The 458956-nt window shown below is 36.4% G+C and overlaps 79 protein-coding genes, 3 long non-coding RNA genes, 3 other non-coding genes and 2 pseudogenes across 138 annotated transcripts; 40 read left to right on the plus strand and 47 right to left on the minus strand.

The window, feature by feature from the left end:
* Nucleotides 1-4032: 4032 nt before the first annotated feature.
* LOC111789124 (small COPII coat GTPase SAR1A) lies at nucleotides 4033-6284 on the minus strand. Its single transcript, XM_023669772.2, has 3 exons — nucleotides 5940-6284; nucleotides 5623-5754; nucleotides 4033-4582 (listed from the first exon to the last, which is right to left on the minus strand). The coding sequence occupies exons 1-3, from the start codon at nucleotides 6066-6068 to the stop codon at nucleotides 4262-4264; spliced, it is 582 nt and encodes a 193-aa protein (XP_023525540.1). The 5' UTR covers nucleotides 6069-6284; the 3' UTR covers nucleotides 4033-4261.
* Nucleotides 6285-9588: 3304 nt separating this feature from the next.
* LOC111789080 (uncharacterized) lies at nucleotides 9589-12511 on the plus strand. The gene is made up of 7 exons (XM_023669722.2): nucleotides 9589-9830; nucleotides 9912-9983; nucleotides 10573-10640; nucleotides 10819-10960; nucleotides 11159-11239; nucleotides 11350-11466; nucleotides 11571-12511. The coding sequence occupies exons 1-7, from the start codon at nucleotides 9690-9692 to the stop codon at nucleotides 11643-11645; spliced, it is 696 nt and encodes a 231-aa protein (XP_023525490.2). The 5' UTR covers nucleotides 9589-9689; the 3' UTR covers nucleotides 11646-12511.
* LOC111787690 (uncharacterized) lies at nucleotides 12376-14950 on the plus strand. Of its 2 annotated transcripts, none has more exons than XM_023667720.2 (2): nucleotides 12376-12511; nucleotides 14446-14950. In XM_023667720.2, exon 2 carries the CDS (start codon nucleotides 14451-14453, stop codon nucleotides 14733-14735), a length of 285 nt encoding a protein of 94 aa, XP_023523488.1. In that variant the 5' UTR covers nucleotides 12376-12511; nucleotides 14446-14450; the 3' UTR covers nucleotides 14736-14950. The 2 variants fall into 2 exon arrangements, with proteins under 2 accessions (XP_023523488.1, XP_086976964.1); XM_087120838.1 differs by lacking the exon at nucleotides 12376-12511 and adding an exon at nucleotides 13998-14138.
* A 749-nt stretch (nucleotides 14951-15699) lies between these two features.
* Nucleotides 15700-17535, minus strand: DIM1A (Ribosomal RNA adenine dimethylase family protein). The gene is made up of 2 exons (XM_023670019.2): nucleotides 16994-17535; nucleotides 15700-16591 (listed from the first exon to the last, which is right to left on the minus strand). Exons 1-2 carry the CDS (start codon nucleotides 17303-17305, stop codon nucleotides 15836-15838), a joined length of 1068 nt encoding a protein of 355 aa, XP_023525787.2. The 5' UTR covers nucleotides 17306-17535; the 3' UTR covers nucleotides 15700-15835.
* An 84-nt stretch (nucleotides 17536-17619) lies between these two features.
* Nucleotides 17620-17691, minus strand: TRNAH-GUG (transfer RNA histidin (anticodon GUG)). The gene has a single exon. It is a non-coding gene; the product is annotated as a tRNA-His (tRNA).
* A 716-nt stretch (nucleotides 17692-18407) lies between these two features.
* LOC111788859 (vacuolar protein sorting-associated protein 51 homolog) lies at nucleotides 18408-32697 on the minus strand. 2 transcript variants are annotated; one of them, XM_023669416.2, is made up of 21 exons: nucleotides 32541-32697; nucleotides 29563-29856; nucleotides 28921-29060; nucleotides 27347-27401; nucleotides 27142-27249; nucleotides 26387-26485; nucleotides 26171-26248; nucleotides 24411-24488; nucleotides 24021-24170; nucleotides 23370-23470; nucleotides 23163-23230; nucleotides 22348-22421; nucleotides 22096-22162; nucleotides 21871-21986; nucleotides 20971-21237; nucleotides 20657-20773; nucleotides 19978-20049; nucleotides 19848-19898; nucleotides 19492-19719; nucleotides 19236-19412; nucleotides 18408-18911 (listed from the first exon to the last, which is right to left on the minus strand). In XM_023669416.2, the coding sequence occupies exons 2-21, from the start codon at nucleotides 29743-29745 to the stop codon at nucleotides 18792-18794; spliced, it is 2349 nt and encodes a 782-aa protein (XP_023525184.1). In that variant the 5' UTR covers nucleotides 29746-29856; nucleotides 32541-32697; the 3' UTR covers nucleotides 18408-18791. The 2 variants fall into 2 exon arrangements, with proteins under 2 accessions (XP_023525184.1, XP_086977687.1); XM_087121561.1 differs by lacking the exon at nucleotides 32541-32697 and adding an exon at nucleotides 30535-30701.
* Nucleotides 32698-34139: 1442 nt separating this feature from the next.
* LOC111789364 (bZIP transcription factor 53) lies at nucleotides 34140-35524 on the plus strand. Its single transcript, XM_023670115.2, has one exon. It carries the CDS (start codon nucleotides 34751-34753, stop codon nucleotides 35177-35179), a length of 429 nt encoding a protein of 142 aa, XP_023525883.2. The 5' UTR covers nucleotides 34140-34750; the 3' UTR covers nucleotides 35180-35524.
* Nucleotides 35525-37159: 1635 nt separating this feature from the next.
* SWN (SET domain-containing protein) lies at nucleotides 37160-44915 on the minus strand. Of its 4 annotated transcripts, none has more exons than XM_023669026.2 (17): nucleotides 44729-44907; nucleotides 44247-44339; nucleotides 43866-44140; nucleotides 43517-43678; nucleotides 42992-43076; nucleotides 42674-42826; nucleotides 42163-42210; nucleotides 42001-42072; nucleotides 40886-41568; nucleotides 40352-40505; nucleotides 39872-40086; nucleotides 39558-39689; nucleotides 38983-39070; nucleotides 38856-38903; nucleotides 38655-38783; nucleotides 37745-37822; nucleotides 37160-37639 (listed from the first exon to the last, which is right to left on the minus strand). In XM_023669026.2, exons 1-17 carry the CDS (start codon nucleotides 44765-44767, stop codon nucleotides 37448-37450), a joined length of 2646 nt encoding a protein of 881 aa, XP_023524794.2. In that variant the 5' UTR covers nucleotides 44768-44907; the 3' UTR covers nucleotides 37160-37447. The 4 variants fall into 4 exon arrangements, 3 of the variants coding, with proteins under 3 accessions (XP_023524794.2, XP_023524793.2, XP_023524795.2); XM_023669025.2 differs by having other exon boundaries at nucleotides 39872-40092; XM_023669027.2 differs by lacking the exons at nucleotides 44247-44339; nucleotides 44729-44907 and having other exon boundaries at nucleotides 39872-40092; nucleotides 43517-43683; nucleotides 43866-44008.
* Nucleotides 44916-45820: 905 nt separating this feature from the next.
* Nucleotides 45821-46716, minus strand: LOC111788496 (uncharacterized). Its single transcript, XM_023668833.2, has 2 exons — nucleotides 46408-46716; nucleotides 45821-46327 (listed from the first exon to the last, which is right to left on the minus strand). The coding sequence occupies exons 1-2, from the start codon at nucleotides 46714-46716 to the stop codon at nucleotides 45854-45856; spliced, it is 783 nt and encodes a 260-aa protein (XP_023524601.2). The 3' UTR covers nucleotides 45821-45853.
* A 3492-nt stretch (nucleotides 46717-50208) lies between these two features.
* LOC111787524 (uncharacterized) lies at nucleotides 50209-51508 on the plus strand. The gene is made up of 3 exons (XM_023667511.2): nucleotides 50209-50568; nucleotides 50698-50850; nucleotides 50936-51508. Exons 1-3 carry the CDS (start codon nucleotides 50462-50464, stop codon nucleotides 51384-51386), a joined length of 711 nt encoding a protein of 236 aa, XP_023523279.2. The 5' UTR covers nucleotides 50209-50461; the 3' UTR covers nucleotides 51387-51508.
* A 2170-nt stretch (nucleotides 51509-53678) lies between these two features.
* Nucleotides 53679-57187, minus strand: CLPP5 (nuclear encoded CLP protease 5). The gene is made up of 9 exons (XM_023669730.2): nucleotides 56899-57187; nucleotides 56359-56478; nucleotides 56114-56228; nucleotides 55916-56008; nucleotides 55762-55807; nucleotides 55590-55662; nucleotides 54659-54693; nucleotides 54460-54548; nucleotides 53679-54090 (listed from the first exon to the last, which is right to left on the minus strand). Exons 1-9 carry the CDS (start codon nucleotides 57024-57026, stop codon nucleotides 53869-53871), a joined length of 921 nt encoding a protein of 306 aa, XP_023525498.2. The 5' UTR covers nucleotides 57027-57187; the 3' UTR covers nucleotides 53679-53868.
* A 1949-nt stretch (nucleotides 57188-59136) lies between these two features.
* On the minus strand, nucleotides 59137-60315 carry LOC111788958 (Plant invertase/pectin methylesterase inhibitor superfamily protein). The gene has a single exon (XM_023669553.2). The coding sequence runs from the start codon at nucleotides 60237-60239 to the stop codon at nucleotides 59400-59402; it is 840 nt and encodes a 279-aa protein (XP_023525321.2). The 5' UTR covers nucleotides 60240-60315; the 3' UTR covers nucleotides 59137-59399.
* Nucleotides 60316-61084: 769 nt separating this feature from the next.
* On the minus strand, nucleotides 61085-66727 carry LOC111787522 (proline-rich receptor-like protein kinase PERK3). Of its 3 annotated transcripts, none has more exons than XM_087121278.1 (8): nucleotides 65596-66727; nucleotides 64277-64687; nucleotides 63734-64108; nucleotides 63201-63413; nucleotides 62536-62907; nucleotides 62165-62408; nucleotides 61935-62082; nucleotides 61085-61789 (listed from the first exon to the last, which is right to left on the minus strand). In XM_087121278.1, exons 1-8 carry the CDS (start codon nucleotides 65624-65626, stop codon nucleotides 61412-61414), a joined length of 2172 nt encoding a protein of 723 aa, XP_086977404.1. In that variant the 5' UTR covers nucleotides 65627-66727; the 3' UTR covers nucleotides 61085-61411. The 3 variants fall into 3 exon arrangements, with proteins under 3 accessions (XP_086977404.1, XP_086977405.1, XP_086977403.1); XM_087121279.1 differs by having other exon boundaries at nucleotides 62165-62399; nucleotides 63734-64111; XM_087121277.1 differs by having other exon boundaries at nucleotides 63734-64111.
* An 8-nt stretch (nucleotides 66728-66735) lies between these two features.
* On the plus strand, nucleotides 66736-70964 carry LOC111787521 (P-loop containing nucleoside triphosphate hydrolases superfamily protein). Its single transcript, XM_023667505.2, has 5 exons — nucleotides 66736-67484; nucleotides 68041-69269; nucleotides 70065-70107; nucleotides 70215-70626; nucleotides 70726-70964. The coding sequence occupies exons 1-5, from the start codon at nucleotides 66875-66877 to the stop codon at nucleotides 70775-70777; spliced, it is 2346 nt and encodes a 781-aa protein (XP_023523273.2). The 5' UTR covers nucleotides 66736-66874; the 3' UTR covers nucleotides 70778-70964.
* Nucleotides 70965-72483: 1519 nt separating this feature from the next.
* LOC111788498 (putative pectinesterase 52) lies at nucleotides 72484-77903 on the minus strand. Its single transcript, XM_023668835.2, has 7 exons — nucleotides 77880-77903; nucleotides 77583-77798; nucleotides 76230-76480; nucleotides 75958-76113; nucleotides 73877-74036; nucleotides 73382-73597; nucleotides 72484-72738 (listed from the first exon to the last, which is right to left on the minus strand). Exons 1-7 carry the CDS (start codon nucleotides 77901-77903, stop codon nucleotides 72484-72486), a joined length of 1278 nt encoding a protein of 425 aa, XP_023524603.2.
* Nucleotides 77904-88950: 11047 nt separating this feature from the next.
* WRKY23 (WRKY DNA-binding protein 23) lies at nucleotides 88951-90944 on the plus strand. The gene is made up of 3 exons (XM_023669740.2): nucleotides 88951-89518; nucleotides 90283-90515; nucleotides 90596-90944. Exons 1-3 carry the CDS (start codon nucleotides 89055-89057, stop codon nucleotides 90796-90798), a joined length of 900 nt encoding a protein of 299 aa, XP_023525508.2. The 5' UTR covers nucleotides 88951-89054; the 3' UTR covers nucleotides 90799-90944.
* Nucleotides 90945-92617: 1673 nt separating this feature from the next.
* On the minus strand, nucleotides 92618-99122 carry LOC111788499 (flowering time control protein FCA). 3 transcript variants are annotated; one of them, XM_023668836.2, is made up of 14 exons: nucleotides 98502-99122; nucleotides 97892-97962; nucleotides 97258-97336; nucleotides 96547-96629; nucleotides 96272-96323; nucleotides 95939-96003; nucleotides 95129-95195; nucleotides 94638-94717; nucleotides 94465-94529; nucleotides 94091-94141; nucleotides 93684-94008; nucleotides 93401-93562; nucleotides 93159-93308; nucleotides 92618-93023 (listed from the first exon to the last, which is right to left on the minus strand). In XM_023668836.2, the coding sequence occupies exons 1-14, from the start codon at nucleotides 98581-98583 to the stop codon at nucleotides 92961-92963; spliced, it is 1395 nt and encodes a 464-aa protein (XP_023524604.2). In that variant the 5' UTR covers nucleotides 98584-99122; the 3' UTR covers nucleotides 92618-92960. The 3 variants fall into 3 exon arrangements, with proteins under 3 accessions (XP_023524604.2, XP_086977706.1, XP_086977707.1); XM_087121580.1 differs by having other exon boundaries at nucleotides 94091-94138; nucleotides 98502-98717; XM_087121581.1 differs by having other exon boundaries at nucleotides 93165-93308; nucleotides 98502-98717.
* Nucleotides 99123-99709: 587 nt separating this feature from the next.
* LOC111788735 (uncharacterized) lies at nucleotides 99710-104618 on the plus strand. Of its 2 annotated transcripts, XR_002814210.2 has the most exons (7): nucleotides 99710-99863; nucleotides 100682-101012; nucleotides 101572-102019; nucleotides 102389-102687; nucleotides 102869-103245; nucleotides 103477-103529; nucleotides 104522-104618. XR_002814210.2 is itself a non-coding variant. In XM_023669200.2 (6 exons), exons 2-5 carry the CDS (start codon nucleotides 100710-100712, stop codon nucleotides 103217-103219), a joined length of 1401 nt encoding a protein of 466 aa, XP_023524968.2. In that variant the 5' UTR covers nucleotides 99710-99863; nucleotides 100682-100709; the 3' UTR covers nucleotides 103220-103245; nucleotides 103477-103791. The 2 variants fall into 2 exon arrangements, 1 of the variants encoding a protein (XP_023524968.2); XM_023669200.2 differs by lacking the exon at nucleotides 104522-104618 and having other exon boundaries at nucleotides 103477-103791.
* Nucleotides 104476-106684, plus strand: LOC111788501 (uncharacterized). Of its 2 annotated transcripts, none has more exons than XM_087121621.1 (4): nucleotides 104476-104618; nucleotides 105235-105908; nucleotides 106003-106138; nucleotides 106227-106684. In XM_087121621.1, exons 2-4 carry the CDS (start codon nucleotides 105338-105340, stop codon nucleotides 106294-106296), a joined length of 777 nt encoding a protein of 258 aa, XP_086977747.1. In that variant the 5' UTR covers nucleotides 104476-104618; nucleotides 105235-105337; the 3' UTR covers nucleotides 106297-106684. The 2 variants fall into 2 exon arrangements, with proteins under 2 accessions (XP_086977747.1, XP_086977748.1); XM_087121622.1 differs by having other exon boundaries at nucleotides 104522-104643.
* Nucleotides 106685-107399: 715 nt separating this feature from the next.
* LOC111787483 (long chain acyl-CoA synthetase 1) lies at nucleotides 107400-113483 on the minus strand. Of its 2 annotated transcripts, none has more exons than XM_023667455.2 (20): nucleotides 113333-113483; nucleotides 112446-112609; nucleotides 112296-112359; nucleotides 112090-112179; nucleotides 111949-112005; nucleotides 111783-111831; nucleotides 110848-110924; nucleotides 110731-110770; nucleotides 110564-110658; nucleotides 110325-110492; nucleotides 110141-110251; nucleotides 109952-110039; nucleotides 109791-109857; nucleotides 109643-109718; nucleotides 109444-109561; nucleotides 109067-109312; nucleotides 108839-108978; nucleotides 108566-108748; nucleotides 107720-107839; nucleotides 107400-107638 (listed from the first exon to the last, which is right to left on the minus strand). In XM_023667455.2, the coding sequence occupies exons 2-20, from the start codon at nucleotides 112589-112591 to the stop codon at nucleotides 107594-107596; spliced, it is 1980 nt and encodes a 659-aa protein (XP_023523223.1). In that variant the 5' UTR covers nucleotides 112592-112609; nucleotides 113333-113483; the 3' UTR covers nucleotides 107400-107593. The 2 variants fall into 2 exon arrangements, with proteins under 2 accessions (XP_023523223.1, XP_023523224.1); XM_023667456.2 differs by having other exon boundaries at nucleotides 112446-112600; nucleotides 113333-113467.
* A 1968-nt stretch (nucleotides 113484-115451) lies between these two features.
* On the minus strand, nucleotides 115452-119609 carry LOC111788502 (insulin-induced protein). 4 transcript variants are annotated; one of them, XM_087121744.1, is made up of 6 exons: nucleotides 119292-119609; nucleotides 119064-119182; nucleotides 118762-118950; nucleotides 117445-117496; nucleotides 117187-117352; nucleotides 115452-115630 (listed from the first exon to the last, which is right to left on the minus strand). In XM_087121744.1, the coding sequence occupies exons 1-5, from the start codon at nucleotides 119577-119579 to the stop codon at nucleotides 117233-117235; spliced, it is 768 nt and encodes a 255-aa protein (XP_086977870.1). In that variant the 5' UTR covers nucleotides 119580-119609; the 3' UTR covers nucleotides 115452-115630; nucleotides 117187-117232. The 4 variants fall into 4 exon arrangements, with proteins under 4 accessions (XP_086977870.1, XP_086977871.1, XP_023524606.2 ...); XM_087121745.1 differs by lacking the exon at nucleotides 115452-115630 and adding an exon at nucleotides 115645-115845; XM_023668838.2 differs by lacking the exon at nucleotides 115452-115630 and adding an exon at nucleotides 115645-115934.
* A 313-nt stretch (nucleotides 119610-119922) lies between these two features.
* LOC111789439 (U6 spliceosomal RNA) lies at nucleotides 119923-120025 on the plus strand. The gene has a single exon (XR_002814338.1). It is a non-coding gene; the product is annotated as a U6 spliceosomal RNA (small nuclear RNA).
* Nucleotides 120026-121678: 1653 nt separating this feature from the next.
* LOC147793741 (transcription factor MYB78-like) lies at nucleotides 121679-122815 on the minus strand. Its single transcript, XM_087121746.1, has 3 exons — nucleotides 122623-122815; nucleotides 122396-122525; nucleotides 121679-122296 (listed from the first exon to the last, which is right to left on the minus strand). The coding sequence occupies exons 1-3, from the start codon at nucleotides 122729-122731 to the stop codon at nucleotides 121843-121845; spliced, it is 693 nt and encodes a 230-aa protein (XP_086977872.1). The 5' UTR covers nucleotides 122732-122815; the 3' UTR covers nucleotides 121679-121842.
* A 2602-nt stretch (nucleotides 122816-125417) lies between these two features.
* LOC111786090 (Pentatricopeptide repeat (PPR) superfamily protein) lies at nucleotides 125418-127641 on the plus strand. Its single transcript, XM_023666439.2, has 2 exons — nucleotides 125418-127220; nucleotides 127305-127641. The coding sequence occupies exon 1, from the start codon at nucleotides 125599-125601 to the stop codon at nucleotides 127126-127128; it is 1530 nt and encodes a 509-aa protein (XP_023522207.2). The 5' UTR covers nucleotides 125418-125598; the 3' UTR covers nucleotides 127129-127220; nucleotides 127305-127641.
* A 414-nt stretch (nucleotides 127642-128055) lies between these two features.
* LOC111789057 (dihydroorotate dehydrogenase) lies at nucleotides 128056-130007 on the plus strand. The gene is made up of 3 exons (XM_087121747.1): nucleotides 128056-128353; nucleotides 128847-128921; nucleotides 129665-130007. Exons 1-3 carry the CDS (start codon nucleotides 128186-128188, stop codon nucleotides 129824-129826), a joined length of 405 nt encoding a protein of 134 aa, XP_086977873.1. The 5' UTR covers nucleotides 128056-128185; the 3' UTR covers nucleotides 129827-130007.
* A 293-nt stretch (nucleotides 130008-130300) lies between these two features.
* Nucleotides 130301-132854, plus strand: LOC111789056 (GDSL esterase/lipase At1g09390-like). The gene is made up of 5 exons (XM_023669692.2): nucleotides 130301-131454; nucleotides 131543-131728; nucleotides 131861-132018; nucleotides 132222-132492; nucleotides 132572-132854. Exons 1-5 carry the CDS (start codon nucleotides 131199-131201, stop codon nucleotides 132802-132804), a joined length of 1104 nt encoding a protein of 367 aa, XP_023525460.2. The 5' UTR covers nucleotides 130301-131198; the 3' UTR covers nucleotides 132805-132854.
* A 6388-nt stretch (nucleotides 132855-139242) lies between these two features.
* Nucleotides 139243-143035, plus strand: LOC111788059 (boron transporter 1). Its single transcript, XM_023668206.2, has 12 exons — nucleotides 139243-139739; nucleotides 139867-139949; nucleotides 140034-140226; nucleotides 140312-140450; nucleotides 140532-140697; nucleotides 140769-140935; nucleotides 141005-141178; nucleotides 141274-141369; nucleotides 141484-141621; nucleotides 141773-142092; nucleotides 142177-142444; nucleotides 142533-143035. Exons 1-12 carry the CDS (start codon nucleotides 139636-139638, stop codon nucleotides 142794-142796), a joined length of 2112 nt encoding a protein of 703 aa, XP_023523974.2. The 5' UTR covers nucleotides 139243-139635; the 3' UTR covers nucleotides 142797-143035.
* A 4749-nt stretch (nucleotides 143036-147784) lies between these two features.
* On the minus strand, nucleotides 147785-151476 carry LOC111788060 (glycogen synthase kinase-3 homolog MsK-3). The gene is made up of 13 exons (XM_023668207.2): nucleotides 151272-151476; nucleotides 150565-150758; nucleotides 150390-150482; nucleotides 150249-150308; nucleotides 149904-150176; nucleotides 149338-149412; nucleotides 149190-149246; nucleotides 148963-149103; nucleotides 148831-148881; nucleotides 148650-148745; nucleotides 148473-148556; nucleotides 148285-148387; nucleotides 147785-148192 (listed from the first exon to the last, which is right to left on the minus strand). Exons 2-13 carry the CDS (start codon nucleotides 150676-150678, stop codon nucleotides 148110-148112), a joined length of 1230 nt encoding a protein of 409 aa, XP_023523975.1. The 5' UTR covers nucleotides 150679-150758; nucleotides 151272-151476; the 3' UTR covers nucleotides 147785-148109.
* Nucleotides 151477-154055: 2579 nt separating this feature from the next.
* Nucleotides 154056-154128, plus strand: TRNAA-UGC (transfer RNA alanine (anticodon UGC)). The gene has a single exon. It is a non-coding gene; the product is annotated as a tRNA-Ala (tRNA).
* A 162-nt stretch (nucleotides 154129-154290) lies between these two features.
* Nucleotides 154291-165052, plus strand: LOC111788640 (Transducin family protein / WD-40 repeat family protein). Of its 3 annotated transcripts, XM_087121381.1 has the most exons (21): nucleotides 154291-154545; nucleotides 154652-154938; nucleotides 155013-155139; nucleotides 155312-155394; nucleotides 155632-155825; nucleotides 155917-156028; nucleotides 157246-157328; nucleotides 157459-157668; nucleotides 157809-158168; nucleotides 158510-158675; nucleotides 159381-159569; nucleotides 160537-160752; nucleotides 160834-160926; nucleotides 161026-161240; nucleotides 161497-161896; nucleotides 161930-162057; nucleotides 162145-162225; nucleotides 162312-162397; nucleotides 162930-163655; nucleotides 164014-164167; nucleotides 164254-165052. In XM_087121381.1, the coding sequence occupies exons 1-21, from the start codon at nucleotides 154422-154424 to the stop codon at nucleotides 164333-164335; spliced, it is 4116 nt and encodes a 1371-aa protein (XP_086977507.1). In that variant the 5' UTR covers nucleotides 154291-154421; the 3' UTR covers nucleotides 164336-165052. The 3 variants fall into 3 exon arrangements, with proteins under 3 accessions (XP_086977507.1, XP_023524827.2, XP_023524828.2); XM_023669059.2 differs by having other exon boundaries at nucleotides 161497-162057; XM_023669060.2 differs by lacking the exon at nucleotides 154291-154545 and having other exon boundaries at nucleotides 154748-154938; nucleotides 155038-155139; nucleotides 161497-162057.
* On the minus strand, nucleotides 165044-166027 carry LOC111788642 (chlorophyll a-b binding protein, chloroplastic-like). Its single transcript, XM_023669061.2, has one exon. It carries the CDS (start codon nucleotides 165966-165968, stop codon nucleotides 165171-165173), a length of 798 nt encoding a protein of 265 aa, XP_023524829.2. The 5' UTR covers nucleotides 165969-166027; the 3' UTR covers nucleotides 165044-165170.
* A 1263-nt stretch (nucleotides 166028-167290) lies between these two features.
* Nucleotides 167291-169518, minus strand: LOC111789227 (S-adenosylmethionine synthase 2). Its single transcript, XM_023669926.2, has 2 exons — nucleotides 169368-169518; nucleotides 167291-168727 (listed from the first exon to the last, which is right to left on the minus strand). The coding sequence occupies exon 2, from the start codon at nucleotides 168716-168718 to the stop codon at nucleotides 167537-167539; it is 1182 nt and encodes a 393-aa protein (XP_023525694.1). The 5' UTR covers nucleotides 168719-168727; nucleotides 169368-169518; the 3' UTR covers nucleotides 167291-167536.
* A 1703-nt stretch (nucleotides 169519-171221) lies between these two features.
* LOC111789226 (squamosa promoter-binding-like protein 12) lies at nucleotides 171222-176599 on the minus strand. The gene is made up of 10 exons (XM_023669925.2): nucleotides 175475-176599; nucleotides 175200-175381; nucleotides 173622-174190; nucleotides 173460-173534; nucleotides 173276-173383; nucleotides 173050-173167; nucleotides 172831-172972; nucleotides 172599-172749; nucleotides 171880-172494; nucleotides 171222-171801 (listed from the first exon to the last, which is right to left on the minus strand). The coding sequence occupies exons 1-10, from the start codon at nucleotides 176074-176076 to the stop codon at nucleotides 171346-171348; spliced, it is 3018 nt and encodes a 1005-aa protein (XP_023525693.2). The 5' UTR covers nucleotides 176077-176599; the 3' UTR covers nucleotides 171222-171345.
* Nucleotides 176600-182545: 5946 nt separating this feature from the next.
* On the plus strand, nucleotides 182546-186338 carry LOC111789183 (pto-interacting protein 1). 2 transcript variants are annotated; one of them, XM_023669856.2, is made up of 8 exons: nucleotides 182546-182721; nucleotides 183253-183349; nucleotides 183531-183781; nucleotides 183870-183996; nucleotides 184177-184450; nucleotides 184979-185111; nucleotides 185248-185334; nucleotides 185907-186338. In XM_023669856.2, exons 2-8 carry the CDS (start codon nucleotides 183265-183267, stop codon nucleotides 186039-186041), a joined length of 1092 nt encoding a protein of 363 aa, XP_023525624.2. In that variant the 5' UTR covers nucleotides 182546-182721; nucleotides 183253-183264; the 3' UTR covers nucleotides 186042-186338. The 2 variants fall into 2 exon arrangements, with proteins under 2 accessions (XP_023525624.2, XP_023525623.2); XM_023669855.2 differs by having other exon boundaries at nucleotides 182547-182721; nucleotides 183258-183349.
* Nucleotides 186339-191413: 5075 nt separating this feature from the next.
* Nucleotides 191414-194552, plus strand: LOC111787724 (delta(24)-sterol reductase). 2 transcript variants are annotated; one of them, XM_023667759.2, is made up of 3 exons: nucleotides 191414-191589; nucleotides 192431-193704; nucleotides 193854-194552. In XM_023667759.2, exons 2-3 carry the CDS (start codon nucleotides 192457-192459, stop codon nucleotides 194307-194309), a joined length of 1704 nt encoding a protein of 567 aa, XP_023523527.2. In that variant the 5' UTR covers nucleotides 191414-191589; nucleotides 192431-192456; the 3' UTR covers nucleotides 194310-194552. The 2 variants fall into 2 exon arrangements, with proteins under 2 accessions (XP_023523527.2, XP_023523528.2); XM_023667760.2 differs by lacking the exon at nucleotides 191414-191589 and adding an exon at nucleotides 192056-192300.
* An 869-nt stretch (nucleotides 194553-195421) lies between these two features.
* Nucleotides 195422-198980, plus strand: LOC111785536 (anamorsin homolog). The gene is made up of 8 exons (XM_023665932.2): nucleotides 195422-195564; nucleotides 196346-196487; nucleotides 197166-197329; nucleotides 197412-197510; nucleotides 197807-197966; nucleotides 198062-198198; nucleotides 198365-198439; nucleotides 198582-198980. Exons 2-8 carry the CDS (start codon nucleotides 196355-196357, stop codon nucleotides 198618-198620), a joined length of 807 nt encoding a protein of 268 aa, XP_023521700.2. The 5' UTR covers nucleotides 195422-195564; nucleotides 196346-196354; the 3' UTR covers nucleotides 198621-198980.
* Nucleotides 198981-199771: 791 nt separating this feature from the next.
* LOC111789038 (alanine--tRNA ligase) lies at nucleotides 199772-209989 on the plus strand. Its single transcript, XM_023669655.2, has 23 exons — nucleotides 199772-200169; nucleotides 200345-200583; nucleotides 201163-201303; nucleotides 201527-201673; nucleotides 202329-202481; nucleotides 202602-202731; nucleotides 203178-203274; nucleotides 203454-203574; nucleotides 203937-203996; nucleotides 204317-204367; nucleotides 204451-204546; nucleotides 204746-204847; nucleotides 204966-205088; nucleotides 205582-205725; nucleotides 206366-206437; nucleotides 206535-206610; nucleotides 207208-207350; nucleotides 207441-207549; nucleotides 207630-207817; nucleotides 208890-208979; nucleotides 209061-209243; nucleotides 209363-209542; nucleotides 209712-209989. The coding sequence occupies exons 1-23, from the start codon at nucleotides 199806-199808 to the stop codon at nucleotides 209784-209786; spliced, it is 3084 nt and encodes a 1027-aa protein (XP_023525423.2). The 5' UTR covers nucleotides 199772-199805; the 3' UTR covers nucleotides 209787-209989.
* A 1136-nt stretch (nucleotides 209990-211125) lies between these two features.
* LOC111789189 (MAP3K epsilon protein kinase 1) lies at nucleotides 211126-227959 on the plus strand. Of its 4 annotated transcripts, XM_023669872.2 has the most exons (24): nucleotides 211127-211424; nucleotides 211909-212043; nucleotides 212495-212515; nucleotides 212787-212860; nucleotides 212953-213043; nucleotides 213126-213209; nucleotides 215818-215919; nucleotides 216163-216294; nucleotides 216870-216941; nucleotides 219586-219689; nucleotides 220135-220249; nucleotides 220364-220738; nucleotides 221571-221900; nucleotides 221987-222031; nucleotides 222436-222615; nucleotides 222707-222790; nucleotides 223358-223449; nucleotides 223550-223633; nucleotides 224260-225116; nucleotides 225540-225928; nucleotides 226034-226168; nucleotides 226523-226929; nucleotides 227307-227421; nucleotides 227557-227959. In XM_023669872.2, exons 1-24 carry the CDS (start codon nucleotides 211365-211367, stop codon nucleotides 227731-227733), a joined length of 4260 nt encoding a protein of 1419 aa, XP_023525640.2. In that variant the 5' UTR covers nucleotides 211127-211364; the 3' UTR covers nucleotides 227734-227959. The 4 variants fall into 4 exon arrangements, with proteins under 4 accessions (XP_023525642.2, XP_023525640.2, XP_023525643.2 ...); XM_023669874.2 differs by lacking the exon at nucleotides 222707-222790 and having other exon boundaries at nucleotides 211126-211424; XM_023669875.2 differs by lacking the exons at nucleotides 211127-211424; nucleotides 211909-212043; nucleotides 212495-212515; nucleotides 212787-212860; nucleotides 212953-213043 and having other exon boundaries at nucleotides 213123-213209; nucleotides 215864-215919.
* A 98-nt stretch (nucleotides 227960-228057) lies between these two features.
* Nucleotides 228058-231889, minus strand: LOC111789191 (eukaryotic initiation factor 4A-3). Its single transcript, XM_023669879.2, has 8 exons — nucleotides 231437-231889; nucleotides 230839-231079; nucleotides 230676-230756; nucleotides 229944-230051; nucleotides 229743-229862; nucleotides 229416-229583; nucleotides 228610-228696; nucleotides 228058-228440 (listed from the first exon to the last, which is right to left on the minus strand). The coding sequence occupies exons 1-8, from the start codon at nucleotides 231748-231750 to the stop codon at nucleotides 228327-228329; spliced, it is 1233 nt and encodes a 410-aa protein (XP_023525647.1). The 5' UTR covers nucleotides 231751-231889; the 3' UTR covers nucleotides 228058-228326.
* Nucleotides 231890-233423: 1534 nt separating this feature from the next.
* On the minus strand, nucleotides 233424-236714 carry LOC111788898 (putative metal-nicotianamine transporter YSL7). Its single transcript, XM_023669467.2, has 6 exons — nucleotides 236136-236714; nucleotides 235689-235852; nucleotides 235339-235436; nucleotides 235108-235242; nucleotides 234776-234965; nucleotides 233424-234682 (listed from the first exon to the last, which is right to left on the minus strand). The coding sequence occupies exons 1-6, from the start codon at nucleotides 236512-236514 to the stop codon at nucleotides 233591-233593; spliced, it is 2058 nt and encodes a 685-aa protein (XP_023525235.1). The 5' UTR covers nucleotides 236515-236714; the 3' UTR covers nucleotides 233424-233590.
* A 2425-nt stretch (nucleotides 236715-239139) lies between these two features.
* LOC111788832 (uncharacterized) lies at nucleotides 239140-245135 on the plus strand. 2 transcript variants are annotated; one of them, XM_023669365.2, is made up of 19 exons: nucleotides 239140-239331; nucleotides 239442-239490; nucleotides 239647-239819; nucleotides 240337-240489; nucleotides 240657-240800; nucleotides 240914-241024; nucleotides 241100-241240; nucleotides 241328-241459; nucleotides 241567-241662; nucleotides 241957-242061; nucleotides 242421-242468; nucleotides 242618-242734; nucleotides 243030-243098; nucleotides 243181-243266; nucleotides 243469-243586; nucleotides 243945-244033; nucleotides 244119-244215; nucleotides 244291-244382; nucleotides 244466-245135. In XM_023669365.2, exons 1-19 carry the CDS (start codon nucleotides 239299-239301, stop codon nucleotides 244830-244832), a joined length of 2220 nt encoding a protein of 739 aa, XP_023525133.2. In that variant the 5' UTR covers nucleotides 239140-239298; the 3' UTR covers nucleotides 244833-245135. The 2 variants fall into 2 exon arrangements, with proteins under 2 accessions (XP_023525133.2, XP_086977657.1); XM_087121531.1 differs by lacking the exon at nucleotides 242421-242468.
* Nucleotides 245136-245478: 343 nt separating this feature from the next.
* LOC111788632 (uncharacterized) lies at nucleotides 245479-249261 on the plus strand. The gene is made up of 3 exons (XM_023669045.2): nucleotides 245479-246042; nucleotides 247123-247253; nucleotides 248117-249261. Exons 1-3 carry the CDS (start codon nucleotides 245821-245823, stop codon nucleotides 248913-248915), a joined length of 1152 nt encoding a protein of 383 aa, XP_023524813.2. The 5' UTR covers nucleotides 245479-245820; the 3' UTR covers nucleotides 248916-249261.
* LOC111788630 (ENHANCER OF AG-4 protein 2) lies at nucleotides 247937-261722 on the minus strand. 10 transcript variants are annotated; one of them, XM_087121527.1, is made up of 15 exons: nucleotides 261138-261721; nucleotides 260276-260352; nucleotides 257740-259728; nucleotides 257106-257592; nucleotides 256216-256324; nucleotides 255880-255992; nucleotides 255613-255800; nucleotides 253706-254372; nucleotides 253168-253630; nucleotides 252261-252353; nucleotides 252043-252134; nucleotides 251751-251946; nucleotides 249982-250200; nucleotides 249470-249579; nucleotides 247937-248877 (listed from the first exon to the last, which is right to left on the minus strand). In XM_087121527.1, the coding sequence occupies exons 1-11, from the start codon at nucleotides 261246-261248 to the stop codon at nucleotides 252064-252066; spliced, it is 4368 nt and encodes a 1455-aa protein (XP_086977653.1). In that variant the 5' UTR covers nucleotides 261249-261721; the 3' UTR covers nucleotides 247937-248877; nucleotides 249470-249579; nucleotides 249982-250200; nucleotides 251751-251946; nucleotides 252043-252063. The 10 variants fall into 10 exon arrangements, with proteins under 10 accessions (XP_086977653.1, XP_086977652.1, XP_086977655.1 ...); XM_087121526.1 differs by having other exon boundaries at nucleotides 247937-248901; XM_087121529.1 differs by lacking the exon at nucleotides 249470-249579.
* An 828-nt stretch (nucleotides 261723-262550) lies between these two features.
* LOC111788633 (ATP-dependent Clp protease proteolytic subunit 2, mitochondrial) lies at nucleotides 262551-264170 on the plus strand. Its single transcript, XM_023669046.2, has 2 exons — nucleotides 262551-262986; nucleotides 263533-264170. The coding sequence occupies exons 1-2, from the start codon at nucleotides 262668-262670 to the stop codon at nucleotides 263949-263951; spliced, it is 738 nt and encodes a 245-aa protein (XP_023524814.2). The 5' UTR covers nucleotides 262551-262667; the 3' UTR covers nucleotides 263952-264170.
* Nucleotides 264171-265168: 998 nt separating this feature from the next.
* LOC111788634 (large ribosomal subunit protein eL42) lies at nucleotides 265169-267036 on the minus strand. The gene is made up of 4 exons (XM_023669047.2): nucleotides 266900-267036; nucleotides 266007-266186; nucleotides 265841-265915; nucleotides 265169-265399 (listed from the first exon to the last, which is right to left on the minus strand). Exons 1-4 carry the CDS (start codon nucleotides 266900-266902, stop codon nucleotides 265340-265342), a joined length of 318 nt encoding a protein of 105 aa, XP_023524815.1. The 5' UTR covers nucleotides 266903-267036; the 3' UTR covers nucleotides 265169-265339.
* A 1324-nt stretch (nucleotides 267037-268360) lies between these two features.
* On the minus strand, nucleotides 268361-269327 carry LOC147793742 (uncharacterized). The gene has a single exon (XM_087121728.1). It carries the CDS (start codon nucleotides 269268-269270, stop codon nucleotides 268536-268538), a length of 735 nt encoding a protein of 244 aa, XP_086977854.1. The 5' UTR covers nucleotides 269271-269327; the 3' UTR covers nucleotides 268361-268535.
* A 3279-nt stretch (nucleotides 269328-272606) lies between these two features.
* Nucleotides 272607-275236, plus strand: LOC111787737 (Metal-dependent phosphohydrolase). Its single transcript, XM_023667775.2, has 7 exons — nucleotides 272607-272855; nucleotides 273101-273131; nucleotides 273577-273595; nucleotides 273700-273797; nucleotides 274391-274489; nucleotides 274582-274754; nucleotides 274902-275236. The coding sequence occupies exons 1-7, from the start codon at nucleotides 272691-272693 to the stop codon at nucleotides 274986-274988; spliced, it is 672 nt and encodes a 223-aa protein (XP_023523543.1). The 5' UTR covers nucleotides 272607-272690; the 3' UTR covers nucleotides 274989-275236.
* Nucleotides 275237-277516: 2280 nt separating this feature from the next.
* Nucleotides 277517-280379, plus strand: LOC111787738 (serine carboxypeptidase-like 35). The gene is made up of 8 exons (XM_023667776.2): nucleotides 277517-277850; nucleotides 278142-278246; nucleotides 278357-278545; nucleotides 278944-279032; nucleotides 279176-279433; nucleotides 279515-279657; nucleotides 279832-279924; nucleotides 280067-280379. Exons 1-8 carry the CDS (start codon nucleotides 277598-277600, stop codon nucleotides 280326-280328), a joined length of 1392 nt encoding a protein of 463 aa, XP_023523544.2. The 5' UTR covers nucleotides 277517-277597; the 3' UTR covers nucleotides 280329-280379.
* A 375-nt stretch (nucleotides 280380-280754) lies between these two features.
* Nucleotides 280755-284585, plus strand: LOC111787739 (uncharacterized). Of its 2 annotated transcripts, XM_023667778.2 has the most exons (4): nucleotides 280755-280865; nucleotides 281930-282024; nucleotides 282449-282717; nucleotides 283518-284585. In XM_023667778.2, the coding sequence occupies exons 1-4, from the start codon at nucleotides 280836-280838 to the stop codon at nucleotides 284321-284323; spliced, it is 1200 nt and encodes a 399-aa protein (XP_023523546.2). In that variant the 5' UTR covers nucleotides 280755-280835; the 3' UTR covers nucleotides 284324-284585. The 2 variants fall into 2 exon arrangements, with proteins under 2 accessions (XP_023523546.2, XP_086977155.1); XM_087121029.1 differs by lacking the exon at nucleotides 281930-282024.
* Nucleotides 284586-284965: 380 nt separating this feature from the next.
* LOC111787740 (porphobilinogen deaminase, chloroplastic) lies at nucleotides 284966-289117 on the minus strand. Its single transcript, XM_023667779.2, has 5 exons — nucleotides 288773-289117; nucleotides 286676-287081; nucleotides 285827-286033; nucleotides 285414-285591; nucleotides 284966-285305 (listed from the first exon to the last, which is right to left on the minus strand). Exons 1-5 carry the CDS (start codon nucleotides 288997-288999, stop codon nucleotides 285193-285195), a joined length of 1131 nt encoding a protein of 376 aa, XP_023523547.2. The 5' UTR covers nucleotides 289000-289117; the 3' UTR covers nucleotides 284966-285192.
* Nucleotides 289118-289320: 203 nt separating this feature from the next.
* Nucleotides 289321-290660, minus strand: LOC111787741 (acyl-CoA--sterol O-acyltransferase 1). Its single transcript, XM_023667780.2, has one exon. The coding sequence runs from the start codon at nucleotides 290465-290467 to the stop codon at nucleotides 289400-289402; it is 1068 nt and encodes a 355-aa protein (XP_023523548.1). The 5' UTR covers nucleotides 290468-290660; the 3' UTR covers nucleotides 289321-289399.
* A 1313-nt stretch (nucleotides 290661-291973) lies between these two features.
* Nucleotides 291974-293290, minus strand: LOC111787742 (acyl-CoA--sterol O-acyltransferase 1). The gene is made up of 2 exons (XM_023667781.2): nucleotides 292982-293290; nucleotides 291974-292899 (listed from the first exon to the last, which is right to left on the minus strand). The coding sequence occupies exons 1-2, from the start codon at nucleotides 293253-293255 to the stop codon at nucleotides 292064-292066; spliced, it is 1110 nt and encodes a 369-aa protein (XP_023523549.2). The 5' UTR covers nucleotides 293256-293290; the 3' UTR covers nucleotides 291974-292063.
* Nucleotides 293291-294151: 861 nt separating this feature from the next.
* Nucleotides 294152-295350, minus strand: LOC111787743 (acyl-CoA--sterol O-acyltransferase 1-like). The gene has a single exon (XM_023667782.2). It carries the CDS (start codon nucleotides 295316-295318, stop codon nucleotides 294269-294271), a length of 1050 nt encoding a protein of 349 aa, XP_023523550.2. The 5' UTR covers nucleotides 295319-295350; the 3' UTR covers nucleotides 294152-294268.
* Nucleotides 295351-296656: 1306 nt separating this feature from the next.
* On the plus strand, nucleotides 296657-298554 carry LOC111787744 (serine/threonine-protein kinase-like protein At3g51990). The gene has a single exon (XM_087121027.1). It carries the CDS (start codon nucleotides 296883-296885, stop codon nucleotides 298224-298226), a length of 1344 nt encoding a protein of 447 aa, XP_086977153.1. The 5' UTR covers nucleotides 296657-296882; the 3' UTR covers nucleotides 298227-298554.
* Nucleotides 298555-300968: 2414 nt separating this feature from the next.
* Nucleotides 300969-312988, minus strand: LOC111787746 (protein transport protein SEC31 homolog B). Its single transcript, XM_023667785.2, has 22 exons — nucleotides 312396-312988; nucleotides 311253-311307; nucleotides 311021-311143; nucleotides 309430-309526; nucleotides 308979-309015; nucleotides 308767-308872; nucleotides 308623-308680; nucleotides 307596-307693; nucleotides 307351-307470; nucleotides 307036-307078; nucleotides 306301-306422; nucleotides 306098-306225; nucleotides 305436-305988; nucleotides 305172-305264; nucleotides 304397-304582; nucleotides 304107-304320; nucleotides 303385-303473; nucleotides 303098-303262; nucleotides 302560-302679; nucleotides 302171-302456; nucleotides 301459-301697; nucleotides 300969-301379 (listed from the first exon to the last, which is right to left on the minus strand). The coding sequence occupies exons 1-22, from the start codon at nucleotides 312710-312712 to the stop codon at nucleotides 301284-301286; spliced, it is 3345 nt and encodes a 1114-aa protein (XP_023523553.1). The 5' UTR covers nucleotides 312713-312988; the 3' UTR covers nucleotides 300969-301283.
* Nucleotides 312989-315086: 2098 nt separating this feature from the next.
* Nucleotides 315087-318706, plus strand: AGL15 (AGAMOUS-like 15). Of its 5 annotated transcripts, none has more exons than XM_023667790.2 (8): nucleotides 315087-315619; nucleotides 316977-317052; nucleotides 317143-317222; nucleotides 317309-317408; nucleotides 317500-317529; nucleotides 317773-317814; nucleotides 317892-318052; nucleotides 318233-318706. In XM_023667790.2, the coding sequence occupies exons 1-8, from the start codon at nucleotides 315438-315440 to the stop codon at nucleotides 318318-318320; spliced, it is 759 nt and encodes a 252-aa protein (XP_023523558.1). In that variant the 5' UTR covers nucleotides 315087-315437; the 3' UTR covers nucleotides 318321-318706. The 5 variants fall into 5 exon arrangements, with proteins under 5 accessions (XP_023523558.1, XP_023523556.1, XP_023523555.1 ...); XM_023667788.2 differs by having other exon boundaries at nucleotides 315089-315619; nucleotides 317494-317529; XM_023667787.2 differs by having other exon boundaries at nucleotides 315090-315619; nucleotides 317500-317535.
* LOC147793743 (protein BPS1, chloroplastic-like) lies at nucleotides 318674-319954 on the minus strand (annotated as a pseudogene).
* A 1582-nt stretch (nucleotides 319955-321536) lies between these two features.
* Nucleotides 321537-324642, plus strand: LOC111789032 (large ribosomal subunit protein uL1c). The gene is made up of 7 exons (XM_023669647.2): nucleotides 321537-321998; nucleotides 322236-322415; nucleotides 322507-322561; nucleotides 323290-323417; nucleotides 323712-323795; nucleotides 323904-324029; nucleotides 324122-324642. The coding sequence occupies exons 1-7, from the start codon at nucleotides 321636-321638 to the stop codon at nucleotides 324257-324259; spliced, it is 1074 nt and encodes a 357-aa protein (XP_023525415.1). The 5' UTR covers nucleotides 321537-321635; the 3' UTR covers nucleotides 324260-324642.
* A 942-nt stretch (nucleotides 324643-325584) lies between these two features.
* On the minus strand, nucleotides 325585-330376 carry LOC111788737 (uncharacterized). Its single transcript, XM_023669202.2, has 6 exons — nucleotides 330241-330376; nucleotides 327862-328351; nucleotides 327379-327456; nucleotides 326517-326616; nucleotides 326164-326306; nucleotides 325585-326078 (listed from the first exon to the last, which is right to left on the minus strand). The coding sequence occupies exons 2-6, from the start codon at nucleotides 328192-328194 to the stop codon at nucleotides 325869-325871; spliced, it is 864 nt and encodes a 287-aa protein (XP_023524970.2). The 5' UTR covers nucleotides 328195-328351; nucleotides 330241-330376; the 3' UTR covers nucleotides 325585-325868.
* On the plus strand, nucleotides 330301-333366 carry LOC111788503 (receptor-like protein EIX2). The gene has a single exon (XM_023668839.2). The coding sequence runs from the start codon at nucleotides 330301-330303 to the stop codon at nucleotides 333352-333354; it is 3054 nt and encodes a 1017-aa protein (XP_023524607.2). The 3' UTR covers nucleotides 333355-333366.
* Nucleotides 333367-335675: 2309 nt separating this feature from the next.
* LOC111787513 (cycloartenol-C-24-methyltransferase) lies at nucleotides 335676-339526 on the minus strand. Its single transcript, XM_023667497.2, has 14 exons — nucleotides 339366-339526; nucleotides 339124-339236; nucleotides 338678-338744; nucleotides 338520-338593; nucleotides 338340-338424; nucleotides 338194-338249; nucleotides 337969-338023; nucleotides 337820-337867; nucleotides 337629-337712; nucleotides 337375-337491; nucleotides 337196-337279; nucleotides 336974-337099; nucleotides 336796-336893; nucleotides 335676-336047 (listed from the first exon to the last, which is right to left on the minus strand). Exons 2-14 carry the CDS (start codon nucleotides 339204-339206, stop codon nucleotides 335987-335989), a joined length of 1038 nt encoding a protein of 345 aa, XP_023523265.2. The 5' UTR covers nucleotides 339207-339236; nucleotides 339366-339526; the 3' UTR covers nucleotides 335676-335986.
* Nucleotides 339527-340811: 1285 nt separating this feature from the next.
* LOC111787636 (protein TEEBE) lies at nucleotides 340812-343559 on the minus strand. Its single transcript, XM_023667655.2, has 3 exons — nucleotides 343401-343559; nucleotides 341734-342231; nucleotides 340812-341529 (listed from the first exon to the last, which is right to left on the minus strand). Exons 1-3 carry the CDS (start codon nucleotides 343486-343488, stop codon nucleotides 341009-341011), a joined length of 1107 nt encoding a protein of 368 aa, XP_023523423.2. The 5' UTR covers nucleotides 343489-343559; the 3' UTR covers nucleotides 340812-341008.
* A 3185-nt stretch (nucleotides 343560-346744) lies between these two features.
* On the minus strand, nucleotides 346745-351656 carry TWD1 (FKBP-type peptidyl-prolyl cis-trans isomerase family protein). 3 transcript variants are annotated; one of them, XM_023669870.2, is made up of 9 exons: nucleotides 351486-351656; nucleotides 351054-351127; nucleotides 350143-350325; nucleotides 349799-349888; nucleotides 349540-349724; nucleotides 349300-349422; nucleotides 349040-349192; nucleotides 347533-347868; nucleotides 346745-346962 (listed from the first exon to the last, which is right to left on the minus strand). In XM_023669870.2, exons 2-8 carry the CDS (start codon nucleotides 351088-351090, stop codon nucleotides 347533-347535), a joined length of 1107 nt encoding a protein of 368 aa, XP_023525638.2. In that variant the 5' UTR covers nucleotides 351091-351127; nucleotides 351486-351656; the 3' UTR covers nucleotides 346745-346962. The 3 variants fall into 3 exon arrangements, with proteins under 3 accessions (XP_023525638.2, XP_023525637.2, XP_023525639.2); XM_023669869.2 differs by lacking the exon at nucleotides 346745-346962 and having other exon boundaries at nucleotides 347385-347868; nucleotides 351486-351655; XM_023669871.2 differs by lacking the exons at nucleotides 346745-346962; nucleotides 351486-351656 and adding an exon at nucleotides 351216-351427 and having other exon boundaries at nucleotides 347385-347868.
* A 948-nt stretch (nucleotides 351657-352604) lies between these two features.
* On the minus strand, nucleotides 352605-355216 carry LOC111789050 (DNA-directed RNA polymerases II, IV and V subunit 11). The gene is made up of 5 exons (XM_023669683.2): nucleotides 355013-355216; nucleotides 354839-354928; nucleotides 354684-354762; nucleotides 353419-353514; nucleotides 352605-352846 (listed from the first exon to the last, which is right to left on the minus strand). The coding sequence occupies exons 1-5, from the start codon at nucleotides 355063-355065 to the stop codon at nucleotides 352814-352816; spliced, it is 351 nt and encodes a 116-aa protein (XP_023525451.1). The 5' UTR covers nucleotides 355066-355216; the 3' UTR covers nucleotides 352605-352813.
* Nucleotides 355217-355295: 79 nt separating this feature from the next.
* Nucleotides 355296-360739, plus strand: LOC111789048 (uncharacterized). 8 transcript variants are annotated; one of them, XM_023669678.2, is made up of 13 exons: nucleotides 355296-355431; nucleotides 355724-355874; nucleotides 355962-356088; nucleotides 357653-357780; nucleotides 357853-357922; nucleotides 358037-358139; nucleotides 358485-358602; nucleotides 358712-358793; nucleotides 358911-358972; nucleotides 359066-359138; nucleotides 359232-359312; nucleotides 360170-360250; nucleotides 360425-360739. In XM_023669678.2, exons 2-13 carry the CDS (start codon nucleotides 355840-355842, stop codon nucleotides 360590-360592), a joined length of 1128 nt encoding a protein of 375 aa, XP_023525446.1. In that variant the 5' UTR covers nucleotides 355296-355431; nucleotides 355724-355839; the 3' UTR covers nucleotides 360593-360739. The 8 variants fall into 8 exon arrangements, with proteins under 8 accessions (XP_023525446.1, XP_023525441.1, XP_023525442.1 ...); XM_023669673.2 differs by having other exon boundaries at nucleotides 355297-355431; nucleotides 355584-355874; XM_023669674.2 differs by having other exon boundaries at nucleotides 355307-355447; nucleotides 355584-355874.
* LOC147793744 (uncharacterized) lies at nucleotides 360576-361443 on the minus strand. The gene is made up of 2 exons (XR_015419914.1): nucleotides 361085-361443; nucleotides 360576-360796 (listed from the first exon to the last, which is right to left on the minus strand). It is a non-coding gene; the product is annotated as an uncharacterized LOC147793744 (long non-coding RNA).
* Nucleotides 361444-361647: 204 nt separating this feature from the next.
* On the plus strand, nucleotides 361648-362535 carry LOC111789049 (uncharacterized). Its single transcript, XM_023669681.2, has 3 exons — nucleotides 361648-361793; nucleotides 361922-362149; nucleotides 362236-362535. Exons 1-3 carry the CDS (start codon nucleotides 361740-361742, stop codon nucleotides 362374-362376), a joined length of 423 nt encoding a protein of 140 aa, XP_023525449.1. The 5' UTR covers nucleotides 361648-361739; the 3' UTR covers nucleotides 362377-362535.
* A 3017-nt stretch (nucleotides 362536-365552) lies between these two features.
* On the plus strand, nucleotides 365553-369504 carry LOC111787809 (zinc finger CCCH domain-containing protein 30-like). Of its 2 annotated transcripts, none has more exons than XM_023667866.2 (2): nucleotides 365553-365843; nucleotides 366826-369504. In XM_023667866.2, the coding sequence occupies exon 2, from the start codon at nucleotides 366844-366846 to the stop codon at nucleotides 369019-369021; it is 2178 nt and encodes a 725-aa protein (XP_023523634.1). In that variant the 5' UTR covers nucleotides 365553-365843; nucleotides 366826-366843; the 3' UTR covers nucleotides 369022-369504. The 2 variants fall into 2 exon arrangements, with proteins under 2 accessions (XP_023523634.1, XP_023523633.1); XM_023667865.2 differs by having other exon boundaries at nucleotides 366834-369504.
* Nucleotides 369505-370823: 1319 nt separating this feature from the next.
* LOC111787676 (protein DETOXIFICATION 43) lies at nucleotides 370824-374579 on the minus strand. Its single transcript, XM_087121671.1, has 13 exons — nucleotides 374443-374579; nucleotides 374189-374310; nucleotides 373691-374098; nucleotides 373361-373533; nucleotides 373101-373236; nucleotides 372914-373010; nucleotides 372732-372832; nucleotides 372410-372573; nucleotides 372170-372241; nucleotides 371910-372026; nucleotides 371642-371737; nucleotides 371353-371474; nucleotides 370824-371147 (listed from the first exon to the last, which is right to left on the minus strand). The coding sequence occupies exons 1-13, from the start codon at nucleotides 374517-374519 to the stop codon at nucleotides 371093-371095; spliced, it is 1740 nt and encodes a 579-aa protein (XP_086977797.1). The 5' UTR covers nucleotides 374520-374579; the 3' UTR covers nucleotides 370824-371092.
* LOC147793745 (uncharacterized) lies at nucleotides 372465-374127 on the plus strand. Its single transcript, XR_015419981.1, has 6 exons — nucleotides 372465-372597; nucleotides 372681-372776; nucleotides 373218-373302; nucleotides 373388-373509; nucleotides 373730-373902; nucleotides 373985-374127. It is a non-coding gene; the product is annotated as an uncharacterized LOC147793745 (long non-coding RNA).
* Nucleotides 374580-383173: 8594 nt separating the features above from the next.
* On the minus strand, nucleotides 383174-388050 carry LOC111789332 (transcription factor MYB46). The gene is made up of 3 exons (XM_087121511.1): nucleotides 386106-388050; nucleotides 384836-385182; nucleotides 383174-384347 (listed from the first exon to the last, which is right to left on the minus strand). The coding sequence occupies exons 2-3, from the start codon at nucleotides 385114-385116 to the stop codon at nucleotides 383687-383689; spliced, it is 942 nt and encodes a 313-aa protein (XP_086977637.1). The 5' UTR covers nucleotides 385117-385182; nucleotides 386106-388050; the 3' UTR covers nucleotides 383174-383686.
* Nucleotides 388051-388199: 149 nt separating this feature from the next.
* LOC111789333 (ATP synthase subunit O, mitochondrial) lies at nucleotides 388200-392298 on the minus strand. Of its 4 annotated transcripts, none has more exons than XM_023670066.2 (6): nucleotides 390871-392298; nucleotides 390222-390272; nucleotides 389833-389932; nucleotides 389287-389399; nucleotides 388687-388773; nucleotides 388200-388594 (listed from the first exon to the last, which is right to left on the minus strand). In XM_023670066.2, the coding sequence occupies exons 1-6, from the start codon at nucleotides 390946-390948 to the stop codon at nucleotides 388466-388468; spliced, it is 558 nt and encodes a 185-aa protein (XP_023525834.2). In that variant the 5' UTR covers nucleotides 390949-392298; the 3' UTR covers nucleotides 388200-388465. The 4 variants fall into 4 exon arrangements, with proteins under 4 accessions (XP_023525834.2, XP_023525832.2, XP_023525828.2 ...); XM_023670064.2 differs by having other exon boundaries at nucleotides 390865-392298; XM_023670060.2 differs by having other exon boundaries at nucleotides 389833-390076; nucleotides 390871-392293.
* A 581-nt stretch (nucleotides 392299-392879) lies between these two features.
* On the plus strand, nucleotides 392880-393299 carry LOC147793746 (arabinogalactan protein 23 pseudogene; annotated as a pseudogene).
* A 1667-nt stretch (nucleotides 393300-394966) lies between these two features.
* Nucleotides 394967-400980, minus strand: LOC111788977 (uncharacterized). Of its 3 annotated transcripts, none has more exons than XM_023669585.2 (9): nucleotides 400563-400980; nucleotides 399075-399175; nucleotides 398638-398959; nucleotides 397262-397957; nucleotides 397039-397168; nucleotides 396764-396822; nucleotides 396581-396687; nucleotides 396381-396468; nucleotides 394967-395650 (listed from the first exon to the last, which is right to left on the minus strand). In XM_023669585.2, exons 1-9 carry the CDS (start codon nucleotides 400695-400697, stop codon nucleotides 395348-395350), a joined length of 1941 nt encoding a protein of 646 aa, XP_023525353.2. In that variant the 5' UTR covers nucleotides 400698-400980; the 3' UTR covers nucleotides 394967-395347. The 3 variants fall into 3 exon arrangements, with proteins under 3 accessions (XP_023525353.2, XP_023525352.2, XP_023525351.2); XM_023669584.2 differs by having other exon boundaries at nucleotides 397039-397177; XM_023669583.2 differs by having other exon boundaries at nucleotides 397039-397957.
* A 2668-nt stretch (nucleotides 400981-403648) lies between these two features.
* LOC111789367 (zinc finger A20 and AN1 domain-containing stress-associated protein 5) lies at nucleotides 403649-404376 on the plus strand. Its single transcript, XM_023670119.2, has one exon. The coding sequence runs from the start codon at nucleotides 403785-403787 to the stop codon at nucleotides 404316-404318; it is 534 nt and encodes a 177-aa protein (XP_023525887.2). The 5' UTR covers nucleotides 403649-403784; the 3' UTR covers nucleotides 404319-404376.
* A 1569-nt stretch (nucleotides 404377-405945) lies between these two features.
* LOC111789262 (uncharacterized) lies at nucleotides 405946-407065 on the minus strand. Its single transcript, XR_002814306.2, has 2 exons — nucleotides 406683-407065; nucleotides 405946-406277 (listed from the first exon to the last, which is right to left on the minus strand). It is a non-coding gene; the product is annotated as an uncharacterized LOC111789262 (long non-coding RNA).
* Nucleotides 407066-407337: 272 nt separating this feature from the next.
* On the minus strand, nucleotides 407338-411201 carry LOC111789260 (sm-like protein LSM7). Of its 2 annotated transcripts, none has more exons than XM_023669978.2 (6): nucleotides 411067-411201; nucleotides 410829-410880; nucleotides 410661-410742; nucleotides 410323-410394; nucleotides 408180-408232; nucleotides 407338-407617 (listed from the first exon to the last, which is right to left on the minus strand). In XM_023669978.2, exons 2-6 carry the CDS (start codon nucleotides 410829-410831, stop codon nucleotides 407528-407530), a joined length of 300 nt encoding a protein of 99 aa, XP_023525746.1. In that variant the 5' UTR covers nucleotides 410832-410880; nucleotides 411067-411201; the 3' UTR covers nucleotides 407338-407527. The 2 variants fall into 2 exon arrangements, with proteins under 2 accessions (XP_023525746.1, XP_023525747.1); XM_023669979.2 differs by lacking the exon at nucleotides 411067-411201 and adding an exon at nucleotides 410971-411062.
* Nucleotides 411202-411298: 97 nt separating this feature from the next.
* On the plus strand, nucleotides 411299-413394 carry LOC111789259 (large ribosomal subunit protein eL31). The gene is made up of 2 exons (XM_023669977.2): nucleotides 411299-411512; nucleotides 412816-413394. Exons 1-2 carry the CDS (start codon nucleotides 411427-411429, stop codon nucleotides 413096-413098), a joined length of 369 nt encoding a protein of 122 aa, XP_023525745.2. The 5' UTR covers nucleotides 411299-411426; the 3' UTR covers nucleotides 413099-413394.
* An 885-nt stretch (nucleotides 413395-414279) lies between these two features.
* LOC111789433 (uncharacterized) lies at nucleotides 414280-415734 on the minus strand. Its single transcript, XM_023670207.2, has one exon. The coding sequence runs from the start codon at nucleotides 415583-415585 to the stop codon at nucleotides 414497-414499; it is 1089 nt and encodes a 362-aa protein (XP_023525975.1). The 5' UTR covers nucleotides 415586-415734; the 3' UTR covers nucleotides 414280-414496.
* A 4133-nt stretch (nucleotides 415735-419867) lies between these two features.
* LOC111789206 (ras-related protein RABA4c-like) lies at nucleotides 419868-422603 on the plus strand. Its single transcript, XM_023669902.2, has 2 exons — nucleotides 419868-420430; nucleotides 421929-422603. Exons 1-2 carry the CDS (start codon nucleotides 420204-420206, stop codon nucleotides 422368-422370), a joined length of 669 nt encoding a protein of 222 aa, XP_023525670.1. The 5' UTR covers nucleotides 419868-420203; the 3' UTR covers nucleotides 422371-422603.
* A 76-nt stretch (nucleotides 422604-422679) lies between these two features.
* On the minus strand, nucleotides 422680-425254 carry LOC111789204 (cytochrome P450 705A5). Its single transcript, XM_023669900.2, has 3 exons — nucleotides 424681-425254; nucleotides 423567-423965; nucleotides 422680-423482 (listed from the first exon to the last, which is right to left on the minus strand). Exons 1-3 carry the CDS (start codon nucleotides 425212-425214, stop codon nucleotides 422823-422825), a joined length of 1593 nt encoding a protein of 530 aa, XP_023525668.2. The 5' UTR covers nucleotides 425215-425254; the 3' UTR covers nucleotides 422680-422822.
* A 685-nt stretch (nucleotides 425255-425939) lies between these two features.
* Nucleotides 425940-428376, minus strand: LOC111789205 (cytochrome P450 705A22-like). Its single transcript, XM_023669901.2, has 3 exons — nucleotides 427794-428376; nucleotides 426859-427201; nucleotides 425940-426659 (listed from the first exon to the last, which is right to left on the minus strand). The coding sequence occupies exons 1-3, from the start codon at nucleotides 428360-428362 to the stop codon at nucleotides 426018-426020; spliced, it is 1554 nt and encodes a 517-aa protein (XP_023525669.2). The 5' UTR covers nucleotides 428363-428376; the 3' UTR covers nucleotides 425940-426017.
* Nucleotides 428377-429502: 1126 nt separating this feature from the next.
* Nucleotides 429503-430410, minus strand: LOC111788504 (uncharacterized). The gene is made up of 2 exons (XM_023668841.2): nucleotides 430096-430410; nucleotides 429503-429824 (listed from the first exon to the last, which is right to left on the minus strand). The coding sequence occupies exons 1-2, from the start codon at nucleotides 430400-430402 to the stop codon at nucleotides 429808-429810; spliced, it is 324 nt and encodes a 107-aa protein (XP_023524609.1). The 5' UTR covers nucleotides 430403-430410; the 3' UTR covers nucleotides 429503-429807.
* A 2318-nt stretch (nucleotides 430411-432728) lies between these two features.
* On the plus strand, nucleotides 432729-446965 carry LOC111787847 (clustered mitochondria protein). Its single transcript, XM_023667913.2, has 29 exons — nucleotides 432729-432941; nucleotides 433527-433752; nucleotides 434425-434486; nucleotides 435330-435519; nucleotides 435592-435735; nucleotides 435846-436002; nucleotides 436103-436296; nucleotides 436396-436497; nucleotides 437192-437327; nucleotides 437427-437555; nucleotides 437862-438258; nucleotides 438761-438865; nucleotides 439119-439237; nucleotides 439407-439515; nucleotides 439601-439717; nucleotides 440535-440642; nucleotides 440726-440896; nucleotides 441002-441088; nucleotides 441703-441834; nucleotides 442163-442321; nucleotides 443134-443202; nucleotides 443443-443601; nucleotides 443957-444013; nucleotides 444100-444140; nucleotides 444303-444422; nucleotides 445240-445549; nucleotides 445630-445737; nucleotides 445820-445891; nucleotides 446069-446965. The coding sequence occupies exons 2-29, from the start codon at nucleotides 433536-433538 to the stop codon at nucleotides 446537-446539; spliced, it is 4242 nt and encodes a 1413-aa protein (XP_023523681.2). The 5' UTR covers nucleotides 432729-432941; nucleotides 433527-433535; the 3' UTR covers nucleotides 446540-446965.
* Nucleotides 446966-447334: 369 nt separating this feature from the next.
* On the plus strand, nucleotides 447335-451292 carry LOC111787848 (FT-interacting protein 1). The gene has a single exon (XM_023667915.2). It carries the CDS (start codon nucleotides 447849-447851, stop codon nucleotides 450936-450938), a length of 3090 nt encoding a protein of 1029 aa, XP_023523683.2. The 5' UTR covers nucleotides 447335-447848; the 3' UTR covers nucleotides 450939-451292.
* A 245-nt stretch (nucleotides 451293-451537) lies between these two features.
* LOC111789425 (large ribosomal subunit protein eL6y-like) lies at nucleotides 451538-453369 on the minus strand. Its single transcript, XM_023670194.2, has 4 exons — nucleotides 453049-453369; nucleotides 452558-452664; nucleotides 451930-452111; nucleotides 451538-451834 (listed from the first exon to the last, which is right to left on the minus strand). Exons 1-4 carry the CDS (start codon nucleotides 453297-453299, stop codon nucleotides 451679-451681), a joined length of 696 nt encoding a protein of 231 aa, XP_023525962.1. The 5' UTR covers nucleotides 453300-453369; the 3' UTR covers nucleotides 451538-451678.
* A 399-nt stretch (nucleotides 453370-453768) lies between these two features.
* LOC111789351 (O-fucosyltransferase 20) lies at nucleotides 453769-458085 on the minus strand. Its single transcript, XM_023670094.2, has 6 exons — nucleotides 457170-458085; nucleotides 456901-457069; nucleotides 455695-455784; nucleotides 454791-455074; nucleotides 454444-454702; nucleotides 453769-454357 (listed from the first exon to the last, which is right to left on the minus strand). The coding sequence occupies exons 1-6, from the start codon at nucleotides 457859-457861 to the stop codon at nucleotides 454121-454123; spliced, it is 1731 nt and encodes a 576-aa protein (XP_023525862.2). The 5' UTR covers nucleotides 457862-458085; the 3' UTR covers nucleotides 453769-454120.
* Nucleotides 458086-458956: the final 871 nt, after the last annotated feature.

Consider the following 458956-nt stretch of genomic DNA (forward strand, 5'->3'; position numbering starts at 1 on the left):
ATGTTGAACACTATATTATATTTCAATTATTATAATATTTTACGTTTTTTAATTGCTATTATATTAAAATGGGAATTATCCATTCATTTTTTAAAATTAATATATATTTTAAAAAAATTATACAAAAAGATAGTGAAGAAAATCCCGAGAATTCACGTCCTAATGACGAAAAAAAAATGGAGATTGAAATATTAGGCAGAGACAAGAATAGAAGGCTTCCTCAGTCCCTTAGGACATATGATTGAGCCGCCATAAAAGAAATTTGCACTTCAGTAGGAGAGAGAAATTAAACCTTCTTTATAAGCGTGTAATACAAATCTCTCCCTAACAGACATATTTTAAAAACATGAGGCTCACCACAATACGTAACAGGCCAAAACAAACAATATGAGACTCACCACGATAGTAACAGATCAAAGTAGACAATATTTACTAACAGTGAGCTTGAACTGTTACAGTAACTATATGATCAAATAGTATATATATATATATATATATATATATATATATATATATATATATATATATATGAAACTAAGGTTAGGGTGTGGGGTCATATGTATATATATGGAGCCCATATGAGATTTGTTTGTGGAAACATTTGAGAGTTAGTTGTGTTCGTGAAAAAATATGATTGCCCACAAACATATGATTGGTTTGGTTTGGTTGCTTATGTTTCCGTGCCTTCTTTTAGCTCCTCACACAAACCCGATCGACCCTAGTACTAAAATAGCTTTCGATTATACCTATAAATGAACTGATCGAATCAACCAACCAAAATAACACGGGAACCAAATGAAACATTAATTTTCATAAATAATAATGAAATTAGGTAGTGGGAAAATCATAGGATACCCTTAAAATGAAAGGTAGTGCCCTTATTTAATACAACAATCACAGATATCCCCCATCAGCAGCCCTCTCTTTAGCATATATTATAAATTAATATGAATTATTGTAATCAGAACTTAATTAAATAATATAAATTTTAATTAATTCCCTAAAGTTCTCATTATCCAAGACATGTTTGCTTCCAAGGAAGCATTAAGCTGACGTCAAACCCTATGGATCCACTAACCCAATATTCCTTAATAAAAAAATATGTTAAAAGGTAACTTTTTAAAATATTTTACCCTGATCTACCGTCAATAGATATTGTCCTTTTTGGGTTTTCTCTCTCGGGCTTCCACTCAAGGCTTTAAAACGGGTCTGGGGAAGCCTTTAAGGGTGTGGAAACCTTCCCTTCCCTAGTAGACGCATTTTAAAGCTTTGAGGGGAAGCCCGAAAGGGACAACCCGTAAATCAAAATATTTAATATTTGTGTTGAAACGTTAAAACTCGACCCGAAAAAGAATTATGAGAAATGAGTAGGGAACATTATTGGTAATTGCAAATCAATCCTTGATGGAAGATAGAAGAATTGATGCAAAGCCCCCATGTGCAAAAGCCAAACAATCAATATCTTTGCAGCTTTTTTTTTAAAAAAATAAGAATATAAGAATATGATATGATGAAGAACCTAAGTGCTCATCGTTTTTATTTTATTTTTCTTTTTATTTATTTATTTTTTTTTATCGATATCGAACCCATGAACACATAAATGTTCAATAATCAACAAAAATTTAACACCCAGTTGAAAAAATTTACCATATTAAGTTTATGGAGCTCTGTAACAGGATTCTATTGACATGACTAAGTTTAGGGATCACTATACACGTTGAGCATAAGCTTTCATGACTTTACTTTGGGCTTCCGCAAAAGATTCGATGTGGGACTTTCATCATCTAACAGAAGTGTTGTTAACATTTTCATTAATATCTCTCGAGGTCGAGGTAGAGGTCGAGACAAGAAAAAAGAGGAATTAATGGATTAAAAAAAAGAAAGAGGGGTGTTTTGGGAAAGAAAAAAAGGAGGGATGGGTTTGGGAGAAAACCCAAGAAGATAGGAAAATAAGTTTTTTAATTTTTAAAAAAATTAGGGTATGTGGTGGAAAAAAGGTGGTGATGTGTCAGTGGCCATGCTGGAATTATAATTTTGATGATACGAAATTGGAAAGCACATGTCACACCAGCCTTCCCAAATGCCCATCACTCTGTTTCCACATGGCCCATCATTATGTGCCACCTCATCCTCCCAACTATTCTCCCACCACTACCAAACCCTAATTATATTAATTAATAATAACAACATTTACACCAAAAACGTCGACTAATGAAACTTTTACTCGAACTCGAGTTCTACTCAAAATGGTCGTTATTTTTCGTTCAAAATAGTGGAAATGTTCGGACGAATAAAGTTCAAGCTATGTATTAGGGTTTTAATTCAACTGGTTAAGACGTATAATTCAATTTTTTTAATATTTGTAAATATTAAAATGAAAATTAAAATATATATATATATATATATATATATATATAATATTAATTGGTTAGCTGGTTTTAAAAGTAGTAATGGGTTTAATTCTTAAAAATTAAAATAAATAAATAAACATAAATCAGATTTGAAAATTAAAATAAGAATATTTGAAATTCCATTTTCATATAAACCAAACAAAAACATGAATTTAGATAAGGCTAAGGATTTCTTGTCCATTTGGAGAAGTAATTTATTAATTTAATATAAACGTGGTCGTTTTATTTTTATTTAAATATATAAAAAAAAACTGATTTTATTCCTTTTTAACATAATGGACATTTTAAAATCTCTCAATCTTACTTGATCTACAATTTGAATTAAAAATAGGATTTTTAAAATATTATTAATACACAAAAAAAAAAAAAAAAAAAAATCATAATTTAAAATAATTATGGTGGGGTTAGGTTGGGAACGTAGAATTTAATCTTGTCACCGGCCCGTTTAACCTTCTCTTTTTCGTTCTTTGTTTATTCCCCAACGTCAACCCCATTTAGCTAACTGAGGAAACTCTTTTCTCTCTCTCATTCTATGGATTTCCAACCCTCTTCGGGGCTGATCTCGATAGGGCCTTAGTGTAGCTGATTAAATAGACATCACTGAAAACGATGATTCAATAATATTTAAAAACAAGAAAAAGAAGAAAGACGTGTTGAATGATGAAAGTTCCACATCGGCTAGGGAATAATCATGGGTTTATAATATAATATAGGAATACTATTTCTATTGGCATGAGGCCCTTTGGGGAAGCCCAAACTAAAGCCATGAAAGCTTATCCTCAAAGTGGACAATATTATACCATTGTAGAGAGTCGTGTTCATCTAACAAGACGATGGACAACGAGAATGAAAGAAGAAGAACGGTTGAAGAATAGCATTGAATGGGAGATGAGGTAGAAGAAAAAAAGGTCATTGGGATTTGGGAAATTTGCAGGTGATAAGGCCTTTTTACCAACTTACAAAGACATGTCTTTAAAATGTTGATGGCTTTGGTTCCAACCAAGAAGACAAAGGAGTTGTGTAAGCTCTAAAACAGCAATGGCACAGCACTTACTCTAAGCCTTTGCAATTTCGTCAAATCTTATGCTAGTGTTGTAGTAGTTGTCGGGACCGAATTCTATGTTGCTACTAAAAGACACACTAAAAAACGCTCGATGTTAAGTCTGAATTTTAAATACCCTTTTGAAAGTAAGAAAAAGTACCTTTAGCTATTTTGTGGTGTTTGGTTTATTATCAAAAAGCGGTCTTGAGAATTCTAAAGGCAAATTATGAGCGTTTGATTTTTAGATAAAGCGCCTTTCTAAAAGGTGCTTTCAGTTAAGATTGTTAAATTGTGAACGTTTGTCAAGAGTGCCTAAGCAAACGCTAAGATAATGACATAAATTTCTAAATGGAAGATCGAGGTGATAGAAAGTTGTTCAATACGACGTGTTTACGAGGTTAAATTAACACCCATTACCCCGATCGCGAGCCTTAAACTAATTTTATTATTTAGAACGAAAAGAATCGTTTAAAAAAAAATTTCTTACTTTCTAAGACCATCCACCATAGTTGGTATTGATGAAGAACAATTAGAAAAGAAAGATCCTAAGCGAGTTAGATCAATAACAAGAGACAAGAATGTTAAAAATAATAAACTTGAGGTAGGAAGTGAATTTTACATAGAAAGCATTAGAGTACCTCCTCCTTCCACACATCGTCTGAAAGCAAAAACAAAAAAGAAAAAAGTTCAATCCAAAGCCCCTCCAACACACTGGATATCAAACTGCAATCTCTGACGACTCGAGGGGGCTTAGGACGACGGGATTTCATCGGTTCGTGAAACCGTTGACATACCTCGTTGATATTACCTACTTGATGTATTGAGACATCCACTTGAAACCGTCGCCATAACCCATTTTGCGAACGATACTGCACATGAATACCTCTAATGGACGTACATTTGAATCAGTCAGATTTACTTTTCCCTTGCCAGTGGTGAAGTTGGTCAAGCCAAGATGGTAGCGCAATTCGTCCTCTGAGGCTGCATATGGAATGTCGATCTTGTTGCCCAATATAAGGAATGGCACGTTAGCAAGCGATTCATCAGAGAGAAGAGCGTCGAGTTCCTTCTTCGATTCTGCAAACCTTTCTTTGTCGAAGGCGTCGACTAGGTACACGACAGCATCTACCTGTTATATTCATTTTCATACAAAATTAGAAGCGCGTCTTAAGCGACATACTATTGCAGTAAGTTGGAAATATATGAAAAATCATCCAACATCATCCATATAGCACAACAACACAAACTGCAGAAAACCAAACACCACACGGTCTACAAACCCGACTCTGCAAAATGCTCTCTAGCTTCAGCAGAACAGAAAACTGGACAGACCGACAGCTTGAAAACATAACTAAAGTTCTTTCGAAGGTGCCGTGCTATGGATACATTGTTATAATCCATTCAGCAACAGAGTTCAGAAGATCATGTATCAATTCTTAAGAAAAAATACCACTAGGAAGTTTCCATTAAGGCAATCAAACAGCAAGATGTAAGATAAACAACTGATGGAAAGCACCAAAACTGAACGAGTGATATGCAGCTCAAGAAGAAAAATTCACCGAGTTGTTCGAAACAATCAAAACGGCCAGTTATTAATGGAATTCCTTGTCGGCCTCTATAAAATACTCATTTGGACGAGGGCTTCCCAAAGCCACTACACTAGATGCCTCTGTTCTATACTAAAAGACTACTTTGGAGAGGTCTTTTCTCTGCAAAATCAGGCAGACGAGTATACCATCGACTCTTTTGATGGTTTTCTCGGTTTTGAATAGGATCTCATATATATCAACAAACTGAAAATAACAAAAGTAACTAATGGCATTGTTCATTCAACTTGGATCAATGGAAGAACGGTGTGGGGGCATTTGCAAGCATAATAGATGGAAACGCAACAAGTTCAGAAGATTATAGAAAAAATTCTGCTACAACACATCAGCTAGAGGAATTGACAGCATAATTATGAAAAATGCAACAAATATTAAGCTCATGAGTATTTCCAGCAACCAGCTGGGAATCAAACATATTTGTAATCTGAAAACACATAACAATTGGTAAAGAGTACAAGTTTCAAGAGTACAGTGCTCCTCAACAGAGCCGAATGCCCAAGAAATTCACCACGAAAATGTAAATACAATCAGCTTGAATTCAAGAAAAACAGCGTTTTATTACCTTAGCATAATAATCCTTCCAGACTCTACGAGCAATTTGATGCCCACCCAAATCAAACGCCTTGAATTTGATTTTTCCAATACTCAACTCCTCAGACGTCGGGTACTGTGTAGGCTGGTGCTGAACAAGCCTCTATAGAACAAAGAAACCAAAACAAACAAACAAACAAACAAACAACAATAACCAATCCACACCATAACAATCAAGCCAAAATCCCCCACCATTTCGATTCCTCAGTCAAATCCAAATCTAAACACACCGATTCCCCCAAATTGCAAAAACAGAAATCAAGCAAACAGAAAGGCAAGAAATCAAACCTCATCCTTCAACATATGGAGAAGAGTAGTTTTGCCGGCATTATCGAGGCCGAGAAAGAGGATCTTGGCCTCCTTCTGCCAGAGACCAAGGGAGGCCAAGACGCCGTAGAACCAGTCAATGAGGAACATCGGTGGAGACGATTGAAGGCAGATCGGAGGGAAATTGAGCGGGATCTAGGTCGGCTGAAAACCGGTGGGGCTGGATCCACAGAGAGGAATTGGGAATTTGGATGGAGAAGATGAGAACACGAAAGGGATCCAAAATTTACAGCTTTTTGTTGGGTGTGAACTCTAATGCGAAATCACGACAGCTCCCGTTTCTGAATTTCGGGTGCATTTCATTTTTCATCGAATATTATTATTATTTTTTTTATATATATTTAAATTTCAATTAAAATAAATATATTTAATTAGTTAAATCATACTATTTTTATTAAAATAATTAAAGGATTGAATAATGGTAGTGTCACACCAATCATAATCTCATCCAATTTCCACTTTTTTGGTCACTCATTTTTATATAACCTATGCTTTTTATAATCATAATGTTGTCTTTGTGATATATATATATATATATATAATTACAAAAGTAGTGATTGTAGGCTTAAATTTAAAAAATAAAAAATAAAAATAAAAAACAAATGGGCCGTATTACACAAGCCCAGTGTTAAATGGGCTTCATTAAAGAAATCACGGCCCATTTCTTTGGGGATGGGCTTTCCCATCATACCCAATTTTGAATGGGTAACTTTTTAAAATATTTAAAAACAATATTCATTTTCTTTAATATAAAATTAATTAAATCATTTAAAATTTTAAATTCATCCTCCAACTTAATTGGGTATTATTTAATTTTTTATTTAATCGATTAAATACACGTAAGCTATATTTATTTTAATTTTTTTTTTTTTTTAAAAAGGTGTGGATTAATAAATTGTAATGATTGGTCTTAAATTAATTTAATATAATTCACAAAAAAAAAAAAAAAGAAAAAAAAAGAAAGGGAAAGAATGAGAATCGAAATTGAAAACCATAATTAAGACGATAAGAACAAAGGATAGAGAGAGGATAAGTACAAACGTCGACATCCCAAAAAAATTAATATCCAAAAAATTAAATACATTATTTTATTTTATTTTATTTTCTTAAAAAGAAACTACGAGAAGTGACTTTGGGTTGGGCCCACAGGATCTCGGCCACCGTCTTCCTTCGAAACAGGCCGGTGATCATGGGCCCCCACTACTAGGCCCACAAATTTTAAATTATTTCATGACCGTTGATTTTAAAATCCAAGGCTCCTGATCCGAACCTGCAAACACCGCAAATTCAAACTGTAAACGGAAGGACAGGTTTCTTAAAAACATCGACAAATTAATGCTGTAAAGACCATTTTGCCCTTCTGACCTAAGTAATAATTATTAAGTAATTTTTAATTTTTTTATAATAGAAATTTACTAGAATTAAAATTAATTGATGGATCAAGATAAATGTAACAAAGTCAAAGAATATACATTCGATATGTACTTTTTGGGTTCAATTATTGAATTAATGAAATATTTATAATTGGCCATTAAAAAAAGTAAGAAATTATCTTATTTTATTTATTTATTTATTTATGCTTAAAAATAATAAAGACGAAAAGTATAATTGATCTCCCATTTGTGGGAGACCTTATCCATTATTATTGTGAAGGATGACCCATTAACACGTGGCATTATTTTGATAATTATGCCACGTCACACGCCAACTTGGATTTCTACACTAAATAGGAGTTTAATCGACAACTGTACTGCCACGTTTTCGCCAAATATTACTATTTGATTTCCATATTTGTCATGTTTTTCTTAATTATAATTTAAAAAAATATTAAAAAAATAATCTTTTTTTTTTACTAAGCTAAATTTAATAAATTTTAATTATTTATTTTCTAATTTTAAAAATTTTAATTACCCCTTTTGTCATTAGCTTAATTACATAATTATTAGTGAAAATCAGGGTAATGACGTTAAATGACAGAAACTAAATAATAATAACATAAATCAAAATTTTTAGACACAACTAATTTTTAATAAATATTAAATTAATAGTTTATTTTCAATTATTACAATTATGAGGTATATATCACAAATGAATCTACGTATATAATTTTTTAGAGGTCGAAATTAAATAAATATTATTATATTTAACACGAGAATATTTAATTTGCATTATTTATTTGACAAAACTTGGGGGCATGTTCTTCATTATTCCTCGTCATTTATAGTCTCTCGTATTTATTTAATCAAATAACTTAGGGTATTAATTAAAATGATTTTTAAATTCTTTGATTATTATTATTTTTAAATATTCTTTGGCACCAAGTTTTCATATTCCAATCATAACGCTAACTATTATTTTTAAATAAGAATTATAAAATATTCATATTTAATTCAATAATATTAATATATTACTAATTATTGTTTCTAAGATAAGTTTTTATACAAAATTATAAGCTTATAAACAATTTTATGTTTAAAATTTATTTATCCATTTACATATTTTTCTTAACAAATAATTAATAATTAAAACGTTACAAATTTACTGTAATATTTACTTATTTTACTTTAACTCACGTAAACAGCGTCGAGACATTTGCATTAAAGTATCTGGATGCTACGAATTTTAGTTGAATAAAATTTTTAGATAAGTAATTGTTTTGATTTTTTTATCATCAAATCGGAATAATACAAATTACTTGTTTTTTTTTTTTTTTATCTCCAATTTTTTCCTTTAATATTACATTAAATAAATTAACTACCAAACAAGTTATATAATTTTGACTAATAATGAGGGTTGAAATTTTATTTATTACGACATTTATGTCATTTTTTAATTGAATTTAATACTAATTAATAGTATAAAAGACTATTAGAAATCAAGGTACAATTAAAGAAAAAAATTGAAACTTTGAAAAAATATGACATGGAAATTAAGAAAATATAGAATATAAAAATAAACGAGATAAACCCATATATAAAATTATCCATAATTTTGTAAAAACATAATTTTATAATTTTATAAACAATTTTAATTAGTAACTTCTATCCTAAATATTTAATATCGTTAATTAAATGAAAATCAATGTTGACTAATTAAATACAAGAAAATAAACATTCAAACAAGCGGAGTGAATGGATTCGTTCGTTACACTATTTTAATTTACTTAAAGTAAAATTAGTGTGTATATGTAATAACCCAAGTCTACCGCTAGTCGATATTGTTCGATTTAGCTCGTTACCGATCATCTATAGTCATACGATTTTAAAACATGGCTACTAAATTGAGGTTTACATATTTGAATGCTTCGTTTTTCTCTCGAATTGATGTGGGATCTCACAATTCACTTTCGAAAATACATTACAGACTAAAACGGACACTATTTACTAGCGGGACATGGAACGGTTTTATTCAAAATTCGAAGTTATTGGACTTGACTTCCATGGTTTATTTCATACTCACAATTTATGAACTGGCGTTGCGGTGCGTTGCGTTGCGTTAAGGTCCTCCATCCAGCGCCTCTAAAAGAAAAGTCCACGTTGGTCCCCCATAAACAAAGGGCATTTTGGGAAATTCACATTAATCTCTTTTATTTAAAGATGAAAGAAAAAAAAAATCCACAAAAGAGGGAAGGGAAACCAGAGAGCTTTTGAATAAAAACAGTGGAAAAAAAAAAAAAAAAAAAAAAAAAAAGAAAATTCAAAAAATTAGTCGATGGGCGAAGCGATTCTGTACGTGGACGACTTCCGATTCGAAACGTCCTACGATGTCTCTCGCTGTAGGATTTGCCACGAAGAGGAATTCGAAAGTGCCCTACAACTTGAAGCCCCCTGCGCCTGTTCTGGCACCATTAAGGTAACCCCTAAATTCAAAAACCCCTTCAATCTTCTCCTTCTTCTGATTGTTATTAATATTCTTTTGTTTCCACCGGTTCAGTTCGCCCACAGAGACTGTATTCAGAGATGGTGCACCGAAAAGGGCAGCATAGTCTGTGAAATTTGCCTCCAGGTTCGGTTCTTCTTAGCTTTTCAGCTTCTGGGTCGGTTTTTTTCTTCAAAATTTCAACTGGGTTTTCGTTGATTTTGAGTTTTACACACCTCGAGCTTGTTTTCCAGAGCTCTGTAATGGGTTTTTTTAAGCACAGCTGGTTGATTTTGAGTTTGGTTTGATTTGGTTTGGTTTGGTTTGGTTTGGTTTGGTTTTCTATGGGATTCTGGAATTCGTCTTCTTCTCTGTTAAATTTACGATTTATTTTAATTTTTTTAAAAATATATAATTACTAATTTCTCTTATGGACATTAATGTGTTATTGAATTGAACCATGGGTACTTTGGTAATTTCACATATCTATATTTGTATATATGCATTTTATGAAAAGAATTCAGTGTATTATTTGTCAAGTTAATTAATTTGAAGAAAATACATTTTTTTTTAATTTTTTTAAATTAATATTTTAATATTAAATGTCCGGAGAATAAACCAAGATTTAAGGCTTCTGACTTCTCCGCGTATTGTTAATGAATTTATTATTAAATGCTTTTCTTTTTTTTAATTTAGGGAAGAAAATAAAATAATGATAATAATAATTATTTTGTAGAATTACGAGCCGGGCTATACAGCGCCTTCTAAGAAGCCACAACTCGGCGATCCAGGTGTCAGCATTAGGTATTTTTTTTAGTTAAATTATAAATTTGGAAATGGGAGATTTCTTAAAGCGCGAGCCAGACATGCTTTACAGCCAATTCATCGGCTCTGCTGGCGATTTTTTCGAATATTTAGGAATCAAATTAATTAATTAATTAATTAATTAATTAAATTGAAATTCTAAGAAATGGATTTGCAGTGATGGTGCGCAAATCCCGAGAAGCGAGCAAGAAGAGGCGGCGGAGCCCGCGTCTCCGCCCGCTGATGACGGCGCGTCGGACTCCGCCTGCTCCACCACCACTGACCGCGGTGCCTCCTATTGTAAATCGGTTGCTCTCACCGTAAGTTCCTCGGTCAATGAATATTCTCTGCCCGTTTTTCTAATTTTCTTCTAATATTAATTAAATTCTTAATTTAACCTTAATCACTACTTTAAATTAGATTAGTAGCCGTTTACTTTCTAATTTCACCCACTATTTATTTATTTATTTATTTAACTTAAATAAAGTAATATTTTAATTTTAATTTTTTTTATGCAGTTCACTTTAGTATTGTTGGTGAGACATTTCTATGATGTTCTAGCTGTTGGCGCGGGAGATTATCCATTTACGCTCGCCACGGTTAGTACCCGATTCGATTCGACTCTTCCTATGCTCGAGAATATTACTTTTACGGTCAAAATATCATTTTGGTCTCGATGCTGTGTACTAATTAAGCGATTTATTCTTAGGTGCTTCTTTTAAGAGCAAGTGGGATCATTTTCCCTATGTACGTGATAATTCGAGGTATCACCAACGTTCAAAACAACATTCGTCGAAGTCGTTATCAGTACCGATATCGAGATCAGGTGAGGTTTTTTAAAAACTAAAATTTGAAAGCTTTGAGAAATGAGAAAGATGTCGGAGGTGTTTTCATGGCTGACTATGAGTTTCGGTATCGTGTTTGAATTAGGATTCTGATGACGACGAAGATGATGATATTTCGAGGTTTGAAGATGATGAAAGAAGGCTCCATCATATTGTCTAAAGCTTTATACAGACTTTTTTTTTTTGTTCTAATTAATTTAATTTTATTTCGATAATTTAGTTTATTTTTCACTCTGTATATTATTGGAGGGGTAATGAATTTTTACCTTTGGTGAAATTTAGTTTTTAATGTTTTTATTTCAATAAATATAGAAAAATTAATGTCCTTGTAACTAGACGTGGACCCGACTTTGGTCGATAAAGAATACATTTTTTTAGTTAAAAGTTAAACGGATTAACTAAAAGGAAATGTCGACCTCAGACAGCGTGATCGGGTGAAGGAAAAACTAAAAAAAATGTAGTGGGTGAGCAGCAAACACCATTCTATGAACTGCTATCATTCAGATGTAGTTTTCGGTTTATTTATATACTGCTATTTTACTTGAGTGATACTCTTAGCCATTCTATTCTCAGAATCGCTCTCATTCAAACGTGGTTTTCGGTTCATTCATGTACTGCTCTTTTACTCGGGTGTTACTCTAAGACATTCTATTATCAGAATCGCTCTTATTCAGATGTGGTTTTCAGTTCATTCACGTACCCCTCTTTTACTCGGGTGTCACATGTCCATTACCTTCCAGCATGTTTTGTCTAATAATATATATTTAGCATTTTCGTGTTTTTTTTTTGGAATATTAAACGTTTAATTTTAAAATTGTTATTATTACTTTTTTTATTTATTTTTGTGTCAATTACCCAATTAGGGCTTCGTGCGAGTGCGAGCATAGCTTCCTGTCTCTCCCGCCAATTGTTTCAATTTCCCTTTATCTCTCTCGAAGAAGAGGAAGAGGAAGAAGAAGAAGAAGAAGAAGAAGAGGAGGAGAAAGATCAGTACTGCAGCGGAGTTCCGTAGATTGCACTCTACAGGTACGTTCAAATTTGAGATGAATCATTTCATCGATAGATATGAGTTGCTGAATTTACAAGGTCCTATTCGAAATGGTCATTTATGTTTGAATCTTTTAATTGATTTTAACTTCTTTAGTAGAACCTGATTTTGGAGCCCTAAATTAGGATTCTGGAAAGGTAAATGGTGGTGTAGTTTGGGAATTGAAGTTCGAAGATTGGAATCTGCAAATAGATGGTTCTGGATTCACTTTTTATACCTGTTTTCTAGGAGGTCTTTCAAAATTTGATGAATATATGTTTGGATAACTGGTACTTATTCTTATTTTCTTTGGGTTCGTTTCTGTTGATGGCTGATTTTCTAGAACCGAAGTTGTTCTTCTTACCAATCGTATGGGACCGTGAGCAGTGTAGTTTTTACTGTCCCGATCAAAACTAGATTTGAAAACTAAAACTTAGGACTTTTTTTGAGAACAGTTTCCGAATAACAAGCCCTTAGCCTTCCATTGGCCACTTTGAGCTTCTAATATAGGAAGCCAGGAATGCTGACCTTGGCCTAAGACTTATCTTTGTGTTCAATTTTCTTCGACATTTATCCAGCTCTTGGAGTATGAAGGACTTAACTTATTGTCCAATTCGATTCTCGTGCTGAGTTATTACTAGTTTGGATTTCTATCAGACATTTTCTCAAGTGTAGACCATATGAGTTTTGAGTTTAAGGATGGGATGGCGTTGATAGAACCTGAAATATATTGAAATATGAAAGATATCGAAGCTACAATATAAACCATGAGCTTCAAGGTACTTGAATGGGGGAAGTGGAGTAATCAGGGAAGCGCGCAAGGCAAAGAGGGAAGATTATAGGAAACTCTGCTTGGCAACCAAAGTGGAAGGCAAAGCGACGAGCTTCGTTTCTACGATTGCCTCCCCAGCCGTTGGATCTAACCAACCTCGAGCTGATAGTAGTCAGTTGCGATCGGATCTATTCATTAAAAAGAATTGATTCAATAGTAAAGTGTTTTGTTTCGGTTGAGGTGGAAACTCTTCCCGACTTCTGTCGAGTACCCAATTCCTATTCCTTCAATCTCTCGGTGTGGTCAGTACACCATACTGTTGGGCAGCGAAGCTCCTAAATCAATTCCAAGCCTTTTCTTCCACCTCTCCTTATAATCAAAACTTGTTCAAACATGACTACACTCGTGTCGTGTAGTGTAGCAAGACTAACAAGTGGAACCTTCGAGATCACTCAAGCCCTAAGCCAGATGAACTATTGCTTAACTTTCTCGTTTCCCACTCCCTCTATTTACAACCAAATGCATACCAAACTCCCTAACAAATTAGCAGTATACTCTTAATACTCTAAATATATTCCTAATAACATGCCCCTATCAGACATTTTCTGATTTATCCCATCCATGTAAATAACATGGGACTTCGATTTGTTAACAGAAAGAAGAAAAGCCACTCAGCTTCTGGCCTGAAAAGTTTGTTCTCATTATCAGCTTCCCCTCTTTCAATAGCACAACACATATGAATACCGAAGCTAGCTATCGAAGTTTCCCTCCGAGTGTAAAACAGAACTCAAATTGCCTACCAAAGTGACCCTCAGATACTTGTTGAACTTCCACCTGTTCAGTCCTGTTTCTTTGTAAGTTATGATTTATTTGATGCTTGAAATGTTTAGGATGATTGTTAAAGTGGCAGTAGGTGTGGTTACCAGTAAGATCCGTAACTGGCTTGCTAGAATCGTAGTTTTCAGCAGGCAGAAAAAGAACCATTGCTAATTTCTTTTATCGTTTGAATTCTATTTTAATGGCAAGAATGCATCTACACATTAGGCTACTCAGAGTTGTAACTAAACATGTAGTGAAAGACCCTGTAAATTTCAAGTATCCAATCGTGCTTCTTTTTACCTCAATTTCAGTTCAGTGTTTTCTTACATTAACCTTTGCCAGATTCAATGGATGCCCAAGCTCAAGAAGTTATTTCTCGAAGTCCTCGAGTTAAGGCCTCATTTCGCTTAGGGACAGAGAAACATTTGGTCAATACAGCGAATAAAGGCACTCTCTCAGAGCAGTTGATTTCTATGAAAGAGGAGAGCATGGCCATTTTGAAGGAGTACATAACTAAACATAATGTTCCTAACGATGTCCCAGATGAACTTCTTGAAGAGGCTTCTGAGGACGATGATGATGAAACCACTGAAAAGCCTCAAGTGAAGTCAAAGAAGACCAAATTAACATAATTTCTCTGCCTTTGGATTGCCCCAGAATTCTAAATAATAATGTCTTAGAAATGAATATAGAACTTAATTTTAAGGTGTTCTTGGGTTTTTTGGCATATGTTTCTGTCACTCCCTTGGGTTCCCTTTCTGAATCTAAGCTCTAACTTGTTTCCTCTCCTATCTTTGCATGATTTGGAAAAAAGAAGACTCAAATAACACGTATTCAGTTCAAATTATATACCAGGAATTTCCTTTATTCTCATTGCTTTAGGATCGCTCATTGCTTTTGTGGAGAAGGCAATGGCTCGTTACATATTACCGTCAGCCTCACAGTTTTAAAATGCATCTATTAAGGAGAGGTAGGGAGAAATGTGCTCACAGTTTTAAAATGCATCTATTAGGGAGAGGTAGGGAGAAGTTTCCACGGGAGAGGTAGGGAGAAGTTTCCACACTCTAGTTTTAAAACGCATCTATTAGGGAGAGGTAGGGAGAAGTTTCCACGCCCTTCTAAAGAATGTTTCGTTCCTCTCCAATCACATAACAATCCACCCCCTTGGACTCTCCAATCACATAACAATCCACCCCCTTGGAGACTAACGTCCTCGCTGGTATATCACCCGCTATCTAGCTTTTTTACCTGTTACACTTTTATACCATTTGTAACAGCCAAAGCTCGCTCAGTGTCTTTTATACCATTTGTAACAGTCCAGACTAGTAGATATTGTCCGTTTTAGCCTGTTACGTATTATCGTTAGTCTCACAGTGTTAAAGGTGTCTACAAAAGAGAGATTTCTACGTGTCTACAAGAGAGAGATTTCTACGGGTCTACAAGAGAGATTTCTACACCCTTATAAAGAATGTTTCGATAATCAAGATGAAACCAACCATACATCCCAATCATACAAGCATAAAAGAATACATACTTCGTTTAGTACAATAAAAGGACAAGAATAGCATCTCAATTGCCAGACATAAAGCAGGAAAAGAGAAAACGCAACAAACTTGATTTAACTTTACTACTTCAGAGGGGAATAATGGGAAGTGGTCACAAAACACAGCAGTGGGTGGGGGAGGACAAAATTGGTTATTGTAGGGAAGAACTTCAAGAACATAACAAAAATTCAAGAAAAATGTATGCCAGCCTTGTTGAACAAAGAGAGCAAGTATAAGAACTCCTGTAAGCTGAGTTTCGATGACCTCTTTTCTTCAAAATCTCCCTCCTTCAAAACACCCATGACTTTATCCTTGAATTCAGAAGCCTCCCCTTCTCCACCTTCGGCGTCGCTATCGTCCATATCCATCTCCTCGTCACCTCCATCGTCGTCTACTTCCATGGTTTGATCCTCGTTCGAATTGCCAAATCTCGAATAGTCAAACTCACCATCATCCTTATCTGCAGAACCTTGCTGTGGGATATTCAGTGCACATAAGGTCTTGTAGTTCTTCTCTAGCAAAGAAAGAACACTCTTCTGCCTAAAAATTGATCCAAGAGTTTTGTTCTTCCTATTGAAGCAGATTCTCAAGAACCCATCCCACTCCTTTTGCTTCACTTCAATTCGTGGCTTCCTTGGCTCGATTCGAACTACTGACGAGTCCACCTTCGGTGGAGGACGAAAATTGTTCTTGCCGACCTTCAGGAGGTGAGATACTCGAGATAGGAGTTGGGTGTTTACAGTCAAACGACAGTAGAGTTTATCCCCAGGTTGAGCAACAAGCCTCATTGCAAATTCCCTCTGGAACATTATGATCGCACACCGAAAAGATGGTTGATGATTTAGCAACTTGAATGTGAGAGGAGATGATATTTGATAAGGAATATTTGCCACACATATATCAAAATAAGGAAGCTCAGTCTTGAGTACATCTCCTTGAATAACCTGAGGGAATCAAGTAAAAACACCAACATAAATTCACTCCTTTACCAATTTAATCAAGCACAATCACAAATCTTCTTATACAGACAACACTCGGTTCGTTCAAACAATTGTTAAGATAATTTGATGAGAATAACCAATCAATGAACAGCTTCAGAGAGTTGATAGATTAGGAATGGACTATTCTTTATCTGAAGTTCATAAGATAATAGGTAAGGAAAAGGGAAATGTTGTAAATGTTAGTTCGATTAATTCATGCAACAGAAAGAAATCCAGTTCTAATGTTAACCAGAGTAGCAATGAGCAGAAGCTTCAAGAACAAGAAAAAAAACACTCCCATGGCTAATTATCAACTAAACCAAATGGAAAAAAACACAAAAAGCTTCGAACGAAAGGAAAACGTACCTTCAAGCGAGAAGAATAGGGAGTGTCCTGAAACCGTCTCTGCAACTCGAGAACCATACGAGGATCGAGCTCGACTGCAATAACCATCTTACCACATTCTAGAAGCTTCTTGGTGAGATTTCCAGTACCGGGACCGATTTCGAGGATCACATCGGTGCTTTTAATTCCGGATTTTTGAACAATAGAGTCGACTAGCATGGGATTCTTAAGAATATGCTGACCTTTGGATTTGTGAAACGAAATCCCTCCCTGATACGGTGCAGTCTTCGCCGACGCCTTTGGCTTCTCCCTTTTCATCTTGCCTCCCGCCATTGTTGCCGAAACTCAGAAGGAGAGAGTTTAGGTGAGATGAAATAAAAGGGCGATGGCGTGGACGGTGTTCAGCTGCGGCAGAGAGGGTGCGGCGGCGCAGTTGCCGTAGAGAGTGAGATAGGAAGGAGGAGGAAGAGTTCGAGGGCGGAGATGCGTGCTGATAGGGCGAAAGGAGGAGGAGAAAGAGAAGGGTGGCGGCAAGAACCAGAGGAAGGATAGGGTTTTGGGGTTTATTTTTATATCAGAAAAATATTTTTAAATGTTATGATGATTAAATGATTTATTAGTTTTTTTATAAAATTAAAAAAGGAAAGTGTGGCTGCTGGGATTCGAGCCCAGGTCTCCACGGCCACAACGTGGAATTCTCACCACTAAACTACAGCCACTTGATGGGATGATATTACCAATAATACATATATATAATATAAATCTTTAATTTCATTAAATTAATCCTTAAGCTTAGAAGTTATATATATATATATATATATATATATATATTTGGTTTGGTAAATTTTAATTAAGGCAATAAAAAACTAGTTATGGTGTTCGGTAAATTAATGTAATATAGTTGTAATGACCAAATTTAACATATTATTTCAATTTTTTTTTCTATGGATATTTAATTTATAAGTCATTATAAGATAATTATTTAATCATGTATATAGTTTAATTGAATCTAAGTTTATTTAATCAATCAAAATTTAGCTCTGCATCGTTTTTTTTTTTTTTTTTTTTTTTGCTTCTCTGAATTCTTATCATTCTTTTGTGAATTTAATTTCTTATGAATCTTGTAATATACATATGTGATAAATATATCAAATGCATATAAAGTTTAAAGTTTTGAAAAACTTATCTATGTTTAAGGGAGTGGGAAAAAAAAAAAAATCAAAATCAAAATCAAATGTTGAAAGTTGAAAGGTGAGGAATCACGACTTTCTACAAATGGTATAATATTGTCCACTTTGAGTATAAGCTCTCGTGGCTTTACTTTGAGCTTATCCAATAGGCCTCATACCAATGGAGATAGTATGCCTCACTTATAAACCCCCATGATCATTCCCTAAGATCATTTCCTAAATTAGCCAATGTGACTCACTCCCAATAATTCTCAACACACATTGTGTTCAAAATAATAAAAGGGGTGCATCCAGGTTCAAACAAGATGGATGCAATGCAACAGCAGAGAACATCATTTTAAGCCGACTATACGAAAACCTCAGCCCCCCACAATGGAGCAAATCAAATTTGACATTCCTGCTATGCTATGCTAGTGAAATTTGTGATCATCTGCTGCTCATAATGCCAGTGCAAGCATGGCAGCCATGGTGAGAACACCACATTCTAAATGTGTATTCACCAAAAACAACCATTTACCTACTTACAAGAATGAATCGGTGGCTCGAAAATCGAGAACGAAGCACAGTTAAGAATTTTCCATTTTCAAGTCTATGGAAAAAGACCAACTTCTCCATTTTGGTATGAACGTTCATGGTGATATTGAATTCTGATCTCTTGCCTTTGCCAGTTTTGCTTGTATGAGTTTGTCTAAGATGGGAGGCTCCAAAGGAATGGGGTCGAGACAACGCTCGGACGCTGCGACTATCACCTGCACAAGAACAGATTTTTGGGTGGTTATTTCTTGTAAAAATTGAAACTACAAAAACTAAAAAGCTATGAAGCAGGGATACAGATACAGGACAAGGACACAGACACAACAATATGTCAAGTTCTAAATAGACGTGTGCCCAGAGCGTGTCCAGACTTATCCGTGACACACGTGTCTGACAGGGAAACTCTGCCTAAAATAGTATCTGTGGTTCATAGCTCAAAAGTGACTGAAAATAGTAATCAAGTGCAAATCAGGGAAGTTAACTGAGAATAGGAAAAGGAACTCCAAGTGTAGAATGTCTAGCAAAGTTTTCCAAGTTACCTCATCAAGCAAAAAGTCAATAGCTGCTTCATCATCTGCAATTTCCTTCAGAGGAGTCCTCAGGAACTGCATATCCAACTGAATTTGCTGGAACCCGCTTCGGTTATAAGTCTGGAGTCGGACGAATTCTTGCAAAGTTTTAAGGGAAAGTTTCACTGCAGTTGTTACAACAGATCCCTGCAATTACAAGCAAAAGTTTAAAAGCTGTCTGATTTTGGAATCAGGAATTGCTCAAGAAAGGAATTTGCCATGGTACCTGAGTAAACTCGACTCTAGTAAAAATCTCTATCTTTTGCTTAAATAACTTTGCTAGATGGGATTCCAACAGCTGGCTCCGAGCCCTTTGTGCATTTGTTTTATTCAACTTTTCCTCTCGGAGCGGACCGCTCCGTGATGAAGTGGTGCTTCCATTGCTGTTAGTCCGACGATGCTTACGAGTTCCTTGTAGTAAAATCTGTCTAACTTCACTTCCCACTGCCTCCAACTGATGCAGGAACAAAAAAAAAAAAAAAAAGGTTAAGAGCTACACTCAATTTGTAGGCTTCTAAAGTCGCCTGTTCATTTGTTCATAACATAACAGCATAACAGTAACATGAAAACAATAGCACTAACCTCTTGAAGGAATAAATCGACAAACATGTGAACTTCTCTGGGCTCCTTGTGCTGTGGAGAAGATAAGAAAAGAAAAGAAAAGTAAGAGAATTTAGTAATAGTAAAAGTAATAAAATAGTGTAAAACTCACCTTAACCCAATTTGGCGTTCTAAACCTCTTTGTTAAAAGAACTGATATCCTCTGGCTTCTCATGTTTATATACTGGAGAGATGACAAAAAGTTAGTAACCGTGATTCACCAAGTGAATGCACTAATAGAAGGTTGCAATTATAATTCTTATACTTAATTGCAGCTAAACACGTTGCAATAAGATTCTTCTAAACAAAATCTAGATACGGTTATAATATATGGAAAAGTTTGGTCTAAGTGAGCAAGTTAACCCAAACATAACATTAACACACCGACCTTGTACCTGTTCAAGGCAAAAACAATCAGCAACATGCTTAAAGAGTATGAAAAGGAAAATTGCAACTACATCAAAAACCAAGATTCTAAGCGGAGCGAAAACAAAGCCAAGGGGGGGAAGCAAGCGCGCCACAGAATAAAACAGCTTCTCAGCTGCAGGAACAGGGAACGAATCCTCCAAAAGTGGGTCTACCATCCATGAGATTTTGCAGTAACAAGAACTCAAAGAAAAACAGAGGCAAATGAAATAATGCCCTAGACATTATACAATGAGAAATTCTGGATTGTTAATACTACTGTTACTATAATACTCATCCAATTTGTTCCATTATAACTAGCATGCAATGCAAGCTTGAAATATTTCTTAGCAGCGTAATAGGAATGACAGAAATCTGAGCCATACAAGGTGTAGAAACTTTTCACCAGCAGCTCTAAACATTCGGCAAATTTCTGCTGGCACAAAGGCGGGACCGTATTCATAACCTCGAACGCCACCACCAGAAAAAGAAGCCGCTATTTCCTGAAACGAATACGATATAAATTTGAGAATTTCCATGAGAATTCATAGAATGCACAGGTACAAAAACACCTAATAACATGCATAAAGTCTCGTTCTTTAGTGAGCTTTAAAAACTTTCTTGAGAATAGGATTCAAAACTTATCATGCTACTTCAAATTGCTAGAGAATGAATTAAAAGAATTAGAATGATGCCTTGCCTCCGTGATTCTATGGATGGCAGTTTGTTCGATAAATATTGAAATTTGAGCAAGCACCAACACAAGCCCAGCAACAACTTTATCCGCTTGGGTTGCCTCAGTCAAAACTTGACTTTGACTATAAGAATTATTTTTTCCTGATAGCACCATGAAACGATCAACAAGTGCCCTGAAGAAGTCCTGAAATCCTTCTTGAACCCAATCAACAATTGAGTCCCTCTGGTTAATGATTAGGCCCGATTGATTTTCAAGAAGCAGGCGGAAGTCCTGAAACGAGTAAATGAATGATAGTTAAAAACTGTCAAGTAAATGAATGATAGTTAAGAACTGCCAATGCAATTAATAGCTCAACTGAAACGAAAGATACCAAACCAAATTCAATAAACTCAAAGACCTGTACTACTTGTAGGATGTGGGATGGTTTTCACATGATACCTACAAACTTCATACTAGTACTTTAGAGATGGAGAATACAGATGAACAACCTATACAATAGATCCTGTTCAAGAAAGGTTGTAACTTCATACTAGTAACTTCAGAAAGATAGGATTGTAACTTCATACTAGTACTTCAAAAATGATAAATAAGATCATGGGTAATTTCTTCAAGATAAGAGAATAAATGTAATAGGCCCCCAGTTTTCACATAATGCCAATAAAATTCAGACTAGAACTTCAAAAGTGATATATAAGATCATTGATAGTTTCTACAAGAAAAGATAATCAAAGTTCAATGAGTTTTCATACAATTAGTAGATACGGTTTAGTTTTCCTAGCAATGCCAACAAAATTCATACTCCTACTTAAAAAATGATGAAATAAATAAATAAATATGAAAAAAAATCATCAGTGACTTGTTCAAGAAAAGAGTAACAGAGTTCAAGCAGTTTTCATATATTACTAGCAAAACATCCATGCTGCCCTGCAGCACTGCCTTCTTGCCGGCCTCCAGTGCCAGCTGCAAGGAGTACTCTTGAACGTCCTCCTTTTTCCTAGTATGAACTCGTGTGAGTGCATCTGTCAATGCAAATGTAATTTAACTCAAACTTTTAGAGCCCAAAGGACACAGATGTGTTTTCTGAAAAAAAAAAAAAAAAAAAAAAAAATCTTGAAGACTGTAGGAGACCTGAGATGTTTTGCAGGAGACGAGAGAATGTACATGTGACGTACTGTTTGACAGCAACCTGGGCAGCCTGAATATTACATAAGAAAAGTTCAAAGTCAAGTTCAAAATTAAACTTCCTCCTTCCCTTATTCGGACATCTATCCTTGTGCTAAATAATAGGGGAAGTGCAATTATTTTTGTACGGGAAGAGGCCAACAAAATGAAAAAGTGGATCAAAATTATTGCAAGTGAAAACATTAAAGAAAATAAGACCTTCAAGGAATAATCATGAAGACATGCGTCATTCAATACTTCTCCAAGTAAAAGCACATCTGTCCATATAATCCCTGCAACAAATTAAAACAGTTTTAAGAATTTCCAGCTATAATTTTTCCACAAAAGTTTGATGTAGTTTAGTGTCCAAACATGACAAATGCCAACAGTAGTCCCGTTTTATAAAGAAAATCCTCACTAGGGGGAAGATTCTCATTAAAAAATGGCCGGATATTTTGAAAACCAAATCAAACTAGCAAATCTAAGATACTGAAGTGAAGATCAACAAAAGTAAAAAAGTGAAGCCAGCGCCTAATGGAGAAAAAGGCTTATAACTTCCTACAGGTAATTGCACGTGAGTGCAAATTATCAAAACATGGTGTTTCTAGAACAACATTTCAGAAAAGAGTACAAATCAATAAAGCTAAAGAAATATAAACAAATGGATACGTTGAAGATAACAATCTCAAGAGTTTTATGCTCCAAACCTCATTTCATTTGGGTTGATCCGTTAAAGTTATCATAATAATTACCAGACTTTCGCAGAAGTTCATAACTTGGAGGGAATGTTTTGATTTGGCCAAGATTAATTTTTCTTTTTCGTTGTTTGATAGTTATGATTTTAATGGCATTTGTCTTCATTGAGATGCAGTTATATCCCTATGTTTTTATTTTACCCTTTTTCTCCCCTGTATGGAAACTGTATCCTTGAGCTTTATCTTTTCTTTTCTTTTCATATACAATGAAAAGTTCATCTCTGGAAAAGTTTAAGTATCATAGAGGATAGGAGTAAAACACTAACTCATATAACTTACCAAACACACGGAGAAGATCTGCTGCAAAAATCTGTTTCTTGATAAATTGCTCAGCAGCATCAAAATGCCTGAATAAGAAAAATAAGGAAAAAAAACCTTCATGACTAAATCGATCCTTGCAGCCAAATTGTAGGTACATCAACCAGTAATAATTGAACTTCTATTTTAACATGGTTAAAAGAACAAAAACCAAGGAAGATCAAGTACTTGGTAACCAAATCCTGAGCAAGTTTTATCAGTTGCATATCTGAATCTGCAAATATTACACGATAAGCTCGGACTGCCTCTGCAAACTCCCGAACAGATGCCTAATGAAGAAAAAATAAGAGAAATGCCGTCAATAGTCTTACAGTTAACTGCATCCAGAAGTGATTGCATTTTTTTAATATTCTAGAAAGAACGAAATGTCTGCAATAGATATGAATAACGAAGTATGTATTTAAGAAATAGAGAGCTTGTTATAATCAGGTGCTGGCCAGTGCACAAACAAAATGAGAAGTCCATTACTCTACAATGTTAGATACCAAAGCAAAAAACTCATGTTTCTACTTACTATTTATTTCAGTTTTTATTTTTCAATTTAATTTAAAATATTTATTCATTTTAATATGAAAACATCTAATAAACCAAAAAATAAATTAAACAAAATAAGGGAAGATAATGTATACTTCCCGACAACCAATGAACCAGAGGAGCTACAATATATAGATACTTATTGAATTGAATAGAGGGTAATATTTCTCTACTTTGTTGTCTGACGCTTAATCCACCGGTCCTTCAATTCAGCCTTTTGGTGGATGGCTTCATAAAAATAAAATATACTACACAGTTACCTGCGACAACTAGAAGTTAGCTTACCTCATGTGAAGCACCATAAGCTGACTCAGAATCATTTCTCTCTTTTGGTGAGGCAATTAACAACCCACTACTCAAATCATCAGCATTAAGCTGAAGATCCAATGTCGATTGTTCCAACTTTTCAAGCAACTTTGCCTTTAAACTGTCCACCTGTCAATATATTGCCAAACCTTCATATTACTGCATATTTAGAAAATTGATGAGTATACGATTTTCAAAATGTTTCACTTGCCACAAGTGCTACAAGATGGCCATAATAGATGTTAAAGAACAAGATATCAGTTTTTGATAAATCAACATACGTCCTTGAGAAAATTTCCACTCATTAATTGAATTGCATGTTGTGTACAATACTGTTTTATTGCAGATAAGAAATACTGAAGTACAAACCGGGAAATCTAGCTGCTTAAGAAGCACAGCAGCTTCCGCTCTCGTCTGTATGGATTCTGAATCTGAGAATAGCTTTTCCTGAATGCACATCGCTCAATCATATATAGACTATTTTGACCAGTAAAAAGCACATCCAAGCGATTTAGCAATATTATAAACGCTAAGGTACATGATATTGTAAGAATATAGTAGCTAAAGTGACCCTCAAATTCTGGATAATTCATTACATACGAATACTTAATTTTTTCCTTGAAAAAATGCATCGTTGTAGTACAAGCCAACTAAATAAAACATGTCATTGCACGCATTGAGAGAATCCAAGTCCAATTGCCTCATTAAGTTACAATTTGGAATGTCCAGGGGCAGCACAGTATGCCTTTTCTATTATCATCTTGCCTGAGTAGTTTGCAAATAAACTAGTCCAGTCAGAAGCTCTGGGTTGATAACTCTTTTAGAAATCAATCAAATTTTTTAAGGAAAAAAAAGTTTCATTGATTTAGTGAGAAGTTACAAACAAGAATATGCATCGTCTTGCAAGAGTCTAAAACACCCCAGTTTAACTTAACTACAAAGCGAGAACAATTACAACAGAATTCTGAAAGTGAACATCAAGAAGCCCCTACATTTCCATTTCACCATATTGGCAAAGCATGTGCTACGGAGAGAATGAGTTGCAAAGCCATATACATTTGCTGTCCCTTCACTTACAAATGCTGGTCCTTTCTGGGAGTCTTCAATTGTAGCATAGCCCTCCCTATTAAAAGGACCTCCGTTCATATATTCTCGTGGGGGCACTCTTTCAAAAAAGAAAATGAGGTTCTTTGGATGCACAGAGTTTTCTTATGGAAATTATGGCCGGAGAGGGACAACTGCACCTACGCTGGCGCCATTGAATCCTTTGACTCATTTTCAAATTCTATTCTTTTTTGGTGCTGTAGTGGTATAGATGCATGCATCCTTTTTCTGAGTATAGCCTCAATACCCTTTTGGCCAGGTAGAAATGTTCTTCTGTATTCCAAGTGGCGATTGGGAGGGGCCTCTTCCTCCCTTTTTAGTAAATTAGTTTATCAATGAAATTCAAGTTTCCTTGAACAAAATCAATAAAATATCAGGATGAACGGTGCATATTTTCAAAATCAAGGACTTCACTTTTCCTATTGTTGAACAATCCCACTAGACACCATAACACTAATTTTACTGCACTCATCAGTAAACGATTGCCTTTCCTTCCAAACAAATGTCTGAAAAGCACCTAGACCAAATTCATTCTAGCAAACAACCACATCCAGGAGGAATTGAAGCTTGGATGGAGGCAGTTCGAGCACTTCATGCTATGAGAGCACTCAACCCTCTTCAAATGATACACCAGGTTGAGTAAAGGATGAAGAAGTTAGGGCCTTTTTTTTAAAAAAAAATTGTCAGTCGTATTAGCTCCTTCAAGGCACAGTCTTGGGGAGAATCACCTTTTCGGGTTCCTTCTCTTTCCAAAGAGCTGTATACATTTCTTTGTTCAAACAAAATCTTGTGCCAGTTATCGTGAAAGAACAGGGACTTAACTGAGAAAAAAAACTGGGGGATTGAAGTGTCCATACTCTCTCCATTTCCTCTCTTATAGCGTGTATGCAATTCAGGAATGATAGAATAACTGAGGAATGTTTCCAAGACAAGGGAAAAAGGTAACACATAGGCCTCCATTATTGAATGATAGAATCACTAGCATTTAGCCAGAAGCCCACGAATAAAATGTAATGTAAATATACCTGCAATTTTTTCAAAACTATTGATATTGCTTCTTCTGACGCTCGCTTGCAATCTTGGAATGATGAGTCTCCATATGCCTACCAAACATATAACAATGATTATTTTGGACTTATACCGAGATAACGGAAGAACTAAAGTCCCATACAAAAGTTGGAATCCTGCATTATGATTTATGCACCCCATTTTTTGGGATGGAGCAAAGGCCAAAAAGGCACCTTAAATATTGGCATGGCTCCGGTATAGAATCTAACTGCATCAGCATAGGCTTCTATTTTGATGCACTTTCCAAGTCTAGCAGGTAGATCATATATGAACTGTTCATGAATCATTTCCAGAGAAGAAAGAATAAGAGAAGCTCGTACAGCCACATGCCAAAACTCACATAAGAATATAAGAAAATAATAGTACAAAAACAGCTGACAATAAAATAAAATAAACTATCACATTCTGTTCAATAGTAACGTACATCTACATTAACTTCTAAAAGCACCACAACACCAGTACAATTGACTAGAAAATAGTACGGGTTTTGCAAGCCTGTTTTCTTCGTTTGCTTAATTTCTTAATAAGCCAAGGAGAGGCACCAACGTTGAATGGCATCTTACTTTTTAACTTAAGAGTCAAATATTTATGTTCCCTTAGTGGATTCTCTCGAGTCATGTATACAATGTCTTGGTCTACGCTAAAAAAAAAAAAAAAAAAAAAAAAAAAAAAAAGAAAGAAAGAAAGAAAGAAACTATTTTAAAAACTAACCAATGATGAGCCTCAATGGATTTGCCTATATAGGCCACAGCTAAAGTTTCAAAAATAAGAGCTTGAATACCACTTGTAAGCAATCCAAGGAACATAACAGGCATAGGAACTACTAAAAGTACTATAAAAGAATAAGAATAACTATTAATTCATCCAAATATCTGGAAAAACCCAGAGCCACTAGAATTCACCACCAAATGTCCTACACTTTTAGTACCTGAACTTTACGGAGAAGGTTCCGTGTTCTATGCAATTTCTCAATGTGCTCTCTTTTTTCAAAGAGAGAAGTATTGACTCCATCACTTCTAGACTGCACGGACAGTATCTGCAACAATTTGCAATATGAATGGTAATCCCTTCATATATTGCTTAAGAAACGTAAAGATTCTGAATTCATCCATTTAAATAAGAACATCCTATACTTTCTCAAGGAGTTGTTCCATGTTTGTCTCCATCCCCACGATATTATTATTCATCCTGGCAAAACAGAATTACATGTGTATTAAGTAAAGAATATGAATCTACTTCATCAAATATGGAAAAGCAATAGGCATTAAGAGGGAAAAAGATAAAAAATAAAATCGGATAAAGTAAACTGAGAGATATCTAGGTTAATTAGAGTCTGTTAGATTCCTAACTAGGAGGAAGGTCCTTTTTTAGTTCAACAAGTGGGGTTGGGGACATTCACCTCTTGGTTAAGGCATAACCAGGTTGGTAATCAGGACGAAGAAGTTTGTTACCCAGATTTGGGCATCATAAGGAGACCAGAATAAAGTAAAATGGTGGTAAGACGAGGGGAGAATATGGGATAAGACTAGAAATCTAGTTTTACTAGCTCCAGTTCAGTCAAATTGGGTGAAGATCTTCACAGATCTCTAGTGCTCATGATTTTTTCAAGTTAAGGTGAAGCTAAATTGGGGGATAAGTAAACTAATTTTGAGGTTGGGTCAATAAAATTTTAGTGTTTCCATCAGACATGATTTAAACTGGATTTTGCATGGTTGGAAAAACTAGGGACAGAAGAAGGAACATCACATTTCAAAGGACATGACAGAGTGCTCAATGATGAAGGTTCAATGGAACCTAATCAAAGACGACAAGCCAAGGATAGACTTGAACTTATAGTTATTTGTATCTTCTAAGTGAAGCTGTTGAAGAATTGCCTTTTTCAGCTGAAAAGTTGTGCATGGAGGAAAATATGATTCGTTTCGAACAGCTTCACTCACAGAAATTGGGGGTTCCAAAAGGTTAGCAAGAGGATTCATAACCCTTGTCTAATCAAGAAAAAAAAAAACCTGGGAAGGAGGAGATGCTGCCATTGAGCCAAAATTTTATGCAAATAGAAAAAATCCAGAGAAGAAAAGAGAGAGAATCAAGCCTCTGTTGGAAAATAGCTGAATGAGTACCTTGCAGAGACTCTAGGAAAAGTCATTGCAACTACTCTCAAACAAACGAATGCCTTCAGAGGACGTAGTAAAATCATTGTGGCCAAAGCATTCTTTTTCTACAGGTTTGGACAATTAAGCCATTATGGCCACCAAGGAGTATCTTGAAAAATTAAATTCCGTATTCGTTGTCTGGAGAAGTGAGAACAATATGATAATTGAGTAGCAGACAGTGTGAGGAATGTATGTTAGCCATATAGGCTGGTTAGAGTATGTTGGAGAGTCAAGTAAGAATCTCGGAGGGAGAAGTTTATTGGTTATCAGTTAGTGTCATAATTACGAGAGAATGTTAAGGAAATGGGAGGTTATTGAGATGTGAGGGCTCAAACAGAGATTTCCAAGCTCATCAAATCACCTAGGAGGGACTTATCCAACCTGTTGTTGTACACAACTTTAAATTTCTGTCACTTGGCACCTCGTATCATAAGCCTAACTTTATTCATAAACTAACTACATAAATTTGTCGCAATTTCACAAACTTAACATTCACGTATCACATATGGCAATTGGCAATCAGCTTCATAATCGTGGGGGAAGAAAAAATTATCAACCTTTTAATTGTATCAGTTGCACTGATGAATTTATTGTAATTTTCATAAACCAACATTTGAAGATCAGTGTCAAGATTCTTTATTTCGGCAGCCATTTCAACATGTCTTTGGAGAAGCCCCTCCAAATTCGCCTTTTGCACCTACATTGCATGGCACATTAGAATAAATGAATAAAAAATCTGGATTTTACAACCAACAATGAAGTTCAAACTACAGACATATATCAAGTTATAGTGATACAAGAATTCCTTGAACTCCCTTTCAATATCTTCACTAGAAATGGGACTTCAACAAGTCCACAAACTAAATAATAAAAGAATCATAGCTGATAGTTTGGATGAAGAATAAATCATTGGCAACATATTTTTCTGATAGTTGTGATAATTTCATGTTGAACCCCACTATTTTACTTGGTGTATTCTGTGTTATAATGATCAGAATCTTCTATTCTTTGAGCCGACCTTTAGTGCATATACCCACTGTTGGTGATAGGAGAATGAGGAATTTGTTGGGTATTTCACAGTAAAGCTTAATAATATTAATAAAATACTTCTTAAAGAAAACTGAAATTTGCACAAATATCCTTAACAGAGTAATTACAAATGAAAGGAAGTAAAAAATGAGATGGGGCCTAGGACGTACCAGAATGCTCATATATTGATCGGGATTAAATGAGGTGGTGTTGATGGTTTCTAAAGGAGAAGCATATCTATTAGACGAACCGGTGGATGAGCCAGACATTGAGGCATCAGGGGAGTAGAAGCTAGAAAGCAGATCCCTCATCCTCTTAGCTTTTTCATCCATTGGAACATCTTCAATCTCCATTTCTTTTGTCCTGCTTCCTCCTTGTAAGCTCTTCCAATTAACGTCTATTATTCCGGATAGAAGATCCTGGCTCTGGCAGTTATCTTCTGTTTATATTTTAAGCCTATCCTGCTGCATTCACAAATGGCATGGTATTATTCAGTTTTTTTAGTAAGAAACAAAGGTTTTATAGGGAAAAAAAAAAAAAAAAGAATAAACTCACAATTACCATAAGGACATTTTTATTTTAGTAAGAAATTGAGCTTCCATTGAGGAAAATAAAAAAATGTACAAGGGCATACAAAAAAAAAATCAATCCCACAATTACCATAACAACATTTTAAACCGAGCTACCCCTCAAACCTCCCTATAAATCCTGTTATTCAGTTTCATTTTACAGCTATCTGGAGGCACACACCAAGCACTCAGCTTCTGCTCTTGAGAAATGAAGCAATCGTGATTGTTACATATTAACGAGATAACATAATAGATTTGACACAGTAACTTAAGAGTGATGAACTGCACCTTCTTTAGTTTGCCAGATGCGATGTGGATCATTAGAATAAGTCATAAAAAATATTTATATCGTTTAAGAAAAATTCAAATGAGTTCTTTCACATTCTCAACAGACAAAAGGCGTTTTCATTTAATACTTCAATCTATATCTTGGACTCTCCTAACATACATCTTGATCAGCCCTTTTGAATGATACATCAAAAGCACTACCTAGCATGGATCTCTATAAGAGTTAGCCATGCAGAAGACTATTTTAATAAAAAAATACTGCTAAAAAAAGTATTACAAACTCACCATAACATAATGCCTCATTGCATGTATTTCAGCATGATATGATCTCCTTAATCTATTGTGTTTATCTTTTCCATACAATGATCTTTCCATTTTTGCCAATGTAGACAAGATGTATTGTAGATATAAACTTACTACGATTTTGATGGGATAAATCAGCCACCAGGAAAAAGGCTGTTCAATCAGCTGCTACAGAAATGAATAGCTTATCATATTTGCGTTATCCATAGAAACATACGGTAAACCAGTAGAGTCGAAGAAGATTACTACTTATCATATTTGCGTTTTCTATTCATCTCTCCCTTTCCCTGAGCCAGTTATATAGTAATGAATAGCTTAAAGCTTTGTAGTTAAATTAAAGCTAAATGGGCTACTTAAAAATAATTTACAACACTCCACCGAATAAATAACTTCAATTTCCTAAAGTAAGCATTTGAAAGATTCCCTTCCTTGAATTTTCTTTTTTCACACACACTTCAAAGAAGAAATCTTGAAGTTGCTGTCTTCTTGCTCTAAAACTGCTTTGAGTTTCTTCACTAAGAATTTTTCCACAAAATCCCCAACTGTTTGAAAGTTTCTTTCCTAACAAACAGTTTCCAGAATATACATAAAGTATTTTTTTCCTCCAAATCCTTTAACTTCAGCAACTCTAAATTCTATGCATCTGAAAGGATTACATCCATGATTGATTCTAAAACCAAATTCCCCCAGATCTCAAGAAATTTTCCATCAGCATGGTCCAATTGTCATAATGAACTTCAGAATGTGGGATAGCTGGCTACATAAAAGTCTTTGAAGCCATAAGAAAGAAAGATGAGATGAATGGAGGGAAAATAAAATAAAGCCCCCACTTTTCTTATGCAAAACCAAAGCGCTGAAGAATTCAAAATGTATTCCGGGATACAAAATTCAATGAAGGTGAATAGGCATAATTAAGCAGATTCGGCACCTTACTTGTCACTGACCATTACAAACAACCTCTGGAATTAATGATTATAGGACTAGGATTCTAACAGAAAAAACTATTAACTACGACAATTTGTGGGAACAACTCAACGGTGATAACGAAGTCCTAAAGCCTCTTAAACTGAATAGTCACCTCCGAGAAATCTTTTATTTTCACTTCCATAACTAAGAACCATTTTTTCCCCAATCCCACTCTCAAATAACATTCCAAACACATTAGAATTCGGACAAACAAAGACAAAAGTAGAATACAAGACCTTCCAACAGATATGTTCTATTGAGGATGGCTTGAATACTTACTTTTGGTTCTATTGAGGATGTCTTATGTTTCCTTGCCTGTACCACCTTGTTTTTCCTTCCTCAGGTAACTCTTCCTTGATTATTTCTGGTTTCCATTGTCCTTTCCCAGACAGGGAGACAACAGATGTGTCCGTCGATCCTTTTCTATCGAACGATTTCCATGTTTTGTGTGATCCCCTATATTTCTTTATTCTCCTCCTTATAGAAGACTAAGATCCCAAATTATTTTTTACAGGTCGGAGTTTACAACTTGCTCATTAAACATGGGATTGATTTTTGGAGTCATTTTCGTAATTGAGAAGTGGTGATGGCTGTTCAATGTTGGAGGAGGTTATATAAGCTAGAATTTCCCTAACAAGAGATCTGCCAATAAAACTCCAAAGGGGAAGAATTATAAACATTTGTTCTATCTAAAACAGCTTCAATTCTTCCTGTTCGCATCAAGGAGACAACAATCACTAGACCTTCAGCAATCATATTCTGATACAATCTAGATTATTCATAGAGGCAGAAGATAACTCAACAAATATCAAAAACTATTCAATGGCGATTAAGAACGCATTTCCATATAGCATCCAATGTAACAACTCAATCTCGGCATCTAAAATCTTCTCATCTGTATACCATTTCAAAATCAAAACTCCTTTTCTTCCCCCTCACTTCGCGCAAAAACAGTCTTAAAACGGGAAATCGTGATAAGTAAATTCAAAACCATAAACAATCGTCTGTTTCAAGATTCTTACCTGGCTTCCACGGCGATCACCGGAAGGAGAGAGCAGCATCAGATCCAGTGAGACATGGGAGAGAAGAGAGCGAGTACAGAACAAGCATGTTGGAGGGAGAGACGAAGAAAAAGTCATGGCCGGTTAGCCCAAACCGGATTCCTTCGGTTCGATTGGTCAAATCGGTTCGGTTCGGCTGATAATTTCCGGCAATTTGAAAGTAATTAATTTTATCCAATCAAATAAAATATATAATTATTTGTTCGGATCCAGTTTTTTTTTTTAAGAATATATAGAGATTCAGTCAACATTTTTTATTTATGGTTGAAATAATTGTCACATTTTCTGTGTGTATATATTCTTTAAATAAATTTCATTTTTTAAGAATATCAATTTAAAATAAGTCGTAACTAAATTAATAAAAATATCTCTTAAAAAAAATAAAATAAAAAATACTCAAACTATTAATATTTTTTTAAAAAATATCAAAATTTCAGAAATTTCATCGATACCCTTCAAATAAATTAAAAATTTTAAAAATATTTTTTTTACGGTTAATATCATCGAGTAAGATTAAAACATTTTGTAGATATTGACAGTAAAAAAAATTTACTTTTTTAGAAAAAAAAAATATTAATACTACTTTTAAAATTTGATGAATGTTTTTTTAACCCGACAACAATTAAAATATTTTTTATTTTTTTTAAGAGGTCGATAAACCATTTTAAAATTAAAAAATATTTTTAAAATGTTATTAAAAATTAAGAGATCATGGTCTTCTCTCCCACAAAAAATAAATAAATTTTTTAAAATTTAAGAGTATTTTCTACGATAAGATACAAATTTTATGAATATTTTTATTAATATAGCGTAATTAATTACGAATATTTAAAAAAAAAAAAAGAAAAAAAAAATGAAAAGTCAAGAAGCCCCTCCACACGTGTATAGACGCAAAAGCAATTGGCTGTCTCTTGGGTGTAGCACAGGCATGCCTTTTATTTATTTTATTTATTTATTAATATTAATTTAGTATTATAATATTATCCACTTTGAGTATAAGTTCCTATAACTTTGTTTTGGGCTTCGGCTTTGAAAGCCTCGTACTAATGGAGATAATATTATTTGATTATAAATTCATGATCATTGTCTAAGTTAGTCGATGTGAGACTTTCATCATTCAACAGTATTCATTGTATTTTTAAAATTGTGTATGTATGAGGTGTTTTGTGAGCGGAGGCTTTTAAATATAATTTTTAAAATTGAAATAAATTAATTTTACATGCTAATAAAATCATAGGTTAAATAAATGCAACCATTAGAGTTTAGGGATAAATAATTACAAAGATTATTGTAAAAAAAATATATAATTTTTAACTATTTTATTTAATAAAATTATGGAAAAAAAAAAGAAAAAAGAAAAAAAAAAAAGACAAGTGGACAGTAAGCGACAGTTACTTCCATGCTGTCGTCATATCCCATGCCAGCTATGACACCGACGGGATGCCTTAAAATTACGTTTTTCTCATTTTTTAATTAAAAAAATGTCATTAAAATATCCGAATTATTTAGTTGAGCCCTTCACGTTCCTCGCCTATAAAAGCCCCTCTCCATACCTTGCCTAACCTTCTTTCGCCTCGCATTTTGCTCGCAGGTCGCAGTCGCCATTTCCAACCATTAAGCTAAGTCTCCTTTTTCCTTTTTCTTTTTCTCTCTTTTCAAGTCTTTTTCCTTTTCTTCTTTCTTTCTTTGTTCTTGCGTTTCTTTTCCAATTCGAATCTTTGAGATTCTGTTTGTTGAAATCTTTGTCGGAGTTCTTGATTCGCTCTCGATTTTGTGGTTTTTTGATCTCTTTGGCTGTTCCTTGGTTCATTTCTCGTCCTCCGTGTTTCTCTGTTGCTCTGGTTTGACGATTCGGGGTTAAGTACTTCTTTCCTAGGGTTTTGTTGGTTACCTCGATGATTTTAGGCTTTCTATGACGTTATCTTTACTAAGGCGACGTATTCGTATCCTCCACTCGTTTTCGGTTGTGTTTCTGTACTGGTTCTACGTCTTCTCATGAACTAATCGCCTAATTCGTCGTGGTGGAATTTGATTCATCTCTTCTTACGGTAGCTGAGTTGTCGATCGGAAGATTCATTTGATTTTTATCAGATTAGAAACTAATATAATTTTTGACTCGAGAAGATTATTTGGTAATATTTTGGCGGGAAGTCCTTGAAGGAGAGAATTATATGGCTTCTATTCCAAGGCAAACCAGCTTGGGTTCTAATGGAGGTTCGCCACCTGCCATTCCTGATGAGAGGAAGAGGAAGCGGATGCAATCTAACAGAGAATCGGCTCGGAGATCTCGGATGAGGAAGCAGAAGCAAGTGGAGGATCTCACGGGCGAGGTTAGCCGATTGCAAATTGCGAATAATCAGCTTCTGCAAAGCATTGGTGCCAAGGAGCAAGCGTTTGTCCAGGTCGACAACATGAACAATGTCCTCAGGGCTCAAGCTATGGAGCTGACTGATCGTCTGCGGTCCCTGAACTCGGTCCTTCAAATTGTGGAGGAGGTTAGCGGACTTGCTATGGATATCCCTGAAATTCCTGATCCTCTCTTGAAGCCGTGGGAGTTCTCTCGGCCAGTTCTGCCCGCTGCTGACATGTTTCTATGTTAAGTCAAGTCCCTCTTAAAGCCACACTTGCGAGTCTCTTGTCTAGTGGTCGTTTGTGAATTTATCGCAGATCTTAGTATTCTGCTATGTGTTGGTGTTTGCGTGTCATGTAATAGAGGTTGTGTATCTGCAAGTGTGGAATAGTCGAGAAAAGTCTACCACCTACATGTGTTTTTGGTTTATGGTAATGATAATCTGATATTATCTGTATTCAAATTCTATGTTTGCTCTAGCGATTTCCCACTGGCTATTTGCAGAACGCAAGATGTTAGTGGATACCACTGACATAGAATTTGGTCTTATGTATTGAATATTGTTAATGCAAAGCGTTCTGCTGCTTCCTATTAATTCTGCAGCTCGTTACATGCCTCTTGTATGTTGCTATTAGAACTTCTGTTAGTTCTGATCTGTGTCCAATCCAATTATATATCTCTATCACAAATTTGATTTTGACTGTCAGGAATTTGCCGCCTTTCCTTTTGAATTGGTGCATTACAGTTGTTGAATCAAAAAGTCTCGTGGTTGATTCTGGTTCGTGGCTATCCCAGATGATAAAGAATATGCTGGAGAAACCCAGGTGAGTACTGTGGCTTATACTAATCCATTATGCAATCATTCATGGGGTTGATTTTTCCTCATTGAATTTGTTCGATTTTATCCTCGGTATTCTTCCTGGAACCTTCTTTCTGATTTATTTTGAAGCTTCTCTCTGGACTTTCTCAATGTTGTTTGCCGCTGGATATTTGTAGGGGGTGGAGTTGGTAGGAAATTAGAAAAAGGTAGAAATACTGTGAATATGGTCTCCTTTAATTAATGCTTTATTTAATTTCCTACAAGTCAAAGTAATCTTAAAACTCCATGTGCTAATTTTTCTATTGCTTATCTTTGAACAAATTTGACCTGCTTGCCCCTTGGTTCCGTGGGCAATTTAGCTTATCCAATGTGTTAAATCGTCTTATTCCTCTTCCACAACATGCTGATTCTGTTCTTCTTTTCTTCTTTTCTTCATAAAATAATCATGTTCTCTAAAATAGTCTTCTCTTGACAAATGGCATAGATGTAGAGAATTGCGTGTTTCAATTAGATAAATATGAGTTTTAATAATAATTACCATTAAGCATTTGGTATAAGTTTTAATTAGATAAATATGTATATTTACTTTTTATTATTAATTTAAGAATGTTATCTATCCAAATTATTTTTTCTCAATAAATAATCGACAAGTGGCAAGGTAAACAAAGTCAAATAAAATATTCTCTATTTTTTAATATAAAATAAAACCTTTTCCACTAGTCCGTTTTGAATTTTGAATTGAATACATTTTTTCTCTTTTTGACTCGTGAAATAGCTTGATTTCTCAATTAAGACCGAGTTAAAGAGATATATACGCATATACATACACCTTTTTCACATGTGAAACAACTTGATTTGTCAACTAAAATCAAATTAAAAGGGATATACATATGTATATATACCTCCCTTGTTTTCAACATGTGAAATGGCTTGATTATATATATAGATAGGAGACAATTAAAACCTGCAACGGTTGAGAGAAATTACTAATAAATTAACTAGTTGACCCTTTACTGTGAAAGAATCAATTTAGGGATAGGAAAGCCAAAACCAACTATAAGGGAGACTCCTGATCCTCCTTCACCAATTCTTTATTTATGGTCTCACAATTCCATTTCCTTAGCTGCCTTGAAAGTCTAAGATAGCAAAATGAACTCATTTGATCAATTTGGCTTGTTTTTCTATTCACCACATGATGCAATATTACGCCAAGAAAAAAACTAATAGAAATCAAATATGTAACTTAGTTTATCCTAATCTATAAAACATTGGCTCTAAACTTTCAGGATTAGCTTCAATGATAAGCTACCTAATAGTAGTAATAAGAACACAACTAATCATATACAAAAGTTCATAATATAAGAATGAATAGAAAGGCAAATTTGGTCCCAATAATCAAAAATCCTAAACTGAAAAACCAAACCAACAATCATTTCAATCCAGCATCATCAAGATACAAGTTAGTTTGTCTATGTGCAAATCAGTTTGCCCGATTTGCATAAAATGATACCGAATCGGTATACAATTACATAATGTTCAACATTATTTCTCACGTTTTATTAGCGTTTTATATCATATCCTAGAATAATCCTATGCATATTAACATTTATGGTTGTTTCTATAACTTCTTAAAAGCATAATAGGTAGCAAGCATGGACACAGACATGGTTTATGCATCCAAACCTTGCCAATGGCAAATCAATGAGATTGGTGTTTCTTTGCTCTCCCTTGGGAGACTGATCCATCGTCTCTCTTGGAACCCTCAGGTCTTCGAGCCCATGCAGGCGCTTGATCGGGTCCATAGCGGTAATCATAGAAAAGCTCTTCACTAGCATCAATATGCTCTTTGGCAAAAATGCCTACCCTATGATCTCCTGCCACCAACATTACCTGTTCAAGCCAGCAAAAAGAATGAGCTATTTCCTTTGTAGAAGTACAACGAGAACTGAGAATTTCAGGTTTCATGGGAGATTCCCGATACCAGCCTTAGCTTACCTTCGCGTAACAGTTGGGGTTTGATGAATGATTTGCAAACTTTAGCTTGTCTCCTTTACGATAGGCATCTAGAACATACTGTGGAAATAGAAAACTTCTGATATTTAGAATAATGTTGCAATGGAATTTGTAGTTCAGGGTCCAGTTCACAAAGTATCCTAATTAATATACATATACATATATACATATATATATATATTATATGAGCGAAAAAAGATTAAGTTATTTCGGTAAATACATTCAACCAACTCCAATCCTTTTACCCATTAACATCTTAGAAAATTTCACAAAACGCTTATCACTTAATTTTTTACTTTTCACTTAATTTTTTACTTTTTGGAAATTTATTAACCAATTAATTAGTAGTTGTTGTTCTGGTTTTTTTTTAATACCTTCAGTAGTTTCTATACCTGTTATGTTCCTTGGATTATTTACCAGTGGTATTCAAGCTCTTATTTTTGCAACTTTAGCTGCAGCTTATATAGGCGAATCCATGGAAGGTCATTCATCATTGATTAGTGTTCAAAATAGCTTTTTTTTTTTTTTTTTTTTTTTTTTTTTTTTTTTTTTTTAAGCTTAGACCAAAGCAATGTATACCTGACTCAAGATAACGTGACGGAACATAAATATACAAATAATATAAAAATAAGAAAGGTATATACTATCTAGGGATAAAAATAATAGGAAAAATAAAATTGCGCTATTCTTCGAAAATTGTAAAAAAAGGAAAGAGATCTAAAAGATCTTTTTCCTCGAGACGATCGAACAAAAGAAAAAAATAATAAACTACATGAAGTTAGATTAATCAAATATTGATATTTCTAGGTATGGATTTGGACTAATTCGTCCATATATATATAGAAAGCTGTAGAATATGTATATGGCATAAACGTGAAAGAAGCCCATTTACCTGATCGTTCAAGTCAAAAAGGAAAGAAGAGTTTGCACGATCGTAAATTTTCCCACGCTTATCTGCTTCTCGATGTGAGATTAATTCCCCTGTATACTCTCCAAGATAATCATTCTTGTTGACGGAGTTCTGAAATCAAATTTTCCCCTGGTTCAGGATATTATTTGAACACAAGAACAGAATACAAAGCTAGTGTCTGACCTTCAAAAACGCTCCCCATCCAGCAACATCAGACTTGGACAGGAGAATCTGGAAATTGAGAAAATAATGTATACAATTCTTGAATTAATTCCAATAGATTGAAGTATTTAAACGTTAAATTTCTCACTCTCTGCTGTTGCCTTAGGAGGAGCCGCATGTTACCACACTGGCCATCTCCCTGTCTAGGTGGCTCTCCCAGTGAACCGTCGCCACAACTATGAAAATTGGACATATAGGCAGCATTGTCAGGGACCAGAAAGTTATTTACAGCCAGATGAAATATAGATGTCAAACACAAGTTCTATCGGACCAATTTTGGACCGTTAATCACTTATGTGTGTGTTCGTGCTTAAAAATACTCCTGTTTCCTGCAGAAATAAGTGAACAGGTTGATAGGTTGATCATATTAGATTAAGAAAATGTTCGAACTTCCCATGGCATCAATGTACTAAGTATAACAATGTGAAATTCCGTTCCCTGGAAGATTAACTAATGAAATCTCTATAAATAATATATCTAAAAGTGTTCTCTTTCATGTGGAATATAGTGGCCCCAAAATAAATCCCAGTGAACCAAGATGGACCAAAAGTGTGCTGAACTTCAGTGAAGTTGCTAGCAAACTTCTGCATTAATATTCACCGATATATATGAATAAATGCATATCCATCAGAAGTTGAAGTAAAGTGGTTCGAGACCCAATACCTGACCCAACAATTTCGGCATACATCAGGGTCACATTCACGTCCCGCGGCAAAACATGGGCACTGCCTGCTTCTGCATTGACTCTTAGCACAGTGACATCCCCTGAACCTATTTTTGCAACTTTTTGAGCACCTGAAATGAAATTTAAATGCTGGTTTAACTGTGGCCTTTCCAGAAAGAAAGTCTCGAAAATGTCAGGCAACTAAAAAAGCTTAACTAGCAAGAGCATACAATAGATTGAAGTACAGTTCAACACGGGGGAGGGGGGTGGGGTGCAATTATGAACTAAAAACCAAGCATCAGAAAAATCATACCCACAATATTTTTCACAGCAGGTTCCATTATGAAGACAAGGGCATTGCTTTCCACATGAAGACAAGCATCCACACGGTGCATATTGTTTACAAGATTGATTTTTTCCATCAGCAATCCTTTTCCAAAATGATGGATGACCAGCAGATTTCCAAGAATACTTGAGCTTCCGTGCCTTTCCTCGTTTACGGAGTAGCCGTGATCTAGTTCGCATGTCCTGTTCCTAACACAAGAAAGAAGAGGTGAGGGAAAATGCTTAGATTTTGTTGTTTTTTCAGTGATGCAAAGCAACAAGATGAAATGATAAAGCTGAGTTCTTCAATAGTGTAATTACAAAAAATTGCAGAAATAACAAAGTTAAGAAATTTAGTACTTCTTAAAATATGAGAAACATTAATACAAATACACCCCCCGCCCCTCCAAAAGAAAAATCTCAAGGGAAAAAATGTTTTAATTCTTGTTTTCATTTATGTGCAGTTTACCTTATAGTCAATATCAGTTTTTCCATTGTCATCTGCATTTGAGTTTAGCGTGCTGTTCGATCTTTGGGAAGTTGAAGCTCCACCATTGTGCATGTAATTGAATACCTCCATGCAAGTCTTCAATCCAGAGAGTAAGTTTCTAGATATGAGGCAACTACAACCAAAATTTTACATATAGAAATCAAAAAAGTCTCGAGGAAACAATACGATTAGTCTACAACTGTTGTTAGAATAGACTTGAGTTCCATTTAGAGAAACAAATATAAATGCGACTCTAATTAAGCAAGATCTTGTCCCAAAATTTCATATTGTTTCATGTGAAATTCATGATGAGCAGAGAACAGCTGACCAATCAAGTTCTAGCTATACATCCATATATCCCAAAGTTACGCAGGGAGATTAGCGTCTCAAAGGATCTTCCTAGCCTCAAAACCAATATCAAATTTTATTGGATAGCTAATCCCTTATCCTTTTCAACTGAAGGCATTGACTACCATCTCGTATCCATAAGCACAAGTAAGTCTAAGGACCCACCTGTTTCTTCCAAATATCTCTATTCCCTTCATGTACAATTCTTTTTCCATGAGCTTCCACTCCGAACTTTCACATGTTCCTTCAACTTGTTCATTGACAGCTTCAACCGACAACTTCAATGTTGACAATTCTTTGACTTCTACAGTGCTATAACTGCTAGTGTCCAAATTATCACATGAAGAAATATCTGAGGGAGGAACTTTCTCCTTAGCTTGTCCGGTGGCTTCACTCAAGGATATATCATTCCTTTGAAGTTCAATTTTTGGAAGTCCATGTATATCCTCATGCTTATATCTGGTGCTGGTAATATTGCAGAGTCCAGGGATGGTGTCATTAGGGGCATTTACAACATCCGTGGCTGACAACATTTTTTGTTTCTTGCAATCTGAAGAATTGTTAGAAATTAGTTCAGGGTCATTTGACGCTGAAACCTTATTTTGGTGCTCCACGGCTCTCTGCTTGGTCCCAGTTTCAGGACTGATAGCAGTTCCTACAGAAGCATCTGAATTTAAGCCTATGGTCGTCTCAGTCACAGAAATGGATTCAGGAGTAATGGATATCAGTTTTTCAGCAAGACATCTTTCATTCTGTACGATGTTAGCATCAACATGAGCACTTGACTCTTCAGGTCTGGATGATCTTGGTCTCTTGTTACTTCGTTCTGGAGTTTTCCCATGTGTTTGCTGCAAGCAATGAATATATGGAAATAACATTAAGGATCTGTCAAGTATCTTAATGTAAAGAAGCAGACATGGACATTGAACCTGAAAACAACTTTTCAAGAACAACAACTATATTGCCGAATTTGGCTAGTTATAGATGCATGTAAGGAGGCCAAGCAAACTATACGAGTAAAAGATGATGCTATTAACAATATAGCAGACGAGCGCTCAGAAAATTCAGCATGCCATCAACTATTTGTCTCATTGTGTATCTTACAACAATTAAGCATATCAAACTCCAATATGATGCAGAATACTCCTTCCTTTTGTTCACCAATTATAGATAATTTCTGAAACAACTGGGTCATATCAGTGGTATGAGTTGGATGGAAAATTTATGAGGTGCTAAGTGGTTTGTGCTAGAAAACATCAAGAGACAAGAAGAAACTTTACCTTAAGGAAACATTGGTTACTGCAAGGTTTTCTTTCTTCCTCATGTTCAGGCCAATAAAGCAGCTTTTCAATCTGTGAAACAAGATTCTCGGTAAACTCGTTGATAATAAGACAATTACACAAGCTACAAAAGGAAATGAGAACGTAGACACAGTTGCTTACAGGATAGGTTAACGATTGAGAGCACCCATGTAGACGGCAATCAAATAGCTGTCAGTAGGATGCAATACAACAGGGTGAGCAAAAGAATGATCAGAAACCACTAAATGTGTACGTCTAGAAATTTTAATTATTATGATTAAACTGTGATATTTAGTCCCTAAACTATAACTCACTTTCAGCTTACTATCTAATCATCTAAACTTCGATTTGTCTTTAAGTTTTTAGCTGATATTCAATTGGTCATTCCTCTTTATTATTAGGAGGATTGCCTGGTTTTAGTTCGTGGCTATTATATTTGCAGCGGAAGCTAGCCCAATTGAATTTTAAGATAACTAAAAATGGCCCTACTTACAGGAAAATCTGTACGACATGGATTAAAATTTCAAAGAATCAACATAGAATTTCAAAAACTCTGAGGACCAAAATGAAAAGCAAAAAGTGTTCGAAACTATTCTAAACATTATTGCTTAAACAAATAAGAATGAGAACGGAAAAACTAAAAATCGCTTACCATACAGCGACGGCAAAAGAGGTTATCAAAAGAATCTAATGTCGAACTGAGGCTCTTGTATAAAGATATTCCCTTGCTAGACTTCAATTCTTCCAAAGCTTTAGAACTTGAATCCGTTTTGCAATTCCTTTCCTCAAGGACATTAAACCGCTCCTGAAAATCTCAGAAAAGTTGTGACTCAAGCAATAGAAAAAGGATGGACACTTGAAATTTAGTTTTTTGACAGTTCAAACTTGTACATAACATACAAATATGTATACACTTATAGATGCATGACTATTCAGCACTAGTGTATGTTGCCATTTTTAACCACCTTACCTGGATTTCTGAAGTGGTACAGCCAATGGAATGACTTAAAATTTGAAGTACATCCTCGCCTACTCCATGTTCCTGAATAATAATCCTGGCAAAAGCAACAAAGAAAAAGAATCGACTTTAACAGCTCTGAGTCTGTTTTAAAGTAATAAATAACCAGGCAAAGCCACTTCAATTTATCTAATATATTTGAGTCATGCATTGCCTCCTCCCACAGAAAGCCTCAAACAACAGGTCAATCTCATTTGGTCTCCAAAATAGAAGTGTATCAATAATCTAGGAATATAATAAAGAAACAGGAAGACATGTCCGAATGGTTGAAAATACTGGGAACTAAAATGTGCTTCTCCAGGTATGAAATGACCAATACACGCACACACACACATACACACACACACACACACACACACACACACACACACACACACACACAAAAATCTAGAAATCACCGCTGAATAAATTAAGCAGAAGAACAAGAAATACAGTTCATAATAAACCAGGCATCAAGCAATATCTAATTAAGCTTACTGTAGAACACGGTCTTCACCCTCAGAAAACTCATGTTTTTCATCCTCGGGTTCTGCAAGTTCTTCCTCACTGTCACTACAGATCAAGGCTTCACTGCCATGCTGGTCATAATAAATGCGTCTTCTTCCGACTACCGACTGGTCCTCAGCCATTCTCTGATTCCTGTGCTGTGAGAGACAAATTTGAGATGGATATGATAGAAACACCACAACAAAGTACATATTCTTTACTATATATCTATCTTCCCTTCTTGTGAAACAGAGACAACTTCAAGAATATAAATTATTAGACTGCTAAAGCTAATTTTAAGAGAGAACAATTGAGCAAAGTATCTCAAACAATGGTATACCTGTCCAAAAATATCCACGTTGTGTAAGGAGGTAATCTCTCAACGTATGGAAGTTTAATACTGATGGAGTATACTACCTCCTGATTGTTAATGTAGTCTTTATCTTCAGAACCGGAAGCAATCCCAGATAACTTACACAGAGGGAGCTCCATTCTTGAGAGAAGCATTTTTCCATTCCTACTTTCTTCTACAAATGACGGAACATTTCTAGAAGTTGCAGACATAACCAGAGCAACGTTGCTTGCAAGCCTCAGCGCATTGCTCTCAAGCTTCATCTGCACAAGCATACTATGAATTTAGCCTTTTCTCTTTTTCATGGATGTAGAAGGCTTGCCCTAGTTTAAAAGAAATCTCGAATCAAACAAAATTTCTGCAACATACCTTTACTGAAACAACTCTCTCGGCTTGAATTTGCCTTTTGAGCGAATTTACCCGATTCGTCAAGGACTCAATACCAAAATTCGATTTGTCTCCCTATGAAATTGCAATAGAATGGGGTAAAATACATAGATGTACGATCATATACTCAGGAACCAAATGAAACAATTAAATTCTCAAATAAAAAGCTTAGATCAGATCATTTAATCAACTCTTTCATTGCAACAAATTTTCGCGGGAAAAAACAAGGAATACAAAAACCATTACGATTGTGCCGCATACATCAACCAGCCAAAAACACACGAACTTCCGTCGTATCATCTCTAGAACCTCGAATTTTGCAATCACAACCAAATTTCATTCGGATACTAAACAAAATGATCACCGATTGCTTGCTTAAACGATCGTGAAATTAAAAGAAAGAAAAAAGTGCAAGGATCGAGAAGCGCAAGGGAAGGGGATGTGTTAAAGAGAAAGAGACTGACAGTGAATTTGGCGTCGGAGTCGATTTGCTTGGACGCCATGGTTGGCACATCGAGAGTGGGACTGTAACTGAATCGAGGTTGAGGAAGAAGAAGAAGAAGAAGAGAGGCCGAGTCTGAAGCCGACACGTACGGAGGACAGTGACGTGGCTCCACTCAGATATAGGAATCCAGGACGATTTTGTGCACTCAAATTCAAGAAAAAATTTATTCCAAGTTTCCGCTGGGTCCTTCAACTATTCAGTAATTATGCTAAATGCCCTTTTTGTCCTATTTCTCAAATTCATCAACCTCCTTAAATTATTGAGTAATTGCACAAATGCCCATTTCTCTTCGAAATTACAACGTTCTCACAATTTTACACCGTTTAGAGATGTCTATGCGGCAGAGACGGGAAAGCCTTCCCCGTTCCTATCTCCACCACCTATTTCATTCCACGTCCTATAAAATTCTTCATTTATTTACTACCGATTCCCACTAAAAATATGTCGAGATATTATTATTTTTTAAAAATAATTATTTTAAAAATTTTATCTTTTAATATAATCTTTAATAAAAAAAAATTATAATTATTTTTAATAAATCAATATATTTCCTATATAAAATGGAGCTAACTTAATTTTTAAAATTTTAAAATTTAATATTAAAACATTTTAACAATTAAAAAAAATCTAATTTTGACTTATAATTAACTAATTTATTTTTTAATACAACTAAAAATAATAAATATATTATTTATAATATAGGTTGAGAATATATCTATATTAAATGAGGCTGAGAATTGAATGGGGTGAGGACGGGGAATATAAACTTGTCCCTGACCCTATTTGCTATCTAAATCAGGAATCCCTGTTTGGGGGTAAAATAGACATTTTTAATTAAAAGTAAGAAAACGAAACTATAAAAATAACTCAAAATTATAACCGTCGATTACGAAGGAACGTATAGTTTTTGAAAATTAATATTAAACTGAAATTAAGACATGTTCACTCGTTAAAAAACACGTAAATATTAGGAACGTGAAACATAGAACAATCAAACAATTGCATTAATTTAAAATATATGTTAATTACCATTAAATACAATTATATGGTAATAAATCTAATTACTATTCTAGATAAAAATAATTTAGACATTATTCTCAAGAACAACTTCATAGCTTTTAGATTGTTTTCTTGAGAAGAGAACCTTATCCAAAAACTGAGCAACAGAATTAACGACCTTTGCAATTCCAACGGCAACGTTGACATAATACAAGCACCAACCCAAAATGTCCACCGGACCCAATTCCTCCGCCGCCATCAACCACTTTCGTTCCGCCACGACCACCAACGCCTCCGCTTCATCCCTCAACCGCCACCACCAGAGGCCGCCGAAGCTCAACGTAGTTGCCGTCGTCTCAAACCATTTCTCTTTTCGGGATTCCCCAAATACTGTGTCGTCCACCACTGGCTTCACCACCGTCCTCGTCCAGTGCACTACAGACTCATGAAGTCCTAAAAAGAACAATATCCTACTCCACAAGCCACCCTCGACGCGGCCGACAATCGTGTCGGTGAGGCCAATCGACAAACTTCCCTCGATCCCGACACCGACACACACCTATCGTTAACAAATATGAATAAATTATTGCTCGGAATCGAATTAAATTTTTTGGGTTGAGTTGGGTTGTTTTAACGTACCTGAAAAGTACAGAGGAGAATCCAAGCAGCGTAGAGACGTGGTTGGGAGACGTGGCCGTGAAAGTTAGTGTGGAGAATGGATTTACCGGTGAGGGAATGGAGGAGGGCGGAGACGATAACGAAAGTAACGAGAAGGAAGAGAAGAGGAGAATTGAGGTAGAGAATGAGAGAGAGGAACAATGGCGGCGGGGCGGGGAGATATAGGGCGGAGGAGAGGCGGAGGAGGAGGAGGAAGGAGAGGGGAAGCAAGAGGCCAAGAAGGTTGACGGCGAAGAGATGAAACAAAAAGGAAGGTTTTAGAGCTTCCATGGTGGCAACTTTGGTTTGTAGAAGACAAAGAATTGGATTGGTTTATAAATATATATATATATATATATACATTTCTTTGAGTAATGTTTATAAAATTTAGGGAATAATCTTGTTATCATAAAGTGGATGCCACGTCCACAATTTTTTTTTTTTTTTTTTTTTTTTTAAGGATGAGTTGACTTTGACTTTGTCCGATGATTATTATATTATATACAACCACGATATCAAAAACATGCTGGATTTGTAAATGACATGGCGTTCCCGATCGAAAATGACAGACTCCTTTAGAAAAAACGAAGTTATTCAACTTCTTTTTCTCAAATTAGTTTCGTTTCGACGGCCCGACGAGTCATCTACTTAAACGAAGCATCCTGCAACGCGCCCCTCCTTGAATTATTTGGTTGTGTAATACTTCTAGAATACAAAGAACAAAATGCATTTTGACCCATCATAGTTCTCGATCATGTCGTGCCACTAGGCGTGGCTGACCATCTATGATGGTGGGAGCGAATATACAAGGAAAAAGCTTAGATAAGAGAATACGTTTTTTGTAAAATGCTCGACCAGGGAGAAAAAATGTTTGGCCGAACCCAAAAAAAATAAAAACAAAAACTTAGTGGATTGGATTAAACCGAATTGAGTATATAATTGTGTGTTTCATATAATTAGAGGTACTCACGAGACAAATATATTTTTTTTGCATAAAGTATAACTAGAGATGTCTATGAGGCGGAGAAAAGTCTTGAAAGTTTACCTCATCCCCATCTCTGTCTCGTCAACTTCTCTCTACCCGATAGTTATATGCTCTAAGTCCTTAGTGTTGCCTTGTTGCTTGCATCACATATAACATCAATCTCAATATCTCAAATCTTGCTTTCAAAATTCTCTTTCGAAATCTCTCTGCTCCATTTTCTAAAACTTTCTTCTCAAACTAGAGTCAGAAGCTCGAGTATACGTCGCTTGGCTGTAGGCGACGCAAGAATGAATTGGCTTAACTCACTTTTTGCTGGGGAGTGAGTGCCGCACAATCGCAAATTTGCTGTCATCAAAAGTGCGATTGTGACAAGTGGTATTGCAAAAATTGACGAAGAAAGTTTTATATATTAATCTTCAATTAAAAAAAAATATATATTTATAGAAATATATATTAATACTTTATCGATTTATCCATTAAATTGAAAATATAATATCATAATTATAGAGACTAAAATTATTTTATTTTGATAGAACTTGTTTCTTTTTTTAATCTTTAATTTCTTGAATTAAAAAATTAAAACTAATTTTTTCCTGGACTTATATAAGTAGTTGGGCCAATGAAGTAATTGGAGCATCATGGGCTCTTGGGCCTATTTGTGCCATGATCTTATTCTTTTTTTTTTTTTTAATATTTTATAATTTAATTATATATATATATATATATATATATATATGTATGTATGTATTTGTTTTTAAATTGAGTTTAGATTTATTCTAAAATTTTAAAATATTATTTAGATTACTTTTTAAGCCTAATTTGGTTAAGAATTTGCATGAAGAATTGATTATGGCCTTGTGTAATTTTGGCAATAATTCTTATAACAAAAATTCAAATATGGAAATTTCTTTCAAAATTTGGTAATTTTAAATTTTTTGAAATCACAAATGGTCCAAATGGTCCAAATGGTTTGAAAGGTTCGACCATGTGAGATCCCACATCGATTACCGAGGAGAACAAAAGTCTTCCTTATATGGATGTGGAAATCTCTCATTAGAAGACATGTTTTAACGAGTTAAAGTGAACAATATCTGTTAGTGGTAGAGTTGGGCTGTCACAAATGGTATCTAAGCCAAGCACTGTGCCAACAAGGATGTTGGGCCCTTAAAAGGAGTGAATTGTGAGATCTCACATGGATTGAAGAAGGAAACAAAAGCACTCCTTATATGGATGTGGAAATCTCTCATTAGTAGACATGTTTTAACGAACCAAAGTGAATGGTATCTGTCAATGGTAGGGTTGGGCTGTCATAAATGGTATCTAAGCCAGACACTGGGCAGTGTGCCAGCAAGGACGTTGGGCCCTTAAGGGGGTGAATTGTGAGATTTCTTATATAGATGTGGGAATCTCTCCCTAGTAGACGCATTTTAAAATCGTGAGGCTGACGACGATATATAACGGGTCGTAATTCAATGGAAGCTAGCACAAGTCGTAATTCATTCTTTCGTAATGAAGTTCGATCTAATTTAGTTCGGTTCGGGATAGAATTTGGCAAATGTAAAGATGAAAAATGATAAAAATTTGCATAGGGCTCCCACATGTTGTGTGGAGAGGATATAAAGGAGATTCAATAAATTCCTTAAAGTTCCATTAACTTGTTGGTGGGTATGGCATTATGAATGTGAATTAGTGCTTTTTTTCCCCTTTTCAAGTTTTTTTTTATTATTATTTTTTTATGCTTTTTCTCTTAAATAAGAAACCACTTAATATTTCTTTTCATAAATTGATTAGCAAATAAATAAATATATATACTTTTACAAATTTTTTAATAAATTCTATTTTTTTATATAAACTTTTAAATTTTTACGTCACACTAATAAATTGCTTACATGAACATAACATCACATCATTTAAATATTTAAAAAAAATAATATTTTAAATTTTTATTTGATGAACAACACATAAAAATGCGAACAAGTATTTTTTATTTTTTAAAGATTAAAGATATTATTAAAAAAAATTAAAAGTTTAACGGTATTTTTTATGTTTTTATTATAAAAAAATGCTAAAATACCTTTTTAGTTTTTTTTTTTTTTTTTTAATTTATGGATATTATTGAATTTTTTTTTTAATTTTAAAATATTTTTCAACAAAAATAAAAAATTCATTAATATTTTTTAAAAAACAAAATACAAAATAACGTATTACATTCCAAATTTGCCACCCATAGGATTGTATGCGTGCTAAAAAGGAGTAGGGCCCACAAATGCGCCATGCAGCCAATGGAAGATATAATAGGGCCCACCATCCCTAAATTAGTAACAATAATTGTCATCTTAATTTCCATCCTAATTTAAATATTTGCTCGGGTGACTTTGAGCGGTTGCAAATGACATCAGAGCCAGACACTAGTGCCAGCGATGACACTGGCCCCTATGGGAGGTTGATTGTGAGATCCCACGTCGGTTGGAGAAGAGCACAAATCATCTCTTACAAAAGTATGAAAATTTCTCCCTAATAAAGATGTTTTAAAACCGTGAGTCTAACGACAATACGTAACGGGACAAAGCGGACGATATAACAAAACATTTCTTACAAGGGTATAAAAATCTCTCTCTAACATACGTGTTTTAAAACTATGAGGCTGACGGTGATACACAACAAGGTAAAGCGGACAGAACAATATCTGTTAGTGGTGGACTTGAGCTGTTACACAATTAGTAACACGAACATAATTTAGTTGTGATTAAGATAGGTTCGTATTAATTTAGGGATCTCTTTTTTCCTCTATCACTAACTCCATTAAATGAGTGATGAGAAACAAAAGATGGCAACTTGGGAGGGTGATTTTGTCATCTACTCTCTTTCTCTCTCTTCATTCACTCTCTCTTCCTCTCTTCATAACAAATGCTCAACAATCCCTCTGTTCTTATTTTCCTGCTTCAAATTCTCAACAACAAGAACAACAAGAACAGGAAGAACAACAAGAACAGGAAGAACAACAAGAACAAGAACAGATAGCCATAGATAGCCATAGCCATAGCCATAGCCATGGAGCTTTCTTCTGTTCATTCCCTCTCTCCAAAGCCAAACCCAGATGATGACAATGATACCAATCTTTCAACCCAGCTCATACCAGAAGCAACTTCCAAAAAAAGGTTCGTTTTTTCCTCTTTTTTCCAACATTTCAAGGCAAAAAAATCCAAACCCATTTGAAAAAATTTGTTCTTTTTGGTTATTTCAATCCATTTTCTTCCAAAAACAAAACCCTTTTTCTGTTTTTGCAGAAAGGTCCTGCAAAAAACTGTGGTTACTGTAAAGATTGGGTCTAAAAAAGCTGCAATAGGCGTAGGGAAGATGAAGAATGAAGGGCCTCCTCCTGATTTTTGGTCTTGGAGAAAATATGGTCAAAAACCCATCAAGGGATCTCCATATCCAAGGTTTAATTTGCTAAAAACTCCCTCAAAAACATGTTTTTTTGCTCTGTTGGTCCTTTGTTTATCTCTGTTTTGGTGGTGTTTTTAGGGGTTATTACAGATGTAGCACAACAAAGGGCTGTTCTGCAAAGAAACAAGTTGAGAGATGCAAAACAGATGGTTCAATGTTCATTATAACATACACTTCAACCCATAACCATCCAGGTCCCAACATCTCTACTCTTAATTTGGATCAAACTCAAGAACAGATTCAACCTCAGCCGTTGGATCAAGGTCAAAATCAGGATGGTCATCCAAATCAAGGGCTAGAAAAGCAAGATCAAGATCAATGTGATGAAGAAGAAGAAGAAGAAGAAGAAGAAGAATTAAGTATGGAAGAAGAAGAAGAAGAAGAAGAAGAAGAAGAGGAAAAGGCAAACAAGACAGAAGTGGAAAATCATGATCATTTCTTTGATGAACTTGAAGAATTGCCATCTCCTCAACCTTTCTCAAGCTATTTTTTTGATGAAATTAGGCTAATTTCTGCTGCCCCTTCTTGATTTTTGTTTATGTTGTTCTAAGTTCAAAAGGTTTAGAGGGCTAAATCTTAGTTGAAGGGTTCAAATTTCCGGTCGTGTTGTACTCGATATGCAAATATGAAATCCTACACCAGTTTCTATCATCGGTTATCTTTATTTGGTAATGGTTGAGTAACGTCTTTTCATACAAGGGTTGGTTGACGAGTGTTAATGCTATGTTTGGTTTACGAGTAAAAAAGAAAACTTTATGTGGTTTATAAATTTTTGTTAGTATATCCTAGAATATCCAGGTTTAGGTTACATATATATCAACCAATCTTACGAGATAGCTCTATGGTGTTATAAAGAATGTTTCGTTCTCTTTATAAGAGTGTGGAGATCTCTTACTAGCAGATGCGTTTCAAACACCTTAAGGGGAAGCTCGAAAGGGAAAGCCCAAAGAAGACAATATCTGTTAGCGGAGGGCTTGGACGGCTATAAATAGTATTAAAGCTGAGCCCTGAAAGGGGTGGACACGAGGCGGTGTGTCAGCAAGGACGTTGAACCCCGAAGGGGGAGGGTGGATTGTGAGATCTCACATCGGTTGAGGAGGAGAACATAGCATTTTTTATAAGGGTGTGAAAATCTCTCATAGCTATCGCGTTTTAAAACCTGAGGAAAAGTCTCTACCACCCGTTGTGGGCTTGGGCTGTTGATGGTGCTTTTTAAAACCTGAGGAAAAGTCTCTACCACCCGTTCGGGTAGTCTTTAAACTTTCAAATGTTAGTAATAACGTTCAGCTTTCAAGTCGATTTTCTTTTGATCCGTAAATTTTTATAATATTTGTTGTAATCTCGAAACTTTTTAACATAACCATTTTATGTTCGGTAGGTTACTTTTTTCACCTTAAATCAACATGTTAATATACATACTCAAATTTATATTACTAATTTGTTAAAATTAAAATAAAGTAAAAGATTAAAATGACTAAAATAAACATTTTTAAAGTTGGGATACTAAATAAAATAAATATAAAGTTCAAGAATTATATTAAGATACAATATATATATTTTTTTTATTATAAAGTTTATTGTCGGTACAAAATGTTAAATTTATTGATAAGATAATGATGTGATGTGAAAACATATTTTATTAGTTAGGTTGAAGTAGACATATTTACTCGTAAACCCAAAATTTACCTTGTTTGATATCACGTATCGTGTAATAACATACACGATTAGAAATGACGTGATACAGGAAAATAGATCTATTAGAAATATTATTATATTCACGGCTAACGTAATGGTTTTTGTACGCATCGTTTGATTTTAAAAACGTTCCGTGACAATAACGATTTTATAAGATTTAAAACGATATAGTATTAAGGAATAAGTTATAAAATGAATAAAATTTCAAATTAGTTGAATAATAATTTCCAAAAAAAAATATAGACCAAATTTATAATTTAATCATTTAACTTACTTTAAAAATTTTCTTGATATTTAGTTATATAATAAAAAAAAATTGTATAAACATACATTTAACTATTCCAAATTAATTTTATGAAATAAAAAATCACAAATTAATATTTTGACAGTGCCTTCAAAGACATCTCCAAAATATTTTTTCAATATTTTTTCACATGGACTTCTACACAACTCCCGAGCAATAATTTTAAAGTAGAATATAACAGTCCAAGCTCACCGCAAGAAGATATTGTCCTTTTTGGACTTTTCCTCAAGATTATATATAGCTCGTTTGTTGAGGTTTTACACCCTTGTAAAGGATGTTTCGTGCCAACGATGTGAGATCTCACGTAAAAGTACGTTTAAGGTGAAACAAAATCTCTTAAACATATTCTCGATCATTTTACTTCTAGAGAAAGCAAATGATCGATACTTAGCTCAATCTTTCACTTCAAACATACTAAAAGAAAACGTTTTCTCGATTTTTCATGGAAACATAATGAGAAGAAAGATGGAAAAGGGAAAACATCATCAATAATGACCAATAATTCTAGTTCAGCCCCAAGTTTGTGAAGAAACACATCCATAATGCAACAACTCCATTGAAAAAAAGAGCACTAAAATATCAGAAACAGCCAATTTCACAGGTAATAAAACCCTCCCAGCAACGCATACGGAAAGCTACTGAATGCATTAGAAATTCTCATTGAAACCTAACGCATATTAATCCACAATCAAGATAGTGACTTCATAATAATGCTGTCTTTTATAGGGTCGGCGGCATCTTTTCCAACACCCAACCAGACATTGCCAAGTGTCAGGTTAACATTATCCTTGTCATCCCAACCAACCAAAAACTTGAGGGGCATTTGAATAAAATATCTTGGTGGTGTAAGGAAACCAACAGGAATTCAATGGACATTTAAAGATTTTCTAAGATGAAAGCATGGAAGCCATGTTGTTATAATGGTCAAAATCTGCATACACTAAGATGGTTTTTGCATTTAAATCTACAAGAAGAAGAATATCTAACCGGTTGCTACACAGCAGGATGAAATTTACGCACCCGGCTCGTTTTCGGTGGAAGCTGCAGCTGCTAAAGGTTGGAAAGCTTTGAGAGGATTCATGATGACTCCATCTATGAGTCCATACTCTTCGGCTTCTTTGGCACTCATGAAGAAATCGCGATCAGTGTCTTCGTTAATCTTCTCGAGACTTTGACCGGTGTGGTAGGAAAGATACCCGTTAAGATTAGCTTTATGATACAACATTTCATTTGCCTGCCAAGCAAGTTGCAGTTTAGGGGCTTTGTTGAAAATGTCTAAAATTAACATGGATGAAATCAGAGAATCAATAATCTACTAATCTAAGGTAATAGTACATTCCTGCTAAAAACGATCTAAATTCTCGTACCAAAAACTTGTTCAAGTTGGACATGAAAATTTTCATTTTCTTAATGTTCTTGAAGACTCGTGAAATGATAGCGCTTACTAAACAAAAACAAATTAGCTCCAAACTCATCCTCAAAGCCTATATATGAAGTACCTTGACAATATAATGCAACCAAAGGAAGTATTAGAAGTATCATAACACAATTGTAGAAGTTTATCAATATTTTATTGATCATCCAAGAGGATATACAAGGATACCTGAATATCGATGTCAGTCTGTCCACCCTGAGCACCACCAAGAGGCTGATGGATCATTATCCTTGAATTTGGTAAGCTGTATCTTTTTCCTTCACAAATAAAGGAGAAAGAAGGTGCATACTTAATACACAGAAATATGTCATTTAAAAAGAACTACAAAAATAAAATTCCAAAATTTGATGACACTAAAAACTTGTACCTTTAGTTCCAGCACTAAGCAGGAAAGCTCCCATACTGTCAATTATTACAACAAACGGAGAACCAAATATAAGAACAAACATATTACTCTAAAAAATGAGGGTGAGGTTACAGATAATAGCTTTATGGTGGGAAAACTTCTCCTTTTCGCTCATTGCGAGAAGGAGAACGAAACATTCTTTCTAATAAGGATGTGGAAACACTCCCTAACAGACGCGTTTTAAAAACCTTGAGGGAAAGCCCAAAGAGGACAATATCTGCTAGCGGTGGGCTTGGGCTGTTACAAATGGTATCGAGCCAAACATCGGGCGATGTGCCAGTAAGGAGGTTGAGCCCCGAAGGGGGGTGGACACGAGGCGGTGTGCCAGCATGGACGCTTGGCCCCGAAGGGAGGTGGATTCAGGGGTCTCACATCGATCAGAGAAGGGAACCAATGCCGGAGAAGGGAACCACTACCAGCAAGGACGCTGGGCCCTGAAGGGGGGTGGATTATGAGATCTCACATTGGTTGGGGGGGAGAACGAAACATTCTTTATAAGGATATGGAAACCTCTCCCTAGTAGACACGTTTTAAAAACCTTCAGGGGAAGTCCGAAAGGGAAAGCCCAAAGAGGATAATATCGGCTAGCGGTGGGCTTGGGCTGTTACACTCATACTTTCCTCTTTCTATCTTTCCTAAGTTACTGATACACTGTACAAGAGACGCAGCCTTCATAAACGTATCTATATTATGCAAGCCATAAAATTAGTAGAAAAAGATGATAATTGGAACCAAGAGGAAGCGATATGCGACTATTTTAGTTTAGATAATAATTCTTCCCAACACAATTCAGCAATGCCACAACAAATTGCAAATAACACTTGGGGAATAAAAGGAAAAAAGCAGAATGTATCAGCTCATAAAAGTACGGATGCTCCAATTAATCTTGTACCTTGCGGCTAGTCCTACGCAGACAGTAGAGACATCTGGTCGAATATGCCTCATAGTGTCAAAAATGGCCATACCTGCACAGATCCAAGTGAATCAGTGGTTAAAGGATAACACTAATCCGAATCTCCAATGAACAAATGATTGGTGAAATAGTTTTCTGATTCGAATATTACCAGCTGTAACAGATCCACCAGGGGAATTTACATACAAAATGATATCCTGTTAAACATACCAAAAATATTTAGTTAATTGATTAATTATGCAGAAACGATAACAAACTGTATATGAGATACTTCCTTAAAATGGATTGAGAACCAAAAAAGGAACCTTATTGGGATCAACAGCATCAAGGTATAGAAGTTGAGCAACAATGATATTAGCCATATCATCATCAACCGCACCACCACAACGAACAATTCTCTAGTCCAAAAGCAAATTAAATTATCAAAAGATAGTGATAACAACCTACACGCGCTACACCAAACCTGGGCCGAGGAAACAAATATCGCAGAACTACACCCTTACATGTTGAAATAGCTGGCTGATAACACTTTGGAAGCGCTCCTGCACCATTGGAGGAGGACCTTGCCCTTGCGCGTACGTTGGAAAGTATGGTGAAGATGGAATTTGCACATCATCCCTATGAATCATACAGAAATATAATTTCAACATGTCTATGCTTAGTATTTCAATAACTGGTAATGATTATAGCCTTCTTTGGCCTCAAGAGAATGAAAGGGGAAATTCCAAGTTCATCAATCTATGCAAACCTTATAGACCAAAGTCCTCGGCGAGAACTCTTATCCAATGATGAAAACTCGCCTGAGTAGATGGCTTTGACAGGAGAATTCTTGAGGTTTCTTCCACCTCCAACGAATTTTCCTAGTTTCCTGCAAATAGGACATTACCCGTTGCTGCTACAATTAAAACCATAGAGAAATACGAGAACACAACTTCTGCAGCAGAAAAGAAAAAAAAAAATACAAAATAGAGGGGTTTGAATTTAAGTTTATCCCCATAAGAGTAGAACGGTATCAAAATTGAGGTTAAAAATAAAAAATAAACCAGAATTTCCCAATCTTATCATGCATCCAAAAGCGTGCCATTGGTACCAGTAATCTGCGAATACCCAAAGTCCAATTGGACGTCGAAACCCTTCCATTTTCGAACTTAAAACTAAATAATGCACCAATTCAAACAATCCATCATCGTCTCACTAACATGATTCAAAGACGCTAACACATTCAAACACCAAATTAAACTAACATTGAATCGAAACACAAAAAACGAAGACAACCAAAAACAGGTACCTCGAATGGAAATTCTCCAACGGAAGAAAGAGCTTCTGAGACTCGGAAGAAGAGCTCGGATTCGGAACAGGAACGAGGGAGTTTAATCTGAAAGACGAGGCAGATGTGTAGGTGAAAGAATGGGCCATTTTTGCAGCTGAAGGTTTCGGAAAAACTGGACAGAAAGCAATAGGGTGAAGAAGAACCTGCCGAGAATTCGGAACAAGTCCGAGAGGCCTTATCCGAGGGAAGAAGCGAACGACGGCGAAGATAGAGATGAAGAAGAAGATGGGTCGAACAAGTAATTCGATGGCAGTGACCTCTGTTAATATCTCCATCAGAGGCTTCGAGCCCCTTCGCTTTCACACTCACAGAGCCCGACAAGTCACTCATGGGCCGAGATCCGTTTGGTGTTGGGTTTGGATCGTATGCGTCAGGCTTAGCGTTTGGCCCAATTGGCCCAATAACGACTTTGACCGAGGAATTTTTATATATATAATAATAAAATTTTATAATATAAAAAATTATTATTTAAATAAAAAAAATTATAAACTAATTTCGACTTTTTTTTTAGTGGGGTAAGATTTATAGATTCACTCATTTAAATAATTATTCACTCTAAAAATGACCACAATGACCCAGGCTCCAATAACCCTGACCATAAAGATGACCTAGGCTCCAATAACCCATAGCATGACCGATGATCCAGGCTCCAATGACCCGTGAGGCTCCAAAATGGCTACAACTAAATCCGTGCTAGTAAACATGACCCATGACTCCAACTTGATCCATGAGGCTCCAAAATGGCTACATAAATCTGTGCTAGTAAACATGACCCATGACTCCAACTAAAATTTATGCTATAAACATGACCATGGAAAGAGGCCCAGGCAACAACAAATTTGTGCTACTTTCTGTAAACATGATCCAAGCCAAAAAGATGACCCAAATGGCCAGAAAGATGGTAATCCTTGGACGTGTACATGACCCAAGCCAGAAAGATGACCCAAATGGCCAGAAAGATGGTAATCCTTGGACGTGAAGATGACCTAAATGGCCAGAAAGATGATAATCCTTGGACGTGTACATGACCCAAGCCAGAAAGATGACCCAAATGGCCAGAAAGATGGTAATCCTTGGACGTGTACATGACCCAAGCCAGAAAGATGACCCAAATGGCCAGAAAGATGGTAATCCTTGGACGTGAAGATGACCTAAATGGCCAGAAAGATGATAATCCTTGGACGTGTACATGACCCAAGCCAGAAAGATGACCCAAATGGCCAGAAAGATGGTAATCCTTTGACGTGTACATGACCCAAGCCAGAAAGATGACCCAAATGGCCAGAAAGATGGTAATCCTTGGACGTGAAGATGACCTAAATGGCCAGAAAGATGATAATCCTTGGACGTGTACATGACCCAAGCCAGAAAGATGACCCAAATGGCCAGAAAGATGGTAATCCTTTGACGTGTACATGACCCAAGCCAGAAAGATGACCCAAATGGCCAGAAAGATGGTAATCCTTGGACGTGAAGATGACCTAAATGGCCAGAAAGATGATAATCCTTGGACGTGTACATGACCCAAGCCAGAAAGATGACCCAAATGGCCAGAAAGATGGTAATCCTTTGACGTGTACATGACCCAAGCCAGAAAGATGACCCAAATGGCCAAAAAGATGGTAATCTTTGGACGTGTATGTCAAATGGTCAAAAGAAAATATGCAACCTTTCATTATTTTGAAATAGATTGTGATAACGTGCTTTGGTATTTGCATGCTCCTGGCATCGGCCTGTGGGCTTTCAATTCGACCTGGACCAAAGAGTCTAACATGTGTGCAAATTAATGTGCGAGTAAACACATTTTTTAGGCTTCAAAATATTTACTTTTACTTTGGTCCGCAAAATATTATATTTTTATTTGAACTTAGTCCCCTGTATTTTAATATTTAGCTAAAATTTTCATATATTCTCAATTTTGATTAATTTATAAATTAATTGTCATTATTTTTTTTTTAAATTTGTATTAAAGTTAATTAAAAGATCTCTAAATGAAAACTACACTTAATAAAAATATAATATTTTAAAATTTAGGGATGAAATTGAAATTATAAAAAATAATATTTTGACTAAAAAAATGTATACTAAAAAACTTGGAGGGAGGAGGTTTTTTCTTTATTTGTTCTTATAAAAACCAATAAAATATCGCAATATGAATTTAAAAATTCAAAAAATGGAGTAAAAAAAAAAAAAAAATGATGAAAATAGGTAAATACATTGAACATATAATATTTTGCCATTGCCAATTGAGTCCGTTCAGACCAATGAGTCCGTTCAGAAAAGTTCTTCCATCCATTCATTACAACAAGAAGATTCGCAGAATCAATTCATCAGGAAATGCACAGAGGAGAATCTGATATCATCATTATGCTTGATCGATCTTCTCCAAATGAACACGTCCAGTTGAAGAAGAAGAAGAAGAGGAAGAAGAAGAAGATGAACAACAAGTCTGTCTTCGCTCACAGAAGCAATTTCGAAATCGCCAAGCAGTTACTGGCGTATTTGCTCATCTTCGAGCTAAGATAATCCAATGGCGAATCCACTCCCATCTCAATAAAAGTATCATCGCAAGTCGTCAGATCAGACATTACGGCGGCGAGGACGCTCTCCATTGTACCAGTATCTTTAGTGTCGATTGATTCCAATCCAGATTGTAGGTCATAAATTGCCATATCGAAAGTCTCCAAGCAAGTATCGTAGCACGAGATTTCGACTTTCGATGCACTTTTACGGAGTGACTTCAATTTTGTTACTGCTTTCCTCACCTCTTTAATCGATTCCTCAATTTCCGTTTTCAGTGCAGAGGTAGGATTCACCTCTGATTCATCTATGTGAGATGAAATCGATTTTGTACACAACTGTGGATCGCTCGTTACATCGCAGATCTCTTCGAGATCGGTTGGGACGGTCGAATCGTCGGAGGAGGACGCCGAAGTCGGTGGTGTTGATGATGGAGATTGAGGCGACGATGCTTCCGATGCTTCCGATTTTTCCGATGAAGAATATGAATCGAAAGGGAATTCCATGTCGGAGGGAGACACCGCATCGGAGTACGATTCTTGAGAATTTAGTGCCGAGTCTTCGGAGTCGGTTGGCGACTGAGCCGGTGGTGATGACGATGTTGATACCGATGGTTGTGGTGATGAAGATTGAGACGGCGATGCTTGCGGTGCAATAAGTGAATCAACAGGGGAACCAAACGGAGCGGAGTTGCGAGGGACGCAAACGGTATTGGCAGGGAAAAAAAGAGAAGAGAGGGCGAGGAGGAGGAAGACATTGAGGCCATTGATGATCTCCATCTTTTGTTCTTGTTGTTCTCTTCCTCCAGAGAACAATAAGATAATAACAGGGTGAAAGGGAAGGGAAATGGATGGAGTGTTGTTGAAGGTAATTGATGGAGGAGGAGGGGCTATAAAGAAGGCATCAACCGCCATTGGAGCTCAATCCAGCAAATGCCTGAAATAGGTAAAGCTTTCTTCTGGTTTCAAATTTCTGATCCCCTTTCCACCATAATTTCTCCTTCATCTTCGTTCGATAACTGTTTATAACATGAACATCCAAATATAGAATTTTGTACTTGACTTTGTCTATTTCTAACATGAACAAAAAGAACAATACCTCATTTTTTGTGACCTTAAAAGACTAATTACACCATCACTTATTATGATTGCCTACTTGTAGTCATTTTGGTGGTAATTACACGATCACTTAACGTATGATTATCACAATGTCACGATTACTTGCGATTGTGACATTACTTTTGGTGTCCCTGGTGACTAATTACATGATTATTTGGTGTATAATTACCGTAATGTTATGGCCGATAACCAACTTCTAGTTATATCGATGGCAAATTACAAGATTACTTAGCGTGTAATGATCACAATGTCAAATGGTAATACTTTAATTAAACAAACCCAAACCCAAACGCTTTTACGTGCCAAACCAAATTCTCGAGTGTATGTCCAAATGTCTACTAATTTATAATCATAATAGGACTTTTTACTTATGTGATTGACATTTAAAAGTTTAAAGACCTTAGATTTTTCTCCGAACACCCTATGCTCGAGTTGGTTGGTAAAAAAGAAAAAAGATTAAAAAACATGGTAAATTTAAAGGCTAATAAAAAGGGGGAAGAATCATATGCAAAAATCATTCAATGGCCATTCCCCATCATACAAAGCTAGAAGAACATATATTTACAAAATCTATCATCCACCACATTCAGAATAAACGTCCCTGCCATGAAAAAAATTGAAACACAGCAGTTCTCCACTAAAACCTATAAGTTTGAAAAGAGATGAACACCCCCCTTTCCTTTTCCCACCAATCACCATTACTAAGTCCCGATCACGCAACCATATTTTCTTAAAACTGATCTACAATCCTCGCCAAACCGAAAAAGGAGGGGAGTGATGGAGGGGGATTCTACGAACTCGTGAGATTCCTAGTTACCTTGCTTTGAAGGCTTTCATCGTCCCTCGTGGAGATCTTCGGAGAAAATTGCTGTCCGAGATACATTGTCATTGTCAAAAGCGCTTAAACCAGAATAAGGACCAGAAGAGAACATCGATGAGGATCCATCGGACTCGAATGTTGTGGAGAATTGTTTGACATTGGTTTGGTTGTTGGAGGATGGTACCATGGCGTCTTGGTATTCTGTAGTCCGCTGGACCATTTTAAGAGACTGTACAACTTCGCCCATAGTTGGGCGTTGGCCAGCCTCTGAAGCGACACAGGCTGCAGCAATGGTACACACCCGCACGAAATCTTCCATCGGATACTTTCCTCCGAGTCGTGGATCAGCAAGTTCTTCCAACCGATCCTTATCTCTCAAAATCGGCCTAGCCTGTAAGGAATAAACCCTACTAATCTTAGCTTCAACCAATATACAAATGGTAAATGTATACACTTTGCAAAGATTAAACCAGAAAGACACAGCAGCAAGCACATTTAATGATGAGAAGAATGGGAATTGCTTCACAAAAACGCACCCATGTGACAAGGTTCTCCTGCCCTGATGTTTGTGACATATCGACAGGTTTTCTTCCGGTGAGCAACTCAAGAAGAACAACTCCATAGCTATAAACATCACTTTTAACGAGTAAATGACCAGTCATTGCATATTCGGGGGCGACATACCTGCAAGAGAACTCCATTCAATGAAGATCCCAAAATTCAATATACAACAACTAACTATTACTAGGCGGGGAATGAGACAAACCCAAATGTACCCATCACACGAGTAGAAAGGTAATTAGCTCTGCCTTCCGGAGCTTGTTTAGCAAGACCAAAGTCAGCAACTTTGGCATGGAAGTTGTTCTCAAGCAGTATATTTGATGCCTTAAAGTCTCTGTGGATAACACACGGTTGCGAGTCTTCATGAAGGTAAGCAAGTCCTCGAGCTGCATCAAGCGCGATCTTCATTCTGGTGTCCCAATCCAAAGGACAATTAACACCTAGAGGCCCTAGCAAAAATATACTTGTCAATACATCATCGTAAAAATCTTTTAAACCCAACTTAAGTTTCCATCATTTAAAGGTTCTCCAAATCTCCAAATCATAGTCCGCTTAGTAGAAAGAGAGAATGGATACCATGGAGCCAGGCCTCCAAGCTTCCATTTGGAACAAGTTCATAGCATAGCAGGTTTTGTGAAGAATCACGATTACTGTAGTAGCCAACAAGTTTAACAAGATTTCGGTGATGCAACCGACTAAGCATCTCGACCTCAACCAAAAACTCCTTATCACCTTGTTGCCCTCCACTTGTAAGCCTCTTGATTGCAACAGCTGTGCCGTCACTTAAGACACCCTTAAAAACCCTGCCAAAACCACCCTCCCCCAATATGCTTTCTGCTTGGAAGTTATTAGTTGCTTCTTTAAGCTCCTCGTAAGTTAGAAACCTCATACTTGATGGATGAGGGAAAGATCCTACCCCAAGCACTTTGTCTTCAACCCTTGGTTTTTCTGAGATGTGAGAAGAATGGATGAACATGCAGTTGACATAGTAGTAAACAAAGAAATTATGCAAAAAAAAAAAAAAAAAAAAAAAAAAAAACCATGTAATTTAATCTCTTCTTTGGCAATTCCTTTTATCTTATAGCCATAAAATCCAATGGATACTAAGGTTTCGTTATTATGTTCCCTTCTTCATCCCAACACTAGGTTCAAGGTGTCGATAGCGACGGATACTTTCATAAACTGTGTAAACCAGACACAGGAACAAACTAAGGACGTAGGCTAAAATTTTATATACGTACCAGCTACTAAAGGAGGTGCTTCAGTCTTCCCACGACGAGATGTGCATAGACAAATTATCAACACAAATAGAATGGCAATGAAAAAAAAGCCAGCACCGATCCCAAGAATAAGGGTCAGATTCGAATGGTGTCCTTTACTAGGAGGACTCAGTGATGTTGAGGCTGGAAAATGATATACAGGAGCTGCTACAGGTGATGCCGAAGCTGTAGGAGCTGTAGATCCAATGAAAATATTGTAACAACACCATAACTTGAAAGCAACCACAATTAACACATCCGATACAGGCTTAACAGAACAAAACAGCAAAAACATTTATATCCTCAAAAGCAACAGTATTTCCAGCAGTGGGTAACCTAGGTTCCTCAATTATGAAGGAATTACTAATTTATAGTCTTTATTTGCTTCAAATCAAATTCTATACAAGTTGCAAATTACCCAATAAAATGGTCCATAAAACCTAAAGCTGCATAATAATGTAATTTAGAAGTTAGCAGAATCAATCTTAAATTATTGTTTGATATATTGGATGTACCTTGAGAAGGAGGAGGAGGCTTAAACCAGGTGAGATTGAGAAGATTGTAATCACCAACCAGTGTAGGGTCTAGATGAACCTTGTGCATTGTAAGTGAAGAGTTTATCGTCGATGCATCAACCGCAGAAAAGCTGATCCCAGCATGTGGAGTGATGTCCATTGAGATATTTAACCTTGATAAACTAATTACATAAAAGTTTATCAGCTCAATCTGAGAGACTCGTAAACCTAGTTCGGAAGCTAACTCTTCGAGAAAAAGTTTCCAATTAGGAGTCTGTGATACATTCAAGAGGAGGAGATCAATTTTTATGGGATAGACACAGTGGCAGTCATTGCCACTTCCTCGTTTCAGCACCATGTCAGGTTTGCAACAGTCTGCTAGATGATGAATAAAACCAGGAGCAGGCCTCAAATAAGTTTATTTGTCAACAAATAAAATTAACCTAAGTAGCTTACTTTTAATTCATAAGCAAGCAAGAAAGAACATACTTCACTAGAAGGGAATGAAAAAAAGGAAGAAAAAGAATCCAGCATACGATTTACCTGCTGCATTAGGAGAAAGTGGTGGCTGAGGTAATCCAAGGGGAATAGCTCCAGCACTGGACTGTATGGGAGCAATGTTTTCAAGCCTACCATCAGGAGGAGCCGATCCACTCTTCATCAATGGTTTTGAAAAACTTGAACTCGTGGGTGAGTGACCAGAAGTGATAAGAGGCCCATGGTAAGGAGGAGATGCCGGTGCTAGTCCAGCTGCTGACACACTCTGCGGTGACATATTTTTTCCGCGGTGGTGTTGGTGAGGAGGCAATTTGGCAGGAAAAGGCATATCGTGGATAGCAGGTGCAACCAAAGGTGCTGCTGATACATCGGATACGTAGGCATTGGTGACGGGAATCAGAAACCACAATAAAATGAACGGTTTTGGAAATGAGCAAGCAACCTGTTTCGATATACCTGCATTATAACCTCCAAATCAAGGTTTCGTACACTAAAAATATGTATCGATATAAACATCTCTAAGTTTCCTTGTATGTAAGATAGCTTAAGGATTCTAAAGGGACTTGGGAAAGTTGTAAAAGAAGGTGAAGCAGCTAATTGGTGATACTAAAATTTTCTTCAATCCCCCAAAGGTATGTTTCAAGGAGTTCACTAATTCATTACCAGTGGAGTACAGTGAAGAAGGAACGAGTCCCGCTCTTGATTTGCCTTTGATTAAAAAAATTAAATAAAAAGTTCAAGATTTCAAAATTTCATCTCTAATTTAGCCCCTAAATCATCTACAGATTTTAAAAACATATAATTTTCCCCCTCAATGAAAATGTTTACTCCACCCCCAAATTCTAGATAAGCATCCTTTTGCCTCAAGTGCTTGTTTTTCGCCACTTGAATAGAACAGAACAAACGATTACAGCAATTCGCCGTCCTCATACCACATTTCCTCACTCAAAAAATTACAAAAATGGATTTCCAGAGTTGAAAGCAGCTATCAAATTTAAGTAAAGAAGGTGTCGGCAAGCTTAAAATCACAGCACTAGCTCAAGAAAATGCGAAAGCCAGCCTAATAATCAATCAGGAAGAACAACTCAAATTAAGGTCGCAAGAAAAACCACCAAAAGGAAGTAAATAAATTTCACATCACCAATTTCCAAATACTCAACTATAGCATTATCTCATCCAAATCCCACTAACGTTTTCTCATAACCTAACGAGTCACACAAGATTCAAACCACAATCTCATTTCCCCATCTACCAATCTTCAGATTGACAACAATCAAACATCCCAATAAAAAACCACTCAAAAACCCAACTCAAACACCATGAACACCTGTAAACAAGCATATAAAATTCCGAAATGAGCATACCTGCAGCGACGGAAGCCGCAGGCACCGACATCGCCGACGAGTCAGATCTGTGAGATTTGGATCAAAACGCCGAAGAAACCATTACCGAAATGAGCGTAGGCGGCAAGCAATAACAAAGCCGATGCAATAGCGAACTGCAAACCACTCGCTCCAACGAAGAACAATTACCAAAGCGGAGTAGTAACATCACCGAGAAGGGAATCGAAACGAAACCCAAAAAGCAAAAGCTATGAATGAATGAAGTAATGAATGAAAGAGCGAAATTGAAAGGACGAAGAGAAAGTTATGGAAACTTCTTCTTCTTCTTCTTCTTCTTCTTCTTCTTCTTCTTCTTCCCTGACAAAGTGACTGAGACAGTGAGAGTGCAGGGGGAGGTTTTTACGGGATAAATTCCAAGAAATGAGTCAAAGAGGTCCTAAAATTCCAACGTGAAAAGACATTTATGACCCTCCTTATATAACAAATAAGGGTCCTACAATTTAAGCTCCTTACTCTTGTTTTGCTTCATCTTCTCGGTGCAAGAAGACGTCGTCACCCGACTCGATCCGACGATGAGAACACCATCTAATGAGATGTTCGTCGAGTTCACGAACGTAATCGATGTATTGACTCGAGATACAAGAAAAAAAACTCTTCGAAGACCATTCAACACAGAAAGGCACGGTATTACCTCAAACAGGTGTTGGAGGAACCCTCATGTGCATTTGTACAGGGAACCTCGATGTTTTGTACGTGCATGTCTACATCGGTCTTGTCATCTCCATCTTTGTCAGGTTCATCGTCTCCATTTACCGTATTCTCGATTAAAATATGGGAATGTCCATAATGGTAATTTCAATATTTTGGCAATGAATAAAAAATAAAAAATTTACAAGAAAAAAGAAATTTAAATGACAAAAGAAAGAAAAACCTCATTTAATATATTTAATGGGCCATCACTGAAACCTCTTTGGAACATGTGGGCCTACGGCCCAACCCAATGGTCACCTTGAACGATTCGGGTCGTTTTGTTCCGGGTTTGACCGACCCAAAGTTCGACCCAAGATCACAGTTTCTCCCAAAAGATGTCTCGGTCGTCGTCGATTCTCTCTTCACTCAGCCAAGGGAACGAACAAACCCTTTTCTCTCCGTCGAGTTGCCGTTCCGATTCCCTAAACCCTAGCTTCAGCTAATTTATTCATCAGATTGAGGGTTGTCAAACGCTTCGATTTCTCATGCCGATTTAGGGTTTTGTTCTTTTTGGTGATTAGAATTCAGAATCGTCGACTAAACGATCAGAATGTCGAAGAGGAAGTTTGGCTTTGAAGGGTTTGGAATCAATCGACAAACTACTTACAATTTTGAGCGCTCCCAAGCTCCCCAGAGGCTTTATGTCCCTCCCTCGTCGCGTGGCCATGGGCACGACAATTATGAAGATACCGACGTTGATAATATAGAATATGATGATAATGAAGCGGAGGAAGCGAGTGGAAACGGCGACAATGTCGCTGGCGCTGGCGGTGGTGAAGAAGAAGAAATTGACCCTTTAGATGCGTTCATGGAGGGAATTCACGAAGAGATGAGAGCACCCCCGCCCCCCAAACCGAAGGAGAAGGTGGATAAGTATAGGGACGACGAGGAGGATGATCCAATGGAGAGCTTTCTTAAGGCTAAGAAGGACGTGGGACTGACGCTGGCTGCTGATGCGCTTCATGCTGGTTATGATTCGGATGAGGAGGTTTATGCGGCAGCTAAGGCTGTGGATGCAGCGATGGTTGAGTACGACTCTGATGATAATATGCTGATTGTTGAGAAGAAAAAAATTGAATCAATTCCTGCTCTAGAACATAGTTCCATTGATTACGAGCCGTTCAATAAGGATTTCTACGAGGAGAAAGCTTCAATATCAGGTCATTTTTTTGTTTGAAGTTATACTTAAGTTTTATTTATGAAGTTGGTTATATTTCAGTATTGCTTTTTCCTTGGCTGATCTGACTGCCTTTGATCATTTTGTGCATCATGGTAATTAATTTATCTTCTTAACTTCTTTAAATCATTGCTGGTTAAATCGAAGCCAAAGTGGACCGAACTGTATGATGTATGGGACTGGTGACCACGATTTTTTTTCCTCTCATGGAAAGAGTTAAAGATTTGCTAAGATATGCAACCTTCATTGCACCACTTTTGATTTTTGGCCTTTCCAATTTAGTTACAGCAATAAATGGGCTTCCCAATTAAACGAGTTCCATTTTCTAATGAAATTTGTGGATTTTTGTGTTTATCTTGTTGCTTACCCTTTTTATTGTTGTTGTTTTATACGTCCGATTACATCTTCACTTAATTCTTTTTTCTTGCCTTCCCCTGCTTGCGGTCTCCTAGAATAAAGATACTGAGTTTTTGGAGAATCTAAATGATTAATTCAGGTTCTAAATTTTTTGAGTATTTCCTTTGCTGCTTCATCTATAGGAATGAGTGAGGAGGAAGTTTCTGAGTACCGGAAGAATTTGGCTATTCGTGTGTCGGGTTTTGACGTTCCTAGGCCAATTAAAACATTTGAAGACTCTGGATTTTCCCCTCAACTTATGAATGCTATAAAAAAGCAAGGGTACGAGAAACCTACTTCTATACAGTGCCAAGCTATGCCGATTGTGCTTTCCGGGAGAGATATCATTGGAATAGCAAAAACGGGTTCCGGTAAGACTGCTGCTTTTGTTCTTCCAATGATTGTTCATATTATGGATCAACCTGAACTTGAAAAAGAAGAGGGTCCTATTGGAGTTATATGTGCCCCCACCAGAGAACTCGCTCACCAAATATACCTTGAGTGTAAAAAATTTTCAAAAGTACACGGGCTACGTGTCTCTGCAGTATATGGTGGGATGTCTAAATTTGATCAGATAAAAGAACTCAAAGCTGGATGCGAGATAGTTGTTGCCACTCCCGGCAGACTGATAGATATGATAAAAATGAAAGCCTTGACAATGTCAAAAGCCACATACTTGGTACTTGATGAAGCCGATAGAATGTTTGACCTTGGATTTGAACCCCAAATTCGCTCCATTGTTGGTCAGATTCGGCCAGACCGTCAAACCTTACTCTTTTCTGCAACAATGCCTCGTAAGGTTGAAAAGTTAGCTCGAGAAATTCTCACCGATCCTGTACGAGTTACGGTTGGAGAGGTTGGGATGGCTAATGAAGATATCACACAGGTTGTTCATGTACTTCCTTCTGATCTGGAGAAGTTGCCTTGGCTTCTTGAGAAGTTACCTGAAATGATTGATGATGGGGATGTATTGGTGTTTGCTTCTAAAAAAGCCACAGTGGATGAGATCGAATCTCAACTCCTACAGAAAGGTTTTAAGGTTGCAGCTCTTCATGGTGACAAAGATCAGGCATCACGAATGGAAACTCTGCAAAAGTTTAAATCTGGTGTTTATCATGCTCTTATTGCAACTGATGTTGCTGCCCGTGGGCTTGACATTAAGTCAATCAAGTCCGTTGTCAACTTTGATATTGCAAAGGACATGGATATGCATGTTCATCGTATTGGTAGAACAGGTCGTGCTGGTGACAGAGATGGGAAAGCACACACCCTTATAACTCAGAAAGAGGCTCGCTTTGCTGGTGAATTAGTCAATAGTTTGATTGCTGCTGGCCAGAATGTTTCAATGGAACTGATGGATCTGGCCATGAAGGTAATTTTTCATTATATGCATGTTATTCGGTTCACAGTAAGCTAAGGACCTATGGAACTATGCTTATACCTTTTTTCCTCGCCCATTTTGTTCGTTTGAAATCAGTTTTTCTTCTAATTTTTTTCCACGTAAATTATGTGACTCACATCTCACCTTTATAGTGGCTGCAGAAACGTTTAGAAGATACTCCTACTTGTTGCTATTGAGAATTAATGTTCTTAAAAAACTGACCTTCTTTGGGAAATGAATAGCGTCAATCTTTGTGGCTATGGATTTCGATGTGCATCACTGATGATATTGATTGATGGGAAATTGTTTTCTCCCAAATTGATGGTTTTGTGGCAGGCTAGTGTGCGCGATTTTGTGGGGTCTTTAGAGTTAGAGAAATAATGAAATCTTTAGGGGGTGGGATAGGTCGACTAGCGATCTTTTGTCCATTGTTAAATCCTATATTTCTTTGTGCTTTTGTGAGAAGGCTTTTTGGTAATTACCTTCTTGGTGTCATTTTACTTTATTGGAGCCCTTTTTAGAGTTTGACTTCCTAGGTCTTGATTTATTCTTTGTAATATTCTGTTATTTTTTATTGCTAGCAATTGGGGTTCCCTCATGTAAGTTTTTGGGCGCTTTCTATGATCTTGGGCATGTGTTTGTCTATATTCTTAATAGCCTTGCTTATCATTGTTCTTTCATTAAGCTTTCCCCCTCTTCTTTTTTTCCCTGCTTATGAGGCGTAGTTGTTTGAGAAAGTTGCTAGTTGATTTTTTGCTGAACCATTTGCCTCTGAAATCATTATAGGATGGGCGATTCAGGTCGAAGCGTGATGCGAGGAAAAAAGGAGGTATTATTCAACATCTGGCTATATTTTTATCTTTCGAGCTGTGAATTTAAACTTTGTGATAAAACTTACCATTTATGTATTTATATGATACATCGTTGTCTTCGTAGGCGGCGGCGGTGGCGGTGGCGGTGGCGGGAAGAAGGGTAAAGGGAGAGGTGGCAGCAATGGCCGAGGCGTGCGTGGAGTGGATTTCGGTCTAGGAATCGGTTATAACCCAGAAAGCAGTGGTAGTAATCCTTCAACAAACAATGTTCAAAGTCGATCTGCAGCTGTAAATTCTCTGAGGACAGGAATGATGGCACAATTTAAGAGCAGTTTCGTCGCTGCTTCATCAGCTCCTCCAAGTCAGGGTTCAAATAGCGGCTATAGTATGCCAGCAAACAAACGACCAACATTAGCTGGTTTTGTATCAGGTGGCTCGATCGGTGGGGGTGCGAACCGCCCTCCACCTCCTCCGCCAAGAACAAACTCATATGTTCCAAATGCCGGAGAATTCTCAAGCCAAAAGAACTCAGAAAGGTTGTTAAATCTTTCCTCCCTTGTGTTTGTTGGAACCTTTAGTACTACGAATACTTTTATGAGTATCCTAATTTGGTGCCTCATATGATCTGATTGCAGTTCTGGCGACAGGTCCAAGGAAAGGAGAAGACCCTCTGGTTGGGACAGATGACTACTAGAATTGGAAGAAAGATAAAAACTCAGTAGTGTTGAGAGAAAACTGTATCAGGTTTCATACACTCTCTCTTTCTCTCTTTGTTTTGTTTAAATTTGTTTTCACCAATGTATGATTTTAGCTCTTATGAGATTGTAGAAGTTGTCTGATATAAAATCATTACCTCTCTCATTTTCCCTCTTAATATTAATCTTTGCCTCTCTACTTCAAAGATCAATCGCCATTGGGGACTTATTATTATAGACTATATAATATCGGTTGTATGGTCATTCCATTGAATTTCAATGGAACTTCTGCCAATCCCATCAAGAAAGACTTTAGAACTTGCACCTTTTTCCCTGTTCCCAAAATTAAGACAATCCATCTTTATATCACAATTATCTTAACATGGGAATGAGTAAGTGACCAGATGAGTGTGAGTTTTGTAAATTTTCCTGATTTAGTTGGGTTTCCTTTGTACGAACTTTTATATATATATATATATGTATATATATATAGACACACACACAAGTGATTAGATGTGGAGGATGAATGAACTGAGTTTGATCTGCAGATCGGTGTTTTTATGGATTGCCATTCAAGTGTTGCTCCCATCGGCCTTCTTATGTCAGGATATAGATCCAATAAGGTGGTCTACGAGCTACTGCTCAATCAATTAGTTATGAAATACCGTTAACTCTGTGTATTCTCAATATCTCTATGTGTGATTCGTTGAGACGTAAACTTCTCTCTTTTTTTTTTTTTTTTTTTTTTTTTTTTTTTTTGAGAAAAGGGGGGACCAATCGGTTAACAGCCGACTGCTCTACCACTGAGCTATTGAGGAACAACGGTAAATTAGTTTTCATAGAATTCAATTCCCGTTCTCAACCAATGACCAATTTGATGAGCTTGATTGAAACCATAGAATCCAAATACTAAATTTCGGAAGGCCTATAACTCCAATACTGGAGTATTTAAGTGTGAAACAAGACTTTAGAACGATATAAAATGCATGAATGACAAAAGACTTAACATGGAGATGAGATCCTACAAATAGGTTACTCACGAGTATTTTTATACTCATTCATGTTACTCTTATTTTTCTAATGAAACTCGAGATATGCAGCCAAGAAGAGTGTTTGGACGAACTGTGAAGCTCGCTATAGGAGCTGCAATAGATTCGTCTTATGGTTTTTTTTAATGATTATTACGCCTCTTTAATAAACTTTTATTGGATTATGTTTAAGGTTATTTGATGAAATTGATTGAAATTATTGAATCGTTTTTAATTTAATGTCAATAGTAATAATATCTAGAACATAAATGTCAAAGTACTTGACATATTGTTAACGAAGATGTTGAGAGGACATCACACGTTAACTATTACAAAACTAGAGAAAGTTTTGAAGTCTAACATCATCCTAGTTCGACAATTAAGGAAGCTTTGAGGAAGCTTTCAAGTCAAACATGTAAAGTTCTAAAATAGAGGAAGCTTCGATGTCCAACCTTCCTGATCAACGAAAGAAATACTTGTAAAGCGTCTAATCTCATCTATACTAAGTGTTTTAAGCCAAGGCACACGCTTCGAAGTGTCTGCTCCTGGTCCAATACAACGTGTCTCTACATATGTCAAACTCGCCCTACAAGATTCACATCACATAACAATTTAGAGTTAATGTCTCGTCTCACTGCCGAGAAGCGAAGAACGGGAAGAAAAAAAATGCTTACTCATGGCCAACTTGTTCCCAAGGATCCCAACCAGCAGGGTTAATACAAGCTGATAGGAAAGATGAATAGTAAATAACTGTGGAGAAAGGTCTGTAAGCCCTCCCAAGATAAACAGTCCCACTTCCAATCACTGAGCATCCAATGAATACAAACCCATTGGTTTGACTTGAATCTTCCTTCCCTTGAGCTGTTATGTAACCATGTCCTATCACTGGAGCATATCGGTCCACTGGTATATTTATCTCACAGCTCTGCAGTAAACAACACGACCACAACAATCACAACTCCAAACCAATTCAATGTCTAACTTAAGGTGTAAGTATGCATGTAAGCTAACTCGAACACTTGCGTAAATGAAAAGAAATTCAAACCAATTGAATAATTGTGAGATCCCCACGTCGGTTGGGGAGGGGAATGAAACATTCCTTATAAGGGTGTGGAAACCTCTCTCCAGCGGATGTGTTTTAAAACCATGAGGTTGCGATGGTACATAACGAGTCAAAGCGGATAATATTTGCTAGCGGTGGGCTTAGACTATTATAAATGGTATCAAAGCCAAGTTACCAAAAAGTGTGAGGTACTAGTTGGAGTAGAGATAGACTCTTTCTAGATGCATTTTAAAACCGTGAGGCTGACGACGATACGTAATGAGTCAAAACGTACAATATCTACTAGTGGTGAGCTTGAACTGTTACAAATAGTGTCAGAGCCAGACACCGGGCGGTGTGCTAACAAAGACACTGGGCCTCCAAAGAAGATGGATTGTAAGATCCTACATCGATTGGATAAGGGGAACGAAACCTTCCTTATAAAAGTGTTTTTTATTTTAAAACCGTGAGGTTGTCAACGTAATGCATACCGTATAAAATGCGTAAAACATAGTTTAAAGTTAACCTCGTATATAGATTGACCAGCACCAGATATGACATCGATTACACCTTCGATGTAGCATTCGGTGTAGCGATGGCGACCATTTCCATCCCACAAGGTATCTTGCAGACCAACAAACCCACACTTATGGAAAATCCCTTTATCTCCTTCTATGAGAGCTGCAACTGCTGGTGCTATATCTTCTTGTCTCTTCACACTTCCGGGCACATTATACGTATTCTGCAAAAGTCATTAAGTTATAACAGTCCAAGTTTACTGCTAACAAATATTATCATTTTTCTTATTCGGACTAAGAAAAGACGTGTTCACTAGGGAGACGTTTCTACACTCTTTTAAGGAATGCACTCTCCAACCGATGTGAGATCTCACAATCCACCTCCCTAGGGTCCAGCGTCCTCGCTGGCACACCGTCTGATGTCTAGCTCTAATACCATTTGTAACAGCTCAAGCTCATCGCTAACAAATATTGCAACATGAAAAAAATAATATCAATACTACCTTGAATGTGATGCCTTTTACTACAAGATTTTCTGCAATAGAAGTGAAGGTGGCACTTGTAGCTGTGGTTGCATGGTCATTCCATCGAATTTCCGTGGAACTTCTACCAGCTCCCTCGAGAAAGATGCACGATTTTTCTTCCGAAATATGCACCTTTTCCCTATTATATCACGATGATCTTCTCAAATTGTTCTATCTATAACTTCAATCTATGGCTCGTATCAATAATTTGGTAATATCATAAAAAAATGAATGAGTAATTAGCCACACAACACGAACGAAAAATGATAAATGAACGAAACGATATCTTACGAGTATATCCCACTAGAAATTTGAATTCTAATCCATCGGCTATTTTGTGAAGGGATCGAATCAATCGCACTTTGGATTGTTCTGAAATTTCCCGAACCTGATTTGTCAACGACAATAGTATATGCAACTCTATTAGGATCATTAGGATTCAACTCACAATCTAATGCTTTTGAAACATTGAGACAAAGTAACAACAACAACGTTGTTATTAACAAAATTTGTTCCATATTTCTTGGAACATACAAATCATAAGATATGATTAAGAGATGATGAAATATACGTAAAGTGATATGAAATCCAAGTTATATATCAAATTAAATTTGTTGGCATGAAATGCATAAATTCTAATATGGTAACTTATATAAATGACACCTTAAATACTATATATATATATATATATATATATATATATATATATATATATATATATATAATGGAATCGTAACTCGTTACATAAACATAATATAATTGTTGTCTTTTATCAAAGTATATTTGATCGTGACGAGAGTTTGCTGTTTTGTCAAGTAAACACACATTAAAGTTTACGTTGTAACCCGTCTCTATAACCTATATGGTGGACTCTGACCCAACTTTCAAAAACCTTATACCAACTAGGGTTTGTTACCAAATGCATTGTAATGCTCGAGTCGTGCAAATATGTAAGTATTTGTTTAATTTTTGAACTTAAAAGATTTTATCGAGGGCCTTAAAGGTTGAAATTCAAGGAAGTGTAGAAGGAAAGAATGTTTGGGATAGAGCTAGGGACTCGAGAAAAGATAAATTGAAAATAGCGAAAAAACTGAAAAATACCAATGAAAGTCAACCGAGGGGATTTTGCCCCTCTTACTAACTCGAGAAGACCCTGGGCGGACCTGAATTAGGCTTCTCCAGAGAATTTTTAGAGTTTTTGGTGACTTTTATGCTGAGCAATTGAACTTGGGAAGGCACGTGATAGTCATGTAAGTAATCACAAAGATGATGAGAAATTTGTGATCTGTGCTCTGGGTGTTTGATGGATGTTATCGCCCGTTGAGCATGTGTGACTGTATGCATGATTTAATGTACATTAACTCTAGGTGATTAGTGTGATCTCGCCGTAGAGTGCAAATAGTCAGTTTGGCTAGACTATGATCTAGGATGCAATGCTGCCAGTTGTTCGTTCGAGCACCTTAAAAACGTAAGCGACGATCAACAGGTTCAGTCCTTAGTTCTCTCGATCTAGCTAGGTTCAAGGAGTCTGAACAGAGAAGCCTAGAGATCATGTTAATCCAATTCAGAGCTGTCAAACCACCCTAGGGACCTAGGAGACCACCACGACAACCTAGGAAGACAAAGGTAGCCTCTTAAGCCAATAGTAGTTGATACGGTATTTGTGGAGTGTCCATTTCGATGAGTACCATCGAGCTAGGAATGAGGGCGGTTAGATTTGTGTGACCTGATAGTTTTGTTGGATTACTCGAGATTCATCCTATGAAGAGGCACGGATGCAGATAGTCATTGGAGCTAACGCACACAACCCCTCACACCCCAACTTTACAAAAGAAATAGTGTCTTGAGGTGGTCTGAAGTGTTACAGGAGACGAAGTAAATATCATACAAATTATAGAACTATGTAGCTACTCGATTTATTCATTTGATTCGTACCACAAAACAGATCATGCAGATGCATAAATGTCCTAACACTTAACATATTAACCGTGAAAATGTTAAGTACACTTCACACATCACTTATTACAACACGACGATCAAAGTCATTTTAGTTCTAAAACTGAGGAAGCTTCCTAGTCCAACCATCTTGATCAATAAAAGAAATATCGATGAAACGTCTAAGATCATATTTATTAAGATTCTTAATCCAAGGCACACGCTTCGAAATGTCTGCTCCTGGTCCAGTGCAACCTGATTCCACATACGTAAAATCCATCCTACAAGATCATATAACAAAATAATTTAGATGCATTAGGTACTTGTTCGAGCATGTCGATCCATCTAACATTAGATACTCGTTCGAGTAAATTTATAAGGAGAAGCGGAGACATACTCGTGGCCAACTTGTGTCCAAGGATGCCAACCAACAGGGTTAACACAAGATGATAGGAATGATTTATGATAAATAACTGTGGAGAAACGTCTATAAGCCCTCCCAAGATAAACAGTTCCACTTCCAATCACTGAGCATTCAATGAATACAAACCCATTGGTATGGCTTGAAGCTTCCTTTCCTTGAGCTGTTATGTAACCATGTCCTAATATTGGAGCATATACGTTGATTGGTATATTTATCACACACTTCTGCAGTAAATAACACATAAACAAAACTAAATCAAAACTCCGAACCAATTCAATCTTTAAACGTGGGTATACCCGATTCGAATCATATCGTATCGTCGCTAGTGGATACCTTTCGAGGTTCCTCTTAAGGTTTTAAAATGCGTCTGCTAAGAGAGTTTTTTCATACCCTGTTTCGTTCCCCTCTTCAACTAATGTGGGATCTCACTGTCCACCATGATTGAAAGTCTAGCGTCCTCACTAGCACACTGTTCGGTGATTGGCTCTGACATCATTTGTAATAGCCAAAGCCCACCGCTAGCAGATACTGTCCGTTTTGGCTCGTTACGTATCGCCGTCAGCCTCACGATTTTAAAACGTGTCTGTTAGGGATAAGTTTCTATACCCTTATAAGGAATGTTTCGTTCCCCTCTACAACCAATGTGAGATCTCACAATCCACCCCTTTTAGAGGTCCGGCGTCCTCGCTGGCACATGGTCCGATGACTGACTTTGATACCATTTGTAAGAGCTAAAACCCATTGCTAACAGATGTTGTCCACTTTGACCCGTTACATATCGTCGTCAGACTCATGGTTTTAAAACATGTTTGCTAGTGGAGGTTTCCACACCTTTATAAAAAATGTTTCGTTCTCCTCTCCAACTAATGTGGGATATGACAATCCACCGCTTAGGGGCCAACATCCTCACAAGCACACCATCCAGTGACTAGGTGGTAACAGCCAAACATCACCACTAACAGATATTGTCCGCTTTGGTTCGTTACGTATCGTTGTCAGTCTCATGGTTTTAACACATATCTGCTAGTGGAGATTTCCACACCTTTACAAGGAATGTTTCGTTCTCCTCTCCAACCCATGTGGGATCTGACAATCCACCCCTTAGAGGCCAACATCCTCACTAGCACACCATCCGATGACTAGGTCTGATACCATTTGTAACAGTCAAAGCCCACCACAAACAGATATTGTTTACTTTGGCCCGTTATGTATCACCTTAGCCTCACAGTCTTAAAATCCGTCGGTTAGGGAGAGATTTTCACACTCTTATCAAGAATGTTTAGTTCCCATATATATATATATAGCTAAAACAATATAAAATCTAACCTCGTATATAGATTGACCAGTACCAGATATGACATCGATTACACCTTCGATGTAGCATTCGGTGTACCGATGACGACCAGGTCCGTCCCACAAAGTATCTTGCAGACCATAAAAGCCACACTGATGGAAGACTGCTTTATCTCCGTCTACAAAAGCTGCAAGTGCTGGTTTTATATCATTACGTGACGTCACACTTCCCGGCGCATTATAAGTATTCTGTCAATTTCATTTACGCTCCATGTTCAAGATTCAAAATTTAAATTCAATACTTGAATTAATTCTCGTCAGAACTCGTACCTTAAACGAGATGCCTCGTACCATGAGATTTACTGCAGAAAAAGTGAAGGTGGCACTTGAAGCAGTGGTTTCATGGTCATTCCATTGAATTTCAGTGAGATTTCTATCAACCCCATCTAGAAAGATGCATGGTTTTTCCGGGGGAATTCTCACCTTTTCCCTGTAATTTACGGTATATTGTTACCACTAGTAAATATTGTCCGTTTTAGCCCATTACGTATCACTATCAGTTTCACGATTTTAAAACACGTCTATCAAGAAGAAGTTTCCACACCCTTATAAGGAATGTTTTGTTCCCATCTCCGACCGATGTGAAATTTCACACGTTTAAATAAAAAAATTAGACTTTTTAACCACGCAACATAAACAAAGAAAGGTAAATAAATAAAATGATATCTTACCGATATACGCCAGGAGAAATTAGAATTCTAATCCATCGATTATTTTGTGGAGGGATCGAATCAATGGCACTTTGGATTGTTTTGAAATTTCCCGACCCTAACTGATGAACAAAAATAGTACGTGCAACTCTACTCGGATCTTTAAAATTCAACTCACAATCCAATGCGTTTGAAACATTGAGACAAAGTAACAACAACAACGTTGTTATTAACAAAATTTTGTCATTGTAATGTTCCATTTTTCTTGGAACAAACAAATTATAAGACCCTTTACAAAAAAAAAAGTTGTGTTTTTTATAACATATATACACACACAATAAACACAAGTGAATCAGAGACCAGATTTTGTTTTTACATGCTTTCCTTTATGAGCATGTGAATTTTGTAATTGTTTTGGGTGAAACATTTTGAATATCATTGAATTATAAATTCGGATAAGGTAACTGACATATGTATGACACCTTAAATATACTAAATCTAATTCAATCACTTAGATATCCTACTTGTCAGTATTAGTTGTAAAGAATGATGATGTTATACCGATCGAACGCCCACGACCGGCCGACAAGGAGTTGGTCGAACAAACGAGGGTCGAGTTTGTGGATGGAGCTGAAAAATGGGAGCTTTTAGCTCGAGTTGGAGCTTGATATAATCACTCGAGAGAAGTTTCTTTGCACATCTATGGAGTTGATTAGAGGAGAAGGAAGCTTGAACGCGAGATTTAAGGAATTGAATTTTCGGTAACAACCACGAGCAATCGTAGACTGAATCGAGGTGGAGAGCACCACAAAGTTCTGGATATCGAACTCTGGTGAACTAGATCATCCTATGAAGTTAAGAGTGATCACTAAGGAATAATAAAGAGCGAATTAGATCATGCTGGAATCTCGAGATAATACTAAAGAGTCAGATGAGCTCCAAGGAGCTAAATGATGAGAACCAGTGAAATGAAAACGGCTCTAATAGGGCTAGATAATAAGAACGTACGAAATGAAAGAGTGAGAACCCTAAGTTAGTTTCCGAAACCTTATGACTTAGACACGTGGTATTTAGGAAAGAGATAGGACTTATGAACGACCTAAGAGGAATTACTGGCATAAGATTTAAGAACAATCTAAGAACTTACACGCTATTTTTCTACTTATTTATATTACTTTTTATTCTTACAGATGAAACCTAAGCTCCACTAAAAACTAAAGCGCACATTCGGAAGTGCTTCAAAAGGTGTCAGCAGGTGTGTGGAGCCGGAGCCTGCCATGTTCGCCCGTTGGACCGAGTGTTCGCCCACTTCAGAGTCTTCGCCTTTAGATAACAAAAAACGGTGTCTGCTCCTTAGGTTGCCAAACTACGACAAGAGTTTTGGCTTTCGGCTGTGTTAGTCGCATAGGGCGACCAGACCAGGCCGAGTCATAAAGGCTTTGATGACTCAAGGTTTATATTAGGAAAAGGAGAGTGAGGGGAAGAGGGGGTTGCCCTCGGCCCGATCATCCTATTCGCTCCAAGAAACAGACATGGTTTTGTAGTCAAAGCAACTTCGTCACTTTCGTGTACTCCGCGGCTATCGGCGGACTGACTCTATTGCCCGGAGTCGAAACAAGTGTGTACATGAATTGTGGATTATAGGAGTCAAGATAGATTCGAATCTTGATTTTGACTCCTTATATCATGCACGGTTCAAATCAATCAAACCCAACTCATAATTTAGCCAACTTTAAGAAATTTAAACTCGATTTAGTACTTCGAAAAAGGATCGTCCAATGCCCAGACAGACAAACAACAACGTTGTTACTAACAAAATCCCTCCTTTTTCCAAATGTTCCATGTTTATGGGAAGAAGATTACAAGATGTCATTCAAAAAATAAATGTCTCCTTGTAATTTCTTTATTTATTGCATTTCCATGGTAAAATTTAATTGATTTTTTTATTAAGAAAAAAAGAAATGGAATAGGAAACTTAAATAAATTTGACAAATTTAAATTCTAAATTTGTCTGAATTGAGGATAGAATATACAATAAACATCGAGTAAACGAGTTCATGTTTTACGTGCTTAGCAGATACTTAGGTTGGATGTATAGTCTTTTCGATTAGGAAGTAATTTTACTACGTAATAGATTTTTAAACTTTTTAATAAAAATTTTAATTTTAAAAATATATAATAAATTATTTAATGAAAAAAAAAGTAGTTTTTATTAAAATTTAAAATATAGTTGAGGTTTATGACCTACCAATAGAAATTAAACACGTTTAGTTGATTTAATTAATAAGATGAGATTAATTAATGGTGCAAATGATAATTAGGATGGAAGGCTTGCATGTGCCTTGGCCGTCATGTCGTATTTGTTTGTTTTGCCAACTATATAATTAAAACGATGGAAGCCCAGTCGTCGTCATTTATATGGCAACGGATCTTCTATATATATATATATTTCTTAACACGTTCTTTACTTTAGAACCACTTGATCATCTAAATATATTGATTCTTTTTAAAAAAAATTATTTATGGCTTAACGGTCCAAACTCATGGTTATGCAGATATTACGTAACGTCGTCAACCTTACGGCTTTTAAAATACGTCTACTAGGGAGAGGTTTTCGCACCCATATAAGAAGTGTTTCGTTCTCCTCTTTAACCAATGTGAGATCTCACAATCCACCTCTCTTGAGGCTTGACGTCCTTGTTGGCACACCACTCTGTATCTGGCTCTGATACCATTTGTAACGACCCAAACCGTCGTTCCCTCTCCAACCAATGTGAAATCCCACAATCCACCTCTCTAAGGGTTTAACGTCCTGTCTCACAGTTTGGCTTTGATACCATTTGTAACAGTGAAAGCCCACCGCTAGAATATATTATCTATTTTGGCCCGTTACGTATGGTCATCAGCCTCACAGTTTTAGAACGCATCTATTAGGGAGAGATTTCCACACTCTTACGAGGAATGTTTTGTTCCCCTCTCCAACAAATGTGGGATCTCACATGTCACTCATGATTCAGACTAATGCAGATCTCATCAAACCATCCAAAAAGACGATCAGGGTCGTATTCTATTCTTTCTATTATGCGCATAAATGAAGTGATTCGCTAACAAAATATGAACGTTAGGTTAAATCTGAAACCGACTATACATATGTTTATGTTGTATTAAGGTAAACCCATTCATCTCCAACCAAATTATCAAATAATATTCAACAATAGATAGACACAAAACATTATTGTTTCCAAACAATCCTTACACAAAAGCATGTAGTTGAAGATCATGATCCAAAATGTCTACTAAATGTTGGCACATTCAAGGACAAGCAACCATCAAACGTCCAAGAGAAATTCAACTCCACCCCTTTACTTAAATCAACAGGTTCCCTTAATGGAAGCAAGGCCTCAATAGCTGAACCACCTAGAGTAGCTATCAATTCCCATAGACATGAATATATTTGTAAGAACACCCATGTTTTGTATGAGCTGGATGGAAGAAAAAACGAAGCAAAACTCCAAGATTGTGATTAAAAATAATGTTCATTGAATTTGGAAAGGCATGGGGGGGAAGAAGGAATCATCCAGCTTGCGTTTGATAACACATGCTTCATTTCTAGGGTTCTAGATTGGGTATAAAACAATCATGTGGCTGCATCACCTCCTAACATGCTCTACCAATTTTATGCAAAAGCTTTAAGCTTTAAGCTTTAAGCTTTAAATCCAATTTTTAGGTTATAAAAACCCCATTTTTGTTGTTTTGAATTAGAGATCGAGCTATGCAAGAAAAGGGGTCGTCGAGATCGAGGTCGAAGAAGAGGGTTTGTTGTAAGAGGATCAAGAGGCTAAGGAAGATGATACCAAAGGGTGAATCTTTGGAGTTGAATGGGCTTTTTAGAGAGACGGCTGATTATATTGTGTGGTTGCAAATGAAGGTGAAGATGATGCAAGCTTTGGTTCATGTGTTGAATGGGTCTATCAATGATTGATATCGATATCGATCCATTTTATCTGTATATATTGATCTAGTTTCTTCTCTTCTTTGTGTTGGGTTCTTCTTGTTTTGAATGTGTTCAAATCAAATGGGAAGATTTTCTTCCACTTATGGTAAATAAACCAATATTTATCGATTATGTCTCAGACCATCGATAATATTTTGTTTTTGTTTTTGAAACATGTCTAAAGGTTCAAATTTTTATTAGGAAAGATGTAAACAATGACACACGAGTAAAGAAATGGTACTTGAATGAATCAAGACTATATCCGATTGAGAGCGTTCCTAAGGATAGAACGTAAGAGCCAAAGTCCACTGTTAACAAATATTGTCCACTTTAGCCCATTACGTATCGTTGTTAGCCTTACGATTTTCAAACGTGTCTGCTAGGAAAATGTTTCCACACCCTGATAAGGAATGGATAGAACGTAAGAGCCAAAATCCACTGTTAACAAATATTGTCCACTTTGGCCCGTTACATATCGTTGTTAGCCTCACGATTTTCAAATGTGTCTGCTAGGAAAATGTTTCCACATCCTGATAAGGAATGGATAGAACGTAACAGCCAAAGTCCACTGTTAACAAATATTGTCTACTTTGGCCCGTTACATATCGCTGTTAGCCTCACGATTTTCAAACATGTCTGCTAGAAAAATGTTTCAACACCCTGATAAGGAATGGATAGAACGTAACAGCCAAAATCCACTGTTAACAAATATTATCTACTTTGGCCCGTTACGTATCACTGTCAGCCTTACGATTTTCAAACGTGTCTGCTAGAAAAATGTTTCCACACCCTGATAAGGAATGGATAGAACGTAACAGCCAAAGTCCACTGTTAACAAATATTGTCCACTTTGGCCCGTTATATATCGTTGTTAGCCTCACGATTTTCAAACGTGTCTGCTAGGAAAATGTTTCTACACTCTAATAAGGAATGGATAAAACGTAATAGCCTAAGTCCACTGTTAACAAATATTGTCTACTTTGGCCCGTTACATATCGCTGTTAGCCTCACGATTTTCAAACGTGTCTGCTAGGAAAATGTTTCCACACCGTAATAAGAAATGCTTCATTTCCCTCTCCAAATGATGTGGGATCTCACGTAAAATAACTAAGAAATGTTTAAATGAAATGAACGTTACTGTCTATACCAACAAGGTCACCTTCCTTTTTTATGGCTCAATCATAGGATATGGGCATTTTCGTCCGAATTTAATTTAAAAAACTCATTTTGATAATGGGCCACTTAGAAGCCTCATGGGCTTAGTGGGCCGCAACTTTTGAGCATTACCAGATCCAAACACCTATAAATTGGTTAGTGGTGGCCCAAACCAACAATACCTTATACCTAACCATAACCTAACCATGGTTAACCAAGTAAAATATTTTTTTTTTAATTTTTATATATTTTAAAGTGGAGGAACAAAATAAAATAAAATAAATATAAAATTGTACGTAGAAAAATAAAATAAAAATAAAAATAACACGTTTGAATCATTTAATTTTTGGTACCTAGTTTGGCATTAAAAGTTGATATGACAAGAAAAGCATATAATTTTAGGCTATACTTGTCTATCTTATTCTTATCTTATATCTTTTTTTATTTCATTTAAACGTGTTACATGAGGAATCTTCTTACGTTAGTGATGCTTATGATTTTATTAACGACTAAAAATTAAATTTAACATTAATAAATTATAAATTTAATAGTCGTTGTTGATGTGCAAGAACGTAATTGACTTACACGTGTTTCAACTATAAATTTGTTCATTTGGGAGATGTTTGCAACACAGTGTGTGATTCCACACCGATTGGAGAGAGAAACGAGTGTTAGTGAGGACGTTGGGCTCCGAATGGAGAGTGGATTGTGAGATCCCATATCGGTTGGAGAGGAGAACGAAACATTCTTTATAAAGGTGTGGAAATCTCTTCCTAACAGAACGCGTTTTAAAAATCTTTAGGGAAAACCCGAAAGGGAAAAACTCAAAGATTGTAATATCTGCTAGCAGTGGGGTTTGACTGTTACAAGATGTTCCAATGCCTAAGCTAGAACGCGGAGAAGAAGAATGGAACAAGCTTTTAGAAAAAGAGAGCTCGGTTTAGACTTATCTCACTTCAGAGTTGTAACTATTAGAATTTTCATTTCCTTTTCGAGCCCTTTTTTGAATCATTTCCGACTCGAGGAAGGGAAAAATTAGGTCGATTTCTTGGCCGCTCGAGCTTAGGTGTGGTCAATTAATTCATGGGATTAAAAAAAATAATAATAATAAGAGAATAAATAAATAGAAGGAATTGGATGACACATGATGTCGGCAGGATTGATCCTATGTGTACGTAAAATTTGGGATCTTTGTCTCAATCTCATTGACTCTCCTTTAAATTTTATATGTAATCACAAACATATTGACTTCCTCCCATGTGCTTTCAAAACCCTTTCTTCATTAATTAATTAATCAATCAATTAATTAACAAACACAAAGGGTTTGAATCAATGTCAAACTTCTAGAACCACTTTACTATTAAAGAACAATGGTTCGTTCTCATTTTCAATCGATGTGAGATCTCACAATCTACCTCTTGAGGGCCTAGCGTCCTCGCTAGCATATCGCTCGGTGTCTGGCTCTGATATCATTTGTAACAGTCCAAGTCCACCGCTAGCAAACATTGTCCACTTTGGCCCATTATGCATCGCCGTCAGTCTCACGGTTTAAAAATGTGTCTGCTTGAAAGTGGTTTCCACGCCCTTTAAGCAATGTTTCATTCCTCTCTCTAACTGATGTGGGATCTCACAATCCACCCCCTTTGGGGTCTAGTGTCCTTGCTAGCATACCACTCAGTGTCTGGCCCTGATACCATTTGTAACAATCCAAGTCCATCGCTAGTAAATATTGTCCGCTTTGGCCCATTACGTATCGTCGTCAGCCTCACAATTTAAAAATGTGTTGGCTAGAGAACGGTTTCCACACCCTTATAAGCAATGTTTCATTCCCTTCTCCAATTGATGTGGAATCTCACAATCCACTCCTTTTGGGGTCCAGCGTCCTCGCTAGCATACCATTCAGTATCTAGCCATTATACCATTTGTAACAACCCAAGTCAATCGCTAGGAAATATTGTTCGCTTTGGCCCATTACGCATCGGCGTCAGTCTCACGGTTTAAAAATGCGTATGCTAGAGAGTGGTTTCCACACCCTTATAAGCAATACTTCATTTCACTCTCCAACAGATGTGGGATCTCACAATCCACCCCATTTGGGGTCCAGCGTCCTCGCTAGCATACCACTCGGTGTCTGGCCTTGATACCATTTGTAACAGCCCAAGTCCACCGTTAGTAAATATTGTCCGCTTTGGCCCATTACGTATCGCCGTCAGCCTCACGGTTTAAAAATGCGTCGATTAGAGAAAGGTTTCCACACCCTTATATGTAATGATTCGTTTTCCTCTCCAACCGATGTGGAATCTCACATGTAAACCCTAATACGGTCAGCTAACATAACTAACCAAATAAAAGCTAGAACTAATCGTCAGGTGGATAGAAAACCCGTGATATATTCAAAATCATGAGAATCGGGAAAATTTACGATCAACTTGAAATAAAATTTAAAACCTAGGTACATAAACGTTAATAAAGATGAAAATATTATCAATAATTAAGGATGTTGTTGTTTATTAATTGTAAAGAGATTGTGTTATCATCCCAATAAAGTTGATTAGAGAAGATTAAAGTAATGGTTAGGTGGTGGGGTTTCATAATTATGAAATTAGAAGTGCATGGCAATTCCATAGCTTATGACCCGCCAATAATGGTGGATTCTTAACGTGATAAACATTTCCCACCACTTTCTCTTTCATTACCAACAAAAACATGTTAAATTAATCACTTCTAGACACACAAACTAGCATGTTTTTGAGGTGGCCGACATGCGTTGATCGAGGTTGATACACGTTTAAACAGATTGTTTTGGTCTGACTTGACCTCTCACATCGGTTGAAGAGAGGAACGAAATATTCTTTATAAGAGTGTGGAAACATATCACTATCAGATGTGTTTTAAAACCTTGAGACTAATGGCGATACGTAACGGACTAAAACGGACAATATCGACTAACAGTATTTTGAAGTTCATACATATCTCTATCAGATGTGTTTTAAAACCGTGAGACTAACGGCGATACGTAACGGGCTAAAACGGACAATATCGACTAGCAGCATTTGCAGGTTGATTGGGTTGATCCTGGTAGATGAACAGGATGAACAGGACTCTCCACAATGGTATAATAGCAGTATTTTTCAGGTTAATTGGGTTGATCCTGTTAGATGAGCAGGATGAACAGGACTCTCCACAATGGTATGATAGCGGTGATTGGGTTGATCCTGTTAGATGAACAGGATGAACAAGACTCTCCACAATGGTATGATAGCAGTATTTTCAGGTTGATTGGGTTGATCCTGTTAGATGAACATGACTCTCTCCACAATGGTATAATATTGTCCACTTTGAGCATGCTCTCACCGATGTGGGACTTTCATCCAACACCTCCCCTCGAACAAACTACACCTCCCCCTTAATCGAGGCTCGACTCATAGCTCTAATACCATGTTAGATGAACACGACTCTCCACAATGGTATGATATTGTCCATTTTGAGCATAACCTCTAATGGTTTTGCTTTGGTTTCCCCAAAAACGCCTCAAACCGATGGAAATAGTATTCTTTGATTATAAACTCATGATCATTCCCTAAATTAACCGACGTGAAACTTTCATCCACCAACAGATCCAACCAAAAAAGATTTTACCCGCGAATCGAACTGAACCTAAATTTCTCAACTCTCTCGAAAATCAACACAATTCAAATCAAAAAATACTCCCAAACGTAACCCGAAACAATATGTGTCAAATAGTTAGATATAATCAATCACGTTATCTTAAATAATTAACAATAGCTTTCCACTAATATGATTTGATTCATATTATAATGTTTTAAAAGATTGCGAAATCTTCATTTTTATTATCAATAATGTTTATTATATGGTCTCAATATCCATCGAGGGCGTGTCACACAAGCCAACCTTAATTATTTAATATTCCCCTAACACCTTGCCTAATCTCTACCCATACACATTTTGGTCTTATATCAACCTCAAATATTATATCATTAATCATATTATATGTAAATTCACGAGGCGACAAAACAAAGCCACGTCGTAATTATATATTATATTTTTATTTAACTTTCTAGAACGAACGAGTTTGACGAGCCATGTCAAATAGCAAACATATACCAACAAAATCTTTTCTTGGACATCGCAGTTTTTCTCAACACGACGATCACCGTACAGTATCACGATTATAATAATTACTTTGATAAACTAAACTACGTTTAGATTGACAATCAAATTCAAACAGATTAGGTACAAAATTCCCGTGCATCCATTTTGAATCATTAGTTTTGCACATTAATTGAGCGATCGAAAAATAAGGTGCACCTTATTGATATAGATAATAACCGTTAATTCTCGTAAGCATTTCTTAACCACTAACCAGCATATTTTCGGGATAACTGTATAAGCATATATAAATAGTTTGATCCAATCCGCGTTCCCGATCAGTCAAATTGGGAATATATTCTATACATTACCCTAAATTGTGTTCATGCATTATGTTGAGCTATGTACCCAACTTTTCATCAAATTAGGCTTAAAAACATTATCTTTTAATTTTTCATATGTCACGTGTCTACGAATGTATTCATATTGATCTAATTTTTTTTATTATATAGTTTGTACATATAATTAATTATTTGTATTCTATACGTCAAATTTTACTATTTTACTACGAATAATATTATTCATTAATTTTTTAGGATTACTTTTAACAGCTGGTTAAATTTAATTTTAAAGCTAAATAATAATTATAAAAAAAAATAACGTAATCATATATTCTCTTTGTGGATTGCTTTTTAAGTGTGAACACAATTTGAAACGAAAGAAAAATAGGGTTTAAAAAAGAAATGAATTAAAGGAAAAGAAAAAGAAAAATTAGAAAAAAGAGGCATATTTATTTATTTATTTATCTGATGCACGTGCGAGGTTTTTACGATCCACTTTCAGCTGCTAGGATCGCACGAGTAAGAAGTACGATAAAAACGTGTTCACATTTCGAATCTCGGGTAGTAGCTGGTCAAGTAATTCATATTTACTTTTGACCCGATCCAGATCCAAAATTCTTTCTTTATTTTAAATTATAACTTTTTTATAAAAAAAAAAATTATTCGATTCATGTCATATTGAAATTTTAATTAAAATAATTTAAACTAAAAAAAAAGTTAGATTACAAGTTTTGTTTATTAAATTATTAAAATTTAAAATTTTAAAAACATGTACAATAAATTCTTTATAAATTTTAAATACTCAGTTGAATTTCATAATTTTGTATTATAAATCTAAAAAGAATTTCATAATTTAAAATTATGTTAATTTTGTGTTTAAAAAAATTATAAATTTTTTTATACACAAAGTTAAAAAAAATTTAAAATTATTACTCATTTTAAAGTTGGGTTAATTAAAAAATTAAAATAGATTTTTTAAGTAGTTAAAAATTATTTTATGTATTAATATAAATTTTTAATTTTAATTTTAATTTTATATTCCGTACATAAATAAATATTTAAAAAAAAAATTGAGAGTTAAATTTATAGGTGTGATTCGAAGAGATTACAAACAACAGTCACTTTCTGTCTGATTTCAAGTTTTTAGAGAGAGAAGAAAAAATCCAACAAGCAAACCGCCGCAGAAGCATCGGACATGGAGAAGAAGAAGGAAGAGATTATGAACTCCGGCGGCGGCAGCGGCGGCGTAGGCGGCGGCGGTGGTGGGTATTTGCCATTTTCCGACAGTATGACAGGCGGCAGTTTATTTGATTTTTGTGATGGTGAAAAATTGTCTGTTGGGTTCATGGAGCTGCTTGGTGTTAAAAATGGTGAATTTAAGGATTATTGTTCGGAGGTTGTGAACCCTCCGGACACCCCTAATTCCTCCTCCATCTCCTCCCCCTCTACCGACGCTGCCGATCACGACGCCGACGGTGAAAATCCTCAACAACGACATAAGCCATGTAATAATCCTTTGAAGGTGAAGAGGAGGAAGCAAAAGAGAGAGAAGGGACAAAGATTTGCTTTCATGACGAAGAGTGAGGTCGATCATCTCGAAGATGGGTATCGTTGGAGGAAGTACGGCCAAAAAGCTGTCAAAAACAGCCCTTTTCCTAGGTATCTATTTTACTCGCCTCGATTCATTGTGTTAATTGTGAGATTACACGTCAATTGTGGAGGAGAACGAACCATTCCTTCTTTATAAGGGTGTGAAAAACTCTTCCTAAAAACTTTGAGGGTAAGCTCGAAACGGAAAGTCCAAATAGGACAATATGTGCTAGTGGTGGGGTTGGGCTGTTACAAATAGTTTCAGAGCTAGACACCGAGTGGATGTGCCAACGAGAAGACTGAGTCTCGAAAGCGGTGGACACGAGGCGGTGTGCCAGCAAGGACGCTGGGCCCCGAGGGGTGGATTGTGTGATCCCACATCGATGAGAGAGGAGAACGAAACATTTTTTATAAAGGGTGTGGATACTTTTCCCTACTAGACGAGTTTTAAAAATCTTGAGGAAACCCGAAATAGAAGGATGGACACGAGGCGGTGTGTCAGTAAGGACACTGGCCCGAAGGGGGTGGATTGTGAGATCACACATTATTGGGGAGGAGAACGAAATTTTCTTTATAAGGGTGTGGAAACCTCTCCCTAGTAGACGTATTTTAAAAATCTTGAGAGGAAACCTGAAATGAAAGGGTGGATATGAGGCGGTGTGCTAATAAGGACGCTGGGCCTTGAAGCGGGTGGATTGTGAGATCCCACATTGATGGAGAGGAGAACGAAACATCTTTATAATTGTGTGGAAACTTCTCGAACAATATGTATTAGCTATGGGCTTACGTTGTTACTTTAATAATAATAATTTTCTGGTGCTCTTTCTTTTTAGGAGCTATTATCGATGCACCAATGCATCTTGTAACGTAAAGAAGAGAGTTGAACGATCTTTTGTTGATCCAACCGTCGTGGTCACCACGTACGAAGGCCAACACACTCACCCAAGTCCGATTCTCACTCGGTCCGCCTTAGCGATCGCCACTCCACCTCCGCCCTCCATGTTGGGAGGAGGGTGTGTCGGTGTTGCACCCATACCATGGCTCAAAGCTAGCAACGACACTCATGGTTAGTTCGCTTCCTTCTATGATCTTGATTCACGAAATTCAAAATAATTTCTAATACTTTCATTATTTCAAACATTTCAGCAATATCTCATCAATACATACAAAACTCGACCTTCTACCCTCCCCAACATTCAACCGTCGATTACAACCGCAGCCTCATCGGAGCAGCGAACATGGCCGGATTGCTTCAGGACAAAAGATTGTGCAACCCAAATCCTGCTTTTCTTGCCGACCATGGGCTGCTTCAAGATGTTGTTCCTCCTCATATGCTGAAACAGGAGTAAAAAAAAATAAACTTTACAATAAGTTTAGACATATATATTATATATATATAAATATATATTAGACAGTTTAAAAATACAGATTTTAGTTTTATTTTTATTAGCCCACAACTGACCATTAATGATAATGAAGTTAAATTTTAGTTAAATTTGATCGATACGCTCGAAGAAAGTTCGAATTTTTATTGATAAAACTTCAAAAATAGTTTGATCTCGATCTTTATAGAAACCCCATTAGGGTTTTCTTCTACAAATCATGATTGAACTGTGTTATTAATCGTACGGTTCTTTTTTTCTTAGATTAACAACACGGAGAGGTAAATATGTATCTGTCATTTTGATGTATGTTTTAATGATGTCTTGTTGGAGTAAAAGTTTAAATTTTTAACTTTTTGTTCACGGGTATGTATATCTACTTCTTGTAACACGCTAAAGTTTAAATATGCGTTAGAAATCTAAGAAAGAAATGATTTTTTTTTTTTGAAAAATATGAAAAGGGGTTGGGAATTAATGGATAATGAATACATCAAATGGATTGATATAGGGTTGTCAATATTAATGCCTTAGTTTACAAGCATTGCAACATCCTGTTTTTTTGTGGGTTTGGTTCATTGAATGATGGGGACATGAGAATATGCAACAATAATGGAGTTTCACACGGGTTTGGATCAACGTCAACCGTCGATATTTAAACAGGGTATGATCGAGCTCGTAAAATGGTTTACTATAAACTTTGTTTGTATTTGGACTTTGTTAGGACTTGAGGGTTTATAGGTCGGGTGTGAGAGAGCGGGTGTATAGAGAATGACACGAACATCTAGCTTTTTTGTCTTCTCTATTATCGTTTGGTTCCCGAAAGGTGAAGAGGTCGAGATTAGGTACATTTCCATGCATGAAATGGGAATATTCTTTTTACTTTTATTTGTTGCACTGCAAATCAATAATCCATAAAATTAGCCTGAAATGGAGGGGCCGAAAGAAAGTTCAAAAGTCACCTACCACACCCTACATTTTTAATTTATTTATTTATTTTTTTTTTTTTTGGGAAGGGATCCTTGATTATGACTTCAAGGTTCGTTCTTATGTTTAAAATATTCGATTGTGTATTTAAATTCTTTTTTACGGATAGAAATTATAATATATTGTCGATAAATGATGTGTTATGAAGTAAGAACCGTAGAGGAATTAGATTTTAAAGAAGATATCATACAAAGATGTAACCTGATATGATCGTATAGATATTGTTGTCAAACTAGACCGGTAGAGAAACCCATCAAAACAAGTGCAATATTCTTTGTTTTGTTAAAAAATATTATATTACAGATAAGAAATTCGAGTCTTTATTTTGAATAATGTTGACGTGAGATTACACATCGATTGAAGAGAGAAATGAAACATTTCTTGTTCTTAGCAGACACGTTTTAAAATCCTTGAGAGGAAGCCTAGCAGTGAATTTGGACTGTTACAAATAGAATTAAAGCTAGACACGGCAAAATGTGTTAGTGAGAAAGATGGGCTTCCAAGGGGTGAATTGCAAGATCCCATGTCAGTTTGAGAGGGAGCGAAACATTACTTACAAGGGTGTGAAAATCTCTCCCTAATAGACCGTCTTAAAAACTTTGAGGGCAAAGTCAGAAGAGAAAGTCCAAAGGGGACAGTATCTACTAACGATAGGCTTAGATTATTATAGTTGAAAACACTTGTAAATAAACGCACGATTAAGATTGGACCCTGTTCATAATAGCAAGTATATCCTTCAATTTCATATATGTTCATAATATGAGGAGATTAGGGATCAACCCGTATTGAATGGATAAAAAGATTAAGAACAAAAGCTTCTAAAGTATTAATATCACATTAATTACCGTTTAGAGAAGCAACTCGACAGAAGTGGCATGCAAGCTTTAGCCCATCTCCTTCATACATATACCATACCAAGTGTTTGCAGGAACATTGAGATTGCCAATAGACTATATAGTACATCAGCTTTACACGAGCATTACAAAATCATCGTGTACTCGCTAGTCGAGCAGCTAACGTGTAGTCTTTGTTACCATCCTAATTCACATTGTAATGACTAGGCATCAAAAGGATGAACGTTAGTTGCTAACAGGATAAACTACTAAATATCTTAAATAACCTTCCTAATAACTTAAACAGCATTGTTAAACACAGGCTGGACTAACAACAGGACTTGCTTTTGATTGAAGTCGCATACAATCCAACTCCTGCAGAAGAATTTGAGCATATTAAAGAATTAGTGAGAACCGAAACCCGGAACTATGGCCTAACGAAATATAGAAGATAATGAATGCATGAACTGTACGTATTCGTGTATAGATATATCGTGTATGAATACTAACTCGTACAGCTGCGGAAGTTTGGACGTTGGGTTTGAAGAGATTTGGCTGAGGAAGCCCCTCTGGAGAAGAGAGACCTGCATGGTTTGGTTTTTGAAGCTTTTCCTGCTTTGATTGTTGCTCAAAAGTGGCAAACTCCTCTGGCTTCTCCCACTAAGGACCGATTTTCAAAGGTTTATATCATATATTGTACCATAAAAGATGGGGGAACTGTGGCAAAAGAGCTGGTTGCATATAAAGCTTACCAAACTTTCACAGGTGACACAGTTATAATAGTATTTGAAACCGTCCGGGCAGGTGTGTTCGCTCCAATCGCACTCCAGAGGACCCTCTACCTGAGAACTTGGATGTGTCATAGGCGAGTTGGGAGTACCGGTAAAGGTTTGAACACCGCGTGCTGGAGGACCCTGCACGAAAACATAAAAGAGAATACACGCATAAGTTACCGAGACAAACCGACATTAAAGGACCTCTTTAGTAAACAACACTTAGGAGAATACTATAATTCAGATCACTTTCATAATGAACCTGTAAATTCTGCTGCTGCTGATGTGAATCTTGCCTGGGCTGTTGACTATGCACCTGATTCGGCATCTTAGAAAAATCCGTCTGTGTAGGAGGCTGACAAACTTGCTGTGTCGGTCTCATCGGTCGAGATGGCATTTGAGCAAAAGATGATGAGGGTTCCTGTATTTGAGGGGGTGGCTTCTGTATGCTATTAGGAGCGAAAGGGGCATGGGATACCACTTGGGAAGCACTCTTTGGTGGCCCTAAACTTGCAGAGTTTTGTTGTCCGGGATATGAGTTATTAGGAAAACATCCACCAGCAGGAGGGCCAAGAGGAAGCTCTGGTCTAGAAAAGGTTAAACCAATAAGAAAACAATTTGTTTTATAAAATTAGTAAACAAAAAGGAAGCAATAAACACACAATGTACCTAAATGGGTGTGGATGATGACCAAATTTCGGGCTGCCTGACATGTTGCTTCTGTGCAGAAAGAGAGAGGTTCAACGGATTGAAATTGACACGACCAATAAGAAAATAAGCATAACAGTTGAAGCGGGCACGAATTGGCTCCCGTATTTCCTTGCTTCCTCTCACACACACACACACACATTATTAGTACTCTCGTGGGCCTCGAAAGATTTAAAGAACGTTATTCGATGGTGCAAGAAGCAAGACTACGGGGTACAGCAACTAGAAGTGTTGATTATTATCATAGTTACGACAGATGAGAAATCAGCAACACGAGACTATTCTTCATATCGATAATAGATTTAAGAAAAGAGTAATGTATTAGGAGGCCGAACCTTTGTTCACCAATCCTGGGTTTCTTAGGTTCTGCAAGACGAACAATCAACGGCTGATCACAACCCTGGTGACGAAGAAACAAGAAATCAATGTTACGCTTAGAAGAGTAATGTACACATAAAATGCCTGATCGTGCGCTCAGACTATAGATGGGTATATAGACAAGTCATACTCTCATCGTATATTTTCCGTTCAATGCTTCGATTGCTGCCATTGCCATATCTCTACGAGCATACTTAACGAAGGCACATCCTTCAGAAAGCATGAGCGCGAAATCAGAAGCATAAATTGAGAGACTGATCCAAAATTAAAGTTAATTTAGCAATCGAGTAAAAAAAGTGGCTTGATCCATAAAACATTGATATTAGATGATGAAAATAATTTGTCTGAGTCCAACTTATTTTCCGACACAAGATGAAACTATAGGTACTTTGTCTATCAGAATAGAGCTTTTACTCTACCATGATCTGCTCAAAATTTCATATTGTACAAGTTTCATGACACATGTAAGAAAGAAATTATGCAGTAAATTGGAAACTATAGCTTTTTAAGATATAATCTCAGATAAGAACAATGAACAATTTAAAAATCCTCCTCAATAAATTTAATAGAAGGATCACAAGATTTCTTAGTTATATCGCCCAAGCGGATAATTTTACGCACCTCGGCTTTGCTTCAGCTCATCACGCATGATATAAATATCCTCAACAAAACCATAAGGTGAGAATACCTGGCGGTGAAATATTCACAAAACATTCTTAATTGAATAAATGACAGATAAACAAATAACATAAATCAAAGTAATCAACTTTTTAGCCTCATTTATTTGGTGATTTCCTCAAACTATCATCCATAAGCTTTATGGCACTGGAGAATATGCCCTCAAATAATATGCAAGACATCCTCAGAGTCCACACAACACACAATAGCCAAAACCTAAATAAAATCCATACTGGGAGAGGATGATGAGGAGATATTCAATGTAATTGTGTGGGTCTGGACAAGTTCATGAAAACTAAGGAATGTTAGATTAATCTTGAAGCACCACGAGTGGCCATCAAGAAAAACCCGAATTATTTATTATCCTAAGCAACCAACATGATCTGAGCTCAAGAACCAAAAAAACATCTAATCTTACAGCTTATGCAACCATGGGGATATCACCGTCAGCCTAACGATTTTAAAACGTGTCTGTTAGAAAGAGGATTCCACACTCCTATAGAAAATGAAGTTGCCTAATTATTCTCAAGTTACCCTAAAAAGATCATACAAAATTAATTTTAAAAAAATTCAGTCATCTTTCCAGTAATGTAGTTAACAAAAAGTTTATGGTGGGGACTCTCTCTTTCAGTAACTTTAACCTAGGAATAAAAAGAATTGTTAAGTATTAAAATTGAACCTCAGAACCAAAAGAGCAATGCTTCTTTTAAGAAAATAACTCAACGTTGTATGAACGCGAAGAATATGGCTTACCTCCTCAATTTCCCTTTTTGTAGTATTTTTATTCAAGCTACCAACATACAATTTTTCAAGTACTCCTACATAAAACATAAAAATAAAAAATTTGAAAAGAGCACAGAGATAAGATAATTGATCAAGCGGTTCACGCTTACGGGAAATAATCAGAATGATATTCACCATGGCCGTGCAAAGATCAAAACATAGCATGCAAGAACAAATTGCAAAACAATGCTTAACTACTGTTTTGCAAAGTGAAATAGCCTTGCTAAGATGCAAATAATAGCAAGATAGAGGAAAAATACGTCCTAGCAATGCGACATGAGGTCAGAAATGCCAGAAACTTACCAAGGCGCTCCTTTTCACCATCGGCATATTTCACATTGATAGGAGTCATTTCCTATTACAAAAAGAATAATAAGAAACGACATAATATTTTTTTTATAAGAGAGAGAGAGAACAAACGGCCATTATGACACGAATTGCCTAAATATTACCAGAAACAGCAGAAACAACTCAGTAATCATTTACCGATTTATGTTGATAGGAAATTTACTTTCAAAATAAGAGCAAGTGCTTCATTTAATATGTTCATCTATAATAGACTATAGCTAATAACTCACTCCAGGAAAAGTATACTGATTGTCCAAAGCTCTGATTGCCCTGTCTGCTTCAATGGAGGTAGCGTATTTCACAAAACAACTACCTGAAGTGAAAATCATAGACCTGCTTTAATACCATTATTCTATTCTCATAACCTCAAATGACTGACAGCATTAAGCCAGATTAACCAGAATCCGTTCGGTTCTTAACCATAAAAGATAATCGAATATAAATGTATATATCGAAGCTGTTATTTAAAGCAACTGAGACTGGAGAAGAAATTTAAAAATGACATTTCATCCACTGAACTTCAATTAAAGATGATAAACATAAAGGAAGCACGACAAAATCAACTTAAAGGAACATAGCCATAAAAAAGTAAATAGATAAAACAGGTAGATATTTGTGTTAATTATATGGAAGAATTAAGAACTGTTTCGAAGAAATCGAGAAGGAATAAAATGACAGTAATCCAAAAAATAAGAGTTCGCTTTTGCAAGGGGATGCTTCACTATGGAATCAACTCGAAGCACTTGTCAGCATATATTATGTTCTCCAAAGTGCCTTGCTTCCCCGTTTCCAAATGACAAGGTACTGTCACCACACTCAATTTTCACTCCCTAGTACTACTACGAATGTATAAAGATCAAAAGTGAGCATATTGATGCTCTAGTCAACCCATTAACCGGCAGAAAAATAAAATGGAATGGAATTTAAAACGAAGAGAATACCTTGTTGTTGGCCAGTTAACTTATCCCTTAATATTACAATCTCGAGAATCTCTCCGTGAACTTCAAACAAGGGACGAATCTGAAACCAAAGATTTAAATATTTGTTAAATATTTAAAACGAAGAAGTGTAGATGACTATAAACTAATGGAGAAGCTAATTACTTCTCATAGTCCAGATTTAAATATTAAAATTTTAAACTAAGAACAAAAACAAAACATAATGAGTATACAACACTCTTTTCTCTAATCAATCTTGATTCTGAAGGATACCAGGGGAAAAAAGTCGATATTAAATTTTTTTATGGAAGAATTTTTCTGTTAGTACTTCAGAATGATTTGAATAACTTTACAAAAACATTTCAACCATCTTTAATTGCATATAACCTTCTTGGGGAGTGAAATAAACGTCCCAAGAGTCCCAAAAGTAAGAAAATGAAGATAACATACAAACCCCAACACAAAAATATTAAGCTTTACCTCGCCAACAAGGCTGACGCTATTAAACTTAAAAAGAACCGAAAAGATGGAACCACAATCCATGACAAGATACAAGACCATAAATTTTCCTTCATAAGAAGAACTCTTTCGGCTAGAACGTTAAATGAATTGGAAAACCGTGGAAATTGAAACTTACAGCTTCTTCGGTTCCTGTTCGGGGAACTTGTGCAACATACAATTTTGCAGTACCACCAGCCTCAGCATGATCTTGAAAGAAAAATAACCATCTCAAAGACATTCATTATGGAGTAACAAATTGATTACTCTAAAGAAAAGCAATATCAGAAAGCCATTGAACTAAAAAGCTTCCCCTGCACCTCAAGTTAGACACTCAAAACAGTATTCTGATGCTCCTAGCGTATATCTCCACTTAATTGCAAAATACTCTTGGAATTCTTGTACAAAAGTTCAAAAATACTTTTTCCTAACGCGTTCATACAGAACCAAGGGATAATCATTGGGAAAGGAAACGTGCAGAACTAGTAGATTCAGGTAAAAGAAACAGTTTTTGATGAATTAAGGGTACCCGGGATGAACTTCTAAATTTGAAAAGACCCAACAAAGAAAGAACATTTAATTCTCACTTTTACAGTCTAAGAGAGGAATTTTTAAGTTCAATTCACAATCCAGTAGGGAATTATAAGCTGGACTATGAGAAGTAATTAGCTCAATTAGGTTTACATGTTCACATTGTAGTATCAGTTTAGCTATTTCCTGTATTTTATGACTCATCAAACATGAATTACCTGCAGGAACTGTTCTGATGGGCTGGTTTCTAGGCCGTTTACGCCCCAAATTCGCATTTTGATTCCCATAATTCGGCCTCATACCGCCGTTTCCGAACACCTCATGGGTCCCGCCGTTAAAGAGTGGCGGGGGACGGTAGTCCGGCGGAGGATTATGGAACTCTGGATGGTTCCAGTTATTACGCTGGTGCTGATACGGCTGCTGGTGCTGGTACGGCTGCTGGTGCTGGTGCGGCGGCGGGGGCGGGGGCGGAGGCTGGTGCTGGTGCTGGAACGGCGGCTGGTGTTGCGGAGGCGGCGGAGGCGGCGGCGCTGGCGGACGGTGTGGGTACTGTGGCGGGAAATTGGGCTCGCCAAAAGGAGGCCCGGGATGGTGATTGGGGTATTGAACATAGGGATCAAACTGGTGGTTGAAATTGGGGCGGTGGTCGTCGGATGGCCACGGCGGCGCCGAAGAAGTTGGGCGATGTCTCTCCAGTTTCGAAGAATTGGAATCGAAACAACGTAAAATTACTCGAGGCCTGTGAATGGACAAGCGATGCAGAATCGAAGACGAAGACGAAGACGAGCGCGCGAGATGAAAGAGAGATGACCACGGAAACTTCGGTGCAAGTTTCCGCACTGGATCATCTACAAAAAAAAAAAAAAAAAAAAAAAATCAATCTTAAATATTTTTCAAATAAAAAATTTTAAATTTTAAATTTTATGTTTAATAAAAAAGAATTTAAAATTTTAAAAAAATAATAATTAAAAAAAAAATCTGAATCACTAATTTTTACCCTCATATAATTCACCTAAAATTTTGAATTGATTCAAAATATTTTCTTAATTTAACTCGATTCAGGTCATCAATTGTAACTATGAATCAAGTTTCCTAACCTAATTCTGTCACTCCGGTCATCAACTCAACAACTAAATTTTTTTTAACTATTTCGAAAGATTTTTTTAACTTAACTCGTATTAATTTGGGTCACTAATCGGACCCATGAATTCTGTCACACGAATGGGTCATCAACTCAACCAACTAAATTTTTTTGAACGGTTTCGAAAATTTTTTCTAACTTAATTCGTATTGATTTGGATTACTAATCGGACCTATGAATTGGGTTGTCTGACCTAAATCAGTCATGGTCACTAACTCAACCAACTGAACCGATTCAAAATATTTTAGTAATTACAGAAGGAGGAGTGAAATGTAAATACTCGAAATAATAGGAGCATTTGAGTAATTTAGCAATACCTATCAAACCCTATCGGAGTCTCTGGTTTATTTCGCGGCAGTTGGAGCCATAAAAACGGACCACTTCCCTCCCTTCCGGTAGCAGCCTCCGCCTCCGGCAGATTCTTCCCTCCGACGACAAGGTATTTTTCGTTTCTCCTCGTGGATTTCGTCTTATACTTCGTTCCTTCCTCTCCCATCATCAGCTTTTTTATATTCCGGTCTCGTAGTGTATTGCTTTCTTTCGCTTTTCTCCTCTCCGTTTTTTCTTTCCTTCTTCTAATTTCCGTTCTCCCTTCATGTTTTACTTGAATTCTTTGTTGCTGTCAGTAATAATCTCTCTCTCCATTTGTCTGTTCTTTTTTTTTTTTTTTTTTTTTCTTTCCGATCTTTATTTCTCTCGGGGAGAAAAAAAAAAACCTTCTATTCGTCCCCGCTCTGTAATTTGTACGATTTAGTTTTGCTTCAATATCTTTCAGTTCACGATTCACATTAGCTCACTATCGCTTAATGTGTTAATATGCTTCGACATTACGTCTCTGTTTTGATTTTATTTACTAATTTAAGTGTGCATTCTTTTTTTACTCCGGCGACGATAAGTACCACGCACGCTCTCTCCTTCTGGCGGCGGAAGGGAGTTGTGGCGTTGGAATTTGGGTTGTGATTGGAAATGAAAACATTTCCCGAGTAATTGTTCTTAGGAGTTAATTGGTGCCTTATATCTGAACCTAAATGTTTGAATTAGGATATGGATAACTTCATAATGGGATAGCTAGTGAGTTTTTCTTTTCCTGGTTGCTTCCCTATCTCCAGAAATTTTCTGTTTATTTTGTTTTTTCTTTTTTCAATTCAAGGGGGTTTTTAGTCTGAATTGGGCGTTTTTCTCGCTTTTAGGTATGCCTAATTTGCCAGTTGCCAATTTTCAGGACATTGATTAGTGTGGTTTATTCTACAAATGCAGGAGCTAAACTGAATTTGATCTTCTTGTGATGGCGAATTCACCAGATGTGGATGCAGATGATGAATTTAGTGAACTCTACAAGGAGTACACTGGCCCTCCACGATCAACCGCTGTTGTAGTACAAGATAAGACAAATACAAATAAAAGGTCTCATGCAGGTTTTGATGAGGAGGATGGACCTCGTGATCCCAATGCTGTGCCAACTGATTTTACCAGCCGAGAAGCCAAGGTTTGGGAGGCCAAGTCAAAAGCTACAGAGAGGAATTGGAAGAAGAGAAAAGAGGAAGAAATGGTCTGCAAAATATGTGGAGAATCAGGTCATTTTACTCAGGTATTGTTACTACTATAAACGTTTTATCGATCTTGTTAAGTTATTGCACATAGTTTTTTCACAACATATGAGTTCTATTTTATGGTCTCACTTGTATTAGGCAGTCTTTGTTCTATTTGGACACATTTAAAACTTAAGGGGTTCATTAGACACGTTTAAAAGTTTATCAACTAAATTTGTAATTCAACATATATATATATATATATATATATATACATGAGAATATCTAAGTAATAGGGAGCAAGCTAGAAAGAACAATTGAGCAGAGAGTACATACAATAAAACCTCCACAAGCATTGCCTAGTAATTGAAAGTTTTCTCTCAATCTCGCACTCACTTGTCGTTTGTGTGGATGGTTGCATGCAAGGGGAGAGAGACTGAGAATATTTGATGCTTTATGATTTGTTTTATAGAAAGATAGTTTTCTTACAAGAAGTAGACCTTCTGAAACTAATTTATTTGCTTTAAATTCATATCCCGTTTTTTACATGACGGTAGAATTCAAGCGGGTTATCATTATTTTAACAGATGCTACTTTGCAATTTTTTTGTATTCATAGGGATGCCCATCTACCTTGGGATCAAATCGTAAAGCTCAAGATTTTTTTGAAAGGGTACCAGCCAGGGATAAACATGTGAGAGCACTTTTCACTGATAGGGTAGTACAGAAAATTGAAAAGGATATTGGTTGTAAGATCAAGATGGATGAGAAATTCATCATTGTTAGTGGCAAGGATAGGCTAATTCTGGTAAAGGGAGTAGATGCTGTGCACAAGATGATTAAGGAGGAAGGTGATCATAAGGGTTTTTCTAGTTCTCGTATGAGTAGATCCAGGTCACCTGAGCGAAGCCCAGTTGGCTCAAGATCACAACGTTCTGACATCCGTAGATCACATTCTGGTCCTACAAATGCATCACAATTTCAACCTAGGTTTAGCAGACAGGAGAAGGCTGTTGAAAACCGCATTCGTGATGATCTGCAGAAATATCCAAGGGGCTCGGTTCAAGGTAGGAAAAGCATAGGATATGTTAACGGCATCAATAGAAAGCTGGTAATTCTATGTTGTAGCTTGTAGCAATCTTTGTTTTCTCCATCTCTTTGCCTTCTTAATAATGTTATTTGTTGCTTATATTTGTTTGCTGTACAAGGTAAGTTCTTCTGTTCAAGCTTATATATGCGACTCTGAAGTAATTTTCAGGGATAGGATCTGAATTGATCAGATTATCTTCAAAACAAAACAATTTTATGATTGGGCATCTGGGTTGTTTTTCCTCCTATGGTTTCTTCATTTGATTATATGATGATCACCTTGAATTATACCACAACACACTCTAGCATTTGCCTATTTTTAACATTGCTCTTCATTTATTGTGAAGCATATAGCAACGACAGAGTTAGAGGTCGTTCAAGCCACTCAAAATCTCCTGCTCATCCACCTTATTCTGGCAGCTCATTCAGTTCATATGATAGTTATCAGAACAAAAGTGCATATGGTAGAATGGAAGGATGGGATAGTGAGAGAAGAGGATCTGATTTGCAAACTAGTCGTCAGTTCGAGTATCCAGCTTTTCCCCAGTCTCTTGAAGAATTGGAGATGGAGTATAAAAGGGAAGCAACTGAACTTGGAAAGATTCGTGACAAAGAAGAAGACGATGAGAACTATAAACACCGTGAGGTATGGATCTCCTATCATAGCAATCATACATCAACTGACACCTGGTGTATTTTCGTATTTTTCCATGTTGCCATTTTCCCTCTTTGGATATCATTTTGGATCTCTTTACACAACTCAAATTTGTACTCTTCGTTATTTTAATTTAAAGTTTGTGCTTTCTACTTATGGTTCTATTAAAAAGACTATAAGGGAGATGAGAGAGAACTACACGAAGAAATTGGCTCATTTGAGGGGAACACATGCAAAACAATGGGATGAGTTTCACCAACTTGATGCCCAAAGGCGTCAGCAACAAGTGCACCAGCACATGGCCGCTTCAGGTTTTGCTGGTTATAAGCAGCATAACTATTCTGAGTATGAAGGTGGCTCAGTCAATTCCCATTATGAAGGGGCTACTAATTTAGCGGCCCTTGATTCAAGAAGCAAGTATCCAAATCATATGGAGAATTATCCTTCAAGGCCTCATGGTAGTTTTGGGGAGTTTCAACGTCAGAGGCGCGACGATTACGGAAACGCTTACAAACGATACTAATTTGTTAACCCCCTGGAAGTAAGTTGGTAAGTAGTCTAACTCTTCAGCCAAATTAAAAGGATTTTAGTTATCTTCATCTTTTTCGGGTTGTTGGCGGTATGATTGCAAGGTACATAATCTCCATGATGCCCAATTTCATATTATTACTCCATAGCATGCCTGGACTAGAGAACACCATGTCCATGTCCATTAGAAGGTTATTTTGGATTTACAGGAAATGGCCAGCAATAGCTTTAATTTCATTCCAAAATTTTCAGGATTCAGATCCATCTTGGGTAGGCCTAATGCATGGAGGAACGCCTAATCAAAGGTAAATATGTTGGTATCATACGGTCTTGGACTGAGTTGATAACAATGGTCTCGGACTGAGTTGATAACAATGGTCTCTCTGATTCATTGTAGCCTACTTCCAGTTTTTATCGTTACGTTTGATAGTTCGACTGGGTTCGATACTTGTTGTAAAGAGCGCCATGGAATCTCGTCTTAGATTTTTTATTTTTCAGATGAAGTTCTCATGAACGGTTGAGATTTTGAATTAGTTATGAATTGGTTCCTTGGAGAACTCTTCTTTCTGCTGTTTTCCTAAACTAATTGTTGGGCAGCCATCAGCATGACTGACTGAATTCAACCACTATTTCATACCATATGGAAGCTTAGGACAGTGTTTACTGGTTATTACATTTACGAACCGGTTACCAAGTCCGGTTTTCTGGTCTAGATATTCATAAATTGGTTATTACGGTTATTTCTAGGCGTGGAAGCTGCGGATAATTTACTGGTTATGTTTAAATTGATAATATCTATCGTACTCGAAGGAAATTGAGAATCCCCTGTACATATAATGTGTTATTTTTTAAATTAATTTTTTAATGTGACAAAAATTAATCGTCGAATCATATTCAAATTTAGTTGCTTAGTCCTTTTTTTTCTTTTTTTTTTGTTTATTCCTATTTGACCCTCTTAATTTTTAATTTTGTGTTTAACAAATTTATAAACTTTAATAAATTATTTAAAATTTTATGATTATTGGCTAAAAATATTGTGTTCTTAATTGAATTTTGTTGTAGTTGGAATTGGAAATGGCGAGATGAACAAGTTTTAGAAATGACAATTGCCTATTTAAGCGCCGCACCTCACGTTTTCAGATCTGAAATTTCTCTCCATTTCGATTTTGTCCCAAATTTTTCTCGTCTTTTCAAATCTCACGATCTGGGTTCTCTCTCTTTCTTCCCCTCTCACCATTTTTGTTCTTCAAATCATTCATATCCCCGGTTTTTTTTCTTTTTTTTTTTTATTCCCCAGATCTTTTTCTGTTGTTCGTGTGCCAGTTGAATCTCTCCATGAACTCCAGCTTCAAAATGGCAGAAATGGCTTCTTCTTATTGATTTACTGTTTGTCGGTGAGTTCTTCTTTCTCTCGTCAAGGTTTGAACTCCCCTACCCTTTTCCTGCTACTACAATTGCATGTATGTTGGGGGAGAGGGATTTTCCCTGTTGAGTTCTATTGATTATGGAGTTTTCATTGTGTAATATTTTTGGTATGACTGAATTCAGAAGGAGAAACAATCTGCGCTACGTATTTGATTCAATTTTTGCATTTCACTTGTGTTGTTGAGTTCTATTGAATATGGTGTTGTCAGAAGTGTATGAACGTGTACAAAGATAAATTTGAAACGAAATTTGGTCACATAAGCACATTAAGAAGCTAATGTATCTAAAGCTTAGATTATAGATTTAGTTCATGAAGTTAGAGCAGTCCCTCAACTTCTTGCCCTTTTAGCTTTGGATTATGCTTTTGTTTAGTTATTGTGGCTAATACTATCGATTGATCATAGAAAATTGATAATTCAAAGTTTGGGGATGATATTGATAAGGGTAAATAAAGTCAATGCTCAAAGTTCATGAGTGAGTTCATAGTTTGCACTATATAAAAATCTGATAAAAAGTTGGTTCTCTGTTTTTTGGTATCTTGGCCCATTGCTAATTGTTTTGGATTTATTTTTTTGTAATTGAAAGGTTCAACAGAGTGTTAGGAAGATGAGAAGAAAAGAAGGCCCCTTCATTTCAGGATCTTGGTAGAATGAATGCCCTGCCATAATGGGAAGTAAAACCTCTTTACATGAGTGGTTTAGATTGTATGGCTACAGAAGATAGAGAGTTTGAAATAGATCTTGAAGGTGGTGATTATACTAGTGAAGATGATCTGAGCAGTGAATCTGACTCGACATCGAAACCACATGTTAGGAAAGCTATCAGTAGGCTTCGGAGTGGGTTTCTGTGCACTAATGGATCTATAAATCAAGGGTGTAGCTTTGCTTCCAGTAGTAATTCCACCAAGCTCAATAAGCTTGGTGTTGATGAAAACGTGGAGTTGTTGATAGACAAGAGTTTAGATGGAGAAAAGAGACGAGAACTCGGAGCTCTTGCAGAGAAGAAGAAGAACGTTAAAGAGACGATTAAGAACAATGGAAAGCTTCACAAGCCACCACGACCTCCAAGGGGTCCGTCGTTGGATGCTGCTGACAGAATCTTTGTTAAAGAGATGACTCAATTGGCAGTGAAAAAGCGTGCCGCAGTCGAGAGAATAAAAGCTTTGAAGAAGATGAAAGCAGAGAAAACATCTTCATTCTACAGCAACTTACCTGCTTTGTTTATCACATTGCTTTTCTTTGTATTCATCATCTTTCAAGGTATGTCAAATACTATAATCACAAGAATCTCTCAAATTGATATTGATAAAAAAAAATGAGGATAATTGTTCATGTTGTGTAAATTCCCTGGCAGGAATGAGTGTTAATGGTAGCGCAATCATGTTCGAGTCTCCCGTGCCTTCCAGTAGCAGAAGTGCAGGCTTGATACCTCTTCAGCATTCGTCTAAATCTTTCCCGAATGTTAACGTACCGCAATCCCTCATTCTCGAGTCAGTGTAGCTCGATCTTTTATGGTTTATTTTAGTAAATGCTTTATTTTTGTGTGTTCTTCATCTTAAATCCATTGTTCTGATGCAGTTTTGCAGGTTTGAAGAACCACTCCTTGAAAACTGAAGATCTTGGGGGAAGGTCTGTGCAATTTAGTTAGAATACTGAAGTTTAGTGTCACTAATCTGGTAAGACATCGCCAGCTCCTTTACACTGAAGTTTTCATATACCTTATAACTTGATTGAAGGCTTTAGATCATGTTGGTATCTGTAAATATGCAAAGGACTCAAACGATTCGATGCTTTGGCTGGGTTTTTTCTTGTACAGAAAGTTCACTTTTGGTTGATCCATATTATTTTTGTTATAGCTAAATTGGCTTGTTCTTATCAGAACCCAGAACTTTGAACTTAGTCATATGGGCTTCAAAAAATTGGTGGTGATTGGTATAAACATGTTGACATTTGAAGAGGCAATTTCATCTTTTTTTTCTCTCAAGTGTAATGCCATCTGAAACCCATTCTTTAAATGCAAATTTCATTAGATGTTCTTTCGGGTTTTCGTTTTTAAAAGATTATTTTGTATTATTAGTTATTGTGCAATCTTATATCGGTTGGATTGAGAATGAAACATTTCTTATAGGGGTGTGGAAATATCTTCTTAGTAGACGCGTTTTAAAATCGTGAGGTTGACGATGAGTAATGGGTCAAAGTGGACAATATTTGCTAGTGGTGGGCTCATGCTATTACAAATGACATTCCAAACATCGGGTGGTGTGCTAGTGAGGATGCTGGCCCCAAGGGGGTGAATTGTGAGATCATGCATTGGTTGGAGAGAGAAACGAAACATTTCTTATGGGGGGTGTGGAAATCTCTTCCTAACGGATGCATTTTAAAATTGCGAGACGGACGGCGATACGTAATAGGTCAAAGCGGACAATATTTGTTAGCGGTGGACTTTGGCTATTACAATGGCATTAGAGCTAGACATCGGACAGTATGCTAGCGAGGACACTGGCCTCCAAAGGTGTGGATTGTGAGATCACGTATTGGAGAGGAACGAAACATATCTTATTGAGGGTGTGGAAACCTCTTCCAAATAGATGCATTTTAAAATTGTGAGACTGACGGCGATACCAAATTTGTATTAATGTAGGTTTCTTTTATAGATTGGTTTAGGTGATTTGGGTCAGGTTGTTCCGATTTCATATTTCATTTTTTAAAATTATTTAAATTCCAACTTATTTGTCATAAATATTACATTAATAACTAAAATCTCATCCAAATATTTTTAATCTTTATAACAAACTTAAAAGTAGAGTAGAGTTGAATTGAGCTGTAAACACAATCTTAAAAGTAGAGTAGAGTTGGATTGAGCTGTAAACTCTATTTCAAGCAGATCTCAAGCTGATCTCAAAAGTAACGTATACAAGAAACCATACGTGGGAAAATAAACTTCATCACCTCTTGGCCTCCAAGTTCTTATATTCTGCATTGATTTCCTTCTGCAACAAAAGGCACCTTATTAGTCTCAGTTTTGGAGAATCTCATCTGTGGGAAAATAAAAAATGTTTCCAACCAACAACCTCATAGTGTTTGAGCAGATTGTTTCTCTTCTTCTTCAAGGTCGCCGTTACCAATTCGTCTTCTATATCGAACGGGCGTGATTCCAGCACCACTCCTTTGATGTATTCAAAACGTTTCAACTGGTGCAAGCCAGATACGTCGAGTTAAGATGATCAATAGTCTTGTTATGTAAGAGTCTAAACTCACAGCTGATAGATATTGTCCTTTTTGGGCTTACCTCAAGGTTTTAAAACGCGTTTTCTAGGGAGAGGTTTCCATACCCTCCTTATAAGAAATGTTTCGTTCCCTCTCCAACCGATGTGGGATCTCACAATCCACCTCTCCAACGTCCTTGCTAGCACACTGTCCAATGTCTGACTCTGATACTATTTGTAACGACCCAAGTCCACCGCTAAATATTATCCTCTCTAGGTTTTCTCTTCTGGGCTTTCCCTCAAGATTTTAAAATGCGTAGGCTAGGGAGAGGTTTCTACGCCCTTATATAAGGAATGTTTTGTTCCCCTCTCCAATCAATATGGGATCTCACAATTCACCTCCCTTGTGGGCCAGCATCGTCGCTGGCACACCACCCAGTATCTAGCTCTGATACCATTTGTAACAACCCAAAACCACCGCTAGCAGATATTACCCTCTTTATGTTTTCTCTTCTGGACCTCCCCTCAAAGTTTTAAAACGCATTTTCTAGGGAGAGGTTTCCACACCTTTATAAGGAATGTTTCGTTCCCTCTCCAACCGACATGAGATCTCAAATTATACGAAAGAAAAAAAAAAACAAAACATGATCAGATATTCATGGTGCCATACTACTTTTATCCGACAGGAAGTAGAGCCGAGAGTGATTGTACCTTGGTCCTTTCAGCTGTGGAAGTGAGCTCAGAAAGAACATATTGTCTAAGCTGTTCAAGACAACAAAGCTCAGAAAAAGAACACAAAAAACCATTTGAATTTGCCCATTTCTTGGTGTTTTCCTCATGTAGCACCACCACTGCCACCAGTTTTGATTTGAAGCTGTTCCCATATATCCATATCTTTGGGAAAAAAAAAACAACATCATAGAAACTCAAGTCACCAAAAGCTGTTCCCATAGGCTTATTAGAGGAACACGATTTAAAACTTACATCTTCGACGATCGGGGTAACAGAGTAAACGTTTTCTAAGTACTCGAGCGCTATGTACTCTCCTTGGGATAGTTTTATAAGATTCTTCTTCCTATCAATGATCTTCACAACCCCATTAGGAAAGATCTCTCCTATGTCTCCTAAAGTAGCAAAAGAATGGAACAAATAAGTGAAAAACCAATGAATTATTCGACATGAACAACAGAAGGACGTGACGTGACGAATCACCTGTATGAAACCAACCGTCCTTGATCGATTCTTTCGTTAACTCCGGATTCTTGTAGTATTCATTGAAAACCGTCTTCCCTCTCACACATATTTCCCCACATGGACGATCCCCCAACGGATCGTAACCCATCTCGGGAACCTCTTCCAAGCGAAGCTCGTTGTATAGAGTAACAGCACCAACATTCCCAAGCATACACATTTCATCAGGAAAGCCAACAGTAGTTGGTCCACAAGTTTCAGTCAATCCTATATGTACCACATCATTACATTCACAAACAACGACGAGAGAAGCTCGTTAAACATATCGTGACGAAGAACGGAGAATCTTGAAACATAGGATTGTGCTAAAGATACGAGTATTAAAACCATAGTTTTACCATAGCCTTGGACGAACAAAGCACAACATGTGACCCTTAGAAACTCTTCAACTTCGGCACTCAAAGCTGCACCCCCGGATATTATTAGTCGAAGGCGACCGCCTAATCTAGCTTTCACCTGAACTTATAGAAGTTTAGAGTGATCGTAAGGTAGCCCGAAACGAGAACGTGTAATCTAATAAGAAAAGTAGGAGTCGACCTTCCTGAACGCTAAAAAGTCTGCCAATGGCGATGCGTCCTTCTGTTTGTATCCGCTATTCATCCATGAAAGTTTGCTGCAAGTTCAGCATTTAAGCTTATAAGAATCATGAAAGGAACAAGAACATAAAGATAAAAGGTTGACTTACTATTTGTAGAGCAAATCAAAAGCCTTCCTTCTCACTGGATTGAGTACTTGAACAGCTTCCTTGATTCCTATAATACAGATTTGGTTTGCCATGTTAACAAGGCCATGGATTAACGAGTTAATAGCAATCGAATTACAAATGACGAGCAATGTTCTTCATGCCTTCGTGAATTTTTTCGAAGACTCGAGGTACACCAACCAAAAGGGTCGGCTTTAATTCCATTAGATCATCTTTTATCGCATCGAGATCCTACATATCAAAGGTTCTAAAGGATGTTAATGTTGGATGTAGCCCACGATCGTAACTTATTCTACTAAGTCGAGTTTATTAGGTCATGAAGAATACAATACCCCGTGGTAGTAGCCAACGGAAGCGCCGTTACGAAAGAAATATTCCTCGACCGTACGGTCGAGGATATGAGCAAGCGGCAGGAAAGATAGATACACGTCGTCCTCTGTCATCTATGGACGAAAAGTTTTACGTCATAAACAAAGAAAAACTTGAGCTAGAAAAGAAACAAAGGGACTTATCTACCTTGTCTTCAAATTGCTCCATGAAGACATCAACTCCTCTAATAAACGTTGTGATCGTTTCATGTGTTAACACGACGCCTTTGGGAGTTCCACTCGTTCCACTTGTGTACATAATCGTGCAAACGTCGAGAGGTCGTGGAGGAACGATCTCGAATGGATCTTCTTTTCCCTGATTCAAAATAGATTCACGTATCAACTACGACACGTAAAGAAGGATGATAAAACAGACTTAAAACGGACCAAACGAAGGAACTCGTCCCACGAGTATGGTTTTATCCCGTTGCCTACTGCTGAGGTCTTTTCTTCCCCCTTCAGTGATGTAAAGCAGATGATCACTGCAAAAGGAATTGAACTCGGTAAATTGGTTCAACGGTTGCTCGAAAACCGTCTTGTCTCGTCGTTCTTACCTTTCAGCCTCTTAGGATTTGTGCTTCCAGAACTTAATAGCTGCAAAACAAGCAGAGAATTTATAAGTGTGTCCCTTTGTTTGTTGTATACTTTACTAACAGGAAAGCAGTTCTTACCTCTTTTGCTTTCTTATCTTGGATGAAAATGATATCAATCTCTGCGTGTTCTATAATATAATTAACAGCTCCATGTCCTGCAATTCATTTAGTTTAAGAATCATTACAACTTACAAAGAGCTTTGAATGCTTGAAGACGCTCTCTTGGTTCTAAGTTCAAACTCTTAAGTAACGGTCCAAGCCCACTACTAGTAGATATTGTCCTACTCGGGTTTTTCCTTTCGGGTTTCCTCTCAAAGTTTCTAAAACACGTCTGCTAGGGAGAGGTTTCCACACCCTTATAAAGAATGTTCTGTTCTCCTTTCCAACAGGGATCTCACACTTATTGTCTCTCGTAGTGCTGGTTTTAAGATGGGTGAACCCTATGGAAATTAGTACGGGTGAGCCACGAAGAAGGGGAGCATAGGACACGGTGGTGAATGGATTCCGGGAGGAGGAGATGAAGATGAAGAAGGAGAAGAAGGCGTTATTCACAATCTACCAAGGAGTAGATGACGCCACGTTTGAGTGGATTGCCCCTGCAAAATCTTCTCAGGAAGCTTGGAGGTACTGAAGAAAGCCTTTGAGGGCGTGGATAGAGTGAAGAAGATCCGCTTGCAGTCTTTACAAGCAAATTTGAGGCTCTAGAACAAGAAGGTTTGGAATCAATTTGTGATTACTTCTATCAACACCGACGTCCTAGTTTGGGGCGTGCTATGTTTGGGGTGCGTCGGGAGAGAGAAATAATAGACTTTTTGGAGGACTTGAGAGATCCTGAGTAATGTTTGTTCTCTTGTTAGATCCTATGTTTGTCTTCGGGCTTCTTTCTAGTGAATATAATAAGAGACCAAAATGAGAAACAAGCTTTCCAGAACGTCCCATTGGTGCTCGTTTGAGAAACGAAAAAACCGTTGATGGTACCCTTATCGAAAATCGCCCGAAAAGGAGTACTTTACCAAGTGTATCATAGAGTGGCACAGCAACCAAACTGTGGGCATTGCAAGCCTACACAAAACATTTAGAGTATCAGTTATCTGATATCACCAACACTGAAACAACGACAAAAAGCTATTACAGCTTATAAAACATTCAGACAAGATTTTAAGAATGTTTCAGCTAAACCTCCATAGCAATTATCCATTGAGGACAATTCGCGCCATAAATCCCGATTCGAGAGCCCTGTCACGCGTATTTAGTTTCTCAGTTCTTACAATATGGTCCTTATCATATTGAAAAATCATGAAATCGTCGAAGTATGCTAACCGCTTTGGCGCCAACCGCTCGTAGAGCAGAACCAATGTTAAGAACATCAACATAAACTTCTTGGTAAGTTTTCCATATATAAGGTCCAGGCTGAATACCAAAGACAAAAAGAAAGAACCCGAAAAGAATTATCGATCAATCATGAAAACCGTTTTAAGTTCATCAACAGTTCTATCATTTTTTCTTCAAAGATTATGAGAATTCACCTTCCCTTCCACAAATTTTCGCCATCCGAGCATTCGCTTTCCAGCGTACTTTTTGGCTGAAACACTGCAAAGATAATAAAACATGAACGGAATACAACCATCCGTGCATAGTTCAACTAGTTAAGACATATACTCTTGACTACCCTGCACCTGAAAATATCCCAAGTTGTGCTCAAATCTTCATAAAGAGGAGGAAAGCCATCCTTTGTAAGAACATTGCGATAAACCGGACCGACCGACGGTTTACCGTCTTTTCCTTCCTTTCCTTCCTCGACCTTGATCGAAAAACTCTTCATTCTTCAGTTCTGTAAAACCTGTTGCATTGATCTTTAATGGGACTCAAACAAAATGCATTTCAAAACTAAGAAATGCCTCACTATTTACCCCAACTTTCATGGAAATTGTCTATGTTCTTAGCAAAATTAATTACAAGGGTCAGGTTCTACATATAAGTTGTACAATGCAATCAAAAGACAGCAGGCAGCCATTAATGAGATGCCAACTACCATGCGCAAATGCTTCCAATTGGGGGCTCAGAGAAACAACAAGGCCCAAAACTTTATGAAGTTTTGAAAGAAAAAACAGAGTGAGGAAGAAAATAGAGCTTGTTTTTCAAGAACGTTGCCGATATTTAGCAATGGTGAGAAGAAAACAGATTGAACATCAAAAACCCACTTCCAAATTCATCAGAACAAACAGAAAAAGAGAGAAAATAAAGAAAACAGAGCTTGTTTTTCAAGAACATTGCTGATATTTAGCAATGGTGAGAGGAAAACAGGCATGGAAATGGAGCAAACAGGTAGAACATCAAAAACCCACTTCCAAATTCATCAAAACAAACAAAAAAAAAGAGAGGAAAAGAGCAAAAAAGAGAGAAAATGAAGAAAACAGAGCTTGTTTTTCAAGAACATTGTTGATATTTAGCAATGGTGAGAAGAAAACAGCCATGGAAATGGAGCAAACACTTCGAACATCAAAAACCCACTTCCAAATTCATCAAAAAAAGCAGAAAAAGAGAGAAAAGAAAGAGGACTTACAGTGGAATGAGCAGAGCAGCAGAGAAGGAAGAAAATCATGCAATGCAAGAGAGGTGGTGGAGTGAGCAGATTATAAGGGGAAGGAGGGGAAGAGAAAGGGCAGAGATGTTAATGAGTTTGTTGAAATCAGCTGCATTATCAAATACCAAATTTCCCAATACATTTATCAAAACATCTCATTGTTAAACATCATTATTAAATTGCTCCGAATAAAATATGCTTAATCATGGAGTTCTTGGGATAGAGTCACTCAAAAAATGTGCATATTATTGGTATAGACAGTAACTTTCAATTCTTTTAAGTATTTTTTTAGCTATCGATATCTCTTATTTAGAAGTAGTCTCAGTTCATTCGTATATATTTGTAGCGATCGTAGATGAAAAAAAAATAGGATAGGAGAAATTTCATTTATGCCTCACCTACTTCAATCTTGAAAGCATTAAGTGTGGGTGCTTCTCACCATTCCCAATATTAAATTATGAGTGCTTTTTTTTTCTTCAATAAAAATAGAGATTAAGAAATCAAATATTAAAAAAAGATAAATTATAATATATTTAATTTGTTTTTGTTGTAAATTTTGTTTAAATATATATTCTTTTTTATTTTTTATTTTTTTAAATGATTGATTGGACTTGTAAGAATTGAAAGAGAAAAATCAAAATAATAATTAATAAACAATGAATTTCAAAGCATTGGTTCAACGGTTAAATATGACCGCTTTTGTAATGGCTTAATGGGGCGGGTCATTTTAGTAATTTAACTTTAGATATTTTTTAAATTATTTTCTATTTAAACCAATATTTTTAATTTTTTTTACTAAAAAAATTCTTAATTAAAATTTATAATTAAATTAATTGAGTTACGCTCTAGTTTACCTTATAAGTAAGATCAGTTTAAGCGTGATATAGAAGATAAGCACATTAGGTGTGAGAAAGTTGACGATGAACGTATAAAAGTTTCAACAAAATCGTTTGCAAGCAATTGGATAAGATGAGAGAGAGGGTTGACTTTATTCAACTTAAAACTTCAGACTGGATTTTCAACCCGAAACCAACAAATTAGCAGTGTGATGTGAAGTGTTTTAAATTTACATTATTTTCTTTTATCATCAATATTGCCCACTAGACCTAATCTATGCTCGATCTTCCTCTTATATGGTAAGTTATCACATCTTCATTTACAAAATTAGTAAGCAAACGAGCGTTATAAAATTTAGCATGTAACTCCCTTCTAACATAAAATTAATACACTAAAACCCGATAAAAATAACATAGAAACTCGAGCTAAAAATATAACCATAGCGAAAACAAACTATATAATAGCTAGTTCAATCCAATAATAAAAACAATAGTGGTTAGTAAGTGGAAGTTGGAACTACAATTTTGATTTTAATAAATAAAACTAAATAATAATAAATCATGAGAGCTATAGCTGTTGAAGCCGATTTTGTTGGGCTTTTTTAAAATTAAAAATGGAAAAAATAAATAAATAAATAATAGTCAATTTTAATTAAAGAATGACAACTAATTGTCAAAACTCATTGTCCAACTGCATGCAACGTGTCTTTTTTATAATAAATTTATTATGAAATTAAAAATTTAGTTGTTTTCTTTATTTAATAGCATATTTGATATTTGGTGGTTGATGAAGTCTATGTTGTTAGCTCATTTATAAGTCCATTTTTTAAAAAAGAAAAGTGGGGCAATTTTGCAAAAAAGACCAAATATATGGTGACGTGGTCAGACATGGACTAATAAGATTACAACACATGGCATATTAACCAATCAAACGCTACACGACTATTTTCTTCCTTAATTTAAAGCTTGAAATTTTTTATTTCTTACAGAGTTAAAAGAATGTGACACCCGAGTAAATGAGTAATTACGAACGAACAATTACTAAGAACAAACAATTCAAATTATAGTTTTGTCTTTTACCATCCAAAAGTATGTGTTGTCACCTATGAAACAAAGGAAAATAAAGTAAATATATTACCACGTAAGCAATAAAAACTAAAATTATTTATTTCCAAGAAAACCCTATTACCACGTTGGAAATAAAAAGTAGAAAGATTTATTTCCATTGTCTCGTTATTATTATAATTTGTACCTAATATTCATTTTCTTACGTACTATTCTTGATATAAAAGGTTGCATACAATTAAATACATGTCAGAACACAATTCAATTAATTAGAATATATACTTATGATCAAGAGGTCAAGTTGTTCAAATGTCTACCTTCATATATTGTTATCCCAAGCATTGATTTCAGGCCTCAGTTCCAATGCCTATTAGGTCTACTGTACAAGAATTCAAATTCAAATCGTAAGATCAGAAGACTCGTAAAAATTAATCAATTTGTCCTCAAATGATACACTCAAGAATCAAAAGTATATTCAACACGATGACCAGCATCACATAACCCAAAAGTACTAATAGAAAGGAGATTTTTTTTTTGTATGATAGACATTCAACGCTCCCCACATAGGAATCAGCGGCAGAAAGCTCACAACTAATGCAAATGGGCAATAAATGAATCAAAATGAAACTTACCCAAAGTTATTGGCAGGTGGAATTTAACTCACACCCACTTGCTTGATTCTGAATCAAACCAATATAAAAGGAATAAAAAGGACGCAGAACAGAAAGGCAATGAAGAGAGTAGCTATTTTTGTATGAAAATGGCCTGTAACTGCACATGAGCTAATAATATTAATTGCCCCAAGCCATTTGAGTGAAGTACTATTACCCAACTTGGCTTCAAGAAGATAAGATTTGGGAGTTCGTTTCAGAAAATGGTGCATGTGAATGAACAACAATGGTTGGGCATTTATTTAGGCCTCTCACAAAACCCTAGAATCTTAATGGTGGGCAAGTCAAATTGGTTGTTTATAATACACATTCTTCGGTCGTAGAGTCTTTGAATTTGGATTTTGAATAGAAAGCATCGTACAAATGAAGTTATACTGCAAAGATGTGTGTCAAATAGGTCTCTAAATTTTACAAAATGTCTAATAAGTCCCTAAATTTCCAGTTTAATTACTTCTTAAACTTTTGATTGAAATTACCGGCCATGAAATTAGAAGTTTATTGTCTCCTACTTGTTAGAGGATTGTTGGGAGGGAGTCCCACATTGCCTAATTTAGGGAATGATCATGGGTTTATAAGTAAGGAAATACATCTCCATTGGTAGGAGGATTTAGGATCAAAGTGGACAATATCATACTATAGTGGAGAATCGTGATTCCTAACATGGTATCAAAGTCATGCTCTAAATTTAGTCATATCAATAGAATCCTCAAATGTCGAACAAAGAATGGTGAACCTCAAAGGTGTAATCAAAAGTGACTAAAGTATCGAACAAAGGTTGTACTTTGTTTGAGGGCTTCAGAGAAGGAGTCGAGCCTCGATTAAGGGGAGGCTCCATAGGCCTCAAGGGAGGCTCTATAGTATAGTTTGTTTGAGGGAAAATTGTTGAGAATTGTTGGGAAGGAGTCTTGGCTAATTTAGGGAATGATCATGGGTTTATAAAGTAAGAAAATACATCTCCATTGGTATGAGGCCTTTTGAAGGAGTCTTGGCTAATTTAGGGAATGATCGTGGGTTTATAAAGTAAGGAAATACATCTCCATTGGTATGAGACCTTTTGGGGAAGCCCAAGGCAAAGCTACGAGAGATTAGGCTCAAAGTGGACAATATCATACTATTGTAGAGAGTCGTAATTCCTAACACTACTATCCTACTCAAATTCAAATTTGAATTTATATTCAATTTAATGAATTTTTCCTATAAAAACAGAAAATAATCTTCAAACAGAAATAAAAATGACAAGTCATCAAAATTAATTATTTACCTTCCCAGCTCCAACCTTCCAATCTATTAGGCAGAAAAACATTTGATTAAGCAGACCCATCCTTTTTTACAGCAGCAGAATCCAACACAGACTTGAGCCACCTCGATAAATTAATCAAGAATGGAGTGTAAACAAAATAGCATGTGATTGTCCAGCTGATTAGCCCCTGCATTGAACAAAAGCAAGCTTTAAAACTTTCCAGGAAATAAAACTCCATGAATTTCCCATCACTTGCTGATATGTGCCTTCATCACTTACCTCACCAAAGATCTCGACATTCGCTTGTGGATAATACCAGAGATGGAAGAACCTGTATAAGCATTAGATCAAGGAGTAGAGTAGCATTTGGTTAGCTAAAACAGAATCGAAGTAAAAAAAAATTGTTTACGAATCGAATGTCATTTGATCATCTAAGGGATTCTCTGTAAACCATCTTTTGCTTCTATGATGAAATCAGTTGCGGCTCAAAGGAACGGCAGCTCATCAGATTAGTCATAAAATATTGGATATTCTTTTATAAAAGTGAGGCATCTTTTGAATCACCTTTAAGTTGCCAAGAACATCATATCATCTCAAGTTTTTTCCTTTTAGTTTGAGAAGAAATGTACTAACTGCATCTAACTAATGATGAAATCTTCATATTTTTTGTAATCAAGGTATCACATGACTTGGCTCCTTGTACCATGCTCCCGATCCACCCTACTAATCTTTTGGGGAGACTTCGTCCATCCTAAGGCTATAACAGCCTAAGCTCACTACTAGCAAATATTGTCCGCTTTGACTCGTTACATATCGCCGTCAACCTCATGGTTTTAAAACGCGTCTGCTAGGGAGAGATTTCCACACCCTTATAAGAAATGTTTTGTTTCCCTCTCCAACCGATGTGGGATCTCACAATCCACCCCCCTTGGAGACCTAGCGTCCTCGCTGGCACAACACCTGATGTCTGGCTCTGGCTCTTATACTATTTGTAACAACCCAAGCCCATCGCTAGCAAATATTGTCCACTTTGGCTCGTTACGTATCGCCGTCAGCCTCACAGTTTTAAAACGTGTTTGCTAGGGAGATGTTTCCACACTCTTATAAGAAATGCTTCGTTCCCCTCTCTAACTAATGTGGGATCTCAAAAAGGCTAACCTCGCTCCTTGTAACAAGGGTTTTAATTACAATAAAGTCTACCTCTGATAACATTTCCTTTCTCATCTTAAGCCTCTTCTAACGTTGTTGGCACTCATGTTTTGCTCTAAAACAATTTCGTCCTAATAATTTTACAAATATAACAATTAAGTTCTTGACATTCAAAATTTCGTAGGAATCTCTTCAAGTAGAAACTAACGTACTTGAAGTTGGGTCAAGTGAATAAAGTAGATATACACCTCCTTACAATCCAAACTCAAAAGCAGTCCAAGTATTTAGTCATTCGTATGCCTCACTAACAACTAAACTTCTCACAATACAGAATTAATCTCTGCATTTCTAAATATATAGGAACTAAATCATCACATAAAAATGTACAAGAACCAACAAATATCATAAACTACTTGTAGGTGAATTGAAAGAGGGTCGTTCACATACTTCATAATGGGAATCTCAGCCAGAGGGCAGAGAAGGCCAACAACACAAGCCAGTGAGAAGCCAAGCAATGAACTATCAAGCAATGCCCATATAAACTCAGCCCCAGCAAACAATGCATATGCCTCAATGTTGGGAGCCACTCCAGCCTTGTACATTTCAGCACTCAATTCAATAAACAAAGCCAATGCTCTGATCAAACAGTAACAAACAATACATATTAGAATACTAATTATATGAAAATCGCTTTTAATAGATCATTTTCACTCCCTAAAAAATCTAATACAAACAAAAAAAAAGCTCACATTAAGGATGCTACTGTCTTGCCCAAACTCCCCTCCGGTCTGTTCGGCGAAAAATTCTCATCTATGTAGAGTTGAATCAATCCAACAGTACAGTAAAATACTCCCAGCAAGAAAGGAACCTAGAGAAACATTCAGATTCAAAATCGCTCGTAAAATCATCAATTGCACTAAAAATTAACGGCAATTCACGAATCTTAGGGTTCTACAATCGCGATTCGAAAATCTTACACAAATGTTAGTGCGGAGTGGGCCGATATCGACGGATCCCATTTGATAAACGACGAGATTCACCCGAGAATGGAGACCATCGAGAAGAGGACCTAAGAGAAAGCCTGAACCGAATAGGGCAATGGAAATGGAGGGCCAAGATGCTCTGAGACTGAGGCTTGTTCTAGCCTTCCTGTTGCTTCCATGGCTGGCGAGTGTTCTTAGCAGAGAAATTTTGGGGTTGGGATGGAAATGGGATTGGGAAAATTGAAGAGAGTGGGAGAAGCCCAATGCATGGATTGATTGCATTTTGGAGTTCGAAGAAAATGCTAACAGATGAAATTTTGAAAACTGTTATTATACCTTTTTTATTTTATTTTTTTTTCAATTTACGAAGAAATATATATTTTTAATTATAATAATAATAATAATAATAATAAATAAACAAATATTTTAAATGAAAGAAACAGTCTGCACATTTTCCTAGGAGCCGGATTCTCGATGTGTCGATCAGTTACAGACTACAGTCTTATCAGTAATCAATCTATCGAATTGTCAATCAGCTGTCGTTTGAAAGCAATAATTTGTCCCACATCGGTCAGTTTTGATTATATGTTTCACTTTATAGGAAAACGCACTAGGCATAAGTCTCGTCCCTTCGGGGACATCCGATAAAATTGGAACGATACAGAGAAGATTAGCATGGCCCCTGCGCAAGGATGACACGCACAAATCGAGAAATGGTCCAAATTTTTTTTCCAACTTTGCCCCTTCCATCTTAGTTATTCACGAATATATCCTTTTCCTTTCCAGAGAAAATATTAGTACACCTAATTGATTTTTTTTTTCTGCATTAATAATAATAACCTTAAAACTTTTTTTTATTTAAAAAAAAAAAAAAAAAAAAAAAAACTCGCCTCAACATTTCACCTAAGATCCACGATTTTAATACATATATTCAAAATTAGCACGTTTTCATCTCTTCAAACCCATATTATTTATATACATATATTCAAAATTAGCACGTTTTCATCTCTTTAAACCCATACTATTTATCGAGATTAACGAGGTTCGGACCCGCCTCAATAAAGAAATTTAATACATATACTCAAAATTAGCACGTTTTTGTCTCTTCAAACCCATTTTATTTATCGAGATTAACGAGGTTCGGACCCACCTCGATAAACAAATTGAGTATACAAATATTGGAAAAATAGACCAGGAGGAAGTTGCATAGGGCATGGATGACGTCATATAGCATTAAAATGTAACAGTGAATTCCATTGGCTGCCTAATTTTATCATCATTATCCATTATAACCAATCATACCCAATTTTTGTTTTATAAGAATAATTAAACTATATGATAAAAAGAACATTTCAAAGCTTACGGCAGCCAATGTAAAATAATCCATTATCATAAACTATATAATATACGAATTATGATCCTCATCATAAAATTTTGCCCTAAAAAGTCCACACACGACTTTGATTTGACTCATCCAATTCCTTCCCCCATTCATTTAACTTACAATTCTATATTCTTAACGTGTTGAAAATGTCTTTGTGTGTATATTGGCTTCTTTTTTCAAACTAGACCATGAGTGGCTATGCTTTGTGTACTAAACTTTTAATTTAATATCTCTCTATGATCCTCGAAATTCTTGTTCGAAACATAGCAAAGATGTAAGATCCCACACGGGTTAGAGAAGAGAACAATGAATTCCTTATCAGGATGTGGAAGTCTCTCCCTAACAGACGCGTTTTAAAACAATGAGACTGATGACGATACGTAACGTGCTAAAGTTGACAATATTTGTTAGTTTATGAGTTTGGGCTGTTACAAATGGTATTAGAAGACAGTGCACCAGCAAAGACGCTGGGCCCACAAGGGTGTGGAACGAAACATTGCTGGGTTAGAGAAGAGAACAGAGCATTTCTTATAAGGGTGTAGAAGTCTCTTCCTAACAGACGCGTTTTAAAACAATGAGACTGATGACGATACGTAACGTGCCAAAGTTGACAATCTTTGTTAGCAATGGGTTTGGGCTGTTACAAATGGTATTAGAAGACAGTGCGCCAGCAAGGACGCTGGGGCCACAAGGGTGTGGAACGAAACATTGCTGGGTTAGAGAAGAGAACAAAGCATTCCTCATAAAGGTGTAGAAGTCTCTTCCTAACAGACGCGTTTTAAAATAGTGAGGCTGATGAAGATACGTAACGTGTCAAAGTTGACAATATTTGTTAGTAATGGGTTTGAGCTGTTACAAATGATATTAGAAGACAGTGCGCCAGTAAGGACGATGGGCCCACAAGGGTGTGGAACGAAACATTGCTTATAAGGGTGTGAAAATCTCTCCCTAGTAGACACGTTTTAGAACAGTGAGATTAAGGGTGACATGTAATGGATTAAAGTGGACCATATCAAGACAATTTTTAATTAGTATGAAAAAGAAAAAGAAAATTACAAAAAAAAGAATGTTTTTTTCTTTCCACCCAATAGCATCGCCGAATTTTCCGACATTTTTAGGGTATTTTTCCATTCTTTAATTAATTAAAATTCTATTCTAATTCTAGTCAAAGAGCTGTTGCTGTAAGAAACAAATGTTTTCTTCTGTCCACAAGCTCTCTAACGAGTCAACTCCGTCTCCTTCCCACCATTCCGACCCGAATCCGTCATCCCAACCCGACCCATCCACAACCGTCAAATCCGACACATCGGAAGACGACGCCGACACATTGGCAGGGACGTTATTGTCATTTGGGTTTGCCCATGTAGTTTCAAAAACCATTGAAGTTGACGTGGAGATGTCGATGCATGGCGGTGGCAACGACGGTAAAGGACTCGAAGTAGCCGTGATCCGCTCGACCATGCGAGGGATCCAAACATGTCTCATGGCGTCTCGAAAACGTTGACTGTTGACATCGCAATTCAGCTGTTTCGCTTGCTTTTGAACTCTCGTCCTCCAATAATTTTTTATCTCATTGTCCGTTCTCCCGGGTAGAAATTGCGCTATTTTCGACCACCTAAAAAAACCAAATCCAAATAAATAAACAAATAAAATAATAATTATTATTATTATTTAAAAAAAAAAAAAAAAAAAAAAAAAAAAAAAAAAAACTCACCGGTTGCCCCAACGGGAGTGGAGTTGGAGAATGAGAAGCTGTTCCTGAAGAGTGATATTGCCGCGGCGGACATTAGGGCGGAGATAATTCAGCCACCGCAGTCTACAGCTTTTTCCGGTTCTCTTCAACCCTAAAACCAAAAAAAAACCCGGAGGAATTCAATTAAACCAAACCGTGAAGAAATAAACCGGGAATCTAATCCGGAAACGACGTCGTATATTGCATACCAGTAGAACGAGCGACGGAATTCCAGTGGCCTTCGCCGTGAATACTGACGTAACTAAACAGCAAAGAATCTTCCTCCGGCGTCCATGGCCCTTTCTTTAAATCCTCCATTGGAACCCTTTTAGAAAGCTCTGTCTGTAAATCAGAATCCAGGGGAAGAAGAAGAAGAAGATGGAACTTGGGCTTCTATGGAGGAGAATTGAACCAATATATATATATATATATATGTATGTATATATATGTATGTGTGTATATATATATATAGAGAGAGAGAGAGATATGGGGAAAACAGGGGAAGTTCTGAACAACGTGTTTTGCCGCAAGTTGAACATGGTTTTATAAAATATATATATACCAATAAAGTGAACAAGTGGAGAGTTATTTAGAGTTTTATTTATTTATATATATATATAGATATATATATATAATATCTAGTGAGCTTGTGCGTTCGGATACGGATAGAACCCGATGATTTAAAAAAAATTCGATCGATCCAACCCGACCTAATTTGTCCCATTTGAATTGGGTTATTTAAATTAAAAAGTTTTGGGTTCTAAAAACTCGAACGATCAAATTAAACCTAATCGCTATGATTTGAATTCAGTTCAAATAAATGAAGATGTTTATTTATGGGATTTCGTAAAATTATTTGATCGAATAATTTTTATTTTGTATTATTTATTTATTTATTGGAAAATAGAGAGAAAAAGAGGGGTAGGACTAAAATGAAAGAGAAAAAAAAGAGTCAAAGTTTTGGGCATTAAAAATTAGAAAAGTGGATATTTATTGGAGTTGACGTTGACTAACTCTACCTCAATTTTAGGGTACAAAAACACAACAGATCCGCCGATACCGACAAGATTTTCAATTTTTTGTTTCTTTTTTTAGAAAATAAAATATCCATACAGAGCTTCTCACATGTCTTGTTGTCTTCTCTTATTTATTTATTTATTTTTCAATCATTTTCCTTAATGTTAATTGTGCGCAAGCTCTGTTGAGTGTATTAGAAATTACGGCTCTCTTCAACGGTATGATATGATATTGTCCACTTTGAATATAAGTTTTCATGGTTTTTCTAAAAGACTTCGTACGAATGAAGATATATTATAAACCCATGATCAAGCCTTTAATGCCCAAAATAACCTCCCTTGAGACCTATGGAATCCTTGAACAACCTCTGCTTAATTGGGACTTGACTACTTCTCTAGAGCCCTCAAATGAAATACACTATTTATACCATACTTAAGTCATTGACTATGTAAGGAGGCTAACTTGACCTCGAGCCAATCTTGTTTCGTGGTAGGTCATTTCGGGTCCATTTGGGCATTGGGGGTCGTTGACCAAGCTTCGACGTGGGTCCTCGACTCTTCCTCTACTCCCACTTCAACCTCTTTGTTTTGATTTTTTTTTTCTTTCAATTTCACAGTGTTTGGTTGGTCTAATTAATCTAAATTGAATAATATATCAATTCATTACAACATAATCCGAATTAAGGACTATAGTAAAAAAAAATAATAATAAATAAATAAAACTTGAACAATGGGAACTAAAATACAATTTAATTATTTAAATAAAAAATATAATAAAGACAATGCCACAAAATAATTAAATAAACAAATAAATAATTTTACAAAATATTCACATGCACTCCACCCGCACCGCCTAATTTTGAATTTTTTCCCCTACTTTAATTCCATAAATATTAAATAAGTTTAAAATTTTTAATTTCTACAAACTTAAATAAATTCAAATTTTATATTTAATCAAATTATATTTTCTCCACCGCTTCCTTTTAATTTTTTTAATTTAAATTTTTAATTTTTTTTAAAGAGTAGATATATAATAGATATAAATTAAATATTATATTTTAATTTTTTTAATCTTATAAAAATTATTTTTTAGTATTAACTAGTTTATTTACTTTTTTTTTTTAATCGACTTTTAAATAAATAAAAGTTTTTACGAGAATAAAGATTAAAATAGATAGCGAGAACATAAATAAAAAGATCTCTATTTTCCACCACTATCATGAGAATATTTGTAACTCTTGACCGACCTTGTGTTCGAGTTAAATCTAAATTTAATTTAATGAAAGCCGTCGAATGGAAAATAATAATTTTGTGTAGGGTTTGATTAAATAGTATTAAATGAAGTCAAATAGTGGAAGTCCACGTATGAAACGTGGGAAGAACGAGTCAACGAGTCTTTGCTGGCTGTTTCTTTAGTTATTTGGTCAAACGTAGGAACCTTCTTTGACTTATGAAAAACAACCCTTCTAGAATCAAGCTCTATATATTTCTTATTTATTTATTTAATCAGAATTTATATTTTATTTAATTTCATAAAGATCATGTAAATTGAAAATTGGGCCTGGTTTCAGTTAAAAAAGCCCATTCCATAGCCCATATCATAATAAACAGCCCATCTTATTGGCCCGTTATATATCACTGTCGGCCTCGTGATTTTAAAACACGTCTACTCGATAAAAGTTTCCACACTTTAAAAGGAATGTTTGGTTCCCCTCTACCTGGTGTGAAATCTTACATAAGTGATCAATCAAGAAGTTGCTTAATGGATGAAGATCGAGAAGTCTACTAGCCAACGTGGCTCGACGATCCCGTTCTGGTAAAGGAGGAGGGTGGAGGATGTGTGTGGACTTCATCGAGCTCAATCCAACCCACTGATACGGTTTGGGTTAGATTAGATTTTTGTTCAAATAAACAAAATTAATTAAAAAATAACTTAAACATGAATATATATATATATATATAGCCTTTTTAAAACGAAGCCTCCGCTAACCTAAACGCTTTATCGTCCGGCTCAAACTTCTTGGAGCTAGCTGAAGTCTGCAACTCTTCGAGCTTTTCGATTTCAATCTCCTTTTATCTTCTTTTGATTCTTCTGCTCAACAAAACGAAAATCCTGCTTTGGAACTACCAAAATAGTGCAGATTCAGTTTCATTTCAAGAAATCCGACGATGATTCTCCGGCGGCAAAGCTTTTTCCAATCGCCGATCAGGTACTTCTCGCCAACTCCATTATCCAATTTCTTAGGGCACCAATTTTCAACTGCAAGCGAAAATCAATCGCTAAATGAGAATGTAGATACAGTATTCCGCATAATTAGTAGTTCAACCTCTTCTGCAAACATGAGGCAATCACTGAAATCGAGTAGGGTTTTTCTCTCTAACGAATTGATCGATGGTGTTCTTAAGAGGGTTAGGTTTAGTCACGGGAATCCCTTACAGGCTTTGGAATTTTTTAACTACACTGGTAGAAGAAGGGGATTTTATCACTCTGCGTTTTCTTTTGATACAATGCTGTATATCCTAGGTAGAAACCGGAAGTTTGAAAAGATTTGGGATGTTTTGATTGATATGAAGCTTAAGGATCGGTCCTTAATCACGCCGCGAACCGTTATGGTTGTTTTAGGAAGAATTGCCAAAGTTTGCTCAGTGAGACAAACTGTGGAGTCTTTTAGGAAGTTTAAGAAGTTTGTTCCTGAGTTTGATGTCACTTGCTTTAATGCATTGTTGAGAACTCTGTGTCAGGAGAAGAGTATGACGGATGCGAGGAACGTCTACCACGGTTTGAAGAGTAAGTTTAGGCCGAATTTGCAGACGTTTAACATCTTATTGTCGGGTTGGAAGTCGTCGGAAGAAGCTGAGGGATTTTTTGATGAGATGAGAGAAATGGGGGTTCAACCTGATGTTGTTTCATATAATTGTTTGGTTGATGTTTATTGTAAGAATAGGGAGATGGACAAGGCATTTAAGGTGATTGAGAAAATGAGGGATGAGGATATAGCTGCTGATGTGATTACATACACTAGTATAATTGGGGGACTTGGATTGATCGGTCAACCCGACAAAGCGAGAAATATTTTGAAGGAAATGAAGGAGTATGGATGTTACCCTGATGTTGCAGCTTATAATGCAGCAATTCGAAATTTTTGCATTGCGAAGAGGCTTCGTGAGGCTTTCGATTTGATGGATGAAATGACGAATAAGGGTTTGAATCCAAATGCAACTACATACAACTTGTTCTTTAGGATTTTCTTCTGGTCGAACGACTTGCAAAGCTCGTGGAACTTGTATTGTCGAATGATGGATGTGGGGTGCTTGCCTAATACGCAGTCGTGCTTGTTTCTAATGAGGTCATTTAAGAGGCATGAAAAAATAGACATGGCACTGCAGCTTTGGAACGACATGGTGGAAAGGTGTTTCGGGTCTTATATATTAGTGTCCGAGGAGTTATTTGATCTTCTTTGTGACTTGGGAAAATTGATTGAAGCTGAGAAATGTTTTCTGCAGATGGTAGATAAGGGGCATAAACCGAGCAACGTCTCGTTTAAAAGGATCAAAGTACTCATGGAACTGGCAAACAAGCATGAGGCTCTGCAGAACTTGTCGAAGATTATGGAAAGTTTTCTGGATCCTTCAAGACGCCTTCCTGAACCGATGACTCGTCCCGCAGATCTGTCAAATTTGAATTCATTGCCATGTTAAATGAATCATATATGATCAAGGCATTAATTGTGTTTCGAGAGCAGGATGCCGACCGAGATATACCTTATGAAGGCAACCTACACTTTCCTTCGGTTAGCACGAACACCTAAATGAATTAGTTAGCGTGCTAGAAAGAGAACCAAACTAGCCTTGCTGAATAAAGCTTTGCATTGTAGGCACGAGAGAAGGAGCACGACTGCAAACTCTCGTGTTTAGAGCATTGCGCGCATAAGGCAATGAACTCTTAGCTTCACAAGATGGTTGAAATTTGGAGGATTGAAGTTGAGGAAGGGGAAAGGAAAGGGAAGGAAGGAGCTGATGGGTTAAAGAGCTTGGCCATTGTTGTTGCAAACCGAAAGACCTCAACCCGTTCTAATACGTTCTTAAAGAGAAGTTCTTATTCGTTCCTCAAAATTCATACGAGCCATCAAGTCGGATGTGTGGAAGTTTGTGTCTGTTTTAGTCTCTAAACTTTTATAAACAGTTAGTAATTATTAAACTTTTAATTGAGGACATAGCCAAAACAGAAACAAATCCTACTTCAGCTATTATCTTCTTCATTTCTATGTTCTCGTACGTAGGAATACACCCGTTAGCTAGTTTTTGTAGCAAATTATATTTGTTTTTTGGCTTACTTCCTACCCCTAATGGAAATAGTGACTAGCGTTATAGGTCGATGGTTGGACGGTCGGAAGGTTGCTGGAGTAAGAGACCATATTGAAATTTTTTCGATTGGAAAAAAATTTAAGTTTGTATCTTAAAAAGTTTGCTAATTTTTAAAAAGTTTTCAGCCACGTGGGAGTTTATTATTTGTTATACTAAAAATGCATTTTGCCAATAATAATAATAATAATAAAAAATAAATTATATAAAAAAAATTCTCACAATATTTTTTTATTTTTTTAAAAATCAATCTAATCAAAATTAAATATAATATTGCAACTTAAAAATAAAAAATAAAAAAAAAAGTAGTATTTTTGAGACTTGAAACTTGTTCGAAGAAGGTAGAGGATTCTGGGGACTGATTGAACCAGATTCAGAAGCTTAGCAATTGAAAATGGCAGGCCAGGATGAGCAAGGAGGATCTGCACCTGCAGTAGCAGAAGAGTTCGTTTACAGAATCAGTCCATCCAAGGAGTGGGAACACTCACAGAGCGTCGGTTATCTCCATGGAGGAGATTTCGATACCTCTTCTGGTTTCATTCATCTCAGTAACCTCAATCAGGTTCTCTCTTTCTCCCTTTCTCTAATCTGATCGGAGTTTCTAATTCACTCTCGTACTAGAACAATTTTGCTCTTTCCACAATAGTTAGAGCATTGCATCGAGGAGAAATCATGATTTCATTTGTTATTCGTCGCACACTTTCGCTCCCTCTGATCTAGGGTAAACTTTGTCTTCATTAGTCGATTTTTGTTCATTGTTTATTCTAAAGTGGATTGCGTTCATTGACTGTATTATTAGCGTCGAACAACTAGTCGATTCAAATTGGTTTGAATGCTAGTTTAGAAATCTCAAATGTAGTTTCCCCGAGATTTAATTGATGGGCATGAGAATGTCATAAAATCAATATCCTCCGCATTATATTCGATGGTCCCGTAAAATCATATTCATTGGCAAGTATTATGCGAAAACCTTCAATTTGTAAGAGAAATCGAGTGTAAATGACAAATGATTAATTATTAAACAGTGAGCCTGGAAACTGGTTCTTGTTTTGCAGGTTCAGTCAACTTTGCAGAATTTCTTCCTGAATAGCAAGGAGGAATTATATCTACTTCAAATTGAGGCCAAAAAGGTATACAAACACCTTCGATAACGATTTTGTTATTAGTTTTCGGTTTTTACAAATTGTACGTATTTCCTTATAATTTATGGATTCCACCTTTTGTAAACAAACATTATAATTCTTAGCCAGCCTCCAAAAGAAACTACATTTTTAGTTTTCAAAATTGGTTTGGATTCTGAAAACATTTTTTAAAAGTAGATAACAAAAGAAAAGAACTCATTTGGGAACTTTCATCTAAAAACTAAAAAAGAAAAAAATCTAAAATAAAATAGTTAGACAGATAGGGCCTAAATATGTATGGTTCTGATCTTGTGATGTGGTGATAATTATTAGCTAAAAGATTAAAGGAGAGTGGCATTCAAAAAGTGTGATTGTGTGAACTAGCATGGAACACAATGCATATACGTATAAGCAAACTATTTACTTCAACAATTATCATTGGTTTGAGGCCCTTGTTTTACATGAACACTATTGCGTGCGTGGAAAATGTGTTGAAGTATATACTTTTCTAGTATTCAAGAGGCTCCTTTTACTACTGGAAGTTAGCCTCATAGTTATTTTGTTTGATAAGTAAAATGAAACAAACTGGATCATCTGGTTTGACCTATCTGAATAATGTGTGTTTAACTCTATCATCAATTAGTAAACATTCTCCCATTTTATATGTTATCAGTACTGGCCTTTTTCCATTTCACGTGTTCTTACCTTGTGCCTCTCTATTTAATATATTACATGGACCTTTTTCTTTGCAGCTTGGTGATGGATTAGTATATGAACTTGTGGATGGTTCCAATAGCTTCCCTCACTTCTATGGTCCGTCTCGAAGCTTCAGCCCTATCCCTATTGATGCAGTAACCAAAGCTGAGAAACTAACCTTTTCTGACGGTCAATTTGCTTGTAGTTTTCTTGAATAGGAATAGCTATAGGTGGCCATTCCAACTTTGTATTGTATTAAAAAGCCAATCTCTGCTCAAGGTTACAGGCTGCATAAGCCAAGCGCCTACTATACTGCAGCGTGTTTCTTTTCCTAATTTGTGAAGTACATTGGAAACCTTGCTGTAATTGTTGGCTAAATTCATGTTAAGCTTTTGGGTATTGGTCTGTTGTAACTGATTCATCCCATGACTCTAGATATTTGGAACTTCGAAGTGGTTCCGTTGCTCTCATACATCAGGCAAAAAATGGGAATAAAAATGATCACTTGAGATTGTGGAGAATACAGTAAAGTTTTGTGTCGTGCAATTATTTCCCCATTTGAATCTTTCATCTCACAAAAATAGGTGAAAAGGATCTAACTTGAAACTGGATTTTTTAAGTTGATGTGAATCTCAGAGATTCTCGTTAACTTTATCACTTAGATATCCACGTTACTCAGATGCTCATGTTCTCTTAGATTTTAAAGATGTTATGGGAGATCTTGGCTTTATGAATCCCTTTCCACATGATTTTCTTTTATATTTTCTCCAGAAGATTTCCAGGTAGCTTTGAAATGGGGGATGAACTGGTACGTGTGATGTTTTAGTGTTATATTCTAATGGCATTAAAATATTTCAATATGCTGTTCATGTGACTTTCTTTCAATGACACCAAGTTGCTGAATGTCGGCAGTCCCTGTATGGACAAAACTGATATTCTTGTCTCAGAAGACTATGAGAACACGACAATATTTTTTTTGATACTCAAGATAAGATTCATTTGACTCACTAACTCTCTATCTCTATTTTTTCCAGGGATCTGTAAATCACGGACTAGCATAAGGAATAGTGCGAGCTCAGAGTAAAACAGAATTAGCTAACTATATTTCAACATGTCTTTGTCACTTCTGATTGACGACAGGATTTGCAGTTTCGAAACCTACAACTTGCCTTAGAACCAGAGAAATGCTCCATTCCCGAAAGAAATTGTAGTTTCTCGGAAAGTAATGCCTTTATTCTCTCTCTCTTTAAACGTTTTTATAGGAAGAACTATATGGATTTTGACATGGATGAAAATGGAAGCTGTTTTATTATTATTTTTTTCTTATTGGGCCGAAATGTCTTTGATCTCATGAATCATGAAAAACATTAAAAGATCGTATCAGATTTTTCAGATTTTTAGATTTGTCTTCTTGTGAATTCAAGAGCTTCAACTGCATAATGAACTAGCTGAGACACAGATCTCAAGTAGAGCACATGGAACGCAACAGGGCACTTTAGTACTCATTGCATATGACATTCTCTTCCTGCTACTTATTTATTGTGATCATTCGTTACCATAACAAGCTGGTAAGGAAATCTGATAGCAGAAATGACTGAAAAGAAGAGAAATTCCTTTCCTTTTCCGTTGTTTGTCATGTTCTTCGTGCTGTCTCTGCCTGGGCCTCTTCTCGTTCTTTCCCAGTGCAGCCAAAAGCCAGTTATTTTCAACTTCGGCGACTCGAATTCTGATACGGGTGGCTTCTCCGAGGGACTTGGACTCAGATTTGGACCCCCAAGTGGCCGTGTGTTCTTCCACAAACCATCCGGCAGATTATGTGATGGACGACTGATGATTGATTTTCTATGTATGTACTCTGACACTACCTAACTATTTCTCTCATACGTATAGCCGAATGTCTTGATTTTCTTACTAAAATACATTTTCTTACGCAGGTGAAAGCGTGGGTTCAGATTATTTGACCCCATATCTGCGATCTGTGGGCTCAAATTTCACTAATGGAGTTAACTTTGCCATATCTGGTTCAGCTACTTTGCCAAAGGATCGTCCATTTAACTTGTATATTCAAGTTATGCAATTTCTTCAATTTCAATCACGCTCCCTCGAGTTTATTCCAAAAGGTATATAGTATTCAATATGGTAGTTGATTAACACAAATTCTTACTTTTGATTACTCATCAGTTTCTTATGGATCGGATGAATCTCTTCATTCCACCATTGACTAAGGTTTCTTAACTAATGAACTGATGTAGGCTATAAAGACTTGGTTGATGAAGAGGGATTCAATAATGCAATTTACACAATTGACATCGGACAAAATGATCTTGCTGGTTCGTTCACTTACCTGTCTTACTCGCAAGTCATCCAGAGAATCCCATCTTTTGTTACTGAGATAAAAAATGCCATATGGGTTAGTCTTTAATTCCTACTCTGTTGAATTACTCTTCACCACTTAAAAGTTTAAGTTCATTCTTGATCTTCCAACACCAGAAAGTTGAGAGTTGTAGATATTTCTTCTGGTTTTAGAAGTAGAAGTTAAAAAAGACAACTCAATGGATTCTTGTGTTCTTGCTTCTGCTACTCCCCCTTCATTGCTTTTCAATATTAATGTAGACTATATACCAACATGGAGGAAGAAATTTTTGGGTACACAACACAGGGCCATTGGGTTGTTTGCCTCAAAAGCTTGCTACAGCTTCTACAAATGCTAGCGACATAGACAATCATGGGTGCCTCCAATCCCTCAACAACGCTGCAAAAGAGTTCAACACTTTATTAAAAGCAGCATGTGGAGAACTAAGGTCTGCTTTGATGAATGCCACCATTGTGTATGTCGATGTCTACGCCATCAAATACGACCTCATAGCCAACGCCGTCCTGAACGGTAATGTCAATATTATCATCTTCTAACAAGAACCAACAACATTATCATCTTGACTCGAGCTGTTTCCTACGTGGTGCAGGGTTTGAGAATCCATCAACGGCATGTTGTGGCTATGGAGGACCGCCGTACAACTTTAACCAGAGCGTTACTTGTGGCATGCCCGGATTCAACGTGTGCAACGAAGGATTGAAGTATGTAAGCTGGGATGGAGTTCACTATACAGAAGCAGCAAATGGTGTGTTTGCCTCCAAGATACTTTCTTCTCAATACTCTTCTCCAAAACTTCACTTTAATTTCTTCTGTAACAACTGATGATTGTGTATGATTGTATTCGTTTTGACCCAACCAAAAAAGCTTGATAATATTCAGCTTTTAGTTGGAGTTCTGTTGGATGTCTGCTCTACTGTGTTCTTGAAACCATTGTAGGAAAAAAAAAAAATCTTAATAATATAAGGATAACCCAATCATAAATTTTTTGGGTTGTGTTGGTTCGAGTTGTTCGGGTCATAGTTAATTGAGTCACTCTTAAATGGGCCTTGAGTCCACAACCAAAGCAGGTGTTGTTAATGGGCTATTTGCAATATATCTAATTGGGCCCGATGATCCGGCCCATGATTTATGAATAAGCTGTCTAGTCGACAAATAAATTTAATGGACATTATGGATAATAATATGTTTTTTTTTTTTAATTTTTAATGTTTGAACTTATGAGTTAATTAGTACATTTTTATTAGCATTATATGACTTAAAAAATATTATTTAGTTTCCTTTATGCACTTTAATGAATTGAGTCAACTCTTGGTGGGAGAAAAAAGAGGCATCCAATAAAAGAAAAAGAAAAGTTCATTTTTTCCCCTTAATTTAAAACCTTTTTCCTTTTTCCTTTTTCAAAATTCAAACTTTTCTTCCACTCCCCATTTAAATGGCTTGCTAGAAACATAGTGCATCTCGAATCCCGAAGGGCATGAAACGGGAATGATTTCGAAGTAGAATTCTAAACTCAGTTTAGAATTCTACATATCTAAATAATTCTTATTTCAAACAAGAAGTTGAATAAGGTAGATTTGGATTCGGCTTTAGCTGAGACTGATTGAATGAACCCCCTTTGTAGTTGGCGGGCTAATGGAGAATGTTCGAGATACTTTGATCAAGCAACCTTTTCTTTTTGGTATGTTGTTATGAGCTGCTCAAGTGCTCAATCTTGAATCTTAGGTGTGGGTCAGATCATGATAAAAAAAGTTCGGTGGTTATATAATTCCCAAACAAAAAGTCGTCTACTTACATAACCTTAATTTAAAAACAACTTTGGTTAAACCCTAACCTAGTAGAATAATCGTTTTGGGTTTGTGTCGTTTCTCTTGTCATATTCATTCCATAAAAAAACTGCAGCCCTGCACCACCAACTCCGATCAACTTCGGGGACTCAAACTCCGATACCGGTGGCGTTCTTGCTGGAACCGGGCGGCTCGGCGATGGCCACCTCATAAATAACTTCTTCAGTAAGTTTTGTTTACACAACATAGGACCATGGGGTTGCTCTCCAAAAGAGCTGGCCATTGCATCTCCACAGCCACAAGGATGTTGACCAAATTGGCTGCCTTATGGTTCACAATCAAGTTGCATCTCCACATCCTTGAATGTGTGCAAAGAGCTGACATCTCCGTTTGAGGATGCCATCGCTATCCATGTCGACGTATGCACTATCAAGTACAACCTCTTTGACAAGTTTATAACGTTGTGTGGTATGTATCACAACAAAACTTGATTTGTCAGATGTATTTTGTTGATATAGATAGTGACCTTTCAGTTCTTGTAAGTCTTTTTTAGGATTGTTCTCATTCAGATGTGGTCTCGGTTGATTCATGTATCTCTCATTTACTCAAATATCACAACTTGTACGTATTATTTTCTCGTGTACGTTCGGGTTGTGGTTTTGTTGGACAGGGTTCGAGAATCTATTGATGTGATGTAGGTTATGGGTATGAAAATGGATGGCCAGGAAAGAGTCACAATTTGAAAGCAACACCAACCCTTCAAACCCCATCGTTTGGGATGGCGTTCTTCACCCACTCATTATGCTGCCAATCCTCTTCTGCCTTCTTATCTCCCCATTCCTCCACTCCCATCCTTTAACACCACCAATTTTGGCTCAATCTAATAATATTTTCAAATTTAATCCAACCCCGTATTCGAGTTCGAAATTCCATATCGATTGGAGAAGTGAACGAAACATTCCTTATAAAAGTGTAGAAACATCTCTCTAATAAACACGTTTAAAATTCGTGAGACTGATGAGGATACATAACGAGCCAAAATGAACAAAATTTCCAACAGTGAGCTCGAATTGGTACACGAGTACTCTTTAAAGTTACGTTACAAATTTACCCACGAAGAGTTTTTCGTTGAAATAAAATGAAAATTAGCTCAACGACTCGAGAGTAAAAAAATTGGTATTAACTATAGCATTGTAATTTTTACATATCAACTATCATATCAATTTTCATACTTATCTTAACCGAGTTATTTTGTATGGTGTAATTAATATGGTATAATATATAGTTTTTAGAATAGGGAGAAAAATAATTCACATTTTGAGATAAAGTTATAATGAAATGATATGATGCAAACCTCCATAGAAATATGAAACCACAAATTTATAATAATTTCACTTTGAATAATAATAATAATTAATTTTTTTCAAAGTAACAGTTGAAGTGAAAGAGAAGTCCAAATCAAAGAAGGGTGATTATGGTTCATAAACCTTATGGGGTACCCTACATTATTAAGTCCATTAAACCCTAAATTATTGTTTTAATTTTAATTTTAAAAAATTGAGGGACCTACCATGATGAACGGCTGAGATTGATTTAAATCCATAATTAATGAGAGGGAAAATGTATTGTGGTAGACAAAATGATTTCCAATGCATAGTGATAAAAATATAAAGGAAGAAGAAGAGTTGAAAAATAAAGGAAAGATTGAAATCAACTTATCAACCTTCCCTAGTTAGCTCCCTCTTTTCGGTATCCTCTTTAATCATGAATGTATGCGTTCGTTTCGTACCGCTCATATAAAGAGCCTTTTTCGGAAAGAAAATGAAAATTATTGTCTATATTGATAAGGTGTATCTTCCTTTTCGGTGGCTCAATTGTAGGTACTCTATGGTTAATCGTGTTTTAGTTGGAAAAACATTCCATGTTGGTTGACCCGCTAAGAATTTTTCTGGTATGCATATGAGAGAGGACAAAATATGCTGGAAGGACTTGTGTTGGTCTATAGGGATAGTCTTCACTCTTAAGAAGTGAGGAATATGTAACGTGACCATGTTGGAGGGGAGGATCGAAGCTAATAGGTGACGAGTTCAAATTCTGAATCTTGGTCTGAGTCCTGGACAATCCACCCTACTTGGAGTCATGTCACCCTACTTGGAACATGGGTCGTTACAGTGAGCTAGTTGCCTGTGCAATTTTTCTTTATATAGTTATTTTCTGTGTGCCCACGTAGGATACTCGGAACGCTGGGTCACGAAAAGGGGTGGATTGTGAGATCCCATATCAGTTGGGGAGGAAAACGAAACATTCTTTATAAGGGTGTGGAAACCTCTCCCTAGCAAACACGTTTTAAAAACCCTGAGGAGAAGCCCGAGAGGGAAAGCTCAAAAAAGACAATATCTACTAATGGTGGGCTTTGTCTATTACACTCATTGAGTTCATGTCTCCTAGCACGGTGAGCTAGTGTGTGCATTGCCTTGTTGGTGCACTTTCTTTCGTGTTACATCTCCAACAATAATCGTCTCAAATTCGATCCATCTATCTAATTTAGTTTTAAAATGTTAGGGTTAGCACCAATCCCTTGAACTCCAAAGTTAAAAGCTCATGTAGACACAATATCTAAGCACAAGCCATGGTCTCTAGCTCGCAAGAAACAAGGAGACAAACAAACATATTTGCAAGATTGGAAGACAATAATTGAATTGAGATGGGTAGACAACAAATGGGTTGACCAAAAATGGTGGGCTTGATGATGCTCTATGATTGAGTATGAATGAAGTGTTGGGTAGGTCAATTATATGCATCTACAATATATAAAGCTTTCTTCTTCATGCTTTTCTTTTCTTTCTTTTTCAAAAATTTGTAATCTTTTTATCACCCACTTCCCTACTTTGTCCTATATCGACCTCCACGAACCTAATATCTTTGTCAGATCCTACATCGGTTGGAGAAGAGAACGAAACATTCTTTATAAGGGCGTAGAAATGCGTTTTAAAACTGTGAGGCTAATGGTCATACGTAACGGGTAAAAGCAAACAATATCTGTTAGCGGTGGGTTTGGGCTGTTACAAATAGTATCAAAGCTAGACATCAGGCAGTGTGTCAGCGAAGACGCTAGACCCTCAAGAGAAGTGGATGATTCCTTATAAGGGTGTGGAAATCTATCTCTACCAGATGTGTTTTAAAAAGGGGTGAGGAATTCCTCCCTAACATATGCGTTTTGAAACCGTGAGGCTGATAGTGATACGTAACAGGTCAAAGCGGACAATATCTATCAGCGGTGGACTTGGGCTATTACAAATGATATCAGAGGCAGACATCAGTGAGGATATTGGACCCTCAAGAGAGATGGATCATCCCTTATAAGAGTGTGGAAACCTCTCCCTAGCATACGCGTTTTAAAATCATGAGGCTGACAGCGATACTTAATGGGCCAAAACAGACAATATCACCAGTGGTGGACTTAAACTATTACAAATGATATTAGAGCCAGACACCGGGCGATGTGTCAACGAGAACGTTGGACACTCAAAGGAGGTGAATCATTCCTCATAAGGGTGTGGAAACCTCTCCCGAGAAGACACATTGCTTTCAAATATTGTTAAAGCGGACAATATATTACACTCTTGTAATGGGTTTGAGCTGTTACACTCTTATTTTCAAATATTGTTGAACATAAAGAACGTTCAACTTTAGTCCCTATACTTTTAATAAATTTAAAAATGAGTCATTATCATTAGTTTGATATTTATTGTTTATCTACCCGTACGAAAATAATAATAATAATAATAATATCCCACCGAAGAAAAGATACATAGAATAAAAATTAATCGAGAGACTAATTATTTTTAAAAAAATGTTAATCATGATTTAAGGTTTAATTTACATATAGAATCAATAGAAGCTAATCAATTACAAAGCTTTAATATTAAGGCACTATGCTTAAAAGTTAAAGGGTTGTTTGGTTGATACCTTTGAATCTTTCAAAAATAAAAACTATATATTATAATGTTAACATTAATCAAAGTGACAATTAAAGCTATAAGAAAGCATGGTAGCCACTCAAAGCCCTTTGCTTTATTTATTTATTTATTTATTTATTTATGCAAAAAAAGAGCCTTTTAAATTAATATTAAATATACCTTAAAATTTGCTAATTAAAAACCCTACCTAGGTCAAGTGATTTCATGTATGTAACACACTATAAATTATTTCTTTATTAATTCATTAATATAATATATGATTCAAAACCCTAATTAATTATCCATAAATGATGTAATAAATCCATATACCATGTTTCTTAGTTTATACGATTAGGTCATAGACTATTACCACTATCATGATTAAGACTCGATCAGCTCATTTGAGTTGTATCATAAAAGACTTACTTTTGGTTATGTCAACTTGTATTAGCTCGTCTAAGTCCACCACTAGTAGATATTATCCGCTTTGACCCCTTAAGTATCATCATCAGTCTCACGATTTTAAAACGCGTTTACTAGGAGAAGTTTCTATAGAATAAAGAATGTTTTGTTCCTCTCTCCAACCAGTGTGGACAGAGTTGATCATGAAATGTTCTATTCTCAAAATTGCAATCTTGAGTTGGTTGGTTTCAATGATAATGATTGAGCTGGAAGTCATGAAGAAACATGCATTTACTCGGTCATCGAAGAAGTAATCTAGGTATCTAAAATAAGAAACATGTAATCTCGGGTAACTTTTTGAAAATCTTTCTAAGAAACATGTAAATGAGAATAAACATAATGAAAGGATCTGTGTTGGTTTGTGTGGATAGTTTTCACTGTTAGACAACATGATCATATCGCAAGAGACGTAGAAGAATATCAGAATTATCAACTATATTCTCGAAATGAGTTAAAAGAAATAATAATAATAAATAAAGATGCACATGGGGATGAGCTATATTCTCTCAATAATAAAATTCACATTATTGTTTCTATAAATATAATCTTAATTGCACTCAAAAATTAATTTAATCTTAATTACACTTTGGTGAGCAAATGTCATTTGATGACATAAATGATTAGATCCATAAACTTACAAATATATACCAAACAAAAGACATTATTGTACATTTAATCATTGAAAAAACCCAACATATTAAGTATTTAACACAAGTTTATTTGGTCGTTACCCATTTGTTCTTGGCAGAGACATGCTCTGGATTGTTGGAGACCATTACAAATTGTCAGTTTTTGAGTTCCTCATGTTTTTTTTTTTTTTTTTTTTTTTTTTTTTTTCTCAAAAACAAAGCTTTGAACTTTAACAATGGAGGATCATCTGGAAAGCCCCACCACCATAGCTTCAAAGCTTGAATCTTTAAATGGGTGATGATATGGCATTTTGGCCTTACATGATGAGGGTCCCATGGAAGCTGGAATACTCAGAGATACACATGATTCATCCTCCGAAATTTACAAAAACAATTTTTTTAAAAAAGAAAAATTATTAGTGAGCTTCCTTTTCATACCCCCTTCTGACCCGCCTCCATGTCTGCATCAAATCTACCCTTCTTTTCCTTCATGTTCTTCCCTCACCGCCCCTTTTCTACCTTATTTAATCCTCATTCTTGCTTGTTTCTCTGCACACCCATTTCCTCTGTTTCTCAGATTTCAGCTCTTTTTGTGTTCTTGTTCTTGTTCTTGTCTCTTTTTCTTGCTAAACCTTCTTTGAATCGGTTTTTACTCTCTCTAAGCCATTGAATCATGTAATTTCTTTGCCATTTCCTTGTTTTGAGCTTGAGTTTTCAAAGCCCTTTTTGTTAATCACCAATGCCATTAAGAACCCCATAAGTTGAAGCTTAGTTTTTCAGAGATTTTGAAGTGAAAAGAGGATTACCCATATTGAGTCTATGGAGGAAAATTTCGTTCCATTTCGTGGAATCAAGAAGGACCTTAAAGGGAGGTTGCTCTGCTACAAACAAGATTGGACTGGTGGATTCAGAGCTGGATATAGGTATGAACATTTCTCCATTGTTCTTCATTTTGTGGAATCTTGATTCATTTTTGCTATTGGGGTTTGTTCTTTTTATGTTTCTATGTGAGTGTTCATGTGGGTTCTTGATGTTCTTATTGGTTTCTAGGATTTTGGCTCCCACTACTTACATATTCTTTGCCTCTGCTATTCCTGTCATTTCATTTGGTGAACAATTGGAGAGAAGTACTGGTAAGAACAACTTAGAATCTCCTGCAAACTTCATTTTAGATCTGTTTTTGAATTTGTAAACATGTTCTTAACTTGTTTATGCAGATGGGGTGTTGACCGCTGTTCAAACCTTAGCCTCCACAGCTCTTTGTGGCATCATTCACTCCATTGTTGGAGGTCAACCTTTGTTAATCTTGGGAGTAGCTGAGCCTACTGTTATTATGTATACCTTCATGTTCAATTTCGCGAAGGAACGACCCGAGTTGGGTCGGAATCTGTTTCTAGCATGGAGTGGATGGTATAACTTTTGTAGAATTGGTCTGTATTGAAATGTTGTAGTGCTTGTTGTTGACACCATTTTGTATGAACATGTGAATCTTTAGGGTGTGTGTTTGGACTGCAGCCTTGCTGTTCTTAATGGCTATATTAGGAGCATGTTCCATCATCAATCGGTTCACTCGTCTCGCCGGTGAATTGTTCGGTTTGCTTATCGCGATGCTTTTCATGCAGGAAGCGGTGAAAGTAAGAAATATGCACACTCCCTTTTGCTCGAGTTTACTGGCTTGATGTCTAATAAGATTGAGCGTTTGACATTGTTTTTAGGGACTTGTGGATGAGTTTCGTATCCCCGAACGAGAAAATCCGAAGTTGATGGAGTTTATACCTTCGTGGAGGTTTGCCAATGGGATGTTTGCTTTGGTACTGTCGTTTGGCCTTGTACTCACTGCGTTAAGGAGTCGAAAAGCTCGGTCGTGGCGATATGGATCTGGTATGATTAGGAAGAAGATTAGATATTCATATGAAAAGGTCAATTCATTTCATAATGTATTGTTTTGGCAGGTTGGCTCAGAAGCTTGATAGCAGACTATGGAGTGCCGCTCATGGTTCTTGTTTGGACAGGTATATCCTTCATTCCGTCGAAAAACGTCCCACAAGGTATCCCGAGACGACTCTTCAGCCCGAATCCATGGTCTCCCGGTGCATACGAGAATTGGACTGTTATTAAGGTAAGGCTAATCATCATGTTCCTCTCTTGTCTCCTTCATACTGATCGTTTTTTCGCTCCAACGTTGCAGGATATGCTCGACGTCCCAGTCCTTTATATCTGTGGAGCGTTCATCCCTGCTACGATGATTGCGGTGCTTTACTATTTCGACCATAGTGTTGCATCTCAACTTGCTCAGCAGAAAGAGTTTAATTTGAGGAAGCCATCTTCTTACCATTATGATTTACTTCTCTTGGGATTTTTGGTATGGAAATGAATCTCTCTAGCAATTTGTTTTTCGTTTTGGCATCTCGCTCGTTATGTCAGTATAACGGTTTGAATCATGTCTTCTCGTGCCAGACCTTAATATGTGGCCTTCTTGGAATTCCTCCTTCTAATGGAGTCATCCCACAATCTCCGATGCATACGAAGAGCCTAGCTACTCTCAAACACCAGGTAAACTGGTCGTTCGTCGTTCGGTCACGATAATCTTTTCGAGCTATCTTCATCGATTTGCTGTTGAATACTCGTCTTTTTAGTGTTGTAATGAGATTCTGGCTCGTTTTGTAGTTGCTGCGGAATAAACTTGTAAAAACGACACGGTGTAGTATGAGAAAGAATGCTAGCTTGGGACAATTGTATGGAAGTATGCAAGAAGCATATCATCAAATGCAGACTCCCCTGATCTACCAACAGCCCGCATCTCGTGTAAGTCACCCGATTTTCGTACTCGTAAAACTCGAAACTAGGAAGTAGTCTCGGAGGTACACGAACTTATATGAGTAACTCACGACCGGGGAAACGTGTTTACTCTTCTTAATTATAGAGTTCACTAAGCTATGTAATGACTTTTGAGCAGGGACTGAATGAGCTAAAAGAAACAACGATTCTGGCAGCTTCGAGTATGGGCAGTTTCGATGCTCCGGTCGATGAGACGGTGTTCGACATTGAAAAGGAAATCGATGATCTATTGCCTGTCGAGGTGAAAGAACAGCGTGTCAGTAATTTGCTTCAAGCTGCAATGGTGGGAGGATGCGTTGCAGCCATGCCCGTCCTGAAAAAGATCCCGACCTCGGTTCTATGGGGTTACTTCGCGTTTATGGCCATCGAAAGCTTGCCTGGTAACCAGTTTTGGGAAAGAATCTTGTTGCTCTTCACTGCACCCAGTAGAAGATACAAGTAACGAAAATTTTCGAGTTTTTTCCGACTTCTCAATTTGATACGTTTCTCCGAATGATGAACTTTTTTTTGTGTCACGTGCAGAGTTCTTGAGGATTACCACGCGACATTCGTCGAAACCGTGCCATTCAAATCCATTGTACTTTTTACCATTTTCCAAATTGTATATTTGTTCATATGTTTTGGACTAACATGGGTTCCGATCGCCGGGGTCATGTTTCCTTTGATGATCATGCTCCTCGTCCCGGTACGACAATACCTTCTTCCCAAGTTCTTCAAAGGTGCACATCTCCAAGATCTCGATGCAGCCGAGTACGAAGAAGCATCGGCTTTACCGTTCAATCTTGCTACGGTAACATCGCATTGTATACATTTAGATGCAGATATATGGTTTCTAATCACGAAGCTGATCGACGTCTTTGATTCTATTCTATGAACAGGAAGCCGAGCTGGGAGCTGGAGCCTCATTTGGTGGCGATGGGGAGATTTTAGACGATGTTATCACTCGAAGCCGTGGCGAATTTAGGCATATTAGTAGTCCTAAGATCACAAGCTCCATGGCATCACCAAGATGTGAGCGAAAGAGTTTCGAGAGCCCTCGGGTGAGCGAGCTAAGAGGAGTGCAAAGTCCTCGAGCCGGGGGACGAGGAACACCATCGTCCGGTCTGGGAAAGAGCCCTCTTAAGAACACGGCATCAAAGTAGATGCAGAAAGTGTTGGTGTGATAAGAAGTTTTAGATAAGTTTGATATGATATTGTTAATTTGCATTTGTGTATAGTCTTCTTGTTCTTGCTTTGTTCTTCCTCTTTCCCACAACACATCGCTTCATAAAATTTTAGCTTTTTGTTAGATATGAATATGTATTTGTTGCTAAGTTTGTAGCTTGTAATCATAACTTTCTCTTCACAATCCACCGCTAGTAGATATTGTCCGCTTTGGTCTGTTATGTACCGTCGTAAGTCTCACAGTTTTAAAACACGTTTACTGGAGAGACGTTTCCACACCTTTATTATGAATGTCTTATTCTCCTCTCCAACCGATGTGAGATCTCACAATCCACCCCCTTAGGGGACAGTGTCCTCCCGGTATCTGACTCTGATACCATTTGTCATAACCCAAGTTCACCACTAGCATATATTGTTCGCTTTGGTCCGTTACGTATTGCCGTCAACCTTACAGTTTTAAAACGGTGTGTTAAGGAGAGGTTTTCACACCCTTATAAGGAATGTCTCGTTTCACTCTCCAACCGATGTGGGATCTCACTAAGGGGGCACAACATCCTTGCTGGCACACTGCTCGGTATATGACTCTGATACCATTTATCACAATCAAAGTCCACCGCTAACAGATATTATCCGCTTTGGCTCGTTACATATCGCCGTCAGCCTCACTGTTTTAAAACACGTCTACTAGGGAGAGGTTTTCACACTCTTATAAAGAATGTTTCGTTCTCCTCCCCAACTAAGATGGGATCTCACAACTCTATTGTTAGCATCATTGTCATTCTTTCATATAAGTTATATCAACGCATCTTAAAACGACTCGAACGGGCGGGGCCTCTCCATTTTCTTGCAATGCCAACCACCCGAAAAAAGCATTCCTATGCAGTAAGACATCATATTTTCAAAAAACGACAAGAACGGTGCGAGACATTAGAACACGAAAACATGAAGATTCGAACTTTCTAGATGAGCACAAGTCAACTTCCAACAGTAGTATTCTGGAAGTGTTCTGAACAAGAGAGCAACTCTGTGGTAGAACACAAAAAGGAAGGCTACAAAAAGGGGACAAAATGGAAGCAAACCAAAAGCAATGGACAGAGTTCCTCTAAGGAAAGTCCCAACACAATGAATTGCAAAGAAGAAGGGTTTGACATTTCCATTTTTGACTTTTTTTTTTTTTTTTTTTTTTTTTTTTGGTGGCTTTTTGGTCTCTATCTATCAAATCACTTTACCCTATTATTCTCCTTTGCATCAACTCGAGAAACAAACAAAAAACAAAACTCCAACAGGGTTGGATTGTAAATTCTATTGGGGTTGCTCGGGTCATCAACCCAACTATCCCTAAAACTTAAGGTTAATCCAAAAAAAATTCCAACCCAACTCACGTACACCTCTTTGTATGAGGTTAACAAAAAAATCAGAATTTTATATTTGTCTATTTGAGAATATTGTGCGAGAATTTATTTATTTAAGAACAATATAATCACGTTAAAAATGAAATTCTGGTGAACGAGAAGTTTGATGTGATAGGATCTAGAAGAATTAAGAGTTGGAATTTAATTGTTTAATAAAGTTTATTATTTTTAACAAATAATAGGGATTATTTTCCACATTAACCTAATATGGACAAAATTATAATTTTTGAAATATAGTGACCAAATTCATAACCTAATTTATATAATGTGCAAAATTAAAAATTTCAAAGCTAACAAACATTTTTAATTTAATTAAATTTAAAATTTAATAAAAATTCTGGTTTTGTCTAAAAAAAATATATAATAATAATAATAATAAAACTATTTTTCTGCCTACGCAGAGAGTATGACGTCAAGCTACCGTTTTCATGGAAATAAAAACGCAGCCGTTTCGTGAGAATAAAGTGGAAATTTCCTTCCAATCACCCATTTACACGTCATCATAGAAATGCCTATTTTTCTACCTAGACCTAAAATTTCCGTTTAGCTAGACAATATTAAAAAAATTATAAATTTTAAAAATTAAACTTTTATTTTATTTTAAACATATTTATAAAATAACATTTGAATTATATATATATATATATGGGGGATGATACATGCTGTAATGTTAATTAAAAATAGTAAAGATTTAAAATAAATTATTAAACAAATTATATACGAATAATTAAAAAAAAATGAAAGAATAAAATAAAAACCATTTATTATTATTATTTTTAATTTTGAATATTAACATTCATTCGGTTGTTTCGCGTCTAAACTAAACACTCAAATTGAATCAAAGACAGAGGCGAAGGTCTAACCCTTCGTTATTCTCCTTCTCCTCGCTCCCTCCGTCTATCGTTGTCGCCGCCGCCGTCGCCGTCGCCGTCGTCTCCGATCTCCTTAGCGCCGTGGATTTCCAGAACTTGATCACCTCCTCTTCCTCGAAATCTTCCAGAAGAAAAAACGGCATCCAAACGTCGCCTCGTTTCGAATCGTCTTCAACAATCTTCTTCTTCTTCTTCATTCTCTGATCCTCGCCATTCGCTACGGAACCGGACATTTTAGCCCTAAACCAGTCGTACGGAGCGCGGAATTTCTCGACGATCTCCATGAATTTCTCGATATCCGCCTCGTCGCTCTCATTGCGATTACCGTCATTCTCCTTCCGCTTCCTCTTGCCGGAAACCTCCATTTGCTTGGATTGGAATTCTGCAAAACTGAGAGAGAATTTGGGGAAATTTTCTGTCCTTCGTACGACGTGTAGTTTCGAGGGCGCTTCACTGGGAAGACCTCCACAGAACAGAGTATTTATAGGGACAATTATTATTATTATTACTATTTACAGGTAATTGTGAACGTCCTATTTTAATTTAATTTCGTAAATAATTAATTTTAATTATCTTATTTTATTTTATTTTATTTTATTCTATTCTTTATGCATTGAGTTTGTCAAATTCTCACAATGATAATAACGACTCAGGGTAAATAAATATTTTGTTTTTATTTTTTGTGTATATATTTTTATTTTAAATTAAATAAATAAGTAATTTGATGACGTAAGCACAATGACGTAAGAGTTGGAGAATAATGGTGTCAACTTTGACTAATTGGTTGTGAAAAATAGTTTTTTTTTTTTTTTTTTTTTTAATTTTCTTTTTTCTTTTTTCTTTAGTTTTAGGGTTCCAATAATAATGAAAAAATCAGTTGAAATCATAATTACCATAAATTTGAATTATCCTTTAATTAAAAGTAATTTTTATCTCATTTCATTTGGCATTTGCCAAGCAAGCATCGCCGAGGAGCCCATGAAACTAATATTTGGGCCGTGCAATAGGCCCAAGTTTTTTGTTTAAGCCCACATTTAAGCCCAATTTATTCGAATTTATCAAAGTAACACATCATTCTTTATAAGGTATGAAAAACTTTAGTAGACGTGTTTTAAAATCGTGAGGTTCACGGCGATATATAACGGACCAAAACGAATAATATTTACTAGTGGTGAGTTTGAGTTGTTACAAATGGTATTAGAACCAGACACCGGGTGGTATGCCAACCAGGATGCTGTACTCCAAAAGAGGTGGATTGTGAGATCCTACGTCAATTAGAGAAGGAAACGAATAATTCCTTATTACACATTTTTAAATTATTTGTTGTTTTTGGAACTTGAATCACGTGTCTTGCATGAGAACAAACATTAAACAAGACCAAGTGGTAGAAACAAAAATCTACACAAAATATTCTTTTTGTGTCTTTTCTATTCAAAAGATTATGTTTTTTTAAAAAAAATTATTTTATGTTTAAAAAATGTTAACGCGTTGTTGAAAAAATTATATAAAAAATCTCCTTTAATGAACATTCACGCTCGAGTACAACGTGAAATTGAAAGTGTTTGGGAACGGAAACGTCGAAAAATAATTTATTTAAAAAATTGGTAGCAAAAGAAGATCGTAGAAGATCATGAATAAAGAAGTTTAGACCAAAAGCACGAGCATTTGCTTCTTTGGAGATATTTTTAGCTCATGAGCTTGACCGAAAAATACTCGAAAATATTTTTAAGCATGAACATCAAACGAATTTCTAACACACCCTTAAACCTATAGATACTAATAAAAAGATATCTCATTTATAAACACGACTCTAACGAGCACGCTGCTCAGATACTAACAGCAACAGATTCTATAAAAGCTATACGAGCAATATTCAAAGCCTAAGTAGCTTTGAAGCAAAGCCGAAAGTGTCACAAGTCATATGGGATAGGGGACCAAAGTTGCCTCTTTTGCCTCCCCACCATACTTGTTTCTTTTTATATATTCAAAAGTTTAATTCACCTTAGACCTTCTACCAAAGTAATTATAACATCACATTCTTCCCACCTAACTCACCTTTCTCGTCTACTTTATTTTACTTTCTTGATTCAAACGGGTAACGAGTCGGTTCGAGGTTGATTAGTACACAAGTGAGTATCGTTGAATTGGTTAGAATTGGTAAAACGGGTAATGGGTCGTCCTCACTTGCACAACGCCCGGTGTCTAGCTCTTGTACTATTTGTTACAGCCCAAGCCCACTGCTAACAGATATTGTCCACTCTAGCTCGTTATGTATCGACGTCAGCCTCAAGGTAAACACGTCTGTTAGGGAGAGGTTTCTACACCCTTATAAGTAGTGTTTCGTTCTTCTACAACCGACATGAAATCTCACAATATTCTTTCTAGATAGGAAAGGGCTTATTTGTTCACTTTTAAGAATTCGAGAAATATTGAAGCTTCTTCAAAAACATTTTTCACATTTCTAGAAACATTCTAATACGAGTATCGAATAAGAATCTACAACGATGTGATGTAAGTTTTCGATAAGAATTTGCAACGCGCTAAACATCCTTTTTGACGATTCTTTACTCCGACGACATCAAAAAAGTGATAAAATGTGGATTTCTTGGCATAAAAGTTCAAAGTTCTTGAAGTTCTTCAAAAACCGACCAATAAAGTATAAAATTTGCTGCAAAATGGTGATTGATCAGTGCCAAAATTGCTTTAGCATATTCTAAGGTTATGTTCATAATCAACAAGGAATTACAATCTGTTTGTCAACTACAGATCAAGGGCTGTTGTGTTATCCATCATGGTATTAAGAACATACCAAGCAGAACCTTCTCTCAACCTGATTTCTACAGGGGAAAACGACGACGATGACGAGGGTGACTACCGATATGAAAAAATAATAGGGGCATGGGATCGAGTAACGAATAATAGGGCTTCCGTTTGTAATTTGATGCTAGCTACTACTTTCTACAGGCTTTTATGTGTCTCTGCAACGTTCAGATTACTATCGACTGCATTACGACCCGAGAAAATTGCAGTGTTTCCTTGCATGTTCGGGAATAAGCCTCACGAGCATCTCGGGCGGTACTCCCTTCAATTCTGATCGGCAACACAATTGAAATAAGTTAAAGTTAGTATCAGTAGTTCTCATCAAGCAAGTCGTGAAGAGTTCTTTAGTCGTTAGTAGATACCATGAGCCTTGAAGTTGAACAACGGAGGAAGGAAACGTCCATTTGGTAGACGGGTGTTCGGGTCACGGAGTTCATCGAAGAACGGATGAATTAAAGCCTCCAACTGTATTAATATGGAACAGATAGTTGTCAGAGACCAAATGGGTATCCAGGTTCATGTATTAACGTTTTGGAGTCTTTCGACTTACCGCGGTGCTTCGAAGGTTCGGAGAGTACTGAAGTAGTCTCGAAACGAGATCCACGGCTTCTGGAGGCATTCTCTTATGGAATATCTGATGTCATGGACATATACGACGTTAAAACAACGTTAAAACGGTTAACAGTTTAAAAGGGTGAACGTATATATAAACACGCGTTTTAAATACCTTGTGCCATGGATGAGCTTTGATTTGGGGAAACTTGAATTCAGTGTAATTAGGGTTCATACACTTAATTTCCTCTCTGGTTGGGGTTCCCAGAACCTGCAAGAATTGACAAATTAACACTTGAAATGAGATTTAGAACAGAAAAAGACTGCAAATAGAGAGAAAATGTTTGCAACAATACCTTGATTATTTCAACGAGCTGATCGACTCCGCTTTCACCAGGAAATAGCGGCTGAAAACGCACCGGAACACGCCTTAGAATCGTTTCTAATAACAAGAGTTATACAGCAATCACGTGAGAGAGTATACAAACCTGTCCGAGAAGTAGTTCAGCTAGAACACAACCAGCTGACCAGATGTCGATGGCTGTGGTGTACTCAGTCGCACCAAATATAAGTTCAGGTGCTCGATAGTACCTAGAACAGATGTAGGCTATATTCGGTTCGCCTCTAACCTGCCAAATGTAAGAAAATTGGTCTCGATGTCAGAAGCATATCACAAAACTCATCGAACAAATTCCAGAACACGAAAGAAACGTACCAAGACTTTCGCACTGCCGAAGTCGCAGAGTTTGAGTTGGTGGGTGTGTGGATTAACCTGTCGAAAGGAGGAAGCAAGAACAATCAGCACGAGGCTTTGTAAAACAAGCTATCCATCGTAAAACACTAGAGACCGAATGAACACGAACCAGTAAGTTTTGAGGTTTAATGTCTCTGTGGCATACTCCAATACTATTATGAATGTATGAAAGAGATCTGCAAATCTGCATAGAAAGGAGAGAGAAAAGAAAAAAAGAATGTTAAAGAAGCAAAGAAAGATGTTTCCAATAAGGGTCGAGGTCCCAAGCCCACCGCTAGCACATATTGTCCCCTTTTCGGGCTTTTCCTCAAGGTTCTTAAAACGCGTTTACTAAGGAGAGGTTTATACACCCTTATAAGGAATGTTTCGTCCCCTCTCTAACCGATATGGGATCTCACAATCCACCCTTTGGGGCCCAACGTCCTCGCTAGCACACCGTCCAGTGTCTCCCTCTACTACCATTTGTGACAGCTCAAGCCCACTGCTAGCAGATATTATCCTCTTTGAGTTTTCCCTTTCGGGCTTTTCCTCAAGGTTTTAAAACGCGTCTACTAAGGAGAGGTTTCCACACCCTTATAAGGAATGTTTCGTCCCCTCTATAACTGACGTGGGATCTCACAGAGTAGGTTGTATGCTAGAAAATAATACAAAAAAGAATATCGTTTGGCAAAAAACCTGATAAAAATAGAGTTTCACATATATCAGCGGCATCCTTTGGTTCATCTTGTTATAATGTTTGATCACTCGATGAACGGTCTCCGGAACATACTCAAGAACAAGATTGAGATAAAGCTCGTCCTTCTCAGTCGTCGAGAAGAAACAGTGCTTCAAGGACACAACATTTGGATGGTCTAGAAGACGCATGGTCTGCAGTTCCCTATTCTTGTACCTCTTGTCCTGAAGAACCTTTTTAATCGCAACCGTTTCACCCGTTTCTAAACATTTCGCCTACAAAACAAAGTTGATAATATATCGTGTTTCTTAACATAACTTAACGATTGTAAGCAGTGAACAACATACCTGAAATACAACTCCAAAAGAACCATGTCCTACCGCACGCTCAGCCATGTAACTGATAGTCTACAACAAGTTCGAAACGAAAACGAGTCAGTAAGGAAGTTAAATTACGATAGTCTCGAGAGCAAGTCTCAGGATATTCACCTGTTTCGGTTGGCCATTCTTTCCACCAATGGTCGTTACAATTATATGCCCTGTTTCAGTACCGTTTCCATCAACAACGGTCGCTTCGATTTCCTGTGAATCCAAATATATATCAGAAAAACTGTATCGTTCAAACGTCGAAAAGATCAACGTACATTAAACTCGCGCCAGTTACCTTATCATCCCTAAGCTTCATATCATTCATCTCATCAGGCAACCTGTCAACACCAATTGTACTTCCACCACGGTCTCTTATCGCAGAAGCTGGAACGACGCTTACGGATGCCATTCGCTTCGATATATATGCAGCACTATCCTTACAACGTCACGTCTAAACTCCGAATCTAATTGCTTATCTATAAAAGTAACCTGCAATAGTTGGAAAAGCAGTAAGAACAAGAACAAGAATTTTCATTCATGAAACAGAGGATTTATCTTCAACCCTCTTGAAAGAAGAGGTTATTCCACAGATTAAACAGCAAAAAATTACCATCAAGGCTTGAGAAGAGCATCAAATCAGTAAAGAAATTTGTTACCTAAAGTTTTCTACATCTAATCAAAACTCTAAAAGTAAAAATGGGACAGAACAACAAAAACTAGCTTAAACCCGATTTAGATGTTCATCGGCCATGACGGGAATCTGGAAAACCGCCGCCATCAGCGGCAGCTCCACCGTCTCCGATGGATCATGAGACATGAAATCGGAAAAGAAAACCTAAATCGAGGAACACCCAGTAGAAAGAGAACAGATTCCATAAACATCAGAACAGAGGAAATAAAGAAGATGCAGAGATCAAACAAACCCTAATAAGAAACATCGAAAGAAATCTCAAAAAAAGGAAAACCCATGAAAGAAGAAGCAAAATAGAAGGAACCCTTTACCGATGAGCACGAAACAAGAGGATTTGGGGAAGTGGGTGTTCTTAGAAACGAAGAAGACGGTGGAATCTTGTGAAATTTGGGTATAGAAATGGGGGTTTTGTAATTAAAGAGAGGGGGATGGAGAGAGAAATGGTTTAAGAAGGGATTTGTTAAATTAAATGTGATTGTGAGTTGGGTGGATAATGGTGTTGGGTTTGGCTTTTTAGGCTTGTTTGACAGTCAACAAAACGACAGAGCTGAATTCAAAGCTCCCATTTTTATACATATTTCTTAACGAATTAATTAATGTCCATCATCATGGTCTTGTTCTTTGTTCTTTGTTCTTGTTCTTCTTCTTCTTCCTCTGCTTCTTTTTTGGTTTTTAACTTTTCTTCTCTTCTTTCCACAGTCTCTTCCTTTTTGACCATTCAAACCTCCCCTGTCCCCACTTTTCCACTCTTCCTTCTTCTCCATTCTTTTCCAATTCCCAAATTACCATTTTACCCCTCCCCCTCTCCATTTCAACTCGGTTAGCCACGTGTCTGCTAAAGCAAGCTAAGCTAGAGACGACCCCCAAAAGACCCTCTCACAACTGTCGGAGATCTTTTAGATCCACCCTGAAAACGTCCATTCTCAACGAATTTGAAACTGATCCTCATTCTCATCGCTACCTTCTTTGGTCGAAAGAAAGCCGAACAAGAGTCTCGTAGTACGAAGGGGAAGCAGAATCGTATTTAATTGTGATTTTTCGGATGTCCACAATATTTAAAGATTTTGTAAACAAATATTACAAGGGTACGAACAAAATTTGTCATTTTCAACTTATAACGTCTCTTTTATCATAAATAAATAAATAAAAATATATCGCGTATTTAAAAGTACCAATAAGAAAAATATATTAATATTTTTTTTGAGTCTGTGAATTTTATAATTTTATTTAATATTAAAAAAATAGAGATTTGAATGAAAATTTAAAATGGTAATTTTATTTTTAAACTATATTATAAATGGACTATTTTTAATATCTAAATTATAAGATTGAATTTAACCTTTATTTAAAATAAAATAAAAAAGCTGGAAATTTATATATCTTAAATTAATTAAATATTTCCCATTAAACCTGTAATTTGTGGGTGCAATAATTAAAACCTGTAATTTCTTTTTTTTATTATTATTTTACTTAAAAATAAATTAATAACATACGAAACTTACATCTCACAATTTTTTTATTTGACCTACTTTTTAAAATATTATTATTATTATTGTCGGGGACATTTTAGTAATATCGCTTGCCTGTCCTCGACATATGTTTAATCCTTTGGTCGGAAAATTATTTTAGTTTTGAATTCTTATAATTATTTTAATATTTTTCAAAACAACTCTTTTGTCTTTGCTTTTATTATAACATTTATATATATATATATATATATATATATATATATATATATATATTTATTTATTTATTTATTTATTGCCAAATTACCAAGTTTATCCAACAAATTCTTCAGCTTAAAAATGTTTTAAAGTTTTATTGTAATTAATTTTAATTTTTATAAAAAAGTAAATAGATAAAATAAGAAAATAAAATTTTAATTTTAAATTAAAAAAACTAAATTAAGAATAGTAACATAGTTTTTGTTTTTAAGTGTTTAATTTAATAAGATGTTGTCTAATATGATTCATGAACATTATTATTATAATAACAAACGAATCTTTTGAAATTATTAAAATCAAATAATCAATTATTAAAAAAATAATTTAATGACATTTGAACATTGACGCAATTAATATACCATAATTTGTATTATAAGCAACGAGAATATAATTAAAATATTGCGAATAAAAAGATAAAATCTACTAAATTTATTTATTTTTCGATTATTTTATGTGTTCAAATATATTATTAGAATAATAATTTGATTCTTCAACGATTATCGATTATTTAAGTATTTTATTAAATAAAATTTTAAAATTTGGGAGCTAAATAGAAATTAAACTCGAGTGTAATATTTTAAATTTTGTGGACAAAACTAAAACTAAACTCGAGCGTACTATTTTTTAAATTAAATATGAAATATTTTAAATTTTATTAACGGATTAAAATCATATTTTTTAATATAAATTTTTTTTTTCTTCTTTTTCAATCTCTTTGAATGGCTATCTAATTTTGAGGCTAATTAATTTTATGACGTTTGGAAAAAGGCACATTTTTTTTTTAATTCCTTTTTAGATGCTATTATTTCTTCGCTTAGCTTTGATTCTTTTGTTTGTTTTTAATTAAATGACTTTAGACTTTAGAACTTAAATTTAGTTGGAATAAAATTTATTTTATTAATATTTTAGGATCGTACCGAGTCTAACACACATATATCTGGTATAAAATTATTATTTGAAAGTTGAAGATTATATGGTTATTTGAATTTTTTACTGACTTTAAAAAAATATTAATAATAATGTAGCACGTGAATAAAAAAAATCGATATTTGCTTACAAAAATGAAGATTTTAATGCCAGCAATGATTAAATAATCTCTCATGGCTTTGTTTTGAGCTTCCCAAAAGGCCTCATGCTAATGGAGAGAGTATTATTTGTTTATAAACGCATGATCATTCCCTAAATTAGCCGATGTGGGACTTTCATCATCCCGCATATAACATTTTAATTTTATTAATTTAAAGACAAATAGATTAAGAGGGAATGAAACCTAAATATCCTTAAAATTGAATTATTAACTCAAATTTTTTTTTCGTTTACTACCAGATTTTAAATTGTATTATTAGACTAATTTACATGTTTACAATAAACGGGGATGTAGCTCAAACGGTAGAGCGCTCGCTTTGCATGCGAGAGGTACGGGGTTCGATACCCCGCATCTCCAGAGTTTCCTTTTTTCCGTTTTTTTTAATGGGCAATCTTAAAAATTTTATAATTAAATGTGAGTATGTGAGTCTAAATTTTAGGGTCAATTATCGTGTTTTGAGGAATTTTTACCTCCAATTTTTAGGTTTACCCTTCCCGGTTCCCCACTATTTTCCTTAATTCTCATACATATATATAGCTTCAAGCTCAAATATTCCGGCTGAAATCGCCATACTTTCCGACAGATTCAGCTGTGACGATTCCTACCGGAATCTCAATATCTGACAGTAACAGCCGCAAGACGTAGCTGCCATGGCGGTGGAGGAAGAGCAGACCGAGTGGCATTTGCATAGCGGACAATACCTTGGAGAAATCTCAGCTCTATGCTTTCTCCATTTACCTCCTCAAATCTCCTCTCTTCCAATTCTCCTCGCAGGTACTCCGCACTCTTTCTCATTGTCTCAATGTTGCATTATTCCAATCTTCATCGACTTCATGAGCGACTGCTATGTACCTCCATTATACTGATGGAAAACACACAGGCTCGGGTTCGGAGGTGCTGGCGTATAACTTGGAATCTGGAAATATGATAGAATCGTTTCGAGTATTTGAAGGGATTCGTGTTCATGGGATTTCATCAATGTCTTTGAGTTTCAGTGGAGCATCGTCTTGTACCAAGCTTGATTTCGTACTAGTTGTTTTCGGTGAAAAACGAGTTAAGTTATATCGTGGTAGCGTTGAAATGGTTGCTGAAGTTTGTGTCGATATGGTTCCGTTATGTTCTTTGCCGAGGTTCAATCATTGGGTCTTGGATGCTTGCTTCTTGAAGGTATCAGTTCAGTTCAGAATCATTTGTTTCAGTGGCTTAACTTGTATTAACTTTTAAATTGTCATCGGGAGTAGAGCCGTGACTCTTCTTCCTCGGCAGGTAGTGATAGCTGCGGCTATATAGCCATTGGATGCAGTGATAACTCTGTTCATGTTTGGGATACTTGTGAATCTAGAATGATTCTTGAAGTTGAATCACCAGGTTAGAGCTCGATGCTAATTTTATCAAGATGATTCTGCAATGGGAATGTTCAAATAAATTCATCGTTCTTTCTGTTTTTTCCCTTAATTTGGAGATTCCGGTGTTAACTTTTTGTCTTGGTTCCTTTTGAAGTTTTCTGCTTCTGACTCTGCTTTGTATTTATGTATATCAGAGAGTTGCCTCTTGTACTCAATGCGGTTGTGGGGTGATGCCATTGAAACTCTTCGAGTTGCATCTGGTACTATTTTTAACGAGGTAACAGATCTTTGTTTTCATTGAAACTCATGAATACTACTTCTTAAATTCAGAATCCGTTGCCTGTTTAATTTCAAATTTTTGAGATTTGGAATGTTGAGCATCCCCTCAACATCTGTAACTTAGGTGCGACAAAGCTGTTGGCTGCTGCTCTACTTGATTTCCACCTCTATGCCTACCTGTCATTGTTGGTTCCATTTCAAATTCTAGCGTTTAAGCAGTTTTCACGTTTTGCAGATAATTGTTTGGGAAGTGGTTCCTTCAGAAGGTACTCTGAAAGATTGTGATGAAAAGAGTAATGACATTCAATTTGACCATTTGAAATATGAAGCTATGCATATTAGTAGGCTTGTGGGACACGAGGGTTCGATCTTTCGCATTACTTGGTCCTCTGATGGATCCAAACTGGTTTCTGTTTCTGATGATCGTAGGTGAATTTGTTTCTTGATTTTCTCTTGTTCTGATCTTCACGAATTATATCCTAATTCATATTGTTATTCTTTTTTTTGGGTTTAACTTCAGTGCTCGCATTTGGAGGCTTAATGCAAAAAGGAGTGAGGCAGATAAACCTGAGGACGTTATTGTTCTGTTTGGCCACAATGCTAGAGTTTGGGACTGCTGTATCTATAATTCTGTGAGCTTCATCACATGCGTTAATTTTAGAGTGGTGTGCTAATATTCTACAGCCCATCATGTGCATTTTATGTGCTGGCATATCTTAACTGGAAATTATATGTTTTTTAAGAACTCATAATTCCTCAAGTTTATCAAGTTGGGAATCCTAAATAAGATATATTGAATGGAAGATCATTGTTTATAAATATGTGAACTGTGCTTTTCATTATTTGAAATATTGGATCTTCCATCTTTCCCTTGGATTGGGGATCTTTTCCTCCGTAATTCTGTACTTTCAATGAAATTGTTCCGTATAAAAAAACCATGGCCTCCCCCTCCTGAGGTTGAAAATACCTGCAACTCTATTTTTATTAGAAATAAGAAAATAATTTTCATTGATTTAGTGAAAAGTACAACCAAATATCGACCCTAAAACTAACCTTGCCACATAGTGTACAAAAATCCCTGCAAATTTGTGTAAATTCCGTTTGGGGAATAACTGCAATTTACAAGAGTAAAGGAATTCAAAAGGGAATCATTGACCTTAGCTATTTCTGATGCCTCAATCCACCCTCTGCCCATATCATTGAAGCCTGTTTCATCTCGTTCTTGCCGTATAGTATACCCATAGGGTTGCCTTCACTGTATTCAACCAGATGATCTTTGCCTCTCCTTAATGAATCTGTGACCTCAGAGCAGCTGCTTTCAATTCTTCTTTCTAGTTGAGTGGAAGGTCCGGTGTAGGTTTTATAATATTAGGTGTCAACTCCCCAAACGTAAGGTCCATAATAAGTTCACCTTTTTGGGGTTGCCAGCTTCCCAAATTGCAAAGGAAAGAACTTTGAAAAAAGCAAAATCAGTACCGGTCAGATTTTGTGCCAAGGAATTTACTGAGAACTGCCCTGAACTCAGTACTTTTCATATTCTTTTGTTATCTGTCTATCTTACTTGCTCCTCTGCCAAACCTTTCATCCAAGTTTCTTCTTGCTGTGATGTTCCTGTTAAGAGTTTCTCAGTCCCAAAAATCACTCGCCTAGTTCAAAATTCTAGAGATCATTTTTTACACAACTTAAGTTTTTCCAAGATGTTTAAAAACCAATTGAAACAGTGCATCTCTTTTTATATATCATTTCTACTTTGAGTTCTATTTAGCTATACCGAAACAAGAAGCCTGGTTGTATTTCCTTGTTTGTTTTTTTTATATTAACTTACTGTTCTTTTGGGTAATCATTCTAGTTGATAATCACTGCTGGTGAGGATTGTACATGTCGCGCTTGGGGATTAGATGGAAAACAGCTGGAAATGATAAAGGAGCATATGTGAGCCATGAAGACTTATCTGTTTTGACAAAAATCTTTGATATTTTTACCTCTTATGCACATATTATATAACTATCCAGGGAGCCTTTCCATGACATACTTTTTTTTTTCCTCTTTTTCCTTTCTTCAGAGGGAGAGGTGTATGGAGATGTTTGTATGATCCAATGTCCTCTCTTCTTATTACTGCTGGCTTTGATTCTTCTATTAAAGTGCATCAGCTAAACATATCTTTATCCGGGACCTCCAATGACCCTGCGGAAATTACTAGCAGTAGTATGAAAAGAGAGTTCTTCACTAGTTGTATTCCAAAATCATTGGATCATAATGGACTTATGGACAGGTTAGGTTTATTTTCCAGGGAGCTCCTTTAATATTTCTTGTAGATGTTTACTCATCACTGAATATTTCTTTATTCCTTTGCCTGTTTTAGAGCTGGGAGTGGCAATCACGGTTAACATTTATTTTTCTTTAATTTTGCAGCAAAAGTGAGTATGTGCGCTGCTTACGGTTTTCGTCTGAATTTACACTCTATGTTGCTACCAACCGTGGTTATCTGTATCATGCTACATTATCTGATGCCATGGATGTAAAGTGGACTAAAGTTATTCATATTAATGAAGAGGTTCCAATTGTTTGCATGGATTTATTTCCCTCAAGTCCATCTAGAGTTTCCTGTGAAGCTGATGATTGGGTTGCTCTTGGAGATGGTCAAGGAAGAATGACGGTTTTAAGAGTTCTAGGAAGTTCAAATGCCCCTAAACTTCATCTCTCGTTTAATTGGTCCGCTGAAGCAGAGAGACAGCTTTTAGGAACCTTTTGGTGCAAGTCACTTGGATTCAGGTTAACACCACTTCTTATTTCAACTCTGATAATGATGTCACAATTAACTGAGGTATTTGTATGAGCTGTGGTTGGACGTGAGTGTGTGTCTGATAGATCCTTTAATCTTTCATTTCATTTTCTGGCTGACAGACATGAAATCCATGTGAGTCTGAAGGCAAAATTTCTAGAAATCTTGATTGTGCATTGGTTTCTTTTTGAAGTCTAAAGACCAGTCTTTGATTTCTCTAAAAAGATATGTAGAAATATTCACCTTTTAGGTACTTGTATCCTTGACAAGAACTGCAGAGAGAGTTTGAATATCATTTGCTGATTTTAATTTCTTTCTATATATTATGTAGGTACATCTTCACTGCTGATCCTAGAGGAGTATTGAAACTCTGGAGGTTAAATGATCATGTACCAGATTCTCAGAATGGCGAAAATTGTAATGTATCTCTCATTGCAAAATACGTATCATGCTTTGGCTTGAGGATTATGTGTTTGGATGCGTCATTTGAGGAAGAGGTGCCTTTTCTCTTTCTCTAAATTTTTTGTTAAGTGCAGCATTACTACCATTGGCGATGTCATGTTTTAGAATTAACCTAAATATCAATGCATTAGACTTTATTCAACCAGCCTCACTTGTGATCTTTGACCCCATTAGCGTGGTGCATTATGTGCAAATACAATTTGGAGGACTTGAACCATCTTTTATGGCTCTGCCTGTTTGTCTTTTTCGGTAGACTTTTGGATTTCCATGGTTCTTAAATTTTAGTTTATGTGCAACGATGGAGAAAGTTGTATTGAGTTCTTTTTTTTTTTAAGAGATAGGATGTGTATTTTTAGCAAGCTGATTTTATGGCAATTTTGTTAATATTTGGTTCGAAAGAAACCTGAGAACCTTTCTAGTTATTGATAGGTCTGGGAGGAAGCTTGGGGGTGGCGCATTCTAATGCTTCCATTTGGGGCACTCATATAACTCTTTTCAATTTCTTTATTATTATTTTTTAAATCTAGTAACCAACAGCAAGGGCCTCTTTTTGTGATTTTTTCCATTTTCCCTTCTCGTTGTCCCGCTGTTGGCGGGCACTTTTGTGGTCCTATATGCATTGTCATTCATCCTAATGAAAGCTGGTTTTTTTTATAAAAAAAAAATCCATGTTATCTTTCAGCACATAATGGATGATAATGTTAATCTTTCCTCAATTTTTAATGCACTTACTTTTGCAGATTGTGGTGTGTGGTGATGTACGTGGTAATCTTATTCTATTCCCTTTATCGAAGGACTTATCACTTGATAATCCAATAACAACAGAAGTAAAGATAATTCTAACCTGTTACTTCAAAGGAGCTCATGGTATATCAACTGTGACCAGTGTTGTGATCAGATTGGACTCATGCCAAACAGAAATACACTCAGTACTACCTCTTCTTTTCCCTTAATAAATTCTCTATATTTGAGGCATTAAATTTTTCTTTATATACTAGCAGAAATAAGAAAATTAGACCGAGAACCTCATTTGGACATGAGGTCCGCCATGGATTTTTTTTTGTTCTTAGGAGCATGGTGACATTTACAACTGCTAGTATAATTCCACATGCATTTCACTGCGTACAATTTCTTTAGATTTGAACTTAGAATGCTATAAAATCAGCTAATGTAGTACAATGGGTGGGTGGGTGACGTGGTCAACTTTCTTTTATTCTCTATTGGATAATTATATAAAAAAATGGAATCAAATAATTGTCGGTCTTTTTTTTTCCTTGAGAACTAAGTTTATGATTTCAGGAAGGCGGAAGAGTGCTAAATATAAAACGTTTTCCTTATATCTTACTCTGCTGTTGCAATTACTACATGCTAAACACGATGCGGAGAGATTAACATTAAGGCCTTAGACTACTGGAAAGATAGTGATGGTTCTGATTGAAAAGGCTACAAATCATTTCCTAAGAAAATGTGCAGAGATTATGCATATTATACTGTTAAAAGAAAAAAGATATTCCCAACTACTTTGTTTAAAAAGATATAGTGCATAAAATTTTGTTGATGTTCTCTATCTAACTTGTAGGCTTATTGTCACTGACTCGTACTGAGGTGCATTCCTTGTGATATGTAACACTGATCATCATGTGTTTGATTACAACTGTTTTTCCAGAGTTTCTTTCTTCTTTTCTGGATTAGAACAAGAAACTTTTCTTATGGTTTATTCGTAGGGATAACATTAATCCCACTGTTCAATAGTGTTAATTATTGAATACAATAATATTTTTTTCCTTTATAGACAAAATTTCAGCTATGAATGGTGTTTAGAGTCATCTTTGTTCTGATGCAATTGGTTTGTGGAGATTTTGTCTTGACGGTCTGTTGCTGTTTGCTCTTGTTCAGACTGGTGCAGATGGATGCATATGTCATATGGAATATGTGAAACTCAAAGACCAGAAACTTTTGGAGTTCATAGGGATGAAGCAAGTCAGAGAGTTGACTTCAGTGCAATCTCTCTTCTATGATCAAAATTCTTTTCTTGATTTGACAAGCAATCTTTATGCAATTGGCTTTGCATCCACAGATTTCATTATATGGAACTTAATCACTGAATCAAAGGTTTATTCTATCTCTTTCTTACGCATGCAATTTGCAACTTTCTTTTTTCATTTGGATCTCAAACAACGTTGATTGGAGCAGGTATTGCAAATACAATGTGGTGGATGGCGGCGTCCTTATTCTCATTTTCTTGGTGATGTACCAGAACTCAAGAACTGTTTTGCATATGTCAAGGTTTTTCCTCACCTCTCTCTATTTCATGTCTGTCATCTCTCTTTGTAAGATATCAAGATCGTCCCTTGGAGTTTATGACTTTTCTTGTTTTTACTTCAGGATGAAATTATCTATATCCATAGATATTGGGTTTCAGACGGTGGGAAAAAAATATTTCCTCAAAATTTGCACGTACAATTCCATGGCAGAGAGCTGCATTCTTTACGTTTTATACCTGAAGACGTTGAACCTAAAGCTGATAACAAGCATGACATCTTATCCAGATCTAGCTGGATTGTAACTGGTTGTGAAGATGGGACTGTGAGGTTGACTAGGTATGTTGTTGTTGTTATTATTATTGTTATTATTACTAGTATTATTTGTGTCTAGCATCAAACTCAAAATTAAAAAACTAACCGGTAAATATTTGATGAATATATCTCCAAACTGCTAAGGCACTGGACATGTTTACAGCATATTTATCCCTATTTTATTGAAGAAAAGAAGGTTACTCTTCAGTTTTCCTTGTTCCAGAAAATAGTGTTAAGACTAGATAAGAAGCCTGTTTGATGCAGTTGTATGATGGTGTAGGTATACTCCTAGCACCAATAATTGGTCTGCTTCAAATTTACTTGGAGAGCATGTTGGTGGATCAGCTGTGAGATCCATATGCTACATATCAAAAGTACACTTGATTTCATCAGATGGAACCATTATGCCTGATGTTAAAGATATACAAGAATCTGACCCAGACTTGACAGAAAATCCTGTTTTACTAATTTCAGCTGGTGCGAAGCGAGTATTAACTTCTTGGCTACAGAAGCATAGGAAACTAGAGAAAATGGAAGGAACAAGTGCTTGTTTACGACAGAATGAAGAAGTTAGAAATGAGCCCTCTAGATTGGCATCGTCAATTTCCTTCAAGTGGCTTTCTACTGATATGCCAACCAAGCGTTCAAGTTCTCATAGAAATTCATACAATATAAGGGAAGATGAAGCCAAGTCTTCTTATAGCATAAATCCTGATGCTGAATCCAATTTACTTCAAGAAAAAGAGGAGTTGAGCCTTAAATCTTGTCCTGTAGAAAAATATGAAGATGATTGGAGATACTTGGCAGTTACTGGATTTCTTGTTAAACATTTTAATTCAAGGTTTGTGTTTTTTTCCATGTTTTTTTTTTCTTTGTTATTCGTTTCTTAAAATTTAGTTTTCATCAAGATTTCTTTTTGGCTTTCCAGGATTACTGTCTGTTTCATCGTTGTTGCATGTTCAGATGCCACGCTTTCACTCCGAGCTCTAATTTTACCTAATCGATTATGGTAAATATGAGAAAAACGATTAACTAACAGTGCAACTTATTGTGTGCTTATATTTCATAGACGGTTTCCTAATTAGTTTTCTGCAGGTTTGATGTTGCTTCACTGGTTCCTGTAGGATCACCAGTTTTGACGCTACAGCACGTAGTTGTTCCAAAATTTCACCCTAATGGAGGTGTGTCTATTTCACTTTCCCATTTTGTGTTGTAGTTGGAAAAAGTCATGCTAGAATTTCTGTCGTTCAAGTCTTAATTTGGCCGACTCTATTCCTGAAGCATTATTATTTTTTAATTACTCAACATAAAGCATACCCAGTGTATCATTTGGATTTTAAAACCGGAACCCCTTCATTCCCTTTTGCTTCTCAACTCACATGTTATTTTTAGCTAAAACGTGAGCCAAATGGCCTGCTTGCTCCATTATTTGGTGGGCTGATCATAGTATAGTCATATTTCTAATGTTTGGAACTCCAAACCACAGTTCTTTAATATCACAGCACCACCCTATTATTCATATTTATTACACAAGATGTCTGACAGGTCGACCATACTGCTGTCTTGAAAGAATTAAGAATGGTTCAGTTGCACGGAGAGTTTCATGGTCCCTAAAAAGGGGGAAAACTATGAATTGGTGTATTGCATTAGTTTTTTGTCAAGTATTTCATAGCTTGAATCTCTTTTACTATTTTCTAATAAAGTTTATTTCAGCTGGACAAACTCTGTTTGGGAATGTTTATATCGTCATTAGTGGAGCCACTGATGGAAGTATTGCATTTTGGGATCTGACTGGAAATATTGAAGCATTCATGAAGCGTCTCTCTTCTCTTCATCAGGAAATGTTCATTGATTTTCAGAAACGGCCTCGTACAGGAAGAGGAAGTCAGGGTGGCAGGTGGCGGAGATCTTTAAGTACTGTGACCCAAGGTCAATCAAGCAAAGATTTGATTACTAAGAAAGATGGAGACAATACCATCTTAAGTATACAAAATCAAGTTCCTTGCAAAGGCTCATCCAAAGCGGACATATCTGAAGCCGATACAGTTTGCTCAGAACCTGTTTGTTGTGCTTCTTCTGAACTAGTTCTAACTTCCGACAATTCTTCCTCTAAGATGAGTGAAATACGGCCAATTCATGTTCTAACCAATGTCCATCAATCTGGCGTGAATTGTCTCCATGTAGCGGCTGTAAACAGTGCTGAATGTGTTAATAATTGTTTCTTGTACCATGTGATCAGTGGTGGTGACGATCAAGCACTTCAATGTCTTACATTTGATTTGTCATTTCTCTCTGAAAGCCCTATTTCTGAAATAATGGAATCTGAATCTGAAAGTATGAAGAGGTTCATTCTTCACAGTGAAGACTGTAAGCGTAAATATATGGTTAGGTTCCTCAGGTCTCACAAAATTGCATCAGCTCACAGTTCTGCTATAAAAGGTAAAAGAAAAGAAATCTTTATGATTTTCCATTTTTAGATTCTGCTTTAAATGTCGATCCAGAGTCTCAGACCTCTTGGTCTCAAATGAAAATGTATTTACTCAATCCCATCTAATGTACCTTTTCATACTTTGTTTCATCATCCTATGCGCGCACTTCACACGTTCAAGAAGGTTAGTAATTCATATTAGTACTGTGAAAAGCATGCTGAAACCTGGTGTTCTTTCGAGTTAAACGTTCACAACTTTCCAAAATTTATTTGCGCACACGGCATTTTTTTTAAAACTTTATAACAAGACTTTCTTGCAGCATTATTGACAAACTAGTGAAAGATCTGATATCTCTTTACCTTGCATAGGTGTCTGGACAGATGGGATTTGGGTGTTTTCTACTGGTCTTGATCAGAGGATCAGGTGTTGGAAACTTGAGGCCCAGGGGAAATTGGTTGAGTATACATACTTGATCATTACTGTGCCAGAACCGGAGGCCATTGATGCTAGAGCCTGTGACAAGTTAGTGGAACGTTTAACTCAATTACCTAATGAAACTTATCACTACATTAGTTTGACCCTCGTTTCTTGTCTTTATTTCTCTTCAGGAACCATTATCAAATTGCTGTAGCTGGAAGAGGCATGCAAGTTGTTGTGTTTTCTACATCCTTTGATACTGGCAGAAGATGAAGATGTGAAATAATCTTGACATGTGATAGCTTGCGAATTCAATTACGGGGGAACATATTCTCTTACAGGACAATAATACATACCCCTTAGCAAGGTACTCCCCACTATCAGAAAGACTCTTAGCCCACATGATCCAACTAAATCTGTACCCCTTGTGCCTGGCCTGTACTCTTTTGTACATTTTTCAGCCAATAGCTGACAGCCACCTGTTCTATTACTCGACCAGCTATGCGCTTCCAGCCCATTCCTTTTCCTTCAAGAGTTGTTATTCAGTGGGGGCCCTTCACCCGTCTCTGTCTTTCTTCCCTTGATTATTCTATGGCCTTAAATGAATCTTAATGGGGCCTATCGACATGGTTTTTCATCTCTCCATACTGAGGATTCTGCATATGGTCTCTTTTCATAACGGTAACAGTAGTCTGACCTTAGAGAAAAGACTAGAAAAATTTTCTCTGTGCTTTAGTATCATTAAGTTATTTGTAGCTCAATGTTGAGTTCGAGTATAGTATGACTCCAAATAGTTACACAGCTAAGAGAATTTGACTAATAGGTTTTTATCCCTTTTGTCATATTTGCCATGTTCATGGAGAATGATAAGATGCACGTTCAACTTTGAGCTGCATATGGCTTTTCACTTCAATTTACTGCTGTTCTGTATAAACGATTTATAGTTTTTTCTGTACTTTCAAGGGATCAATAAAGCAGCAATTTGCGCAAGATAGTTTTGTTGATTATAATAGTGATTGCTGATCTTCAATATTTTGATAGTACAGTTTACAGGCTATGCGCTCAAAGTAGTGAAATTGAAAGCTTGTTCAAACATGACTCGATGGTTTCACTTCCCAGGTACAAAGTTGGTAGCATAAGCCCATGCATTGTTGTTGACAGGATCAGCAAGGTGATCTGCGAGGTTTTCCAAAGGACCTTTTCCTGTTACAATGGCCTGCACAAAGTACCCGAACATGGAAAACATTGCGAGACGACCATTCTTAAGTTCTTTCACCTTAAGCTCTGCAAATGCCTCTGGATCATCGGCCAGCCCGAGGGGATCAAAGCTGCCACCTGGGTAGATGGGATCGGTAATTTCTCCAAGAGGTCCTCCTGCAATACGGTAACCTTCAACTGCACCCATAAGCACTACTTGACATGCCCAAATGGCCAAAATGCTCTGTGCATGAACAAGACTTGGGTTTCCAAGATAGTCAAGGCCACCCTCACTGAAGATTTGGGAACCAGCCTTGAACCAAACTGCTTCACCAAACTTGACTCCATTTCTGGAAAGAAGCTCTGGGAATACACATCCAAGAGCCCCAAGCATGGCCCATCTACTGTGAATCACTTCGAGCTCTCGGTTCTTAGCGAAGGTCTCAGGGTCAGCTGATAGACCTGCAGTGTCCCAACCATAATCACCAGGGAATTCTCCTGTCAGGTAAGATGGAGGCTCACCAGAGAATGGTCCGAGGTACTTAACACGGTCGGGACCATACCATGGGCTGCCTGAGGAAGAAGCTGGCTTTCCAGACTTCCTCATTGAGACTCTTCCATTGCTGCGAACCGAGGAAAACAGCTCGGTTGGTGCATTCAAAGGAACAGATTTTCCAGTGAAGGTAGATGAAAGAGCCATGGCTGCCATGCCTACCAACTTTAGCCCAAAGTAAGTCCCGCTTTTGAATTGAAGTTATTGATGAATTGAATGAAGTATGAAATGTTCTTATATAGTGTCTGGTGAGACCCACAAAGGCTATCCTTGTGGATCTCTTCATCCTCTTCCAATTGGTTGATGAGGAGATATCTAGAAATCAATAATCTCCATTATCTCACTCAGCCAATCAAGGAACCTTATAGATTTCGTTTAATTGATCAGAATACTAATCTTGTGAATGATAAGAGGCCTCTGGTGGTCCTCAAGCTGACTCCAAGGATATATTCACAGGCTGTATACATTGACAAGTTAGTGGCAGTTGCGACAAATAAGCCACGATGAGAAGTTTCTACAAGAATGCTCTTTGAAGCCATATCTGTGGAGCAATCTTCCACAATCTTATTTTGGGCGATGAGAATTGAGTTTTAAACCCTGGTTTTGATGAGTTTATTCTTTGATGGAGTATGTTTTATTCAATTGGAACATATCTCAATTGGTTAAGAACCTTTATTCTCGACCAAAAAGTTAAAGATTTATGGAGGAATTTTGTGACATTTACAAGATTATAACATGTTCATAAGGCCAACATATTTTATAATTTCATAACATAGAATTGTTATTGAAAATTTTAGAGCCTCCTTTTCCAAAGTTAGGACAACCTTTTCAATTAGTACTTAACTAAAAATAAAAGTTTTTGAACTTTAAACTTTGCATTTCCGCCGAAAAATATTCTAATTCTCTTTACAATGACATTATTACCTTCGATATTTCAAAACTATTATTAGAGTAAAAATAAAAAGTACATTAAAAATTATACGAAAAGTTGAAGTCAATATGTCTGAATGTCGTTTCTTTCAAACTTAGTCCACACAAGAGTTTTAGTCACTCCCATGTTTTAGATCAACACTATGCTAATTTTCTATCGGAACACTTTAACTTCTAGCCCGAACACTCCCAACTTCTAATCTAATGATAGTTTCGAAGCATCTATAAAAGACTAATAGTAATACTCAATTTTTTTAAAAAAATAAAATTATTTAAAGAAAATGTGACTTAAATGACAGTATTCTTGCCAAGTACTAAGAGCACATAGTATTTTTCTATTTAGATCGTTGGAGAGAGAATGGGGAAAAAAACTAAAGAACCCTAGTTTTAACCATAACCATCAGAACCTTTTAGATCGCTACTAATTATTGATAAACAAATACATTTTACACCACCTTACTAAATTAAGCCCAAAATAAAAGGTCAAACAGCCAATATGACTTATTGTCACAGTCAACGCAGACATTTACTTTCAGTACCAACAAGAATTTGAACTTGGAAAGAATCCCCTTTCATATTATAACAACTGGTACAAAAAGGATACATCATCAACGTAAAATAACCAACAACAAAAGAAAGGGCAAAAAAAAAAAAAAAAAAAAAGGTAACAAAGAGATAGAACATTAGCAGCTACTACCTTAGATTGTATAAGGGCAGCACACACATTATTCATCCAGTAGTAACAAAGCTCGGCTTCCCAATTTCCATGGCCGTTCTCAACAGAGCAACCCATCTCAAGATTGAGGCTTCTCCCATTTGAGGGGCTTCACAACTTCCCAGGTGAAATCTGGGTCATCCCTTCCGAAGTGTCCATATGCGGCTGTCTTCAAGAATCTGCCATTCCCACCTCTCTTCAAGTCCAGGTTGATGGTGATCATTCCGGGTCTGAAGTCGAAGTTCTCCTTCACGATCTTGAGAATCTCCTTGTCGGGTATCTTCCCGGTTCCATACGTGTCGACAAAGACTGACAATGGCTCAGGCACACCAATGGCATAAGACACCTGAACAATTGCTCTCCGAGCAAGGTCACTGGCTACAATGCTCTTAGCAGCCTGCCTAACAATGTAAGCACCACTTCTGTCCACTTTGGTTGGGTCCTTTCCGGAGAAAGCGCCTCCCCCGTGAGCTCCCCATCCACCGTAAGTGTCAATGATGATCTTACGACCGGTAAGACCTGCATCTCCGTGAGGTCCACCGATGACGAAGCGGCCAGAGGGATTGAGGTGGAAGATGGTCTTCTCATCAAGGTACTTCTCGGGGATGACAGGCTTGATCACATGCTCCTTAAGGTCAGCTGCAATCTCATCGTTCGTGACGGTTTCATCGTGCTGAGTAGAGATGAGAACTGTGTGGACTCGAACAGGGACCATGGCACCCTTATCATTATAGTACTCTACAGTAACTTGGGTTTTACCGTCAGGTCTCAACCATGGGCAGGTACCATTCTTCCTCACCTCAGTGAGGCGAGCGCCAAGCTTCGTTGCAAGGACATGACTAAGGGGCATGAGCTCTGGGGTCTCATCTGTGGCATAGCCAAACATGTGGCCTTGGTCACCAGCACCAATGTCCTCGGGTCGCTTAGTGAAATGTCCATGGACACCTTGGGCAATATCAGGGCTCTGTTGCTCAATGTTGACAAGGACCTTACAGTTATCAGCATCAAGACCCACATCATCCGAGATGAACCCAATTGAACGGCAAGTATCTCGGACTATCTTCTCATAATCAACATCGGCCTTGGTTGTAATCTCTCCAAAAACCATAACCATGTTAGTCTTGGTGCAGGTCTCACAAGCAACCTTGCTATCAGGATCTTGGGCAAGGCAAGCATCAAGAACTGCATCAGAGATCTGGTCACAGAGCTTGTCTGGGTGACCCTCGTTCACAGACTCAGATGTAAATAGAAAGGTCTCCATTCTCCCAAACTGCAAGGAAAAGAATACACACAGAAAAATCTCCTTCAGTATTCAAATATAGAGAATTTATGAGCTCAGCAACAAAGAATAAACATATGAACTTATCCTAGAAATTTTCAATCTGCAAAGGAACATTTCACCTCTAATAAGAATCAGCATCCTATAATTCGAAAACGTTTATACTCACAAAACACAAAAACTAGCGAAAACAAATTGAAATCCGCAAGAACAGATAGAAATCCACAACACTAGAGTTTACCAAAATTAGAAACCAATATTAAAAAAAGATTACAATCGAACATTCCTTTTGCAATCTCAATTAACTAATTCAGATCAGCAGCGCACTTGCAAGAACCAGATCTTCAAAACAAAAAACGACAACAACCACTCAAAAAACCAACCCGAAAAACAAAAGCTCTTAGAGCGCCGTCAGATCCGAGAGGAATTCCGACAAAAACAAATACAACACAATAGCATCCCCACACAATGAAGCCCAAAACGAACAAAATTTCAGAAACCCTAAAAGTAGGAACAAACAAACACAAGACCCAATGACTTCAAAAGCAGAAACATCCATTTCTCCCTCAACTCACACACACACACACACACACACAAACACAGAGGAAGCCATTACAGAGAGAGAATGAACCTGGAAAAGGAAAAATCTGTGAAATGAGTTAAGAGAGAAGGCGAACTTTCAGAGCAGAGAGACCCAAAGAAGAGGAATCGGCGCTCGATGACACGAAGATACGAAGCAGTCGCGGCTCTTATTTATAGAGAGAAATAGCTCTGACGACCGGTTACCGATACAGCCGGTGGGAATTATCCTTTTTCGGAGATTGGTGTAAAAATCTTTCGTTGCTTTAATCAGGATTATTATTTTGTTTTCAATTAATTAAATTTCCTTATCCAAAATTAAAATAAAAATATTAAATTACAAATTTTAATATTAAAGTAAAATTGTAACTTTACTTTCATAATTATAAGCATCAAATTTTTAATTTAACCTTAAAAATATTTCAAAAATTTATTAAATGTATATGAATGAACCGAGACCATATCTAAATGAAAGCGATCCTGATGATAGAATGTACCCAAATGGTCCACCTTCGTAGATGATGACTCAATTACAGCAACTCCAAAATTAAGCGTGTTTTGCTTGAATTTTCCAATGAAACATGTAAGTGTCTGCAAAACTTACTGAAATGTCTCGTATTAGTCTGTGGGGATAGTCTTCACTCTTAGAAACGAGTTGTAAGCAACGTGACCATGTCACAGGGGAGGAATGTCGGGATCATTAGATACCGATTCTAAATTTTGAATCTTGGATATGGAGCGTTAAATATCGACAATAATGCTTAAGAAAAGTAATAACTTATTGGAGTGGAGAAAATAATGGGTGATTAGAATTGGTTGGGGTTGGTGAAAGGAGGAGGTGTTTAGGTTTTACCGGCAGATGCCGGTCATCACCAACCCTAGTCGGTGTCTGTTTCATTCATCTACCGGAAGTCTTGGAAGCTCAGATTTGGACCATTTTGTCCCTTCAATTTCTTCGAACCTTTGAATAATGGAAGATAATATTAATTATTTTCCTATTTTTTTAACTACATGAGATAATTACTTTGTTACTTATTTTTTTATTATTTAAATTTGATTTTATCAAAATATTGGGTCTAAATTCAAATTTCTATAAATTATAAGGACCACATTTGTAATTTAATAAAAACTATCTATAATAAAGAATAAATTATGGACCACAAGTCAAAGAACCAAATTACTAAACTAACCTCGATCAGTCTCCAAATTTGCAAGATGGCAATGGCATTTTAGACCTTTTGACTATCCGCCGACAAATGGACAATTTGTCCTTTTAATTTCTAGAGAAATTCAAACTAAATTTCAATTTAAAAGTTTGTAAATAACATTATTAAATTACTATTTTAACCCTATGGTACTTATAAACAAAACTATTTTTGCATTATTTTCTTTCCATTTATTAAAAAAAAAAAATTAGATTTGAATTTTCCCGTCTACAAATCAGCTCAATTATTCGGGACGATAACGAGCATCGTATATTTTTTTTCCGAATCTTAAATTTAAATATAATTTTATTACGGTCGTAGTTAACAAATAACGAACATCTATCAGACAAATATTATTTAATTAGTCAGATGTGACGAATAACGAGTAGAAAAGTACATTTTCATTTGTTTATGATCTTCAATACGAAGGAAACGAAGATACGAAAACTATCACGTAATAATTGAGATTCTATGCTTTTGTTATATCATGAAGCTCAGAATCTGTCACTGTTTCAATAAATGAGATGTGTTACATGAACTAGAAAGTATAAATGAAAAGAATACGAAACTGTTTCGGACGCTCCACGGTTCGAGTCAAGTGTTGAGTGATCGTTGTCCAGTGAACACACTCTCTACCTGCAGTGTCTGGGAACTAAAATTTACAGAGCAGTCACACGTGCACACGCGGTCAGATGGTCGAGTTTAGCGAAATTCGATAACATAAGAATAAAGTATACCAATCTGGAACTCATTACAGGTTTCATAACTCCATACAAATACATTACCTTTAGTTTAGTCAGGTAGATAGATAAGTAATCGACGGGTCTAACTAGTACCGTATTCTAGTAGTTCCCATCGGAACGGGCGGAAGACATAGAGAACCTCGGGCGAGCTTTTGAATAAGAGCGCCACACACACACACACAGCAGCAATGGCCACCATTGAAAGCATTGCAGGCCGGTAGACCAGAGACGCTTTAGACGACGTTCCGAAACCGCTCGGTTTCATAACACAACGGCTGCAATCCTGCTGAGAATGCTTTAGTTTTGTCCTACCAATCTCAAACCTGGAGGAGGTCATCATATCAGTGTTCTGCTTCTGGTTCCAGCTACCATCTGAGACAGTACTAGGAATGTCCAGCACCACATGCCCAGCTGAAGATCTCTTGTTGATTTTCCTCTGGACGAGACGAATATACGAGTAATGGCCACGCAAACGAGCGTAATCCTCAGGTGTCGAGCCTGTGACGTCTCGAGCACTCTTCCAAGCCTCAACTCCTACCTGTAATAACCCAGTCATTTCTTCAGTCTCAATGTCCTAAAGCTAATGTATCAGAAAGCATACTGTTATAAACATTACCATTCCCGGATCATTAGTTAACGCATCAAGAACATCCATGGAATCATCTTTACCAGCTGCAATGTGAAGAGGGGTCAACCCGGCCGGGCCAACGACATCAGGTCTAAACAGGAAGCTACCGGTCGATCCATCAGAACTTGATGAGTCCTTCACTTTTGAAGGGTAACCCAAAAGGAGCTCGACCAACGACCGACTGTTTTTTCTCACTGCTCGGTGAAGTAGACTCATTTCGGTCAACGCAAAATTCAACGACGGGTGATCTCCAAAGTCCACAGTCCCATCAAGAAGGACATCCAAGAGCTTTTTAACCACAGCACACCAATCATGGTCCATGGAGAACTCGACGAGCCACTTGAACCGTGACAGCGAAAAGAGATTTTCGTTAGGATCCAAGTTACCTAATCTAGACTTCAAGTGATTTCTATGAAACAGCCAACCAATTTCATGGATGAACTCCATTGCATTACTCCTTCCTTCCAGCTCCGTAGTTTCCCCAGAATTTGAACATATTTCAGTAAATTCTAAAGCACTTTGAAGTGTGCAGATCTCTGTACAAACATCCTCTTCTGCAACTATAAAAGGAAAGGAACTGCTGCTCAAACCATCATCTTCAGCCTGGATATTATCCCAACCCACCCCCACAAAAAGAAGTTCGATCGGTCGAAGTTCTTGGCTAATGTAAAGATGTATTGAAAGAAGAACGTAAAAAAAAACTGCACCTCGATGAATCCCCTTCCATAGACGACAGGAATCGAGCAAGAAAAGGTTACGCATTGACTGTCGTCTCGTGCGTTCGAGTTATCATCATTTTCTGTTGAATCATCTGAAGCTTCCTGAGTAAGATATGTCCCTTCAATGGCACATAGTAACCTGGAAATTGGGTTTGAAATTTGCATATATGAGAATGATACAAGTAAAAGTGAGGGAAGTTAGATGAAAAGACGATGTTACCTAGTTGTCGATCGGGTCAAGTTTATTCCTTTAACCGAAAATATAGTCTTCTTAGATAAAGGAACGGCAACGGGGTTTACGCTTGTGATACGACAGTAATTCTTGTTTCTAAGAGGCAAGGATGTGTCGACTACGACCTGACCTGCAGCATAAAAAATGAACTCAATGTTAAACAAAAGACAACAATTAAAGCTCATCTTAAACTAGAGATAATCAGACCATGATAAACGAAAGCTATTTGATGCTGAACCCGAACGTAAACCCATCCAGTTCTCCAGAAAGCTTCGTCGGAAACATCAAGAAGCCTATTCAAACTGGTACTGAGGTCATGGCAAAGCTGAAGTAAAGAGATTAAAAACAATCAAGAATAGGGTATTTGTAATAGCTCGAGAGAGGCATCCCGAAATCGATATATCAGGATCGACAAGTGAGCACGCAAACTTACATCGTTCCATGTAGCCTCAGTCTGTCGTAGGTATATTGTTAGAACAACACAACCAGGCCTGATATAGCTCTCTATCTCTGTGGGACTATGTGATAACCAATTGAGAACCTAAAGAAAATGTCGTGACGATTAAGGAGGGTGATATCGAACTGTTTCAAATGCTCGGTTGCACCATTTCACATACCTGAGCTCGTAAAACGTGAGGAAAATCATTTGGTGCTTTCCCGAACAATTTCAAAATGATCCGATCTGTACGGCTCTGGAGGAATGTACAAAAAAAATGTGGTAATGCATACAAGAAATGAATCCCATAAAGAAATGATCTGTAGTTTTTGCAGAACATTACCTGAGCTTCTCCAGCAGAGCTAGAAGGTGAATGGGCAGATGCTGAATCTGAATTTCCACTAGTTTGAGGAGGGCTTGACTGATGAGAGTCTTGTTGCACCCAAGAAGGACATTCAAGAGAACTTGTTCCCATATGCACTACTGGGCGTGCTTGTCTCTCAATGTCTTCCATGCCATCGTCCGAGTCGACATAAACATCGTTCAAATCAAAGTTCATCATTTTGCACTGTCCAACCGTATTGTCCCTGATTTCTGAATACGCGGGAGGGCTGTTTGAAGTGCTTGGTTTTACAGAAGATATAGCTGGTGTATCTCCACCTCGAACAGTTGCTTGTACTGGTGTCTCGGATATCGGTATCGTGTCAGGTTGTTTAGAAGATCTCAAAGGTACCTGAGGACCATTTGAGAGAAAAGTACAAACTAGATCGGATTTAGCCCCGTTCAGCAAATTCTGAGGTTCATGCAGAATCCCAGATCGGTTTTTACCGCCGTGCTCACCGGATTGACAGGCAAGGATCCGTATAAGATTCGAAAGAAGATCTTGGTCTGTGGTCTTGTTTGATCCATTGGCTACACCAAATAACACACTGTCAATCACACAATAATATGCTAAGGACAACAAGAATTCAACACAGAAAAAGATGTACATATATTTCTGACATGCATGATTTTTATACAAATGGTTGTTTCTCTTGCAGATTTAATTTGCTCACTTTGCAACGAGACGCATAAGTTATTTGTGAGATCCCATATCGGTTGGAGAGGGGAACGGAACATTCCTTATAAGGGTGTAGAAACCTCTCCCTAACATACGCGTTTTAAAACCGTTAGGCTAACAACAATAAGTAACAGGACAAAGTGGACAATATCTGCTAGCGGTGGCTTGGGCTGTTACAAATGGTATTAGAGTCAGACACCGAGTGATGTGCTAGCAAGGACGTTAAGCCCCCAATGAGGGGTGGATTGTGAGATCTCACATCGGTTGAAGAGGGGAACAAAGCATTCCTTATAAGGGTGTGGAAACCTCTCCCTAACATACGTGTTTTAAAACTATGAGACTGACGACGATACGTAACAGGCCAAAGCGGACAATATATACTAGCGGTGGGCTTGGGCTGTTACAAATAGTATCAAAGCTAGACACCGGGCGGTGTGCCAACGAGGACACTGGGCTCCCAAGGGGGGTGAATTGTGAGATCCTACATCGGTTGGAGAGGGGAACCAAACATTCCTTATAAGGATGTGGAAAACTCTCCCTAACAGGCTGACGACGTTACGTAACGGGTCAAAGCGGACAATATTTGCTAGCGGTGGACTTGGGCTATTACATTATTTTTCGTTTGTTTATTTGGTTAATGAAATATAATCTAAAAACGCAACGACTACGGTAGCGAAAACTTACGTATTTAGATTATAGTTACTTCCCAAAGGACTAACTAAGAGTGGAAACTCAATTCGGGGCAGCCAGTAAGGAAGGGTAAATCAAGGACTAGCATAGCTAAGAAAACGACGAGAATTAAACACGAGATTTAACTACATACACAATAATTCTTGAAACAAGGGTGACCGAGTTACTTACAGTGCAAATTTGCAAGTATTCGCATTAGAGTTAACAGTAAATAGCTACTAGTCTGCTCATCAGGTGGGGAGTTTCCATTAACAACATTATCAGGATTGTTCTTTCTTCTGCGCTTATTATGGCCAGCCAAACGCCTTCGACAACTCCGTTTTCCTTCATCGAACTCCTGAAGAACATGGAACCTGCCACCAGATACCACAGAACAACATTACAGCAGACACTTTAGAGAGTCAAGGCTAAGAAACTGCAAGCAAAGGGAATAAAAGAAAGCTCACCTGCTACATTGTTGACAGAATCGCTGCATAACGTTAGCAACGAGCGCATTACTCGCCTTCGAATGCATTTCACAGACTTTATGTCTTCTGTGATAATCTTTAGCATTGCTAAGATCAGCTCCACAGTCCTCTACCTGGCAAACCGCACGACTCGAGTTTCCCCCGCTTAGTTTAGTCTTCTTGCCACTACTTCCTTCCCAATTCCCTGCTTCTTTCTCAACAATTTGACAACCATTTCCACCAACCTTCAAACTCAAACTACGAGCTTCATCATTAAGATTCTCATCTTCCATAACATTATCCCTCCTTCTCTTCTCCACTTCCCTTTTCCCTTTCTCGATCCCCGTATTAGCTTCATCAGAACACGACGACGAACTGTTCGACGAGCCACCGGTCAAGGGAATCCCAGAGACAATTGGAAAAACTTGGCTACCTAAATGATCAGACTCCACCAAATTTAAAGGCCTAGCAATGAAAAGATCTCCATCCCATTTCCAATCATTCAAATCCCATTCAAGGCTCTTCTTCCCAACAGCAGCCCTCAAATCCATAGACCCCATACCATACAATTGACAAGCTTCACCTCCATAACCAGTCTCCATTTCTCAAAAGGAACAACAGAATGATTCAGCACAACACGCTAACCAAATCCCAGCAACAGATCAAAGCTCAAAAACCCCTAAAACCAAAACAATTAAACTCCTAACATGCTCTAATCTGCTTCACTCCAGCCCCAAAACTCCAGAAACAGAGAACCAAGGCATCCACAATTCCAATTAAGAGAAACCCACAAAGCCATATCAAGAATTTGCATCAAATCATCAAAAACCAATGAGGTGAAGTGATTGAATAGCCCAAAAAACAGAAACCCATGTGAAGAACACTGAGATATGGAGACCCAGAAAGCGAGAAATCAGAAAGAAAGCAAGATAAGTGAATACCGAGTGGAGTCAACAGAGATCGGCGGCCGGAAATCCGTCGGAGATATAGGAGAAAAGGGGAAGATGAGAGGCGATGACGAAATGAATGAATGGAAAAGCGTGTGGGCTTTGATTCGTATTGGGTGTTGGAAGTGGGAGTAGTGATGGTAAAGGTTTGGTAATTGTAAGAGATAAACCAAATTCATCACATGAACGATTAAACTATGAGCTAATTCATTCCATCAATCACATAATCTATCCAACATAAAATTAAAATTTTTTAAATTAAGTTCGAGTCTGTTACAAAATTTTTTTAAAAAATAATAATAATAATAATCCTAAAAATTTTAGAATCAAAGTCAAATTTCAAATCTTTATACAAGAAAAAAACAAATTAATTGTAATTATTATTGACAATTTATTTATTTTATAAAAGAAAAAAAAATATGAAGAGAGAGAAGCAAAATGGTGGGGCCCAGCACAGCAACACCGCGTGTCCCTCCCTCTCCCAATGCCTCAAAAGATGCCCTTTGCGTTGCTTGTAGCGGAGGGAGGGTAGTTATCCTCTGCTTCGCGCTTTTATTTATTTATTTACTTCTTTTTCTAAAACCTATATTTTTTTACAAATTTAATTCATTGTTTTTTTTATTTTAAAACACATATTTTAATTATATTAATATATTTTTACTTTAATATATAATTATTTTTCTATTCAATTGCACCTCGCGATCAAATAAAATATTAAAATCGTTATTATTTATTTTATTTAAAATATATTGTTAAATTTAAGTAAGAGTCCGCGAAAATTTTAATCAACTCAATTCGTTGGTTCTCCTAAAACTAAATTAGACTGAATCGAATCAACCCAAATTTATGGTTAATTTTTACATATTGCTTACGATACAACTATAATATATATTTATAATTATTATTTTTCATGATCTAAAAATTAAATTTAAAATTTAAAAAGAAAAAAAAAATCTAAAAAATAAATAATAATATTTCATATCAATTAAAGTGGACCTCAATCAACGGTCACGACTCAAAACATTGGACTTAGTAAAGGTTTTTTTATTCGATTAATGATGACTCAATTATTTGGAGAAAAAATAAAATAAACCAATAAAAAATAAATGGACCTTACTTATTTTATCATAAACATTTGTTTGCAATTTATTCAATATAATATTAATGGGAAAATTATAAAGCTCTAGATTTTCATTTTTATTATATTTTTAAATATATACTTTATTTTAGACTTCAAACATTGGAAATTTCTATTATTTTATTCTATTTAAATTTTATATTTATATTAAGACTCATATTTATTATTATTATTATTATTATTATTATCATATCTTAACATACAGACTCGGCCACTTGAATACTACTCGATACATAAAATACAACTCATCAACAATATCTATATATCTCGAGTGACATGCACCCACATGTTCACATATGTAAATAAAAACAATGTTTTAATGTCAATATTTCTTTTATTAAGTCGATCTGAATTTTTTTATTACGTTAAAATGTTTAAAAAAAAAACATTAGAGTCAATATATTTTTTATAGGATAAAAGCCTCTCTCTAACAAACTTGTACGACTGAATTATGCTAAAAATAGACTTAAATTTATATATATATATATATTATTTATTTTAGGAGGAAATTAAAATTAAAATTAAAGTGTAGGTTGAATGCACCGTCATTGAACTAATAATAATAAATAATAATCATTATCATTTAAAAAAAAAAAAAGGAAACAAAAAAGAAATTAAGGAAAATATGTCGGAATTCCTAGCTGGGTTGACGTGGAGTGTTTTTACTGTCGGATTTACTGTTGGTGGGCGGCAGCCGATTTAATTCGGGCAGCCCCACTTGCCCCACTTACCCAAAATCAATAATTGAATAAATATATTGTTTTTAATTTTATTTATTTATTTGTTTCGGGTAAAAAATAATATGGAAATTAAAATTAATTTTATTTATTATTCACTCAAGATTGAGCAAAGTCAAAAATAATAATAATAATAATAAATAAATAAATTTGAGTGACTTTATCGATTTATTTTTCAGGTAAAAGTAATAGCATCTGTTAACAATGTTTTATACGAAGGTCACGAGTGAGTCATGATAAAGTTTTGTTTTTCTATGCTCGTCTTCTTTTAAACATTTAATTGTACTATCGTTATACTATTTTCTCATTTAATAAATCCATTAACGAACGACTTTCTTGTCCAATAACGTTATCGTTAGACAAAAAAACGAACATTAACATTATATTCCAGTACTTCACCCATGATCAAACTCAAAGAATTTAAATGTACCCCATAACTCTTTTACCATCATCTTAAATTATATACGACAACCGTTCGTTACAAATTCAGTTTAGAATTGACATTAAATCGAGTGTCAAGACAGTTAACAATGATGTCAGTCCATAACCAATCTCATGCCTTATGTACGATTCCAAATTGAAACAGTGACAATTGTTAATTGATATATTTTACTTTTGGTCTACAAATTTTTAAAAGTACGCCGAATATTAATTAATTTTTAAAAGTATATAATATATATTAAAATATAAAATTATTAAAATGGTTCCCTTGATCTCCCATGTGGGTAATCAATTTTAAATCTGTACCATTAAAACATATTATAACTTTAAAATTAAATTTCATTTAATTCATTGCTTATTAATATTAATTTTATTTTATTATTTTTTATTTTTTTCCATCTTCCCGAGTACAAGGCTAGTTAGTGGCCATGTGACACTGTATGGCTACTTATTCGAGCGTTTTTAAATGTTTGAAATGGAAAAGAAAAATCTTCATCTCGTAATTGGTCGAGAATACATGTCAATTATCGTTAATTATATTCATTCAAGTCATGTTAGATCATGTTCTTGTTTTGTATTACGTATCTTATATTTTAATTATTGTACTTTTTAATGTCTATATTTTGTCCTCGTATTTTTAATAATTTTTAAAATTAATTAAATAAATAAAATTATACTAAAAACTAATAAAGATATATTTTTTATTTTTAAGATTTATTAAAGATATAGAAATTAAGTTTAGATTAAAAAGTAATTAAATTAAAGATTTAAAATAAAATTGTAGAGAATTTTAATTATTATATTGCTTGGAAAATTCTTCAACGAAATAGAAAGTCATTTTTGTGTTTACTACCTATGGATACTAAGTGTCACAGTCATGCTCGTTCAAGGTATGTTGCACATGGCCGCATGCCCATGACAAGCCTAACCCTTTATGTCTTTTCATATTCTAGTATTTTACTTTTGTATTTTTAGGAGCACGAGTTTCAGAAATATCATTTCTAGACATGTCAGACATGAAATGCCTCAAAATGTACTATAGGAGAATACAATTAGTTGTCAACTTCTTCCTACCCAAGGTTATATATTGTGAGCCGTTGTTATTTCTCTCTTGCTTGCTTAGACAACGTCTCTTTCGAAAATCTCTCTCTGCCCTCGTTTTCTAAAACCTTCTATTAAAACCGAGGTCAGAGGCTCGAGCATACGTCGCTTGGTCATAGACGACACAATAACGAATTGGCTTAGCTCACTTGTCGTTGGAAAGTGAGTGCTGCACAATCGCAAGTCTCATGCCATCAAAAGTGCAATTGTGACACTAAGCTCACTTGTTAGAGAGAACGACGTCGTTTCGTCAGTATATGTCATTAAGAAATATTTAGTCTAATTAATTAAGGTAAAATAAGATAGCCGTCAAATTTACTCGACATCATAATTTGATGATAGATTGTCGTATTGAACAAAAAGGTTAAAAAAAAAAAAGTTAAATTACATATTTAGTCCTTGACTTTTATATTTGTGTCTAATTGACTTTTGAACTTTTTAAAAAACTGTCCAATAAATTACTAAACTTTTAATTTTGTGCATAATTTTCTAAAATTAATTAACTTTATTTGACATAAATTTTAAAATCAATAGATATTTTATATATTTATTTGTCAATATTGTATCAATATCGATTGTACGATCCCTATGTCATCTATTTCCGATTAGCCCCTCGTTGCATCACATTAAATAACAATCTTTTTAATAATAATAATAACGATATTTTTTCTCCTAAATTTTGAGTTTGATTTTAAAAAAATTAAATTTGATACCTTAGTCTTTAATTTTTTTTTTAAATATAAATATTTAATATATAAATTTTATTGATTTGAATAAATCTGGACACTAAATAAAAAATTAAAATCTAAATATGGAGCGCTAAAATTGTAATTTAATTAAAAAATCACAAAAAAAATGCCATTTATTTAATAAAAAAATATTTACTACCTACACCAATAAGGTGTACCTTTCTTTTTGGGTGAGAACGGGGACCACATTCAAGTGAAAGTGATTCTGATAATAGGATGACTAAGAAAGACTTAGAAATGAAAGTTACTATTTATACCAATATGGTGTACCTTTCTTTTTCGGTAGCTCGATCATTGAAAATTACACGATAGCATTGAAAACGACCCTTGAAAAGGTATAAAAAGATTAGAAAATTTATCTTTGAGCCTTCATTGATACGCTTTTCTTGCACATGTCTATTACTTACAAACTTTATGATGAGTCGGCTATAATTTATAGCTTGATGGTACCGTACAAGTTGTGGCATCTTTAGTGGAGCTCGAGACGAAAAAAAAGGAGAGCTTCTCAATGCTCCTAGAATAATAAGATGCTCGACTTTGTAACACTCGAGCCATTCTACCCACGAGAGTAGCATTGAGGCATTATAGAAGAGTATCTCAACGTTACATGAGAAAGCCAAGACGTACCTCGACGCTATGGAACACGTGCATTATTTGATTTTTTGTCTGTAGCATCAAGACAATGGGTCAAAAAAATTTATAATTTTTGCCGGCAAGGGTACAACGTCGAGATACTAGTTCTAGCATTTCGATTAAGTCGAGTTTTTTAAATATTTAAAACTCGTTAGATTAATAAAAAAATAATAATAATAATAAAAAATATTTTCAGGCTGTGCTTGTTTATGGGCTTGGATCAACACAGTAGTAGTCAGCCCATCAAATTAACATTCGTTTATTGTTATTATTATTATTTTGTTTTTTAGAAAATAAATTAATAATGTTTTTTGAAATTGATTTATTTTATTTTCGAAAAATGATTAAATATCCATATTTTATTAAAGATAATTTTAAATAATTAGCTGAAAATAATAAAAAAAAATTATTAAATTCGTAATTTGTGGGAAAAAAATAACTTCCATTCCAATAAGGTTAGTTGAAAAGACAATTCTCGAATTTGGTAGAGACCGAGTCAACATCCTCGGTAGCTGAAATTTCATGAACTCAACCAATCATTTCTTGACACGTGGTAAATGTCTTTTTTAAATTTCCACCTTGGACCATAACGACGCGCTTGAAGACCAGGCGTGAAAGTCAAATTCGACAACCTCAAAATGAATAAACAAATTAATTAAACAATTTCGTCCTTTCAAATTAATAAATTTTTAATTCTTAAAATAACATAAATATAATTAATTATTTATTTATGAATATAATATTGAAAAGTCTTCTTATATTATTTATTAAAAGACAAGAAAGAAAATTCATAAAGTCTTTGTCCCTTTTTGAAAACAAATAAACAATTGCTGTTTCTTTGGATATTTTCAACTTCAACCGTCAAACAATCAAACCGCCAATATATAAAAATAAATTAAAATTAATTAATTTATTTTAAAGCCTTCGGAGTATTTTTTTTTATAGGAGCCTCGAGATTTATGGAGAATTCGCTATTGTCATTGTCCTCCTCTTTCATTTGTGTCCGATCGTGAAACTGCCGGTTGAACGTCCTATGGCGTGTTGCTCCGACCCGAGCTATGCAACAACTGCTTTAAAATATTATTTTAAATAAATAATAATAAGTTAAATTTTTAAATATTTGGAAAAATTATTGACATGTGAAAGTATAGATTCATGCACTATAAAATATATATATAAAAAAATCTATGGAATTTATTAATTACTTTTGGATTGACCAAGACTTTCAATTTAAAAAATATATATATATATATATATATATATATATATATATATATATAAAAGAGGGAAAAAAGGAAGGCAATAAAGACCCTTTGAGGAGGGAAGAAAAAGCTACTATAGAGATAAAGTTTACAGAATAAAATACGCAGCGCAATCTTCGCCGGAGCTCGGATCACGTAGTACCAGAACGACGACAAACAGATACTCTTCTTTACATTTTGTTCTCACTCCGATCGAAGCTTTCAACTCTTGAAGTTTGTCGGATTACTCTGTTTTTCTGGTATAGATGGATCCTTTTACTGCTATCAAGCTCTTGCTAGTTTTGATTCTAGTGGTTTCGATTTTAGTTTGTTGTGTTCTTATGCTCTTGGTGAATGGTTAGGTTTTGTGGAAATTGGTGGCGATGATGTTAATTTTGATGAATTTGAGTCGATTGACTTGTTGTGTCTTGGCTTATTATTATTATTTTGTTTTTTTGTCGGTTTATTGGCTGCTACTTGTTTGATCTGGTAATTAGACGGTTGAACTGGACTGAGTTGATGCGTAGCGGCAGTAGCGTGTGCTGTCATTCTTTGAGTTGGAAACGATGAAATGATTCTGCTGCTTTTTGTTGTTTGTGGCGTTTGGAGGATTTGATACATTTTAAGATTTTGAACTTTTGGTGTGATTAATTTTCGGTGGAGTTAAATTTTTTTGAAAATTGATGTTGAGACTTTTGGTTCTTAAATTTGGTTTCAAGTATATGTAATTTTATCTATTTCATAGAGATGCTTTCTCCTTTTAAAGATGACTTAATGAGGACTTTGGTCAGTTTAGGGAAAAGATGAGCTGCTTTCGCTGCTGTGAGGAAGATGAAATTCAGAAAGCAGCTGACAATGGAGGCATGTATGCAGCAAAAAACACTTCAGGTAATCTGTTAGCACCATGGGAAGATTTGGAAACTTATCTAGTAACAATTAAAAGGATTTTTTTCAATGTCATTTCTGTAGATTGCAAAAAACGTATTTTCCCACTTATTTCCCGTGATTTTGCTCTCGAAATAATGTAATTCATTAGTTCGTAATTTTTATATTGAATATTGTGTTACAGGAAACAATGGAGGTTATCATAAACCCGAAGCTGCACCAGCAGTCACTCAAGCTGTCAAAATGCAACCAATATTAGTGCCTAGCATACCCCTCAATGAACTATCGGAAGTAACAGACAACTTTGGAAATGATGCTTTAATTGGAGAGGGTTCATATGGAAGAGTATACTATGGGTTGCTTAAAAGCGGGCAGCCTGCTGCGATCAAGAAGTTAGATGCAAGCAAACAGCCTGATGACGAGTTTCTAGCCCAGGTTCATATACAGAGCAAAAAAAAAAAAAAAAAAAACCCCACTTTTCATCATCTGTACTTATCAAGTCTAAAATATGATAAATGTTTAGGTCTCCATGGTCTCAAGGTTGAAGAACGAAAATTTTGTTCAATTGCTTGGTTATTGCATTGATGGGAGTTCCCGCATACTAGCATACGAGTATGCTTCTAATGGATCACTTCATGATATTCTTCATGGTACGTATAATCATGATTCGTGTCCCAACTTTACTGGTCAAAAACTTTTAAAAACTTGATATGTTTTTTAAGTTTACATTTATTTTTCTGTACCTATGTATCATAAACATCTACTACCAGATATCATTCACTGTTTTTCAAGTTATTAATCTTATGTATTGTCATGCACTTTTTACATAGGAAGAAAAGGTGTGAAAGGAGCCCAGCCTGGTCCCGTTCTATCATGGGCTCAACGTGTGAAAATTGCTGTGGGGGCAGCTAGAGGACTTGAGTATTTGCATGAAAAGGCCGAGTCCCACATTATCCATCGTGATATTAAGTCCAGCAATGTACTTCTCTTTGATAATGATGTTGCTAAAATTGCTGACTTTGATTTATCCAATCAAGCTCCTGATATGGCAGCACGTCTTCATTCTACCCGTGTTCTTGGAACTTTTGGTTATCATGCTCCTGAGTAAGATGTCTATCTCTGATCAATTGCGAAACTAAATTTCAAATGGATTTTACTATTATAACATTTTCTATTATGAATTCTATATTTTTGGCTTCATTGGATTTTGACTTAAAATACAATTCTGCCTACTTCACTGTTCACATACAAGAAAATAATTACATTTCCATCTCCAACCGTATTTCTTGTGAGTTTTGACGTAATCTCATGTTTAGTGAACCAAGAAACTTGCAAGTACCTGATCAATTGTGCCAATGTCTAATATTTCACCTTTAGTATTTCCAGCTGCCACACCTGGAAGAGAATTTGTAAACCCAAATTATTATTAATCAGATGACTGTATGTAGGTGAATTCTCTGATAATTGGTAATTACTTGGTAGTTTCTTCACCTGGGATAGAACTGCATGTCTCTTTCCCTTTTGTATTCTTCCATTTTTCTCAATAAAATCTTGGTTTTCTCGTTAAAAGAAAGAATTAATGCATTCCTCTTGAGCCAGAATAGTTGTTTACTTTGTTTCTATATATTGCAGATATGCTATGACTGGTCAGTTGAATGCCAAGAGTGATGTATACAGCTTTGGTGTAGTCTTGCTTGAACTCCTGACAGGGAGAAAACCTGTAGATCCTACGCTACCACGAGGACAACAAAGTCTAGTTACTTGGGTGATTTTCTTTTGTCCTTCTTCCCTTTGGCTTTCACTTTTTTCCCTCTTTTTTCCTCTCTTCCCTCCTCAAAATTGGATTATATATTATCTCCCCTGCATGCAAGTTAACTTACAGGGTTATCTTAATGTATTAGGCTGCACCAAAACTCAGTGAAGATAAAGTTAGGCAGTGTGTCGATGGAAGGCTTGGCGGAGACTACCCCCCAAAGGCAGTAGCAAAGGTAATTTGAATAATGCTAAGCAGTTCTCCATTTTTTTTGGACTTGGGAGAGGCACTGGGATCTCCTTTTATCTCGAGGGAGTTTTGTGTTAGGAACCATGACTCTCCACAATGGTATGACATTATCCACTCTGAGCATAAGCTCTCATGGCTTTGCTTTTGGTTTTCCCAAAAGGCCTCGTACTAATAGAAATGTATTCCTTACTTATAAATCCATAATCAACCCCTTAATTAGTCGATGTGGGCCTCCTCTCCCATCAATTCTCAAAGTCTATACTCATATGATGCATTATGAAGAAATCATTTAAAAGCTTCTTTAAGAAGCTAAATTTTCTATCAATCTTATAGTACATCTCATGAGCTACCATAACTAATAAAGTGGTTGCCAATTTTTGGAATCTAATTTTCCTTGAGAAAGGAAGACCAGGAACATTTTTTTTTTTTTCTGAGAATCTTAGAGAGAGAGAGAGAGAGAGGTGGGAATGAGGAGGTTGGCGAAGAACATGTTTATTTATATTGCCATATTTAATAAGTTGTTACAAGAACCTAATAGCTAATGCAACGTTATTGCAGTTGGCAGCTGTTGCAGCCTTGTGTGTGCAATATGAGGCAGATTTCCGGCCAAACATGAGCATTGTTGTCAAAGCCCTTCAGCATCTATTAAATGCCCGACCTGTGCCTTCTTCTGGTGATGCATCAAACTCGTGAGTTCTATTCATCATCAATTTGCACACAATCATATAAGAAGGAAATTGCATCTGAAGGAAGCTAATTAGTGAATTGTTTGGATATTTTTTTCATCACATTTATATTAATTCACGTGTTATAAGTCATCTATATTGTGGAATCCAATATTATTTAGTTGTAAGAATTGCTAGAGTGGGATAATGTATATAGAAACTATTGGCTCTTCTGCTCTGACTTTCCATATGGCGAATCTGCAACTTCAGAATTTGTTTACAAGGACTCATCCAGCAACTTAAAGCTAAGTTTTATTCTTTTGGATTGAATTGAATTGAATTGAATTGGAGTCCTTCCTTTAGTTGGGTCTTCTTTTAGGCCCTTTTTATCTCTCCATCTTTCTCAACAAAAGTTTATTTTCTGTGAGTGGAACCCTTTAGTTGGGCCTTCTTTAGGCCATTACATAGCCTTTCATATACGAAATTTTGTTTTTGGCATAGGAAATAATAGAATCGATCCCTAGTGTCACGGTTATGCTCGTCCGAGGCGTGTTGCCTATGACCGCATGCTCATGACAAGCCAAATCCTTTATGTCTTTCCATGTTGTGGTGTTTTTATTTTTGTATTTCTAGGAAGTATGACGTTTCAGAAAAATCTTGTTTAGGCCTGCCCGATAGTTATAACTAGTTGTCAACTTCTCCCTACCCGATAGTTATATGCAGTAAGACGTTGTTGTTGCCTTTTACTTACATTCCCATATAACACCAATTTCAATTTCTCAAATCTTGCTTTCGAAATCTCTCTGCCCTCGTTTTCTAAAACTTTCTTCTTGAATCGAGGCCAGAGGCTCGAGCATACGTTGTTTGGCCGTAGGCAATGCAAGAATGAATAGGCTTAACTCCTTTGTTGCTGGAAAGTGAGTGCCACACAATCGCAAGTCCGCTTTCAAAGTGCGATTGTGACACCTAGGACCATATTTGTAATAGTCCAATCCCATTGCTAGCGGATATTGTCTTATTAGGCTTTTTCTTTCTTTTATAAGAATGTAGAAACATCTCCCTACACCTATCTTAAAAACTTTGAGGGGAGAAAATATCTACTAGTAGGCATGGACCATCTTCCACACCTGGCTTAAAAACTAGACAAAACTTTGAGGGGAGAACAATATCTACCAGTACCATCTCCCTACACCTGTCTTAAAAACTTTGAGGGGAGAACAATATCTACCAGTAGTGGGTTTGGACCATCTCGGGGAGAACAATATCTACCAGTAGTGGTTAAAAACTTTGAGGGGAGAACAATATCTACCAGTAGTGGGTTTGGACCATCTCGGGGAGAACAATATCTACCAGTAGTGGGTTTGGACCATCTCCCTACACCTGTCTTAAAAACTAGACAAAAACTTTGAGGGGAGAACAATATCTAACAGTAGTGGGTTTGGACCATCTCCCTACACCTGTCTTAAAAACTAGACAAAACTACACCTGTCTTAAAAACTAGACAAAACTTTGAGGGAGAACAGTCTTAAAAACTAGACAAAACTACACCTGTCTTAAAAACTAGACAAAACTTTGAGGGAGAACAGTTCTACCAGTAGTGGGCTTGGACCATTACAAAATTCTTGTAGAGAGACCATTTTTTCTTATTTATATTTCCTTTTATTAATTTTAGGCTCAATTAATAAAGTACTCTTGAATTTTTCACTCTATCTCAATAATATTCCTAAACTTAAAAAAAAATATTTAATAATACCCTTAAATTTAAAAAAAAAAATTAAAAATACTCTTACCATAGTTTTGGATGGAATATATTTTTAAATTCTCAAAAGTTTTTAAACTTTTTTAATAACTTTAAAAACACCTTTAATTTCTTTTAAAATAATAAAAACTATTGAGATAATTTATGAAACGTAGTTAGTCTATATTTTTCTAAACTTTTTAATAATGGTTAATGGTGTTAATGGTCAAATAAAAAATAAAAAAAATAATATCAATGACTTAAATATATTTTTTAACTTTTTGAAAAGCTACGTTGATTTATGAGAAAAACGTTCAATATCGAATGCAATTCAATTTAAACGAGTGGAGATATTGTATAATGTCAAGGCTACCGCGTGTTAGATTCAAATTTCAAACCCTTATAATAGAACCTCGAGACTAGAACATTGAATATACCTTGCATGAGCCGAGTTAACCTAATGTTCATCTGTCCCTTTTGTTTTTATCTAGTCTTTTTTAGGCCTCCATCTGTATCACATGATTTATGAACACAAAGAACAATAACGCTACACGTGATGAAATGAAAGTCATAAAGATGTTATATCACGTATCACGTTTTTGTAAAGAGTTCTCTCGTACAACTTGAAAACAACAATTAAAATACCTTATTAATAAAATAAAAAACAAACGAATAGACGATTAAAAAAACATTAAAAATATTAAATTTTTTAAAGAAAATAATTGAACAAAATTAGTCAATAAAATTATCGATTTTCTAATTACTTTGTTGAATCCATATCGTCAAAATTTAAGATCTCGACGATCTTATTTATTTATTTATTTCATAAAGTTGTAAAGCGAAAACATAATGTCAACCACTCCCATTATTCTAATATGAAAACCAATATTACTTTCTAAAAAAGTGTAATTAAATGAAAATTTCTAAAATATTACAAAAAAAAAAAAAAAAAAAAAAACCATAAATTTATTTATTTATTTATTTTGCTTTTACCCTTTATTTTTTTCTCTTGTCTTTTTATATGTTTTTCTCTCTCCTCGCTGTCAATTGTATTTTTTTAATTGAAAAAAAAAACAATAATTAAATACATTGATATTGATAAATAATTAAGAGAACCCAAAATTTCCGAGTTGTTTTCATGGATCGTATAATCTTAATCGAGCTCAATTTGATCCTTTTTTAACCTAACATGAAAAGAAATCGACGAAATCCTAAATGGGTCATATAGCCCCCGAACGTAAACTCTTCCTATTTTGTAAAATCTTAACTAATTTAAGCATCATAATAATATATTTTTATCATTGTGGTCGTATAAAAATTACCTACATTACTATATGAATAGAATAAAATATAAACGTGTTTTTATAAAATAAAATTGTTATTGATATTATCGTGTAGGATCACGTGTCTTTCGTGATAAACCAATCAATGAATTTTATTTTATTTAAAAAAAATAAATTTAATCATAAATATAAATGGGTCTAGTCGGTATGTTGTCTTATTATATAGATCATGTCTCGTCGAGGTAGACGAGAAGGAACCCGATTTCTAAAAGCCATAACCAACTAGGCACGAGACAGCTCGATAAATTAATTTATATAATTTCGCTATAATTAAGGGACTAAATCATTGAGTTGTTTTATTATTATTATTATTATTATTATTATTATTATTATTATTATTATTATTAATATTATTGTTATTGTCGAGCTGTCAGTTGCTTGTAGCATTGGAATTTTCTTGTTTTCGAATATTATATATTTTATTTTTGGATTTTTATTTTTATTCGAAATCTTTTTTATAAATATATAATTGGGATTGGAATCTTAATTTGTTACCTAATTATTCGCTTTTTAATTTTCTTTAAATTATTGTATTTTAGAAATATAAATACTTTGGATTATTTGGACTTTTTAGATTAAATTATATATTTTATTAATTAATTTTATATTTATATTTTAAATTATATTCAGTACATAATCGAACACATTATTGTAGTACCACTTGTCACAATCGCATTTTTTGACGGCAGCAGACTTGCGATTGTGCGACACTCACTTCCCAGCAACAAGTGAGTTATGCAAATTTGTTCTTGCGTTGCTTATGGCCAGACAACGTATGCTCGAGCCTCTGGCTTCGGTTCAAGAAGAAAGTTTTAGAAAACAGGGACAGAGAGATTTCGAAAGAGAGTTTTGAAAGCAAGATTTGAGATATTGAAATTGGTGTTATATATGATGTAAGCAAAAAAGGCAATAGCAACGACTTACCCAATAACCCGACTACCTAATACAAATTACAAACGGGTTGAGTTAAAAAAAAAAAAAAAAATCGATTCACGTTTGAAATTTTTGAAAATTTAAACCCATTTGCAGATTGTTATTTTTTTGTCCGGTAACTTAACCAACTAGAAAGTAGGGTTACAAATCCAACCTTATCCTGCTTTTAAAAATATTAATAATATTTAATGTTTATAACTAATGTTAATGATGCGTTGTGATTTGTAAATGTTCGATATTAAAATTTTATGATATTTTAATTATTAATATTATATTTATTGTGAATAACTTTAGTTTTTTAAATAGTAATTAAAAAAAGAACAACCCGACCACCCAATCTAACCCAGAGATAGAATACGGTACAGTTGTGAGTTCTATTTGAGTTGTTCGAGTCATCATCAAGAAATCACGGGTACGTAACACTATAAATATTACTCTAAATCACAAAACCCAACACATATATTTAATCTCTAAACTTAAGAGGTCATTTCACGATTAAGTAGCGACGATGTTCGTGATGAATAAAGCCCAACAAACAACTAGATGCAAAGCAAATACATACCTTCTCGAGTCAAACCGATAGATTCTCCCAACTTAGCACGACTAAATAAAATATATATATCTAACAATCTTATCTTAAAATTGATTTATATCAAACTAATATCATCTTTAATATAAAGTTAGCTCGACTAAATAAAAAAGCATCTAACATTCATATCTTAAAACCCGCCAACTTTAATACAAAGTTTGACCTAGAGTTAATAATAATAATAAAAAAATAAATAATATTTTTTTAGAGAATACGTAACATACTCGTCTACTTTCTTTAAAAATTATTTTTATTACTTAATTTTAACAACATTTTCTAAAATACCCATATTTAAATTCACGACTCTTAAGAAAGAAGTAATTATAACGTCTCTCACATGATAAATTATTTTATCGAGCTGGTAAAAAATATTAATGGTATTTTCTTCTTAATTATATATATATATATATATATATATATATTTATTTAGAGAATACTTAACCTACTCGTCTATTTTTTTTTAATTATTTTTATTACTTAATTTTAACATCTTTTAAAATATGATATTTTCTTATTAATTATACGGATATATATATAATTATTGAAAAAAATATAAAAATATATTTATAAGTGAAATTTTGCTGTCATATTTAGAATAATAATAATAATAATAAATATAACGACCACGTTTGTTATACATTATAATTTATGTTTTAATTATCTAAAACAATATTTTTTTTAATGAAAAAATTGGATTAAAATATTTAGAGTGAGCTGTCAAGGGTTGAGAAAAAAAAAAAAATCAATAATTAAAACAATTATATTTTATTTAATATTTAAATATTTTTCTCCCGCTTTCATTTGCTTTGCTGCCAAAAACAGTTAAACTTCCGGCCACTTGGCTGCTCTTCTCATTCTGCTTCAATCCTTCTCATATCTATAAATTTTTCACTCACATTTTTGTTTCTGGTTTATGTGTTCTTGCAATCTTCCTCTGCAGATTTTTTTTTCTTCCTAGCTCGGTGTTTTCTAGGTCAGTTCCGATTCTCACCACTTCGTTTCTCATTTTCTTCTCTTCAATCGTGTTTGGTTGCTGAGAAATTCGAGTTTCTCTTGCTAGGGTTGTTTGTTCTTGTGATTTTTCGCTTTTCTACTGTTTTTTATTACGATTGATGTTTGTTTATCAGTTTTTGGTGGCTTGTTCTCTCTGTTTTGCTTCTGGAGGTGAAAGAAATTGAAAGGGGAAGTTTGCGGGTTTAAGCGTTGGGTTTGATTTTCCGGGAAAGTGCTTGAGATTCTGTTAGAGAAAGTTCTGGATAGTTAACTTTGTGCATTACACAGTGAAATTTTCCTTTTCTCATTGATTGTTGTGCTGCTTTTGTTTTGTCCTTATTGTCATTATTGAAATGAATTGTCGTTTTCCCCAACTTTCCATGTGGTTGGTTTGTAATGTCTTCTACTTCAACAACACATGGGGTACTAATTGTTTCTATCGTTTTCATCAAATGATAGAACCAGTTTTGATGTTTTTCCCTATTTGTGTTTGATGATAGAACCTGTTCAAGATCCTTTTATCCTCAAACTTTGCCGATATATCTTTATGATCACTTAAACTGTCACTGGCTTGATTCCACTGTTCTTCCTTGATTTGTCTTTTTCAAATTTTAGACACTTTCATGACGATTAATTTGTTTGATCTATCAAAAATTCATCATGCATAGCCAAGAACAACTTTCTTTGCAGGGTAATTTCAATCCTAGTTGAACAATTCTAAGGATTTGTATTTACAGTTTATTGTCATGAAGAATAACTTGTAATTCTGGAAAATGATGAAGATTTTGTGAAATCTAATTCGCTTAGCCTGTGATTATCAGGAGATAAAGCATCTTGATTCGCCATAATGTCAGACGTTGAGGCCTCCAAGCCACAAAAGAGGAAGAAAGGCTGGGTGGACTTTTTAGTTAATTTTCGATGGATTCTGGTTATTTTTGTAGTTCTTCCGTTCTCATTCAGTTTCTACTTCATGCAATATCTTGGAGACAAACGATCTGAGAGGAAGTCCTACAAGCAGCGCCAGATTGAACATGAAGAAAATGTCCAGAAAGTTGTTGAACGCCTCAAAGAAAGAAACCCTTCGAAGGATGGTCTTGTCTGCACGGCCCGCAAGCCTTGGCTTGCGGTGGGAATGCGAAATGTTGACTACAAACGAGCACGACACTTCGAGGTTGATCTATCGGCTTTCCGCAACATACTTGACATTGACAAGGAGAGAATGATTGCAAAAGTTGAGCCCCATGTGAACATGGGACAGATATCTAGAGCCACAATTCCCATGAACCTTTCACTCGCAGTCGTTGCCGAGCTCGATGATCTTACTGTTGGTGGCCTCATCAATGGCTATGGCATTGAAGGAAGCTCCCATATCTATGGTCTTTTCTCTGATACAGTTGTGGCCTATGAAATTGTTCTTGCAGACGGCAGGGTCGTAAGGGCTACCAAGGATAATGAATACTCTGATCTTTTCTATGCCATCCCATGGTCTCAAGGGACTCTTGGTTTTCTTGTGTCTGCTGAGATCAAACTTATACATATCAAGGAATATATGAAGCTTACATACACACCTGCCAAAGGCAACCTACAGGAGATTGGGCAGGCATATATGGATTCATTTACACCAAGAGATTTAGATCAAGATAACCCTGAGAAGGTCCCTGACTTCGTAGAAACCATGATTTATTCTCCTACCGAAGCCGTGTGTATGACAGGAAGATATGCATCCAGTGAAGAGGCCAAGAAGAAAGGGAATGTGATCAACAGCATAGGCTGGTGGTTCAAGCCCTGGTTTTACCAGCATGCACAAAAAGCACTGAAAAAGGGGGAGTTTGTGGAGTATATCCCAACAAGAGAGTACTATCACAGGCACACTAGATCTTTGTATTGGGAGGGAAAGCTTATTCTTCCGTTTGCTGATCAATGGTGGTTCCGGTTTCTCTTGGGATGGATGATGCCTCCCAAGGTCTCTCTGCTGAAGGCTACTCAAGGTGAGGCTATCAGAAACTATTACCATGAGATGCATATTGTTCAGGACATGCTCGTTCCTCTTCGACGAATCGGGGATACGTTGGAGTGGATCCACAAAGAGATGGAGGTAATTTCTTCTTGTGCTTTGAACATCTTACCATTCAAAATAGCAATTCAAATGAGAATTTGGGGTGTTTGGAGTGTTGAATTGGTAACAATTATACTACAGAACCAGGAGTCTCCCCTCATCTGTTGTTGTTTGTTTTGTCATTGCAGGTGTACCCATTATGGCTCTGCCCACACAGATTGTTCAAGCCCCCAATCAAAACAATGGTGACTCCTGAACCAGGATTTGAGCTGCAACTCAAGCAGGGTGACACCCCCTACGCTCAGATGTACACAGACATCGGAGTCTACTATGCTCCCGGAGCCGTCCTAAGAGGAGAAGTTTACGACGGCGTTAAGGCAGTCAAGAACATGGGGAACTGGCTCATTGAAATCCATGGCTTCCAACCACAGCACTCAGTGACCGAGATGACCGAGGAAGAGTTTTGGAAAATGTTTGAGCCAGAACTTTATGAGGTGTGCCGAAAGAAGTATGGAGCCATAGGGACGTTCATGCATGTGTATTACAAATGTAAGAAGGGGAGGAAGACCGAGAAGGAAGTCCAGGAAGCTGAACGAGCTCAACCTGAAACTGCTTACGCTGATATAGAGCAGCCAGCTGAGTGATGCTTTTGCATTCATAAACAAAGTAGCATTCTTGTTTCTCTCCTTCCCCCACTCTGTGTTATGGTCTCTGCATTTATTCTTCTTCTTTGAAATTTCACTGTTGCCTTCCCACTCCTTGTATCTTTCACTTCGTCTCTTACACTCTCATAAACACTTTCACGTGTATGTTAATTATGGTATTTGTATTGTATATTGTAATGCCAAAACTGAAAAAATCTCAATTTCAGTTTATTATTATTATCATTTTGAGTTCAATTTAGAGATCCCATCTCCGTTGTGCAGGAGAATAAAACATTTTTATAAGGGTGTAGAAACCTCTCCGTAGCATAGTACAGTATCTGCTAATGATGGACTTTAGCCGTTACAAATGATATCAGAGCTAGACATTGGACAATGTGCCAGTGAAGAGACTGAGCCTGAAATAGGGGTGGACACTAGATGATGTGTGTCAGCAAGGATGCTGAGCCTCAAAGGGAGGTGGACACGAGACGGTGTACCAGCACATACGCTGAGCCTTGAAAAGGGGTGGACATGAGACGGTGTGTGTTAGCAAGGATGCTGAGCCCCAAAGGGAGATGGACACAAGATGGTGTACCAGCAAAGACGTTCCTCGTAGGGGGTGGACAATGTGCTAACAAAGACGTTGAGCCCCAAAAAGGGTGGACACGAGACGATGTGCTAGCAAGGACGCTGAGTGCTGAAGGGTGGTGGACACGAGATGATGTGTTAGCAAGGACGTTGAGTCCTGAAGGGGAGTGGACATGAGATAACAATATCTACTAGCAATGAACGTGAACTCTTACATAGACGGAGAGAATGTTAAGAATACATATCAACGAACTAAACTCTACTCTGTTGAACTAAGCTCAATTTGACGACCCATAAACGATTTCCTCATCGAGTATTTAGATTTAAAAATTCAAGAATCGAAGAAGATAAGTAAGTTCAAATCTCCCTTTCGATCTTCCTCTTGTAATAGCTACACTTTTTTTTTTTACCATGGTTTAAGAAAAAAAAAAAAAAAAAAAACCAAACCGACCTATTTTTGGGTTGGTTCATAAAAGCCGATTCCAAATTGACCCAACCCAATCCGACGGTTCTATTCTACTTCGGCCCATTATTTATACGCCCAGAAAGAAGCGAAGTTTTCTCCCCAACCATATTTTTAGTTGTTTCTCTCACAATTTTCACTCTCTCTCGAAGTTCTTCTCGCCCACCGCCAGCCCGCCATTTTTCTTCTTCTTCTTCTTTTCCGGTATAATCTCATTTCTCTTATCATTATTTTAATTTCAGCTTCTTCAATGGCTACTAGTTTGTTTCAATTCTTCAGATTGGAGAAACCCTCTGTGTTATTTGTTCGTACTTTGTTCAATTTTTCAGTTTTCTATATTGATCATTTTTTGTGATTATTGGGGAATTGTGTTCGTTTGGTTTCGGTAGATAGTTTGTTTTTGGATGGGTATTTTTTTTTTCTCTCACCCTTTAGTTCTGCTTTTATCCAATGGGTAGCTTGGATGGAAAATTTATCGAAGAATTTCATTTCTGTAATCAAAGAAGGGACTATGCACTCTAAATAAGAGGACTGCAAAATCTTCTCTCGAATTATTTTGTTTCTGGTAAGTCATATTCTCTGAATGAAGATCCTTGGATGCTGGCCGCAAGTTCTTCTTGGGTTCTCTCTTGAATGGACTGTTGTCTTGTATAAGGGGCAACAGGCCTCTGAAGCAAGTAGCCTACACCCTGTAAAATAAATAAAAGCGAAATCATATTAAAGGAAAGATGATTGAACATTTTCTGGGTCTTGCAACATTAACACAGAGAGGGCACTAATTGGTCTTCTCTTCCATGACAAATTATAAGTTCTCTGAGTTTTTCAAATTTAAAATATTCATTGTAAAGCAATTTAAAATATTCTAGACTGAAGTTTGTTTTTTCTGATTACTCTGTTTTCTTGCAAAGTGAAGAGATAGATTCACTTCTTAGTTTGATCCACTTCTTTTTTGTGTGAATTGAGGTATATAAGTGTGTTATTGTAGGACATCACCATGAAGAGTGTTCTGGCAATTACGGATGACACTGTTCTGGCTACCAGCGTCATTGTTAATGCTTTACAAGAGCTTGGGAATGGAGATGTTGCAAACTATGATTCACAAATAATAACTCAAGCCTTTTCTCTGAGTAAGTTTTTTATGTCTACCCATGGGCTGTTCTAGTCCGCACTTCAATTCTGTGCGGTTTACATTTCATTTTGAAAGCTGAAGGTGTAAATTGTTGTGGTAGTGATGACATAAACTTATCAACACTGACTTATTTCACTGTTTTAATTAAAATTTTTGGTTCCCTAAAAGAAACAGCCTTACTGATAGTTGATTAGTGACTTGAAGGATAAAAAAGAGAATGTTATCAGCTCCTTTATATATTCTTTCACTAAATGAAATCGAAGATATATGTACACACACTCTACATGTTTGTCAAACTCTTCCTATATGATAATCCTGAAAGCCATAGCTTTCAGGGTAGCTTACTATAAATACCAGTGGTCAATGTCCTAGGCGAGATTTTTTGGCTCTGGTGTAGCAAAACTTGCTTGCAGATCCTGAAAGCCATACCTTTCAGGGTAGCTTACTATAAATGCCAGTGGTCAATGTCCTAGTCGAGATTTTTTGGCTCTGGTGTATCAAAACTTGCATGCAGATCAATGGATTACCAACTGAAACTGATGGTTTACTCTTAATTTCCTGTCGTCAAATATCCTCCTTTTTTCTATTTGTTTTATTGGTCTCATGCTCTTGAGGAGGTGATTAATTCATATGATATAATTTAGATGTGTTATTGATAGTTTTTGATTTATGATAGATAAGCTGCCACTTGGAGCTTCATCCATGGATGTTGTCATTTCTATCTGTAGATCTGCTTTTCCAAGTGATCAGATGCTTGAAGAAATCTCTAGAGTTCTGAAGCCTGGTGGGGTAATCTTTATTCACAAGACTTCACAGTCTGTTGCAGTTGAGAAAGATGAGGTAATTACTTAGCTAGTAATTTTTGGCATTTAAAATAATATCGATTACAGAGATAGATATATAACTAGTGTCTCTTTAGCAGTCCCCTGCCCTGGTGAGAAGATTACTTATAGCAGGCTTTCTAGAGGCTCAAGTAACCGACAAGAAAATAGTTTCTCCATCTGAAGTAGAGAATTTTGTGGTAAGATTTAGTTATCATTTAGTTTAGAGTCTCTAGACAGTCCCCCCACCCTGCCATCAGACAAAACACCACGCTACGTTTCAGTAATGTTGAAAAGTGGCTAGTCATTTATGACCAAACTACTTTGTTTCCTGTTGCTTCCGTCGACTTCTCGTTATAAAGATGATTGAAAAACATCTTATCTCCGGTCTCTCTTTAACTTCGGTTTTACCAAATTTAATGTTTGATTCTGTTTTTACATCTTGCAAGTAACGTTTTTGTGTACATTGTGAAACTTTTTTTTTTTTTTCACGTAGATAAAAGCAAAGAAGCCTTCTTGGGCGATTGGCTCCTCTTTTTCCATTAAGAAGCCAGCAAAAATTTTACCAAAGATTCAGATTGATGACGATTCTGATTTGATTGATGAAGATAGTTTATTGACTGAGGAGGATTTGAAGAAACCCCAGCTACCATTAGGTAAAAAATGAACTGATTGATATATACTATATTTGAATTTTATTTGATGGAATTTTCCGTATTAATGGCCTTTTACTATTTGATATGTTGTTCAGTTGGTGACTGTGAAGTTGGCAGTACAAGAAAAGCTTGCAAGAACTGCAGTTGTGGTAGGGCTGAAGCAGAGGAAAAAGTAGAAAAGCTGGGATTGACTTCAGATTTGTTGGAAAATCCTCAATCTGCATGTGGTAACGTAAGTGAAATTAATGATTGATTATTCTTATGTTTTTATTTTAAGCGCGAGTACTCGTCGTTTCGGCCATCAACGTTTTACCCTCTGTTCAGTCTCTTTGCTTTCATTTTCAACATCTACTTTCTCATTTATCTTGTCTGCATCTTAACGTTAATACCACTTGCAGTGTGGACTGGGAGATGCTTTTCGGTGCAGTACATGCCCCTACAAGGGTCTTCCAGCATTTAAACTCGGGGAGAAGGTAGGGAAAACCTTCATAACTTTCTTCACTTTTCAATGGAGTGTTGAGAATATTACTTCACGGGGTGGGAGGATTAGAAATTCCGGCCTCGCGGAGAAAGTAGCGATAGCCAAAGACTAAGTCGATTTTCTTTTTCATGCAGGTGTCTTTATCCGGGAACTTCCTTGCTGCCGATATATGACCTTTTTCTTGTTTTCTTTTGGGGGTGGAGGTAGAGTTAAAAAATATATGACTATTTTAGAGGTTGGTCGTTTCGGTACCGATCACCATTGTATCCCGTACGATTAGATACACATGCTGCTATGCTATTATTCCTGTGTTGTTGAAACATCTGGTGAATGGCGACCACTTTTCCATTATGATATTGGCTTAGAAACCTTGATAAACAGTTTACTATTGCCAATGGACAATCTTGTCTTAAAAGCCTTGATGAACAGCCATGAATATGCTTCTAGACATTATTAGATTTTCTAAGCTTTATGATGAACAACCAGCAAGATTTCTGTACTAGTTACAACTGAAGGTTGCATCACTTCCATTCCACAGTGGGTTGAGATTCTTCTAGTATTATTATGATATTATGGCCATTGATAATTAGGTCTGTTCTATTTCATTCAACTCTCTTACCTTTGTTCAGGCGGGTTCGATCTTTTATGTATTTATGAAAGGTGGATGAAGAGGCGGCCGCAATGGAGTGGAAGTCAAGTTGTAGGAGTACAAAACTAACCCATATTGCTCATACTTTTGAATCTAAAAGTAATGAAATTAAACTGTCATTCAACTCAGCAATCATATTTTAGTACAAATTGACATAAAAGCAATGTTATTTTAATACAAATTGACATAAAAGCAACTAAGCAATGATATTTTAATGCAAATTGAAATAAAAGAATAGGTAACCATTTAGATGAACGCAAAAAGAGTGGGTAGACATTTAGACGAACACAAAAATAGTGGGTAGATATTTATAAAGATGGCTTTATCTCACTTTCGTAGAGTCAATTCAGTGAAAAGATCTCAAGTTAATGGTTCAACCGACGACAATTTTGCCTGTGCAAACCGGTTTTTGAAGTCAAATAGTCTCAAATTTGCTATACGATTGATCCACCTCGATAGGCACATGCATGGAGATTCGTATGTACAATTTTTAGGAAGGATTTGATCGATAGACTAACAAAAAGATCGATTAGAATTTAAAAAGTTGAAGTTGACAAAAAAAAAAATAAAGTTGAGACCAATCCGAATGTGCATAAGAAACTTGGGATCCAAGCAAGAGGTGGGGAGAGATAAAATGTGATGTAATGGGGGCGAAGGGCATAAATAAGTGGAATCGAATTGATGCCCATTTTATTATATACCCGATTGAATGAACAGAGGATTTTCCAGGGTGAAGGCAGAGCAATTAACCGCTACATGTTTTAGCTCCACTCTTGCTTCCCCTTCTCCATTTTTCCCGCCTCAGCTATCCATTCACTCGCCCACAGCTCATAGCTCAACTGGGATTCATCTCTTCTTCAATTTCCCATTTTCGCCTTGCTCTTCTTCATCGTCTGAGCTATCCATTCACTCGCTGTCAGCAATGCCGGGGGCCGGTTCTCAAGGAGTGGAATGGCCGGCCAACCGCATAAGGGACACGTTTTTTCGGTTTTTCGAAGAGAAGAATCACGTTCAGTGGAAGTCTAGCCCCGTTGTGCCCGTCAACGATCCGACTCTTCTTTTTGCTAATGCGGGTTTGTCTTTTTTTTCCTCCTTTTCTTGAATTTATATGCGTATGTGTGGTTATGGATTGAGGGTGTGGGAGGATAATTGTTGGAGTTGTTCAATTTAGTTGAGTTTTATGGGTTATACGAATATTATTATGTGTGACTTGAATGTGGTGCTTGAGATTATGGGTTCTTGTTGCAGGTATGAATCAGTTCAAGCCCATTTTCTTGGGCACTGCTGATCCTAATACGTCTTTGAGCAAGCTTACCCGAGCTTATAACACTCAGAAGTGTATTCGTGCTGGCGGGAAACACAATGATCTTGATGATGTTGGGAAAGACACTTATCACCATACTTTCTTTGAGATGCTTGGCAATTGGTCGTTCGGGGATTACTTTAAGAAGGAAGCCATCACATGGGCCTGGGAACTTCTTACCCAGGTTAGTTGACTTTTACACCTAGATATGAATTCGTGCCTGAAACCGAGCAACGTAAGAGCGGCATGATTATATCATTATGGTTTATGACTCAGAATTTACAATTCTTCACCTTCTTATACAACGATACAGTACAGTTTGATTTTTCTATATATATATATATATATGTTTATGTTGTGTATGTATGTATGTTTGTGTAGTGTGATTTCATATATATATGGACGTATATATGCATTTGTTTTGCTACTTTCCAGCTTGGGCACAATGCCGTTACTTCTTAAATGTTCTGCTGCAACCTGGGAATCATTTTATTTGACTTGTATGATGCAGTCAATCAGTCGTTCTGTTTGTAACAATTTTCTTTTGGGTAAGGAATGCTTGTAATGAAAATTAAGGGCATACAATGCAAGAAAATGCTACCGGGTGTCCAATTAAACCTCATTTAATGTAAAACTATAAAAAGCTCCTCGATCATCTATAATACGAAGATTGAAGAAATCATATTACTCTTCTCTTTGATATATGAGATGCACAAGTTTATATCAGTTGATCTCATAATAGTTGTGTTCTATGACTCTACAGATTTATAAGCTACCTACGGATCGATTTTATGCCACCTACTTCGGTGGTGATGAGAAAGCTGGTCTTGCACCTGATACTGAAGCTAGGGACATATGGCTGAAGTTTTTACCTGCTGAACGTGTCTTACCTTTTGGCTGCAAAGTAAGATTGTATAGCAACTTCTTTCTGTTCTCTGCTCTTGCAAGCTACAAGTGTCTTGTATCTTTCTGAAATATGGTGCTATTATAAAAAAATATGTTAAACAGATGCTTTAATTATCAAAGATAACAAATTTTTTCAACAATTGTGCGTATCTTCTCTTTTTGTGTTTCTTCCATGTTAGTTCTTTAAAATTTATCTAACTTATTTTTCAAATTTTGAGCAGGACAATTTTTGGGAAATGGGTGACACTGGTCCTTGTGGACCTTGCACTGAAATACATTATGACAGGCTTGGTGGTCGTGATGCTGCACGATTGGTTAATAATGATGACCCTACATGCATTGAGATATGGAACGTTGTTTTTATTCAAGTAGCCTTCTTGTCCCCTCTTTTCTCTCCTCTGTTTCCCTAAATCTTATTAAATGATTTTTGGTCCTTGCAACAATGGGAGCATATCTTTCCTATTTTTCTAGAGTAGCTTCTCAGATGTAGGCTATATTGTGGTTGAACGGTAGTATGTTTATAAATAGCATTTGAGTAGCTGTATCGTATCTAACTTCTAGCATGATGGTTCATCTCACGTGAAATCCTGAAGGTTTTAGAGGTTCTTGGTTTATATTGCAGTATTAGTTAGGTTTCCATATAATAGAAAGGGGGGGTGGGGTGGGGGGGGAACTAAATGAAAAGTTAAGCACGATAGTTTTACTTATGAAGGAAGTTTAAAATGAAAAATAATGGGAAGAGAAGTAAGGATGCCAGGACAAGTATTCCAGTTACATTGCATTCTTAATCAGCGCACCTTTCAAAGTTAATAAGTTTGGTTAGCACATGTTTGCTTTGACCTAATTTCTGTCCCTGTTCCTACATTCTTGTCTAGTAACTAATGTATGCATATCAACGTAGTAGATTTGCTGGTTCCTTTGTCTCTTTTGATGGGTTTCAGTTGTTTTCCTCGGTTATCACTATTATTTGGTTATCAGAACTACTTTGTTGGTTATTAAAGATTCAATTTATCATCGTTACAGTTCAACAGGGAAAATGATGGCTCCCTGAAATCTCTCCCTGCTAAGCATGTTGATACTGGTTTGGGATTTGAAAGGCTGACTTCGGTACTTCAGGACAAGATGAGTAATTATGATACTGATGTGTTCATGCCCATCTTTGATGCAATCCAAAAGGCAAGATCGGAATCTTTGATTCAATTGCATGAAACAAAAGTAATTATCTGGGTCACTATATTTGATCAAAATATTAATTCCTCTTTTGGTGTTTTCTGCTCTTTTATCAAATATTTGTAGGCAACTGGAGCTCGGCCCTATAGTGGAAAAGTTGGACCAGATGATGTGGACAACATGGACGTGGCTTACAGGGTTGTTGCTGATCATATTAGAACTCTTTCAATTGCCATTGCTGATGGGTCTTGTCCAGGTGAGTACCATTGAAAAGATTAGATGCCTGGTCCGATAGCATTTTGAGCCCTTCTACTTATAGTTAACCCGGTTATGTCCTCTCTGTGTTTTTATTTTTGGAACTTCCACAAGAATTTGTATTGGCAATTCTTGTAACTCTACTGGATTTTGATTTTTCTTCTTCGATATCATGGAAAGGATGGGGACAGTTTATTATCAAGTAAATTGTGTTTATTAGTTGCATAATTAATTGTTCACATTATGTGAATTCTGCATCTATTAGTTTCTGTTTCCTATGAAAAAAACTTGAGTTGAATTCTCCTATCATTGATGAATAATGATATTTGACTTATCATGTCCTTCATATTTTGTTGTGATTGGATTTGTCATTCACCTTCACTCTCTGCACATGTGAAGCTCCAAAAAAAAATAGTTTGTCATGTCTCTTGTAAAAATCCTTGATAGGTAACGAGGGGCGTGAATATGTTTTGAGGCGTATTCTTCGTCGAGCAGTTCGGTATGGAAGTGAAGTTTTAAAAGCTCAAGAAGGATTTTTCAATGGGTAGGAGGACTTATATATTTTACTTGTTTGCCACTTCTAAATCCTAACATGAGGAGTTTGACAGTGGTTTTCACACTACCCTTTCTTTTCTACTTCTTTCCAGTGTCATAATATAAATTTGAACTGTAGGTTTTAATATCTTTTTACATGATTGCCTCTCAATGATTATGTTGATCCAGACTTGTAAGTACTGTGGTGAAAATGATGGGTGATGTCTTCCCAGAGCTAAAACAACATGAAGTGCGAATTAGGGAGATAATTGCAGAAGAGGAAGCAAGTTTTGGCAAAACTTTGCTGAAGGTATTTCTTTCCTATGGTTTGGGAGTTTGATGGATGAATGTTAAGGTCTTGAATTTTATCTTTTTGGTAAGCTAGAATGCTAAGAACTAAAATCCCTTTGGAGTGCATGTGGTATCTTCCCTAAATTAGTTAGGGATTGGCCAAATCTATGTTCATGGTTAAGAAGAATAAACTTGAAATTGTCTTCAGCGAATGGCTGGATAAAAGTTACGAAAATATTTTCTGGCTCTGATGAAGTTGTCTACCCAGGGATACTGACCTGGGTGCATCTTGTTTTGATTTGTTATTTCGCTGTGGAGGCTGATTTAATAATATTCATTTCTTGTTAACAAAACCTAAATCGATAACTAATTTGACGCCAGGGAATTGAGAAATTTAAGAAGGCCGCTCAGGATTTACAAGGGAAGATATTGAGTGGGCAGGTCAGTATTTTTATTATTGGTCTTTATGTAAATTATATCTCATTTCTTGCATTTGTATGTGTTCTTTCCGCAAAAGTAAATGCATGAGGTTTTTGTTCTGAGAGAGTGCATCACTCCACCTCTTGCTTGGAATGAAAAAAATTAGGACCCGTTTCCTGGAAAAAATAGAGGTTTGCTTGAGGTTGTTTATTTCTGTGCACTGTAAAGACTTTAATACATGATTAAGGTTTCCATTTGGATGTTTACAATCAGCAGCTATCTGTTCAAGAAATGTTAAGATATGTGGTTAATTTCATCCTATTTCGTTCTCTACTCCATAGGATGCTTTTATCTTGTGGGATACATATGGATTTCCATTAGATTTGACTCAGGTACCTGCTCTCTTTCTCCCACACATACACGCACTTACTGTTATCTTGCATATGGTGTTACTAATAACATTTTCATGGGCCAGTTGATGGCGGAAGAGAGGGGCCTGCTAGTTGATACTCAGGGTTTCAATGATGCCATGGATGAGGCAAGGGAAAGATCAAGAAGTGCTCAAAATAAAGTGAGTTCATTTAGCTAGAGTACATTCACATTCTATATTGGTGTCTGACTGTCTGTTCTTCTACTTTATGGTGGATCTAAGGAGGAAAAATAATGGATGCTTTCATACTTAAACGAAGTTATGAATGATAATGGATAATTTAATTGACTGGATAAAACGTTTCGTTAGTTTTACCTTTCGTCTTATTCCTCTCTTCCAGCAAGCAGGTGGTACTATTGTCATGGATGCTGATGCTACAGCAACATTGCACAAAAAGGCAGTTGCTTCAACAGATGACAAATTCAAATTTATTTGGTTCAAGGTTTGTGAATCTATTATTGTCGGTATGGCTATGTTCCAATGCTAAATGGAGACCTCCATTTAGCACTGAATTGAATTACAGTCTGATTTCTTAAACCCTTCTATCTTTGTAATTCCAGGACCATGAAAGTGTGGTGAAAGCTATTTACACTGGTTATGAATATCTGGAAAGTGTAGCAGCTGATAATGAAGTTGGTTTAGTTCTGGAATCTACAAGTTTTTACGCTGAGCAAGGTGGTCAGGTATTTTGAAATCTCAGATACCCTATCCTGATTGCTAGTTAAGAAAGGCTTCATTAACCTTTCTGCAGATCTTTTATACATGTCTGAGAATAGTAGCAGCCTTGGAATTTACTGTGAAAGAGAAAACTTTAAACTGTTTGAGCAATATACTGTTGTTAATTTACTGGTCTGTTCTGCCCTTTGTCTGGTACTTCAATGGTGTTACCTTTCTATTTACTACATCAAATACTTCAACCAATGAGCTTTTGGGGAAAGCCTCGCTCATGGGCAATTCCTATTTGTCATAAATAAAAAATTTCCCAGTTTGGGTGACCTTATGAAGAAGTTTAATTGGAAAATACAACGCAATGAGAAGGTTTATTCAATTAAGATTGGAAAATTATTCTATTGATATTTTTTTGTTACATCTTATGCTGTTACGTGGTTCTCTTCCCTTGTCATCTTTTCTTATTAATGTCTATCTTACTTATGTATTTCTTGTTTTTGGCATTAGATTTTTGATACTGGATCAATTGAAGGTCCCTTTGGCTCATTTCAAGTATGTAATGTTCAAGTATTTGGAGGTTTCATCATACATATTGGTTCGTTTAATGGTGGTAGTGGCAGAATTTCCCTGGGTGATAAAGTTATTTGCAAGGTAAACGTTGTGTTTTTATGTACGTTGTCATTTATATTTAATTGAAAATCACGACCCATATCCACCGCTAGCAAATATTGTCCTCTTTAGACTTTCCCTTTCGGGCTTCCCCTCAAGGCTTTAAAACGCGTCTGCTAGGGGAAGGTTTCTACACCCTTATAAATGGTGTTTTATTCTCCTCCCCAACCAATGTTGGACATCAAAATCCACCCCCCCTTCGGGGCCCAACGTCCTCGCTGGCACTCGTTCTTTTCTCCAATCGATGTGGGACTGCCACCAAATCCACCCCCCTTCGGGGCCCAGCGTCCTTACTGGCACACCGCCTCGTGTCTACCCCCCTTCGGGGAACAGCGAGAAGGCTGGCACATCGTCCGGTGTCTAGCTCTGATACCATTTGTAACGACCCATATCCACCGCTAGTAGATATTGTCCTCTTTGGGCTTTTTCTTTCGGGCTTCCTCTCAAGGCTTTAAAACGCGTCTGCTAGAGTGAAGGTTTCCACACCCTTATAAATGGTGTTTTGTTCTCCTCCCCAACCAATGTGGGACATCACAGCTATTAAGTGGTTTTGGGGAGTACTCTAGAAGTAACTTAATTAAATTCCTTTTGCCATTTTTGATGAGTCTATTGATTCATGCAGGTTGACTATGAGCGGCGTAAGCTCATTGCTCCTAACCATACTTGTACCCATATGTTGAATTTTGCTCTTAGGGTATGTTTGAATTTTGACCTGAATGTAACTGGTTGTTATTAAGGCTGAAATATATTCCTTCTGTTTTAAAAAGCTGATTTGAGTGATAATTGTACAGGAAATACTTGGAAATCATGTTGACCAGAAGGGTTCTATTGTTCTTCCTGAAAAACTGCGATTTGATTTTTCTCATGGTTAGATTTCCTTTTGTAAACAGCTTGGTCTTCATTGAGAAAAATAAAAGAATGCACAAAGGCATTCAAAAAACAAGCCTACAAAAAGATTCCTAAACTACCAAACTGATAATTACAAAAAGTTCAGTTCACAAATGTCCATATGAAAACATTAAGCCTCGCAACAGCCTCTCATACCTCCTCAGGAGATCTTTCAACCCCTTCAAAATTTCTATATTCCTTTTGAGCCGAACTCCCCACAAATCTAGAGACAAATGATTTATTCTCCTCAAATTGTGTGTAGGGAAGCCAATTTTTGGTTGTAGCCGTGCTTGTAAACATCTGTCCTGAGTCCTCTTGTAGTTTTGAATCAGTGGTTTTCCATTTAGGGGAATGAAAGAAAACAAATAGTAGCCATGCTAATACAATTTGTATCCATCTCCTCCTCCTTGGACTGAAACCTATATTCTCCAAAACCACATCCAGAAAATTTTTGTCAACTTTATCTCCATTATTCTCGTATTAGCTAGTTCTGTTTTTTCTCATGGATGAAGATATTTTGCTAATTTTCAATCGTGTATTTGAAATTTTGATTGCTTAACTGCTCCTGAAATATAGGCAAGCCAGTGGATCCTGATGATTTGAGAAAAATAGAGTCAATTGTTAACAAACAAATAGAAGATGAACTGGTTGTAAATGCTAAGGAGGTAACCCTTGCTGAAGCTAAGCGTATTAATGGGTTACGAGCTGTTTTTGGAGAAGTAAGATGCTAGTTGTCTTCTTTATTTCTCAAAGCTCTTATTTGATCTTGAGAAGCATGATCTCCAATATTTTCCCTGTTTACGATGCAGGTCTATCCCGACCCAGTTAGAGTTGTTGCCATTGGGAAAAATGTTGAGGAACTCCTGGCTGATCCAGATAATGCAAAATGGTTATCCATTTCTTCAGAGCTGTGTGGAGGTCAGTGTGTTCTGTCATGGTCTTTACTTTTCGCAGCCTGGGCTAAGCTTGCCTCAAATAAATCCAATGGATTATTGCAGGGACCCATATATCAAATACGAGGGAAGCAAAGGCATTTGCCCTTCTATCTGAAGAAGGAATTGCTAAGGGGATTCGAAGAATTACTGCTGTTACCACTGATTCTGCCTTTAAAGCAATCGAGCAGGCTCAATCACTTGAGCAAGAAGTTGACGATGCTTTTAACATAGATGGTAGCTTGCTGGAAAAGGTTTCTCTCTCACTCTAACTCTTACAATTTACAAACACTGGTAGTGGCAGATAGGTATCATCGGGGTACGGATGATTGTGGGAATTTTATGCTTGATAGGCCGATTTTTAACAGCTTCGCTGTGATGTCCCACATTGGTTGGGGAGGAGAACAAACCACCATTTATGAGGGTGTGGAAACCTTCCCCTAGCAGACGCGTTTTAAAGCCTTGAGGGCAAGCCCGAAAGGGAAAGCCCAAAGAGGACAATATCTGCTAGCGGTGGATCTGGGCGGTTACAAATGGTATCAAAGCAAGACACCGTACGATGTGCCAGCCTTCTCGCTGTTCTCCGAAGGGGGGTAGACACGAGGCTGTGTGCCAATAAGGACGCTGGGCCCCAAAGGGGGGTGGATTTGGGGGCGGTCCCACATCGATTGGAGGAAGGAAAGAGTGCCAGCGAGGACGCTGGGCCCCAAAGGGGGTGGATTGTGATGTCCCACATTGGTTGAGGAGGAGAACAAACCACCATTTATAAGGGTGTGGAAACCTTCCCCTAGCAGATGCGTTTTAAAGCCTTGAGGGCAAGCCCAAAGAGGACAATATCTGCTAGCGGTAGATCTGAGCCGTTACATTCGCATTCTCTGTTATACTTTACTACTCCATTACATTTCCCATTCCACTTATCCTTTTTCCTCTATTGGAACTGAACTCTAATAAACAAGAAGCATGTGCATGACATTAGAGATGGGAACGATACGAGACGAGAGAACAATACCCGAAAATGGAAAATAGAGCCTAATCTCCAATAGGACCTAGAAAAGGAAGAAAGGCTATAATAAAGTTTAGCATTTTTACACCAAGTTAATCTTAAATAACTTGATTGTTTCAAACCTTACTCAAGATCATCAAACATGAACTTTTTTGTTTCATTAGTCTGATCCACTCTAATTATTAATTGGATTAAAATTTCTCTTGTTGAATGATGATTGCTTTGAATGTGCCTCTAAAAGAAAATTGTTCAAGTTGAATCTCTAACCCTTTCCACGTTTTGACGGCTCAATTAAGTTAATTCTTGCTCACTTTATCCTGCAGGTGGTTGCTTCATTTAAAAACCGTGTTGATTCAGCACCAATTCCTGCTGCTAAAAAAGCACAAATTAGGACAAAGATCGCCTCGCTCCAGGTATTGTTTGTAGAGCTACTGTGCATTGATTACCTACTTTAACTGCGTTTTTATTACCTGAAAATTCTTGTTTCCATATAGTTTGAATTAAAGAAAGCTCAGAAGAAGCTTGCCGAAGAAAATATGCAGAAAGCTGTCGAGATTGCCGTTGAAACGGCAGAAGTGGCTTCTTCAGATGGCAAGGCCTTCTGTATATCCCATGTAAATGTTGGTTTGGATGCAGCCGCAGTTCGTGAAGCAGTGCACAAAGTTATGGAACAGAAGGTGATTTCTTATGCTTAGTAAAACCCATTTTGATGTCCGCATTGTGTGCTTCAATAAACAATATGAAAATATGTTGTTCTTAGAATGTGAAGATTGGATTTTGTATTTGTGATTGACAGGGCTTATCCGCGATGGTTTTTAGCACTGATGAAACCACAAATAAAGTTGTTGTTTGTGCTGGAGTTCCTCCAGAAGGGAGTCGAGGAAAGCCATTAGAGGTATCAGAGTGGTTGACAATAGCTTTGCAGCCACTAAAAGGAAGATGCGGGAAGGGGAAAGGTGGCCTCGCTACGGGCCAGGTAACTTAAATTACCTCACAAACCAACAAAGAAGCTTGAGACAAAAGCAGCTTCATTTTTATCGTTTTAATATTTGTAACATGTTCTTCATGTTCTTCGTGTTTTTCGTGTCTTCGTGTTCTTCGTGTTCTTCGTGTTCTTCGTGTTCTTCATGTTCTGTGGTTTTCAGGGAACTGATGCATCTCAAATCAAGGAGGCAATGGATGTTGCTACATCTTTTGCATCATTAAAATTGAGCAAATGAAAAGTTCTTAGGTCCAACACGTCTCAAGTTGCGCCATATCTATGCCTTCCACACACAAATACTCTGGTTGGATGTCCAAAGGAATCATTGTGATTCATACTACAATTGGAATCTGTAAAGCATTGTCTATATTACTACATGCCATAGTCGCAATGTAAAAGTCGGGTTCGTTTTATTTTGATTAAAATATCACTTTCGTCTTTCGATTTTGAGTTATATTTCTCATTAGTTCTTGCACGTTGAATCAAATACTAGATAATAGGGTTGAAGAACTATTGAATATAGAAATCTCTTTAAACGAAGTAAATTACGTGATTATTCAATGAAACTAGTTGAGGTACATGTCAGGCGGCCCCGAACACTCATTGATATCCAAAATATATGTCTAAATGCCATGTCGGTTGGCCCCAAACACTCGTTGGTATCAAGAATATATATGTCCAAACCCAAGTTAGGTAAGAAGTCTATTTTGAGAAATTTCCACTTATCTTCTCCCTCCTTTTCTAGCCACAGCCATGAGGGTCTAGAGTATATAAAAATGTTTTTAAAAGTTTCTTTTAAAATTTTTTAATAAATAAAAATTATTAATTTAAAAATTATTTTAAAAGAGAAGCCTTTTAAAAATTATACAAAAATGGCCGGAACACTTTGTTGTTACATGTTTTATGTCAATTGAGTAATGCTCGTGTAGACAAATTATGTCTAGATTATTAAAGAAAATTAGCTCAAACCTTGACAATATCTATTTCTTTGATTGTAGCAACTTGAATCACATCTGTAATTTTTTATAAAAATAAAATCATGGTAAACTGTTTTCACTGTGCAATATATATCAAAAGAGGGTTCTATCTCTTCAAATCTACCATAATTCGATGTGAAGTTATTAGACATTGATAATATAGTCGGACTGTGAAATTTGAACTTAATCTTCCAAAATATATTTTTTATTAACATCAGACCGACATAAGTTTTATTATTATTATTTTATTACTACAACAAATGTCGGGTATGAAAATTTGAATATTTCACTTCAATGAAAGTAAGACTATGCTCTTGCTAACAATTCAAGTTAGTTTGATACGACATTATTATCATCATTATCGTTATCTAGAACGTATAATATTAAAATTCAAGAAGAAAAACATGTCGATTTAATCAAATTTTGTCTAATCGACAGTATCGCGAATAATAATGTTGGATAATAATTTATTTAAAAAAATAATAATATCTAGATAGACAGTTTTTAAAATAAATAGAAAAAGATTTATGTAGATAAGAATAATGATTAATGTCGGTAAATTAGGTAAAAAAAAAAAAAAAAAAAATCCATTTTGATATTATGGAGTGCTCTGAGTCAGTTATTATAATTTTATTTATTATTGTCACTTCACCAGCTTCGTTGCGATTTTGCCGCCAGTCGGGGAGATTTGTTTCCGTTGATTGAATCTCCTTCCTTTCTCGTTTTCCGATCGGAAAATTGTTACCCTTCACCATCTCCATCCAATTTCTCAATTTCACTACTTCCCAATGGACCATTTGTAGCCTCTTTCTTCTCCGGCGGAGGCCGATTCGGCTACCATGTCTCGCCAAGTTCCGATCACTGCGTTCCACAAGTCCAAGACGCTTGATAACAAATATGTATGGCTGGGTTTCTGAATTGATAGGGTTTTTTGTTGAAGTTTGTTTGGTTGTTTGGAATTTGTTTGCGCGGAATGTTATCTGGGAGTCGGATGGATGAACCAAATTGTTTTTTCTTTTTTGTCTTCGTAATGTAGGTTGGAATGTAGCTATGAATTGGTTGTTGGTTTGGTTGTGTGTATGTGCCTTCAGGTGGCTTTTGTAGATGATCGGCAAGAAATGAAGTACTTGGAAGCTAGAAAGATTCTGAATTTTTGTAGTCTGTCGCTAAATGAGCTAGAATTTGTTATAATACACTTTGTTCACCTCATTTCTTGCCTCAGTATCTTGCTTCGTGAGTTCAAATTAAACTGTATCCTTTTTTCCTCTTATTACCAGAATATATAATCGATGGTTGGACTTACTACTTTGTTCATGTTGAGAATATCTGAAATTCATAATATGTTCCAGTGGTTAGAGGTTTGAATGTGAATTATTGGCGCAGATGCTGGGAGATGAGATCGGGAAAGGAGCATATGGGCGAGTTTACAAAGGTCTGGATTTGGAGAATGGGGATTTTGTTGCTATTAAACAAGTTTCCTTGGAGAATATTGCTCAAGAGGACCTCAACGTTATCATGGTTCGATCATGTTTCTTTGTTCAATGCTTATTATCCTCCTGAATAAAAAATCTTATGCTGCTAAACGTTGAAACTTAAGTGAAACCGTCGAAGTTCAGTCTTACTACTGTTCTCATGTCTTTGAGGATTCATGTGGTTCATTGAAAATCATAACCCATTGAGTTGGTATCACATTTTCTTTGATTTATAAATATGATTCTTTTTCATGCTTTGATACAAACCAAGTTTGGCGAGTCTAGAAATGACAGTTGTTATTAGAAAATCATTACTTTTTTTTTTTCTTAATTTGTGGCTCGATTATCACATCAGTTGAAATTTTATATAAATTTGGTACTTGGCTTCATTTTCTTTTCTGGCATATTTTCCCTGATTATATATTCAAGTGCTCTCACTGGATATTTTTTCCTTCTCTGCTACTCAAATTGTTGGTGGGTGTAATGATGATTTTCAGCAAGAGATTGACTTACTGAAGGTACCTTTCTCTCCACCAGATTTCCATTTCCATTTGTTGTATTCATTTTGCTTAAATTAAATTACATTGTGTTTATTTTTATCAATGCTTTCCTACATTTGTTTTTTCCTTTTCCACCCGGTCTTTTTATTACTTCGAGGCTATTTGCATTTGTGCTTAAGATGTACTGATCTATGGGTTTACTTGATTTCATGGCACTGAAATCTTTTCTTTTTTTCCTTCCATTTTGAGTTTGTGTCCATTTCTATCTGAGACTGTTCCACTTTTGTAGAATTTGAACCACAAAAACATTGTGAAGTATCTTGGATCTCTGAAAACAAAGTCTCACCTTCACATAATACTCGAGTGAGTAAGCTTGAATTTTTCTTTTACCCAATCTAGGTCAAGGCTTAATTGGGTATTTCACTCAAGTTTTTTTTTTGGGGGGGTGTTTACAGGTATGTGGAAAATGGATCATTTGCCAACATTATCAAGCCAAATAAATTTGGACCTTTTCCAGAATCATTGGTTGCACTTTATATTTCTCAGGTTTTGAAGTTTTCTATCATTGTCCTTTATTCGACTATTTCAGGGGCATGGCTAATATTAGTGGTATACTTCTATGAAGCAGGTTTTGGAAGGCTTGGTTTATCTACATGAGCAGGGTGTAATTCATCGCGATATAAAGGGTGCGAACATTCTGACTACCAAAGAGGCAAGTTTATTCTTACACTTCAGTCATTTTTTTTTAAAAGGCTGGCTTTTGAATTTTTTCTAATTACATTTTTTTAATTAAAAAATTGCTATCTTCTTGCTTTTGTGTGTACAAAGGCTATAGATTGCTCGTTAAAGTGTTTCTTAAACGGGTGATTATTCCAGATACTCTGATCCATGAAATAGCTTGAAGATAAACCGTAACCTTCGTTACTAATTGAGCTAAGTTGGATATTTACTTTAGGACACAGCTAAGTTGGATATTTACTTTAGGACACACTAGGACTGCTAGTTTAAGGTTAGTTATGCATTATACGTTATTTCCACATGGTTGAAATGCGTCTAAGTGTCAATTCAATAATTGAAGGTAGAGGAAACGTGATGGGGGAAGGAAGCATACTACACTGAATTGAAAAACCCCATTGTAGATTAACTAAATCCATTACAGCCAGTTGAAACACTAATATAGTGTTGAAGAACTTTTTTTTCCTAACAAGAAATGAAACTTTTCATTGAAGAAATGAAAAGAGACGAATACTTGATACAAACTCAAAAAAGAAACGAAATAGCAAAACCACATAAAATTAGAAGAACTATAAATGCATTAACAAACTAAACAACTAAACATTTCCCAACGGCTAAATGAGTTACTAACTAAGAAAGTTCAAGTACCAGTAATAGTCATTAAAGAGTGCATCAAATCCTCCATCATTTTTTATTTTTTACGTCTAAGCTGGCTTTTGATAAAGAAACACCACTTTTCAGTAAAAATTTGTTGACATTATAATTACCTAAGCCCTACTTACTTAGAGGGGTATTCCTCTAGGGGGAATAACATTCTAAAGGCTTTTGGGACCCGGTGATTGATAAATTTCTAACCAAGGTGGAAAAGTGAAAACATACCCCACTTTGAAAAGGAGGGAGACTTACTCTCACACTATCCACTCTAAATAGTCTTCCTATTTGTTGAAGGAGTTGTCTTAATTGGAGGAGTATATGTAAATCTTAGCCTTAATTTAAGGAATATTTGTATAATCCCATTAAACAAAAGAACTAGTTACTTCCCTGTTTCTCTGCATTGTTACCTAGTAGGGATTTCTTTTTCTGTATTGTTAACTAGTATCTATGGATTTAGTTAGATTTATTTTTCTTATTTAGTATCTAGGGATTTGGAATTTAGTTAGCTGTATTATAAAAGGTTATTAAAAATGAGCAAGGAAAGAGTTGTTCAAAATATTTCTGGGAAGGGGTGCTTTTAATACGTGCAATTATCTTGTTAAATGGAGCTGGACTTCTCCTCCCCTTCAATATGGGGGGCCCGAAATTGGTTCTTTGAAGCAAAGGAACAATGCCCTCCTTCTTAAATGGTTGTGGAGATTTGTTCAAGAAGAGCAAGCCTTATGGAGGAGGGTGATTGAAAGTATTTATGGTTGGCTTGGATGTTTCTTCCTCCTAAAGGAGCTTCTAAATGAGACCTTGGGTTGAAATTGCGAAAGATTGCCTTCTTTGTGAACTTCACCATTTCAGGTTGAAAAGTAAAGAGAAAATTTACTTCTTTGAAGGATGTTTTACTGATTTATTCCTTATTTCCCAAAAGGAGGAGGCTACTGTGGCTGATTGCTGGAACAAAGATCAAAATGATTGGGATCTTGGTTTAGGGGTATTATGGATAGGGAGTTTGAAAGTTGGCCTGGGCTTATCTCTTAGATTGTCCCAATAAGGCTGGGGGATGGAACTGATAAAGCTTATTGGTATCTTGAAAATTCTGGAGGTTTCTTTACTCGTTCAGCTTTTGTTAAGCTTGTTGAAACTACCCCTAAGATAAAAAAAATCCAATCAGTTGCTTTGGAGGTTGAACATCCATAAGAAGGTTTTTCTCATGGAGTTTGCCCCGGAGAGCTTGAATACTTGAGACAAATTACAAAGAAAGGTTAGTAATTTTAGTCTCTCTCTCGGTCTGTGTTATGCTTTATTAGTTAGAAAAGCTTGGTTCATCTTTTTCTGGAAGCTTCAAGGCTTTTGGTTAAGCAGTTGCTTACCAAATGAGGTGTTGGATTAGTTGTTGGAAGCGGTGAATGGTTTCCGGTTGGGGTCTTAGAGGTAAAGCAAAATTTTGTGGGAGTGTACCACTAGAGTCCTTGTGTGGGAATTATGGAGACAGAAATCGACGAGTCTTCAAAGATAAGTGTTTCTTCTATCTAGCATTTTTGTAGTAATGTACAAAATACTTCTTCTTTGGGGAGTCTTAGACGGAAGGATTTTTTTTTTTTCAAATTATAGCCTAGCTCATTTATCATTTATTGTTGGGAGGCTATGCTTGTAGTTGTTCGGTGGGGAGAGGTTCCTCAACCCTCTGCCCATAGGCTATGCCCTCTTTTGTGATTAACTCTGTTCCTTATCAAATAAACAAATAAGTACAAATAAAGATCGTTGGAGTCTAGAATCCATTCTTTAGTAAACCTAACTTGCATTTGTTAGTACTTAACTCACCACTTCCCCACCGACCAATTAAAATTCGCACTATTTATGTTGTGTGTTTTGACCCATGTCTGTGCTTCTATGCTCTTTTGTGGTTGTATTAAATGTGAAAGGTTATTTGCTTAATTCAGGGTCTTGTGAAACTTGCTGATTTTGGTGTTGCGACAAAATTAACAGAGGCTGATGTTAATACGCATTCAGTTGTTGGAACACCTTACTGGATGGCTCCTGAGGTATGAACTGATATCTACATGGTGAGATTTCATTTTCATTTTTGTATATAGAGTTTTTAGGTTTTTTTACTCTGCTCGAAAATTTTGAAATTTGATTTGAACAGCCAACACAATAGTGACAAGTTCCTAAATAGCTTCAATCTTTGCTTTCGTGGACTGAGCTTGAGATTTTGTTTCAACTTTTCTTTGATTCTTCTAAAAAAAAAATTACTTGGCGACCTTTTGATGTAATTTTCGTTATAGGTAATTGAAATGTCAGGAGTTTGTGCTGCTTCCGACATTTGGAGTGTTGGATGTACTGTGATTGAATTGCTTACATGCGTACCTCCATATTATGATCTACAACCTATGCCCGCTCTTTTTCGCATTGTTCAGGTATAACAACTTGTTTATATGCTATTGTATTCTTCTATTGTTCAATGAAATTTCATTTTCTTACCAAAAGAAAACAAGAGAGCTAATTTCAAGTTGAAATCTAGTCCATTCGTGGATTTCATCACCTGTCAGATTCCAGATTCCTTTCAGGAGGATGTTGGCATGAATGTCAAGGCACCCCTCACCCCTCCCCCCCAAAAAAGGAAAAAGATAGTAACCTGTTATATTCTTTTGTCTGATGTTTATTGAAACGACTTCATTTACAAGACTTAATGTGCGACGCAAATTGAAAAGGGTTTTTGTCAGGTTCTTTGGAGTTCAGCTTTCTTATCCTTGTTTTTCATTATTATTATTATCTTCTTCGCTGTTGACTTGTTTGTTACTTTTCAATTATAAATGAAAATTTTGTTTGATGTTTAAAAAATAAACCAGCTCTAGGTGGGGAATTGTTTGTTGAGAAGCCATGTCTATTTTTTTGTTCGTGATGTAAACATTTATTAATTGTTTATTTCGACACTGACCTTGCTGATAACTCTTCTCCTTCTGTTGTCATTGTACTATTCACCAATATTCAGGACAAGCATCCTCCAATTCCGGATAGCCTATCACCAGACATCACTGATTTTTTACGGCAGTGCTTTAAGAAGGTTTGCCAGGATTTCTATGATTGAATGAATTAAGTTACATGCTTGAACATCTGCTTTCTGGTGATTCTTCACAATTTTTTCTGCCTCCGAACAAAAAAAAGAAGGCTGTTTTTTTCCTTCATACATCTTTTAAAATTTTATTTGTGGGTTTATGGAAGTCTAGAGGTGTGTGAAAAGGCTAAAAATATGATATTGTGGGTTTTTTAACTTCCAACCGTCGGTAACTTGAGCATAGCTCAACTGGCATCAAAAGGTTAGAGGTTCAAATCCCCCATCCCGCCTATTGTTGAAAAAAAAAACAAAAAAACAACTGTCTATTGAGTATGACAAATGGTGTTTACTATACACTTCAAGCATGTGATAGCCATATGAAGTATCCTCTACTTTCGAGAAACAAAACTAAAAGAACTTATATTTTAGACCTGAGGTTATTAAAATTGAAAGTGAAATATCAACTGTTATGAATTCCATCCCTTTCAATTGACCAAAGATCACGTGCTTTTGGATACCATCTAAGAAGCATGTATGACCAGAAAATTGAAAGTGACTGTCTCGTGTCGGACATGGTTACATTTGAACACATATTTGGTATGTGTTTAACATGCGAAAATCAGTGTCCAATACCTACGGAAAAGCGGGCTAATCCAACTCTTCTTAATGGCTGCCATCTTCCTTGTCGCCGTCCTTTGGCTTGGCCTGTGAACCATTTCTAGTACTTGCTTGGCTCAGCTAACCTGGTCACTACTTCATCTCCTATTACGAACCCTTCTTTTTTGAGATGGAATGATCGTCACGCTTTTTGATTCACGATTTGATGTTATGGATTCCCCGTAGATTCTTCCCCTCGTTCTCACAAGTGCTCTCTGAACCGTGCAATAAGGTCACCCATAACACGGCTCTCCCACTTAAGTTACCTTAGCCCAAAGGGGAGTTGTTTTTTATGGAGTATACATGGATAAGAGGGGGTACTTTTTTGATGGAGTATACATGGATAAGAGGGGGTACTTTTTTGATGGAGTATACATGGATAATAGGGGGTACTTTTTTGGCAGTCAAGCTCACGTTGTCGACACCTCTTGTTATTTTATTATTATTTTGTTAATATTGGACACACCATGTGCACTTGCCTATTCTTCTGGACAGGCCACAGACATGAACACCCAAAAAATATATCCAGCCCCTACCCTGAAAATAACCCCAACTTGAAAGAAGAAAGCTTACAAAAAGAAAAATGAAATCATTTTTTTTGCCCTGCAGTCAACCCTTGAACCAAAAAGAGAACCCATTTTTTATGCTCCAAAATATCTCCGAGGGAGAAAGGAAGTACTAATCAGGAGAAAAAGAGAGATTAACTGTCTGATTTCTTTATAAGAAGCAGCGTCTGTGTGCGTCGTACAATAAGGAAACAAATAGGGGAAGAGACCCTTGAAAGGCTGGGAACTCGCTGCTTTGTAAAAAAGGAGTTGTCGATTTCAAAAACACTCAGAGTTGTGCTTGGTAGAGGATAGTGTACAGCGACAGGTGCTTCCACTTTTTTTTCTCAATTGTTTTTCTAATTTTTTATGGCATAGTTGACTCACATTTAATATAATTTTTTCATAAGACACAATTTAATCGGGGCATTCGTTTATAAAAGGAGGAGAGAAATCCTCAACCAAAGAAGTTACAATAAACATCAACGATTGGATTTGAAGTATTGAAAAAAGGTAACATATACACATATTTGAAAAATAGATTTAAATAATGTGTGTCCCCAACGTTTTCGTGTCCTACTTTTTTAGAAATTGTCGTGTTGTCGTGTTGTCATGTTGTCGTATCTGTCTCCCGTGTCTGTGTCCGTGCCTCTTAGGATAGCATCTCGTTAACTTTCATCTTTATTTACTAAAGGATTGTTCTTTATGGAAAAGAAAAAATAGTAATAATAATAAATGAGTTGAAGTTGCATCCCAACGGATATGCCACAAACTGGCTTGCATCCCACTTGTCATGTTGTTTCTCATCTAATGAGGTCAAGGGAAGTAGCGAAGCATTTATCCCCAAGAAAAAGAATACTTCCGTTGGAATCAAGTTAACTCCAATATCATACGGACTGAATGATAATCCTGGTGTTGCTGGCGTAGAATACATATGCAAAGCGCATATGAGTTCCTATTTTTCTGTATAGTGATGACTCGTTAAAGCCAGATGAATGCTCATCCCTATGAACTAAAGTTTCGTCTTTATTGTAAAATAAGTTTGGCATCTCTCCTCCCAGCTTTAAAACATCCTGGTGGGATGACTTCTGAGGGGATGGGTTACTCAAATGCACTAATCTCACCACTAGTAATTGGGGGAATGAATCGTCAGTGCATGTGGACTCCTTCAGAGACAAACGCAGATAAGAAGCATCCTTTGAGGACAAGCAAGCTGAATCTTTTTAAACAAATATATACAATAAAAAACATTCTTTTTAAAAAGTTTATCAATTTTTACCAAGCTTCGTAATTGTGGATATTTTACAAGTGATTTGTTGCACTTTCTCACTTTAATTTCAAGGGTTGGCATTATACTTGCCTGTGGTATCTTCTTTGAAATGTGAAGGAAGCACGTCTCTTTGTTTGTCTATTTTGTAGTGGATGAATAATTTGACGTCATCTTTGTGCAGGATGCTAGGCAAAGGCCTGATGCGAAAACTTTGCTTTCTCATCCTTGGGTACAAAATTGTCGACGGGCTTTGCATTCTTCTCTTCGTCATAGCGGCACGTTGAGGTAGCAATTAGCTTTTAAAATATATATATAATTTAAAATTTTAGGAAATGAAAGACAACTTCTGTTATCAATTTATTGGGTATATTGAGTCAGAAACTAATAGTAATAGTTTTAGTTTGAAATAAACTAGACTTTTAAAACATTCAGATGCTCGATTTTCATTCCATTTTTGTGCCCTCATGTCCCATAAATTTTCTTTTGCCTTTTTTGTATTTGTGTGTGCGTGTGTATGGCATTTAGGCTAGGTCATAGGCCACATCCCTGGGAGAGCCAGGTATGACATCCCCAATCCAGATTTGCGTATTTTGAGACAAGATCTTGACTTACAAGTTTCACACTAGAATTAATCTTCAGAGATCTGTTTTGCATAAAATTTATGCAGAAAAAGATAATGTATTCTTCACTCTGTGGCTATTCAAAATTTGATTAGTATTCCTTATGACAGAAACACTCAACTAGATGGATCACCAGGAGCAGAAATTTCTAATGGAGACGATCAAAACTCTTGTGAAAGTCCTTCAGCGGAGAAAAATGAAATTGCTGGTTCTGATTTTAAAGCTGTGAGAGTTGTGATTCAAGAGTTACTTTGTTTATGAATTCAACAACTATTTCTTCTTCAAAGTTGCTTTTGAACTTTTGCATCTCTAGGGTAAGTTGGGTTGTCATTATTACAGGATTCAAGGAAGGAGTTGGCATCAGATGTTGCCACTGATACGAGCAAGTCCCAAAAACATTTTGCTTCAGGCCATTTTGATGAGGAAGGAGAAGGCATAGAAGAAGATACTCCATTGGATCAAGTTCCAACCTTATCTATTCGTGATAATTTATCTCTTCTAACTGGTTCAGGCAGACTTGCAACCTCTGAGCCGACTGAGTCTCATGAATCTCATGGTAGAGCCCATGATGAAGTGATAATGAATGGAGGAGTGCCATCGGCAGAACTAAGAAAAGTTGCGTCTAGGAAACATGGAGAGAAAGAAACTTCTACAACATCTGGAAATAGCTCGTTTGGTTTTGGACCTGAAGGTCATGATAATTGTTTTCAAAAGGTGTCGTTGTTGATTTCTTACTTTTGTTAGTCATAAAAAGATAATTTGCATCTATGTTACTTGAACATTTCTTCATGATCCGTTGTTCAAGTTACTTTTGCCTGTTTTATTATGAGATACCCAGTTCTATCTGAAAATTATTTCTGTAATTCCACCGCGGCCACTTCCTATTTTCAACCTCTTGCTAGTAATGGTTTCTTTTCTAACCACTGTCGCATAATATAGCTATCTCAGATAATAACATCCCGTTTGGTTGACTTCGTTTCTTTTCTTTTAGGTTTTTTCTCCCTTTATATTTTTACTTTCTTGATATCTCAAGGTAGATATGCAGTTTGCTGAATCTACTATATTATTGATTATAGGAAGAGCATGTGTCCTGCCCTCTTCATATTCCTATTTATGCGTCAAATATGTCAACTTTAGGGTTTGAGTCATAATATAGGAGATATAGCTCTTTCTGTATTCCTTTGGCTTTTAGAAATTCCTGCAAGCATGGTTTTTAAGGCATAGAAAAGGTTCTTTGGAATTGCTCCATTCGAGCTCTTCTTGGGTTTATATGGATAGAGAGAAATCCAAGGATTTTTTAGATAGGTTTGGTTTGCTGAATTCTTCTTTTTTTTGGTAATTTTGCGGGCGGGGTTTCCTCAAACCCTGGTCCATATGCTGTACTTCCCTTTTATCATATGCTTCTCTAGAACTGAATTTTTGTGATTAATTTGAATTTTGGTTGGTTCTAGATTAGAATCTGTCATTTATGAATTTTGAGATCTAAATTACTTTTGCAACCCCCCTAAAGGAACTTATGGATTGGTGCAATTATCATTTTTTGAAGGTTTCAAAGATGTCAATTGCTTCGGGAGGAAATGAGCTGAGTAAATTTAGCGACACTCCTGGAGATGCTTCCTTGGATGATTTATTTCAACCTTTAGATAAGCTCCCCGCTGATCGATCTGCTGAAGCATCAACATCATTATCTACCCCACAATCAAACATAGGTAATGTGCCAGTAAATAATGTTGGGAAAAATGACCTGGCCACAAAGTTGAGGGCTACGATTGCTCAGAAACAAATGGAAAATGAAATGGGACAAGTAAATGGTGGCGATGACCTGCTTCGACTAGTAATGGGTGTTTTAAATGATGATGTTGATATTGATGGTTTGGTATGTATGTCGTATACTAGTATAGTTTGTATTTCAATACTCTTAATTTCCTCCACAACTGATAGCCTCGTGATTCTTTTAATCAGGTTTTTGATGAGAAGTTGCCCGGAGAAAACCTTTATCCTTTGCCGGTACTCAGTTCTTTCGACTCTAGTACTTTATTAATCTTATGAATGTAATCTTAAAATTCACCTTTCAGTTATCTTTTTTTTTTTTTTTTCTCCTTTTTGTATGACTATGTTTATTCCTAATGAAAGTAAGTGCATATCTTGTATAATATTTTGGAAAATACTTGGTTGCATACGGGTGTATAGGAATTTCTACACACCACTATTAAAGATTTTACAACTAAAAGAGAGAGTAAAAGTTCTAATTTTTCATTTTCCACATTTTTCTCTCTTAGTTATCAAAGGTGGTGTATAGGAAGATGCCTATACACTGATATGCAGCCAAGTGTTGTTCTAATTTTTTTTAATGTGAACCTGAATGGAATTATTATATTCCGGTTCTTATCTTTCTTTTTGTCTGTTGGAAGGCTGTTGAATTCGGCAGATTAGTTGGGTCGTTGAGACCTGATGAACCTGAAGACGTAATTGTATCTGCCTGTCACAAATTGATTGCCATCTTCCATCATAGACCTGAGCAGAAAATTGTTTATGTTACACAGCATGGTCTACTCCCATTGACGGAGTTGCTTGAAGTTCCTAAAACTCGTGTATGTTTTTTATATTTACCATATTTATCTCATTGGTTTTTTGTTGTCTTATTCCCACTTTATAGAACTTGCCTATTTCCCGGTGTTACAGATTACATGTTCAGTGCTCCAGCTTATAAATCAGATAGTTAAGGATAACGATGACTTCCAAGAAAATGCTTGTCTTGTTGGTCTAGTAAGTAACTATTGAATAATGTTTCCATCTTGCATTGTTCATCAGGTAAACTAAACTACTAATTTCTTCAATTGGTTTAAAATTGTTTTTGCATTTATGTTCCTTTTTGCAACTTTACGTATATCTATTTTGAACTTGAATGCTTAATATAGCTTGAGTGCTGGAGTTAGGTAGTTCAATTTGTGTGCGCTTGAATATTCTGTTAAGAATGAAGTTTCTATTCTTGGATCAAGAATATGTGGCTGCCTATCTGATGGCGATTGTTAGTTTTTTTATTGTACTCACTGTTTCTATTGTATGTAAAATAGATTAGTTGTTGATAGGGTTTTCTTGTAATTAACCGAGTAGGGGTGCTATATTCATTTTTTAGTTCATTAAAGTAAATAAAAAAAAATCTGTAAATTTTCGTATTGTTTTCTTCAAGATGTATCACACTATGATCTATCATAATCAGATGTATCATTTAGCCTCCCAAGTAGTTTATTAGTCTATTCCTCCCGCCTCTGATTTATCTTTTGGAGTAGTGAATGAACTTCAATATTGGTCATTTTAATATGTAACTATCAGATTCCTCTGGTAATGGGATTTGCGGTTCCTGACCGGCCCCGAGAAGTTCGTATGGAAGCAGCTTATTTCTTTCAGCAGCTTTGTCAATCAAGGTTTGAAGTTTCAACTTCGTTGTATCATAATGATCCTGCAAGGATTTGTTTCTTGGAAAAGAAATCTCCTCTCACTATGGCTTTGTTAAAAAAAATTCAGCTCTTTGACACTGCAAATGTTCGTTGCATGCCGTGGAATACCTGTATTAGTAAGCTTTTTAGAGGCTGATTATGCAAAGTACAGGTATGTAAATATCATTTTGCAACAGTGGAGCATTTATAGTAATTATAGGCATATACCTTCTCAAAGAAAAAAAATTAATTATAGGCATAGGCCGGGTCTCACGAGTGGTTGGGGTTTTTTGGCAGTTTTGGGTGTTGATGTATTTGAGAGCTTAATACAATAAATTAAAAATGGAGAAGAGTTTTACATAATCTATGCATATTAATGTTCAACCTTGATACTTTCGCTGCGAAATAAGTACTTACTTCCATGAGATGAAAATCGAACTTAGGATAAAGAAGTCAAACCCATAACATAAAATAAAAATGCTTATCTGGAGCTGATATTTATCCAATTAGTCTTAACAGTGAAGTGTTTCATTCTAAATCCTTATGGTGCTACGATAATATTTTCGTGAGTTACTGAGTTAAAATTGAAACAATTGAGATCTACTACGCATATTTGCATTATTCACCGTTGGTTCAGTTTCAGTTTTGATGTTTATTCTTTTATCAATTGCTCATTTAGTATTTTAGCTTTGTTGGTTTTTTGGATTAAAAAATCCATTTTCATCTGATGTGTGTGCTGATCCTTTATTTGGTTTTTCGTTAAATACCGTTTCAAACTCGTAAATATTGTTTTTTCAGGGAAATGGTTCACCTAGCTATTGATGGAATGTGGCAGATCTTTAAGCTCCAGCGTTCCACTCTTCGAAATAGTTTCTGTCGTATATCAGCAAAAAGTGGAATTCTGCTTAGGCTTATTAACACCCTCTACAGCTTAAATGAGGCAACTCGCTTAGCTTCTATAACAGTGGGGGCTGGAAATCCATTTGATGGTTTTCAACGGTCACGATCAGGTCAACTAGATTCTAGCCACTGTATATTCAGTCAGTATGAGGCCTCATTTCCTGTGCCTGATCAGCCTGATCTTTTGAAGGTCAGGCATGGAATAGTTGATCCTCACCTGTCTGCTGGAACACCAGAACCTTCAAGGGCTTCATCTTCACATTCTCAAAGATCAGATGCGAATCAATCTGATCACCGACACTTTTCCACAGATGCTGGTAGGCTGTCTAGCAATGCCACAAATGAAGCGTTGGGGACTTCTAAATCACCGGAGCTAGCATCTTTAGAAAAAGTTGTAAATTTAGCAACCAAGGAACCGTCGGGCTTTGTTTCTAAAGAACATGAAAATGTAGATAGATGGAGAATTGAGCAGATGGTCAATTCAAACAGGACTTCCACAGATAGACCTCCAAAATTTCTGGAACCTGCATCTAATGGATTTCCTACAGCCTCGATGGTTACGCCGCAAGAGCAAGTTCGGCCCCTTCTAAGTCTATTGGACAAAGAACCCCCTTCTCGACACTTGTCTGGTCAGCTTGAGTACATGCACCACCTTTCTGGATTGGAGAGACATGAAACTATAATGCCTCTATTGCATGCATCAAATGAAAAGAAGATGAATGGGGAGCTTGATTTCTTAATGGCAGAATTCGCTGGTGAGTATCTCTGTTTGTGAACCTGTCTTTTTTCTTCCTTCTAACAATCAATTATGTGTATAATAGAGGGGTATTTTCAAACTACCTTATTATTGGATTTCCTATTACCCATAGATATAGAGATTAAACTTAGGTGAACTACAAAGACTAGGGACAGACTAGGGACAAGCCTACTTGGGCATCTTAACAATTTGTGGGGAGTTTTTTCTTGTATGCTCTCTGAAAGTTAAACGGTCATGAGGACCAATAAAATGTTATAGGGCTAGTGATTAATAAATATTTTGAAGCTTTCTTAGACAACTCTTAGGTATTGGAATTTAACTTTGATCAATCTTGGTGCTGCACATTTCCATTCTCGAGATAATATTTTAAGAAGCTTGAGAATATCTTTCAAAGAACCTAATTTAAAATTTTCATCCCCAGAGGTTTCTCAACGTGGAAAAGAAAATGGAAATCTTGACCCCACTTCTAAGGTTTCCCTTAAAACGGTGGGAAAGAAGGTAGAACCCCTGGTGTCCAATGAGGGAGCTCCATCCACATCTGGAATTGCTTCACAGACAGCATCTGGGGTGCTTTCAGGTTCGGGCGTATTAAATGCTATACCGGGGAGTTCAACATCCTCTGGACTTCTCTCGCACATGGTTTCAACTATGAACGCTGATGTTGCAAGGGAATACCTAGCGAAGGTGTCTGATCTTCTGCTTGAGTTTGCTCAGGCAGATACAACTGTGAAGTCATATATGTGCAGCCATAGCTTGCTCAATCGCCTTTTCCAGATGTTCAATAGGGTAGAGCCCTCAATTCTCTTGAAGGTACGTGAGAATGCATCTTTGTATTCATTCATTGGTCTGGCTATTTTGAACCAGTTCGTTTCTCCTTTCTACTAACTGTGTTCCCATTTATTTTTCATGACGTAGATATTGAAGTGTATAAATCATCTATCAACAGATCCAAACTGCTTAGAAAATCTTCAGCGAGCAGATGCAATTAAATATTTGATTCCAAACCTTGAACTCAAAGAAGGGTCTCTAGTATCGCAAATACATACTGAGGTGTGCTTATTTTTCCCTCATTGTTTAGATAATCTACGTTGTATTAATGCATTTTTTTTTTTTCTAGATAAGAAAAAATTTCAAAGAATGAACAGTATGACGAAACTATATAACCTCAAATAAGATCATATTCATGACATACATCTGAAATGAGCAATTTTTTAGGTACTTATTAACTAAAACCAGACAGAAAACCTTTTGTTTATTGTTTCCCCTGCCAGTTCATGACAACATTTTCTTCAAGAACACATACTTGTGTTATTTTAACTTACAACTCTTAGTTTGTATAAGTTTCGTGCTGCATTTTGTATTCTTCTGTGTCTGGTTTTACTACCTTACTTGTATTCTCTGTAGGTCCTCAGCACACTATTCAATTTGTGCAAGATAAATAAGAGGAGGCAAGAATGTGCAATTGAAAATGGAATTATTCCACACTTGATGCATTTTATTATGTCAGACTCTCCTCTTAAAAAAGATGCATTGCCTCTACTGTGCGATATGGCCCATGCATCTCGTAATTCTAGGGAGCAGTTAAGAGCCCACGGTGGCTTAGATGTATATTTAAGCCTACTTGAGGATGAGATTTGGTCTGTCACGGCATTGGATTCTATTGCTGTGTGCTTAGCTCATGACAATGACAACCGAAAAGTTGAACAGGCTTTGCTGAAGAAGGAAGCAATTAAAAAATTGGTGAAGTTTTTCCAGTGCTGTCCGGAACAACATTTTGTGCATATATTGGAGCCGTTCTTGAAAATCATCACGTATGTGCCTTTATCTATCTGGTTAATTATACCCCACATTCAAATGTCCTGTCTGAGAGTTTGTTCTGTTTTTCTTTCTTTGTCATCTCTTAGCTTCTCAAGTTTTCTTATTAATCTTATGACCCTAGCATTCTCCATTCTTCCCCGTTCAAACTAATTATTCAAGCGTTCTCTTGATTTTTTGGGCTATTTCTTAAAGTATGGAGTCAAATGCTAAAAAATTCATTTCTGATAGATAATGATACCAATATAATGTAGCGGCCGTAAATAACTTCTTTAGAGTTAAAAGCATAGTTTTTTACTTCTCTCATGCATCCAACCATATAAAATCATCCCAGCCCCTTGAATATTAGCTGAACATGTACTTCTAATTGCAGAAAATCTTCCCGAATCAATACAACACTGGCTGTCAATGGATTGACCCCATTGCTTATAGCAAGGCTGGACCATCAGGATGCGATTGCTCGGCTTAATCTACTCAAACTGATCAAGGTAAGAGATCTTCGTGTCCAGACTGAACATTTGATGTGCCTTTCTAAGGATTCCGTTACAAATTAATATCGAATATCTGTCGATGATAATCTTATGCTTGATTCGAGTTCTGAATGTCCAATGTTCGTCTGGCAGGCTGTGTATGAGCATCATCCACGACCAAAGCAATTGATTGTGGAAAATGATTTACCTCATAAACTTCAGAATTTGATTGAGGAACGCAGAGATGGACAACGGTCTGGTGGTCAGGTATTGGTGAAACAAATGGCCACATCTCTGCTAAAAGCACTTCACATCAATACAGTTTTGTAAAAGCTTAGCATTTAGGATCCCCATTATGCATGTTATCATATGTATCATTTTTGTTGGCAACCTTTCAAATACTGATGCCAGAATCATGGGTGTAGTATACAAGTGCGTTCTTTGTTTTGATACTAAATGTCATCGTTGTACGATGATTATTATATATACATATACACATATACATATACGTGAAACATATTGTTTGAACATGTATGTCAGAAGTGTTCTTTTTGTACTTCTCATGTATTCCAACAACATTTGTTTCAACCTTCTCTACTGTTCTAAGTGAGCTCAAGAATATTGATGAAACTGAGGAAACTGTACACATAGGAATCGCAACACAACTAATCTCAGAATATATTATATATTTCAAGTCGATCAAAGATATAATCTGAGTTCCTTTCCCTTGAAAAAATGAAAAACAACCGCAGGGGTATTATACAACTTATGAACACTCCAAGCCACTCAGAAAAAGGTTGCTGTGAAAACTTCTTCCTATGCTAAATATCATCAATAAAGAGGCACTTAAAAGGACACAAAACCTCATGTGCGAGCATATTAACACAAATCTTCCACACAGCACACAATATTATCAAGCAGTGCTAAATCAAATCAGCAACGTTCATGGGCATCTCATCAATCTGGGTACTGTAGTACTGTTCAATATCTCTCAGGATCTTGATGTCATCACTTTTCACGAAGTTGATAGCAACACCCTGCGTTAAGCCATAGATTCACGTTAAAAGTTTTAACAGAAATAACATGAACATTAAACGCCATTCAGAAGCAGAGCCAGTTCTCCATTCTAGTTTTAATCACACTCCATTATGTTCACTTTAAGTGCATACTAGGAAATCAACTGAAATACAGAACAGAGTATCATACCTTGCGCCCAAACCGACCAGACCTTCCTATCCTGTGAATGTAAAGTTCTCGATTGTTTGGAAGGTCATAATTTATCACTAGTGATACCTGACAGAAGTTGAAGCAAACAAACATAAGAGTTTCTAGATTTCACCGGATACTTGCCACAGTCAGATGACGAATGAAAAATAAACACGAACATATTAACGATGTGTGGTTGTTAAAATAGTCGGACATTTACAGAGATTAGGGGATCACCAATTCATTAACATAAAATAGGAAAAAGTATATTTTTTGTCCTTACCAAATTCAATACCCAATCTTCTCTCTATATCTAATCATGCAGAGATATTTTTCTAATATGCTTCCTAGAGAATGGAAAAGAACTAACCAGTGATTCTCCAAGCATGGAGAAAGATCACCGTGGCCATTTTTCCACAAACTTTCTAAACCTTAGATTTTACACACTCTTCATAACCTATAGCTGATGCATATAATCCACAAAATATCCAAGTAGTCAACTGAAACTAACTATATGTTCATCAACTACAAGACCATTGAACTGACGCATATGATCCACAAGATACCCAAAAATCATTATGTAGATATAATCTCTATTACACTTACAATAATTTTACTGACGTTATAGAGACAACTCAACTCAACATTAAAAGAAGTTAAAACATGGAGCAAATGTATTACTTGATCAGATCATTAATCAGTTATCCATTCGAACTTGAACCATTACCAGGTTGAAATTTAGAGTTACTTTAACTTGTAAGGTGCATTGACAAAAAAATCAATAAAATAAAGAATCAACAACTTGCCTGCTGAACATCAAGCCCTCGGGCCCAAACATCAGTAGTGATTAGGACACGGGTCGTTCCCGATCGAAACTCCCCCATAATTGCATCTCTTTCCTTTTGAGGCATGTCTCCATGCATATGTGAAACTGTGAAATTATTGCTGCGCATCTTCTCAGTCAGCCATTCAACCTGGAAGCAGAAGATATCATGGCATATTAAAAATCATGCAAAAAGGCAAACATATACAAAAGGGCCAAAATTAGAACATTTGCTGTTTCAGGGTGAGTCTGACAAGATCTAAAGAAGATCATTTTAGGAGATCTAAAGCACAATTGTCGATCACATTACCTTACGCTTGGTGTTACAGAAGATTACGGCTTGGGTGATAGTCAAGGTGTCATAAAGATCACATAAGGTGTCAAATTTCCATTCTTCCCTCTCAACTGCAACGAAGAATTGCTTAATACCCTGTCAAATTAAAAGTATGCATCAGGGTGTGATTTATATCCAAAGGGTATTTATTCGTCTAGAAACAAAAATATTACAAACCTCCAAAGTTAACTCATCACGCTTCACAAGGATCCTCACAGGATCTGTCATAAACTTATTCGTCATCTCCAGGATTTCATGAGGAAGAGTAGCAGAAATCAAGACAACCTACAATTAAAATTGAGGGGGGAAAATTCATTGGATTAACCAACAGATCTGGTTCTAGAGACAGGCAGAAAATAGAAAACTACATAAAAAAGGTGAAAGGCACTGGTTGCCCATAACCATACACATAAAGAGTGCATGAGGTTGCACACAATAAAATTTATAAAAACCATATGTACAGGAACATGTTAGTAATACCACATCATTTACAAACTAGCACGTGAAGAAAACAAATGCAAGCAAAAATACAAACTAAAACAAAGTTAGATGAGATCAGGTATCTGTCACTTCAAAGACTAAAGAGAAACTATAAAAACCCATTCAATTAAACAGTCCTGTTATTACTCGATAAAGCATTCCTGATAAAACAACCCCGCTATTTCTTCCTTTACAAAATAATACATCGACTTCATGCATTATTGCAGAAAAAATATTATTGTACATACAAAATTTTCGTCTTGCTGTGAAAAACACATTTACTAAGTACTATTTTTCACATTGAACATGTTAAAGTAGCGCAAAGCAACCAACTCCAGGACGGATCTGCATTTCATTTACTTAGCCTCTTGGCCTCCCATGGGCACAATCATTTACACAATGTGGGGAAGGGAAGGAGAGAGGAAGAACCTGAAGTTCTGGTGGGAGATATCGGTATACATCATAAATTTGGTCTTTAAACCCTCTGCTCAGCATCTCATCAGATTCATCCTGAAAGAGAAAATATTAGAAAATGAAATAATAACGTAGAAAACTGGTAACAAGAAACAAATTGAAGGGCACCCAAACTTACCAGAACTAACAACTTAATGGCTCTAGTACGCAATGTTCTTCTCTTGATCATGTCACAGACTCTTCCAGGAGTTCCTGACACAACCTGAACTCCAAACTCAAGCTTTCTGATATCTTCACCCACACTTTTGCCTCCAATACATGCGTGTGCTTGTATATTAATGTAGTCGCCAATTGCCAATATAACCTTCTCTGTCTGAGTTGCCAATTCTCTCGTAGGGGACAAGATCAAGGCCTGCACCCTGATTGGAATTAAGATGCATAATTACCATATGAATTTGAAGTCTAAAAGATCGTATTACATTAGTATCAGATGTTCCAAACTTTTAGGGAAAAAAAAAACGAATGTATCGTTGTTTTTGAGAGGTTTTATTAAATTTGGCTTCCTTGCAAAATTTCCAAAATGTCAACTCGAGGCCATAACTTCTTGTGGAGAGAACCAACTGACATCCGAACAATCTTTGTCTTTCAAGTTGGAATTTTTAGCCAAGTAACTAAACAACGACCATAGATTTTAAGCACGCAATAAACAAAATAGAGAGAAAGAAAGAGGGAGAGAAAAGTGGAACATTGAATATTCCATCGTAAACGGAACTCACTCTCTGCTGGAGGTATCAACCATCTGGCAAACGGTAAGGGCAATCATGGAGGTCTTGCCAGTTCCAGATTGGGCCTGAGCAATGACATCTCGACCATCGATAATAGGCCTCACGGCTCTTTGCTGAATGGCCGAGGGTTTTTCAAAACCATATGCATATATTCCACGGAGAAGATCATCCTTAATACCCATCTGATCGAAACTCAAGATCGGCTCAACCCCCTCCGTCGTCTCGAATTCCAACTTATCTTCCGGCGCGGTAATCGCTCGCCGCCGATTCGGCGGCACAACGCTTGTTGTAGCTGCAGCCGCCATGTCCGTGGGCGTAGTTGCCGAGATCTATGGAATCGACTTCCCGGAGAGATTTCTCGATAATTCCCGACGACGGTGAGGGAAAGAAATTGAGATGAAACGACAGATTATGGCAGATGAACGATCAAGGAAGCAAGAGGAAAACGTTATTGTCTTGTGTACGGACTAATAATAAAATCCTATCCAGTTTTCCACAGTGGGATCGAATCCTGACCGTCCATATAAACCCTAGAATCTACCGCTGTGATCCGCCGTTTGTTTCAAAACCTCTGTAGAACGTGGTCCCACGTTCCCAAGTTTTTACGTACGGTAAATTATGGATGATTTTATCCGTAACTTTTTATTTAACTTTTTACCTCTTCATCCAACATATTTATTTTTTAACATTATTTGTTTTTTTTTTAAATGAGCCATAAATTTGAACAATTTCTTAAATAAAATGTAAAATAATTATCTACTAAAACATATATAACTCAACACGACCACAACCATATAAAAAAAAATTAATTTGATTTCCTTTTAATTCATTTTCTTTTATAAAAATAAATGTCAATTGTTATTAAACATTATGAACTATTACATTTAAGATTGTTATTAAAACATCGTGATAGTCGAATGATGGGAGTTATAGTCCATGGGAGTCAAATGTGCAAAATTGAACAAGCTCGAACACAAAGTAACAAGAGTCCGAGTCCAAGTTACGTGGTATTGATGCTATTGTATAACACAAAGTAACAAGAGTCCGAGTCCAGGTTACGTGGTATTGATGCTATTGTAGTCCTTGTTGTTATCCTCATGTAACATTTACTGTTCTCAAAGTGTTAAGTACATTTTTTGCCGTCCTCGTTTTTTAAAAATTGGCAAAGACTACGAGATAACTAATATATTGGTTAAAATGAAATGTCTCAAGCATGTCTTGGCCTGAGTGAGCTTTTTGACTGAAAAGTGACTAATTAGGTTAGTAGCCGCCTTAGAGTTGGGATATGTAGGGTACCTGATAGACTAAACAAGCACATCGGACATAGTGGATAAACCAAATAAGTACAGCAATCATAGTCGATAGACCAAATAAGCACAACAATCATAGTCAATTGACCAATAAACACAACAGTTATCGTCGATAGACCAATAAGCACAGCAGTCATAGTCGATAGACCAAATAAGCACAGCAGTCATAGCCGATAGACGAAATAAGCACAACAGTCATAGTCGATAGACCAATAAGCACAGCAGTCATAGTCGATAGACGAAATAAGCACAGCAGTCATAGTCGATAGACCAATAAGCACAGCAGTCATAGTCGATAGACGAAATAAGCACAACAGTCATAGTCGATAGACCAATAAGCACAACAGCCATAGTCGATAAACTAAATAAGCACAGCAGCCATAGTCGATAGACAAAATAAGCACAGCAGCCATAGTCGATAGACTAAATAAGCACAGCAGCCATAGTCGATAGACTAAATAAGCACAGCAGTCATAGTCGATAGACTAAATAAGCACAGCAGTCATAGTCGATAGACTAAATAAGCACAGCAGTCATAGTCGATAGACTAAATAAGCACAGGAAGGAGCTTCCCACTTTACGGAAGAAACAAGATTTAAGGTAAGGTAACAATTTCAAATACAATTGGTTGACACTCTAATCTTAAAAGCTAACAAGACAAAAGCAAAAAGGAGAAACTATTTTGAGTTTTAATATTATCATTGATCACAATCGGAAGATAAGTCTTGATGAACCCAACATTTGTACATAGTATGATAGAACAAATTAAAACAAACTAAACTAAAACATCTGGTAGTAAATGCAGCAAGTTTAATATCCTAAAACTAAATGGGTATTAGGCTCCTAAGAAGGCATCGACCTTTGAATTGGTAGAGGAACTCAAGAACTTCATGCAAAGAGGAGCCTTAACACCGGCCAGGGCCAATATGGCTGCTGGAACACTCCATAATGATTCACCACAGATGAGACCCGAAGCCACGGCGGGCGCAAACTCACTGGCCTTGATCTTGTTCCTCCTCTGCCACAAGAAGAGGATCAGGCTCCCAACACACATGTCAATGGCAAAGTAAGCACCCAGGTAGAACGGAATTGCCATACACATTGGACTTGGGATGAAACGGTAGGTGCGGTATCTAGTGTCCAACTTTTGGAGAAATTCTCGAATGATGTTAATGACAATAGCAGCAACAAAGAAGCAAATGGCAAGGGTGAGGCAGTTTCGGGGGAGGGAAGAGACGCCCTCGACGCCAAGAAGCGCAATGCCACGGTACATTAGACCATAGGGTGCAGGGTAGGAGCCTTCGGGATCTCCAACGTTGTAAGCTTTGAAGAAGAACCAAAAGACGAGTGGTGACAAGAAGCAGCCCATGGCAGTACCACAAACTTGGCTGAAAAACATCGATCGGGGGGATGCGAGAGTCAAGTACCCGGTCTTGAAGTCTTGCATGAGATCAGAAGCAGTAGAAACAATGCTCATCATGACACCACAAGATGCAAGACCAGCAATAACACCTCCATTGTCAAGGCCAACCCAAGAACTGAAGATAATGATGGCAAATTTACCATAGTTTGATGCAAGAGACCAGTCAGTCAGCCCACAGCCATAGGCATTACAGAAGGCCAAGACAGGAGCAATTGCATATGCAACCAAAACGTGGTACCATTTCAACGGATGGAAGATCAAAGGAACTGCGATAATCGATATCACTGCAAGTATACCATAGCCGAGCATCGCTACCCAGTTCGGGATTTGGTCTTTCGTGAAGTGATCAATTCTTTGTTTAGCATCGTAGTCGGTAGCTTCCAAAGAAGAATCACCATGGTCATGGGAAAGTTTCTGCTGGGCTAAGCTGTAGAATGTTTGGAAGAGCATGAAGAATACATGGTAAAGACCATCCCCAAGCATCATAGCAATGGCAGTAAAAACCTGAGAAATATTAACAAGTACATTACATTACATTACATCATTCACTTCAATGAGCAAGAAATGGAGGGGATGAGATAGAGGAGAGAGAGGTACCCTATAGCCTTGAATACCATGAAGGCTGGTTGCAGATAGAGAAGCGCTGTACCAGTCACCTTTCCTTGCCTCGATCAAGGGCCACATGACACCCCACGAGATGATGGCTCCAAGAAGTAGAGATATATTAACCATAAATGGACAGATCATTCCTACACCGACGTATGTAGACGAGAAATCAAAGTAGAACCTGTAACATTCAATCAATTTCAGTATAAATTTTACAGATTTGGTTGATTACAAGCCAAGAATGAAACAAGTTCTAGATTGCAAGTTCACCATCAATGAGACCTCAGAATGAAAGAAGCACTGATTTAGAACGATTTGGTTACCTTTTTTCGTAGGCTTGAAGGCCAAATGTGGGGAAGCTGGCGAATCCACAGCCATCAGCAGCAGCAAAGAACCATTGGAACAGTGCAAATGAAAAGCTGAAACAGAAGCTCTTGAAAAGGACTGCAACTTGTCTCCTGCAAATCCATAGCCATGTTAAGGAAGAAACAAGGCTAAATCCAACTTAAACTTGTAAGGAAACTTAAAAACAGAGCCACAGAGCCAATACTTACTTTGCAAGCTTCGCTCCTTTAGGTGTGTGAAAGCTGTTGATTAGGTATGCAGTCGCAGTTCCACTTGGATAAGTCAATTTGTATTTTAGAATCATCATCTGTTGGAAAAAAAAAAAAAAAAAAAAACCAATTCATAGATCAAATCGAACAATAATAAATAATTCTTCACCATCAATCATCGAACAAGAACTCAAACCCAATTGAAAGCCCAATTTCATCAAAGCAAGACCAGAACATGTGTGGATTATATCAAAGCAACAACTAAATTAGAACAAGATCAAAATAGAATTAACAGATTAAAACCAGAGAATTGCATTTGACAAGGATTTTACACTGCTTGAACTACTAACCTTTCTAAGAGGCACTATAGAGAATAACCCAACAAAGCTAACAACGAAGAGAAAACCCATCATCCAACCCACAGAGAGTTTCTTGATGTTTATCGGAATGTTTCCCTCTTCCGCTTGAGCAGCAATTTTGCCACTCATTCCCAGAAGATAACTAGCAGTTCCACCTGATTATCGAACATTGCAATTTCCAAACAGTTCAATAATCATAACGAACAGTGTAAATCGCAAGAAAAATGAGAAAAATCAAAGAATCGTATAATTAGTTCTCAATGGATGATCCCTAACATTCATCTACGAGCCAGAATCGAACATCGATTATTCTACTTCAGATCCTAGACTTGTAAAACAAAAATCACATTTGAAATTACAGAGGATCCATCGAAATGAAAATCAAAATCGAAATCGAAATCGAAGAAGAAGAAGAAGAAGAAGAAGAAGAACGCTTACTGCTAAACGCGATCCCAGAGGAGGCGACAACGCAGGTTTGAATCACGGTGTTCTCCTGTCGAGTGAATGGCTGTTTCATGAGACCAAACTGGCTGAGAATCGAAGTGTAACCCTTCAGAATCGCGAATCCGAGAAGTCCAGCCGCAACATTAAGGGATGGAATAACTCCAGTGGTAAGATTGAGTTTACAAACAATGAAGTTGAAGACGATGCTAAGAATAAAGCTCGTCACAATAGCCCTAACAGTGATCTGATTCTTCCACGACGGAACCTCCATATTTCTGAAAGCATCTTCCACCATAACCCTCTCTCTTCCCTCGATCTCCGCAGTATAATCGCTCTCATTTCCCGCCATCTGCTTGCTTGGATTCCTCTCCATTATCCGACGAATTCAGTTTCCTCCGATGCGGAGGAAGAATCGAAAAGAGAAATTTATAGTGAGGGAAATCGAAGTAGGCGATGAGGAACTGAAATCCAACGGGTAAGATGAAAACTGGAACAGATTCAAACCAGGCTGTGATTGAGATAAATTAGGAGATTCGAAACGAAATATAATAAGATGATGTGAGCAGATTCTTGTTTGGGCTTTCAAATTTATTTCTTTTTCAACGCCGAAATTTAATTTAATTTAATTTCATAAAATTAAACTAAAATTCTGCATGAATTTGCATGGAGGGGGACTGTTCTTGCTGATGTGGATATCCGGAAGCGGTGGGAATTCTTCGGGGAAACTAACTCTCGCGGAAAATCTCGTATCTTCAAAAACATATAATATAATTTTAAAACCCAATACCTAATCAACACGTGGCATTTGTCACAATAACAAATTAAATTATTTATTCAATTTTAAACCTATAGTATAGGAATAATTATCACGCTCATAAAAATTTCATTTATTTATTTATTTATTTATATATATATATATATATATGTCAACCTGTTTTTTCTATTTATGGAGAAACTAACTTGGGAATCATTTCTGGTCAAATCCATATATGGTTTTTTTTTCAATAAATTATAATTACATATCCAAAAAAATTATAATTTTCTATTAAAAGAACTAAATTTTCTTTAAAAAATATATTTTTTTTGTTATTTCAAAATAATATAATATTATTCTCTGTATTTTATGAATATTTTAAAATGGGTAGTGAATAAAATATTTATCTTAATTAATTTTTATAGGAAATATTTAAATATTGTAATTTTTTGGAATAATATGAGTAATTTGTGAATAAATAACATGGTATAATTAATTCGAGTAATTGGTAAATAAATTAGTACAATTATTAGTCTAAAATACTTGGTGGTTCAAGTTGTAAATATTTTCTATAAATAAATAAATAAGGTTTTAAACTTTGATGTTAAATAAAGCTATAGGTTTATTAACGTTAATAACTTTCCTTAAAAAATGTTATTTATTTGTGAAATTTCTTAAAAAAAAATAATGATAATATTTAAGTAAATAATGATAATATTTTAGTCGATCATACAATCTAATTTAATTATTATAAACATATATTATCGACCAAAATATTAAATATATGAAAATAAATGTTAACGTAAATAACTAGGAATTAATGGATAAACGAAAAAATCTAAAACAATTTGAACCTAACGGCCACAGTTTCTTAATCGATTTTGTACGATCGATGATGAAAAAGGTTATCGTCAATTTTTTTTTTTTTTTTCGTTTTCTTAGCTTTCATAACTTTCGTGCTTCGAATGAAACCTTAATTTTCTCCGATTTTTTTTGTTTCTTTTCTGTGTTTTTTTTTTTCTTTTAACTTGTCCTTTTTATTTAAGGAATATAATTATTTGCACCCTAAATTTATCGAATATATTAAATGAGACAAATTACAAATTTTGGAGTAAATGATTTATCCATGAACCAAAAAGTGATTAGTCAGTATATTCACTTTGTTATAATCAGATTAAATGAGACAAATTACCAACCGCAGCTATTTGAGTTATGAAATACATCAAAGCTGATCTATCTCTGAGTTTTGCATATTTTTCGAAAATTCAATAATTTTTTGAAATACTAAAAAACAAATCATTGTGTTAATCTTATATGGGTTTTACGTCTTACTGCTAAATTCAATTATTATTATTATTATTATTATTTTTTTAAGTCTAGAAACGAGCGAACCAATGTTTCCATTTTGCATCTTCAGAAAATTCATTTATTTATTGGAAGTCTAAACAACAAATCATGTGTTCATATCATCAACAAATACTTGCCATTGTTAACATTAATGGCAAAGTCATTTATTTTCTGAAAATTCATTTTTTAAGTCTGTAGAATATAGGTTGTATTTTATTTAAAGGGTTTGAACATTAATGAATATCATACTTTCAATGGTCGTCATTGTTAACATGGTATCAGAACATCATTCTTAACAAACTTGCCATGAAATCAGTAGGTAATCAAGGCTGAATAAGGGGTGCAGTCCAACTTAACAACGTAGTACACGTATTAAGTAAAAGCCTTGTTGGGTTCGAGATGGTAAAACTCTATAGATCTCAAACTTAAACGAAGCGAACGTCACGTTGGTAGAAAAATGTACGTAGCTAAAATTTTAAAATAGTTGGTTTATAATTATTTCATTAATTGATTACAAACTCATAAATTAAAAAAAAAAAAAATTATCTTTAAATTTGTAACACTTTTTAACATTTGAAGGTTATAAAAATTTACTTTTTGAGTGTAAAAATTTATTTTTTATCTTAAGTTTCTTAAAACGAACTTTTACTTTTAGCGGAATATAAAAGAAAATATCTGCCCGAAACGCGGTGGGGTCCACAAACCCACCAACGGACGATTTATGAATAATCGCCACAGTGATCCAATCAAAGAAAGAAGTGAACGGTGCAGATTAAACGGGATTGGCGATTAATACAGCCGCGATTGACCGATTTATATCTCACACGTACGAATTGGACGAAACCCTAAAGCGCGCGCCGAATACAAAATCAGCGTCTTATAAATATAGAAGCAAAGACTCTGTTTAACACTTACCGCTCCTCCAAAACCCTAATATTTCTCTACGAACAGGGTTTTGCAGAGCCTCCATTGTTGTTCTTCTCCTCTTTTTCCTTTTTTCTTTACCAATTCTCCTGAGAACCCATCTTGGGCTCTGCAATTTGGTTCATCTCTCAGATGGGGAAGTCGAGCAAGAAGTCTGCAACTAAAGTACGTGTGATTCTCAGAGACGTTTTTTTTTTTCTTTCCCTATGAAAGTTTTGCTAGATTTGTAGATGGTTTTGTAATGGTGTTTTGGGTTTTCTGTTTAATTTTTCTAGGCCGAGGTAGCTCCGGCTGCAGTCCCGACCTCCAAGCCTGCGAAGAAAGGTATCGTATGCATTATCGAATTCAGCCGATTTGATTTTGATTTGTGTCATGTTGTTTGTTGTGGTGATCAATGAGTTCTTTTCCTATTCTTTTTATTGTTCGTATTTGATTATTGAGGATGGTTGCTAAATTTTTTGTATGTTGATGTTCACGAAGGTAAGAGAGCGGCTGAAGAGGTTGTTGAGAAACAAGTAGTAACGAAGAAGCAGAAAAAGGACGAGGCTGTTGAACAGGCAGTTAAGAAACAAAAGATCGAATCAAAAACACAAAAGAAGAAGAAAGTAGAGACAAGTAGCTCTGAGGAAGATTCTTCTTCCGAAGAAGATACTGTAAGCACCATCGTTGTTATTGACTGGATTTTTTAATCTGCCTTTTCGCATGTTTTTTATCGCGTCTTTCCACGTTGGTAAGGAAATTTGTAGGCCTTTCAATGCAACTCTCAGTATTGCAGCATTTAAAAAGCTATAGGAGTTCGGTTAGCCACGGCAATAAATTTAATAGTTCGCTTAGCTACGGCAATAAATTCTAATAATAGTTATGACACCAGCACGACAACATGAATTTACGTGTCTCAAATAGATTTTTTTAATAAACTTTTCTTCTAGAATAAAGGGTCCTCAGAGATTTTTGTATGGGGATTTTAGAACACTGTGGATGGTTTTTATGTTCATGCACACTTCATATTTTTTTGCTTGCATTGCTTCATTCGGTATTTTTTGTAGCATTGGTTACGATTTAATTATATGTTTCTAGACAAGGTCAATATTCGTCAGTAGGGAGAGAAAATATTTGTATACTCTGTACTGTAATTACGTTTATTTATTATCTTACTCTTAACAACTCCAGGTACCTGCTCCTAAAGTTACTCCTTCAAAGAAGCAACAATTGCCCCCTAAAAAAGCTAATGGTGCTGTTGCCCCTGTAAAGAAGAGCAAGCCTGCTAGTAGTAGCAGTAGCTCCGAGGAAGACTCCTCTGATTCTGACTCTGATTCTGATGAAGTGTGTAAACATACTCCCTTAAGCTTTCTAGCTTATTATTGATTTATATGTTTTGGTAGATTTGAGTATATGTATATATGTTATTTATCAAACAGTAATAGAAACTTTGATAGGTCCCTCATAAGTCTGTACAATTGATTTTTGTTTTAATCTCTCAATTGTTTCAGCTGCCCGCTTCTAAAGCTGCTGCAACATTGAAGAAGGGACCAAGTGCTGCAAAAAAGAGTGCTGTTGCCGTCCCTGCCAAAAAGAACAAGGAATCCAGTAGTTCAGAGGAAGAGTCTTCTGATGACGATTCTGATTCTGATGATGTGAGTATTCAATGAGAATTGTGCCACGGACATTTGCACTCGTAATCAATTTATTCATCTATTCTCAAATGCTTGACATTATTGTAATCAATTTAATGGAACTCGTATTCAAGGAACCAAAGGGAAAACCTACTGCTGCCAAAAAGAGTGTCCCTGCTGCTGCCCCCAAAGGGAAAGTGGAGTCGAGTAGCTCAGAATCAGATGACAGTTCTGATGAGGAAGATGTAAGTAGTTGATGTGAACATGTAGTACTTGATTGTGTGCTGATTTTTCTGATAAATTCTTGTATTTATTTCAAGGAAATTGCAAAGCCAGCTGTAGCTAAAACAAAAGGTTCTGAAGTTTCTGTTAAGAAAGGGGCTGCTGCTTTGTCTAAAAAGAAGGATAGTTCTGATTCCGAAAGTTCAGATGAGGATGATAGCTCTTCAGATGAAGAACCTGTAAGTATTATTTATTTGGTATAAGGTGTTACTGTTTAGGATTTGGTAACTTTTTATAGTTGAAGCTTACTTTTTTTAATAATCCAGAAAAATAAAGTATCCAAAAAAAGCAATGAACTGAAGAAACTGCCTTCAACTTCTGCTAAAAATGGCTCTTCTGCTGCTGCTAAAGATGACTCGAGTGATGAGTCTGATTCAAGTTCAGATTCTGATGAAGATGTAAGGATTGAAATTTTCTAGTTTGTCTCTTATCTTGAATTTTCAAGAACCAGTAGTGAGCTGCTTCTGGATGAGTTGTTTCTGAGTCTTTGATTTTCCTTGCATAGGTTCCTGCAGCAAAAGCTGTTTCCAAGGCACCTGCCAGTGCTAAAAAGAACGAGTCTAGTGACAGTTCAGAAGAAAGTGATTCTGACGAGGATGTGGTATAATATTACATTTTACTTATCCTTAGTATTTGATTGACATCTGCCTCTTGTGCCATCTTTTGTTGATTGTAGTAATTGTGCTTAAATATCAGAGATCAATAAAATCAGACTTAACAATTTAGTTGTCTCCTACATTTATTAAGGAGCTTAGTAATTGCTTGAGTTCATTATCATTATTTGGGTTGGTTAGTTTGAATAGTGCTATGTTTCTCCATATTAAATATGTAACAAAGGACGTGGGGGAATATGTTCATTTGTCAATGTACTAAACTATGTTGAACTCTGTATCAGGCTGCAAAAAAGCCTGCTGCTGCTCCTGCTAAAGCACAGCCGGTTAAGAAAGTAGAAGAGAGTTCAGAGAGTAGTTCTGAAGATGAGGATGACGACGATGAGGATGTGAGTTCTTCCTGTGAACCATTAATTAACATTTAAGTTCATGCATCTGATGGTTGGGTGTTGTATATGTCAGTTTTAGTTTTATTTCTATGATTTGCTTCAAAGTTATGGATATTTATTATTATTATTTTTAAACAAAGAGTAGTAGGCATTATTACGGTAGAAGTTAGTTAGTTTTGACATTGATAATCCTGTTCTTGCTTTTCAAGTTTTTTTTAATGTTTTTTATCTTTATGCTATTCTATACTGTTTCATGTTTAATGTCTCTTTAAAAAACAATTTTCAAACTTTGAGTTGGTTGACTTAAAAAGATGTTATTCAACATGTTATTAAGTACCTCATCTAAAATGTCTTTGCAGACTCCAAAGAAAGCTGCTGTTCCTTCTGAGAAAAAAGATTCTAAATCGGTATTTTTTAAAGTTTTGATATTTTTTTCTCTATAATTCCTCCAATGGGTTGTGTAAAATGAATCTAATACATTTTTGTCCACGTAATTAATCTAGTGCTATACAGTGATAGACTACTTGAATTGTCTTAATTCATTATCCTTTTACAGAAAACACAAGAAAAGATGGATGTGGACAGTGATGAGAGCGAGGATGAAGAAGACAGTGATGACAGTTCCAGTGAAAGTGATGAAGAGGAGGAAAAACCACAAAAGAAGAAGAAAGTGGTTAGTTTTTTGGTGCTATTGTTTTTACTTTGTCATGTGTTTGGTTATAAACCTCTTATGTTTAGATTTATCTGCATTAGCTCGTTAGGTTTTATAGTAATTGTGAAAGAGCTTTGACCATCTGCTCCAGTAACTTATGATTTGCGTTTTTCCAGTTCCATGAAAGTTATGTGCTTGTTGATGGCTCATTTTTTTTTTTAATGATATGAAAAAATATAATAATGTCACTTTGATTATATTTTATATCTTTACCTAGTAATGGGATTAATCTGTGTCAATTTTTTTGGGGTATTAGGATAATGATGTTGAAATGGTGGATGCTGTATCACCAAAAACAGCCACCAAGCAAGCGAAGAATGAAGCAGTAAATTACCTTTATTCCGTCATTTGTTTTATATAGTCTAGTATCATATATTCAACAACTAATTTTTATTATCTTCATGCAGCCTAAAACTCCTACTAAAGATCAGAGTGGTGAATCAAAGACGCTGTTTGTTGGAAACTTATCATTCCAAGTTGAACAGGCTGATGTGTATGTTAAAGTTGCATTTTGTGTTATTTTGATTATAGTTATTTTACTCCCCGACATAATTTATCTATATTTGAGTCCTTTGCATGTGATGGTGAACATAGGATACTGGGTTCTTTTGTTTTAATGGTTCTCTTCCAATTTTCCCTTTTTGGCCATTGAATTACTCTTGTATTTTTTAAACTGAATTATTAGAACTTTGCAGGGAAAACTTCTTCAAAGATGTTGGAAAGCCTATTGATGTCCGTTTTGCTTCTGACCACGATGGGAGGTTCAAGGGCTTTGGCCATGTGGAGTTTGAGACAGCTGATATTGCTAAAAAAGTAAGAACCAGTTCCATTATTTTGGTGTTCACTGGTTTATATCTGTATTGGTGGTGTTTATGTTTTTTTTGTTTTAATTTAGAAGAAAAACTCACAGATATTCTCTGTATTCATCATTTTGCATGGTACGCCTTATCTATAAAAATACTTCAAATTTTGTTTCACAATCCTATTTACTTGTACCGAATAATTTTTCATGTCTAAAAAGTCCATTTTGCATGGTACACCATATTTTTAGTTAGATTGGTAGCATTTTGGCTAACAAGAACGTCCATTCAGCCATTCTTGATCTTGTTGTTTGATATTTCTGTGCTTGCTACTGCGTTTGCATTGATGTATTCAATAATTTTCACTTCAGGCTCTTGAATTGAATGGTGAGCTCCTGTTAAATCGTGAAGTTAAACTTGACTTGGCTCGAGAAAGAGGTGCATATACCCCGTATGACAGGTAAAGATCCTCTTTAGTTTGAATATCTCTCTTCCCTTTTTAGCCCCCCATTTCTTTTCCCTAATTGTTGATATGATATGTGCAGCAAAGACAGAAACAACTCATTCCAGAAAGGAGGAAGGGGTGGTCCAAGCCATACAATTTTTGTTCGTGGTTTTGATCGATCACTAGGCGAGGACGAGGTAATAAATAATATTATCTTATCTGTGATTTTATAGCCATGTTACAGTAGTGTTCTGAAATCGTTTTTGTTACAGATTAGAAGTGCCCTACAAGATCATTTTAGTACTTGTGGAGACGTTACCAGGGTATCCATTCCAAAGGACTACGAGACTGGCAACATTAAAGGGTTTGTGTTCTATACTTGATTTGTGTTTCCCTTTTCCAATTTATCAACTCTGATGTTTTGGCTTTGTCAATTTGTTTTTCCAGAATGGCTTACATGGACTTCAAAGATTCAGATAGTTTCAACAAAGCCCTCGAACTCAATGGCAGCGAACTCAACGGCGAGTACCTAACAGTGGACGAGGCCAAGCCCCGTGGTGATAGCCGTGATGGTGGTGGTAGTGCAAGAGGAGGAGGAGGATGGAGTGGTGGAAGGAGTGGAGGAGGAAGAAGTGGTGGAAGGAGTGGAGGATGGAGTGGTGGTGATGGCAGAGGAGGAGGAGGAGGACGATTTGGAGGCAGAGGAGGACGAGGCGGTGATCGCGGCGGGAGAGGTGGTAGAGGAGGACGAGGAGGTTTCAACAAACCTAGCATAGTTGCATCAGGAAAGAAAACTACATTCGGTGATGATTGATGATCGAAAGAGAAGAGAAGAGAAGAGCAAATGGTAGGGAAAAACAAAGTTTTGGCAGGTGAAGAAGAAGAAGAAGAAGAAGAAGAAGAAGAAGAAGAAGAAGAAGAAGAAAGACAGACATGTTTAAGTAATAGTGTGTGTGTTAGTTAGCACAGCCAGTAGCCGTCGACTGTTCTTGCTTCCTTTATTATTTTTATTCCTTTTTTTATTTTTAATTTTTATTTTTAAATTTCTATAATTCTTATGTTATGTCAAACTTATAATATTTTGAGCTAATTTATACACTCCAATCCTTTACTTACATCTCTCCTCATTTAGTTTAAAGTTTTGTTCTACAATTAATTAATTATTTTTTTATTTTTAATCTTTTTAAATCATTTTACATCTTTTCCAATAATTAAAGTTGTATATTTTTAAGAAGTAATAAATAAAGCAAATAATTATTTTAATAACATTATTAAATGGGTGATGCCAGTGGTCCCCACGCGCTTCTGACATTCACATTGGGCCCATTGCCAAATTACGGCCCAAAATAATGTTGGATTTGGGCTTTACTGTGTGGGCTGGGCCAAGTTGGTCAAATTTCATGATATTTATTAAATAAATAACAAAATATTTGAATATTTAAAGTTAATATATGATCGTCAAACTCCTTACAGCCGAGGGATTTTCTTTTGGAGGTTTGTGAAGAAAGAAGGAAGGAGCGAAATTTTTTCATTTTTTTCTGGGAATTTTTGGATTCATATATTTTTTTTCGGTTACGTTCGTTCTTTTTCATTTTGGATCTACGTTTCGTTTTCGTCTTTCTGTTCATCCCGCTTCTTGCAGTTTGTTTTCTTTAAAACGATCTTTTTTTGGCGGTCTTGATTTGTGGAGTTGTTTTGATGAAATTGGCGTTCGTTTGGATTGATTTTGAATCTTGGGTGATTCAATGATGGTTTCATTTCTTGACGGAAATTGATTTGGATGGTGGATTTGAGAGACGCAGATGGAAAGGGGGCGGATGAACGGAAATGGGATTTGTGATTATAGTTACGAGAGCAATGGTTTTCATGCGTTAGATCTAGTGGATGTCTATGGAGGAGAGAGCACGCCGAATGGAAGAAGCTCTGGGAAGACCTCGCAGGGTTCATCTCCTACTAGTTGCATCCTGCATCCAGTATCGAAATTAGATACTCTTGCTGGAGTTGCAATCAAATACGGTGTCGAGGTAAGCCGCATTTGAGAATTTTAGATATTTCTTTGATGAAATGAGAATTTTTGTAATGAGCATTCGTTTGTATCGTTCTCAACTTTAGTTAAATTGCTGTTGTGATGAAGAAACAATGGAAATGATTATTTCAAATTCTTTTTGCTTTTCTGATATTCGCGTGTCAGATGTTGCTTTATTAATGAATCTTATCATCTGCACCGACAAGGCTAGAGTTTATCTCTTTCCCTTTTGGTAGGCATGATTTCTTAGAAAACCATATCGATGTGAACTCAATCGGGTCTTAAATTTTCTGTTATGATCAAATGAGGCTTATGGCGGATTCATCTCGAGAATGGAATGAACCATAACAAATTGTCATTATTTTTCCCTCCTGAGATAATCATTAGACTTGTATGGACTACGTGCAGTGTTCATAAGACCTTTTTTTTTTTTTTTTTCCTGTTCTCCCCCCCTTGATTTGACCTTTTTGAAGTCTATAGTTTAAAGGGACCGAGCGCCGTAGCCATAGTTTTTTTGTTGGGGGGCAAACATCTATGAAAATAAAATTTAACAAAAATTGAGAAACTGGCCTAAAATCAAACAATAATTCATAAGGCGAATTGTCAATTGAAAATTTTCTTATAGAAAAAATATAAGAAATCAAAGGGACAAAATTCTTGTCTCAGTTAACTTTTAGAACTTAGATTTGAAGAACGTGGTTGACAATTTTATACCCTTCACTTGTAACCAAGGGTTTAAAAGTGGCCACCATAGTGTGGAGGCAAAATTTTCTCTTCACTTGGTTGCCCCGTTTAATAGTAAGAGGTTGATAGTGCGCAATTGTGATGAATATCGACTTTCTTCTTGTTGTTGTGGTCAGTAAGTAGAGAAATTTTTACTCCAAAGTCGTGGACCATTTCATTCATCCCTCATTCATATCTTTTGTTATCTGATTGCACTTATAGCATAGCTGATCCAAGCACACGCTTCAATGGGCATAGCACACTATCATTCCGTCTTTGTATGTTATGTTTTGGAATAACTTAAGTGGATCTATTTAGGAGAAAAATGTAATTTTGGTTTTTGATGATTTGCCAGGTTGCAGATATAAGGAAGATGAATGGGCTAGTCACAGATTTTCAAATGTTTGCTCTTAAATCTCTCCAGATTCCTCTTCCTGGAAGGCATCCTCCTTCTCCTTGCTTACTGGAAGAGCTAAGTACTCCAGGGTACGTGTATTGATTATCATATGTTTCCACATTATTGCACACGAGTGACGTAAGTTGAGTGCATGTTTGCCATTTTTGACATTTTTTCCCTGAGATTGCTATGGCTATGGCTATGTCTCGTTGAGCTGTGTCCAATGCCTTGTTTGAGCTATGGTAGTGACTTGCAGAATTATCAGTTATTGGTCATATAGGACTTGAGGTTAAGGGTGGGGTTCAAGTAGTGTTGCTACTTGTAGAACCGTGCTTTGAGTGGACTAAGCGAAGCCATTAAGAAAGAAAATTTGAGTGGAGCCAGCGCCATGCTTTGATGTTGATGCCTGGACGTCTTAGGGCCCTTTAGGTTCTTTTTTTTGATGGAGGTGATGGGATGGAATAGTGTATACTGATAATTCTTTTGCTGTAGGAATTGTTGGTGATGGTTGGAGAGTGGCCCTGATTATAAGTGGATGCTATTGTGATGGCAATATCGTTCTCAGGTGCTTTGTTGATACAAGATTTAAAGCTGCCCAACTTCATGTTGAATTAAAATAAATAAATAATTAAAATCATTATGAATTAATATCCTTCGAGTCTCATTAATGGCATCCATCAGAAATATAGTACCACTAGGAAATGAATCCTGATCTTTGATTTCATTTGCAAAAATTTTGCCTGGAATTCTTTATGCTCAATTTTGCCTGGAATTCTTTATGCTCAAGTATGCAAATTTCTTATCATTCATTTCAAGAGATTTATCAAATACATTGTGCCCATTACAACTATTAAATTAGAAGTGGAGATGGAATTAGAAAGACTTGAAGTTTTCCAATATTTTGCTGGCCAACCCATCATCTTGTGTTTGATAAAAGAGAATCATTTTGCAGACAAAGCAGCTCCGAAAGGACTACAAGTGCACGTCTTTCATCGGATTTCTTTGAATCATTCCAATCCCTCAAACTGAAGTCTTCCGAACAAAGGATCTCCTCAGCCATGAGCTCTTTACAAGGTTACTATGGCCTCAAACCATCTGACCAGAGGAGCAGAATCAATGGTTTCGACACGGCAGTCTACAGTGAAGGAGCCTCTCATGATTCAGAAGAGATGCTTGTTTCTGGGACCTCACAGGATTTGGATTTACTAATGCCTCACCATCGAAAATCCAGGAGTTCAGTGAATGGATTTCTGGGTGAGAAAGTAGAGGTGGCTGATCTGCAATCTGCAGAAGCTGGCGGCGATGGGGATCCCAAATGGAATGACAAATTGGTAAGAAGGCGCCAGAAATCTGTAGCTGACTTTTCCCATTCCCCTGAAATGCTCTTGAAAGATGACAACAGCAGTGGAAGTAACGGGTTCTCATCCTCGGCTGGAAAGGGCCTTTTGGCTCAAAGACCCAAAACATCTAGCAGAACTAATTTGGCAAGTGACAATGCGGTCGGATTGATTCCAATTCCAATAGGTTTGGGGGATTCATATGTGGCCGTTGATGGGTTTGCTGGGGTAAGAAAGTCATTGAGCACATCGAGTTTGCCGGATCCGGAGAATGGCAACCCTTCATCAATTTGGTCTGCTTCAAAGTGGAGTCTGAAACCGGATTTACAGGCAATCTCAACTGCTTCCAGACCAATGTTTGATGGCTTGCCAAAACCTTTGACGGGTCGAAGAAACAAAGCTGCACTCGATTAGTTCCATCTGGTTAAAAGGAAAAAAAAAAGGGATACATTTTCTACCCACTTTTGCTCCATAATTTATCAGGTTTTGATGCCGTCTTTTATAGTTCAAGAAAGAATACAACTATGAAGAAATTAAACAAGTCAAATAACAGGTCTGTTTTCGCCTTTCATCTTTGAATTATAGTTTTCATAAAGGAGGTTGGGGTTGTTTTGGTTACAATGAATTGATGAAATGAGTACGGTAGAATTTGTTTTTGTAAGCAAATGTATATTAGTTTATTAAGGTCAACTCCGTTGAAAAGTGAAACAAAAGTATTTTTTTTTTCCAATAAAGTGATGTTGATGTTTACTTTTTCTTATCACTTTGTTGAAGAGGATTATAATGCCACCATTGATGATCTCCTAACTGTTCTATTTTCAACTAATGGGCTCTAATTACTAATTACTACAGTAAGTTTCTCTTTTTCTTCATTCTAAATTACTGTGAATACTATATACGATTGGTAATGGAATAAAAAATACTTCAATTAGAACAGCAAAATTCAAGGAGAAAGCAGAATATGTTACCTCTTTATCATTGAAGGAGATGATGCTGAAATGGGTAATTAATTGAATTGTGCAGGCAATGGCAACATCACTCATGATTGATTGATTACCAAAGTCCAATAACCCATACTCTGCTGTTTTAGAAAGTTGTTTAAACTGCACCAAGCAATGAATTCTCCCCCAACCAAAATTTATGCATACATACAGCCCAAGTTTCAAAGCAGAAGAATGGTCTAATAATAGATCTATCAGATGCAAGAAAATATAATGAACAAGGCCAAGCAAATAAAGAGTTGTTTAAACCATCAGCAGGTCTCGAGGGTCAGAATCAAAATGTGGGAAAATGAAACTCATAATTGAACAACAACTATATTCAGACTGACATGATTTCTAGATCATAAAGAAATTATTTTAGAAAATACTCTCGAGGATGTGAGGTGATAAAAGGGTTATATGATATCATGTACAATATGTAATGAAAGTATTGTGTTACATAGAATCTGAAAATTCTTTTTTGAGTATCTGGGGACTACCTTTACATCCGGAGTCTGCATAACAAGGAAGGATCAGCCACGGTCTTGGCACAAAAATCCATGTTAAATTATAGTCTATCTCAACTATGCAGCTGCGAGCAACCTCCTCCTTGGATATAATAAACCGACTCTATCTTTTCTTTACTCGGCTAAGTAAACAAAGAATCCCAAAAGTTGCTCGTCTCTCTCTCTCTCTCTATCATAAAAATCTATCAAAACCTGTCATATTAGACGGCCAGGATATGATATCATTAGCGAATATATAATATCATCTAAAGCATGCCAAACCATCATATGCATAGAAGCAATTTTATTTCTTGGCAGGTCTTGGGTAGCATGCCATCCAAATGACTAATTGTACATAAAAATTCCATATGAACATAAGCGAACATGCTCTTATTCATAGCCTAAAACTTATTTAATAGGACAAACACAACGATCTCTGATAAGATTGAAGCAAGAGAGACAAAATAGTGATGGTTTTAGAAATTGTGAACACATGAGTACTAGAGGCGGAGGGAGAAGCAGGTCAGAGAGGAAGATGGTTACTACGGTTTGGTCATTTCTTTGAACATTTCTACCATGTAGCACTGAATATAGCCTTTGGCAAAAAGCATTCATGTAAGAGTAAAAAACCAGAGGAATAAAAGGGACCCAAGCCTTAATCCTTTATATCTCAACCATCCAGTACTTCATTGAGTGTTTCCAGCACACAGATGAAACAGGACCAACTTCCAGTGATATTTAACATCTAACGAATTTCCGCACAAGCACATCCTGTAAACAAATGATCTAGTCAACATCTCACTCTATTAGGAATCTAGGATTTTGGGAATCCATCCCAACTTAAAACCTCCAAAGCCACTAGTCAATGTTGTCAACAAGGTTAGATTCTTTGGGCGCAAACACGAAAACCAACTTGTCCCATCTAAGAGGATTTTTCCCTTCAAAAGTACTAAATGCAGGAAACAAAAGGATGATCTCCCAAGTACTTGCAGGTTATAATAAAATCTTTCCCCAACTTAGCTTCCACAGCTCTAGTCAAGCTGAGGCTGCTACCTTTTGGCCTATTCAAGCAATTTCATGTGTGCCGATCTATCTGTAAGCTTGCCAAGAGAGCTGTCAGCATATTGTAGAAATCCTTCAAGTTGGATAAAAATCTAAAAGGCAGAAGATTGTGGAGGTTTTTATTTGCTAATTGGCTTTAGAGATTCCCTCTTCTAAGAGGTAACAAGGGACATAGATATATTGCAAGACGTGTTATTGTGGAGTCTCTCAAAAGTGGTTTTTTCGTGATAAAGCTAACTGGTACAGCCCCAGAAGCAATTATTTCAGAACTTTAAAGACCTGAACTCTCAATGGACTATATGTACAACCAACTTAGTTTAGGACTTCATTTATAAAACAATTAGAAGTGAGTTTATTAACATTTATTTCAAAATTTTAAGCCAAATATTGAAGGCCCCATCACAAACAAATAAATTTTGGTGATGAATTAAGGGACACATACTAGTTACCCCCCGATCTTCCCTTGCCTTTACTTTCCCTTAGATTAAAACTTTAATCACCCATAAAATATTCAGGAGTTGAAGAGTACGTGAATTATTCATTCTGATCATGAAAATGGCATGTATATAGAGATAAAAGTACTCGTAAACATTAGAACTAGCTACATGAAATGCTATGAGAAGCTTCTTAATCATAGCATAAAAATGTCATTTCAAACTATGCAAAATTAATATCAAGAATTAGGACTAGATGTCACTAACCAGGTCAGAAACATGGGCCTACACTTGGGAGCAAATGTTCCTGGATCAAGTTTGTCAGGATAACTACTATGTACAGAGTTCAACCAAGAGCCTCCAAAAGTCTTGACAGCGCCTTGCAGTTGTACAAAATTTATGCACAAAGCTGATCTTTCTGTACAGTACAGTAACCAATTTGTATTCCAATTCCACATCAGCACTGGAAGAACATGATGGAAGTATCCAACAAATGAAGCAAGAAAGTTTTCAGCACGGATTCAGAGTGGCCATTACAATGATTCAAGAAAAAACTTACATCGGAAGGAAATAACAACTCTTATGCAGGCCGCCAACAATTAAGAGTTGAAATGTCTTGTCTGGAAGGCAACATTTGAGGAACGCTATGACCTGGAAAATATGTGATAGAAGAGTTCTCTCTATAAAAATTTGGAACAGTTGCTCATAAATTTACAGAAATTCTTCATAAAACTAAATTACAACAACAAAACATATAGAGCACAGTTAAAAAATCACCAGAAATTGGAGCTCCAGATGGAAGACTATTGGAGGCAGGACGCTGAAAACCAATATTACTTGGTGGTCGTTCATAAGGTTGTTGAAAATAGCCTACAAAGATAAATTATTTAGGATCTGATAGTGGACACTGATGGGTAAAGAAAAAGGAATATCAAAGATAATCTTCGACTTGGTCTATACAAAGATGCTCAAAATCAAAGAACGACTCCATTTCAGTATGGGATAAATTAAAGCATAGTTACGTTCTGAGACTAAAATAAGAAAGTGAATTAGCATGTCTTAAATCAAACAAACAAGCACTAGAAACCAAAGAAACCAATTGGAATTTGTGGGTCTCCACCTAACTCCCAGACGAGGCTTAAAAGAAATACTGCAAGGTGAGATTAACAAAGAAGGTGACATTCCCAGAGCAAACGTAAAGAATAATCTACAAAGAGGAAGAGCAAAAAGTGAAGCCTCTCCCTTTTACAAGAAGGCACTTAATACAAGTCTTATCCACACTGGTACAGATCAACCTACTCTGAACATCGACAAGAGAAAAGAAGAGAGATGGTAACCCTGCCTAAGATCCTAGAAGCAAAAATCTTCCCTCCCAGCCAGTCATTTATTCAAAAAAGTTGACAATCCTCACTCATTCATAGTAAATTCCATTGGGTCATGATTCCAATGTACTTATAGTAACTCTTTGGTCAATGAATAGTGGTTGGAGTTCTTGGGTATTTGTTTTCTTCTACAGTACACATTAACTTTAGGTTGTGAAGTAGTAAAAAGAACAGTTGTCAATAGCCAGCCAAACATACTCTTTTTCCTAACCTTTCCCCATCATCAATGCATATCCAAACAAGATATAAAGCCACAAGATCATGATACCAAAATATACAATGAAATATTTACATTTTAATACCTTCCTGGCTGAATGGTGGTCCTGGATGTGATGGATTTCTCCCCCCGTTCATCCATACACCTTGACGATTTTCTGTTTTGAATTCATTTGAAGGCCTTCTCCATTGTTCATCACCCAAGAAAGGCCTCCGGCTATCCATAACGGATGGCGAAGAATATGAATGATGGTATGGATGAGGAGGATGCTGCTGAACCGGAGGCTTACCATAAGAGAAATGACTGGGTGGGTTTTGAGGTGGGCCAGAATGCATCTGCCTTTGAATAAAGTTGGGGTTCCCTTGCTGATATTGCTGGTTTGGTTGAGAAACTTGCGTATTCAGATATATATCATTATGTCCATACTCTGATTGCCTCGAAGAATTAAATCCAGAAGGTGGCTGCTGGCCGTACGTTTCACCTTTAGCAGAAGCATCCACGTGACTCCCATGAGAAGCATTTCCAGCCATTTGCACATGCTGATTTCCCTGTAGAAGGGGCACACAAACTAAGTACAACTATACCCATAAAATACTTTTTCAAACTAAATATTGCATCCTTACACTAGCTATGCTGCAGTATTCATGGGGAATAGGAGCTTGATACGGAAGCTGTGCTGAAGGCTGCTGGGAAGATTGAAGCGGTAATATCTGCTGGTTCAACAATGGAGGCTGACTGGGTACTGGTGGTTGGGAAATTAATGGTGGTGGAGGTGGCGGAGGGCATGCAGATGGTAGAGGAGGAGGTGGTGGTAATGACGGAAGTGGCGGTGGTGGTAGTGGTGGTGGGGATGGAGAGGATGGAGGTGGAGGTGGGGGTGGTGAAGAAGGTAAGGGTGGGGGTGGAGGTGGAGAATCAAGAGGCAAAGGAGGAGAACCTTCTGGCAGAGGGGGAAACTCTGTAGGAGTATTTGAAGCAAGTTCTGTTGCCCTATCTGAAGACCGATGTTGAGCATCTATTACAAAAGAAATGTCTCCAATCAATGACTTCTCATCCTTTGGATGCCCAGAAACATCTTCCATCTCAAGTTCCCCGTCCACGTCCTCTAAGATGCAATGTCGCCTGTCAATTGGGGTAACCGCACACGCTTCTGCATCTCCAACACCATTTGTTGCTTCCATCAATGGTGCATCATTGGATTCTTTACATGGGGTGGTAGGAAGGTCATCCTCATCTTCGTCCTCAAATACATGTGAAGATAAAAACCCAGGCAGTTGAAATGTTGCATTGCTGATACAATTACAGAAAGAGAATCATAAAACGATTGACAAAAAGAGAAAAACATGGAATAGCACAGGAACATATTTTCATTCAATTTTATTTTTGCTTTTACAAGAAACAAATATCAGCATACAAAACTTGTAAATAAGGAAGCCAAGATTTATTTCCACCCTGCACCAAAGGGCCAAGGAAGATTACCAAAAGACTTTCCAGAAGAAATTCATCTGATTCCCAATTCAACAAAATCCACTCAAGATAGAAATGGTACCATCGAAAATCAATCCCATTGAAAATATAGCATAAACTTAAGAAAGTAGAATTACGCGAAAGAAATCAGAGAAACTCTCCAGTCATATGAACCAACATAAGTAGGAACATATGCATGCAGGCCCAGTCTGTCCAAACAATTACAGAAAACATCTAAATACACAAGTAGCAATGACACGATGATGTTACCAAAAGGGTCGCTTTTACATCCTATCAAGAAACTTTTTTTTTTTATCACTGAAACCTTTAGGTTTCTTAAGAAAAGGAAACATCGAGATGTCGATCAAATAAATACCTGGCTGTCCAATCATTTAATCTCTATCTATGTGTTTTATCACTTCGTTAAAGCTGTCCTTTGGATTTTTATGCTGGAGAACAACATCAAAGTTTTTGGGGAGAATAGAGATGTTTCCAGTTCAATGGGAGCAATTAGTTCTCTTATGAAATTACACAAGAGAGGAAAGCCCTAATCTAATCTCTCAATTGGATATGGAAGTAGTAAATCGATATTGAGTTCATTGATTTATGATGGGGCAAACTACCCAAATTTTTGTGCAACTTGGTTCATGTTCTCTTTGTGCTAATGGAAGGTATCTTTTTAACTTCCTTAGCTTGGGTGGAGTCTTTCCTCCCTCTTCTTTTGCATATTTTAAATGCTCAATGAAATAGTTTCTTATTCTAAAAAAAATAACAATAAGGTAACGAAAACCGTACTGAGCAAACATTCATTGAAGACAAAAAGCTCCTCAACGTGCTGCATAATTATTCAAGAGGTACAAGCTAAGAAACCACTCAGAGTACATACTATTAGCTTTTGTATAGGTTAACTAATACCAAATTTCACACCCAATACAACATAAAAATTTGATGTTCAGGAACATAGTTCTGGGTAAGAATGAAAATAAGTATGAAAATATCGTATAACATACAAAAAATAATAATAATATAAGGTGGAAAGCTGAGAGTGAAGTGAAATACAAACCTTCCATACTCATCAACAAGCATGCCTTCCATTTCTCTGATTGGATCATCTATGGCTCGCTCTGCACGGGATGGACGTCTGAGTGTGAAACCAATAGATGAGTCATCATTTGACACTCCTATTTCATCCATGTAACGTCGAAGAATAGATTCGGGTAAAATTTTCCTCTCAAGCCAGAGACGCAGAACCTGGAGAGAGTTCCTCAGGAAATATATTCAAAACTTTTTCAGCATAACCATAAGCCTCTAAAGACCAAAAGTAAAATACCTTGTGACACTGACGACGATTTTCACGAGCTCCAGAGCCTGGTGGTGCTGCAGCCCCAAGAAGACGTGGCAACGCTGCTTGAACAATAGGAATGTAGGAAGCTCCAGCAATACCTAATATCAACATGAGAAGAAAGAATTTCTCGGTAATTCAGTGGATGCTGCTTTTGAATACTCCATTCATCAATAAAATTTACTTTTATAAAGATTTAAAAAAGAAGAAGAAAGATACACGGTGAGAAGGGAAATGGAGAGCCTCTTATCATAAACATAGAGGTGATATGTTTAGAATAGCCAATAAATTTAATCCTAATAGACCTATCTTAAGTGCATCTACCTCTCTGAGTATGTGAGCATTGTGTTATAGAATCCACAAGAAAGAAGAGATCCACTTTGCGATGAAAACTAGGTTCAGTCTCCAACTTCCGGATTAGAAGTTCCACAACCTGCAGATAGAACAGCAGTTAAACACTAAAAACTCAACCAGAGACTGTTGCAATAGGCATTTATTTGCAAATAATATCCTATATAGACAAAGTCATTTCAAAATCCAAATCCAACGCGACAACCAGATTTCATTTTCAGTTCACAGAACAGTCATTCTGATAGATGCTATGTAATAGAGGTTTTAGCACAGATACTGGATCAAATGATATACCCATGACTATCACAGAAAATGTATATACATATATATAAATTTTGATCATCCATAGGACCAGAACCACCATATTAATACATGGTAGATGCAGACATAACTTTTTGCATCATCCAACAGACTCAAAAAGAAGGGGGAAAAAAACTGGAAACAGAATCACACACCAGATTTCAGCCATTCATGGGACCACTACAAATCTAGAGTGCTTACCTCATTCCTCTTTCCAGGACCAGGGTGGGTGGAAGCAAGCAAGTTTGATTAATATATACCTCCAGTATTTTTTAGATCAACAACATAGAATATATATCGACAAAAGAGGAAAAGAAGGAGATTTCACATTGTATATTTTTATACAAAAAAATCAAAGGCAAATGTAACGACACAAGAAATGATTAAAAGTCATTTTAAAAAAAAAAAAAACATTTTTCTTCTACATATGGACCCATCAATAGCTTTTCTTTAAAGAATAAAAATAATGAAAAAAAAATTGAAATATTAACAGCATCCTAACCACAGCATTTTTAATCCAGGATAGTCAAACCAGGCTAGCAAGCATCAGAATCAGAACCTACCTCATTTGCAATGCCATATCTGGCACAATCAATAGCCAACCGAGTTGCACGTCCTATACTTTCTTTAGTTCTAGATAAAGTCTCTATCATTCCTTCAAAAGCATCTCGTGCAACAGCCGCTTCAGTGCCACCACTCAATGAATCTCCAACGGATCTGTGTACTGAGCTGACTCTTTTCTCCTCTAATTCTTCAACATCAGTGTGATTTTGCGATGCCAATTGATGCCCTTGGGTTGATGGAGAAGCCACGTCCTTCGGGTGAAATGGTCCCTTCAAGTCTGCCAGCATCAAATGGGTGGTACTAGATAAATGCAGCTGGGCTGGAGAAGGACTAGGACTGCCACGGACATCAGAGGATAAAATACCAGAATTAAAGAACCCAAGGACATTATGAGAATGAGCTTCCCTCCTTTTAGCTTGAGCAGCTGCAATTAGATGCTTCATGGACATGGCAGACTCGGCGACCTTGAATTCGTTTACTAAGCTTCTATTTATTTAGAAAAAAAAAAAGACAAATTAAGAAAATAATTGAGTTAATTTAGACACCACTCAGAAGTTGAAACTTCGACTTTATTTAAACAAAAAAAAGAAAGAAGATAATCTAACAACAAAAATAAATCACAAATATTGATACCTTTCACCATGAAGATCATCATGATCCATTGAACTTCCCACCATGATTGTAGAGTCATTGGCTCGAGATTTTGGAGTAGTTTTAGACTTCTCTCCAGAGGAATGTGACCTACTTTTTTGGAGGATAGATGGCTTATGAGAAGAGCTGGAATTTGTGTTTGAAGTCAAAACCACAGACTTTGCAGAACCCCCCTGTGATTGTTTCTGGACACCGGTATTGAAGGATTTGATTGGGGGTTTCACAGTCTTCGTTTGTTCCAAAGCTGCAGTGCTATTAACTAACGCAGGAGATTTTTTTGGAGAAATCAAACTTGGTTTTGCCATCTTAGGTGACAGCTGCTCAGATCCTGATTCTGAAGGACTTTCAGGGGCATTAACAGGCACTGGTTTTTCTTGCTGCAATTCATCAGTTTGAGGTTTTTTAGGCGATGAGGACAAGCTCTGCAACTGGTTACTTGATTCCTTAAAATGGCCATGATCTGATCCACTAGTTCCATTAACAGGCAAGGGAGAAGTAATAGGACTTTGATTACGCACATCATCGTTATTCTTACTAGCATCTGGACGATTTGAAGTTGCGTCAATATTCCGTGAAGATCCATGAACAGGAGTTTTAGGATTCTCATCATCATCATCAAAAATGCGAACTGCTCTTCTTTTTTTATGTGAATGGTTTGCCAGCAGTTTATCACTACTAGAACATGAAGCATCATACCTTTGTGAAAAGGGACTCTTTTCATTTTTAAAATCATGAATTGCAGGTGAAGAATCAGACATAGCTTCAAGAGCTCGTCGATGTCTCTTTGTCAGAGGTAACACAGCTTCATCACCAGCTGCGGAATTAACAGAATCTGAATGGTGACTAGATTTTATATGGTTTTCTGATTTCGGCGTGGGCATAGACTTTTTCAACTCATACTTTTTAACCACTTTTTCATCAGCCACAATAGGTTTTGGAGAAGAGGCAACCTTTAGGCTGTTGCTTGGTAGTGATGCCTTACCCTCCCCTATGTCTCCTCGCTTCAACTTTTTGGCAGGACGCAAATTTTCACTTGATCCTAATTCAGATTTTACTTTTCCAATCTGTGGCATCTTCCCAGCACTAGCTTTGCCTTTGCCCTGTCCCTGTTCCTTAGAACTACAGTTGGTGTCCACCACATGATCTTTATCCTTAAAATGTTTTTTATCCTTTGGCACGTCTTTAGTCTTTTTACCATGACCAGACTCAGAATTTGGTTTAAGGGCTCTAGAGCCATGTTCCCTCATACCACCACTAGAAGTGGATTTTCCTTTCCTTCCACCCTTTGAGTCCACAACAGACTCTGGAAGATTGAAACAATTATCAGGTATTCCGTTCTTAGATGCTGTAACAGCAGAGACTTTGCTTTTGTGGTGTTTAGAAGCAACCTCTTGTTTCTTCTTTGAACTAGCACCTTCCTTTTTTACATTTTGACCGTTGGTTGTAGATGTCTTCTTGGGCTTGGAAAGCTTTTCTGCTTGAGTAATATCTTTATCTTGTTCAGATATTGCAGCTTCATTCTTTGGTGAAACGTCTAATATACTATCTTTCTGCTCAGAAGAAAGTTCTGAAGATGAATCATCAGGCTGCCGGCATTCAACAGAAGGCTTACTGTCTTGAACATTGGTTTCACCTTGCTTTTGTGAACAACGCTCAAATCTAGAGCTATAGTCACCTATGCCTTCATTTACAGCTTCATCATTTGATTCTGCAGTCCCCACTTCATCCTTCAAGTCAACATCTAACTCATTATCCACAACCCCATCAGTGCAGGGAGCACCACCTTCAGTTTCCGAACTATCCATACCAACTCTCATACCACTAGAAGTCTCATTATGTTTGTCATCAAAAGCTGCACATATTTCCCTCACAGCTTGAGAAAACTGAGTTGTTTTACCTTGGCAACGTGCTGATAGTTTATTCTTTTCCACGATGGTGAAGGCCTGAATATCAGCAGGGGCTACAAAAGCTCTGTGAATTTCAATGCATGAATAAAGATATTAAAAAGCGTAAAAGGTACATGAGTGTTCATAGCATATGAATACAGGAGAGGATAAAATGACTGGCTGCAATGGATGAAGAAAAGATATTAAAAGCAAGAACAACAAGTATATGACAACAATGGATGCAATGGAGAGTATTTTAAACCTTTGTACGGTTAGAAAAGAGTGTATGACAACAAACTCAATACAACTTATGCACGCACAAAAAGGTAGTGTCAGTAACCAGTAGTTAAAACTTATTGGTTCGAGTGCAGCAATTAAATTCCTGAAAAATTTTACAGAGTTGCAACTTTTGCAATTAAGAACACATAGAAGAGAATGAATAAATACATGCAACCCTATGCCAAATAATGCATGCATGAAGTCATTATCTATGATAATTACAATGAGCATTATATATCCATTCTCAAACACCTTTCCAGGCTAATGAGCAAAGGCCATATGCATAAGATGGGAAGAAGCATATACATATGCAAACTCAAATTCAAACAATAACCTAGGACAAGGATACTTACATTTCTAGTGTTCCAAAGAAATGGACAAAACATTTCTTCGGGTCAGGAGATCTCTCCCAATCTTCCGGCCTGCTAATCTGTAAACATAACACCATCATATCTTATAACTCCAAATGGCTAAGTAGATCCTGGATCAAATGAATTGATACTCCAAACCCTAGCCACACAGTTAGCTTCTCTTTTTATAAAAATGGGTAACATTTAGCTCACTATCTCAAAAACGCTCTTTGATCTTTCAATAAAATAATGACAACATAGGATATTACCGCTTTTCATTAGGCCTAAGTGAATAAACCTTCTAGTAATCTTCCACTTTTTATCGTAAGCAACTAGAGCCCTTTATTGTAATTTACTTTTTGGTGGTTCCTTCGCTTGGTTATGGTTCGTATTTTTCTTCTCCCTCTATTTTACTTTCTTTCCTCCTGATGAAAGCAGATTTATTAGCCCCAGAGAGAGAACACATTATGCTCTGATCCTAGTTCGTGCAATATATATTTTCACATGAGATTTAACACGAAAAATACAATCTTGAGGAATAGATCATGGATGTAGTCGAAGAATTAGAGAAAATAACACAAGAACATCAAGCTCGTAAAGTTCTTATGGATCAAAACACTGCATAAGCAAATACAAAAACACAAAACAGCACACCATTGAAAAAAAAAAATCTCAATACGCTGAAAGATGAAGAGAAGTAAGATGAAACAAACGGGAACTAGAAACAATTTTCATCACAGTAGCACCTCACACTCATTAAACTATTACTTCCGGCGAAACACATTGGCCAAATTGCAATACAGCACATAAACACAATCGCAACAACATATTAAAACAAGAAAAGAAAAAAGGGCAAAGATTGTACCTTGGCTGGCCATGGAGGAAAACCCTTGACCTTAGCGAGGACAAGATCTCCCAAACTGAGCTCTCTATTGGCCTTGGCTTTACTTGCTCCGCGTCTCCGACCCGGAGCCATGGTCGTATGAATGACCAACAACGAACAAAAAAGAAAGAACTAAAACCAAAAAATCAAAAAACGCCGACCTCCGGGCAGAACCCAACCCAAACACGAAATTTAAAAATCAACACAGGCCGATAAGTATTCCCCTGGAAGAAAACGCGGAGACGATAGAACCCTCGCCGGCGGTTGATGGCCCCGGCGGTGGTGGGACTAAAGCATCAAGGGAGAGAGGGGGTTTTAGCGGCGGAAATTGGGGAGTGTGGCCGGAAATGGGGGATGATGTATTGGGAGGAAGATTGGTTGAAGAATTTGGGGATGGGAATTTGTGATTGGTGGTCGGAGAGGTGTAGCCGGTGCCGGAAATGGAGATGATTTCAGAAGAAGAAGTGCAGTAGAGAGAGAGAGAGAGAGAGAGAAAGAGAGAGAGTATTTGTCTTTGGGAGCTTGGGAGAGATTTAGGAGAGACGGAGAGGGAAAGCGAGAGACAAGAAGAGAGCCAGAAAAAATCAATGTAGCTCATAGGGTTGCTCTCTCATGGCTCCGCCCGTATTCCACTATACGGTGCATTGACCCGACCCGCTTTTTAATACTTTGAAAAATAACCATTATTATACTCGTCTGAAGTCAATTCAATAATGATTCTAATTTCTTTTTTCTTTTTTAGATTTAACTATCAAAATTAATTAATATATATATATGTGTTTTTTTTTTAATGTCGTTCAAACCCTAGCCAATATTTTTTTTATTAAAATAAATGGATTAAAATATGTATTCTCCGTAAAAAAAAATTAAAAATAAATAAATGTTTAAATTTTCGTCATTTCAGTAATAAAAATGTTAGTAATAATAAATTTTAAATAGGAAAAATATATGCTAATTTATCAAAAAATGCATTAATGTTTAATAATTAAAATAAATAATTACTAGAATGAATATCTAAAAATTAGTTTCTTAATTATGTTTTTTTAACTAAAAAAATTAATTTTCTTTATTTAAATTAGACTAAAATTGATAGTTTCATTAGAAAACTACAAAACCTATTATTTTAAAAATGAAATAATTATTAAATAGTTTTTAAAATAAATTAGAAAAAAAATTAAAAAATTAATCTTTTGTTAGAATCAAATATTTAAAAAAAAAAAACTAAAATTGCAATTAATCCGCAATTTTTATTTTCATAAACCCTATTAAAATGATTTAAACACCAAAATTAAATTTTTGTTTATGGAATAGGCAAAGCCCAATAAGAAACTGAAAAGCCCAATGGGCTCATTAGGCAATATCCGGCCCACAAATTCAGAGAGAACAAAGGAACCAAATTTCACTGAGGGAGCGAGAGGGGAAGAGAAGGGAGACGAAGCTCTCAAATCTGGAGGCTGAACTTAGAAGCTGATAAACCCTCGATTACGATCTCAACGATCGAGTCAATTGGCCATGATTTGGAGGAGCTTAGCTTCGACTTCCTCAATGCTGCTAGCTAAATCCACGGCGTTGGCGAACGGAAGAACGGCGGCGAGGGATTTTCGTCGCGGTTACAGCTTGATTCCGATGGTGATAGAACACACATCCAGGGGAGAAAGAGCATACGATATCTTCTCTCGTCTTCTTAAGGAGCGTATAATTTGCATCAATGGCCCTATTTCAGATGATACTGCTCATGTCGTCGTTGCTCAGCTCCTTTTTCTCGAGTCGGAGAACCCCTCGAAGCCCATCAACATGTACCTCAATTCCCCCGGCGGCGCCGTCACTGCCGGTATAATAGAAAGCTACACTTACTAATTCAAGATTTTCATTGTTCTGTGCATTATCATGACTTGTACCAGTTTTTTAACTCCTCATTTCTGACTTTGAGGATCTCGTTTAGAGTATGAACAAATAATTAAATTGGGTAAATGGGTGATTTAACATAATATAAAGTGGGAGATTATCATTAAATATACGGTATTCTATAGGTTTAATCTTTTGAGTTTTGGATTTTTGGTCTTGTTCTAGTTACACATGCACATATAGTACTTTTAATTCGTATTATTTTCTCCCAATTTGAGGTTTGTTGACAAGAAAACGAAAGGATTTCAAACTATTTCAGTTCACTGATTATGAAACTTGGCTAATCTCTCATCGGAAGTCTACTTCCCTTCCCCTCATAATGTTAATCTTCACTGTCTGTTACCTCGGTAGACTTCAAATTTCATTTGTGTTCAAAGATTATAATCATGAACTTAGTTCCAAGGGCCAACCTTTCCTGCTTGGAAGATTCGAGGTTGGTGAATTTGATAGAATATTTGTGATGTATTTACAGGGCTAGCTATATATGATACTATGCAGTATATAAGGTCGCCCATCAATACCATCTGTTTGGGTCAGGCTGCTTCAATGGCTTCTCTTCTTCTAGCTGCTGGTGCCAAGGGTGAGAGACGATCGCTTCCTAATGCAACTATCATGATTCACCAGCCTTCTGGTGGATACAGTGGGCAAGCAAAGGACATAACGATTCACACGAAACAGATTGTTCGGGTTTGGGATGCACTTAACGAGCTTTACTCCAAGCATACGTCACAACCAGTAGATACTATCAAAGAGTATATGGATAGGGATTATTTCATGACCCCAGAAGAGGCCAAAGAGTTTGGCATTATTGACGAGGTAATGGATCAAAGGCCAATAGCTCTGGTGACTGATGCAGTTGGTACTCAAGGCCAGGATAAAGGTTCAAATTAAGAATGCGAGGTAGGATTTTGACGCGAAAGCGTGGCATTTCAAAGTTCCATACTGACTTTTGTTAGAATTCTCTAAAAGCTGAGCATATCTACCTAGATGTGATGGAATTGATTGTTTTTTTCTTCGCTAAATGTCGATTTAGCTGTTTGGATCAGTATTGTTATTAGCATTTCAAAGAGAAAAGCTTGAAATTTAATAGAATTTCAAATTTTGCTCGTATGACAACAAATGTCTTTACTTTATCCATATTATGTTTGCTTCTTCTAGTTCAATTCTACACAATATCATGCGGAAGGTGTATCACAGTTTAACTTTTCGTAGTTAAATGAATAGCATCCATTATATGATACGGGAACACTGGAGGGCTTTGATAAGATTCTTACACCATTGTGGCACAATTTTGTATAGTAGACTCACTGAATGGACGACTTTAAGATTTATTTGTGTATTGATATGGTCGTTTATGTGTATATTGCAAATACTGCTGAGAAAAGACTGCTAAGTGCAAAACATGGATATTTTGGAGTTTGAACTGGATTGTTCTGTTCTTCCTTTCAATGTAACATATCGGAGTTAATTTTGTGTTTCTTCAGCAGTGTGTTAATCATTTGCAGCTCGTTTCACTCTTTAATTGTAACAACCCAGGCCCACTGCTAGCAGATATTGTCCTCTTTGGGCTTTCCTGAACCTAGGGAAGGTTTCCACACTCTTATAAATGGTGATTTGTTCTCCTCCCCTTATAAATGGTGATTTGTTCTCCTCCCCAACCAATGTGTGATTTGTTTTCCAACCAATGTGGGACATCACATTAATGCTGTTGCCCAAGGGAATTAATGGAATTTGTTCTCCTTCCCAACCAAAGTAGGGCATCACATTAATACGGTTGCCCAATGGTTTAGCCTTGATATCAGTGGACCCAAATATGTTTTAGATAGAGGGTGGCTTTTCTTTTCAAGTTGTTCATTGCGTTTGTTGATCGAAGAGATTGGTAGAGCCTTTTAGGATAGGTGTTAAGATGCGAGTTCAAAATTACAATTGGCTACATTGGCTCTTATGTGAGTTTCAAGCACTGTCAAGTCAATGGATGAATATCATTGCCTGAACTAAATGTAAGCTAACAATAATTATTCTCAATAATCAAATGGTTATGCTATGAAAGCACTTCAAACACAAGTTTCTTTGAAAAACAACTAAACGAAATCTAGAACTAAACGAAAAGCAAAAAAAATTTGGAAATTTGATCATTGAGATAAGATGGCTTAAGCTAAATAGTATTGTTACGACATTTAGAACTAATTGGTGAACCAAACAGAGTAATGCTGTAACATCTCCGATAACAATTGATTTTGTAAAAAAGAAATCACAAAAGCTAAGAGCAGACAACGGATCTAGAAAAGAGATGTTCCCTTCCCCTTCTTGTCTCCACCGATTTCGAAGTGCTTGCATCTCTGCATTTGCAAATTAAGTCATTTAGTTAGAAATGAAAAAAGGAAACCACAAAATACTCAGCTAACTGATGAAAGTTTCTTTTCCACATTTGGACCTTTCTAAAACAGCTAACAATCCATCGCGATAAGTGCTTAGAACACATTTTGCAATTGAAATCAGAGTCCCAACCAAATATTTCACCCCAAATGCGAATGTTGTGTTCCAGGGGCATTCAGAGCCTAGCATCAGATGTCTTCACAGGTATACCAGTCAAGTGGCATTTATTTTAAGGGGGTAAAATGAATGTAGCTCTATGGGACCCCAGAGACAACTACCTTAAGTATGCAGTTTGAAAACCACTATATGCTTGAAAGAGTGTTCGGACAAGTGCACTAAATTAACAAGATACTGAATAGTGAAAGCCCATGAACAGAAAATGATGAAATACTTGGAATTCTAACCTTGATAGCGTGCTGGGATACGTGTTTGCAACCCTGACATTGCAGCCTCAACACAATCTTCTTGGTAGTTTTAGCCTGTGAGATACACATGTTTCAATTTTGATTTCCTTGCCTCGTGGAAAAGAAGAAAGTAAGAATTGACTGGTTGAGAGAAAAACTAACTGACCTTCTTGTGAAACACGGGCTTGGTCTGACCTCCATATCCTGATTGCTTGCGATCGTACCGACGCTTTCCCTGTGCAGCAAGACTATCCTTTCCCTTCTTATATTGTGTAACCTTGTGCAAGGTGTGCTTCTTGCACTCCTTGCTTTTGCAATAAGTTTTCTTTGTCTTGGGAACGTTCACCTGTTTCCCGATACAGTATCCACGTTCAAATTCTAAACTATGACACTACTAGCTAAAGACATCATTAAGACAACAAATATTACGAACCAATATGACCCTACACTACTGCATTTGCACTCACTGATCTAACATCCTTTTTCTATGGAATATTCCATGAACTCATAATCAAGGATCCAGAATCATTAATATATTCCATGTGCAATGTTTAACTCGAGGAAAATCCTTCTTAAAAAAAATGCATGATGAAACAACCCAATCTCCGTCAATTCTCGCACCTTCAGAAGCTCAGTAACACGTCACATAATTTGTTAACACTATCACTCGACTACAAAAGATGAACCAGTCGCCTTTCAAGCACAAATTCAGATCGACAGTACGAACAATTTAAAAAAAAATGCACGCAAAAGAAAACGAAGACCATAACAATCCATCATTTGTGCCCGCCACTAAAACTCCACAGAACACTGAACTTTCAAAACGATACCAATCGCTTCAGCAGTTTACATTTTCCATCACATAAATCTTCAGCATCATGCACAACAAGGTCAAACAAGAGAACAAACAGATAGAGCAGAGAAAAACACAGAGGGAATCAAGAGTGGAAGTAAATGCACATCAAAATCTCGAAGAAGAAACAACCAACGAGAGAGATTCAACAAAATAAATGAGTAGCTAACAAAATCGGATTGAGAGACGAAGGTTAAGAAATGTACCATGGCTGCTGAACGTCGACGAGACCTGCCCGAAAAAAAACCCTAACAGATGGGAGAGTAGGAAATGGAGGCGAAACGAGACTTATATATCTGTTGAATTGGAGAAGAGAGCGAATGAGTCGACGTTTGAGTTTGTGGATTTGGGCCCAAGTAGATTCATTCACGGCCCAACAATAAATTTATAAAAAAACAAAAATTAAAAAATCAAATAGTTATAAAACTAAGTTGATAAATTTTTATTTGTTTTATTTTTAATTCAAATGTGATTCTATTGTTACAAAAATAAAATAAAATAAATTTCCTTAAAACATATGCGGAAAAATTATCCATTTTAAAGTATTTTTATATTTTTTAATAATAATTTATGTCTTATCTATTGAGCTATGCTCGAATTGACTTAAAAGCATCCTTAAAAATAATATATACACGTTAAATATTAAAAAATTTAAAAATATTAATTGTAGCACTATTGTTTAAATATATGTTTAACTCAATAAAATTACAAATTTGAAGTTAAAATTAACTTCTGAATTATTATTATTAACTTAAGTACAAAATATATATATATATATATAATTTAAATAAATAATCATGCACAATAATGATAAAGCCGGCAGAAATAGAAGGATGGATCTATACGCTAATTATTGCATTTTTTTAGTATGAAAAAATAAATAAATATAGTAATATCTAGTCAAATATGCAATTAAAAATAGTTGACAACGACACATAAATAAAAATAATTTTATAATAAGCTATATATATATATAATTTATGGTATGATTATTCTATTTTTAAAATTGGTTTATTTTTGCACCATTTTTTACCACGATTTTCATATTTTTATAGAAAATAAGTTCAACTTTTAAAAACTAAAATAAACTATAATCATTATTATTTACTTTTTTTTAATGTAAATTACTATAAGAAAACAAAATAATAATAATAATAATAAAATCTCATCAACAGTTAAAATAAAATAAAAAATGTATGAAAAGAAAAAAAAAATCGAAGTTCAATAACAAGTTTAACTCACAACATGTAGAAATGAGGGTTCAAATAGGTCGACAGTATAATGTCTTAACTATATCTTACAGCTAACAAGTTATATAGCGTCTAACTTTAGCATATTGTTTACTTCAATGCACGGAAAATCCTAAGTTTTATGAACAGTTCCTCGCAAAGCATGCACTAGCAATCGAGTGCTTATTGCTAATTGTTTTTACTTTAGGCATTGGATCGGGACGGTCGAGCATGTTGAACTTATTATCATTAGGTCGTTTTATTGATATTTCAACAACCTGCAGACTTAAACAAGCTACCCGTTTGACTGACATTCATTTCTAACCCATGACATCCCGAACACAAACGTCACATCTAGATTTCATGAGTTTTGAGGTCGTGGAAAATGATAATTAAACAATATATATAAATATATACATAAATCATGAAAATAGCTCGTTGGTTTATTTTATTTTTGGATATTATTTATATTTCTATATTAGTCGAATTATTAGTTTTACAGTGCTCGAACTCTTACCCTCGCCAATAATTTACAAAAATTAGCGTAACAACCTGTCACATCTCCGCCATTAAAATATTCTTCGAGCTCCCTCACATGGCGGTTCCCCGTAACCTAGCACAAACCTCTCCAGAAACCACCTCCTTTTCGATTCAAGACTCGCATCTTGCCGCCGCCCTCTGATTCGGTTTCTGATCTCAATCGGCGGCAGAAATAGAACAGCGCCGTCGTGCAGAGTATGGCGCAGAGTTGTCCCCACAGCACCACAATCGCCACTGCAACAATCACGATAATCAGATCGAGTATCTTCGCCGGGGAATTCATCGGAGGCTTATCCGCCGGTTTCCTCCGCTCGGATGACGTCGGCGTGGGGGTTTTGACGGCGGAGAGATGAGATACTGTTTTTTTCAAATCTTTTTGGCGGTTTAGTCTCCGGGAGGGAAGAGAGATAGAATGCAATAACGCGGCGGTTCTTTTCGCCGGCGTAAGAGAATCAGACCGGGTTGACTCTGTTTTCTTCCAAGTTTGACTCGGCTTTATCAACTCGACGATCTTGGTTCGGACCGTCGGAGCTCTGGATTTAATCAGCGGCGACGGAGGCGGTTTCTTAAACTCCGGCGAAAAAGAGGCTTTATCGTCACATGGCACGGTGATCTCCGGCACGGCAACGTCGATTGGCACAGTTGCAGAGGACTTCTTAAATCGGAACCGAGGCGACGGAATCCGGCTATCCCGTCGGCCGGTCGTCGGATTCTTCTTGGTCTGAACTTTGGGGGAAGATCCGAAGCAGCGGAGGAGAAAATGGAGTGGGCGTTTGGACGGAGACATTTTTTCAGAAGCTTCCGCCATGGGAGAGCAAAAATAAAGCAGAGGAAACGGAGATCGGCATTTAGAAGAACGGGGTTTTGAACTGAGATCTTCTTTTAAAGGAGAGGTTAGTATGGTAATTTGAATAAAATATAAAATTAAATTGAAATTTTTTATATTTTGATAAATAATAATTATAAATAATTTTTTAGGAAAATTGTAGATTTTATTTCCGAATTTTAAGATAAGTTATAAATTAAAAAAAAAAAATCATCTTTGTTATTTGTTAAAAAAATTAATTTTTTTTAGTAATTCGAAATATTAATTTATTTATTTTATTAAACCATAAGTCCCTTCGTTATATTATAACATTGTGTTTAATAAAAAAAAATATATTAAAAATTAATTTTTGTTCTAATTTCGAGGAATTACCTTTTAAATGAAAAGCGGTGGAAATGGTTTTAATTTGTTGACTTTGAATAAACGAAGATTGGTCATGAGAAATGACTTGGAAATTTACGACCGGGAAGACTCCAATAATAATTTTAATAATACGAAAGTTACGCTTATAAACTTAAAATTATTCGATAGTTTTCGAAATTTTTAATTTTATATTTAACCAATCATTTTGAAAATTTTAATTTTATGTCTAATAGTTTCGTGACATATTAAAATAAAAATAAAAATTGAGATATATACCTAAAATTAAATTTTATGTCGAATAAAATAATAAATTTTTAATTTTGTTTGGTACGAATTAAAAAAAAAAAAAAAAAAAAAAAAAAAAAAAAACTTTGGAAATTTGGAGAAATGGCAACAACTAAAATATAAGCATTTTTCTTTAATAAGCTAAAATCTAAGGCTTATCCACTCTAATGTCACATTTATTTGGTACCACCTAACCCCTATGGCCTAAGTTTTCATTAAAAAACATTAGAAGATTGACATATCACACAAATGACACAATTCCAAGCTCATTGGAGTAGTTAACCCCCTTTGATTTAGCGTCGTATATCCTCTTTTTCACAACTTTATCCTATTTTTTTATTCTCTTTTCTTTTGCTACAAGTAATCTATCTCAGTTCATCCGGTCCAACCATATTAATACTGATGTATTAAACTTTGTACCTAAACGTATTTAGACGAGAGCAAAATTGAGTGAGTGATCTCTTGAAAAGTCCTCGTGTTGTATAAGTTCTTGAGCTAACTCGAACATAACGAACCAAAATTTAATTCAATAAACAGGGTTTCTGACCTAACTAGACACTCAATTTAATGATAATCTATTTTGTGGATCCAAATCTTTATCCGAATAATACGATAATAATTATAATAGCGAATTAACATGTTTTTAAGGTAACAAACAACTTTTTAATTAACATTTATTAGCGACATACGAACTTGACAGGTTAAAAGTATAAAAATAAAATCAAAAGTATTATAAATACAAAAAAAATAATATTAATAATTTAATTATGTAAAATAAAATGACATGAGCTCAATAAAGTTTTCTTGGTACATGGTATTGATTAACTAACTACTACATTGGTTTGATTTGATTAAATGTATACACTCAATATATTTTATTTCTTATTACTATATGATTGTGTGCTGTCCACACGGTATTTATTATTTATTATTTATTATTTCATAATAAAATAATATATATAGAGACACACTTGTTAGTAATTATCGACTCTCTGACGCATCAGGTTTTTTCTTAATCATTTGTAATAATTTAAGTCTACCGCTAATAAATATTATTTATATTGGCCAGTTATGTATAATTGTCAATCTCAGATTTTTAAAATACGTTTACTAGAGAGATGTTTCTACACCCTTATACCCTTATAAACAATATTTCGTTTCCCTGTACAATGTGGGATCTCACAATTCATCAATTGAGGCCCAATGTCCTTGTTGGCACGTCATCTGATGTCTGACTCTAATACCATTTACAACCGTCTAAGTCCACCATTAACTGTTATTGTTAGTTTTGGATCGGTAGAGGTTTCTACATTTTTATAATAAATATTTTGTGGCCGAAAAATAAAATTAAAAAAGAAAAAAAATTAAGTTTTTATTGAAATTGATGACAATTCAAATATTATGTTGGGGGTATATTTAAATATTAATTTTACATAATAATATAATTAATTAATAGCAAATCTGTGTTATGTATTTATAAAATAAAATAAAGGATGAAAAAAATATACCATATGGAAATATTCTAGAAATAATTAGTGGCACTGGATTTATCGAATAGAAAATTTATATTATTTTAAACAATAAAGTATACTGATTTTTTTTTTTTTAAATAAATAAGAAAACAACATCTTATTTAATTATTCTTTTTCAGTACTTTCATTTAATAATTAGAAAAAGTTAGGTCACTTATGTTACGAAAAAAATGACGGGTATTATTTTGGTCGATCTTTTTTTTAGGATTCGATCCCGTTCAAATTGGGTACAGGTTAAATGTGCAAATGACCGAATCAACCCAACCCATTGAGATTGAGACCAAGCCCAAGCCCAACCTGAACCCGATTTCTTCTCCTCATCAGGCTAGTCTTACATCACTTCACAGAGCAATACACTAGCACATGTCATCAGTATTACATAGTTTCTTCATTCGTCATGTTTTCATCCTTAATCCTTCTGTTATTTATTCGTATTTTGATCGTCCACGTCCAATAGCTTCTTGTACAACATATCAGAGTCATGACTTCTGATCGTCCAACAACTTCTTTCGCTCAAATTCTTCTTTCATTTTTCGCTACTCACCTCGCGACGCACCTCACCGAAATTGACATGAAGAAACTTAGTTCAATAGCTCAACTTTCGTTCTTCTTCACCTCATTGAACGTTCTTCCTCTAGTAAATTTATGTAATACTTTGTTGTTTTTATCGGTCAGGGAAATTCTTTACTTTTCGGTGGGAGGAAATCGTTGACGGTAAGTTGTTGGAAGAAAATAAAACGCGTAAAATAACAAAGAGAGAGAGAATTGATGAAATTTTGACTGTGCTTAACATCTGAAATCTTCTGAACAATTTACCTATCTAAATATAACTTATCGTGGCGGGAAAGTGTCAACTAAATCAACAGATTTACCTATTTAAATACAGAGAGTGTCAACTAAATCTGTGCCACTCCCCACTCCCTACAAAATTGCCATCTAAAACTTTAGTAATGACTGTTTGTCCGTACATATTCAATCAAATGGTGTGAATCTAAATAAGGAAAAAAAACATATTTTTTGTTTTTGTTTTACATTATCCAAGTAATTGATTCACAAACTAAAAGTTTTTTTTTTTTTTTGTATTTTGTATTTTATAATATGAATGATTTAATTGCAATGGTGGATTAAATTCAAGAGCCGCCGGAACCGGTGGGTCCTTTTACTCTACTTGCTGTGCCATCTTCAGCTGGCGGCTGCGGAGCGACGAAACGGAGAAGAGAAAATGGCGAGAAGAGAAACGGTGAAGAAGGCGGAGGAGCTGGTGGAGATGGCGATGGGCGGTAACGACGCGTCGCACGATCCTTCTCACGTCTGGAGAGTTCGAGACCTTGCTCTCTCACTAGCCGAAGAAGAAGGCCTCTCTTCCAAGACTGACTCCATGGAAATCGTATGCTCGTTCCTTGAAAACTCCTGCTCCGATTTCCATTTTCTGCCATTTTCGCAACAATCATGTCGATTTTGTTTCGTATTGGTTTTCGATCTTAGATGTTAATCGCTCTAGTCTGTGTATTTTCACGTTTAGCGCTAGACTTTCTAGGAGAACTAACATTTTGGTGATTGAGGACGTTCGATTGATTATTAACCTCTATGATTCGTGGAATCTTTCTGATATTCAGTTGGTGATTTTGGCAGGTGGAACTTGCTGCGCTCCTCCACGATATAGGTATTCTTTTGTTATCCATATCTACATTGTGAGTAGAACATGATAGAACAAGGTCGATGCCAGCTTGCTTCATCCTGAGCCTAATTCTAAGAATCCCGACCTGAAAAGAAAAGCATGCTAACTCTTGAATTCCTAGAGTTCATCTTATCTAGATTCATTCCTTTGCATTTCGGCATCTATTTTAGATCTTGGCTCTACATCAGGTCTTTGAATTAGTAAGAATCTGAAAAAGACAAAAAGAAACGAGAGAAAAAGTGTTTGATCACTTGTAAGCACCAATAGGAAATCAAGCAGAAATGAACTATTTGAATCTGTTTGGTATTTGCATTTCTAATCCATTTCTCTTGCTGGAGACTCATTTTAAAGAGTTTATGTTTTTCCTCTGATACTGTCATTTCTTGTTCGTTTCGGGTTAGTGAGTATCTGTTCGTTTACCACCTTGCAGGTGATTACAAGTACTTGAGGTTTGTTTGTTTCTCTTTCTTTGTTTAAATCATCATAGTTATAGCTCTTTTATTTCTTCGTTTTTCTTTTGATCTTACTTGTTAGTAACTATTATTCTGTGCAGAGACCCAAGTGAGGAAAAAGTTGTGGAGAATTTTCTTGAGGAAGAGGGAATTGAGGAAAACAAGAAACAAAAGATATTAGCGATCATAAAGGGCATGGGTTGGTATCTGTTATACTTCAATTTATAAGAACTCTTTGATTTTACATGTAATTTTAATACTTCTGCATTTAAAGCTACAACCACTTAAGCTACTACATTTAGTTACCAAGGAAATTTGTATGATATTAAATCCCAGATGGGTAGTTACCATCGCTTGAATCCATTTCCTCTAAGCCCTTAGTTATTTGCATGACGCTTATCGGCAATTAGGCCAACTTATGATAGTTCTTATAGGATGTTATTGTATTGGGCATTTGAATTTTGAACGTTATTACAATAGGTGTTTGAAGGGCTTTGTGTGTGCGTTCGTGCGTACAACCCAAACATACTACTAGCAGATATTATCCTTTTTGGGCTTTCCCTTTCAAGCTTTTCCTTAAGGTTTTTAAAACGTGTCTGATAGGGAGAGCTTTCCACACCCTCGTAGAGATGGCTTTGTTCTCCTCCCCAACCGATGTGGGATCTTACCTACACAGTTTGAAAATTAGGCATCTTGAGTTAGTGTTTACTTGCTAGATTGAATTTCTTTCGTTATCCAAATGTTATTCATAAAATACTAATTTTCCCACCTCATGTATGTTATGGCATCCAGGCTTCAAGGAAGAGATTGCTGGCCTTTCAAAAGTTGACTATTCTCCAGAGTTTGGGGTGGTTCAAGATGCTGATCGTTTAGATGCAATTGGTGCTATTGGTAGTAGTTTGCTGTCATATTACGTCAATTTATACAGCTTATAGTCTCATCCTTGAAACAATTGCACCCTCTTTAATTTCCTTTCCTTTCAGGCATTGCTCGATGCTTCACTTTTGGTGGAAGCAAGAAGAGAGCGCTTCACGATCCTGCAATTCGTCCTCGAACAAGTTTATCCAAAGAAGCATACATGAACAAAGAAGAGCAGACTACTGTGAATCACTTTCACGAGAAGCTGCTGAAAATAAAGGATATGATGAAAACAAAGGTAATTTGTTGGTATATCTGATGTGACTACTTATGCTTTTTGCTTCCTTGGTTCATCCATCTTTCTTCCTCTTGTGAAGTTTGCTCATAAATCACAAAGATTTCAACTCTCAGTTATGTTAAGAGATCGTTTGGGCATGAATTTCAGGCTGGACAGAGGAGGGCAGAGAAAAGGCACAAGTTCATGGAGGAATTCCTGAAGGAGTTTTATGATGAATGGGACCAAAAGGCTTAATTCTTTATCGAAGATATCATCCATTCTTCTCTGAATCTCAAGCTGGAAATGCACAGAAAGATTACTTGTAAGAAAACCACCAACCTTACCCTATTTCTAAAAATGCAGTGTCAACTCAATTCCACTATATATGTTGTGATACAATAGGAAGAATCGAACTTTTGTTCCAAAACATGGAGTTTTCCCTTTTGGTTAGATGCTGCAGAAGTAGTTATCAATTTGACTTGCTAAGCGACTTAGAAACCAAATCCACTAGTAGATATTGTCCGCTTTGACCCGTTACATATTGTTGTCAGTCTCATAGTTTTAAAATGCATCTATTAGGGAGAGATTTCCACACTTTTATAAGAAATGTTTCGTTCCCCTCTCCAACCGATATGTGATCTCACACTCCACCCTCTTAGGGGTCTAGTGTCCTCGCTGGCACACCGCTCGGTGTTTGTCTCTTATACCATTTGTAACAGCTGAAACCTACCGTTAGTAGATATTATCCGTTTTGACCTGTTACGTATGGCTTTCAGCCTCATGGTTTTAAAACGCGTATGCTAGAGAGAGGTTTCCACACCCTTATAAAAAATGCTTCGTTCTCCTCCCCCATCGACATGGGATCTCACAATCCATCCCCCTTTGGGGCTTAGCATCCTCACTGGCACACTTCGGTGCCTGGGTCTAATACCATTTGTAACAGTCGAGGTACACCGCTTCAGTTCATCGTACATTGTGCTTATGGGTCAAGTTTGTATGGTTTGATTGTCATAATTGCTAGTGAATTCTCGTGCTGGTTGAAGTTGGGAAGTTGAGGCTTGGGTAAATGTAATGTGTATCAAATTTGCAAATGTGACGCATTAAGGTGAAATGGAACTATGATTTCTTTTACTGGTGTGATTGGAAAGAGACTGAAATGACTAGAATGTCCTTGGGTTAAAAGGTTGCTGAGAAGCCGTGCGCACGAGGGTAGTGCAGGGCGAAAGTACAGGTCTGTCAACTAACGGACCTCGTAAAAGGAGGGCCCCTGATCATACAAAAATCAAACTTTATAGATAGAAGAGCCGTTAACTAACGATCCCTCTGAATTCAAAATTTCCATTTCTGTCCCTGGGCCCATCTTCCTTTTTTATTTTCTATTTTTTACTTTCAATTTTCATTTAAAAAAGAAAAGAAAAAGTTCCTTTTTTCTTCATTCTGTCGTTATTCTTTTTTGTCTACCCTTTTATTATTACTTATTTTACTTTTAAAAAAATTATTTTATTTTTTGAAAACGTAATTTTATATGACATTTGAAAGAGAAGATTTGGAAGGATTACTTCGTTTGATAAAGATTGATTTAATTGAAAATCGTAGAAATTAAATTTGTGGATGTTTGGTTTCGTTTAAAATTTTAGCACTTTACTTTTAGTTCCACTAGAAAGATTTCGTACTAGTAGGAATATTTTATTTACTTATATACTAATGATTAGATCTTAATTATATTATATTCTTCGTAACACATCCTTTTCCATACTATTCATGTTGCTATTTTTTTTTTTTTTTTTTTTTTTAGAAATATAAGATTTAGTTTCTACATTAATTTTTTCAATGAATTTCGTATTTTGGGAACAAAATATTTGAATTTGAAGTTAAATTTTTGCACACATATCCAATATTTAATTTTTAGTTAGTTTTTTTCTTAATAAAATTAAACTAAGATCCAACATATAGGGGTGGGTAGAAGAGGAGTGGAGGGCATGGTACCACAAGCATGAAGGAGGCCTCACCACCTTGGCCATCAATCCCTTGTCCTTTCCACTAACACTTTGCCTCCCACTCGCTCCACATAACTCATGACTCGATAATATAATTCTTCTATTTCTAACCAGCTCGTCAGTAATTTTATATTTTAAAAAAATATTTTTAGATCCGTCATCTTTTATCGACTAAAAAAGTAGGTCTAAAAAGTATCAAACTTATTTGAAGTAATGTGCAAAAGATATCAAAATAGATTCTTAAAGCTAAACTAAACCAAACATTTGCTTTCCATTGGAACTCGAGATTCTTCATTTCATTCAAAAAGCGTTTCCACTTAAAAAAAAATTGACATCTATGGTTTAAATGATGCCATGTACAAGTTATTGGAAGTTAACATCACGACCATAATATTCACCAAGAACTTGGAGAGAGATGTGAATAGATGGAATCCACCGTAGATCTTCGTTTAAATGAATGTCACATCCACCGGCCTAAATTTCTCAGAATGTGACAAATTTATCGAGACTTTCTATTTTTTTAAAAAAAATAAAATTACCCACAAAAAATTTAAATCCATCGAACTAAAAAAAGTGAATTAAGTTAAAGAGATAATGTAATCCTAGTTCAACCTCCAAAATTTTTAATTACAAATTTTTAATATAATTTTAATTTTTTTTAATGATGAGGACTAAAATGAAAGAATTTGAAAAGTTGGAGGATTAAAATGAAATTTAAATCTAAAAAAAGTGATTAAATTGAAAAAAAGTAGAGACAATATCTATATAAATCTCACAATTATCTTCTTTTCAATCTCCAAATTCATTTTCTCTCTCTAAATTTAGAGAGAGAGAGAACAGAATTATTACCGTTGACCGGCGACGACCATGGCATTTTTTCGGAACTTGTTGCCTTTGTTCTTCACTTTACTTTTCTCTACGGCGGCGGAGATCGACGGAGATTCGCGGCGGAGAGAGGCCGACAGAGTGACCGACTTGCCGGGGCAGCCGCCTGTGAAGTTCCGACATTATGCCGGCTACATCAAACTCCGGCCAAATGAAGAGAAGGCTCTGTTTTACTGGTTTTTCGAGGCTCAAAACGACGTCGCTCATAAGCCTCTCGTTCTTTGGCTCAATGGAGGTTCTGTTCTCTCTCTTCCTTGATTTTGTTATTATTCTCATTTAGTCCCCTATGTTTGAAATTTTTGCAAAATGACCCCAAAAGTTTGATTATTTTGCTTGGTAGTCCCTCATTATTTTTTATTTTTTTATCTCAAATTCAATAATACATTTATGTTAATTTTGTATATAAATACCATTTTTATTTAAAAGTAAGAATTAAATTTTATTAAATTATTTTTTTGTGAATTTTAAAAAATGTCAATTATATCACGATAAAAGTCGTGTAACTTAAATGTTAAAATATTAACAGGGCCAGGCTGCTCGTCCATAGCGTATGGAGCTGCACAAGAACTTGGTCCCTTCCTCGTTCAGAGCAATGGGAAGCTTAAACTCAATCCTTTCTCTTGGAATAAAGGTACCGCTTCTCGACTTCCCATTTAAATTTGAAAGAAATTAGAATTTAGTCCCTATAATTTATTAAATTTCATAAATAGTCCCTGTATTGAATAAAAATGTGTGGAACAGCTGCAAATATGTTGTTTTTGGAGTCACCGGTGGGAGTGGGATTCTCATATACAAACAAATCATCAGATTTACAAACGCTTGGTGATAAAGTCACAGCCGAAGATTCTTACACCTTTCTTGTTGGTTGGTTCAAGAGGTTCCCGAGTTTCAAACTCCATCAATTCTATATAACTGGAGAGAGTTACGCTGGTATTTTCTTCTACTTTTATAGCTCGAGTTTGATTTCAATGTGTTTTCGGGTTTGAACTCGAACACACGTGTTTGAATTGTGCAATGAAAATGAGTTGACTTGAGACGTTTTAATTTAGGTTAAATTACGAGTTCGACGTGCTTACTAGTTCGTGAGTTTCAAAAGTTTGAATTTAGGTTAAATTACAAGTTCGATGTGTTTTCTAGTCCATGAGTTCGTACATTTTGAATTTATATAATATAAGATTAAAATGCGTCCATGTTCGGGTAACACGTGTTTGAACTGTGTAATAGAAACTAGCTAACTTCCGAAATTTGAATTTAGGTTAAATGGTTATCGAATCCCGCTCGTAAATTTATTATTGACTCCGTCTCTCTCTTTTATTATTTGTTTGAAGGACATTATGCTCCCCAGCTTGCTGAGCTCATTTATGAGAAAAACAAACAGTCTAGCAAAGACTTGATTATTAACCTCAAGGGCATAATGGTAAGTTCCCTTCTTTAGAGATATGAAAAAAAAAAAAAATAATAATAATAATTAAAAAAAAAAATATATATATATATATATATATATATACGACCACATTTAACTATCATATTAATTTAACTATTTTTATTTTTTTAAATAAGATCGGAAATGCAGCCATCAACGACGAAACAGACCAGCTCCATGCCAACATCTTCAAGGACTGCAATTTCTCGGCTGATGCTCAAAACCTAACACTTTCTTGCCTTAATTTTTTTCGAGATTTTATAGTTTCTTACGACAAAATTGATATCTATAACATTTATGCTCCAATTTGCCTCGCTTCTTCTTCTTCATCATCTTCTTTCGACTCGGTGTTTAGACTCGTCGGTGCTGCTGCTCCTCGAATCTTCTCCAAATACGTAAGACTTCAAATCTCTCGAAAACCTTAATTCAAAACTCCTTACTACATTTCAGTTTTTTAATCTTTGAATTTGACTTAGAAATCATGGAGTAACGAGCTGCTAGCAAGAGGGTACGATCCATGTACTCCAAACTATGCAATAAAGTATTTTAATAGAGGGGATGTTCAAAGGGCTCTACATGCAAACGTTACTCAACTTTCTTATCCTTACACCCCGTGCAGGTACTTTTCTAATAACTCGTGATTATTTTCATGAAAAAATGTTAAATAAAATATGAACGTAATAGATACAACCGTAAGAGTTTAGACCCTGGGCTCGTTTTCTCATTATTTTTCTACCACGAGTTTCATTTTTTTTATAAGTCTTCATTCTAATTTTTGGCATTTTTGTGGCAGTAATGTGATTCTAAATTGGACCGATGCTCCTAGCTCTGTGTTGCCCATCATTCAGAAGTTACTCCGAGCACAATACCGCATTTGGATTTATAGGTAATTCTCGTAAATTTTCTCGAAAATATGAATATAATTTCACGTCGATTAAAGTAAAAAAGAAAATGACCAAATAGATGAAGTAAATTCCTATATACAAATAAGTTATTATGAAACTTTTTAAATGTATGCAATTTTGTAGTGGTGACACTGATGGGAGAGTACCGATAACATCAACAAAATACAGTATAAACGAGATGAATTTGAAGATCGAAGAAGAATGGAGGGCGTGGTATGAGAGGCGTCAAGTGGCTGGTTGGGTTGAAACCTACCGAGGAGGCCTCACATTGGCCACCATTAGAGGGGCAGGCCACCAAGCTCCGGTCTTTGCTCCTCGACAATCACTTGCCCTACTCACTTATTTTCTCTCGGGCAATCGGTTACCTGCGTCTTCTAAAATTTAGTATACTATTCACTCTCGTTTGATGTTGTGTTTGATAACTATTTTCTTTCTTTTGAGATTATGATAATTATTAAATATAATATAAGAAGAGTAAGAAAAATCGACGGGATTGCTTCCTAATATGTATTACGGCACATGATGAACCCAACATTTTTCTGCGATATGGTCACGTTACGAAAGAACTTCCAAGAGTCAGACTATCCCATAGACGAACACAAGTTCTTGGAACTTAAAATTTCTCCAAACAAATCATGTTTAACGTCGTTCAAAGGAAACTACACCTTATTGAAGGGCAAAATCGTAATTTAACTCGTAAGTCAAAGTCAAACGGTTCAAATAAAATATATTTTTGGAAGGGGTCTTCTTTTTTTTTTTTTTTTGCAAATTGAAAACCAAAATTACCCCTAATTTAACCATATATATTACTAGTCTCCGCTACACTAGCTTCTTGTTCGCGGGAGCTAATCTGCATCACTTCAATCCTCAACCACGCAGTTCGATTCCTTCAATGGCGTTTCTGTTTCAGAAATTTCAAGAGGTACTGTTCTTGATTTTCCCGTCAAAGCGCTGGAAAATGATGAGAAATGGAAGGAGATAGATTGAGATACTGTAGGTTAATATTTGAGTCTTACAAGATTTTCATTACTGAATTTAAGGAAAATTTGTTAGTCTGTGGCGTTCTATGAATTTAGGTACTGATTCATCTCGTGCAATTATTAGTTTCTCGGTTTGTGGCTAGATTTCTGCTTTTGCGCTTTCGATGTCAGTCTGTCTGTCTGAATTCGGTTAAGTGATAGACAATCTTGTATTCAGAGTATGTTTGTATCATCAATCCGCGGTATTTATGGTTGTTTAACTCTGCATCAACCAAACAAGGAGATTACAGGTGTTAGACGGAGATTACAGGTGTTAGACGAACACGACTCTCCACAATTGTATGATATTGTCCACTTTGAGCATAAGCTCTCGTGGCTTTGTTTTGGGCTTCTCCAAAATGCTTCACACCAATGGAGTTAGTATTCCTCGCTTATAAACCCATGATAATTCTCTAAATTAGCCGATGTGGGGCTTTCATCATCCAACAACAGGTTCGAAATAATGATACTAGTTATAAGAGTGAAGAAAAAACGTCCTAGTGAATTAAGTGAAAAGAAATTGAGGGTTTCGTGGGACCTGACAATTAAACTAGTTCAGTTCCAGATTGATAAGAAACTTCTCGGCCTTGTGGTTTATAAACACCGGCGCCTCCATACTTTACAAGAAGGATTCTTAGGAGTTATTTGTTTCTAAACAACGTGGTAGTTCTCCTCGTTGATCCTTTGACTCTCTTTGTTCCTGTTCTTATTTCTTTTATTTCTCTTCCAATGTGGATATATTTGTTTAGAAACTGATCTTCTTTATCATTTAAGATGCTTACATGTAAGGAAATGGTGTATTATTGCATCTTTTGTGTGGTTTCAAGAACTAAATAGAGGTGATGATGTGGTGTCTGAAACTTTTATTACCAATGTCCTTCCCATTACAGTCTAAAATAAATACCACAATATGTCCGTCTGATTTTTTTTCCACTGATGTTTATTCTATGTACACTTGCAAATCTAGGCCGTGAAAGTTATTGCAAAAAATCCAATGTTTGCAAGGGATCCAAGGCACATGCAGTTTGAAACAGATATGAACCGCTTGTTCCTTTTCACCAGGTCATTTTAACTTTCCTATTACATCATGTGGTTCCAAAATTCAGTTCAATCTCTATACAAACTTTTGTGTAGTCTCCAAAATCTTTGTTTCCTATTTCAAAAAAAGAACTTCTTGATTTTATGTCTGTTGCTAAATTGAATTTCTTTTATTGTGATAGCATCGATTTACTTAGTTTATCCATCAATCGATCACCCTTATTCGATCAATATGGCTTCCTATCCTTGCGTTCCATAACTGGGGTCCTCATGAAGGTTGCTCAGTTTGGTATAAACCCTTTCTAGTTTCATCTCTCTTCTCAGCGGGGAAGGAAACAGATGAAAATTTTTCTGGGATGTGATCACTTGTTAGAAACCTATACTTTTGGCAAATTCATATTAATTTATATGCTTTGGTAGAACTCATCTCATAATTTTGAAATTCCAGCTACAACCGTTTGGGGAGGGATGCTGCAGAGACTGATGCAGAGGAGATAATCGACATGGCCAGTAAAGCTCCTTTTGCTGATCAACAAAAGCAAGTGCAAGAGAACATCCATTCACAGGTTGAAAGCTTTTGTAAGCATATGGATGAAATTCTTCTTCCAGATACGAGGACGAGCCCTGCAGAATCACCCAAACAGCCCAACGGTGCCGTTAGAAAAAGTGGTCTTAGTTTTGCTGTTGGCAAACATAGTTCGCCTACTAACATTACTGGTTAGATTCTCTTGCTCTAATCAATTTCTCGAGCGTTTGGTAATCAATTTATTTTTTGTTTTCTATTCTTGAATATTAGCCTGTTTTCTCACATTTCTCTTGTAAGTTTGTCACTTTTCATAAAAATACATTTTGAATTCAGAGTCAAATTTAAAAAACAAAGTCAAGTATTTAAAACTATGTTTTTTAGTTTTCAAAGTTTGACTTGGATTTTGAAAATACTTTTAACGGTAAGTAGAAGTAGTATGTATTTACAAGCTTAATTTAAAAAGTAGCAAACCAAAAATAAAATGGTTATCAAACTGGTCTTTTTCCCTAGTGCTGCTTAAGTAGTTGGATTTCCCAGAGACAGACAAGATCTTTTCGAAGTTTGTTTTCCCCCAAAAACTTGGTTGATCTTTTCAGCGTCAATCCATGTAAATGATATATAAGTTGCTGGCTTCACAGTTTGAATTGTGCATAGTGCTGATGAAGTTAATTAGTTGTCATTATGTCATTTTAAATTGTGCATATTCCACCCCATGCTCCAATAACCCAAGCTGGATGATTTGCGGCCCTCTTTGTTTGTGAGCTAGGAAATTCGGTTAGTACCTAGGACATATTCCTTCACTCACACTGTAACAGACTGCTCATGCGAATAAACAAATAGAAGGCAAGATAGTTTTTCTAAAACAGTTTTAAAACTAATTACCAACAGCGCTTATAAGTTTCTTCTTTTGGTAACTAAAGCTTTTGTTCTTGCATCTGCTCTCCTTTCACCTATGTGACGACTACTGGTTACTGATGTATTCACAGCACAGATATCCCAAAGACGAGGCCATTGGATCGTTCTGAACTTTCGCAGAAATTAAAGGATGGAATTGGCTACACTCTTGATATCAGGCCATCTCAAATCCCTCATAAGGATGCTGGACAAGGTCTTTTTCTAGATGGTGAAGCTGATGTGGGATCTGTTATAGCAATATACCCAGGCGTTATATATTCCCCTGCTCATTATCAGTACATTCCTGGATATCCAAGAGTTGATACTCAGAACCCTTATCTGATCACAAGGTACGACAGTACTGTAATCAATGCCCAACCCTGGGGTTTGGGTGCCGATACCCGCGAAGTATGGGATGGCTTAACTGTTCCCGTAAGTAATCCGACCAAACAAGGCGATGAGAAATCAGATCGTCTTTGGAAAATGCTGAGCAAGCCATTAGAAGCCAAACGAGTTTTGCATGGTGGTGATGCTATAGAGCGTAGAAATCCTCTAGCTTTTGCTCATTACGCCAACCACCCAGCTAAGGATATGGCTCCAAATGTCATGCTTTGCCCTTATGATTTCCCCATGACAGAAAAGGACATGAGAGTTTATATTCCAAATGTACTGTTTGCAAACGAAGAAGTGAACATGAAGAGGCTAGGTAGCTTTTGGTTCAAATCCGGACGTTCTAGAATCAACGGATCAGATACTCCCATCTTGAAGACAATTGTTCTGGTAGCGACTCGGGCGCTTTGCGATGAAGAAGTGCTCTTAAATTACAGATTAAGCAACTCCAAGCGTCGACCTTCATGGTATACTCCTGTTGATGAAGAGGAAGATAGGAGGAGATGGAGTTGAATCCTCTCGTCAAAGGTTGATGCCATTGTTCTAATTTTGTTTGCGTTCAAATTTTTTCTCCTCAAACTGTAGTGAGTTTGCATGCTACAATGTTAACTTATGATGCCTTTAAATGATGTACGAGAATAAAGCTGACTGAGAATATACTTTTAAGTGTTGGAAGCTTTGTGTCACGGTCATGCTTGTTCAAAGCGTGTTGCTTATGGCTGCATGGTGGATGTCCCGGTCTTGCTTGTCTATGACATGTTCATAGTTGCATGCCTGGTCTAAAATCCCTTTTACATGCTTTTATCCTAGATAAACCTTTACCATTTCGCATTGGGTCAATACGAGGGTGTATGACCGTTCAACAAAACCACTGACAGGGTTAAAATGAGATATGACTAGTTGTCACTTTTGTTTTCAAATATATTTTATCGGACACGTTTTCTGAACCTTTTCTTGCAACGTGACACGAGGTCTAGATACATCGATGTTGTCTGTGAGATTCGAATTTCTCACAGTTGACTTGTTTGCTTGGTTAGAACAAGTACCAAACAATTGCTATCCCAAATTTCCATGTTTTTCAATGAATTATAGCTTTTCTGTTCGAGATCTTGAACATTAGAAAGGCTAACACTCTTTAAACTTGGATCTTATTACACAGAGAAAGGGGGAAATTGTATTCATATTTGGGGCACCCAAAATAATCTAAAATGATTTCTGTTCAAATTTACACAACCAATTAAGAAAACAAAGGAGTGGAAACAAAATCATCGTTAAAGTACAACAAGCTTCATCTCAAAGGATGAATGAATATAAACTCCTACTCACTTGAAGATTTGGATACGAAGCCTTGATCTTTTATCCTACATTCTAAGTTAAACTAACTAGCTATCAAAAAAACCGGGACCCGCTCGAGAAAGTAGCTCCTTGCCAGCATCCTTTCCCATTGCAATCATATCGTCGATGGCATATGGACCTCGTCGAGAAGTTTCAAGAACTGAAATGGACATAGTGGTAAAGATTAAAAGATGAAGATATTCAATGTTCTAGCAATGGAGACAATGCTAACGAGAACTGAGCGTAAAAGTTCGGATGTTTTTTGCACCTCGGGTTCCGTCTGGGGAAGCCACCAACCCTTTAAATATACAATTGCCATCTTCGTCTCTCGAAGCATATCCCGCAATCGGAGTTCGGCAAGAGCCATCGAGAGTCTCGAGAAATGCTCTCTCACAAACAACAGCCAGTCTTGTTTCCTCATGGTTCAATGAGGCTAAGTAATTGGCCTGCAAATGAGAAACCAAACAGGAAATGACTAAGTTAACGTCAAAGTTCAAGTTCTTTTCAGACATTGAGCATTTTTCAAGAGAAAAACTCGAGCAATGAACTTTAATGGTATAGGGACATAACGAGTCATCTATTCGAGTCGAACAGACAGTCTTCTCAACTAGATGTAGATAAAATGCCATTTGTCAAACGAACATGGGCGAATATTGATTTCCATAGCCAATGAAAACATACCATTTTGTCGTCGTCACTTCGACAGGCAATCCCAATTGCTCCCTGAGCAACAGCTGGAAGCATTTCGTCAATTGAAAGGATTGAAGTAACGGTTTCTGTCATATTTAAACGTCGAAGTCCAGCTAGAGCCAATAGTGTTGCTTGGACCACTCCTTCATTCAGCTTTCTCAACCTTGTTTGGACATTGCCCCGAAAATTCTCGAGCACCTGCCAGATGACACCAACCAACAAAGGAAAAAAACGAGAGCGAGAGAGTATCAGAATCGATCTACAATATCGAACATTTAAGATCCTTTAACATCCTTGAAGTCAGAGTCGTAAATGGTTCCACCAAGACAGGAATGCAATGCAACATTTAAGGAATCTTCAAAGTGTCGTATAAGAAAGCAATCAATGATAGTGAAACACGACGTGTCGTATGCCAATTGAGGACACTAGGCCCCAAGGGGGTGGATTGTGAGATCCCACATTGATTGGAGAGAGGAACGAGTGCCAGCGAGGACACAGGCCCCAAAGGGGGGTGGATTTTGAGATCCCACATCGATTGGAGAGGGGAACGAGTATCAGCGAGAACGCTAGGCCCTGAAGGAGGGTGGATTGTGAGATCCCACCTCGGTTGGAGAGGAGAACAAAACATTCTTTATAAGGGTGTGGAGACCTCTCTTTAGCAGACGCATTTTAAAAACCTTAAGGAGAAACTCGAAAAGAAAAGCCCAAAAAAGACAATATTTGCTAGTGGTGGGCTCGGACCATTACACAACTTCACTCATTATATGCTTAGATCAATAACTTATCAACTCTCGTAAGTGATGTTAGACATTTCTCGATTAAGCAACGAAACATACTTACATTGAGGGATGGATATCTATTCAGAAGCTGAGACTTTCTTCTCAGTGAAGCTGTACCAATGACACTTCCAGCTGGAAGCTCAGCGAGTGACCCGACACTTAAAGAAATGAATGCATCACGGACATCTTCCCTTGGTAGATTACATGGGAGGATCGTTTTTTCGGGTAAGTAAGTCGGTACATCTTTCATCGAGTGAACAGCAATGTCTATGTCACCATTAATAAGTGCATCATCGATCTCTTTAGTAAATAGTCCTTTCCCACCAATGTCTGCAAGTGGCTGAGAGAGTATTTTGTCACCAGTTGTTTTGATTATAACAATCTGAATGGCACCATCTTCGGCTAGCTCGGGATGGATAGCCATGAGTTTTTCTCTCGTCTCGTGAGCCTGGGCAAGTGCTAATGGGCTGTCCTACACACAGAAAAATGCATATGACACACCAGAAGATACAGCAATCCAGCACAGGATTTAGATCAAACAAGCATATAACCAGCTAGAGAATGAAGTAGATTATGTTTATAAGCGTGTAGTGTAACCGCCCAAGTCCACCGCTAGCAAATATTGTCATCTTTGGGCTTTCTTTCCGGGCTTCCCCTCAAGGTTTTTTAATCCGCATATGCTAGGGAGAGGTTTTCAGACCCTTATAGAGAATGTTTCGTTCTCCTCCCCAACCGATATGGGATCTCATAATCCACCCCCCTTTCGGCCCCAGCGTCCTCACTAGCACTCGTTCCCTTCTCCAATCGATGTGGGAGCCCTCAATCCACCCCCCTTCCAGGCCCAGCGTCCTTACTGGCACACCGCCTCATGTCCACCCCCCTTCAGGGTTCAGCCTCCTCGCATGCACATTGCCCGGTGCCTGGCTTTGATACCATTTGTAACAGCCCAAGTCCATTGTTAGCAGATATTGTCCTTTTTGGGCTTTCCCTTCCGGACTTCCCTTCAAGGTTTTAAAATGTGTCTGTTAGGAAGAGGTTTCCACACCCTTATAAAGAATGCTTCATTCTCCTCCCCAATCGATGTGGGATCTCACATGTAGTTCGAGGTTTCGATGAGAAAATTACAAGCCCCTTAGTTCCTACCAGCAAAAACATGCTCTTCTAATAAAGATCTCATTCAACTCTAACAGCAGCAGATTGGATCCTAACAATTATCTTAAAAGTAAAACAACACCACTGCCCTGATTTGATTGATGACATGAGAAACATGATGAATAGTTTTTCTGAGAATCAATTCAAAAGTCGAGCAAATAAAAGGCGAGCAGGGAGGTTCTCCGTTATGAGGCATCTTCTTTTCTTTTAATAGGTTCATTGTCCACCCTTTTAGTGTTATTGATAATCTAATTTACTATAACAGCCTAAGCCCAAGTCCACCGCTAGTAGATATTGTCCTCTTTGGGATTTCCCTTTCGAGCTTCCCCTCAAGATTCTCAAGGTTTTAAAACGCGTATGCTAGGGAGAGGTTTCCACACTCTTATAAAGAACGTTTCGTTCTCCTCCCCAACTGTCGAGGGATCTTACAATCCACCTCCTTCAAGGCCCAGCGTTGGCTTGGGCTGTTACATTTACAACCACAAAAAGAACACAATTTCCATTCTCGATAAGCAAACAAATTATAAGGACGTACGAAAAACAATCCCACAAAGGAATCCACGTTGACCTACAAGAACGTTCTCCAATCCAAAAGCACAAGAGAAGACAGATAGTTACAAAAGGTTCGAGTAACAAACGCCTATAGGAAGCTATTAAGTCTCACCAGCCCTCACACCTCCTATAAGGACCTCTCCTTCACCTCTGCCCATAAAGAGGCAGCAAGAAAAGTAATTCTTCAGTTGAATAAGAGTAACACATGCAAGTCTAGACAGCACCAGAATGGTTGATTTAAGTGCAAACATGATAACTATACTGAAAATTTTCACAATTCTACAAGATATCAAAAACAAATCACAGTTGAAACTTGAACTGATCCAAGCTCCAACCATCAATTCAATGCCACATGAAAACCCCACACTATCAAATTCAAATCAGACGCAGACTCAAAATTAGAAACTAAAGACATCCCAGAAACATCAAACCAAAAGCAAATCCAAAAAATCACCTTCCCCTGGTGCCAATTCTGACGAGAGCGACCTTGGTCTTCTCTGCCTGCTGCTCCACGGCAACAGAGGCTCTTATGAGCCCAAACCCATGAAATTTCTTACCTCCAGTAGAGAAAGCAGGAGGTTTAAGGGAAAGAGAAGAGAACCCATGACGGGAAAGGGAGACAAGATTGCAGGGACGAGCCATTGGATAATGGCTTATAGAAGGGGAAGAAAAAACACCCATTTCAGAGAGGGGGAGAGGGAGATGAGAGGAAATAGGGAAATGGGTTAGCTTAGAAGAGATCGTTTTCGATGACCCAGATGGGCAAATGTCTGCGCTCGCGTTGGCGGATAGGATTCTCATCCATTTCGATCTTGATTTGCTTTAGAATTATAAAACCCAAAAATTCAAAAGCGGTTTTTTCCAGTCCGGTTCAGGGACGGTTTGACCGGTTCATGCCTACATATGATTTAAATAAATTAATTAAAAGCTTAAGATAAAATTAGATTAATTTCTCGAACTAATGTTTAGATTAATTTTTTTAATATTTATAAAAATAAAAGATTAAATATTACACATTTTGTAACAAGTACAATTTAATCCATTTATTTATTTATTTATTTCCTTGAAAATGTAAAAACAATTATTTAACTTGAAATGAGATGAGTTTGACGGATGTGATCAACTCGGCCGCCACATTCTTAACAAACGCGCCCATAGCCGCGTGCTCTTCAAACATTCTAACGTCCGGTTTAAACCTGAAAAACTGCGGGAAAAACAGCCAAAAACTCGTCACCATCACGAACCCGATCGTCAGCGGCACCGTCACAAATCGCGGCGGCCGGAATCTCTCGCCGACTGCATTCTTCACCGCCATCTCCACCGCCAAGAAAAATCCATGTACCAGAAAGAAACTAGTTACTTCCCAAGTCGGCGCCAGTCTCCCCAGGTAGAAGTATATCAGTTCGTGCATCAGACCGGAGACGGCGAACGTCGCCGTCGTCGCCATTATCGCCGCCGGTTTCCTCCCGACGATGGCCGCGGCGAAATTCCGGCATGGATCGTAGACGGAGAGGCGGAGGATTCTGGAGACCATTAAATTCCATCGCCGACCCCAAAAGTCCTGTAACGAAGAAGATAAATAGGGCTCGTCGAAACAGGGCAATAACTCGACTCCGAGCGTTGCCTTGGCAACGGCGGCGGCTCCGCCGAGGACAATTTCAAGGAGGAGGTAAATTACGAAGCAGAAAACGATTAGGGTTCCGTTTGGATGGAAGTAATTCTTGCAATAGATTGCTGCGATGGAGAGACTTAGGAAGAACAATTTTGACGATAAGCTCAGAGGAAGAACCGAATTGGTATCGGGTCGGGTCGAAGCCGGGTCGTGATCGTAGATGTCGATCGGCAGAGAACCGACAAGGAGGAAGCGGCGGAGGGAGGAGGAAGCGGCGGCGGAGCAGAGAGGACCTTTGCCGAATGCGAAGAGGAGAAGCTTGAAACTAGCAAGCCAGCCGATGAAGAAGCCGATGGCGCCCTGAAGATGTAGGGTTTGAAATTGCAGAGGAATGTAGAGGAAGAGGAGGAAGAAAGGGAGGATTAAGAGGAATTTGAGGAATCCATTGGGGATTGAGTTTTTAATTGAGTAACAGAAACAGAGGGACGATGAAACCTGTAGCAGAGTTTGAAGGAAGATCAGAATCTCAGCCGCCATTAATGGAGAATCCGAGAAGCTTGAGATCGAAAAAGACTTCAAAAATGGTGGCCTGTTCTTCTTCTTCTTCTTCTTCTTCCTCCGATGCACTCCCCTTTTAATATGAACGGAGATCTGTTTTTATGTGTCTATGACGCAATGCTTCTTAATAATTTTTTATTATGCTTTAAAACACCGCGTTACAATTTTTTTTTTCTTCATTTCCGGGACGAGAGTCAACTTTAGTGATCCGATGTGTGTCGTAGTTCATTAACCTTTTGAGGTATACACGTTTCGAATAAGTTCCAACAGGGTTTAGTGGGATCGAGATAGTGGTAAGAAACGTAACGAGTTTAGTTCATCAATTGTATGGCGATAATTAAATCATTTGATTTTTTAACCCCTCGTTGTTGCACCTGAATAGTACGAAGATCCTTGTTCCTCGACCCTTGATCAAATAAACGTCTCCATGACCAACAATCGAAAATGAGCCTTACGACGAGATGCGGACATTACCTCTTGTCCGTCCTTGTGTGAAGTTAGGAGAACATTCCAGTGATTGTCTCAGCGGACCTAAACACACTCACAAGGTGGACAATATCGATAGAGTAACGTGTACGATGAAAAATATTTATCGACACTAATAATTTTATTTATTTATCCATCAAATTAAGCAATACAATGATTTTGGTTCTAAAATAGTTGGTGTAAAATTAATTTTGTTTTTTAAATTTAAATATTTCTTTAATAGATGAATGATTAATTCTTCTGAAAAATAAAATATATTTTATTTTTATAATATACTTATTCTTTTGCATGATTATTAAAAAAAATGGTTAAATATTAAAAAAAAAAACACTCATTAAATAATATTAAAAGATAATAAATCCAAAAGTTGTATTCCAGCTTTACTTGACTTTTGACTTTCTTTTATTTGTAGAGGTTGCACACAATTATTTTTTTTTTCAATAATTTTTTTTGGTCTCAAATGACAGGCTACCGATTTTGTAAGTTTCCAAATATTTATTTGAATAAAAAATTATTTTTCAACTATTTTATATTTTAGTTTTAGCACTAACGTTGTTATTATTATTATTATTTAACTAATTAACTCTTTCTTTCTAGAAGGTGAGACGATCCATATAATATTATTATTTTTGAGTTTTTTCTTTTGAAGGAAATTTTTGTTCAAAGTTTTTAAACACGTATGTTAGAGAGAGATTTCTACACCTTTATAAAGAATGCTTCGTTCTCCTCCCCAACGTATGTAGGATCTCATAATAGGAGGTTGAGCCTCGAAAGGGATAGACACGGAGCAGTGTGCTAACCAAGGGTGCTGGACCCTGAAGGGGTGGATTGGGGAATCCCACATCAATTGGATAAGAGAATGAGCGCCAACGAGGACGCTGAGCCCTGAAAGGATTGGATTGTGAGAACCCACATCGATTCGGGAAGAGAATGAAACATTATTTTATAAATCTTAATTTCTTCTCCGATAATATTTTCATGGATAAGAAAACCAAAAAATAATAATAATAAAATACATAAATAAATACAAAGTGGGGCTCATCTTGGACAAACTTGTAATTTCACAATAAATATATATTTTAATTTCCGTCATTTGGAGGGAAAAAATGTAGTTGGAATAATATTATTCTTCAGAAACGCGCCAAATATCTCGTACTCCTTAACCACCCTGACGTCAGCCTTACACGTGTTGATGAACGGCGGAAAGAACAGCCAAAAGCACGTCCAGAAGAAGAATCCCACCGTCACGGGCACTGACACCGCTGCCGGTAGCGGCGGCATTTTCCACGCATCGATCCACAGCCTCTTCGCCACCATTTCCACCGCCAGACACCCACCGTGCAGGACGAAGAACGCCGCCACCTCCCACGTCGGTGGCGGCCACTGTCGCGACATGTAGAAGAACATCAACTCGTGCATCGCCGCCGACACCAGAAATGTCGCCGCCACACCGGCGAGTGGGGCCCACCGGGGACCGATAAGTTTCGTTGCGGTAGAGACGGCAGGGCGGTATGCGACGGGACGGAGGATTCCGGTGACGGCGAGGTTCCACCGGCGTCCCCAGAAGTCTTGAAGGGAAGTGGAGAGGTAGGGATGGTGAAAGAGGGGGAGGAGCTCGATGGTACCGCCGTGGGAGACGGCGGCAGAGGCGGCGGCGAAGCTGAGGTCGAGGATGAAGTATATGTGGAAACAGAGGAGGAACCAGACGAGCTTCTGATGGAGAATGTGGGTGTAGTCATAGGCCTTGACTAGGGCCGCCACAAGCAAGATCTTGACGGCGTAGTTAAATGGCGATTCGCGGTGGTTCTGGTTGGATTTTGGATCAATTACGGTGGCTGCTCCACCATTGTTGGCTGGCTCTGAGATTTTTTGAGGCGGGATTTGCTTAATTTTGATGGGGAAGGAAGCCACTGCGCAGAATTCAGCTGTCGGAAAGAGTAGAATTTCTTGAGTTTGGTGGGGATTTAATAAACAGAATTAAGAAGATGAAGAAATGATTAAACATACCGATAGACATCCCGGTGGTGGCCAGAGGGCCTTGACCGGCGGCGAAGAGGAGGAGCTTGAAATTGGCGAGCCAAGCAACGAAAAACGCCGTGAGACCGCCGAGATGGAGGGAGTGGAGATTGAGGGGAAGGTAGAGGAAGATGCAAATGACAGGGAAAATGAAGAGAAATCTTGTAAATCCCTCTCCAATTTTGCTGCCAACGCCGTAGCAATACCCCAAACAGATCCATATTGAAATCCACACTTTCAACAACTTCCCAATCTCATCCTCCATTCTTTCGCCGGAGCTCCCACCGATCGTTTTTTCTTCTCAACTCCTTTCTGTCCTGTCATATTTATTCTGTCCTTTCAGTGACTCAATTATAAAAATTTAAAATTAGGATTATAGGATTATTAATATTTTTTTTATAATACAAGTGAGTAAGAACAAATCAGACATCAAACAAATTAATTTGTACACGACTAGTCTAGTCGTGTATTTTATTTAATTGAAATAATAAATAATGAGACAATAATATAATATTGTTTAGTGCTAAAAGAGTAGGCGCCTTAATATATGATTACCCGGCCACGTAGGTAATTGTAAATAATATTATAAGGGTTTAATCAAATGTTTAATACACTAGATCAAATTGAATATACCAAAAACATTAAATAATATGATTACAAGGATCTTTAATTAATTAATTACTCTCACAAGGCTATAGTTTTAATTTTAAAATAAACAAAATCATTTCGAAAAATATATAAAATAAGAAATTAAAATATATTTTAAAGAAAGGTTCTATTCTCCGAATTTACAAATAAAGAGATCATTAATAGACCACGATTTATTTCATTTAAAAACATGTCGGGCACATAATATGAGAAAATTTTAATTAATTAAGGTATCTTGCTGCCAATTTTTTTAGTTAATAATTAAATGATCACGATAAAAGCAATTACTCTTTGTAATTTAATTTTTATATTATTTTGTTAAATAATTTGTTTTTGGAATAGCTTTTGATAGAAAAAATACTTTTAAATAAATAAAAAATTAATAATTTAAAATGTGATAAATTAAAAATATATATTAATGGACTGATCTGTAAATTAAAAATCTAAAAATTTAAAAATAAAGGGCGTGGAATTTAGGTTTTTTTTTTTAAATTTTATTTATAGAAAAAGGCATACCACGTGGAGCAGTAAATGTCGGCCCCTGTTTTGCAATTTTTTTATTACCACCTGCTACTGGCGGTGCCAGTGACATTTTTAAATTGTTATTTAGCAAAAAAAGATAATAATAAATCAACGGACCAATGAGAAAGCGACGTTCTTTACAAAAGTGACCAACGCGGCGTACTCTTCAAACGCCCTCACGTCCAACTTCAACCTCACGAACTGCGGGAAAAACAACCAAATCGCAGTCGGGAAGATGAAAGCCAGGGTCACCGGCACTGATACTGCCGGCGGCAGCCGCCACTTCTCCGGCAACGCCTTCTTCACCATAATCTCCACCGTCAAAGCAACGCCATGGATAACAAAGAACCAAGTACACTCCCAGTTGGGCCTCATTCGGCCCATATAGTAAAATATCAGTTCGTGCATCATCGCCGATACTAAAAACGTCGCCATCACCGCCGGCAACGGTGCCCACTTACGCCCGATTACCTTAGCAGCGATCTTCACCGACGGCTTGTAAACTGTCGGCTGAAGAATGTTCGTTGCCATCAGATTCCACCGCCGCCCCCAAAAATCCTGAAGCGAAGTCGAGAAATACGGATCTTGAAACTGCGGCTCCAACTCGATTCCGAGAACGTTCCGACCGCAAAACTGCGTAATAGCTAATATAATCTCCAGAAGAAAGTAAAGATGCCAACTATAAATGAACAGAACAACTTTCGGGTGAATAAACTCAGAGTAATCGTACAATTTCACCATCAGAGCAACGATTACGGCTTTAATCGAGTAGTTGAGGAACGATTTAGGTTTTAGGGTTGTATCGGATCGATTATTATTAGGGCACGATTTCTCGTTTTGGAGGAGCTTGATCGGCAAGCAAGAGAGAGCAAGGAATCGGCGGAGAGGGAGCGGCGGTTCGGCGGAGAGAGGGCCATCGCCGGCAGCGAAGAGGAGGAGCTTGAAGTTGGCGAGCCAAGCGATGAAGAAGGAGGTAGAGCCGCCAAGGTGGATGGAGGTGAGTTGCAGAGGGAGGAGAAAGAAGAGGACGACGATGGGGGCGACGGCGAGGAACCTGCCGGCGCCAGGAGGGAGAAGTTTGCCGGTGGCGTGGCAGTAACAGAGAGAGATAAAGACTGTTAACCAGACCTTGATGAAGTTCAGGATCTCTCCCTCCATTGTTTCTCTCTCTAAAAGCTCTGTTTCTCTCTCTAGAAATTGAAATGATATTGGAGGAGGAGGTTAACACCAGGCCCTATTATGCAATTTTATAGATTTAATTTCTTTTTTCTTTTTTTAATTTTCCACAAATAAACAATTAAAAATAATCCAACTATTACTGGTTATTATATAAACATATTTTATGTAATAATTATTTTACAATATTATATATGTTAATTAAAATATATATATATATATATATATATATATTTTTTTTTTTTTTTTTAAATACAATTATTCATTTTTAAATCAAAATACGTTATAAATAATTATAAGTAGTTTACAATTGCTAAATGAATCATTTTTTTTTTTAAACGAAAAAATAAAAATAAATAAATATTAAGGAAAACAACTAAGCTAAGGGCTGCAAAAATTTGAAGCCCATTGCATATTTTGGACTGTCAAAAGCCCATAATTTCAACCGACCACCTTAAACTCATCTAATTTTATAAAATTATTTTGAGATTCAACGGTCGGAGGAGGGAACGAAGCATTCCTTGTAAGGGTGTGAAAATCTCTTCCTCCTACTAGACGCGTTTTAAAAATTGTAAGGCTGACGACGAAACATAGCGGGTCAAAGTAGATAATATTTGTTAGTGGTGGGTTTGAATTGTTACAACTTTTCTTTTGTTGAACTCGCAGACTGAGGTCAACTAAAGACGACATAACCAAAACTAGTTGGAGATATGTTTGGTGAGATACATAGTCTTTGGTTAAAATGGGATAACACGATCTTTTTGAAGATCGGGACGAGTATTCTAATCTTTCTCATGTAATCTTGTACCATGAACGAACCTGAATCCTAATTTAACGGGTTTGAAGGGCAAATATTTAAAAAATAAAAAGAATAGAAAAGAAAATGAAGTGATCCGTAGGTGACTTGACTTCACTAGCTAATTGGTGATGTTTACATTCTAACGATTCTTCTTTTCCCCTTGATCACTCTTATCATAATCAATAGATGACTTCTTTAATAATCAATAGACTCATTTCTTATTCTTTGAAGTAAAAAGAACAAATTTGAAGTTTGAAATACAGTAAAATTCCGATTCGAATTGTAAGAACTTGAATATTTACTTGAGTTTTTTTCGTGCGGATTTGAGATTTTCACTAAAAAATTTATAAATTTGAAAAAAGAAAAAAAAACCCAATGAATATAAGCATACATATTAATGGATAAAGTATAGATCAAATCAAATTTTTTATAATTAAGTTCAAAAGTTGGATGATTCTTCCTTTTTTCTGAAAGAAAAATTCCAAATTTTGAGTGGAAACGTGAGAATCAAACACAGTATATACGGAAATTAGTTGGATTTGATGGGTTTTGTTTTCTTCTTCATTAGACTACAATTTTCTGATTCAACGGCGGTTTTCATTCCATTTCTTCTCTTCTTTTCTCTCTTACATAACCATTTTCGTTTCCAATCCTCAGAGCTCAAAAATCCCAAAAACCCATCTCTTAAATGCCAAGGAGAAGCAGTTTGTTCTTGTTCAAATCTCTGTGAATCGATAGATTGATTTGATGGGTTACCTTTCTTGCCGTGCGGAATCTGCGATTTCGACTTCGAATTCGTTAACCCCATCATCTTCGAGAAATTCGTCGCACAAATTAGAGAAGAAACCCATTAAGATCCAACAGTTTGATTACAGTGATCTTGAGGCTGCTACTAATGGCTTCTCCGATCAGAAGCTTTTGGGAAAAGGCAGCCATGGATATGTCTATAAAGCTGTTCTTGGTGGTCGTCTTGTTGCGGTGAAGAAGCCCTCTCGAGCTCAGGCGATTGCTACTTCGATGGCTTCGTCAATGGCGTCTGAAATCACCAACGAGGTTGATAATGAGATCGAGATTTTGTCCAAAATTCAGAGCCCTAGATTGGTGAATTTGGTGGGTTTTACAAATGATTCCAAAGATAGGCTTCTTGTTGTTGAATTTATGTGTAATGGTACGCTTTATGATGTGATTCATTCAGGTTCCAGACCTCTTTATTGGGGTCGAAGGATTAGATTAGCTTTACAAACTGCTAAGGCCATTGAAACTCTTCATGCTTCAAACCCCCCTGTAATTCATAGAGACATCAAGTCTGCCAATGTGTTGATTGACAGGAATTACAATGCTAGGTTGGGGGATTTCGGGTTGGCCATTCAGGGCTATGCCGATGATTATCGCCTCCGGTCGACGCCCCCTGCGGGCACCATGGGGTACCTTGATCCTTGTTATGTGACCCCTGATAATTTGAGTACTAAAACTGATGTGTTTAGCTTTGGGATTTTGTTGTTAGAGATTATTAGTGGAAGGAAGGCTATAGATGTTGGATATTCCCCTCCTTCCATTGTTGATTGGGCTGTTCCTCTTATTAAGAAAGGGAAGTTAATGGCCATTTATGATCCTAGAATTGCTCCTCCTAAAGACCCCATTGTTACAAAGCAATTGGCTGTGATTGCTGCTAAATGTGTGAGGTCTTGTAGAGAAAGGAGGCCTTCCATGAAAGATGTGGTTCTTTGGCTTACTGGGTTGAGTAAACTGGTTCCTCTTCATTCATGGAATGGCTTCAACAATCCATGTTTGATGGTGGAGACCGTGGGAAGGCCGGTGGAAACGAGGAGCTCGCAGTTGAATTTGAGAAGTCGTAGTGTTGAAGATGGGGATATGGATGCGCAAATGTCGTGGCGAGACATTAAGAACTCGAGGAGAGTATACTCTGACTTGGGGATCAGTAGTAACTTAATGGATCTCATGGCTTGTATTGACGAAGATTCTGGTTTTCGGGCTGAGGCTAACCATGTCAGGTCTCATTCGAGATTCTCGAACCGGTTCTTTAGTTCGAGATTCGTTAGCGGAAAGAATCATGAATTGGAAGCAAAGTGAAAGCTTCTGAGTTATGTTCTTGAAGATTCAAACGATCAACCTGTTCATGACACACACAGTTCAATTCAATAAACTATCTGACACTGCATCAGAGCTTGGCTGGCTGACTTGTGAGGTAAATTTTTGGCTGCTTGATTTTCTTTTGAGTTCTTAATCTAATGATCATCTCAAGCATGGTTGATTATAGATCATGGGCACATTGCTGATGTTCCCTCTTATTTGTTGATTATGTTCTTGACTGATTGCTGATTGTTCATATGGTCTGGTAAATTGAGTCTTTATATTCATGATAAAGATTCTTTTCAATGAAGTCATTGAGTTTAAACTACGGTACTCGAGTTTCGAAACGATATGTGATGTAGTTGTCGTCTTGTGATCGATCGAGGTGTGCTAAAACCAAAAACTTATCGCTACAAAACTTAAAGACTCTCCAAGAATAGAAACTACGAAACCTCGAAACCAAAAACATGAAATTACATACATTCTTAGTGAGTAACGAAAAGGGGTTTCAAATAAGAACTAATCTCGATATTCGAATAATCGCTAAAAAGCTGTGCAGGTCTTTACTTGCACGCAAGTGAGATAGCTTTCTTTGGATGAACGAACTCTTTGTCGAATCTTTCAGTGTTCTCCAATTCCATTGTTTCATTTGGAAAAGTGTGTGTATTTGGCAGTGGTATAGGGTGAATATGAAGGCCATGGAGCTGATTGCTTGGTCCAAAGGACACAGTTCTTTGAGGAGAATAAGGATCATCTCTTGTCCAAACACAAGAAAACATATAGAAACTGACAACCAGCTTCCCCCAACTGTTGACTTGTAATGTCCTCTCTCTGTTTGTGCTTTGATTTTGATGATTTCATACCCAATTGTGAAGTTTCTTACTGACAAACGTAGTCACATGCGAGATCTCGAAAGGAGAACGAAACATTCTTTGAAAATCTCTCTCTAGCAGACGCGTTTTAAAACCTTGAAGGGAAGCCCAAAAGGGGAAGCACAAAGAGGATAATATCTACTCGTGGTGGGTTTGGGATGCCCCACTAATTTATTTTTGAAGCACATTTAATAACGATTTCGTTTTTAGATTTCTTTAGATGATAGCCATAGCTACAAGCAAGTTTATTCACACGACTATTCCTTATCCTGCACCTATCTCAGAAGGGTTTTGCTTTCTTGATTTGCTAGTTACTATACTCGTACTTCCTTTCTTGAAACTTAATTATGAGGGCGTTCGATAGTTGTTCATCGCTAAGATTTTAAAACTTATGACCTCAAAAGAAGAATAAGAAGAACATATATCTTAACTAATGAATTATATTTGTGTGGGTAGTGTATACTACGTAGTTGTAGTAGTTGAAGATACTATTGGTTCCGCTCATATTATCTCGAAACATTTTCCCTCTTAAAACTCACCCCATTTCCATCCGTGATTAAAGGGGCGACTTTTGACTCGTGTCAAGAAAAGCTGCAAAATTTAAGGTATTGATATCCCAACATTTTCATATTGTCTAATAATGTGTTCGTATTTCTCTATAAAATCTATAAAAAAATGAGATAGGGATTCAACTTTTTGGCATCTTCTAGTTGTCTTATTGAAAAAAATCACAACCCCACCATTTTCCATTCGCCAAAATTGTCAAATTGAATCTTTTCGAAAGTTTCTTTTTCCTAAATCTTTGATTGATTCTTAAATAAAAAGTAATAAAGTTAGTGTTTTCAAGTACTATATTAGAAATCAACCAATCACTACAGTTAAGGTGATAACGTTTAACTATTCAATTATGTTCGGTATAGATGGTGTTGTTTTCTCATTATAATGAAAATGGTCCGTTAATTTATTTTAATTTGAATCTCTTTTTAGAAAAAAAAAAAAAAAAAAAACAAACCCTAGTTATAACCAAACACTAAAAGACAATGGATAAATTTAAGAAAATGGAAAAAAAAACCCAAAGAAGTTGAAGAAATGTATAAAGGCTGTGGCTGTAAGGCATTAGCCAAAAGCAAGAGTTTGAATATTCCCCTTCCACTTCTCAAGGCTTTGGCACCTAATTTGTGTTCAAAAGTGGTGCACATGCCTCTCCTCTTTTTGACTTTAGATCCAATAATTATCCCTTTTTTAATATCATTGGGATGTTTGACCTATTGTTTAATTACATATTAACAACAATAATTAACCTAACAACTACTTATAACTTACTTATAACTATGAAGAAGAGAAGAGAGAGCTACATTTACAAGTAAAGCATTCGATAGAGATAATATAACAAGATTTATAAACTTACCGGTTACCTCATAATGCTGCTAAGAACGAGAACAAGAGAATATTTATAACAATGAAAGAAAAGTTTGTCAATACGAACATAGTTCAATTGATTAGATGTCAAAATTTTGAATTATTCACTCCCTGAAACTTAATATAAAAAAATATAAAAAAACGAGACATGCGCCCTATAAGGAACTTTCATCTCTTTCATATTGTTCTCATTGATTCATTGTAGTTTCCAAACCGTATTGTCCACAAAACAGTGCACCCACTTCAGACAAGGCACCAACTTAAACTTATATTAGATATTAGGCTGTTTCTGATTCATTTATTCAATGGAAGACATGAGCTATCATCATTTCTAGAAAACCAGGTTTAAGAAAATTAGGATATGTCTATGGAAGGTACAATGAAAGTAGACACTCTAACAAGGACGGAGCTTATGCAAGCTAAGAAACGGCTCAGGGATGCATTTATAAAATGAAGAAAAATAAATTCATTCAAAATGGGACTTTCTCCTCAATTCTAAACTACAAAATAAGAACAACAATCAGTTATACTTGAGAGCTAACTCTTTCAATTTGAAACCAGACAAGATCATAGAGGAGAACATTGGGGCAAAATCCGGAAGCTGCAATCATCAAGGGACGCCATTCTTGTGTTTGTGTGTGTGTGCGTGTGTGTGTGTGTAAGGATTGGTGGCACAAGAAGGGTAGAGCTATAAGAAGGGAAAATAATTTCCAAAAAAAGGAGAAAAAAAAAAAAAAAAAACAGAAATGGCTATCATGTGTCTTCCCTAACTCAACCTCATGTTCTGCCTCGTCTTGATCATTCGTTTCAGCGTAGCCAGCCAGAAGCTGCACTCGTCCCATTCGCTTGTCGTAAGAAGAACCTATATGTAGCGGTAGATAAATTTATCTCGTTCTGGATTTGGACAAAACAAAATAGTAAGAACTGCATATAACAAATACCTGGATTTGTAAGGCACGGCCATAATCGCCAGCATCCAGAGCCTGGCAGAGCTGACCAACCTTTTCAGCAGCATTTTTAGATATATCACCGCTGTTCAGTTTGCTGAACAATGCACCTATCTTCCTTGAGTTGTCTTCAATTTCCCGCTTCTTACCTGGATTTGCACGGGCGCCTCCCAATGCTTCTGAGGTCTCGTTGAAAAGTCTAGTCAACGTTGCTACCACAGCTTTTTGATGAGCTGCAGATGTTAACCAATTATTGTATCTAAATATGAATGTGCGTACAAAATGAGCATAAATTTCCGGAAAATGATAGCAGAATATATACTTATGTTCTAATTTCTATCACCTTTATGTAAAAAACATTTATTAATCCTAGGTGGTTTTTTATTTTTCATAATTTCTATGAGATACAAAACCAAGAATGCATTATGATTCAATACGTGAACCAACTGAGAGCAGCTGAACTGCAGGTATAGAGGCCGCATCTGGAAGTTAGTTTTCATGACACCTTATGACGTTAGCCATTAGTCCTTGTTCAGGGCTAATGCAATGTTGAAAACATTAAATGCATCTAAAATCCCCAGCATGGTTTTGGAGAAATTCAAACTACGTTCATATTAGTGGTCAAATATAAAAAACCAAAAATCGATACAGGATCTCAAATAAAATTTTTCTGTTAAACAAATAGTTAACTGAAACGAACAATTACCAGGTACGTTTGAAGTATCAGCAGTCTGCACGGTTGGTGGTGGGGCCGGAGCTGTTAGCGCTGGCTGTGTTGGAGTAGATTGTGTAGGAGGGCTGGGTGGCTGAGACAAACCCATACCAGGAAGCTGAACAGTTCCTGGATTAGGAACTGGCATGAATCCCCTTGATGGAGGAGCGGGAGCCACAACCTGAGGCATTGTATGCCCAGGAACTGGGTCCATGTGTGATGGGACAGAACCAACTGATGCAGTTGATTGTATAGGTTGATAAGTAGGGTTTGCAGTTCCCTAAAATATTTGAGAAACAATTATTACATAATCAATAAAAAGAATATTTTACACTAAAAATGGTAGGATTTTAAGTACTCATCAATGAAGAAGAAGTACGAACAGGGTACAACTGAGAACCCAAAGTGGGCTGTTGATATTTTTCCACATTTCTCAAAGCATGAGGTGTTGCAGGAACAAATGGCCTCGAAGCAGGCTGAGCAGGGGGTGCAGTGAAATTTGTCTAAAACCAAAAACAAATTATTATTGTCAGACAACCCAATTCCTAAAAGACCTTCAAGCATCATCAAGAGCAATATCTTACATAGAATGACAAGGCAGATATCATTCATCATCCTTAAAATTACATGGGCATTGCACCCAAGAAGATCCCAACGACTGGCTTTCCACCAAAGATATGGCAGGACAATACTAGACTAATGTGAGACGATAGCAATTAGAAGGAAAATGCTACAGTTTCATCGTATTTTACATTTTTTAAATTCAGCTTAGTATTATGAGTTCATTTACATTTTTAAGACTTTTGGATTTTAATCAAATGTTATATATGAATTACCATAGTGTCATTAAAGCCTAATTTTAATTATGCCTAAATTCATTGGATTTACGTGTCCTTGTTCGACTCTAATAGATTTGTATACCTCTGGAGCCTGTGGCGCCTGTGATGGAAGAAATAAATTAGGCTGTGCTGCAGGCTGATATGGTGTAGGAGCAGTGTATCCTCTCCCCGTATATGCAGTCTGGGAATAGTTATCGTTGTATGTGGTGCTAGGGATATTCTGATGGAATTGTGCTGAAGCAGACTCCTATGTCATCAACAAGAGAAGTTAAATGCAGAATTCCAAGAAGCAAGGCATATACCGCCAGGTTCAAAGAAGCTAAAACCAGAAAACATATGGCAGCATGAAAGAAAAGGAAGATAGGACACCTGATAATAATGTTTGGTGGCTTCAGCACCATACATATTTTCACTTGGTTGCTGAGAGTATTCAATAGTCGATGCCTTGTCGTTTTTATCTGTGCCAAAGTAACGTTCTTGCTTAGAAATAACATCTAACTCAAAATAACATCTAAATGCTGAAGCTTTTTGACTCTCTTAGTTTTGAACTTATTGTAAAACTAATAATCTAACCAGTTCAGTTTTTCCAAAATTTATATCACATAGTCAACCTCAAAAATCCTAAAACATGATCAAATGAGACTAAAGCACGATTTATTTTAGGCCTTGCTATCAAAGTTTTATTAATTAGATCAATAATTCAAGCTTGTTAAAAAAATGAACAAAGAAACAATTAGGTTCAATTTATTGTCCAATGGGTCATCCCTTTATATTACAGTCTTTCTTTCTTTATCTCCAATTGAAGAACATTCATGTAATTCACCGATTGGTGTTAGGAGTTTTTACCCCTTTATTTCATTCATCAATGAAATCTACTTCTCTTCTCTAAAAAAATTGTACTATTCTAAAGAGTTATGGTTAAATAGTTAACTATTTGTGCTCCTGAGCATACTGAAACAATTTGAGATTTCAAATCAAAAGCACATCAACATAGGTGAAGCCAACAAAGGTCGATGTTTAAAAAGAAAGTATGGTAGAAATCAGGACATTATATGATACAATAACCGACGTTTTAATGACAGAGCACTCACCAGATTCTGTAGAGAGGGAAATTCTATCTCTCAGGATCACAAGTTCAGGCGTCAATTCTTCAGATCCCAATAACTTAATATACTCCAAGGCCGTTGTTAGCTGTCCTTGACTTGCCAATATTTCAGCATATTTCTCAACAAGCTTGCATAAAGTTACACTAAATCTCTTTTGTCCAGTGGCCAAAGCAAGCACAATAGTCTTTTCCATCAAATCCTAACCAAGACAGAAGGCACGTTCAACTTTATAGCCCAATACATATGTTCAATATTATCTCTTAAAGTACACTCACCTGAAGAAGATCAACATAAGATTTTCCTTCACGATCAGTAGACAAGCTCCTCGACCAGATTTCAACAGTTTTATCAATATTTCCAGCACATATAAAGCACAGAGTTGCTGGAAGTGTGTAACCGGCAACCATAAGTTTTGAAGCAAGAGTATCACAGAGCATGGTCCATTCATCTTTTTGTGCAAACTGTTAGTTGATACAACAACAATAACATTAATTTTTCGGAGAAATCAGATATCTTTGACAATCAACATGAATACTGAAAGACACATTAACCTATAGTAAGATTCAAATGCTTGTTGTAATACCTTTAGAACATTAAGATTTCAGAGAAATCAGATACCTTCGACAACAAACATGAATACTGAAAGACACGTTAACTTATAGTAAGATTCAAATGCTTGATAAGCAACATCATCTAGCGTGAATTGCTTCCAGACTTTCCTGGACAATACAGTCCACAGATGAAAATTGAAGCTTTATCAGCAACATGAAAGTGTAACTAGAAGCATTTCTAGGGAATTTATTTCCAGGAAACAGTAAAGTAACCACTATTTAACATAAAAAGTAGACGGCATGTTTGCAAGATAAGGTCAACAAGGAAGAAACTCATAACACGGTGGGTACAAGTCCAAGACAATTTTTAGTGACCAACTCAGCATCCCCTCTTATAGATATAGTGCATAAAGATCCTTTGCACACAAATTCCAGCAAACAAATGTTGACATCGCCATTTTTCTAGAGATTTTTTTTCCAAAATAAATATAAAACTTACACTGCAGAGAAGGGCAAGTGTTTCTTTCCAGAATTTCAGGGGCCTCGTATTCACAAGGCTCAATAGATCGTTGTTGACCATTGCAGAAACAATCTGATGGAGAAAAAATAAAACGTAGAGAATTAGTTTGTGAAGCCTCATTCTCAGAGACAATCAAGCATGACTATGGCTTTAATAAAGCTTCGAAGTAACAAAACAGTAAAACAAAAAAAAAAAAATGTTAATATCCACAGCTTCGTGAGAACTGGATAAAGTTTCAGCCACCTTTAAGTACGGTGAATGGGACATTTTTAGATATTGATCTCGTGTATTCTCCCACAAGGATCCACCGCCAACGTGAGCAATAACCAAGGCATCAGCCATTTTGTTTGCAGATACACACAACCCAACAGCCCCCTTATAATCACCAACAACCAATGCCCGTTGCACACCATCAGCAAATGATGAAACTCCATTGTCTTCCACTCCCTCCTCAACTTGTGGTTCTTCTGCAGCAACAGTATCCTCAGCAGCATGGTTATCACCAGCAGTTGATAAAGGTGTATCAGCTTTTGGACTGGGCAGATTGTTAAAGAAGTCCTCCCCATTGTCAGACGGAAATAATGTGGCCTCTCTACCATCCCCATATCCAATGTTATCTGCTGCTGCTGCATCATTCAGTTGGAGAGCACCTACATCCTGGGAAATCTCTCCTTGTGAGTCTTGCGATTCAGTTGATACGCTAAAACCAAGATGGCTAAGAAGCTTCGTCCTTGCAGTACCATCATCTTCAAACATGACTTTCAGGAACCCCCATGTTTCCCGGTCATCCTCCAAACTGTTTAAGACATTACAACCGTTAACCACCACTTATTTCTATCGGAAAAAAAAAAAAAAAAAAAAAAAAAAATCAGACATGGAGACAAATTGAAAGAAGAATGACATACTCGGATATTCTAGACTTCTGATCGCATAAAACCCTGAGAGAAGAGCGTTCACCATTTTGTATTGCAGCTTCAAATTCAGATGAACGAGTAACCAAACTGTGCTCCATTACCAAGTCATGCACATAAACCTGGAAATAAATACAGGGGGTGAAAATGAACTAGCCGTCAAGAAATTCAAATTGACCACTGGAATAAATAAATACCTCTGAAGCACCAGCTGAAGCACCAGCAATAGGAGTCTTAGGTTGAAATGATACTAACTTTCCTCCAAATCCAAAAGAGGCCCCAACTGGACGTTTATACCACTTTGGTGCTCTCAAAGATACTGCATAAATAAATAATCAACATAACATAACATCAGAGAGCCAACAATCACGTAGGAACAAAGGAGAGAGAAGGAAAATGTGAGAGAGAGAAAACATATAAGTTTTTTCCAGCATCCGTTACAACTAGAGTAAAAAATAAACCTCATTTAGTTCTATGTTTTATATATAAGATACTGATAATATACAGCCTCATTTAGTTCAATCCAACAAAACAAAAAACCCGGCAAACCAAGAATATTCCAAAATTTTGTTGAAGGCAGGGATGGACTAATAGAAAGATTATTCTAGTTGAACGACCACGTGGACAAAGGACCGAACCATTGGCTTTCAGAATTGTAATATGTGTCTTATCCCCTAAGCTATGCTTGAAAAGGTGACTAAGAGAAAGGTTTTTAAAATAGGGATCAGTTAATCAAGTGAGATAATAAGCATAAATGGATTTTCATTATATTATAGTGATACAAATTAAACTGAAGAAGGCAGTGGGCCCATGAATGCAAAGGAAGCAAGGGGACAAGTGAAGGAAAGAACAACAGAATCAAATATACTACGGTTATTTTTTAGTACAAAACAGTCATCGAAAAGGTAAACGTGCAGTAAAAACTGTCTTACCTGCATTAAAATCATTCTCTCCTACACCATATCGGCTGCAACTCTGTAAACATAGGATGGCAAACCAAAACAATCGATTTTATATACCAAACAACTGAAAATTGAAAAACTGGATACTTCAGGCTAAGTTTATTCAGCAATGAAAAATGAAGGCACTATATAATGATGATTTCATTGCACACAGAAGAGCAGTTCACTACATTAATAGCCTTTGCAGGTTCACTTCCATATATTGAAAAACGATTTGAAGAATATATCTCTAATCGAGAGTATGATGTCCTTCCTTTCATGAATACCCAACAAGAAGGGTCGTACCTCAATATTATACATGCCAATCTTCCCATCAAATGAGGATGCTGATATAACACCAGGAATCCTAGGATACCAATGTACATCAAAGTTCCAGTTGGTACTAGCAGGCAATTCGCACACAATCTGCATTGGGAGAGGAAAATCAAAGTAGTTTCCTGATTAATGCATATGTTGAAGCACCTACTAACAAAGCTATGGAGTGTAGAAGAATGCAAAGCAGAAAATCAAAGAACTGCAACAGAGCTTACATCTCCAGAAATAGTATCCCAGCAGATAGTTCTGTTGTCTTTGGCGCAGGTTAGCAAGTAGGAGGTATCGGTGGGACACCATGACATTGCAATTACACCTGATTACAAGCAAAGTAACTTTAGGAGGCTCATTTAAGCAAAAAAATAAATAAGCAAGCTTCATGCAAACAGGAAGATTTCCAATCTATCATTAGCAGATAACAAGTACGGATTACAAGTCAGGTTTATCACAATTAAAGGGAACTTAATCTACCAGTTGCAAAGCTTGCAATTACTTCATTAATCTATCTAACATTGTTATATGTACAGCAATTAACAAACTTAAATGGAAGGTTTCAGAAACCTTGCTTTATTAAAAGAGGAAAAAAAAAAAAAAAAGAATAATGCAGCTCCTACTGTCCAAAGCGTGATGGAAATAGTTCCATTGATCTGCGGTATAATTGGATGAAGAGTACGGTTGCCTTTTACAGTTGGCAAATGTCAAGCATCAAATCTTCACTTTCAACCTATCTCAGGTTATTGTTCAGTCTTTTGTGCCAAACCCTCTTTCCACTGTTTTAAATGGACAGGAACAAGCAAGGCGCTCATCCTCAACTCCATTTAACAGGAACATATGGAAAAGTCAATATAACCCTCTTCATTTTGGGCAGTAAATTTCAATCATAATACGAGCTCAGACTGTAAAAGCTCAGCAACCCTCCATCTTTTAATCATTCAATAGGTGTTAAAAAAAAATAGAAATACTAGCACGAGACAACAATCAGAGATCTAACCCAGAAAAAATGGCATTGTACAAATTTTAAAAGAAAACCATTAATACGAGTTATTTACTTCCAGTTCTATACGAAACTACCACATGACTAGTTCCAAATGAATGGAGAGGCAAGAAATCAATTATCAGATTATCAGATCATATCTAACTAAATCAGGGTCATTTACCATTTTGATATTATTCTAACTTGAAAGTAGATAGAGTTCAAGGGCAGAAGCTAAGAGTATAATATAAAATTAAAATTTATCATCATACCTCTAGTGTGGCCCACAAATTCTTTAACTGGGGTCATAATATTTCGCATATCCCAAAGCTGAAAGCAAAAGAATACATTAACATAAAAGATAGTTTGAAATCTTTTACAATATTTAAGACTATAATGTCCGTGGAAATCCTTACCCTGAGAGAGGGAGAATCATCATCATCTGAAGCAACAACAAGTTGGGTTGCAAGATCAGGATTCCACTGCAGCACGGAGCAGCGTCTTCTAGTGGAATCTGAAAAACTGAGTTGACAGGGGCAACATAAATTTATCAAATGCAACCCAAAATTTTGGACTTTATCCAATTGCATAATTTACGATTTTTAATTTAATAGTTCATTAAACTTACCTTATAACTGGTTTTTGCTTCTTCAGGTCCCAAACAACTGAATCAAGAAGAGTTACAAACAAAATGTTAGGGAGAAAAGCAATGTTTTAACTCTTTCTTTGAGAATATGATATTTGCTAGTTATTCTCAGTGTAGACATCTTCCCTCCCCTGCCCCTTGTTGTTAAGCTCTTTTTATCATGTGTGTCCAAAATAGTAATCAGTTTACAATAAGTGTCAATTGGAAGAGCTTTTTTGTAGCCTCCTTCAGTATCGAGGTTGAGGCTTCCCTCCCCCTCTTTTTGTAATTTCATTCTCAACTAATTCTGTTTCTTGAAGAAAAAAAATTAAATTCAAAATAGTGATAGTAACAAGTTTTCTTCGATCAAGAACAGAACTTAAAAACCAAAGAAAAATGTGCCTACAAAGACAACAGCCCAAAAAAATGTATGAAACGGGATTTCTTTCCTCACCTGTTGTTCCATTATATGATGTGGAGGCTAATATATGTTGAACTTTGCTATTCCACGATAAAAACGAAATTTCACCCTGAGCTGCAGAGCCACTACCCTGCATAAAGATAGAATGAACGACTAAACATTCATTTGATTTGATGGTTATATAACTTGACAGAAGAAAGCAAAGTGAGGATGGTAGCTAGTAGTAATAGCATGATGAAGTAGAGCTTTTCCTGGCATGGAAAATATCAAACTCTAGTTAGCTAGATCTGTTAGATAGTCCTACTTGGCTGCCCTGAAGAAATTGCTGTGTTTAAACGGGAATAAATCCTTCAAATTACACTTTATTTTATAAGGGACTTTTATATTGAAAATCAGAAAATACATCAAAACTGCACAGAGGGATAAGACATTTCCCTAAGAGACGATCAAAGAGTAACAAAAAGATCCTCCAAAGGGAAATAATCGTAAGAGTACAAGTACCAGCCTTTTCTTTTAGGGCAGAACCTTTTTAAATGCAGATTACCAAGAAATAGAAAGAAAAAAAAAATCACAAAACCCATTAAAAGAAGAAATCTTTCTCCACCATTACAAAGATTCTCATTTCTCTCCAACAAAATAATCTAAAAGGCTAAAAGATGGCACAGAAAAGTCAATTTCAGAACCCAAAAATAAAGTTTTGAACTCTAAAAGCATCCAAAAATGAGGCTTGGGATAGATCTCAAGAAGTCTTGAGAAAGCATTCACCTCCTGCCGAATCAAAAAGCATCAAGAATGACAAGGGAAGTCTGTGGTGTATAGCAACCTCTACAATTCTTATCAATGCCAATATGTCCAGAACCTCCAACTTCAAAGTGAAAGGTAGACTGACTTGCCTTCAATCACACAAAAAACAAAATATAAACAAAACAAGCTTGTCATCCTCCATCCAACTTTGGGGGGATCCTGTATCTAACTCTATTTGGAAGACGGTGGTTGGCAGAGTCTTACAAAATTGACAAAATGAAAGGAACCTACTATTTCCAAAGCATAGACGGTGGTCCTATCAATTGTTCAAAGTTTCTTAGTCTCCATTCCCTTAAATCCTTTATGATTTACATTGGCGTGTTTTGACAACTAGATTAACCCATGGTGGTTGCTCTCCTGGTAAAGATATGAAGCAACTCATCAGGGATATTATTTGGTGGGACCAAATTTTGGACATGTAGAAGTTGATCTCTCACAAAAAGTCTGGGTGGACTGCCCAACCCTACAAAATTTAGTCTCTTACCAAAAAAAAAAAGGTACAACTTTGAGACATATAATAACCGATCTAATGGCGGGTAAATATGGTTTATTGCAATATTTCTCAAAAAGTTTATGTCAACAATAAATTGTGAACCGTAGTTTACAATTTTCATAGACAGTAATAAAAGAAAGACTGTGATGCAAGACATAATAGATTGTATTCCACAGAAAAAGATTGCATCAGAAAAGGGGACAAAACATCATCCCCAAAACAGCCAAAACTATATATAAGAGCACCCCTCCAATTGGTGTCAACAAGAAAATAGGAGGAGTTGCAAGTATGCTATAATAAAAATTATACAATGCAACAAAGTCGAACCTTCAGAGGTGGAAAATGAATAGGTTGTGATGGGTTGGCTAAATCCCATATGCAGATTTCACCATCATCAGCACCGGACGCAAGCAAGTTTGGTGTAATTGTATTGAACTCTAAACCACGCACCTGCAAGAGGAAAATATTATAGCTCTCACTATGAGAATTTTTACAGTACAATAGTATTGTTAAGAGTCCATAAACTCATGTGAGCATTGCAAAATTTGCAAGAACTTACAGGCCCTTTATGCCTTGATAGATGTCCAACTAGAGGAGTTTCACCTGCCTCGGGACTGAAAAATGCAGGTGAAGAAGAGTCAAGACTACAAATCAATATAGAAAGCTGAACATTACACTGAGAACAAAGGTGGGATGACTGTAAAATTGAACTAATAAAGTGTATCTAGCAAAAAAAAGACTTTTTCAGAGAGTGGAAACTTTACTGTTCATTTTTCAAATATGAGCATATTTCTATCTCTTAGACATGGTTCTCACAAGGAGTTTCAGGGATTTCCATCGGTAATAAATCAAAAGAAATCTTTATAAGCAGTCATTAGCAAGCCTCTTGACCTATCCATGACTTCAAAGTACTTAGAAGGGTTAGGCAAAAAGGAAACTCGATAAACAACTTAGCCCACTTTCAGATTCCTATTTGAACTGATGTTTTGATATAATGAATGTTATGGAACTCTTCTGATCCATCCACCTTCCCAGGGTCCAAATAGAAAATTAAACCAACTCAGAAACTTAAAGCAATATGGATCTAGTGGCCGGTGAATCACTAAAGAGAAAATTTGGGAGAGATTCTTCATCGATCTAGTGGCCAATCAAATTCCATTTTTCTACACTTGTAGTCTCCTCAAGTTCCGGTGCTCAGGAAGAAAGGAATTGAGGAAAGAATTTCTGGGAGGCTTTAATCATTCCCGAACCCCCTCCTCCCTCTTCTTTCCAGTCGAGACTGATACTGGGAAAGGATTTCCACCTGCTAGCTAGGAGGATTCCTCCCCTTTCCTTTCATCGAGACTTTCTTTTTGGAGACCTGGACCATCATTGTTTGAAAGAGTCATCTACTCAGGCTAACCGTTACATCAATTTGATTGTTCGTAATTACTCAATTCTTACGCTGCATACTTCTACTCAAATTGCCAAAACCAACTCCTGTCTAACACTCAGAAGTGGCAATTGAAGTTACATTTCAATACTTAGTTGAAGCCAACTCCCCGAATAAGCACCCGTTAACTAAGAATCAATAAACTCTATTCTCCCAAATTACCAGCAACCGAAAGGATAACGATGCATTAACTTCACTTGGGCACAAATACAATCCAAATCCTTAAGGAACGAACTGATAAAAGAGAAATGAAAAACCATATGCAATTACCGGATCAGCGCAAGAGGGTTCCAAATATCAATGTTCCCATCGACGAGTCCACCGGCAATGAGGCCGAGAGAAAATTGTTCAGAGCCCGATCCGTTCTTTCCCCAGGAGAGGCGATTAAAGCGTTCGGAGCTCGGAGAATCCCCAATTACAGGAAAGTCCTTATCATCCGACTGGAAATCAAGCTTGAAGATCTCGAGATTGGCAGATGAGCTGAATGACAGATCCACAGCACCCGCCATCGTTCCGGCGGCCATGTACGGCCCGTCCGGTGCTATAGCAACGGACGCCGATCGATTCACACCCTTTATACACGCCATTGAAAACCCAAAAACAAACTACACCCAACTGAATTTGTATCACCAATCCACGTAAACAATTACAACCATACGAAATGAAGAAGAATTGATGGGCGGATCTGGGGGAAATTTCAGAATTTTTTTGAAGATTGTACGAGAATTTTGAGGGTCGTTGTTGATGATGATGGTGGTGTAGTTTCGATCTGATCTGTGAAATGCAAGTGAAAGTGAGAGACTCGCAATTCTCTCTCTCTTTCGCTTCCTCCGTGAAAATTTCACACACAAAAATGATCAAATTTTGGGATTTTCAAGCTTTTATTTTTGCCGTTTTCGGGAGTTTAATTAGCGGGTTTCAGGAGGTTTAATCCTCTGTGAAATGGAACACTATAATTTATGTTAGTCAACGTCTTCGATCCAATCATAACTTGACACGTGTATTGTGAGCCCTTATTTTTTCTATGGGCCAAAACTCTTGGCCCAAACAAAATACATGGGCTTTTTTCATGAAAATGTGGTTTCAATTGTGGGCCGAACCTAAGCCAGCCCATTATTGTACCATTAAAGCCTTAGTAGTTTTTCTTTTTTTTTTTTTTCTTTTTTTTTTAATTATAATACAATTAATTACAAAAATATCTAATAATTCTTAATAATACAATTAAAATCACACTCAATTTCTAACTTACCATTTTTTAAAACGAAATTTATTTTTAAAAAATTTAAGGGTATTAGTGTAATTTTAGAAAGTTTTTAAATATTAAAGAAAAATTTAAAAAAATCATAGTATTTTTTAATTTTCATCATAACTAATAATAAATGTATTTTTTTAAAGGTTCAAATGTATTATTAAAAATTTTGAAAATTTAAAAGTATTTTTTATAATTTAGTTCCATAATGATTATAATATTTTCTATTAATGTAACTTTTTATTAACAACAATAAAATGTTTGAAAATCATGGACTAAAATACAATAAAAATAAAAGTTTTTATTTATTATTTATTATTTATTATTTATTATTATTATTATTTAAAAGAATAATAGAGAAAAATCCAAAATGAAACATTCAGAATGCAAAACGGAAAGTTTATTCTAACGCTCATCCCAAAACGACATAAAAACAGCAATCTACCGAATCCTAAATACTCACTTGTCATTCAATCCATGGCTAAATATTAAAATAATATCATTTATTAATTAATACTAAATAACTTCATTTATATAATTTCACTCATAAAAAAATTAAAATTAATAATTGTATTATCAATTTACACATAATTCTATCAATTAATTTTAATTTCATAAATGAAACAATTTAAGTTCAAAAAAAAAAAATTAAACTATTTATAGAAAATTATCTATTATTTGGAATATAATTCTTAAATTAAATTTTTAATTGATAGAAAATATTATATTTTAACTATTTAAATTGAAACAATCCCTTATTTTAGGGTTTACCCTATATTTTCTATAAATTTAAGATTTGTTTGTCTCGTGTGATGCAATGAACCAAAAATGCATATAATGGATAAGGATGAAAAATATTTTAAAAAATCATTTACCGTGCACCACTAACATTTTTTTTAATAAATTAAAAAAAAGCAACCAATCGTCAAATTGCAATTAACATAGTATACCCGAATTGGTTAACGTAAAGGGAGAATATAAGTAAATCATACGTTGAATTAATAACCTACCATAAAAACGACACCACACCCGATCATAGTTAAGAAAATAAAACGTCTATTATCCGATTCGTAGGTTCAGTCTCCATGTTTTTTTCGGTCAACAATACGGGAGGACCTCTAACATATTGGTCGAGAGTGTATATTTTATAGTAGTTGAGTTAGCGAATCTTTAGTGTTGGACCTACAAGAATATTTTTGGTAAAAAACTCAGATACTCGTGTAGATATCATTTCTATTTATTGTATATCATGTCGGCGTCATTTAAAAAACGGGAGTCGATCAAGGTTTAAAAAAATAAGGGATTGGTATGATATACTCGGGGTAATGGATATCTTATCTATTGAACTATGTACGGGTGGGAGAAAATCCAAAACCAGAAACCAGGGAAATATGTGGAATAGGCAGCAGCCAGGCAGGGCTATATTTGGCAAGAGGTATACTAAATGGAGAGACCATTAAATTGCCATATAGAGCATTGAAGTAATCAGTGGAAAGAGGAGAGAGAGAGGAAGAAGAGGAGCTGTCGTATCTGAGATGCCAAAAGAACAGAGGACTGATGATGAAGAAAAACAAGAAAAAGAGAGAAGAGAGGAGAAGATTTGAATCAAAGGGATAAAAAATGTAAAAAGAAGGAGAGAGAAAGAAGAAAGAGAAAGGTGGGTCCCTTTAAAAGAGACCTATAAACACCGAAAACACTCTAAATGTGGCAAAAGGAGTCATGCATAACTCTATATAGTATACAGAGCCATGCAAGGTTGCCGTTTCCAGCCCCTTCTGCCATTTGGGGTAAAACGCTCTCTCACGCTCCTTTATCTTCTCTTCTCTAAATTTGGTAATCTTTTACCCTCTTTCCCAAGTTTATCACAGGCCCCAAAATGGGCAAATATTGAACCTGTAAAAGGGGGAAACAAAAGGGGTTCTCTCTGTTTACAAAATCACGAGATTACGAGAAGGGTTTTTCGTTTCTTGGGGGATTTTGAGGGATTTTGAGGGATTTCGACTCGAACTTGCAATTTTGGGGGTTTTGATCATCTGGGTGTCTCGGATTTGGGGTATTTTCAAATGGGTCGAGGGAAGATTGAAATCAAACGGATTGAGAATGCTAATAGCAGGCAAGTTACATTCTCAAAGCGACGAGCTGGGTTGCTTAAGAAGGCTCAGGAGCTTGCTATTCTTTGTGATGCTGAAGTTGCTGTTATTATCTTCTCTAATACTGGCAAGCTTTTTGAGTTTTCCAGCTCTGGGTTTGTGTTCTTCTTCACTCTCTAATACTTCTTCTTCTTGTTTTGCATATTGCTTTGCTTTGCATGTTGAATGGTTGTCTATGTTCTTGAGATTATTAGAGAACTTGAGCTGAATCTTGTGGGATTTTGGTGTTTTTGTTTGTGCATTGCATGTTCTTTTAGAAGCCTTGTTTATACTCTTCTTCATTGCTAAGTTTTTTGTTCATGTTTTGGATAGTTATGATCTTGAGGGCGCCTTTTTTGGGTGTTTGTACTGTTCTTGACTCGTTTACAATCTTCATTTTAATGTTCTTTCTTCACCTTGTCGGACATGTCTGTCTCTTATGCTTGTCTGATACTGTTTTGAATCATAATTCCAGCTTCTAAATGCTTCAAGTTTTTCGTTGAATCATAGTTTTTGAAGATTCTATAGGCTTATGTCTTAAAATATTTGATCATGCATACACTTGGAAGGCTTGTTTGAAGGATGTTTTGATTGTTAGACATGTCTTTTGGGGCAAGGACTAGATGTGGTTTTCATGGTCTGGTTTGAATGAACTTGGTCTGAATCTGCTGACTTGTTGTAAATTTTTTGAATTGACTTGGGTTCTTGATCTTCCTCTTGTCCTCTGTTCTTTTTTGTTCTTTTTTGGTGCTCAACTCTGTTTTGTTCATGTTCTTTTTTGGTGTTTATGAGTCAACCAACAATATTACTCGATATATTTATCGTCCGGTGAAGTTTATCATGTATGTCTTCAAAATCATCGTGTCGCTGATGTATGTTCACTGTTAGTTGATATTGTCCTCTTTAGGCTTTCCTTCTGGGCTTTCCCTTAAGGTTTTAAAACGCGTCTACTAGGGAGAGGTTTCCACATCCTTATAAGGAATACTTCGTTCTCCTCTACAACTGATGTGGGATCTCACAATCTACTTGCATGGGGGCCTAGCGCCCCCGCTGGCACACCATCCGGTGTCTGGCTCTGATACCATTTGTTAGAGCTCAAACTCACCGCTAACAAATATTGCTCTCTTTGTGCTTTCCCTTCTGGGTTTCCCCTTAAGGTTTTTAAAACATATCTGCTAGGAAGAGGTTTCCACACCCTTATAAAGAATATTTCGTTTTCCTACCCAACCTATGTGGGATCTCACAATCCACCCCCTTCAGGGCCCAGCGTCCTCGCCCTTATGTTTCTTTTCGAAGTAACTAAACCTAATTGAGGTGTTTTTTTGGAGATAAACTAAGACGTGAAATGACAAGTTCTGACTGTAAATCGTCGTTTTAGCTCTCATTATTATAAGTTTGAACAGGGAGAAGTGAGATAAAGAACCTCCAATATGATGAAGCCTAATCCAATCTATTTTATCATTCTTTGGGCAGCATGAAACATACTCTTTCAAGATACAACAGATGTATAGAATCTTCAGAGACTCCGATAGACGGACACAAGGCTGAGGTACGGAGTGACGATTTTGGGTTCAAACTGCCTGGTTGTTCATTTTTTTCGAATGTTCTCGGGCAATACATTGCATGTTTCTCCTAACAGTATCTTCATCTCCAGAAGCAAGAGCATGAGGAGGTAGACAATCTACGAGATGAAATAACGACTCTGCAAATGAAACAATTGTATACCATCTATCTTCTCTCGACCCGTGATTTCTAAAGCTAAGATACATATTTTTATACGTAGATTTTGTCGTTTGGCTTCGTAGGCAGCTACTGGGAAAGGATCTAACTGGCTTGGGCTTCAAGGAATTGCAAAACCTAGAGCAACAACTAAATGAAGGGCTCTTACTGGTGAAAGAGAAGAAGGTTTGGGCTTAGTGATTCTCTGTAACATGAAGTTTTTAAAACATAATTCAGCTTTCAAGCTCTGATAATCCTTCTATTTCTTTAGGAACAGTTACTGATGGAACAACTAGAGCAATCAAGGGTACAGGTGACTTAATATACTTTGTGCCTTTATTATACAAGGGATGGCCTTAAATTCTTCATGTTTAAGCGAGTTTGGGATAGGTTCGTCCTTGAAAAATGGAACCTCAGAGACAGAACTTCGATCTTCGATCGATAACATATTAAGCCATAGAGATGACAAATGTTTTTGAACGTAGTTTGTCGTTTTGATTCGTGATAACACCTTAAAACATGATAATTCAAGTTCATATTTTTGTTTCAGGAACAACGAGCAATGCTAGAAAACGAAACTCTGCGGAGACAGGCGAGTTATCATTGATATAAACTTAAAAATATCCAAGATATGAGTTCTTATGATTTTGAACTTACAATTCATTGTAGGTCAGCGAGCTTCGATGTCTGTTTCCTCCAGTCGACTGTCCGCTTCCTGCTTATCTTGAATACTGCTCCCTAGAGAAGAAAAAGGTAGGCATTAGAATCCCCGATGTCGCCTGCAACTCCGAAATAGAAAGAGGAGATTCCGACACCACCTTGCACTTGGGGTAATAATGGCTTGCTTTTTAACTGAGATATGAAATTCTTATAAACATCGTAAGCATACGAACATCAGTCGAAATTCTCTCTGTTCTTAGCAGGAAACGACACGAACTCTGCGTTCGTGATCTTCCATTGTTCTATATATTATTGCTTATGTTTCTAAACTTACCCTCCCTGTTGGCCAGGCTACCATCACATGTCTATTGCAAGAGAAAGGAGGCTGAAAGAGATACTCATTCAAACGATTCAGGGAGTCAAATGGGCCTACTCTGATACCTCTCATCATTCATTCTGATTAATTAGATATCTGCATTCTGATTAATTAGGTGACTGCACCGACGCTGGGACGACAAACCGAACCGGAATAATCAGCCCGATCTCCACCTTCAGAAACTGCAAATATTCATTAGGTGACCTCTAAAACCATTGAAACAGAGAGAATTAGAAATCCCCAGTTAGGAGATTAGTCAATGGAAAATGACATTGTTGTACTTGTAGCTAGTTTCATTAGATTTTCGAATACATTTCTTAAGAACTATGCAATCAAACTCTTTACAGAAGGAATATCAGCAGCTATTCTTTCTGGGTTGTTATTTCTTAGCTCATCTGTAATCTTTGATATCAAATTTGGAATATCAATCTATTCAATGTGTATTGAATCCTGTGTTCTTGCAGTTCTTACACAAGTTTATACATGAAAAAAAGTAGAAACAATCCAACCATGGCTCTATTGATATGTTCGTCTCAGGGAATCAAGCAGTTTGGTTCTCTCTTCCAAAACATCAGAGAAGAGAGAATCAACTTCCTTCTTGAAATCATCTGTCTCCTTCTCAAGAACCGCTAATTTCTTCTGCAAATCCTCAGCGGCTTCGCGGCTGCTTTTCCGATCCGCCATGGAAGCAGCTAGAAGCTCAACTGCATCATTCACCTCTTGAACTTCCTTCAACCTCGCGCCAGATTCACAAATTGCTTTATGAACAGTAAAATCCAATCGATCCAAAGCAGAAACCCCTAATTTCCCTGTTGATCTTCTCATCTCCATGAATACTTCAACTTCTCCGCTCAATCCAGAAATAACAAGCCCGCAAACCCATGAACCAATCTGTTTCATAATCGTCAAAGCACGATTAACCACGGATTCTTTCTCTGAATTCTTGACTTCCACAGAAATCTCTCCGATTTCTCCTTTGATCGAGCTGTTCTTGAAACTGCTTGTTCCTATAGGCTTCAAACGATCGATTGCAGAAGAAGGAGAAGGTTCCACTAAGCTTAACGCATGAGAAAGCCTTAACCGAGCTTGACTCAGATCGGCTATACACGAGCTAATCGAATTCAAAAGCTCAAGTAATCTCAAGGTGTATTGAAAAAACCCCTCCCCTGAAGAAGCCTCGTGTTTGCGAACTGGATAGTCAATTTCTGCGATCAACTTGGCAAAAGCTCTGTGTTGAATACGAAGCAGTTGAAAACACCGATTGATCCATGGAAATGAGAGGATTTCGGATGTGGATTTGTTCGAATCAAACCCCAAATCGTTCAAGGAAATCGAGATTGCAGAGAGAAATCCCTGAATCGCCGACGATAACGCCGCTTCCGATTCATGATGGCGGTGGTGGTGATGATCTTCCAGTTTGGAGAATAATCTGCCAATTGATGAACAGAAATGAGCATCAAACGATCAAGAACAGAACTCCGCGATTGAATTGATCAGCGAGGGAAGAACTTTAAAAGGCGATTTGCCGAAGCAAACTTCGCAGATCAAATCTGGAGGGGCTTGCGATTCTGAATCAACGGTCAAATGGGGTTATCTAAATTAGGAATTCACAGAAATTGAGCAACTGGGCCAGCCCAAGTGGGAACGATCTTGCGTGAGCTTGTGAAGCTGTCACGAGAAAGAAAGCATCAACGGGATATGAACAGAGATTTTTCTGCGATCGGAAGCTTACAATGGAAGATCAAACAACGTGTTCAGTTCAAACAGATCACTACTCAACAACTCACCTCCATAAACGATAAAAGATTCGGTGGATATTAAGGGCACTGAATTTTATGAAATTTCACATAATGGATAGTATTAACTAGCAATTAAAATGATCAAAATTATTACTAAAAAATTAAATAATTAATTTAATAATTGCTTATCCTTTTGAAAAAAAGTATACTTTTTTTTTTTTTTTTTAATTCGCGAATAAAAGTAGCTTTTGAAAGTGATACTAATCCATTCTAAACCGATGTTCAATTTTCTTTTAGCTTTACGAACCTCCGATACACTCATAACATGTAACAGCTCAAGCGGTTGTCTGCTTTGGCATGTTACGTATCACCGTCAGCCTCACAATTTTTATTTCCACACCCTTGTAAGAATGCTTAGTTCTCCTCTCTAATCGAGGTAATATCTCACAATACACACCTTCTGAGTGCCAACGTTCTTACTAGCGCATTGTCTAGTGTCTAGTTCTTATGCCATTTGTAATAACCTTAGTCCACTGCCATTACATATAAGTAATACTTAGTTTCTCTCTCTAAACAACGTGGGATCTCACGTAACGACATCTAAATATAGACTCAAAGAAATACGGTAAAAAAGGAGTATTATCTTTGATGATCAAGGACCGAACAAAATGGATATCAAATGAATCGCAACGAACTAAGTTTAAAAGAAGCTTATTTTAAATATTCAATCCATTTAATTTTATAAAATGTAAGCAAAATGATATCCTAAAATGTCACATAATTTAATTTTATATAATTTTAAGATTTTCTCAATTGGGCCGGCCCACATACCAACCAAGCAACTAGCTAAAAGCCCAGCCCAAAGTCAAGCCCAAATCTCTAGCCCACAAACTTGAAATCTGGCAAATATTTGAATGTAATATTTTATAATTTGGCCATTCTAAAATTACTAAAAATGTAAAAGAAAAAAAAAAGGTTGGCACGACACGACAGCAATCCACGTCACCTTCGAGATATTTAGGCCACACACGTGTATATTCGATTCGATATCCACCACTAGTTGTCGTACACCTGTCTTGTCACAAAATAAACATTTTATTAAATTTAAGAAATTCCAATGCTAAATAAACCAACAATAATGCATTAAAATATATTTTTTAATTGATTTTTATTTACTAAAATTATTAAAGTGATATTGAGAGAAATAGACTTCTATTTGTATTTTTTCCCCTAAAATAAAATAAAATAAAATAATTTAAAGAGGAACCCACTAGAATGTGGACTAAGATTTATATTTCCACCACAATTTATATTTAAATAAAAATTAGGTATTATCCTATTTTTTAAAAATATGTATTATTCTTTATATTTAAAAATTTAAATATAATAAATAAATAAGACAATAAATTTATCTTCAAATAAAATTTTATTTAGACAACAATATAAATAATATTTATTAAGGGGAAAATTGATGACCACAAAATTTGTAGCGATCCAAACAAATGTGTTGTGACCATTTCCACTTCTTATCATCTCCACATTCCATGGATAGAGAGACCCATTTCCAAATCCAAATCAAAATCCGAAGCCTCTGCATGAGGTAGAAGAAGAAGAATCTCCCAGCTTCACTCTCCATCAATGGCGGCCTGCACTTCCACTTCTCCTTCTTCCCTAATGCTCACTTACGCTTCTTCTTCTGTTTACCCTCAAGATCTCGCTTCCTCCATCGTCTCTTTCAATGGGAAATCCCGATTTTCCACCATCAAATCCTTCTCCTCCTGCCATTTCTTATGTAGGCCAAGGAGATCGGCCGATTGGATTTGTCTTAATTTCCAGAGAAGAGCGAGGCACCATGTGATCGTAGCTGCTCTCGCCGCCGAAGCGAATGTCGCTGAAGCGGATACGGAGGCGGAGGAGGGTGTCGCCGTGGGGGGAACGGATGCCGTTGCTGCGCCTAAACCCAAGAAGGGGAAAGCCGCGTTGCCTCTTAAAAGAGATAGGGTATGTTTCAAAATCTTGTAAAACTTTGGTTGTTATGATTGGATTGTGGATTGTGTTGTGTTTTTTGGGTTGTTCTTGTAGGGGCTTGTTTTCGAGCTTAGACATGGAGGTTGTTTTACAATGGTTGTGGAGGATTTTTGAGTGTTTTGATTGGTAGATAGGATGTGAAATGTGAACTAGTTTACATATTTTGTTGTCTTTCCATGTCTGAAATCAACTTGTTGTGTGATATGCCAGAGGAGATCCAAGAGATTCTTGGAGATTCAAAAACTAAGGGAAAACAAAAAAGAGTATGAGATCAAGACAGCAATATCTCTTCTCAAGGAAATGGCTAGCACAAAATTTGTAGAAACAGCAGAAGCCCATTTCCGGCTCAACATTGATCCCAAATACAATGATCAACAGCTAAGAGCAACCGTGAGTTTTTTTTTTGTTTATAAATCTTGATCTCTTTATTGCTAAGGGAAGTTATGAAGAATATGCTTATCATGAGATTATTTTGTTGTAGGTAAATCTGCCTAAAGGAACAGGGCAAACTGTAAGAGTAGCTGTTCTTACTCAAGGTATATACTTTTAATATTTAAGCAGCCCTCTCTTTAATCGATGCACAGCCGGCTATAGTAGTGTTTCTTATGCTATATGTTCGAAAATTCTATCGAAATCCACCCAGTTGAGTCTTTGCTTGTGGCTAAGGCTTTGTTTGAGAGTTGTTGGTGAAACAGTTTTATGATTTCTAGAACAAATTAAGTGTAAACATGTTGTAATAACTCGTCCAAAGTTATTTCGTTCTTTACGTTGATGACTTGGAAGTTTTTGTGCATCTTGATTCCTTTTTCTTGAGTGGTTATGTGAGATTCCACATCGGTTGGAGAGGGGAACGAAACATGGCTTATAAGAGTGTGGAAACTTCTCCTTAGCAGACGTGTTTTAAAAACCTTGAGGGGAAACTCGGAAGGAAAAGTCCAAATAGGACAATATCTGCTAGAGGTGTGCTTGGGCTGTTACAAATGGTATCAGAGCCAGACACGGCGGTGTGCCAGCGAGGACGCTGGGCCCCAAGGGGGTGGATCGTGAGATCCCACGTCGGATGGAGAAGGGAACGAAACATTGCTCATAAGGGTGTGGAAACCTCTCCTAGCAGACACATTTTAAAACTTTGAGGGGAAATCCGGAAGGAAAAGTCAAAATAGGACAATATCTGCTAGCAGTGGGCTTGGACGATTACTGGTTACTTGTTACAAAATATTTACTGTTTAGTGCGCAATTGTAATGAGTTGAATTGAATATACAGGTGAGAAATTCGATGAAGCGAAAAATGCTGGAGCAGATTTGGTTGGTGGGGAGGACTTAATAGAACAGATTAAAGGAGGATTTATGGAGTTTGACAAACTAATTGCTTCCCCAGACATGATGCCTAAGGTATTGCTATTGCTCTAACTAGATTGCTTCAATGATGATCCTAGAGACATGAACACAAACTTAACGTAGTAGCTACCCGGGGTTTATAGATCGATTTTTGGTCACCGATATATTTCCAGAATTTTGTATATCAAAGTTATCTTCTAATGACTGAAGCCAAAACTCTTTAACCATTTTCTAAAACAGATATAGTCTATATATGCAAGGGCATTACCATCGGTGAATGCCGATACCTGCATTACTATATGATGATGTAGTTGATTTTCATAGTTGAGTCTCCTCCGCTCGTTTCAGGTTGCTAGCCTTGGGAAGCTCCTAGGACCACGAGGGCTCATGCCGAATCCAAAAGCCGGTACCGTAGCAACCAATCTGCCTCAGGTATCAATGATTTTTGTTTGGTATCTGCAGTGCATCCAGATTTCCTATATATCCATTAGAAAAGAAATTCAAAACTTTACTTAATCCATCTAGCAACATTGATTTCAGGCAATTGCAGAATTCAAGCAGGGGAAAGTTGAATACAGAGCAGATAAAACTGGGATCGTTCACTTACCATTTGGGAAAGCCGACTTCAGCGAAGAAGACCTTCTCGTAAACTTGCTCGCAGCCATAGTATGTCATTCCCTTCTTATCTCCATAGCTGTTGGTCTCTAAGAACGTGTCTCATTCATTTTGATAAGCCATTTTCTTTGAACTCTTGACAGAAATCAGTAGAAACCAATAAACCGACAGGTGCCAAAGGTGTATACTGGAAAAGCGCACACATATGCTCGTCGATGGGACCTTCAATTCGGTTAAATATAAGGGAGATGCTCGACTTCAAGCTTCCCTCGACAGCTTGACAAATAACAAACCTGTAAATTTCTTCTGTTTGTTGAATCAGCCTATGAGGGATCCACTACAATATAATGATGTCCAAATGTGAGCTGCACTGGAATGAAGATGATGGAAGAAACTGGGATGAATAATGAGAAGATATCAGAAAATTATGATCACAGAAACAAGCATACTGCATGGTCTTCTATACTGACTGAATCTCTCTGTATTAATGGTGTTAAGTTCTTATTGATCTTTGATTAACCTGTTGGGTTTTAGGGAAAAAAATGATGAATGTACTGAAATGTAATGACCAGTTGATGCTCTTTTATTCTGTTCCTGTTTAGGGATTGTCGTCCTTTTTATGAAAACGTGGAATCATTGCTCCTTCTGAGCAATCGTATTCTCATTGTGTTATCTCTGGCTTCGAGCATATTACTTTGAGCAATTTAACTCTAAATGCATCTACTCATTGTTGAATGAGATTCAAGAAGACGACTTATATTTATTAAATATTTTCGAGAATTGAATTTACAAGCAGATATAGTCTTTTTTGGGCTTTTTCTTTCGGACTTTTTCTCAAAGTTTAATAAATGTGTCAATTAGAGAGAAATTTCCACTCTTATAAAAAAATGTTTTGTTCTCCTCTTCAACCGATATGAGATCTCACAATTCACTTCACCCCTTGAGGGTAAGTGTCCTCACTGGCACACCATTTCAACGGGATCTCACAATTCACCCCCTTGAAGATCCAATGTCCTCCCTGGTACAATGTCCGGTGTCTGGCTCTAAACCATTTGTAATAGTCTATATACCCACCACTAGCAGATATTGTCCTCTGTGAGCTTTCCCTTCCGAGCTTCCCCTCAAGATTTTAAAATGCGTTAGACACGTTTCCACACCCTTTCCCTCCAACTCTCCAACCATTGTGAGATCTCACAATCCACCTCCTTGTAGTAATCCATGCCCACCGCTGACAAATATTGTTCTTTTTGAGCTTTCTCTTTCGAGCTTTCCCTCAAAGTTTTAAAACGTGTCAACTAGGAAGAAGTTTCCACACACTTATATAAAATCTTTAGTTCTCATCTCCAACCGATATGAGATCTCACATAAATCATTAGGAAGGAGTTCAAAGTACTGATAATCTATTACCGATCATACACTAGTGAGTGCTGTGGAATCGTCGAGACAGAAGAACAAAAATGGCTTTGTTGAATCAAATCACCTCCATGGTAACCTACACACAAGATTGTTTCTTTGACAAACTTCACTTTGTGATTCAACACAACTACAAAAACACATCTTCTGTTTAGCTGTCAACAAGGAGTTCACTTAACAAATGATTAAATCATGAGTATAATAAGCAGTCTTGTTTATACCTCTGAAAATATATACACATTAGCATTTTACTACAATATAATATACACACTGCAATTATCCCTAAAGGAAACTGCAATATTTTCTGCTACTCGAAATTTTGACAGAAACCAATGAATTCAGCGCTTAAACAGACATTACAGGAAAGAAGAGCAACCAAAACCAAACAAATATATATGGCTCATATAGTAAATTTCATTTAGGGGATTTATGAAGGCAATAATATGCTCTTCCCTGGCATATCTTGACTTTGCATTCCTATTCTGGCCTGTGTAGATTATGGAGGATGTATAAAGAAGCAGATGACAGAAAAATGCAGACCGAATAACTCAGTAGATCAAGACCGGTGGCTATCGTTACCATCTTGCTTCTCTCGAACATTTTTACTAAAAGAATCATCACAATAACATGTCCGACCTTTGTTTTCAACTCATCAAGAGAGCTAATTTTCATCCATTTTGGCCTCTCCTGCAGCCAACACCACCAAAACTATAAACGTCATCCATGAGGGAAAAGAGAAAGTGGTGTAGCCTAAATAATGTCTTTAATTTACCTTCAAGGCAAACATTCCAAACAGTGAGGATCCTTTCAGGGCACGATCAACAGGAGGAAGTTCATCAGGAGACACATTGCTGATAAACAAACCGTATAGACCCATCCCAAAGATTAACATGACGGTTCCAGCAAGATACACATCTGCATGGGGTAATAATTCGTGATCGTTTATGAACTAGAGAAAAGATTCACAGTATTTATGGCCTGTGGGTTCATTTTTTGCAAGTGACAGTGACAATGAAAATTAAAACAAGAGGGAAAGCAAAAAGTCTTGCTTTTAAATGCAGTTAGCAGCTTTAGGCTTCCAGCATAAATAAGAGATATATAGTAGGGAGTATCCGAGGATCCTACCGATAGCTTCAACTAGTCGGAGAACCATTTGTCCCGTATGGATACCTTTGACACAGCTTGACCAGTAAACTTTATATGCATCACAAATATAAACGCAGCCCTTCAGACAAACTGAGAGTAGTCAAACTACACGTAAAATTTTGAACAGTACTAAAAAACATAGAATCTTCCAGACAGAAACAGAGATTATCTTAGATGAAATATTGATCCACATTCACCATAGAAAATGACATTGACATGTTCCAGACAGTAATAATTTCGGTCCCATAAGTGCATGTCACATGTTCATGTTGGGTGTATGTGTGTCTGACCACATTAGAAGGATTACTTATTTACTTTTAATACCTAACATTTTCCAACACTTTGTTTCAGTTACCGACAAAGACGTATGAGGCAAGTGATGGGTCGTATATTGATTGAGCCATCAGGTCTGTGTTAGCATAAATTTCTACATTATGTCACCTTTAATAGCAAGCCATGGTGTAATCATGTTGTAGATCCTTTTTAAAAACTAATTTACTTCCTCTTCAAGATGTTTTTAAGTGGTTATTTGTGTGTTTTCATTGGGATCTCCAAAAAGAAAAACTCAATATTATTAGTGAATAAAGCTATACTATTTATCAATCCTCTTAATATTGGTTTTTCAAAGTTTTTGGATCTTTAACTTTAACATGCATTAAGTAAAAACTCAAGACAATTGTTTAAGAAGCCGGGTCATTACAATTTATCAAAATATATCCAAACATCATGCAAAAGGAATTCAACTGCATAGAGAAGCAATTTTTACTTTCGTATAGCATCCAACAGCTTTTATAGTGATTTCAAGCGAAAATTAGATATAAAAGAGAGCTGGAGAACGTACATTGAGAAAGCACAAGAGTGAACCGGCCAGTGAACCTCCAACAGCAAGCAGTGCCAAGAAACGGAAGTCAAAAATAACCTGCTTAACATCAGGTGAGACAGGCACGTCATTAACCCATTAAAGAACTGAAAGATCAGACTTTAAAAGGAATAGTAATTACAAAAAAGTAATATAATATAAGGAATCAAACTCGAGATTTTTTAAAAATTAAAAATAACATCTGAAATAATCCTAAATGGGTATCCTTTCTGGCACCAGCCCATCCAACTTCTATAGTGCTTGAAATGTGACAACATAAAATTTTCATATGCATCTACTCCACGGCCGAACTCTCAATTATTAATCAGTGTACGAGTTCAGATTCAAAGTGTTTATGTATTTAATTCATAGCCAGCACAAACTTTCAGCTTGGACAGGGGAAGAACATGAAAATCCAATTGAAGAGAGAGAGAGAGAGAGAGAGAGAGAGAGAGAGGCAAGTACCCTCTCAATTGAGGATTCAGCGGATCCCATAAACCTAATAATCGGATGAAACGCACCACCACCACCACCACCACCACCACTAGGGTTAGCATACGCGTAACTGAAATTCGAGTCCGCAGCTCTGGAGGGTTCGACCAAGGGCGTTGAAGTTCCATTGGAGGAACTAACGCCATCACTGGGCGATGATGCTTTCGCTGATTTAGATTCGGAAGACGAAGAGCTCAAAGAAGCACAAGGGTAGGAAAAGCGACGACCCACCGTGGTTGGACAATGAAGGCGGTGGAACCCTAAGGAGACGGCTAATGGCAGCGGGGAGATCGCGGAAAACGCCATTGGAGTGATGGAGAAAGAGAAATGGGGGGCAGGATATTTATTTGGAAGCTCAACAAGTGGGGAATGGAGATATTTTGATTGATCTCCATTCACATCTTCGCACTTGAAATCGACGTTTATGTCTGATTTTAGAGCCAACTGGTTTTACCGCGAAATACTAAAAAAAAATAAAAAAATAACATTAATTAACACCCTTAACAGTTATTCATCAACTATATTCAAACTAATAGGATTTAAAACTCATAGAGAAATAAAATATAACTCCAAAATTTGAATAATAAATATAAATTTTGAGATAAGAGAGAAGATATTAAAAAAAATTAAAAACAATATCATCTTCGACAGCTTGGTCAATCCATAATAAAATAGATAAATTAAAAATATAGTTTCTTAAACTACGCCTGTTGTCTTCCTCCCTTGTCTGTCTTATTCATGAAAGTCAAAATTTACAGTGTTAGACGAACACGACTCTCCACAATGGTATGATATTGTCCACTTTGAGCATAAGCTCTCATGGCTTTGCTTTGGGCTTCCCCAAAAGGCCTCATACCAATGGAGTTAGCATTCCTCACTTATAAACCCATGATCATTCCCTAAATTAGTCGATGTGGGACTTCCATCATCCAACACCTCCCCTCGAACAAAGTGCGCCTCCCCTTAATCGAGGCTCGACTCCTTTGGAGTCTTAGTCATTTTTGACTGCCTTCGAGGAGGGGCTTGACTCCTTTTCTTTAGGAGTTCTTTGTTCGATATTTGAGGATTTGAGGATTTACCAATTTATTGGCACGACTAAGTTTAGGGCATGGCTCTGATACCATGTTAGACGAACACGACTCTCCACAATGGTATGATATTGTCCACTTTGAGCATAAGCTCTCATGGCTTTGCTTTGGGCTTCCCCAAAAGGCCTCATACCAATGGAGTTAGCATTCCTCACTTATAAACCCATGATGCCCCAGCAGCATGCATTTTGTCTGGAATTGCACTTTCTCAAGCCTTTGAAGTTTTTACTCGGTCTATCAAGTTTCAGAAGCCCGGAGAGGCACTGGATACACAAGAAGTGGGAGATACCGTCTCTGATGGTGTTGTAGCACAACATGATGTGGTGAAGCCTGAAAAAAGTGAAGATACAATTAAAGAACGACCCTCAAAAAAGAATAGAAAGAAGGAAAAGGAGCCAGTTGAAAAGCCTTCACTCAAGTCCCAAATTCGTAAAAGGCTGCTAGTTTTACCCTTTGCGACATCAATTATTGCTCTTTTCTTACTTATTTTGCTGGGTGCCTTTTATGTGGTTCATTGTGTCTGGGCAGCTGCAGAAGCTTATTCAGCCCCTTCTATTGTTTTAACTTCTCACTCCCGTGATGGTCTCCATGTTTTTGATGACTTTAGAGAAGCTTATGCATGGTTAAGCCACAACACTGAGGTTGATGATAAAGTTGCATCATGGTGGGACTATGGCTATCAAACTACTGCTATGGCTAATCGTACTGTCATTGTTGACAACAATACCTGGAACAATACCCATATTGCAACTGTTGGTACTGCTATGTCTTCTCCTGAAAAGGCAGCCTGGGAAATTTTCAACTCCCTAGATGTAAAATATGTTCTTGTTGTCTTTGGAGGTCTTGTTGGTTATCCAAGTGATGATATCAATAAGTTCTTGTGGATGGTTCGTATAGGAGGTGGTGTATTTCCTCATATCAAGGAACCAGATTACCTAAATTAGTCGATGTGGGACTTCCATCATCCAACATACAGGAAAATGTTCTATCAACGAGCAAGTGCCCATAGTCATGCCTGAATACGATCAATCGTTGACTCATTTTAAATGAGTCGAACAGTTTGAGTAACTTCAAAACCTAAGCTTTCTTGTTCCACAATTTTTATTAAAATATGTTTGTCTCATTCTATATTCTAAAACTTCTACATAGATTTGACCTTACATAAAGAATTAAATCACAGACAAAGAACACAAATGGAATTCTGATAATCAAGAACAATCTTAGCCAAATTGGTTGCAAAGAGAAGAGATCATATTAAAATTACCTTGTGGGGAAGCACGTTCGATATCTCCTTCGGCCTCGCAACAGAGAGAGAGTTGTGTCAATGTCGACGAGCCCAGTTCTTCAATTAGCTATTCTAGTTCTTTTCTGTAATGTTCATGTAAAGTCTCTAAGGTGTTCTGATTCCGATCGAGAAGCTTTGATTGCCTTAAAAAGTGGCCTCAACGATCCTGAGAATCGACTCGCGTCGTGGAAAGGGATGGACTGTTGCCAATGGAGAGGGGTGGGGTGTAACAATGGAACTGGAGCTGTTACTGTGATTGATCTTCATAACCCACATCCCTTAGGGGAGCAAGGATTCTGGAATCTTAGTGGAGAGATAAGTCCATCGCTCACAAAACTAAGGTCTTTGAGATATTTGGATTTGAGTTTTAACACATTCAATGATATTCCAGTTCCTGAATTCTTCGGCTCTTTGAAGAAGTTGCAGTATTTGAACCTATCAAATGCTGGCTTTGGTGGTTTACTTCCTCCCAGTTTGGGTAACATTTCTAGCTTGCAATATCTTGATATGGAGAATTTGGGTTTAGTTCTTGATAATCTTGAATGGGTAGCTGGGCTTGTGTCCTTGAAGTATCTTGCAATGGATAACATGGATCTTTCCACAGTGAAACCAGACTGGTTTAAGATATTGAGCAGGCTTAAATTCTTAACTGAGTTGCATATGAGTGATTGTGGCTTATCTGGAGCCATTTCATCTCCCTTGACCGTCAACTTCACTTCTCTCTCTGTTGTTGATTTAACTGGAAACAATATCAATTCTCAGATACCCACTTGGCTTATGAATGTTAGTAGCCTGACATCACTCAGTATGAGTGATTGTAATTTGTACGGTAGAATTCCCCTCGGCCTCGGTGATCTACCCAGTCTACGCTCGTTGGATCTTTCTGGGAACGGAAATCTCTCGGCGAGCTGCTCTCAGTTATTTCGAAGAGGATGGAGTAGGGTGGAAGTTCTTATACTAGCTGAGAATAAGATTCATGGAAAGCTTCCATCCTCCATTGGAAATGTGAGTTCTCTTGCTTATTTTGATCTTTTAGGGAATAACGTCGAAGGAGGGATTCCGAGCACCATCGGAAGGCTTTGCAACCTGAACTTTTTCCGATTATCGGGTAATAATTTGAACGGGACGTTACCTGAATTTCTTGAAGGAACTGAAAACTGCAATCCAGCTCGTCCACTCTTTAGCCTGGAGCATCTAGATCTGTCCAACAACAAATTGGTGGGTGAATTGCCGGAGTGGTTAGGCCAACTTGAAAATCTTAATGAACTAAGTTTGGGTTATAACTCACTTCAAGGTCCCATTGTTGATTTCAGATCACTTGAAAAGTTGTCTTCATTGGGGCTGCAAGGAAATAAGCTGAATGGGACTCTCCCTGAGAGTATAGGGCAGCTTTCTGAGCTGTCTCTTTTAGATGTTTCTAGCAATCAATTCACAGGGACAGTCTCAGAAGCACATTTTTCAAAGCTAAACAAACTGAAAATCTTACATTTATCTTCGAATTCTTTGAGATTGAACGTTAGTTCCAATTGGGTTCCTCCATTCCAAGTCAGAAATCTTGACATGGGTTCGTGTTACTTGGGTTCTCCATTTCCAGTTTGGCTCAAATCACAAAATGCGGTGCTGTTCATGGATTTCTCAAATGCCAGCATCTCAGGTCCCATTCCCAACTGGTTTTGGAAAATCTCAGCAAATCTAGCTCTTTTAAACGTTTCTTACAACCGGTTAGAGGGACGACTACCGAACCCGCTGAAAATAGCTCCCTTTGCAGATGTTGATTTCAGCTCCAATCTCTTTGAAGGACCTATTCCTCTTCCAAGCTTTGAGATTGTTTCACTCGAACTTTCAAATAACATATTCTCGGGTTCAATACCAAAGAATATAGGTGAGGCAATGCCGAACCTGGTCTTTCTGTCTCTGGCTAATAATCAAATAACAGGTGAAATTCCAGATACTGTAGGGGAAATGCAGATTCTTCAGGTCATTAATCTATCAGGGAATAACTTGACTGGTAAAATTCCTTCAACTATTGGGAATTGTTCGTTGTTGAAGGCAATCGACCTCGCGAACAACTATTTAGTAGGTCCAATTCCAGACTCTTTGGGTCAGTTAAATCAGCTTCAGACTCTACATTTAAGTGAAAACAGGCTCACTGGAAAGCTCCCACCATCTTTCCAAAATCTCTCCAATCTGGAAACTCTGAATCTTGGGAATAATGGTCTTGTGGGTAGTATTCCTCCTTGGATTGGAACTAGTTTTCCAAATCTGAGAATCCTCACCTTGAGGTCAAATGCATTTTCCGGAGCGATTCCTGCACTCACAAATCTTGGCTCGTTGCAAGTCTTGGACCTGGCACAAAACAAGTTGAATGGTTCCATTTCAATTGGTTTCAGCAGTCTCAAAGCTATGTTTCAACGCCAGACAACAAACCAATATCTACTTTACGGGAAGTACAGGAGCATTTACTACGAAGAAAACTACATCTTGAACACAAAAGGCAACTTATTGAGGTACACTAAGACCCTTTCCCTTGTAATAAGCATTGATCTCTCTGGGAACGAACTGTATGGAGTTTTACCTCAAGATATAACTGAGTTAGCCGGGCTTATTGCCTTGAACTTGTCTCAAAATCATATCAGTGGCCAGATTCCAGAGAACATTTCAAACCTGATAGAATTATCATATCTTGATCTCTCAAACAACAGGTTCTCAGGTCCCATTCCTCCTAGCTTGACTAAATTAATATGGTTGAGTGATTTGAATCTCTCGAACAATAACTTGACAGGAAAGATTCCTGTTGGATATCAGTTTCAAACCTTTTCTGCTTCATCTTTTGCTGGAAATCCTGGTCTCTGTGGAGAACCCCTTTCTGTAACATGTCAAGACACTAAAAGTACAGATGGAGGGAGAGATGAAGATGAAGACGAAGACGAAGAAAACAATGAAGTCATTGGTCAATGGTTTTACCTGAGTCTTGGGGTTGGATTTGCAGCTGGGATTCTAGTTCCTTCCTGCATTTTTGCAGCTAAAAGATCGTGGTCGAATGCTTACTTCCAGTTGCTTGATAAAGTTGTGGGTAAGGTTTCTCCATCTTGACGTAAAAGAACAATAGATTATTAATGTAGAAATAAAGAAACTATAACTTTCCTTCTCCTTCGGTGTTCATTTTCTTGTTTCAAAGTTCTTTATCACGTCATGTAGTGATTTACTACAATGGATGTAATACTGTTATTCTAAGTTACATAAGAACCTGCCTTTCTGTATATACATATATGCACTCGCGTTATATAGACTTTTCTCATCTAATCAAATAGGAAACTACACATGTATCCTTTCAGTGTGAAGAACATTGCCTTCTCATGCATGTCACTTTACCCACCTTCAACATTTGTATGGGGACTTTGTTAGGAATCACGACTCTCCACAATTGTATGATATTGTCCACTTTAAGCATAAACTCTCATGGCTTTGCTTTGGATTTTCCTAAAAGGCCTAACATCAATGGAGATAGTATTCCTCACTTAAAAATCCATGGTCTTCCACTAAATTAGTCAATGTGGGACTTTCTCCCAACAATCTTCAACAGGCTTTGGGTTACTGGACCTTTTGTAATCATGATCTTAGTTTGATTTTGTTGAATTGAAGTCCGTTCCTATAGTTAGTTCTTAAACTCTTTGTTGTTGTTGGGCTTATTTCTTGTATGCTCTAGTTCTTTCATTTTTCTCAATGAAAGCTCGCTTGCTTTCTAGAAAACCATTTGTACATCTCCTTTCTTCCCTTCCCAACGTTGCCTTACTCCTTGATCATCTCCCTACATAATCTTTGCCGAACGCACTAATAACCAATCTACCCAAAGAAATAATCTCAAACAAACCACACAAAACCACAACTCCCCAACATATGATCCATGACTCCTTCATCTTCGACAAGAATGCAACAAAGCAGGCCAACCAACAAAAGAAACTTTCTCACAAGTCTACGAGAGTGTTCACTCTCCCGCGAATAACCGGCCAACCTAATTTAAAACATTCCCAAAAAAATATCGCTCGATAATCAAAGTTCTTATGAATACAGCTACTTTATATCAAGGGTCAAAGTTGCATATTGATCGAGAATTAACAAATCACTTTTCCCCGAAACTTAATTGTTGACAAGCATCGTGGGAAGAGGAAACAGTAAAAGGTAGCTTTTGCCGAAACTTACATTGTTGAGAAGCTTATTGACCATTTGCTGAAGCTGCTGAAGCCCTGGCATTGTGGGGAAGATCAATGGGAGCTCCCAAAGGCGTGCCTTCGGGGTCCGTCAAGAGGATCATGACATTGCTGATAGCTTCCTTGTGCTCTACATCCATCTCCATAGCCATGGGTGACTAAATTTCAAGCAACTGCGAAATTCAGGAACGGGACGAAGGCACGTTTGAGTTCGATGTCTCCCTGCAAAATTGAAGCAGTTGAGGGCTTTGGGTTTATAGGGTTTATCAGCGCGGGATTTGGGTTTCTTTTATTTATCTTTATTTATTTATTTTTCAAATGAGGCTTTTTTGTTCTTTACGAGGAAAATAATATATTTTCAATAAAAATGTAATTACTAACAAATTTTTTGTTGCACTATATTAAAAGTAAATTCAATTATAAATTTATTTTTTATCACATATTTTGAGAATTTTTTATTAAAAGCATTTTTTTTACAAAATATTCTAAATACCATATATTTAGTCTCGTAACATTTTAAAGAAATTAATTCATTTAATTCACTTATTTAACGCTTGACTCTAACTTATATGGTTTGAAATTATACTCATATTAACGGGTCGGTATATATACTCAAAACTATATTATTAAATAAGGATCAAAATAGTTATTATTTTAAAGTTTAGAGATTAAAATCAGACATTTTAAAAGTAACTTAAATATAATAAATTCGAAATTTTAAGGAATAAACTTAAAAGTTATTTAAAAAGTATCTTCTAATCTCGAGTATTAGTTTTAATTTTGTATTTGGTCCATAAATTTTAATATATTCACATTTTACATCTAGTTACGTGTTTAGTTTATATGCTATCTATAAATTTCAAAATATTACGAATTTACCTATTTTCAGAAATTTAAATATATTTCTTCATTTTTTTTTTTTTTTTTTTAAAGAAACACGAATAGAAATGGCTTTAGAAGGATAACGGTATTGAAGAACTTGTAGAAATGAATTTATTCATCGATGTTCATGATCGAGTTTAGGAGCAAGAAAATCTCGGCGTCAACAACAAAAAAGTCAAAATCTCAATACTATAGTCGCCAAAATATTGATATCGACAGATATTTCTAAGCATTTCGTATCCTTGTTAACAAAATCATATTCATCATGATGATATTTTCATTGAAAATCAACATTTCTACAATATTACGAACACATCGATCACATAACGATGAAACGAGCAAGTAAAACCTTGTTAGAAAACAAATGGAAACTCGTTTATTGCATCAACAGAACGAACAAGAAAATTGAAAGCAGAAGGGCTCAGACTAACCAACTTCCTAAGAACAAAGATAACCCACTTGAGACTAATTCCAGAAAAAGCAAAAGGCAAAAAGCAGCTTTACCCCGCTAAAAAAATGGAAAAGAAACGCTATAGAATGGTTAAACTAAGCCAAAAACATATTCTTCAAAGATCACAGAAAACACTCCATAACTGAGTAGCAGCTGAGAAGTTAACTACGTACTGTTAAATTACTCACTCCGCTGAAAGTGGCTTCCGTGCCAAGAAGAAATACATTGGTGTAAATATCTCTCTCCTGACAACATTAAGAAACGTCGTATGAGCGACTCGGGCGAGTTAGAAGAACGAACATCATGGAGAAATATGAGAGATAAATACAACATGCTCTCGATTGCACTTCTAGCCTAAAAAGTTGGACCGACCTTAATGTAACAGCTCGAGTCCACTGTTAGTAGATATTGTCCGCTTTTGCCCATTACGTATCCCCATAAACCTCACATTTTTATGACGTGTCTGCTACGTAGAGGTTTCCACACCCTTATAAGAAATGTTTTGTTCCCCTCTCCACCTGATGTGGAATCTCACAATCCACCCCCTTGGGGGCCAGCATCCTCGCTGGTACACCACCCTAACAGACGTGTTTTAAAATCGTGAAACTGACGACGATACGTAATGGATCAAAGCGGACAATATCAAATAGTAGTGGACTTAGGCGGTTACACATAAGCACGTAGAATTAACACTTTTGAGCTCCCCATCTCCCCCTTCTCTCGTAATCTACCTCAAGTTCATATCTCGCATATCAAAGTCCCCCTCCCCCCCCCCCCCCCCCCCCCCCCATCTTTCCTTTTCGAGGTTCTTCGAGGAGCCCCGATCTAGAGTCCTTTTACTCTTCCCTCCCACAGGTCACTTTATGAGGGCTCCTCAAAAAAGTATTAGGTGGATCTAATGTAACAAGAATGGAATAATGAACTTTCAGAAAAAGAAAAAGGGTGTCAAATCCCATATGCAAAGTAAAATACAGAATTGTTAGGTATACTCACTTTCCACCCTCAACTAGTCCTTCAGCAGCTTTCTCTAGAAAGTCTTGAACTCTTTGGCTGCCCTTTGGGGCAAGTCGAACGAACTCGAGTGCTTTGACCTACAAAAAGAACCAAACCATAACTCGTTAACATCATCCTAAGGAAAAAAGTCATCAAGGTCACATCCGATGACGCTTACCATGTTTTTAGTAATGAAACGACCGATCGCTGTTAGACGGAAGCTACTCAGTGAAAAATGGCTTTTGTCCAAAGGCAAGTACCAAGGAACAGGCGAATTTACAGCAAGATCTTTCTCCCAAACAACCTGATGTAATGTGGCCATGAATATTATGAGATCATTGCTTTAAAGCCATAAATGATTCCTCTCATTCAATCATGATAAGGCTTTTTTCCAACTAACCTCAAAACCTGCTTGTTTCAAAGCTTCAAGGCATTTTCCTGTCAACCTGATATCTGGAAGACCATCACCAATCTCAATTTCTGCCTGCACAATGGGAATTTGGTCAATATAATCCATATTGGTGATCAATCACTGTGCAATCAAGAATCTGCCAAATAGAACGAACCAAGCCAAATTACCTTAATCTTTTGATGTTCTTGGTTATTTGGATCATAAGCATCAGCCATGCACCATTCGTAAGCAGCAAAATGCTGGCCAGGCTTTAGTACTCTATAAATCTCCTTGTAGCACCCATACTGCCACACAAGAAAAAAGGAAAAGTCAAACCGAGATGGCCAATGCACGTACATTTCACGAGATGATATTCACGCTAAATCAACAATAACTGCAGTAAACTCAAACTCTAATGCTTCAGAATGTGTTAAAAACTTACTGCATCCGGTGCGTGGCAAGTAGCTTCAATTGCATATACTGCATCAAACGAGTTATCGGGAAATGGCATTTTCATGAAGTCGGCCTGCAGCGTGGAGAGAATATAAGTGAAGTATTAGTAGGCTTTCCTCTTCAAGTTCACAAACAAAATTTTGCAAGACTAAATGTAATCTACTACAAAAAGAATCCAACCTTCACAAAGTCACAAGTCTTGTCCACTTTTGCAATACGATTCAGTTCCTGATGAATTAAAAAGCGAAAAGTGCAATTATCTTGCTGCAAGATATTGACCGGGACGTATCATAATAATAGCAGAATAGTAATTATGAGGCAATAATTACCTTTCCTCTTGAAATCTGATACTCATTGTTGTTCAATCCAGTAACTGAAGTAGAACTGCAACAGAGAATCATAGGATATGAGACACTAACCATAAGCATAAATATAAAACAGTTCGATCCAGCATCAAACAGTTAAATCGAGACAGTAGACAATCTAGTTGTTCAAATTATTTTAATTCCAATATATCAAAGGCAAAAATACCCCAAGTGGGTTAGTCATCACACCTAAATCTTGCAATTTCTCTAAGTGGTCCACCAATTCCACACCCAACATCCAACACCTAGAACATGTTCAATTGAGATAGAGTTATTGTCGATAATTCGAAACGAACGAAGTAAATTTCTCCATCTGCAGATGGAAAAACACAAACCTTCTGTCCAGGCTTCAAATTTAATTGCAAAGCAAGGAAGTGCTCGTGCCTCTTAATGCTCTCCCGAAGAGATTCACCATTCCATCTAGAGTGAAAAAATATGCATGTTTAGAGTTGACATTGCAAAAACAAACACACATTCTACTCTGCTGAATAAAAGAGGTAAATAGTACGCCATACCTAGGCGCAAAATGGAATGACTCGCCCCAACCAAACTCGTAAAAGCTCGTAACAAGATCATAGTATTTATTAACCTGTAGTAAAACATATCACACAGCCATGGGACGGGAGATCAATAGTCTAGAACCAATATGGTGACAAGGGGATGATTCTTTTACCATGTCAGTGTAGTTGGCTTTCCTCTCCGTCTCGTCGCCTCCATAGCAAACATGGTACTTCTCATACCTGATTCAACATAGTAAAACTTATAAAACAAAGATACAACAAGCCCCAATTCAAATACAACTATTCAGGCCAAATCTTCATTCTTCTCGTGATATCCTGCCTAATTTTCCCACTAACCAGTGCCTAAAAAATGGTACACAATCCTAGAATGCTCTGTTTCATTCAAAGCATCCAAATCTAAACTTAACAAAAACAGATCAAGCAGAACATGCAGAAGCTTAGGCATAGAATTCAAAGCAAATGTCACAAACAGAGAATCAGTTGCTCATTCAGCTAGTCAGTGACAAAATTTTACAAATGGAGGTCCATTAACCAAACAAAACACAATCTAGGAATAAAAATTTAAAGGCAGAGAGAGAGATAATGTGAGTGTTTTTACTTTTCAACGGCGGAAAGAACCTCGTTCTTATCTATCTTGCCGCCAAGGCCCGATGCCAGATCCAACGCTCCAGCTTTCGACATGAGTGTGATCAAAAGCGGCGTCAAGGAGATCTAAAACAACAATTGAAGCAAAAGAAGTATCAAAATGAGAGTAGAAGTAATGTTTAAGCATTTTTTGTTTGAAAATGCAGAGGGAAAGGGTAAATGTGAGTGTGATTCGTGTTGAGCAATGAACATTACGTTGAAAGCGGAAGAAGATCTGAGAGAGAAACAAAACCAGATGTATGAATGGATGAAAATTTGAAAAGGAATCTTTATAGAGCAAATCAGAGACGAACAAGAACAGTAAATGCAGTGATGAATCGAATGGCCGGCTACGAAAATCTCTCTCTCTCTCTCTCTCTCTCTCTCTCTCTCTCTCTCTCTTCTGGTTGACAGCGCACACACCACGTTTGGGAGACGAGAAAAATTGTCATTTTGCCTCCAAACAAAATTTGAAAGTGCATTATCTTAATTAATTATAGATAAATAAATATATTTTCTGTTAAATAATTATTGAAATATTTATATTTTTCAAATTTTTATCACATCTAAAATATTTTTATAGATCATTTTAAAAAAAATACAATTATTAGAAATTTTGTTAAAAATGAAAAATAAGAATAAAAGTTGAGTGGGTCCCACGGGAGAGTCAACAAGCGTAATAAAAGGACGGCAAAGAGTTGACCCAAACTTGTAATTAATTGAACAAAGTAAAAGCTTTAACCTTAATTAGCAACCCTAAAGAGTAAGTTTAAGGACAGGTAGTTCAAGCTACATCCACCTATCCACATCAATGTTCTTGTACTCCGTATTTAATTAGTAAGACACGTATCATTGATAAAAAAAATTAACGAAAAAAAATATTTAATAAGGTCAGGGTTTGAACTGCTGACATGTTAATCGAAGATATAATCATACACTTTGGACAATTAAGACAGAGTCTGCTACCCCCTTTGTTACATGATTTCTTCTTCATATAGATAGATATAATAGGATCTATGGTCAGAAATATAGTGAAATAACATTTCCTATTCTTTCCCTCGACCTTGCAATAGGATCTATGGTCAGAACAGGGGAATCACCAATCTAAGACTTTGACGAAGGAAATAGTTACTTTGGTTAGCAGTGGGCTTATCATAGTTGCATGCAATAGGATCGACATGTGGCCCAAGTGGTTAGGATGTTTCTGAATGCTTCTACTCCTTTGGTTCTATGAATCCCGATTGACTCTGCTATGCAATAATAAATCATCATATATAGGAGTGAAAAGACCAATACAGATAGATAGAAAGCCAATGCTTTTCTCCTCGCTCGTAGCCAAAATCTTCCTGTAGATGGTGCCAAAAAAATAGGTTTTAGAAGTATAGTAACGGTCCCTCAAACTAGAGATGTCCACTTTACCCTGAACAATTGTGGGAAGAGTGGAACAAGGGATTCATCGTTTAAACAGGGAACGGGAGATGAGTCGGGATTACATTCTCCGTTCTCGTCCCCGCTCAATTCCCCACCTTGCCCTTCTCTTTTTTGGACCTTAATGAAGGTGTACATGTAATTGGGCTTATTGGGCTTTAGTAATTGCAAAGTTGTTGGGCTTGTTGGGCTCTTATGGCCCAATAAAAAATAAAAACAATGATAAAAAGAGTGTTTATATCATGAAATCTTAGCTTTCCTTTCTCCATTACTAGAGAGAAATATATTGGCTTTATAAAATATTGGTGTTCAACATTTTAACTAAGTTCAAGAACACACAGCTAGCCTCATCAAACGTTTTAATTACAAAGACTATGGATCAAGCAGCCGTTGCATCATCTACGTCGACACCGGACCAGGGGCCATGGGCTCTAGTATGCAGGAACGACGCGTACGTCGTCGAGCACAGGGCCACAGAGGGACCCAAAGTCGTCTATTCTAGTGTGGTAGTATGAACTGAAGAATGTGATTCTGGTCCTAGTTGAGATGGCTTTGAACTTGAGAATGCCAGTTTTGTAAAGCCCTTTTCCTTGAGATTGGAAGGGAACTTTGACAGTGTCTTTAGCAGCAAATGCTTCAACCATCATTGAGCCATGGCACCCGTTCTTCGCGTCGCCGACTTTGAACGTTAGAGAGTAGAATTTGTTGGGGATGGTTCTGATGATTTGAGCTATGGCGCTTTCTCGCCCTGCAACGAGCTCGATCGCTGCAAGTCCAACGGGGACATTGAAATGCTCTGAATCAATGAACTTTACTGCCTTCAGAGACTCTATGATCCAGCCGGGAAGTGGAGATGTGATGTCTTCTTGCTTTGGAGGTAGAAGAACTCCATTCGTCGAGTTTACTAACCGATGAGGACCGACCTCGAAGCTCGGGTTCCTGATCAAGTTATCTGCAAGAAAAATAGTAAAAGAAACAATCAATATCGAACAATATGTAACAGCCCAAGCCCACCACTACTAGATATTGTCCTCTTTAGGCTTACGCGTCTGTTAGGGAAAGATTGCCCAAAGAGTACAATATCTGTTAGTAGTGGGCTTGGGTTATGTATAAATCTCGAAACAATCAACAAACATGTTGGGGAATGTGGCTATACATCTTGTTGGCAAGGGAGGAATGAGCTCTTTGATGGCAACAGCATCCAGCAGAGGTCCACAAGCAGGATCTTCCTGAACTCCAGGATTGTAGAACGTCACCTTAACGGAATCGGCAGGAGCTATGAACCCGAACGCGTAGACATCGCCTCCGTTGCTGCTGTAAAGAGTTTGTAGAGGCAAACTTCCATTTTGGGGAGGCACCAACACAGTCAAAACTTCATCTTGTGCACATGTTCTTGAAGCTCCAAATGTAAGAGCATAAAGAGACCCTTTTTTCAGTTTTATGGTCTGAGATATGGACGCTTCGTTGCCGAGCCTCACGGCGTGGACACCGTGAGCGACGGCGAAGAACATTCCTCCTGGTTGAGGCCCGCCGGAGATGTACTCAACCAAGCCATTGATTTCCCAGTTGGGGAGAGAGTCTTTTCCCATTATTACTGTTTTCTTTAGTTTAGTTTGGGCTGGTGCTAACTCAAAGTTCCCATTTGCTAGAAGTCCTGTGAGAGAAAAGAAGCTCAGCTCAATGTTCATAAATGGGAATACAAACAGGTCACATTGATTCAACTTTGAACCGTTCAAACAATCAACATCGAACGATCTCTGTAATTCCACAGTGATATGATATTTTCTACTCTTACTCTAGGCCTAAACCTATACAATTCTAACAATGAACGTATTAATCTTACTGTGAGATCCCACATCGGTTAGGGAGGAGAACGAAAGATTCTTCATAAGGATGTGGAAACCTCTCCCTAACAAATGTGTTTAAAAAACTTTGAGCGGAAACCCATAAAGAATGGCCCAAAAAGGAGCTGTGGGCTTAAGATCGTTACAAATGGATCAGAGCCAGATACCGAACGATGTGCCGGAAAGAAGACTGAGCCCCAAAGGGAGTGGACACGAGGCGGTGTGCCAAAAAGGAAGGGGAGTGAATTGGGGGGTCCTACATCGATTGGAAAAGGGAACGAGTGTCAGCGAAGATGCTGGGCCCCGAAAGGGGTGGATTGTGAGATACCACGTTATTTGGAGAGGAAAATGAAACATTCTTTAGAAGGGTGTGGAAACCTCTCCTTAACATACGCATTTTAAAAACCTTGAGGTCTAGCTCGGAAGAAAAAGCACAAAGAGGACAGTATCATATAGCAGTAAGCTTAGGGTTGTTACAAATGGTATCAGAGTCAGACACCCATCGATGTGCTAGCAAGGATGCTGAACCCTGAAGGAGGTGGACAACGAGGTGGTGTGCAGCAAGAACGCAGAGCCCTGGAGGGAGTGGATTGGAGTCCCACATCGATTAGAGGAGGGAACAAGTGCCAACAAGGATGCTAGACCCCGAACAAATCTTACATCGGTTGGAGAGGAGAACGAAAACAAGAACGGATCGATGGAGCTCTCTAGTAAGCACAGAACGAACAAACCAGAAACTCAAAAAATGCAAGAAAACCAGCACAAAACATTCTTTAAAACAAACCACAAAGCAAAAGAAACAACATTTTGTACAGTAAACCCAACAAACAAAATCCAAAACAGTACCAACAACAAAACAAAGAGTACCCACAAGCAACAATCAAAGGCAGCACAAACAGCTAAAACAACGAACAATCCCACAAAAACAGATACCCAATTCAAAAAACTACACAAAGGGGTTTGAAAATGAGTATCATACCTTCCAGAATGGGCCCTGCAAGGGCTGAAGAGGCCAAGAGCAAGCAGAAAGCGAGCAATGGCAGTGGTGAAAATGGAGAAAAAGCCATTTTTGGGAGTTAGAGAGAAAATGGGGTGAAGGGTTCGAGTGGAATGGATGGGAAAAGATTGAATTTATAGTGAGAGAAGAATGATTAAAGCAGGAAGATGCGAGGAAATAGAAGGAGATTAATTAGGTGTAATTAAACCTTACAACTGAGATTTTGAAATATGAAACATTGCTTATGGATTTGTCCGCTTTTCTTCCATTTAGCGACCGTTTTTTTCTCCATGATTCGTGGACTTGATGGAGCTGCCAACCTTGTCGCTTCTCTTTTTGTTTCTCCAAACACCATTTTTGTTTTATATTATAAATTTGATCCAACTCCCTAGGATCCGTTAGATTCGAAAATCTAAACGTCAAACGTTCATGTCAGTACATCTTTTAAAACGCGTATGAGATCCAACATCAGTTGGAGAGAGAAATGAAATATTTATTATAAGAGTGTGGAAACCTCTCCTCAACAGACGCGTTTGAAAATCGTGACACTAATAGAGACACGTAATGGGTCAAACCAGATAATATCTACTAGTGATGAACTTGAACCGTTATGAATGATATTAAAGATAGACAATAGGCAGTGTGCCAACAAGGACACTGCCCCCAATGAAGTGAATTGTAAAATCTCACGGGCTCCTGTTACAACTCGAATGGTATATATTAGGTCTTAATGACTTTAGAACGTTCGTAAATTTCAATTTTATGTTAATAAACACGAGCATAAACATAACTCGTGTATTTATTGCACTAAAAATAAAAAATAAAAAATAAAAAATTTAAATTTATTAGACATTTTTTTTTTAATCTTAATATATTTTTTAAGCGTTAAATAAAATAAACTCTTAATTTTTTTAGTAGAATTAAATTGATAATTATTATTTAAAGACTTCATAAAATTGAAAAAATCTGAAATAATTGCGAGATTCAATTTATTTGGAATTAATTGCTTCGGTTGAGAAAGCAATTAATTAATTAAATAAATAAGAGTGGCTAAAATTAATTATTTTATTTACCGCTGAAGTCAATTAAATTTGGTAAATAATAGTTTTGAGGAATTATTTGAAGATATGTCAGATGCCATTAATGTAATTTAATGTTTAATTTAATATCTCACCAATGACATAATAATGACCTAAGCTAATTGATTACGGTTGATTTTTTATATTTACTTCGAGTTCATAGGAAGATCGTCGTGGACAAAAATTTTCACCGATCAGGTCTTTGTTGATCTCATTGAACTCTCCGTTTATCAAATTAAAAAATAATTTAATCTATATATATATATATATTTTTTACACGACAGATCTTAAATGAAGTTTATTTCACTAGTCAAGTTGGATTTAGTCATCCCGAGATGACCACGACTAAATCTAAAAGGAAACGTTATTTTATGATTAAAAAAATTAACTAAGGACATGACTTCGAATATTTTACCCCAAAATTACATATACATTAAATTATTAAATCGGTCTCTTCCTAGTCCAAATACATTCAACCCTACATAGAAAGAAATAATAATAAAATAAAATAAAAATTTAAAGGTTTGATTTCATTGGTTAAAATTTATGGTAAAATATTTTATTATTTGAAAGGAACGGCTACACCCACAAGCTATTTATTTATTTATTTTATTTTATTTTTTCTTAAGGAATAAAGAGATTATTATTATTATTATTTTGTCTTTTATAGGTTAAACTCAAATACAAATATGTAGTTGATTTAGGATGATAATGAAATTAAATTAAATTTAGGGTTAATTTGTAATTTAAATAAAATTGATTGAGCGATTATTTAATATGAAAATCCTTAAAAAGAAATAATAATAAAATAAGCGGGATGCGTAGGATATCAAATCAATAATGCTAGCGTGCGCCTGCTAAAGTGAGGCTTTACACGTTCGTATCCCATGTGCGTTGTCGATTTGTCGGCCGGTTCCACAAAATAATAATAATCATAATTTATTAAAAAATTAATATTGGCCGAAAAATATATTTAATTAAAAGGGACACGTGGCGTTAAACGGTAAGGTGGATGGGAAACGGCAGAACAAAGATTTTCTTCGATCGAAGACTAATTTAATGCTAATGGGCTGATTGGGGGCCCATTTCCCATGTGCTCTCAGGCCCACTTCCTCAATCACTTTTGTAATTTCTTTTTAAATATTTTTTTAATTGATTTTGACACACAACTACCTTAATTATCAAAGATTTTATTGTATTGCCTTTTAATTTTTAGATTAAAAGTAACGTGAGGTTTGCTAGAGTGACCCGAACAATCAAATCAATGACATGAAAGTAAGTAAGAATAATGATGCATTTAATCAATTATTACGGTAATTATAATTAGGTAATCAATTATTAATAAATAAAAGGTAATCACATGTAATATAAATAAATTAACTATCATCTACTACGTTGACGATTTATTTCCCTATTTCAATATTTATTGAATTAAATAATATATTTTGAAAATAAAATTTCCTATACAAATTATTCATAATACGTCACTAATAGTGTGCCTGAAAATTAGAAATAAATAAATAAATGAAACTCATTTAGGGTTTTGGGCTTGGATCTATATGTTTGATTCATTGGGCCGAGCCCAAACATTTGTCTAAGCCTATTACCTTGCCATTTATATTGGGCTGGGCTATTCTTAGATTGGGCCGAGCCCAAACATTTGTCGAAGCCTATTACCTTGTCATTGATATTGGGCTATTCCTAGCCCTCCTCCTGAAAGTCTAACTCTTAGGAGTCTACTCCCGTCTATTACGTATCTTCGTTATCTTTACGATTTTTAAAATGTATTTATTTGGGAGAGGTTTTCACACTTATAGATAGGTTTTCACACTTATAGATCATGCTTTGTTCTCCTTCCCCCGCGTAGAATCTGGTAGAAATTGACTTCTCACTCGTTTTTTTTTACGCTCGATCTCCATTCTCTCACTTCTATACTCCTAGTCTTAACCCTCTTTATTAATTAAATTTTTACCCATCTATCCTCTCCTTGGATCGGCGCTTTTAAATATTTACAAATATAGATGATCTTCCATTTTAAAATGTTAAAATGAATAAATTATATAATTCAAATTAAAAAAAAAAATACATGAGAGACTGAACAAATATTTATTGAAATAAAGTATCGTATTTTTTAATTTAACAACATGGTTTTAATTAGTTAATTTATATTCTTTATATTCTAAAAGTTATATATTTTAGATATTTATACATGTCATATTCAAACGAATTATATATATATATTACCCATTAAAAATGACCATAAAAATCCATCCCCAGATAAATATCTCCAAGTCCAAACCCGGTTTCCTTCAAAATCGCAGCCATTCCTCCTCCCATTTCCATGGCAGCCCTCTACGCCGGCCACCGCTATTTCTTTGGCTCCGCCGCCGTGCATTTCAGAAACAGAAGCACCAGCCCCAGATCGGTCGTCCTCCTCTGCCTCCATAACCAAGACCCTTCAGATCCTTCAGAAGAAAAGCCGAAGAACGGTCAAGAAAGAAAACAGTCGATTCCAGGGATTGTTCAGAGATTCGAGAAGATGGGAATAGAATTGAAGGAGAAATTAAGCCCTCAGAGAAAAGGGGACTGGAAGGATTTGACATTGATGAGCCTTTCATTTGCTGTTTATGTGTATATTTCTCAGAAGATTGTTTGTGCTTATTTTGTTTGGATGTCAATGCCAAAGCAAGTATGGTAGAACATGATGGATTTCAAAGGGGAGATTTATCAGATCTCTTTATTGTTGTTGTATGAAATCTGTGCATAAGTTTGTAAATGTGTACAAGAACTTGTTCAAATCTCGATATTCTTAACCAGATGAGCTATGTTCGATGTTCATAATCGTTATTCGATTCATGATACTTGTAAAACCTTAAATCTAGACATGTTTGTAAAGAAGAGAGTTAAGTGAATGCATTATTTCAAATATTCAACTCAGCCACTGAAAACCACCTGTGTTAACAACTAATGTTTGATGCAGAGGAGAAAATTCAAGACTAATAAGAGAGACAATGAATTAACTCAGCTCAGTGTACCTAATCAGCATGGCGTTTTTCGCGCTTGAAGAGACGGTAGAAAAGTGATATCAACCATTGCCACATAAGGATTAGTTGAGTAACTATTACGCCATGCTTCGGTTTCGGTTCGGGTCTGGGACCAAATATTCCCTTGTAGATCTCCTTCTGCTTTTGGTAAACAGCCTTGTCATGTTCAGCAAGCAATTTTAGCTCCCTTGTGATTGCCTTGTCCTCAGGTGCGTACTTACGTGCTTTTAGTAGGTCCTCCCGAGCTGCGTCGGTTTGCCCGAGTTCTGTTCTAGCCTTACCTCGTCTAAACAACGCCTTGACGTTGTTTTCGTCCTCTGTCAACACCTGTCAAACATTAAGCCGCTTGAAACGTTTAGCGGAATTCAGCTCAGGAGTTAAGTTTGTGTTCATGAAACTTGTAGATAAGAAGTTGAACCTATATTTAGTACATCATCATCAATAACGTGTTCTAGTTCCATGAAGCTACATAAACACAAGCTTAAGCTAATTGGTCCCTTCATATATCTCTCGGACCAAACACATGCTACACAAATTCAAGCTTGCACAAACCATCCAAACTCACGGTTTCCCAATATTCCAAGCTTTATAAACTACTCAAGCTTATCCAAACGGCTAGTCAAAAGTCTCAAGATAGTTCTAATATTGGTGAAGAAAAATAACTCGAAATTCACATAAACGTGTGTATGTGTCTACGATGAGGAAGAAATCTATCTAAGTAGATCCAGTAATCATTCTCGGGCCCTCTTTCCAATATATCAACATTATTACTGAGAAGTTCTCCAACAAATTCCATCCTCCATATTCAAAATTGGGAGTTGCCATATAACCTGTGATATCCTACATTGGTTAGAGAGAAGATCAAAACATTCTTTATATGGGTGTGGAAACTTCACCCGAGCAGGCGCGTTTTAAAAACCTTAAAGAGAAGCCCGAAAAGGAAAGCTCAAAGAGGACAATATCTGCTAGCGGTGGGCTTGGGTCATTACAAATGGTATCAGAGCCAGGCACCGGGCGATGTGCCTACGAGGAGGCTGAGCTCCGAAGGGGGTGGACACGAGGTGGTGTGCCAGCAAGGACGCTAAGCCTCGAATGGGGGTGGATTGGGGGGTCTACATCGATTGGAGAAGGAAACGAGTGCCAGCGAGGATGCTGAACCCCAAAGAGAGGTGGAATGTGAAATCCCACATCGATTGGAGAGGAGAACGAGACATTCTTTATAAGGGTGTGGAAACCTCTCCTTAGCCGACGCGTTTTAAAAACCTTGGGGAAAGCTAAAAAAGAAAAACCAAAGTAAATAATATCTGCTAACGATGGGCTTGGGCTGTTACATAATCTACATATCACAGCTGAAAAGCTCATGCAATATTAAATATCTCAAAGGCAGTATGAACTCATGACCATTTACTTGAACTATCTTTGAAGAAGTTATGATGAATCAAAGAGTCACGGAACACGAGAAACAATTTCAATTCACCTACACGGTGTCATATCTTACCATGCTACAGTGTGCGATGGCTTCTTCATAGCGCTTCAGCTTTATAAGACAAGCTGCCATGTTAAGATGGCATGGATTCTTAACAGCCAAAGCCATATCACGGTACTTCCCAAACAACTGGAACATGAAATCATCACCCATATATGCTATAGCCTAAAAAGAAACCATTAGGAAACTTGTCAAGAAGATGAAAGTTATTTTCTGGAATGCATTTGACATGGAATTTCAGTAACAGATGTGAAGAAAGAGAAGCATCTAACCATTTCATACTGTTGCATGGCCTCTTCCAGTTTTTCCTCCTTGAATAAAGCATTGCCATCCATCTTTCTGCGATCAGCTGCACCGATTCGTTCTTCAACAGTCATGTCACTTCTAGCTTTTCCCTGAGAAATAAATAGTCGATCGAAACATTTCAGAACAGATAGCTACTGTTGAAGTCGGCCAAAGAGATTGCAGGTTTTAAAGAGTGATATACAACTAGAAACTATAACAAATCTCACTTCTTTGGTCTCGTCAAACCCAATGAGCTCGACTTCATATAATACATCAGCCATGGGTGGAACATTCGGGAAGGAAAAACTTCCATCCTTTCCATAAGCTAACTCCCATCCCACGTGCAACAACGCACGTTCACCGGATTTCATACTGGCAACACCGATGCTCAAGCCAGTCATTTCTTTCTTTTCTGTTACAGAAGTATAAGGAGGATATCAGAAAAACAAGTAAATGTTCAAATGACAGATCTAAATAAATAAATACCTTTTCCTAATACAAGTTCAAGGGGCTGTTGTTCATTCCAAGTGTCCTCGAATTTGTGCTGAGTGCTTTCGGTCCATGCCCGATAATGCACTGATACATAAATCAAGTCACTCATACATCCATTAGATCGAAATTCAAAACAACATGATCAAGAAAAAGCTTTTAAGGAGAGCAGAGATGTTGAAGATTTACGTTTCTGATACAACGAAATTGTGACTAAAGCTACAAAAGTCAGTTTTTTGATAAGCTCGAATCTAAATCTCACACATGAAATACGTGCAAAACATCGTCACCAAGGTACCAGCAAGATATTGAACTTAGGAATAAGCATGTATGGTACTTACAAAAGCATGTTGCGTATTTGGACGGCTTCTGACCATGACCTTCCTTAACAATCTGTTTTGTAACTTTCTCCTGAAGAATTTCCACCTCTGAATCAACTTTTGGTGGGACATTGCCATCGCCCGGAGGCTCCCCGTGAACAACAGATGCACCTTCAGCTACTATTTCATTTTCATCATCTTGATCTGCATGGCACCGGAATTCCTTAACATCAACCAATTGTACTACCGGAATTCGTTGAAGAAACTTTTGATCTTCTCCATCATAACGAAAATATTAGATGTTCTCAAATTCGGAAATTGTTTACTTATACATGTAAATATGTTTTGAATGACGTCAAGCACTGATTTAGAGAGACTCCACCCATTATATATGATAATTGTTATTAAGAACAAGAAATACGCTAGAGAAATGTTCGAGGATAGAGCGTTTCAAAAAATAGTCAGAAATCATCCTAATAACAAATGTTGGGAAAAATCAAATTTGCCTACATTACATAAATGTTAATGTTCACCAAGCCAGAATCTTCTAAGGAATGCTTCGTTCCCCTCTCCAACCAATGTGGGATCTCACAATCCACCCCCTTTGGGTGCCAGCGTCCTCCTGGCACACGGCCCGGTGTCTAGGTTTGATACCATCTGTAACAGCCTAAACCTACCGCTAACAAATATTGTCCGCTTTGGCCCATTACGTATCATCGTCAGCCTCACAGATTTAAAACACGTCTACTAGGGAGAGGTTTCCACACCTTAAAAGGAATGCTTCGTTCCCCTCTCCAACCGATGTGGGATCTTACACTATCAACTTGACAGACTTTTATCGTTTCAGCTGAATTTTTCATTGAGTTGAGAGGCTTAAATGTAAAACACAAACATTCAATCATATACAGGGAAAAGAAAGTCAAAGAAATAACCTATATTATGTTTCTGCTGTTCCTGTTCATCTTCCATTTCTTCACCTAATAACGCAGATAACTCCTCAAAATATCTGCATTGAAGAAAACTGATAAGAACAATTCCAAATAACCAAGAAAAAGTAGATTAAAATCCATTTAATTAAAAAGCATAGCCCATACAGTGCAAATCAGAAAGAAATCTTTTCCTCAGCTTATCAAATGACAGAAGGATTTCAAACATAACTCTAACACAGAACAGAACAAATTGATTTTAAAGGCTGTAAAATGTTCTAACAAGCTCAACAGCCATCTTCTTTCTTCCTATGAACATCGCGAACTTTCTTTCCGGCAGATTTTCTCAGCAATCAAGCACGAAACAGAGAGGGATTACACAGAAGAGAAATGAAAATAAGAGAAATTGAGGTTGCAGAGGAGGATCGAAGAACATACCAGAGTCAAAGTCGCCTATTTTTCTTGGTGAGTCGATCAATTTCGCTCGTATTTCCAGAGATCGAAGAAGATTCTAGAGGGAGTTCTTGCAATTTTGTTTCTAAAAAACAGATTTGAAGAGTTTATGCTAATTAATCGCTAGAGCGAAGAGCACGAAGTAGAGTGAAATGCAGCCGCGGTGTCCACGCTCATTCCTCGGCGCGTAACACACGCGCCTTTTTCTTTGCTAAGGTAATAAATACATACACAAGCTTCGTTTGTGTGTTCACTTTTTATATATATATATATATTATTTATTTTTTATTATGCCCATTGAATTGGAATGAATGAATTCGACGTTGGACGTAAACTTTCGGCGAACTTCTCTATCAAACGAATGGAAGTGCGTTTTGAAGTTGTCCCTCTTTGCCCCCACCCTCGAGTATATGCTTCAACGGAAATTAAACATGGTAGATTGGTAAAATAGAAACTATACTTGCCCTGAAAGGAGAGAAGATTCCTCGATTAGACAGAAAATGGGGAGAGAGTGGAAAACATTTTTCCCTGTTACATAAATGCGGCCGGAGACGAGATTATATTCTCCGCCACTGTCCTCGCCCAATTCTCAATCTCACTTCATTAATATAAATATATTTTAAACTCATATTACTATATATATATGAAAAAATAAATTAATTAATTTTGAGACAGAAAAATAAAGTAGCAATTTTTTTATTATCATTACAAACTATACCGTAATATTAATATTTAAATTTTTAAAAATTATTTTGACAAAATATATGATTGTTTATGAAATATATGTATGGAATATATTGATATATTCGATTTTTTTAAAAAATGAGAGCTTTAAAATAACTATTTTAAAAAAAAGAATAATAAATAGAAAATAATTACTTGCGGACTGTAAAAATAAATGGAACATTTTGCTAAGATGAAAAATAAATAAGTGACCGGAATGGAAATAGAGAAGGCTTCCCGGAACGTCACCCTAATCCATTTAGCTAAGATAAAAAATGAATAAGTGACCGAAATGGAAATAGAGAAGGCTTCCGGGAACGTCACCCTGATCAGTAGACATCTCTAATAACTAAATTAGTAAATAAAAACTACACGGACCAATTCAAAACTTTTAAAATTCTATTAGCACAAACACGAAAGTGCTGAGACCAAAAAAGTTCAATACATATCACAATCCCAAAGTTACAACATGGTTTCAGCAACCTTAAAGAAAGCAAAGCAAAGATGTTGGAATTCCATTTCATGTCGGCAACCCATTGTCCTGTCTCTACATCTTGAGCTGAGCTCCACCATGTTTTTTCAATGCCAAATCAGTAGTCCCTTGAGAACTTTGCAAACTCAGCCTGCAAGAAAGAAGTTTCAAATGTGTCTCAGTTTCAAGTCCCTTAACTTCGAGAAGTCCGAAAATTTGCAACATTCGATCAAGATTCGGTTCCTCCGTTCCTGTGGGCCTTTGAGGAGCGGTGATGGTTAAGAGATTATCTATGGTTAAACTCTTCACAACTTCTCAATGGATATAATTCCTTCGACCTGGTGGCTTATGTGCGACCTATGACCCACACCCCAAGGTGCACCCAAAGTCTGATGCGTCGAGATTGGGTTGGTGTTCAGTGTCAGTACAAGATCGAAAAGAATGCTAGGTATTCCAAGAGAGTGACTAGAGGTTACTTCGACAATAGGGTAAAGGGCAGGTATCTTCGATATGCGATTAACATTTAGGACATTCTAGTGCTCCGTTCACTCAAAATGAAAGCATGTTCTTCGATAATCATCCCGAACTCCCCAACGTATTACTTCTAACCTCTATCAAAGTCGATATCAGTTAACTGCAGTTTACTTTTCACTAAGAGTGCAAGTTAAACACAGCATGTTCTCTATCGAAACAAACTTTAGAGCGGTATAAGAGAATTCAAACCTCAAATCCATTTCTCAAATGGTCGAGTTCCTTGTCCAGATCGTTAATGGCTTGATTATATGCTTGCATCGGCGACGACTGACTAGTCGTATGGATCTGCAGAACGCGAACAATCAGTTCAAGAGAAACCAAAATACATATATTTCAACCCAACAGGAAAAAGGTACATGACAGACACAGGGAATTCAGTCCATTCATTGGATTTCAAGAGAGAAATTTCCTAAGATATGTTATTTAAATGCATCTTTCAGTTTCAGGATATCATATTCATGCGCACGATTCATACGCAAAGATCAACGCCATGTTGTTGGTAGTTCACTCAGAAATTACAATTACCCGAGTGAAACAACGTCGCGAACAGTTAGGTTTGGAGCCAAGAATGTAGAGAAATATTTACGTGGTTGTAGAGGTAAGAAATGGATAGTAGGGATAGATCTTAGAACAATTTTAAATCGTTACAACACTATATTTGTAACAGCTCAAACCCACTACTAGCAAATATTGTCCGCTTTGGTCTGTTACGTATCGCCATCAGCCTCACAATTTTAAAACGCGTCTGTTAGGGAAACGTTTCCACATCCTTATAAGGAATGCTTCGTTCCCCTGTCCAACCGACGTGGGATCTCACAATCCACCCCCTTGGGAGCCCAGCATCCTCGTGGCACACCACTCGATGTCTGGCTCTAATACCATTCGTAACAACCTAAGCCCACCACTAGCAGATATTGCCCGCTTTGGCACGTTATGTATCGTCATCTACCTCACAGTTTTAAAACACGCATGTTAGGGAAAGGTTTCCTACCCTTACAAGGAATGTTCCGTTCCCCTCTTCAACCGATGTTGGATCTCATATTTCCAACTCCTACAACAACGGTGCTACAAAGATGAGTTCATTCTACAGTCCAGCGGGCAACTGAACCGAAAGCATTGCCTTGTAGCTGAAATCTTGACGCTTTGGGACCAAGACTATGCCATTTGTAACTTCAATGTATCATAATCGCCAAAGAATCAGTAGGCAGGCTTGTTTTCTGAACCAAAAACTCATTGAATGACTCCTAAACTCAAAAGCTAATAAGAACAGTCTTAACCCTCCTGCTTATTGGTTCATAGATTAGCTCCAGACTCAACAAATGAGACAATCCGACAGCAATTGGACAGGAAATGACACTGCAGCTTGCAGGGTTTGAGCTTAACCTCGACTACTGCTAACTAAACCGCAGCATAAACTATGCAACATTCACACAATAAGAGGAAAATCAACTAACCCGGACAATGATTTTATACTTCAATGGGTGAGGAAGCTTATATCCAGCAAACAACACATTTTCATCTCTGTGCAGCTGCCTGTTCATCAAACAACATCATTATCAACCAAACCAAGACCTCGTAATCTCAAAAATTTTCAAAAGGGTTACCGTACATGCGCAAGATGTTTCCAATAGTATGTTCCTCTCTTTCAATGGTAAACGACGCCGCATTTATGATCTTGGTATCTCTCTCGTATGAGACCCTGAAGAGGAAAAAAGCAAGAAAAAACGTAAGAGATTGAGAAAATTGCTCTGTATTGAGAAAGGAGTAGAGTTCATCAAATTACTTCTTGGTCCCCTCTGGAACGACGAATCGCTCGTATCGGTCGGGGGCATTCATGACTTTTGATCTTCTTCTTCTTCTTCTTCTTCTTATGAAGCTCCTTGAGCTCTCCTTTGTGCAGAAATGGAAGCTTGGCCCAGCGAGAGAAAAATGGAGAACAAGAAGCTCTGGTTTTTTTGTCGTGTTGAGCTTTTATTTTTCTTTTTATTTATTTATTCATGTTTTTTTCGTATGGTGAAAATTAAAAAAATTATTTTAAAAAAATTATAAAAGAAAAGAAATCCGTGTATTTGGGGTGGCCTTAAACGCAACACCGAGTCAATCTTCGTTGCTCAATCTTCTCCGCCGCTCAATCTTCCTCCGCATCAACTCCGCCGCACCGACCAGCGCGGAAACGGAGGTTGTCAGGTTCCCGCCGCGCCGGTAACCATATTTCCATGTAAACCTTAACATTCGTTTTGTATAAATCTGCAAATTAAGCATTTAACTTGTTTGCGTTTCTGCAATTGTGTTCGCGAACTGCCAATCACTCTTATCATCGTAGCATTTCTTTGTTTAAATCATTGGTTCTGTAGAGGATGTTTGTTAAAAGGAGTTCTTAGCGGTTGTTCCGCCACTTTTAAAGCCTCTCAAGTTGCTCATGATCAGAAATTTTTGAGGAGCGGACTGTGTATGAATTGAGGGATGATGAAGTTTGCTGGATGTTCTATTACAGCTTCTTTGACTCCTATCCAGCCTTTCATTCAGAGAAGCCATCCTAGGCTGTCAATCGGTGTTTTACAGGAGAATTTATATAAACCACAGAAACTTGGAGAAGGTTCAGAAGCAGAAATGGTTGCTAGACGTTATTCCCCTCCTTTGTTTAGGTGATTGTTTTCCCACTATAATTAATGCTCCGTGTTCCTTAATGTTTATATCTTTTGATTGAAATTGGCTTTTATTCACTTTCTCAGTGTTGCTCCTATGATGGATTGGACTGATAATCACTACAGAACTCTTGCTCGTATGATATCAAAGCATGCGTGGCTGTACACCGAGATGCTTGCTGCTGAAACAATTGTTTATCAGAAGGATAATCTTGTAAGTTTGCGGGAGAATCCTTTGGGGAATAGCTAATTTTTCAATATTTCCAACACATTTAATAAGTAGGGTTGCTTTTGTTTATCAAAGATGTCATTTCCTTCATTTTCCACATTTTACTCGAGGTTTTCAAAATTGTGTGTAACATGTCGGACTAGTAATCAATTATTTGAGGTAGCCCTCCCTCACCCTCAGGCGTACTTGTTGAGGATGATTGGGAGGGAGCGCCACATTGGCTGATTAAGGGAATGATAATGGGTTTATAATTAAGGAATACTTCTCCATTGGTATGAGGCCTTTTGGGGAAACCAAAAGCAACTCATGAGAGCTTATACTCAAAGTGGACAATATCATACAATTGTGGAGAGTCGTGGTTTCTAACATGGTATCAAAGTCATGCCCTTAACTTAGCTCGGTCAATAGAACCTTCAAGTGTCGAACAAAGAAGTTGTGATCCTCAAAAGTGTAGTCAAAAGTGACTAAAGTGTAGTCAAAAGTGACTCAAGTGTCGAACAAAGACTGTACTTTGTTCGAGGACTCCAGAAGAGTCGAGCTTCGAATAAGAGGAGGTTGTTCGAGGGCTCTTTAGACCTCAAGGGAGGATCAATGGTGTACTTTGTTCAAAAGTGACTGAAGTGTCGAACAAATGATGTACTTTGTTCGAGGACTCCAGAGGAGTCGAGCCTCGAATAAGAGGAGGTTGTTCGAGGGCTTTTAGACCTCAAGGGAGGCTCTATGGTGTACTTTGTTTGAAGGGAGGATTGTTGAGCATTGTTGGAAGGGAGTCCCACATCGACTGATTAAGGGAATGATCATGAATTTATAAGTAAAGAACATCTCCATTGGTATGAGGTCTTTTGGTGAAACCAAAAGCAACGCCATGAGAGCTTATACTCAAAGTGGACAATATCATACCATTGTGGAGAATCGTGGTTTCTAACAGTATTGCCTCCTTGTTAATACGTTGGGTTAGTAAATAATTATGTATGCCCCCTTCCTCCACTCTTATGATCTTATGAGAAGATTTGCCTCCAGTTACCCCAACAAAAGATCCTGGCCTTGATTCCTACAATATCCCACAACTTTCATGGTTTATAGTCCGAGTTGGACCATGGATTTCTCACATTTTACCAACATTTGGTCACCAAGAGTGACGGCATGGTCGTGTTTTCAATTTGTAGGATGCTCTAATTATTCAATTGTTGACTGCTATTTTTTACCTGTCATTATGAGGATGTACTTAATCTCCAAATTGGCCTGACCTCATTTCCTGTTTGTTTCTTTACCAGTCCAGGTTGGACTAGAGTTTTCTAATTTTTGATTGGTGAGAGTGAAGAATTGATGGGTGTTTTATTTTTCTCAAAGAAGAGTTACCATCTTATTGCTACATTTTGCTACATGCATGTTTGAACTAGTAGGTGTTTGAGTCATATGAAGAATTTCTTCTCTTTTCATGAATCAAACTTGATCTGATTACGATATGCTTCAAATGTCTATGTTTTTCTTGTGAAATTCGGTATTCGAAGTTCCTTCTTTTCATGTAATCTTCATTTATTTTGCACAGGACAGATTTTTAGCATTTTCTCCAGAGCAACATCCCATTGTCCTGCAAATTGGTGGAAACAATCTTAATAACATTGCAAAAGCTGTTGAACTTGCCAAGCCTTACGGCTACGATGAAATTAATTTAAAGTCTGTATTATATTTCTTTAGATTCTACAATAAATTCTTAAATTCTAATATCTTTTTTTAAATGTTTTTTAGCTGTGGATGTCCAAGTTCAAAGGTGGCTGGACATGGGTGCTTTGGTGTTCGCCTTATGCTGGATCCTAAGGTTTCTGGCTGTATGCTGGCTGTATGCTGGCTGTATTTTGATTTTGATCATCTTGTATATTTTATATTTTTCAGCCATGTGTCTGACGTAGGCTTTTCATGTTGACAAGGAAAGTTTGTTGGTGAAGCCATGTCAGTAATTGCTGCTAACACTGATGTCCCTGTAAGCGTGAAATGTCGAATTGGTGTCGATGACCATGATTCATATAATGAGCTTTGTAAGGTTTCTACTCTTTTTTCTCTTGTTAGAAAGCACCGACTACTGTTTCTTTGCTTAGATAAACATCGTTATGTCTTGAGGTTAGTATTGTATTATCGACAACTCAATCATAGGAACTCTATGATTTCTAAAATTAAGTTCGTTTAACTAGAGCGATTCCATGTTGGGTGACTTTCCGAACAATTTCATGTGAATGAAGACAAAACATGCAAACCTTAGTCCAGATGTTGGGCTTGGGTTGATACAAAATATTCTTTCCGAAGAGTTATTCTAGTTTGATGCAACATCATGTGGCTTCTTAGTTGTTGATTTCTCCTCTCATGTCAAGCACTTTTTGTTTCAGGTGATTTTGTTTACAAAGTTTCTTCTTTGTCGCCAACTAGGCATTTCATAATCCATTCCCGCAAGGCGTTACTCAACGGTATCAGCCCAGCTGAAAATCGAGAAATCCCTCCTTTGAAGTACGGCTCCTTAAGAACTTTATATAGGCCTAGAGAGCTTGTCATTTGTGGTTCAAGTATTTTTACTAAGAACAGGCCTTTGTAGTTCATAATATTGATGTGGTCACAGGTATGAATATTTCTATGCACTGATGCGCGACTTTCCAGACTTGAGATTCACAATAAATGGGGGCATTAAGACTGTTGATGAGGTGAACTTTCTGCTCAGCTCACTGGACCTTAAAGTATCAGAAATTGTGATTTGTTTTAAATGATAAATTTTTTACATCATAATTTAATGTTCATTTATTTTGAATGAGCTGATACAGGCTAATGCTGCTCTGAGACTAGGAGCTCATGGTGTAATGGTGGGCCGATCTGCTTACCAGAAGTATGTTTATGCACGTTTTGAAAGTCAATATTCTATCAGAGTTGGTTATGATATACCTTAATTTGACTGATGGCTATTGTTCATCCTCCGTAGCCCATGGCGTACTTTAGGACATGTCGACACTGCAATTTACGGTGCACCTAGCAGTGGTATCACACGACGTCAGGTGCAATTGTAAACTTGGCTGTGAGATTAGATTATGCTTCTGCTTGAAAGTTGACTATTATCTCATTTAGTTGTAAACTTTTCTATCTTCTAGGTCCTTGAACAGTATCAAGTATATGGGGATTCTGTTTTGGGTACGTATGGAAATAGACCAAGCATACGAGAGGTTGTGAAGGTAAGATCTTGTTGGTGGTTTGCAGCCTTAAAACATAACTTTTGTCTATTCAGTTATTTGGTCTAATCTTTTTTTTGTTATCTTATTGCTTTATACTGATCCAGAACCTTTTCAATTGTTGAGTTTAGGTGATATTTATTTTTATTTTTTTTCGGGCTTCCCCTCAAAGTTTTTTGAACGCATACGCTTGGAAGAGATTTCTACCCCGAACAGACATGGCTCTCTTTTGGGTTTTCCTTTCGAACTTCTCCTCAAAGTTTTTAAATTGAGTATGCTAGGGAAATGTTTTCATGCCCATATAAAGAGTGTTTCGTTCGCCTCCCGATGTGGAATCTCACAATCCACTCCTTCGGGGTCAGCATCATCGTGTCCTTGTTGGCACTTGTTCCCTTCTCCAATCGATGTGGGACCCCCAATTCACCCCCTTCTAGACCCAGCGCCCTTGCTAGCACACCGCCTCATCTCCATCCCCTTTGGGGCTTAATCTCCTCATTGGTACATCGCCTTTTGGGGCTTAATCTCCTCATTGGTACATCGCCTAGTGTCTCGCTCTGATACCATTTGTAACAGTTCAAACCCACCGCAAGTAGATATTGTTTCTTTGGGCTTTCCATTTTTAAAACACCTCTACTAGAGAGAGTTTCCACAGAGTTTCCACACCCTCCTTTTCCTCAACCTCAAGTTGGATGTGGTGGGATTTCAGATTTCATATTTACTTCCCCACCAACTGAACTGAGATGGGATTTCATAAACTTCTTATGAAATCGGTGTCTCTCTACTGACTGTATTCTAGCAAAATGCATCCCCACCCCACACAAACACCTGGTATGGTAACTTGTCTCTTTTATCTGCTGCAGCCGTTGCTTCATCTTTTTTATACAGATCCTGGGAATGGTCCATGGAAGCGTAAAGCCGATGCCGCTTTTCAGCACTGCAAGGTATGTAAAATATGCTACAGGAGAACAACTTCGATTTTAGTTTTACGAAACGGAGTATTAAACTTTCAACTTTTTTCGCTTGCATTGTTATCATAGTTTTTTATCCTTCAAAAGTCACTTCCTTTTGAACCTTGACTGGATACCTTACAAGCGTACTGCTACTGGACATTGTAGACCATCAAGTCATTTTTCGATGAAACACTTGTAGCAATTCCAGATTATATATTGGATGCTCCTGTAGCAGAACCTCCATCTGGACGTGAAGATCTTTTTGCCAATACACTTAGTTTGATGCCTCCTCCATATGAAGATAGAGAGCAAAAGGTATTATTGGAGGCTTAATTTTGTATCATCGTTTAAGCCATGTATAACAGCCTAACCTTAGAATACAATTTTCACTTATTCTTTGCAAATTCATTGATGAGGTAATCAAAGAAGTTGCCCTTGTAAACTGGTCATTCATCTTACTTATAAGCTTTTCATGTCTCACTACTCGTTGTTGCCATTTTGTTTTCCAACCATCAAGAGTCTCAAGGTGTTTGATTCCTTAGGATATGAAGAGTCTCAAGGTAAGAATCTGCTGGTCCAAAACTAGGGATAAGATAATGGTCCAAAGTTCAAACCCTAGAACGACAAATCGTTCGACAGAGGACACCTATAATATCGCCGATTCAGATCGCCTAAAACCTACTAACAAAAATCGCCATCGACATCCTAAATTTCGAACCAAAATCACCTCCGATTCCATATCTCAAAGAACGCATTAAGAAAAATTCCATTTCAGAAATGATTTCGAATGATCGGCGAGAGTCCCTCAGTACGCCTAGCATCTACCTGGAAGTTCATGGAGAAACTGGTTCCTCGACCTCTGCGACAAGCATCGGGAGCGCCAGTGATGGAAGAAACCTCCATACTTGTTCAGATTACTAAACTTTTCGTCATCGGGACTCAATTAGCGATGCCTCAGCTTGACCGGAGGCGGCGGGGGAGGGAAGGAAGGAAGGAAGAGGTATCTGGAACTAGAAGACTACTTCCCCTCCCCTGCTATTTTAGGGCTCCGAGATATTTTATTGGGCTTGTTTCGGCCCATCAATAAACGATTGGACACGAAGTTGTGAATACGCTAAACACGACCGCAGACAATCCGTCCCTTATTTTTTTCATATTTATTAAATATACAGTACAAGGAGAGAAGAGGATAATGTTGATGAATAGCATGACAATTAATTATTAAATTTCTGAGACCCACGTGACCACCCACGTGCCCTCCGTTCATTGATTGCATGTTACCACAGAGCCGCGTGTCCACACTCAATCCTTTTCTCCCTCAAGGAAATCCGACACGTGGCACCATTGAGAACCGACATCCCCTGTAACTTTCATCTAGACCCTTTATTTATGTGTTTTTGTTTGGTATTTAGGCAAAATTATAAAGGCCAAGAATCGATTGAAAAGGGAATTTTGTGTTTGTTTCCCGGGAAAACGAAAAATGGGTGTGGCCGAAGAACCGATTCTCTCGCGCTTGGAGCGCCTCGATAATATGGTGAGTTGGGCTTTGCTTTCTTGTTTGTTTCTCGGGAAAATGACTAAGAAAATGGCCAAGAAAATGGCCGTCCCCTTTTTAATTTTACGTAATTATAATTTATTTTATTTTTTGTGTGGGTTAAATAGTTGAGGCGGTTGGAGGAAATTAGAGGGTGCGGGAAGTCGCCTAAGAGCTCGTGTGCATCCACTCCATCAAGTGGGACCCTCACGAGCGATTACCAAACGTCGTCCGTTGATCTTTCCCCCAAAACTCTGGAGAAGCACTGCCGTCCGATCAACCATGTGGTCAAAGTCACTGAACTCAGAGGAAGCCTCGTGGAGCGGATGGACAATATCGAGGATAGAGTCCTCAAGGTACCTTTTTTTTTCTATATATATAAATTAAGATTATTTTTTATTTTTTTTATTGATTTTTTTTTTTTTTTCATTGAAATTTTCAGCTTTGTTTGCAAATAGAGGGAGAGATAGAGAAGGAAAAAGAGATGATAATGGTCGGGAAGGATAAGAAGCCTAAGAAAAGCTTTAAAGAACGGATTCAATTGTGCATGACTGGACAGGGAATACGCCGTCGCCCATCTTGATTGTAGTATCGTAACCTTTGTTTGATAAAGATTTTGTTTCGAGCTCGAGATAGCTCATGAGCTAGTTCTAGTTTTGTTGAATATGTACATAAAATTTTGATGGTTTTTGAACATGTAAGCTTGTTTGTGACGAAATTTTCGTTTCTATGTGTTTCTTCCCATGGGACGTTGTAACGCCCTAGATCCACCACTAGCAAATATTGTCTTCTTTGGGCTTTCCCTCTCGGACTTCCCCTTAAGGCTTTAAAACGCGTTTGTCAAGGAAAGGTTTCCACTCTCTTATAAATGGTGGTTTGTTCTCCTCCCCAACTAAAATCTACCTCCTTCGGGGTCAGCGTCCTCGCTGACGTTCTTTCCTTCCTCCCATCGATGTGGGACCGTCCCCAAGTCTACCCCTTTGGGGCCCAGTGTCCTTACTGGCATATCGTCTTGTGTCTACCCCCTTCTTCGGGAAATAGTGACACATATTCCGGTGTCTAACGCTGATACCATTTAAATGCCCCAAATCCATCGCTAGCAAATATTGTTTTCTTTGGGCTTTTTCTTTCGGGCTTCCTCTCTAAATTTTAAAACGCATCTGCTAAGAGAAGGTTTTCACACCTTTATAAATGGTGGTTTGTTCTCTTCTCCAACCAATGTAGGACATTACAGACGCGCATTCGTCGATTAGACTCTCGTCATCTAGGGCGTAGTACTCTACTCGATTCTGGTAAATTCGTGAGGCATCGGCTTGTAGGGTTAACCTAGTTTTGATTTGGGCTCTTTTTTTTCCCTCCAAAACGGGGAGGATTTTGGGAAATATGATGAGAAATGGAATTTCCCGGGTAGCTAATGAACTTAAATTAGGGGTTGGAGGGTAATTTCCCCATTTTTTGGGTCCTAAAAAAGGGGGTCTTAAGAGGATGCACCGACCGAACATGTACACGTGAAACAGGATCGTCCCTATAGTTGGAGGGATGGGGCCCATTTATTGGACGATCATTGTGCTGATGGGACAATGATTGAGGACACTTACCCCTTCCTTCGGGGTCCCCTTTGGGGTCTGTGGGCCCTTAGTTTGGTTATGTTCAATAAATGGGAGCAAGGGATTTAGGGAGGGTATCCCATATGGAAACTCTAGGATATTTTCTTGGACGATTTGGTAGTAGTAGTAATTGTTTTTTTTTCCCGAGTAAAAAAATAGATAACAAGTCGGGTTGGTCGGAAAAAAGCGGAGAACGAAGAAGAATAATTTTAACTCATTTGAAGAACAATGTAAATTACGTCAAACAGAGTGTGAATTAGTAGAGTTGAATTATTCCGATTTAAATAAACCTAGATGAAAGAAACTGAATCAATTTTTTGTCGAGCTGCATGTGAATAGTCGGGTTTTGGACATTTTATTTGGGTCGGATCTCATCCTCATCCTCGTATCCATATTTTAAAACAAAATTATAATGAAAATTGGTTGATATATTCGATTGTAGTGTAAAATTGTTTTTATTCATTTTATTAAAGATAATATTTAAATTTTTTTATAAGATAATGTTTCTTACTTTTATATTGAAATGAGGTCACCCGTTAAAATAATATTTTTCCTCCGATAATATATATATATATAATTTAAATTATTAGATAAAAATATTGAATTATGATTAATCTAATCTTATAAAAAAAATGTCGCAATAATTTTATTATCGACGATATATAATTAAGCATGTAAGTGGGTTATATAAAAATTATTTATTTATTTTTATTTTTTTTGAACCACTCCTTTGTGAGTTGTCCTTATTCCATAATTAATATTCTCTATAAAAAAAAAAAAAAAAAAAAGCATCAATGGGAATTTTTATTATGATGGAAAAGAAAAAAAAGAAATAAATAAAGATGGGAATAAATTAAAGGTATTTTTTAATATATTGGAAATCTGACTCCACAAGGTATCATCAGGGCAAAAAAATAAATTTAAAATTAAATTATTTGCATTTTGGAAAGGACAATAAAAAATAGAATACAATAATGGAAAAGACACCAATTTAAACGCAACCATCCATAATTTATGCTTTAATTCTAAAGGGAAATTATGCATTAAGAGGCATTTACATGCTTTTAACTAATTTCGGATAAATGCCAAATTAAAAAATTAAATAAAAAAAAGCATATTTAAAATATTTATATATATAAAAAAAAAGATTTGCTCAAAAGATTTTGTTCATTAGATATTGTAAATATTCCATTATGCCTTATATTAACAATTAAATTTTGTTTGGATAAGAAGTGAATATTTTTAAATTAATTTGTAGATTTTTTATTTTTAAAAATATTTATTTATTTTAAGTATAATTATATTTATACTGTATTTGTGCCTCCAGAATGAACGTTTTAGAGGAGTTTTTAAAGGACGTATAATAAAATTAGTAACTGGGAGTGGAGAGAGAGCTCGATGTCGTGTTTTTATTTGATCTCTGATGTTTAAATTTTGAAAATTTATGGCTATGTTTGGCTCGGATCTTATAAGATACCGTGGAAGACTTCATAAGTCGTGTAATTGTTATCATGTACCTGTTTGATTGATTTTAGTGCTAAATTTAACGCATTTTTTTCTATAATATTAGTTTAGTAAAATGTGACGTGAAAAATATAACTCGAGCGATTAAGTTATGCATATTTTCAACCAAAGAGTCGGATATTGACAAATTTTAAAAATTAAAAAATTAATTGAACTATTTATAAATAAATTTTAACTTTATAATTTATGAAATTTTAAATTTTTTAATTTTATATGTAACAATGTATTAGTTTTAGAAAATTAGAATGTTTATAGATTAAATTTTTTAACCTTAATTTTTTTACTGCAATTGAAAATTAGGAACCTCTGTTGTCTGCAACTTTTCACCCCTCGATTTGACCGTATTTAACTAAAATTGACCAAACGACCAAATTCCATTGGCGTACTCCAAACATCCAATTCCAATCCACTTAATTTCTCTCCTTCAATTCCGATCCACGCCACTTCCTCAGCCAGTCAACACCTCGTCCTTCACTACCCCAAACCCCACCGCACTCCAACTGGTCCAGCCGGTCATCCGGTCCCAAAAAGCTCCCTCTTCATTTGCATTTCATTTCGGGTGAATTTCAATGTCATTTCCCCTCGTTTCCTTCCAACTCCCCACATTAAATTTAAATTCCCCCAAAATTGTTCAACCCGCATTTCATTTCAATTTCAGACGTTACTTTCTTCTTCTTCTTCTTCGTCTTCACCGTTTTTCTCTCCCTGTGAAATCTCTGTTCTTATTTAATTTCTTTCACTGGCGCCGGAGATGAAGGCCGTAAGCTTCTTATCGCCGATCTTCTTTTTCTCGTTCAGTGAAGTGGCTCTTTACTCCTCCGGATTTTCCTCCGATCGATGAGTGTCACTGTCGAACCCCCGCGCCTTTCTTCTCTCTCTCAGATCTCCGACTGGTTTTCTTCTGCTGCTATAGATAACTGTGAGTTATCATTTTTAGTAGTTCGGATTTAGCATGGAGTTTAGCATTTTTGAGTAATCCGCACTTTTTTAGTGGGGGGTGAGTGAGTTCCAATCGAAGTTTAGTTTGTGTGAAGTTTTTTAGCTGTATTATTGTAGGTGTTGTATAACTATTGTATGTTTTGAATCGTGATATTAGGGTGGATGTTATTGATCTGCTTTTATCAGTTTTGTTATTCCTTTGAGCAACGTGCCTTGTTAATGTTTGGTTTGATTTCATTTCTGGCTTTTGATTCTAAATCTACTTTTTAAATTTGGTTTGGATGATTTTTTTTATTTTTTTTTATTTTTATGTTTTTTGTTAGTTTGATTACAATGTTTGTTGATTTTCTTGGAGGGGAGGAGAAGCTGGTAGTTTTATGGTGATTTTTCGCGTAGGAAACGATTTAGTACCGTAGGTAAAGCAGATTGCTTTCAGTTTAGACTCACGACCTCAGATCGGAATCCTTACCCCCTCCTTAAAGACGTTTTTTCCCCATTCTGTTGATAGTGGGGTTAGCATCTATTACTAAAATATAGAATCTTATGTCAAATATCAATTCAATTTGCAGCGAGTGTGGTTCCCTGTGGTTTACCTCTTATAGGTCTGAATATGAACTTCTTTGATTCTTGAAATTCTTCAAAAGCTTCTGTGTGAACTAGTTTTCAACTTTTGGTTGATCCTTACCCTCTAGTTTCTGTTTATCCTTGCACAATTGGAGAGTACTCTGGGTATAGCGAGTTCTAATTTTCTAATATAGTTCAGATTTTCTGTAAAGATTTGTTCATAACCCTGTTATAATATGCTTAGCTATTCCTGAACTAATCTCTTTTAGACGTTTGTTATATGCTTCATCTGAACAATATCTTGATCATCTCTGTATTTATTTCCTTGAGGCTTACCAGTATATTCTTGACCCTATGGTTTTGTTGACGTAATATAAGGCATTAATGCATTTTTCTAGGATTGCAGATATTTGATTATGTGCGGTGGTCCAGAAAAATCCAATTCCGCATCTACTACTACATCAGCAAGCTCACCTAATCCCAAAGACATGAGTCATTTAACTGTTGATTGTGAGGATTCTTTTTATAGTTTACTGGAGCTTGCATCAGACAACGATGCCGAAGGCTTCAAGCGTTTGATGGAGTCTGATTTGTTATCACTAAACAAGTCTGGGCTCTGGTATGTTCGCCAAAAAGGCTCAAAACAAGTTGTTCATGAGCATAGAACGCCCCTGATGGTTGCTGCAACATATGGTTGTGTTGATGTTCTGAAACTTATACTATCATATCCTGAGGTTGATGTTAATCTCTCATCTGGCACAGACAAAAGCACTGCTCTCCACTGTGCTACCTCCAGTGGATCTGTGAATGCAGTCGATATTGTTGATTTACTTTTGTCTGCTGGTGCTGACCCAAACGCCAAGGATATTAATGGCAATCGCCCTGTGGATGTCATTTTTGTTCATCCAAAGTTGCAGAAGCAGAATACAATGTTCAGGCTCGAGGAACTTCTCAATAATCATTCAAATGGGTCCATGGATGTTTCCTGTTTACGTTTGTCAATCAAAATGCCTGATTCAGGGTCACCACCACTTTCCTCATCGTTGGAGGATGAATTTCCATCTCCACCCAAGTCGATGTCTTCTCCCAAGTTTACTGATGGGTTTGCAACTACAAAGGAAAAGAAAGAATATCCAATTGATCCATCACTTCCTGACATCAAGAACAGCATATATGCAACTGATGAGTTTCGCATGTTCTCTTTCAAGGTGAGGCCTTGTTCTCGGGCGTATTCCCATGATTGGACTGAGTGTCCTTTCGTCCACCCAGGGGAGAATGCTCGCAGAAGAGATCCAAGAAAGTTTCACTACAGCTGTGTTCCTTGCCCAGACTTCAGAAAAGGGGCTTGTAGGCGTGGGGATATGTGTGAATATGCTCATGGAGTATTTGAGTGTTGGCTTCACCCAGCTCAGTATCGAACTCGTCTTTGCAAGGATGGCACGAGTTGCAATAGGCGGGTCTGTTTCTTTGCTCACACAAATGAAGAACTAAGGCCATTATATGTGTCTACTGGATCTGCTGTTCCTTCCCCACGATCGATTGGGTCTGCTCCAACTGTAATGGATATGGCTACTGCATTGGGTCTTCTGCCTGGATCCCCTTCATCAGTGTCAGCTTTATCTCCATCTCCATTTGCTCAGTCCATGTCTCCCTCTTCTAATGGCGTTTCTCACTCTTCTGTGAACTGGCAGCAACCAAATGTACCAACTCTTCATCTTCCAGGAAGTAACCTTCAATCCAGTCGGTTAAGGTCATCTCTGAATGCCAGGGATATGCCTCTAGAGGATTTTAATGTCTTGCCAAACTTTGACAACCAGCCACGAATTTTGAATGATATTAACTGTTTCTCTCAGCCTCGTCCGAGTGCCATTTCTGTGAGCCGATCTGGCTGGACCCAAACTCTAACTCCTAACAATCTCGAAGAGCTATTTTCTAATGAAATCCCTTTGTCTCCCCGATTCTCTGATCCAGCCACCAATGTCTTTTCCCCTACTCGCAAATCGACATTACTAAACCAATTTCAGCAGCAGCAGCAGAACATGTTATCACCTATAAATACAAGCATTATGTCTCCTAAGACTGTTGATCAGCCTTTGTTGCAGGCCTCTTTTGGAGTGTCATCGCCTGGAAGGATGTCGCCTAGAAGCACAGAGCCACTGTCTCCAATGGGATCTAGGTTTTCTGCTTTTGTACAGCGTGAAAAGCAACATCTCCGCAGTCTCAGCTCAAGGGAGCTTGGATCCAATGTCCCAAGCTCGTTGATTGGATCTCCTGTCAATTCTTTGCCTAAATGGGGGTCCCCCAATGGAAAGGCGGATTGGTCAGTTGGTAAGAATGAACTGGGTCAACTGCGAAGATCATCTTCTTTCGAGATCGGAAATAACGGGGAGGAGCCTGACTTATCATGGGTTCAATCCCTGGTGAAGGAATCCCCGCCTGAGATGCTAAGAGAGAAGTCGGCAGCGCCCAGGATGGGTGGTGCTGCAGCATCCGGTGAGGGTCTAACTTCTACTAAATCACAATTAGAATCCACTGATCATTCTGTGATAGGAGCTTGGCTTGAGCAGATGCAGCTTGATCAGCTTGTAGTGTAGCACAACAAAGAACATAAAGCCATTTTCATTTTACTCATCAAGATAGGTATTTCTCCCCAAAATTCTTTCTGGGTAAGGTGAAGCTGAAGGGTTCTAAGAGAGGTGAGGATGATGATGATGATGATTATGATATGGAGGAAGAAGAGGAAGGATCAGATTTGATTACTCAATTCCTAAGGAGGATCATTCAATTACTTACCATTCATTATTTTACATCAACCAGTCAGTCAGTCAGTTCGTCAGCAGTCTCTGGGCCAAAATATTAAGGAAACTTGTCCAGGTTCCATCATATTTCTCTCTCCTTTTTCTGCAATTTCATTTCCAACAAAGGCTTCTTGATTTAAAGCTGTAGAAACCAAGAGCTTTTCCCCACCCCCTTCTATTTTTAATTTTTCCATCTATATATAAAAACTAAAAGAAGAGGTTAATTATGTTCTTCTGCAAATGATTGTAAAACTTATAATCTGAAGTTCTTTTTGGTTATCTGTTCTTATTATGATCATTATGTTAATTGTATCATTTGTTACCGGAAATCTCGATGAGATGAGAGCTGCTGAGCTGATTTGTTGATGTGAGGTTTGGTTCTTAGGAGAAGGATTGAGGATCTATGATGATGGTAGCATTCTCCCTAATTGGATGTTGATTGCTTTGATTGATTGATTCAACCTTAAACTTGGAGTCTGAATGTTGAATATTTAATAGTGTTCATAATGTTGTGGGTGTAAGTAATTGTCCAACCACTTTTGTGTCCCATGGAGCAAGTGGGTAGGCAGACTTCTTGAGTGGGTTGCTTCCTTTCCACTTTTGGGATAATATTTTCTCACTTTTTTCACAACCAATTTCTTTTGCTCCTTAAATGCTTAGATTTAAAGCTTTTATTTTCATCATTTACCATGACTTATATTTTACTCATTAGCTAATTTATTCTCTAGCTCCTTATATAGCTATTCATAAAGTTCTAGGTATGCAAGAAAAGTCGTAGTTGCGGGTAGATATTATCCTCTTTGAGACGTTATGTGTTGTCGTCAAGTTTCACAGGTTTAGAATGTGTATGTTAGAGAGGTTTACACATGGTTATAGAGAATGTTTTATTCCCTTTTCTAATTGACGTGGGATCTTACACTAAAACATCTAGATAATTGATCGTTCCATCACTAAAGTGAGGGTTTTAAAGACTTTTTCTAGTCTCCAACATCTCAAAATTCCTTTTGCAAGACTGAGATGTTTGATATTCATTCAACTTTTTTCAATTGACTGTTATGTTAGTTGTAGCGTCGGTACAACAAGCTGAAGGGACCTCTACACCTCGTTCCTAGTGCGTAGGTATCGTTCCTAATAGGAAGTCAAAAAGGTCATCTGATTTAATTTTCTAACTCAATAATATTGGAAATATAATTTTTTTTTTAAAAATTGATAGTCTGAATCAATGAAAAAGAATTAACATGTTGAATTTACAGAATAAAATTATTTTCAAAAGATTCTCATTATTATATAGTAATGATTAAAGATAAAAAGAATTTATAAATTTGTTAGGTTAAAAGAATGGCTACCTGGCAAGCTTTTATTGGATGGATTCCAACTCACGCCACCAATTATTTTTTAATTGATAATTCAAAAGTGAAATAAAAAACAATTCCTTTGTCAGATCAATATTTATTTATTAATTTAAGTAATTTTTTAAAAAATAATCGATATTATCGATAGAAAGTCACATGGAGATGTCCCTTAAAATTAAATCATAAGTATAAATATTAATTTCATTTTCATCATGATTTTATTTAGTATTTTCCAACCACTAAATAAAATATTATTTAATTTAATATTTTATTAAAAATTATGAGTAATTTTACAAAGACTTGTAAATTAAAACTTTCATTGTACAAAACAACTTAATATAATTTCTTTCTATAACAATAACATATGTTGTATGAAAGAAGCTCTTTCCCAACTTTGGACTATAGAAAATAACAATAATAATTATAATAACAACATTTAAAAAAAAAACCCGATAAGATTATCGCTATTATAAAGCTTCGCCGATCGAACTTTCTTTTCTGATGTAAGAACATAATTAAGGCAACAACGACCCTCTTAGGTAACGCCACGGTCCTGTTCCACTTCCCATCCTACAACCATCAAATAAAACGTTCAAATCATTTAGAGATTGAATTCCAACAACATCCATATAATAACATTTTTTCTATAGTTATCATTAAAACAATTAATACTCAATAAAAACAAGTAAAAAAAAACATAATAATCCAAAATACGTTTTAATTCACGATTTCATCTAAACAACCAAGAACTGATCATCTCGAGAATAGAAGATACCTCAACAATCCTACGAGAGTACGAAGGGCCATGTAGATGGCCAAAGCAGTCCAAATCCCGAGGAAGCCATAGCTTTTGGAGAGAAGGAAGAGAGAGAGAATAGTAGCAATAGAAACCAAAGTCTATGGAGAGAAAGAAATATGGATTATTAGTACGAGAAATAAATTATAACATATTTTAAATATGAATCCCGTGATTATTAAGATTAAATGTAACAACGTTGTAGCAGTCTTATTGAATAATTTTTCGATTTGAGAACGGAACGTAGACTAGAAAAGAGAGCACATGCCAAAGAGTAGGCCGAGTAAGCAAAATCAGAAGCTCCAAAGTTGACTCCGTCAAATACGAATGCTAAGGAGTTCATTGGCTGTGTAGCGGCCACAAACTACGAGAGATTGAGACAAACAAAATGGTTAGTTCAAATTCGAGATTTTGTTTTAAAGCTCAACGAGTATGGTTGGATATTTAAAATTGAAAAATATATAATTAATAAATTGAACTATGCTCAAATTGATATAAATATATAAATATAGTATAAATATTTAAAAAATAAATACCGGCACTCCGACGTGGATGAGGGCTTGCACAGTTACATCTCCGGAGAAGATTCCAGCTCCGAAGTACATAATCACTGCAACAATCACAGCAAGTCCAACGCCGAGAACGAAGCTCATCTGCATTTTCGCCCCAAGTAAATTCATGCTTACTTACGATTCATGTATTATTTTCTATGTTTCTTTCATTTTGGACTGTATTTTCGTTGGGGAATTTTGTCGAGCATGTTATGTGCAATGCATTAGACTGGGAATTTGATTACCTGTAGCACTCTTGTGGCTGTAGCCGTTGTCTTGTCGTAGTCTTTCTCTGCAAATGCACAGGCTAGAATCGCCTGAAGGAAGAATTTAACGCCCACAATAAGTGATTACTAGTATTTCTGTTTTGGAGTTCATCAACAAATGGAATGAAACGATTCAAATTTTTGATCTCTTGATCGATTGGAAATGACAGAAGTTCGTTTTAAGTTATGGTTGATAACATGAGGTTTTGATTTTAGTACCTGTCCGGCAACAGCAAGCCCATCAGCGAGGAGGGAGGACGTCATCCAGACTTGTAAGCAAGTCTGGAAGGCAGCCATCGGCGTTGGACCTAGCCGAGCAGCCATGGATGCAGCAAGTGTCACGCAGAAGGTCACAGCTATAACTCTTGCCAATAGCAGACTACCTGCATTAAGAAAAGCTCTACCATGTTGGAACCAATATTGATTTGAATTTGTAAATTTCTAATGGAAATCTTCAAGCAACTTTTGATTTCTATGTTGTTGTTTTCAGGTACAAATCTCATTAGTAGAAGAAAAGGAAGGTATGAAGAATGGTTATTACCATTTTTGAGAAATCGACCGAGCTGCAATTCTCTAAGGCTAGGAGGTAAGAGATCCACTTTTTGCATTAATCTCCAAGCTAGAACCAACACAATTAAGTACCTGAGGTAATAATAATATCAAGTTATGATTGAAATGAATGTATTGGAATAACACAAATATGTGAGTGATGATATTACTTACTGAGAAAGAACATGTGCTATGGCTGCACCCTTCACTCCCAAATGGCACACAAATATTAATATTGGATCCAAAATGATATTTGTTGTGTACCCCAAAACTGTTCCAAAAGTTCAAAGAAGAGAATAAATTAGAGAAATATGGAAATTCCTAACAGTTTTAAAGAAGTCTGATAAAAATTTTGAGCTACCAATAACATAGAGAGGTGTTCTTGTGTCCTTAAACCCTCTGAAGATTCCCTGCATGGCCAGAGAGAGAAGAACAGCGGGAGCACCAAGTGACCTTAACACCAAGTATTTCATTGCAGGAGCTAGCATTGGAGAGCCCTGTTGATTCAATGTATCAATACTAGAAAAAATGAGTACAATATGGAAGAAGTTGCATTAGAAACTGTAAGCGTTCAGGTTTATTGTTGTTTTCAAGTAAGTTTTTGAAGATGATGAAACTTACTTGCTTCACTCCCATTACATTTAATAGGAATTTAGCTCCAAATGCAAGGAAAACTGCTTGCAGGAGGCCCAAAACTGTCCCAAAGATCAGTGCTGTGGATGCTGAAGCAATGTGCTTCTTCTCTTTATTCTTGGGCTTGACAGTAGGAGGTTGACTCTTCTTTTTGCTCAAATCTGCGATTGAAAATCCCAAGCTATTCAGTTTGAATATAGAAATTAGATTAATCCCTTCGTTTACTTAGTTCTGGTATTAGCAATCTCGTTTTAAGGTTAGAGGTTCAAATCATGATCCTCATCGTTGTTTAAACAATAAAAAGAAATTTATTTTTACCTTTTTCAGAGTTCTCAAGTGTGGCATTTTCTTGTACAGATTCTCTTTTTCCATCATGTTCTTCCGAGGACTTCTTTTCCAACATGTTTGGATTCTTTTCCAAATCATGAATGGTGCCATTTCCGGGTGTCGAATTTCTCGTTTCTTTAGTTATAAGTGAAGCAGAACTACTCTTTTCCAACATGTTTTCCTTCTTGGTTTCATCCTGTGATGTAAGTTCTCTCTTTCGGCCATTCTCTGTCAAATGCTTCTCTGTCTCACCTTTCACTGGTTTTATGGCTGTTTTTCCAATAGTGTCTTCCTCAGCAACAAATGATGTTGTTATGCTCACCAATGGGAATATGGTGATCCTTGAAGCTTGATTGAATATCGCAACAGACACTCCAACGGCTGCAAGTTCAACAGCTCCTGCAGAAGCCAAGTTGAACATGATCTTCATCAATACAAATGATTAAATTGGTTGCAATGAAAAGATAGCAGCAAATGCAAGGTATATACCAATATGACCGACGAAAATGGTGTCGATAAGAGAAGCAATTGGATCAGCAGCAACAGCTAGAGCAGCTGGAAATGCAATTCCCAGTATCTCTTTTCCAAGATCATCCCACTTGAAAACAAGTCTGGAAGGACATTTATTTTCATCAGTAACAAATCAAAGAGACTACAAAGAGAATTCAAGAAGCAAAAGATCATGGCGGGTTTCGCCCTATCGTCTTTAAAGTGAAAATTGGAGCGGAAAGTTCTATCTATACCTTGCATCCTTGAAGAAAACACTCATAGGCATCTTCCACTGGTTCTTTTTTATCACCAAACCAAGCTCATTAGCCATAATCTAGTTTTTCTTTTTATCTGATCAAGTTCTTAGTCTTTTTATATAGCAATCAGCCACTTGTCTCTCTCTTTCTCCAAATGTCGCAGAGAAGCAAGATATGAAATCTTCAGGCTGAGTGATTATGAAGCAAAACATCAGTTACAATCACAGAAAAACATGGAAAGTATGCAAAAGAAATGATGCCTTCTTCACCAAAAATATGGAAAGCAATTGAAACGCATGGAAGCTCTCTTCTGCTCACATGGTGAAGCCGCATGCTGATGAAAAGGTATGCAAATGAATGCAGATATTGAGATGAAAAGACAACCAGTGCTGTGCTCATGACAAGGTATGTGCTTTTTATACTGATTTTCCAACACTAGCTTTGGAAAGATATGGCTGTCTTAATATTACGCTCAGCATTGGAATCTTGGGATAAAATCTGACCTCCCTTAGTTCTCTCGGTCTGTGGTAACAACTTCAAAATGTTCCAACCAAGAGTATATATACTTTTTTTAGAACAACTTGGTTGAACAATGAGAAAGTTCCTTTGTTGTCTAACTCATGTTGGGACTTCTGACATGTTGGGAAGATTGTTTTCATCTTCACCACCCCACATTTGCTTCTTTGGAATCCTTTCCAAAGGATTCCAAATGGCCAATCTAGGATATGTGAGATCCCATGTCAGTTAGAGAGGGGAACGAAACATTCCTTATAAGGATGTGGAAATCTCTCCTTAACCGGTGCGTTTTAAAACCGTGAGACTGACGATGATATGTAACAGGCTAAAGTATACAATATCGGCTAGTGGTGTGCTTTGATTGTTGCAGGTTCACGGTTTTTTATGCAAAGAAAGAAAGTGAAATCTTGTTTGCAGAGATTTGATTAAAGATGTAAGTGGTTCAAAATTTGACTTACCTCAGACAAAACCAATTCTTTCCTTCTATGTTCATGTTCATGTTGAATTTGACATGTCGTGAAAATGGATAGTTAAGTTGCTGAATTATTTAGAGAATATAAGACTTTAGAAAGTGGTTTTATTCTTTATTCTTTTTTTCTTAAAAAAAAAAAAAGAAAAAAAAAAAGAAAAAAAAAGAGGCTATATTTGAATCATGAGTTCATCATATCAAATAAGGTTTCATTTTGATATGAATTTCCTTCAAACTTATTATATCTAAATTGATTTTAATAAAGGGTGAAAAATATTGAATTACAACTTTGAGATAATAATTGAAAATAAAGATCCACAAGAATTTTTTTTATAATTAAATTATTATTTTGATATCTACTGGCATTAAAAAACTTACTTTTTACTCATTACACCCTTGGGCCTTAGATTGGCCCATAATGTAGCCCATGAAGGCCCAATACTCCTTGATGATTCCCAACAATTAATGCCACTAAAATTATAAGGATTTTATTACAAACATTATAAAAAAAAACAAGGAATTTTAATCTAAAAAAAGAAAGCTATTCATTTGAATATTTTTTTTTTCCATAAAATTTTAATGAAAATGCCAACAAAAAAAAAAAAGAGATTTTTTTTTGCATTCAACGATCTTAAAAATAAATCTTCGATCTTATACTATCAATAAAATTAAGGTTAAGAATAATTCTTTTGCAGTCTCGAAATTTTCATGTTCAGTACGACAAGATATTGTAAAGACAATTCTAAAAAAAAAATTATAAACTTAATAAAAATGAATAGTCGAGATAGATAAATAGGTTAAAAAGTTATCTAGACGAGAGATGAATGAGAAGTATACCTTTTGTATCCGGAGAAGAACGCCCCAAATTCTATTGTTTTTTTTGTATCAAATTTTGTTCCACACATCAATCCATCCTCACACTCTTCCCTTTTTATACCATTTCTCATTCCCACACAAAACCCACTTACAGAGAATGAGAAATTATTGATGTGATATGAAAGACGGCCATAAGATATTTTTATTTTTTCTAATAAATTGATTTTTTAATTTAAAAAATTAAATTGTAAAACTCAATGTAAAATGAAAAATTTAAGTACTAAATTAAAAAATCTTAAAATATAAAAGATTTGAATTAAAAAATTTCAAACACTAAATTGAAAAAAAAAATTAAAACAATTTTATTTACGAGAAACGACGTATAAATGATATGACATATTAGAGTGACAGTTATACAAAAATATATTATATTTATTTTAAGTTCCTAACATTGAGGGCATGTATGATATTTTCATATATATATATATATATATATATATATAAATACATTAGGATAATTTAAACTTGCTAAGTGGTTTGAAGTTGGTAGATAACCTAATCTTCATTTCCCAACTCCAAATTGGGAGCTACGTAGGATTCCAAACTCTATTTTATTTGCAAATTGCAATCTAAATTTCCTTGTATTTTATTATATTTATAAATTCCACTTCAAATATAATCCTTATTTTATTCTAATTTTTAGGTTATTTATCTAATATTATAAAATTCAAATTTTGGGCATGAGTCGTTACAAATGGTATCAGAGCGATACCTCTCTTAGTAAGATATGGTTTGGGGATGAACCAAGGCAGAAGTTGATGGGCATGTGACACCCAAGTAAAGAAGGGGTACATGAATAAACTGAAACTACATCCAAACGAAAACGATTCTAAGGGCAAAGATGACTCAGAAAAACTTGAAAGCAAATGAAAGTTACTACCCATACCAACAAGGTGCATGTTCTTTTTTCGTGGCTTAATCATAGAAACTCCATAGCATTTATATATTGGGTGACCTCCCGAGAATTTTTCTAAGATACATATGAGTGACATAAAGTATGCTGGAAAGACGTGTGTTGGTCTGTGATAATAATCTTCACTCTTAAGAAGCGATGAATGTATAACGTGACCATATCATATTGCTCGCAAGATGGAGCGAAGAATAGAGTTTAGGTTTTGGAGAGATTTTTAATTTTTTAAAAACATTTTTTAAGAGTGCATGCAAAATAGCCATCTTATCTTTAATTTTAAGATAAAGTTTTAATGTGAATTATTATATTTGGTTGCTTTTGCGCTATAAAGTGATGAAATTGTACGGAAAAATCAAATATAAAATTAAAAAATATAAAGTGTGTTTATGAAAAGATTTTACGCAATAATTAAATTAATATAATTATTTATTCCACTTTGAAAATGGAATTAATGATGAAACTAGAGTTTCGTCTCTCTCTCTCTCTCTTCTTTTTATTCAAACCGTACAAGAAATTAAAAACAAAAGTACTTTAATATTCTAGAAGAGTACAATAAATAAATTAATTAATTAATTAATTAATTGTGACAATTTATAGTGGTATTCGTACAATTATAACTAATATCAATAGATATTTATATTTAATATATATAATTTAAATTATTTTATATAAAATTTAAAATTTATCTATGAAAAAAAATCATTTTTATCTTAATTTTAAATCTTTAACATTTTTTTTTTAGTATTTTTATAATCAAATACGAGTTTGTTAAAAAGGTCAACCTATTAAAATAAAAACAAATAACATAAATATATAATATTTAAACAAAAAAAAAACATTTATGATATTCAAAATTAAATAATTCAAGAACAAATTACATTATATAATTAAGAAAAAGAAAAGAAAAAAGAAAAAAAAAAAAAGAAACAAGAAAATCTGATGTCGGCCACAAAAGTGTTAATGAAGGGATATACAAAGGGACTCCAATGAATTTATTTGTCTCCTTTGTCCTTATTCTAATATTTTCGACTCATATTTATTTCTTTAATTTTTTATTTATAATTTTCGAGTTAAAAAATATTTTAACTGAGATATCTCGTTAAAAGAGAAATGAAAAAGAAGAATCAATAAAAAGATTCTATGTTATATCGTATCAAAAAAGTATAATATATTATTCAGATATCAAGATATCCGTATCTCGATCAAAATTTCACACTCATTAAATAATATAATATAAGTTATTCATTTAACTAAACTCGAACCAAATTAAATAAATACTTATAATAAATGAAACTCGAGCTTTCTGGATGAAATATACTCAAAAGATTCTTAAGATTCTAAAACGTACAGGTCCACTAAAAATAATTACTTAATTAATTCGACCAATCAAATACAACGGTCATTAATAATATTTTATTATACCAAAAAAGTATAATAAAAAATGGAATTAAATGGGTTTATAAAATTAGTTACTCCAACGAAATTAAAATATTTTAAAAACAAATCCATATCAATCAATTCGCACAAAATATCTTGAGTGAAAAAAGCACTAAAAAAAGGTTTATTTTATAAATTTAAAAGCATTTGGTGGGGAGATATTTTTTTTAATAATAAAATAATAATAAAAGAGATATATTGTGGACAAAAGGATTAACCCACTGTAAAATTTTATCACTTTCTTTTTATCTTCAACTTTTTCTTTTTGTTGGACTTTTTTTTTTAGTTTCAAATAATTTGGAAGTGATGTGATTTTGATTTGTTCCCGTAAAAACGAGCGGTCCAGATCTACTGCTAGGAGATATTGTCCTGATTGACCTTTTCCTTTCGAGCTTTCCCTCAAGGCTTTAAAACGCGTATGTTAGGAGAAGGTTTCCACACCGTTGTAAAGAGTGTTTTGTTCTCCTCCCCAACCAATGTAAGACGTCACAATCCACCCCCTTCGGGATCCAGCGTTCTCGCTGGCTCTCGTTCCTTTCTTCAATCGATGTGGAACTGCCACCAAATCCACCCCCTTTCGAGGCCCAACGTCCTTACTGGCACACTGCTTCGTGTCTACCCCTTAGAGAAACAGCGAGAAGGCTGGCACATCGTTCGATATCTAGCTCTGCTACTATTTATAAAGACCTAGGTCCATCACTAGAAGATATTGTCATGTTTGGGCTTTTCCTTCCTAGCTTCCCCTCAAAGCTTTAAAATGAGTCTGCCAGTAGAAGGTTTTCACACCCTTATAAGAATGTTTTATTCTCTTCCCCAACCAATATGGGCATCACATAAAAAGTCGTGTTCATCCTATCATGTAATTTCGCAGTTGTTGAAAGCTTTATTGTACGTATATTTTGATCATTATTTTTCATAGTTAGGGAAAATAATGAAATAAAGAGGCCCCGGTGATGATGAAAATTGTAGACTTTAAAAAGAGTGAGAGACTGATGATCACTAAGGAACCAAACCGATATTGAAAGTGACATGGACATTAGAGTACTCGTCTCCAATCATGAACCCTAAGCACACTATGGAAAGTTATTGGAAGAAGATGGCTTTGACATTCAAAATCGATATATACAAAAGATGAACGTGTTCGTGTTTATGTAAATAATATTTTCTTTTCCATAATGATATGATATTTTTATTTCAGGTTCCTGATATTTCATATATAAGCTCTTCGTGAGAGATCGATTATGATAATGTATAAGAGTGTGTTAAATTAATGTTACGAAGAAATAATGATCAAGAAAAGCAGTAGAAATATATGAACGTTGGACATATATTTATTATTATTTTTTAAAATTTATTAATTCTTTTTTCGTTTTAAGGAATCTTTTGTTTCTCTCTCCAACTGATTGGATCTCACAATCCAGCTCTTTTGTGCCAGTATCCTTGCTGGCATATGGCTCGATATTTGACTATGATATCATTTGTAACAGCCTAAGCCCACCACTAGCTGATATTGTTTGCTTTAACCTATTACATATCGTCGTTAGCCTCACTATTTAAAATGCGTCTCCTAAGGAGAAGTTTCCACACCCATACAAGTAATGTTTTATTCTCCTTTCCAACTTACGTGGGATCTCAAAATCCATCCTCTATCCATCCCTTTGGGGGCCAGCATTCTTGCTGGCACACTGCCCGTTATCCGGCTCTAATACTATTTGCAACAGCTCAAGTTCACCGCTAGCAGATATTGTCCGTTTTGGCCCATTACATATTACTGTCAGCCTCACGATTCTAAAACGTTGCCTACTGGGGAGAGGTTTCCACACTCATATAAGGAATGCTTTATTTCCCTCTCCAACAGGTATAAAATCTCACAATCCACTCCCCTTAGAGGCCTAGCGTCCTCGCTAACACATCACCCGGTGTCTAACTCTGATATCATTTATAACCGTCCAAGCCCACCACTAACAAATATTGTCCGCTTTGGCTCGTTACGTATCGCCGTCAGTCTCTACCGAAAGATTTCCACGCCCATATAAGAAATGTTTTGTTCTTTTTTCCAACCAATGTGAAATCTCACATGCATACAACCAAACATTTCTACGAACAATCAGTAGCAAATACACATTACTTTAAACGATCAAATTAAACATACTATATCATATGATTATGAAAAATACAAAAATATCAATTGTCCTAACATATTTCGTACAGACGCACGATTACGATCACGATCACGATCACGATCGATTCAATGGAAGATTTTAAAATCCCCAAGTGTTTAGAGGGGAAGGGTTTGGTTAGTGATTTCATATCATGGGTGTTTCCATAGTGGTGAAAGGCCACGCCTAGCAGCTATGGTGGCGTTAATGCCCTAATTCTAATTTGCTTCTACAACAAATGAGACATAAGACCTAACATATTGCTGTCTTCCGGGGCGCCCCCCCCCCCCCCACCACCATTTCATATCATATTGCACCTTTTTCAATTTTGGGCCATAACTTTTTATGTTTTATGTATTTTTTTTTTCATTTTTTTCCTAATTTAGAATATTTCGGACCACAACTTTTTGGGTTCGATGAATCGTGTATACCCGAATAATTTGATGGTTGGATCTTTCGTTTTGATGGTGTGAGTGTATGTCGTTGATATTATCCGATGGACCCTGACACCTATCGATCAACTTAAATGGTGAGGAAATACCCGTGAACTGCTCATAAAGCTGATATAGATGCAGGGTTTTCACGTTTGACGAAATTAAAACTTTAACGTAAAAATTGATGAAGGTGATATAGATGCGTTCACCTGAGTTTTTTTAAGATTAGTTTTTATTGAATCCAGTCAATCTGAATTTATTGTTAAGTTTTTTCTCGGACCACTTTTTCTCTATTCCTCCTCACCAATGTCAGTCTCGTTCCCATGGTTTGAGCTACGGGCAGAGGAGTAGTGGGAGAGAGTGCACCACGGGAGGAGGAGGCTTCCTGGGTCGGGTTGGGGAAGGTGTCAAAGCTGCGAGGCGGGTGGATGCTTCCTAGGTCGGCTTCCTGGGTCGAACGTTTAACTTTGCACCAAAAATGACACTATCTCGAGAAATGATAACAAAACTAACGCGATTGATTAATATATATATTTAGAAATTAAAAATAATAATAAAAGTAAGAGAAAAAGAGAGATATTTCTTGGTTTTGAAGTCACAGAAGAAGGGCATATAGGGTAATGATCATAAGGGTAAGAAATAATAAAAATGATTTATAGCTTTAATTTGCTTTTACATCAAGATATTATGATACCCTTAATAACTATACCTCTCATTTACTCTTCCCTCTATATTTACACATCATATTATATATATATATATATATATGGGAATTTTTCATTTTTTTAAATAAATTTCATATACATTATATTAATATTTTATTATTGGTACAAAAGTAAGTATTTCTTTTAGAAAGAGTGCGACACCCGAGTAAAAGAGGAGAACATGAATGAACAGAAACCACATCTGAATGAGAGAGATCCTGAAGATAAGGTAGCTAAGAAAGGTTTAAAATAATTAAAAATCACTATCTATACCAACAAGGTGCATCTTCCTTTCGCTGACTCAATCATAATGTTTTGTTTTGAGCAATTCTATGTGTACAAAATTTCCATATGTGTATTATTTTCACATAAATAAATCAAGTTAATTGCATATTAGCCCTCCAAAATTTCTCGAGGATATATTAGCAATTTTTATTTAGATATTTACTTTTTTTTCTTTTTCTGAAAATAATGAATTTCTTTTCAACCACGTTTTTTTTTTCTGGTTTTGTAACACGTGTCATCGAGGCGTGTGGCCTGATTGTGCCTGCTAAATATTAATGCTGACTATTTTATTTTTCGAAAGACAATATAATAATAACGATAATAACAGTAATAATAATAGAAAGTAAGATAAATACCCAGCGTTGAAACAAAAATTACAAATCTGCCACACTGTGTCACAAATTTTTCTAAAGAGCCAAAGTTAACCCAAATATGTATAATCCTTTTTATTTATTTATTTATTTATTTATTTATTTATTTATGTAAACTCAATTCTTCCCTCGTGTTATTTTCCACGAACATTACATGGACTAAATCGTTACATGATACCGAAACTAAATCATTCTAAATTTAAAAATAGTGTAGGGACTAAATTATTATAAAATTAAAGTTTAAATACTAAATTTAAAAATAATATTTTTAATATATACTTGATAACATGTTGCTATGTTGCATGCATGTGACTTGAAGTAACTAGGCTATTGGTTGATGTTGATTTATAGTAATAATGGATTAAAGTGATATATATTAATCTTAAAAATAAAATCTCAAACTTTAAGTTATCCCTTATGAGGTATGAAAAATAATACTCGGAAATTCACTGAATTCTTTGATCTTAAAAACTAAATGTATAATGGAAATGATATATAAAATTTATACTAAGTTACAATACAGTCATTTGATATTATTTCAAATTATTATATCGGGATAATAATCTGTTAACAACGAGAAATGTGATCGAATATGTATATTTGGTTTTGTACATATAAATGATGAAACAACAATGATACTAAGAAAAGACCATGCTTTGAAGCTACACAAACTTACTCAAAATTCTCTCAAGTTTGGGCAACAAAAGTGCTTTGTTTTGCAATGCAAAAAGCACTACCTTCTCTCTAACTCTCTCAGCTGCAGAATTTGGGAATCAACTTCTTGAGCCTCCCAAGAACACAACACCTAAACCAAAAGAAACCTCTTTTCCATTTTCATTCGTAGGGCTTCAACCATGGCCAGCCAAAGAACAAAACTAATTTTCTTATTCAATTTTTTTTAAAAAAAATTTATGGGGTTTTATTGAGAGATAAGAAATCATCATATATGGGGAAATATATAAAATTTTTAGGGGTTGGTTTCTCAAAAACTCCCTTAAACAAATGGGTTCGAAAAGCTTTTTTTGAAAAAAATTCTAAAGTAAATGAAGATTTGTAGAGTGAGGGGGTGGAGATTGAAGATCAAAGAAAATGAGGAAATGAGGATATATCCTGCATAAAACTCTCCACATCCCATTCATTACCCATCTTCAAGCTTTCTTGTACTTGTCCATGGCTTCCCATGTCTCCAAACATCTCCTCCACATTCAAATTCTGATCATTTGTACCCAAATACTCATCAAAATTGCTTCTGTTGTTCATCTCTTCATGTGGAAGGCATAGCACTTCCCTTTCAAGCTCCATTGATCTTTGAGCCTCCAAACTTCCATAGCTAAGTCGCTCTTCCATTATCATTCTCATTCCCATTTCTGTCGCGCACCCTCCCGGTGCCTGCAGAAAGCCATTGGTGGCACCAACCATGGATGCCATTTCGAAGTTGTTGTCTAGGAAAGGGATGGATGAACCGTCGAAGGAGTTGTGTCCTGTGGCAGAAAATGGAAGCTGGGAAGATGATGACGAGGTCGATGATGAATCCATGCTCATGTTCATACTCATGATGTCATGTTCTTGCATCGCCATTATCCCTCCAAACATCATGTCCAACCTAGGATCCGATGATTCGTGGTTGCTGAATGGTGTGGAGGAGAGGTTGTTTTTTAACCTTTTCTTTAATGTGGAATTCCAAAAATTCTTTATTTCGTTGTCGGTACGTCCAGGCAAACGGGATGCAATTTGAGACCACCTATTCAAGAAAACAAGTTCATTAGTCTTTGGGATTCAAAGAAAGAATGGATTCAAAATATCATTGCTTCTGGAACAAGGAATGATATTATAACATGACATGAAATCCATGTCATTGTCTCTGTTTAAACCATCTAAAGCCAAATATCGTATCATATTACACCAATAACATTTCTAAATAAAGCTAGAGCAAATGACATTTTTCAAAACAATGAACATTCGAGAGATGTCAAAGGAATCTCTTCACTCGAGCATTTAAGATTTAGTGATAATTTAACCATAATAACTCAATGTATATAAACAGAAACAACACATGTGATAACAAGCTTGAGAGGTATTCTTCATGAATATTAGGGGAAGGAAAAGGTTCTTCATCATTGTCTTTAGTTGTTTCTCCTAAAAACCCATTTGAAACTCTCAAGTGGGCATCAAGAAAAATGTGTCAAGAGAGGAGAAAGAAGAGAGAATAGAGAGGGAGAGAGAGAGGACCTGTTGCCAATAAGGGAATGCAAATGGACAATAAGCTCTTCTTCCTGAGGAGAGAATGCTCCACGTTTGAGGTCGGGTCTAAGGTAATTAATCCAACGAAGACGACAACTCTTGCCACATCTCTGAAGCCCTGCATTCCTAGCAATGTCACTCCAACACCCCTGTCCATTGCTTAACATATACCTCATCAGCTTCTCGTCCTCCTCCGGCGACCACAGGCCTTTCCGGTACTTGTTCTTCTCCACATTCTCTTTCCCAAGACCCGCCTCCGGTTTCCTCATTCTTCTCTCTTCTCTTCTCTTCTTTTCTCTTCACTTTTCCTCTCTTTTCCTAACTGGGTTTGGTCCCTGCATGGAGAATTGAATATATATATATATATATACACATATATCTAATGTGTGTGCGTAGAGAGGAAAAAGAAAAAAGAAAGAGAAAAATAGAAGGCTTCATGGCGTGGTAAGGGTGATGATGATGGAGATGGTTGGGGACGCCTTTGTTGCTTGAAGAACATGAATTTGAATTGTGCATATTTGTGTCCAGAAAGAGAGAGAGAGAGAGAGAGAGAGAGAGAAGATTGTGTTGGTTGGTTGCTAGGTGGAGTGGAAAACGGATTGGAGGGGGACCTCCATTTGTGTATGTGTCTCTTTGTGAACAGAGAGAGAGAGGGGGGAAGGGGATGGTAGGTCTTCTTGTCTTTGACTCAATTCTTGTCTTTTTTTTGCATTTTTCTTCACTCACAAGGTAATCATTGTCTTCTATATAACAAAGAACTACAGTTTTGCTTCCACTTCACATAATAATCTCTCTCTCTCTCTAAAGACACGTGACTATGAAGAATAAACCTAGAGAGAGAGAGAGTACATGAATGTACTTGGGTACTTTGGGATGTGTTTTTTTACTGTTTCCACAATTTGATAAATGTTTCTGTTTTCGTTTTTTTTTCCAAATATTGATCCCTTCAATTGGAGATTGTCCACTCATTCTTTGCATGAAGATCTCCTTTCATCTCCTCTTGAACAGATTTCTTCACAACATGAACTACATCTTCTTGTTGACCCACAGGTACAAATAGATAGATTGATTATGTTCTAATTCAATGAAAGTTAATCTAGCCAATTCTATTCCTTTCTTTTAGCCTAATATCTTGAACGTCGCATGTAAAACATGCCATAGAAATGATGGTGAGATTTTGAAGAGCACCCTAGAAAGTATTTGGTTCAACCTCCAATGAACTTAATAACTTGAAACATTGTTGTCTTTTAGAACTTACTTGGAGAATCAAACTTCCCTGAGAAGGTGGACCGTAAAAGCATACGGCAAGTAGTGGGGCCTTCAATGCCCCGAGTTTTTCCAGGAAAAGATCTTATAATATTGGTGTGCCATTCCAGCATCTGGTACTTATTTTCTGCTCTCAAAGAGAAGGAAAAAGGAAAGCCAAACATGTAATCGAACAGATCTAAAATAATTGAAGTGGGTGCAAAGGGCAATGCCAATAATCAAAAGAATTAGCCCAATAAATATGGTAAAATCAGTTTGCGAGCATTCTTGATACTAAAGTAACATGAACAGAGATATTGCTTGCTACATCAGTTAAAAGATAACACGACCCATCAAATAGTTAGCTCCATTAATTGCAACAGTAACTCAAATTCTTTCATTACCAACAACAATTTCAAGCAATCTAGGTAGCCTAATTGATTGTCTACGTGGTATTTGTGTATTCTTATCCAAAAGCATACCCATCATTGCTGTCAATTGCTTGAAATGTGCATAAGAATTATACAAGTATTTCATACGTATTCATCACCCTTCCCTATTCATTCCACTTCTTTCTTACCTGATCAAAACAGATTTTCAAGTTTAGATCCTTTCTGATAAACACAGTTCGTGTGCATTCAAAGATTCATACAGTTCATGCTAAAAAATTGGTATCCAATGTAAATCACAGAGAAAGACAGAAACAAGAAGAAGCCCATTTCTGTCAAGGAAGTCTTTATTAAGCAATTCCTTCATCTACCTAATCCCTCTCCCTGCATGCTAAGTTTGAGAGAAAGAAAATCAATCTATGCACCATATGATCATGGAAAATCCACCATCATTTCCCAGTCATTTTCTCAGAGAAAACAGTTGTATAGGTCCTTGTCATTCTGAGATTGTTAGGGAAAATAAATTATTCTAGTCTGAGCTTCCCATAGTTTTTCATTTTTTTCTTTTTTTCTTTTTTTTTCCTGAAAGAGACTACATAAATTTTTCTGAGGAAAAAAGCAAGTGGTAAACTCCAAAGCTACTCAAATGTTCAAAAAAGCATTCTATTTCTATCTAGATACAGCTGTACGAAAAATCCAAGTCATGATTATGATCCAACACAAAGCAACATCCTACTTGGACACAAAGATAAGAAAACCAACCTGTTCCTCAATACACCAGGCATTCATCAGTGCCACAATGGAATTTAACCTCTCTTCTTTTTCTTTTTTCTTTTTTTTTTGTTAACTTGAATTCATATCAAAACAAAAGCTATTCAACAAGAAATCATGATATGAAAAGTTGAAGTACTCAGAAAAACCATCAGAGAAAAGGTGAATGTCTTTCCTATTAATGCTGATATTGAGAAAGTACCTCTATGCATCTGATGAGACTCCAAGAGATGCTGTCATCATATGCAAAAGCAGATCTCAGTGCTACAAAAGAAGACCAGCTTTTTATCTCCCAGGAATAGCAAATGGCATTTGGTGATGAATCCAGAAAAGGCAAAGGAAAATAGATGCAAAAATAACATACTAGAAAATCATTGAACTTCATCAGCATCCACAAAAGGCAAAGGAAAAATATACGACAAAATTAACACAATGAAATGATTGGACTCCATCCTAAATGTAAAGCAACTTTATGCTGAACACTAAGATGAGAAGTTTGTATTCATTGAAGAATATGCTTGAATTTTACTCTCTATAACACATACCCAATCCAAAGGCTGTAATAAGAACAACTCAAGTTCATTGCATGAGGGAAGGATCCAAGTCGGTCAAAAATGGAGGCTTTAACTTGTCATAACACCGCATGTAAAAGCACACATGGTCGGTCAGAGAACTTATGAAATGTTGTGAATCAAAAGTCCACACAAACTGAAAAGTAAGTGAAAATAATTCATATGCAATAGACTAATGAAGATATTTTAACATTTCTCATTGAGATTATATCGTACAATCGATTGTTTCTCCAATTTAGTGAAGAATCCGGAAGCAATTTCAAATAGCACAATATGTTGAATTTGTTGTTTTGAGTGATGGTTCCATAACAAAAGGAAGCAATCACAGAACAATCTTTATTTTCAACCTCAAAGGAACAATTGGACAGTAAGATATGAAGCCAAGACTCTGTTGATAACGTTAGACTGGTCGTTATTTGGGAGTAAACTTAGTATCCAGGAATAAGATACTCTTAAACCAAGTAACTCTTACAAGATTATAATCTACATAAAAAGCTGAAACTCTTATTTCCATCTAGATGGTGGTGTACCATCATATCAAGTTGAGGTAAAAATGTAACAAAAATAATCGAGGAAAAAGAAAAAAAAGATGTCAAATAGCTTCAGATGATGACACTGTGACACAGAAGTTAAACATCCTTCTAGAGGCCATCAAGAGAAACAGGTTGGCGCAAGAACCTCTCCAATTGACGTGCCTGGGTTTTAATAGACATGTCAAATACTTTCTCGTCGAATTCTACAATTAGACCACCAAGTATGCTGGGATCAATCTGGCAAATACAAAAGCACGGTTAGAATTTCTCGAAAGGCATGCAGCTACATTCATAAAATTCAAAACCTAAAACATTTCCAACCAAAGTACCTTTTGCTCGAGCTTAACCTTCTTGCCTTGTCCAATAATATCTTGCAATGTCTCCTTCAGTTCGTTCTCTTCTTGTGGTGGAATGGGCTGGTAAAAAACCAATCAGTTATCATGTGCATCGAGTACTATACAATTTAATCTTTCATTTTCTTTTTCGGTGAGAACTTTGAAATCCTAATTTGAAATATATAACGGATAAAAAAACTATAAAGAATTGAAAGCTGTGTGGTAGTTCAATAAAAACCCTCTCATTTTAAATGTCATTACATTTACTTCAAGTATTGTCTCTTGACATTTTCATCCGTGATCAACGAATTGCCAGTATCAGTAAGCTAAAAATAGAAATAAAAATGAAAGTAAAGAATTTGACAAGGCTCCCAAGACACATAGAAAAGGCATCCCACGACATCCACAAATCAGTTGCTGAATTTAAATAGGTCATACTTTTGTACATAAATATCACTTTTGCATAAGTTTATGCTAAACGTATTCAATCACATTGCACGCTGAAGTTCATAGATAAGAATCTGATTTTTACCTAGATTTAAAAATAAAATAAAATAAAACAAAATGGAAAGTGAAAGTGAAAGAGAAACTTACAATAACAGTTGTAACAGCTGCTTTAACTTCTCCCTTATGAGCCATAGTCAACTCCAAAAATCTCTTTGCTATGCTATCTATATATCTCAGCCTCCCATTCTCAGCCAACACAACTACAATAAATAATCAGAATAATTCCAGGTAAGAGAATGCATGTAAGCCTGTAATTGATGCATTTTAATTGCCATTATCAATGATTGCAAGGCATGAGAACTTCAGCCATTAGAACAAAATGTAACTTCTTGAGTCAAGGGAACAAAAAAAACAGAATCAACCATCTCAAAAATCCTATAGAATAAAACTCACTTCTTCAATCATGAAAGGCAAAAATCCTCAAACCTCTCAAGCCAAATCTATATAGGATATGAAATGATGCAATTAAGATTTTACAATTAGCATAGAAAAAGAAATACACATTAACAGACAGATTGTTCAGCATGATGTGGACCCAATTGTGAGACGGAGGCATTGTAATAACTGATATCAAAAACCAAAAGAAAAATACATTTTTCATCCGCACAACTAAAGAAGTGTAGACAATCCTACCCAAAAAGTTCTTAACAACCTCTGAAAATTTTGCTTCAGCAGAAATTTCATCGATAGCTTTAACTCTAGTCTCAGCTGGAACAGACAGGTCCATTGTGAACTGAGCAAATGTAGGACTTTTCTTAATAGCCTCAACGAGATTAAAAAGCTCAGACTCCACCTTGTCTAGAGAATTAGCTTTTACTGCAGCTATATACAAAGCAGAGGCATAGTTTCCAGACCCTCCAAACAAAGCAAGAGGCATCTGAAATGCAGCAAATAAGAAAGCACGCTTGTACGTGAATTCCAGAAAGAAACATATCTGGCGCATGCACTATGAGTTCAAAAGAGGATATCTAATAGTAATTCTGAAAATCTATTCGGGAAAACAAAAGTAATCGTTCACCTACCTTCACTTTTTGTTCATGTTTCCCTGAAGTAGCGGCATAAGTCCTTGAGAGCTGCAGCCAGTTGATAAGCACATTATTGAAGTGATAAACCATACTCAATACAAAATCAGAGAAACAGTTAGAAACCAGCTTTATTTACACTAGCATTAACAGATTCAGAAGGAAAACTGATAATAGAATCTGCAAATACCTCATGAAATTTGTTTAGTCCTCGATTAAACATGGAAAAAAAAATGGCATTTCCTATTTGCTAAGAATGCAACACCACCCAAAACATTATTCCCTAATTTTACCAGTTTATACAACTTCCACGGCTACCCTAACCTGTCACTAGAAGTAACCAAAAGACCTATTCCCTATGTGTTCCAAATCAAGCGAATTCAACATATACAGTCCACAAGCTCAGATAATCAGCATTATCTCGTCCCGATCATGATTCTCTTTTCCAGGCGACCAAATAGATAATAAATTCATAAAATCCTAAATCAACAATATAGAATACAAGACCTCCACATTTCGCCACAAATCCGACATCAGTGAGGCCAAAAAAAAAAAAACCCAAGGATAAGCATATTCACAATCTAAAACCGGAAATAACTATGAGCGACTGAGAAGATAAATAAGCGAGGAGTGGTAGGTGTACCAGTACCGGAGTGCAGGACGATTCGGATCTCAAAAACTTGCTGAGGACGGGGATGGTGGATCGCAAGCGACTAGCCAACGCCATTTCTCAAACGCAGTGATCGATTACAGGTTGAGGAGAAAAGTTTGGATTCGAGTTTCGAGTTGCGAAGAGAGAAAGTGGAAGCTGTTGTTTCGGCAACAACAAGACTTACTTCAGCACTAAAATCACCCGCCACAATGCACCTTCTTTCATCAAACAAGAACCATATCTTGACACGTATATAACCTAGTGCCTTAAATTACACCTTTAATTGTTTAATTTTTAAAATTTTAAATATAATAAAACTCATTTTTTTAAAATTTTTATATCTAAATATTCAATTTTTTCAACCTTCGAAAAAGTTAACAGATAAAAAAGAAATTAAAATTTAAATAGTTAAATGATTTTTTAATATAATTGAAAAATATATAACTAAAATATTTATTTAAAAGTCTTCCACCATGCATCAACTCCATTCTGCAACCTCTCCAGTATCCCTCTCCCTCTCATCTCTCTCTCTCTCCTCCAATTTTCTAAGAGAAGCCTCAAAATCCAGTCTCATTTCCTATTTCTACAGATTCCTTTTGAATTTTGTCGGTGATTCCAAGATTCATTAGCGATGTCGCAGTTCTTCTTTACGGTGGCTTTCTCGGCTCCGGAGCTTCAATCTCTTCGTCGAGACCATAGAGGACATATTTCGGAAGTTTAGAACGTATACTAATCGGATGTATCCGCGAACTAGGCATGATCGGTTGATGGCTGTGGATTGTGTTCTTTGCAGCACCAGGTAGATGAACTTTCTTTTTTTTTTTTTTTTTTGTTAATCTCTAGATTTCGAAGTTCAGGACTCTGATCTATCTGTATACATTCTTCGATTCTCTTGTTTCTTTCTTTCGTTTATTAAAATTTGGATGAGTGTGATTGTTGTGCTGATTTAGTTGTTGCGAGAGTCTTCTTGAAAATTGAAAAGATGATGTTCGAGTTAAATGTGCAGAGACTAAGAGATGCTCTGTTCCTTTCCTTCAATTCAATTTTCTTCTGTGTAGTTGAGGATTTGGATGTGTGTTTTGGTTCGAGAGTTTAATTGTGCTTATGCATATATATTTCAGAAATTTTATAAGAAAATTTGGTTCCTGATCTGATTTCTTGGTATCTTGCTCGTAATTTGATGTTTGATACCTCGTTCTTTGTTATTTGTTTCTTTGTTTCTCCCCCAATCCAAACGAACTTAATTGATGTAATGTTGATGAATTGTAAAAAATGGCAGCTCTCTAGACTAATTCGTGAGAATGGAAGAATATCCTAACTAAGAGTAAGAGTACCAATGTTAATAATGTTAGAAGAACACGACTCAAGCTCTCATGGCTTTATTTTGAGCATGCCAAAAGACTTCATACTAATCTAGAGAGTATTCTTTGTTTATAAACACATCATTCTCTAAATTAGCAGACGTGGGACTTTCATCCTCCAACAAATATTCAAACACAATAGTTTAATATTAAAAAAAAAAATCTATAACCATTCAAACACAAATTAACATAAACTAATTTATAATTTTAACATAAACTAATTATAATTGTAACATCTTAGTTCGACATTGTCATATAACCAAAGATAATTAAATACAATGCCTTATCAATTAGAAAATATAAATCCTAAATTTTAAAAATATATATAGGGAGGGCCTTAAATTATCTAAAAAATCATAAAAAAAAATATAAAATATTAGTTGCAACAAATAAATAATATATACATTAGAGCTTTGTGAATTTTATAATAAAATTTTTAATTTCAAACCTAATTTCCCAAAATTCCCTAATTTTTCCTCCACGAATGGCCTCTTCTGGTTCCCCTGTAAATCAGGAAGGTTTTTCTAATTTTAGCTCTGCAATTCAAGCTCAAAGGATAGAGGAACTAACCTTCCACCGAAAATCGCTCGAGTTTCCACCTATAAATTCCATGGATTCCATCTCATTTCATCAGGCAGCAATCTCCAAAGCGAAGGCGTTTTTCGGTGATTGTTGAATCGTTCGAGTTCCTCGTCACCGGACAACGCCACAACCAAACAACAAAAAATCGCAATGGAGATGAAGAAGATCACCTGCGCCATTCTCTTCGCTGCCGCAACCGTCAGCGCCGTCGTTGCTCATGATGAGGCAGCGGCTCCAGCACCTGGACCAACCAGCGGCGCCACCGCCGGCCTTCCGGCAATCGGCTCTCTCATCGGCGCTTCGTTGCTCTCCGTCGCGGCCTACTACTTGCAATGATCAGAAGAATTGGCTTCAAGCGGGGGAAGGGATTGGAGTGAGAGATTATTGGTGTTGTTGACATTATCTACTTTATGGGTGCGATTATTGGTAGATTTTGTTTCATGAGAATAATTTTAAATAATCAATAATATATTTCTTTAATAAGCTTCGTTTTTTTTTTTTTTTTTGGTTCGAAAAAATAAATTAATTATTTACTTAAATAAATTGAAAAAAAATCACAAGATAGCTTAAATAATAGTTTATCCTTTCTCCCAATTTATTAAATAAAATAATATTGGACATTTATTCTAGAAATTTGTCAAAAATTTAGTAGTAGGATAATTACTTTTCAATAGTAGCTGTGAGGAAAATGGGAGCACCCTATATCGTGAAAATAGGGTTCTGGGAAAGCAAGACAAGTATTATGTTGAAGTAGTGGAGTGTCCCTAGATAGCAAGAGTCCAATAGCTGAAAGCATCACTGTGTGAATCAACAAAGACCGCCTTGCAATGCTAAATACTCGAGTGATAGATAATGAAGTAGTATCGTAAGCTTCCAAGTAGTGGGAGGAGACCAAGACTCTGGCCGCGCCACAGGATCGACTCATAGGTAGTATTTCAGAACAGGATCGACTCATAGGTAGTATTTCATAACAAAATATGAAAAAAAAAAAAAAAAATCTTAATGATAAGCATCATGAGTTGCTATCTAGAAAAATATTTTCATCAATCATTTTGCTCAATTTTGTTTGTTGCATCATTCATTCAAAATTGAAAATATTATACTAAGTCATCAATACATATAATTCTGTAAATGTTATATTTACCAAGATCATGGCAATTTGTTTGTAATTTAATTTAAGTAAAGTTATATATACTTACATTTTAAAGTTAAATATTAGTGCTTTGTTTATTTAAGTAATTAGTGTTTAAAATATTTAAATTTGAGTTCGAAAACTCATGGCTGCTGGCATCATGGCTCTGCATTTCCTTCTACTGTACTGTTGCCTTTGCTTTCAATACTGTATTGGCCTTTCTTGGCGTAAAATGATTTGTAAGGTGTGTGGTGTCACAATCGCACTATTGATGGCAGCGGACTATTGATGCCAACGACAAGTGAGCTTACATCGCCTACGGCCAAGCAACGTATGCTCAAGCCTCTAGCCTCGGTTTAAGAGAAGGTTTTTGAAAGAGTAAGCAAGAGAGTAGCAACTATATAATCTTGGGAAGGGAGAAGTTGACTGGTGAGATCAATGACTGGTGAGATCCCTTTGTGGGTTGCACCACCGACCGACCTCTTTTGAGAAGGGATCGAGTGTGAGCATGCTTGTCGGGACCCGAAAGATGGTGAACTATGCCTGAGCGGGATGAAGCCAGAGAAAACTCTGGTGGAGGCCCACAGAATTTACCGCCCGATTGCGGCTGCATTCCCAAACAACCCGATTCGTCGTGGTGCGAGTCCGAGCGCAACAGAGACATTTCATGTCTGGCAGGCCTAGACATAATTTTTTCAAAATGTCTCTAGAAATATAAAAAGAAAACATGAAAAGACATAAGGTTTGACTTGTCATGAGCAGGCCATGGGCAACAGGTCCCATGCCTTGGACGAGCACGACCGTGACATGTGGCCCACCATGCAAAAATACATTACAGAGGCATGCTGATACACAAACAAGGTAAATTTATTCATTCATTTTCTTCTCATGTAAACTCTATTTTTCTTTTTTTTTTTTTTTTTTTTTTTTCATTCTCTCTTCTGTCACATCAGTAATAAAAATTACAAAATATCATAATATCCGTTAAATAAAAAATAAAAAAAAAAAAAAAAAAAAAAAGAAAAAACGTCTAGTGTTACTCTATACACAAATTTTAATCTAGTAGCTGAATTAGAATTCTGAATGGGAGAGGGGAACTTAAAATTAAGAAATCATCTGAACCGCCATCATGAGTTTCCAAGCAACTCACCAAATATCAATTCCTCGATGGAAACAAAAAAGAAACATTCCTCCTAAAACTGCTAAAACTTCCCTTCGTTTTCTTTCTCAGTTTCCTCCACCATGATGCACGGAGAATCAAGAACCACCAAAAAAAAAAAAAAAAAAAAAAAAAAAAAAAATTGTGGGGGTCATACTTGATCTTCGTGATTCTCTTTTGCAAAATAATTTTGAACAATTTCTTGAGGAGAAAATAACTCTCATCTCAATCAAGTGTTTCCTACTTGTCTGCTGGCTTAGGCTCTGTTCGAACGTAGGTGAGACTACGAGCACCAGTTGAGGGTACAGAAATACCATAGAGAGAAGCACCATTATCAGTAGTAGTTGTGGTCTGACTATCCCGTTTCCACTGCATGCTCCTGGCACCAAGTTTGATGGGAGGACGAGGCCTAAATCCACCGGGAACGCCCCGTGGGAAAGGAACTCTGCTAAATCTAGGAGTAGGATATGGTGAGCCACGCACAGCACGAGGCCAGGTAACAATTGAACCACCTTCTGGTTGTGATGCATTTTTCCTTGCGACCTGCATTGACAAATCAACCAAATATATGTAGGTTTATTAGTTGAATCCAACACGGGGGATTCTAATCGATCTGACACTGTGGATTCCAATCAATCTGACACCGTGCGTAACTCGACTAAATCATATCATGCTAGTATTGGCTTGTGGGGTTTTAGCATCAACATAAAAATGTTACAATTATAATACCAGTGAAAGAACTAGTTAAAACCAAATGCAACCAAGACTATCGAATATTTTTCTTGATGAGAAACCAAACTTTCATTAAGATATAAGAAAGAACAAAGGTGGGGTAAACAAAAATAAAGCAGCCCAAACTGGAAGGAGCCTGCACAGTTTTTATGTTTGCTTCTAGATGTCTACTGCCATTTTTTTCATTAAGAAACAGTCATTACTGAACTTTCGCTCTCTGCATAGTTAGGCATGGAAACACCAGTAAAAATTCACTGATTAAGTGAAAAGAACCCATAAACGTGAATAACAATCCAGTTAAAAGATAACTGAAAAAAATATCAGCAAACAAGGCCCAGAGCACTATATACACGTGAGATGTGAACTGGCCCACACAACTATCGAACCAAAAGAACATTGGACTCATTTAAAAAACCAATGTTAACTGCAGGACTTGAAGAAAGAAAGCTAAAAAACTAAAAATGTGAAGTTTATAAACATTTTTTTTTCTTTGGGTGATGATTCATACTAGAGATCAAAATGTCAGAAATAAGACTGGTACCTTAATAATCCTAGACAAAAACGACGTCCCATCAAGAGACAATGCATTCTCTGCGGCTTCCTTTCTCATGAACTCCACATAAGCCGACCTGCTCCAATTGCATCAATTAATTTATTAAAAAGTAACAAAGGAAAATTTGTCGTCTGCAGTAGAGGTAACAAAAAGAGATAGCTGAGGTAAAAACCATTGTAATGCCTTACCCTTTGGGTTGCCCGGTGGTTGCATCGGTTACTATAATGACTTTTACCACTTCTCCAAACTTGTTAAAATGCCTAGACAGACTATCCTTTGTAGCAGCAAAGTGAACCTGTAATTGAAAATTAACGTAAGGTGATAAACAGTCACCAGTTCTTCGTAGAAGCAACAAAAGGGTGATTTATTACATTGCTAACAAAAATGGTTCGAGCATCGGCATCCTCTAAAGGGCGAGTGGCAGCAAGGCCTGCATAAGGTAAAATGAGAAAATTATATAGAATCAAAAAGTCACTGAAGAAAATAAAGTAAGATCCCGGAATGACAACGGATTGTTGACAATCATACACGGGAACAAAATTGAAGGAGAAACCTCAAAAATAGAAAGAAAAGAGATGAACAAAAGCACCGTACAAACTAATTATCATTTTAATAGCAGAGCCAGAGACCAGAAAAGAGAGCCCACCATTAGCAGATGGTTTCTGGAACTCTTTTTGAAGGTGTGCTGCAGGCTTTTTCTGTTGGTTAACAATAGTGACTGGCTCGCCATTCTCCGTTACTTGCACAGCAGATCTGGTACCTCGTAACTCACTCTCCTGCAAAAACTTTTGACCACCAGATTCAGCAATTTGCCCTGGGTCTTGATAGTGAGGCGGTTTCCAAGTATTAACATTCACAGAGATATTTACAATGTCACGTGAGGAATTTGCAACTAAGGAAGGTTGATGCTTCTGTTTGTATTTTGTCATGCGTTCATCATCAACATTCTCAACTACTCTGAATGGTGCAGTCCGCAAATTGCCTCCCTTTCTTACTCCTGATTCTGCAGTCCAAGAATCATCAAATACTTTGTGGCCCAGAATAGTAACATCTTCACTTTCAGATGTAGAATCTGATGCTAATCCAGTTTCAGCATCGAACATGGCCTCAATGGGAGTATATTTCCCACTATAATTGCTACTCTCAAGATAGGTGGCAGAGTATGGTCGATCTTGTGTGTGATTCATATCCCCATATTTATGGTCCTCTACAGCCGTTACTCCATATTCTGCAACTTGACCACTGGACTCTTTTAAATCCACATCACGAGATTGACGACCAAGTCGATCAAAAACACTGGAGGATTTAACTCTTATCACATCCTCAGCTGCCTCCGACACAGCCTTAATAACAGTTGCCATGGGATTTGGCACTTTTGCGATGGATTGAAGCCGCCTAGGATGACTAATTGTGTCACTATTGGACGTAGAAACTACCGAACGAAGACGCTTTGAAAGGGGCTCCTTAGCTCCATTAGAGGGCTTCACGGTAGCAACAGCATCTCGCATGGCAAACTGGAGCAGCCGCCTAGGGGCAGCAATGCTTACCTGAAAAGCTGCCTCTCTCTGTAAAACAAGAAACGTAAGAAATTGTTCCCATTAGAAAAATGCATTAATAAACCATTCAATACCCGGGACTACGTTATTTTAAATGACTAAAAATATCAAAACTTGGGTAGTTAAGTAGAGCATTCAAGCTATTTCGCACAAAAAAGTTCAAAAAAACAAATCAAGCATACTTCATGGTCTCAAAATTCAAAAAAGTACAGTGAGCAAAATTATGGCATAATACTTCAAGTTTCTGGTTTACCCTTTATATGACTTAAGATTGAACTGCAACCCTGATCATCACCTTCCCATTAAACAAATATTAAAATCCAATATAGTTATGTATTGCAAAGAAAACTGAATTTAAAAATAGCCATATCGACATGGCAAGGAGAAAAAATTAGAGTTCACACATAGTCAGAAAAACACCGCATGCTCATAAAGGGTTAATAGGTCTCAGGAACCATAGTTGAGAGCGTTATAAAAATTAAGGCACTTTAAAGATTTTGATTACATAAAAACATGCAATTTTAAACAAAAATACAAATGTGGAGTTTGTAAATTCCAAGCTCAGAAATAGCAGGATATTGTTCAATGAACCCTCCACCCATTGTTTTTCACTAATTCCACTTTCACATTTTAAAACCCAATTAACTGCTGCTAGGTATTAAATTAGCAGAGAAGGTCAGATCACGAACCTCAGCGCCTTGATGATCATCAGCTCGGCTCCTTTTCCTATGACTAGGAACTTGTTCAGGAGAAGAATGCTTGACACGACTAACTTCAGATCTTGGAGTAACACGGGTTTCGTCATTAGCAATTCCTTTCCATTCCCTATTACGCCGTCTGCTAGATAATTTTTCAGACTTTCCTCTTTCTAAATCAGACTCAAGATTGTGAGAACCAATTCCTGTATCTGGTTCTGCAACTGGAGACTTTGATCTGGGCACTTCATCGGCAGAAGATTTAGGAGGTGGTTCCACATATAAATTCATACTTGAAGCCAGATGGTCCCACAGCCTGTTGAAACGACGCTTATAAAAGAATTGGTCAAACTTTTTGCAAGAATGACTGAACACAAAGTTACTACCCAACTTACAAATATAAACAAGAGGAAGAATGATCATCAAATTACCAAGATACAAAAGAATGGCTATCATCTGCCAAAAATACATTTAGTTCATTCTGTGCTTCTTCTTTGCGCCTTCCATTCCTCAACAAGACAAGCACGTATTCCTACCCAAAAGAACATTTATTAAATTCAATAAAATTTGACCTCTTTAAACAGAGGCTCTAAATTCAAGTAATTGGAGGAAATTTAAAATCACATTATGATTAATATTTAAAAAAATGAAACATAGAGACAATTTAAGCACACACAAACATGCATACGAAAAATACACTAGTATAACACTACATTAAACCAAAAGATGCATGAAAGAAAGTTTCCACAATCTCACCCAGCAGCACTTCAGAAAAAAAATGTATATTGAAAGGCTAAACAAATTTACAGGAGACGTATCAAGAGGAGTATATAACAGTGGCTGTTTACATGCACATTGAAAAGGAAATTCTTGATTTCTCCCAGATCCATACATAAAGAAAGAGGTGGTAAAATTTATGCCAACCAATCCAGATTGGGTCCAAGCTTAGAGGCCATAAGGATTTCTTTAGATGGAGGCCAATTTTAAGGTTGAAAAAATTATTCAAGCTATCTCAGATATGGGGAGTAAGAAAGCACAAAAAACCGATGGTTTCACCACTAAATTCTTTTAGAACTCTTGAAACACCCTCAAGGAAGATATTATGAGTATTCCAAGATGTATTTTCAAAAGTATTCTCAATACATCCCTCGACAAAGAAACCTAATGCAAAGAGTATGAAAGATTTCCGTCCACTTAGCTCAATCTCAATTTCTTGCCTCTCTAGTTGCCAACTCTTCTTCGTTGTTTTAGGAAAATGTTCTTTTAATCATCACATTTAGGAGTAATACTTGTAGGGTAACTAATTATTGTCGTAATGCTAATTATATTCTTCCTTTTTGACATCTCATTAAACCAATGTATTTATTTCTTAGGAAAAATGAAAACGGCCAGCCATAAAAAACTAAACGAATTAACTCAGCTGCATTGCAAGTTAACCCAGCTCAGGGAGGTCCTTTCAAAGAGGGGCGGACACATAAACAGGATGATATCTAACCAAATTCTTAAGCAGGCTATTGCACATTAAAAGATGCAGTCTTCTTTGGATGAAGAGTAATTTATGGCATTGAGTTGGAATGCATCTTATTTGATATCAACCATCTACGTATCATGAATTTCTAAGTAAATAAGAGAAAAATTACCTCAGGCACATAACCATTTAAAAAAAAAATTGAATCAGAGCTATTAATTTTGTTTCATTCGGCATTGGCAAATATATAACCGGCGATTGCTACATTTTCCATTTATTCAACCAGACATATTCGACAATAACCAATTACGAAGAAGAAAATTGCCTCCATATGAATAACCTAAAAGAATTTCTACAACACCTAGACAGACTCGTCACAAAACCGATAATCTCATTGTTTCGCAAAAATCTCTCAGGCACGTGAACGTTAAAAAGCTAGGATAGTCCGTACCACGAGAGTATCATCGGTATAATCGCCCATGAATTCCTTCATCTTCAGCTTTATCCTCTCTCTGAGCTTCTCCATTCCCTCGCCACTGAAATCAACCTTGAACGTCCGATCATCGATACGATCCTCACTCCCCATCTCCGGCGCGTTTTTTCACAAACCTCCACAACCCAGGACACCGAACTGAACACTAACACCAAAGTTTAATTGATATATTCAAACCCTCAAATATTGATCTCACGAATTGCAGCTTCCATGAACCCTAGCCGGTTCCACCAACTCCTGTGAAACTCGACAGAGATAACCAATTCACAGTGTAAATTGCTGGAAATTAATCGCAGAAACGCAACGGAAAGCGGATTTTATCAGAACACATGGCTGAGGGAAAAGGATTTGAGATCAACGTAAAAATAAAACAAATGAATAATGGAAGGGTTTAGCCAATGGAACCTCATATATACGTATTCCATAATAGATCCCATTACTTTGGGCCGTGAGTTTTCGGGTTACTCTTAATGGGCCGCTTACATTTGGGCCCATCATTTCCGTAATCCAATTTGATAAAAATTTGTAAGTTCTTTTTTAAATATAACAAATTTTCTATTTTACACCTTTTTTCTTTTTCTTTTTAGATTATATATATATATATATATATATATATATATATATATATTATATATATCACCCGTCTTTTCTTTATTTAAATACAACGCTTTATCGGTAGATGCTTCTTAAACACTCTCAATAACTGGAAAAGGACTGTCAAATGACCCAGATAGAGATCTCTATTATACCTCATTTAGACCAATGTTGGACGATAAACCAACATGAATTTTTGAAATGTTTATAAAAATTCGATATATTATCCCATGTTTGAAAAATTAAATATATTTTTAAAAATAAATAACCAATTTATAGGTTTTTTATATATATATATCGGAATATTTTGACAACATGTCGATGGAAATTAGTTTTATAACAAAAAAAAATAATATTTAGTAAAATTATAAATAATTTGGTTTGTCGAATTTTAGTCAAACATACAAAATTGGAAGTGACAAGAAGAATAAGAGAAATGGATAACTAACATTTATTTATTTATTATTTAAAATAAAAAAAGAGTCAACGTTTGACTTGGTCATACGGAAAAAGCAACTGCCAATGCCAAACTGACAACTGGATCACAGGAGTGGGCCCCGCCAGTGGCCAGCGTGGACATTGAATTAATTAGGAGGGGGATTAATTAAATTAAGATGCTTACCACTAATGGACGGCAGCTTCCATTAATTCATTAATTCTAATATAACCTTTATATATTTATTTATTTATTTTTCCACTTTTTTCAACCATTTCCACACCCTTTCCCTTTCAACCCTAATAATTTTTATATTTTTTATTTATATTTCAAATTAACCCATAGTTAATTTCCAATTTAGTTTTCTTTTTTTTTATAATTATTTTGTGTCTAAAAAATTTCAAATTTATTTAATATTTCGTATAATTCACATAGAATATAAGACATAATCTATTGTTTTTCATATTTTTTTTCTATTAAATTTATATAAACTATTTTTTAGTGACGGGTCAACTCATCCTAATTAATTAATTAATTAAAAAGTTAAAACACGTTTTATTTTTATTTTTAAAAAATAAAAGGTATGCTTGGAGATTCAATTTTGGTTTTGTGAGAGATTTTTTTGGCGTGTAAAGACTTTTTCAGTTTTAACTGTGAGGAACAAGTGGGAGACGCGTGTAAGGGGCTCGTGTATTTCACGTGCCAATATGGAAAAAGATAAAAAAATTAAAAGAAAAAAGAACCCCTGCCCGGTGAATGGTGACAGAGAGCCAAATGACCAAAATGCCCTTTCCTAAAAGCGAAAGCGGAGAAATGTTCCGCTGCTTCGCGGTCAGATAGGGCGGCTTCCACCTGGCTCCGCGTGTACTGTGTGCAAATACCTATTTGCCCTTCGACCTGTAACTGATTTTTTTTTAATATGTTATCTCTATCCATCATTGATATATTTACGTCTTTTAATAAAAAATCAATTAAAATAAATGTGAATCTTTTCACTATTTAAAAAATATATATTATATTTTATTAAAAGTTACAATAAACATTATTGTTTTATAAATATTGATTATATATCTTTATTTTTTTAATAAATGAGTTAGGTCAAAAAAATTATCACAAAACCCAAGCTTTTCATTTACTAAATTACACGCATCCATTATTACTATTATTTTTTAAGTTATAATATTATTATATGATTATAACCCCGATTTAAATAAGGGGTTATTGAAAAAAAAAATATGCTGGTTTACGAGAACGATAAATTTTACTAAAAAATTGGTATAATGTCGGACAGATTGTACTGATTGAGATGTGTTGTGACGTTTGATAAAGATCGCTCAATTACTTTATTTATTGTATGAAAAAACTATTAATTTATTCAACTAAAAAATATGAAAGAATATATTATATCAACATGAACATATATTATCGATCATACAATAAGTTCGATTAAAAAAAAAAAGATAAAAAATGAAATAATTGTATAAATACAAATATTTAATTCGACATGAATATAGTTAATTTTATACCTTTTAAAAAATATGTTAATAAAATTAAAAATTTAATGTTGGATTAACCTACCATTCAATTATATAATAGTACTATTATTAAGACTAATTAAAATAAAATTAAAATGGATTAATCTAAAGATTGATTAATTTTTTTTATTTGTTTATTATTATTTATTATTATTGTAAGGGTTTGGGATAAATAATGAAATTAAAAATTGTGGAAATGAAGTACGTATTGACTTTGGTAGGCGCATCCATTGAGCATCCAGCGGCGGTTAAGAAAAATAATCATGCGGAAAAAGAAGCGGACCCACGGAAATAAAAATAGAAAGGACCACAGGGAATACTTTTCCTTTTAACGATGGGCTGCAACGTCAGAGTTAATCGTGGACCACAGGGATTGGAGGGTAAATACCAAAATAAGAGAAGGGTATTTATGTCAAAGAGGAAAAAAAGGAGAAATTGTTTGATGCGCGTGTATGAGGCCGATATTCTATCGCCATTTTGCGAGCCCCTTTTCGTTCCTTCATATTACCGCTCCTCGCTTCGTCTTTCGACGAATCCCCAAATTATAGCGTAGAGTTTTTTCTTCTGAATTTGTTTGTTGTTGCTGTAAATCTTGCGGTGAATCCGATAGGAGATATGGCTCAGAGGACCGAGAAGGAGGAGACGGAGTTGAAGGTGCCGGAGACCATCACCTTGTGCGTCAACAACTGCGGATTCACCGGTAATCCGACCACCAATAACATGTGCCAGAAGTGCTTTAACGCCACGACGGCGACGGCGACAGCGACGGCGACAGCAACAACGACGACGACGACGACGTCCTCTTCGAATACTGGAATATCGGCGCCTCGAAAGTTGTCCGGGGTGAAAAGTTCGAGATCTAGATCCCGATCGCCTGTGCTAATGGATTCCGTTCGCGATAATAGCAGGAATATGTCCTTGGATCGGTTGAAATCTGAAGAATCTGCCAAGCGCCAGGTGAATCGATGCTCCGGATGCAGAAAGAGAGTCGGATTGACCGGATTCCGGTGCCGATGCGGAGAGCTGTTTTGCGCTGAGCACCGGTACTCCGATCGTCATGACTGCAGCTTCGATTACAAGGCCGCCGGTCGCGACGTGATTGCAAGGGAAAATCCAGTCGTCAAAGCACCGAAGATCGTTAGAGTCTAATATGTATAAAAAGGCAAAAAAAAAAAAAAAAAAAAAAAAAAAAAAGAAGACAGAACAATCATATTTGATCTGATATGTGAAATTTAAGATCGTGGACTCGCAAGAGTAGAACAATATTTCTGCTGAAATGAAGGTCACAAATCCTGGAGGCTTTCCATTGGAGATTGCAGATCTTTACAAAGGAAGCGAGGAATTTGTCGTCGAATATCACGATCATCGTGTTTGATTGATAATTATGATTTCTCTCTTTTATTTTTCATTTTTCATTTTTCGATTTATATTTCTGCTGCCATCCATACTTCTTCCTTCTCTCCTCTGGTTTCTGGAAAAAAAAAAAAATAGAAGATTATTTGTAAGTCTCTTCAATATTCAATTCGATTTCGTGTTCATCTTTTTTTGTTTCTCGTTCTGCTCAATCTAAATGGCAGATTTCGTAACTTCGATAGAAATTTCTGGGCCGATGTTCGATCATTTCCCAGGTTGGGAACTCAGGGAGATGCAATAACCATGGTCTCGGCAGTAACACCGTGCGAGAAATGAACGATAATACGAGATGATAAAAACGCGAGAACTTCACGCGAGATATTGTCAATATGATAGGTATTAAAAAAAGCGAATGAAAAGGCGCCACGTGTGTAGCTTTGGACAGGTTGTACAGAGTAGTTTGTGATACTGAAGGTGGAAGAATAAAGGCGGAGTAAGCGGCGGGGTGATTGACACGTGTACGTATGAGGATTGAAAGGATGATCGGACGGCTGTAGTGGCGCGTGGACAGTCTGGCAGTATTCAAGTAGGCGAGGGAAGGGATGTGTGGAATGAATGAAGGCTGTCAACAAATTCAAATTTGTCTACCTCCTTAATACTTATTTTATTCCTTTTTCTCTATCATTTATTTTATAAATTAAATTGTTATCTCAATTAATTTAGAAAAAAAAAAGAAAAAATTGAATGTAATCTTTTAAAATTAGTGTCGTTTTTCTTATATTGTAAATGACGTTTTTTCTTCATATTTAAAACTCTTTTTTTAATAGGATGTTTTTTTCTTCATATTTAAAAATATTTTTTTTAATAGAATGTACACTTGGGATTACAATTTGATTTTCAACAAAGAAAAAAGAAAAAGGAAAGTGGTTGTTTGGGGTTTGAGAAGCCACAAATGAAATGAAATGTGGGCCCAAACAGTGCCACTTGTACTATATGTAGGGCCCACACAGTGCCACTTGTACTCTCCGTAGGGCCCATAATCAAATTGAGACGCATGGGATGCCATTTCCATTTTCTTTTTCTTTTTTTCTTTTTTTAAATAAATATTACATAAAATTAAGATTAGGCGGGGACCACCAATGTTATGTATTTATTATTTCTTTAAAAAATTATGTGTTTCCCATTTCCAAAAGGTGTTCACAAAAGTTGCCTAATTTTCAGGACCCTTTTCAACTTAAAAAACGTCATATATATTATAGTATTTATGTTAATAACTTTCGTACTTAAAATCAATTTTGTCATTCATAATTATTTTAAAAACAAATTATTTGATAAATATGTATATGAAGAAGTCACATATAATAGGTCAATTGTGGAGATTCAAAATAAATTTAAAAGGCAAGTGAAAATGGAATTCCCTTAATTAATTGAAAAGGGGAGGAAATAAATATTATTAAGTATAATTGGAATTCCCTCAAGTTATTATAATAAATTGTTGGAAAATTAAAAAATTTGGGTCCAAATTTGACACGTTAGCATTGAAGAAGGAATAGAATGTGCACCAAGAGAATATTTTAACATAATTGGTGCAAAATAAAAAGTAAGCATTTTTTTGGTATTATCTGTTCACAAGTGGACAGGAGCATGGACTGTGACACCAAAGGCAACAGAATCAATTTCTTTATAATCTGCCGACTTTGCTTTTGCTTTTCTTCTCCATCTTTTGGCTGCAACATAATTGGATTTTGCAAACATCTGCTCACAAAGAAGATTAGTGTATAAATTTGTAGGTTGAGGAATAAAAATACCCTTGGAAGTATATATGAAGATCAATAACCAGTCATTTTCAAAGTATCTATGCATTTTCTTTTTCATAGAGACATCCCATGATGTTATTCAATGAAAAGTTGTCCTATGGATAGCATTTTATCTATGTTAAGTTCTAAGGATAATACATTAAATATTAAATGACAACTCTCCCACTGAAAGATACTAAAAACATTTTAAGTGCGTAGAAAAAAAGAGATTATGAGAGACTGTTTTACTGTTTAGACTCTTCTTCACCTTGAAAGCCTGAAAAAGAAACCATTTGCTTTGGAGGAGCCATGAAAACAATAAGCCAAATGAAAAAGAGAAGGAAATAAAAGTCATCAATCCCACCTTGTCATGGATTCTTAATCCCAAAAAGGTATTATCATACTTTCCTGTTCGTTTCTGTCATGTAAAGGCATTTCAAACAAGGCACTATATCTTACTAATGATTCCACAGAAAGAAATTAAAATGAAGAAAAGAAAAAGGGAGAAAGAACGCTCGGGTATGGGGAAGGGGAATCAGAGATATCACTGCTTTACTTTTCTGTGCTTAGAAGTCAGTGAGCTAAAAAGCCATGGAAAACAGTGCACTGCAAAAAGGGGTTGGGGGGGGAAGGATTGCATGCAATGTGCCTGATGTTGTTTCCCTCTTTTGCAAGTCATGGGATATATAAGAATACTCCAATGGAAAAAGGAAATTAAGTTTAGAACTACTTGAAGAGTCTAGAAAAGCTTACCGGCACAAGTTGCAGCTCACATAGTTGGCATAAAGTCACATGTGCCGAAAGAGAACAAGTTGGGCTATCAACAAAAGAAATCCTTTGTCGGCCAAACAAGCAGGATCCATGTCACTTTCTACACCATCAGTTCTTTGTCAGTATCAGGCAACAGCTTATTGGGCAATGCCATCACATCTTTATGGACTCCTAAAACTTAGAAGGTATCCAAGGTGAAGATACCCAAAAAACAGTAACATCAAAGAAAGCAGTAAGATAGACTGAAGTTAACAAAATTTCACCATTTTACTTCACATGGATAAATTCTCCACGTACATAGAAGGGTTGAAACTCAATTGTTTGAGGGGAAGAGAGAAAGGAGGAGGAGGAGGAGGCCGGGGTGTGGAATCACAAAGTAATAGTGAAACTAGATATTCAGATACAGAACAGGGAAATTAGAGTTCACAAAAATTACATCTATGCACCATCCGGTTGGATAAAGGGGTTAGCAATCTCATCTGTACCATCAACTGGAGACACAAGCATTACAGCAGTCCCCCTGCAAACCTGCAGTGAATAGTATGCATATTGATCACACGGGCTAGAAAAGAAACTATGAACAAAGAAGCACGCCATTTAGAGCATTTCCTTTCTCCTTTTACACATGCACGCTTAAGAAGAGCCAAGCTTTCACTTTTTCCTCGTGATAAAATAATTTAAATTATCACAAGAAATAGTTAACCATGCCCTAACCACTAAAATTGCAAAAAAAAAAAAAAAAAAAAAAAAAAAAAAGATGGCGCATGTGATAGCAGATAAGAAAAATACAAGTATTCAAAGGATAGAAACATGCTCAGCCGGAGCACACAGTATTTCGTCCAGTCCATAAAGGAGAAGTTTTCAAACAAAAGTAAATTATGATGCCTTCTTTTTTCTTGTTAAAAGAAAGGATTATTTAAAAACAAATAAAAACTCTGAAATTTTCACGTTAATTGAGACCATCTAATCTGTTTAGCGCACAGACAATTGCAATTGTCAAAGAAGTCCTTAGTCGCATGCGTAAACAATAAAATTCTGTGCTAAAAAATTGATAAAATTTTTCATTGTATCCAAGGAGAAAGAATTATACAATTAGGCCAAGGCGCCTGGTTTGATCTGTTGTCTTCAATGGATCGTCGGAATCTGCAGAAAAGAAAAAAAAAAACTTTAGCCAATATATCAGATATATTCTGCAGCGCCATCAAAAGCATAGCAGGAACAGGTATAAGGACAATATTTTAACTTAAGGTTCGTAATGAACAGAAGGTAAAAGGCCATTATAAAAACAAAAGATATAAACATAACTAACTAGCCAGTCAGTAGAAGAGATTTTGGGAATAAAGAAAATGGTGGACAAGATAAAAATCAAAACAATAGAAGCACATAACCACCAATAAAAGCAACTGAATTGAGGAGCACAAAAAAAAACTTGCCCCGGGGAAAGATCCTCTGAACGTTGTAAGTATGTGTAATAAATAGGAACTATGATGCCAATAAAAACAGTTTCCCAGAGTCAGGACTATATTGCATTTCCATGCTTGTGTTTCTTGATCTAATTTGTACGTTCATGCTAGGTGAATGAGACAGCAAACGGAGGTGCAAACCCAGATGAAAGTCCATGAATTCATTTACCACTTCCTGAATGAATCTTTTACTACCATTATATGATTTCTTTACACATACTAGAATGTTAAGAAATGCCTCTCCCAGGCTATTTGGAAGGCTAGGGCTACAAAGATGGTCTAGTTTGTTCTTTGAATCTTGGTGCAAGAGCATACCAACACCGTGGATAGAATTCAGAAGAAGCTCCCTAATAAAGTACAGTCTCCTAAATGGAGCATTTTTTACCAAGGAAATTAGGACTAAAAGCATTTCCCACCTATTACGTTCTGGAATAAGCTATGGAAGTTTCCGACCTTCAATGGTGCTTCCATAACAAATAATCAGGTCTTGTGCCAATGGTCTCTGCAAGCAAGTCAACTAGGATATAAATGTTCAAACCCAACAATGCTTTTTTGTGGGGAGCTAAGGAAGGAGAGACACAGAAAGATTACAAAGACAAGTTTTGGAGCTTTGAGACTCATTCCATCTAAATACCCTAACCTTATTGGCCTATTGGAAGATGAGGTTGCTTATCTTCCTCTTTTGTCCCCGCCTTTTGTATGAGTTCGATTACTTATCATAGCATGTATTGCACATGCATAAATTTTCATTCAGAATTTCATTTATGCCTATAAATTGATTAACCATCCAATTACAAGTAACAATAGAAAGACAAAAGGGGTTTGTTCAAATATTGTGACACAATAATATAGATTCTCATATTTTTGTAACTTCTATTTAAATGAAATCTTACCCTGAATCTGAGAAAAGAAAGAGGCTTTCCCCAGTATACAAAATGTAAAAAATAATACGATGTAAGGGTTTTACAAGATAATAATGCAAATTGAGCATTCTAATTTATGCAATAGGCTACTACTAGTTCTTAAATATGTCCTAGTTTCGAAATTAAAATAAAATAAAATGATGATTTATATGTTTCATCATATCAATGACATGTCTGTTTTCTTTTGAAAAAAACAAACATATCCACTGAAAATATGCTTAAGGAAAGCATGTATAACAAAAGCCATACTTCAAACAAAACATTATTAACTACACTGCCACATCTCAATCAGCTGAATCAACAGAAAAGAAACCTTTTTCTGTTCTTGCAGAAAAATTGTTAATTTGTTATGTTACTTATAATTTAAATTCTTAATTTTTGCATCTTTGTCCAATATGAAATGATTTTTTTAGTACAAGTTACAAAAAAATATGGGGCATGAGGATTTGAATCTCTAACCTCAAAGGAAGAAGTACATGACAATTACCATTGAGCTATGCTTACTTTGGCCCAATATCAAAGGATTTTCAGTCTCATTTTTCAATGATTATTTTATTTTTTCTGGAGTTACGTTTTGTTTTTATCACTATCAATGTGCCTATGTGCATCAACAGCATGTGTTAGAATGCCAAAAAGACCAACAAAAATAAATTTCAAAATTATTTTTCAAGTCCAACAGATGATAGAGAGTGTCGGTCTTAAGAGTTCATCGCATCACATTATACCTCTCAACAAATAGAAAAATTGTATGAAAGCTACTAATCAATAACTCGGCGAACTTTAAGTCTATGCACTACAAAACATCACAAATCTCATTCATTCTGCCAGTATCCAGTAAATTGGTTACCTCTTAAAAACTCTACAGCTTCATCCAGCACAAGGTTTAGCAATTGATCATATCCTTTAAGCGTTCCCGTAACTATCAATGGAAAACAAGATTCATAAAGCACTCTTCTTGCATTTAGAAACAGGAAGAACGAACAGAAAAAAAAAAAAAAAAAAAAACACTCGACATCAAACATTCAACTACCTGCCTGAACCTCTTGATCGTAACACATGAACTTTTTTTTTTTTTCAACAAACGAACACTTAAACTTATATATGAATAAAAAGAAAAACTAATCAGAATGTAAAGAATCGTATCCGAGTGGCAGTAATACAATGAAGGTATTAAAAATAAACAACCTTGTCTGCCGCCAGTGAGCTTGACTTGGACGCCTTTGTCCACGAACTTAGCCAAATCCAGAACAGTTTCTTTTCTTCCAGACTGAAACAGACAAAACGAATACCACATTATACATCGTAATCAACAATCACATATATTCTAATTGAACCAATCCATCAGAAATTTACCATCGTACAACAGTTTTCTCAGCTCCTCTGTGAAATTAAATGAACCACAAACCTGAAACATTCCAGAAATGAAACAAATTACAACGAGCGCAAACGGAAAATCCCGTATGCTAGTCGATTCAAATAAACTTGGCAAAGTTACGAGATCATGCGTCTGGAAATCAAATTGAAGAACTGAAACTAAAGAACCAAAAGAGAAGTGATTAAAACTGAAATTTATGCTGTAATTGCAGCTTACTTTTCAATGGAAGCGATGAGGAGCGCAAAGAATGTGCCCTAGATTTGCTCGTTGAGAGAAATGGTCGATGGCGGGAAAGGTACCCTCCAAATCATGGACAGTTGGACTCCGGCCCAATTCCTCTTCCGGCCCGATTACCCGATTCCAATAAAGTGAATTACGAAAAGAAAAAAAAATTAAAATTAAAATTAAAATTAAAACGTTTTTTCTTTTTTTTTTTTTTGTTTTTTGAGAAGTTTTAATTTTTTTTGTGAATAAAGGTCGGTCACCCAACAGGCGATCTTCTCTTCCCCGTCGTCGGGTTGCTAGGGTTTTATCTTCAGCGGCGGAGAGTTGAGTTTTCCGGGCCGTGAACAAAAAATGGCGGATAAATCGGCCAAGGCAAGAAAAAGCGAGGTCGTCACCAGGGAGTATACCGTCAATCTCCACAAACGCTTGCACGGATGGTAACTCTCTCCCTCTCTCTTTCTCTCCCGGATTTTCTGGTTTTGATATGGTGAAAAGTACAGATGAATATGATTCAGCTGTAGGTTGATTTGTCGGCATGATTTTTGTCCTCCTGCGTTTAATTTCGTAGTTTAACCGTATGGACCCCGTCGTTATGGTTTTATGTCGGTAGATATTAAATGAGTCTTGAATTTAATGTTCTGTTCCGTTGTGGGCTGTGTTATTCAAGTGATATATTGTGAGGATTGTCGATTTTGACTGTGCACTTGAATTGATGACATTGGGGGGTCAATGTTCTTTGCTGTTCTTAGTAGTTTGTATAATTTGGAGTATTGCGAGTGCAGTTGCACCTTAGCAAGTTTTATTAGTTGTGGTTGATGAGTTTGGCATCATTCTGGTACTGTTCAATTTTTTTTCCATGATAGGAGTTCTGGTTCTTAACTAACAACTGACTTAATTATATGTTATGTTCCTTCTTAAAGGGCTTCTAGCCTACATATTGTACTCATCTTGAAAGGTTATTCTTCAATTTTCTGGTCCTAGAAAAATATCCTCACGGATACCTCTGTGCTTATGTTCTATTCATTTGCTCTCGTGAGAGATACTTGGCACTTTTGTGCGTTTCATGTTTGATCCACAACATATCTGTAACAATCCAAGCCCACCGCTAGTAGATTGTCCTTTTTGGGCTTTCTCTTCAAAGTTTCAAAATGTGTCTACGAAGAGAGGTTTTCACACCCTTATAAGGAATGTTTTGGTCCCCTCTCCAACCAATGTAGGATCTCACAATTCACCCCCTTGGTGCACCAACGTCCTTCTTGGCACACCGCCTGGTGTTTTGCTTTGATACCATTTGTAACAACCCTAGCAAACCGCTAGATATGGTCCTCTTTAGACTTTCTCTTCACGAGCTTCCTCTCAAGGTTTTAATTTGCCTCTACTAGGGAGAGGTTTACACACCCGTATAAGGAATGCTTCATTTCCCTCTCCAATCGATGCGGGATCTCACAGATTTGGAAAAAGTTAAGCGTTAGCATGGGCTAAATCGAGTCATAAATAGGGGAAGTGGGAAAGGGAGAATGGAGAAGCATCGATTCAGTGAGTTTGGTTAGGGCTTGAGTGAGAGTGCTCAAGAAAGAAGGTTTAAATACCTCGAATACTTGGTTACCTTGTATCTCCGTTATCTTACATTTCAATACATTTGGGTTCTGTCATATTAGTCTTTGATTTCAATGCCTTGTTATGTACCTTTTATATCTCGAATGCTTTTAGTGACTTCTTATTCATAATAATCATATGCAGCACATTCAAGAAGAAGGCACCGAACGCTATCAAGGAACTCAGAAAGTTTGCTCAGAATGCTATGGGTACCACTGATGTTAGAGTGGACGTGAAACTTAACAAGCAGATATGGAGTCGCGGAATTAGGAGTGTACCAAGGAGGGTTCGAGTGCGCATTGCACGAAAGCGTAACGACGAGGAAGATGCCAAGGAGGAATTCTATTCCTTAGTAACTGTCGCAGAGGTACCTGCAGAGGGATTCAAGGGCTTGGATACCAAGGTCATTGATGAAGAAGAGGACTAAATGAGCTTCCCAAAACTAAGGTCAATTCTTGGTTTGCTATGGTCTTACACATCCATTTTTGACTCAAGGTTTTTTGCAACTTTTAGTAAAGAAATTAAACCAAACCCATTAGGATATTACCTAACATAGATTGAGCTATGTTTGAATTGATATGTTTAAATCACTCTCGAACGGGGTAAATGACTTTACTAATTAAAGTATATCCCTCGATTAATAGATTTGTAGGACATTGACAGGTTCGTGTTGAATTAAAAGTGAAATATTTAATTATTTTATTTTAAAATTATTGTACAATATTAATGGTGATCAATATTGTAGGACAGTGATAGCTGGCTCCATTCCAAGTTGCAATCTATGCTCTTAAATGCTTACAATTTACTTCAATTCATGAAAATCGTACCAATTTTTTAACCAAGAAATTTGATTTTTTTTATTTATTTTATGTTTGATAAATCTTTAATTTTTAAAATATTTAATATATGTTCTTGAAACTTTTATTTTGTGTCCGCAATATCAATTTCTTTAAAAGAAAAATTATGTTTAATAGAATTTAAATTTTTTAATTTTGGGTTGTTGAATAAATTTGTGATTTTTTATTTTTTTTTTAAATCTAATAGGTATAAATTAGAGTATTAAATAAACAGTTTGGGAATTTATTTAAAGTTAAAAACTTAAATTATCTTTTGGCCTTTAATAATTTTTAAAAAAATATAAATATCCAAAAGAAATTGTGTTAACTTATTAAATTACACTATTTATTTTGTAATAAAAAACTAAATACACTATTTATTATATTTCTAAAAAAGAAAAAACTATACTATTTATTATTATTCTTTCTACTCAGTTCTCTCTCATACGCCTCTAGAAAGCTAATGAATGATAATACTCTCTTTCTCTCTCTACTTAATTAAAGAATATCCCTTTCTCTGTCATTTTTAATTTGCAAATAAAGAATAATTGCCATGCATTGAAGCATTTATTTATTAAAAATTAAAATAAATAACTGACAAATTATATTTTTTATTAATTTCATTTATTGTATAATTTCTCGCTCTATAAGTAACTTTTATTAGTTTTTATATAGGTTTAAATTAAAAAAAATAATAATAACTGAAGTGATCTTTTTTCACGTGCAATGCAGCCTCCTTGAATTTTATATTAAAAACAAGGACAAAAAGGAAAAGTAAAAAAGGCATTATATTTAATTATATCTAAGATTCAGATTGCATTAAACAAAAATATATAATAAAAATTGAAAATAATTAAACATACCCGACCCGATTCACTAAAAATCTCCACACAAGAATTTTATTATCACAGTTTTATAAACAAAACAACACATACATTCGGGTCGGATCCGGGTCAATTGTTTTTTTCTCTCTTACCCGGATTTTGTCTTCAACAGGTCCTTAACGGGTTCCCACAAAGGCAATCATTGTTTGTAAACGACGACGCTTCGAGGTGGTCGAAGGGCGACCCGATGGGTATCGACCCGCAAAGATGGTTATGGCTGAGATCCAAATGGCCGACGTATTTGGCTGACGACAATGAATTTGGTATCGGACCTTTGAGAGCATTGAACGACAAGTCGAGAGCCATGAAGTACGAATCGGTGCAAAAAACGTCGGGAATGTGGCCTTCCAGAGCGTTTCGGCTCAGATTCAGAATCCCTAGCCCGCCATTGCTGATCAGAGTTGGAGGTATTTGGCCGGAGATTCTGTTGCTGTCCAGATTCAGCGTTGAGAGAACCGGCATGTTGCCGATGTTCTCCGGAATGATGCCGGAGATTCCGTTCATCGACAAATCTAAATCCGCGAGGCGGTACATTTTCGTAACCGAAGACGGAATCGCTCCGGTAATTTGGTTGCGGCCGAGGAGAGCTCGGCTCAGCATGCCTAATTTCCCGAAATCGGACGGAATTTCGCCGGTGATTTGATTGTTTCGGAGATCCAGATGCTTTAAACTGCCAATGTTAACGATAGATGCAGGTATAGTACCGGAAATCGCATTGTCGGCTATGTTAAGCACGGTGAGTTTATTTAGGTTTCCGATATCTTTAGGAATTTCACCGCTGATTTTATTTCCAACGAGGTCAAGAACGCGGAGATGGCTGAGTTTCGTCAAGCACTTCGGAATCTCACCGGAGATTCCTTTCCAATCGGCAACGATAAGGATAGTGAGGCTATCGAGCTTGCAAATCTCCGGCGAAATCGAACCAGTCATGTAGCCAGTCCGGCCGGCCTTCTCGAAGATCGGATCCTCAGACTCGCCGCGAAGGCTTATGTCAGTGACCTTGAGAGTATCAGGATCACAGCTGACGCCGTACCATCCACCGCAGCAGGAATCTCCAGTCCATGAATTGAAGATTCCTAAGTACGGCTCCTTCAACGCCGCCTTGAAAGCGAGCAATGCCGCTCGGTCCGACGGCGAGCAAGCGTCGACGACGGCGAAGAGAAAGAAGACAACAGGTAAGATTCTGAACAACATTTCAAACTCTGTGAAACAATGTCGCGATTTTTCTTTCCTTTCCGAAAAGGTGAGTCTGAGTAAGATCTGCCATGGCAGCCATTGTTAAGTAGAAGGAGGAGGAAGGAGGGAAAGTTGGAGTGCAGCAGTTTGGTTTCAATGCAGGTAGTAAATTACGAAAATACCCCTGGTGAAGATGATAATTACGTTACACCTTTTTTCCTGTGGCACATGCCGAAACCCTGATTAACTTTTTGAGGATAAGGAAGAAAGCTGATTCCATTTTTTATTTTTATAAAAATATTTTATTTAATTAATTAATTTTTTACGAACTTTTCACATATTGATAAAAGCATATTATAATGATAAGGTAAAGTTTATTTTATATAGTTTCAAGGAATAAAATAAAGAGTGAATTAATAATATATATGTGGGTATACCAAATAATGAATTATATGGGACCTTATGAAAATTCAAGATTTGAAGCATATCCCTTAAATTGCTTTTGTGTGTGTGGGACCCTCAAATCTTCAACTTAGATTTTTAAAGAGCTTGGCTTGTTTTTTCACTGTTTTTCTTTTCCAATAATAATAATAATAATAATAATAATAAATTAATTTGTCAATGTTGTTCTTATACTCACTAATTTAAATTTTACAATTTTAGTATTAATTTGCCATTGTTTTCAAAAAGTTTCAATATTAAACCCAATTTTTTATAAATATTTTAAATTAGAAAAACGAGAAATCCAAATAAATTTTTAAGCTTCGAATAGTAAATGTATATTTTAATGAGTGAATTCATAATTTAATTTGACCAATTAAGCACGCCCACACATACACATATACATACACACATATAGGCATTTATGTATGTTTTAACAACATACATGTTTTTTTTTACATGCATAACACGCGCCTGTTTATATATATAGTTAAATTTATAATATTATCAATTAAACATCTAAATTATTATAAATGAATCAATTTAAAATTTATTAATTCACCCATCATTAATGTATATATATATATAGTTAAATTTATAATATTATCAATTAAACATCTAAATTATTATAAATGAATCAATTGAAAACTTATTAATTCATCCAGGATCAAACGTATATATATGTTTGTTTAAAAATTTAAAATGTTGATTTTTCGTAAATTATTTGAAAGGAATAATCTAAATTAATATATTTATGATAATTCAAAAGTGTAATTATAAAATAAATATTGTGTAAACTAAATTAACGTTTAAAATATTTATTTAGATGATTGTAAAAATGATAAAATATAAATAAAATATTGCAAAATTTGATGAGGGGTTCAGGAACATGCAAGTCAGTTAATGGAAATAAAGAGGGTCTGAAATTGGGTTACAGTCACATCATATCACGTGCTATGTTCTCAAATTTTCACCTCTCTCCTGAGTTGGCAGTGGGCCATCCCTGCCCTTTTAAACCTTAATTTCTCTGTGTCGGCTTTAATATTAATATTATTTAATACACACCTTTTTTTTATTTTTATTTTTTAATTCCCCATCAGATTTTGTATCATCATCGACATCAATGGATATTATGGCTTCAAATTATTATTTTTATGACCATATTCATATAATTCCTAATCATTTTATTTCATTATTATTTTTTAAATAATTCATCTTTAAATTATATATATATAATAATAATAAATTACAAAGTTGAGAGATTAAAATAGTCGATTTAATTGTTAAAAATTGTAAATATAAAAATAAATCTCGACCAATCAAAATTTAGGGACTAAATTGTCAGAGTGATAGTGAACTTATTTATCTCTTTTTAATATATAGTTTATGGTAATTAAATTAATGATTAGATTTATTTTTAGTTGAGGGAATTATTTTTTTCCACCAATTATTTAGTTTTTTTTTTTTCTTACAACTTTAAAAAAAATATGCATTGTTTTTTATTAGCTCATGTACAATTTGCTATATTTGATATAGACCCATTAAATACAAAAATATCAAAATTAAAAGATTAAATAATTATATATATATATATTTTTTTTAGTAATTATTATGACAACCATTTTGTTCATAAAAGGAGCCATGATCATGGTAATGATATTAATTTCATTATATTTCCTTATAAATATAATTGGCGTGTATGATTAAATGTCTTTTTATTATTATTATAAAGTCTTAAAAATAATGATTAGTCTAATTTACCAACAATATAATGAAATACTCCATATAAAATAAATAAATAAAATTTTTATTAATATTAAATATCGAGCTCTTGTATTATTATTATTTTTTTATTAATTTTTTTTTATCAGAGGTGGATATATGATTTATTTATTTTTATAAAAAGTAAAATAAAAAAATGATAATAATAAATAAATAAAGTTAGGAAGAAAATGGGAAGAGGTGGAGGGTTGGGTGTGATGGTCCTACAAGGTGACGCGAAATGGGTCTCGGTCCTCTTCCATGGGAAAGTGGGAGCAAAGCATTGAAGGCCCTCACATGAAAATGGTCGTTTTTGCCCTCCCAACTAAGGGTACCTTTAATTCGATACTCGAATAAATAAGGCGTACATGAATGAACCGAGATTATATTCTATCGAGAGCGATTCTAAAGATATAATAATTAAAAATTACTATCTATATCAACAACGTGCACCTTCCTAAACGTGCTTTATTTTGAACAATTTTATTTTAGAAGACATCTTGACATGCATGACGGAAGACAAAACATGTTAGAATAACTCGCGCTAGTTATGAAATTTATATTATATTATTCCTATTATTCTAAGAATTATTAATGATATTTTATATTAATTAACCATGTAATTATTATTTGAAAATGGATTTTAAAAGTATTAATTTTGGCTTAATTTTTATTTTGTCCCTCTAATTTTAAAATTTTAATAAATAATATATTTAATAAAATGAATAATAACGACTATGCTCTGAAAATAATTAAACGGTGACGGTCGGTGGTCAGGTCAGTAGATTTGGCAACAGGCATTTGCAAATAATGTTTTAAATATTTAAGAGAATAAAAATAACTTAATTAATTAACTAATTCCTCTTAATCTCACTTAATTCCGACAATTAAGGGGTGCGCGCATGTGTATTATTATCCATCCAAAATGATTTATTTTCGCACTTTCCATATTTATATCTAAAATAAAATTAAAAAATTAAATCAATTACCTTTTAATTATTAATACTTTCAACTTTCTTTTACCTAATTATTACTATTATAATTATTATTAGCATCTTAATATATAGTTTTAATCATTCAAAATCTTTTTATTCTATTCAACGCATAATTATTCTAATAATTCATAAATTGAAAAAAAAAACGTCAATATGATAAATTATATCATTAAGTGATCTTTTTTACGAATTACATTCTATAAATATGGACTATGATTTAAAAAATAAAAAGTTGGCATTATTTGGGCAATAAAAGACAAATTGCAATTACTTTCCAAATTAATAGAGATTATATATATTAGTTAAAATATATGTTATTATTAATTTTTATTTTTTGGATAAGAAAGTTTTTAATTTGTCACAGAAACCCATTTGCTCGAATGATATGCCCAATGGGCTTTAATAAATGGGCTTTAATAAATGGGCTTTAGTAAATGGGCTTTAATAAATGGGCTTTAATAAGTGGGCTTTAAATATGGGCTTTAAATATGGGCTTTAAATATGGGCTTTAATAAGTGGGCTTTAGAGTCGTCGAAGGGTCCAATACCAATTTACAGCTTTCCATCTCTTTAACATTTATTTAAATATAATGTAAAATAAAAAATTATTGATAATCATTTTAGAGTTTATTAGTTCAGTTGAAATAAATAAATAAATAAATAAATAAATAAATAAATAATATATATATATATATATATATATACACACACAAATACTCGTTAGTTTCGAGTTGATAGAGCCAAACAAACAATACAAGTTACCGAGAATGTTATGTCGGAAAAAAAAGGAGTTACCCCTTTATTATTATTATTATTATTATTTTCTAAAATAATATTAATCAGTATAGTAGGTAAAATCAGTCGGTTGAAATTCAATAATAGGTAAACAATACGATAATAAATACAGTCTGACAGTAATTAGTTGGAGGCTAAATACCAGATAGGTGAACTAAATTCTAAAATAGAAAATTGCATAAACGATATACGAATAACAACATGGGTATATATATATATGTATGTATGTGTGTATGTATGTATGTATGTATGTATATGTGTTCACCATCACAAAGAGACAGATAAAGAGTTGAAGAATGGAAGTAGTTGGTCCATGTCAACGTTGACCATTGCTAAGGGAAGAACGAAAGGAAGAAGAGAAAAATCGTGGCTGCTCCGTCTCTCTTCTTCCCTCTGCTTTCGTCCATGTCAAAAGCATTTTCGCTTCTTCTTTTCAACTCTTCGCTAAACCCTATTTTCCCTTGATTTTCCTTCTCTCCAAACACAATCCTTCCTCCATTTCCCTTTGTGTTCTTCTCAACTGCAAACTTATAAATCCCCTCGCAATCGCATCAATCGATCGATCGCTCGGTGTTCGAGTTTAACCTCTTTTTACGTTTTTTGTTTTTGAGGGTTGGATTAGATTTTGATTCTTTCGGTTGAGATATGTCTAATTTGCAATCGAATTTCAATCAGAAGATTGATTATGTTTTCAAGGTCGTGTTGATCGGAGATTCTGCGGTGGGGAAATCGCAACTTCTCTCCCGTTTTACTAGGAATGAGTTCAGTTTGGATTCGAAGGCGACTATCGGGGTTGAGTTTCAGACGAAGACGCTTGTTATTGACCAGAAGGCTATCAAGGCGCAGATATGGGATACTGCTGGTCAGGAGAGGTACTCAAACAAACTTCCATGTTTTTCTTAAGGATTTCTTTCCTGTTTCAACGATTCTCAATTAGGCTTTTGAATATGAACAGTTTTGCTATAAATTATACTAGTTATTCCAGAATTTCTATGTTTAAGATTGATATCAGCATGATAGTTGTTCTTTAGTGGTAATGAAGATTTATTTCGATGATCTGTTAGTTACACATCTTTCTTTAATGGTAATTGTGGGTTTTGCTAAATTTCATTTCAGATGATTACAATGCCCCTAAATTTAGTGATCTTTTTTTTCATGTGAAAATTTTCATATTATTATGTTTATGTATGTATTGAACTTTACTTCATCTCGTGGAGTATTTGTTTTGAATAAAGAAACTGCACCAAGCCCTCAAGGGCGGGGCCTCGTTGGCTAAGGCTTGCGCTCTTTGAGGAACATCTACCCAAATGTGGCATGTTCAATTCTTCCAGTAAGCTTAATAAGGAAAACTCTTGATTTGTCCAAAGTTTAAAAGAGGGTGTGGACATTTTTTTTAGCATAATGAAACTGCTCCCATATATATATTAAGTTTTTGATATGTGAGATCCCACCTCAGTTGGGGAGAGGAATGAAGCATTCCTTATAAGGGTGTGGAAACCTCTCCCTAGTAGACGTGTTTTAAAACTGTTACGTAACGGGTCAAAGCGGACAACATCGGCGAGCGGTGGGCTTTGACTGTTACATAATATGGCATTTTGTACAACCTTTTTTGATGTACTATGTAAGAAATCGAATTAATGATGCCTTTTTAACTATGGTAACAATCTGTTAGTAACATCCTGTTTTATCTCTTGCTATGAAGGATATAATCACTTAGTTAAGTGTCTTTATCTCACCATGTTCAATCCCTTGGGGAGAGTTCATGTTGTTGATGTTTGACTTTGATATGTTACTTGCCATAGCTGTACATACAGATATTAAACCTGATCAGTATATTGTGAATTGAATTGAAGAATTGTTCCTGGGACTAGATAAATATGAGTTTTGAATGAGGTCTGGCCATGGTCTTGTATTGTGATTAATGATTACAGTTTGACAAATTACCCATCTCACATAATGTTCAAAACCCGTTAAAAGGGCCTGAATGCCGATGGTTGACATCAAGCTATCGACTTTAGAAAGTGGAAAAACTTTTAGCACGAATAGATGTTAAGAACAATCAAGCTGTGATATTGTCTTGAAACGTGATATCCCAAGCATGTTAAATTCAGATGGAAGAACAAAGCATTTCTTATAAGGGTATAGAAACTTCTCCCTAACAAACGCTTTTTAAAACCTTGAGAGGAAGCCCAAAGAGGACAATGTCTATTAGCGGTAGGCTTGGGCTGTTACAGATTTATAATTTTGTCATAAAGTTATATCGGGACATATGGTAAAATTTTATTCTCTGGTTGCTCTGATTATGTAGAAACAGCTCCATAAAAAGCTGTAGATTTTCTTTATTCTTCTCTTAACAGGGATGATTTTCAGGTATCGTGCAGTGACAAGTGCATATTACAGAGGTGCTGTGGGGGCAATGCTGGTCTACGACATGACGAAGCGTCAAACGTTCGATCATATAGCTAGATGGTTGGAAGAATTGCGTGCCCATGCAGACAAGAATATCGTTATAATGCTTATAGGGAACAAGTCCGATCTAGGCTCTCTTCGCGTTGTGCCTACAGAAGACGCAAAAGAGTTTTCTCAAATGGAGAATCTGTTTTTCATGGAAACATCCGCGCTCGAGGCAACTAATGTAGAGGCAGCATTCAATACTATCCTAACAGAAATTTACCGAGTTATCAGCAGGAAGGCGCTGATCGCAAACGAAGAAACTGATTCGGGAGGAAGCTCATCACTCCTCAAAGGAACAAAGATTGTTGTCCCTGGACAAGAGCCTCAGTCTGCAACTTCTGGCTGTTGCAGGAGTTAACAGAGTAGTATTCTTGTTTGACTTTACCATATTCTCACATGAATTGCTTCTTTTTACAGCCTACACAAACACAATACCGCTGGTCTCCAAAAGAGTACAAGACTATTGTATTTCATACTTTTGATGATACAAGGTAAAATAGTACTGATGTTCTAAGCTTTTTGTTTAGAGGCTCTGTCACCAACATAATGTACATTTTGATCGAGCAAAAGCTTAATGTTGTCGTTCTTGTATTCTGATTCTTGTTTCAGTCATTCACGTTTATTGTTTTCTAAAATTATAATGGACCAAATTATTGGAGGCACATAATAATGTAGACATAGTTGTTGATCTAATGGATTGGTTGAATGAAAGTGGATACTACACTACAAGAACTTGAAGAACACATTATTAAAAAGTTCGAGATAGAATATAATTCAACTCTCGGAGCTTCCGTTCACAATTCCTCACCACTAAGCAACAAAAGGTGTGGAATGAGAAACAGGAACACAGATAAAAGCATGAGCCATTGGCAGACTAATTCCAGTTCCGATCTCCATGTTCACCTTCTCTCCATTTCCATCTTTCCCAACCTTCCAATCAAAGCACTGAACCAACGCCGCCACCGTCCTGTTGATCGTGTTGTACGCCAACAACGACCCGGGACAGCCCCTTCTTCCTCCCCCGAACGGCACAAAGCTGAAATTCTGTCCCTTAATCTCGTATTGAATGTGCTTCATTCCTTGATCGCCTTCGTCTTTATTTGGATTTGCATTGTAGAATCTCTCGGGCCGAAATTCGTCGGGATTCTCCCAAAGATTTGGATCGCGCATTATCGCAAACAGGTCGACTGCAACCATGATGTCCTTTGGAATGTCGTATCCGTTCACCTTGCAAGTCTCCCGGCAGGCTCTTCTTGCCACCGGCACCGCCGGATACAGCCGGAGACACTCCTTCACCACCGCCTGCATGTAAGGAAGATTCACGATATCTATTTCTTCGACGAGTCTCGATCCGACGACGCATTCGATCTCTTGGCGGACCTTTCGGAACACGTTGGGATGGTTGATTAGTTCCGCGATCGTCCACTGCATAACCTCCGCGGACGTTCCTGTGCCGGCGATGAATAGATCCTAACAGAAACAGAGTATATGTCAGGGTTCTGAAGCGAGAAGGAAGAAAAAGAAGAATCATCAATAACGAAATCGAAAACTCACAAGCAAGAAGGCTTTGATGTGATTTCGAGTAATTTTGAACTCGGCTTTCTCGTCTAAATACGCTTTCAGCAATATATCCATGAGATCGCGATCGTCTCTTTCGAAACCATGAATTTTGGCTCGTTCTTCGTGCTGTTGCAGAATCTTCTCCAACAGAACGTCGAATCTGATATTGAGTTTGAGAACCTTCTTGCCGAAGAGCCAGAATGGGAGCCTCTTCAATGGACCTTCGCTGAAGAGATCTCCGAAGGCGAGCTTTGTGGCGATTTCAATGGTGTCATTTACTAATTTTCTGATATTCTCTGCTTCATTGTTCTCTTCAGAGCATCTTGTGCTCATCATCATTCTGCATATGCTGTTGTTTGTGAGCTTTATCAACTCAGCTCCCAAGTCCACTGACTGTTGATTCATTTTTTTTTTTGAAAAAAAAAAAGAAAACACTGCATTTGTTAGCACGTTCATAATAATGAACACAAAAGATTGATAATACACCACTTTTATTTTCTAATAAATGTTAAGATTTTTTTTGGAATGAAAATGATTTACTGAGAATTTTAAACTATATTAGACGTATATTTTGACAGTCAATCTCAACGCATCACATCCTTCTAAATAATATTTCGTTCTACCCTCTATTCGATGTGAGATCTCACATTTCGTTCTACTCTCAACGTGAGATCTCACAATTCACCATTTCAAGGTCCAGTGTCCTCGTTCGCACACCGCTTGGTGCCTAACTCTGAAACTATTGGTAACAGCTCAAGTTTACCGCTAACAGATATTGTCCACTTTGACCAGTTACGTATAGTCGTTAGCTTCACGGTTTTAAAACGCATATCGAAAGAAGTTTCCATACCAAGTATTTCGTTTCACTCTCAAACAATCGCATGAATATAAAATTTAAGTAATATATATATACATATAGACACACATTTTTGTATATATTTAGTCGAAAAATAAAATGAAGTTAAAGGAAGGTTAAAAAAAAGATTTAAAGAGCGAGGGCAAATTTGGACAACCAAAACAAAAAGAATCAAGAAAAAAAGTGCATCACGAATCACAATTTGCATGTCAACAAAGAGATGAGGAAAGTATAGTTAGTTACAGAGTGTACCTCCTTTTTCTGGGAACTGAGGAGCAACTTATGAAGCATACGAGAGATCTCTTCATTCCTCACAAATCGCGACCGCGCAAGCTGCGGCGGCGCAAGAACCTCCATCATCGTCAACTTCTTCATGTACCGCCAGTAATCACCGTAGGGAGCGCCAAGGAATCCGACTTTACCGTACGGATACTCCTCACTGAAGGCGAAATCCGGCCGCGACGAGAACGTAAGATCGTGCGTTCTGAAGATCTCAGCAGCGAGAGAGGCGGAGGAGACGAGGACATACTGCAGCGAGCAGAGTCGGATGTGGAGGAGCGGACCGTACTTGGAGGAGATGTTGAAGAAGGACTTGTAATTCGCCGGAAGGAGGAGGTGGAGGTGGCCGATCAGAGGCAGAGACGGAGGAGACGGCGGCAGAGTGAGTTTAGCGGCGGCGGCGGCGGCGGAGGAGGAGGAGGCAGATCCGGAGGTTTTGTGTAGAAGGAAGAGGAGGAAGAGACAGGAGAGGAAGAAGAGAAGGAAGTAGAGAATGTAGTCCGCCATTGTTGGTGGAGGAAGAAAGGGGAATTGGAATTTGGACGAGGGAAATGGGAGCGGTTTGTACTTATATTTATATAATTCATTTATTAATTTTAAAAATAACAAATGGAAATTCGAAAATGAACGGAGTTTTGGAACAACGTGAATCATGAGTTTCCTTTTATCTTCACCATTATTTTCGCTCTACTAAATTCTTTTTTATTCCTTATATAATTTAATTTTTAAAAGTCAATTTAAAAAATAATAATAATCTATTAAACACAAAATTAATTTTAAAAAAATTTATTTATAGCCAATAAGATTGATTTTTAATTTATTTATTTTTAATCTTAAATTTGCAACTATAATTTTAATTTGATGCTTACATATTCCACGCATTTCATGTGATTTCTCATTCCATTTTTCCTTTTCTTTCTTTCATGATTATATTTTAAAGCCATTTTTATAAGAGTAAAAATAATAAATTTATATCAATTTAAAACGCACAAATTTCTATAAATTTATAATTTTTTTATAAAATTAATTAATTAAACTTAAAGTAGCATTATTTAAAATATTTTAACTTAATAAACTAACATATTAACAAAATAAAATTTGGTTAGCATACTAATAATGTATAATTAAATAAATAATTAATAAAAATTTTGAGTAGGCACATCAACGGTTTAAGAACAATATTTTTTTATTTAAATATACAATATGATCGTCTTCGAGTCTAAAGATACATTATGAACTTATAGTGAATTTAAACGAGATCAAACCAACTCGAGACTCGAGACTCGAGACTGTGAGCAAGAAAATAGCTACTAATACGTAGTCTTTGCCAAGGAAGATGGGTCGAACCGGAGAACGGGGACACAGAGAAGTGGGTTAGCCCTGGGCAAGGTGAAGGCGGCTCCAATCTCCATATCCACTTTACTTTCATCTCCATTTCTTCCTATCTTCCAATCAAAGCATTGAACCATGGCTGCAACCACAGTGCTGATGAACCCGAACGCCAAAGTGGAGCCAGGGCAGGCCCTTCTACCTCCACCAAACGGAACAAACTTAAAACTCTGCTGCCCCTTAATCTCGTACCGCTCTTCACCCGTGAACCTTTCAGGATCGAATTCGTTCGGATTCTCCCACACTTTTGGGTCGTGCATTATGGTGAATAGGTTGACTGCCACCATCGTGTCTTTAGGCACGTCGAAGCCGTTGATCTTGCAATCTTGACGACAGGCTCGCATGGCGATAGGAACGGCGGGGTAGAGCCGGAGAGTCTCTTTGACAACGGCTTGTAAGTAAGGGAGATTTGGAACGTCGTCTTCTCCAACGAGTTTGGTGGTTCCGATGACGGAGTCGATTTCGTTTCTGAGTTTGTTGAATACTTTGGGATGGTTGAGAAGCTCCGACATGACCCATTGGGCTACCTCCGTCGACGTTCCAGTGCCACCCAGAAGCAGATCCTACACAAGTAGCTCCATGGTTAATATCATCAAATTCATACAGAAACACGATTAAAAAATGTTGAGGAGTCCCACATCGGATAATTTAGGAGATAATCATGAATTTTTAAGGAAACAATACATCTCTATTGGTATGAGACTTTTTGCTTATCTTCAAAGTGGACAATACCATATAATTGTAGAGGTTCTACCGACTTACAAGAAAGAAGGCCTTGATATGGGTTCTTGTGATCTTGAACTCGGAATTCTCGTCTCGATAAACCCGCAACAAAATATCCATCAGATCTCGATCTTCCCTATCGAAATCGTCTTCCTTCGCTCTATGTTCATGTTGCTTTAATACCTTCTCTAGTATCTCATCGTACCTAAGGGTCAAATCTCTTATTTGTCTTCCAAACAACCAAAACGCTAACTTCTCCAAAGGCCCTCCGAACACATTTCCAAACGATACTTTTGTTGCTACTTCCATTGTTTCTCTTACCAATGTTCTTATTGTCTCTGCTTCATCGTCATTGCCACAACCCCGTGTACTCATCAATAACCTATTCATATATTCATAATAAAATATTATATATATCGACCCACTATTGTCAAGAAAAAGGATCAAAAGAAATGGTTCGATCCTTTTCCTCTTAATTTTCGAGAAATCCATGAATTGAGATTTTAATGCATAGAGTTACAAATGGTCCCATGGGAGCAAGAATTTTCCAGAACATTTCATTTTTAGTAGAAGAGGTCATTTTAATTTTCAAGTAGTGTTCGATCTACTACGTATTAATCAATATTCGATGGATTAGTCTAAGGTTATTGAGAAAAAAGATTCGTCTAGATCACTTCCTTTCTTTCTGTCCAAGTTTCTTCTAAATCTTTTTTGTGAGTTTCGGAAATATCTTAATTAATAGGTTCGAGATCCACATATGTGAACTGAAAAGTTGAATAAAGTTAGAATCAATACGTGTATATATATATCGTGTGTGTGTGTATATATATATATATATATATATATATATATATCTAGTATTATTATTTATTGTTCCATAATTAAAATAGATATTCTGAAAATAATAAATTTAAATTTTTTATATACAAAATATTCGTTATTTTATATTTTTAATTAAAAGATTAATTTCTTACCTACAAATACTATTATTTGCGAGTCTAATAAGCTCGGCGCCCAAATCCACGGCGTCGTTCCTCTCGCCGCATTCCGCCAACTTCACCAAGAACTTCACCATCTCATCTCTCCGGACGCCGCGTGATCGCTCAACTTGTCGCTGCGACAAAAGTTCCGTCATCGTCAATTTCTTCATGAATCTCCAGTAACCGCCGTACTCCGCGCCGAAGAATCCGGCATTGGCGTACGGAAGTTCGTCTCCGAACGCGAATTTCGGCCGCGACGAGAACGTAACGTCTTGAATTTTGTAGATCTCCTCCGCGTACGTCGCAGATGCGACGACGAGGCATCGGATGTTGCCGAGCCGGAGGAACAAAAGATCGCCGTACCTAGTGACAAGATTGTGAAACGATTTGCTAACGTAGGGCGAGAAGTAGTGAAGGTGGCCGATGAGCGGCAGCGCCGGCGGACTCGGTGGCGGCCTGCCGTGAAGGAGGGACTTCGACGGCCGGCGGAGGAGATTCCGGAGGAGAACGATGGAAAGAAAGAAGAGAGTAACGTAGAGAATGTAGTATGATGAATCAGCCATTTTCTTGGTGTTTGGTGAAATCGAATTCGGATTTGGATCAAATTTATAGTGGAAAAATTAGTTTGAATTTAATTTTTATTTATTTATTAAATTTTAATTTTAATTTTGTTTTTATAAGTTAATTTTAATTTTAAATAATTATGATGCGTAATTTTTAAAATTATAATTTATTTTCCTAATTTCTTAAACGTAAAATATTAAAATTTAGAGACTAAATCAAAATTTAATTCATCTAATAAATTTATTTGTAAACTTTCGTGTAAATAGAAAATGTCATATTTTCCATAGTTATAATAGAAAAAACGTTCATCTTAGTGACGTTTTTTTTATAATATATATATATATATATATATATATATATATATATATATATATATATATATAATCTATTTATTTATTTATTATTATTTTCGTCCCGTTTCAAAATCTTTTCCATTGTTTGGACTAAGCTATTTTAATGTATATGGAGTAGATAGTAAACAAAAATAAAAATAATAATTTAAATTAAAGAAATTTGTAGTTAAATAATTATATTTATATTTTAAAAACTTTAAATTTTGACGGGGCCAATTAAAAATATTAAATTTAAGTTACTCGCATTTTGCTACTTATGCTATTTGGTTGTTCATTTTCAAAAATTTTATTGGCCGATAAATTGGAGACGGACGACTACGACCCACATCGACGCTTACGACTTTATTAAAGAGAAAGTCGATAAATCTAAATTTGTTTATGGAAAGTTGTAGGTACCGTAATACTTTGGAAAATAAATTATATTATAAAATGTTGACTAAGTAAAATATTCTATATAAATTTAACATAAAAATAATCGAAGTCATGGTCTAACATTAGTAAGTACAAAACATGTAAATTTTCTATGTATTATCATATAAAAAATGTCAAGTTGATAATCATAATAAAATTGTAAAATTTGACTTAGCCTATTCCAATTAATATTATATATAAAAGGTGAAATACACCAGATATATTAAAGAATAATAAAATTTATCGATCTTATATAATAATTGTAAAACTAAAAAAAAACAATAATAATAATATTTGGCATGGTTGTTATATGTACATATAAAATAATACATATATATATTTTTTTATATTTGAGCGTTTACGTTTGACTAGCTTAATACACGTTGAAAATTAAATTTTAGAATAAGTCGTTACGGTTCGGCTATTGGTAATTATACGTAAAATTAATATTAGGCCAATTCATGATTGATGAAAAAATCGTAGTAAATTGGTTGACGTCAACAATCTTTTTCTCTTTCTATTACCACGATATTCCTCGTTCTTTTTCTTTGTTTAAATATATTTGAAGTCTATTTGATAGAAAGGGATATTTTAACATCTAAGCTTAATCGACCTTCTTGCGTATACATCTCATTATTGAACTGAAAATTTATATTTGAATACTTCGGACCGTCTCCCTTTCATTTCATAATTTCACCTGTAAAGACAACAGCAAAAATGTGAAAAATGAGGGAAATTGTATAAGACGTTTTTTATTTTACGTAAAAAAATGTCTAAACTATTAAATTATATAAAAATAGACAAAATTTATTAAAGATTCAAAATTCTCTCCGGATCCTAAATGAATTCAATATTTATCTTTTGTATTATAGACAAATATCTTGTATCTATTTATTATTTTTTTATAATTTATTTGATTCCGTAAATAATTATAAACTGAAAAGAAGGGGCTACGTACATGGGTGTACATGGGTCAAAATTGGTAGGGCATTTCTCGGGCAAGAGCATGACCAAGTCGCGGTCAACGCCGGCAACTGGAGGGCCATTAACAAGCACGCACAGGCAAGGCTGGCCGAGAGATCTGACGGCATTGCAGCAGGCTGCGGTCGGCGGAGTAGGGCGGAATGGAGCAACCGATGGCCTGCACGGAATCAGCCTAACGAGGGAAGAAAAGAAGGTGAAACTACATGTTTCGCCTTTGCTTTGTTCACTCAAGCTTGTTGTCACCACTAAAAACACCCAAATTGACACACATTTTATGCCTAAAAATCCCATTTTCCGGTTGTAATAAGAAAAATAATGGACTTTGGCTTGAATTTATAAGAGTTTGTGGTTCGTACCATTTTGCACCTCCGTCCTAACCCACGGTCACGTGTCCATTGCCAGTTTAGGCCTCCCCCTCTACTGTTGACTTGTCTCTATCCGCCAACATACAGAAGTGATGGTTTATCTGCACTCAAATTGTTACAAGACATCAATCACTTGTGACTCCTCTAAACCCTTACAAACTTTCAAAGGATATTGGTCATCTTTGCCTCCCGTGTGTGTTAGGAAACACAAATTTTCACGATGGTATGATATTGTTCACTTTGTGCATGGGCTTTCGTGCCTTTGCTTTTGGTTTCTCCAAAAGGCCTTGTACTAATAGAGATAACATTCCGATCTTCTTTCTTAATTAGCTCAGGTGAGACTTCGCTCTCAACAATCATTCTCTCGAACAAAGTATACTATAGAGTCTCTCCTGAGGTTTATAGAGCTCTCAAACAACCCTCTCCTCTTAATTGAGGCTCGACTTGTTCTCTGAAGCTCTCAAACAAAGTACACTTTTTGTTCGACGCTTGAGTCACTAATGACTACACTCTAGAGACTCTTTTGTTCGACACTTGATAATTCTATTAACATCGCTAAAGTTAAGGGTATAGTGCTTCCTACTTATAGACTCATGATTTTCTCCCTTAATTAGCTTATTTAGGACTCCTCCTCTAAGCTCTCAAACAAAGTATACTCTTTATTCGGCACTTCATCCCTCGATCAGTCTCTCTTTAATTGAGAACCCGACTCCTCCTCTTAAGTTCTAAAACAAAGTATACTCTTTGTTCGACACTCTAGAATCTTATTGACACTTGCTAAAGTTGAGGAAATTACTCGGATACCATATTAGGAATCACAAATCTCTACAATAGTATGATACTGTCTACTTTGAGCATAACTTCTCGTGATTTTGCTTTTGGTTTCCCCGAAATACCTCTCACTATTGGAAATAGTATTTCTTACTTATATACCCATGATCTTCCCGCTTAATTAACTGATATGAGACTCCTCTCTTAATAATGCTCAACAATCCTACTCTCGAACAAACTATACTATAGAGCCTCTTTTGAGGCCAATTTAATGTTTTATTAAAAGGGTAGGAGATTGTGACAAATACATTTATTTTTAAATATATTGTTAATTTTTGTTACAAGTTGTCGAATATTTGTTAGAAATTATTCAGAAAAAAAAAAATATTTTAAATACGAATGAACTTACAAAAATATCAAAATAATTGTATTAGTAAGAACAAATATAAATAGAGTTTAAATTTTTGATATTTTTGTATACAAAGTTTTATATTTAAGATATGAGAAAAAATAATTTTAGAAATTAAATAATAAAAAAGAAATAAAGAGAATATTCCATAATAAGTTAAAAAAACTTATAAGATAATATATTGAATCAGTAAATATAATAAATAGAAGATAAATATAATATATATACACTAAGGTTTAGAAGTATTTTTAGACAATTTTTTTTTTTTTTTTTTTTGTTACTTTCAATAATATTTTTGAAATAAAATATCAGTGTTTTAAAATTTATGACAATAATATATTTTTGTTTTTACTTTTAAGTTCAAAGTATTGTTAAAAAATTTAAATGTTAATATATTATTTAAATAAAGTTAAAAGTTTATAAATTTTATTTTTAATTTAGTTTAAAAATAAATAAGTATTTTGAAAGTGAAAAAAGACAAATGCCAGACATTTAAACCAAATTAAGTACAAAAGTTTAAGAAATGAGAATAAATTTCTTGCCCTTAATGGTAATTAAAAAAAGTTCAACTGTGTGATCTTTATGGTAATTTAAAAAGTTTGACAGTTGCATCTTTATTATAACATTAATAAAAAAAAGAGAAAAAAAATTAATTTCACACTCGGTTAAAATCTTATAAGAGATTTTTTTTTACGTAAATTGTATCATTTGATTTTTGATAATTACGACCGTTTAAAAATTTAATTGATAGAATTATAAGTCTTTATGTCAGTTAGCTCACCGGTCAACAACGTATTCTCTAATTATTTAGTGGCTCCATCTTTTTGAATGCATTTAAATTCCCACAGTTTTGGGACTAAATTTGAGATTATATTAATAAATATAAATTTAATTTGTTATATATTTATATAGAAAAGTGAAACGTGATATTAGAACTAAAAAAAAGACAAATTTTTTTTTAAAAATAAAATTATATTAATGTTTTGAGATTTTTATAAAAAAAAAAAGAAAAAAAAAAAGAGGGTGTGTAAAAATAAGAGTATAAATACAATAACCACCAAACCTAGAGAGGCCCAAAAGCCAACAAATTGGGTTAATCAGGGAACTCCATTTTCCGTTTGGGAAAGAGGAAACTTTGGCCGCCTCTCTCAGCCACTCGTCGGCCCCTCTCTTAAACCTCACACACCCGAACTCTCTCCCAAAACCTCTGTTTTCCTCCTCCTCTTCCGTCACCGTCCTCTTTGGATTCTAAACTGACAGCTTCCGACCACACCTCTGAAACTCGGTAAAATTTGTAGATATTTCTTTACTTTGAATTGAAATGAGAACGCTTTATTTCATTGTTTTATGTCTTCTTCGTCATAGTTTGATTGGCTTGCATCTGCGGTTTGTTGTTTGTTTATGCGATGTGGTTTCATTTCTGTTTCTGCCGAATTCGTTGTTGCCTTATATGATGTACCGCGTCGTTGGTTAAAGTTATCAGAAAAATTGAGTTCAAGCATTTGTATTTGTCGTAAGCCTTATTAGGGGAGGGGAAAGGGTTATGAACGGATGGATGATAAGGTAACTATTCCGAGGGGAAATGTTAACTGGATTTCTGATACAGTGTCTTTAAAAACAGCAGCGAAAAAATAGTCTAGGTACGTATACACTGATATTAATTTTTTCTTATAAAAGCATACTCTACTGAAGGCTGTAATAGGGTAGTGTTTTTTGTTTGAAGACTAGAGATAAAATGATAAATTCTCTGATTCTGATTGAAATATTAAAATTTTGAATGAGAAGACATGCACCATAATTCTATTGTTTATTTTGAAGCAGTCACATTTTCTTCCACTTTTTATGATGTTTATGATTTCTGGAATGCTAGGAAGTAGAAATGGCGGGAAAATCCGGTAAAGGGAGGAATAGGAAAGGGGCGCACCATGCTACAAATAATTCTGAGGCAGTAGTTTCTTCTGATGCTTCAAAAGATGTTAAGAATGGTGCTTTGGAGTCGAAAGCAGAGCCTGTTGAATCAGTCGAGGAATCGTCAGATATTAAGGCAGACATCAAAGAATCTGAAACAGCTGCTCCAGAAAGTCAACCAAAGCAAGGTGTGTTTTCATCATTAGTCCAATTGGTCCTATATCAAGGCGAACCCTTGAGGTGCTTGAACGTCGAATTTGACATCAATTGATACCGATTCTATATTTTATTTTATTTTTTTAAAAAACATATGAAATGTAAATAATTTGAAATGGAGCACCAAGCATGTTTCGGAAGTTGATCTCTTTTCACTGTGATATAGATGTTTTTAAAAATATGGAATTTCGTATATTTGAAGCTCTTTTTTTGTTTTTATAAAAAATTGTAGCTTGATTTAACTAAGAGGTTTTTTTAGTCATAGAACAAGGAAGATAACAAAGTGTGCTCCGCCCCGAGGTCATAATCTACTTAATGTGGTTATTTTGGATTTCAGCATCGTGGGGAAAATATCTTTCAGTGTCTGGTTTTCAAACTATAGTTCGTAAGCACAAAATAACAATGAGTCCGGGAAAAGTTATATTTCTTCTCAATATTTTTTTTTATCATACGTCCTCTAGGGTTAAGCTTTTGGTCATCAGTTCATGTGTTTGGTATTATGGTATTTGTACACTCATATTTGACTCAACCATAGTACTTTATGAAGTGAGGATGTCCTTTCAAATTTGAATGCAATATTGAACATGATCACTTACTTTGATGTTGGTTCTCATTATTCTTTTGCCCCACCAATTGATTTGCAGGTGAACTTCATCTTTATCCGCTATGTGTCAAAACCCAAAGCGGCGAAAAGCTTGAATTGCAAGTAAGTCAATCTGAACATGACGACATGTTAATATAGTTTTTCATATCCTTCAGATTATTGATATGCGACTAATTGATTCCAAAGCTATTATGGGGCCGTGTGGATAGGAAACATTTCGTTCAACAAAAAGAAAAGAAAACATTTATAATATGTTCCCTCCCTCCTAAAGCCACAATATTTAACATAAAGGATCTTTAGTGTACGTTAATTAGAAAAATAAAATAATTAAAAAAAAATCCCCATCTAGAATTCAGCTAGAATTTCATCTCTAAGTTGGAAAGCAAACTAAACCTACGATTGCGGGTATTTCTATACTTGGAATAAGAAAATTTCAAATGTCAATGGCTTAACATGAGTGCGAGAGAAACAGACCAACAAGGTGACCTGGTAATTAAATAGGGATTTACTAGAAGAATACTACAGACTCTTGTTTCATCAGCCAGAGATAATAGAAAGCCGTGTACTTTATTAAGAAGCAAGGACAATTCAACATCTTTATTTCTCAGAGGGCCTTATAAAATTAAGCTCCGACTGAAGTGAATAATAAGATTAATTGTTGAATGGTTTTGTTTCCTGATTATTGATTGCAACTTGAGAAGAGGTTAAATGAAACTAAGTTCAAGAATTTTTGTTGATATTGTAATTGCCCAATCATATATCATATTTGTGTAAATTTACATCAGCAGATTGCCTGTCATGAATTTTCTTCCTTGCTTGCTATTCATTCGTCAGTATTGTGGTCTAACCTTCCATTTGGTACCTTCAGAAATTTAATTCATCTCATTCTCAGCTACTCGTTGCATCATGAAATGCATAATACTCTTTTTTTAAATCAACTTGCAGCTCAATCCAGGAGACTCTGTTATGGACATCAGGCAGTTCCTCCTTGATGCTCCTGAGACATGCTATTTCACATGTTATGACTTATTATTGCACACGAAGGATGGTTCCTCTCATCAACTAGAAGATTATAATGAAATTTCAGAAGTAGCTGATATTACACTTGGTGGTTGCTCATTAGAGATGGTACCTGGTATGGTAACTTCTATTTCATTTTAAGTGAGAAACGATTTATTTCTGGTCTCTCAGGTATTTGTTTTCACAGCATTATACGATGATAGATCAATAAGGGCCCATGTTCATCGTACCAAAGACATGCTTTCCCTTTCCACTCTTCATGCTTCACTGTCGACATCTCTTGCATTACAGTATGAACTGGCTCAAAAAAATGCAGCCACAACTGCAGGAGGTTTGGATGTTCACCTCCCTGAGCTTGTTTCCTTTATTGGCTTGTTATGCAATTTAAATCATTTGGGAGATTTCATTGTAACAAGGCTATTGGATTCTAATTTGATTCAGATACTGTGAAAACTGAGGTCCCAGAGCTTGACAGTCTTGGTTTCATGGAAGATGTTTCTGGTTCCCTTGGTAGTTTTCTATCATCGTCCTCGAAAGAGGTAAGATGCATAGAAAGCATTGTGTTTTCATCCTTCAATCCTCCTCCAAGCTACAGAAGGTAAACTTAAACGATCTCTTTTTATATGCTAATATGAAGATTGTTGCCTTTTATGGACCATTAGGTGCTCATGAACAAAACATCTTTATGTTACTTTCAGGCTCACTGGAGATTTGATATACCTGGATGTGATTACATTGGAGGGTAATAAGTTCTGTATAACGGGAACCGCAAAATATTTTTATGTCAACTCAAGCACAGGAAATGTTCTTGACCCAAGGCCATATAAAGCTGCTTATGAAGCTAGTACTCTGGTTGGGCTGTTGCAAAAGATCAGCTCTAAGTTCAGAAAAGGTAGAGTAACATTTGGTCGCTACTCAGCCATCCAATTGATGAAAACTATTCCATACTGATTGATATTTAAACTCTTACATTTTCTCCTCTTGTTTAAAGCTTTCCGTGAAGTTCTGGAACAGAGAGCCTCCGCGCATCCTTTTGAGAATGTTCAATCTTTGCTGCCCCCAAATTCTTGGCTCGGAGTCTATCCTGTGCCTGGTTAGTTGCTTCATCCCTTGAATCTAGCCCATTCAGTTTTTAGGATCTTAAAGCGTGATACAGCAGGCCATTCTCTTCTATTCTCTGAAGTATTGGGGTATCTCTTCTGTTGTTATGCATTTGCATGGCGGTGGTTATATATCTCAAACCTTCAAATCTTCTACTTTGGTTCTTCGAAGAGCATTCCCTTTTTATATCTTGCCCTTGGATGATTGATTTAATTATTTCACCATTAAACTTTTCTAATTTATCCTTTACATCATTTTATTATCAAATATACTTTTTATAAGCACCATGGTTGGTTCAATGATCATTGGGGCAAACAAGAAGGGTAAACAAAGTTAATGGCTTAAAAGCAACAGGTTGGTGGAATCATATGAGTGTGCTTGACAACCAAACGTAATTCATAGAGGTGTGTTTAAGTGCGTCCCAACATCCATGATATTTAATAGATATACATGATTAAATATTTTATAATTATTTAGAAGTAGCACATTTGTTGAAAATGTAATGGTTACATGATATGTGCGCTGCAGAAAGGTAGTTCGGAATATCTATAGTAGAATTATGTGGAAAAAAAAATTGTACTTTGTGTAAATTGTTGTTATTTATTTTTGAAATAGGCTGCTTTACTTCTCGATCTCTGTTTCATTTGTTTGATATAGTTAATTCTATTTGAGTTTTGTTTTTGTAGATCATAAGCGTGATGCAGCCAGGGCAGAAGATGCACTAACTCTCTCCTTTGGTAGTGAGCTGATTGGCATGCAACGAGATTGGAATGAGGAGTTGCAGTCTTGTCGGGAGTTTCCTCATGCAACTCCGCAGGAAAGGTATAATTGCCTCTTTGCTAATAGGCCTGCTCTTTACCTCTTGCTTTCTCTTGACAATTTGTTTTGTGATGTATTCTTAACAAAGGCTATACAATGCAGGATTTTGCGTGATAGGGCTCTCTACAAAGTAACTACAGACTTTGTCGATGCAGCTATTAGTGGTGCTATTGGAGTCATCAGCAGATGCATACCCCCGATAAATCCAACGGATCCAGAATGCTTTCACATGTTAGTTGTTAGAAGATATTCCTTGTGCGATGTGGCATATCTGCAAATATTTATTTTTCTTTTTATCAAATGATATCAATGTTTGTTACTCTTCCCTTTAATCCTTAAAATGCTATTTCAGAGCTATTGCGTACTTTACTGAATCTTTTCTGCATGAATTACGTAGTTATTTAATAAATGTATTGCATACATAGGTATTGTGTGCACGTCATGATTGGTTTGCTCGTTAATCTGGATGTTTAATTTATATCCAATCATTTGGTGTATTATTGAATTGATGTTGGGCTATATTTCATTGAATTCTAGGTATGTACACAACAATATTTTCTTCAGTTTTGCTGTGGATGCTGACCTTGAACACACATCCAAGAAATCTGCATCTGATGGTAATTCAAAAGTCCAGGTCCCAAGCTCTTTACATGGTTCTTCGGGGAGGGCTACTGATAGATCATCGCATGGCGACATTGGACTTTCTAATGGTGACAGATGTAATTCATCTGGTACTTCGGAAGTTAATGGTGTAACTGAATCCTCTCCTGATGGTTCAACTGAGATGCAGTTGCCTGAGAGTGAGCAAGCTACGTATGCTTCTGCAAATAACGATTTGAAAGGCACCAAAGCGTATCAGGAGGCAGATGTCCCTGGGCTTTACAATCTTGCTATGGCCATCATTGATTACAGGGGCCATAGGGTGGTAGCTCAGGTATACTTATTTATTTACTGATTTTAATTTCTCCTGTTTTAATTTCTTCTTCATTACCCTCTCTCCCGCTTGCAAGGTTTGACCAATATTATTATTTATATGTTAGGATGTGGATCAAAGTCTGAATTGAATTCCTTGGAATGATAACGTGTGTTCCTTAGTTCCCATTCTGATTTAGGGCATAATGGGCTCATTTTAGACACTTCTAATTATTTGTTTAGATAACCTTGGTATCGAAGAGAGATGTCGTTTGGTAACAATTTTGATTTCCCTCTCACTTTTCTTTCTTTTTCTAACGTATGTATCTTTCTCTGGCTTTCTAAATCTTCTCCTTACACTTGTAAAACTGATTGGAGGCTTTTAGCTAAGCATATTACATAAGTGGTTAATTAAGTTTAGGAACAATAGTGTCATTGTCTCTGTTTCTTTTTTCTATTTTTTCTTTTTCCTTTTTTACATTATCCTAACATTTCACTGGTATTTTATGCTTCACTTGTTTCAGAGTGTTCTGCCTGGAATTCTTCAAGGTGATAAATCTGATTCTCTTCTGTACGGTTCTGTTGATAACGGTAAGAAAATCAACTGGAATGAAGACTTCCATGCAAAGGTGAGGAAGCAGACGTGGTTTGCTTTCTACTTGAATCATTTCGATTATGATTCTTTTTTTTAATGTTACATTATCTTTTAACATCTACTTCAGTAAATATAGCACTCATTCACTAAACTAAACCTAGTTATTTTCTTAGGGATTTTACTTTTATTGGAATTATTGCCTTGTTCTTAATCTCGTTGATCTTCTAGGTTTCTTTTCGTTTAATTATATCACATTACTAAAAGGGCCAAGCAATGGTTATGCCTAGGTACTGGAAGCTGCCAAACGTCTGCATTTAAAGGAGCACTCGGTCCTTGATGGATCAGGGAATGTTTTCAAGTTAGCTGCACCAGTGGAATGCAAGGGAATTGTAGGTAGTGATGACAGGTGATTTCCTTGACTTGAAGCATTGAGATAAAATGAAAGACCACAAAAAGGCACTAAAATCCTACTGTCAGCTACTTGAAAATATGTCAGCAATTGTCTTGTCCGAGAATAAAAAATCTTTTAAACTTTCTTAGTTCTGATTTAGTTTTTTTCTATCTATTTTTTTTAGGCATTATCTTCTTGACATAATGAGAGTAACTCCCCGTGATGCGAACTATACTGGGCCAGGATCTCGATTTTGTATTCTAAGACCAGAGCTGATTACTGCTTTTTGTCAGGTAAGTTACAATAAAGTGATGGAAAAATGATGTGCATTTATGTTATCATGTTATTTTTATATAATGGTTTTCTTCTTGTGAGAAGGCCCAAGCTGCGGATCAGTTAAAATCCAAGGTTGTGCCTGAAGGAGATAGCGTTGTTGATTCTTCTCAAGTGGCAGATGCTGGAAAGCAAGAGGAAGTTTCAGCTGTAGCTAGTGATGTATGTATTACTTTGTGTTAGTTATTTAGATTTTTTTTTTTTTTTTTTTTTTTTTTTTTTTTTTTTTTTTTTTTTTTTAACATGAAAGAGAACAAATGTTCAGGGGATACAAATCCCAAAGTGAGTGAAAAAGAAAAAAATACAAACATCAAATTAATCAAATAATGACTAGTCATAGAAATAAATGAACATTAAAAAAACGAAGAGAGCTTGTGAATGAATGATAAAACAATGAATAAGGCCCTCACTAAACACTGTAAACTGATAGCTACTTTAAATCTTCCAAAGAAGGCCAAGAAACAACACCAACCAACGAAAAAAGTATTTTAAGATCCATCATAAAGCAACCTCAAAAAACTCTTCAGCTTTGCAAGAACTAGTAACCCTTTGGAAGAATCTTTGGAAAAACCTTCGGTGAAAAGAAATAAAAAATCTCTTCTGGTAAGTCGATTCAAATATCTTATAGGCAACAAAATTAAACTTTGCAAAGCTAAACCATGACACAGCTTCCTTCTTGAGCCAAAGGAGAAATTTTACGGAACTCAAGACCACAAACGGAGCAAATTTGGCAGGCATAAATGGAGGAATAGGAGTCGTCTTGTCACAATCCTCAAAGTCAAGTTTCCCACTTGTTGTATATGTATTTCTTTTTGGATTTGGGTGCTGGATTTGCAAGGCAATTCATTCTATAATTGAGATTATTATGTAAATGTCAGTTTTATGCTATGTTAGAATCATCCGTTGTATCAAAGGATGAAAATCCAATGATTGGATCTTGGTAATTGTTTTTGAGAAATCTGAATCATGTTTCCTTTAGGATACAAGTAAGGACGAGAAGACTGAGGACCTCAAGGAGAGCTCACAATCACAAATTTTGTTTAATCCTAATGTCTTTACCGAGTTTAAGTTGTCAGGAAGTCAAGAGGTAAGATCTGAACTTGCATTCCTTTTTCCTGGCAGCTTTTTAAAGTCCTGTGTTCACAGTTCTCTTAATATTGCATTCACCAGGAGATCGAAGCAGACGAAGGTAATGTGAGGGAAGCCAGTATGTTCCTCACAAATGTTGTGCTTCCTAAATTTATTCAAGATCTCTGCACACTGGAAGTCTCACCTATGGATGGCCAGACATTGACTGAGGCGCTCCATGCTCATGGAATTAATGTTCGGTATATTGGAAAGGTGAGCATCTATTGACAACAATTTCATTGCTCAGATCGATGACCTTTTATTGGTGGTATGACCATGAATAGACATTTTTGACGATCTTTTGAACTTCTTCAACAGGTTGCTGAGGGCACTAGACATTTACCCCATTTATGGGACCTTTGTTCTAATGAGATTGCAGTTAGATCTGCAAAGCACATTCTGAAGGTGTTAAATCTAAGTTATCCTCCTTTTCTTGCTATGAATATGTTGTAATTTCCTATTTTTCATGGCACCTTACAATGTGGAGCTTTTAATATTTTTATGAACTGAGAATACATGCTATAGAAGGTTGTTACGCATTTTCATAAAGCTATCCTGATATGTAGACTTTTGTGGATTCCCCATCTTTGATACATAGGTTATTCAGCCTGGCTCTTTGTGGCTTTTAAGACAAAATGTTTCTTATGTTTTAATACTCAATGTCGACATATCTTTCCAGAACTTGTTGCATGATACTGATAAACACAGATAAGAACCTTTTTTGGTTAGTCTTTTTTCATTCCTTAATAAAAGTGAAGTCTATGCGGTTGTTCTTCTGCATGATTTAGTATTATAACATGTAAAGTGAGTGAACCATGTTGTACGGTAATTACACTCTACTTACCATTTAACATTTTCATTTTCATGATGTTTGAGTGCTTGAGAATGTGATGTTGCCTGATAAAGTCGGAGAACTTACCCGCACACCACCCATACTTTCTTTCTCTTATTTTCCAAAGCAACTTAATCCTTTCACTTGTTAGTAGTATTTCACACTAGTATTACTTGGCATCGTACAGGATGTTTTGAGAGATACTGAAGATCATGACTTGGGGATGACACTTTCACATTTCTTCAATTGTTTCTTTGGAAGTTGTCAAGTGCTTGCTACAAAAGCTGCTAGTAATACACAGTCCAGAAACACCAAGAAGGTTTGTTCAATGCTGATATTGTGTCTGGATGGAACTCTATTATTGCTCAGTATGCCCATTCTCTGAGCTAAAACGTTCTTCTATCCTTAAACGTTAAAGTTTATTTGACACTACGTTTAGCTTTTAATACATGAAGCTATTAGTATGTACAACAACTGCTAATAAATACAACATTTAAGTAATCCTTGGGAAAGTTGGAGGAAAGAACGAAAAGGATAAGTGACTGTTATCATGTTGTATCTATTGCTAAAGAACTCACTCGGTACTCTACTACGGCTGCTTCTAAATTAGCTAAAGTTGATTTATCATGTTGTGCGTTTATGTACAGGACCAAGTGGGACACCATCATTCTTCAGGAAATAATTCAAGGGGACAAGCGAGATGGAAAGGTAGAGCTCATGCAAAAAAGAGCCAATCCTCATATATGAGTGTTAGCTCAGATTCTCTTTGGTCTGACATCAGGAATTTTGCAAAGCTCAAATATCAGGTGATCTTCAATCAATCTCCTAAATGATTTTAGTTTTTTTTTTCCATGTCACGTACCCAAGCATTTGATACAAGGATATGCCTTTTATTACAGCGTTGTATGGATTGTTCCCTCTTTACCATGCTATTGAAACTGTAAGGTTTCGTGGTCTTTTGGTAATCATAGAGGCAAAATATTACTTTAGTTTGTCCTTGATGGAAAGTTTTGATGATAGAGGATATAAAGAGGGGATATACCTTCATTTTTTACACTTGGGAGCAATATGTACAATTTTAAGACAATAAAAAGTATAATTTTGAGATAAAAATGTATATTCTTAACTTTTCCTTTTTTATGCTCTGGTTGTGGTATGATCGAGCTAGAAAAGTAAACGTGGCACTTCTAATGAATAAAAGCTAAGAAGAAACATAAACTACTACATTTTTTCGAGGTCTTGACTCTCCCCAAGAGGAAAGCTGAAATTGCTAACTTCTCTACTGGCTTCCAATAAACTACTACATGTCAGAATTTTTAATTACTTCCAACCCTGTGCAATCCATTCCCCTCGCTCCGTGATTTATATGAAAAGACTCATAACCTTTTCCTTGTGGGATTATCTCAAAGACTCGAATTAAGTTTCTCTCTTTTTTGGGCCTGTCTTAACCTCTTACCTGTAATTGGTGAAAAGAACAGGCGTTTTAATGAAAATTTTGTTTCTTCTCAGCCTTATAAAATTTTAAACAAAGGTTATAAGCACGTCTTTTTTAATAATGATTTCTTTTAATCAAATAAGCATTTATGTAATTTCTTACCGTGAAACACTTTCAATGCAGTTTGACTTGCCGGATGATGCACGGTCGTGTGTAAGGAAAGTTTCTGTTGTAAGGAACCTTTGCCACAAGGTAATTGTCCATTCAGTTATTTAATTCCAAAATTAATCTTATATTTGTCGATTTTGTATTTCTGGTTCCCATGGTTAGGTTGTCTTAGTACTACAACAATAGAATCCTTGCAGAAGTAAAATCTCTGTACTATGTTAGAAATTAGTTCCGAGTTTTTTTCTTTTATCAGGTCTATTTTCGAACTTTTGAGCTTTCTATTGGGTCAGTGATTTTCTTAACAATATAATGTGTTCTTGACAGGTCGGAATCACAGTTGCTGCTAGGAAATATGATTTGAGTTCCTCTGCACCTTTCCAGACATCAGATATCTTGAATCTCCAACCTGTTGTGAAACATTCAGTTCCTGTATGTTCAGAAGCCAAGGATCTTGTCGAAACTGGAAAGCTGAAGTTGGCAGAGGTCAGTTATAATGTTGTCACTTTTAAATGAATTACATTGGTTTGCTTGAATTCATCATTACTAAAAATGATTACTGTTGCTGCTTCAAGAGATCTCTATTTAGATGTACAATCAAAACTGAGTTCAAGTTAAATAACATTGGCTTAAACAATATTCCACAATATCATATTATTTACTTATTTTGAGTGAAAATTTAGTTTCATCGTTGGTCAAGGAGTTGACTTGCCATGTAGTGCAAGGAACGTTTGATGAACTCGGTAGAACTAAACAAGAAATATGGCTGATAACGTGTAAATCATTAATGTTTGATTTTATGAAATTTGATCAATTGTTTATCGGTTATATTTTTCTTCAGGGGATGCTTAGTGAAGCCTATGCATTATTTTCAGAAGCTGTTTCGATACTTCAGCAGGTAATGACAGTCCGTTCTTATGCATTGCCTGCTTAGAGAATTCTGTTAGAGCTCAATCTTATCAGCCAAAAACTTCTTTGTTTCAGGTTACTGGTCCAATGCATCGGGAGGTTGCTAATTGTTGCCGGTAGACATCAGGACTATGCTTGCTTGCAAATTTTGTCTATACATTTAATGATTATGCTGCTTGTTGTAGGGCATGAATATTTGGCTATATCTTGTGTGTTAGTTTTCTTTGACAAGCACATAATTATGCTATGGAAACTAACGTTTTCCTTTCCGAATTTAGGTACCTAGCCATGGTTTTGTATCATGCAGGAGACATGGCTGGAGCCATAGTCCAACAACACAAGGAACTGATTATAAATGAACGTTGTTTGGGTTTGGATCATCCTGACACAGCCCACAGGCAATTCCACATCCATACTTCAGTTTTATTTTACTAGTTGAATCGATGATCCTAGTATGCATGTTATAGTCCAAATTATAGGATTTATGTTTTAGTCAGTTTGTAAAATGAAAACTGTTTTTCATTCCTTCGTTGGAAGCAGTTGCATGAACATCCTCTCTGGAAGTTAAGCTTCTAATAACTGGTTTTACCAATAGTATAGCTTATCCGTTTATTGGGAGATCCCACATCGGTTGGAGAAGAGAACGAAACATTCTTCATAAGGGTGTGGAAATCTCCCCTTAGTAGAAGCATTTTAAAACCTTGAGGGGAAGCCCAGAAGGAAAAGCCCAAAGAGGGAAAAACCCAAAGAGGACAATATTTGCTAGCGGTGGGCTTAAGTTGTTACAAATGATATCAGAGCCAAAAACTGGGCGACGCTGAGCCTCGAAGAAGGGGTGGATTGTGAGATCCCACATCGGTTGGAGAGGGGAACAAAACATTCTTCATAAGGGTGTGGAAACTTCTCCCTAGTAGACGTGTTTTAAAACATAGAGGGAAGCCCATAAGGGAAAGTTCAAAGAGGACAATATCTGATAGCGGTGGGCTTGGGCTGCTATGATATGTGTGTTATGATACATATGATATGTGTGTAGTGAGAATTATATGATATGTGTGTAGTGAGAATTTTATGGGGTTCTTTGTTATATAAATGTTATACCTCTAAATGAAATTGAATATATGAGATATGATGTCCAGCAAATTCTAGTTCAATGCTAATGATTATATCGGTGCTTTCCGAATTTGTTTCCTGATTTGCATTTTTTCCCTTCTGTAGTTACGGGAATATGGCGCTTTTCTACCATGGACTTAACCAAACAGAACTTGCACTACGACACATGTCTCGAGCATTGCTGCTGCTAAGCTTATCCTCTGGTCCTGATCATCCTGATGTTGCTGCAACTTTCATAAATGTTGCAATGATGTACCAGGATATTGGAAAGATGAACACAGCTCTGCGTTATTTGCAAGAAGCATTGAAGAAAAATGAAAGACTTCTAGGCGAAGAACATATTCAAACCGCTGTTTGCTACCACGCCCTTGCTATTGCATTCAATTGTATGGGGGCCTTTAAACTGTCTCATCAGGTAATTTCTGGAACAAAGCTTTGAATAATGTTTGACATCCTTCGCAATGCCTGACCAATATTTTGTATATCTCACGGCAGCATGAAAAGAAAACGTACGATATATTGGTCAAACAATTGGGCAAAGAAGATTCACGGACACGGGATTCAGAAAATTGGATGAAGACGTTTAAGATGCGTGAGGTTCAGGTAAGTTGAAAGATGGAAAAAAAACAAAGGTTAAAGCTACCAAAAAAATCTCTCGTCCTTAATATAAATTTTATTTTGACAGATGAATGCTCAGAAACAAAAGGGCCAAACTTTGAACGCTGCATCAGCTCAGAAGGCTATTGATATTCTTAAGGTATTCTTTTAAGTGGTTTGATTTTGTTTACAAATGAAATTTACCAGAGATGGAAGATATTATAGCTCCAAAATGAAGTGAAATTTACCAGAGATGGAAGAATTCTACTATACAATGTGATACGGGGTTTACTGTTCAATATGAAACTCAAAGGCTTCATTTCTGGATACCTTGCAGTCTCATCCTGACTTGATACAAGCATTTCAAGCTGCTGCAGTAGCTGGTGGATCTGGCAGTTCTGGAGGTGCTATGAACAAATCCCTCAATGCTTCCATGATTGGTGAACCTCTTCCTCGTGGTAGGGGTGTAGACGAGAGAGCTGCTCGCGCCGCAGCTGAAGCGAGAAAGAAAGCTGCAGCTAGAGGCCTCTTGATACGTCAGCCGGGTGTTCCAGTTCAAGCTATGCCACCAATTACCCAGCTGCTTAATATCATCAATTCAGGCATGACACCAGATGCAGCAGCAGATAGTAACGTAACAGATGGTGAGAAGAAAGACGTTAACGCCAACCTCTCTAACAACACCCAGGTAGATGGAAAACAAGATCAGTTGCCTTCAGCACAAGATCAGGCCCCTGTTGGATTAGGCTCCAGCTTAGCGTCTTTGGATGCGAAGAAACAAAGACCGAAATCTAAAGCTGCAGCTTAAGCGTTGAAATTTTTTGTTAACTCGACCAGAAGATGAATAATTTATGTGTGACAAGGAGGTAACTGTCTGAATTGGCTAATAATGACACACTTCTGAGAGTCCATTTGAGTAAAGAGTTGAGCTTAGTTTTGGCAATTGGCTGCTAAAAGTATTTGTTTAGATGTGCCAGTGAAGAAGTTTATAGGTATTCCATTTTTTGACCCAATAATTAGTATCGTTCAGGAGGGATTTTGAGCACATTTTTATCCTTATTTCTTTTGTTTCTTTCGTTTCAAGCATAGCATTTGCAGGCAGTGTTTGTTCCTTTCAACTTTGGAGTTGATTTCGTAATTTCGTAGCTAGTTTTATGTTCATTCTGTAGATGATTGTAATGGAACTACTAGTGATTTGGGAGGATCTATGAATCATATCGTTGATTTTGGTTCATTTTTTTCTTAATTTTATGGCACTCATATGAAATCATGTTTCATTGCTTCTCTCCTGGAGGAGTATAGAAGCCAATTGAAGGTAAGTTTACAAGGTCTTTGAGCTGTGCAGGGGATGGAGTTTCACAAGTTTTTTTTTTTAACAATGGAAGAGATGAATAGCAAGCAAGGAATAAAGCACATAAACAAAAGGTTCCATTGGCCAAATGGCAACCCCTTAACCTCTTGTTATTACCCATAAACTTCTTAACTCACATTGCCTTAGCTGCCCTCCTTCCCAAGAAAGGGACATCTTGTGCTAAACTCACTTTGTTAAATACTTTTTTCTATACACTATTTTACCTCTATATATATATATATATATATAATATTTATATATTGATAGATTCTTGATCAATTTTTTTATCAACTCCAGAATAAATTAATTGATCAAGGGATATACTCAATCAAGGAACTCAACGAGGGATAAGAGCGAATTGCTAGCGATGACTTGCAAATTGCTAGTGAAGGGAATCTATGAGAGAAGGTTATCGAACCGAGTTCCGATCAAATTGAGTGTGGAGCCAACGAGTTCGGTCAAACAGTATAACAAGTTGAAGGCGGAATCAAGCTTGAGAGAAATGGGCGTAGGTTTAATACTGAACACCACTTCTCGATACTCGAAATAGCCTATGCCTTAATGCTCTTGGAAAAAGTTCTTGCTTTCCCTCCATCTTTGGGTCTTCACAAAGCTCACTCTCAGCTTCTTCATCAAACCATTCCTTTCTTTTTCATCATTTCTTCTGAAATGGAACTTCCTTGCTTCTGAATGGAGTTTTCAGATTGCTTGTGGTCAGTGATTACCTTATATTTTTTGCAGCAGTGGACGAAGAAGCAAAAGGATTATGAAGCAGCAGCTAGTGGTGGAAGTAATAGATGCTCATGATCTTATGCCCAAAGATGGTGAAGGATCTGCAACTCCATTTGTTGAAGTCGATTTTCAAAACCATATAAGCCGAACAAAATCCGTTCCAAAGAACCTCGACCCCGTTTGGAATCAGAAACTCTCATTCGATTTCGACGAATCCCAAAGCCACCATTTCCAAGCCATTGACATCTCTGTTTACCATGAAAAGAGACTGACTGAAGGCAGAAGCTTTCTTGGAAGGGTCAGAATTCCTTGCTCAGACATTGCCAAGGAAGGTGAGGAAACTTATCAGAGATATCAGTTAGAAACTAAGGGGTTTTTCTCGTCTGTCAAAGGTGAAATTGGCTTGAAAATCTACATTTCACCACCAAAAAACTCTCCTATAAATCCTAAAAGATCCCCACTTGATCCTGCTTGTGATATTCAAGTAAAACCAAAGAACAATGTTTTAACAATCTCAGCATCTAAACATTCTAGCTCAAGTTTTTCTGTAGCTGAGTTTCCTATCAGAGGTCCAGCTAAAGAGCCAGAGATTGAAGAACCAATCGAGACACGAGGCGAGACGACACAGCTACATAAGCAGCAAACAATGCAGCGACCTCGAATATTAGTACAGAAGCGACCACAAGGCGCTTCATCTTCGATGAACAAAAGCATTCCATCTACAATGAACACAAGCAATTCACAAGCTAATATCAGCAACCAAGATAATGATGAGATCAGGGACACTAATCCTCAGCTTGGAGAGCAGTGGCCGGGTGGCAGATCGTACAGTGGAAGAGGTTGGCTGAGAAGTGAGCGACACACTAGCACTTACGACCTTGTCGAGCAAATGTTCTATCTCTACGTTCGAGTTATGAAAGCAAGGGATCTTCCTCCAAGTTCCATCACTGGAAGCTGTGATCCATATGTGGAAGTAAAGCTTGGGAACTATAAAGGGAGAACAAAGCATTTTGACAGGAAACAAAATCCAGAATGGAATCAAGTCTTTGCATTCTCAAAAGAACGCATACAATCCTCTATACTAGAAGTTTTTGTCAAGGACAAAGAAATGCTAGGAAGAGACGAGTACCTCGGTCGTGTAGTGTTCGACTTGAACGAGGTTCCAACTCGGGTTCCCCCAGATAGCCCATTGGCACCTCAATGGTACCGGTTGGAAGACCGGCGAGGAACGAGCCGGGTAAGAGGGGAAATCATGGTTGCAGTTTGGATGGGAACACAAGCTGATGAAGCCTTCCCAGAGGCATGGCATTCTGATGCAGCCTCAGTGTTTGGGGAAGGTGTTCATAATGTAAGATCAAAGGTTTATGTCTCTCCAAAACTATGGTATCTGAGGCTAACAGTGATTGAAGCTCAAGATGTAATCCCCACCGACAGAAACCATGTTCCTGATGTTTTTGTCAAAGCTCAAGTAGGAAACCAGATACTCAGAACAAAGAACAGTTCAACAAGCACAGCTAATCCCTATTGGAATGAAGATTTGGTGTTTGTAGTAGCTGAGCCATTTGAAGAACAGTTGCTAATCACCATTGAGGACAGAGTGCACCCTTCAAAAGAAGATGTCTTGGGGCAGATCAATCTGGCTCTCGACGCGTTCGACAAGCGGCTTGATCATAGGCCAGTTCATTCGCGTTGGTTTAACCTCGAGAAGTACGGTTTTGGAGTTCTAGAAGCTGATAGGCGAAAGGAACACAAATTTTCAAGCAGGGTTCACTTGAGAGCTTCTCTTGAAGGTGGATATCATGTACTAGATGAATCGACTTTATACATCAGTGATCAACGACCAACTGCTAAGCAGCTATGGAAACAACCAGTGGGAATATTGGAGGTCGGAATTTTAAGTGCTCAAGGATTACTTCCAATGAAGCTGAAGGATGGGAGAGGAAACACAGATGCTTATTGTATTGCTAAGTACGGTCAAAAATGGGTTCGAACCCGAACGATTCTCGACACGTGCAATCCCAAATGGAATGAGCAATACACATGGGAAGTCTATGATCCATGTACTGTAATTACCTTGGGAGTTTTTGACAATTGCCATTTGGGGGGTGGTGGTGACAAACATAATGGAAGCAACGGAGGAAGAGATTCGAGGATCGGAAAGGTTCGAATTCGAATATCGACACTTGAAGCTCATAAACTCTACACACATTCCTATCCACTTCTGATTCTGCACCCCAATGGAGTGAAGAAGATGGGAGAGCTCCAACTTTCGGTTCGCTTCACCGCCCTATCTTTGGCAAACATGATACATGTCTATGGAAGTCCATTGCTCCCTAAGATGCATTACCTTCAACCTTTCACAGTGAACCAAATAGAAAACTTAAGGTACCAAGCTATGAACATAGTAGCGACAAGGCTCGGTCGAGCTGAACCGCCTCTACGAAAAGAAGTTGTTGAATACATGTTAGATGTAGATTCACATGTTTGGAGCATGAGACGAAGCAAAGCCAACTTCTTTCGAATCATGTCATTACTTGCGGGAATGATATCAATAAGTCGATGGTTTCGTGAAGTTTGTAACTGGAGGAACCCTGTCACATCGGTGCTCGTGCACATTTTGTTCCTTATATTGATTTCGTACCCCGAACTAATACTTCCTACTGTTTTTCTATACATGTTCCTCATTGGCTTATGGAACTACAGGCTTAGGCCAAGGCACCCACCTCACATGGACACCAAGCTCTCTTGGGCTGAAGCAGTGAGTTCTGATGAGCTCGACGAAGAATTTGACACGTTTCCGACTTCCAAGGCAAACAACTTGGTACGATTGAGATATGATAGGCTGAGAAGTGTTGCAGGGAGGGTTCAAACAGTTGTGGGAGACATAGCAACACAGGGAGAAAGAGTAGAATCTCTACTTAGCTGGAGGGATCCAAGAGCCACCAGCCTTTTCGTAGTGTTTTGTCTCTGTGTTGCTGTTGTGCTATATGCTACACCTTTCAGAGTGGTGGCTTTGGTTACAGGGTTGTATTATTTAAGGCATCCAAGATTTCGCAGCAAACTACCCTCGGTACCTAGCAATTTCTTCAAGAGATTGCCCCCTCAAACAGATAGCTTGCTATGAGTTACGACGGTCATGGTTTGGTCATGGTTTGGTCATGGTTTGGCCATGCCTATAATTTGCAATAAAATTATGGATTAAGCTTGTTTTGCTAAATGTATAATTTAATTCAACTCCCGAGTATTTTTCCAATTTTGCTTATTTTCTCTTTCAATTTAGATTAATATAAGAAACCATGGTTTCCTTTCTTTTACAGATGATATGAAATTACAAAGAATACAAAAGCTATGCTAAAGGAATTAGAAGGAAAACGGAAAAGAGTTTTGATAATAAGCTTCCTAAGTAGCTAATGGTTCAAATCCACCGCTACCAGATATTGTTCTCTTTAGGCTTTTCTTTTCGGACTAACCCCAAGGTTTTAAAATGATCTACTACACAATCCACCCCTCTTGACCCTCCCCCCTCTCTCTCTCTCTCTCCAACCGATGTGAGATCTCACAATTCACCCCTCTTGGGGCCCAACGTCTTTATTGGCACACAGTACAGTGTCTTGCCCGGATACCATTTATAATCCACCCCTCATGTACCATTAGAGTCAATCAAGCCATTATCTTTTCAAATGATTCCTCTCGATACTTTTTAAGTAAGCGTAAGTAAAGTGATGGGAATAAAAGAAATATTACATATCTTATCACTATCAGTCAAAATTCATTACGGGATATAATTTCAAATCTAGAATCCTCATAACAAAACACAAAACAAGAAAATTGTAGTGATCAATTCCACAAGAAAACAGCAAATATCTAGAAAACAAGCTCATGAGGTTTCATGCCTGCCTTTAGAGAAAACCTGGCAGCTAAGTATGTCTTTAAATCTGAAACAGCCTCGATCGACTTGAGCAAAGCTGAGTCCACGGCCTTTTGATCATCCTTTTTGTCCTGTGGGAGTGAGCTTTTTTCCTGCATGTAAAACAATGGTGACCAGAAATTAAGACAAGAAAGTGACAAAAATTGAAGTATTTGAAAAAACAATCATCATAAAAACAATTACGAACCTCCTTCTCTGCCTCAAAGAACTCTCCTTCTCCCTTCTTTTTCTTCATCTTAACTTCCTTGGAGAAATATTTGTCATCAAACTTCTCCACGTTGACTCCTGCAATGTCTACCTTGGTGGAGGTTGCAATCACATACGACTGATTCACACGCCTCAGCGGAACACCATTGACCTTGAATGGTCCTAGAAAAGCAAACTTTACATTAAGATAATCTCTTGTAGGCTCGAAAATTGCAAATTCAAAAATCAAAGACTTGGCCAATCGCTACTTTATTTGCACCCTTTCTCCCAAACATCTATCACTATCACTACAGTCGGCATCATCTAGACCAACCCCTCCCCCACAACCGCCAAATGAAGCTTAGAAACTCTCTTTGTTTCAACACCAAATGAAGATTAAAGGTCTAAGGTATGTAAATAAAATTTGCACAACAGACAGTCAGAATAGGAGGCATGAGACATTAAAGTGGTATGTAATTGCAGGGTATATTAGACAGAAATGGTGGCATACGACGTCCCAATACTTCTTACTTGTCAATAGGAAAAGTAATGCACACAACACATTTAAGATAGCGATATTACAGTAAAATTACAAAGGAAGGTGATTAGAGAAAATTGCCAATACTCACCAGTGACTAAAAGTAACCCAGATGGAAGTTGCTTCAAGAACACAACTCTCTTTCCCTTGAACCTTCCAGCGAGAATGATAAGCACGGTTCCAGGAGTAATGCTAGACCTGCAAATGATATGAAATTGACAAACTATGTTATATGAAAACACCCGACGCACATTTCTTTGAACTGACCCCAATATTCATTATTTGGAAAATGAGCAACATTACTTCACTACACGCAGTTCAGACTTCAACAAATTTCCAATCTGGAAACCTAAAAGTTTCAAATCCCCCTTTTTTAATAGCTACAGCATGAACTCTATTCAGTCTAATAGGGAGTGACACTGCCCCATTCATTATGTAATTTCATGAAATTAAAGCAATTGTTTCTTAGTTGATTCCAAATTCCTCAGTTTCCGAACCATAACAAAGTCAAAATACACCAAACAATATACGTTCCAAGGCACTGCAGTAAACATCAAAAGAAAGACATTGAGAGAGATAAACCTAAGTTTGGTGGGCTTAGCCTTGCGCTTGTTGACAAGTGGCTTCTTGACATCGTCAGCAGGGTAAAACTTCGGCGCCTTCTCTGCCGGAGCGTCGGCCTGAAGCTTGGCATCGTGGCGAGGGAAGACACCACCATTTTTTGCCTTGATTGCCCAAAGACCCCGCTTGTGGTACATCTTCGACCTCGAATATTTCCCAACCCCACGAATGAGATCAGGGTTCCTGCTAGCTCTCGCTGCCTTCGGAGCCATTGATGAATTCCTTCTCTGAGATCTCGTTATCGTCTCCTCTCCTCCTCGCCGAAACCCTGAGATTTAAGAGATGTAGGCACATATATATTCAATATGGAGCCCTAAAGTGAAATTGGGCCTTCATTGCCTTCATATTTTTGGGCTTTATTTTCAAGATGGATCCTGGTTTTATAACAATTTTATTTTATTTATTCTTTATAATTAATTTATTTATTCTCATAAACAAAATTTAAACTTTTTCAAATTCTAATTTTCTCAAAATTATCAAAAAAAAAATAATAATAATTTAATTAAAATTTACATCTAAACATTTAATTCGAGAAAATATAAATTTTAGTAACAGTGTAATCATAAATTTTAGTATGTAATAATTTAGACTTCGTATTTTTAAATTTGTAATAAATTTAATTTTTGTCGTGAAAACTTTGACCGTAACCGAAAAAACTGAAGAGAAACATTCTTAATATCATTACAGCAATGAATTATTTCATTAAAGAAAATTGGTGTTTACAGTAAAATATGTAATTACAAGAACTTATTCTTTAAAGAATCAAAGAATCATACAATGTGATACTGTCCAATTTATTTCTCTGATGATATATATATATATATAGAGACATGTTTCTCATAGCCTCGGCTGTGTTCTTCAGCTTGCTGCTGCATTTGATGCTTCATCCACCCGACCAGACGATACCAAACTCATGGTTCTAAAGAGGGCTCGGCTTCAAGCATCGACTCGGGATGTCCGAGGTTTTGTCGACTCAAACTCTTGTTCTTCAAGGCTTTTTTCGCTATGTTGGCATTACTGAAGAGCTGTTGACTTATATGGTATGAGCATCAGAGCTGTTGTTGCACATGCATTCGGGAATAGGGTACTTAGTAACGTCTCGTCCCACTTTGCTGGTTCGAAGTTCGGGCTGTCCGAGGGAGTCCTGATGCAACTCCTTGATGATCCTGTTAAACTCTGGTTCAGGTAGTGAGGAGTCCAGGAAAAGGGGAAGCATGTGTCTTTTGTTTGGTGTTATGTATTTCTTGTGCCCAGCATAAGCCCTGCGTCCCTGTAATCCAAACGAACAATCAACTTCGTCGTGATCGGACTCGAGAAGCAAAGGCATGGCATGGAAAACTGAAGGAGAATTTATACCTGAATGGCATGGCCCATGTTTCCTCCATGAGAAGGCATGAAAACATCGCTGCTCTCACATACAATATAGTCGATAGCTGCCATAATCGAAGCTTTTTTCGCGAACGGTTCGAGTTCACTCGGCAAAGCAAGATCTTCCTTGTTGAAGAAATTCGGGAACTCGCTTGTTAATGGCTGCAGGGCCTCTTTTCCTCCCAGGGGTTGCCCTCCAGCCCAGTATATTCTTGTATCTCTTGGAGCTCCAAGAGCTTTTAGTAACCTGCACATAAGAGTTGCAATGTTTAGTCCAGCAGAGCCATAACTGGAAATGATTGGCAATGACAAGCATATGGTCAAGCAATCCTTACCTCATAACCTCATAGGCATTCAGGGGGCAAAGGCCTGCAAGTTTTCTATCATGGTAGCTCATGTTTGACCGAGCAGTTAAGAGTTCGGGTCGTTGTATTCGTTCGTTGTTTATCATCTCGTCATATTTGGGGCTCAAACCAGGTAAACAACCAGTTCTCACCCATACGTCTTTCTCCATTCGCAAATGAAGCGCAAGGTACTGTCCTTTGGTTCGCATTCTCTCGGTGAGCTTGTTACCAAGTTCCACGATCGGTGGAGCGAACCTCAAAGCACGAAAAGCAACCTGAAGCAAAGAGGAAAAAGAACAACAATTAACACTGATATATTCCCAGATCCCACATCGGTTGGAGAGGGATACAAATCATTCTTTATAAGGGTGTGGAAACCTCTCCCTAGTAGACGTGTTTTAAAAACCTTGAGGGGAACCCGGAAAGGGAAAGCCCAAAGAGAACAATATCTACTAGCGGTGGGCATAGACTGTTACAAATGGTATCAAAGCCAAACATTGGACAGTATACCAGTGAGGACGTTAGGCCCTAAAGGGGGGTGAATTATGAGATCCCACATCGGTTGGAGAGGGGAACAAATTATTCTTTACAAGGGTGTGGAAACATCTCCCTAGTAGACACGTTTTAAAAACCTGCTCGAAAGGGAAAGTCCAAGTTCAAAGAAGACAATATCTGCTAGTGGTGGGTTTGGGCTGTTACAAAAGGATTACTTATAAAGCCACAGCAAAAGAACTCATATGTCTCGATCAAGATGTACTATTCGAATCGATGTATCGAATAAGCATTGAAAGCAGTGATCGATTATATAATGCATACACTTCGATCGAGTCTAAGCAGCAAACAACTAATCACGAGAGAACAAAGAGTTACAACAAGATGAAAAAACCTTTGATACCTTGCATCTAAGCTTTTGGAGATCAGAAGGAAGATCCTTGGAAAGCCTCGAGTCCAAGCCGCGCAACAGCAGTACCCCTTCTCTTCTAAGCTGCAAAATCCGAGACACGCTCCTTAATATCATCAAGCTAATAACCATAACATTTTCCAGTGGTAAAGATTAAAGAATAAGGTTTAGTGAAAAAACATAATAAGGACAGAAAAATGTCACAAGCTTTTAGTTGGTAATATGTTGCTGTCTGGTCAACCTTAGCAGACAGGGAATGTATGTGTGAACCTTAACAGACAGGGTTTACATTTATGGTTAACAGTATCTATGAGATCAACTAACCTAAAAGCTTAAGGATTTTAGTTAAATGGTTAACATCATAATTCCTCGACTTTATATTATTTGTTTATGTGTTAGCCTTTGTCAATCAAATTAAGACCCGAGCCCACAGGTAAAATGTGAGATTCTACATCGGTTGGAGAGGGGAACGAAACAATCTTTATAAGGGTGTTGAAACCTTTCCCTAACATAAGCGTTTTAAGAACCTTGAGGAGAAGCCCGAAAGAGAAAGCTCAAAAGGCCAATATCTACTAGTGGTGGGCTTGGGCCGTTACAAATGATATCAGAACTAGACATCGGGTGATGTACCAGCGAGGAGGTTGAACCCCGAAGGGAGGTGGATACCAGGTAGTGTGCTAACGAGGACGCTGGGCCCCGAAAGGATGAGGATTGGGAGGTCCCACATCGATTGGAGAAGGGGACGAGTGCCAACGAGGACGGTGGGCCCCAAAGGGAGGTGGATTGTGAGATCCCATTTTGTATGAGGGTGTGGAAACCTCTCCCTAGGAGACACGTTTTAGAAACCTTGAGGGGAAATACGAAAGGGAAAGCCCAAAGAGAACAATATCTACTAGCGGTGGGCACTTAAACTAACAATAACAGTCTCGAAACTTCGAGACTGATATTCATGCATTATGGCGACGTAACGAAGGCTCTTCTACAAACATTAAAACGGAGTTAAAGTGGCATTCAAAACCAATCTTCAAAGATGCTTTGTAATGAGCTAGATTAAACTACATGGTAGGGACGTAATGAAAACTAGCAGAGCAGTAATCAACAGATTCCTTTCCTATCAATCAAGAAGCCTCGACACTTTTTTAGCAGTGAGCTTCAAACAAAAGCCATGGCAGCTAAAAGAACAGAGACGACCATCCTTACCTTCCTAAGGTACCGCGACCGAATCCAACTCGGTGAGACATGATGCGGAGGCGATTTTTGCTCGACTGGCCGAGTCATCAAATGCGTCGATGGCAGAGACGAAACAATATGAACATCATCTGCTAAAACATTCTTGAAATGCTCCAAATCAAATATATCAGAGAATTCACTGCAGCAATCAAACAGAACACCGAAAAGCAAACTAAGCAAATGATAAATAAGAAAATCTTCATTTCTACTTGAAATCAATATATGAATCGAGTTGATACCTTTCATCTCCCCAGATTACGTTCACTTGCAAGATAGGAACAACAAGAGCAGCTCCAAGAATTCTAGCAATCACAACAGCATCAACGATCTGATTTCTCTGTTGATTCATCCCACCAGAAACAACAACCATCAGATACTTACTCCTTTCACTAACGATTCCAGTGGTTGCTTTGCTATAATCTTCGCTGAAATCTAAACACGGTTTGTACCCCAATCCATCAGGTTGCTTCCAGAACTCCACCTCCTTACTTCCCTCTCCAAAACCCTCATTCGATTTCAAAACCCCATTTGAAATCGGCTTAAGAGATTGAACAGAATCGTTCATAATCACATCCTCAACAACATTTTCCTTTTCTCTATCGATTACACCCGATTTCAAAACCCCATTAGAAACTAAACCTTGCGATTGCAATAGCGATTGCGAGGAGAAACATGGGTATGACACGATTAAAGGGTTGAGATTAAAATTAAGTTTCAACATACCCAAAAGGCCGAATAAGAAAATAGCGAGAAGCCATAGCTTCTTCGAGTTTCTGTAAGTGGAAAGACTGAGATATTTGTTGTACGTTTTAGAAGATTTCTTAGGCGAATCGAGAAGGGATTGAAGAGAAGAAGTAGATAAAGAGTTTATAATTTGAGATGGAACGGATATGTAACATTGCTTCTTGGAATTACTGTTCTTCTTCGCCATTGACGAACCAGAGAACAAATTCTGAAGCTCCAACAAAAACCCACTTCCTTATCCTTTCTCAGATTATAAATCTCATCAGAGAGAGAAAGAAATGTTACAGTAGAGAAAGAGAGAGAGAGATGGGCGGCGCCGCCGCGGGAAGCGGAGAGAATTTTTCCGATTATAATTACGCGTTGCTGACCAAAAGCAGCCGTATTAGAACGAGAGATTTTGAAGGTGAGCTTCTTTGAACGGAAGCTCAAGCGTATTTATATTGCCCTTCTTCTAATTATTATTGGTTTTTAATCATAACTATAGCTCATTAAATTAAAAAATACAAATAATGTCCATTTGTAGGTGAAACTACCACTATGCCCTCACACTTTTTTTTTTAATAATAAAATTTAGTATTTTCCTTTATAAATAATTACTATAAGTTAATAAATTAAAAAACAAATCATATGAATTAATTTAAATATTTAAAATTGTAATTTAACCAGTGGATTAATAGAAAACTAATTATATTTTTGACATGTGTAATTTCTAAAATGACAGTAGGACTATATTATATAGTAAATATGTCACATCAATATTTTTAAAATAATGTTGGCTTTAAAAAAATATGATTTATAATGTAATATTTTTTTCTATTCAAATTGAAACATGACGTGAATCTTTAATTGTTATTATATGTTTATAAATTTGGTTACTTTATATTTAAAATATTTAACTTTTAAAAGTTTAGTTTTAATTTTTTTAACTTTCAATGGACAGTTCACCATATTCAAAGATTCGTAATTAAAAATAATATTAATAACTAAAAATAATTAAATTAAGATTAATTTTGCTTATATGAACAAAAGTGTGATTGATACATTTTATATCTTTTTTTATTATAAAAGTAAAATGCCAAAATTCACTTCCACTAAGTCAACGGAGGTTAAAGTGTGAATTTGTAGTTTATAATTTTAAATGCTTTAATTTTATTATTTCATTTTGATAAATCTTTAAAAAAATAATTTGTATTAAAACCATCTCAACTAAATTTCAAGGGTAAAATTGTAATTTATCAGTTGTCATTTATGGGTTATCGACTAACCTATGTTCAGATTAATC

Source organism: Cucurbita pepo, chromosome 2 (genome assembly GCF_057944985.1).
Source record: "Cucurbita pepo subsp. pepo isolate OVF chromosome 2, ASM5794498v1, whole genome shotgun sequence".
NCBI classification, from domain to species: domain Eukaryota; kingdom Viridiplantae; phylum Streptophyta; class Magnoliopsida; order Cucurbitales; family Cucurbitaceae; genus Cucurbita; species Cucurbita pepo.

Excerpts from the sequence above, each read along its gene's own strand:
- LOC111789124 (XM_023669772.2), bottom strand. The coding sequence starts at position 6,068 with ATGTTCCTCATTGACTGGTTCTACGGCGTCTTGGCCTCCCTTGGTCTC. Across the intron at positions 5,755-5,939 it reads TCCATATGTTGAAGGATGAG|AGGCTTGTTCAGCACCAGCC; the intron begins GTTTGATTTCTT and ends TTTGTTCTATAG. Across the intron at positions 4,583-5,622 it reads GGAAGGATTATTATGCTAAG|GTAGATGCTGTCGTGTACCT; the intron begins GTAATAAAACGC and ends TGAATATAACAG.
- LOC111789080 (XM_023669722.2), top strand. The coding sequence starts at position 9,690 with ATGGGCGAAGCGATTCTGTACGTGGACGACTTCCGATTCGAAACGTCC. Across the intron at positions 9,984-10,572 it reads TCTGTGAAATTTGCCTCCAG|AATTACGAGCCGGGCTATAC; the intron begins GTTCGGTTCTTC and ends ATTATTTTGTAG. Across the intron at positions 10,961-11,158 it reads GTAAATCGGTTGCTCTCACC|TTCACTTTAGTATTGTTGGT; the intron begins GTAAGTTCCTCG and ends TTTTTTATGCAG.
- LOC111787690 (XM_023667720.2), top strand. The coding sequence starts at position 14,451 with ATGGATGCCCAAGCTCAAGAAGTTATTTCTCGAAGTCCTCGAGTTAAG.
- DIM1A (XM_023670019.2), bottom strand. The coding sequence starts at position 17,305 with ATGGCGGGAGGCAAGATGAAAAGGGAGAAGCCAAAGGCGTCGGCGAAG. Across the intron at positions 16,592-16,993 it reads CCTATTCTTCTCGCTTGAAG|GTTATTCAAGGAGATGTACT; the intron begins GTACGTTTTCCT and ends TGATTCCCTCAG.
- LOC111788859 (XM_023669416.2), bottom strand. The coding sequence starts at position 29,745 with ATGGAGATTGAAGATGTTCCAATGGATGAAAAAGCTAAGAGGATGAGG. Across the intron at positions 21,987-22,095 it reads TCTCCTGCAAAACATCTCAG|ATGCACTCACACGAGTTCAT; the intron begins GTCTCCTACAGT and ends TTGCATTGACAG. Across the intron at positions 20,050-20,656 it reads GTGAAAAGTTTCTACACCTT|TATATAAACATGAGAAGCCA; the intron begins GTATGGCTCAGA and ends TCATCTCTCCAG.
- LOC111789364 (XM_023670115.2), top strand. The coding sequence starts at position 34,751 with ATGGCTTCTATTCCAAGGCAAACCAGCTTGGGTTCTAATGGAGGTTCG.
- SWN (XM_023669025.2), bottom strand. The coding sequence starts at position 44,767 with ATGGCGTCCAAGCAAATCGACTCCGACGCCAAATTCACT. Across the intron at positions 39,690-39,871 it reads TGCTGTGAAAAATATTGTGG|GTGCTCAAAAAGTTGCAAAA; the intron begins GTATGATTTTTC and ends ATTTCATTTCAG. Across the intron at positions 37,823-38,654 it reads TTTTTGACTTGAACGATCAG|TATGTTCTAGATGCCTATCG; the intron begins GTAAATGGGCTT and ends CTATTTCCACAG.
- LOC111788496 (XM_023668833.2), bottom strand. The coding sequence starts at position 46,716 with ATGGAAGCTCTAAAACCTTCCTTTTTGTTTCATCTCTTCGCCGTCAAC. Across the intron at positions 46,328-46,407 it reads TTCTCCTCTGTACTTTTCAG|GTGTGTGTCGGTGTCGGGAT; the intron begins GTACGTTAAAAC and ends TGTTAACGATAG.
- LOC111787524 (XM_023667511.2), top strand. The coding sequence starts at position 50,462 with ATGGAGCTTTCTTCTGTTCATTCCCTCTCTCCAAAGCCAAACCCAGAT. Across the intron at positions 50,569-50,697 it reads GAAGCAACTTCCAAAAAAAG|AAAGGTCCTGCAAAAAACTG; the intron begins GTTCGTTTTTTC and ends CTGTTTTTGCAG. Across the intron at positions 50,851-50,935 it reads AAGGGATCTCCATATCCAAG|GGGTTATTACAGATGTAGCA; the intron begins GTTTAATTTGCT and ends TGGTGTTTTTAG.
- CLPP5 (XM_023669730.2), bottom strand. The coding sequence starts at position 57,026 with ATGGCCCATTCTTTCACCTACACATCTGCCTCGTCTTTCAGATTAAAC. Across the intron at positions 56,229-56,358 it reads CGAGGACTTTGGTCTATAAG|GGATGATGTGCAAATTCCAT; the intron begins GTTTGCATAGAT and ends TATGATTCATAG. Across the intron at positions 54,091-54,459 it reads AGACTGACATCGATATTCAG|GCAAATGAAATGTTGTATCA; the intron begins GTATCCTTGTAT and ends CTTGCTTGGCAG.
- LOC111788958 (XM_023669553.2), bottom strand. The coding sequence starts at position 60,239 with ATGGAGATCATCAATGGCCTCAATGTCTTCCTCCTCCTCGCCCTCTCT.
- LOC111787522 (XM_087121277.1), bottom strand. The coding sequence starts at position 65,626 with ATGTCGGTGCCTGCGGCTTCCGTCGCTGCAG. Across the intron at positions 64,688-65,595 it reads TGCGGCTTCCGTCGCTGCAG|GTATATCGAAACAGGTTGCT; the intron begins GTATGCTCATTT and ends GTTATAATGCAG. Across the intron at positions 61,790-61,934 it reads AGGAGAACCTTGTCACATGG|GCTAGGCCGATTTTGAGAGA; the intron begins GTGCGTTTTTGT and ends TATTCCTTACAG.
- LOC111787521 (XM_023667505.2), top strand. The coding sequence starts at position 66,875 with ATGTCGAAGAGGAAGTTTGGCTTTGAAGGGTTTGGAATCAATCGACAA. Across the intron at positions 67,485-68,040 it reads GGAGAAAGCTTCAATATCAG|GAATGAGTGAGGAGGAAGTT; the intron begins GTCATTTTTTTG and ends CTTCATCTATAG. Across the intron at positions 70,627-70,725 it reads AGCCAAAAGAACTCAGAAAG|TTCTGGCGACAGGTCCAAGG; the intron begins GTTGTTAAATCT and ends ATCTGATTGCAG.
- LOC111788498 (XM_023668835.2), bottom strand. The coding sequence starts at position 77,903 with ATGGTACGAGGCATCTCGTTTAAG. Across the intron at positions 77,799-77,879 it reads TACGAGGCATCTCGTTTAAG|AATACTTATAATGCGCCGGG; the intron begins GTACGAGTTCTG and ends TGAAATTGACAG. Across the intron at positions 72,739-73,381 it reads CTGGTCAATCTATATACGAG|AGCTGTGAGATAAATATACC; the intron begins GTTAACTTTAAA and ends TGTTTACTGCAG.
- WRKY23 (XM_023669740.2), top strand. The coding sequence starts at position 89,055 with ATGGAGAAGAAGAAGGAAGAGATTATGAACTCCGGCGGCGGCAGCGGC. Across the intron at positions 89,519-90,282 it reads AAAAACAGCCCTTTTCCTAG|GAGCTATTATCGATGCACCA; the intron begins GTATCTATTTTA and ends CTTTCTTTTTAG. Across the intron at positions 90,516-90,595 it reads AGCTAGCAACGACACTCATG|CAATATCTCATCAATACATA; the intron begins GTTAGTTCGCTT and ends CAAACATTTCAG.
- LOC111788499 (XM_023668836.2), bottom strand. The coding sequence starts at position 98,583 with ATGAGGCCGAATTATGGGAATCAAAATGCGAATTTGGGGCGTAAACGG. Across the intron at positions 97,337-97,891 it reads GAACAGGAACCGAAGAAGCT|ATTCGTCCCTTGTTTGAAGT; the intron begins GTAAGTTTCAAT and ends CTTTGGTTTCAG. Across the intron at positions 94,142-94,464 it reads CCCAGGATTGGTGAACAAAG|AAGCAACATGTCAGGCAGCC; the intron begins GTTCGGCCTCCT and ends CTTTCTGCACAG.
- LOC111788735 (XM_023669200.2), top strand. The coding sequence starts at position 100,710 with ATGGCGAATTCACCAGATGTGGATGCAGATGATGAATTTAGTGAACTC. Across the intron at positions 101,013-101,571 it reads AATCAGGTCATTTTACTCAG|GGATGCCCATCTACCTTGGG; the intron begins GTATTGTTACTA and ends TTGTATTCATAG. Across the intron at positions 102,688-102,868 it reads AGAACTATAAACACCGTGAG|ACTATAAGGGAGATGAGAGA; the intron begins GTATGGATCTCC and ends TCTATTAAAAAG.
- LOC111788501 (XM_087121621.1), top strand. The coding sequence starts at position 105,338 with ATGAGTGGTTTAGATTGTATGGCTACAGAAGATAGAGAGTTTGAAATA. Across the intron at positions 105,909-106,002 it reads TGTATTCATCATCTTTCAAG|GAATGAGTGTTAATGGTAGC; the intron begins GTATGTCAAATA and ends ATTCCCTGGCAG. Across the intron at positions 106,139-106,226 it reads CCGCAATCCCTCATTCTCGA|TTTTGCAGGTTTGAAGAACC; the intron begins GTCAGTGTAGCT and ends GTTCTGATGCAG.
- LOC111787483 (XM_023667455.2), bottom strand. The coding sequence starts at position 112,591 with ATGAAGAGTTTTTCGATCAAGGTCGAGGAAGGAAAGGAAGGAAAAGAC. Across the intron at positions 109,719-109,790 it reads TTTGATTTGCTCTACAAATA|CAAACTTTCATGGATGAATA; the intron begins GTAAGTCAACCT and ends CTGAACTTGCAG. Across the intron at positions 109,562-109,642 it reads ACTTTTTAGCGTTCAGGAAG|GTGAAAGCTAGATTAGGCGG; the intron begins GTCGACTCCTAC and ends CTATAAGTTCAG.
- LOC111788502 (XM_087121744.1), bottom strand. The coding sequence starts at position 119,579 with ATGCAATCAATCCATGCATTGGGCTTCTCCCACTCTCTTCAATTTTCC. Across the intron at positions 118,951-119,063 it reads AAGACAGTAGCATCCTTAAT|AGCATTGGCTTTGTTTATTG; the intron begins GTGAGCTTTTTT and ends CTGTTTGATCAG. Across the intron at positions 117,353-117,444 it reads ATGTCGAGATCTTTGGTGAG|GGGCTAATCAGCTGGACAAT; the intron begins GTAAGTGATGAA and ends TGTTCAATGCAG.
- LOC147793741 (XM_087121746.1), bottom strand. The coding sequence starts at position 122,731 with ATGGAGGATTTAAAGAAAGGGCCATGGACGCCGGAGGAAGATTCTTTG. Across the intron at positions 122,526-122,622 it reads TTCCGTCGCTCGTTCTACTG|GGTTGAAGAGAACCGGAAAA; the intron begins GTATGCAATATA and ends TTTTGGTTTTAG. Across the intron at positions 122,297-122,395 it reads CACTCCCGTTGGGGCAACCG|GTGGTCGAAAATAGCGCAAT; the intron begins GTGAGTTTTTTT and ends TGGTTTTTTTAG.
- LOC111786090 (XM_023666439.2), top strand. The coding sequence starts at position 125,599 with ATGATTCTCCGGCGGCAAAGCTTTTTCCAATCGCCGATCAGGTACTTC.
- LOC111789057 (XM_087121747.1), top strand. The coding sequence starts at position 128,186 with ATGGCAGGCCAGGATGAGCAAGGAGGATCTGCACCTGCAGTAGCAGAA. Across the intron at positions 128,354-128,846 it reads ATCTCAGTAACCTCAATCAG|GTTCAGTCAACTTTGCAGAA; the intron begins GTTCTCTCTTTC and ends CTTGTTTTGCAG. Across the intron at positions 128,922-129,664 it reads TTCAAATTGAGGCCAAAAAG|CTTGGTGATGGATTAGTATA; the intron begins GTATACAAACAC and ends TTTTCTTTGCAG.
- LOC111789056 (XM_023669692.2), top strand. The coding sequence starts at position 131,199 with ATGACTGAAAAGAAGAGAAATTCCTTTCCTTTTCCGTTGTTTGTCATG. Across the intron at positions 131,455-131,542 it reads ACTGATGATTGATTTTCTAT|GTGAAAGCGTGGGTTCAGAT; the intron begins GTATGTACTCTG and ends TTTCTTACGCAG. Across the intron at positions 132,019-132,221 it reads AGATAAAAAATGCCATATGG|ACTATATACCAACATGGAGG; the intron begins GTTAGTCTTTAA and ends ATATTAATGTAG.
- LOC111788059 (XM_023668206.2), top strand. The coding sequence starts at position 139,636 with ATGGAGGAAAATTTCGTTCCATTTCGTGGAATCAAGAAGGACCTTAAA. Across the intron at positions 141,179-141,273 it reads TACTTCTCTTGGGATTTTTG|ACCTTAATATGTGGCCTTCT; the intron begins GTATGGAAATGA and ends TTCTCGTGCCAG. Across the intron at positions 141,622-141,772 it reads ACCAACAGCCCGCATCTCGT|GGACTGAATGAGCTAAAAGA; the intron begins GTAAGTCACCCG and ends ACTTTTGAGCAG.
- LOC111788060 (XM_023668207.2), bottom strand. The coding sequence starts at position 150,678 with ATGGCATCCGTAAGCGTCGTTCCAGCTTCTGCGATAAGAGACCGTGGT. Across the intron at positions 149,413-149,903 it reads TGAAACTCTATTTTTATCAG|ATTTGCAGATCTCTTTCATA; the intron begins GTTTTTTGCCAA and ends CTTTCTATGCAG. Across the intron at positions 148,746-148,830 it reads AGCTCGTTGAAATAATCAAG|GTTCTGGGAACCCCAACCAG; the intron begins GTATTGTTGCAA and ends CAATTCTTGCAG.
- LOC111788640 (XM_023669059.2), top strand. The coding sequence starts at position 154,422 with ATGGCGGTGGAGGAAGAGCAGACCGAGTGGCATTTGCATAGCGGACAA. Across the intron at positions 154,546-154,651 it reads TCTTCCAATTCTCCTCGCAG|GCTCGGGTTCGGAGGTGCTG; the intron begins GTACTCCGCACT and ends GAAAACACACAG. Across the intron at positions 161,241-161,496 it reads GGGACTGTGAGGTTGACTAG|GTATACTCCTAGCACCAATA; the intron begins GTATGTTGTTGT and ends ATGATGGTGTAG.
- LOC111788642 (XM_023669061.2), bottom strand. The coding sequence starts at position 165,968 with ATGGCAGCCATGGCTCTTTCATCTACCTTCACTGGAAAATCTGTTCCT.
- LOC111789227 (XM_023669926.2), bottom strand. The coding sequence starts at position 168,718 with ATGGAGACCTTTCTATTTACATCTGAGTCTGTGAACGAGGGTCACCCA.
- LOC111789226 (XM_023669925.2), bottom strand. The coding sequence starts at position 176,076 with ATGGAGACTGGTTATGGAGGTGAAGCTTGTCAATTGTATGGTATGGGG. Across the intron at positions 174,191-175,199 it reads AATACTTGCAAATTTGCACT|CCAATGGATCAAACAAGACC; the intron begins GTAAGTAACTCG and ends TATTTGGTGTAG. Across the intron at positions 171,802-171,879 it reads TAACTAATGATCCGGGAATG|GTAGGAGTTGAGGCTTGGAA; the intron begins GTAATGTTTATA and ends GGGTTATTACAG.
- LOC111789183 (XM_023669856.2), top strand. The coding sequence starts at position 183,265 with ATGAGCTGCTTTCGCTGCTGTGAGGAAGATGAAATTCAGAAAGCAGCT. Across the intron at positions 183,997-184,176 it reads ACTTCATGATATTCTTCATG|GAAGAAAAGGTGTGAAAGGA; the intron begins GTACGTATAATC and ends CTTTTTACATAG. Across the intron at positions 185,335-185,906 it reads CCCCAAAGGCAGTAGCAAAG|TTGGCAGCTGTTGCAGCCTT; the intron begins GTAATTTGAATA and ends ACGTTATTGCAG.
- LOC111787724 (XM_023667759.2), top strand. The coding sequence starts at position 192,457 with ATGTCAGACGTTGAGGCCTCCAAGCCACAAAAGAGGAAGAAAGGCTGG. Across the intron at positions 193,705-193,853 it reads GGATCCACAAAGAGATGGAG|GTGTACCCATTATGGCTCTG; the intron begins GTAATTTCTTCT and ends TTGTCATTGCAG.
- LOC111785536 (XM_023665932.2), top strand. The coding sequence starts at position 196,355 with ATGAAGAGTGTTCTGGCAATTACGGATGACACTGTTCTGGCTACCAGC. Across the intron at positions 197,967-198,061 it reads GAAACCCCAGCTACCATTAG|TTGGTGACTGTGAAGTTGGC; the intron begins GTAAAAAATGAA and ends TATGTTGTTCAG. Across the intron at positions 198,440-198,581 it reads CATTTAAACTCGGGGAGAAG|GTGTCTTTATCCGGGAACTT; the intron begins GTAGGGAAAACC and ends TTTTTCATGCAG.
- LOC111789038 (XM_023669655.2), top strand. The coding sequence starts at position 199,806 with ATGAACAGAGGATTTTCCAGGGTGAAGGCAGAGCAATTAACCGCTACA. Across the intron at positions 201,304-201,526 it reads TCTTACCTTTTGGCTGCAAA|GACAATTTTTGGGAAATGGG; the intron begins GTAAGATTGTAT and ends AATTTTGAGCAG. Across the intron at positions 203,997-204,316 it reads GGAAGATATTGAGTGGGCAG|GATGCTTTTATCTTGTGGGA; the intron begins GTCAGTATTTTT and ends TCTACTCCATAG.
- LOC111789189 (XM_023669872.2), top strand. The coding sequence starts at position 211,365 with ATGTCTCGCCAAGTTCCGATCACTGCGTTCCACAAGTCCAAGACGCTT. Across the intron at positions 215,920-216,162 it reads CTTACTGGATGGCTCCTGAG|GTAATTGAAATGTCAGGAGT; the intron begins GTATGAACTGAT and ends TTTTCGTTATAG. Across the intron at positions 222,791-223,357 it reads ATGCTTGTCTTGTTGGTCTA|ATTCCTCTGGTAATGGGATT; the intron begins GTAAGTAACTAT and ends TGTAACTATCAG.
- LOC111789191 (XM_023669879.2), bottom strand. The coding sequence starts at position 231,750 with ATGGCGGCTGCAGCTACAACAAGCGTTGTGCCGCCGAATCGGCGGCGA. Across the intron at positions 230,052-230,675 it reads ATCTCCCACCAGAACTTCAG|GTTGTCTTGATTTCTGCTAC; the intron begins GTTCTTCCTCTC and ends TTTTAATTGTAG. Across the intron at positions 229,863-229,943 it reads GTGATGAGTTAACTTTGGAG|GGTATTAAGCAATTCTTCGT; the intron begins GTTTGTAATATT and ends TTAATTTGACAG.
- LOC111788898 (XM_023669467.2), bottom strand. The coding sequence starts at position 236,514 with ATGGAGAGGAATCCAAGCAAGCAGATGGCGGGAAATGAGAGCGATTAT. Across the intron at positions 235,853-236,135 it reads CTCTGGGATCGCGTTTAGCA|GTGGAACTGCTAGTTATCTT; the intron begins GTAAGCGTTCTT and ends TTCGATAATCAG. Across the intron at positions 234,966-235,107 it reads CTTCAAGCCTACGAAAAAAG|GTTCTACTTTGATTTCTCGT; the intron begins GTAACCAAATCG and ends TGAATGTTACAG.
- LOC111788832 (XM_023669365.2), top strand. The coding sequence starts at position 239,299 with ATGGGGAAGTCGAGCAAGAAGTCTGCAACTAAA. Across the intron at positions 239,820-240,336 it reads CTTCTTCCGAAGAAGATACT|GTACCTGCTCCTAAAGTTAC; the intron begins GTAAGCACCATC and ends TAACAACTCCAG. Across the intron at positions 242,735-243,029 it reads CACAAAAGAAGAAGAAAGTG|GATAATGATGTTGAAATGGT; the intron begins GTTAGTTTTTTG and ends TTGGGGTATTAG.
- LOC111788632 (XM_023669045.2), top strand. The coding sequence starts at position 245,821 with ATGGAAAGGGGGCGGATGAACGGAAATGGGATTTGTGATTATAGTTAC. Across the intron at positions 246,043-247,122 it reads CAATCAAATACGGTGTCGAG|GTTGCAGATATAAGGAAGAT; the intron begins GTAAGCCGCATT and ends ATGATTTGCCAG. Across the intron at positions 247,254-248,116 it reads GAAGAGCTAAGTACTCCAGG|ACAAAGCAGCTCCGAAAGGA; the intron begins GTACGTGTATTG and ends ATCATTTTGCAG.
- LOC111788630 (XM_087121529.1), bottom strand. The coding sequence starts at position 261,248 with ATGGCTCCGGGTCGGAGACGCGGAGCAAGTAAAGCCAAGGCCAATAGA. Across the intron at positions 257,593-257,739 it reads GATGATCTTCATGGTGAAAG|AAGCTTAGTAAACGAATTCA; the intron begins GTATCAATATTT and ends CTAAATAAATAG. Across the intron at positions 255,993-256,215 it reads ATGCTCACATACTCAGAGAG|GTATTGCTGGAGCTTCCTAC; the intron begins GTAGATGCACTT and ends TGTTGATATTAG.
- LOC111788633 (XM_023669046.2), top strand. The coding sequence starts at position 262,668 with ATGATTTGGAGGAGCTTAGCTTCGACTTCCTCAATGCTGCTAGCTAAA. Across the intron at positions 262,987-263,532 it reads CGGCGGCGCCGTCACTGCCG|GGCTAGCTATATATGATACT; the intron begins GTATAATAGAAA and ends ATGTATTTACAG.
- LOC111788634 (XM_023669047.2), bottom strand. Across the intron at positions 265,916-266,006 it reads AGCCCGTGTTTCACAAGAAG|GCTAAAACTACCAAGAAGAT; the intron begins GTCAGTTAGTTT and ends TGTATCTCACAG. Across the intron at positions 265,400-265,840 it reads TATCCCAGCACGCTATCAAG|AGATGCAAGCACTTCGAAAT; the intron begins GTTAGAATTCCA and ends TTGCAAATGCAG.
- LOC147793742 (XM_087121728.1), bottom strand. The coding sequence starts at position 269,270 with ATGGCGGAAGCTTCTGAAAAAATGTCTCCGTCCAAACGCCCACTCCAT.
- LOC111787737 (XM_023667775.2), top strand. The coding sequence starts at position 272,691 with ATGGCGAGAAGAGAAACGGTGAAGAAGGCGGAGGAGCTGGTGGAGATG. Across the intron at positions 272,856-273,100 it reads AGACTGACTCCATGGAAATC|GTGGAACTTGCTGCGCTCCT; the intron begins GTATGCTCGTTC and ends TGATTTTGGCAG. Across the intron at positions 273,798-274,390 it reads AGCGATCATAAAGGGCATGG|GCTTCAAGGAAGAGATTGCT; the intron begins GTTGGTATCTGT and ends TATGGCATCCAG.
- LOC111787738 (XM_023667776.2), top strand. The coding sequence starts at position 277,598 with ATGGCATTTTTTCGGAACTTGTTGCCTTTGTTCTTCACTTTACTTTTC. Across the intron at positions 278,247-278,356 it reads TCCTTTCTCTTGGAATAAAG|CTGCAAATATGTTGTTTTTG; the intron begins GTACCGCTTCTC and ends TGTGTGGAACAG. Across the intron at positions 278,546-278,943 it reads AACTGGAGAGAGTTACGCTG|GACATTATGCTCCCCAGCTT; the intron begins GTATTTTCTTCT and ends ATTTGTTTGAAG.
- LOC111787739 (XM_023667778.2), top strand. The coding sequence starts at position 280,836 with ATGGCGTTTCTGTTTCAGAAATTTCAAGAG. Across the intron at positions 280,866-281,929 it reads TGTTTCAGAAATTTCAAGAG|GCCGTGAAAGTTATTGCAAA; the intron begins GTACTGTTCTTG and ends TTGCAAATCTAG. Across the intron at positions 282,025-282,448 it reads CGCTTGTTCCTTTTCACCAG|CTACAACCGTTTGGGGAGGG; the intron begins GTCATTTTAACT and ends TTGAAATTCCAG.
- LOC111787740 (XM_023667779.2), bottom strand. The coding sequence starts at position 288,999 with ATGGGTGTTTTTTCTTCCCCTTCTATAAGCCATTATCCAATGGCTCGT. Across the intron at positions 286,034-286,675 it reads ATAGATATCCATCCCTCAAT|GTGCTCGAGAATTTTCGGGG; the intron begins GTAAGTATGTTT and ends GTCATCTGGCAG. Across the intron at positions 285,592-285,826 it reads GAAGTGACGACGACAAAATG|GCCAATTACTTAGCCTCATT; the intron begins GTATGTTTTCAT and ends TCTCATTTGCAG.
- LOC111787741 (XM_023667780.2), bottom strand. The coding sequence starts at position 290,467 with ATGGCGGCTGAGATTCTGATCTTCCTTCAAACTCTGCTACAGGTTTCA.
- LOC111787742 (XM_023667781.2), bottom strand. The coding sequence starts at position 293,255 with ATGGAGGATGAGATTGGGAAGTTGTTGAAAGTGTGGATTTCAATATGG. Across the intron at positions 292,900-292,981 it reads CACCACCGGGATGTCTATCG|CTGAATTCTGCGCAGTGGCT; the intron begins GTATGTTTAATC and ends TCTTTCCGACAG.
- LOC111787743 (XM_023667782.2), bottom strand. The coding sequence starts at position 295,318 with ATGGAGGGAGAGATCCTGAACTTCATCAAGGTCTGGTTAACAGTCTTT.
- LOC111787744 (XM_087121027.1), top strand. The coding sequence starts at position 296,883 with ATGGGTTACCTTTCTTGCCGTGCGGAATCTGCGATTTCGACTTCGAAT.
- LOC111787746 (XM_023667785.2), bottom strand. The coding sequence starts at position 312,712 with ATGGCGTGTATAAAGGGTGTGAATCGATCGGCGTCCGTTGCTATAGCA. Across the intron at positions 311,308-312,395 it reads AACCCTCTTGCGCTGATCCG|TCCCGAGGCAGGTGAAACTC; the intron begins GTAATTGCATAT and ends TGCATTTTTCAG. Across the intron at positions 305,265-305,435 it reads CCCATTCACCGTACTTAAAG|ATTGTTTCTGCAATGGTCAA; the intron begins GTGGCTGAAACT and ends TTTCTCCATCAG.
- AGL15 (XM_023667786.2), top strand. The coding sequence starts at position 315,438 with ATGGGTCGAGGGAAGATTGAAATCAAACGGATTGAGAATGCTAATAGC. Across the intron at positions 317,409-317,493 it reads TACTGGTGAAAGAGAAGAAG|GAACAGTTACTGATGGAACA; the intron begins GTTTGGGCTTAG and ends CTATTTCTTTAG. Across the intron at positions 318,053-318,232 it reads GACACCACCTTGCACTTGGG|GCTACCATCACATGTCTATT; the intron begins GTAATAATGGCT and ends CCTGTTGGCCAG.
- LOC111789032 (XM_023669647.2), top strand. The coding sequence starts at position 321,636 with ATGGCGGCCTGCACTTCCACTTCTCCTTCTTCCCTAATGCTCACTTAC. Across the intron at positions 323,418-323,711 it reads CCCCAGACATGATGCCTAAG|GTTGCTAGCCTTGGGAAGCT; the intron begins GTATTGCTATTG and ends CGCTCGTTTCAG. Across the intron at positions 323,796-323,903 it reads TAGCAACCAATCTGCCTCAG|GCAATTGCAGAATTCAAGCA; the intron begins GTATCAATGATT and ends CATTGATTTCAG.
- LOC111788737 (XM_023669202.2), bottom strand. The coding sequence starts at position 328,194 with ATGGCGTTTTCCGCGATCTCCCCGCTGCCATTAGCCGTCTCCTTAGGG. Across the intron at positions 327,457-327,861 it reads CTGAATCCTCAATTGAGAGG|GTTATTTTTGACTTCCGTTT; the intron begins GTACTTGCCTCT and ends GATGTTAAGCAG. Across the intron at positions 326,307-326,516 it reads CCGACTAGTTGAAGCTATCG|ATGTGTATCTTGCTGGAACC; the intron begins GTAGGATCCTCG and ends TACCCCATGCAG.
- LOC111788503 (XM_023668839.2), top strand. The coding sequence starts at position 330,301 with ATGTCGACGAGCCCAGTTCTTCAATTAGCTATTCTAGTTCTTTTCTGT.
- LOC111787513 (XM_023667497.2), bottom strand. The coding sequence starts at position 339,206 with ATGTCGAAAGCTGGAGCGTTGGATCTGGCATCGGGCCTTGGCGGCAAG. Across the intron at positions 338,425-338,519 it reads TCATTCCATTTTGCGCCTAG|ATGGAATGGTGAATCTCTTC; the intron begins GTATGGCGTACT and ends TTTTCACTCTAG. Across the intron at positions 338,024-338,193 it reads AGAGAAATTGCAAGATTTAG|TTCTACTTCAGTTACTGGAT; the intron begins GTGTGATGACTA and ends TCTCTGTTGCAG.
- LOC111787636 (XM_023667655.2), bottom strand. The coding sequence starts at position 343,488 with ATGGCTTTTTCTCCATTTTCACCACTGCCATTGCTCGCTTTCTGCTTG. Across the intron at positions 342,232-343,400 it reads TGCAGGGCCCATTCTGGAAG|GACTTCTAGCAAATGGGAAC; the intron begins GTATGATACTCA and ends TTTCTCTCACAG. Across the intron at positions 341,530-341,733 it reads TCCTCCCTTGCCAACAAGAT|ATAACTTGATCAGGAACCCG; the intron begins GTATAGCCACAT and ends TTTTTCTTGCAG.
- TWD1 (XM_023669870.2), bottom strand. The coding sequence starts at position 351,090 with ATGGAAGATGAACAGGAACAGCAGAAACATAATATAG. Across the intron at positions 349,889-350,142 it reads CAAATACGCAACATGCTTTT|TGCATTATCGGGCATGGACC; the intron begins GTAAGTACCATA and ends TTTATGTATCAG. Across the intron at positions 349,725-349,798 it reads TGAACTTGTATTAGGAAAAG|AAAAGAAAGAAATGACTGGC; the intron begins GTATTTATTTAT and ends CTTCTGTAACAG.
- LOC111789050 (XM_023669683.2), bottom strand. The coding sequence starts at position 355,065 with ATGAATGCCCCCGACCGATACGAGCGATTCGTCGTTCCAGAGGGGACC. Across the intron at positions 353,515-354,683 it reads AGTATAAAATCATTGTCCGG|ATCCATACGACTAGTCAGTC; the intron begins GTTAGTTGATTT and ends CGCGTTCTGCAG. Across the intron at positions 352,847-353,418 it reads ATTTGAGAAATGGATTTGAG|GCTGAGTTTGCAAAGTTCTC; the intron begins GTTTGAATTCTC and ends TCTTTCTTGCAG.
- LOC111789048 (XM_023669673.2), top strand. The coding sequence starts at position 355,693 with ATGATGAAGTTTGCTGGATGTTCTATTACAGCTTCTTTGACTCCTATC. Across the intron at positions 358,973-359,065 it reads GGCCGATCTGCTTACCAGAA|CCCATGGCGTACTTTAGGAC; the intron begins GTATGTTTATGC and ends CATCCTCCGTAG. Across the intron at positions 360,251-360,424 it reads CCGCTTTTCAGCACTGCAAG|ACCATCAAGTCATTTTTCGA; the intron begins GTATGTAAAATA and ends TGGACATTGTAG.
- LOC111789049 (XM_023669681.2), top strand. The coding sequence starts at position 361,740 with ATGGGTGTGGCCGAAGAACCGATTCTCTCGCGCTTGGAGCGCCTCGAT. Across the intron at positions 361,794-361,921 it reads TGGAGCGCCTCGATAATATG|TTGAGGCGGTTGGAGGAAAT; the intron begins GTGAGTTGGGCT and ends TGGGTTAAATAG. Across the intron at positions 362,150-362,235 it reads TCGAGGATAGAGTCCTCAAG|CTTTGTTTGCAAATAGAGGG; the intron begins GTACCTTTTTTT and ends TGAAATTTTCAG.
- LOC111787809 (XM_023667866.2), top strand. The coding sequence starts at position 366,844 with ATGTGCGGTGGTCCAGAAAAATCCAATTCCGCATCTACTACTACATCA.
- LOC111787676 (XM_087121671.1), bottom strand. The coding sequence starts at position 374,519 with ATGGCTAATGAGCTTGGTTTGGTGATAAAAAAGAACCAGTGGAAGATG. Across the intron at positions 372,574-372,731 it reads CGGTCGATTTCTCAAAAATG|GTAGTCTGCTATTGGCAAGA; the intron begins GTAATAACCATT and ends TTCTTAATGCAG. Across the intron at positions 371,148-371,352 it reads ACTCTCGTAGGATTGTTGAG|GATGGGAAGTGGAACAGGAC; the intron begins GTATCTTCTATT and ends TGATGGTTGTAG.
- LOC111789332 (XM_087121511.1), bottom strand. The coding sequence starts at position 385,116 with ATGAGGAAACCGGAGGCGGGTCTTGGGAAAGAGAATGTGGAGAAGAAC. Across the intron at positions 384,348-384,835 it reads CATTCCCTTATTGGCAACAG|GTGGTCTCAAATTGCATCCC; the intron begins GTCCTCTCTCTC and ends TTTCTTGAATAG.
- LOC111789333 (XM_023670059.2), bottom strand. The coding sequence starts at position 390,948 with ATGGCGTTGGCTAGTCGCTTGCGATCCACCATCCCCGTCCTCAGCAAG. Across the intron at positions 390,273-390,864 it reads CGTCCTGCACTCCGGTACTG|CTCTCAAGGACTTATGCCGC; the intron begins GTACACCTACCA and ends AACTGGCTGCAG. Across the intron at positions 388,595-388,686 it reads AGGTTAAGCTCGAGCAAAAG|ATTGATCCCAGCATACTTGG; the intron begins GTACTTTGGTTG and ends TGTATTTGCCAG.
- LOC111788977 (XM_023669583.2), bottom strand. The coding sequence starts at position 400,697 with ATGGGGAGTGAGGATCGTATCGATGATCGGACGTTCAAGGTTGATTTC. Across the intron at positions 399,176-400,562 it reads ATACCGATGATACTCTCGTG|GAATACGTGCTTGTCTTGTT; the intron begins GTACGGACTATC and ends TCTTTTGGGTAG. Across the intron at positions 396,688-396,763 it reads GAACCATTTTTGTTAGCAAT|GTTCACTTTGCTGCTACAAA; the intron begins GTAATAAATCAC and ends TTTCAATTACAG.
- LOC111789367 (XM_023670119.2), top strand. The coding sequence starts at position 403,785 with ATGGCTCAGAGGACCGAGAAGGAGGAGACGGAGTTGAAGGTGCCGGAG.
- LOC111789260 (XM_023669978.2), bottom strand. Across the intron at positions 410,395-410,660 it reads GCTCACTGGCGGCAGACAAG|TTACGGGAACGCTTAAAGGA; the intron begins GTTGTTTATTTT and ends TTCCATTGATAG. Across the intron at positions 407,618-408,179 it reads CCAGGCGCCTTGGCCTAATT|GTTTGCAGGGGGACTGCTGT; the intron begins GTATAATTCTTT and ends TATTCACTGCAG.
- LOC111789259 (XM_023669977.2), top strand. The coding sequence starts at position 411,427 with ATGGCGGATAAATCGGCCAAGGCAAGAAAAAGCGAGGTCGTCACCAGG. Across the intron at positions 411,513-412,815 it reads CACAAACGCTTGCACGGATG|CACATTCAAGAAGAAGGCAC; the intron begins GTAACTCTCTCC and ends AATCATATGCAG.
- LOC111789433 (XM_023670207.2), bottom strand. The coding sequence starts at position 415,585 with ATGTTGTTCAGAATCTTACCTGTTGTCTTCTTTCTCTTCGCCGTCGTC.
- LOC111789206 (XM_023669902.2), top strand. The coding sequence starts at position 420,204 with ATGTCTAATTTGCAATCGAATTTCAATCAGAAGATTGATTATGTTTTC. Across the intron at positions 420,431-421,928 it reads GATACTGCTGGTCAGGAGAG|GTATCGTGCAGTGACAAGTG; the intron begins GTACTCAAACAA and ends GATGATTTTCAG.
- LOC111789204 (XM_023669900.2), bottom strand. The coding sequence starts at position 425,214 with ATGGCGGACTACATTCTCTACTTCCTTCTCTTCTTCCTCTCCTGTCTC. Across the intron at positions 423,966-424,680 it reads TCAGTTCCCAGAAAAAGGAG|TCAGTGGACTTGGGAGCTGA; the intron begins GTACACTCTGTA and ends ATGAATCAACAG. Across the intron at positions 423,483-423,566 it reads ACATCAAAGCCTTCTTGCTT|GATCTATTCATCGCCGGCAC; the intron begins GTGAGTTTTCGA and ends TGTTTCTGTTAG.
- LOC111789205 (XM_023669901.2), bottom strand. The coding sequence starts at position 428,362 with ATGGCTGATTCATCATACTACATTCTCTACGTTACTCTCTTCTTTCTT. Across the intron at positions 427,202-427,793 it reads GCAAATAATAGTATTTGTAG|GTTATTGATGAGTACACGGG; the intron begins GTAAGAAATTAA and ends ATATATGAATAG. Across the intron at positions 426,660-426,858 it reads ATATCAAGGCCTTCTTTCTT|GATCTGCTTCTGGGTGGCAC; the intron begins GTAAGTCGGTAG and ends CTACTTGTGTAG.
- LOC111788504 (XM_023668841.2), bottom strand. The coding sequence starts at position 430,402 with ATGGGATTTTTAGGCATAAAATGTGTGTCAATTTGGGTGTTTTTAGTG.
- LOC111787847 (XM_023667913.2), top strand. The coding sequence starts at position 433,536 with ATGGCGGGAAAATCCGGTAAAGGGAGGAATAGGAAAGGGGCGCACCAT. Across the intron at positions 441,835-442,162 it reads AGTCCAGAAACACCAAGAAG|GACCAAGTGGGACACCATCA; the intron begins GTTTGTTCAATG and ends GTTTATGTACAG. Across the intron at positions 443,203-443,442 it reads TAAGGAACCTTTGCCACAAG|GTCGGAATCACAGTTGCTGC; the intron begins GTAATTGTCCAT and ends TGTTCTTGACAG.
- LOC111787848 (XM_023667915.2), top strand. The coding sequence starts at position 447,849 with ATGAAGCAGCAGCTAGTGGTGGAAGTAATAGATGCTCATGATCTTATG.
- LOC111789425 (XM_023670194.2), bottom strand. The coding sequence starts at position 453,299 with ATGGCTCCGAAGGCAGCGAGAGCTAGCAGGAACCCTGATCTCATTCGT. Across the intron at positions 452,112-452,557 it reads TGGGTTACTTTTAGTCACTG|GACCATTCAAGGTCAATGGT; the intron begins GTGAGTATTGGC and ends TTGCTTTTCTAG. Across the intron at positions 451,835-451,929 it reads TCTTTGAGGCAGAGAAGGAG|GAAAAAAGCTCACTCCCACA; the intron begins GTTCGTAATTGT and ends TTTTACATGCAG.
- LOC111789351 (XM_023670094.2), bottom strand. The coding sequence starts at position 457,861 with ATGGCGAAGAAGAACAGTAATTCCAAGAAGCAATGTTACATATCCGTT. Across the intron at positions 455,785-456,900 it reads GGTCGCGGTACCTTAGGAAG|CTTAGAAGAGAAGGGGTACT; the intron begins GTAAGGATGGTC and ends CGGATTTTGCAG. Across the intron at positions 454,358-454,443 it reads ACATGGGCCATGCCATTCAG|GGACGCAGGGCTTATGCTGG; the intron begins GTATAAATTCTC and ends TTTGGATTACAG.